Source organism: Mus musculus, chromosome 8, assembly GCF_000001635.26.
Source record: "Mus musculus strain C57BL/6J chromosome 8, GRCm38.p6 C57BL/6J".
NCBI lineage: Eukaryota > Metazoa > Chordata > Mammalia > Rodentia > Muridae > Mus > Mus musculus.
The window spans coordinates 87,526,834-87,997,747 of NC_000074.6; the positions used below are offsets into that span (position 1 = coordinate 87,526,834).

Sequence of the window (470,914 nt, forward strand, 5' to 3'; positions counted from 1 at the left end):
AAGCCACTTGTAACTGGCAATGTCCTGATTGGACCTGGACATACAAACTCTAGGCCAGGGAAACTTGAGGGCTTGGCCTGTGGTGGGGTTAGAAAGACCCCCACTCCTGTTGGCTAATTCCAGTGCCCTGAAAAATCCTAGCATTGGGGCAGAGTCTGGAATCTGTCTATACGGGGGAAGCCTACAGCATTGGCAGGTGAGAAGGAACCTTTCAAATTTGCAATTTTCAAGTGTCAGAATGATATCGTGCCTCTCCTCTGACGCCTGGCCTGAGAAACAGGTCCTCCTGGTTCCCATCAACACGTCTGCTGGGTGAGGGTGGCCTTTGCTCTCTCAACCATCCAGACCCTGACTGAGAATGCCAACTCCAACACCGGCTACCACAGTACCCCACCCCACGCTCCCGAGGACAAGACCTAAGGTCTGCACAGTACTTCTAGAAGATTCTAGTCTAGTCAGAGGCTCTCTCAGCACCTCTGTTCAAGGTATTAGAGAGACAGAAACACACAGGTTGTCCTCTGAAAGGTAAGCAATCCAGCAGACAGGCATCCCTTTAATTCAGCCTATACAGGATACACTTCATGATAAGGCAGGACACTAGGTGCAAGGCCCAGACTCCGGCCAGGAAAGATCAACATTCACCTGTGAGCACTTATGTGTGGCCCATGACATAAGACCTTTGTGCAACGGTTTCAAAGCAAAAACAGCCAAGGTGAGCAGAGAGAGAGATTGGTCCTGGCTTGAGCATCTGAGACCTGAAAGCCTATCCCCAGTGACACACTTCTTTCAACAAAACCACACCTAATAGTGTCACTCCCTATGGACCTATGGTGGGCACTTCCATTCAAACCACCATACCTCACTCAGCTCATAAATCAAGAAGCAAGAGTCCTCAAACCTCAAGATTAGGACAAGCCTCCACACCTGGCCTACAGACCTGGATAGAGCAGGGCACACACAGGACAAGGCCCGTCCAGCCAGCTGGGCTCTCCAGGAGTTGTATGTCTGGAGATGTAGTCAAGAGAATTGGTCCTAGACACTTGAAGACATCAGTTCAAATCCAGATCTCGTTGGCTGCGTGATCTTGGGCCACTCACACAACTTCTCAGAGCTGCATCTTCACCAGTGATGGGAGAGTTGGTGCCCACCTCACCCAGCATTAGGATCCCATATGTACTAGCTCCTGCTGGCTCATTTGTAGTATGCTTTCCCCTGAACAAGCTTCCATGGACCTCCTCCTCCTCACATGGAGTCGAATTCACTGAGTACTGGTGGTCAGGGGTGATTTCCAGAGCTTGGTCATAGAGACCCTGCAACTACTGTCTAGATAATTCACTGGGGGAAGCAGCTGGCACGGCATGAGGACATGGCAGCCACCGTGGGACAAAGTCACATGCCGACAGCCTCAGGCCGCCCACCTGTGGATAGCCAGCATTAAAGGGTCAGTTATGTGAGTGAACCATGATGAAGGGGAGCCTCCTGCCTCACTTGCCCTCCGAATGACAGCAGCCCAAGTACCATAGCATCTGAAGGCCCTCAAGGCAGAGCTACCCCTGCTGCCACCCTGAACTTACACCCAGCAAAAGACGGGATGTCCCTCATGCTGTATCTCCTGATAGTGCTGTCAGCGGACCTGTTGGCAGTAGATAATTATACCAGGCAGGTCTCATCTTGATGTGGCCACTCCTCAGATAGCACGTGAGATTCTTCCCCCCCCCCCCCCGCCCCCCTTGCATGGACTTTTCTGCAGAGCCCCACCGAAGCCACTTGTTCTGTGTGAAACCTTGACTTCAAATATGTGTGTGGCTCCCATGTGGAATTCCAGCTCCTCAGAAGCTCAGACAGGAGAATTGCTGTGAGTTCTAAGCCAGCCTAAGCTACATAGTGATCTTCACATCTGCCTGGGCTACAGAGTAGAACCCTGCCTCCAAAACCAAATGCTACCCTTCCCCTGGACCCTTTGGAGTGTTGCCCCCTCCAGGAAGCCCACCAGATCCAGTGGGGAATCTTTCCTTCACATGCCTACAAAAGTACTCTCTGCTGTCCCTTCTTGGAAGACTTGCCACATGGCCTCAGAGGGCCAGAGCCAAACTATTTTTTACCTATGCTTTGGCTACTATGAGGCTCAGTTCCACTACAGATGACCACCAGGGCTTTGCAGTGGGAAGACTTCAATGCTAACCTAATTCCTTACTCTCTATGGGATTAGTCAGTGATAGCCTGACCTCATTTTATCTTCCTGATCTTAAGGTATTTTTGCCCCGACTTCCTCATCTATCTTTTTTATTGATTTGTGTGTGTGTTCTTCTGTAAATTGCAACAAATCCTTGGTGAAATGAGGCAACATTAGCTCATGTCCTGGTCTGGGACGTGGGTAGAGACTCTGAGTGTAGGAAGCAGACGTCTTCTGCTGCCCATGGGTAGTGCAGCCTTGACATTCCTTTCACTTCTTGTCTCCTGCCTCACCTCCCCACAGTGGCCACATTCTGTCTGGCAGGTGGGATGTGTGGAGTGAATGCCCTCAGGAAGAGTCTGGGCCTTTACCGTACCTCACCAGCATAGTCATCTATGGCTGTTGAACTGTCACCTGTGGTCATCATCCAGAACCAAGGCTTTTCTATAAGGAGCCAAGAAACCTGTGGAAGGAGCTTGCCCACTCCTGGGGCAATGGTAGATGGCCATTCAAGGCTCAACCACACCAAGGGCACAGACTCAACTGCCACTAAACCCCAGAGCAGGAAAGAAGCACACTGGCTTAGGAACCCCAGGCAAGATAAACACCACCCAATAGCACTGATCTGGGGAAGAAAGGGGTCTTGATTTTTGTGGGCCTCAATGAAACCTCAGAGAGGTTACATTGTAATTCTTGGTAAGAAGTCAGTATCATTAAGACTAGCCCACTAACTGCCCACCTCTAGCTTTCTGCCGAGCAAACACTCTTGGATTTCAATTAGCTTATCACATCATGGGCAACAGGGGGTGAGCATATGAACAGAAAGGATGCTAATGGGCTCTTTTCTGTGGTACTGTTTTTCTTTTTCATTAAAAAGCCTACTTCCAGTCTCACATGCATGGGCATATACACATAAACACAGGCGCGCACACACTCTCAAGGACTCTTACTGCTTGCGGTCCCCATCCATGGTGAAGGGAATGCAGATTATGAGTTCTGTCTCGTAAATGTGGATTGAGCCAATCCCTGAGCAAAGTCTCCATAGTTTTGCTTCCACCCCTTTTGCACAATGAAGCCCTAGAGCTAGTTGGAGTGGGTAAGTTCCCAAGATCCATTCAAAGAAATGACTCCTGAGCTGGGTAGCAGGAGTCTTGGAAGGCTAAAGGAGCATTGTAAGCTTGCTGCCAGCCTAAGCAACACAGTAGCAAATCCCTCAACAGCAACACAAGGGCTGGAGAGATGGCTCAGTGGTTAAGAGCACTGACTGCTCTTCCAGAGGTCCTGAGTTCAATTCCCAGCAACCACATGGTGGCTCACAACCATCTGTAATGAGTTCTGACACCCTCTTCAGGCTTGTCTGAAGACAGCAACAATGTACTCGTAAATAAAATAAATCTTTAAAACAACAACAAAAAAACAAAACAACTCCTGTCCCAGGGTTTATAGGAATAACATCGGAGTATGTAAACATTTTTGGCAAAGATTTAAAAAAAAACACACACACACACAAAGGGAGCCCACATTAGTCAGCAACGGGGCCACACCGATTAACAAAAGCACCAACTTCCCTATTAATAGGCTTAATACTGTTTGTTTGGTTGGTTGGTTTGTTTTGTTTTCCAAGACAAGAGTTTCTATGTGTAGCTCTGGCTGTCCTAGAACTCACTCTGTAGACTAGGCTGGCCTCGAACTCAGAAATCCGCCTGCCTCTGACTCCCAAGTGCTGGGATTAAAGGAGTTTTCCACCACTGCCCGGCTTAATACTGTCTTAATTGCCCAATCACTTCTATTTTATTATTTAAACTGGAGGATCTGAATTTGTTACTCCTTAATAAATACAGTGTATTTACTTAACAAAATGTTTACAAAGATGAGGACCAGTGGATGGCAATAAGGCTAAACTTTATCCTACAGAGCTGAGAACCACCAAGCCACCACCCACTGGGCAGGAGAAAGAAAGGACAAAGTGATAGTTTCTCAAGCCTCAAGTTGGCTCTGAAACATTTAGAAGGTTCTGTAGCCCCTGGTTGCCTGATGTAGCTAGAATTATAAGGGGCAATATCTCTTAGAGTCTGCATTATTTTTCTTAATTCACTCAAACCACCATGAGTGAAGAGTCTGGCCCGTAAAGTCAGTATGATACCTGAGTGTGACATCAGTTTTACACTTGCTAAGTGGGAGATGAAGAGGAGAGAAGGAAGGCTTACAAAACTGCCCAGTCACATCAGCGCTGATCTCAAAAGTCTAACATGAAAGGCATTTTTCTCCTTTTATGACAAAATTATTGTTTGGAACGATTAAAAGATTCACCAAAAGAACCAAATAAAAGCAATACGACAGCTGGCTTAGCACCATGGACAGAGGCAGGTATCTGCTGTCTTCTGTGTGAGCCAGATAAGCAAAGAAAGTGGCAGTGGGTGCTGTGTCTCTGGGGAGGAAAGGGGGCTGGAAAGGGGTAGACACATTTCCATAACGTATTCTGCCTGTATCAGCCTGGGCTATTTAGAATATCTTCTGTCCTCCCATCCAGAGGACATGCAGTGTCATCCCCAAAATGGTGGTGACCCAGCATTTGTGTAAGATGTGCGTGAGTAGACAAAAGGAAAAGTTATATAAAGCCCATCAAAACCCACTCTGGGAAACACCAGTAGTAGGCAAAACCCCGGAGTTCCGTGCTTAGCAGATGGGTGGGTGCCTCTCATGTGTAGCCTCCAGCAGGACTCCTTGCTTCTAAAATGATGGTGCTGCCTTTCTCCTTGTGGCTGGCCACCTCCTGACTTAGCTTCTATAGTTGCTGTGCTTGTCATATCGAAATAGAGGAGGACACTCATGAACAAACACTCAAATATTTTCCCAAGCTAAGCTTGGAAAGGCACATGTCACCTTTGCTCAGTTGTCTCTGATCAGAACTCAGTCCTCAGCATATAGACATATAGAGAAGATACGTAGGTAGGTAGGTAGGTAGGTAGGTAGGTAGGTAGGTAGGTAGGTAGATAGATAGATAGATAGATAGATAGATAGATAGATAGATAGATAGATAGATAGGTAGATGGGTGGATAGGTGGGTACATAGATATTTAGATAGGTAGGTACATGATAGATGGATAGGAAGATAGGTAGGTAGGTAGGTAGGTAGGTAGGTAGATAGATAGATAGATAGATAGATAGATAGACAGACAGACAGACAGACAGAAAGGCCTGTCATTGCTGGGGTTTCTAGTTCAGCCATTGGGTCAAGGCCTGAGGATTTTTAAAAATTATTTTTATGTGCATGTCTGTGCACCCATGTGCATCTCTGGTGCTTCCAGAGGTCAGAAGAGGGTGTCTGGATCACCTGGAATTTCAGTTACAGATGATTGTGAGCTACCATGTGGATACTGGACATCGTACCCAGGTACTCTGGAAGAGAAGTGCTCTTGACCATTGAGATGTGTCTGTCCAGCGCCTCCTCGGGAATATTTTTGATGTGTAAATTAGATTTCCTTCTATTGCAAGGAATAAAAAGGGCTCACCAGTCTTAAATAAAATAAGTCACTGGCTCATGTGTGTAAGGCTGGATCACAGCATGACCCAGACTTCAACATCTTCACAGGAATACCTGGGCTGTCTGTCATTCATGTCCTCCATGAAGGTACTCAGGCAGGCTACAACTCAATATAGTTGACAACAGCTCCTAGCATGTGTTTTTATCAGTGATCCTAAGAGATTTTTTTTTCTCACCATAAGTCACATGGTATATCCTGTTGGTACTAAGTGTCCTAATTAGGGCCCATATTCCATGTAATCAAAAATTTGGTGCCCTTGGCCAGGCCTGGGCCATGGCAGCCTTAGAAAGGCCTGTCCTGTATAATGAAGACAAACTAAAACAGACACAGGCAACTCCCCCGAGAGCCACCATACTGCTGTTCTCTGATGGGAAAGACTGGTGCCAAGCAAGCCTCGACTGACACTATCACATCAGCATTCCTCATGATGACTTTGAGCAGGCTGCATTCCTGTGAGACTCAAAGTTCTCTGCAAAGCTGTGGAAGCAGAAGGGTGCCCCCCCCCCCCAGCCTCTCAGTGCTTCACCCATTCACTCGTCATGTGACAGCACAACTCTCCAGGTTCCTGTTAGAAGGCAAGGATTGTCTTTGGCCCCTTTGCATAGACTCCACCAGCAGTCTTTCTCTCAAAATCTTTACCCCATTCTGCAAGGTTAGAGCATACCTCCAAACTCCTCAGAGACCTTAGGGGAGAACTTCTCCTAAAGCCTACCAGACCTGAAGAACCAGGGACCAGGAAATCAGTTCAACATTCTGTAGGTATGACCATCATATATGTGAATGTGAAAGCCTTCATTAAATTACCCAAGGAGGCTCATCCTGAAGTGGGGCAGGCAGCACCAGGTATGGCTTCTCTAACATCCAGAGAGATGCTTCAAGTATTTCATGATAGGAGTCCATGCACCAGTTTGCATTCTGATGAAGCAGGAAGCTTTGGGTCAACCTGACATGATAGCTTTGTCAACATTTCTCCAAGTGGACTCCTTGTTACCCAGAGCATAGCAGTCAGTTTTTGTTCCTTTAAGGAAATAAATACCAAGGCAGGCTACAAAGAACAAGATTCAGTTCACAGTCCCAGAAGTGGAAAGGCCCACCAGTAAAGTGCCAGACCTGGCAAAGACCACTGGCTTCATCACATATCCAGATGGCATCACGGCAGAAGCACATTGTGGAGAGAGCATGCACACAGCAAGACCAAAGGTCACGGTTAAACTCAATCTTAAAACAACTTCCTTTAACAAGAACTCCGTCCTGCCAGGAGCACCTTAGTCCCTTCTGAGATCAGTGTCCCAGTGACCTCCTTTTAGGTCGCACCTCTTATAGGACACATCACCTCTTAAGGTCACCATACTTGGGACCAGTTCTCTAACACATGAATCCTTAGTGGGACATACCATATTAAACCACAATACAGACTGATGTGACATTATATCCTGAGAGAAACTAAAGCATTTGATGTCCATGTGAGTTGCAGAGAAGCTGGACTAGATAGGATTTTTTCTGCAGGACTTCAATCCTTTAATATTCTGATGTGTAAGTCTCAGCCTTCCTAATGCTGTGAGTCTTATTATTATTATTATTATTATTATTATTATTATTATTATTTCATACACTATATCCTGACCTCGGTTTCCCCTTCCTCTACTCCTTCCAGTCCGCCCCACAAATACCTTCCTCTGCCCAAGATCTACTCCTGCTCAGTTTCCTTTATGCTGCGATTCTTTAATATAGTTTCTCATGTGGTGACCCCTAACCATAATATTATTTTTGTTGCTATTTCATAACTGTAATTTTGCTGCTGTTAATATATGTGTTTTCCAATGGTCTTAGGTAACCTTGGTGAAAGGTCACACACACACACACACAAACACACACACCCCAAAGTTGCAGCTGACAGGTTGTGAACCACTTCTCTAGAAGAAGCAGGCTGAGGTTGGCAGTTTTATTTAACAAAGCCCTCTTTGGTTTGTAGCATCCTATGAAACTTTTCCCAAGATGTGGATTTATGAATTGTCCCATGGGGAACTGTGTCCTTGGGGAATATATGCAAATGACGGCGACTGGGTTTGTGCAGCTGTGAAGAGGTCAGGTAACGGCTTTTTAAGAGTTCCCAGAGGAGGTGAGGTTGCCGATTTTAGCAGAAAGCAGACTTTTTGCCTGAATTAGAACAAATGAGGTGTCAGTGTTTTTCACAAAGCTGGTGGCATCTCAGGTGTCTGGGAACTGAGAAGTGCTAGACACAAGGGCACTGGGGCTTGCATGCCTTGGGCTCAGTCTCTGCTCTGCCATTCAGGAGCTGTGCAGACTTGAGCAAGGTGCTTGCTCCTTCTAAGCATTCTCCTCCTCCCTGAGAGAGGATGGAGAGTAGGCAGTGTCTGGGAAGCAGAAGTGCCCGCCCAGTGGCTGAGACAAAGGTTGCTCTTGGCTTCTCCCTCACAGCCAACTACCTATCCCATAGGGCTTTGCTGGTGGTCAGGAAACCTCCAGGAGATGCTGGCCCTTCTTCCCAGCCCTCTTGTGGCAGCTGAGCTAAATGCCATGGAACCTTGATTCCTTCCCATCTACCCCAGCGTCTTCCCACATCCTCCTAAAGACATTGTTGGTCTCCCCTTGGGCCAACAAGCAACATGGAAACAGATGCAGAGGCCCCACTGTTTGCTAACACTCACAGACTGTCCTTCAGGTCACCCTCTGTGATATGCCACCGAGGGGGAGCCAATTCTCGAGTGCCTGTTCTATCAGAGTCGGCCTCTGTCTGCATCTGTCACTGCTGATTGCATTTGAATGACTTTGCCTCTTTTTTAAATAAAAGATTTATGCCTTAGCTGTTGGAGCCTGCCTTTATTTGAAAATTTAATCTTGTTTCTAGGAGTCTAGATTAACTTATTAGATTTAGGCATCCCTCTCGTGGTGCTGGGAGAGAGGTGGAGCCTGCTTTCTGCACAGGCCTCACTGCCAGCCAGCAAAGGGTAGAGGAAGCGGAATCTCAGCACACTTGGGACCCTGCTTCTGCGGCAGGGATTCCTGGGTCGCCTGGGTCAATGTCCAGGCCTCAGCTCCAGAGTCTGTGTTTCCTGCCAGGGCTATGCATCAAACCCACCCTCCTTCTAGCTTCATGAAGGACACCACCATTCTGGTAAGGGCTGTATCAAGTAGTCCTGTCCCCCACCCACCCATGTCTCCAGTCTTCTGTCTTGGGAGAGCTCTGCTCTACTGCTTGTGCCACAAGGTTGGGTCTTGCATTTGACTCCTGGTGTGTGGGCACTTAACTCCTCTGACCAGGCCTCAGATCTCCTTGCCTGGTGCTGCTAAATCCCACCTCATAGGCACTTAGCATGAACACTGTAGGGGAGTGTCGTCTGCTTACTGCTACTACATTGAACATCCTGGAGGATGGATGTAGAAGTTTCTTCTACTCGCATGCTGAAGACAGAAGTCCCAGAGCCTGACATGACATTTAGCAAGGATCTCCGAGCAGCTGCACCCAACACAGGAGGTGAGAGGGGCCCTGACACAATACACAATGGACCAAAATGCATCCCAGGAGTTAAGATCTTAAGTTAAGAACTTAAGATCTAATCACCTCTTATTGGTCTCATAGTCAACACTCACAAGGGAGTGAAATTTATGCGTGAGGCTCTGGAAAGGGAACAAATCTCACTCCCCTACAGTGTTCATACTAAGTGCCTATGAGGTGGGATTTAGCAGCACCAGGCAAGGAGATCTGAGGCCTGGTTGAGAGCCATGGTTGGGGGCCTTCGGGGACATAGCCTGAGCATTGCCCTGGATACTTTGGTGACTGGGTTCAGCCAAGTGGTGGAGCACAACTCCCTTTGGAGTGAGGAAATGGCAATAAGAGGAGCGGTGAGTCTCAAGGTCACAACAGTCCAGCACCAGGGCCGGCTGTCCCAATCCAGCTGCCCGCATCCTTGCATCTGGTCTATGGCTGAGCTGTCTACCTTTCTTAGATGCAAGCCCTAGCTCCTGAGAGAAGTGCACTTGAACAGAGGGTCTTTGGGAAGTCTGAAAAGTTAAGGGAGTTGTAGAAACCAGCCTTGACCGTCTCCCAGGAAAGTCAGCATGCCCGCAGCTCTGGCTCTGGACGTCCTCGGAGTTGCCTGCAATGTGGGTCACACTGCCCATGGGCCACTATAGCACAAAGTGCTCTCTGGTCCTGGATCTCCCCTGTCCTCCAGCCCAGAGCAAAGCGCCTGCAGCCTTGACTTTCCCGCTGCACTCTCGCCATCTGCTGGTCAGTGGCAGAATAGCAACAAATCTACACGGGACAGTCGCCAGTCCCAGGACTACACCTAGAGCGCACAGGCACACACACTCATGCACCAGTGTGCACCTATAGACCCACATGCACACGTGCACGCACACGCAGGTGCACACAGGTAAGGTGAACACACAGGCACATGTGTATACATTCCCACATAGACACAAACAAGCAAGCACGCGGCCAAGTTGAGTCTTACCTTGCTGCTTTTGCCTTTTCCCCCCAGCTACTCATTTCGAGGATCCTGAGTTTTTTACCTGAATACTCGCCTAGGATTTGAATGTCTTAAACTCTGGCCACAGCGGATGGACATCTGCTCTTGTGGCCCCTTGCTCAGAGTGAGAGCTAGACTGCATTTTGTTGCTTGGGTGGGAGGTCACGCTTCTCCTCTAGTCGGGTTCACCCAGTTGATGGGCCAGCAGGCGGCGATCAAGAGCAGCTTAAGAAAGAAAACCAACGCATTCCTCCTTAGAATAGCGAACAAAATACCCATGGAAGGAGTTCCAGAAACAAAGTTTGGAGCTGGGATGAAAGGATGGACCATCCAGAGACTGCCCCACCCAGGGATCCATCCCATAATCAGCCATCAAATGCAGACACTATTGCATATGCCAGAAAGATTTTGCTGAAAGGACCCTGACATAGCTGTTTTTTTGAGGCTATGCCAGTGCCTGGCAAACAAAGAAGTGGATGCTCACAGTTAGCTATTGGATGGATCACAGGGCCCACAATGAAGGAGCTAGAGAAAGTACCCAGGGAGCTGGGGGGATCTGCAACCCTATAGGTGGAACAACAATATGAACTAACCAGTACCCCGGAGCTCGTGTCTCTAGCTGCATATGTAGCAGAAGATGGGAAGAGAGGCCCCTTGGTCTTGCAAACTTTATATGCCTCAGTATGGGGGAACACCAGAGCCAAGAAGTGGAAGTGGGTGGGTAGGGGAGCAGGGCGTGGGGAGGGTTCAGGGGACTTTCAGGATAGCATTTGAAATGTAAATGAAGAGAATATCTAATAAAAATTGGGGGAAAAAAGGAGTAGCTTCTGGTTCCACTGACCGGCGTCATGGACTGTTGCACGCTGAATCGGAACTTGTGCCTCATGCTTTGTCACTTAGCAAACTAACTCCAAGGGAAGGAAGACGCCTAACTGCCCCCATAATTCATATGCCTGGGCCTTACGAGGTATTGAGAGGATCCCAGGCCAATAGCCAGGCTGTGGTTGGGATGACAGCATATGCAGGGACTCTAATGGAGCACACAGGCTCTTATAAAGCTTACAGTGTCCTTACTGATCCCAGCTTGTTTTGAAATGTGGATGTTTATTAATAGTAGGCTGCCTCAGTCGGCCCCCCTCAATCCACGGGAGAAATCAGGGTTCCAGTTACAGGTGGGCAGGGAGTTGGCGAGAAAAGGGTGACAAACAGACATGGACACAAGGGAGTGTGGTATCTGAATGCAATTTGTTAATGTGAGCATCAGTCTTATATATTACAGAAAACAGAGAAGTTAAGTGATGCATTAAGGCCATCCAAGGTACATTGAAGCTATCTGATGCAAAATTACTTTTACAACAAAACAGAAGAATGCATACTAAAAGCTAACAGGAACCAACTGGAACCAAAAGCAGCCCCACCTAAGGTCAGCTTAATCCTAGAAGCCAGGGTCAAGGGCTTCATGCCCTTGCCATAGTTCCAATTCTAGTCTACTGTATTGTCCACCTTCCCCCTGGGCCATTGTAAATTCCTGTGTATGGGAGTAACTCTGCTATCCAAGTCCAGGGTCGGCTCTAGGACTGCCTAGGACATCGGAACACTGGTGGAGGCTACTCTAACTTAGCTATATGTCAAAATCAATCCTTAGAGGCTCTTATAATAAAACAGTACTGAGGGAAAGCACACAGATCCTTTCACCAACTAAAGCAAGGACAGATTTGGAACATTCGTTTTACAGGATGCCACGGTTCCAGGAGACTAAGTTTCCGTGACCTTTTCGCCTCGGGACTGCGTCCAGGTTTCTAGGCCTGTCACACGAGTCACTACTGGAGTGGATGTAGCATTAGACTTAACTTTCACTATTTCTTATTTTGAAAACATTGAATTAATGAAAACGGGGCTAAACATCCATTTTAACACCCCAAGTCACCATAACAGAACTGCCCCCCAGAGGATGAATGGAGAAAGGAGGTGTGGTCTGGCCTGTGTTCAGGCCTGCAAAGGAAATTCTAACGCACTACAGCACAGATGAACCTTGAAGACACTACACTAAGTGAAACAAGCCAGCCACAAAAGACAAAAACCAGGGATGACCCCCACTGGCCTTAGTTTGGATCCCAAGTGTGTTCCATGAAGACCCATTTATTAAAGGTGCAGGGGGCAGCCTGTATTGCTGTTGTAAGGTGGTGGGCCCTTTAAGAGGTGAGCAGCATGGATGGAGGGCTTGCAGATAGAGTTTCACTTCAGAAAGATAACGTCTTGGCATTGGATGGCAATGCTGGCTGTACAGAAGTGTGGATATACTCACTGCCTTGAAATGTCCCCTTCCATGGTAAAATAGCATATGCTGTTATAGTTTGAATCCAAAACACCCTTTCCCAGAAGCTCACATTTCAAGCATGTGTATCTAGCTGGTGGTGTCATAGTGGAAGGCTATGGAGCCTTTAGGAGGTGGGCTCTGGCTGAAGGTAATTCCCACCCCAGGATCAGTCAGCTTTCCAAATTCAAGGGATACAGGGAGTGAGAGCCACAGCCATGGCTCACCTTCGTGGCCTCAAAGGAAGTAGTCACCAGCTTTGTCAGCTGCCCCTGACAGTTAATATTTTCTACAGGTGTCCCAAGCTTGTAGACACTATGTGGCTGTCTCCTTGCAATGACCAGGTGAAGCCTAAAATTTACAGGTCCAAGGACACAGGCAGAGAAGTTAAAAACCCTACCAACATAGACAACTTGAAGCAGACCCATGAGTCACCCACAGCCTGGGTCTCATGCTGCCAGAAAATGAAGAGAGCTGTGTCCTTTCTCCCACCTCCACATCCCAGGTTTCTGCCAGTCCCCAGGGGCAGCTCCTCCTCTGCCACATGTCAGTCCAAATGTGGGAGGACCGCCTCCTGCTCCTTAAGCCCCACCCACTGAGTGCTTTGCAGACCTGGACAAATCCTCTCCCACCTGGACCCTCACGTGTACATTTGGGGGAGAGACAGCTGGGATTCTGCTGGCAACTTGTTTGAGACGGTCACACTGGGGGTTCCCAGACCTCATGCTGCCTCCGGTGGCCTCAGGCAGACACGTGCAACATCTCCACCGACTCCAGCAGAGAAGTCGCCCATCCTCACACACTGCCATCATGCTGTGATTAGTTAATCACTAAATGCGTGGCGCTTTTAATTAACCGCCAGCCCTGCACGGGCAACTGTTCCACACACCACATCTGATCCCAGTCCCAGCTGACAGAGCGCTTCCATCACACAATGACGCTTTTGTATAGTGATGCTACAGAGATGGCTGCTACACAGCTACAGCCCTAACACGAGCCACCAGCCGCAGGAAGGAGAAAAGACAGCTATCCTGGAGTAGGGTCATCGGGTGTAGAAGGATGAGAGGCTGGTGAAGTCTACAGGATATGGGTGTGGTTCGTGACGTCATCCTGTGTATTCAAATTAGCTCAACTCAAATACAAGAGGAAAGGACCTAGTTCTAGCCAGACAGTAAAAGACTCCAGGCATTGCTGGATCCAGGAGGGAAAGCAAAATTAACAGACCAGCTTCTAAATTTTAAACTCTCAGAAGAGCTGCATCTATCTCCCTGGCATGAGTCAGCTGACCACAGGTGCAGGTAGACAGTAATATGGCCATTTTCTCTTTGCTTTCCTCTGATAACGCCTATGCCCACTCACCTCTTCGCTTTGGAATAGGTTTGGCCTTAATTCAACCATCACCTTGTCATATTTAGTCATTCAGGCAGATGTTTCTGTTATCCCATAGCACAGGATAGTCTAGTTCAGTACTACTGACATCTTAGGCTTGATTCTTTCTCCTGGGCTGTCCTATGCCTCCTTATCCCTGGATGCCCCTGGAGTTTCAGCTAGAAAAACTGTGACAACAACAAAATACCTCCAACTACAGCCAAAGGTCCCTTGGGTCTGCCTTCAGTGAGATGCAGTGGTATCCTGAAACAGAGACTAGAAGGCAGACAGGGGCAGGTGGAGTTTCCGGCTCATGGGCCACTCATGGCACAGGTTCAGCACCTTGAGGCACAGCATATGAGCACCAAAATGGAGGGCTGTACTGCACCTTCACCAAAACTTACCCAAAACAGCAACTTAGCAGGACAGATAGGCTATTCAGCTCAAGGTTTGGGAGGCTCAGAGTCTAAGATCAGGCAGCCTCATTTATTACCACTAGTAAGGCAGACACACGAGTGGCCATTTTCATGATAGAGGCAGTGTTCTGACACCTGGAACCAGGAGAAGGAAAGAGGCCAGCCTCAATCCCATCCCCAACCCCACGCCCAAGACACACTTAGTCACCTTAGGACCACTTCATGCTCCACAGTCCCTCCCAATGCTGTGTACTCTGAGGATTACTCAGCATCCAAGCCACACCCCATAAGACACTCCAGTAGCCCACCTACATTGTAGGCTTGGGGTCCAGGCTGTGTATGGTGAGCACAGAGATGCTTGGGGCACAGGGAAAGGTGATCTCCTGCCACCCACGTGGCTGCTTTCCACAGTTATGGACCTTAGCAGTATGAAGTGTCTGTCACTGTTGGACGCTTAGTCCCAGCATCAGTGCTAAGTATAGTCTCCTGGGTACCGCTTTACAGTTTGCTTGGTGCCATATGGTAGAATCAGGACCCAGTCCCTGTGTGCTGGTCCCTGAATCCACACACTTGTACCTTTCTAGCCCCTGCCAGAAGGGGTGTATAGGGTCCTTCTGGGAACCTGCACAGCTTCCTCCTTTTAAAAAATCAGTTTTGACTTTCAACCCAAAATTTATCCTGTCTACAAGTAATGCAGGCACAGAGGAGGGAACAGAGACTGAGGGACTGGCCAACCAGTAACGAGCCTAACTTGAGACCTAACCCATAGGCAAGCACCAATCCCTAACACTGTTAATGATACTCTGTTATGCTTGCAGACAGGAGCATGTTGTCCTCGGAGAGGCTCCACCCAGCAGCTGACTCAGACAGGTACAGACACTCACAGCCAAACAGTGGATAGAGTTTGGAGACTCTTATGGAATAATAGGGGGAAGGATTACAGGCCCCAAAGGGGATAGGAATTCTGCGTGAAGACCAACAGAGTCAACTAACTGGGAACCACCAACCAAAGAACATACACAGGCTGGAACTAGGCCTCCCTGCTCATATGTAGCAGATGTGCAGCTTGGTCTTCATGCAGGTCCTGAACAACTGGGACAGGGGCTATCCCAGAAGCTGTTGCCTGCGTGTGGGATATGTTCTACTGGCTGGGCTGCCTTGTCTGGCCTCAGTGGGAGAGGACTGCCTAGCCTCAGAGAGATGTGAAATGCCAGGGTGGGAGGGGATACCCAAGGGGCCCCCACTGGCTCAGAGAGGGGAGAGGGAATGGGGAAAGGATTGTGGGAGGGAGTGATCAGGAGGGTAGAGAGCAGGATGTAAAGTGAGTAAGTAAAAAGAAAAATAGATTTCAAAAAATCAGTTTTGATATCCTAACATTGCAGTGGTCACTAAAGTGTTTTCCCAGACCTCGTACCTGATGCTCCGGCACTCAGTGGCTGTTGTCGCCCTGCTTCACCAACCACACACAAAGAATCTGAGGGCTACTGCAAGTGAACTCGGGAGGAAGGCACTACCAGTTCTCTGTGAGGAGTTTGGCTAGCCAAACACTCAGGATGCTAAAGAAGCCGGTACAAAGGATCCATGCTGAGATATAGCTCTCCCATCCAGAGCCAGCACTCTATGTCACAGCACAATCCTGGAACCTGAACTTCTACAACTTTGTAAACCCTCCCAACACCACCACAATTGACATAAGACTAACACAAGTGTCATTTTCCAAATGAGAAAACAGATCTTTGAAACCTAGCCTTCCCGTGTTCGTGGAGCAGGAAGACAAGAGAGAGAGAGAGAGAGAGAGAGAGAGAGAGAGAGAGAGAGAGAGAGAGAGAGAATGGACAGCCATTATGAGCTTGCTAAGTCTCTCATTGGCCTCTCCAAAGAACCCCTCCATGCAAAGGACTCCCCACTCCTATTTATCAAGAAAATGCATGAAGAATTGTAAGACCTACATTCTACCTTTGGCACTTTTTCACTACTCCCAGTGGGAAAGCAGAGTGTGTCCAGGCTTTAGTAACATCAAGAAGGGAAGAAATCATCAATGCAGTGAATCCAGGGATGTTTTGGTTGTCAACCCATTCTTGATGCAAAAATGGAAGGAGAGTTGACTTAGAGGCAGATACTTCACCACACAGAATTCATTAAGGAGTTAGAAACATTGAAGAGGACTCAAGCTGGAAAGAAGATGGAATAGGAAAACCCAATAATTCAACTATAATTTTCAAAGTAAAGAGTTATAAGAAGAATGAGTTAAGCAAAAGATAAAATAAAATGTCAGGACTCAGGTATAAAGTAGAGCATATAGACCAAATAAACAAGAGATATGTAAAGTGTTTTGAAAACACAAGAAAAGGAACATACAGGAAATTCTGGGACTCCCTGAAATGATGAAATCTTTGAATTGTGGGCTCATGTGAGTGAGAAGAGTCCCAAGCCAAGGGCATAGACCAGATCTTTCACAAGAAAGAAAACTTCCAGAAACTAAGGGAAGACACAGTCATACATTTACAAGAAGCACATGGAGCAACAAATGGACAAGGACGGATAAGAAGAATCCCCATGTTCTATTTATCATCTTTCAAACACTAAGTATACATGAAAAAGAAAATGTGTTGGAAGCTGCAAGAGGAAAAGCACAAGTCACACACAAAGGAAAACCCATAAGAATAGCAGCTGGTTTCTCAATGGAAACTTTGAAAGCCTGAAACAATGCATTTCAAGTCTTAAAGGACTAATATACTAATATACCCAGCAAAACTATCCACTATAACTGAAGGGGAAAAAATCTCCATGATAAAACAGTCTACAAATGTTATAATCAATAAACCAAACCTAAAGAAAAATAACAAAATGCAATATATTGAGCTGGAGAAAGAAAATGAGCATAGCTGAGAGGCTGTGGAAAGAACATAAAAGCCATAGTTATTAAACACAAAGTATGACTAAGAACACAAATAATACCAAAAATCAACAAAACAGTGACCACAATAAACACAAACATTTCATTAATAACCTTAAATATCAATGATGTCAATTCTCCAATTAAAAGACACAGGCTGACTGAAGCAAAATCCATCTGTCTATTATCTACAAGAAAAACACCTTAGCTTTAAGATAGGCACCACTTAGAGTAAAAGGATAAACAAAAGTATTCCCATTAAATGGAACCAGAAAGCAAAAAAGCACTGCTCTTTTTTAAAAAATTTATTCATTTATTTATTTAATGTATATGAGTCCACTGTTGCTTTCTTCAGACATACCAGAAAAGGGCATTGGATCCCAAAATAGATGGTTGTGAGCAACCATTTGGTTGCTGGGAATTGAACTCAGGACCTCTGGAAGATCAGTCAGTGCTCTTAACTGCTGAGCCATCTCTCCAGCCTGGCACTGCTCTTAATATCTAATAAAATAGACTTCAGACTATATTGGGCTACTGAGCTACAGTTACACCACCTAATGAAAGTATTCTTAAGAAAAAAAAAACTTTACGTGCTAAAATTATCTTGTATAACTGGTCAATATAGGCCAAGCATAAATTTCTATCCAGTGTGTCCCTGACCTCAAGTTATGAGAACAGCCTGACAGCTTAACTGCTATATCTGTACTTCTATAGACAATGCTTACTTCTTTTCTACCTTTCCTCTGATAGTGAAAAAAAGGCTCCATATCATTTGAATTACTCAGGCCTCTCGGGTGGCCTTTCTTCAGGGGACCCATAATAAAACTAAAACTAGCCAGCAGAAATGAGGAAGGACATTTATCCAGCAGACATTACTATGCTCAGCATAAATGCACAAAACTCTGGGCACCCAAATTCAAGGAGGAAAGAGTACCACTAGATTTAAAGACACAGATTAACATCAAAGTAGATCAAAAGAGACAGATTATCTGAACAAATATATATATATATATATATATATATATATATATATATATAGAGAGAGAGAGAGAGAGAGAGAGAAACATCAGAATTAACTGACCTCCCACATCTTCACAGATAGCTACAGAATACTCCACAGAAAGAATACACATTGTTTGCAGCAGGACATGAATTCTTTTCTGAAATAGACCATATCCTGGGCTCCCAAATAAATCATTTCAAATTCAAAAAGATTGAAATAACCCCTTTGATGCTATCTAACCACAGTTCAATAGAATGCAAACAGACTCGTGGAGAATAAAGAACTCATTCCTGAATGATGATTTCTTCAAGGAAGAAATCAAGAAACAATAAAAAAAATATCTTAGAATTGAATGAAAAGGGAAAAAAACAAACAAACAAACCCTGGAACACATTGAAAACACCCCTGCAAGGGAAGCTCCTACATAGGTCTAAGAGCCTGTGTTTTTAAAAGAACCAGAAAGAGCACAAGTGAATGACTGTGTGGTGCAACTCAGAAACTTGGAAAAAACAAGAATAAACCAAATAAAACTCAATCAACAGCAATAAATGGTAAAAAATCAGAGCAGAAATCAATGAACTAGAAACAAAAAATATATACAAAGATTCAATGAATCTATAAGCTGGTTCTTAATAAGATAAACAAGAATGACGGACCCTTAATCCAACTAACCAAAAGAGAAAAATAGAGGACACAAGTAAATAGAATCAAAAGTGAACAAGAAAGTATTATGACAGACAGTGAAGAAATTCAGAATATTATCGGCGAGTATTTTGAAAACCTGTGCTCCATGAAGCTGGAAAAAAAAGGAATAATTTATAGATTCAACAAACCAGGAAAAAGTCAGAAATCAGACCCAAAACAGATAAAGAAATTAAAATGCTAATAAAAGGCCTTCCAGCTTAAAAAGAAAAAATCCAAAGCCAGATGGATTTATAGTAAAATTCTACCAGATGTCCAAAGATCTTCAGCCAGTCCTTAAACTATTCAGAAAACAAAAGAAATAGATACTGAAGGAGCACTCCAAATCCAGGAAATTAAGGACCTCTACAACGAAAACTTTAAACTCTGAAGAAAGAAAATGACACTAGACCAGCAGTTCTTAACCTTTAGGTCATGACCCTCTGGGGTTAACAGGGGTCATGATGTGTTTTATAAAAAGATAAAGGGAGGGAGATATGTTTTGGTGGATGTGTGGGTGAGGTGTGGGGAAGAGGATGCTGAGGCATCCCTTCCCCCTGAGGGACCAGCCAGGAGACAGTATGGTATAGAATAGAGTTTATTCAGGGCAGAGAGAAAGAAGGAGGAGGAGGAGGAGGAGGAGGAGGAGGAGGAAGAGGGGGGAGGAGGAGGAGGAGGAGGAGGAAGAGGGGGGAGGAGGAGGAGGAGGAAGAGGAGTGGAGAGAATGGGAACAGGAAGGCAAGAGCAAGAGAGCATGAGAGAGAGGAGGGGGCAAGCAGCCCCTTTTATAGTGAGTCAGGCATACCTGGCTGTTGCCAGGTAACCGTGGGGCAGGGCATACCTGACTCTTGCCAAGTAACTGTGGGGCAGAGCTTAGACAGATGCTAACAGGTTGCATATCAGAGGTTTACAATTCATAACAGTAGCAAAATTATAAAGTGGCAACAAAAATAATTTTATGGTTGGGGTCGGCACAACATGAGGAGCTGTATTGAATGGTCATAGCATTAGGAAGGTTGAGAACCACTACACTAGACTGTAGAAAGGCATCCCCTGCTCATGGGTTTGTAGGATTAATATTTTAGAAATGACCATATTACCAGAGGCTGTTTACAAATTCAGTGCAGCCCCAATCAAAACCTCCACCTCATCCTTCATAGGATAGGAAAACCTTGCTAAAATTCATTTGGAACCACAAAAGACCTCAGATGACCAAAAGAATCCTGATCAAAAACCAATTCTGGAGGGTTTGCAATTCCAGATTAGAGAGTCATAGCAATAAAAAACAATATGGTACTGGAACAAAACCAGACATGTTGTGAACATCAGTACGTGTAACTTCAGCTACTTGATATTTAACAAAGATGTCAAAAGCGCACACTGAGAAAAAAACCAGCATCTTCAACAAATAACTGGATGTCCTTATGCAGAAGAAGAAAATTAGACCTGTTTCCATAGCCTTGTATGAAAACTAACTCTAAGTGGATCAAAGACCTAAACTTGAAACACTGAAACTTCTAGGGAAGAAGAGAGGCAGTGCCCTGCATGATATAGACACAGGAAAGGACTTTCTGAATAGGACTCCATCTGCCCAGGAATTAAGTACACAAACGACAGGTGGGATTTCATAAAACTGAAAAGCTTCTGCACTGCTAAGGAAGCAGCCAGGAGAAGAGGAAGCCCACGGGATGGGAAATCCTTGCCACCTGTGCACCTGGCAGAGGATTAATAATACCCATACCATAGAAAGAACTCAAAAGACAATCAAAACAAAAAAACAAAAAATAAATAAATAAATGACTCATTCAAAAAATGGATCTGAAACCTGAACAAAGAGTCCTCAAAAGAAGAAAAAGAAATGTCTAAGAATTGTATTTTTAAAACGTTCATCGTCCCTAGCAATCAGGAAAATGCAAATCAAAACAACTTGAGATTTCATCTTATGCCAGTTAGAATGTCAAAGACCAACAAAACTACTTTACAGATGCTGGAGGGGTGTGGAGAAACCCCATTCACTGTTGGTGGGGTTGTCAACTGATGTAGCCCCTACAGAAATCAGTGTGGGCAACTCTCAAAAAGCTAAAAGTACATCTATCACAGGACCCAGTCCTTGGCAGATACCCAAAGGACTCAACATTCAACTTCACAGACACCTGCTCAGCCATGTCCATTGCTTCTCTAGCCACAGTAGCGAGGAAATTGGAACAATCTAAATGTCCTTCAACCAACAAATGGATAATAACAATGTAGTACATGTACCCCATGGAAAACCATTCAGCTGTAAAGAAAAAATAAATCATGAAATTTACAGGTCAAATGAAAACCCAGGCCCAGAAAGACAAATGTCTCATGTTCTTTCTCATCGGAGTCTCCTAGCTCCAAATCTTCAGATAAAGTGCAGTCCTCGCCCCTCATCAAGGAAACTTATCTTTGCAGCTGAAGGAGTCCGTTACAGAAAACTACTACCAATCAAAATGCAGAGTTGTAGGGCTCAGTTCCAATGGGTACATCTACAAAATAACTCCCATACCTAATGCTCAGGGAACATTGTAAAAGAGAGGGCAGAAAGAGCCAGGGAATCAAAGAACTGGCTGTGAGACTTTTTGTCTCCAAGTAAGTCAGAAACTGCACCCATAATGTCCCATGAACTTAACAGCCTAAACATGAGCTGAGCAAGGATGGTAGCAATAGGCATGTTCATGTGTGTAGGCGTGCCCATGTAGATGAAGGAAAGACCAGGAGAACTCAGGTCTGTACAAAGAGCTACAGGCAATCAAGGTTACTTTTTTTTTTTTTTTTTTTACTTTGTGTGAAGGTGTATATTCTGTACCAGAAGAGAGCTGGCAGGATCTTGGTATTGTCATTTCTATGGCCTTATATTTTGTAAATATTCATCCATCCTGCCAAAAGGCAATCTAGAATTGTATCAGAGGTTGTCTCGCTGCTGATTGGTTGTAATAAAGAGTTCACGGACAATAGCTGGGCAAGAAGTTGGGGGCAGAACTTCCAGTCAAAGAGAGTGATTTAGGGGAAGAAAGGAGAAGCAGGAGATTCAGAGAGCAGACTCAAAGGGGTACAGACACAGACCAGACCGCAGCTGCGGAGTAAGGAGGTATAGAGCTAGTCACGTGGCAGGTCGGGCAAAGTTTAAACGCTAGCTGGGAGACTGCCCAAGAGGAAGGCCTAAGCTTTAAACTATACAGAAGACACTGTCATTTATACCATTACAGGACAGAGAAAGTCCCGCTATAGTGCTCGGAGTGGGAGCAAGTCTCTGCTGAGCGAAGAGCACACCAATTGGTTATCTGATAGCAAATGGTCAGCCCTGAAATCATACATACAAGTAACATTATACAGACTGGGCAGGTTATATTTCGGAATATATATGTATATACATATACATAAATGTGTGCGTGTAACAATTAATGAAAAAATAGACCATACATTTGAAATAAAGCAAGGAAGGGTATGTGGGAAGGTTTGGAGGAAAGAAAGAAAGAGAGGAGGATATGATGTAATTGTATTTTAATCTTAAAAGTAAAAGAAATAATTTTTTAAAACTTTAAAGAATGACACTGTGCCACATCTGTCTTCTATCAGTAGTCGCCAAGATATTGGAGCTGAGGCAGTGATGGGTCAGTGGCAGGCTGACTGCTTAGCCACACATACCTCCTCTTCTCCTCTGTTTAGCCTAAACCTTATCTCAGTACTTCAGAGACTGGACTTGGGAGGACACAGGACGCCTTTATATAAACCTTGTTTCTCAGACTTACCTCTCCTGGGATCCACAGAGTAGGGGCAGGAGCCAAGACTCCAGGAGATTTATGCCTCACCCTGCCCCGCCCCACCCACCCCTCTCAGATTCTCCCCATTTGGCCTGGCATCCCTCCTAGCTGGCTGGGAGTATGGCTGAGGGGGTCTGAGCATAGCCACAGGAGATACCATCAGTGTTTCTTTTAAAATTTTTGCCTCAACCAGGTTTACATTAAAAAAATCATGATTTCTAATTTCATTTGAAAAACCAAAAGATTGAACCATACCCACTGTTCCACAAAGCCATGACCACCCCAAGCCAGGTGAGAGCTGTCCTTTGAGGAAATGTGAGTGCCTGCTCTCCTCATCCAAGAAGTTCCTCTCTATAGGTTACTTATCGTGTACTTAAATTTGAGACTCCAATCTACTGCACTAGCCCAGATAGGAAATGCCTTTGGGACACATGGACAGGGACAGGCCTTGTCATTTTTGATAGAGCTCCTGGTTTTCAACGTGTCTTCTGGACATGTCAGGAGGCTTTTGGGCCATCGGTCTCCTCCCATTTGTGGAATGAGAGCAGATTCTTGTGTCTTCCAAGGGCATCTGCAGCTCTGACTCTGTGAGCCTCAAGGCCTGTCCTGTGACCTTGGCTCTGCAGGAGTCGGGATGGCTCGACCTCTGTGAGAGTGTCTGCAGAGAAAAGGAAGCAAAGAGAAAAAGGGTGCAGGCTCAGGGGTTCCTTTATGCCTAAGGTCCCAAGGATGCTTCCTCTCCTCTGGGTAGAAATTATTTAATCTCAGGAGCTTCTACCCCACCTTTGATAATTCAGTTCCTGGAAAGAAGACACACAACATTTATTATTATAATAAGCCTTAATCAGCATTAGACTGGGGCAGATATCTACCCTCTAAGCTACTAGAATCTGTTTTCTCATTAATAATCCCAATTATTATTTGCCATGTTTCATCTGGACTGCTCTTAACGTCAATTAGCCAGCCCTCATGGCCATGTTTTCATGACTTACCTACCCCATGGTGTCTTCCTTCTCTCCTCATGGTTCTCCTCAGACCCCAAGCCCGAAAACCCCAAGCCCCACCTATCTCAATTTTGCCCAGCTATAGGCTATAGGCATCTTTACTCACCAATCAGGGATAACTTGGGGGGGGGGGGGGTCACATAGCATCACTTGGGTCTATGTGCAGTTGTCTTAGTCAGGGTTTCTATTCCTGCACAAACATCATGACCAAGAAGCAAGTTGGGGAGAAAGGAGTTTATTTGGCTTACACTTCCATACTGCTGTTCATCACCAAGGAAGTCAGGACTGGAACTCAAGCAGGTCAGGAAGCAGGAGCTGATGCAGAGGCCATGGAGGGATGTTCTTTACTGGCTTGCTTCCCCTGGCTTGCTCAACCTGCTCTCTTATAGAACCAAGACTACCAGCTCAGGGATGGTCCCACCCACAAGGGCCTTTCCCCCTTGATCACTAATTGAGAAAATGCCTTACAGATGGATCTTGTGGAGGCATTTCCCCAACTGAAGCTCCTTTTTCTGTGATAACTCCAGCCTGGGTCAAGTTGACACAAAACTAGCCAGTACATGCAGATTCTCTCATCCTTGGGGACAACCAGGCCTTGGAGGCCAATATTTAGCATTACATTATAATACATAGCAAAAAACCAAACCTAAACACTCCTCACACTGAAAAAGGAATGAGACTGGGAATAGGGCAGCCAGGAACAGGATCCCATGTTAGTCTGATGTTTAATCAAAGCTTTAACAAGCACCATATTGATGCACTGCCTTGCAAAGGCTGTTTCCTTGGGGAGCAGTCAGTGATGGGGGTGAGGACCTCATTGTTCCCATCCTTTCCTCACTCCCATTACTTCCATTTCAGCCCTCACTGCAGTCTCAGGTCCCAGTCTACATTTATGCTCCAGTTCTCCATGGCAACATTGCTGGATTTGGTGTATCCTATCTGTGTGGTTCTACCTCGGTCACCACTCTCCACTCCACCCACACTCCATTCTGTTCATATCATTAGTGGATCAGTGGGTCAGATGTCATGAGCAGGCCACCATTTGCCTCTCTTTATCATAGACTGCTTCCCTTATGCCAATGCCATAAAGTTCCGCAGCATGAGAGCCATACCTGTTGCTGGTCCTTCATCTTAGACTTCCCAGACTATAAATCTAAGTAAACTCCTGAGGCTCACAGCTTCCCTGGTTTGGGGTACTCCAGAGCAGCCAGGCATTCACCCACCTTCAGCCTCTAGATCCCACTCATGTCACTTTCTCTCCCAGGAGCTCCCCTCTTCAGTATGTTTGCTCCATAGTGCCCACCTTCAAGCACTGGCAGACCTCCTGGCCATGTTCTCAGCGTTCTTCAAAGTCTAGTTCATGGGGTCTTCTCTGATCCCTCCCAGATGACTTCCCATGACATGCCTTGCATTTTGTTACTCTCTGTAGCAACATTGAGTTCTACCATCCCACCTATGGTTTCTGTGACCATCTCTGTGTTTCTGATGACTGCTCCCCTCCCTCCCCTCGTGGTTACCATGACTACCTACCACCCCTCTGTTTTCCATGACCACCCCTTCTTCTGCGACTGCAATGACCGCCACACCTGTGGTTGTGATGATTACCCCACCTATTGTTGCCATGACTACCCTCCCTGTGGTTGCCATGACTACCCTACCCTTCCTGTGGTTGGAATGACCACCCTTCTGTGGTTGTTAAGATCCCTCCACCTGTGGTTATCTTGACCACAACCTTGTGGTTGCCATGAATACCCCACATGCAGTTGCAATCATCATCCTAAATGACCACTTACCCCGTAGCTTCAATGATGAACCCACCGTAGTCTGCATCACACAGAAGTCTTCAGCTGCAACTAGAACACCCAATTCCAGTTGTCACACAGCACTAGCTCTGCCACTGGCTTCTCTTTCAACAAGCCCTCGGCTCTCCCTCCTAACTGAATGGGGGTTCCTCTCTAGGGGAAACTTCACCCCCTCCTCAAGGCAGATGGCCACCAGCTTCACATTCACAAACCCACCTGATATAAAGGAGAGCCCTTTCCCACCATGCCAAGGGTAAGATCTCCATTTTTGCTGCTTGTTTTGTTGTTGTTGTTGTTTTGGGTTTTTTTTTTTGTTGTTGTTTTTTTCCATCCCAACCACTTGAGCCAGAGTTTATACACGCAGCTCTTGGTTGGCTTAAAGCAACCTGGCCTCAAGGAGAGGCCTCAAACAAGAACTGTTTCTGAACCTCCTCAAACGACAATCAAAGTGCCAAGGAGATCTTGGATAGAGACTGCAAGGTCCCTAGGCTTTCTGAGTGTTTCCCCCAAAGACACATAAAGCTCACTGAGAGTAGGGCTGGCTCCACTTCATCTCTGGTTTTCCTTTCTTGTGCCAGGCACACAGCTCACTCCAAGCAACGTTCCTTCACTTGATTTCCTTCCTTCTCTCCCATCCAGATGACAGAGCTGATAAAGGGCTTTATAAGAACAGTTCTGGTATTCCCCACTTCCCACCCATCCTCAGACAGCCTGTTCCCTGAGTGTGGGCAGACTTCTGGAAACAAGTCACTGCTTGCTTCTCCTGACATGAACTTGGTAAAGGGATGTCCTGGAACATTGACAATCACTTCTTGGCATTTGAGCCTCTTCATCATGGCCTCCCCCAGGAATTCTACAGGATGAGAATAGTCCAAGTGCCTGCTTACCCCTGCCCACTCCATCACAGTGACAGTGGAGTGCTAAGTGACCCAAGGAACACCAGACTTCACCCAGTGGGAGTGATAATAGGAGTCTGATTCTTGTTTGTTTTATTGGTTGGTTTGCTTGGGGTTTTGTTGGAAATTAGAATGGGAAAAATGCAAGTCTTAAGAATTTGAGCTGGACCATCCTGTGAAGAAAGTGCTGCAGGATGCAATACACTGAGAAGCAGGCAGCCAGAATCAAAGGAAAGAGGACAAGCAAGGGGCAGACTGGGAGGGTTGGCCCTATAGATTTCTGGCTCCAACCCCAGATCGTCTGTCCTGAGGTTTGGATCCTGGCATCCTCAGTACCTATCTAGTGCTGGTTCTTGGGCCACTTAGCACCTTAATTTACAGTTGAGGAACTTCCTCTTCCTAACCCCCCAGGAGCAACCTAGCCTCTCCTTACAGTCTCACTTAAACTAGTCAGAGTGAACCCCTGAGCTCTTCCATTCAAAAAGCTTTGACTGGCACATGTCTTGACACAGTGGCCCAGCCCATTCACAGACTCTCCTGTCTTCTTTTGCTTCATGTCTCATTTGGATAATTCAATCACTCATTTTGTTCCTAGATTTCTTACTAACTTTTTGTTATTTCAAATGATTGCTGCAAGATATTTGATCACACTGAGACCCTGAGATTGTGTTGATTACTGGGGGGGAAAAATCTGTTTTTTAGTTGGGGTGTGGGCTGAGCCTTAGCACATGCCATTAATCCAAGAGCTTTCTGCTTGAATATTGTACACAGGATTTAATTAGCCTGTTTACCATATGTAACCTTGGGTCAAGAGGTAGAGCAAACAACCAGTTGACAAGATGTGTACATAGGATTATTAGAAAGAAAAGAAAAAAAAGACATGGTGAGTAAGAGGGGGTCAGGAGGAGAGAGAAGGATGCACAGGAAGTAGAAGGGAGAGGCATTCAGTTTGAAGGAGTATTTTTGAGAGAAGGGCATTGCTGGAGGGATGTAGACTGAGGAGGAAGGTCAGCTGGGTGCTTTCTCTGCCTCTCTGACCTAGCAGGCTTTCATCCCAGCATCTGATTCCTGAGTCTTCATTGATAAAATCTAACAATTGAGTTTTTGTTTTTGTTTTTCGAGACCAGGTTTCTCTGGGTAGTCCTGGATGGCTTGGAACTCACTTTGGAGACCAGGCTGGCCTTGAGCTCAGACATCTGCCTATCTCAGCCTCTCAGTGCTTTTGTTAAAGGTGGGTTGTCAGGCATCAACTATGTTCCAGGCAGGCTCAATGCTTGATACGCTCAAGATACAATGAGGAACTAAGTGGAGTTGGGATTCTGGAAATGAGAAATCATTTAAAAATAAGCCAAGGCAGGGTAGCATTGCAATCTTGGGAAAGAGTTGGGGGGTGGGGGGAGAGAAGCGCCTAGCAGCTAAGGGGCTCCTCAGGGGACTGTCTCGGCCTCAGAAAGAGCAGCTGGCTGTGGATCAGCTTGAAGCCTGTGCAGCCTCAACATAAGAACCCTCCCCACCCCAGCCCTTCCCAGCCCTGACACGGGAAGTGGATGCTCACAGTCAGCTAGTGGATGGATCGCAGGGCCCCCAATGGAGGGGCTAGAGAAAGTATCCAAGGAGCTAAACGGGTCTGCAACCCTATAGGTGGAACAACAATATGAACTAACCAGTACCCCCCCCCAGAGCTCGTGCCTCTAGCTGCATATGTATCAGAAGATGGCCTAGTCGGCCATCATTGGAAAGAGAGGCCCCTTGGTCTTGCAAACTTTATATGCCCCAGTACAGGGGAACGCCAGGGCCAAGAAGTGGGAGGGGGTGGGTAGGCTGGGTAGGGGAGTGGGGGAGAGGGTATGGGGGTCTTTTGGGATAGCATTGGAAATATAAATGAAGAAAATACCTAATAAAAAAATTTAAAAAAAAAAAAGAGAGAGAGCAGGCTGAGCAAGCCAGGGGAAGCAAGCCAGTAAGGAACATCCCTCCATGGCCTCTGCATCAGCTCCTGCTTCCTGACCTGCTTGAGTTCCAGTCCTGACTTCCTTCAGTGATGAACAGCAATGTGGAAATGTAAGCTGAATAAACCCTTTCCTCCCCAACTTGCTTCTTGGTCATGATGTTTTGTCCAGGAATAGAAACCCTAAGACAAATTGGTACCAGCATAGTGGGGAATTCCTGTGACAACCTGACCATGTTTTGGGGAGGACGGTGGAAGGACTTTGGAACTTTGGGCTAGAAGATCATTGTTAAGAGCTCTGTGGGATGTTGTGTAGGAGCTTGGAAGATAATGTTGAGAACAGTGCAGAAGATGGAGGCCTGGCTTGTGAAATTTCAGAGGGAAAATTAAAGCCTCTTTTCAGGGCCATTGCTATTTTGGATTGTGAAGATTCGGCGGTTCTGGTTAGCTGGGGCTGAAGAATCAGCTGTGATTAACATGATACCAGAACTACTAAAGTGAAAACTTTTCCTTACTAGGACGATTGATGCTAGTTAGCTGGAGCTAAGAAATTAGCGGAGATTAAGAAGAGACCAGCAGCTGGGCGTGGTGGCGCAGGCCTTTAATCCCAGCACTCGGGAGGCAGAGGCAGGCAAATTTCTGAGTTCGAGGCCAGCCTGGTCTACAGAGTGAGTTTCAGGACAGCCAGGGCTACACAGAGAAACCCTGTCTCAAAAAAAAAAAAAAAAAAGAAGAGACCAGCATCAGAGGTGACATCTTCTGGGAAGTGTTTTCTGAGAGCACAGAGGCTGTGTTCCAGAGATAGCCAAGGTTGTACCTTGTGCTATGGCTGGACTTGGTAATGTGTAAGAGTCACCCAGGTGGTACTGGTTTTGAAGGCATGGAGGGGTCACGCAGAGCAGCTGAGGCTTGGCACTATGAGAGGCCATGGAAGGCCATTGGTGAAGGTACAGCCTCAGTTGTAATTGATGGCTCAGGACTGAAGGGATCATGCAAAGGAGTTGAGGTTTGGCATCATGAAGAGAGCCTATGAGAGGCTATTGTTGAAGCCAAGTTACAGTGGAAGACAGCAGCATTTTGGAGATGCCAGTACCATGAAATGACCTCCAAGAACAGCAGCAGCAGTGGAGTACAGGCAGCTGGAGCCTAGAAGACAAGCTGTGTGCTACAAAGGACAGGGCTGGAGAAGTGACCTAAGCCCTTGGAGGAGCCCAGAAGATTGTGAGTTGGATCCCAGACATTGGACAGTTGGAGTTTAATTTTTGCTTTTGATTGTGACTGTGCCCTGATATTTTTCCCTTTTGAAGGAAGTATTTTATTGGAGTCCACAGTTAAGAGACTTTTGAGTTTTTAAAAGACTTTGAATTTTAAAAGATATTGGATCTTTTAATGGGATTGAACTTTTAATCTGTAAAGACTGTGGGACTTTTAAAGTTATTTAGATCTTGGGAATAAATAAGAAACTAAGGGTTGAGGCTTATTAGTGATGTGTTTGTGTGTCAAGTTGACAAAGGGTCAATTGTACTGGTTAGTTTTGTGTCAACTTGACACAGGCTGGAGTTATCACAGAGAAAGGAGCTTCAGTTAAGGAAATGCCTCCATGAGATACAACTGTAAGACATTTTCTCAATTAGTGATCAAGGGGGAAAGGCCCCTTGTGGGTGGGACCATCTCTGGGCTGGTAATCCTGGGTTCTATAAGAGAGCAGGCTGAGCAAGCCAGGGGAAGCAAGCATCCCTCCATGGCCTCTGCATCAGCTCCTGCTTCCTGACCTGCTTGAGTTCCAGTCCTGACTTCCTTCAGTGATGAACAGCAATGTGGAAATGTAAGCTGAATAAACCCCTTCCTCCCCAACTTGCTTCTTGGTCATGATGTTTTGTCCAGGAATAGAAACCCTGACTAAGACAGGTCCCCTCTCTTTAGGAGAGAAATGATGGCTTTGGCCTGCAGTGTGTGGTCGGGTCCTGTCAGACGGTCATGCAGAGATAGCAAGGACAACTATGCCTACATGTGAAAAACGAGAATATAAAATGCTAAATCACAAACATTAGCAGGTTTGCTCTAAGACAGAGAATTCACAGCCTATCTCCAGGCAGGAGCTACATGATTTTTAGAGCCCAAGTGATTTCTTAAGCCAAAAAGCAAATGGGCAAACAGTTGACATAAGCAGGGATCAGAATCCATCAAGACTTGATCTGAGGGAGTCCCCTGAACTTCCGGTGGGTAGTAAAGTCTGTCTGTATGCATTGCAATATTGCCCAACCATAATAGTTAGCATATACAGTGAATAATTATTAATATATTATGACAATATTTTAATGTCCAACTTTCAACAGCAATAAAAGCTCTATAAACTATACCCTGGATGTTCTGAGGTACATCTGTATGTAGCCCCTGCACTTGGGAGGCTGAGACAGGAGGATCTTAAATATGAGCCCAACTTGAGCTACATAGTGAGACCCTCTCTATAAGTAAATAAATAAATATCTAAGTATGCAAGAAGAGGAGGAACATGGGACGTGTATTTAGGGAAATAACACACAGAGAAATTGTCCTTGAGTGTCTCTAAATGTGTGTAGCAAGGACACTCAAATAATTAGAGTAAGTCATGTTTTAAATTTTAAATAAAACCATATCAATAGTGAAGCAATGAGGACAAATAAGGAGTTAGAAGTGTATGAAAATAAATGGTAATTCTGGAATTGAAAGGTTCTATTGAGATTCAGCATTTACTAGAAATGATTACTAGAAAGATTATGAAGCAGATTCTTCGTGGTAGGGGGAAGGAGTGAGCCTGAAGACAGAGTGGTTAAAAACTATCTGGTTTAAAGGATGGAGAGTAAAAACAGGATTCAAGAAAAATTAGGAGCCTTCAGAAGCAGTGAGGTGGGGTCAAGCAACCCAAGACATGATGGGAGTCCCAGAAACAAGAAATGCAATGTTGGAGAATAACAAGGGTCCAAAACTCCCTAGATCTGACGAAGAAAACACTGTTGGAGATTAAATGAAAATGTCTCCCACAGCCTCATGAGACCCAATGCTCTGTCTCCAGCTGGCAGTGCTATCTGGAGAGATGGTAGAAAACATAAGAAGGCTCTGCCTGGCCCCAGTTCCTTCTCTAAGTGTCCCCCACTCCCACCAACTTAAGCACCCAGATCATGGAGCCAGGACTATGGAGTGGAAGCCTAAAGCCAGGAGCCAAAGTAAATCTTTCCTTTTAAAGCTGTTTGTCGTAGGCGATTGGCCACAATGTTGAAAAGGTGACTTTTCACACAAATCTAAGCAGCTCCAAAAAGCCCCAAAAGATAAATAAAATGTGGCATGCAGGATACACAAACATCCAAAACATGAGGGGGGAAAAAAAGGCAAAGAACAGCAAGACAGCAGGCAGTGGTGAGCACAGGCAGGAAATTGGCATCAGCAAAGGACTCCAAAAACCTGACCCAAGAATTCCACTGCCCAAGTGCTTTCTTTAAAACTGGGGAGAAGGGGCTGGTGAGATGGCTCAGTGGGTAAGAGCACCTGACTGCTCTTCCAAAGGTCCAGAGTTCAAATCCCAGCAACCACGTGGTGGCTCACAACCATCTGTAACGAGATCTGACGCCCTCTTCTGCTGTGTCTGAAGACAGCTACAGTGTACTTACATGTAATAAATAAATCTTTAAAAAAATAAAATAAAACTGGGGAGAATATAACGACATTGCCATGTATCAACAAAACTCATCATCAATGTTTGTAAAGTGAATAATTTCGGATGCACAAACAAAAACAAAAACAGCTCAGTTATACAATGTCCTAAACATGCTAACTTAAAGTTAGATGACCGTGAAGACAGCCAGCGAGTAACGTGCCAGGGGGAGGTGCCAAGGTGTGAATCCCATTAATGATTCTGGCAGAGTGACTACATTCATAGTGTACTCAAAAAGCTGATCTTATCCCCTCCTGGGATACCTTATCGTTTCCTGTGTTCCCCTGCATCTCCCGTCTGCACAGAACTTCCCCGACCTCCAAGGTTCTCTGTCAGCATCATTTCTTGCATAGCCATTATGGCCTTCGTGGTTCCTTAAGTATGACATGTCCCCTGTCGCCATCCCCTGGGGCACATGCTCATCCATCTGGATGTGTATTGTGTACTGGTGTAACCAGAACACCAAAGCTGACACAGCCTGTTACCACAAATGCCTATGAACAGAAACATTTTTAATTAATTCTTTGAGAATTTCACACAATGTCTTTCACCACCCAACCAACTTTGTGTCCTCTTTTTCTTTTTTAAAATCCTATCAAGTCCAAATCATACTATGCTTTTACTCTTAGGTGTGTGGCCACCCAACTGGAGTGTGGTTGACATATGAGAAGCCACACCCTTAAAAGAAAAATCCCAATTTTCCCTCTCCCAGAAGCTATCAAAAGCTCCTCTACTAGGAGTGGGGCTTCAATATCTTGTTGGCTTTTACCTTATGGGTGGGAGAAGCCTGCAAGGGAAAGGACTTGTTTGGTCAGTCCAGAAAACCCCTTCTTGGTATTCAAAAGCAAGGGGCCCCCAGGAAGGCTTATATAGTAAGAAAAGGAGGAAAGGGAGATTAACTGATGACTCAGGGCCTTCGAATAAGTAAGGCCGTTTTTGATGCCAGTTCATCAAGCCAAATAGAACTGTGCTTACACAAGAATTGAAAGAGAAGTTAGATCACTGGGAGTACCAGGACTGAGATAGAGCTGTAGGGGCTTTGAAGATCTTGTGGTGGGACATGATTTTTTGTCAAGGAAGAAAAGCACACCGGAATGATCCACTCTATAGTGCACAGGAGAGATGGAGAACTAAGAAACCAGCCAATGCGTCCTATCCTAGTGACTTGAAAACGAACATGCCAGGGTGCATGTTGAGCTGGAGTTCCTAGGAATAAGAATTACAGATTGCCAGATTCCAGCCTGGACAGTTTTTCAAAGGCTTTCAAGTCTGACCAGAAGTTCACCAAAGGGTTGAAAGGAGTGAGGGTACAAGTGGTGCTCACTGCACCCCCTGCTTTGGAGGAAAGAGATGCCCGAGGAACGGCACTGTTAGGAGGTGTGGCCTTGTTGGAGGAAGTGTGTCACTGTGGGGATAAGCAGTGAGACCCTCCTCCTAACCATAAGGAAGCCAGTCTTCTCCTAGCAGCCTTCAGATGAAGATGTAGAACTCTCAGCTCCTCCAGTGCCATACCTGCTAGATGCTGCCATGCTCTTGTCTTAAAAATGGACTGAACCTCTGAACCTATAAGCCAGCCCCAATTAAATGCTGTCCCTTATAAGAGTTGCCTGGGTCATGATGTCTCTTCATAGCAATGAAAGCCCAAGATAGAAGTTGATACCAGGGACTGGGGTATTGCTGTGATAAGCCTGACCATGCTTTTGTTTGGAAGAATGTGGATTTTGGATTTGGAAAGCAGTGGAATGCTTTAAGTGGTGCGTAATGGGCTATTCTAGTAAGAATATAGAAAACTTTGTTGCTGAAAGTGATTTGAACTGTGCAGACATGGCTCAACAGGTTTCAGTGGAGAAGAATTTCAGTATGTGGCCTAGAGACTGTTTTGTGGTGTTTTGGTGAAGAATAATTTCTCAAACATGCAAAATTCAATATGAATTGTATGAGGAGCTTCACAGATCTAAAGGAACAGAGGCAGCTGTGCTATGAGCCAGCTTGTCAGAAAGATACTAAAGAAGGAGATAAAGAGATTTAGAGATCCTTCATCACTGGGCAAGATCCCACCCAGCTAAGTTTTTGTTTGTGCTTATAAAGGCAGACAGATTCCTGAGTTCAGGGTCAGCGTGGGAGAGAGCTAATTTAGGTCTAGGTGTGGTCAGGATGGTAATCTTAGAAGGGGAAATGCTGATTCATGGGAGGGTCAAGTGGAAACCTGAAGAAAATGACTGAATTGATATGTAAATAAAAAAACTGGGCTTTTGGTCTGCATGAGATGAGCTCGTAGAAAGCCATAGCAATTCTTTCTTAGAATTTCCCTAGCCAGAGCTGAGTTGCCAGGAGATCTCTGGAAAGTGAACACAGATCTTTTAGCATGTTTTATAGCAGCTATCCAGAGAAAGATGTCTGAAGACCAAACACAGCTCTTTAAAAAAATATTTTTTTCTGGCTTTTGATTTTAACTGGAAAACCCAAAAATTATTTTTAGAATATTTCCAATGAGATTTCTGACTTGGTTGGAAAATCCAAGAATTTTTTTATAGCAGCTTTTCTGACTTTAATGGGAAAACCCACGAGCCATTCAGAAAGCATTTAGAATTTTTTCAATCCTGGGAAACCTGTGTCTAGCAGGGAACTGTCTCAAGCAGGGAGCTGTCTCAAGCAGAAAGCTATCTGGAGCAGACTACAGAACCAAGAGCTATCTACAGAGAGCTGTCTAGGAAGTCAACTTGGGCAGAACACAGTCTGTCATCTTGGACCCATGATTTGACATCAAGTTGTTTGTTTCGCTACTCCCAGACACCATTCTCCCAGGAACCCCAACCTAGCCAAGTCTGGACCTTGGCAGACTCTAATTATGAGGGTAGGGAGAAAAATACAGAAAAGGAAATGGGGAGGGTGAAATAATAGCAAGGTTTGTCTGGAAAAGAATCATAAAAAAAAATCATGCTTTAATTAACTACCAAAAAATAGCTGTGATACACATAAGATAGTGTACCACAGGGTACCAGAAAGCATCATGCAAGTTTGCAAAGAAGGGGGAAAAGACCAATAATCCTAGCCAGCTATGATGCTTATGAAGTGTAACAGTGACTAGCACTGCTCAGTAACCCCAAAGATACAGTAGTGGGATGCATACCTTGACAATAGCAAACATCTCCCTAATTGGGCTTACAACCTGTTCAACGAGAGAGAAATCATGCCTGCTACTGGAAACCTAGCCATGGCTAATAAAGTCATGGATCTTAGAAGAGAGCCTACAACTTCCATTTTACTAAACCAGCATAATTTCTAACTGTATTCTAAATATTCGTTCTTATACCAACAGATAAGTGTAGTCTTATCAAGAAAACTTCTCTTTGCAATAAATGGAAACCATTACTAAGACAACCAATAAGATTCAGAGTTGTGGATCCCAGTCCCAAATGATACATCTACAATACAACTCTTGAACCTAAGCCTCAGAGGTCATTGTGGAAGATGGGACAGAAAGAGTATAAGATGGGGGGTGGAGGGGGGCAGTTTGCCATGAAATTTTATGATAGGGCTAGACAGTGCAGAGGTTCCTCCATCTTGTGTTCTGATGGAGACCAGTTCAGGTTTAACTAGAATTTTATCTCCTTGATAAAGAATCCCATGGAAAAATTTTCCTAGGAACCCAAGGCCAGCATGTCCTAACTAAGTTATCTTGACTTCCTTTAAACAGCTTGTTTGTGCAGAACCCCTTCCAGCTAATTGCTTATCTTAGCTTCTGTTAAACTGCTTGCTTCTATGAAACTTCCCTGCAACTACAGAGCAAGATGTCAGAATCTAGTTTTTTGCCTTCCAAAACTCTGTGTTCTAGATAGTCAGGGCGAAACCAAGGTCCCAACTTATTTGAATGTAGCCCCAGATGAGTGAAATAAAGACTCTCAATTGGCTATAAGCTGTATCTGAAGGGTCACTTCTGGTAATATACTCAGAGCAGCTATATTTCCTGGAAATGTCAGAATCTACATCCATGAGGTCTCACCAATATTACTGCCCTAATTGAGCAAAACAAGGACAAGGATGACACCAATAGGCAGCTAACATGGTCAGAGAAATCCCATAGCATGTTAACCATATACAAAGAATTACAATTACAGAATTCCAAGAGCAGGAGAAATCATCTTCCCCAGGGAAGAGTACACCAATTGGTTATTCAATATCAAATGGTCAGCCTGAAAACATGCACACAAGTAACATTAAATACAGTGAACTGGCTGAATTTTTATATTTGTGTATACACACACACATATACATATATATATGTATATATATATGTATATGTGGGTGTGGGTGGGTATGGATATATATATGTATATATATTAGTATATATAATACATAAATATACATAATTTAGGAAAATGTTACATACATAATAATAGCTATTAAAAAGAGACTGTGAATTTGAAACAGAGCAATGGGGGAGTATGTGGGAGGGTCTGTGTGGGGGAAATGATTAACTATTTTATCTTTAAAATTTTTTAAAAATCTTAAAAATAGAGCAATTTGAGGGGAACAAAGAGGAGGCAGAGCTGCCTGGAAAAGGCCCGCTGGCCTGTCAACAACCTGCCAGGGGTTGAGCGGAAGCTCCCAGGTTGCTATGTTTATGAGCTGTCAATCACAACCGTGTGCAGAGGTGGGCTTGGCTTTTAGTGATTCAGATACCTGTGAGTCTTATCCACTCCTGTTAGGAAAGCCTCACCCATACACCTACATAAACTCATTGGCTAGCACATTTAAACTTTGGTACAATTGTTCTTTTGGTCTATCATTGGTTCCTTCTCTTGGGTGAATAGACATTTGTGTTACATAGCATCAGGAAAAAAAAAAATCTCACATAACTGAAACAGAGAGACCATAGAACGTAGGGGAAACATGAACCTAGAGATAGAATATGATCTCATGGAGGTAGCTTACATCCTACCTCTACTCTGACCTCTGACCTAGAGGCCAGTTGCTAAGTCAGCAGTGACCTCACAATCACTCTCTAGACTTTTCCATCTCTACGGTCAACATCCACTTGTTTCCTGCCTCTGTCCTTTGTCACTACATCCAGAGGCCACATCCTGCCTCTGACTCCCACACCAGCCAATCCAGGATCCAGAGAGAAGAGTGACAGACTCTGTTGTAGGGCACAGCTGAGATAGCAACATGACAGAAGTGGTAGAAGACACCGAGAATCTGATGCCCACTGAGAGGAAGTCCTTCTGGAGGTCAGCTGAGGAGAGGCGAATGTCTGACCTGACCCGGGTGCTGGAGTGGCTGGAGCGGAGGCAGGGCAAGAAGCGCGCCCTTCAGGTGTGTATGATGGGAGAATTTGCTGGAAGACTGTGCAAAATTACTAACAGGAAAGAGAGTTGGAATTCAACACTCCCAAACAAAGGGCAATCATGTTTTAAACACTGGAGTAAGCTAGTGGGCAAGCCCTAGGGAGAGATGGCTTACCATAGATAGGCTTGTCCTTGTTTCCTGATGGCAGTTATCATGATTGGGTTCCTCCTATCCTTCCAAAGACAGGATTACAATCTTTACTAGTGACCATATTTTAGAGGATGGCTCCTGGTCCTTGAGAAAGATGCTTCTCTACGGAAAATGTAGGATGAGGCGAACAGATTTATATTTCAGAGGGAAAGAGAAAGAGGTTGCTCAAATACAAGTGATCTGAAGTTGACACTCTAGAAAGCACTTGGGTCAGAGTTTTTAGTGAGGAGGAAGTCTCTAAAGTTAGGTCAAACTGTGGACATTGCTAATATCTCTCAGGTTTGGAAACAGTCATAGACATTGGCTTATCCTCCATGTGGGTAACACAGCCCTTCTACTGTCCCCAGACCCTCCCTTTCTCCAGGATAGATCATTCATTCCTACTCAGTTCCCACACTGAGATTCCTACTACAATATGCCTCCCTCTCCCCCTACCCCCACCTCAGGGCCTGCTCTCAACAGCCAGTCCTCTTTCTCTGAAAGTCTTAGATATCAAATTTGCCTTTGGTTTCCTGAGAAGCTTAGGTCCCCTGGGTCCATTGTCTATGAAAATCAAGTCAGGCCTGTGAAAGGTGGCACCCTCTTCAGAAAATACTCAGACCCAACATCTCCCAGCCAGGAAGGATGCTTGGATCCTAGAATCTACAGTCCCAGAGCTTATCGGTGACGATGGCAAGACTAAGAATGATGGTCATCCTTAGCTACTCTGTACTGTCATGCACTTCTAGCCAGGCTGTATGGCTGAGGGCCATGATTACCCTCAGCTGACAAACGAGAAAACTCTATCAACAAAGGTCTCAGTGTCTGAACAGTGCAGTAGCTCAAGTTCAGATTTAGTCAGTCTCCACGTCTGAGCTTTGTTACAGCTTGCTCCGATATCTCCGCAGTTCCATACTCTGCTTCCAACAGATGCTTGCCTGCTCATCTATTTACTCCTCTCGTGCAGCCAGAAGGACCTCTGATAGCCTGTCTGTCCCATCATCTGGGGTTGAGGGTGGTGGAGGGCTTGCTGTTGGATCTCTTAAAATTCAGTATCAGTCTCAGGAACTCTCTGTTTTTCAAGGTTAATAGGCCCCCATCTCCTTTCAGAGAGATGATGTCCTACTGTTTCAGCAGCTTTGCCTTGCAAGTAGGCTGCAGTATAAATAATTTGAAACCTAGAAAGGAAACAAATTTACATTTAAAGCACAAATCTCCATCCATCACCATGTGCCCCAGAAGCATCTAGATTTCTGAAGAAGGGTGGCAGGTCTTTCATGGGAGGAGACCCTTGGTTCTCCATTCCTCTTTCACTGGGTCAGGCCTGCAACCCTGATTTTGCCCCTAATTTGGTGGCTCCCTGTGCACTGGGGCAGCACCTATCAGAAACTGAAGGGAGGGAAGATTCCTTTGGGCCGTGTTTCCAGTGAGTTCAGGCCATTGTAGTGAGGAGTGTGCAGTGAAGAAGAGCCGTTCATATCATGACAGCAGGAAGAAGAGAAAACACCAGAAAGGGAGGGGTAAGCTATTGCCCTTACTACATACCCACAGGAACCTACTCCTCCCAATGGGCCCTACCCCCTACTCTTTCCACTATTCAATAATCCTGTTATGAATTCATCAAGAGATGAATCTGGACTGGGTCAGATCCCTTGGGATCTGATTGTTTCTGGAAACATCACACACACACACACACACACACACACACACACACACACACACACAGGCTCTGTTAACCTCCTAGGTGACTCTCAGTCCTATCAAATTGACAGTCCTGACTGAACAGCACAGCTCCCTTCCAGATTCCTGATGATGCTGTGGGCACAATGGTCACTTGTTCTGATGAGCCCTTAAGATCCAGAATTCTCTCCGTCCCAGAGGACTTTGAATTACTGTCTTCTGCACGTTGCTTGGGTCTAAGGCTCTACCACATCACATTCCCAGCAATCTCCCAAACCGACTGTAATAGAACTGTTCTGAGTAGCTCTCTGGGGACATGGGTTCTGGAGTGTCAGAGTGCATCCCGGAGGAGGAAATACCCTATCCCTTATTCCACCTGCAAACCCAGTCTTGACACAAACACTAAATAACTCTTTTCTCGCTAAGCTATACAACACCATGCTGACATGAACCAGCTGCCCTTCTTGGAAGGGAGCTTTATGAGTCCTGGCGTTGAGTACTGTGCCGGGTAGTTTTTCTGTCAATTTGAAACAAGCTAGGATTATCTGGGTAGAGGCAACTTCAACTGAGAAAATGCCTCTATCAGATTAGTCCATAAGCAAGTATGTGGGACATTTTATTGATTGATTGTGGTGGAAGGGTACAGCTCACCGTGGGCAGTTGCCAGGCCTAGGCATTAGGATTCTGGATGCTCTAAGAAAGCAGGCTGAGCAAGCCATGGAAATCAAGTTTCTGCTTGAGTTTCCACCCAATCTACCCTATCTACCCTGTGATCAGGGCAAATAAGACAGACAACCCCTGTCCTCCCAAGTTGCTTTCGGTCATGGTGTTTTATGAAAACCATAGAAACCAAACTAAAATAGATAAACCCTGGATTTTCTGTGTTGCCCATTGCCAGCTCAGCAACCAGCCCACATCCCTCTCAGGGTCCTCCTGTCACATCCAGAGAGCAGTTATTGTGTATGGACCCCAAACTGAACCAGAGAGAGAACAGGCATTTGCCCAGGGTAGTGCAGCCACTAAGCAAGTGACAGAGCAAGGTGACCTGGAAATGAAAGCCCAGGCCGTCCAACCCTGGGAACCACGAGTGGCATACTCTGAAGTTGGTTGCCTGATCTTTCCCACTATAGCTCTGCAACCTCTCCCCACCTTGATAAGGCTGAACAGGCTACTCCCCATGTGGTGTTATCCTAAATGTGCTCTGAGAAGCTCTTTATCCACAGGAACTTGGAGGTCCTTAGGACCTGTCCACTCTGCTTCCACTAGGGAATAGCAAAGCCATCACAGGCCACAGGCAACTTGCTTCACTCATTCAAGAGCAGATCTCAGAATCCATCCAAATAAAAAGCCAGACATGGTGACCCCCGGACATCTAGCACAGGGGACTGGAAACAAACAGACTCTGAGGAGTCGCTGGCCAGCCAACCTAGCCAAAATGTTGAGCTCCATGCTCAGTGAGAAACTCTGTCTCAAAAATAAGGTTGGAAGGAATTTGAGGATGGAGGTCAACCTCTGTGGCCTCCCACCCACCCTTGGTAACATTAGCAAGTATCTGCATACACACATATGCACGCACACACACACACACATACACACACGCACACCACAAACACACCAACACTGTCTACTAGTAGGAGCAGGGAAGCCAGCTCTTGGAGATCTGGGGTCCTTTGGGGATCTTGTCACAGATGCCAGGGATACATGCCAGGGTGGTCCAGAGGCCAAGGGACAGTGAAGGGACAAGAGGCTCTAGAGTATTGGTACTAAAACTTGGTTTCCCACTTGCCAGGAATGGCCTCCTATTTAGAGACAGTGGGTAGAACCCCCACAGGATGGCTGCAGAGCCCTTTATCCTGCCTTTACAGAAAAAGAAGGAAGAGACAAAGAGTACAGAAGAGAAGGCAGGAAAGAAAAACGTAGGCGCTAAGAAGAAGCTAGAAAAAGTCAGCCGCAAAGTGACCTTCCACAAGGTAACACCTCTCCCCCTCCCCCACAGCTGCTCCTCTACTATGGTGTCTGCCACCCCTCTCTGAACCATAATGACACCCTAAGAGATGAGTCTTCTCACGCGCGCGCACACACACACACACACACACACACACACACACACACTCCTTGCAGCTTCCCCAACAACCTCTGCTTTCCTGCAGTCCAGTTTAAGGGTGAGCGTCTCACATTCCTCCACCCACGTCCCTCCATACTCCATGTTACCAGGGCCCAGAGAACCATGGGAACACTCAGTCCTGTACCTACAGGGTATCCCAGACCTGCCTGCGAGCATAGACTGCATGTACCCTCATGAGACAAGGAGAAATAAAAGTGAAGTCTCAGGGAGCCAGCATGGAAGACACTTCTGCTCCCTGAAACTCTTCCTGGGCTCAGACCAGGTCCTCGAGCAAGCTGGAGAAATTTCTCAGTTTGGGTTTAGAGGATGCTGAGCAAGGTCCTCTAAGCAGAGCATAACTTCTCTCCTGCTTTCCAAGGGCTACGTACGTCCTGTCAAGAAGAAGGAACCCACCATTTACCACAAGAGAAATGAAATAGACCTAAAGAGCAAGCGTCTGAGCATGATCACTGCCAACTTCAGGGATAGCAATAAGAAGTCTGGTAAGGAAAATACACAGGCCCTGGGATACCAGAACTGACCTCCCTTGTCCAATTTCTAAGAGATAATGGAAGAGCTGCAGCATCCATGCTGATCCAACCTGTGTACATAGGAGCCAGGAGCCAGCATGCAGGGTTGTTAGGGAATCACCCAGGGTAGCATTTGACAATCTGGGTATGCTGTGGATAGGAGGGGAGTGGTTGTTGATCTCTACATTGTCAGGAATCCAGCACAGTGTGATACATGCTCCTGAACTATTCCAGTGATGTCCAAATTCTTTAACTCAAACACTATGACAATGTCTACTACAGAAGGTGCCATCCTGGTGACCTGACATCTGTCAAATGGTATGCATTCCTAGAGAGGGACAGGCCTGGGTTACAATTTACAGCCCTGCTCCACCACCACAACCAACTCAGCTGTATCATCCTGACCATGCTCTGGGTCTAGATTAGCCGCATATAGAATGATATAGTAACTACTTTCTCTGCAGTGTGGTTGTGAGGTTGCAACCATAGGGGGCCTATAAATCACCAGCCTGACACAAGGAAATGCCAGTGAGGTGGTGCCACAGGGTTGGAAAGCAGATACATTAAGCTTTTGTTGTGCTTGGGGGACAAGCTTGAGGTGCAAGTGGGATTTCTGCATGCCCATGTAGAAAGTTGGTGGGAGTTTGGAGCAGGGGTCACTAAGTTGTTCCCCCTTGTGTTCCAAAAGAAATTCCCTCCACAACTTTTCACTAAGTACGCCAAAGCCATGGCAAGCAAACCAAAGCCTCTGGTCTGACACCGTTTAGTTTGACAGAGCATCTCTCTAAGGGCCACGGGGCTAAAAGCACTGTGGGACACTGGGTTGAAGCCACAACAGCACATTAGCAGAACATGCATCCAGTCCAAAGAAGCTATGCAAATGATCAACCGTAGACACCTCCCTTTTGGTCAATGCACTGTGGTTATATGTAGCTGATCGGTGCTACTTTGTGGGTTCTTCTTCTTTCCCACGCTTTACCCCCCTGGTTTCTTCTCCTAACACTACATAGAAGAGAAGGGATAGTGGGGGGGGGGGGTGGATTGAGAGAGAGAGATCCCTGAATCTGATTTCTTTCTCTTTGTTTCTTCTTTGATTGACATGGCTACTAACAAACCACAACCAACCTCCCTAAATGACCAGCAATCACCACCTCCTCCACCGCTGGGGTCCAACCATTTATGTAAAAGTTCCCAGAATTCCAAGTGTCATACAGTTGCAGACATTACCTAAAGCTGGCAAAGTTCTGCTTCTGCTGGAGCGCCAGGCAAATCATAGACAGCTGCCCCGCACAATCCGAAGCAGCCCCACAGCCCTACATCTGGGGTTAAAATGAAAGCACGTGCTTACAATATTTCTGTGTCTTGGAAAGAAACCAGAATTCTAAAAACAAAAAAATAACTAGAGTTATGAGATATTATCTCTCAGGAAAAGTGAGTGAACGGGTAGTAGAAGCCCTGATTGTTTTCATTGGACCTATTCTAACTGTTCATATTATATAAAGCTATATACATTCTTAATTAGAAATCAAAATCAAGATGGGAAGCTCCGTACTCCAGCCAAGCTCTGCACTCCCCCGTCATCACTGTTACCCCACAGGTGGCCCCGTTGGGTTCGGGAGCTTCCTGAGATCTTGCTTCCAGCAGAGCCCCACCTCTTCCCCTGCCTCCTGAAGCCTTGCCATTGTGATTTCTGCCCAGACTCCTCCCGGGAAGTCTTTGTGTGTGAGCAGACTTTACTGAGACTTTCAGGGGCAGCAAGAGGGCAAGAATCCACATCACAGAGGTGCATCGCTAACAAATCAGAGGCTGCTCAGGAGACCCCACTTCCATTCTTCAGACTCCTTTGTCTCCGAGCCCCACAAAGATTTTCTTGGCTGCACTTGTAAGTAGGAAAGGCTTCCTGGGGTTTTCTGAAAGTTCCAGGCTGAGTTTAGAGTTAGACACCCGGAAGCCCTGGGATTCATCGTCGCCAGCTCTGCCTGTATGGGGCGGGGAGCAAAAGCCTGCTCAGGAATTCTTCCTCAGTCTGAGTCCTGGGGGCTCTCCGTCCTCCCTCTTTCCTCCATCCTTGCCTCTGACTCTGCACTCTCCACCCCACGCAGTGCCACTGCAGTCTCCACCCCACGCAGTGCCACTGCACTCTCCACCCCACGCAGTGCCACTGACTGACTTTTTACTTAATCTGATTTGTAATTCTTCTGTCTCATTCCTAAAGAGAGCTATGAAGAAATTTTCCTAAACAAAATTGGTCTCTTTCCTAACTGAACCTCCTGGCAGCGGAGTAATGGTTTTCACCTCACATGAAGGCTGACTTGCGGGCAGTTTTTCCCACTGTTGTCCTCTTACCCTCTTCCTCACCATCGAAGACAGATTTACCGTGTCTGAGAACTGGGAAGTCTTGCTTCTTTTGATGTGAAACAGCCCATAGCCACCGGAGGGCAGTAAAGGGGTCCACGCAAACACAGGAGCAGGTGTTCAGAGGCATCAAAGAAACACCTGCACCTGTCCATATTTGGCATCCAGGACTGAGTCAGGCCGAGCTTAGCCACAGTAAGGACATATTCCTCTGCAGTCTTGCAAGCTCCCTTAGACAAGCAGGGGGGATCTGAACTGGGAGACAGGATGGAGATCAGGCAGCCTCAGTGTAAGCATGAAGCCAGTTACCTGCCTAACTCCCAATGCTACCCTGAACTATACAGGCTCAACAAAGCTTTGCCCACCTCAGAGGAGGACAGTGAAATTGCCAAAGCAGAAAGCGAGCCATCCTTCTTGGTACCTTTCTCCTTCAACCTTCATGGCCTGGTCGGATGCTTCTCCAGTCTTTATGCCTTCATCTGTTTATCTTCCCTTTTCCTTCCCCACTGTTCTCTTAATTTGCACTTAATCCTCCACTGAACCAGCTTCTTGCAGCTTCCCCTTCTATGGCTGCCACATTCACCTTCCTAATTTGTGTGTTTATGTTTAATGTGGTTTTCTTCACAGTGTTGCCACTTTCTTTTATTATTTTCTATAATAAAACTCATATGGTGGGTAAATTACCACAAAGGAATTGAAGATCACTGAACTGACTAAAAATAATTCAAAACTATCTTAAAGCCTAATGAACTATAAGGCTACCATCATTGGAGAAGTATCCTCCAGTAGATACGAACTAGTTCTAAGACCCAGGACTGGACAATGTTTCAAAAGCGCCTTGGACCACCCAGTCCTAATCCCTCTCCTCAGGGCTCAGGCTGCTTATGGAAGAGGAGGGGAGCGAGCTAAAGAGCTAGAGGGGATCAGAGGACACCAAGAAAACAAGGCCTTCTAAACACAGAAGGTCCAGCACAGAGACTGTAGCAGCACACACAGGGCCTGTACAGGTCCAAGCGAGATGGGGTCCCGGTGCTGAGAGGGACATGACATGAGGTCCCATCCCTAACCAAGAAGCCATCTCCAACTGGCAACCACTTGCAAAAGAAAAAGAAGTTGTCTCCAGTGAAGTTTTACTGGGTACATAGACCACACCTAATGGAAAACTCCATGCCCAGCAGAGATCACCAACACAAAATGAACTCAGTGCTATTCTTAGAGGTGTGTTGTTGCTGTTGTTGTTACTGTTGGGTTGTGTTTGCTTGTTGTTTGTCATCTTATATTTGTGCTCTGTCTCAGAGTTTACCTCCTCACTGCCCTTTTGCTTTTGTATATTAATTATGGCTTCTGCTCCTGTGTTTTTATGGGTTCTATTTGAGTGATAGTAGTGGTGATAGTGTGTCTATGTATGTGTGCACTTGTGCACATGTGTGCATTTCTTGTGCTTTTTCTTTGTTTTTTGTTTTGTTTTGTTTTGTTTTGAGACAGGGTTTCTCTGTATAACCCTGGCTGTCCTGGAATTCACTCTGAGAAACCCTGTCTTGAAAAACCCAAAAAAAGAAAGGAAGGAGGGAAGGAGGGAAGGAGGGAAGGAAGGAAGGAAGGAAGGAAGGAAGGAAGGAAGGAAGGAAGGAAGGAAGGAAAGAAAGAAGAAAGAAAGAAAGGAAGAAAGAAAGAAAGAAAGAGAGAGAGAGAGAGAAAGAGAGAGAGAAAGAAAGAAAAGAAATGGAAGAGACAAGCAAACATGATGGCACATGCCTGTAGTACCAGCACTCAGGGGCTGAACATGCAGAGTCACAATTCAAGGCCAGCCTAGCCTACATGAGACCCTGATTCAGAGAAAAGGGGGTGGAGGCAGTCAGGATTTTTTTTCCGACCAGGCAAAATTGGAGGGAGTTCATCTGTACTACAACTAGAGAGTGTCTTTCAACAGAACTGAGAGAATATGTATTAGCAACATACAAACTAATGAATGTAACACTCTCCCTGGTAACAGTAACTATAGTCAAATTCAGAATTCTGTGGCATTGTAATGCTTGTAATGTAATATGATGGTTCTATATAAATCATATCCAAAAGTAAACACATCTTTTAGATTTAATTTTGCACACTTATGTGGTATGTAGTCCATATGTGGGTGTGTGCCCATGCATAAAGGTTCCTGAAGAGGCCAGTGTTCGATCCCCTGGAGCTGGCGTGACAGGTACTTGTGAGCCACCTGATTTGGGGTTCCAAGAACCAAACCCAGATCCTCTGCAAGAACAGCACGTGCTCTTACCTACTGGGCATGTCTGCATCCCCCAAATCAAACACCTTAAAAGCTATAACTATGAGACATATCTAGTAAGGGCGAAAGTGTTTAAATTTTTTGTCTTTCATAATTGACTGTATAGTATTGGTACATATTCACCCTAATCGTGGAACTTACCAAATTATTGTGAGCATGCATTGTGAGTCATGCATTTGTTATCTTGTGTGTCCACTAGCAAGTTTCATGAGCTATTTATAATTATGAACTGGGGTTGTTAGTTTCCCCCAAAGGTTAATAAAGTTCAATATATTTAGAAAAAAACTATAACCATACTGCTTTGCTAATGAATATGTAAGATTAAAATTTTAAATTGTGGGCTGGGGGTAGGGGGGGGCGGTAGTTCATGGGTAGAGACCTTGCCTAGAACAGGAGGCTGAAGTTCAATGCCCAGCACCACAAACGGAAGCCATTTCTATGCCATCAAGGCTAACTGCTCCAAGCTTAAAATACTCATGGTAGTCATGGAAGAAAAACCTGTAGTAGATATGCAAGCTATTAGGAGAAAGGGGGCAAAACACCACAGCAACACACCAGGGGGGAGGGGAGGACAAAGAGAAACAAAAGGCGTGCAAGACAAAGTAGCAGCTGTAAATCCTTGTCCTTAAATATAAAAGCTCCCCAGTCCATTTGTGTGGCTGTAGCAATACTGTGCACCAGCTAGGAGAAAGCCTTGTTTTCCTCACTTGGGAGAGCGCATGGCTCAGGGATATGCTGGCCACAGCACCTGCCAAGGACTCTTGTCCTCTCTCATAAACAGTTGAAGGGGAAGGGCAGCTGGTGTGCTCAGGAAAGGAAGTATGGAGAATGGACTCCATATGTGACAACATGCTCTCCGGGCTATAGTAACCAGGCAGCTCCCCGACAACCCACTTTGCCCACACCACTCAATCAAGGATTTCGGTTCCAACAAGTGAGTCTGAGGAGTACGTGCAATCTATAGCATTTGCTAATCCAAATAGAATAGTTGGAAAGCTAAAAAAAAAAAAAAAAAAACTAGCTATGCTGACCACAGAGACCTGTTTGAACTTTTAAAAGCACACACATGGGCTGAAAAGTAAAGGCCTGGAAGAAAGAGACCCTGTGTAAATGGAAAAGGCAGGAGGTGGCTGGACGGGTATCAGATGAAATAGACCATGAAGGTTATTATACGGCAGTGAAGAGGTCAATTCGTCAGAAGACCCAACAGTTGTAAATATCTATGCATCCAACCTTGGATCACCTGAATAGATAAAACAAATGTTAACAGCACTGAAAGCAGAAATAAATAGCAAGGCAATAATAGTAGCGGATTCAATAACCCAGAGAGGGGAAATGATACATCATCTGGACAGAAAATCAATTGAGGGGGAGGGGGAACACAGATTGGAAAAACACAAGACCAATGGACCTCACAGATGCACACAGAGTGTCCGTCTGTCTAAAGAGAGGCCTCTGTGCTTGCTTCTCAAGCAGGATGGGTGCCCTCCAGGATAGAGCACACACTAGGCCTTAGATCCATGAAGATGTCTTCTCTGGATTTAACCAGGCGCAAAGGAAAATGGTAAATAGTGCTCTGGAATATCCCAGAAGTCCAAAAGTACATAGTATGAACCTGGAGACCGGAGAAGGGAAGCCTTGCACACAATCACCGAAGGTGACCTGCCCCTGCATCCCAGGTGTCTATGAGTATAGGCGCTGCCCGACAGAAATAGAAAATTGCAACTAAATAAAAATAATAATAATAAACCCTAAGCTCATGTCAACAAAACAAAGTAAATAACAAAGATAGTTATTATTTAGACTCTCATACAATAAAATGGCCAATGAAACTAACAGTTGATGTTTTAAGGAGGTGGCCAATTGGTAAATCTCTAGCAAGACTAACTGGAAAATAAAAACGGTGATTTTGTACATTAAAAAGTCAACATTACAGATGCCACAGAAGAGCAAAGAATATGAGGAACTGTTATAACTGACTCAATAGCAATAAGTCACTGCCTGTAAGAAAGTCAACCCCTAGAAAAACGAAACCTGTCAAAAGGAATCAAACCAATAGAAAGGAGATTGAGTCAATAATCAAAGCCTGTCGATTAAAAGCCCAGGGCCTGATGGCTTCATGGGGATCCATATCAGATGTTCAGATGAGAATCAATGCCAATCCTTCTCAAATTTTTCTAAGCTACAGAAGAGCAGAGCATATTCCCAAGGGACCTCCGTGTCCTGATACCAAAGTCAGTTTTAAAAAGATGGCGAGAAAAAGAATGTCATAGGCCAGAACCCATTGTAACAGCTGAACGTAGCCAAATCTAGCACACACTAGAATGACTGCCACAATGACCCAGCACAAGCCACCCCCAACATGGAAGGATACTCAACACACAAAAATCCACACATTGTGCTGTAGTAGCAGAACAGGAATAGAAATCAGGTCAAAAGTTTCTGTCCAGATTCAACATCGTTTTATGAGATAGACTCAATAAATCACAGGAATTTCACCTTGCCAGAGCAGAGACCTCATGTGACTAGCCTACAGCTGATGTCACACTCACAGTGAAACCCTGGGATGAGGAACTAGGCGAGGGTACCCACTAGCCCTTTCCATTCACCATGACACTGGATGCCCTGGCCAGAGCACTTAGGTGAGAAAAAGAAATACAAGAGACCAAAACCAGAAAGGACGAAATAAAATCATCAGTTTTTAGATGTCATAGTCACAAAACTTTGAAGACTTCTAAGACACAACTGAATTAATGCGCAAATTAAAGTTAAACAGATTAGAATTGATTTTATTTCAGTTTTACTGGCATGCATTCATCACCCATAGCAATGGGTTTCATAATACATTGTCAGCTGTATCACGTATTCTGACCTCATTCACCCTTTCCTTGCTAGTCTGTCTTTTCCCAGAGAACTTCCATATCTACCTTCGTTCTTATTTAAACATAAATGAATTTATGTACACACACACACACACACACACACAATTAACATCCACATGAGAGAAAACACTGTTGTGTTTATCAGTCTGGCTTATTTCACTTAACAAAAGCTGACAAGAAAATTTTTTTATGATTTTATTCTCGTGTGTGTGTGTGTGTGTGTGTGTGTGACTATATGTCTGTGTTACTCAGGACAGAAGAGGGCATCAGATGCCCCTGGAGTTGATGTTACAGGCAGTTGTAAGCTGCCTGATGTAGGTGCTGAGAACCAAACTGTAAGAGCAGCAAGAATTACCCACCAAGCCATCTCCCCAGCCCTGAGAAGAAAGTTTCCAAGACTAACATTTATAGTGGCATCTAAACAATAAAATACTTAGAAGGTAAGATACAGATGCTTTGAAAACCATAGGACAGTGCTGAAGCCACAGATAAATGACAAGGGGCCTTGGTTCACAGATTGGAAAAATGCTCTCAGATTTTCAATATTACCCAACATAGTCTACAGAGTCAATATAAGATCTGTCAAAATTCCTATTGGATTTTCACAAAGAAATAGTAAGAAGAAAAAAGCCAGAGGCATCAGATTTCCTGATCTCAAACTAGTCTCTAAAGCTGTAGTAATCAAAGCAGTGTGGCATCGGGTTAAAAAACGACAGAGACGTCAGAACAATAGACCATCACCTAGGAGTAATCCCACTCATATGATCAGTGAGCGTTTGACAAGGGTGCCAAGAACATACAAAAGAGAGAATAGTCTATGCCGTGAGTGGTATTGGGAAAACGGATAAACACATACAAAGAAATATACCCTATGGCACCCAAAACAAAAGCAAAAAAAAAAAAAAAAATCTCAGTAGGTTGAAGATTGAACTGTGAGACCTGAAACTTATCAAACTTCTGTAATTAAACACAGGGAGAAACTCTTTAACGTTGGTCTTGGCAATGACTTTATAATATCATGCACACACACACAACCCACAGATGATAAATGCAAAATATAAACCAAAGGACCATGTCAAAATAAAAGACATCTGTGCAGCAAACTGAATCTTCAAAAGTAACTAACAACCTGCCTGCCAAAGAAGAGTGGATATCTGCTGTGGTTTGGGGATGAAGTGGCCCCTAAAGGCTCCTGTGCTGAAGGCGTAATCCCAGCTGTTGGAATCAGACATCAGAGGTGACTGGGCCCTGGGACCGCTGGCTCTGTCACTAGGTGGACTCACTGATGACTCCTCACACAAAGGCATTGTTGGAAAGTATTAGAAAACAGGAGGTGAAGCCTCAAAACTGTAGGTTGTTTGAGCAGGCACTGAGAAAGCCCCCTCTGCTCACCAGGGATGCCCAAACATTTACCCACTCTCGATTTACCACAGTTTTGAAAACAATGAAAGCAGCTGACCATAGACTGACTGAAGCCATTCACCAAAAATTAAATTCTTTATCCATTATTTTCTCATGTATTTACACAGTGATAGAAAGACTAAATAATATCCAAGCATACAGTGAACTCATAGACAACAGCAAAAGCCAAAATGTTTTTAAATATAGGTAAATAATCAGCAAACAATGTTCTCCCAAAGATGTTACGTAGAAATACGTCAAGTTCCTAAGAGCATGTTCAAAACATTATTCATCAGGCAAGGCAAGACAAATTCACCAAGAATATAGCCTCATCCCTATCAAGAGCTGTGATAGCTGATCTTGGTTGTCAATGTGGCTACATCTGGAATTAACTAAAATCGGAATGGCTGGGCATGCCTGTGCGGGTTGTTTTTTTCTTACTATTTAAAGTTAGCCTAGCAAACACAGAAGTGGATGCTCACAGTCAACTAATGGATGGATCACAGGGCTCCCAATGGAGGAGCTAGAGAAAGTACCCAAGGAGCTAAAGGGATCTGCAATCCTATAGGTGGAACAACATTATGAACTAACCAGTACCCCGGAGCTCTTGACTCTAGCTGCATATGTATCAAAAGATGGCCTAGTCGGCCATCACTGGAAAGAGAGGCCCATTGGACACGCAAACTTTATATGCCCCAGTACAGGGGAACGCCAGGGCCAAAAACGGGGAGTGGGTGGGTAGGGGAGTGGGGGTGGGTGGGTATGGGGGACTTTTGGTATAGCATTGGAAATGTAAATGAGCTAAATACCTAATAAAAAATGGGAAAAAAAATAAAATAAATTTAGAAGACCTACTTCTAATCTGGATCTTTGAGGTGAGAAGATATACTTTTAATTCAGATCTTTTGGAGTAAGAGTCACCTTTAATGTGGGTCACACCTTCTGCCTATATAAAGGACACAGAAAAGGGAAGCTTTTAGCCTTTCCCTGTTTGCTCTCAAGTTTTCTAGCAAGCCCATTCCTTCATTAGCAATAGAACCTACTTCTTCAGGATTTTGAAGTATATTGAAAACCAACTGAGACATCCAACCTCATTGAGTGAATTACTGGATTCTTGAACCTTCCCTTGGTAGACAACCATTGTTGGATTTACTAGACCCAGCCTTTAAGCTATTCTAATATATGTATATTATATATATATATATATATTACATATATGTGTGTATATGTGTATATATAAAGATTTATATGTATATGTTTATATATGTTTATATGCCTATATATGTGTCTGTTATATATTACATGTGTCTATAATATACATTTTAATATTATGTATTATATGCATAATATAATATATTTATATTTATATTATAATGTATCTATGTGTATTATATCTATATGTTACAATATATAAAGATTTATTAGAATAATAAACTCTATTTATAAAATACATTATAATATATAGATTAGAGAGAGAGACTCATTTAATCAGTTCTGTTCCTCTAGAGAACTCTAATATAGTAGCCAAAGCCACAGAGGGTCCCACCTCACACCTCTCAGGATGGCCAGAATCAAAAGATAAGCAAGAGCAAGTATCAGCAAGGGTGTGAAGAGAAGAGAGCTTCACACTGTTGGTGAGATTGTACTCTGGCAGAGTATATTGGAAAACATAAAATTTCTTTTTAAAATTAAAAGGAATTGCCATATGAGCCGACACTCCCACTCATGATACACAGCCAGGGGAAAAGAAACCAGAGTCCTTAGGACATCAATGGACTTGAGCAACACTAGAAATAGTAACAGCCTAAGTAACTGATGGATGGGTGTACACACTATGGAATGTTAGACAGGCATGAAAAAGAAGTAGTAACTTCTATATTAACGACATGGAAGGATTGAGAGAGCTTTGGACTAAGTGAAAGGTTGGAGGAAGACAATTGTTATGTGAGCCCATGTGTATGTGATCTAAACGTTTGAGCTTCTAGAAATAGGAGACTGGTGGTTTTTCTGAGGGCCTCAAGGGTCAAAATGGGGATACTCTCGGCAAAGGTGTAGCCATTCAGTTCAAGATAAAGTCCCGAGGCCTTCACAGACAGCAGAGTGACAGGCTGAGGAAGACAAGGGGCAAGTTTGCTTCAGTACAACTTAGTAGTGGGTACTTGTTCAAACTTCAGGAGGCTGACCCCGAAGGTTTATTTTAGGCATATTTAAGCACAGCACAATTTAATAAGAAACTATTCTGCACATGATTAACTAATCCCGAGTGCACAACAAAGCATACAGAAATCTCCTTGGGGAGTAAAATAAGCTAAATATACAACAGATATGATTACACAAAAACTCTCGGTAAAGTCCATGAAGATAGGTTCTATAGATTGACCGAAGAACAAAAATATATGATAAGGGTCGGGGGGGGGGCGGGGGGGAGGATCTAGTGCTGGAAAAGTCTCCAGACACACAGATAATGCAAAGGTCACCAGGCTGGAAAGCAGTCCACTCCTGCTTTCTGGGTGGATAACAAGCACTGCAGTCCTTCCCTTGAAGGAACAACTCTCCGTGCCTGGCATTCCAGGATCCCCTGATGCTTGTGTGAGCACAAAGACCTCCGTGCTCCCCTCCACTTGAGCTCTAAGACAATGGAGTCATAGTCAGTGTAGTTAGCAGCCCTGCGTGACACGCTCGAACTTGCTACACGACTGTGAGAAACACAGCGTTACAAGCTTCAGACTTGCTAACCGACTACACGGAGAGTGTAACCATGCTGTTGGATGCCTTAATGTGATGGCTTTAGTCACACCCCAATCCAGAAGTACATCAAATCTTCATCGTATGCATTTTAAACACAAGCAAGGTTATTTGTCAATTATACCTCAGCCAAGCTATACAAAGTATGCCACATTAGATGAACACATCAGTACAGCGGATGTGACTGGGTTTACAAACCGCTGTTTCCGATAAAATTGGTTTCTATTCGATTCTATCCCTGCCTGCTCCTTTTTCTTCTATCCCTGTGGGTGATTTTTGTTCCTGCCTCCTCTTTCTTAGTTTGTGATCTATAAACCTGTTGCACTGGCCTGAGCCTGCACCTCACTTCTCACAGTCTCCTCCTTCTTCCTGCCAGCATAAGGGACCTACAAGGAGACATTTCCATTTCTTGCCCCTTCATGTTATGCCGCCAGCCCCATAGCTCTCCACGTGTTACAAGTTCACAAGGCACCAGTGGAATTTCTCTCTCTCTCTCTCTCTCTCTCTCTCACACACACACACACACACACACACACACACACACACACACACATTTGCCTGCATTCCAAGTGTTCTTCATTCCTTTGTGTACATCCAGAATTCTGTCTGGAGTCACCTCCTTTCCCTTGAAGCTTTTTTTTTTTTTTTTAACATATCTGAAAAGAGAGTATAAGATTTTGCAGCTTTTGCACATCCGAAGAGGTCTTTATTTCACCTTTGACTGTCCTGACTGTGCATCGTTTTTGTCCCAGATCCAGGTCTCTACAGCCCCTCTCCCTGCTGGACTCGGGGGTTGCCAGTGGAAGTCTGGAAGCTGGCTGCCCTCTGGATCCTGATACACCTCATTCTTAGGTGTCCTTTCAAGGTCTTCCTCTAACGGGTTGCCCAGTGATGGGCCTCACTGTCATTTGCTTTGTACTTTATATACTTGTGTTGGAGTTTTGCAGGGCTTCTTAGTTTCTAGATTTTATCGATTTTGCACCATTTTAGCCATTATTATATTTTCTTAGTTCCTCACTCTCTTCTCTGTCTTCCGAACACCCTAACCACACGTTGAAATTCCTCAGGTCACTAGTTTCAGCCTTCTCCCTCTCCGTGAGTCATTTTGTGTCATCTCTGTGGCTATGCCTCCAAACCTCTTGTCTTTGTAATTCCCAGTCTCGTGTTATTCCCATATAGTTTCATTTAGAACATTGTCATTTTTATCTCTAGAAGTTCACTCTGAGTCACTTTGAATCTTCTGTGCCCCTAGCATGCTCATGTCTTGGTAAGCATAGTGGTACATTTAAATAGACATTTCTAGACTTTGGAGTGTGGCTCAACCAGTAGGGGACTACCTAACATGCATAGAGTCTTGTGTTCAATCCCCCAAACTATCACATAGTACCAAGCATGATGGGACACATGTGTAATTACAGGACTTGAGAGGTGAGAGCAGGACGATCCGAAAGCTAAGGTTTTCCTCTACATAGCATCAAGGCCATCCTAGGCTACATGAGACTCCCTCTCCCAAATGTAGGTACATTCTTTTTCTGATCTACCATTTCTACCACTGTGCCCCCATCCTTTCCTGCACTGCTGATCAGCACTGAGCTAAGAGGGGCTTTCCATCCATCTGCAACAGTCTATAGAGACATCTCCTGTTGCTGCCTCATTTTCCCTACATGGTCCACTCTTAATCAACTTGGAAGGAGCTCTCCCTGTGTTAACCTGAATAGCTGTGCCTGCTGCAAGCTGGGACAGTCATGCAGTTTACATCTCTTCTTTCTTCTCACCGTCTTGTGCTGCCTGTTGTCCAAAGTCTCAATGCTGTGGTCTTTCACAATGTCCAGGTTTCCTTTTAATTATGTTGGAGGGCAGACCCTCACTTTCTGTTATCCAGCCTTGACTGAAAACAATCTCCATTGACTTTTCCAGAAAATGATGGCCATACATCCTGCACCCTTTGTCAACATGAATAGTCATCTCAAGTCCCAAATGTGGCCCACTGAAAACCTAGCTCATCTGTTTAATGATATACCAGAAGTGGGGATCATTTTTTTCCCAAAAGGAAAGGCTTCAGGAAAAGGCATCTGGGTTCACCATGAATTAGAAATGTGGGTCTCCAGTGCATGACCAATAGCTTGCTCACTAGCTAAATGTATATGCTATGGTTGTAAAACTACACACACACACACACACACACACAGAGAGAGAGAGAGAGAGAGAGAGAGAGAGAGAGAGAGAGAGAGCCCTTGAATTGCCATAACCTCTAATAGTGTTGCTGTCCTTCCCACTGCAGGTCAGTCTGGATCCAGAAGAACATCGGAGAGCACAGGAAAGTATATGTTGTTGCTCTAAACTCCCTGATTTTCAGAGGACACTAAGACAGTGCCTCATCCCTGAAACATAGCACCAATCTCACCATGCACAAGCAGACGGGGCTGAGGTCATCCAACCTAGCCACCTTGTCAGGGACCAGCCACAGACCAGACACCAGATGGAGCATGAGGTATTCTAAGGCTACTTTGTATCCATCTAAGACCTTGGGCAAGTCGAGTCACTCTCTGCCCAATCTGCTGACCCTCACTGAGAGCCTGGTCCCATGGGATAGAGGACTATCCTGAGAAGATTCCTGAATGTTGTAGAACTCGAAAGCTTACAGGGAAGCTTGTGAGGAGAATCTTATGAGAAGAAAAGAATGAACCTGGCACGATGCTGAAAGCTGTTTTAGATTACAGAGGAAAGTCCACAATTCATACACACACACACACACACACACACACACACACACACACCAGCATCAGGGTAACTTGTATCTGCAAGCTTAGAAATGTTAAAGATGCACAATCATCTACATCTCTGTCTGTAGGAAATGCCACAAAAAAAAGCAATTCTATCAATTAGCAAATAGTGGGTTTCAAAGTCAGAATTCAGATGCATCCTTAAAACCAAATGATTAAAAAAATAAATAAAAAACAAAGACTAAGTTTGAGATAAAACAAGGAAATGCAAATGAGATGAGGCAGCACGGGGTAGGAAGAGATGTGGAAGAAGCAGAGATAGCTACTCTGAAATGTTAAAGAATTAGTAAGAACCTTATACAGCCACAACCAAAGACGCAACTGAATAAGGACCACAGAAGGAATCTAGAAGAGCCTTTTAAAATATATTCTGGAGCTGGAGGGATGGCTCAGTGACAAAAAGCATTGTCTGTTCTTGCAGAAGACTTAGATTTCGTTTCCAGAAGTCATGTGGTGGCTCAGAAATGTAAATTCAGTTCCAGGAGATCTGGCACCATCCTTTGGCATCCATGGGCACCAAGTGCACACACAGTGCGCATACATACATACATACATACATACATACATACATACAAGCAAAACACTCATACGCATAAAATAGAAATCAATCCTTTTTCTAAAATATGATACTTGGGAACTTTCAAATACTCCTCTTTCAAAAATCAAAAGCTATAATAGGAAATCAGTCAGAGGCTGCAGTCGTGCAGTTAGAGACACTACAGACTCACATCAAAGCAGAGGAAATCTTAAATTGCTTGTCAGCATCACCTATATATTTCCCCAGAACAACAACAACAACAACAAAAGCTTTCATTTTGAAGCATAACTATTTTGTTTATTTTTAAATGTTTATTTTTATTTTTCATATTATGTATATGCACACATATCTGAGTGTGGTTTTGTTACACGTGTACACATGCCTTCAGAGGCTAGAAGGTGTCAGATCCCTGGAGCTGGAGTGACAGGTGGTTGTGAGATGCCAGACATGGGTGCTGGGAACTGAACTTGGGTGCTGTACAAGAGTAATATGGAGTTTTAAACACTGAGACATCTCTTCAGCTTCCTAAAACATAAGGATTTTAGAGAGATCTACTTTGTCCTAAAATACTCATGAGAAATGAAGTTAAAAGATACTCTTCAACTAAAAAAAAAATGGAGATTAAGAAACACATAAAATTACCTACATATCAAATAACTAATGCATGCAAGCCTATTGCATTTTAAACCCTCTCGGCACAGAGAAACCGACACAAAGAACGAAAAATAGAAGTAATGGTTCTTGCCTACATAAAACAAACAATAAGAGCAATAACTTGGATTTTTTTACACTGTAATAAGGACAGACAGGAAAAGAGAGAGAGAGTAAATCATTGGTGAGATGAGGGAAAAAAAAAACAGGCCAAATACAATGCTTTCTGGGCAAGAAATCCTCGTACTCGGATACTAAGAATACTTGCACACTTTAAGACTTTTATCTCCGCTGTTATAGAGAGTGCAGCCTGCATGAGGGCGGTTGATACTGGCCTGTGAAGAACAAACCACCCACTGCCCCTCTAGCCTTACAGATCATGTAGACCCAGACACCTCAGCATTAACTTAATGAACCATTATAACTCTATAGTAACATTATACCAAAAAGTACTACAACAAACTCACAGTCATATAGATGCGATAAATACTAAAAAATACATTCAAAACATACCTAATCTGTGAAAATACATCAGATGCTCTGGTGTCTGAAGTAATCCCTAGCACTCCATGACTGAGCAGGCTGCGTCTCATGGATGAGGGACCCTGAGATGTACTCACAGCAGCCAACTAAGGGAGAAGCCACACAGTGGTATCAATAGACAAAAGTCATTCATAAAACGAAGCTACCTTATTAACAAAAGATAGAAAAATAAATGAAACTGGCCAATCTCATTGGAAAATTATGGGACACTAAAGTCATTTTAATTAAAACCTAAACCAAAATGGGTGTGGCTTCAGCCCGCCGCCGCCCTTACTGTTTTAGACGGTCAAATGCATTGTGCCAAGAAGAATATATAGTTTTTAATAAATACTGTGAGGAAGATACTTTCATTTCTCCAAAATATTTGCAAAACTCAAGGCATTCTAATTGACTATGTATTTTTGAAGCGGTAGACTTTGCTTTGTACCAATCACAGCAAGTAAATGTGGAATGAGTAGGCAGTGTGCCACTTGGTAGTTCTGTAAAACACGGAGAGCGGTGGTTCTCAGCCTTCTTGATACCGCACGACCCTTTAATACAGTTCCTCATGTTGAGGTGACCCTCTCCCCCCCAACCATAAAATGATTTCTGATGCTATTTCATAACTGTAATCATGCTGTGGTTATGAATCATAATGCAGGCTATCTGAGATGCAACCCCTGTGAAAGGGTGGTTCGACCCCTCAGAGGGGTTTAAATGTAGATCCACTGGTGTTAAAGAACCTAACAAAGAAAAGCAAAGGCGTTCCAGCTTTAGCTTCATGTTTGGCTCCTGTCAGACATTTCCCAGTTTCACTGCCTATGCAGCTGTGTGCCATCTGCAATGGGTCTCCACACCACAAACCATTGCCTTTTAATCCCAGTTCAACTCTTACCTCTTCTGATCTCTTCTTCTGGGCTAATTCCCTTTAGATGACCTTCCTCTGGGAAGGGAGGACAGGAAAGATTGAAAGAAAGGAGCGAGAAGGAAGCTGAAGCCGGAAGGCAGTTGGGAAGACTGGCAGGAGGGAAGCTGGGCTAAAGCTGAGGGCAGCCCTACAGGATATCTTGCCAAGACTCAGCTCTGCTGCGAGGAGTCTGTACATTCTTTTAGTTCCGTCTTGCTCACTACCACCACCCTTCCCTGCCCAACTCTCACCTCTGCCATGATCTAACTTCCTGGGGGCATCTTCTAATTTCAGACATAGACATCAAGGATGTTATAGCCCTAGAAACCAACAGTCGGGTAAGCGCTTTCCGAAGACAAAGCTCTGTAGATCCTGGAATTCAGGAAGGTATGTTTGGCAGCCGGAGGGCAGGCATCCTGAGAGAATGGGCAAACAAGGCTCCCGACAACAACTATGAACGCAAGCTGAAGAGCCTTATGGAGAAGGGCATGGATCCCAAGATGGAGATCAGCAAGATGCTGAAGCCAGAGGAGGTGCTGAGCTGCCGGTGAGCACCACTGGGGCCTCTGGGCAGGCCTAAGACAGCAGTGTGTAAACGTGTACCTAAACATGGAAAGGCAGGCCTAGGTCAGTAGGCTGTGAACACATGCCTGGACAGGGAGGAGGGCCAGCCCAGCCTTACCTGGCTCTAGCTGGCAAAGAAGTGCTACAAGGCCAAAGCCCTGGGTTTCCCAGTAGTCTTTACTATCAGAGGCTACAAGTAATATATTTAGTCCTATTAAAATTCCCAGGATGAACAGCCAGGTGGGGGCTTCCATTTTGAGCTCTGCCTCTGGAACATCACACTTTCCATTTGCTTCACAACAGAAGCCGTAGAGATTCATTAGAAGGAAAAGACAGGTTGTCTGTGGCCTCTTTCTCACAAAGAAAACTGCCCTGAGTTCCATCACTGGTGAGCTGGGGCAGCAGCGTCTATATTGGTTACTCTTCTGTTGCTATGCAAACACCACCACCAAGGCAACTTGGATGAGAAGGAGATTCTTTGGGTTTTTAGTTCCAGAGGGGTCCTTCCATAGTGGTAGGAAAGAACATTGGTGAGCTCAGAAGCTGTAGGCCCAGTGGCAGGAACAAGAAGCTCAGAGTTCATGTCTTCAAACACAAGCAAACTAGAAGTAGGGTGAGACTTTCTCAGTCCCTCCATCCCCCCCCCCAAATAATGCACTTCCTCCACTAAGATCACTCCCTCTTAGACATCCCCAAACCCCCAAACAGTGCCATCAACTGAAGGACCTAGTATTCAAATAGCAGATCCTACAGTGGCCATTTCTCACAGTGTCACTGTCCCCAGTGACCTTCTGCTGTGTTTGGGGTTTAGATTCCCAAGACAACTATGAGCCATCAACTTACCCTCTTCTTTTCTCACAGTTGGAATGGAACCCAGGGCCTTGCATGAGCCAGGCAATGTTACACCACTGAGCCACAGCCCCACTTACCTCTTGCTTCTTCTCCATCCATACCTCATAGCCAGGTCTCCACTCTGAAAACACCCAAGGCCAGTGCCATCCTTAACTTCCAGGCAAAGTTAACAACCTTCAGCTAAAGAATTAAGGCATCAGGATAGCGGGGTCACTCTCACCAAGCTGGCAGCAGTATAGCCATCTTAGGTGAAAGTTGGCCTCAGGGCCTAGAAACTAACCAGTGCTACCCATTGCTCCTGGAGACTAAGACGTGAAGCAGGGATAGAGCCAATGAGAAGCAGCATCCAACCAAATGCGCTTACAGGAATAAGCAATGGTGTGGCTCTAATGATGTTCAGCTCCACAATGGAGGCTTCTTTCCCACCCAGAGCAGGAGCACTGAGACAGATGACACCCATGATGTCACCGGGGAGGCATGCAAGACCAGGGTGAAGATGGTACAGTGGGGTCTTAAGGAAGCCACATGTGAAAGTGCTGGTCCACCACACCACCCTGGCAGACTCTCCTGGGAGGGGAGGGCTAGAGCCATAAACAAAGGCAGAGAGCCCACAGGCACAGGCACAGGCATGGCAGAAAGCTGGTGATGGCAACACAGCTCCTCCTTGTCAGCCATAACCAGCCAGAAGGTGACTCGTAGCATCTGTTCTCTACAAAAGCTGGAACCAAGAAGGCAATAGAATAACACACTCTGTTATCCCAGCACTCAGGAGCTGAGGCAGGAGGATTTTGTGTTTGAGGTTGTCTGAGCTACGTAATGAGATCCTGTCTCAATATAACTAGATAAATGAAGGCATTAAATGTAAAGTCGGTCCCAAGGTCAAGGTTGACGGTGGAATAAGGAAACTGTCTGGATCCCACAGCACAGATAGGATCAATTTCACTCTTCAGCAGAAGGCAGAATTGCAAGGCTTTAGAAAATACTTTAAATCAATGACCTTGTTGTTTAACTGTGTGTGTGTTAAGGAAGGGCACGTGGGCCTGCCCCTGAAGCTCTGTGTGTACACACTCGAAGGCCTCCAGCCTTGGCTTAGATTCACTGCCTGCAGCAGTGAGCAACATACCGAGTTCCACCCTCTTACACATAGCACACTCCACGTTAGCCATGTCCTCTTTCTTCCTGATGCTATTCTAACAGAGTCTTCCAAATAGGATGGCCCACTCTGTACCTGGCTGTCACTCTGTGGATGGATCACCCCATTTCCCAAATGCACACCTGTCTTTCCATAGCATAGCTTCTCTTAACTTCCGTGGACTTTGTGCAGAGTGTCACGACTGAATGTCATGACTGAATCATTGAAAATTAGCCTGTTTTCCTTGGTGATACCCAGGGTGATGCCTGGCAGGTTGATTTCCAAGAGTTATAGCACCATGAGTTCCTATCATCTCTGCCACCTGCAGGGTACCCCTCTTCAGGGACACCCAGAGGAGCCAAGCCAAGGTCTCTTGCCTGGCCTCCTGCTTAAAGTCAACCCCTTTGCCTCACCTACTTCTTTATTTTTGTTACTTTGTTTGCTTGTTTTGTTTTTCTGCTTGTTTCTTTGTTTCTGGTTTTGTTTTTGAGACAGGGTCTCCATATGTAGTTCTGGCTGTCCTAGAGTTTACTATGTAGACTAGGCTAGCCTCAAACTCACAGAGATCTGTCTCTGCTTTCCAGTTTGTTGGGATTAAAGGTGTGGGCTACTTCACCAAGCCCAAAACCAATGCCATTTTAGTGAAAGTCAGACCCCATGACTTCTTGTCACCTCTCCCTACCTTCTCTTTAAGATACCTGCGTTTGTCCAAGAACAACATCAAGACCTTGATCAAGCTGTGCAAGGATGCAGGGATGGATGTGGACATCCACCCCCACATGGTGGAGGCCGAGATAGACGCAAAGAAGATCTTCGGACAGCGATTAAGCGTAGCACTCTAGCCGCTCTGCCCACTGGAGACTCATCCCTTGGCGACTAAGCACCCTGTTAACTAGCTTCTGTAGACCGCACCAGGCGAATAAGTCAAATGCATCACACTAGCTGATGTCAGCCCTGTCCTCAGCTCGACTTTGCATCAACCCAGGAGTAACCGGGAAGAGAGCTTCCTTAGGGGAAGTTTGCAGACATTTGCCTGTATTCCAGTGCAGATAGAGACGGGGGGGGGGGGGGGGGGCTCAAGGGTTCAAGTTCAATGCCAGCTTGGGACTGTATGAGGCCCTGTCCAAAACATCAAAATGGGGAGAGGAGGAGTACAAGGTTTTTTTCAATTGCTTCTTAGTAAAGAATTTTTCTTGGGCAAGAAAATGGGGCTTCAAGTCCCCAGGGGGACTTCACAGAGGAGAAAAAGTTGAACAGCTGTCTGGATACACATAACACTGCCCTACGGAGCTCATCAGTTTATGGGGAACTGGCCCTCATGTGTAGGCCTGAGGCTGGTAGCTGGGGTCCTCTCTTGCAAGAACTGACTTCATGATAACTGCTCACTGTCCCAACCGGCCCCCGCCGTGCCCTAACTGTGCTTAGCCATAGCTCACTGTCACAACTCCTTAGTTAACCCCCAGATGTGCCCTTCCTTCTGTGAACATTTCTCCAAGGGGCCAGAGGGGTTGTCGCCTCTTCTTCCTCTCATGGGAACTCCAGACAGGGACTTGCAGGCCTGGTCTCTGTCCTGCCTCTCACTTCTCTCACCCCTTCAGGTATGAGAGGCTGGCCTTTGCCACTGCAGAGTCTGGGCTATGGTAACACAGATTTTATTGATTATCTTTTGCTTACCAGGTATATATTACATGGCTTTCTGGATTCTTCTTTGGGTCCACTAAGACCCCAGGTCCCAACCACAGATCTGGTTTACAGAAGCTCTGTCCCACAGGTTCTGGGACATGTGTGCAACACAGTTTCCAGGGGGAAATTGGTGTAGCCCACACTCTCAGGGAAGTATACAGGGTAGGTAATCACAAGATAGTGATTACTGCCACTAGTCCATTATCCCACCCACCTACCAAACCACAAGGCGTATAGTCCCTATGACAGAGGATTGAGCAGGTGGTGACATTGGGCATGAAATAAGGTCAAATCCCTGGAGAGGAAAGGCTTCCTGGAGGAGGAGGCTACTTTTCCTGAGACACAAAATGCCAGGATCTGTATGAGCTAGGGAAGAGTAGGCAGAGAGAACAGAGCATGCAAGGGCTCAGAGGCTAGAACAATGAAGTAGGTGGAAAGCTGTAGTTAAGTCTGGATGGAGGGGACCGGGACAGCAAGAGCAGTGCAGAGGAAATCGCAGGGCTGTGGGGGTCGGAAGCTTTGCAGCTCTCCCGTGTGTACCCACTGTGTGTTGCTGCTACAAGGCTGAGGGCACCGTGTGAATGGGGGCAGGCACGCCCCTGCTTCTGTGTAGCTTGAACTCTGGAGAGAGGAGGGACTGAAAATGCTCATCAGCAGAAATCCTGAGGGACCACGATCACAGGGGACTACAGAGACGGCCCAGCGTCTGCAGTGGCAAGGGCCAGCCTCTCTCTCATACCTGAAGAGATCAGGCCTGTGGTCTTCTCATGAGGGGAAGAAGAGGCGACAACCCCTCTGGCCCCTTGGAGAAAATGTTCACAGAAGAAAGGGATCATATGATGGTTAACTAAGGAGTCGCATCAGTGAGCTATGGCCATGTAACAACTTGTCCCTAAGCATAGTTTAGAGCATCCACTTCCTACAAGCCTACAGTCCACTGAGCCAAGGTGCCACAAGTGGCCTTGGCAGACCTAGGCTCTATGCCTGTGTCTGGGTGCAATTAGTGAATCAGCTGGGGCAGGATGGTTCTGGAAAGTCCTGTTCAGGATGGCTGTGCTCTGGCCTAACAGACAAGCCTGGGCTTGTGTTGATGGAATGTCTTTATTCTAAGAGGCAGCAAGGCCTAAGAGGCTCAGAACTAGGACGTAAATTACAGTGTGTTCTAGCTCATGCTGGAACAGTGGCCAAAGCAAGTACCAAGGTCAGCTCAGATTCAAAGGTTGAAACTAGCCTGTATCCACAGAAGGAAAGAATCATAGTAACATATTCCAAAGGGCCTGACTGGGTCAGCGGTGTAAGAGGCCAGTCATTGTTAGGATTAACAAGTGTAGTTGGAGACTTAAACCAGGGTAATCATGTTGAGAGCAAATGAGGTGAAGCTGGGACAATCCTGTCATTCAATGAGGCATGAGTATAAGGGATAGGTTTCTAGGAGACACTTGAGTCACCCTGAGCCTGAGAGTGGTTTATTGGGCCATAGACTAGCTGAGGGAGAGCAGAGAGAAGACAACTAAGTCTTTAGGGATCAGTTGGATGAGAGTCAGCCCCTATCATGTGTCCCCCATGGCCAGTAATGAACCAGACTGGGAAACTCTGGGGAGGGCAGGCAGAAGTACCGACCATTCCTGTTCACAGGGCCTCCTGTTGCAGAGTTCTGGGAGATGGGGGTCCAAAATCAAGGTACTGATGTGGGTTGTACTACTCCGAACTCTGAGGGAGCTCGCCCTGGTCTCATTGCCTAAGCCACAGGTGTCCCTGGCTGCCGACCACAAGTCCCACGTCCATTGTCACATGGATTATCTCTGTTTCTGTTTCATGGGTCATATCCAATAAGGGCTCACCTGAGTATTCCCATCTCAACCTTCCAATCTTACGAAGGACCTGTTTTCAAATAGGGCAGTGTTTCGGGATTTCAGCAGATCTATTGGTGAGACGTAATCCAATCCAGATAGAAAGATGAAGGGCAGAGTTCCCTTAAGGTCCCCCTGAGTTATGACAGAGCTCCCACTGGATCCTACAACCCACCACCCTCTCTGACTTGACCCTCTCAGGCACACTGTGTCCCCACCAGGCTGGTGGCTGCATGTGGCAGAACCACCCATTGTTTCTCACTAGACACCTTGAACCAGAGTCTCTCAGGGATTCTCCTTTAGAATCTGTGTGAACTGGCTTTCTCCAGTAACTTGCTGAGCTGAGTCACATCCCCAGGGCACTCAGGATGCCTCTGGACCCTATTGAGGGCAGTGGGAGCCATATTCCAGACACAGCTAAACCTGTCGTTACCTTGAGGCTTGGCTAAAGCTGGAAGGAGATGGGCTGTGCTCCATCTGCAACGGAGGAGGCTCTATGGATGCTCTGTGAAGACAGAGGTTTTCCAGGAAGGAGCCCACAGCACACATTCAGTTTCCCAATAACCTGACCTAACAGCTCACAGTGAGTCCAAGCCCACAGAACAGACAGCATAGGGAAAAAATGTGCCCTAGGAAGCCCCAAGCTGGGCTCAGACAGCATCACCCACAGTGTACCATGTCTTTGGAGGACCTCATAAACTTTGGAATTTCCTGCAAATGGTACAGCCACACCACTTGCCCCAGAAAAAGACACACATCAGAAACAGAGTGGCTCTATCATAGCACACCAGAAGCCAAGCATCTTCCCAGTGGACCAGACAGGCCACTTTAATATCCATATGGAAAATGCATATGGCCATATCATAAGCAAAATTCAATTCCACATGGAGGCAGGTGGCGGCAATGCTTTGAGAACAAACTTGACCTTGGAGAAGGAAAACACACACACACAGAGACACACGCGTGCATGCATGTGCACACACACACACACACACACACACACAGCACTGCCTGTATTAAAAAACCAACCCAACTTCCTCAAGGGGGATGCGTGTTTGAGGTGAGCACTGCAAACTCACCAAACTGAAAACAGTCAAAAGTCTAGCTACCATGCATGCATTTTACAAGATAGGATAGTTAAGTGGCTGATAACCCTAAAAAATTCTCAGTCCTTGGGATGTACAATCGGGCATGAACATACAATATATACAAAGGAAGTGCCACTGCATGTCAGACAGGACAACCATGCGTGACAGTGACAATTGCCAGTGGGCTTTATGGAGCAACCAGAATTCTCAGGAACAGCCCTGGATACCGTGTTAGCCAACTACCAGAAAATGTGGCGCATGCTAAGGCCAATTTCAACGACCCCAGGGTCCAGCATTTTCAATTGGTGCATGTCGGAATACATACTCACGTGGGCACTAGAGGCATGCTAGCTGTTCATAGCCACTCCTTTTGGTGCAGACAAAGGCTGGAATCAGGCCTGGGACCCATCAGCACAAGAAAAGACCTGAGGTCTGTTCACACAACAGACTGCCATAGAAAAACCAGAATCCATAGAGAAATTGACCACCTCAAAAAGTACAAAGAGCATAATGCAAAGGCAACAAAATTCAAGCAAAACCGCACCTTGATTCTCACTTAACACAGTCTCCTGCCCAGTAACTGAGTGTTAGAAGCCAGAGCAGGGTCACCCTGTGAAATGCAGGATGGGGGAAGACAAGAAGACTTCCCAAGGGAAGCTGTTCCCTTGGGAGTTTGGGCCTTTTGTGTAGGTGTGTCAAGCTCTAAAGAACACTTGGTCAGGAGAGATGGCTCAGTGGGTAAAGTGCTTGCCCGGCACACATGAGGAACTGAGTTCAAATCCCCAGTCCCTTTGTGAAAGCTGGACACAGTTGCACATTTGTAATCTCAGGACCACTCTTGACTGGTGACTGAGGAATTCCTGGAAACCCTTGGGCCAGTTAACAGCAAAAGAGACCCTGTCCAAGCAACATGGAAGATGAAAAGTCAGGGTTCTCCTCTGACCTCCACACTCATACTGTGGCAAGCCCACCATTGACAACAGCCCCCTCCCCACACACACACACCACAGTTAAACCGTGTGTGGAGGTGTACATCTGTCACCTCAGCATCAGGGTGACTAAGATGAGTTTAAGGCCAACCTGGGTTACACAGGTAGACCAGATCTCAAGTAGAAGCTAAGAAAAATACAAATAAAACAGTTATACTCAGACTTTTGGTAACAATGTTCTGGTTTTCTGTTTGAAAAACAAAAGCCTCAGCCGGGCGTGGTGGCGCACGCCTTTAATCCCAGCACTCGGGAGGCAGAGGCAGGCGGGTTTCTGAGTTCGAGGCCAGCCTGGTCTACAGAGTGAGTTCCAGGACAACCAGGGCTACACAGAGAAACCCTGTCTCAAAAAACCAAAAAAAAAAAAAAAGAAAGAAAGAAAGAAAGAAAGAAAGAAAGAAAGAAAGAAAGAAAGAAAGAAAGAAAGAAAGAAAGAAAGAAAGAAAGAAAGAAAGAAGGAAAGAAAGAGAAGAAAAACAAAAGCCTCAACCTTAAAGGTGGTCTTCCTTCCTACCTGTCTTCCCTCCTCTTCTTCCCTCCCAAGCATTTTCCCTCTAGAGGCCACCAGGTGGCGCTCGATCCCAGCAGAAGATGCTCTGCTCAAGGCACCCACAGATGTCCACTCAGCTGCTAACCTAGCTGTAGGCCCATCCAAAGGTGGCAGGACATTCCAGACTGAGCTCTGGGTGTCACATGCATGCAGCTGTTCACAACCCAGCTGAGGGCCTCTGGGCATGTCACTTCCTCAAGGCTGTGATTCCCCCCAACCCCCAAAATAGGATCAAAAAATGTATTTCAGACCAAGGTGGTATCCATGTATACCAACTAGACAGGACTTAAGGCAAATTGAAAAGGACATTAAAGCTGCTAACACCAAAGGAGGGGCCCTCAGTACCTTGTGACAGCAGGGCACACATTCCGAGGTAAACCCCACCCTCTGAGACATGCACATGACCCTGACCTGTGTCCAAATTCTGTGTGCAAGTCGGCAGTTTTTAAATGTCTGCCATGAACATGCCAGGCAATGTTCGTATACTGCAGCACACAGCAATGGACACAGCAGAGCAGAACCAAACTCCACCACCCTGCAGCTGATGTGTTAACCGCCTTGAGCACTCCTCCACTCGTGACAAGGAAAGGACACCTTCCCTGGGTTAATAATGCTTACACTGACTTTATGCCTAGTCTTCCTGGACAGCGGAAAACCCAGAATGTGACCCGGATGTATTCCTCACGACCCTGAGGCTAGAGCTTGACAGGGGCACCATCTGGCAGCAGTCTTAAGGGACTCCCAAATTCTGCCAGTCACCACCTAGAGCCGCCTCTAGGATTAGTCCAGGATTCACCATGGCTGTGACATTGCTCCTGAGGGCCACACAGCTCAACAAAGACAGCACCTCCCTGTCACCCTGCTGCCAGTGTGTCTCCATGGTTCTGCCTGTCTCTCAGTCAGGGTGTGCCTAAAGGAGCCTGGCTTCCAGAGTCTGGGCCTTTTGTGTGCATACGTCTTCTGCTCCCCGCCTGGGACAGCAGCATTCTGAAGCTGCAGTTGTGCCAGCATGAAGCTGCTGTCCTGGGGGAGGTGGGAGAGAGCTTCAGAGAACCTAGCACTGTGAATTCTCAGCTTTTTAAATTGTGAACAAAACATAAATTAAAATGGCAACAGAAATCCCTCCTATCAGTCTCACTTCTCGCCGGTTAATTCATCCAGCATACTGATGTTGCTGAATCGTGGGTGTTCCAGGCAACAGTGGCTTTGATGGGTGTTGTGACTGCAAATGATCTGAAGATGTTAGCGATGGCCATACCTGTCTTTGGCAAAAGTGGGAAGTCTGGGGCTTGTGAGATGGCTCAGTGGGTAAGAGTCCTTGCTGGGCAAGTATGAGAACGTGAATTTAAATCCCCAGCACCCACATTAAAAAGCCAGGCATGGCGTGCCTGTAGCCCCAGTGACCAGTGACAAGGGATGGAGACATGTGAATCCTGTGAGCTTGCTGTCTGCTAGGCCTACCTGGAGTGGGAAGCAAGAATCCTCATCTTCCTCTGGCTTCTGAATTTCTGAATGAGCATACACATGCATGTGTACACACACACACACACACACACACACATATGCTCAGGGTATCTATGTGTGCATGCATGTGTGTGTGTATGAATATATTGTGAATTTGTGTTTGTGTGTATGTGTGTGTATGTGTGTAAATGCATGTATATGTGAGTTTGTGTGTATATTTGAGTATGTGTACATTTGTGTGTATATGTGTTTGCATGTGTATATATCTATATATGTGTGTGAATGTATATGTGTGCATGCATATATATTATATGTGTGTTTGTGTATATATGTGTTTATGTGTGTATGTTCATGTATATGTATGTATTTGTATGTGTGTATCATGTATTTGTGTGTGTATGTGTATATAAGTATATGTGTGTATAAGTGTGTGTGTGTTTGTATATATCTGTGTGTATATTTTGTGTGATATTGAGTAGTTTCCAGAATTAGCATCTCTGCTCAAGGTACAAATCCCAGGAGAGTTCATGAGTGTCCTCTGCAGGGACAGCCTCTACCTATTGGCTCAAGAAAGGCCTATTGATTTGAGGGCCATTCCTAATCAAAGCCACATGCTGGGAGCCGGGAACCTCCCAAAGAGCACCAAGGAGCTCCTTAGTCATATCTAAGGCTATGTGTCACAGCCCTCAACAGTGAGGAACCCTCTGCCTCCACAGTGTGCCTGAGCATAGGAGCAGGACGCAGAAGCAACTAGAGAGGTACTCCAGCTCTGTCACTGTGTGTGTGTGTGTGTGTGTGTGTTCATCAACTATCGCAGACTGGTCACTGCCCTAAGGGATGTCTGTAGGGGAAGATCTTTGTCCAATATGTCCAGGTCTCAAGGCTGGCTAGATAACACTCAGACACACACACCAACACACACATATACACACAAACACATACATACATACATACATACATACATACATACATACAAAAAACACATACACATATACACATGTACATACACATAGACACTCCATAAGGTCCCCTTCACTGGGCTGCACAGACATTAAAATTAATGTCTTCTTCAGGCCAAGCAGTCCACAGGGAGCAGGTTAGGAAGTTGAGACACCGCCCCCAAAGCTTACTGATCACCACTGCTACATCTGTGGTGTCCTGTTTGTCACACAACTCAGGCCCAGTCAACAGGAAAGGAAATAACACAACAATAGCATGCAGACCCAAGTCTCAGTCACCTATCAGGAGCCACCAATGGGGACTGGCTGTTAGAGTTTGGCATTATGAGAGGAAGGGACAGGGACATGAGGAGATGGGCTACAGAAGTGGTGACCACACCCTTGAACTCCTGAGCTAGAGGAAGCTCAAGTCATGAATGCTATTAATTCACTAGTGAAGAAAACACAGAGGTTAGCAGCTTCCCTGAGGCACCCTGGGGCCCCTGACGGTGGTGGCATCTGATCTAGATTTAGGTAGAGAGATAGGTTGCACTGTAGAGGGATGTAACTGGTGCTGGCCTCTTCTGAAACATTTAATGAGGCTGGATAGTAGTGAGTGTTAACAGACTTTGAAAAGCCCCAGGCCCTTCTGAACCTGATCAGTGATGCTCTCTGAGCCCTCCTTAGCTTCCTGATGCTAGAACCCAAGGTCTCTGGGCTTTGAGCCCCCATCTCCCCAGCTCACAAACCCCCAAGAGGATGTCTTTACTGCTAAGGCAGTGAATCTGTTTCTCTGACATTAGGCCTTTTCTGGGACTAGTGACGGGTATCTGGCATCCATGCACAAAATTCCCAGGGCTTGGGCTGCTGGGCCCTCAGTTCTCAGAGCAGGCCAAACTGCCTTGCCTAAGGCATCTGTCTACCTCCACTCCCACCCCAGCCTACCCACCACCCCCACCCCACCCCCGGGATGCATTAGGTAGGCTTCATTGGTCAGAGCAGAGCAGGCCGTCTTGCAGAGAGACTCTGGGGGTTCCATCCCAGTGGGGAAGCCATGGGGAATGGTTGGAGAAACGACAAGGGGCCCACAGGGCCTCCCTCCTCTTTCCTCACAGTGAAAAGAAGAAAGGCCTGAGGAGGGAGACCTGGAGGAGAAATGATGGAGAAGGCAGAGAGATAAAACTAAGATGAAGCAGGATGCTCTTGGACCACAAACTCCCATGTGTCCCATGGGCATGGAGGGGGACTAGGGACCATTCTCTAAAGCAGTGGTCCTCAACCTTCCTAAAAAGGGTGACCTTTAAATACATTTCCTCATGTTATGGTGACCCCAACCAGAAAATTATTTTCAAACTGTAATTTTGCTCGCTATGAGACATCATGTAAATATATTTGTTTTTCAATGGTCTTTGACAATCCCTGTGAAGAGTCATTCAACAGCCCCCACAGAGGGATCGTGATCCACAGGCTGAGAACTGCTGGACCCTCAGAACTCAGGCTACTTCTCTGGACTCAAGTAAAAGAGGAGAGGCCACACTGGCCACCAACCTATAGGTTCACAATAAACCAACTCACATATCAGAAGTAGACTTCCCTAAAGCCATGGCACTTAGGAAAGACAGCTCTATCCCAGATCCTTAGAAACTTCTAGAACAGGAAACCTCTGCTCAGCCAGCTCACGGCCTTAACAGAGAGAAGGGATGTGACATAGCTCTGCTGGGACCCACCTCACAATGTGTCTTCATTCCCTTGACACTCTCTGCACCTATGGTGTCTCTGAGAAGGTAGTGATTTCAGCCTCATTTTGTCGATAGAGAAACTGAGGTACAGAGAAGGGGAAAGAGTCGCCCAAGTGTGCAGAATTAGGAAGGTGAAGAACCAGGGCGGTTTTCACAGGAGCCCTGGGTTCTCTCTTTAAACTGCCATTTTCTCCAGCTGCAGCCACCAACTGTGCCTTTCCTAGGTGACAGGTGCTCAGCCCCTAGAGACTCTGAGAGGCAACTTCATATATTAGTGTACCCCAGGGAGCTTTGGGGGAGGGGGCAGGGTTAGCTGGGAACAGGTCCTAAATAAGTCCTTTTAAATGTGTGATTGTTACGTGTGAAGGAGCCAATGAAAGGAAGAGGGGCGGGCTGTCTGGCAGGTGCCTTTCAACCCATGTCCAGGAATAGCAGCAATGCGCACTGAGATTGATTAATAATGTCTGCGGTGGTCACTGCGTTTGGAAGTGGATGGGGGCTCCAGATAATCCTTCACTCTCTTAGCTTTATGCCTTCTCTTTGGAAAGGCCCCTTGCTTTGGAAAGAACTAGGCATGGCTCTGCTTTTCGGTCTCTCAGGAGACAGAGAGGATGAACACTCCAGTAGAACTGTGAGCCAAGGCAGCTCACTAACCTCATCAGCGGAAAAATCAAGGAAGTGAAGTAAAACGATTGAGGGAGACGCTGCTCTGCACGGGGAGATGCTAGCCACGTCTTGAAGACTCGGTACATACTGAAAAGGTGACAATGCTTAGAATATGCTTATTGGGAAAGAATGACTGAGTTTGTCCACATTCACATGTCTGCTTAGACTTGCCTCTCTGCCTGCTTTCTGAGTGCCAGCCCTGCTTCAGGCTGCCAAGGAGAAATGACCTCCTCCCACCAGATCTACCCTGCTTCACCAAAATGGCCCCTGGCTTCCTCGGGTGTTGCTACATGCAGGTGGCCTGCTCAAAGTCCACTGGGTCTGAGCAGGCTGCCTGAAGGATCAAGGGTGATCAGCCTGCTCTCACCTCCCCTGCCCCTGTCACTGCTACTGTCTGCCCCTCCTGTGACTCTCAGCTGTCCTTAGACTAAGGGCTATGTCTTGCACATTCACCACCAAATACCCAGCACCCACAGGGAATGGGTTGATTTCCAGTTTCTTGTTGAATGATAGAAGACTGGAAGTTTTAAGATGGCATTGGTAGATCAGATGGACAGTCAAAGACAGTTAAACGCTCTCAGGTCAGCATCAAAACTCAGAGTCGGAGAAGCTCAGAGATTCAGGATGCGCTGACCAACCTCATGCAAGTGGAGAAGGGAGTCTCAGAGAATGGAGCCCGATGTGGAAGAGAAGAAATAAATTGGGATCAGCCTAACAACAGTAGAAGTCTTGGGGAGCAGGAGTCCCTTGGAGGTGACTGGAAAGAAAAGCTGAATGGAGCCTGCTCATGGTAGACTTTGGTTCTTTGCGTGGTTTCAAGTTGAGCATATGGGTGCCAGGAAGCTACCATGAACTTTCTAGAGACAGGGATTGGGGCGGGGAGGGGGGGGGATTGGCAGAAGACACACCCATGGTCCCAAGAAGCCAGATTTTGAAGAAAGGGAAAGACACCCCGAGGCACCAGTGATGGATGACTCTATAGACCTTGATTTTCAGAATGTGTCTCATCAAAGAAGCCAGCCACCTTGTTAGTTCTCACAACAGCACATCTTCCCCAGATCAAGACTCCTGTGCAAACACAATGGCCACAAAGTGGGTTTTGTGTCTTGGTTTTTCTGGGCCTCCCTCCCCTTCCCGCCCCCCCCCGCCCATATCTATTCTCCATTATTGGCCAGACAAAGCCCATCCCAAGATCCCACGTCTCCGTTTGTCACTACCATCTGTCCTTTCTCACCTGTGCGTTTACCCATGCACGTTGCTACTGAGTCTTTCATCCCATTCCACATTGTAAGGGTTCAAAGTAAGGAGGTTCACGTTGTCAAAGAAGCCTTGATCTGAGCGCCTTCCCCCACTTTTGCCTTAAATGAGTTGTTAACGGGAACCCAAGTGTCTGTTGAACCTAAAATACTTTTTTTTAAAAAAAAAATAACATTTCAAGGTAACTTGCGACGCACACTTTAAGAAGCGAGGACTCAGCGTGTCCCCGGCTGCTTGCTCCTTGAAGCTCTGGTCTTCGGGGCTGTGGGAGGCATCCAATCAGACGGCCGCCGCTGAGGGCCAGGGAGGAGGGCTGCTGGGGGTTTTATTTCAGATTGAGCTAAGACCATGAAATGGAAGGCAGGAGGAGAAGTGAGGCAAGGAGCGAGTGTGCATCTGTGTGAAGACGGCCAGGATAATGAGTCGCACTAATTCACAGGATTCCATTTGGCCATCACACACGGCCCCCTTCTCTCTTGAAGGCCACTTTGAAAAAATCCCATTTTTAAAAGTCATTTACTTCCCCTAGGAGGGCAGGCCTTCTAAAAATATTCCCCATTTCTTATACCTTGGAAGCAAATTATTTATGTTAAAGCGGCTTCGTTATCCTGGCCCCACTGGGCCAGCTAGGAAATGGAGGTGACTTCCAGAAGGCACCATTGTCAACGGCAAAGTCTAAGAGCAGCCTGTTTCCAACCAGACAAAGCAAGGCTTGCTGCTAGACCTAAGGGGCCCAAAGAGCATGTTCAGGTCCATTAGGGGACCCTTCTTCTAGTCTCCCACAGGGAATGTGATCCGGATACCGCATGAAGCCCCAAGGAGGCACAGGGACACTCCAGTCTGCATCTTGGGTTTCATTTCCACATGAGCTGACAGATGTTTAATACTATCACAAATAGAAAGAAAAGCACAAAGAGGTGCAGTCAAAACTAGACAGTGAATGATGGACAGTGTGACCTCTGAGTGACACACAGTCAGCCCTGTGTACCCGCTGGCCCCCTATCTACATATTCAACCAAATATGCATGGACAAAAGTTTTGCTTTGTTTATTTAAGAATGGGTCTACACTGGACATGTACGGACTTTTCCTCTGATCATGATCTCCTAAACAATGCAAAGAAACAATGACTTACTAGGGGTTTACCCAGCGTTAGGGATTACTAAACCATCTCATCTGGAGATGGTTTAGTCTGATGCACAGGTTGTATGCAAATGCAATGCCACATTACAAAAGGTGTCCAAGCATTGTGGTCCCAGAAGCCTTCCTCAGCAGACAGGTGGACTATGCTTTGACATCCCACAGGACTTGGGATAAGGATCACCCGAGGCAGTGTCCACGGAAGAAGAAGAGAAGGGTATGGGGAAATATAGTATGACTACTGGGCATGTGGAGGGAGTTCCCAGAACAAAGGTCTGAGAAAGGAAGAAGCCAGTCTGCCTGGAGCAGAGTCAGGAGATTCTTAGAGGGAGGGGAGGTCAGAGGAAGAATTCCCTCACTGACCTAGTCACAAGCTAACTGAGCATCGGAGCCCCACAGAAGCTTGCCCCAATAAGCGGGAGGATGCTGGGAGACATCCCTGACCCACCCCTCTCATCTCCACTTCCTCTCTCCACCTGGGAAAACGCAATTAAAAATCACCTCTGAAAAGTCGGTGGGAGGAGGAGGGAAGCCGGGAGGGGATAGACATTCAATGTAGGTGGAACTGTCACAGGCCCCCTAGAGGGGAGTTTGTCTTCCCCCCTTTAATCAGCCGCAAGTCTTGTCATTATCCGGTGGGGGAGAGAGGCAGAGTGAGGCGAGGACTGGCTCCCTGGAGAAGCCCCTCCATTCTTCCTATGTCCATAAGGCAATTAAGTCTTCACGTTCATGTACCTGAAGGTTTTCCAGGCTGCGCCAATTGGTGTGGCTGCATAAGGAGGAGCCCTGGTCAGAGATGCCCTGGAGGACTAGACTGGGCCTCAATGCAGATTGCCCCCACCAAGAGGCTGCCCTGGGTGGATGGGGGGGTGCAGAGAGGGGGAAGGTAAGGGACTGAGTTCCTGGGGGAAGCAGAGAGTAGGTTATACCAGGATGATAGGGAGCACTCTGAGACGTATGCTAGGAAGGTGAGGCACGTCTGTGAACAGCCTCGTTTCCACTGAGCCTTGACTGCAATCCTCTCACATTAGAGAGCTAAATAGTAAACTGTCATCTTGTGAATAGATGAGCCATGATGGTTCCTCCAGATTCCAGTCTGTCTGCAGAATTAGCTCGGTCCAGGCTCTCTTCTTATTTTCCGTTATCCTCTGCAAGCTTCTGTCTCAGACAGATATTTGAGGACAGTAAGAGATGAGTGAGCTTCCCAGTATTGCTCTCCAGTGGCTTCAGTCTGGCAGGAAGATCCTGGGACACTGTTTTCTGGTCACTCCAACAGCCTCTTGCTGCCTCTGATTGTCTGGGTCAGCTGTCTGATGTCTCATTCCAGACTTGCTCATACAAAGCCAGGCCACCGGGTCTCAGAAGAAACAGTTGAGCAGATTTTCAATGCTTTCCCTTCCAGCTTCATGACTCAATGTCTGTGCCTGGAGCTGGTGTCTTCCTTGGAGAACAGAGCTACCTCAGGCAAGTCTCTGTTGGGGCTCAAGCAGATAGGGAGTCAGTAGCTTAAGACAGATTACAGCAAGGCTGGTTTGAATTAGGGAAAGGTATTTAACCTCCAACCACTTCAGTCACCCTACTTCCAAAATGGAAGTATGCAAATCCTAGTTTATGAGATTGTCAGAATTAGTCATGTATTTAAAGTACTAGCCTGGGGTCAACATGGATCAAGCACTCAAACAGCTGTGCTATAGTAGAATACTTCGTCACCAGCAGGGCTTTAGCACTATTGGAGATCCCAATAGTGGAAATCACAAGAGCGATCTGGGCCAGGAGGTGTGTGGGTCTCCATCCCATACCCTGATCTGTCCTTTCCTTCTTGCTGGTGAACTCCATGTGGGCAGAGAAAGCCTGCTATGAAGAGACCCTGGATCTCTGGCAGTGCCCAGCAGTCCCTCTGTGGCCATCCATCACCTGCCACCCTGCTTGCAAGTTCCTCCATCCCACGGAGTCAGTACCCAGCACCCTGATCCCAGCCTACTTCCTGACACAATGTCACCTGTGAATCAGGATGATGAGGCTGCTGGACAGGCGAGGCTTTCTGTGTGGTCTGTTTCCAAGGCCTGCTTGCCCAGTCTTGAGCTCACCGAGCACCAGTGACAAGGCCAGCAAGAGCCTCTGTTTTCCCTGGCCTGGGGTGGCACTGGCCACCAGAACAGCTTCTCCAGAATGCCGAAGACCAGGACACCCTTCTCTGATCTCCCAGGAGAGGGGCTCCTGCTTACTTCCTTTTTGGTTTCTTGTCTCCATGTTCATCGAAGTATAAAGTTGTGCAGTCAGCAATGAGCCTGTGCCAGACCTAGTCCCTCATCAGTGACTCCTCACACACCTCTAAACATTTTTGTGGAAAGGCTGGAGGCCTCTAGAGAAGTAACAGCAGCCCCTGAGTGACCCAGTTGTTCTTATCTCTAGCTCAAAGGTGTCCAAGTTTTGGCCAGTTTTGTGTTGGTTTCTCCCACCCCAACCTGGGTTCCATTACATTTGATTATTTAAAGAAAATGCCCTGTCTGACCTCACACCCTATCCTTCTGCCCCTGCCCCCTGAGTACAGGGATTTAGGGTGCATGCCTCCACACTGGCACTAGGGATTTTTTAATAATACCTATCACCCTATTCTTGTCCAAGTTTTTTTCCAGTTCTTTTCTAAATGCACTTTTATCACAAATGCATATTTTCATCAAGCAAAGCTCACTGCTGTGTGTGTGTGTGTGTGTGCATATATTCGCGCATGGCAAGGGTAGTACAGAGAAGGACAGAGACCCTATCTTCATGGGATACTGTCTGGAAAATGGAGGTCACATTGTCAGTACAGCCACAAGGACCAGGGTACAATTCAAAGACAGATTTGGGGGAGAAACTAAGGGCTGTGACAAGTAGATCAGGCCCAGAAGTCTCTCTAAGGAAATGATGACATTGAGCACGGGCTGATCGGAAAGAAGAGGCAGGTGGGGGACACTGGCAGGGGGACAGCAGGTACAAGGACCCTGTAGGAAAGAGCTCAGGAACTCACCTCGGCGGCAGCAGTGAAACATTGAATCATATTGCATTGGACTCTCAAGAGTCTCAGAACTACAGGAAGCCCATGATGGACTGGACAGAATAGGGGGTGTGCCTGGTATGAACACGTGGGTGGTGTAGCAAACGTTCAAATGGGGGAGCTAGGTGTGGTGGTAACATTTTCCTACCACCTCTGTACTGAAGGACGCTGAGACAGGATGATTGAGAACTCCAGGCTAGCCTGGGCTCCATTGCAAGACCCTGTCTCAAAAACAAAACTAAGACAAGAATTACATGTTGGGTGGGTTTGGGTTTTGATGGCTTCGAGACACAGGGGGTGAAATAGTATTGCCTCTCCAGTTTATATGATAAATCTGAGTTCCCGCAGGTGAAGAGACATAAGCTCCGAGTGTCTAAGCAGGTATACAGTGGGGCTGGGCCTTCACTTGACTAGCAAGCCTCCTGATAGTCCAGTCCAGTAGGGGGATTAACAGGGTGCACAACCAGGGCTCATCTAAAAGGTGCAAAGAGAGGCACAGAAGCCATGGCACTCTGGAGCACACAGTGGACTAGACTCCCTCCTGGGGTCACTTGCCAGTGCCATGAGAAATGGCTAAATGGGGTCACCTGCTGATTCTGTCTATGCTACATGTCTGTGTTCTGTGTCTAAACTAATGTGTCTATACGGAGAGACTCCCACAAGTCAGAAACCACCTCCATTTTCTAGAAAGCCAAGCCTGTTCACAGAATGCAGCTGGGTTTTTGCCTGTCTGTCCTTTTACCTCCCCGAAGTTGTTCTACTCCTTCAGCGAGCTCCCCAAGGGCCCAAGGCATGTCACAGGGCTAGGAGTTTCTGCAGAAGCAGTGACTGCAGGTTGGAAGGATGCTGACAGCAGTGTCTGGGGACAAGCATGGGGGATGGCAAGGGATCAAATGGAGCCAGGGCCCCAGTAGACTGTCGCCAGGGAGAGGCAGCATGCGGAGAGCTGAGAGCTGAGCCAGGAGAGCCAAAGGACAGCAGAGTTCCAGCTTGGAGCCCACCTGTCTCCTGGGGTTGAGGAAGCTTGTGTCAGCCTCTGAGATGAGATGGTTTTTGGTCCCTACACTGCAAGCCAACAATGTGACACTCAGATCCAAATGAGGAAACTGAGGCCTGCTGCTACACACTCTATTAACATGAACAAGAAAAAGCCCCCTTCCTTTCCACTAACCTCTGAGGGAAAGCTGCCATTCCCTCAGATAAAAAGTGCAGGCAACAATGTCACAGAGCCCTCAAGACGGCACCACATATATCACAGCTTCCGAATGACAATAGTCACCAGACCCCTCTCAGGTGTTGTGCAATGTGCCCACAAGAAAGCTCATTACTAAATCAAAATAAAAAAGAAATACTTAGGCAACTATGCTTCTGATGCAATGCCCTTCCATTTATTCCCGAGTGTAAAGGCAGCTCTCTACAACTGCAAAGGGTCTGTGGCATGATAAAGGTTAAGCCCTCCTTCTCCAGTGGGTGAGATCAGTCAGGCAACCTGCTATCTTTCATCTGATAGCAGATGGCCAGAAGTAGGTAGCTGGTGTCAGGAGAAGCCTGACCTGTCTGACATAGCCCCTCCCCTTACTCCCACCCCCAGAGGACCCAACAGAAGTTCCTGCTGTGTTGCAGAGCAGTTGGGCCTCTGCTTCCTTATGTTCAGTGTGGTCCGTAAGTCCCTACCTCCCTTGCCAACCCAACAGCACAGCTATTTCCCTTTCCCTGGTTCCCTTAACTTCTTATTCCTGAACTGTCCCTTAGTGCTGACCCCTCCTGACCAGGGATCTGAAACACTTGTCCCTTTATATCCCTGTTGCTGTCACCATGCTGGCTCCCTCTGACACATGCTGCCAAGTGTCAAAGACCCGCCTTCCACAAATGTGCCACGGTTTTCATTCTAAGATATGCAATGACCATCAATCAGCACTTTGCTAAGCAGTGCTAAGATAACAAGCACTGCCCCGCCCGCCCGCCCCCCCCCCCCATCACGCTGACATAGAAACCCTGGTTTCTTTTCTGTTTTGCTATACAGTGTGCAGGCAGGATGCTAGAAGGAGTGAAGGGTACTGGTATTTGCTCAGTCCAGTCAGTCAGGGAAGGAACCATATAGAGGCTCTATAGACTAGTGGTTCCCGAAGAGTTAATGTATAAACATAAAAATGGGGCTCTGACAGGAATCAGAAGGCAGGAAAGACCCTGGAGTGGGGTGGGCCGAGATGTTGAACTCGCCCGCCCAGGAAGAGAAGCTACAGCTGTCATTATGGTGGTTCCTCCTACTCCTGTGCCCTTTCCATTGACGGTGCACGCTTTCTCCCCTCTGTGATAGGCTTTCCCTTCTATTTCTGGTCTGTTAAAATTACCCAAAACTTCCTGTGCAGTTCACTGACCCATATTCTTCCAGGAAACGGATGGAATCTTTTTGTGAGGCAAACTTACAGCAGAGAGCAAGACATTACTAACCTGATTTTACTCAGAAAGGACCTGGCAGCTTAGCAAGTGTCTGATAGGTGTGTCACATCTGTGGGGAAGGACCACAGGCTCAGCACTCCTGCTTTGGGGCAAGGGTCCTGGTCCCAGTTGCATCATGTATGTCTTACGTACACCAGGGATCAGGCATATGGCCCAAATGCTCACTGAGGTTAGGGGCCCTCCCAGGCATTTGGGGTTAGTAAAAAAAAATGACCACTGTCATCTCCATATTCACATAGCCTAGTCCCCGTTACCCCCGTCACCACTGATACTCTCTGCTGAACTGACAAGGTCTGTGGGTCCATATCTAAGTCATCTCACATGCTCAGTTTGAAAAGTTAGGGAGGAGAGCTGACCTAGAACCCTCTCCAGTTCTGTGAGCTGCCATACTATGGCCACATTTGACAGGGGCCATGAAGTGGACAGAGAGGGCAATTTAAAGATGACATCCTGGACTAGATGAGGCAGAATATGATGCCCCAAAATGCAGCCATTCGGGGCTGCCTGTGAACCTCCACTAGCAGGGCCTCCGAAGCATTGTCAATTCCATCTCTCTGAGCTCACATCGGGGGAATCTTCCATATTACCAAGATAATACTATATTAAGCGAGGTTTTGTATTTGGTGTATTTAATGAGCAAGCAACTCCCCAAAGGCCTTTCAATAAAGCCAGTAAATTTAACAGGAGAAACGCGTCAATTGGCTTTGCTGCTCCGGCTAAGAGGGCTGCCGCTTTCTGCTTTTACACATCCTGCCGTGTATTATGCTAAGGAAGCCGTGGAATCAATCTCCGAGAAGAGGTCTAAAAGGTGGGTGCAATTAAGCAGCCTGTGCTCGGCCCTCGGCTGCCCCAGCAGAAATGATTATTTTAATGTAAAAGCAATGAAGTTGACGAGAAGTCACCAAGCCACTCGCCATCAGAATGTCCCAGCCCTGAAGGGTCTCTGAGAGGCCGCTGTTCATAAGGCAGGGCCAGAGACCAAATCAAAGACTAAGTGCATAAAGTCATGCTGTAGCCCGAACAGCATGCTCAGGTGAAATTGATTTATGGAAAGCAATATTATAGGTTTTGACAAGAAGGGAGAGGAGATAAAATATTCATATCCTTCATCTCTCCGTGGCGACTCTGGACCACTCTGGTGCCCTTGCAGAGGGCTGGCAGAGAGAACTACTGTTTGAGATGCTGCAGTGAGCAGGGCTCCATCCTGGGACAGGAAAGGGGGTTTGACTGCTCTTACCTTTGACTCTAGCCATTCACCTCCTCACGCAGCTCACAAAACTCAGCTGTGCTCTCCCGGGAGCTACATCTGCTTTAGAACACTAAACATCTCGCAGCGGAACCAAGGTACGCACGGCTGCCCTGCCCTGCCCTGGGTGCAGAGGACAGAGAGGGGTCCCACACCACACATAAGCGCCTCCTGGCTCTGTGATGACAGGGCCTCTTCAAGCTCCACGGTGAGCATCTGCGGCCATCTGCCTGCTAGGATCTAAGTGTGACTGTCCCCAAACTCCCCCAGAAATTTGGTCTGCAGAGTCTAGTGTAAAGAAGTTAAGAAATTAGAACCGTAGTCCCACTGTGATGTTCAACAGTTGAGCTTTTGAAGAGTAGTTAGATTAATTAGGTCATTAGGGCAGAGCCTCCAGGAGAGGGAGACAAACCACAAAGACACGTGGGTCCTGCCATGTTGGGATGCAGCCAAAGGGCACCCTTGCAAGCCCCTGTGCTTGCTGTTGGGACTCTGAGCTTCTAGGACCATGCACCAAAATAAACTTCCTACTCTTTTTAATGAAGTAGTTTGCCTCAGGTATTTCATGATAGTCACAAAAAGTTGGCTGGTATACTGCCATACGTGCTTGTCTGGCAGGACCATTAGCAGCTTCCCTTGTCTTCAGCTTTTCTCCCAGGCGGCATTCCTCCTTGCCCCTCCTTCTTCCTGTGGAGACCACCTCAGCCGAGCAGTTGGCCCTTGTGATCTGTACCGTGTGCTTGCTGCAGAGACATTAGTCAGCTACATAATAAGACTCCCTCCTTGAATCTCTGCTCTCAGTGGCCAGTTGCATCATTGCTAAGAATACAGGATTGGACTGGGGTTCAAGTTCTCTATCATGCGGCCCACAGGCTGGAAGCCCTGCTGCCACACAGCGGCGAAGAGGCGCATGTCGTTTGGTGCATGCCTAAGCGGTGTGCGCTCAGGTGAGTCAGGTATTCTACACAACCTCAGGGTCCTGCTCAGTCAGTGAACCATGGGCCCCAGCTCTCAGCTTTCCTCCTTCTCTAATTCAGATCATTGTCCCAAGGTAAATATGTGGGCACCTAGCTTTATAGCCTGGGTTGTAAAGGAAGAAGCTGGCTCCCCATTCAGGAAGGGATCACACTCTCTGCTGTTTAACCTGACCCCAGACTTGTCGCCTGTGAGAGGTGCTAACATCACAGGCAAAACAGTGAGAATGGGAGATCATAGTACCCCACACTGAATGCCACCTAGCTAGGGTTCTCCCAGTAAACCCCCCCCCACTTTCCAATTCCAAAAGCATCCTCCTTGCTTGCGGTTAGGGGGTGCCTAGAGGACAGCAGATGTTCTCAGTTCAGTCTACCAGGCCCATGACTGGTCACTGTGGTCTCTTGACATCAGTCTGGACTGGACCCCAGAGTGTTTCATCAGTTTCATCAGAGCAGATGTGAGTCTGCCTGGCACTGTCACTCCTGTGCCTTTCTGCTCCAAACTAGACCAGGAATAGGCAGAGTGACTGATCTGAACAGGTGACCGGGTACAACCCAACTGCTCCAACTGGATCAGCAATTTCATAATGCGGGTCTTGCGTCCTCCATATACTCAGATTTCATCACCAGAGAAACCATATTCTTCCCCCCCCCCTCCCCCAGAAGCTCACCACTCAATGGAACACAGGCAAAGAGGAACTTGATGTGTGAGTGTCAGAAAGGTGAAGCCAGCCTCCACTTCTCACCCCTAGAATAGCACCCCCCCCACAGAACCCTCCCTGGTTCTGCCCCCCTCCCTGCTACCTCTTCCCCCTCCCTTTCTCCCCTTCCCTGTTCTCCTTTGGAAGCCTTCTCTGATCTCAGTCACTCCTGCGTCTGAACTCTTGGCCAATGGCACACATGATTTGAAATATTTCAGAAGAGTTTGTGATGTCCTGTGCACTACAGGGTATGCTGTGCTCAAACAAAGCCTTTCTCAGAAAGCTAGCAATGCATAGATACTTTATAAGATGCAGAGGAGCTAAACCAAACCCAGACCACCCACCTTAAGGACATCTTGATGTCCGTGCTCCAGGCCCTGGGCTCTGAGGCTCTTTGGTCTGTTGAGGTTTGTTTTGTTTTCTTTTAATCTCATCTTGTTTGCTTCCCTTTGATTTATGTTTCCATTTGTTTTGTCTTGTTTGTTTATTGACGTTAGAAATTGTTTTGTTTTGTTTTTAATTTGCTAGACGGCAAGAATCAAATTCTCTGTCTCTGTACCCCAGAGGAAATCTGCCTGAGATGTTTCCCACATCAGCCCACACTACATTTTCCTTCCAAAGGTAGGAATTGAGGAGAGTGAGGACTGCTCATGCCTAGCCCACTTCCTGTCAGGACTCAGGGACTTAGGAAGGAGCGTCTCGAGTCATGTGTCCCTGGTCACCGAAGTGAGAGACCTGCAGCTGGCTGCTGAGCAGCAGTGCCCTCAAAGAGAATCTCACTCACCCACCAGCCTATCAGCGGGATCCACAGCCCAAGTATCAGCTCTGTGCCTGACCCCAACTAGGGCTTAGAGTGTTAAGCTAAATGACCGATGTCCTCACTGCTTTCTACTAAGGAACTCACTCATCCCTGACGTCCATACAGACCAAAGGGGCCCAGTGGAACATTCTCTCGACTGTGCAGGGCTGAGCCCATTCCCACCTCCAGATCCGGCACACATTCATTGGAACCAGACCCAGTTTATCATCTGTAAATGTTCTAAGCGCAGCTATGAGGTACCTACCTCCTTTCCTTTCTGTTCCTTTCTTCTTTCTGTCTCTGGGGATACAGCAGCCACCAACATAGGGAAGAGCCTCGCCCTCGTGGTGAGGCCCAAACAAAAATCTAAGTGAGTCAAGCAGGTTAAGCAGTGTGGGCAAGTGGTTAGAGCCAGGGTGATGGGCTCTGGGGATAGTCCAGGACTGCAGAGGCAAAACATGCCCTAGAACAGGTATATGACTTCATTAGGTTTCTGTGGCTGTGACAAAACATCATGACCAAAACCAGTTTGGAAAGAAAAGGGTTTATTTAAACTTTTGTTTTCCCCTACTAGTCTCTTGCTGAGGTAAGTCAAGATGGAAACCTGGTTGATGCAGAGTCCATAAAGGAGTGCTGCCTACTGGCTCGCTCTCAGGGCCTGCTCAGCCCGTGTTCTTATACCATTCAGGACTGCTTGTCTAGGGGTGGTACTGCCCACAATGAGTTAGGCTCTTTCACACCAATCACCAGCCAAGAAAATGCTCTACAGACTTGCCTACAGACAGCTGTGTAAAGTTGACATAAAAACTAGCCAACACACCAAGTGATTCATCTTCTTCTCATGGTTATTAGTTCTTTGATAATCTCATACAAAGCGTTGCTATCATGTTTGCCCCTCCCTCCAATGCTCGCTCCTTTCAATGACATCATAGTTGGACATGGCAGAGCCTTAGCTCCACCTATAGCAGAGATCTTAGTGACGCATCCCCTCTCCCTCCATCATCCACATATTATTTTTAAAGATTTACTTACTTTAGGTGTATGAGTGTTTTGCCTGCGTGCGTGTGTATGCACCATATGAGTGCCTGATGCTCACAGGGATCAGGGAAGGAAGTTGGATACTCTGGAATTGGAGTTACAGACAGTAGTGAGCCACCATGTGGGCACTGGGAACCAAGGTCACAGCCTCTGCAAGACCAAGAGCCATCTTTCCAGTTTGGTTGACCTGATTGTTGGTTGATGTGGGAGGACCCAGCTCACTGTAGCAGGAACCACCCCTGAGCAGGTGGTCCTGCATTGTGTTACAAAACCAGCTGAGTAAGAGCCAGGAGAAGCAAGCCAGTCATCACTGTTCTGCTTCAGTTCCTGCTTCCAGGTTCCTACCTCTAGAGTTCATTGCTCTTGCCCTGGCTTCCCATGATGGTAGGCGGTAAAGTGCAAGCCAAAATAAGCCTTTTGCTCCTGGTGTTTATCCCAGCAGCAGAAAGGAAGCTAGGACAGCAGGATGAGGTCCAGATGCAGGGAAGAGCTGAGGGCTAGAGCTGCCACTGGGAGATGTCAGCAGCCACAGGGACCAGCCAGTGGAGGACTAGCAGGGGAGCTGGAGAGGGGGCCCCCCCACACAGTGGGCTGCAGATACAAAGCCCCCGGAAGACTTGTTAAACAACACAGATGCATCCCTTACCCTAGCAGAGCCTGCAGCCAATGAGAAGAGGCTGTGATCCAGCTTTTTGCCCCTATAATGACATGCATGAGACTTAGGAAGGTTGGAGGTTTGTTCAGCTGTTTTGAGGTTCAAGGATGAGGTTCCTCCATCTACCTAGCTCTAACAAAACCTTCACGTCTGGCCACACTGTGGTGGATCACAGTGGTAGGAGTGCATATAAGAGCCAGAGAGTCACATCTGGAAAGCTTCATCCCGAGGGCAGAATGCCCACCAGTCAGTGTTATACCACCTCCCATTGCTAACACTCTGGCCAAAGTGCCAATTACAATGGACTTGGGGCAGCCAATCCATAGTCCAACTCTAGCAAAAAGAAATAAGGTTAGATTCAGTCCTGACACAAAAGCCACCTCACCACCACCATGGAGGCTTCAGGTGGGTGCAAGCGTCAAGAGGTTTTTATTAGAAGCTTGTGGAGAGAAAAGAAAGACACATTTGGTGGCCAGACAGACAGGTATCTGCATCAAAGAGGGAATTGTCTCATAAGCCAAAGACCTACAAGAGGGTTAGATGCAAAAAATGTCTTTAGTACCAGGATTTACTTCCACGCCAAAGGTGGCCATACCTAGGTCTCAATCCCCTTATTCTTCATACAGAAAACAGCTTTTCCTATTCAGTTTGTGGGTCCAGATACAATACTGGTCATGAGTATATCTTGACAGTGTGTGTGTGTGTGTGTGTGTGTGTGTGTGTGTGTGTGTGTGTGTGTCAGTGCTAGGGATGGAACCCAGGGTCTGATACATGCCAGGCAAGCCTCTATCACTGAGCCTCTCCCAACCCCCAGGCCCTAGAATAGCACAGCAGCTGGAATGAAGAAAGTGAAAGGCCTTGTGGCTCTCCCACAGGTACTCTGAGGACAGAATCTTTCACAGACACAGTCACTGTGATGCATTTGTGAGGAACCCAGGTTTGGCACTCAGAACAAGGCTGCTTGGGCAATAGCTTTGTGAGCCTGCTTGGTGCATTGTAGAGTGGGCCCGCAGGGGCACCTGTGTCCTGGTGATGTCATAGCCAAGACTGAGGAATGCAATGCTTCTACAGAGCTGTGGGGATACTTGGGGAATAGAGGCATTGTTGCCCCGGGTTCCTTGAGCCAGTCCAGCACTGAACCTTACATCCAGGGTCACAGGCAGGATCAGAAGCCAGGCCACTGGGGGTCATGTCAGAGAGAGAGAGAGAGAGAGAGAGAGAGAGCAGGGCCCAGAACTTCAGCTTTCAGAGAGTGATATCTGGTCCTGCAGCCAAATCTCCGCAACCATTCCAGGAAAGAAATAGCCTCAGTGACAGCAGGAACATCCCAGGGACAGCCATCAAGAACATGGATGCACACTGGAGGGCAGGGGGCAGCAAAGGCCCACAGAAAACTCAGGCCCCAAAGGAAGAACAGAATTCTCCACACTCTCCAAACCTTCCAGATGCAAGGTTGGATGAAGCAAAGGAGATATGACACCAGGTTCTAGATCAGAGGTTTTCAACTGGTGGGTCATGACCCCTTTGAGGTCACATATGAGATACCCTGCATATCAGATATTTACATTACAATTCATAAAAATAGCAAGATTACAGCTATGAAGTAGCAATAAAATAATTTTATGGTTGGGGGGGGGGTCACCACAACATGAGGAACTGTATTAAAGGGTTGCAACATTAGGAAGGTTGAGAACCGTTTTTCTGGAGGAGAGAGGAGTAAATGTGGCTTCTTGGGATAGTGTGTGTGTGTGTGTGTGTGTGTGTGTGTGTGTGTGTGTGTGTGTGAATGAACATGTGTGAGAGCATGTATGTATGTGTGGATGGGAGTGAATGTATGTGAGAGTATATGAGTGTATTTATATATGTGTGTGAGGGTATATACATGAGTGTGAGAACATATATGAGTGTGAATGGATGTATGTGACATCATATATGTGTGTGCATTTGTGTGAATACATATGGCTGACTGTCTGGGTGAGTGTATGTATGTGCATTGAGTAAATGTCTGTGAGTCTGCATGAGCAGGTGAATATGAGTGCGTCTGTGTGCATGTGTCACAATTTGTGTGAGTGTGAATGGCTTGTGAATGAATGTGTGTGAGTGTGTGTATCAGTGTGAGAGTGAACTGGGTGTGAATCATAAATGCCTATATGTGTCAATGTGTGATTGTGAGTACATGTATGTGTATCTGAGTGTATGTGTACACAAGTGGATGTGCGTGTGAATGTGTGTGACTATGTGAGCACAAGCATGACTATGTGAGTTGAGTGAATGTTTGTATGTGTAATTGTGTGTGAGTGGGTGTGCATATGTGACTGAGTATATCTGAATGTGTGTATGTATCAGTACGAGTGTGAATCGGGCATGATTTGTGAATGGGAGAGCATGTGTCAGTGTATGAGTTATGAGCGCATGTTTGGATGTGTGAGAGCACACTCGCGTGTGCACACACACACAGACACACACACACATGACCATGCAAGTGCTGGTGTGTGTGCTAGATGTGACAATGAAAGGGGGAACTTTCTCCAAAAAACCATTTCGGGTACATGATGGTAGGCAAAGGGGGTCTTTTGGGGTGTCCCACCCTGGTCTTGGTTTCATTGTCTGTTCCTGTCTCAGTTTCCATCTCCCCCACTGTCTTTTTCTGTGTTGGGGAGAGGAGTCTTTTGTTCTCTGATTCCTTCTGTGTGTCTGTCCTGTTCAGGGCCTTATCCTGCTCTATCCTCTTGCTCGTTCCCTTCTGATCTCCCTCTCAGCTCCTTCCCTCTCTGTCCTTCCCCCTGCAGTCCCAGTGCCCTCCTTTGCCACAAGAAGTCTCTCCTTCAGCCTTGAGTCTGCCTGTTTTTCCTTTGTGCTAGGAGAGGTGCATCTTCCAAATGAGCTGAGCTGAGTCCTCCGGGACGTGGTTTCCAGGTCTGAATGCTTAATTCTGCATTCCCGGCTCAGCAAGGGCAAAGACTCCAGCCGCATTGTATCCTGGCTTATCTTGCACTCTGCCCGGCTGGCTAAAATGCTCTCTTCTCCTTTGAGGGCTGGTGTCCCTTGAGGAGGGGATGCATCTGGGCCTCCTGTCAATGGTTTTGTTCCCCTGGAATGGAAGATTGGGGAGCCCCAAACAGTTCACCTACTCGGCAGCCAGGGAGCCCCTGATGTGGCCACAGGCAGGCAGACAGCTCCGTCTCCCAAGCCTCATACAGAGAGAACTCTTTACTTTGTTCTGCTCTGTTCTGAGATTGAGTCCCTAGCATTTGCAGTTGTGTTTAGATCTGGTTACAATTTGGGAAAATAGAAGCAGTCATGGATTCAGTGCACGAATGATGACAAACTCTTCACCAGCATGAACAACTGGCTCCTCACACTCCCTCTTCTGTAGACAAGGAACCTGAGGTACAGGAAAGTCATACAACCTGCCAGGGTCACAAAGCCGTCTGAGGGGAACATGAACTGAGCTATCTGTGCTGGGTTCTGACCTCCAGAGTTAAACTTGGGCTTTCTCTGGCTGGCACTTCAGTTCCCTTTAGCCACAGGACACTGCACGGAGCCCGCTCCAGCTTGGTTCCTAGGAGGACATCCAAGACCTTTCCCCTCTGAGTTTAGGGGCTAAATGCCTTTCTACTAGCTCTGGTCTCAGGCATCCTCTTCAGGGTGTTTCCCTAAGCCACCCCACACTTCAATGCCCCTTGAGGCTTATACATAGAAGGTCCCTCGATACTCTGCGTGTGTACTCTGGATCATGCCCCTTCCCCTGCTATGGAAGCTCGCTCAGCCACCTCCTGCCTAGCTAAAAACTCAGCATCCAAAGTACCCTGAGCCACATGATGCATGTGGCAATAAGTGGACACAAGGGGAGTAATGTAGCCTCGAACAGAGAAGACACAAGAAGCAATTGGTTGGTTCTGAGAAGGACCATAAAATGAAGGTGTGGGGGTGAGAGTGTGTGGGCTGAAGAAAGCAGTCAGTCACACTGTGCACGCATGGCAGGGGTTATGAGGACAAGAAGGACCCAGGGTGTGAACAAGGGCCGGGACTTCAACAGGAATAAACCGTGAGTGTGAAGCTTTAAGGAAAGACTAGAGCAGACAAGGGCCAGGCAATGTGGATGCCGAGCATACATAGGCTGCGAAGCAGACAGGCGCAGAAACTAACGAGAGACAGGAAACCTCTTATGGTCTGCCACCACCACCCAGATGCATTTTCTAGAAATCAGAGCAGGTCAGAATCTTTGTTTTCTGTTTCCCCCTGCCCACTGAGGGCAATGAGGAGCCGATCATGTTTCCAAACACATCTTGAGAATCTGCCGTGGAAGCCGGGAGAAATAACCCCAGGCTTCTTGGTCTAATTCTCAAGGTCAACTGATATCATTAGAATAACATGAACTCAATTTGAGTTACAGCAGGGAAATCACGTTAGGAAATATGGGTCACTCTCCACCCGCAACGAAGCTGCTACTTTGTACCATCGGAAGCATTCGCTCCAAAGCCTGCCAACGGTTCTCTCTCCGCTCTCAGGCTGGCTCCCAGGAGCAAATCACCCACAAGCCCTACAACTACCCAGAGGAGCAAAAGTGTGACTGAGTGGGGACCTCAGAGTCAGCTAGAAGGGGAGGGAGCCCCAGAACAAAGGACAGATTGGTTTCCATTAGTTTTTATTGAGAAGTTGGCCCTGTGATTCTTGAAGTTTGCTTCAGAGTCCGCTGTGGGAAAGGAGGCAGAGGGAAATGCTGGGGTCAGAATGCAGAAAGCCCACGGCTGGTAGAGAAGACACTAGTGCTTGGGGATGGGGACATCAGGATCCGGGGGGGGGGGGGGGCTGCACTGAGAATAAAGATAAGAGTAAGTAGCCGAGGGTCATGGGGACATCCTGGATAAAAGAGGCCACCGCCCCTCCACAGCAAGACAAGCCCCACATGATAAGACTCCTTGGTGTTCAGTGAACAGAACTTTATGTGAGACCTTATTTTAGAGAGTTGCAGTGTGGTAAAATTGCATGTTTCCTGCTGTAGGAGACAAATCCTTCTGGGACTTAAGAGGTTAAAAATGCTAAGGAGGGAGGGGTGCGCTCTCTCACAAACTAAATGCTCCCTGTCAAGAGCTATGCTTTCTCATGAGTTAATGTCATGGCCTTGCCTCTGCCAAAACAGACTACGCACGCACCTGAGATAGCCCACAGCTAGTGGGTGATATCAGGGGACTGCTCGAAAGGCTTTGATTCCTGACCCAAGTGTGGACTGTCTCCATAGGACCATGAGCTCACCAAGGCTTCAGTGATCCTTTGAGGACTTAGCACCATGGAAAGCTCCACCTTGGCCTACCTCAGTTCCCCAGCTCCCTGGAGGCCTGACCCCGACCCAGAAGACTTTCCTGACCCCTAATACTCTTACCTGTTACAAATTACCCACGGACTCACATTCTTTACAAGTATAATGTGATCCCTTGGCTAGAGCTGCGACAAGTACTGGGTAACCATTTGCTGTGTGTCCTTGTCTGAGAACACAGAGAACAGTAGGAGAGAGTGGCTGGTGTGACCAGTCACGTGAAATTTAACCCGAATCAGAGCCTCAGAGTCTCATAACCTGGCACTGCTAACCCAACATGGGTATCTGTGAAGAACAGGAGTTCCCAAAGGTTGGAGAATATCTAACAAGTTATGCCTAATTGATGCTAAGATCCCATGCCCAGGGTTTCTAGACACCTCCTAATGTTCCCTGAGGACAAATCTGCTGGTCATTGAGAACCTGGCTCACTAACATTCCTTGGCACACAGAAGCCACAGATGGGAGGGGAGGCAAAAGCGGACCAGGACCCTTCCAGGCCTTCACAGGGAAATGCAATCTCAAGACTGGCCAAACTGGTGGTGTGAAGGATGGGAGGAGCCGTCGGGCACACTACTTCAAGCCGGAGACTCATCCTGCAGCCTGGACAGCTGGTTTTCTTTTCCCAGCTCCACAGCTTCAGGTGAGAAATGGAGACACCAGTTAGCATCCTACTGATACCTGCACCCTCCCAGAGGAGCTGCAGGGCAATGGGGTGATGCATAGGTGAGCACTGGGTGTGGTTACAGTACTGTGTACAGTGCACTAGGTATGGTTAGAGTGCTGTGTACAAGTGCACTGGGTTTGGTTACAGTACTGTGTACAAGTGCAGTGGGTATGGTTAGAGCACTGTGTACACTGTACTAGGCATGGTTAGAGTACTGTGTACAGTGTACTAGGCATGGTTAGAGCACTGTGTACAAGTGCACTGGGTATAAAGTACTGTGTACAAGTATAGTGGGTATGCTTAGAGTGCTGTGTACTTGTGCAATGAAGTGGCCATTCAACACACCAGGATAAGCTAAGTGAACACAGGATGGTGGAGGTGGGGAGTGGAATTTAAAATTGAGCAGACAGACAGCCTGGCTTTATTTACCACATTTGCCTTCCCCAGTCCCCAGTTGTCCAGAGAAAGGGAAGCCACAGATAAAACTGCGCAAAGGACAAAATATATTAAATTCTCAGAATCCACGGAATCCTAGAGAACCTAGGAATTTTATTTTCGATTCAGAAAAAAACCTCACCTTATATGGTGACACATCCCGACCTTGAATGGAGCAAGCGGTAGAACCTGCTAGTTGCTGTTTGCAATTCCGAGAAGACAGTGTGTTAAACGCCTACCAGAGATTGACACCTTGACAAACACATTCCACCAGCAGTGGGCAGCAGAAACAGGAGTTTGTCTTGGAAACACCTGGTAGAAGCTCAGACTTTGCCGCTGTCTTCCCTGCCTGTCTCCTTCCCACCCTCACCAACCCAGAGGGAAGCAGCGCAGGCCTGAAATAGCCTCACTCCCAACAGGGACAGGAAACTGCAGCCCCATGGCAGAGAGCCATCCTGTGACTAACACAGGGAGCCCTCACTGTCCTGTACCTCACCCTGGGGACTCTCAGCCGCCCACGTTGCCCATGGTGGGAAGATGCCAGCCAGCTTCTGGGGAGCCAGGATGACAGTGGGTGGTAAGGGGCTCCAAGAAGCTTGCTCTTCTGTGGCTCCTCCATCTTAAGCACCGGGAGTGAGCTTAGCCCCATAGGCTCCCCCTCCCCTGACCATTAAACAGCTTGAAATCCTTTTTTTTTTAGAGAGAGATGTGAGTTTAAAATATGGAAAGAAAACTGTAAAATCAAAACTATTAGTCATTTCAAGAGTACAAATCTATTTTTTCACATTTTTAAGCAAAATGACTTTATTGAACTATTGCACTCAGTGTGAGCTGAGTCAAGCTGAACACATGGTGTGGAAATGGAGCCCCCTGACTTCAGTCAGCCCAGAACATCAACTTCCTTCCACCTCCAAGTGTGTCAGTGAGTGGGACAGTAAGGCAGACACGCAGTGAGTCCAGAGGGTCCCCACTGGATCTACAGAATGAACCCAGAGACCCCAGGAAAGGCCTGAGCTGTGGGATTTGGCCACTAACGTGTGTCCCTTAGGTGCATTCAAAAGCTGATTCTAAATATGTCACATAAATATTTAATACTCCCTCTTCGTAGCCACCACCCTGAATCTCTGCAAATTTGAGAGAAGATGCTGGGTACCTGAGTCTGGGCCTAAACCTTGCGTTCTGATGTTTATTTAGTTATTTTGTATATTTATTTGTTTATGATGGGAATCCAGTACTTTCTATGCCCATGTCTTGGCCAAAACAAGAGCTAAACAAGATATGCCAAGAGGACCGTTTTCACGTGGAAAAAAAAAAATCCATTATTTTGTGGAAAAGAAAACCATTCTCAGGGCTTCAGAAACAAATAAAGTAGGACCTCTCTTCCTTGCCCTCCCTAAGCTAGGTCCTTCCAGCCCCACTCCCTGCTCCCTGGCTCCTATATGAAATCGCATGTGTTGGACAGAGGGCAAATGGCAGAAGGTATGACAGTCTGCCCAGTGCCAGCTGGTCCCCAGCTGGCAGACATCTCTTCCCACAGTCGGTGAGCGAGGTTGTGTTTATTTTGTAATTAACAAAAAACAAAGGAAGTGGCAGGGGGTTTGGGGGTGGTGCTTGTGGATTGTTTTGGGGGCCTGGAATTTCTGCCTTACCCCCTTGCTATCTTGGCTCTAGATATGCGGATGGGTAGGAAGGGGTGTCAGCCCTCTCAGGCATTTCATAGGGGCCGTGTGTTTTGTGCCCAGGTCTCCTGCTATGACAAATGGGCCCTCTATTTCAAAAGAGAGGTGAGGGCAGCATCTGCCCAGATGGGCCTTTGGGTTGGTCTAGTCTGATTGGTGACAAAAGGCAGCCATGGTTGCTGATGCAAGGGACCATGAAGGGGGTGATGAACCCGGGTACTCAGAGTCCACATCTCAGACCAGAGTCCTGGTAAGTCCTTTGTCACACTATCTTCAAAATGGGACCATGTTCCTGTACCTTATGCAGGGATGGAACAGACCCCTACCAACAAAAATGGGGAGGTTTTGGGGGGCCTGGTAGGAAACTGTTAAGCAGATAGGATTCCAAGCTACCCATGGTAAACAAAGCAAATTCTATTTACTTCCACAGGAGCCTGAGATTTTGACAGCAAAGAAAGACTTATGGTAGAGTTGTCGCTGCATTTATATTTAATAAATTTAAGAGAGAGATGAAATAGACTTTAGCAAGGCTAGTGAAATATTTATAAAAGCACACCGAAGCTGTGTAAGGGAGAGAGGGGAAATAAAACAGCTCGCATGTGGGATCAAGTCGAGCAAGCCAGCTTTTAACCTGACAGCTCCCTCACACTGCAGCCATGAGAGCTGCCAACGGGCCGCAGATGCACCACACCTGAGCTAGCCGGGAAGGTGGGGAGGTAGGGGTGGGAAGCGAGACAGGGGCTGGTGGGCACAGCCAGCTCCATGCAGTCTGGGCAGCTGTCACACCTGCCCAGCTGCTCAGGTGCGCCTGGCACCTTGCAATGCTCTCCTGTTCCTTCCCACCCCTGGCCGATGTCCAGTAAAGCCCACGGCCTGGTAGGAACACACACGGCTCCTGAGCGGCCTCCAACAGTTGCGGGTTGGACACCCTTTGGCTTACATCTCTTAAGAGATCCCATCTGTCTTCAAGCTACTGTCCAAGCAAAGGCTCATCTTTCCATTAGAAGGAAAAGTGGTTACATTTGCTTGCCATGTTTTCAAACCCACAGGCAATACATGTCTTTGATGGAAAGTTCCAAACAAACAAACAGAACGCCTACACCAGCAAGCATGTGAACACCATCAACCACCTTATACTTATCCTGTCCATGGTGACTTTAATGTCAGGAAGGTCATTTCAGAGCAAGTAACGCTTGCCGCTGAATGTCATCTGCTGGACCTTTCTTCTGCCATCTCAATCCAAATCTAAAGTCACCTTGCAAACCTATGTCATCATGTTTCCTCAAAATGCATTCACAAAGAACCACTTCCAGCCCAAACCCTCACGGACAGATCTGTGTGGTTCTTTTCCTTCTTTGCCTTCAAGGGCCTTTGGTAGGCTCCTGACCACGCCCTAAACCCGTCACTCCCTATGAAAGCATCTTCTGGCTTCAGCCTTGGGCTGTGAACAACATCTGCTCTCTCTGAGAAAACTGCACCAACAGTTGTCTGCTTTCCCAGGAGAAGCGGAAAACTGCTTTGCAGTTTGCAGACTGAACTGCAGAAATGGGTTCACCAAAAGCCAAATTGCAGGAGAATGGCATGCTCAGGGGATGACATGCTGACCAGCCTCTTGGGCTTGCTTTTGGAAGTCTACATTCTTTGGACCCTTCTAGCTAGTGTTATTCCAAATAAATGAACTGTCCACAAATTCTGCCTCCATCCCCAGCCTTTGGATTTGCTTTTGTGTGAGTGTGCATGTGTGCATATGTGTATGTGTGTGCATGCCTGTGTGCATTCATGCATGCCTGTGTGCATGTGTCTGACTGTCTGTGTCTGTCTGTCTTTCTCTGTCTCTCTGTCTCTCTCTGTCTCTGTCTCTGTGTGTGTGTGTGTGTGTGTGTGTGTGTGTAGGTGTATGTGCCCACACATGTGCAGTTACAGCTCAAATTTTGGTATCATGTGTCTTCCTCAGTCACTGTCCACCTTACATGTTAAGACAGGGTTTTGACTGAACCTGGAACTCATGAATGAATTCAGAAAACTTGACTAGCCCTGGAGCTCCTGGGATTCACTTGTCTTTGTCTCCCCAGCCTTGGGATTACAGCCAGGAGCCACCATGTCCAGCTGTCTGCATAGGTGCTAGAGGCCTAAACTCAGTCCTCCTTCCTACCTCCCCAGCCCCATGGCCATTGGACTTTGGATGGTTGCAGAAAGCCCTGCTGGACAATATATACAAATGTACATCTGATGGCTCATTCAAGAGAACCATGTCTTCAAACAACTCACCCACACACTGGTTTTTGTGAGTCAATATGTTTCTTCCTCTGGCTGCAAGGGGGTTTGAGGCCCGTTTCGCTGAAAGTCCCTTTTCTTTCCTTCAGGTCCTGCCTCGGTATCCAGAGCCTCCAACTCTTACCATGTGGCTCATTTGAACCTCTCTAGCGGGAGGCTGAGTGTTACAGGATCATAGAGACGGCCGTGCTAGGCACTTTCAGGAGTCTTGGAGACACTAAGCACAGAATGTATTGAAAGCAGGATAAAGGGACTCTAACATCTGGGTCTCCCTCCCCTCCACATGCTCAAGTTTTCCAGCCAGGATACTTGGTGGAACCCTGATGACTGGCCTCTGCCCAAGTTGGTCCCTCTATGGGGGCACTCTTCTTTACCCACTCTCCCTTCTTCCTTTTGCTTCAAACAAGTCTAGTAAGGTATGGTTTGTGCATAATGAATGGCACACACTTAACATGCACAACGAGCTAAGTTTTCACACACACACACACACACACACACACACACACACACACACACACCTCTCTATGAAACCACAGTCAAGTCGATGCACCTGGCCTTATGTCTCAGATGCCTCCTGATGCTTCATCATCCACTGTCCACTGACAGATGTCTGAGCCTATAGTTTATTCACAGTCTTTATAGCTGTGTATGCTTTGAATCATCTGGTATGATGCTTGTGTATCTGGCTTTTTGCATGAAGCATCCCACCTCTGAGATTCATCCAAGCTATTGAGCAGAACAGCTCATGCATTTGTTTTGCTAAGTGATATCCCATTTTATGGACATACCACTATTTATTCATTTACCCCCTTGGTGGATTGTCGACACATTAAAAACAAAGTTGCTGTGAACGCTCATGTACTAAGTTTTAGGTGGACACACGCTTTCACCACGCTTGATAAATGCTAGGTTTGGAATGGTTGGGTTGTGTAACAGGTGTGTGTTTAAACTTTTCAGAATGTAACAAGCCAGGGGTTTTGGCTCAGCACTGTAAGAGAATTCTTATTTGTCTCCGTCCTCAGCAATGCTTGGTGAGTGGTGTAGGCTTTATTTCAGGCACTAACTAGATGGTCTGGTCCCCAGTAGCTACTTTCAGTACAAATTTGCATCCCTGACAACCCTTGCTCTTCAGCCTTTCACCTCCACACTGAACATCTACTCGATGAAAGCATTTCCCATTTTCTTCTTTGCCTTCGTGCATGCATCCCTATGAGGGCATACACATGTGTGTGACGTGCATGCACATATGTACACCTGTGTGTAGGGGCCAGAGGTCGATATCAGGCGTCTTCCTCAATCCCTCTCAGCCTTATTTTTTGAGGCAGAATCTCTCACCGAACCTGGAGCTCACCAATTCAGTGATCCCAGGCAAGCCTCCTGTCTCCATCTCCACAGTGCTAAGATTCCAGATGTGCACACACACACAAACACACACACACAGTCCTCGTCCTGGTGTGGCAGGCACTTTCCCCAGTAGCCCACCTCCCCTTGTTTGTCATTTTCTCTTGGCTCACCTTTTTATTTTGTTACTGAACCTTGAAAGTGTTAGATACATCCAAAGGGGAAATTCCTCCACTGATATCCGGTTGCAAATGTCTCTCTGCCCTGTTTCTCCTCACTTTCATTTTATCTTTCGAAGAGGGTGCTTTTCATTTTCATAAGACCAAATTCATTGTTTGGCTTTTTTCCCCCTTTGAGGGACCATGGTTTTGGTGCTGCATATAAAAAAGTTTTGCTTTTTGGAGATTTGTGATGGTTTTTGCATTTCACATCTGGGCATGTGGCACCATGCTCAGTGCTGTATAAGATAATTAATGAATGGAGCTGGGTTTGTTTTGTGCCTAGCTCCCCAATGCCTCCAATCCAACTTCTAGAATCATTCTCCAGACTTCCCACACATGGGACGCTTACTTCCCGCCTCTGTTCCATTGTCCATCTCTACAGTGACAGCCGCACCTCCCTGCCCACTGCTTGGCTTCACTGTCAGTCTTGAAGCCAGATCATGTTAGTCCCCGGCTCGCAGGGGCTTGGGGCTTGTTTTAGGATTGTTTTTGAATTGGCATCTGTGGGCAGGGCAGATCTGTTTATTTGGATATTCCTTAATTTCTCAGCAAGATGCTAGCTTCTCAGGGGACAGCTCTTACACACCTTCTCTTGGATTGAGTTCCCCGGTATTCTCAATTATATGTTGTGATAAGTGATGATTTTAGTGTTAGTTCCTGACTCTTCCTCTCTAGTCTGTAAAACACAGTAGATTCTGTATATTACCATGTGTCCTGCAACCTGGCCCAACATTATTACTAGTTGTAGTGGTTGTTTTATAGATTTATCATATTCCTACATCAACAAGCATGTGTACTGCAAACGCAAGTATTCTGTTTTATTTCCTTTATACCCATGCACACTCAGGAGCTGGAACCTCCTGGATAATGCTGACTATAAGCAGAGAGGGAAGACTTCCATGCCTTACAACTTGACTTGGTAACTCCTCTAACTGTAGTCACTAAAATACTCTGTTATCAGTGGGTTTTTGTGGTCAAGGACATTCTGTATCTATTGAGAAAAATGGATGGTTTTCTTCTCTATTTTTTTTAAGGCTTACTTTATTTTTAAATTTTGTGCATGTCTGCTTTTCTGTTGGAGGGTATGTGCACATATGTGCAGAGACCAGCAGAGGCCAGAAGAGGGTGTCGGGTCCTAGGAACTGAAGATGTGGGTGGTTTGGTTGTGAGCTTCACAACATGAACCAGGGGGAACCTGCACTCAGGTGCAGTGTGTGAGCAGTTTATACCTTCACTGCTGAACCATCTCTCCAGCGCCTTTCCTGGATTTTAAATAGGATGAATTACCCAGCTTGATGCCATGTTAGTAACTTTCTCTAACTTTGTAAAGTTGCTGAGATAAAATGCCGTGACCCGAAGGCAATGCACTAAAGAAAGTTTATTTTGGCTTACAGTCCCAGAGAGGTCAGAGTCCATCACGGTGGGCGGGCGTGGCAACAGTGGTAAGACGGAGGAAGGAGCAGGAAGCTGAGATATTAGGGCTGTAAACCGGAAATGGGGCAAGGTTTTTAACTCTCAAAGTTCAGCCCCAGTGAAGTACTTCCTCCTCCATCCAGGCTGCACCTCCCCAGAACCTTCCCAAATGTAGCCACTAACAAGTAACTTGTAACCAAGTGCTCAAGTTCCGGAATCTCTGGGGACATTTCTCCCTCCAACCACCACAGATGCTAGTAATCCGCCCGCTCAAGAGTCACCCTTTGTATGTATTATTGGATTCAGCTCTAAATCATCTTTTGAAAAGAAATATCCGACCTACATTCATGAAGAATATAGGCCTAGCTTATTTGGCTCTCACTGCCTTTGTTTGGTTTTAATACCATCACATAAGCCACATTCTTTGTTCAAATTTCTGAGAGGGTGTGTATGGGACGCTCATTATTTCTTTGTGTAGATGTCATAACGGACTGTAACTCTCTAAAGCCATAAGCCTAATTAAACACTTCCTTTTATAAGTTGTTTGTGGTCATAGTGACTTATCCCGGCAACAGAAAAGTAACAAATGCACACTTTCAATAAATACACAAGTAAATAAACAAGCACGTGCTTTCCTTAATGTATTTATTCACTTCACATTTCAATCACAGCGCTCCTTCCTCTCCTCTCAGTCTCATCCTCGCATCCCCTCCCCCATTTCTCCCTTCCCTTCTCCTCTAAGAAGGAACACCCCCCCCCCATTGGTACCAACCCACCCTAGCATATGAAGTTGCACCAGATCTAGGTGCATCCTCTCCCACTGAGGCTAGACAAAACAGCCTAACTAGGGGGAAGGGATCTGAAGGGAGGCAACAGGTCAGAGTCAGCCCCCCCTCAACTGTTCTACTTGTTGGGGAACCCGCATGGACACTATGCTGCATATCTGCTACATATGTATGGGTCCAGCCCATGTATGCTCTTCGCTTGTTGGTTCAGTATCTGGGAGCCCCAATGAGCGCAGGTTAGTTGGCTCTGTAGGTCTTCTTGTGATGTCCTCAACCTCTCCAGCTCCCTCAACCCTTCCCCCTACTCTACCACAAGACTCCCCGAGTGAGTTCTGCCTGTTGTTTCGTTCTGGATCTCAGCGTCTGTTTTCATCTGCTGCTGGGTGGGTCCTCTCAGAAGAAAGACAGCTGTGCTAGGCTCCTGTCAGCAAGCACAGCAGAGTATCATTAGTAGTGTCAGGGGTTGGCTCTCTCCATGGGCTGGGTCTCGAGTTGGACCAGTCATTGGTTGGCCATCCCCTCAATCTCTGCTCCACCTTTATCCCTGCACATCTTGTAGGCAGGACACATTTTGGGCTGAAGGTTCTATAGATGTTCCATCATAAATATTATTATTATTATTATTATTTTAAACAATTTTCCTACTGGGCAGTGGTGGCACACATCTTTAATATCAGCACTCAGAAGGTAGAGGCAGGCAGATTTCTGTGAGTTCAAGGCCATCCTGGTCTATGGATCAAGTCCCAGGACACCCAGGCTACACAAAGAAACCCTATTTCCAAACAAACAAATTCCTACCTGTAAACTATGGGATGAAAATCCTTTGAGTATTTGAAAAACACCATCTACACTTCCTTGTACTTGAAGGTCATTAAGTTCTTGGGTGTGTGGGTTTATAGTTCTCATCATGTTAGGGAAATTTTTGGTCACTTTCTTCAAATATGCTTCCTGACCCTCCCTAGGGAAGCTGGGACTCCCTGCAGCTTGCCTGTGTGCTCTTACAACCCGGCTTTTCACTCCTTTGCCTGGGATTGGCTTCTAGCACTGTCTTCAAGTTCACTCTTCTCTCATTCTGCCTAACAGAATCACCATTAGCTCTAATCTAATGTGACTTTGCGACTTCACACTTGCAGTCTTCGCTTGAAATATCTTCCTCTGTGCCTTCGTGTGTCTTTCAGGCCTTGAGTTAACTTCTTAAACCTGGGATGCAGTCATTAGCACTATTTACGTAAGGTCCTTGTTTGCTAACTCAAACATCTGTATCCATTCTGTGTCAATTTTGATTGAATGATTTTCCTCTTTCTCACGGGCCACATTTTCCTGCCTCTTTGCATACCAGATAATTTGTAAATAGACACCAAACTGAATTTTAACCTTCTTCTGGGTGCTGGATATTTGTGTGTGTGTGTGTGTGTGTGTGTGTGTGTGTGTGTGCGCGTGTGCATGTGCATGTACATATTCTTAAGCTTTTCTGTGCTTGCAGCTTAGATCCAGTTTCATCCTTTGGGGTCTTGTTTTCAGGATTTGTTAGATGGAAGGAGAGAGGCTGTTTAGCCTAGGGCTCAGTCAGTTACCACCAACTTCTGAGAGAAGACCCCTGTGTCCATCAGCTTTCTGTTAACTGTAACAAATAAAAGATGATCAACTTAAAAGTGAAAAGGTTCATTTTGTCTCAGTTTGGGACACTGCAGTTCCTGGTTAGTTGCATCTACAGTGAACCATGTGGTGAGTAACACATAGTAAAACAGCTCATCAGGGACCAAGCCTTTACTACCTGGGCATCCAGGGGACCCTAAAAACCCAAACCAGAGCAGTCTTGCTAAGCCCTCTGCCCAGTGCCCTGTGACACTAGATCTTCCCATCCACCTGCTCAGAACAGGCAGCACCCCAGCCCTGAGCCTCCAGAGCATCTTCTCTCTGGGTGTTCGGTGTTCATTCCTTGGCCTCAGGTAGTCTCCTCCCATGCATAGGCTCATTAGTGTCATGGTGAAACACACACAGGACCACCTGTGTTCTCTCTGAGTACAGCAGCACTGTTTTCTTAACTCAAGTCTAACCTTCTGTTCACTCACTCTCCCCCTGTGCCCAGGGCTCCTCACTCCACCCCTGCACGGTGCTCTGACAGTCCAGCTCCTTGGCATCCTCAAGGCAGAAAACAGAGGCAGACAAGGACTTGCTTCGTTTGACTCTTGTCTCTTAAGGGACACAGCCCTTCATTTCTATATCAACATTTAAGAAACCATTGTTTTAATTATTTTATTATTTCATATGTATGAGTGTTTCTCGCCCACATGCATGTCTGTGCACCACACACATGCCTGGAGTCTCGGGAGGCGAGAAGAGAGCTAAGTATCCCCTGGAACTGGAGTTACAGATGGTCATGAGCCAGCATATGAGTACCAGGAATAAAACCCAGGGCCTCTAGAAAAGCAGCCAGTGTTCTTAACTGCTGAGCCATCGCTCCAGCCCCTACCCCACTGCCTTATACATCTCACCCACCTCTTTTGTTTCAACCTGGACCATGTAATTCCACCTTGGCTGGAAATCAAAGCTCCCGAATTCCTCCCAGAAGTTGTCTACAGACTCCTCAGTTCTTCCTCTGGCATGCCTCTCACCAGTCTGTATTACTGTTGCCTGATGATAGTCAAATGGACCATAACAAAGCAGAGGGGTGGGCCCAGGCCTTGCTAGGGACCGGGAACTTATTAATAATGTGCCTCCAGAATCAGGATGCTAACTCGCCGATGTGTGCCTTCAAGACCCAGGCCGTCAGAGATGGTAGTCAGTCAAGCAATGCTGACTAGAGGCGATCTGGACATAAAGATGCCATGCAGAACCAAGGAGGACAGGATGGCTGGGCTTCCCAGGCAAACAGGGAGACTAGTCTCAGAGCGAATACTCTGTGGGTGTTCAGCACATCTCCCTCCTGAATCCCAGGGTCCCCAGCCCCCAAAGTCATGGAAGAGGTCCCAGCCCAGGCAGTCTGAGGACCAAAGTCTACAAAATGACCTGATTCCAAATGATATTTTGGTCTGTATTTGATGGGGGGAGGGGGGTAGAGGGGGAGACAGCACCTTTTAGTCAAAGAACGCTCAGCCCCTCCTCCCTACCCTGCCCTTCAATGAGGCATTTCCATAAGAGAAACTGCTTGTTGAGCCTGCTCCCTTTAAATCATTTCCTAATGATTCAGGCCCGAGCCACTCCCTGGTTCACCTTTCCTTTCAATTACTTTCATTCTTCAGTGGAACAATGATGGCGAGAGGCCCCTCCTGCCTGGGACTCTGCAATGCTTGCCCCTCCAGCCAGGTGCCCGGGCTGGGCTCTGGCTTTGTTCCCCTGGCCGGCCAGCCAGTGTTTCATCTTCCCGTCTCCCCATTCTGCACCATTTAAACTTTAACCTGGTAGTAACTTTGCCCACCTTGGTTCCTGATTCAAAGGCTGGAAGATGAAAGCCCTCCCCTTGGATGTGGCTAGAAACTTCATCCTCGGTCTCTCTCTGTCTTTGAACTGCCTTGGAGTCTTTTTGCCTAGACCCTTTCATTCTCCCTGGGGCTCTAGCTTTCAGGCTTGGGGGCTTAGGAAATGCAGCAATGCTGGGGTGGGGGTGGGGGTTCCCTGCTGGGGCCCTACAAGTGTCCCTGGTGTGAAACTCACCTGTCCTCACACGTGTGCCATTCCACACCAGGGTTCAGGAACCTGTCTCTCGGGCCACCGTCCCTGGCCTTCAAGGCCAGCCCCTTACCTTCATCCAGCCCTCCCCCATCTCAGCTTCCCTTCACAAGCCCCAGACTCACAGCAACTTCAAGGCTGAGAGCCCCAGGTGGGTCTTGCAGAAACTTTTTCCTTTTCAATGCCAGGCAGGCCACTCGCTGCTCTTAGATGTCGGACAAGGCACAATGAGAGAATTCTGCAGTCAAACACACACACACACACACACACACACACACACACACACAATCCAGGTAGTCAAGACCAAATGCGGAGTGTAGGAAAATGAATACGAGAAGAGGAAACTCAAGAACAGACCCAACTTTTCTTGCTCCTCCATGCAGGTCCGACACTGCCAGGGTACACAGTACCACCTTTCAAAGCCACTGCGGCCCCCACCCCATAATTACACTCAAGGATTTTGTTGTTTGACAGAGGAGAATAGTCCTGCATCACCAATGTCTCTGATGCTGTCAGATTTAAGGAACATTGGCCTGGGTTGCATGGTGAACCTCAGACCGATATGTCCATTCTCTAACTCCTAGGATCTGTGAATTCTGTCTGGCTTGAAAAATTGGTCACTCATTGTAGATTAAATTAAGGATCTTGAGAAGTGGAAGTCCCTGTGGATTACTCAATGGGGGAAGGGGGAGCTTATTTCAGTGACAAGTGTCTTCTCAGATCACAGTGGTAGTAGCTCACCTTGTAACCCTGTCTTCCTCCTGTTTCAATACCCACATGTGCCTGCTTTATTCAGAAAACAAAGAAGATATCAGTGGGGCCCCAGAGGCTGAGAAGGGGGACTCCTCACCACAGGCTAGGGAACCATTCCAGTCATCAGAAGCTAGACTGTCCCCTAGAACCTTGAGGCCTAGGGGCAGCCCTAATGACACCTTTACTTTTAATGTATGCCCTGCAGAATGGTGACAAAATTAAGTTCTATTTTCTAAGTGACCAAGTGTATGGCAATTCAGCTTCAGGAAATGAAGCCTGAGAACAGAAAGACTCGCATGGCCCATCATAGTCCTTCCTCCCTGAGACTGGTTTGTCCCATGACATCACTAGTGATGGCTTAAAGAGGGGCTTTAGCCAATGAGATGGGAGGGGAAGGCACACTGGGGCAATGGCCCCTCTCCTTTCCCAGGACCGCTTGAGGATGACAGAAGATAAAGAGAGGGATGGGGCCTGAAGAAGCAGAAGAAGAATAAATGAAGATGCTGCTGCTTCCCCACCACCAGCTGCCCACCAGTGCTTCCCAGAGAAGAAGCATTCAGGAGTCTAGGACTGGAGAGACGGCCTGACATACTCCTGCCTCCTAAAGAAAACAAGGCACATGTTAGGACAGAAAGGGAGAACAAGACACACGTGGTCTGCTACCATGCTGGCCTGGGAAGGCCCTGGAAGAGAAAGCCTCGGGGAGATGGAACTTAGCTAATCACAAAGGCTGAGCATGGGGCGAGATAAGCAAGTATTCAAATGTCAGCCAGGCACATGGACTCTTCTCCCCGCCACCCCTCTCACTTCCTGCCTCACCTCACAGTGAGGGGAGAAAGCAGAGATGAGGGATGGAAGAGGAAGAAACTAAAGCTGAAAGCAACCCAAGTGTGTCAACCACCTGTGTTGGGGGCATGGTACTCAGGCGACAGAGGGCTAGCCGACTGCCACCCCTGTGTGTACAGCCAACAGGGTGGTGCCTGAGCAGCTGTGGGACCCAGGGGAAGTTCTGAGAGCCTACAACGGGCCACTAGAGATGGCGCCGGCCTCTGGGACTATTCAGAAGGTGGAGATATCTGAAGCACCAAGGTGAGTGGAAAGGCTTCTTCCATATGCTACTTGGTATCTGAGAGGTATGTTTATAAAGTTATGTGAGACAAAGCTTGGTCAGCCCCAAACAATTGTAAGGGGGATTCCAGGGGAACTGTAATATTCAGTGAAACCAAGATATATATATATATATATATATATATATATATATATATATATATATATATATACCCTTGGAGCTGTTGCCAGGCCCCAATTCCAGTGAAGCTAGGACTTTCTGGGGGGACCAATGCTGCCCTAAAGGTTCCAGTGCACAGACAGGCAGCATTCCATTCCATCTGTCTACTTGACAGGAGGCAGAAGTCCCCTCCTTCAGCCCCTGTCACCACCTTGGCCTGTGTCTTGCTCCAGGCCAAGACTGAGTCTTTTGAAGGGCTGGATCCTCAGGGAGTGTTGCCAGGAGATAAGAGTCCCTCATCACCCAGCATCTTGCCTATGTACAGCCCACAACCTGCTAATGGCCTCACTGTCATTAGGAAAGGATGTGCTTGCTTGCAGAGTCTTCTAAACCCCCATTGAACTGATCACATAAATTTTCTAATGGATATAAACCCTCTGGGATATAAACAGATATAAACCCTGCTGCTGACTGTGAGCAGCCTAGGCTTCCATGCTAAGGTAGATGATCATCCAGAGCGAACTGGGCATGGGACAGCCATCTATGGTGGATGGCAGAGGAAGCATGGAAGACAGGTAACCTGATGCTGTACCCTAGAGCCCACCTTACACCAAGGTCTGAATGTTCTTTATTATCCTGCCTCCCCACACTGCTCAGCAGTGGGGAAGGCTCCTGGTCCCCAGGTGATAGTAATGGTGACAACCAACTGACTAGAAAGAGAAGCCACCTCCTCATGCGTGAGACCCTCAGCGGTATACAGAATGTATTCCTCAGAGACTCTGCATGAGGCTAAAAAAAAAAGGAGCTCTTCTGTTGATGGTAGCCTTTCCATGTAGCAGTGGGTCAGCTGATCCAAGAAGAACCATTGCTTTGGTGGTCCAGTGTCAGATGCGTGCCCAGCCATGATTAACGAAGCCATATCTCTGGAAATCTAAGGCTACTTCAAACATCTCCCCACATTGCCCTATCCCCTAAGCTTAAACACATTTCCACGGAGCTAGAGATCCCCTAGGGAGGGCAACTGACATGTATCCCCTTCCTTCATACAAGGCAGAGCTTTGCATAGTGATTCCTGGCTGGACCTAACCACAGGAGGGCAAGCTATAAGCAATGAACTTGTTTGCCTTTTCTCTCTGTGGCTGGGAAGGAAGGAGAGTGACTGATGTACCCTGGCTTCCATTTCTTGAAGATCGTCTGCTAAAGCACAAAAGTATATGGGGGGAGCTTAAAAGCTGTCCCCACTCCACTCCTGTGCTGCCCTGATAGGGAAGCCAAACTCAGACAAAGGTACATGTCCTTGAAGAGCTAAATTTCTAGCTGCATCTAGATGCATTAGCTAGATTTCTGATTCTGTGTCAAGTATCTAAAATAAGTCATCCAGTAAAGGCTGGAAGGTTTATTCTGACTCACAGATTCAAAAACTTTAAAACACCGTCTTCACTTGGCCTTGTTGCTTTGAGCCCCTGGCAGACAAGACACAGAGCCTATTTACTTCATGATAGCCAAACAGGCAAAGAGAGACACAGGAAGGGCCCAGAGTCCTAGTGATGTCTTCAGGGGCATGCCTCTGATAACACAACTTCCTTTTCACTATGCTCCACTTCCTTGAGGCCCCACTACCTCCAATAGCATTATGAGCTGGACACCAAGCTTTCAACAAACAGGGCTTTGGGTAAAGTCAAGATGCAACTGTAGCAAGCCTCTTTCACCTGCCAGACTGGGAAAGAGGGCCTCGGCCTTCCCTGCACATGCCCCAAAGCCTGGGCACCCCAGTCCTATCAGATCCATGCAGACAAACGCTTCCTTTTCTTCTATATTTTGACACTGAGCACATGATTAATTTATTAATTTCCTCTGCTCAGTAATGAGCAAAACATGTGACACGAATAACTTTTTTTTTTCCGAGACAGGGTTTCTCTGTATAGCCCTGACTGTCCTGGAACTCATTCTGTAGACCAGGCTGGCCTCGAACTCAGAAATCTGCCCGCCTCTGCCTCCCAAGTGATGGGATTAAAGGCGTGTGCCACCACTGTGTGCCATAGAGAACTTTTAAAGGGATTTAGTTTTCTGGGTGATAAAGGCTCATGCCTTTAATCCCAGCACTCAGGGCACAGAGGCAGGAGGATCTCTGTGAGTTCAAGGCCAGGGTGGTCTACAGAGTGAGTTCCAGGACTGCCAGGGCTACACAGAGAAAGCCTATCTTCAAAAAACAAAACAAAACCAAAAATTGTGTGTGTGTGTGTGTGTGTGTGTGTGTGTGTGTGTGTGTGCGCGCGTGCCTGTGTGTGTGTGTGTGTGTGTGTGTTTGTGTGTGTGTCTATGTGTGTCTGTGTGTGTGCCTGTGTGTGTGTCTGTGTGTGTGTGTGTGCCTGTGTGTGTGTCTCTGTGTGTGTGTGTTTGTGTGTGTGTGTCTATGTGTATCTCTGTGTGTGTGTATGTGTGTCTGTGTGTGTGCCTGTGTGTGTGTGTGTGTGTAAATGTTTTTTGACGCAGAGTCTCAGAGGTGTCCCCAGGCTTGGGCAGAGCATCAGAATAAGGCTGAGATGCTTCACCCCACGGTGAAGGAAGGAGAGGGGTGGGGCAGGGATAAAATTCTGTCAAGGCTCCCCTGGTGATCCACTTCCTTTGGTTAGTTCCCAGCTCCTAAAGTTTCCAGTATTTCCAAAGATGGTACAGCCAGTGTGTTGAACAATACAGGAGCTTGGGGCAGACATTTCATAATTCAACCCATAACAATTAATAATTCGTAACTGTAGCTCAAACATGAACAGATGACGCATCTGAAACCCACTTAATGTACAGCCACGTCTCACCATCCTCTGTGCCCCTGCTTGGAGGTTTTTCTACAGTAAACACCTCCTCCTGAGTCCCAGCCTGCTTCTGGGCCATCCCACCCTCACTTTCAGTGAGCTCAAGGATTACACACTAATCCTAATATATTTGCCTGAGCAAAACCTAATTAGAAAGACAAATTTGAAAAAAAAAACTGAGAGAAAAACTGAGGAAACTGTAGAAGTTGTCACCAACACCTGGAGAAGAAGGGAAGGTCTGGGCTTCCTGACTCTGAGCTATCTCTATCTCAGCTCGAACACAGGAGATGGGTCCCCTCTCTGTAACAGGTAAAGCCAGGAGACAGGCAGCGATTCCAAGATGGCGGTCTGGAATTCCATTGTGGAAAGGGGTGTGGGCAGTCAGGACCTGCTGTCTTGCTTCCAGCGCCTTGAATTCTAAGTCCACCAGAGAGTCTGGCAAATGGTGACATGTTTCCATTGAAGCCAATAAAATCTCAGTTCCAAAAGGCTTTAAAAAAAAGGTGTGTGAGAGAGCAAGGTAGAGAGAGGAAAGGAGGGAGGGACACAGGAAGGGAGGGAGGGAGAACATGTATAAACTAATAATTGTGAATTGTGTAACTCAAATCTCAGTAATAAAGAGGGCTGGTACAGTATAGCAATTTGCACAGAGAACGCTCTCACCCTTTATCCCCTTAACATCATAGACAGTGTCTTCACCTGGATTCCTGCCGGCAACCTGCTTCTACCAGCCTTACTCTGTGGCTAATGGAGCAGAGGTCTGGGGCCAGCAGTTGTTAGGTCTGCTTGACCTCTCTTTAGCTACATGTGCATCCATGTGCTAACCAAATGGTCAGAGGGCCATGACCCTGACTAGTTAGCCCTGGGTCAGTTGTTCCACCTCTAGGTAGAGTTTATCTCACCTAAATATCAAGGTAGCTTTTAGAGAGAGATTGGCAAAGTTGATGGGCAGCCCAACATAGCACAGCTCTCATGGGGGAGGGCTACCATGCTTCTGGGGTATTTAATGGCTTCAAGCACGTGCAGCCTCATGCTGTATCCTACAGAATCAATGGGTAACAGAGACTCCATATAGCCTGGAAACCTCAGACCCAATTCTGCACCGTCTTGTGGCAAGATACCATCAGTCTGCCTACAGACCTACTTGTTGGCAAACTTCAGTCAGGAGAAATGGCCCTCAGTTTCCTTTGAGATCTCAGCCGGGTCCTGCCTGCAGCAGTCACTCAATGGTGGAACCTGTTGACAAGTAAGACAGTGAGCCTCTCAGTGGAGAACAGCACCCTGTAAATAGGGTGCCACTCATCGAGCAGTGTGTGTGCCGAGGAGTGAAGAATTCTATGCAGGCCATAGCAAATTATTTACTGAACACCCAAATATTCTCACGTCCCAAATGCAGCAAGCGTGAAAGGGCTGGGGGTGGGGTGAGCGCTGGTAAAGGAAAGTGTTACAGACAGCCATGAACTGAGCCTGGAAGGATGGAGGAGTCATTCCACAAGAGGGTGGGGGCATCGGGACATCAGCAAACACACAGAGATGAAAGCGTAGATGTCCAAGTGATCTGGCTGTGAAATCTGTCACAGCGCTGAGTGGCAGGGTTGGTTTGGCTGATCTCGTTCGGCTAGGTGGGTGTCCCCTTTCTCCCTCACTGCTCCATGCAGGCGCCTCCAGAAGCTGGGTGTGATGTTGAAGAAAGCAACCTTCCCTGAACAGAAGAACTCATCTTCCATCAAAGGTACATGGATAGCTGTGCTCTCTCCTGCTACAGCCTCCAAACAAGTTATCAAAAATGCAAAGGTATTGGGTGAGTTTTAACCCCCCCCCCTGGGTGGGGAGGGGGAGGAGGTAGGCTGTATGGTCAGCAGATGATAAAGCTGGCTGTGGAGATCAGAGCCAGCTCTAGGAGCTAGACCCAGGGATTATATATTAACTCTTTGCATGTTGCTGGGCACTTTCCTAAGTGGTTTCTGGTATTACTTGTAGTTTGCTGAATTAAGTACTCATTCAGTGATTGTAACTATTATAGAATTGTCACAGTGTCAGAACACAGTGACAAAGGCATGGCACTGTTTTCATACAGTGCTATTATCCTATGAATAAGTACCCACTAAGTTCTTGTTACTACTGTCTCATAGAATTAGCACCATCCCCGTTAAACAGATGGAACAACAGAGACTTACAGTCATGTGACTTGAGGCTGGAATGCAAGAGGCAGGCTTCCCACCCCAAGATAGCATCCTGTCCAGTGGAGAGTGGGGAATGCATCTTGCCTCCAACCTGAGGGGATTGAAGAGCAGGCCATGGTGCCGCTCTGCTCCCAAGCCCAACCCTTTCCCAGCAGCAAGGCAGGGTGGAGATGGAAGCTGCCCACCCAGGGACTAGCTCCAACCCTTCCAGACCCCGGCAAACATGAAACCATCACAGATGAGACAAGGCTTGAAAGCCATCGTGCTTAAAATAAAAGGACGTGGCATTGTAAAAGGCCTGGCAAAGATGACAAAAAGAAAGAAAAAAAGAAAAAGAAAAAGAAAAAAAACTTGTTAAAGATCAAAAAACACAGCAAACCCTCAAAAAAGAGGCTTGGGATAAAGGAAGTCGGGATTTACCTGGGGGCTTCCACAGGGGCTTCTAACATGGGTGAGGGTGGGGCCATCCCCAGCAGGCCCTGGGCACACGGCTCTTTTGTCCTTGGTGGGCATCTTTCATGTCCTCCCCTGCCAGGGCTGCAGGGCTGGAGAACGACGCGCAGACGTCGGACACCCATTAAGTTTTCCAACTTGAAACTCATTTCTTTCCTTTTAAACTCAAAAACTTGGAATCCTTTCAAGGCCTGAGGATGGCAGGCGTCCTCACAGTTCCTGTCTTCCTGCCTCTGCATGTGGAGACAGGGGCTTTCGGTCCCTGCCCCACAATTGACAAAGAGTCTGGTCTTGCATGTTCTGAGTTCCCTGAGGTACAGAAGACGCGACAGGCCCCCAGTGCGGTACTTTCTTGAATAAGTGTGCTGATGGGCTTTGCCTGATAACACTCCTTGAAACTGCCTCCTAACCAAGGGAGAGTGTTTGGGGCAGAGGTTAGCAGGGCAGCAGGCCCTGATGGCAGGCATCTAGTGCTTAAAGATGTCTCTCAGAACAGCCACAGTCCTTCTTCACAGAGGGCTGGAGGGATACACTGGTTCTGAGCACCACACCTTTGAGGCATTCCTTTACCGCAGTGTAGACTCCACATAGGGGCAGCACCTCTCTGGCCAGGCACCAGAAAGCAAGCCAGGGAGAACCCAGGAGCCCAGGCAGGATAGGGCTTGAGGGTGTTGTCTTAGGGATGTGGCAAGCTTCCTCAGTGCCAGGTAGACTGGGCTCAAAGCTCACTAACATAGAAGCCACCCTCATGTGGACTGGGCTCTCATTTAGATTTCACTTATAGTGTGCACAATACTGACACCTTCTAGGCAGCTGTCCCTATGATAAGGGATGGGCACTCTGGGTGCTGGTCACAACTGTTGGATGGGACCATGTGAGGGTCATAAAGGTTAGGTAGGTCTCTCATAGGATTCAGGCTTGCTGGCCCTAGGAGGACAATGAGAGTGATCGGGGGACTGAGAGCTGGAGGCCAGATGTCCATGGAGTAGAGAATGAGAAACAAGGTAATACAGAGAGATGGTGAAGAAGAAGGTGGGGAGCAAGAATCAACAAGACTTCTTTCACCAAACCTACAACACATTGTCTCTCAGGAGGGGCACACGTGCACCGTGACCACCCAGCCAACCCTTCCGATCCTTGTGATCCAGCAGAGCCCTGCCTTCAGGACTAGAATCCTACTCTGACAGACTCAGCCTGGTGGGTTTGTCAACACAGGCCCTGAAGTCCACCAGTTGGGTAGACCACAGGCTAAATGCCCTTCAGCAAGATCTATGGGTCAAGTTTTCTCTTGTGAAACAGGATTCTAAATTCATCCCAGGTCTCCAAGAACATTCCTGATCTCTGGAGAAAGTAGCCCAGCTCCGTGCAAGCCTCAGAAACCTGGTCTCTGTGTCAATGACCTTTGGCCTCTCTCCCCCTTTACATCCAAGCCCCTGCCAGCCCTGGCACTCTCCTTGTCCAGCAGAGGAGGCAGCTGTTCGGCTATGATTGATAATCACCTTCCAACTCTCAACAGTGGCCAGTGGCCTCTGCTGTCTGCCCCACCCAACCCCAAGCCTATGCTGCTTCCCATAGGAGAATTGGATCCCCAGAACAAACATCTACCAAGCTCACGACACAATCAGCAGTGTCAATCCCCGAAAGGTCTAGAACATCAATGTTCCTAGAGTACATTTCTTTATTAAATAAAGCACCTGGATGAAGGCGCATGTGAAAGGTGGGGGAGGTAGGAGAAAGGGAGGGGGAGGGGAAAGGAGGTGAGAGGAACCAGAAGTTAGAAGGTGGAGGTGGGAGGAGGGGAGGGGCAGTGGTGGAGGGGGAGAAGTAGACAAGGAGAAGGAAGGTATAGAGTGAAGGAATGTGTGAATGAGCCTTGGGAACGTGAATGGAAAGGGAGGCTTCATTGCCCAGGGACTTGGGTCTAAGCCAGAAGATATCTGTTCACTGTGACAGCTCCTCCTGGACTCTAGGGCTGAGCAAAAGACCAAGAGGTCAGCATGACTCAAAAGTACAAGACTTTAAAAAGTCAAATTAGGGCTGGGTTAGAACTGCAGGGACATGGTGGCTTAAATGTCACCATCACAGAGGCCTTCCTTGACCACTACCCTTGCAGGTATCATGGCTTGCAATAAGGGAACCCAAAGTCAGTTTACCAATCTATCCCACCAGTGAACACCCTGAAATTCTTTGTGATAAAAAGGTTGCTTATTTACATCTGACAGAGGGGCTGGGCTGTGCAAAACCAGTGTCTTTCAAAGGAGTAAAAAGGATTTTAAAGTCTGGGGTGTAGGCAAGAAGTATTGGTCCTGAGGCATGGGCATCAGGTTCTTGGCTCTCCGTCCCTGTCTGCTTAGCCTGCCCCTTGCCTCCATGAGCCTTTATTGAACCCCTCAGTAGAAGGTATCCATGAATATGCATATAGGTAAAAGCAACTAGAGACTAGACAGAATGCAACAGAGACTGCTTAGTTAGAAATCAGTCCTGTGAAATTGTCTTTCTTGTGGACCAGAAATAGCTGAACACTGGCTACTTCGCATAGCTCAGACTAAAAATGAGGTATCAGAATAGGCTTCTTGGAGATGTTTAATACCAGGTATGATGGTTTGTATATGCTCGGCCCAGGGAATGGCACTATTAGAAGGTGTGGCCCTGTTGGAGTAGGCATGTCACTGTGGGTGTGGGCTTTAAGACCCTCATCTTAGCTTTCTGGAAGCCAGTATTCTGCTAGCAGCCTTCAGATGAAGATGTAGAACTCTCAGCTCCGCCTACACCATGTTGCCTGGACGCTGTCATCCTCTCTCCTTGATGATAAAGGACTGAGCCTCTGAACCTGTAAGCCAGGCCTAATCATATGTTGTCCTTATAAGAGTTGCCTGGGTCACAGTGCCTGTTCACAGCAGTAAAACCCCAACTAAGACACCAGGTAATGCATAGGGCAGGTCCGTTGAGTGCAGGGAAATGAGGGCTTTAGTAAGGGACCCTCAAGTTCCAGTCAGCCCTATTCTAGGATGCTGTGACAGGACACATGTCACTGTCCTCTCTGATGTAGGTCTGTCTGGTCTATGGGGCAGGTTCGAGGAACCTGACCCAGATGTGCTTAGATGTCAGAACTAGGAGAGATGCCGTGCAGTGATGGACCAGACACTTGCCTCACAGACAAGCACAAGTCCTAAGGCAGAGCCAAGGCTGACAAAGGCCACTGGGCAGGCTTTGAGAAAAAACTGTGGGTCAAGAGCACAGAGCTCTACAGGGGACAGGGACACACATTTGAGGACAGGCAGACATATGACTTGTGGATTCACTCCAGGGTCCTCTTGTATTCTAAAGAGGAAAGTTGTAGAAAATGCCTCTGGAGACCCAGTAGGTGGCGCTACAGTAAAGATCAGATGGAGGCATCCAGTGAGGTTCCTGGTCATGAAGCCCTGTCTACAGAGTCTAGGAAAAGGTTGGACACACAGAGAGTGACAGGCTTTGTGGGATCGTGGTCTGGCTTTCCCATGCTGTCTTGGGTTTTCAGCAGACTCCAAAGACCCCCTAGGTGCTAGATAGCGGGAGCTGAATGGGAGCAGTGATTGGTCTCTTACTGATGATGGACATGGACTAAGCACAGCCACCCTGATCCTCATCAGAAGGATTCAGGATGAGAAAGTCCCTGTAGCCCTCAAGGAACTATGAAGAATGTGGTGTGAGATGGAGATGTATGGGACCACTGATGAAGACGAGAGACTCTAACCTAGGACAAGAGGCCCGCTGTGTGCTGCCTGACCATACAGGCTCTACTTAGAATCCTTTTTCCAGGAACCTACTCCATCCCTAGTTACAAGTAGTTGCTGTAAGAACCCTCACTGGTCACCTTCCCAGCCTCTGTGGATGTTAGATGGGCATCTATCTATCGCCCGTTCACAGAGGACAGCAAATCCCCAACAGGATCTGACCGAGGATGGAACAAAGCAGAGCTTGGGGGGGGGGGGTGTTGGCAGCCTGTGGCAGTGGGAAGCAGCAACAGGAGATGGAGCCCTGGGGGAGGGTAGGTTGGGGGGTCTGTTTAGTTACTTTCCACATCACTGACAAAACCAACTTATAGGAGGAAAGGTTGATTTCAGCTCTGGATCCTAGAGTGGTTGCCTGGCCCCTTGTGTGTGCACAGGAAGCAGCACAGATAGAACACGGGAAGAAAATGGGGGTGGGGGTGGGGTGGGGGAATAAAGACTCAAGTATGTGAACCCAGGGACCTTCTTCCTAACCTCCAATAATGTCATTGGGATGAGTCTCTGACCTTCCCACCTCCGATATCATCACTGGTATGAGTCTCTGACCATGTGTCTGAGTTCTTGCGTTGAAGTCAGGAGAAGAAAAGCCCCAGATGCAGTCAGTGAAGATGGATTGGCGGGATGTCAGGACGGCACATTTACCATCCATTCAATGTACATGTCTGGGTTCAGGCACCACTCAGGAGAGTCTGTTCATTCTGATCCTTCATGGTCACCGGGCGACCTTGTATGACACAGGAGATTCCCTGGAACTGATTATCAACAGAACCCCATGGCCTGCCAGTGCGGGCCAAGCCAAGGGGCTTGGTTCCTTCTCAGGACTCTTGGCAAAACAGAGACGTAATTCTAGCTGTGTTAGAGCCTTAGAGATGGTAAGCGTTGCTTAAGCCTCGGATGCCACAGAGGCCCAGAGGAAAGTGAAGTTCGTGTGCAGTCATATGAACAGCACACGGCAGGCAAGGTTTTAAGAATGCATGTGAGTTGCAATGGGAGAATGATTTAAAGTGAGTTAGAGGGCAGGCAGGGTTCGTCCAGAAAAATGGTTGGGCAGATGTGTCTCTGTGCCAAGATTATAGCCACCCGCTGTCAACTTGGAGCCCTGTGGTCAGAAGACCACAAGATCTGTCACATAGAGGGGACTCTAAAGGGCAGGTAGGGTCCCAGAAAGACAGTTGCCCTTTTGGGGAACTGTTGCATTCTCCACAATGAATGGATGTATTTGAAGAAGAAGCCAGGGAGCAATGCATGGGGCAAGACTGTGACCTCCTGGGTAGGCTGGCCCCTAGGACTTCTATTGAACCCTCTATCATAGGACATGTAGCCTCTTCTCTGGCATGGTCAGACACGCAGGCCTGATTGATTTTGAAATCTTGTCTCTTACACAGGAAAAGGTCAAGTTTGCAGGAGGGCAGCCTGAGGCCTCTTTCCAGCAGGGAGCCCTGTCTGTGCCACAGGACTTCCATTAGTACAAATGGGGGCTCTCAGCAGAGGGCTTGAGTCAAGGGGTGGGGGTAGGGGAGGCCTGAGTGTGTCAATGTGAAAATCATTCCTAACAAAGCTGCTAAGAGCCAGAGGGGAAGCAAATCCAGTCTGTCTTCTGGGGTCAGCCAGAGCACGTGGGACTTTCGTGGGAGGCAAGGGATCACTGAGGTCCCATTCGGCGTCAGTATCCCGAAGAACGCTGGAACACGAGGCGATCATTCTGTTCTCCACGCCACAGGCGGGATTGCAGCCTGCTTTCACTGGCCCGTGGTACAGTGGCAAGGCAGAGAGACCTGGGCTTGGAAGCAGGGGCTAGGTGGGACCACATGCTTAAGGCCTGAAAGTGTGGGACAGGTGCTGTTTCCACACCATCAGCCTCAGTTCTGACCAGGTAGGCTTGGGGCCCTCTTGGACACAGGTACCTGCACTACTCTGAGGACCCTATATCCAAGGACCCCAGATCCAAGGGCTTCTCAGCTCCCGCTAGGCTTCACCTTAGGGCTGCAAAGGGCCATCCTGGCTGTGGTTGGGAGTGGGACCCATCAGTCAAGATCTGGGCCATCAGAAACCTCACAGAAAACTGACTCCAAAGCTTCCCAACTTTGTTTGCAGCTCGGTTTGATCTGTAGTTGACTTTTGTGCGCCCAAAGCAGAATTGTTAAAAGAGCTTTAAAAATACCTTCCAATTTTGTTGAGAAACCATGCTACATTTTAAAACATAAAGCAGGAAGATCTCACACTTTAAAATAATAATAATAATAAAGATTTGAGTGTGTGCTCTAGGCCTGCTTTCTGAGCCCAGGGGTCAGCTTCCTGGGGAAGATCAGCTTAGTCTGTCGGTCACCTTCCCCACCAGGACTGGAAGGCTGGCATTGTCCTTAACACACTGTGCCTAGTTCTCTCTCATTACTGGAGCCATTAGAATTAGCAGCCTTGGTCTGTTGCCGCAGAAAGGCTAGCTACCCTTTCCAACTCTGGGCCCTCGCACCTGCTGTGGCATCCCCTTAGGATACTGTTCTGGATGGCCCACAGGCCATCCTTGTAGACATAATATCTTGTGTATTGTATGGTTACACCACCTGTCAATTAAAAAGCCTAAAGTCTATGGCTTAGGCAGGAAATAGGAGATGGAACATCCAGGAGGTGAAAGAACTCTAGGATAGAGTGAAATGGGAGACTCTCCAGGAAGATATGAGGAGACAGGAACGTGGTACCTGAGCACAGTTAACCAGCCATGTGGTAGTATATAGGTTAAAATAATTGAGTTGTTTTAGTTATGATCTAGTCAGCATACTACCTAGCTATATGATCAAGGTATCTGTAAATGCATTTTGAGTCTGAGTCTTATTTCCAAGAGCACTGGGCTGGGAGGAAGACCCGGATCCAACTTTTACATCTCCTGAATCTCATTCAAGTCTCTGTCCAGATGTTACCATCATCTCTCCCTTCACCTTGCCTCCCTTTGATAATCAAAGCCTTTAATTTCCCCTAATATAGAATATATTCATCTGGTCCCTTGCCCTTGGTCTCCAGCTCACTCCACCAACAGGCTACCCTCTCAAGTTAGCACCTGTGCATTTTTTAGCTATTGTCATACTGTTGGCCCATGGAATATAGTGAATGTTCATTAAATAAAAAGGGAAAGAGAAAAAAAAGAAGAATGCAAGCAGTGGACCATAAAGAGCGGCATATGCTGGTCTGAGGTGTAGGGATGACAGCCTCTAGGAGCTGCTCTAAGCATCAGAGGAATAGGTTAGGTTGTCAGGCTCAATCTTCTCTGTGGACTGTCTCTGGCATGTTTATGAGAACCTTGAGGGAGCTTCATTTCCACGTTGACTATGTGATGTATGTGACAAGCAGCCACAATGTGGCCAGCATCTTGGGAGAGAAAGGCCACCAGAGCCTTGCCTTCAGTGGTCTTCAGGATAACTGGAAAGATGATAAGGCATCAGAGGAGGGGGAGGGGGTCCCTTGAGCCTGCAGAGCCATAGATCATTTCATAGACTGGACAGAACACTTTCCATGTGCTCAGCCACCCTGAACATGAGCTGATGGGGGTTTTGACAAGAAGAAGCTTAGAGGGCTTAAATCTTATTCCTCCTCCTCCTCTTCTTCTTTTTAAATTATTTTATCAGTGTGAATAGAGTAGTTCGTGTGTTTATACTAAACCGAGTGTTCACATCTGTGCCCCCAAATGAAATGATGAAGAAATGCAGGGTTCTCTTGCAGACCAGCTCAGAGAGGTATAAAATCCTTGAGAGCCACGGGAACAGTGCTCAAAAGCAGAGGCGATGTTGGAGACACAGAAAGGGTAGCACCCTTAAATTGCTGGATTGCTTTCCCTGTACGTGATCTGGTGCCTGGTGTTGGATGTTGGGATCTGGACCTGAGCTGGGCTCTCCCCCAGAGCAGGCACTTCTCCTTTTTCAGGAATGTGCTCTGACTGGCCACCACTCAGCCTGCCATTTTGATGCTCTCGGCAGGCCCAGGACGCTGTAAACACCCATACACGACTCTCCTGCAGGGTCTCGGGTTGCCAGCAATCACAGCCATCTGGTCGGATGGCATGGAGCCCAAGCCCAGTGTCCAGGGAGCTGTGCCAGGCAGCGATTGGTTCTGAGACATGCCCCTCAAACAGGGCAGGGCCCCCCTCTTCTGAGGAGCCCCTGGGGTGCAGGGGAACAAAAGACAGATTTCTTTCTCCAAATTTTTTAAAGATCCATTTCACTTAAGACTCAGCACAAAATGAGGAGAGGGGAAAGATGCAGAAGAGTGCCTACAGGGTCCTGAATATTCACAAGCTGGCTTTGCATAGCTGTAGGTCCTGGGGGATCAAGAGGCAGAGAGGGCACGCTCCATGTTTAAAACATCCTTCAAAAGTCATAGTTTCTTCTTAGAAGTGCCTGTCCACAGCCATCCTTCCAGCCCAGCCTCTACATATGTCTCCCAAGAAACTGCAGGCAGCAGTGGCCTGGGAGTCTGCCAGATGTGGTGTGTGGGAACGGCATGGCCTCTGTGGCCCTTGTAAGATGGTGACAGAATATGATGGGAGGAGAGATGATGGAGTGTCTTTGGACAGTGCAGCACTTGGTGTGTCTCTTGCATATGCCACACATACAAATCACTCACTAGTCCAGGAAGCATGGCTTAATGTCATGAGGTCAGAGAACTCTGGTCTCCGTGGCACAAGTGTGCTTGACTTGAATTGGCAAGTGTGACTCCAGGATCTGACAGGACGTGTGTCAGCTACTGCTGACATCTGCACCCATGGAGCTCTGAGTGTGCCTTGTGGGCATCTATACAAAGCAAACAGGCCCCTGGCCTGGGCTCTCCCTTCTCCAGAGCCAGCCATCTGCTAAGTATTTGGAGAAAGGGTTCTGTCCCAACCACTCTCTCCTCCCTGGAGATTTCTCCTTGGGGAACTCCACCTCAAATTGATCTTTGCGGCCTGGTGCTCACTTCAATACCCACAGCAGAATAAAGCTGACCACTGGGAAGTGACCCTGGGCCTGTTCAGGGGACCTGCATACTCCTGCATGCCTTGACAGACAGCTGTAAGCTGTACTTGACGATCCCTAAAGCAGGCTGAGGGTAGGGGTGGCTGAGGGGAAGGGTGGCTGAGGGGAAGGGTGGCTGAGGGGAAGGGTGGCTGAAGCAAAGGCTAAGTGCCTGCTGCACACAGAACCTGAGCCCATCAGACCTTTGTGTCCTGTGGTAGCCCAGCTCAGCTGTGCCACCATAGCAAGGCAGAGCTACTTTCCATCCCACCCACAGATGAAGGAGTAGGAGGGACAGGGAACACAGTCTACACCCAGGTGGCCCTGGCTTCAAAACTCCCCTTGGGCAGCTGAGTCTACATTGCCCTAGGATACAGGGCCAGGGGAAGACTAGTGTCTGTAAACTAGGCACTGTTGGAAGGGCTCATTTCTTCTTTTCAGACCCTGAGGTTGGTCAGCACCAACCCTACCCTATCTTAACCCAGACCATACCTGGTTCACAGAGGCAGAAGCCTGCTCTTGTAGGTCTCCTGGATGCTGAGAGGCTACAGTCCCTTGGAAGAGCAGATATGTGGTGGGTCGCCCTGGTGTTGTTTGTATTTTGATGCTAATGCTGCTTTCTGAAGAGGGGTTGCCCTGATGGAGGAGTGGATCACATACTCAGGTGATTTCATGGGACCCTTCTCCCCATTTTAACTGGTCAAATGAAGGCTAGAGCCTGTGAATGGGCAGTGGAAGGGAAAGGTGGGGCTGGAAGTTTTAGAGAGGGAGAGAGAGGAAGAAAGAGAAAGAGGAGGTGGAAGGAAGGTGAAGCAAAACTACATGGCCTGGAGGAGCCACAAGTAGCAAGGAGTCTCATAGCTGGGGAAACAAAGTAGTGTAGTGGTATGCTCAATGCAGGCATAGAGCTTATAAATATTATAACTGAGTTGTGTGTTCTTTGTAAGGGCTTATTGGGGTTGGAGATTACAACAACACACATAAATGAGGAAGATGGAAAGATCTCTTGCCTTTTCACCTTGGCAGAAATGACGAGGGTGCACTTGGCAGTGCTCTAAATCTTTCTGGGTCCTGAGGTCCAGGCTGGGGACTTACGTTGGATGAGAGTGAGAGATGATCTAGTTGCTGATATCAAGGACATCCCGGTGTCTCCTGGACCACAGCACATCCTCTTATCCCCAGGCTCTACCTGGGGACCCTGCTCCTCACCTGGCTGATAGAAAGGGTGGCTCTGGGAATGTCTCTGTTCTTGGTGACCCCCGTGGTCAAGGATGTCGCCTCATCTACCCTGCCCCAAAGAGACTTCACAAAGGGAGTGGCTGGGGTCTGGAGCAGAAGACTATGGGATTGAATAGAAACCCACCAGCCCCTGCAGCTCCTCTGCCTCGCTGAGCCGTGCTGGGTTAGTCAATGTAACGTTTAATTACACCGAGCGTCTAACGACACAAGGCAAGTCAGATGTGCAGTTCGCCTCCTGCTGAGCCTCCTGGAAGCCTGGGCGAGGCAGGTTTCCTCCATATGTGGCTACGTGGGGGTGTGCTTGTGTGTCTGGAGGGAGGGCCTGTCTTCATGTGTGCTTCTGTGCCAACTGCTATATGTGTGTCACTCTATATTATCTATGTGGCTATAGAGTTGTCTGCAGCTCTGAGTGAGTGTATGTGTGTGTCTGGGTTGGGCTGTGTGTGACTGTTTAGGTCTTGGGTGTGCCTCTTTGCATGTGTTACTATGTCCCTAACTTTGTCATGCCTCTTAGAAGCAATCTTGCAATCAACAGCATTTTGAGCCCCACTGCCCCAGTACAGAGTATCTTGGTCACTCTTCTCTTCATGAGAAGGCCTTTAAGGGAAGCAGGTATAAGCAGCAGTGTCTGGGACCCCCTCGTGTTTTTTTCCAGGAGACTGACAAGAGCAGGCTTCTGCCTCTGTGAACCAGGCATGTTCTGGGTTAAGATAGGGTAGGGTTGGTGCTGACCAACCTCAGGGTCTGAAAAGAAGAAATGAGCCCTTCCAACAGTGCCTAGTTTACAGACACATGTTTGTTTCCTTCAAAGTGTCTCCATTGATTGGTCCTAGACCCTGGTGGCTCTCCTTCTGCTCACTTGTTTCAATTTGTGCCTTTTCTAGATTGTCACTTTGGACTCTGATCTCCTCTTTTAACCTCAGGCTCTAGAACAGCATCTCCATGGAGCATGCGCTGGGTCTGTGTCCCAGCCTCCCTTCCATACAGGGCATCCCAAAGGAGCAAAGGAGATGGTCCATTCACAGGGTGCCATGTAGCAGACAGTGCAGTCGAGACATGCCACTGTGACAAGCTTGAACCCCACCAGAATTCTCTCTTTAAAAAAGAAAGGCGGGGACCCATGGTGGTCACCTGAGCCTTACCAGGACAATAGGTGCAGGGAGCCAGTTACCTGTTAGAGAGACATACATGCTCTCCCTAGTAGGTCTTGAGAGCTGGTGGACCATGGAGAGCAGGACCAACTTGGTCAGGGCTAAGAATTTCCCAGACGACTGGGCCACACCTTCATGGGTAAACTGAGGCAGTCCACTTGCTGCTTGGCCCAGAATGTTCTGTTTTTAGTCCATGCAAGGCAAGTCCCCTATTTTTCTCCACAGCAAATGTGTTCCCTTCAAGAATCAACTGGAATTCAATCTTCTCGGCCAACCAAGTCCAGAATTGTTACCTACTCACACAGAGAACAAAGAAGTAGGTACAAAGATGCCCCTTCCTATCAATTATGGCTTGTTTATGCAGCGAGTGTGCTGTGGTCACTATAAAGAGCGGTCAGCAGGGAATCCAGCAAGTTGGGATAGGCATGCATTTCCCATTTCTCCTGCTAAGTACAGTGAACACCCAGAACATTATATATTGCAGAGAAAGAGGGAGGGTGAGGGGAAGAGGGGGAAGGGACTTGAAAGAGAGCAGATTGGCTCATAACCTTGAGAGCAGCATAATGATGTGTACTCTGGCTTTGGTCTTTGTACCATAGATTCCATACTCAGGGCTTAAAAGCCAGCAACCCCAAACTGCCCATGAGCACAGACCCGCCCCCCGCCCCCCAGTCTCAATAAAAGCCTACTCTCTACTTGAACAGCCAGTAAGCAAGAAAGAAGCTTTTGAGACTAAGATTTAAAGTTGGGCAAATATCACAAATAAAAACAGTAGCTCCATCCCTACTTGGAAACCTTGGACACACACCCTCAAACCCGTGCCTTCACTGAGTGGGTACCATCGGGGGCCAGATAGGACTACAGGGTGTTCACCTTTGCTCCACAGCAACAAGGCCCTTTCATGGAGACAGAGCCTCCTGAACTTCGACTCCCTTCCCCATCTGAGTGGTGTCAAGGGTACTTAGAGAAACCAGGCCCTTTGGGAGGCGGTATCTCAGCCTTCCTCCCTTCCCCAGCCTACCGGGATGTCATGAGAACTCCGAGTCAGTGGAGGCAGAGTAGAAGACACGGAATACTATCGGCCGCTGTCGTCAGAAAGGCAGAGATCCCTCCACCCAGTCTTTTCCTGGGCCTGTATCAAAGGATGTCATAAGAAAGGTTGAAATGAGATACAGAGTTTGACAACATAGAACATGTAAACGTTTCAATAAACCAGGAGGATGTCAGATAAAATGAAAAAGGACAAGGAAAGGCAGAACTGAGCCGACAGGCATGCTAGAACCACTTAGCAGCAATCGTAAGGATGATCAACTGCAAACCCGCCTGAAAGTCTCAGCAAAGAAACATGTCACCAAGACCTGCGTAGGAATTTCTGAATGGGGGGAAAATAACAGTAACGAGTAAGCATCTTCATTGCTGAACAGAGCAGACAGAAAGAAATCAGTGAGCTGGAAGGCAGAGCCATAGAAGCATCTAATAGGAGTGAAAAACAAACAAAATACTAAACAAGACAGAGCCTTGGGGAATCTGTGGGTTTATAATAAAAGATCAACACCAGTGTCCCAGGAATCCTGAAGCAAGTGAAGGCAAATCATCACCATCATCATCATCACCATCATCCCCCTCCTCATCATCACCATCACCATCATCATCACCATCGTTATCACCATTCTCCTCCTCATCATCATCATCATCACCATCACCATCCTCATCCTCCTCCTCATCATCACCATCACCATCCTCATCCTCATCATCATCACCACCATCCTCCTCCTCATCATCACCATCCTCCTCATCATCATCATTATCACCATCCTCCTCATCCTCAGCATTACCATCATCATCACCACCATCACCATCCTCATCATCATCACCATCACCATCCTCCTCATCATCACCATCATCATCACCATCCTCCTCATCATCATCATCACCATCCTCCTCCTCCTCCTCCTCATCATCACCATCCTCCTCCTCATCCTCATCACCATCACCATCCTCATCCTTATCACCACCATCATCATCACCATCCTCCTCCTCCTCATCATCATCACCATCATCATCACCATCCTCCTCCTCACCATCATCATCACCATCACCATCATCACCATCCTCATCATCCTCATCCTCACCATCATCATCACCATCACCACCATCATCATCATCGTCGTCCTTGAAGGGATATAGACCAAAGAAAAATATTGATTTATCATAAACTCACAGAACAGAGAAAATCTGAGGAAACTTCCAGCTACACACAAAGAAACCCACTTAGACAGACACAGACAAATTCCTAAAGTAAAGACAAGAAAAACATCTTCAAGCAGCAAGAGGGTAGGGTAGGGGAATAAGTCAAATGAAAGTGGGTGTCTTGTAAAAAAATCAGAGGCCGGAAGGAGCTGGCCCAAGGTCCACAGTTGGAAGAAAGGCACTGTCAAGCTAGAGCTGAACACAGCGATGACAGCGATGTCTTTCAGGAATGAGGGAAAGCTCCCTCCATAACTAGCTGGCTGTCCAAAAGAGAATACAGGACGTTCTCTGACCACGAAAGAATCAGTGTGTTTAAAATAAGGAGTCTGGGAACACGAAGGGAAATGACCATGGGAAGAGAAGCATGGGTGATTGGGCTTTTCTAAACTATGTTCAGTGGCTGAAGCAAAAAAAAAAAAATTTAACAATGTCTAATATAAACTTCTGTAGAATACTTAAGTAATAAAGAGTGTGGCTGGGCGTGGTGGCACATGCCTTTAATCCCAGCACTCGGGAGGCAGAGGCAGGTGGATTTCTGAGTTCGAGGCCAGCCTGGTCTACAAAGTGAGTTCCAGGACAGCCAGGGCTACACAGAGAAACCCTGTCTCGAAAAAAAAAAAAAAAAGTAATAAAGAGTGGAGTTTAAAGAATCATAAGACAAGACAATATTTCATACCGCCCCTGGGCTGATACAGTGATGACATCATATATTCATTACAGTTATTTATTTATATAAGGGGACATGGGCATATATGTGGAGATCAGAGACAAAACTCTGGGAGTCAGCTTTCTCCTTCTATATCTGGTCCAGAGGGTTAGACTCACTGGTCCACATTAGCAAAAAATAAGCTATGTACATGCAGCCTGACTCTGAGACCAGCCACTGAAAGACTGTACATTAGTAAATCCACTCAAAAACACCATTAGTGAGTCAGGCGAATCCTTTGCTGAAGATGTTTTAAAAATATGTATAGGTGTGCATATGTACGTGTGAGTATGTGCCAGAGGTGCTGGAGCCCCTGGAACTGGAATTACAACAGTTGAGAATTGCCCCATCTAGGTCCTGGAACCAAACTCAGGTCCTCTGCAAGAACAGCAAGTGCTCCTAACTGCTGAGTCATCTCTCCAGTCCCTACCCCAATAGAAATTCTTTAAAACTTTTAAGGTAATAAGACAGGAAAGAAAGCATAGGTTAAAAATACCAATTGGGGGCTGAAGCTGCAACACCGGCTGCTCTTTCAGAGGTCTCGAGTTCAACTCTCAGCAACCACATAATGGCTCACAACCATCTGTAATGGGATCCAATGCCCTTTGTTGGGTAGGCATATATGCAAATAGAGCATTCATATACATAAATAAATAAATCTTAAAAAAACTGGAGGGGCATGATACCTCTGTTAAGATATATACAAATTATACTATTTATATATAAGTACTTATATACCATAGATACAAACACACACACATAAGTATGTGTGTATATATATATATATATAATCAATCTATATCTATATCTATATCTATATCTATATCTATATCTATATCTATATCTATATATCAATTAAAAGAGCAATTGGACAAGTACACAACTATCAACACATACTCCTGGAGTCATTTCTCTCCTACCACCATAGAATCTAGTGGATGAATTTAGGTGATCAGTTTTCATGGCATGTGTCTTTGCATACTGAGCCACCTTGCCAGCCCTCCTTCTTGCATCTTTTTGGGGCTTTATCAATGACTGGCTGATAGACTAGTACCCTGGGTGTTCAGCATGTCATCAAGTGCAACACCTCCCACCTTCTCTATAGTCTGAGGTGCAGACATCTTTCTTCCATGTATAGATTCACAGGCCAGTCATAAGCCCTGTCCCAATCCCCAGGACTCCCAAAGAAGCCCCAGATATTTATCCAGAGCTGTATGGGTAAGAGATGGGCTTTGATTCAGCACTCTAACAGGTGAGAAAATTGAAGTGCGGAAGGAACCTATGATAGTTTGACCCTTACTTGATTGACCCCCAGACTATGTGTTAAAGACTTAGTCACCAGTTCCAGGCTCTAGGTTGAGGTGGGAGAATCTTGGAGGTGGTGAAGGGATGTAAGGTCACTGGGGGATGCCTGTAGAGGGGATGCTGGGATGCCAAGCCTTCCTGTTTCTGCTTCCTGCCTGTAGTGACGTGAGCAGCTTGGCTCCACCATCAGCTACACTGTCCATTTTCTGCATTACAGCAGGTCCCAAAGCTACAGAACCAAATGACCATGGGTTGAACACTCTGAGCCTGTGAGCCAAAGTAGATCTTTTCTCCTTGTAAGCTGATTCTCTCAGGTATTCTGTTATAGTTACAGAATGTTGATTAACAAAAAGGGACCCCAAATAGCGGATGGTAAGAGAAACAATCCCCACCCCAACACCTGTGCCTCTCTGTGAGAAGCAAAGGGAGACCTTGTTCGCTGTTACAGCACAGAGACCCATGGCTTAGAACATAAAATCTAGAAGTGTCTTCACTATCTCTTAAGTGTATCTAGCGCAGACCAGTCATGAGGCAATCCTTGGTGGCCAGGGACTGTTTTAGTCAGGGTTTTACTGTGGTGAACAGATACCTTGACCCAGACATCTCTCTTTTTTTTTTTTAAAGATTTTATTTATGTAATTATATATATATATATATGTATATATATGTATATATATATATATATATATATGATGAGTACACTGTAGCTGTCTTCAAATATACCAGAAGAGAGCATCAGATCATATTACAGATGGTTGTGAGCCACCATGTGGTTGCTGGGAATTGAACTCAGGACCTCTGGAAGAGCACTCAGTGCTCTTAACTGCTGAGCCATCTATCCAGCCCCCAAGGCAACTCTTAAAAGGACAACATTTTATTGAAGCTGGCTTACAAGCTCAAAGGTTCCATCCATTATCATCAAAAGTGGGAAATGACAGCTTCCAGGCAGGTATGGTGCAGGGGGAGCTGAGAGTTTCACATCTTGTTCCAAAGGCAAACAGCAGAAGACTTGTTCCAACATAGTTAGGAGGAGCGGCTCATTGCCCACCCCCACAGTGACATACTTCCTCCAACAAGGTTACACCTACTCCAACAAGGCCACACCTCCTAATAGTGCCACTCCCTGGGCCAAGCTTATTCAAACCACCACAGGGACATCATCTGCTTTCCAAAGAACTTGCTACAGGTGGCTTCTGGGTGCCTCTGGAGTCCTCGGCCAAATGCAGAAATGGGTGGCCACATCTGCACACACTAAATGCTTCTGACGTGATCATGTCAAATGCTCACAGCTATGGAGAGCTTGGCATTTATACTTGCTTTCTAGATGGGGAAACTAAGGCATAGAGACAGCCACGAATCTAGCTGTAACCACCTAGAGGGCTGAAAGACCAGAGAAGGGAATATTTACATCCTAGAGAAGAGGCGGCGATGTGCCTCCCACTTCCACCCCCAACCTGCAGACCCAGTTTCCCCGATGGCTGCTCAATCTGGCAAGTGTCACTTGCTCGCCTGCTTCTTGTCAGAAATCCAATGTTTGAGGCACTCTCTTACCATTCTCCAGAGGACTCAAATTGGTAGCCCTTGGAATATTTTTCTTAAGCACATCCGAGGTTTGCTTCTGGTTTTGAATGTGTGTGTGTGAGTGTGTGTTTACTTAGACTCTAGCAGAAGTAGTACTAAAATGCAGATGTTTCCCATGAAATTCTGCGTTTCTTCCTCTCTACTTGACTGTCTGAGACTTGGGTTTGTATTCCTATGGGGCAGAAGGGCACTGGGGCTGCCATGCAGGAGGCGCTGACTTCCCTCCCCTGAGCCTACTTGCCTCCTCAGTCTGCAGCCTGCTCCCGTCAGCCTCAGGATGGGGGCTCTGGCTGTAAATCAACACTTGTACAGTCATTCATCAGGCACGCACGGAGCACCATCTACTCGAGGATGGCTTCAGAGGGAGAACAACAGTCTGGACTCTCATTGGCTGATCTCAGCGAGGCGACAGGGTAGTGACAGAGTATGCGAGCTAGTTTTATGTCAACTTGACACAAGCTAGCTAGTCGAGCTTGTCATCAAAGAGGAGGGAGCCTCCCTTAAGAACATACCTCCATAAGACTGGGATGTAGGCAAGCTTATATGTACTTTCTTAATTAGTGACTGATGGGGGAGGGCCCAGACAACTGTGGGTGGGGCCATCCCTGGGCTGTTGGCCCTGGGTTCTATAAGAAAGCAGGCTGAGCAAGCCATGAAAAGCAAGCCAGTAATCAGCACCCCTCAATGGCATCTGCATCAGCTCCTACCTCCAGGATTCTGCCCTGTTTGAGTTCCTGTCCTGACTTCCTTCAATGGATTATGATGTGGAAGAGTAAGCCAAATAAACCCTTCCTTCCCAGCTTGCTTTGATCATGGCGTTGCATCACAACAATAGTAACCTTATCCAAGACACTGAACAAGTGCAATTCTTCTTTGGGGCTTCTTAATCCACTGCAGTAGCACTCACTAGCACTAAGAAAGGGTCAGCCGCTCCATTCTACATGTTTATCCTAGTCAGCAAGCATTTACTGAGCACTTACTCTGGCCTGGCACTGATCTAGGTACTAGGCATACAGCAGAGATAAAAGACCACACCCTCTTGGAACTACCTCGAAGGATCTCACAGATGTTGGGGTGGAGGGTGCTTGAAGGGTGGGGGTGGGGAGTGTTTTCTATCGGACCCGAGGCTGACAGTGTCACAGCTACTACAATACTACAAAGCGAAGTGGAAACAACACAGTTCCGATAGTATGGGCTCTTAGCCTCGCAGCCTCAGCCTTGAGGTGGGCCATGAGGCAGAGGTCACCTACCCAAGAAGCAGCCGGCAAGGCCTCCAGGGAAATGGTGTCCGGAATGGAGACGCAGGGGCTAGTATGTGCCTGGCACATCCTAATCTTCCCAGTGATCTTCACGCAGCTGGCGGGCCTCACAGGCAACTGTGTTCCTTTGCCTTGGCATCTTCTCTCAAGGGTCACCAAAGGTGATAGGCCTGGACCTGACAAGGCCTTCGCAAGGACTCTGTTATATGACTAGATGGGACCGGGCCTGGGCTTGGCGTTAAAACTAGGAGCGGCCATGGCAGGTGTAAATTATGCATAGCTATTTCTAGAATCTTCTCAGATTTCTCAAGAGAGAGAAATTAATTTGCCTGTTTGGGCAAATAACACCAATTTTTTCCCCCTGCTTAAGGTCATTTTGTTAAAATAAAATTGATTAACGTTCTCTTTAAAGTTTAAGTAGAAACTGCTCAAACATATTTTTATGCACAGAAGCACGGCTTGTGCCCTTCAGTAATTAATAACTCCACAAATAAGTTCACACAGCGTAGCCCACGCTCAGCCCCTAGCAGCGGCGGATGAAGGTGGGAGGGGCCATATGTGGGCGGGGCCGTTCAGGCCGGACAAATCAGGACCAGAGGGCAGGCCTTGGGGGCGGAGCTGGCTCAGCAGGGTGCTCAGGGTCCGGAGGTGCCTGGGTCTCCTGGCCCGTGTACTTGGTGATTAAAGGAGATCCTCGCAGTGCTTAACTCGGTGTCCCGGCCTGAGTGAGCCCGATGTCATCCGCCCTTATTCAGATCTACAACTTGGCGAGCTCAGCTCTGAGTTTGTTTGCCGCGGACCACACCGCCTGGCTTGAGGGTGCACAGCTAGTGACAGAATTGCTCGAACCCAGGTCGGTGGATTTCCGCAGCAGTTGGGGATCTGAGCAGTTTCTGAGCCCGCTTCTTTTGTCCTGTCCTTCACTCACCTTCACATTCTCTTTCTGGTTGAGGTAAATAAGACCTGCTGTGTAGTGTGTGCTTGCACTGGCGACACCCAGCTTTCAGCTTCTGCAGTCTTGTAGTTCCTCAACCTCTCTTCTAGGTGGCAGAGAGACACATGCGCGCGCGCGCGCGCGCGCGCACACACACACACACAGAGGATTCCTTGCAGGCCATTTGTGGTGGAGTAGGGTCACGTGTCAGAGTGGCTCTGTGTGTGATGAGGGCCCTCATGAAGGAGTACAGAGACTCCCCAATCAGAGTACTAAGTTGTCATTAGGATGCTCCTGTCCTCTGCCTGGGTTAGTGACTACATTTAAAGTGCTGGTTGCTCTTTGAGCCAGACTTCTAAACATCTCTGAAGAAAAGTCCATGTGGATTCGATTCAGGATTGCCATAGAACACGAGTGAGCAGTAAATATTTATTGTGTTAGCCACTGAAAATGTGGACTCTTTTTGTTCCATGCCATAATCTAGCCTGTCCTGACTGATACAGGTTCCAGTTGACAGACAGGCTCCAATTGACTGTGTGCACACCCAGTGATAGGCTGACCAGCAGGTCTTATCAGAACTCCAGTTTTCGGAGCCAACCTCAGGGGTCCAGTGTAGGGGATAGTCACGTGAATGAGTTCCTACTTTAGCTACAAAGTTCAGTGCGTTAAAAAAAAAATTCAGCAAGCAAGGAAGCAGACTATTTTCATACAATATTTTCGAAAATCAGAATTAACACAAAAAGAAAAATCCCCTGGACAAAAATAACCAATTGTGAAATACAGATTTGATGCTGTGACCTCCTCACCCTGATGACATCATCAGCTGTGCACAATCTATTTTTTTACAAAGGGCTACAACCTACCAATCTGGATTCTAACATATTGGGATGTTTGGGGTTTTTTTTTTTCCTCTTGAATTCTGCTCAAGTTAACATTTCAGTGACCCCCCACATCCAGGAATGAGGTGATGGGGGTCATTGTGGAAGCAAAAGCTCCCCTCTGAACCAGAAGGAATGCAATCCCACCAGAGTTCAGAAGGAGCTGGAGGGAACAGGGAGAGGACCCCAAGCCTGCCCAGCTCCCTGGAGAGAGACCCAGCCAGAGAGGTTTAGCATCTCTCCTGTTTCTAGCATCAAGCACCTGCAGGGGCTGTAACTCTTGATCCTTGTCTCCTGTGAAGCCTAAGAGGACCAAAATCTGGTGTAAATTGTAGAACAGTGGCCCTGTGCTTGTTGCTTAGGTAGGCAACAAGTTTTGGGGAGGCAAATTATTATTATTATTATTATTATTATTATTATTATTATTATTATTATTATTATGTGTTTTTTGAGACAGAGCTTCTCTGTATAGCCCTGGCTGGCTGTCCTGGAACTCACTTTGTAGACCAGGCTGGCCTTGAACTCAGAAATCCACCTGCCTCGGCCTCCCAAGTGCTGGGATTAAAGGCGTGTGCCACCACCGCCCGGCCAAGGCAAATTATAGTATCTCTTCTTCAACCCACATCAATAAGTACATAACACACAATAAGAAAGAACTAGAAATGGAGTGTTCAGTGCTATATTCAAGTTACACTTCAAGGTGTCACCCAGATCTCTAGCTACTGAATTCACAGCTATTGAAGCTCTTATACAGAAAAGCCTTTCACTGGGGCTGGCTTACACTTTCCCTGGTTTAGTCCATTATTGCCATCACCATGATGGGAAGGATGGCAGAGAGCAGGCAGACAAGGTGCTGGAGTCATCTTGATCAACGAGGACAGCAGGAGACTATCATACCTGGTGTAGCTGGAGCTTAGGAGATCTCAAAGCCCACCCTCCATAGTGACACACTTCCTCCAACAAGGCCACATCTCCTAATAGTGCCACTCCCTATGGGCCAAGCATTCAAACACATGAGTCTATGGGGGCCATGCCTATTCAAACCACCATAGTAATGAACTCAGTTTTTTCTCCTTCAAGACAATTTCTACAATTTTTATAGCCTTTGCTGATATCACATTGATAGACTATGGACACACCTAACTTCTGGGAGTAGGATATGTAATCTATACCTACCTATCTCCAAGGTGGAGAGCCCGGAACCAATTCCTTTATTAAGGGAAGGGGGAACCTTTGTATGTCACCTGATTGATTATCATCATCATTATTATGTTTGAATAAAAACATTGATAGGAATCAGACTTCTAAGGTACTGGGCAGAACACTAGTGGCATAGTTGCAATCCTATCCAGTGTGTGTGACCTTGCACACATTCGAAACTTCTCTGGGCTGCTCCTAGACCATCTAAAGCAGAAAGGAAGTGATGGAGGAGACCTCTAAGGCAGCCTCTAGCCTGCTTCTCCAGATCAGTGCTCTTCACGGACCAAGCCCTCTTATTCCTGTGTGACTTCCATGGTTCCTTCACGCTACAGGTCTCCATTCAGGCCACTTCCTTGGCAAGGCCTCCTTGACAGAGCCCAGCATCAAGCACAAGGGTCTCCACCTATCACTTACAGCTTCTGCCTTTCCCCCATCAATGTGATTGTGACCTGCTGGGTATCTAGTGGTTTGCTTCTTTAGAGGGTAGTTTCAGAGTGTAGCAAGAGAACAAGGAGAACAAGGGACATGTGTACCTCCTCATCTGTGGTTCCCCCTCTTGAGTAGTACTGGGGGAGGGGGGAGAGACAGGAACAGTCAGACAACATCAGGCAGATGGATGCATGAACGAGAAACTAGGTCGAAGTTTGAGTGTTCATCAACCCATCCCCAAAGAACTCACCCACAGACTAGGAGGAGGAAAATCAGATGGCAATCCATGTGATCGTACTGGGAGTCAGAAGGACCACTCTGGATGGAGGAGGGGACGCACTAGAGACTTCTAGAGTAGTTTCTTCAGTGACCAAAACTTGTACCCTCCTGCTTCCAGAAGCTCTGAGAGGATATTGAAAATAGGGACACGTGTCCCAGGATTCATGGGTCATTTCCAAGCCTGGGCAAAAATCCCTCTGCCTGGACTGAGCCTGTATGGTCTACACTTCTAGATGCACCTATCCTGAAACTAGGCCTCTGGACATTCATCCCTCAAATGCAAATGCAAAGGATGCGGCTATACCCTCCGGGCTAAGGTGGCCTGGGGAGAAGGCCTGGCCTCACTCTGCTCACAGCCGAGCCACAGGCACCAGCACACACGCATGCCAGAGCTGCTTGGGGAACCGGCTCACTCAGCTCTAAGTCGCTGATTTATAGCCGTGCCCCACTCCCCACCCCAACGTCGCTTGACAGCGATGAAGGCAAGTCCCAGCCCCCATCCCGCAGGAAGTAGAGAGGGGCGCTCAGCTGCCGCGATGGGGGCACAGCCAGCGGAGAACAATGGGGCTGGGCGAGGGGAGTCGGCGGGGTTCCCTGGCAGCCTTGTCACCGCCATAAACCTCATTACCTCGCCGTCCCCCAGGCCGCCTCTCTCCTTACCCAAGGCAGCAGCCGGCTTCGCCGCTGATTCCCACTTGGCGTGAAAAGCTCTTAAACCCCCCGCTGTATTTTTAATGGGGGCAGTGACTAATTTAGCCCTACGCCACCAACCGTCAAATCACATCTTCTGTTGGTACTTACTGAGGGCTCACCTGGGCTGCATGGGGCTCGGATAAATCCGGAGCTGGAGAGCGCCCGAGGGAGCGAGGTGCTAAGCCTGGGGACCTGACCGGACAGCCCCCGCACTGCCTGCGGACGGCCAGTACATCCTGGCCCGACCCAGCTACTTTAGGAAGCTTCGCGCCTACCCAACTTTGAGATCTCCTCTGGAACGGCCAACCACCCACCACAGGGACTAAATATTGCAGCTTCCCACCTTGAGCTCACCTGCCTTTTGGGGCGACATTCTCATTCTATGGACAGGGGCGGGTCCCTGAGTGAATTTGTAGACCAAAGTTTGCTTTGCAACCAAAGAAGCACTACCCCCTAATCCTTGCAGAAAGGAGGAAGGGCTTCCTACAGGTCACCGGAAACCCCTGACTAGGAACCCCCTAGAAGATGAGAAGCCTAATTGCTCCAAATTCCGCTGACTCGCTATCACGTTATAATTAGGTGCAATCTGTCTGCTTCATTTCCGCTGTCCTTGCCCCGGGTAAAACGCGAGCCAGGAAGAGTTCCCTGCGCTGGGTCCAGCCTCGAATAGGCAAGTCAGACCAGCTCGGAGGTCTGTGGTAATGAAGTGGTGTGAGAGAGCTGTGGGGAGGTGGCCCAAGAAGACTGCAGGAGTTCCGGGGTGAGCCCTGAGGCAGCGGCAGGGCCCGGGTCATTAGGTCAGAAGTTCGCACTACCTTCTCCAGGGTTTTGCAGGTGGCCTTTGAGCCCCGTCTTCTGGAATTTTGCAACGGGAGCACTTGTTTGTCCGGCTTTAGTCCTGACCCGGGCCATAGGTCTGGGCTGGAAACCTGCTATTTCCACTTAATTTCATTCCGGAGCCACCCGCCCGGGACCTCACAGTGCTGCCCACTCCCCTCACATTCTGTGCCTTGTCCCAAAGTAGAGCTCAGGTGCTTTCTGCTGCCCCGGCACGGGGAGGGGCCAGCCTGTCTGTCTCCATCCCAGTAGTGAGGCAGCAAGGGGGAAGGGCACGGATGAGAGGCAGTCACTGACGTGTGGCAGGGACGTGGAAATGTTCCCCAATGGGCCCTGAGCCTCAGTTTCCCGATCCAAAAAGGAAAGGAGCCGAGCACATGATCTTTGTGGATTCTTTCTTCTCTAATTTCAATGACCCCTGCAGCGCATCCGGCCTTCTATGCTACTTCTTTCTACGCATCTATTGTCTGGAGTCCCCAGGGGCCTGTGTGAGCCCATTGGAACTCCCCAAAGACACCCCTCCTGCCAGCACCTTTGGCCTGGGGTTGAGGAGGAGAGAACCAGGCAGTGTTGCTGATCGCATGGATTCCCTTTATTGAGCTGAACTAGTTACTGCAGTCAGATCAAGTCACATTTAAAAGCAGACCATCCAGTTGCACGGAAACCGATTATATTCATTACAGAGTTTTAATCACTGTCCGGTGAACTGGCAAATCCAATCAAAGCATTAGTCTTTAATTAAAAAATTAAAAGGAAATATTCAGACAATAGCCAAGCAATCACATCACGATGCACAATTACCTAGAATTGCAATTAAAAAGTAGTTAACTGAAGGGGGGGGGGGGGAGAAAGAAAAACAAGAAAGAAATAGAAAAGAAGCAAAAAAAAAATCACACTAATCCTTAAAAAAAAAACTATTAATATAATACATGAAGGAACAAAGGACAATAGCCTCAAAAAGCAGGTTTCTCTAACACTAGAAATGTAGTCTGCGGCGAAAACTCTAAAAGCACACTAGCTGGAGCAGGACAATAAAAACACTGAGCATGGAATACTTTTAATCTCTGCCATTAATATTCATTTCCAGCTGCTTATAATAGCAGCGCCTCATGGCCAAATCATTAGAGTTTTACATCTGGGTTGCAAATGACACTTTGATTGGATGTAATGTTCAAATGGCCCTCCCCACGGCGTCTCCGGCAAGCCTTCTGCGGAGAGGTGTCCTGTCGCGAGGTCCCTCACTGTGCGTGCTGGCTCATCGTGTGGTTCTGCAAAGGCGAAGAAAGGAGACACGCATGAGGGCGAAAGAATGGCGAGCATGCCTGTCCCCTCCCACCCAGGGCATGGACGCAGAGAGCTGCAGAAAGCGGCTCGATCATTACAAAACAAAATGCGAGGTGCTCGAGGGACGCAGCCGCCGAGGCGCCACGTCGATCCGAGCTTGGGGATCGGTTCCTGTTGGTGCCAACCTGGGTTCCCAATAAACTGTTTTTTATTTATTGTATTTTATTTTTTTTTTTTAGGCCACTCGGATCTTAGCAAGGGATGGGGCTACGTGGAGGGGGGACGGAACAGCCGGGGAGGTGACGATAATGAGCACCTCCTCTCTTTCCCTCCAATGGCGAGGAAGAAACTCTGATGGCCTGCAGGCTGCCTCTTTCCCCCATCCCCTCTCGGTCCCTTGCTCACTGCTCTGAGCCACGCAGGAGGAAACTGCAGATGTGCAGAGCGGCGCGGCCGCCCAGAGGCACCCGAGTGAGCGCAGACGCGCCAAGGCGGTGGGTGGCCGACGCCCTTGGCCTAAGCTGAGGACAAATCACCCAGCAGGGAGGGTCCTGGGAAGAGCCTGGAACTGAACTCCCCGGGACCTGCCAGTGTCCTCACGTGAGAGAGAGATGGTGCGCTTTGGCCTCTTGGACTGGGAAGCCAGGGCCCAGGTGGAACCTTGTGGCCAAACACTTCCCTCTCGCCACAGCCCACGCACATCTTTCTTCCTGCCAGCCCCGGCGGGGAGGGCCGGGCAGGCAGTATGGGTCTGTTTCTACCATAGCCAGCAGCCTGGGGATAGGGGTGGATTTTGGCTTCTGACGCCTGGTCCTTTTGCATCTTTACTGCCAGTGGTAGTGCAAATTCAGACCATCGTCCCAGCTTCAGGCGGCGGTTCGCCTCAAGACACGTTGGGGAGCAACATCCTCTAGGGACAGAGCCGCAGGACTGCGGTCGACCCCTGTAGCGGGCTTTTTAATATAGCCCTGCCTCCCAGCCTCGGAGGCTCAAAAGGAGACCAGTCACCGGTAGAGAGCAGCGGCCTGCATCTCTGACACTAACCACCAGGGGGCAGGAGAAGCGTCTCCACTTTCGCCACCTGGACTCCAGATCTCTTTCAGAAGGACCAGAGGACAGCTATAGCTGGCTTTTCCCCCTAGAGGTCAGGGAACCTAGGACGGATGGAGATGGGATCATGGATACTCTCCAGGAAAGGACTCTTTGCATGCCCACAGGCCACATATCTCCACAGACAGATCACTTTTGACAAACTACCAGTCCACTCTCAGCCTGCTAGGACTCAAGAAGGGCTGATCCAGGCCACTAGGATCTAGTGTCCTACACCCAGTGGGTACATCAGCCCACCAATATCCACAGCCTGCTCCAGCATCCTGCTGCAGGCTAAGGACCAGATTGCCAGCATGACCTCACACCTCAGATGGAGGATCCAAGGTCCAAGGCAGCTTGTTTGAGCCAAAGATGGACCGCAGGTGGTTTCCATGGGAACCCCATCCTCCAGTGCTGTGATAGCAACCAGCCACGTGGAACTGAAAGCATCCTATGCACAGATCTGCCCTCCTTATAACTCTGGACCTCAACTGCCTTAACCCTTCCTCCAGTTGCCCTCCTAAGCAGTCACTCCTCTGAGTTCTGGACATTCAGATTGCTTGCCCAGCCCACGTTTCCTGTGACACACCTCCTACCCAGCACCCACATGACTGCACACTTCTTGTACTCAGGTCTGGCTTCCTCTGCTGAGCTCTATATATATACATGCAGAGCAACAGCACCTGGCCCAGGGCTGGGCACATGCAGGGTTTCCCATGCCTGCTGGTCACGGTGTGGAAGGCCCAGCTGCCCTGGAACAAGAGAGCTATCACTGGCCTAGCATGCTAACCCACACCTGGGTGGAGAGAGGCTGCAGGCTGCGAATGTGGACTGGGTAGCACACAGTGAGTTCCCCTGGATACAAACCATTTCCAAGGAAAGCAGGAAGCCAGGCAAGACCGTTGAGGGTCGCTCGCCTCCATTTTGGAAGGAGTGTCGGGGAATCTGGTAGGGATATGAGGCAGCCTCTTGTAGGGATGCCAGGACAAGGACATGTGACACACTGGCGATCCCTGGAGGTGGAAAGCCATGCCTTGAACCACTGAGAATAAATGGCACTTTTTGAAGCCTTCTACCTTCAAGATCAATAGCACATACATGCTTTTTAGATTAGACTTAGAAAGGAACTTCCTCCAAGAGAGGTCTAAAGCAGACAGGTAAAATTTACCTTCCTAAAGTTTTACTGTTACCAAGGAAAAGCCCAGGATGCCACAGCAGAAGGAAATCAGACTCCAAATGCTCCAAAGGTGATCAGGACCAGAGTGCATTCAGCTTTGTGTCATTAAGTACTTACTGGATGATCTGCTCTGAGCTCGGCCCAGAGAGGTAGAGCAGACTCCACTACAGACTGCTACAGGGGTCTGATGCAGGAGTGAGAAACACAGAAGGATTCATGGTACTGACAGTAGCCCAGGAGGGAGTCAAGGTCACAGAGTGTTCATGCATGCATATATGTGTATGTGCCTGTGTGTGTGTGTGTGTGTGTGTGTGTGTGTGTGTACTCTAGGGAGGCTCTTCTCAGGGCGAGTGCTCATCCAAGGAGGGCTTCATCCTAGGTCAGTCTCTGAGAAGGCAGAGGAGTGTCAAAACCTAAGCTCCTCAGACACCTTACAAGGCACATCTATAGTAGCTCTTTTCCAAGGCCAAGCATTCCTCCAAGGCTTCTGATGGCTTCCTCCCACCCTCATGGCTCTTTCAGGGCCTTTCTAGTCCTTGTCTTTCTCTGTGCTTATGTTATATTTAGTCTATTCAGAGAAGGGGGCGAAAATATCAGTTTTTAAAGATGCTTTCGTTCTTACAGTTGAGCACTTCCCCAAACCATAAAGGTTGGCAAAGGCTGAGACTAGCCTGGCCAGGATGCCTGGCACCGGCAGGCCTCATTGCCTGCCAGGGAGGCACAGGTGTGGGGCTTCACGGAGAAGCAGGTGAGGGGAGTAAGGCAGAGACACAGCGAAGGCTCCCGGTTGCCCACCACACACTGGGCAGCGCTCCTGCACACTCACTGATGGGGTTTCTGTGATCTCCTGACTTGGGACTGCCTCCTGGTGCACACGGCTAGTATCTTGTTGGGCCTGGCCCAAAGGAATACCCTTAGTGGAAGTTCTTTTGTCCACAGAATCTTTACTGCCTTTCCATTGGGTGACAGTCACTACCTTCTTGCTGCACTTGCGTTGGGTATGTGCCGGGCACAGGAACAGTGGGTTGTGTGTGGAGTCTGGTGGAAGGACTGTTCTCACACCCCGCAAAGCACACGGAATGGACAGGCCAGCTAGAAGGTCATATTAAGTCCAACTCTGGGTACCTGCTCCACAGCCACAATTTGGTGATCTGGATCGGCTGGCCTGCAGGAACCTGCAAGACCAGGAATCAAGCCATAGGGTGCAGCCTAGTAAACATCTCTAGGTCTGGGTTTCGGGTTTCTGGATCTTGCTTGGCCTATGAGTCCTGCCCACCAGCATGCTTTAAGGAGACAGGTGTTTCAGTACATTGGTTGCTTGGTAGCATGAAGCAAAAAGACTCCTCCCATTCAGATATGAGCTGAAGAGACTTCTCAAGCCTGAAGCTCACTCTCTAACTCACACTCTCCCTGTGTGTCACCTACTCTGAAAACTGTCACCTAACCAACCAAGTCCTAGCACCTTGCCTGGCTCTTCCCAAGTATCCCACTGATACGAGCCACCCTCCTAGGTGACCACAAACAGGCGGACAACTTTAGTGACCTGTTAGGTACCTTAGTGGCCAACATGGGCTATACCCCGTGTTCAGTGTTAGCTGTCGCTTGCCAGCCATGGACCTTGTAGCAGGTCCTTTGACCTCAAGGTTTGTGAGTTGCCGCTCTCTGGGAAGCCAGGATAACTTGGGAAACGATGGTGCACATGGGATCTACCTACAGATAAGTGCCTGGGATAGAGGGACTGTTTGCTGCCTGCTGGGACCGCCAAACTGTTAACAACTGGAGCTACAAGAAGAGTCAGAGTCTTGTGTGCCGCCCCCCCCCATGCCCCTGCTCTCTGGATAGAAGGTATTACTGGTCCCTCTCATCAGACCTGGCTGGATACGTACTTTCCCATTTCTACAGTAGAGTGGGTGATCTGGTATTGAGGAGGACCCCAGGAGATGCTGTGGTAGAGGGAGAGGTATATACCAGCATCCATCTATTCATCCATCCATCTATCCATACATTCATTCAGAGGCATTCACTGAGTCTGTGAGGTCCCAGGCTGTGCACTGAGCATGTACAGATAAAGACACCCTGTCCCCTCCCTTGTGGGAACAATGCCATGGTAGGGGTAAGTCTCAGACATCGGAGACTCGAAGGAAGTAGGGAAAAGGACTCATTCTTGAAGACCCAGCCTGTCCTTATGCAAAGACACACTTACTCTCCACTCAGAACACCCTACCTCCGCAACTTCACTCTCCTTGTTCAACTTGCATAGCCCTCATCCACTATCATGGTCCCCATGCACACTCTCCCTGGCCTATGTGCAGGGTCTTCCTGAAGCCACTTCATCGTCCTCAGGCTCGCCATCCAGAAGAGGCTACTTTTCCTCATCCAACCCCTGTGCTACCCCATGGCTGGCTGCAGCTATGAGAAGCCCTTATAAGCCTGGTTTCACCATGGCTTCCCCCCCCCCCCCCAAGAACAGGGACTATGCCCTAAGGTGTGCCTTAGCTTGAAAGATTCTGTTTTTGGTTTTGTTTGTTTTTGTTTTTGTTTTCTCAGCGGCAGACAGCTGCTTTAGCCCAGCTTGGCTGAGCAAGGCTGATGCAGGGCTCCATTCATTATGTGCCCATTTCATAGTCACGGAGCTTAGCCTTGGGCAGTGGACAGGAGAGAAGGAGACAGGGTACAGGCCAGCCTCTGCCAAGTTTCCAGTTTCAGGGTTTCTTGGGAAGCAGCAGGGAGACGGCTTCTGATGGCGGTTCACTCAGGAGAAGCCTTCCAGCTTCCCTGCAAGAACAGCTTGAGCTAGGGTTTCTCCTAGGTGCGTACATGTGTGTGTGTGTGTGTGTGTGTGTGTGTGTGCGTGTGTGTGCATGAGAGAGAGAGAGAGAGAGAGAGAGAGAGAGGACAGACAGAGGGACAAAGAACCAAGGAGTACTTTGGCAAGCAGGATTAATCACTGAAGCATCCCGGAGGTGTGAGTAATGCCGATAAATGCTGTCGTTCACAATGACTGGGGCTGTTTGGCTCTCAGCAGGTTGGACACCGCACACCTCGGTAAAGGCCAGTCATCTGAACCCTCAAGAGCCCCATAAAGTTCTTGCTACCTCTACCCGTGCTGTACAGGTAAAGACTGAGGTGCAAGGTGCTTTGGGCCCCGTGGTTGAAAATGACCGCGCAGGACATTCACCCACGCACGCGGTGTCTATAAGCCCCCTCTGCCGTGGCACCACTCTGCCTGTGCGATGTGAAAAGTGCAGCATATGCTGGGGGAACAATGAATAATTCAGCCTGGCAGGAGCACAGGGTATGTGCTATGGAGACAAGCCTCCAAAGGAAGGCAGGGGCCTTATTGATGAGGCTCCGTGATGCCAGACGAGGCAGCTTGCCCTTAAATCTGGGCCACTGGGAGCTATCAAAGGTATTTGAGCTGTGGAGTTACATGACGCAAGACAGAGGGAAAGCTCATGCCTCCACCCAAAAGGTGTTTCAGCAGAGGCTCTTCATCTTCCTCCGCTCCCTCTTGTGGCCTCCCCGGCGGAGGCGGCAGCACAGACTGTCACTTGTCTCTCCCTTTGGGGAGGGTGCAGACACAGGCAGCTCGGCTCCTCTTTCTGCTGTGCATCACCTGGGCAGCCCCTCTCTGCTTGTGAGCACTTATTTTTAGCAGCGCTTGACAATCGTCCAAGGGTCTAAGACGAACAGATGGCCTGTCTTAAAGGCTCGTATGTTCGCTAGTTTGCACTTCTGACAAACGGTGCGCACACTCGAGAGCACCCCATAAACAGCGCCGAATGAATACTCACAACACAATTTAGCTAATGCATGTCATTAAAATTAGGAGTGAGTGATGGCTGGGGCTCCCTATAAATGCCTGCCAGTGATGTGCTGCTCCCTGGGGAGGGGGGCGGGCCTTAATATACTTACACCCTACTTCCTCCAGCAGCCCCCTTTGTCACCCACTTACCCCCAGACAAGAGAGAAGTTACCCACTGTGCAAGTGGCATCCACCTTTGGCATCAGAGTTGAGACCAGTGGCCCAATGGCCTGGGACAGAGCCCTAAGGTAGAGGGAAAGTGGAGACCCTCCCCCCCCCATAACACATGTGAGGTTTACTTGTCCCTTCTGCCCAGCCAGCAGCAAGGGGGAACCTGGCATCTGCCACTCCAGAGCAGCAGCAAGTGAGCTTCAAAATGGAGCTGAACCAAGAGAGCTGGGAAGCAGGCATGGGGAGCCCCTAGCCTAGACTTAAGAGGCAGTCTGCCTTGGGGGACACCCGAGAGCAAGAACAGATTCAGGGATCCAAGAAATACCTTGAGAACAAGAGGAAGACGTTCCACCAAGACTCCTAGCTAGTAGCTTCTCCCAGAGGCTGGCCAAGCTTTAGTTTCTGTGTCTACCCTCCTCTCTCCTCCAACTCCTTACCTGTCCCCAGGACACAAAGACTCAAAGCAGGTGGCCTGCTCCACAACCACTTCCAAAGGTGACAACTGTCTTCCCTGACATGAAAAGATTGATGAAGATGTGAAAATACAGAGTCCAACAGACTCTCCAGGAGCCGGCTCCATGTCCTGTGCTTGAGCAATGAGCCCACCTGAGACCAGTCTTAGGGAGAGGTGCCTCACATATGAACGGGCCCAGTTGGTCTGTATGCTCAACATGGAAGGCAAGACTCCAGCAGCCAAGCTAGGGAAACCAGTAGTTTTATGGCTGCTGTCACAAGCAGAGGGAGGTGCAATACTTTCAGAACTGCTTACAGATCTATCCCTGTGAGGCAACAGGATGCATGCTTCAAGCCCTGAGAAAAATTGGCAAGTGTTTCTCCACTTGTGTAGTGAATATCCACTTCTGTGGACATTGGTCCCTCTTGAGCAGGCTACTGTATAGGCTCACCCTGAACACACCAGCCTGCTTAGACTTTGGCTAACAGTTCTCCAATATGAATTGGGCCTTGGGTGCCTTCCCTCGAAGGGCTCAACTCAGATTCCCTTAAAAGCAGATTCCTCGGGGCAAACATGGAGCAAGCCTGTCTATTTCAAAGTCAAGGTAGGAACAGTACAAAGGCCATAGAGAAAATGTGGGGACCAAGAACAAACAGAAGCTTAGATCAGACCTGCCACTGACTGGAGTCCAAGTGTCCCCATGCCATGAGGCATACGCACACATGGAATACACAGGCACAATTGAAGCAGCCTGGAGGTAGTTGTGGGGAGTACACTCAGGAAATGCTTTTATCAATAAAGGGGCTAGATCCTAGAAGCTCCAGTCACCACGATGACTGAGCTTTCTCTGCAGAAGGCCTCCAACACAAGATGGGTGGGGTTGAGAATAAGTGGGGCTCTCACCAGGGCAGAGCGATGGGGCCAGTGGGCCCTCTGTCAGCCTCAAGAGCTCAAGCTTGGTAGGAAAGATGCATAGCTCAGCTCTAGGTGAGGCCACCATGCGGACATGTGGGCAGGTAAGGCCACATCTGTAGGCTTTGTCAGAAAATTGGAAACTTTTTTTTTTCCAACTCCAAACTTCCTCTGCATTAAAAGCAGCATGATGCAGGCCAACCACATGTCTCAGTTCAGTCTGGCCTGAGGCCTCTGGAGTCTTCCAGCATACTAACTGGGCCAGGGCTCCTAAGGCAGGGCTGTCTGGGGCAATGCTCTATCCACGGCAGATGGCCACAGTACTGTGTAGGGTCATGGGACTTGGCATGGCAAGGCTCTGAAGGTGAGGGTGGAGAATCCAGTTGTGAGGTCACCCTGCTGCTGTATGCTCTGAACTAGAGATGGTTTCAGCTCCTCGCTGCCCCTGCCTGGTGCAGCCCCGGGTGTTGCTGAGAGGTCAGCTTGCAAGCTGGGCAGCAGAGAGAAGTCAGCTAACATAAGGGGGAGGGAGCATGGGGGCTGGTGAGATGGCTCAGTGGGTAAGAGCACCCGACTGCTCTTCCGAAGGTCCAAAGTTCAAATCCCAGCAACCACATGGTGGCTCACAACCACCCGTAATGAGATCTGATGCCCTCTTCTGGAGTGTCTGAAGACAGCTACAGTGTACTTACATATAATAAATAAATAAATCTTTAAAAAAAAAAAAAAAAAAAAGGGGGAGGGAGCAGCATCCCCTGCCCACCCCCAATCCAGAATATGCTGGACAGTTGTCGCAAATGTAGTCAGGATACTTTGAGGACATAACATTAGGTGAAATAAGCTAGCCACAGAAAGATGCATACTGAAGGAGTCTTCTCGTTTGGGGTCCTGAGTTGGCCCAGTTCACAGAACAGTACTTGACTTCCAGGGGTTGGGAGAAGGGGGCAGAGTTTCAGGCTGGGGAGATGAAAGAGTTCTGGGATTGGAAGAGGTGATGTCTGCATGGTGCTGTATGCATCTCAGGGTCACCATGCTGGACAGCAGAATGTGGGAGACCCCATGTGACATGAATCTACCACTTCTGAAAACCAAGCAAGTAGGATAAACGAGAGATGGGTCTGTGCTCTGCACCAAGGGCGGAGACACAGGACCATCCCTGTGCGGTCATCTCATGCAGTTGGCTCAGAGGGATACGCAGACTGCAGTGGCCTGTGGTTACCCCCCAGCTGAGTGAACTGGAGCTGCAGCTCTGAGGACACCATGCCACCTGCCAGCAGTTGCTGGCATTGCCTGCAAGGACTCTCCATGTCCACACTGCAGAAAGCCTTCCTCCCACACCAGCAGGACTGACCTTAGCAGTGGTTCGGCCCTCTGACCCAGGCCATCACGGCCACAGAACCCAGGCAGAACCAAGGCTCACTGACAAAAAAAAACCTACTCTGGGGGGTGGGGGTGGGGTGTAGGCGGGAGAGTCTGCTGCTGAAGGAGGTGTCTGCATTGTCTCTGCACTGAAAACAAAACAAGGGACAAGCATGCCACCCGCCCACCTTAAGAAACATGGGACCAACCTAGAGAGGGAGAGCCATCTCCTCTTGGCTTACTTCCCACTCTTGGCAAGTTGTCACTACATCCACACAGAATCATCCTATCTCACCAACCAAAATCCAGGGCAACTAGCCAGCCCTGGGATGTGAGACCAGAAAATGAGGGCCATCCTGGAAAATCTAGGTCGCACGGTCACTAATTATACTGAACACGTATGTTCAGGTCCCTGAACCACTCGGGCGCTCTTACTTTCTGTAAATGATATATGAAAACTTTGATCCAGATCTCTGTCTACTTGCCTCCAAATTCCCGCTAAAAAGACTTTCCTGCATCTTCAGATTTCCTTGAAAATTATCCCTGCCAACAAAGAGCTGTTCCAGCAGATATTCTGAGGGTGGAACAGCTCAGAAATATGCCCAGAAATATCCCTCAGAAATATGCCCAGCACCCACACATGGCTTCCAGGGACCACATGGCTCTGCCCTTTGCCCACAGCCCCCCAGGCTGCAGGGGCAGGAGTCTTGAAGATGGTCCTAATTTACTGTGATGAATTGTGGCATGCACCACTGATCCACACTGCAGCTGAGACCCATTACAGCTAATGATAGCCACAGTCCTTGTGAAACATATAGGTGTGTACCCTTGCCAGTCCCAAAGGAGTCACATACCACAAATCGAAGGGCACAGGGTGATTCCTGCCCCCCTCACCCCCTTTCTGGGATGTTGCTTTTACAGACTAGACTACAGCTCAGCGGGAAACCAAGCCAAGGCCAGTGTTTCTGCCCACACACCTGTCTAAGCAACACCAAGTGGGTCTGTCCTAGGCTTCCCTTCCACTGTAACAGAGTTCACTGGTTCCACAAGGCAAACCTACAATCATCTGTATTCCTGGACTATTTCATTACACTCAGTGAACCAAAAGAGCATGGCTGAGAGTACGCAGACAGTTTTAAAGTGGAGTGTGAAATTAAGAGCATGGAGTGGGGCTGGAGAGATGGCTCAGTGGCCCAGAGTATTGCTGCTCTTGCAGAAGACTCAGGTTTAGTTCCCAGTACCGGCTCACAACCATCTATAAACAGTTCTGGGGGATCTAACACCCTCGTCTGGCTTCCTCTGGCACAGAATGCATAGCACATGGGGATAAAATATTCACACACATAAAATCAAAATAAATGAATCTTTTATTTTATTTTATTTTATTTTATTAAGGAGCACGAGAGGAAGATACTCTAAAAGCTATATACATGGGGGCTGGAGAGATGGTTCCATGGTAAAGAGTGCGTTTTGCTCTTGCAGAGGACCCAGGTTCAATTCCCAGCAGCTATGCTAGGCAGGTCATGACTACTTATAACTTTAGCTCCAGAGGAATCTGAGCCCTCGGGCCTTGGGCACTTGTGCAATGCCCACACTGAGACACAAACATAGCAGAACTAAACGTCAATCGTAAATTAAAGCTAATATACGCCCCAAGAAGGTATAGGTGGGTAGATGTGTGCGTAGCTGCTGGCTGGATGGATGTGGGGTAGGAGGGTGGATAGAGTGTGCCTCAATGGTAGGAGTAAGAGTGCCAGGGTGAATGGGTGGGTGACAGGTGGGTGGACTGGCCAAAACACCATGAATTCAAACCTGGTTTTGGTCACTTGCTGCCTCTACGAAATCTAGGCTTAGAAAGACTTCATTTCTTGCAAGCCTTGTTTACACATCTGAAAGGTGGGGCTAACTGTATCTACTTTATAGTCTTGTTATGAGGTTTAAAGTAGAAAATATACAAAAGCAGGTGAGATGGCACACAGAATGTCCTGTGTCAGGTGGGGCAGCAGACTGTTGTCATGGAGGACTATAACTTCCGTAAAACCAAATGTGAGTAAAAACAAACAAACAAGAAAACAAGAAACCCAGCCATGTGGTGTGGTTAAAACACACACACTACCACCACCACCACCACCACCACCACCACCACCACCACCACCAACAACAACAACAATAACATGGGGTGATGGGGGTAGGGGGTCTAGGTCTAGCACTGACCAGCTCTGTGGCCCCAGGAAGTGAAAGAACCTCTGTGTCTTGGTTTATCTTGATAGAGGCATTATGAGGACGAGGCACTTAATGTTTAAAAGTTCTGAGGACAGTGCCTGGCACTTGATAAAACACTAAATAGCATTGGGATGATAATATAGGGGAAACTTTCCTGTTCTAAGAGACAGAAACAATTATTTAGCTTCAACAATCTCCAAGGTTTACCTCCTGCTCTGTGAGATGTTTGATGTTATGGTGACAGTGACATTTCTGTGTGTCCCCTCACTCCCAAGTGCGTGGAGAGCAAAGGGGGCTTTACTGAGTAAGGCATGCTCCCTGGTCCCACTAAGAACCCCACAAACCCTGTCCCCTAAGTTTAGTCTTTTATTTCTTCCTCTTTTCCACCGCAGTCCTCACCAACGCCATGATTTATCTGTCTGAGAACAGACTGATCCAAGTCATTACAACAACCACATGCCCATGCACTGGCTGTCATATATGAGTCCCTACTATGTGCTGGAAACTGCTCTTCATACATCAGCACCACTTTTCCAACGTCTCCATTTCTCTGATGAAGAAACTGAGGCTTTCCCTCTGTCTTTCAGAGAAGCAGCTCCCTAGGTGGCCAGAGGCAAAGCTTGTTCCTTGCTGTACCTCCGTCCTGTGGTTCCCTGGTGCCACCTAAAGGCCACACCAAAGCCAAACTGTCACCCAGAATAGGCCTGGACCAACCCTGGCCAGTCAGCTTGATTCTGTGTAAACCGTCAGTGGTGGAGTGAGTGCAGCCCGCTCACTATTGACACAGCAAAATTAATTTCTGCCCCCCCAACCCCCCGCCCTCTGCTCCTCCGAGTGTTCACGGGGCTGCTCACTGCTGCTCCTGAAATGCCAACTTGCATTTCTCATCATTAATTTCTTTCTAAATGTCATTAGTAATTGTTCCTGCTGCACCGAAGAGTGCAATCCAAGCTTCCACCAAGAGCACCCTGGTCTCCTCTCTCTACTGGTGGGGGCTGGGGGGTGGGGAGGAACTGGGACCCTGCTACACCAGAGCCCAGCCTGCTAGCAGGAAGCAGCCAGCCATACTCCCAAGAAGAGGTGGTTTGAGTAAGAGTGGCCCAAGCACACAGAAGCCTATCCAGGGCACTAGAGCCATGATGACTGGCCCAGGAGCCAGGCTGCTGGGTCTCCAACCCTGCCCTGTGGTGCCACAGCATTCCACCTGTAAATGGTAGAGGTGACTGTGCAGGTAGCATTGGGAGACAACAATAGGCACAGGCTTCCCACTGAGCTTGGCTGGGGGGGTGGGGGTGGGGGAGCTTTCTGATATCCTCACGGCTTCTTGTCTCACACCATCAGGGCTGCAAGCAAGTTCAACTCTACCGCTTATAGGTTGTGTGACATGACATTGAATCACTGAATCTAACCCATCAAAACCTAAGCCCAGCACTCAGGAGTCTGAGGCAGGAGGCTGAGAGTTTGCAGTATACCTTGTCTACATAGCAACAGCCTATCTCAACAGAGTCAAAGTGAAATGGTAACATTAATTACCAACTCTGTCCCCCACATTGCCCCCTATCATGTCCTCCTGGGATCTGGATGTCAATAGCCTGTTGTGCAGAAGTAGTAGGAGAATCCTATACCCCAGATCCCGATGACCAGAATCCTAGAGCCTTACAATCATGCCCTGCCCATGTCCTTCCTGTGCATTAAAGACCCTGCTCTCTGTCCACGTGGGGTCCAGCTTTGTAGTATGCAACCCTCTGTGAGCACTGAAGCGACATGTCACCCACCGTCACTGGTTATTGTCACTGTTACTAAGAAACTGAAGGCATTTAGTCCTGCCTGAAATGGCGCCGACGAGGGGCTAGGCTCAGAGCACACACAATGGTCCCAGGCTCGAGGATCCTGGCAGCCCCCCATGCCCATCTGTCATGATGGCACGGTGCCCCAGAAAGTTGGTTGGCCCCAGCCCCGGGACATGAATGGTAGGCTCTAACAGGCAGCCTGAGATTCACTCTGAATGCCATCTTTGCTCAATGCTGGGACTCTGGGGAGGCCCCCAGTCCCCACATGGGCCTCACCAGGGTTCACTGCTCAGCTGGACCAAACCATGGGGCCCAGAGGACATCTAAGCTGGTCACAGGCTTCAGCCACTCTTCCACTGCCCCTCTGTAGTTTTCAGAAATCCTTACACACCTAGGCCTGCAGAAGCAGCCATAGTCTCATAGTCTCATGTCAGCTTGGTGCTGAGCCTACCCTTATAACTGATCTCTGTGGGAGATAAGGCTACCCTCTTACCCCAGCATCCCAAGGAATCTACCTCAGTTCTCACAGCCTTAGAGTGAAATCTTTGACAAGGAGAGCCAGAGAATAACCCTGGGAAAGGCTAGCAGGTGCTAGCCCTCATATCCCAGCCCGTATGTATTCCACTGGACTAGTTTATAGATACAGACCCACGTCTTGGGCTCCCTAAAGATGGGACTGGTGTTCACTCTGGGTTCCTGTACATACGGACCCCAACACTGTTACACATCGTCCCTCAGTACATGGAGCTGCCCAGGGATGACAATGATGATCAGTGATGAGGTCACACTCTCCTGTGGACAGAGACAGGGTCCAGATCTAAGGTGTCCTAGAGAGTCCTGTGGGGCCCAGCTGTGTAGCTGCCTCTATGGGCTCCAGTTGTCTGAATATTCATCGACTAATTGATTAATCTGTTTTGGCTTTTTGGAGATCTTTCAATCAAAATACTTGATATAAGAAGTGTTTAATATTTTAGAGTTTTAAAATTTGGAATATTTGCACATGTATAATGTTTACCTTGTAGGTGGGACTCAAGTCTATAACATAAGATTCATTTGTATTTTGGGTACACACTGAAGGAAAATTTATCTAATATTTAAAATAATTTCCTACCTAAAACATATCACTTTGAGTTTTACTCTTGTGACATCATGCTGGCTCGCAGAAAGACTGAAATTTTAGAGCTCTTCAGGTTTCATACTTTTAGATTAGAGCTGTGCAGTTTTGCCCGAGGGACTGAGGCAGTTGTGTGATCCTGTATGAAACTCCTGCACTCCACACTCTTGAAAGAAAGGCCTGGTCCTTCTAGTGCACTGTCTCTTCCATGCAGCAGGTACATAGCTCTAGGCCTTTGTGTGTCTCCATTGCCTGTACACATCTGGCACATAGTAGGTACTCAGCAAACACTGAGGTCACACTGAGCGCATACATGTATCACTAACTGACTGAATTAATTAGTCCCAGGGCACCCAGACTATGTTTGGGGTGTGGATAACAGTTAACACTGGACAGTGCTTAAGGGCTTGGTACGCAAGCCTTTAAGGGCAACACTACCTTCAGACCCTCCACATTCCACAAGGAAGAAACTGTAATCCCTGAGTTTCTGAGGCTCCAGGGTAGCAGGGCTGAGATTCAAAGGCAGGTTAGGCTACAAGGGTAGGCAGATATGGGCAATGCTAGGTTCTTCCTGCCCTAGTGAGAACACAATGGCCTCGCTGGGAAATTCACTAATACTTATCCCAAGAGTACTGGCTTTCAAAGGCCTCAATCCTTGAGAACAACAAGCCAAGGCAGCAGGACCAGTACTTGTCAGAAGTGGCGGCAGTGCCCAGCAGGGTGAAATGTCTTTGCTAACCTCAGAGAGGGGTGGTTCCAGGAGGCTAGAAGCCAGCTTGGCTCTCAGGCTCCAAGGCTCCTGGCCTCATGAGTGATCAATGCCTGTGCTAGCCATAGATTTAAACTCCCAGGAGCCACTGGGTTATCCTATATCCCAGACCCACCCAAGACCAAACTGTTCCTTCTCTGGTGGTAAGGTGCCAAGGGCTGGGCCATCTTTAAAGCAGAAAGGAGGAAGCCAAGCTATTCACAGAAAGCACAGCTAAAGAGTCAAATGCTAAGCATGTGCCTACAGCGCTTTTACTTTTTAATTATTATTAGTTATAATTGTCTGGCTGATCTGACAGCAGCTGCACAAAGAAGAAAGGAAACCAGTTCCCCGATTACCCATCTTATCAAGACCAGGGGTTCTGATAGTGGGCTGAGCACCTGCAGATTGTATTCCACCCCGCTTCCCTGCCATTTTTTGTTCTTTCCCTGCTTGCGTTCTCTTTCTACTTTCCAAGCGCTCAAACATACAGTAAAATATATGGGAGAAAGCAAGGGATGAATGAAAAGATGATGGGTGAGTGTGCAGATTGATGGTAGGTGTGTGAATTGATGGGTGAGTTGATGGATGGGTGGTACAGTGGGTGGATGCATGGGCAGAAGGAAGAATTGTGAATGGATGGGTAAGAAATAGGTGGATGTGGGGTGGATAGACAGGCTAATGGATGGATGGGGGTAGAAGGGTTGGTGGATAGACAATGGGTGAATAAATGAGTATGTGGTAGGTGCACAGGATGAGTTGATGGGTAGACCCGTGGGAGATGGGTAGGGGATGGATAGGTGGATGGGTAAGTGAGTGGATGGTAGGTGGATAGATGGATGGAAAGATGAATAAATGGGTGGGTGGATGGAATGTTGGATGGTAGGTGGATGGATGGGTGAGTGAATGGATGGATGGATATATGGATGAGTGAGTGAGTAGGTGGATATGTAATAGGTAGGTAGATGTAAAGAGAGAAGGAGGAAAGAAGAGAGGGACGGAGGGAAAGTGGATGAATGGATCCATGAATGAATTAATGGATAGGTGGGTATGTGGTAGGCAGATAAATGGATGGATAGGTAGATGATGGGTGAAGCAGATAGGAAGATGAATATGTGGTGAGGGAATAAGCAGGGTAGAGGAATGAATAGAGGGAGGGATGATAGGGAGATTAATATATGGATAGCCAGAGAGTAAATCTACTGGAGGATGGAAAGAGAGAGGAGATGGGTAGGAAGATGACTAGAAAGTGGGTTGATGGGTGGATGCATGGGTGGGTGAATGGCAGAAATCTTCATCCTCCAAAATCTCACATTTGCATGAGAAACCAGAAATATACAGGTTGTGTCTAACTCATATTGGTAAAGGGGTCTAAAGCTAAACCAACGACGGGGAAGGCCAGAGGAAGGATAAGGGAGAGCATCCCAGACATGGGGCCACTTGACCAGAGTTGGTTGAAGCAGAAGAAAGGCAGAGAGAGTGTTCCAGCAGAAAGATGAGCAGCTGCCTCATACAACAGTCTCCACTTCAGGTCTGGGGTGGTGTGGTGGTTTGAATACGCTTGACCCAGAGAGTAGGACTATTAGGAGGTGTGGCCTTGTTAGAGAAAGTGTGTCAATGTGGGGGTGGGCTTGGAGACTGTCCTCCTAGCTGCCTGGAAGCTAGTCTTCTCCTGTTTGCCTTCAGAACAAGATGTACAACCTCAGCTCATCCAGCACCATGCCCGCTTAGACGCTGCCATGCTCCCACCTTGATGACAATTGACTGAACCTCTGAACCTGCAAACCAGCTCCAATTAAATGTCCTTTATAAAAGTTGCCTTGTCCACAGTGTCTCTTCACAGCAATGACACCATAACTAAGACAGAAGTAATGCTTTCTTAACCACACCATCCAATTGTTCAGTCTGAACTTTTCCTGCACACATAGAGACACAGACACACAGACCTTCACCCTACCTCTGTCATAATACAATTCACGATTTTACTGACTTACTATATCTTCCCATAGAATGTTACCTGTGAGGATGAAGTCCTTGCCTGTGCCTTAGCTTCATCTGAGAGCCCTGAAATGTTACCAGGTTGTGAGTGTGTGATAAATGTATAATGAAAATGGGGGGAGGGACTGGGCAAGAGAGGTCCCAGAAAAACTCAGACCACACCCCTGGGTCACAGGCACCTCCCCCCTGGCTGGGCACCAGGATCCAGCCTGGCAGGGCCGGGCTCTCACCATCAGAGTACTCCGGGTTGCTTGTTAGAGCACCAGCTCTGCTTTTAATCAATTGTAATCATTTAGCTGGAAGCGGCATGATTAGGCACACACAAGCAAACAGCGTGAAATAATCCTTTAAACAGGCCTGCTCAGTGCTGTGCTGGCCGCTTGGCCGCCGTGGGCCAGCTCAGAATCGGAATCACTTCCTACAGTCCCCACCCCACCCCCGCTTTGTCACTGAGGGCCTGAGAGTCCAGGACACGGAACAGGTCCACAGTCCCCCCTGCCCAGCCCACCAAGGAGGAGTGTTTGTACCCTTGTGAACAGAACACCTGTGTGGATACCTGTGTGCTTATGTGCACAAGTGCGCATGTCAGGAACTTGCAAGTGCTCAGGCAGGCTCTCCCCATCAGCTCAGAGATGTCAGAGAGTCACTTAGGAAGAAAAGGACATATATAGCTCTAGGGATCCACCCCTACTGTGACATGACCACACAAGTCTTGGGCACCATAACAAGTTGGAAAAGCAGCAGCAGGAAGCAGGAGGTCACTGGATTCACCACGGCTGGAGCTCTCCCCTCTTCTCCACAGCCCAGCCTTAACAGCACCCACCCTGTGGTTCCTCTGCAGGCCTCCAGCCAGCGCCTGCTTGCCAGGACTGGCTCCCGGCAGGGCAGCAGCAGCTTTTCCACCTGGCTCACCTAGGAGCACTTCCTTTTCATCCCCTGTTACTGCCACTCCTGCTACCTGCTTGGCCCAACTACTAAAATAGTTTCTGGGTCCCCTGACAACAAGGCTTTTTATAGTTCAGCACTGCAGGCCTCATTTAAATCTATTAGCTCATATAAATGGCAATTTATTTAAACTTTGGAGGGTTTCTGTTTGCCTCATTGGCAAAGATGACTGGGTTTTGCATGGGGCCCTGGAACTCTGTCATTTACTTGTGACCTTAGACAACCCCCCCCCCAACCTCTCAGAGCCTCAGTTTCCATTTCTGTACATAGAGATGGAGCGACTGTCTCGAGGCTGTGCTGACATAAACTATACCAATCGCTAGAAACAGGGTGGGGCCGTGGCAGAAATGAAGCAAGAGGATGTCAGCCCTGTTGTTCACTTCACTTCAGGGATGTGTCCACCTTCAGAGCCCACCTCTGGAGGCCTAGGTAGCAGTGTTCTGGCCTTGGGCATCCCTGGGTGAAGAGCAGAGGCAGAGAAAGCCTGAAGAGGGAGAAGGACAGGCCATCCACGCTCTGTTAGTGGACAGAGAGGTACCCATGGGGATGTGGAGACAGCTGGGCTGGGCGAGCAGTGTCTGCCGCCCCTTCCTTTAGGTTGGCATACTCTGGCAAGGGGCAGACAGGGCCCCAGGCCTTCATCTGCTGAGGCCTGCGGCTGAAAAACACAAGGCCAACAGCCCTGGCATTTTCCAAGTGTCTTAGTCTCTAATCATATCTCCATCCTGCTCTCCTGAACCAGTGAAAAGGCCGGGGTCACAGGACACAGAGGCAGGGGTGCCTGGGGCCATGTCCCTCCCAACTCATCTCAACGTTTCCCTTCAGGTCCCAGCATGGCTGTCTGGTGTTGACAGCATCCAGGCCAGCATGGATGCCTCAGACGGAAGTTCTCTGGGTACTGCTTTGTTCCAGCTCAGAAAATAAAACTCCTAGAGGGAGGGAACTTTACAAACCCATAAGACACTCAAATTGCTTAAAAGGAAACTGTAGAAAACAATGGCTGTACTACTGACCACATGTTTCTTTCCTGCACCCACAACATGCTAAGGGCCTTTCTGGCATTTCTATGGAGAAGATACACAGATAAGGAAGCCAACAACCACTGGCTGTACAGTACGACCACAAAGAAAGGACAGGACAGTTGCAGAGAAGACGGAAGCCCACCACATTTAGTGGTACTTGACTTCTGGGGACAGGACCCCAGGAACCCAATGTCATCTCCTTATGGCTTCCAGAAGCTATGGACATCACTATACATTCAGTCCCCTGGACGAGTTAGCTCTTCACAGGGGAGGGAATCAGGAGTAGCCAATGATTAAACTCCATGCCTTCTCCCAAAGCCTGGAGCCCATGAAGCATGCTGGGAAGGCTTTTCACCCCAGACTTGCAAACACTTGGGGGCAATGGACTTTCTGGAAACTCCACGAGGTCAGCCTGGGTCTCCAAACCCAACACGAGGCCTGAGGACACAGGTGCTCGGTGTGTTACCTGGGGGAGGTTTCAAAAGTCCTGCTTGGTCCCTCCTGTTGTTGGGCCACCTGCAGGCAATGACACTGTGGTCTGCTTTCTGAACTGAGACATTTTTGATTTTCCTAAAACCTCATGTCAGAATGCACATGGCGAGTCCTTCTGAATCTAACCTTCCTGGTTGGCACGGGAAATCCTTCTGGGTCCTTTCAGCATCCGTAGACACTGTTCAGCAAGTGTCACCCTCTCACTGGGAGTGAATGGAACCTTCCGCTGAGGGGCCACTGCTGGCATAGGCATGCGGGTCTCAACTCCCCTCTCTCTGTACAAACGCCCTGGGTTGGATTATGAGTAATGGCTGCTGTGCACTTAACTTTCTTTTTGTCACAAGGCTCTGCCATGCTGACCTCCCTCAGCAGGATGCCAGAGCTCCAGGTTTTTGGTGCCCTGGCCCCAGACAGGCTCAGCTTTCTGCATTTGCCTGGCTTTAGCCACTCTGGTGCTGTGGGTGACATCGCTCTGTGGCTTTCTCTGTTCCTTCCTGTCACAACTGACATTCATCTTCTCTGGGAGGCATGCCTGTCAAAAGTTTTTGCTCATTTTGTTGAGTTTTAGAAGTCACTCCACATTTACACAAATCTTTATTGGGCATGTGATGGGAAGGAACCTCCTCCCTGCTGGCTCATTCAATAGCGTCTTCCCAAAGCGTAACTCCAGACTTTGAATTTAGGATATAAATCAACCTTCCTCCTGCTTGAGTTCCTACCACAATGGAAATCAGGCTGAATCTCCACAGCCCTACAGATGTTGCTGGGTTGCGTGTTCCATCTGCTTCTTCCCACCCACCAGTCCCTGCTCTTTGCCCCAGCTATATACCTACTCGTGCCGCTTTGCACGCACAGCTCTCTGCTACAGAATCCTGGCAGTTCACTATCTGAGCTTTAGCCCTAGACTGGGTACTGGGTGTATACTGGCCCTGTACATAAGCAGCAGATGAGCAGCAACTTTAGATCCTGCTCGTGATCTCAGTCACGCATAAACTCACATTGTTTTATCTCCAGAGTCCCTTGAATCAACCTCACAGATGAACTCAGGTTTAAATAAGACTTGCATCTCCCTCATTCTGGCAACGGTACTTTTACTGCCTCCGCTCTTTAGAGGCAGACATAGAAGAGGCCTGCAGGCTTCCCATCTAGTCATCCCTCTAGTCCACAGCAGAACTCTGCAGAGCCAGAATAAACTCAATCCTAGGCTGTACACCTCCCCAACCCCCCTTAGGTCACCGTGCATGTGCCCACCAACTCGAGCTTCATATAGCTTCCTGACTCAACACTGTATGACACATGGTAGGTAAGGTAGTTAAGGCCCGGCAAGGGCAGGCACCCTGGCTGACTTCACTGCTGCCCTGGCTGACCTCACTGCCCTTCCGTGGCACCCAGGAGAAACCCCAGCATTGTTTTCTTCATGCAAACAAGACAATCCAGACCAGCTTCAATTAATGGCAGTGAAATCATGGGGCCTGAAAACTCTCCTCAAACCCAGAAAATTGCTATTCAAGTTCCTTAACAAAAGCCATTATTTGCATAGATTTAGTGTTGTTACACTTTCCATTTAAATGGTCTGTAATTAAAATAATTAATCACAGAAAATAGTGGCTCATTAAGGCTATAATTTAGTGAGGTTCTTTTACTTGAGGATCCCATTCAAAGGTTATCAGGGTGACCAGGGAACTGGTGGCTTCTAGGGTTTTCCTTTTTGGTAGGGCTGGAGATGGGTCCCAGGGCCCGTGCATGCTAGGAAACACTGTACCACTGACGTACACCCTCAGCCTTTAAGTTCTCTTTATTTTAAGGCAAGGTCTAAGTTGCCTGGGCTGGGCTTGGACTTTTGATCTTCCTACCTCAGCCTCCTAAATAATAGGATTATAGGCTTGGTTACTCTGGGGTTGGTTCATAGCCCAAGGTTAGGCAGAGGCAAAGTGAGGCACAGTTGTCTTACCTTAGTTTCTCAATACTGGTACATTCAGGAAGCCAAGCCAGTCCCTATGCTGTCTCGCTCAGGTCAGAGAAACAGGATCAGAGAATCTCTTCTTTCAGAGAGAAACTTGTTTGTTTATTTGTTTATTATGTATCTCTCTCTCTCTCCACATTGTGGTGTGTGTGTGTGTGTGTGTGTGTGTGTGTGTGTGTGTGTGTGTGTGAGAGAGAGAGAGAGAGAGAGAGAAAGAGAGTGAGAGACAGAGAGAGAGAGAGAGAGAGAGAGAGAGAGAGAGAGAGAGAGAGAGAGAGAGAGAGATGGAGCATGCATGTCATGGCACATGTGCGTGTGTAAAGGTCAGAGGGCAAACCTGGGTGTCTGTCCTCCCCTTTCACATTGAGACAGGGTCTTTTCATTGAGTATTGTTGCAGATACCAGGCTAGCTCTCCCACTGCTGCGTACACCAGGCTGGCCCTCCCCAGAGCTTCCAGGGATTCTGCCATCCCACAGCAGAGGCAACAGGATTGCAGGTACTCGCTATAGCACTTGGCTTTACAAGAGTTTGGGGAATTGTAACTCAGAGCTTCACGCATATGCAGCAAGCACTTTACCCACTGACCCACATCTCCCAAGTTCTCCGGGAGACATCTTAAAGCCAACAAGAAGAGACCAGTTGTTCCCTGCCATGGTGTCTGGGACAATGGAAGAGGGCAAAGCCAGGAGCGAGAGAGGAGCCTGTTAGGAAACTGATTTAACACACTAACAGCGGTGTATACACTGCTGTTTTTAAGCAGCCTGTCCTGTTGCTTCATCTCTTGGGTGACCCTGGCCTACTCTGACTGATTGATGGGTCACACAAGTAAGGCAGGTGGGAGAAAGGGCACGTGCCACCAGGCAGGCAAGGCAGCTCCCACACAGCCCAATGGGAGCTGGTTAGTAGCTCTGGTCCTGGGTACTGGCTCTTCACTGTCCTCAGCACAGAAAGCAGAGACCCACTAGACTCCTGAGCCCCCCACTTATGATGCTATCCTGGAAGTGGAGCCCCTCTCTGGCCTGTTCTGTTTAACTCAATGCCTAACCCATCCACACTGGAGAGAGATTGAAGGCCATGAGCAATGTAAGGATATACGGGAGCTAGAGGGCTTGCCCCAAAGCAAAGAAACCTCCAAGGCTTGGTTTCTTTGAGCTGAGCTCAAGCAGGACCCAGGCAGCAGATGGTAGATCTCCTCTGTACCCTTCCTGGGCCCATTTTCAGCAACTATGGAGATAGGGTGAGGTAAAGCCTCCAGAAGACTCATCCTGCCTGCTCCAGGCACTGCTATGGCCAGGAAAGGGATGGGTGACTGTCAGCCTCATGCTGGGTGGCTGGAAGGCTACTGGGTGTAGGCACAGCACTGCCCAGGTGTGAGATGAGGGCTGCCCTGCAGGTTAATACACCCTGTGAAGATACATGATGTATCTGTGGGGATCTTGTTACATGCTGGCTCCCCCCTACCCCCCCATGCTTCCTGGCAGAGGGTGGGGATACAGTGAGCAGCCTCAACTTCCTAACCTGTGCATTCAGACACTGAGGCTCCTTCCCACCCCTAGGAAGCCAAGCATGGAGGGATGGCATGTGGCTTGCTCTAAGGATCCTGTGTGGGAGAAGCTGACTGCATCTCTTCCCAGTGGAAGCTGGAAGAGCTGATGCACTCATCTCTCCTCCCTCCCTCCTTCCCCTCCTTGCTTGGTGACCATGGAAACATAGATGGGCATGGACCCTCTGTGGGCACAGGTCACCGAATATCATGAACTCTGCCTGGATCTGCCACGGGAACGACAAATAAGCCTTTGTTCCTGGCTACGGTAATCTCAAGAATACCGCTACTGCAACCTCCCCTCCCCACTGTGACTGGGAGCAGTGTGGCTTCCCGGTGGGCAGCGCTTCTGAGCATCTGTGTGGCTTGGTTCCAGTTAAGGGGAGTGTGATCTCTGAGACTGCAGTGCTGAGCTGTGTGTGTGTCTGCCACCCCTCTGTGCGTGCACTGCCAGTGTCAGTGATGCTGCATGGGTGGGAGGAACTCTCCCTTATAGTGATGCTATTACAAGGTGTGACCTTTGTGCGAGAGCAAAGGGTGTGTCTAGTGGGCATGTGGACTTTTCATTGTTACTAAGAATTCCCTGGCAATGTCAGTGCAACAGAAAGCTCTGGATCCAGACCCAGATCTTCAGAAAGTCAGAAGTAAGAAGAGAAAGAGCCCTGTGGGACTGGAGGGCAGGGCTGCAGATGTCTATCCAGCGGTCCCCTGCATGAGGATCCCTTGGGAGGATCAAGAAAACTGGTGGAGAAAGACCTCTGTGGCAACCTGAGGCTCACACTGGCCTCAGTACCAATTGCCTTTCCTCTGAGCTGGAACCAAGAGACATCCGCTATGTCTTATATTCCAATTATCTGGGAAGAGCTGGATTCAGGCTGTGTGGGCCACATAGGCCAGCAGGCACAAAGCCAAACCCAGCCAAAAACTACCGGATGATCTGAGTGAGGAGCCTAGTGGGGAATCCACTAGGAAGCAGGGGGTGGGGTGGTATGAGCTAGAGTCTCCTGCTCAGAGGCTCAGCCCCCTCCTGTAGGCTTTCCCAGGAATGCACAGGCTAATATACACAATGCCTCTGGTGCATGGGGGCTGACACACTCACCTGCAACTCTGTCTGGAAGAAAAACTTCTGTGGGCACTGCGAGCAGTCGTAGATTTTGTCCTCCTGCCCGTGCACGGCAAAGATATGCTGTTGCAGCTTGTTGGCCTGGACGAAGACTGTATACACAGACACCACAGTTAGAGGCCAGCCTCACTCAGCCCCACCACTTTCCCCAAGTAGGGATCACCCAGGCATAGGTGTGGTTGGCCAAGGACTGCTGCTGGGAGCAGAGTCCCTATCAGAGATCTCTGAACTAGATAAACTAAACCCTGCCCCATAGCAGCTGTGCAACCTTGGGACAGACAGTTAAGCTCTCTGGGCTTTGTATCTTCCTTTAAACACTGTGGCTCATTATAGTAAACCTCGCTGGATGTCTAGGAGGATCATATGTGTAAATATAAGCAAGGTGCTTAAAAAATGAAGTAGCGCTTGGTTAGGCCAGGGAAAGTACCCTCCACCAGCCAAATGCCTTCACACTGCAATGCAGTCACTACCATTACCCCATCTGACAGAAGAAAATCAACATTAAATGACTTGCCCAAGATCCCACTGCAAGTGGGTTGCAGAGATAAGACTAGAATTAGGTCAGCACAGCATAGTGCCTGGTACCAAGAGGTTAGTCAATGACATGAATCAGTGCTCCTGTCGTCAGGGATACTGTCTGCATCCTTGCATGTGATGCTAACAGATGGGCAGGGGATCCTGAGTTGGGGGAGGGAGGGGAAGGACCAGGGTGGGTGTTTCAGGGAGGCTGGAACCCCAGAGACATGTGCATACACATGTGTGTCATGAGCAGGTCATAGCACTGGCTTCCTCTCTCCGTGACAGCAGTCCCCATGACAGCCCAGCCCTGGGCGCATCCAGGAGGTGACCCAAAGCAGCTGTGTGTCTGGGAGGCAAGCACTTCAGAGATAGTCTCCTGCCAGGCACCCTCCCTGGGGTGGGCTTCCCACAGAGGTAGACAGCAGATGTCGGGGAGGCCGGGAGAGCCCGGCTCCCTGTGCACACCGGCTGCCATCTGGGCAACAGGAGGGGGCCAGCAAAGCCCCCGAGATATGCCTCAGGCCGGGACAGCCACTCACTTGCTGGGGCTGGCAGCCAGCCTAGGGGCTGGAGACCTGGCCAACAAAGCTGCCCTCAAGCTGCTTGGCGGAAGCCTGGCTGGGACAGGGAGCTCAAAGGCTGGAAGTGGGTAGGGTGAGGGGAGTGTACAGAGCCATCCCACTGATGCTGGATGGAGCTCATGACTCTGTGGAGCTTGGAGGATCCCAGGAAGGGTAGACAGCAAGAGAGCAGCTGTGGCAGGAGTGAGCATTTGCTCAGCCACAATAGGAGGAGGGACAGGAAGAGTGTCACCCAAGGTGACCCAAAAGGAAGGGAAAGGCAGGCTATGGGACAGCTCTGCATGATGGGAGACAGGACTTCAAAGGGGATGAATGGGGGCTGAGAGGCAGGGTTCCAGCTGTGATACAGGGCAGGCTCCTCCCACCCCCATGCATTCTTGCCATGCCAGCACGGGTACCTTACCTGTGAAGCAGACGGGGCACTTGAAGGTACCGCCCATGCCCTCGAAGCTGTGCTCAATGAGGTGGCAGAGGAGCTTGGCTGGGGAGTCGAACATCTGGTTGCACAGTTTACACTCATGGTTAATGCCTTCCTCTGCAAAGGAAAGTGACAACTTCAGTGATGCTCACGCAGGAGCAACCAGAGCTAACACACCCTGTATTAGTCCCGGAACACCTCATACTATCCCTAGGATACCCCCACACCAGCTGTGGGTCACCCTGCACCAGGGCATCCCTGATCACTGGAACTGAAGTTGATACAGGGAACTACAGACGTGAGTCGCAGCTCTGCTCTGGACAGCCTAACCCTGACGCTTGCAGCAGCTGGTTTTGGGTTTCTCTTTCTGGTCACAAGCCATGTTCGACAGCTTGAGTTCTAAGAGCCCATGGAAAGGGGGCCATACTTCATACTAGATGGTTAAAGGGAGTAGCTTGGGTCTTTTTAAAATCCAATTGAATATTCATGGGGTGCATGATATGCCAGGGATTGACCGAAAGGAGCTTAGGCATTCTTTGGAGAACGAAATGGATAATGTCCTCGCTCCAGTGGGGGTGGGGATGGGGATGGCATGGAGCACCAATCAGCTAGTGAGCTGGGTGTGAGGGTTGCTCTAGAAGGGAGTGGCCAGAGAAGGGCTGGGTGGGAGAAGGTGGAGAAGTAGGACCCTAGAGGAAGTTGCAGGGAGCAAACTGTCTCTTGTGGGAACATTTGCCTAGGCTGTGAGTCACAGAGAAGGGCAGACTCCTTGATCAGCTTCCTACCGGAACAAATGTTCCCACCCCGGAACTGCTTCAACACCTGAGCCTTCGTTCAAAAATGCCCAGAGAGCAGAATGATCCAAGGACCATGTCTGCTCACTTGCTGGGTTTGAGGTTCAACAACCTTGCCCAGAATCAAGATCTGGGTTCAAATTCTGCCTCACTCCCCCTCCCCAGGTGCACACTGTAGAATGTAGACAGCCTGAGTTGGTGCTCCTCCTCTGTGACAGGGGGGAGTCTCTTGCTTTCAGCCCACAGTCAGAGAAGGTGTGGGCACCCCCTTTCTTGAGTACCCCATCAGCCAGAGTAGGTGTCCTCTCTCAGAAGCACTCAGTGTCATCCTTCCTCTTATGGTCAAGATGAGAATTAATGAGTTAATTCATATAAAGCAGGATACAGCACACAGCAAGTGCTCAATTAGTGTTTACTGCTGTGCATGACTGTTTTGGCAAAAAATGCAATCTGGGACAGCCAAGGACACAGCCCTCCCCTTGGCTCCCCGGGGAAGTGGGCTCACCAAAGGTGCCAGGTGCTTTGATTTGCCCTCAAAGGCAAGAATTAGGTAGCAGAGGGGCTCTGCTGGTGGCAAGCCACAGACACAGATGGGCTGAGCCTCCTGGCGAGTCCCTGGGTCCCCAGGCCCTGGCAGGAATGCTGGGACAGCAGGCTCTCATTCCCTGGCCCAGCTCATCCCCCACACTCCAGGCACCCCCACCGCTGAATTGCACACTCTATGTGCAGGTGGGCCTGCCCCACATAGCCCAGTGGCTGGAATCTGCCGGGTTTTTGTCATGTCCCTAGAGCCCCAGCAACTAGGCCACGTGCACCCGGCAGAAATGCGGGCAGATCTTTCCTTTACACTGGTGGAAAAGAGACTCATTGACAAGTTTGGGGACATGGGGCAGGCTCAGCACGCTCGCCACAAAGGCCCTGCACACCTCCTCCACTTCCCATGGGAGGCGCTCATTGTAATTAGAGATGACTTCCAGTGTGGGGGCTGCCTCTGAAGACCCCCCAACATGCCCTGCACTCCTCCCCACCACACCAACACTGCTTCTCAGAGGCTGGTGCATGGGATGAACTCATGCATGCAGGACAGGATGAGAACCACCCTTCTGTGTGGCTTTCCTGTGGCAATGTGGACTCTCCTGATGCTCCGTTCGCAACTGAGGCAGAGGTGAAAAACGAGAGGTTTCTATGGGGGTTTACTACAGCAGTCTTAGAAGCAGTACTGCTGACTAGGAAATGGGATTTCCAGGAAGAAGAAACGGGTTCAGAGAATGAGGTCACTTGCTAAGATTGGGGTGTTGCTCTGTGCAGGATACAAAGCCCAATCACACGTGTGCGGCTCACTCTCACCCCCACCTCATCCACAAGCAGCCTCTCAGGGTTCCAGTCCCAGCACCACTGTGGCTGCAGGCAGGCAAGGATGCTGCCTTGCTGTCTTGCAGCTCCCAAAGCACAGGCCACCTATAGCGGGGCTTCTCAGAAGCAGTCCTGAGAAGAGGTGTCCAGCTGGGGCTCTGCGGCTGTCTGGCTAGAGCTGGCTCTGCAGCAGGGATGAGGAAGGGCTGAGTGCTCTGACTCCAAACAGCCTTTCAGCACTTGGCCGTGAATGGGGCTGTGCTGTCTGATATACAAACACCGAGAAGACAAAGACGGGGCTCCTGCAACTTATAAATCAGAGAAATCATGTCTGACAGTCACTTTCCGATCCATGAGCGCCGAGCAATTCATCAGCTGCTCCCCTCTGATTCACGGAGGCAGCTCCGCCCAGCGCCCGCGTTCATAAATATGTGCACAGTCAGGCGGCCCTGAGCCACCAGCTACTTGCGGGGGCCTAAACGGCTGACAAATCACAGCCCAAACCTGTGTCAAAGTGAGGTTCTGGGCTAATTAGATCAAAAGCCCAGCAGACAGACAACTGCCTGTCTGGGACCCTTTCCTCTATCTCTCCCAAGTGCTTAAAAGAGTCAGACCTGGGGAAGGGAGTGGAGGGATAGAACACACACAGAAAGTCCAAGTCTGAAGGGACAACAAAGGGCCTAGGGGCTCCTGCAGACCTAGGAACGTCTTTCCCTCAGCTTGGCCTTTGATTTGCCAGTCTTCACAGATCGGGCTCCTCCTTATGGCAGGGTGGGCTGCACTCCCTGGGGTTCCCATCAAGTGCACCTCTGCCTAGAAAGGCAGCCCGGAAATGGGGGAGGGCCAGGAGGCAGTGAGGGACTGTCCTAGTTAGTGTGACAAACGTTGCTGGCTCGCGCGCGCGCGTGTGTGCGTGTGTGTGTGTGTGTGTGTGTGTGTGTGTGTGTCTGTGCATGTGTGGTGCATACGACCCACACTGTCAGTAAGCCCAGTACACCCAGCCACCATCGCTCTCACCCCGAGGTTCCAACAACCTCTCCTGTCCCAAGACAGCGGCATCCTCTGAGAATCACTTTTCTGAGTTATATAAGATTGTGCGGTGCTTGCCACACCTCAGAGCAGAATGACAAAGCTGTCTGGGAGCTCCCGGGGCCTCTCCGCCCCAGTGTGGGAGCTGGGGGACTTTGTGAGTTAAGACTCACGATCCTTTCTATTCTTTTTTTTTTTTTTTAGCACATGACAGGCATCCATGAGAGAGACCTGCACACCTCAAGTGAGTTACACAGCCCTGCTCGTTTGTAAAGTGAAATGCAGATCTCGCCCTGAAATTCAGATCTGCCTCCTGCTCCCGGTGAGTCATACTAGCACGGGGAATCTATTGATTTAGTGCGATATTTTAAAAAGTGAAAATAAGCCGGGGCATGGTGGTATACACCTGAATCCCAGCTCTCGGGAGGACTGCTTATGAGGTCAAGGCCACCTTGGGCTACATACTGAATTCAAGGCCAGCAAAGGCTACATATCAAAAGCCTGTCTCTAAGACATACATACATACAAACATACATACAAACGTATGTACGAACACACATACAGACAAATCAATAAAGACACAACATGCCAGCCAATCAAGGCATCAAGAAGGAAGCTTCTAGATCCCCTGTTTTCCTTTTCCCCTCCTCTGCTCCAGAATAATAAGTGTTAATTTTACACTCCATTTCTCAAAAAAATAATAGGATGTGCTTTTGCTTAAAACCAAGTCAGCTCACTGGAACCTTTCAGGCTGAAACTGTGTCACCCAAAAGAAGAGCTGAGGGCTTTGTGGAAGAGCATCGTGCAGAGATGATAGCTCCCTGTAATGTCCTCGGCAACGACTTTTGTCTCCAAAAGCATTTGATCCCTGGCAGACACGTACTTATTTCCATACAGGTCTTGGGGGAAGCTAGGAGGAGAGAGAGCCGATTCAGAACCCTGAAGGTGAGACTCCAGTGGGTCCCGCTGATGTCAAAGGCAGGCCAAGCACACACTCAGAGGCCATAATTTGCTGCCTGGGAGGGAGAAGCAGCAGGCTGTGGAGGGAGTGGACAGGGCATTGTTCTTGGAGTCTGCTGAGCTAAGCGGACTGCTCCAGACATATTGCCTGATCTGGATCTGATGGCAGAGACTTCATTGAGGAAGCTACTCTGTTATCATTAATGCATGTCCCTCTCTAGCAAGGGGATCGGTGACTGTTACCTTGCATCGACAGGAGGCACAACTAGTCACTTATATCAGGAAGTGATGATAAAGGACATGCAAGCCGGAACCAGAAACACTTGGTCTAAGGCGCCAGGGCCAGCGTCATTTGCTGTGCACATTTGTGTAACTCACTTAACCTCTTTATGCTTATGTCTCAGCTAGAAATTGGAAAGAATAATCATGGTTTTTGCAGGGCAGGCAAGCAGGACTGGTTTTGCCACAAGACTTCTGCCCTCATTGAAGCTCCTCCCAGATGTCCTTAACTTCTGTTTCTCATTGCCCTCAGGTAGACCTCTGTGAAGAGGTCTCAGGGGACACCTCTCACGAAACCAGGGCAGTCTGTATCCCTCTAATCCTTCCCTGCCTTGGGGGTGCTCACTGGATGCTGGGCCACAGGGAACATACAGGGCGGTGCCTGACAGCTTGCACTGACACAGGTCAGAACAATGCAGACAGTGCCTGGAATGTCAGGGACAGTGCTGGGAAATGCTGGTGACATTTCATCACATGTCTGTGGGCACTCACAACCACACTGATCTCATATTTAATTTTTGGATCCTCTCAGAACCACGGCTGTTTCTTGGCTCCCTCAACTGACCCAAGAGGAGAGGGGACTTGAGAGAGGTGACCCCCTCCAAGGACTACATAGAACATGCATCCCTCTTCCTCTTGAAGCCCACGAGCCTTAGAAAACATGAGACAACGATACAAGACATGAGGACCAGAGTTAGTAAGACACCCCATGTTCCTGAATCATTTTTTGTGGTAAGCTGACAGAAACACTCAGACCCCAGGCCAAGCAAAGGCCCAGGGCCCTCCAGTGCCTAGGACAAACCAGAGAGATGCCATGCCACCAAGGTAAGCACAAGCAGATCCAAGTATGACCATGGGCTACTGAAACAGGCCACATCCTCAGAACCCTCACTAGAGCAGGGTGCCAGGTCAAAGGGCCCATTTCAAGTGAGCTCTGCATAGCCTTGACCCTCATCCCAGATGCCAGGTCTTGGGGGGCACTTAAAAGGAGGGTTAAGGGGGCAAATAGAAGGGAGACTGCTGCCGCAACTTTCCACATTTGAGTTAGATGGGCCCCTTGCTAGCACTAACTCAGGCTTGGCAAGAGGGCTGGAGACTTCTCTGAGTGAGGGAAGGACAGTGACATGGAGAACAGTGCCAGGCTGTGGTATCATCCTTGGGACAGAGCTGCTACAAGTAGAAAAAATGCAAGGAAATGTGGTCCTTAAAGTCATCACTTATCCAAGAGCCCCAGGGCTTACTACATAGTGCAAGGCATGAGCCCACAGTCTGAGTCTACAGTCTGCCCCAAACAGCGGGTCAAGAGAAAGTCCTAGAATCCACAGCCCAGACACAGACACTTTCCAAACCTCCACTCACAGAGACAAGGCGGGAAAGGGTGCTTCCGTCTGACAAGCAAATTGGGAGGCAAGAGATATGTGTAGTGGGGAGACCCAGGAAAGGACACCCTCCCCCACACTTCCCAACAAACAGCAAGTAGACTCAGAACAGGAAACCAGAAGTGGCTAATGGAGTCAGTCCTTTGTTGCCAGCCAGGAACAAAGACTACTGGGTAGAAGACAAGAGGGCAGGTGGGTGTGGCTGCAAACATGGCCCTGGAAGTGGAGGTGGGGTGAGAGGTGATAACAGTGGGACCTCAGAGAGGACAAAGGTCAAAGGAAAACTTTAGCAAGGTCCATAGGAGGTCTTCATAGGAGGCAGAACGGCATGCAGGCACACACAGAGTGGTGAATTGGACCAGAGCACCGCCTAGTCCACCCCCCCATGTCATGTGCCGCTGACCAGCAGTCCCAGGGAGCAGAATCTCAAGCTCAGCTTCAGACCCAAGGCAAAGACGTTATTTTCAAAGTGTCCTGCTGTTTGGGGCTAGTACTAAGATTTGATAACTGCTGATACGGCCAAGAGCTTACTAGCCAGACCAGAGGACAAGACACAGCTCTGGGAAAGGGCAGGAAGTTATCTTTTGTGTGTTTTGCTCACACCAGCTAATGTGGGGAACCATTTTCTGCAGGAAGAGATACTGGAAACCCCACACACAGATGACCACGGCTCCCCCAAGCCTTTGTCATTGACAATGCCCTGCACTAGTCCTTGGTGGCATGTGCCCCTTGACACTCCATACCAGTCAGGAAGGCTCAGTGGCTACTTCAAGGCCCCACTGCCACCACCACCGCCACCCCACCCCCACCTTGGGTTCACAGTTCCCTAATTAATCCTGAAGGATGGGCTGTACCCCTCATCTGCCCCAGGGGCGTCCTCCCAGGCCTGTCTGGCCAGGAGGGACCCATCATCATACAGTCCCCCGATGTTTCGGGAGGCCCTATAAATGAGCTCTGGCAGCCTGAACCGGGGCCCCACAGGGACCCAGAGCCTCTTCAAAACAGAGCCCTGACAATTAGGCAGTCTGAGTTTTGAAAGGCCTGGGATTGATGGCGTGGACAGTAAAAATATCACCTGGGGAGCTGGGTGTAGTCCTTGGAGGGTTGCCTGAGGTCAGTTGCTATGGTAACGGAGAATGAGCTCAACCTTGTAACTGACCCTTATCTTTTTTTGATCTGTGGGCCACTTGGGGCCAAGGCTTGAAATCAACTGGAAAATAATCCAGTCACATATCAGAAGGAAAACTATTTATACTTATTTACCCAGGTACCCAGTCACACACACCCCATTCCCTTAGATAGGAAGGCTGAGTCTGTAATGAGCTGATGACGTGGCGGCACCAATACTCATGGAGGCTCTGTGATGCAGGAAGAAGGAAGCCTCACTCTCAGCAGCCATTGTTGTGAGAAGCTCATCCCGCCCCCACTCCCCCCTCCGACAGTCCCTAGCTTTCTCCTAGACCACCACAGACTCTCCAGCCTCCCGAGTCTAGCACAGACCAAGAAGCAGGTGAGCTTTGCAGGTCCCCCTACTGTCTACTGTGGGACAACACTGTATAAGCTTGGAAGGGTCCCCTCCCTACTCTCTCTGCACCAGAAGATTGCTCTAGGCTGTGAGGCTCAGAGGAGCCAGGCAGGTGTGCACGCTTCTTTGTAACTGAGGCCAATACTGGGGCTGGGTTGGTGGAGGACGGTCACACACTGACTAAACCGGACAGCTTGGCTACTGAGATCATCCAAACGGCCAGTCTCAACTCCAGGGTCTTACTCTTCTAAGTTACAAGCAACTTTGCTTTTACCTCCTCCAAAACTGAAGTCCAAAGACTCCAGATGGCTCCACTGACTGAGCATTCCAAAGAGCCACATCAGGGGTCATAGTCCAGCCAGAGGTCAGCAAAGTCAGAGTGATTTCAGCTAGGCATCCTTGTAGCCAAGGGAACCCTGATCACCTTCCAGAATCCATGGCCCTGTCGCTCAGGTGCTTTCCTGCCGCCGCCATCCATGATGTGCTTTCGTCGTTGCCCTCGTACTGCAGTAGGCAGATGGCAAGCATTGGACGCATTCCTTTAAAGAGTTCAGCTTTGCGGCCACCCTCCATCCACCTCCACACTGCTCCCATACACGTGCTGACCAGTACACCTGTGCAGATCCCAAAGCCCTTGCATTCAACCAGGAAAGTCATGGCTGGGGGCTCCCAGCAGCATCCTGCTGTGCTAGCAGGATGCATGCAGCCTTCTGTTCCTAGCAGGGTCCCCTTCCTATGCCTCTCCTGCTGGGGCTCCTGTGACCAGGTTGTCTCATTTCCTTGTGGTTTCCCTGTTGCTCTTCCTTTAAATACACGTTTATGTTGTGTGTGCATGTGCGTGGCCATGTGGGTGCACACATGTAGATCAGAGAACAACTTCTCAGGAGTTGGGCCTCTCCCACTACCTTGTTAAGACGGGATCGGTTTTGCTTCTCTTGTTGTGGTTGGTTCTCCAGGCTAGTGGGCTCCATGCGATTCTGCTGTCCCCACCTCCCTCTCTGCAGTAAGAGATGAACTCAATACCTCACTACATCTGACTTACAAAACCAAAAACCAAGTGTCCCAGAGATCAAACTCAAGTCACCAGGCTTGTGCAGCAAGCACACCCTCCTGCTGAGCCATCTCCCAAGTCCCTTGTTCTCTCCTGAACCCCAGGGAGACTCCCTTCCACTGAGGTCAAAGAAGTATGAAAAGGAGAGTCTGGCTCAGGTCCAAGGTCCCTCCTGTGTACATCTCTGCAGCTGGGCCAATGCAAGCAGCTTCCCCCACCTTGAAAGCCCCAAAACTTCAGTCAAAGGCTGCAGTGGCTTGGGTGGCACACAGCTGGGGAGGTCTTGCAGCATCCCAGCCAGGGACAATAAGAGAAGCTCTAACCTCCAAGGACATGGTGACAAGTTGTCTGGTAAAAGGAATGTCACCAAGGGACAGAAGGTGACTATTTCCTGTACCTTCTGGATGGAAAAAGGAAACATGGATGAGCCCCCTCCGTCACCCTCAGACAGGAGAGGAAGATGTCTCTAACAGCAACAACAAGACACAACCACTGGAGTTCTATGCAATTAAGACTTCTCGGAGGTTGGCACGCAGCTCAGTGGCAGAATCCTTGCCTAGAACATGTGAGATCTTAGGTACAATGCCCAGCACTATAAGAAAACTAAATTAAAAAGAAAATGTCTTTGTCTCCAAACTCCTAGAAGTTGAAACTGTAGAGGGCTTGAAATATATTGAAAAGGATTGACTGTCCCAGCCGTCCTCACACCACACCCTTCTGCCTGCCACACTGAGGACTGATGCTGCAGAGAGGGAAGATTTCACATCCCCTGCCTAGACTGCCTGGGCTTCCTGGGCTCAAGTAACTTAGCCTCCTTAGCACATAGCTGATCTTAGATTAGTTTTCCACAGCAAGGCAACTGCCTAAGACTCCATCTTGTTAATAATCCTCAGATTAATGGCCTCTAATAATATACAATTAACATGACAGGCAGGCTACAAAGCCCTCATTGTCACCGACCCTGCCGGGGACACACGAATTACCCCTGCTTCAAGGGTTTTCTCTACTGCCAGCGTCACTTTCTGTCCCTACCAAAAATCATTGCATGAAATGAGCGACAGCATAGCATCAGGAAAGCCGGGCTGTGGCTCACAGGCATACAGAGACACAGAACAGAGACACAACACTCGGTGGCATGGGAAGGAGCCACACTTTCACACGGTCTTCCCAAGGTCAGAGGTCGAGCAATCTTGACACCCATGGGAAATCCTGGTGCTCTGACAGCTTAGAACCTACAGTTCACTGCTTCCTTGAGGTTTCTTTGGCCCTTAACCGGACATTGGGCATCTCAACCCTCAGTAGGGGGGAAAAAAAAGACAGAAAGTAATGTTTAATTTCTCTTAAAAATTCATTTCCTTCCTTTTTTTCTTCCTTCCTTCCTTCCTTCCTTCTTATCTGTCCCTGTGTCTGTCTGTCTATCTGTCTGTTTGTCTGTCTGTCTGTCTGTCTCTTCTTTATAAAATAGACATCTTCTAAAGCTATACTGTCCAATATGGTAGTTCCTGGCCACCTTTGGCAATTCAAATTTGAATTAATTATAGTCAAAATTAAATCCCCAGTTCCACAGACTAGTGGCATCACATGAACTTTTTCAGTGGGCAGAGGACAGAGATAAGACAGAGCCACATTAGCTCAAGTTCACAGTAGCACTTGGTTTATTCGGTTCTGGAGCTGGGAGATCCCAGACCCTCGCTCAGGATGCCTTGCTGGCAGCACCCAGAGTCTAGACATGGGGTCTCGTATCTCCAGACAGCTCAGAGCCCCTGCAGCTCTGCTGCTGGTCCTGGCTGTGCTGAGTTGCTGCAGGCTAAGCTCTTTGATGATCCCATGGACCAGGATGAGGCAGTTCAGAGCAATAGTTCTGACAGCCACCACCCCAGAAGGGCAGGGGACAGGTAACAGACAGAGTATACCAGCAGGAGGGATGTAGGCTGCCTACTAAGCAGCTGGAGACCAGGGTGGAAAACACACAGGTAGCCTCATTTCCTCAAGCCAGCTTAACAGCTGGGATAAGATATGAACAAATTCAGGTCATGAGCTCAGGTAGGATGCATACTCCAGCCCCAACTCGCCTAGATCTCTGGCTTTCATGGTGTCTTTTCTTTTTCAGAAAGAGCAACTTTCTAGATTCCTTTAAAAAGAAAAAATAGCGCATCCAAATACTCCAGCCCCCATCCCCATCCTAAGATTATATCTTCTGCTAGAAGGCCCAGGCCCCATCTACCCAACACCCACCCACCTGGACCCGCCTTCCTCACTCCTGATACAGAGGGCCCTGTCAATCAGGCAGTACTCTCTTACACTCTGCCTCTGTCCTCCTTGCGGCAAGTGTCTAAGAGATGTCTACTGTACACAAAGCTAGCTGACCTGTTAAAACAAATGAAAGTGCTGTCTTTGCTAACGTTTAGTTAAATTTCTGTCTCTTCCAACCTAAACAACCCTAGCTAATAAATTCAAGTCTTTATAAGCCCCAGGTAGACACAGAGACGGTGTTCAATAAAGGCCAGGTTGAGCTGATGCTTGCCGGAGTTCAGGGTTCTGGGATGAGTCAGCCCTATGGCACACGGGCCACTGTGGTACCCCACACCATCCCACACACCACTTGACATGCCTAGGTAGCAGCCTTGCTGTAAGGTTTCCTAGACACTACACACAATGGCTGGCAAGGCTGGGTCTTTGCATAAGTCATGTCCAGCCAGAGAGCTGCTCTTAGCTACTCCAAGTTGCCTTCTGTGTACTTGCTACACTCAGTTGACACTTCCCAGGTAAGCTCAGCACTCAAATACCAACTGCACCCACAAGCTGAGGGCTCTATGCTGCTGGTAGCACCTAGACACTAGCACCCTCCCCGCCTCACAAGACTATGGTGTGCACCTGCAGCTGATAGCAAGTGCCATCATCATCGACATTATCACAGTAACTATGACTATGGCTGACATGTAGGTCATATAGGGTGACAGAAGTCAAAGGGATCCTACCTACCATATCAGGTTTGCTGAGAAAGAAAAGTCTGAGAGGCTAAGCCAAGGGACATATGCAAAAACCTTTGAGGAAAAAAAAACACCAAAAAAAAAAAAAAAAAACCCAAAACAGGGCTCTCAGAGATGCTGAGGTTGGCCCGCATCCCAGCTGGGCTGACACCAGTCCCTTAGTCCTTCCTACAATTTACATTCAGCCTTAAGACTCAGGTCTGGGACCCCAAAACTGTTCTGAGGGCAGGTGGAACAGTAGAGGCTTTTATCATGAAGAACAAAGGTCCTGCTTGGTGTTGCCAAAGGCTTGCACTGGAAGGATGATACTTCTTTTCCTACTAGACTTCACACATACATGCACTCACATGTGCACACACGCATGCACACACATGAACATAGACACATATACACAGAGAGAGAGAGAGACACACACACAGACACACACACACAAGTGCCTTGATGAGAAGGGCAGCTGACAACTCAACTTTGCAGAGCCATCTTGAAGTCTGGCAAAGTAAACTTTTTCACTATAGCAAATACTTACAGCTCCAATCCCATTATGGTGACCTCGGGATCCTGAGGGCACAGGAGTCACATCCCAAAACTGACTTCTCTGCCTCTGTTGCATGCTTTAACCAGGCTGATCATATAAGGGATGGGCCTCAGCAAAGCCTTAGCATTCCTCAAGCCAGACCTCAGCACAGCACGTTGAATACTGACTGTGCCCCCAATGTGAATTCCTTGAGTCCCTGTTATAATCCCCTGGGAGAAAGCTTCCTCTTCCTGCCCAGGGCTCAGAAAGCCAGAGATCCTGTAAGCTCTGTAGAGACAAGGCATATACCCATAAGACCAGGATCCAGGATGAAAATAGGGGACTAAGTGGCCTTTAGCCCACTGTATAACTCAGAGCCTCTTCCTAACTTTCCATGAGCCCTTGTAGCCATTTGAGAGATGTCTTAAGAGTGGGGTTCTGCACTTCCTCAAAGGAGCACTTCCTGTCCTCAGCCACAAGGGCCAGGGAACTATTTAAGACTCTTCTCCACACCAGGACACACTCATAGCAAAGACTAGACTACATTCTTACACTTGCAGTGCAAACTGGCACAAGTGGTACTCAATCACAGATCAGAGCTTTGCGTCTGTATACGGGCGCCTGCTTGTGTGGGCATTTGCGCAGGCGCACATTTGCTTCTCCGCAGATTAAACAGGGTTTAGTACCTGTCCATGGTCCTGCCCACGGAGACAAGCACCTTCTCTAAATAGCAGCGTCTCCAGCAGCGGACATAAACATGCACTCCATAGAGTACTACTTGGGTCGTGGAGTGGTAGGAGAAAACAGCTAGGGTTACAGGAAGAAACCAAGGGATCGCCTTCGAACAGCAGGATTCTTAGTGTTGCTTAGCTGCACTGTCTAGTTTTTCTGTAATGAGAACAAATAGCTTTTGCAATAAAATAGAATTAAAGCTTTTTAATTTAAGAAATTAAACTCAAGCCAGGCATAGCCACACATGCTTTTAATTTCAGTACTTGGAAGGCAGAGACAGGCAACCTCTGTTCAGGTCCATCTCATCTCATCTACAGAGTGAGTTCCAGGACAACCAGAGCTATGTAACAAGACCCTGTCTTGAATACATAAATAATTAAAATAAAATGACTGAAGCTAGCGGATAATGATCGAGGCAGTGGTGGTGTTGACAGTGTGTCTGCTCTGTAACTGGAGGTAACTGGAGCGTAGATCTCCTAACCCCACTCAACCCCAGCAGTGTAGGCCCCTGGATAAGACAGGCTGGTCAAAGCATGGAGAATGGGCATCTCTGGAATGTCCAGCCATAAAGGAGACACCCTCTTCTCTCCAAGACTTGGAGAACATCATGGAAGAGAAGAAGAGGGATTCAAAAGATTTCAAGAGCCAGGAAGGACCTTGGAGAAGGAATGTGACAGAACCACTATACTCATGTGCTGACAGCAGCTGGATCCTCACCCCTGGCCCTGCTCCTGCCCCTGCCCCTGTGCCCTGCCGCCACCACCCAGCTAAGGAGTTACTGACAGCTGATGATGGCTGCCACAGGAAGATGAGCCTATTTTCATGAAGGATATGGCATTAGGTAGGTCAAACAATGCTCCAGTGAATGGCCATACACCCATGAGTATATGGATACCATAAATTGGATTCAGTGCAACATTAAAAAAAAAAAAAAAGACATGGAACTGGGACATGGTCTTGTGTGTGCATCTGAGAGGAGGGAATAGATACAGAATACATTGTATGCAGGTACAAAATTCTCAATAAAGAAACAGTATATTAAAGAAGATACCCGTGGTAGCTTTCCTTGCTTGGACAGTCCTAGCTGTATGAGGCCCCACAAAGACCTGCCTCTGGCCTCCACCTACAGTGGGGTAGGCTGCTCCCAGTTCTCCTCAGCTGTGTGCCCTCACCTATCAGGAGGGTAAGCCACTCTCCAAATCCAGGCTCTGCCGTTGAGATAGGAAAGTCCCCTTTCCGTCTGGGGAAGCCCCTCCCCTCCCTGTGTAGAATGAGAAAACCTGTGACTGACATGCAGGCTGAGTGATGGTATGCCTTCCTATAGCTGGGCAAATACCTGCTGGGAACTTGGCTAGCCGTGGGTCCTCAGCATAGCAATGGTGGTGATTTAATAAGGTAAGGTGCCACGCACTCTCACGTTAGGGACCAACTGTATACTACACGGAAGCTTCCGGGGATGGTGCTGAAGGCTCATGTCCTGGACAGCCAAATGTAAGTAATATGACTCATGACCACAAAGCTGGAGGCCAGGAGGAAGGGGGAATGTAGGCCAGTTCTGATGGGTGAGCTCTCATGGGTGGGGAGCTGGCATGTGACAGACCCCACGACCTGCTCAGATGTTCTTAGCGCAGAGGCCTCTGGCTGGGTCCAGGCGGGACCCCTGGGGCCAGGCAGCCGCTCCAAGTGCCGGGGGCCAGATGCAGCCTGGCCAGATCTGCCTTCTCCATGAGATTGAAGATGACAGGTTTTGGGGCGGGGAGAAGCTCGGTCACAAGGAAACTTGGCAGTGAGACCTGGAAGAGGACCAGCTGGACTCAAAGGGCCCTGTGTCCCCACATTTGGAGGGCCCAGTGAGGGGTCATCTCTTCATCCCTGGAAGTCTTTAAGTAGTTGCTGAATATTCCAGTCTGGGGCCCATGCTCTCTTGCTGTCTACCCGTCCCTCTGGCGCCCAAAGACGGGGAAGAAAGTGGTAGAAAGATCCAATGTTTGTTCGTTGAATGCTAATTTGACAGAGGAGTGGGCATGGGGGAGTGTTTACAATCAGCACTCCAACAAGCCACAAACGACGCCAGTATTTTATAAGCTTGTTAGAAACAAATCACCCCCTCAGCTGATATTTACTTACTGATGAATCATAAAAGGGCTCAATACACAAAGAGTAAATCCGAAAAGAATGTCTTTCTTGGTTCCATCTTCAGCAACAGTGCTGGGAGCCTGCCTGGCCCAGCCTCAGCCCTCTTCCCCCATCCCCAGCAGCCTCCCCAGGGTGGCATGTTGCTGGCACCAGCCCTCTGTGTTCCCCCCTTCCACTGGCCTCCGTCCTTCTGCCGCCCCCGGAGTCCTCTGCAGGAGCGGATCCAATCCTGCTAATTTGCATGATGATGAAGCCTCCAGTGCGGGCTGGGTCTTAAGAGGGTTGGGAAGAAATATGCCCTGTCCTTTGGAGAGGAGCACAGAAGGCTCCCCTGCCCAGGAGGATTGGGGATCCTGGCAGGTGGGTGGGGGTGGCTAGGCAGGGGCAGTGTCCGCCAAGGACAGCTCAGATCTATTGCCCGCTGAGCTTATGTCCAGCTGGCCCAGCTGAAGAAAGACTGCCCAGGGCTTAGAGCAGCAGGAAGCAAGGTGCAGAGCGCCAGCTCCAGACTCAGGCTAGACATGCCAGGTCAGAGTGACCGACACTGGCTAGCTGACCTTGAGCTATCACGGGCCTCTCTACATCTCAGATCTGGAGCACAGTGAGCCGCAGGCTGCCTGGGAAGACCAGGAGAGGCAGCTCTAAGCCCTGATGAGAACAGCCTCTCAGCACAGCTGTGTGCGTATCTACTGATTAGAACTGCCATTAGTCTTACTCTTGAGTTACTAGGTCCATAAATCTGTCTGCCCTCATAGTCTTCCCTTCCTACCTCCAGCTAGCCAGCCCCTAGCCCCGTACCGTCCATCCACTGACTTAAGAAACGGCGAGTATACCATACTAGGCAGTCCAGGAGACAGGGACGGATCAGACACATATCCCAACTTTAAACTGCCTCGCGTAACAAAAGGTGTCACAAAGGTGATGGCAGTGCTACCTTGGAGCCAGTAGAAGGCAGGGTCAGGCAGTGTGGGGTGTGGCAAGGGTGTCATGTCTGCATGAACAGAAGCATGGCCAGCATCTGAAGCCTTCGAGTGCCATCCTCTTCAGATGTGAGCTTCTGATGGTGCCTGCACTCTTGTCTAAACAGGAGGGAGAGTGGCAGGCACGCTCATAAGCAGAAAGCAGGCAGGAAGGAGCCAGGCTCTTAAAGGAGTGGATGATGGGTGGGAGCAACTGCAAGAGAAGAAATACTCTCATCTCTGGGTTGCATGCTAGGTGGTCAGGAGGTCCTAGTCAGTGCGTGAATGAATGAATGAATGAATGAGTGAATGAATGAGTGAGAGACTTCCGGAGGAAGGGCCTAAGAACAGATCGAGGTGCAGAAGTGAGGAAGGGGTTCCCAAGGAGGGTACTCTCAGGGGAGGGTGGCAGATGCTGGTATGCCAGAGGGTCAGGGGTGGCCCCCATCTGGTCAGGCTCACAGCCTGAGGGATTCATTCATTCACTCTGCAGACACTGAGTGTAGAGGCAGCCCTGGCGATGGGAGCAAGCGGGGGGCGGGGCACAGTGCTCTGACCTCACAGCACCCCTGGTTGTCTAGTAAGCTAGAGGGAGCTGCGGATAGAGCTGCAGGGAAGCAGGGTGTGTGGCGAGTCAGCTGCTCAGCACAGCAACACGAAGCTGGGTTATGCTCAGAGTACAGTCAAAGAGACTGATACTGTTTATTAAGTTAAGTGGCAAGGTTTCTCTAAGGTCACAGAAACTCACTTCTGTGCTACTAGGGTGTAGGTCAAGGAGTTGGTTTCCCTGAAACATGTCACCCTCATGTCTCCTGCAGCCCTCTAAGTCCACTGGGAGGAGAATAATTTTTAGTCCTATTTAATAAAGTTTACTTTCATTTCATGTGCATGAATGTTTTTACTGCACATATATATGTGCACCATGTGTGCATCTGATGTCCAAGAAAACTAAAAGAGGGTATCAGATGCCCTCCCTGCAACTGGAGTTAGAGATAGTTGTGAGCTGCCACTCGGGTGCTGGGAACTAAACCTGGGTCCTTTGCAAGAACAGCAAGTGTTCTTCACCACTGGGCCAGCCCCAGTCCTATTATACATGTGACACCTAGCTTATAAGCACCAGCCACAAAAGGCACAAGTAACAGTGTAAGATGTAACCTAGGGATCAACTCTTGAGCAGGACTCTTTCTCTGTTCCAGGGTATAGGGCAAGATGGTGGAGGCCATAGAAAAGAATGGGCAGGCTTGAGGGCCCCCTAGCAATGCCAGTGATGAAACTTGGACCCTGGCCATCACACACCCTGGCCATCTTGTCCATCCAACTTAGTGCCTGTGAACTACGTAGCATCCTGCGGAGCCCTGGCATCCACATGCTGTTTGGGTGGCCACCTGCTCTACCCACCAATGCCTAAAGCTAAACAAGAAAAGCAGCCATAGGTGGAGCAATCGATAGTTCAGCTGTAATGATCCTCTGAAATTACTTTCCATGGTGATTTTGAAGTTTGGGTGAAAAATTACTTTGCACAGCTCATGGAAATGACTGGGTTTGCCTGTGCGGGACAGACTAGACCCCAACGATAGTGACCTCAGGCTCTACGGGACTCCTCAGTACCTACCAGGTACCAGTCAAGACTCCTTGATACTGGATGAGCTCGAGATACCTCTACCAGCCGCTCTGAGTGCAGTGCTCCTGCACAGAACACAAGGCAGCCTAAACCTTGAGCAGAAGTAGCCTAGCTCTGGATTCAAATTGCTATGACTAAGAATTTCTGTCAGTAGCCAGATGCAGTGGTACACACCTTTAATGCCAGCTCTTGGGTGACAGAGGCAGGTGCATCTTTGTGAGTTTGAGGTCAGCCTGGTCTACATAGCTATAATGAGTTCCAGGATACATAAAGACCCTATCTCAAAAATAATTTTTATTTCCATTAGTAGCTGAAGGATAAGAACAATTCAGTTCACACTGAAAAGAGGACTTGATGTTAGAAATAGCATTATTAAGAGCCAGAGTGTTGGTGGGAGGCTTCACCCGGTCCATTGACAAACAGGGTGTGCGACATGGGAAATGGACATGTTCTCCACCAAGCACAGCATACAGTAGCTCTAGCCCCACAATCTAATGCTTCTCGCTCAGTAAACCAGGGTGACACAGCTCAAGAACACACATTCTTTCCCTTCTGGATACTCTATTTTACCATTCGCTTAAATTGTTACTTTCTCTGTTTTCAAAACAAAACAAAACAGCTCTCCACCAAGAAGTGCTCTGTAATAAAAACAAAAACAAACAAACAAACAAACAAACAAACAGCATTCCTCGAGGGTGTCCTTGCTGCTCTGATCCCCTTTGTACCCAAAAGTCCTCGTTTGTGAAAGGTGGTGGTAGGTAGGCTCCTTCCCTCCTGGCCACTAGGGGACAAGGTCCCAGGACATCAAATGCTGGTCTCCATGTCCTACCCAGGAAGGTCTTTACCACATACTTGCAGACGATAAAGAAATAAACATGTGGAATTTCATCACAAGTTCAAGGTTTACACTCAAGGACAAGACATAAAATGAACCACTCACACAGAAAAATGCATCTCACGAAGCTTTACTGCCACGATCAGGTACAGAAGTAATTCTGGAGCTGATAGGCCCAGCGCAAAGCTCGGCTGCTTGGCTTTTAGTGTACTGTCTGCAAGCCCCTCTAGTTCCTACTGTTCTACACTTTCAGTGCCCATTTTGGTTGAGGGGAGTTCACTCTTTAAAGCGAAGCAAGAGGGAAGGCAGGGCTTGGAGGATGTGACTGGGAAGCACACATTCTGGTTTTCTGAATGCTGAGCAGCCTTAAGAGAGTTACCTAACTTTGTCACTGTCAATAACAAGTTTTTGTTGTTCTTTGTTTTTTGGGGGGTGGGGGGTGGGTGAAGATCAAACTGGTGTTCTCAGCGCACTGTGGAAAATCACTCCATTTGTGCTAATCACTAGAGACATATATTAGTCATCAGGATAGGCTCAGATGTGTTTGGGTAACAAATGGCCCCAGATTCCATGGGCCGTAGAAAAGGTTGACTTCTCATTGTCCTTCACACCCATTGCAGAAGCTCATTGATTGGACACCTCAGACACCAACAGTTCCTGTGTCCCAGTCAATGATAGCATTCCAGAGCACCCTACTCTGGAGGATAAATGCTCTCATCTGGAGAGGGCCTTAGGCTACTCCCCCTGCCCCTGCATAGAATTAGCTATAAGAAGCACCCAATCCAAAGGCAGCTAGATAAATAACACAGGCTCAGGCCAAAAGAGGACATTAAGGACTCCCAGCTACCAAGAAGAACATTGCCTGCCAGAGGACTCTACCACTCTTAAGCAAAAGTCGGGAAAATTCAGGGCAGAAATTGAAACCTGGTGACAAGCCTATCCAAGACCATTCCAGCAGGCTAAGGTCGAGGTTTTGAAGGGGCAGGGAGATGGAATTATACTCTCCATTTCTCAGGGCCAGCCCCAGGGTGGTAAGGGGGCCAAGCAGGGTCCCTATAGCTCCCATGCCTTCTCCTGAAGGCAGAAGGTGAGCTCTCTCTCCAATGCATTGCGGGCCACCAGCTCTCCAAAGAGTGTACCAGGTAAATGCCATACGCCGTCCTGGGGCTTCTCGCGAAAGCCGCTCTCTCGCCGATAATGGCTTTAGGAGACTATGCAGCCGCACGCCTGGCATCTGAAGCGTCGTCTGAGGCCAGGTGTTGCATCTCTAATTAGGATGGGGATTTTTTTCACCCCACACAGAATTTACATAATTGGGAAGGAGGTTACGAGGAGGACCATCCCCACCAATTGTGCGTCTTCCGTGCCCTACCTTCCACGTTCCCTTGCACACTTCAAATTTAAGGCAGAAATGAATCGATTTGAATTTTTTGAAATTAATTATCATCATTGCCACAGAAAATGTATCTGCTGCCATCTTTGGGGAATTTAGAGAGGAGGGGGGCGATCTTGACTGGATAGGCATGCTGGGAGGTGCCATAGACCACCCATTGCTCTCTCAAGCATGCCCCTCCACTGGCAACCCGGCCTCACCCAGCGGCCCTTACGGCACCAACCCGCTCATCCTGTGCATTCTTCAGAATTTTTTGAGCACCAAAATTAATGCTTTAAAATGTCACTTGCTGCAGTAAAATTTATCAACATTATTATATACCACGGAAACTGCCATCCCAGACAAATGCACGACATTAAACTTGGTCTAGAGCTCCCCAGAGAGAACGTTTGCTGCAATTTGTATAACAGTTTATATATTTATGCTATTTAATGGTACAAAGCAATAATTATGACTTCATTCACTGATAAGCAACGGCATTACATAAATCTGATGCGGATTTAGAACATGCCAGCTCTGACGCCGGTGGACCGGTTGTAAATTATGTTGCCGTTAAAAAAAAAAAAATCCAAGCAAATATGAAGGAGCAGCAGGAAAGTAATAATGCACCTCCAGCTGCTGCAGTTAACCTGCAAATGTGGCCATCTGCACCTCGGGAGGAGGGGAGGAGGAGGGGCAGGCGGGGCGGGGCAGCAGCAGAGCCCTCAGCCTCCCAAGCACAAAGCCTGCCCCCCACGTCCCACCAAGGACCTCGCCTTCCTGCCAGCCTGTAACTGCCCCAACTCAGGGCTTCCTGGCCACCCCTCTCTCCTCTGGGCCTCTTCTGTACGCCCTGGAAGGAAGGCAGGTGGCCTCTCTCCTCCCGACTCAGCAGGGCATGCCTGGCCAGGCAGCTTCCGTCACAGATCACGTCGTCTGTTCTTCTTTCTCTTTCATTGCTGGGGTTTCTTTTTTAACACTTCACAGATTTATTTTGCAAGGTTTGTGAGGTTTGTGGGTTTGGTGTTTTTTTTTTTTTTAATAGCAAGGAAGTGAAGGGAAGGAAGCAAAGTAGTGCTTATGAGAGGAGACCGGCTTCACCCAGGCCAGGGGCACAATGGCTTCCAGCTCAGCCCAGTGAGTGGCAAGCAGAAGAGTTATGGGCCCTACTCCCCAGAAGCTGGAGATCTCGGCTATGGCCCGGACTCCGTCCCAATCTGGCCCCAACCCTGAGGGCACAGAAATACATGGAAAGCCAAGCTCTGGAAACACAGGGAGAGCCAGGGTCCCTGGCTGATCTGCAGACTCAGAGCTGAGGTACCAGGGACCCTGCATCCTCGCCTTCCAACTGATGGCTGGTTAGAAGGCCCCTGTCCTCCTCCTCTGTGGAGAGGCACCAGTGATGCTTTGCCTACATCATGCCCCGCATCCATTGTGCCCCTGGCTTGGGTGAAGCCGATCTCCTCTCATAAGCACTTCTGTGTGGAGTGGAGATGTAAAGTCAGTTGCTCCGAAAAGAAAACTGAGCCCCAGAGAGATTATACAACCAGTGCATGTCAACTCAACTCTGGAACCACATTAGAGCCATGAAGTTCAGAAGAATGCTTATAGACCTTCTAACACGTGTGTCACAAATTGCAACACACAGCAAGAAATGGATGTCATGAGCCAGTCCCTCACTAAGACTCACAGGCATGGGGCCAAACACCTGCTCTACAAAAACACAGCCACACGTGTGAGTGTGGTGACTGCATCCTGCTCCTGATGTTCAGGATAGAACACAGGACCTGTCCTAGGAGTCCCCTGTAGATGTGCCGTGGCATTTCCTTTCCTTAGAGTTTGCCTTGGTTTTTTCCTGCCACACTATTCCATGGGATCCCTCATGTCCATTTGCTCTGTGCTCATTTTCCTACTGGGCTAGACTGTTGATTTCATGATTTGTTAATGGGTCTCCTTCTTCAATTTCCAGGAGGAAGCCAGGACTCAGAGGTCTCCCATTGGCCCGGAACCAAAGCCCATTCCCACCAAACTCTGGCTTGATGTCCACCCCAAGTCCTTCTTGGGCCTTCTCAGGGTCACTAACTGAGCACACTAGGTGCCTAGCCATTGTGTAATACAAAGGGGAGCGCCAAGCAAGGACGAAAAAGGAAAGGCAGGGACAGGGCTTTCAAAGTGGGTCCCACTGAAGACTCTGAGGTGGAGGTAACAGTCTGTCTGTGGGGTGCTCCTCAAGGCAGGGAATGGTACCTCGCCTTGCCCCAGGTTCCTCTAAGGATGAGCTAGATCCAACAGACGCCCATTGTGGCTGGTGTACAGGCAGGTGCCTATGTCACTGAGATCAGACCTAAGAGCTAGAGGAAGCATTATCACAAACCAGACCTCTCCCAGCCCAGGGCTCTTCCTGCCATCATATCCCCAGCTAAAGGTTTCTCATGCCACTTCTGGATCTCTGAAGGGAAGCTCTCAAACTGAGACATGTGGTAGGAGGTACAGTCCCACCAGCCACCTCCTGTCTACAGTCTCCTAGGGTTTTAACAAAAATGATTTTATAATTATGAAAAACTAGCCTTTCTAGAGCGGGCGTGGTGATCCATGACTATAGACACAGCACTTGGGAGGAGAGGCAGGAGGTCAAGGTTAGCCCCTGCTACAGAGTAAATTTGATGCAACTGGGGCTATGTGAGACCTGGTTCAAGAAAAGAAGGGAAGGGGAGGAGGAAGGGAGAGAGGAAGGAAGGAAGGAAAGAAGAAAATATCATTTTCTTAAGTCTTTCTAAACATTTAATGACAGGTTTTTCCAAGGCAAAATTTCAGAAGCTTCTCTCTCCACCTATGACTTTTCCAAGCTGACTATGGGCGGTTCACAACGCCACCCATACTCCTCTTGGCTTATATATGCTAACATTTATGAGGGCATGACGTTTTATTTTGATGAGCTAGAAAAAAAAATACCACCTCAGTGGGAACCTCTTCAGTGACCCACCCTGCAGAGTCAGGCACTCTCACCTTAGCAAAGCCTAAGGCACAAGGGTTGGTTCTGTACAAGCTACACCGCACGGAGTGCGCAAACTGCACGTCTGAGCAGGGCTGCCGAGAAAGAGCTGAGTTACTGGGAGGACTACTCAGGTAGAGCTGGAGGAGGGGGTTCAGGCCAAGATGGCAGGAAGGCAGGGGGTATGGCCCCTTGAGCAGGCTACTGAGGATAAGTAGGGATGTGAAGAGGAAGGTGCCTCAACTTAGCACAAACCTACACATATTTGGGGAGAGAATTTTAATTGAGAATGTGCCTCCGTAAGATAGGCCTGTAGGCAAATCTAGAGGGTATTTTCTTGGCCAATGTAGGAGGACCCAAGTCAATGTGGGTAATGTCACTCCTGGGTAGATGGTCATGGATGAAGTAAGAAAATGGGCTGAGGAAGCCATGAAGAAAAAGCCAATAAACAGCGTTCCCCTAAGGCCTCACTTTCTGAAAGGCTTGAGTTCCTGCCAGAACTTCCTTCCTTGATGGAGGAGATGTGAGAGCTCAGATAAACCCTTTACCACAGCAATAGAACTCTAAGCAAGAAGAAACCCCAATTGGATAGAAAAATGAAGACACTGAGACAGGTTGGGATGTGGTGTAGCTTCCAACTGGGACTGAGACAGGACAATGGCCTCCAAGCTACTGCTGGGAGCTACCCTCATGTGCTTCAGAGCTAGTTCTCAACATTTCCAAAAGACACGCGATCTAACATTAAATCTGAAGTTTTGTAAACTTGGGATGCTCCAAAATGCAGTCAGCCTCCAGAAGCAAGCCGACCGATGGTCACGAGTTCTTGCTGGTCAGCGGGACACAGCTGGCCTGCACCGGACTGTCTCACACACGTTTACCGCCCCATAGCTACAGACAAAAGAGCAGAGGTCGATGTGGCTCTAGTCCCCCAGACACAAACTGGTTGTATGACTTGGCCAGGCTCCTGCCTCTCTCTGAGTCACAGTAAGGCTAGAAGGCAGACTAGAAACCAACTCCTCTTATACTCGATGTCTCCTGCACACCACCTCTACCCTTTTGCACGGGGGTGCCCTCAGGGAGGGTTTCTCAATGAGAAGATATCACGGCAGCAACAGTGAAGGAAGGGGTGGCACAGCCGTGGCTGCCACCCCCAACGGCCCAGGCACCATCCCGAGGCAGCGCTGATGCCACTCCTCCAAAGCTTGATATGAATATTGTGTCAGAGACTGGATATATCAAGAATGACAGTGCGTTATTACTGCGGCAGGGAAATCTCAGGAGTCCAAGAGATAGGATTTCAAAATCCTCAGCCAAAAAATCAATAGTAATGCCCAAGCATTTATAAAAGAAACACGTCAGCCTGCATTGGAGGAGACTTGCTTTTGGTTTCCGCAAAGCCGAAGGGACAAATGTAAGCGTGTCATTCACATTGGCAGAGAAAGGGCAGCAGAGCAAGCCCGCAGGCCCTGACACCAGGCTAGGGCCTTACCGTGCAGGCAGCAAAGACGGGGATGCTCCCTGCCCTGATAAATTCAGGACAGCCCACTTCCCAAAGAGCTTCCGGAAGCTGCTCAGCCCTGAAACCAAGCTTAGCCAGGAAGTAAAAAAACAGGTGTGGATCCTGGGCCAGTATCGGGGATGCTCTTAGGTGCAGACTGGGCAAAGGGAAGCAGCCTGGCATAGCTCCCAGGACTGTTGTGAAGATCAAAACTCTGGTCCTTTTAGAAAAAAAAAATCAAACGTGCCCTAGGAGGCATGAAGGATGGGAAAAATCAGAGGCTCTAAAGGAAGGCAGAGCTGGCTCCAGACCCAGCGGTGCCACTGAGAGCAGCAACAGTAACCTCCTCTCACCTTCAAGGGTGTCACAGGAGTTAAGGGTGGCATCTGCCATGTTTGGCACAGTGTCATCTTGCAATAATCACAGAATTGTCAATACTATAACCATTATCAAGACCACAAAGTAACGTAAGCTCTCCCGCCACTCCTATGTTTTAGAGACAGAGTCTTACTATGGCAGCCCAAGCTAACCTTGAACCCTTGATCCTTTGAGCTCTGCGTCCAGAGGGCTGGGATTCCAACTGTGTAGCATGGCTGTCTCTATGCATTTCTTAATTAGATTAGCTGATGGCTGGAGTCTTTTTTTTTTTTTTAATGAAATATTGTCTTTCTCTGATGTAGGACTCCCACTTTACAAAATTCTTTTTTTCTAGAGTGAAGCTCATTGAGGACGTGAGAGAAAGTCTTTGCATTTGGTGGGAAAGGGAAACCGCCAGGCTGATGTGAAGGAGACAAAGACACACATCAAGCATCCACAGCAAGGGGCGGGGCCGGGGGCATCAGTGCCACGAACCTACGAACCTCCGCAGACTGCCCCTTCCTTTGCTGGGTACACGTCCTTCATCCCCAGAACAATGATCGCTTTTAACATGGACTCTTGAAGGGTTCAAGATAGGATGCCCATGCCAGGAGGGCTGCAAAGAGCTTATTCCTGTTGGGTCTTGACTTTCTAGACTTCAAGCCTGAAGCCACACCTTTGACTGAGCTTCCCAGAAAATGGAGAAGGAAATTGGAACTTCACATACCTCCTTCCCCACCCGGACCATCACGGGGTAGGCAGAGCAGGGCATAGCAGCAGGAGACACAGCACTGAGACTGAGTCTGTTACTGCTACATGTGTCACAGCTAAGGCAGCAGTGGGGTAGCACCACTACTGTGGCTCTAGATCTCCCAATGGGTGACAAGGACACAGCTACCGGAAAGACAGTTACCTTTCAACTGTCTGGCTGAAACCCCCCTCCTTGACTGTTTTGTTTGAACTGGAATGAGATGCTTCAAGTACTAAGATGCTGGTAGGCAGCAGGCAAAGGGCACCTGAAAGGTCTCCAGTTTCAGCCACTCACATGAATGAAGCTCGTTCAAGCCCAACCCCATTTTCAAAGCCATGCAAGGTCTCTTTAGGTTTTTTGTTGTTGTTTTGTCTTGTTTTGTCTTGTTTTGTTTTTTTTTTAAACCAATGTCTGAGGATACCGATGCATGCTCACGGGTATGCCAGCATAAGTGTGTAAGTGAGTCTTCTTCGATTGATTTCTACCTTATTTATTCAGACAGGGTCTCTGAACTGAACCAAGAATTTGCCAACACAACCAGTCAAGCTATCCAGCTTGCTCCAAGGACCCTGCATACTTACTTTCTAGAGCTTTGGAAATACAGGACGACCCAGCCCCCATACTCACTCACATTTACATGGCTGCTAGGGAAGTGCTTATGTGACACTAAGTGATCAGCATAGGAAACATGGAAGTTCACCTCAGCTCTACCCCTCTCAGCAACCCCTGTCAGGACTGAGTTCACTTCTCTGGAGAGAGATTTTTCCCCCTTATTTAAAATTATATATGCGTGCATGTATATATGTATATATGTAGTGTGTGTGTGTGTGTGTGTGTGTGTGTGTGTGTGTGTATACACAGTGTATGATGTGTGTTCGAATGCACAGGTCAGAGGATAACTTGTGGGAGTCAGTTATCTTCTCCTGTTCAGGTCATCAGTCTTGGTGCCAAGCGTCTTCCCCCCCCCCCCCCCCCCCGTGCCATCTTGCTGGCCCTTCCATGAGACAGATCTTAAGAACAAAAGTGCCTGGCCTGGTGCCTGGTGCACAGCTGGTGCTCAACACACAGAGGCTGAAGAAATATTTGAGAGAACAATTCAGAGTGAATAAATTTGAGTGTAAGAGGCCTTCTTAAGAGTCTGGTGAGTAAAAACAGCACTTTAAAACAAAGGACTTTCTCACTATGCAACCTTACCAAGAACTCTCCTTTTCTATGGTATTCCATTGGTTTATTTAATAATTAAATGTTTAAGGAACTAGCAGGACTTATAGCAAATATGCCACATTAAAAACAGTATAGACAAATATGTAAGATAGAACATATATCTCGAGGCAATATAAACAAAATACACAAGCTATTCCTTTGGAGTCCTTAAGGTCTTATCAATAAGGCCCTCCTGCTAGTTCCGGAGAACCAGTGTACCCAAGCTGGGAGCACTGGGCATTTCTGTTCAGGTTGTGTAGGAGGTACCTGGCAACAGCTCATCACATACACCAAAAGCAATACGATCTCACTGTGGACCTGACACAGCGCCAAGTGCTTTGCTGGTAGCATCTCATTTAATTAATTAATCTGAACTTGTTCCTTGTCCTTTGCTGGTTTCCCCATTTTATAAATGAAGAGGTTCACCCAAGGGTTAAGTAGCTTTCCCATGGATGTGAATATAAGACACCTGACTGCAGAGTCTCTGTATTAGTCCCCACACCATAATGACCTATGGAGTATATAAATTAGTGGGTGGACTACAGATGGGTAGAGGGATGAATAGATGGATATAGATGGATGGATAGGTGACTGGGTGGATGGACTATAGACGTATGAGTGGGTGGATGGGTAGCTAGATGGACAGATGGATGTGAATGGATAGATGGGTATGTGGATGGATGGATGGATGGACTATGGATTGATGGATGGATATGGACGGATGAATGGGTAAATGGGTGGATGGGTGAGGAGTGGTTGGGTGTCTAGTAGGTAAATGGATGATAGCTAGATAGTTATATGGGTTAACAGATGTGTTTATGGGTGAGAAGATGGGTATTAAATGGTTAATGGATGAATGGATGATGGAGGATTACAAAGATGCATAAGTGGATGTTAGATCATGGGTGGTGGGCAGATGGGAGGACGAGTGCTAAATGGATAGATGAATGATGGATGAGAGGGGAAGAGGACACAGAGAGATGAACAGAAGGACAGATACAGATAGGTAAGTGGCTCATGCAAGGCCAGCTCTGCCTCTTGCCGTAGCTGGCACCTCATACTGAAGCACACACAGGAGATGACCAAAGGCTGTTCCCATCAAAGGACCTGGCTGGGGATGCAGTTTGGAGATAGAACGTTTGCCTAGTGTGTGCCCGGCCCTGGGCCCAACTCCTAGTACTGCAAAAGCAAACAGCCAATACAAAACCAACCAACCAAAGCCCCAAGATAACCTGGGTCCCACAGAGGGGCTCATTCCACATAAGCCAGCAGAGGCTTCTTCCAAGGCCATGGGTCTCCTCCTGCTAGAGCCTAAGCATGGGCAAGAGGGTTTGAAGGACATAGAGAACACTATAAATAAACACGCCAGGCACATGCAGCCCTGGCCACTTGCTTCCAACTGTTGTTCTCACAGTGGAAATTAACTTGACTTTGGTTATAGTTTAGCAACTCTTGTTGAATTCTCCCATGAATGTGCGCATGGGCATCCAGAGGTGCTCAAAACTGCTCTGCAACAGAGGGTGCTCAACACGTGTGGAATAGATTCCAGATCCCAAACTGAGGCCAGCAAAGCCCCAATTGCCATCTTGGCCACAGGTGAACTAGAGCTGGGCCGACAGCTGCAGACGGTGCTGCCTGCAGTTTCTTCTTCTTCCACAAGAGGGCAGAGCGTCTTGAATATCTGCACAGATTCTTTTGTAAATGCCTGGTGTACTTACAGAACACTGTATAACTCAAAAATTATAATTAAAATGTCTTAGCGCCTGTATTTATAGTAACATTTAAACTACTGTGCTTTCTTGAAGTCAGTCATTTACTTGAGAACAGCACACTTTATGGTGAACAGATCTTTGAAACAGTTCCGCTGGGATCTAGCCCAGGCACATGTAACTCAATATATGTCAACAGCTGTAAAAATATTGGTGGGAGAAGGCAGGAAGAAAACCATGAGCCCTGATCAAGTGTGCTGTCTCTTGCATCTGACTGTTTTTCAGCTGCTCCCTCCTCTTCCAAATAATTGGGCCATTTTGGTGCCTGCTGTCACACAAGACAGGCCTTCTTTGAGGCTAGATGATCAAAAAGGTTATAAATGAAAATGATTTCGATGTTGGCGGCCTGGAGAGTGACCAGGGCATGCGCAGCGGCAGAAGGGGCGCGGCAGCAGAAGGGGCTGTTCTAATCTTGCCCACTGCACGCCGCCATCGGGAGAGCATTCCTAGGGCGCGAGCAGCTCCCTAGGGTGAGGCCGCGGTAAATTCCGCCTAATCCCTTCTGCATACAAATGAGCGCCTGGCAGGGGGACTGGGCCAGACTCTGCAGCCCCCGCCCCCATCTCCTGGGTTGGCTGTCTTGGCTGAACAAACAACCTGGCCGCAGTAGTGAGGGTGGCAGGCTGAAGAAGGGAGGAATTGCAAGAGGTCCTGGGGGAGGTGGGGCAAGCCTGATGAAGCAGGGGTCCCACCTTTTGTCCTCGTGGCCTGGAGGTGGCACACAGGTGCCTGAGTGACAAAAAAAGTAGTATGGTAGGAGAGAACAGAAGGCTAGCCAATCTGAGAGAACAGACCACTCTCCAACTCCAAGCAGCTAAGAAGCTAGAGGAGATGGTGGAGTGACTGGGACGTTTGGGTGGGACCCACTCTTGTATCGAATGGTTCCTTAAGATGCACACATCCAGGCCCATCCCACATCACAGCTGTGAGGCAGACCTCCCCTTGCCCCGAATGACAGGAAAAGAAGCTTAACCACCACAGGGAGAGGGTCTCCTGCGAGTGAGCAAGAGCAGTCAAGTGTGGCCACAGGAGTCCCAAGCACTGGGGAGACAGCCCAGGACGAGCCAAACACCAAATCAGGGAGCAGTGCCAGGAAAAGGGATGGGTGTCTAGCAAAGTCGGCGTGTGCACACACAGCAGGAACTGCAGGCACACTGTGTGCGGCTGGGTCTCTCCTCTGCCAACAGTAAGTTTGCCAAATCTTCAGGGCAGATATTTGTAACACGGCCACCAGTGTACTTCAAAAGGCATTGTGCCCATTGAGTAGTAGGCAAAACTTACAGTACTGTACTTAGGTGCAAATCCCCTTAAATTGTGTGTGTGTGTGTGTGTGTGTGTGTGTGTGTGTGTGTGTGTGTGTGCTAGTGATATAGGGAAGGATCCAAGGCACTAAAAGATTAATTGCTTTGTGGCTGGACTGACAAGGGTCCCTGCCCCAGCCCCAGGTCACTTACAAACTTGAAGTTGTTCCAAGACAAAAGAAGTGAATGTAGAAATGAGCTGGGACCCTGCTCCTTGAGAGGAGTCCCCGCCTAGCGGGCCTTGGGATAGGTTACAATGTGCGCATAGATACATATTTGGCACAGCTCCAGAGCCAGCATGTGATCACTTCTCTCAAAGATTCATGTGTACACATTCACATACATCTATGTGTGTGTATTTGTGTGTGTATACACACACATATACATACACACATGCATGAATGCACTCACACACATGCTTGCGCAACACACATGCTCACACATACACCTAACCCACACGTCTTCCAGTGGAAAGCAGCAGGAACTGCATATTCTAAGGACTCAATTAGGCTCAGTGTGTAGCTGACAACCTTTCAACTTCCAGAAGGCATTTTTACAACGCCTTCCAGCTAAGAAATTACTAGGTTCCTGTCCTTCCCCAAATAGTCTTGGCATCAAGAAGAACCAAGGTGCATCTGGCACTGAGGAAGGAGGCTCTACCTGAAGAGGCCCCACAACGACTCCATGGTAGGGACAAATTCCCTGAGACCAGAGGACTGAGGCTCGGGGTCCAACTCCTGGCACAAGGACTGACCCGCAGAAGGGCTGAGTCACTCCCTCTGGGTAGTTCTAGAGCTCCAACCACATCCTCTGCTGTCCCATCTCCTCCACAAAGCTGGCTCCTAAGCAACACTGTAAGGCAGGTTGTATGTAGCAGGGGCTACTTTCCATCTCATGGGTAGGGAAACTGAAGTCAGAGGTCTACTGACTATGGCTTTGTCACACAAAAGGACCAAAGCATAGGCTATTTCTGCTTTCTGCTCAGTTCAAATAGTCACACTATATAAAGTTACCTGGGAAAATAAATAGGTGGGACAGGAGAGAGCCCCAACTCCCAGACTTCCTTAGATGGCATAAGCTTCAGTCTGCAGACAGAGAGCCCCCTATTCCCTATAATCCTCCAGAAACCCCAGGGAGCCTTTTGTCTGCCCCATAGAAATTACTCCAGTCACTCATTGGCCCCCCCAGTGACCAGCTGGGCCCCATCCTGTCTTAATATCTGAGTGGTCCTGAGAGCATCAGAACATCAGAACTATGATGTTGTAGGGAGGTTCTCCACTTCCTGATTCTGCAATTTGTGCATCCAAGCCAAGGGCAACTCTGTCAGAGTCTATAGGACATTGCTGGACAATGACAACAAAATCCTTGCATTTCAGAGTCTCTCAGTTCACTAACACCTTCAAACAAAGAAGAGTAAAGTGAGTGTCGCTCCCTTGCTGACTTGCCTAGCATGCACAAAGTCCCCTAGCACCACCCCCAAAAGACAGATCCCGCCTACCATCGGCATGCTAGTATTTTTGATTTCCAGGGTGAAGGGTGTACCCGGAAAACTACCGTGTGGTCCCAACAGTCCTGGCTGGGGGTTGCCAAGCAGAACATATGTCCGTATGGCTTTGTCTGAACCTTTAACTCTGCTCTCTCACAAGCAGCAGGTTGGCGATTAGCAAAATAGCAATAGTGAAGACGCAGGTGACAATGGCCATAATTGTGGCAACGATGACAGCCATCACCAGGCCAGCCTTGCTGCTTGCTTCTTGCTCACTGCCCCCAGAATCCCCACATAAGCAGGAGCTTGAAACATTTTAGGAAAACTTGGCCAATCATTTCCGTGAATCTTTGCTGCCTGGACAGATTAAACCCAGGCCCCAAGTGGCTCTCCCAGTTGACAATTTTTCTTTCAAAAAGGCAGAAGTTGCTGTGAGCCAAGTTCTTGCAGCCGAATTCCTGGACACAGTTTCCAACTATTCCAATCAGCCGGCTCTGCGGTGGGGCTGGGATTTCAAGCTCGCCACAGTATGAAGTCCAGTTTGGGCTATATTCCCTTCCCTCTCGCAGCGTGATGAAGGTTTCCCCGCAAAATCAAAAGGCTTACTGTCAAGTTTTCGATTGGTCTGGGCTTCGTGCTACCGTGTGTGTGGTGATGGAAGGAATACGAATGGGTTGCCGGCTTCACCATGGGGCCTTGAGGCCTCGTCCGAGCCGTCCAGGGACCTTATGAAAGTGGAGCGGAACTCTTTTCATGTATATTCCAACTGCTGAAATTCCCCAGACGCGCCACAGTGTGCAAACGCCGTGGAGAAATGAACAATGGCTGGATAAAAACCGAGGCAGGTCCACAGAGCACGCTGAAGGCAGACCTGCGCGGCTACTCTGAGGGAAGCCAAGCCCGGATCTTGCTCCCCTCCTTCGCCTCTCCTGCCTCCTGGCTTCCTTCCTGCTTGGAACTTAATAAAAATAAAGTCACCGTGTTTCTAGGGGTACAGGCTGCTCGACACTTGAATAAAACAGATGAGCAAATTCACCAAAAAAAGCTGACACTTGGGGAAAATACACGGGTGACATTCAGGGCAAAGCGTTTGTTTTCTTATTTCTCTTTCGTAAACTATAGCTTAGGTATATGTTTAGGTGCAGATGTATGTACGCTTGTGTGTGCACATGAATGCAAAGGGCTTATGTGCAGCATGTGCCCGTGTGTGCATGCATGTGTGTGTATGCCTGAGTGTGTGTAGAAAACACTGATGTCCTTGAGCCAGCTCCTCCTTCCTCCTCACACCGAATTCAGTGTCCTGGCCCTAGTTTCAGACCGAGGATCTCCACTTTCAAAGACTAAAGGGAAGTGTTGGGAGGAAGTGGGAGCATGTGCATTACCAAAATTGACAAAAACTATACATCATAATTCATGTTTCTCAGACAAGTAGCCATTAAATATTTGCTGGCTTCATCACTGTGTATCACTGACACAATACCATACATATCATCGTGTGTATGTGTGTACAGACATGCAGAGAGATACACAGATGCGTGCACACACACCCTATTCATATATGTATATGTATATATACATACACACACACACTATTGTACCAAAGAGTACATGTCTGCATCACTCATGTATGCGTGTCGTCCCTAATTCATAGCTTCTCTTTACATAGAAGGCAGTGCTAGAACCAAGGATCTAAGTGAATTCTATGCTTCTACCCTGAACAGAAAGGTAAAGCTACTCATTCTTCCAACATACAAAAGCAATAGCTGAAATGATCCCTCCTTTCATTGCTGGGATATTAACTTTCTCCTATTTCTGCAAATTTGCTGCGCTCATATTTCCCTGCAGCCCCCAAATTAAACACACGTCTAATCTCTCACTTCAGGTGCACTAAGTGTGGTATAGGGCACAAATGAATAGTTTTATTGATAATAAATTTTATAATCCATGCAGCACTTTGCTGAAAATGGATGTGTTCTGGATGCATTCATTATTTCTCCTAATTCAAAGACCACAGGATTGCAGCCTCCCCGCTTGCAATGCCTCTGATAATTGCTGGCTATTTCCTACTGGCCTGAGGTTCCGCTGACAACACAGGCACACGCCCTGCATTAGGAAGAGAAATGACAAACAGTCCATCAGATTATTACTCCTTTCAATTTCAGAGATCATCTGGCATTGGTCAGTAGCTTCTGTCTCCTGCAGATAGAAACACCCAGCCAGCCAGCTTGGTGGGACTGTGACAAACGGGGGGTGGGGGGATATAACATATAACACCCGGCTAAGGTAATGTGCGCGTGCTCCCCAGCCTGCAGGAGAAACACCCAGAAAAAGCCATCTAGGAAGTGAGCTGTCTGCAGTTGTGAGGGGAGATACATGGGAAGCAATAAACAATGGTGGTGAACTTTGGACTTGTTTGAAAAGCAAGATGGTTCAGGACAGGGGTTCGTCATCAGCTAGGCCTGACCGCTGTCCCAGACTGACGTGACCCTTAGACAAGCTAACTTTCTGACTGCATGCTTCCTCACCTGAGAAACAGGTAAAATAACTTGTCCCCAAGGGGACAGGAGGATGGTAGATAGTATCTGTGCTGTGGCTGTTAGCACTCACGCTATAGCTACTGACTGTCTTGAGATTCTATAATGATGGGTTGGAGGAGGGAAGTGGTGGGGCGAGGAAGCCAGGAAAGAATTCCCGTTCAGTGAGAACCACTGAAAAAGCATAAAGTTTGAAACTGGGTTTGGTGATTGGTTGTCATGGCAGTCATGGCAGTGAGCTCACTGTCTTGGGAAACACTTAAGAAAAGCTAGAGACTATGGGAGGAACTCTTGAATAAGTTCCATCCTCAGACCAGATGACTGAAGCATCTGAGAGTCTTGTCAAACTGCTGTTAAAGAAGAATTGACGGAATAGCTGTGCTCATTATATATTTACGCAGGCTGACTCGGTCGTGAGCATCACGTGTTATCTTAGTTAATCTTCATAACAGCCCTCTGAGAGAGCTTTTATCATCACCCTTACTCCTTAATATTGCTGTTACTGGAGGTACCAGGGATGGGACCCGAGGACTCGTGCACGCTAGGTAAATGATCTACCACAGAACCCAGTATTACACTCATTTTATAGGCAAGAAAGTGGTCAGTGGTGGAGCCTAGACTTAAAGTAGTCTGTCTTTGGGAGACAGGTCCCAGCAACTTGGTGACACTGCCCCCAGCTACTCCTGACCACGGCTAACAATGCCTGCTTCTCTGCCTTGCCCCAGCCCCTTTGGGCTCCTGTCCTTATCTAGCATCCGCCTCACTCCTATCAGGATAAGTTAGGGACCCCCAGAAATGCCCGGAAGATGGTCACACATCAGGAAGAAAGCTCAGGATCTGCCAATCATACCACCAATGGGCCAAGGTCACCTCTACCATTAGATGGGCAGAGGCCATGCCCATCAGCCTTGGAATCCAGGATTCCTTTCACTGAGCTGCAGGGGAAGTGTGGCCCAGACATGTTCACTCGATTGCTGTCAGCTTGCCCACCAGTCTGCCCAAGTGAAGAACAGCGATGGGTTTGCAGTGACTGGACCACATACCCCACTGTGATGAGCTGCACTCATGGCTGTACTATTTATAATCATAATGGGAGTTTAGTGGGATTTCTCCCCTCCCAAGCTGGCCCTTCCACTGGGAAGCAGTTTGCTTTATGGAAAAACCAGGACATATCCAAAAAAAGGAATTTCTCCCTCCCTGTTCGGTTTTTCTAAGGAGGGGAGGGCTGCAGATGGACTCTCAGCGCCATCTCAGACAATGGGAAGTAGCCTTTCTCCAGCCTTGTGTCAGATGTGGTGAGAGTTAAGTCCTTACCACGAGAGGACATCTATCACCTTCACAAGTCCAATCCAAAGAACAAAGGCGCTACCTGTAGCCAGGAAGATCCTGGGTCAGGAGACCCAGAGAACGGTCCTAGCTAAGTCCAGAAGCTGCTGTGACTCCTCAAATCTGCACCTGTCACATTAGCCAGGGGCCCCTGGACACAGCGCAGTATATTGAGCTACTAGAGATCTTTAGAAATACCTGGTGACCAACTCCAATGACTCCCAGCTGAAGCTGTGGTGGGGGATCTGTGCTCAGCCAGACCCCATTGCATGAACCACCGTGCTTCCTGGACCGTAAAGTCCCAGGTAGGGCAAGCATTCCTGGTCTTGTTGCTGGCAACCCCACGAGTCTCCTCTCCCTCCTCTAATCCTCAGAAGTCCCCTGTATTTTTTTTTCTCCGTCACCAGACCAACTGTGAGCTAACTTTTCTCCGAGTTCCATCCAGTTCTTGAGTTTCTGTCGGAAACTTGGCCTAGATGACAGCTGTGTGGGCCTCTCCCCAGCTCAAGCCAGCAGGAGTTCTAATGCACTTCATTCTGGGGCTGGTTGCTGCTTTTAATCTATCAGCACGGCGCCGCAGCTGCTGTAAGCTAGCTGAAAATTGTCTGCATACGGGTGAACAATTGTAACCCTTTTCCATGCAAACATACACTTCAGCTGAACACTCTGGCCAGGTCTCAGTGCCTAGGTTGAGTAGGCACAGAATGGCCAAGGTTGTCCAAAGTACCAAGAGGCACTCACCTAAAAAATCAGTAAACTCAGAGCTACTATTGACACAGAAATGTCACCCTCCTTACAATGTCTTGTCCCAATGGGAGCTTTAAAAAGACTTCTTCCCAAGCTACAGTGGGGGCAGCCTGGGCCCTTCTAGCTCGAGCTTTCTCCCCTCCCCTTTGATTCTGCAGAAGAGGAGGTTTCCCCACGAGGAAGTAGGCTCTCCCTACTTGTGGATGCCCTCCCCAGTGCCACCACTGCCAACAAAGGAGGGCCTCGCCTGGGGAACTGGCACTAAGGACCATTCTCTTGCTCAGGTCTCTGCCCCATCCACTAAGAAGCAGCAGACTTAAATGAGCTCAGCAGGGCAGGTTTGGAGCTGAAATCTTTGCCAAATACTAATAGTTAGCATTCTGACAAAATAGCCTGCACCCTTCAGGCACTGAACACAAGTTTAGGTATCAATAGGGAACATGAAGGAATAGAAGCAGGAACATAAACAGAGAAGCACATGAATAGAAACCAGGGAGCAAGATATACTCCCATCAAGAAATACAATCCTTCCTCCACTACCACCCCGGCCTTCAGTCCATCCTTCTCCATCTTCCATCAACATTCTCTCTATTCCCCCAAACTTGCTTCTGTCTTCCCTGTCCTAGCACTAATTGTCAACTTGACACAGCCTAGAATCACTAGAAAATCAGATCAATTGAGAGGGCATGTCTTTGAAGGATTGTCTTGACAAATTCATGTAAGAGGGTCCAGCCCAGTGTAGGCAGCTCCATTCCCTAGGCAGGTAGTCCCAGGCTATATAAGGAAGCTAGATGATCATGAGCCAAAGCAAGCAAGAAAGTAAGCCAGCAAGCAGTGTTCCCCTGTGGTTTCTGTCTGCCTGCTTTGATTCCTTCCCTGAATTCCCTCAATGATTGATTATCACCTGGAAGTATAAGCCAAATTAACCCTGTTCTCCCCAAAGTTGATTTTGGTCAGAGTGCTTTAAGAAACAGAAACCCATTCAATCTTCCCTTCACTCTCTCAACCTTCCCCCCACCACCCTCCTGGGTCTCTGAGTAGGTAGTGATGGGAAAGCCAAGTTCCACTGCATAGGTCAGCTCCATAATATCTTTGTGTAGATACTCAGTGGACTGAACTACCCACCACCTATAGAACTCCATTATAAAGGGAACACACTTCTAGCTTCACTAACTACACAGTGAGGTCCTCACACAGCACCTCCTAGCTCCTCTGATGGATAGGGACACTTCTTCCCTGCAAGCAGGCCCATGAGCCTCCATGCCTGATCACTGCTCATTACATTTCTGTTTCTAGAATGGCAGTTATAAGACCTCAGTTGCCCAGCAGGACCAGTTCCTGGAGTGGAAGGGAACTGTCAGATCCCAGCCCTAGGAAGGGAAGACAGGGCTGTTCCAGTTTTACTTTGGAGTCCAGAGTTAAAAAAAAAAAAGTTGGAAGGGTATACGGGTCAGCACCTCCCCAAAACAGTTCACCTCAAAATCCAGCCATCCTTTGCTATGGCAGCAGCTGTATCTCTTTCATTTGAGTAATTATCATATAATTAAGTGCATGAATTACAAGAGAGCCAAGGCATTAAATTAAAATATTTAATGCTTGTAAATCTGAAAATGATCACTGTGCTAATGCACAGCCAGCAAGAAGGGAAGCTAACGGCTCAGCAGCCAGTGTTGGGAGGCGGGAGGAGTGGCAGCAGCTGAGTGACCCCTCGGAAGGAAGGGACTAAAGTGAGGGGCAGTGTTTAGGGGGAGTCAGAAGCTGAAGAGGCCCAGCCAGTAGTTCCCTAAGAAGATAGACACATTGGTCCTAAAATGAAAGCCAAGTATCCTGATGCCACCAGCTGCAACCACAAATGACAGAAACACTGATCTGGAAAACCTCACTGGGAAAGAAAGAAAGAAAGAAAAAAAAACCAGAGCCATGTAGTAGCACCTCCATATTTGCGGTTTGTCCATTTGAATCCTTGGAAGTTCGAAACAGAAAGGTTCCTCACCCAAAGTAAGCCTGACACCTGGGCAGTTTTGCTCTGTTCTGTGGGACTCAGATCAGAGCTGCCCCAGTGAACTCACAGGGAAAGGGGAGGCAGGAAAGGGGCCTGGAAGAGTCCAAGGAATGGTCATCCAGACCAGAGTCAAGGACATGAGCTGCATGAGACTTTAGAAAAGCCCCTTCCCGTCATATATTAACCCCAGGATTCATCACTGCTCGGTCCAGAAGAACCCTCTGCCCGCGGATCCAGACTCACAGAGTGGCTTAGCCACCGCCACATCCTCTGTCAGGAGATCCAGACGAGATGGGCAAGCCAGGGAAAGGCTGCCTTTGCACGGCTGGAAGACGACTTTGATTTAACTCGAGCCAAAGTTCACCCTTCCTTTCCAGGAGACAGCCTCATTCTTAAAGGCGTGGTCAATGGAAAAGTTCCATGTCTCCAGTAAAGGTGACTGGTCCAGGGACAATGACTGGATCGGGCCAAGTAGAACCAATCCCAGGAGATTCTGGTTTTACTGTAGTTTACAGGTTCTTCTGTCCCTCGGGTTGCCAAACCAGCAAGATGAGAACCTAGAGGATCGCTTTTCCCGGGACTAGAGACAAGAATGACAAAGCTAAAGGGAGAGGAAGGCCAGGGCTGCCTGCAGCCTTGACTGAGTCGTCCATTTGCGGAACCAGGGAGATGACTTGTTTCTGGGGGGCAGTTTACAGTTCTGTGGGCTCTTGCGATTCTGATAAGGCTTGGCACCGTCACTTCTTCTCAGGGAGAATTTGGCCCTTAATAGTCCATCTGTCCGACTGTATCATTCCTTTCAACTTCTCTTCTACCCAGTAGTGTGTAGTACAGTTCTGATCTGAACAAAGGTGCACATGGGTGCACACTCACACACACACACACACACACACACACACACACTCATTGCCTGGGCAGATATGAATCCACCCAGGGCTACAGCCCACCCTGTCCCCACTTCCCCATCCAGGTCCCTGGCAGCCTTTCCTAAGCTGGCACTTAATACCTATTGTACAAAACCACAAGGGAGATCCTTGGCAGCAGGAAACTTTCTCCTTCCCTCCTCTGTTTTAAGCAACTGGTCACTGGGCCTTCCCACCCTGGTACCACTACCAATCCCCATGGCCACTGTCCGGAACAAGCTGTCTGCCCTTTGGAGGTCAGGGGAGGGTCACCAGTTCCACAGCTTTCTCCCCTGCAACAGCCTCTGTCCCTCCAGGGAGCTCGTTCAGCTCCTGCTCTCTACTAGCAGTTACCTTATCATCTCCAGTGTCCGATGGTGTCCACGGTCACCTTTCCTCAGGTGGCCGTTATTCCTTGAGGGGTTACAACAGCTTTCAAACCACTCTCCTCTCTTCTATAGAGCACCAGCAGGGTGACCTGATCTTTCAGAGATCCCTTGGGGACATATGACCTCCACAGAAGATACACTATAGACCCTTTGAGTTTTGTGGATAGTCCCATTAGAGTGGTCCATAGAAGCCTCCAAGGGGCAAGAAAAAGGCACATTTCCCCGATGGAGATGTGGCCAAGTGAAGAGAATGGCTGTGAATACCACAGGCCTGGATACAAACTCTAGCCCTGTGACGTCTCACTGCCAATCTGGCCTCACCTGGGTCATTGTAAGAGCCTCATCTTCCTCGCCTATAAGACAGGTAACAACAGGACTCCTGCAGCTGCTGTGCCATGGAGGCTAAGTACTGCCTCTGACTTCTCCGTGGGGGACGGGGTGGGAGAAAGGCGGCAGACACATGAAACAACAGTAACCACAGTGGCTTAGAGGTGTGGTGGCTATCTCCAGCCCAGATAGCAGATTCCCAGGGAAATCTGACACCCAAGAGGGCCACTGCTTCAATGCATCTCCAAAGTTGACAGGCCTGGTAAGCATCAGGAGTCGGCCAGTGTAAGGGCTTTCCACTCCAGGCTCATCCCAATTCCCTCAACAATCCCAGGAGCAGCCCGGTGGCTTTGACAACTGTCCGAGGACTCCAGAGCACTGAGTGAACTTTAAGTCAGGCTACCAGCATAAGAACCAGTCAGGTGCCTGGCCCTCAACTGCTGCTCAGCCTGGGGACCCAAGCTCTGGATGTCTGTTCCCAGCATGTGACAGCTAGGTTAGATAAGAAGAAAGAAGCCTTGAGATGTACCCTGTGGTTGGCCTGGTAGAAGGACTTCTAATATGGGCCCTAAGGACAGAGCACAAGTTACCAGGCCTTATACCCTCTGATGTAGGCCTACTGTGTGCTTGGTATTTGCGCCAGTTCTTCAGTCCTCCAAGCAACTCCATGTGGTGGGTATTACTATCCCCATTTTACAAGTAGGAAGCTTGAGGCTCAGAAAGGCCAAGTGATGGCATCATGGTGACAGACCTCTGGATATCAGAGTCCACAGTGGTTTCAGCAAGTCAGACTGTCTTTATGTACAAATGTGGAGACCATTAAATGGTTAAGCACCCTCTTTCTCTCTCTCTCAATCTCTCTCTATAGGAAGTCAAAAGGTAGCTTTAGAGGTACCTTTTAATGATGCAGGAAATAGTTTGCCAGTGTTCTCTAAGACGTTTGTGAGTATACCTCACAAACTTTCCCCAACAATTCAATTGAATTTTCACACAGGTTTAATTTATCTAGTGTTTCACAAATTAGTGGACAGATATGTCAGATGTTCCCAGGGCGGAGCTGAACTGGACAGCTATGAAGTTGAAAGGACTCTTATAAGGACAGTTGTGACAGCAAGGTCTAGAGATTAGCAGGGTCCCCTCCCTTCCCTCACCTGAAAGATCTCCACCTCTCCTCAGCATGGTGAGGCCATCAGTAGCCTCCCACTCCCATACACACTCTACCCCATTCCCACAGCTAGAGAAAGGAAGTCAGGCCAGAGGGACAGAACCTGGCTTTGATGTCCTGAAGTTAGTGAACAAGAGCAGGAAGAAGTCTGAGATGGATGGACAGGCAGTTCAGTCTCCCTGGATACCCCAAGAGCTAAGGGCCAGAGCCTGTCTGCCTTTTAGCAAAGCAGGGCATGTGTGTGTCTCTCCTTCACTCACTCAGTACACATATGCTGGGCAGCCATATTAGTGTCAGGATGAGGTGGTGGCCATCCAGCATGAGCTGCCAATAGATCTGACAGGCCAGCAAGCAGTTACCATCTGAAAACTGTTTGCCCATTAGCTGCAGCCTGAGCTGTAGAGGCCCAAGAAGGAAAAGAATCTGCCTGGTAGGAATGCATCAGGCCCAAAGTCTGAGCCAATCGGATTGAGATAGGACATGTAGCTGGAGACCAAAGGGAAGGTGCTGGGCCAGGCAGACAGTGTGGGCAAAGACCTGCAGCTGCAAGTAGAAAGAGAGGCACGTGATGGAGGGTGGGGCTTTAGGTCTGATGACTGTGCAGGGCCTCGTGAGCTACACTGAGGGTCTCTATCTAGGTGAGATAAGAAGTCACTGAGGCCCCCAGTCTGGAGAGACACATTTAGAAGGCCACTCTGAATCCTCAACAGGATACAGATTTGCAATCAGGGAAGAGTGGGCTCTAATGAGAAGAGATGCCAGGTTCTGTGCCATGCTCAGGGTACTTAGACATAAGTACAGCATAGCTGCCGCCTACTGCAGCCCAACACTACAGAGTCACAGAGAGCAGACTTCTGCGCCCTTCTATGGCATCACCTCATGGAATACGTTGGCTTTGAATTTCTGATTCAATGACTTGGTCCATACTTACATTGTAGTTGCAACATCAAGGCAGAGGGTAAATGTTCTCAATGATGGAACATGATTTACAGAACACCTTCCATAGCCCTGTGCTCTATGCACTGACAGACACAATAGCTTAGGCTGTCCCAGAGTTTGCTATGGAGACAAGGCTGGCCTTGAACTCAGAGGTCCTCCCGTCTCTACTGAAGACGTGGTAGGACTAAAGGTGTTCACAACCTCTCCTGGCTAGTTTAAGCCTTTTAACCTCATCCAGTTCCAAGGAGGCATGTCTAGTTTGTCCCTAATGATACACATTGAAGATACAAACCTGTCCACTTCAGAAATCATGCCTACTGTGTGCTGCACATTGTGCAGTAGCTCATTTAAAGTCCTGCTTTTGGTTCACCATGAACATGAACCTTGAAAACCTGAGACAGACAGGTGATGAGATAAACCAGGAGACACAGTGTCCTTCAGAGGGCGGTCCTATGGCAAGAAGACAGTGGTTTCAAGAATGTTGCTCAGAGGCACTGGACCTGGGCCACGGAAGGTGAGCAGATCCCAACAGAGCAGGAGGAGAGCAGGTATTGGAGCTCTAGAGTGAGGCTGTATGTATGCAAAGCTGAAAGTGTGTAAGCAACAAAGAACCTACTCAGGCTAGAACCTCATGGGGGTCTCTTGACCAACAGGGAAACAGGAGCAACCACGGAGAAACCACACAGGGTGGCAAAGCTTTGGCCTTGCTTCCTCAGACAAAGGAGCCACCGGGGTCTTCAGAGAAGAGGCGTGACCCGCAACTACACTTGTGCTTGGATTGGGACAGTCTGTTGGAAGACCCACCAGGTCATCAGCCACTACCAGGGCTCAGAGGAAGCATGCGGAAGGTAGGGAAAGATGGAGTGGCAGTGCAAAGGAGAGAAGACAGAAATCTCCCATGATGCATGTTGAGGAGGGATGCCAACAGGAAAAGGAATAGAAGAAGGTGTTCCAAGCAGAGGCTCAACTGTCATGGCCCTAGCATAACAATACTTTAGAGAATCTGCAAGTGTATATATGGTCAGGCTTAGCACATGTGGGCTCTTCACAAGCAATACAGAGAGACATGAATTCCGTTGCCCAGTTGGTGGGTGGAGGAATTGATGTGAGAGATGGGGAATGACTGATGCCATTGATATGTGTGTGGATGGTCACTTGATATGTAGATGGCTAGAAGAATATGTTACCAGACCCTGAGTGATGGTTAGAATGCAGGGAAAGCCAGAAGGTGGAAGTGAGCCGTCGAGAGATGAAGACATTGGGCATGCTAGGTTGTATGGGAGGATGGGATGCATGAACATCTTCATGAGAAGATGGATGGGTAGGTGGTTTCCAGAGAATGTGACTAGGAGATGCTGGAAGGCTCCTTCTGAGTTGACGTGTCTTACTTTATCTCTTCCGGTTGAAACCTCTCTCCCAGCCCTACCCTCAGTGCCCAGAAAGAACCTGGTCTTGATTCTGATCATTTTATTCGACTGCTGATCCCAGTCCTGCTGTGACTTGCTATGGCGCTTAGACAAGCTCCTGTCACCAATGGGTTCCTCCTTGTCCTCTGGTACGGTGAAGAGCCAAGTCCTGCCTCGGAGCCTGCTGTAGCATTCGACAGCCATCCCTGCATCTTCCCGTCCCTCTCTTCTGCAGCCAGGCCCTAAGGAAACCTGACAAGCTGAGCCCCGTTTGCCAAGGAACACCAAGGAAGATTGCTACTGTCACTCCTGGCATCTGACTCGGGAGGCCTGGAGTGGAACCGAGGTTGGTCTTTCCAGCAAGATTCTGGGTAACTCTGACTCACTGGTCCTGGGCCCTCTACTTGGAGGGTCAGTGACTTCAGGGTCCCCACAGCTAATTCCCTGGAGTTTGTGTGAAAATCAGCAACCCATAGCAGACAGCTCCCCTATCCTTGACATTGTTCCTTGCAGTCACTCAAGGCAGTGGAGGACCTGATGAGAAGGCCTTTCAAGGTTCCTCATCCGCCCTCCCTCACCACACTCCCTACTCGCTTGCCTTCACGCCTGGAGCCTAGGAGAGCATCATGCCTTCTGCCGCTTGCACAACGCCTGCCCCTACCGCCCTCGGAACAGCTGTGGGCTTAATTATCAAAATAACATTTTAATAGTTTCCTAACTGAACTCCCTTCAATATATGCCAGTGGAAGAGGCGGGAAGGAGTCCTTTTAGCACCTCTTCCCACCCGATTTGCTAATCGGAGGCATTTAAGCTGCCATGAGGCCCAGATGCCTGGCTGGCCCACGGAACCTGCCGCACAGATGTGGCTCTCCCACTTGCAGTGAGGGCTTCAGACCATGCCAGCCAGACCCAGGAGCCATCATAGACTTCCTGCTCCAAAGCAGGCTCAAAGAACTGAGGTTCCTCACTGGGATCACCAAAATGGCTTGCTTGCCTTTATAACATTTTTCATATGGATTCTATGAAGTTGCTGTCACAAGCATTAACTTTGCTCCCCCAATCACGTTGCTACTTCATGTCATAATTCTACAGGGTTAGCTCCTGAGTTCACCCATTGAAGACCTTGCTTCTCAGATCAGTTCTTCATTCCTCTGGTGACTTCATAGATCAGTGGGTCCTTAAAGTGAAGCCCGTATTCACTCTACCCAGCCTGTGGCTACATCCATTCAGAGCTGGAGGACACAGGCCTAGCCCATCTGCTTGCATCTTAGCATCTTAGCCAGGAGGAAACTGCTGGGTTGGGCAGCATTCTTCTGCTTTCAGAGGCTGAAGAGAATGTCTCTGTGGGTCCCTCTCTAACTTCAGAGCACTCGGTCAGTGGCCTGAACCAATCAGAATCTGGCTTAGCAGGGCAGGGCACTACTGGGAGTCACTCTAGCTAGTACACTCTTTTGCCATAGAGCCACATCCTGGGAAGGGAGGGTTCAGGGGACAAAATTCAGAAAAAGCTTAAGCCAGTCCCTAGTGAAACTTCAGTGTGGGGACAATGTAACAGACAGTGTGGGGACTGGGAAGGGTGGCATGCAAGCTCAGCCTCCTCCAGCAGCCCCAGCTGTGTCCCAATGCAGAGTGCCCAGACCATCAGAAAGGAGAAGAGGCATTTCGGTGGTCAGCGTTCTCTCCTGCCCTGATCCTGTGTGATTGCCATCTCAGCCACAGGAAAGACACCACGCCTGCCCTCTGTAGGGACCTGATCACATCTTGTTCCCCGCCCTCGCCATAGGGCACCTACTAGGCATGGAGGCAGGAGCTACGGGAACAAAGGATGGCTAGCAAGTCATGCTTATCCACAAGACAGGGACTCGTACTGCTGTCTGAGGTGGTTCACGGTCCAGAGGGGAGGGGTGCACAATGAGACGGGAGCACCAGCAATAGCAGAGGCTACACTAGCTGGATGCTGTTGGCTAGCCTGAGCCCAGGGCAGCTGAACTTTAGCACAGGACAGCTGCCTTTTAGACCTACAGACTCACAGCCACCCAATCCCCAATCAATGCTCCATGAACTGGCTACCTGCCCTTCCAAAAATTAGGCTTGGAGAACCTCAAATACCATATGCTTTGCTGTCCACAGCCCTATTCACAAGTCAAGAGTGATTTTCAAGTCTTGATTCTGTCCTTCCAAGTGGTGTGATTCTCATCCAGGTAGGGAAAACTGTGACTTGGCCAGTCAGCACCCTGTGCTGAGCCCAATAATTTTCATTAGCAACTTGAGCAGACTAGCTCTTGACAGATTCACAGGCCTGCCCATAGCAGACCTCTTCTGTGCCTGTGTCCAGTCAGATATGTATGTGGCACATCTGGTATTGTTTCTTGTTTGTTTTTTCACGGTCATCTCTTGCCCTATGTAGGAAACTGGTTTTGGAAATCCCAAAGACACTAAAGTGCCTTATATAAGGCGGTGCAGTTTTGTACAGAACTCTGCTCCCATGTCTTCCTATGTACTTGAATCATTACTAGATTATTACAGAAGCATTCTTTCTAAATATTTTAAAGCACGCATGAACTTACAGATGTGGATACACACACCCACACACACACCCCACACACATATATATTCAGCCTTAAGTAGAGAGTTTAGAGTCAGTATCTGTCTGCCTCAGTATGTCTCCCCCATTTCCCTCCCTCAACAGGGTCTCACAATGTCTGCCTGGATGTCATGGAACTCAGTAAACTCAGAGATCCACCTGCCTTTTTGTGTGGGCCCTACCCCCACCCCCATGCTGGGATTAAGAGCATGGAGCCCCACACTCTACCTTGAGGGTCCTTTAAATGTACTCTAATATTCAGTTAGGTGAGCACTTACTAAGCATCTGTCAAGTCCAGAACGTGAACAGGAGCAGAGCACAGGTTATAAGAATCATTACTGCTCTCAGGAACTCAGAATTCAGCTGAGAGAGAAGCCAAATGCAAGAAAGACAGAGGAGTAGCCAGGGCAGCCCAGGCCTGGCCAACCCCAAAAGGCCCCTCAGAAGGCACAAAAGCAGGGCCTGGGGAATGGGCCAGTCGTAGCAACAGGACCAGACTTTCCCACACACTTCAAAGCATACTAACCTACTGGCCTATTGAATACTCACTGGCTACTCAAGGCCACCAGTTCACTAAGGAGGACATAGACTCAAAAGTTACATGACATCCCATAGCCACTGGCCAACAGGGAGAATGCTAAGAGTACACACCAGGCTGAGAAGATAGGGTCTGAAGTCTGCCTGCAGTCAGCATCCCTGAACATGACTCAGCAGTGGTCTGGCTGGAGGGAGTACATGGGACAAGTGGAGAGTTGGGACAGCCCTTGGCAAGTCTCCTTCACATGCAAAAGGATCTCTCCCATTCTCAAGCCCTCACAGACCTCGCTGAAGCATGCCATCTCAAGACCCCATCTGCCCATACAGGCTGCCCAGCACCCGTCCACGATGCTTGGGGGGAGGAAGTTCATTGGACTCAAATTCTGGAGCTTTTACATAAAGAGAGAAGTCAGGAGTGGGACTCCAGGCTAAGCAGGGCATCCCCTTCATACATTCTTTACCCGGACTGCAGAGCAGCTCAGACAGGATCTCTAGCACACCTGCTCTCTGACTGTTACACATCTCAATGGGTTAGGTGGGGACATGCCACTTGTAGAATCATGCCATTGCTCAAAAGCTTTTGGATATAGGAGTGGTTTGAATTTGGGGTCTGGAGGATTTGGAATGTTCATCCTGCCCTAGAGACTGGACTTCCAGACACCCCGGATCAGTGCTAGTTGGGATCTGCATGACTCGGGCACATAACAGATACATGTACCATGGGTTCTTGGAAGAAGGCTGGCGGGGGGGGGGGGGGGGGGGGCAAAGTGTCTGGTGCCTACCCTTGAAGGAAGAACAGGAAGTAGAGTTACAGAAGAACAACAACCTGTGGTCTTTCTGGGCAGGTCGTGGGAATGCTATCACCATGGCCTTTGAAGCCACATGATAGCAACAGTGCCAGCAAACAATCTGAGCCTTTGTCTGCAGCCGGCCACCTTCCCAGGAACCCGTTGACAACAAGCTCCCTGTCCCTATCCAGAGGCAGCCCTGTACCTTGACCAGGCCACTGGAGCACAGTGTTCCTGTCCACCCCCCTCCGGGGTGGGGGGTGAGGGGGTGGCAAGCAGGATAGGGCTTCTTCCATTAGCCACGAACCTTCATTTCCTCTGCCTTCTTACACTATACTTTCCCAAACAGGATATTAAGGGAAGAGAAAGCGAGGGCTTTCGGGGCTTTGCAGCCTCCGCTCCAGGGAAAATCAGACACTCATCCCTGTCTGAAATTGCTTCACTCGGTGAGCCTGTGGGCCACGGGAGCCCTCCCTCCACAGCCAAGCAGAAAATAGAGTTTGTTTCTCCATTTCCCAGACCCCCCTCCCTGCCTCTTGCCCTCTCCGCACCCCCCTCTAAGGGCTCCCCTGCCTGATCCACAGCTGGGGGCTGGGGCCTGGAGGCTTGCATGCTGCCTTGTACCAAGGCCCAGGGCAAGGCTGCCTCAGCCTGCAGCCAAGGGAGGGAGGAGAGAAGTTTGAAACTCTTTTATTATGTCTCCTCTCATTCACCAGTCCCACTCCATGAAGCCTTCACATAACCTTTCGTCTCCCTCAATAGTCAGGTTTCCAGGTCAACCCCTGGCCTTGCCAGGAGTGCAGTGTGTGTTCCTGGCTTGAGCAAAATGTGCTGGTGTTAAAATATTCATCCAGTCTGGGTTGAGATGTGACTCAGAGAAACACATGCCTAGCTTGCCCCCTCTGCCTCTGCTCCATGCAGGCCTAAGAGGGCTGCACTCTACCTTGATAACGGCAACCTGTTTTTAGACTCTAGAGTCCTGGTTGGTTGACTACAACACTGGGAGTGGACTCAACTAGTTGTCGCCTCTCCAAGGGAAAGGAGAGGGACATTGGATATTTTCTTAGAAGTTAATTCACTCAAAACTGGGCCCTGGGAATATTCTGTCAAAGCAATTAGTCCCTCCCCAACCCTCTGCTGCCCACCCAGCATTGGCTGGAAGCCTACCACTCTCTGGAGAAGGAGGTCCACACAGACCCCTGTGCCAGGGACAGGACCCCTCTTGGGCCAAGTGGGTCAGGCTGGCCCCAGGGATGCTTTGATTACCAGTCACCTAGCTTGATTTCCCTGTTTCCCATCCCCAGCACCAAACCTGCAGAGCCCACCCCGAGGAAAGGAAATCAGCTACCTCCTAGCCCTGGTCTGTAACTAAAGGCTTGAGCTAAATTATACTGCTGGCCTCGGGGAGCTGGGGAGTAATGGCTGGCAGTGGGTGTGTGGGGAAGGGGTAGGTCCAGGCATGTCGAGTCTGCTTTTTCTCCTGTGCCAAGAGTAAGGGGAGCTAGAGAAAAAGTACGATAATGCATAGAGTCCTTCCTGGAGGACCACCAGAAAAGTGTCATACAGTCTGCAAAGAATGAAGACAGACACGCCAGCTGTCCTAGTGAGAGAAGACCTCTGGTCACGAGCAGGAGAAGAAGTAAGACAAAGAAGGGCATGTGGGGGCAGCTAGTGGCAAGGAACTGTTTAAGCTGACATTCTGTCTGGCACACCACTTCCTAAGAATTTGCCTGTCCACTTTGGAGGTGACCTTGGACGGCCTCTGCACCCACTCCTCAGACCCATTTCCACCAAGACAACACTGCTATATGACCCTATTGTCCATTATTGTGACCTCTCACCCTTGCTCAATTCTACCCAGGGCCATGGCAGTCTGTAGGACCCTAAATAGGAGTGGACCCTGGTGGCTTAGAGAGAGTGAAACCTCACAAGATCTTAACTACTGAAGGACAATGTCGCTTGGTTTCTGCCAACCTCTCTCACCACTTGAGCCCTGTGGTCACCCCCACTCCCCAGGCCAGCATCCCAGACCAACATTCCAGCCCTCCTAATGCTTTGCCCTAGGGATATACAACATCCCCCTCCTTGCTGCATCTCTGTATGAATCGCCCATTTCCCTATTTTCAATTATATATTTGACTGACTGCCATTCAGTCTCAGTGTTCACGCCTACAGGGCAAGCTAGACCAAGGTGGAGGAACCAAACCTGTTCATTCTCTAGGGTCCAGCAAAGTGCCTAAGAACTGAGCAGTCACAATAAGTGTTTGTTGAAGGAATTAAAGAGCCACTGGCTGCTGGTTAGCTCAAAGCAGAACCTTACCATGGCCTAGTGGTGGAGCAAGCAGGGCTCCAGGCACTCAAGGCCCGACAGAGGCTTCGCTTCTCTAACCTGTAATGAAGCTCAACCTTTCCACCTCTTTCTTAGTTTCTAATCATGACTTGAGTTGGATAGTTAAGAAGCAAGAGAAGCAGTTATTCAATGCTCCAGAAAGCCTCAGAGATCAGTATCCAAAGGTAGAAAAGCTTGACCTTCATCAGGCCTAATAAAATCTTGCTTCCTTGAGCAGGCTGCAGAGGACCCAACAAGACATTCTATGGAACGCAAGCCTACGGTTGTAGGCTGTGACCAGAATACGGAGCTCCCAAAACCCATCAGAGAAACGGACAAGGCCCGGCCAGGCCCAGCAAAGGCCTGGGGAAGGCTCCCAGGGTTCACAAGCCAAGCATATCTTCATTCAAGTGCGACATTTATAACAATACATGTCCCAAGAGATGGTCACCCTCCTTAGGAGCTACAGACAAAAAAGTCACCTAATAAAGCAATAGGGAAAGGTGGGTGGCTCCCGCCCATACTGTGGGTTCCCCCATTTCTCCACTGTGATCGAAGGCACATTCAGCATGACTTCAGTCTCCCTGTCTTCCATGGCTGATTAAGCAGTTGGGAGCATAGTTTACTGGGAAGAAAGCAAACAATTATCCGCTATCTGAGGTAAACATTACCTTGGTGCTGGAAGCTGAGATGAGGCTCGTTGTCAGGGGGGATTATCATTATAATACTTAAAATAACATTTATAACACTTACTGAAATTACGCCAATGAAGTCTGCAGAGACTCCGGAATGAAATCAGCTCGGTGTGTTTTTATAAGAATACCAAAATCTCTGTCCCTGGGAGGAAAGTTAGAGGCATTAGCGCTTTTTGCCGGGGCCTCCATTAGCTGGTAAAATTTGAATACTGTTTCTGAGGTGAGCGCTAATCTTCTTTGAATCCTCCCAACACATTTTATCTGTAAAAAATTGTAGTTAAAAATTTAGTTTGATGGAGTGATATTTAAGTGCTTTCTTCATCTTACTCTCTGAAAGCGCCCCAGAGAGTCTCCCTGTAATTTGTTCAAACGAAATAATATTTTCGTTTCCCCGTTTCTCTTTGTTGTCTTGGGTGATGAAAAGTAACATTTCTTTTCTTTCAATCCTATTAAGCGAGGCTCTCGGAGTGCCAGCCACTCAATCCAAATGCGATCTGGCAGACAGGCCCTCGGCTTAGAAAACGGGGCCTGCCAACCCCGCTTTCTGTCAGGAGCTGACATGTCACCAGGCAGCGGTTCCAGGCAGTGTTTCCTAAGCAATAACTGTGGTAGCCAGCCAGCTGCGTGGGCCTGCCCTTTGCTCTGGCACTTGCCCTCGTCTCTCCTGCAGCTGACATGCTGGGAACCAGGGCCACAGTGTTCCCATCCTGTGTCCTCCCAGCCTCCCTGCCCATGATTCCCAGAGCACCCTGAGCTGCAGCCACACACCAGCTGCAGTGTTGTTCTCCCGGGCAGGAAGAGCGTGGAACTCCTTCCCTCGTCCCTTCCTTTGTGGGCACAAACTCATCCATACCCCAGTCATCACCAAAACAGCTTGAACTTCCAAACTCCTACTCACTCTTCAAAACCTCTGATCAAATGCTACTTTTTCTCTGAGGCTCTCCCCGGAAGCTTACCACAGCCAGAGGGTGTTATTGAACCAATCATAGTGTAGCCATTAAATACAACTCTACAGATGCTCTGTTACTTTTAAATGAAGCGAAATCAAGCGAGCCGCTGGAAAAGGCCATGCAGTGTAGAAGTGGAGTGAGCAAGATACAGAAGATCATGTGTACCCCAGGCCCTCTGCTCCCACACATGCGCGTACACACACACACACACACACACACACACACACGTGCATACAAACATCAGTAGGAGTGGAAGGGAAATTTAGCAAGGCTTGTAGAGGAGGTACACAGCAGAACATGTATGTTCCTGGGTGTTTCTGACTCTTTCCCCCAACACATGCACATTACATTTTTCAGGAAAAAAAAATCCACACCAGTGAGAAACTTCTGGGGACCATTTAAAATCTCTTCTCTATCTCAGTCCCTTACGGCCCCATCACTCAGTGGCCTCAGGGACCATGCTCCCCATCCATATGTGACAGTTTCTATATCTGTCACACATACTGACATAAAACGGAGATCCTCTCTATGCTCTGTTCAACATGTGGCTCTGGCATCCTCTTTTTCTCCCTGTCCGTGGCAAACAGAGAAGAACCAAGAATGAGGAGACCACAGGGGCTAGCTCTGGACAATGGCCCTGGGGACAGTGGGACAAGCAGACTCTCAGGGCCTTTCTGATGTGATGGCCACAAGTGGCCACGTTGACATGGTGGGTTTCTGATTTGTACCATGAATGCAAGAGCAGGACCCCATCTGACCAGGGAAACCTAAGGACAGTGGCTTTTGGAGTCCTGAGATAAAGCTGCCATGGGACAAGACAACAGCGTTTGTACCTGTGTTCACTGAACTGAACGGTATGTGGGACCCAGACTGTAATGCAGATTCACTTCTTTTCGATATAAAATATCAGTGACATGAAAGTGATTTGAAAGCAAACACATCATGTGGCCACAGAAACAGTAGCCCTGCCAATTTACAAATCCATGAATCACCTACAAAATTATTTGCATACCACATACACACTTTATGCTGCACCAGCATGCACGTGCACGGACACACACAAACACACACAGCGTCTAGCTCAACTGACCAGCACCAAGACAGCACACCTTGTACTGAATGCCCAAGGATAGATAGCAGGACCTAGCATAGTGTGATTCCACCAATAAACACACAGTGACAAGTTGATCACTTGAATAATGCAAAGATCCCAGAACCAAGCACGGCTATCCCAGAAATGCCAACAGTGTGTCGGGAAGCTGAGGATCTGAATGCTATCTGCTGCGTTGCTTTAGGAGTTCAAATGACTTCTTCCCACTGCAAACCGACAGGGACTGGTAAAGCCCGAAGCTGAGGGACAGGCTGGTCACACACCCAGCAGACATAAGCACAGAATGGTGCCCGGATGACCTCAGGTAACCACAGGAGTTGTCCCTGAGGCTTAAAGTGCCCTACCTTAAAATGACATTCATTCATAGCCACCAGCTGAAGACTGTGAAGCCTCAGGAGCCCATCCAGGTCTCAGACCACCAGTTGGAAACAGGAGCTGAGATGGTCACTGCATCAGGGCTGCTGGGTGGTGGGTACTAGTTGGGGCTTCTGCGAGGAATTTGAGGGAAACACAATTCCGCCCCAGTAACAGCTTACTCTGTGAATCTCACAGGGCTTCTATGAAGATCACTTCAGTGGAAGGCAGAACCTCCCTCAGCAGCCTTGTAAGTGAGTGTGGGTACACAGGACAGGGTCTGTGCAGCTCTCATAGGATAACATCCCTGGGGACTCTCTGCCATCCAAGCCCGCCTTAACGCCATCTCTGTCAAGTTTTAAGGACATTACTGAACACAGACTTTCAGAGACTTACTTTCTCAGCAGCTCCACTATGTCCTCCCTAGCCACTAAGATGGAGTGGCAGGAATGTCTGTGTACATCTATTAGCATGTCTCTAACGCAGCAGCACAGGCAAATGGCCACAGTCCACGTATCACCAAGGTTAAGTTTCTTCCGAATCTTGGCTTGTACATGGCATTGTGTCATGCCCCCCCACCCAAGGTCTGTCTTCTGTTATAATTAACCCCGTGATCTCTGTGTATGCAAGGCTCTGAGACCAGATTAGGGCGCCATCTATGTCGTTGCCTCAGTAGAGATCCTTTTCCAGTACTCACTCCCTTTGGTACTAGGGCTCGGGACTTCCACTAAGAATTTGAGGGAGACACAATTCAGCCCTGGCTAATAGCCCACTCTATGGATCTCCACCAGTCTAAAAGGGCACTTCCATTATCTGCCTAGCTCCTAGGCCGCAACCTCCTAGTTCCTCTCGTTCCTGAGTTACTCTTCAGGCTTCTCTGATCATCACCCAGGCCTTCCCAAGGCAAAGGACTAAGAAATAGGTGCAGAACTCCAGAATCAATGACAGTGCCAACCCCTCCATTATTCCAGTGACCTTTGACAAAAAGGACTTGGTGAGTCCCTAGAGGAAACTAAGACTCACACATAGAAGGGCACCCAAAACATGACCCAAGCAAGGTAAGAGAGTAGGGATGTACAGAAACCCTGCCTCTTTAGCACACCATCACCCCGATGGCCACATAGTCTCCCATAGCCTCCCCATGACTCCTACGCAGCAGTCACCATGGCAAGGTCTTGGTGGGCGTGGGAACAGGGTTTTCAGTCACAGCCATTTCGAAGTCTGTCCATGTGTGGGATGCAGCTTGCCTCTGCCAGAGAGGGCATGCTCTGCAATCTGAACAGGCAGACTTGTTAACTGACTGTTGAGTCTAATGTTATACCACTATTCTGCCTCTCGTTAGCAACACAAATTACCAGCAATTAGCTGGCTGACTGTTCAAAGGCAGTTCAATTTCATGTATAAAGAGAACTATATAACGCTTAATGTATCTATCAAATGTAATAGCCCAAACAAAATTAATGATATGAACACAATGAGTGCTTATACGGGGTAATTACAAGGTGTCGGTCATGAGAAGCGTGCCACGGCGTGAGAGGCACAATGCAGGCAAACAGTCACCAAAGTTGTCAAGGCTGGCCCAGCTCTTAGAAGAGCGGGAAGTCACTGTGAGGCACAGTGGAGCTCAGCCTCATCCAGTGACAGGGTAGGAAAGGCTGGCCACTGTGGTATCCCAAAAAACGCAAGGTGAGCTAATTGGGAGACCCAAGGATCGCTTTTTCTCATCTGCAAAATGGGAGAATTCTCAACTGCCTATCAGAAGTCGAATGCACGCCCATATTCGCGTGACAAAGAAAGGGCTTTGCAAGCTGTCCAGGCCTCGCCTGGAGGAAGGCAGCAATGCTGTTGATGTTATTATTATTACCTAGAAACTTCCAAGGTGAGGCCCAGCAGACCTCTTCCCTCCCTCGTCACTAACAGTATGGTGGCACAATACAAATGATGCTTCGATTTAATTACCATCCTTTCTCCCCCTCCGGTAACTAAACATTTTCCTCTGCTCAGTATCCCTGGAATGACAGGGCCATTCCCAGTGTATTACTTGCATATCTATAATTAAATAATTAAGAATTGTTCAAGCCCTTCCAAACACAACAAAAGGCGATGATTATTTCAAACCCACTTTAGGAGAAGTCAAGCCCCGATCAGTTCCATCTTTTGCTAATAGTTATGCAAGGCTGCGCCGGCAGCATTCCCTCTTGCATGCCAGCACACCAATAAATTAAGATATTCCTGGCCGCATCTGCACGAGGGAAATTAGAGCATTACCTGGTCCCCGCCAGTGTGCCAGCTCCGAGCGGCAGGCGCAGCCCACGCTGGGCGACCAGCTGTCTGCGAATGTGGCGTGTGGATCACAGCTCGGAGCCAGGGGATCTCTTAGGAGGTCTGCTCTAATATCAAAACTGCCGCACCGCAGGACTGTTCCCTTCACGGCACAATATTCAAACACTTCTCCCGCCTCTCTTTCCAGATCTGAAACCACAGTGAACCTGGGCCTGGGACCATCCGACATCACAGTCCCGGCCCCAAGAGCCCCAAGGACTTGGATTTTTCATGCTGCCTGGAGCCCTGGGTCCTGAGGTCAGCACCAAGGTACTTTGTTTTCCGAATCCCCAGCTCTGGTTTTCGAAAAGGGGGTGACCTCATTCCAGGTGGGCGTAATGTCATCAGGAACAGAGTCTCAGGTTTCAGGGGGGCACAATGGCACTTGCAAAGGCTCCACGACCAAACAGAATCCAAAAATGGTTCACATACACCTGAGCTCACACATTGAGAGAGGAGAGAGAGAGCTGTTTCCCCAGAAACAAATGGGCATCCCACCCAAATCCCAATGTGCACACTGCGAGGATCAATATTCCACATCACACAAGTTCTTCAGGGCCCAGCCTGCTGCTCTCCTTGGGTTGGAGACCCTGCTCTGGAACCAGCCCCTGTCCTCTAGACGAAGGAAAGCAGACACAAGAGCTGACTAGCCTGGCACATGGCAAGCACGCTGGGCATCGTGGATGCAGCAGAACTGGAGCAGAGTGGGGCTGGGCAACCACTGGGGATGGAGCCACAGAGCTGAGGCCAGGTGCTCGGTACTGGAGTGTGGAAGGAGGCAGAGACAGTCTCAAGCCCATTCAGTAGGACGCATCAGTAGACATCAGGCAGTGCAGAGGATAGAAAGGCAGTCCGGATGGCAGGTCAGCTGGCCTCAATGTTTAGTGGCCTGGAAGACCCCCACCCCCACCCCCAATCCATAAGGTTCCATCAGGAAGAACTTGAAAGAACATTGTGCTGACTCTGACACTTTTAATGTGTACCCACCAACCAAGTTATCTTTCTCAAACCCTTCCGGTGAACTCCTAGCAGTCATTCAGCTTGAACACCAATCCGCTGCCAAACCTCCACTTCCAAATCTCCGCTGGCTGCCTACTGTCTAACTTTGCTCATATCTTCCTTTGCTCCTAGGAGATCAGGACAGCTATCCCTTCCTAACCTTAATCTGGATGCTCTGTGCCTTCCCTGCCCTGCCCCAACCCTATCACCTGATTGAGTCCTTTAGGGTAGAGGCTGTGCTTGTAATTTTTTTTGTTCTTTATTTTTTAATTAATTATTTAATTTATTTATATTCCAAAGGTTGCCCTCAGTACCCTCTCCTCCCAGAGTTCTTCACCCCATTCCCCTCCCCTTGGCCTCTGAGAGGGTGCTCCCCCACCCCCATCCGCTTTCCCTAGGGCATCAAGTCTAGCAGCTGACTGAGAGGCTGTGATTGTCTTGTCCGAGGCTCCAAGGCTCCTTGCTCAACATAGCACAGGGGCAAAGGGTGGCAGGACAAACCAGAAGGCATGAGAGGAAATAAATTCCAAGCTCACAGGAGAGGTCCTTAGACCCTGCACTTGTTCCATCCAGTAGAGGGCTGACTGGCTGCCGTGAGATGCGCAAGCCTAAGGGCCAATTATCAGAGGCTTTCCTACCCGGTGTCCACTGGGGTGTTTCCAGTGCAGCGGGCTAAACACCGCTCTCTCTCTCCACACATCTGAGGCTGAGCATGGAGATCCCATTGGGACCCGTGACGTGCAAACTAGGTCTTCATCCCCCCTGTGTGTGTGCAGGGGTGTGCTACATCAAATTGTGCTGTGTCTTCCTTGGCCTCACGACTAGCTTACATGCCATCTGTGGTGGTCTTAGGGGTGCGTTACAGCCTTCTGAGGCCTTGCCTCGCTTTCCACCCGCTCTACACATCCTCTTCCGTTCAACCACAAACTGCTTATGATCCAGGATGTTTGCTCTCTGGCCTCTCTCATAGGTTGGAAGGTTCTAGAGGCAGAAACAAATCCTACATGTTGTCAATATCTTTCTTGATCTAGAACCAAGAAGGCCTGTGTGGCAGACAAGTCTGCAGAAAGTGCCACCAAACTGCCACCATGCCCCAAGTGGCAGAGGCCGCCAAACAGGCACTCCCCAACTTTCTTGGGGCGAATGACCTGCTCACAGAACTCGACTGTTTCTACACATCTTCTCTGATGGCTGCTCTCCCCTGGACACAGAGCTCTATGAAACAGAGCTTGTAGGAAGCCCCAGAGGGTTCTGCTGCCAGGGCCAATAAGCTTAGACAGGTCCTCTTTCTGAGGTTCCCCAGCCCTTCTCTGGTGAAAGCTAAGGGTCTGAGAGCATCGAGAGAAAAAAAACCAAGGCACACGGAACTACTTCTTCCCACCTCCTACAGCTCAAGGGCCACAGCCAAGGGGAATCCTGACTCTTGGCAACTCTGCCCATGCCCTTCCAACCAAACACTCAACAAAGACTCGAGACAAAAGGTGACTCATTCTCCGGCCATCCATTTTCTGTTCTTCAAATTAGTGTATACACGTTATTTCTCCCATCTCTGCTGCTCACTCAACTCGGGGCTAAGAAACCCAGCTCAAGACCTGATGTGGGTATCACTCTTCAAATGCCCAAATCCCTGTAAAGGTTTAGTGTCTGGCTGTGTGCATTTTGCTCAGTATTAACATGTTCAATGGAGTACTTTGATTTTTTTTTATCTAGACGCCAGAAGCTGGTGAATATATGCTTCATAGCTTCAGATAAACCTTTTGTTCTTCTGGGGCTGATCAGCTGGTGGAGCAGAGAGAGGGAGAAGGGGAGGGGAATTCACAGGGGCTCAGCGGTTTCAAAAAGTCAAATTACCTCTGAGCCATAGCAAGGCTGATAATTTAAATGAAAAAATATATATACAGGCCGCAGCACACAACACCGTCTCTGTTAGGACTTTTAATGAAGCCCCAGTTGTGATGACACTGAAGCCGGGAACGCTACGGTGGGATAATTACTTGGCTCCCACACAGCTGAGTTCCATAGATGCATTATTAACGGCACATTCCTCGCCATAACGAGAGCTGAACAGAGGTAGGCTCACAGACCTTGGCGTCCGCCATTAGCGGCCTGGCACAAACACAAATGAGTGTTTTCACAAAAGCATGCAAAGGTTGTGAAATTCCAATGAATCTGTGCTAGGAGGCGGAGTCATGGGGGAAGGGGAGAATGCCTGTGGGTGTGCGCATACACATATATGCGTGTGCATGCACGCACGCTCATGCACACACACACATACACACACACCTGTGTGGGCAGATGTGACCGGAGACGTCACCTTTGCTTCACAAAGTACTTGGAGTAAGGCAACCTGGGAAATTATGGACTCAGAACACATTGATTTTTCTGCAGCAGATCCAAGCAGCAGCTCCGGTGAAGAATTACTGAGGAAACGAAATCATCCAATTCTCCTAGAACCTGGCTCTGTCGTGCCAGCAACCCCAAGCTCACCTGGCTGGGGCACTGTGCTGCTGCCCAGCTGGACCCACGTGGCACCATCAGGCAGTTCCGTCTACGCCTGGGTTCTTGCCCTGAACTGGCACTCACACGGGCCACATTTTCAAGACATTAAGGTACTGCACTCTTCAGACTCCCAAGTGTTCAAGCAGGCTCTCTCCGTGGACGCCGAGAACTTCTGGAAAGGGTGTAAATGTTGTTTGGATATTCTTGCACTGAGCTAACCCCAATTGCAACCAAGAAAGCAGGCACACGTGCATCCTCACAAGGGCCCTGCCTGATCCTATGGACGTCCCAAACATAGGCTTTACAGCCCTAGTGGCTTAAAGAAGGCTGGTGGGCCACCGTGCCCCAGACCTGTGTTTCTCCTTAGTCTCCTCCAACTTGCTTCCCCCCGAAAGCGTCTGTTTCAAGGTGACCCTGATTCACGAGTTAGCCCCAGCGTCCCCCGCCTGCTCACAGAACCAGGGGCCTCCCAGTAATTAACACCCGCACTTGATGAGGTCCAGCTGGCAGACTGAAGCCGTGCCAGCATCCTCCACTCCAGCCCAGGCGTCTCCAGCCAGCCCCGTGAGGCCTCCTCCCTCCCGCACCGTTCTGGCTACTCTGTCCCCAGAGAAAAAGGCAGAAAGTCGCCCATCACACCTCTCACAGAGCCCTTTGTCAGAGTAAATCGCTGACTGCTCTAGTCTGAAGAAGTCAAGGTGGCACCTCCCATGATGGAGTACCAAGCAGCCAAAGACAGGAGGGGGCTTGTGCCAACCCAGAAATCCGCATTGTCCACACTTTGAGGATACAGTGGGAAACAGCATTGGCTTTGCTTAAGCCATACTCCGTGTGCACAGAGATAGAGCACAGGGGGAGCGAACCAAGCATGGCTGCCTCTGCTACAAAAATAGGATGGGCAGGGAGGCTTTCGAGTTACTGCATCATGGTGGCTGGCACTTCCTGGTTTCACCTGGGAGTCCAACGAGCCACATGCTTACAGCAACAGAGCTTTTCTGAATATAGTGGCGCATCAATAGTTATTGTTTACGTATTCATGTGTACTTCTCTGTATACAAAGCAAGTATCAGTAATAAATGATTTTAAAGTATGTTTACACATGTACAGAGATATCGAGTCTAGAAAGACAAACACTAAGTTGTTAACAACAGCTTCCTAGGAGGTGAGATTAAGATGATTTCTGTTCCTTCTTTCTGTGTGATACACATCTTGTCCCCAGTGAGGAAAATATATCATTTGAGTTTAAACAAACAAACAAAAAGCTTTCTTTAAAGAGTGATGGGTAATTTGCCTTTAGTTATAAAGAACATAGCAATTAGCAAAGTTAATAATGATCACGCTGTCATCAGCCACTCAGCAAATACAGCACTAAAATGCAGTTTGGATCTGTTCCCGCCCCCTAGAAAATCGGCAGACAGAATCGTCCAGACATCACTTGTGGGAGTGAATTGTGTGAGCTGCTTCTCCCAGCATGACCTGTGAGCGTTGTGAATACAAAGGATAACCCTGCGTGCCCTGGTGGCTGTCACTAATGCAGGCCCAGGCAGGAGCGACCAGAGAGCCCAGAAGGACAAAGGCCGAGAGCGATAGGAAGCAGGGTGTGTAGTCAGCAAGGTTGCATGCAGCTGCCTTCCTTCCAGAGCTCAGCCTCCTGGGGAAATCCTAGCCCCAACCTAACTCACTTTAGCTGGCTTTCTAAGAGGGCCCTCTCACCCTTCAGTGTCTCACTTCCTGGCTCCATGTTCTACCAATGTGCAGAGAAGGGGGAAAGCAAGAGGTAGTGTGCAAAGGACCAGAGGGACCAAAATGTGGCTGGGGGTCACACAGGCAGAGTAGCCACCTGCTTCCCCCAAACCCAGATTCTTTCAGTACCTGCACAGCATGGATTGAGAGAAGGTTGCGTAGGAAGGAGAGACCCCTGGTGGTGAATGCCGCCCCCAGCGATTTGGCTGTGACACTCCCACCCCCCAGCTCATTCTGGCCCTCAGAACAAGAGCTCTTGTTCCCAGAGGGCTGAGCAGGCAGCTTTCCTCTGAGGGCCACACCCCTGCCTCCTGGGACCCTTCCAGAAGTCTAGAGAATGTCTGCATCTGCGGAGATTTCTGGTAGGGCTGTAGCGCCTCCCTCAGGCTGCTCCAATCTTAACCAAGGAGCTGAGACGCGGCTGATTCTGGGCTTTTCCAGATGCTGAATGGGAAGAATACGAACCCTGGCAGGAGAATGGGAGGGAGGACTGACCCTCGAGGTCCCAGAAACCAGCATTATACCTGGGTGCTGAAGGAGGAGAATTACTTCCTTCAGAACTGGGTGGACATTACTTGGGCAAATGCTCAGGGACCAGAGAGGAAACTGAAGACTTGGCTAAAGGCTCTGAGAACAGTGCTCCATACCTGTGAGATGCTCTTTCAGGTCCCTCAGGGGTCCCTAGAGGCAACCTGTTCCCTAAAAAGAAGTAAGAATGCTGTCCTCAACTGCTAATGTGGGAGCGCGGCAAAACGTGAGTTCTCAGGACCCCCTTTTCTGTATGGACGAGAATCAAGAGTAGCAAGTTTACTCCTATATGTTGTGCTTGGTAGTTCTTAGACCCAAGGCTAGTGCAGCCTTTCTTTATTAAACAATCCTGCATGGCCGGGCTTGGTGGCACACGCCTTTAATCCCACACGCCTTTAATCCCAGGAGGCAGAGGCAGGTGGATTTCTGAGTTCGAGGCCAGCCTGGTCTACAGAGTGAGTTCCAAGACAGCCAGGGCTACACAGAGAAACCCTGTCTCAAAAAAAACCAAACAAAACAAAAACAAAAACAAACAAAAAACCAATCCTGCATGATCCTTTGTTGCCTCCCACCCCTGATCCCCTCCTGCCTCTTCTTCTCTTTCCATTAGAAAGTTTGTTGAAAAACCCTTACCCAGCAGCCTGGGAATTCCCACTCAGCCCTGCACCAGTAAGGAGTTAGCTCATCATCTTCTCTCACCAACATACAGGGACACACATAGACACAGACACACACATTACACCACACCACGGGGCAGAGAGCAGGGGATTCATCAACATACAGTCACAGACATACACAAAACGTGCAGAGACACCAACAGACAGATGCAAATACACAGCACTAAAGAAACACCCAAAGACAAACACAAAATGAAGAACTAAAACCAAATGTGTTGATCCCATAATCAGGTAGCCAAAGAACCCCCCGCCCCCAGGGCTCAAAGACCCTTTGGGACCCTTAGAAGCAGATGCAGAGGGGGACCAGTGCAGAGGCCTGGAAGGGTGAGGAGGTAGAAATGGGCAGATCACTACAAATCAGGCCCCAGGCCAGCAGCTCACTGAAGGCAGCTGGGACCTTTTAGGACATTTAGCCTCTTTCTCATTTTCATCCATAAACTCTCCCCCAAAACACCAATGTTCTTCAACCCTCTCCAGGTAACCCTAGCCAATAGCTGGAGGGCAGAAGTCATGGATGAGGGATAGGAAAGAGGTGTCACCTGTGTCCACCAGGGCTATTTTTCCCTCTGAATGATGACTGTACAAAAGACAGAATCAAGAAATTACTTGGCAGTTCCCTGCCAAATAAGAGATCCACACGTGACAAACCCTCATGGGGACAATGTCCATCACATACTTCATTGGCAGTAGACAGGCTGAGCATTGAAGTCAACTCTTTTTACAGATTTGCCCCAGGACTCAAGTGGCCTGGAGCAGCCCCGGATGCAGCCTGAGCCTAATTCTCAATCCTTCTATGCAGGCTGGCTCTCCCAGCCTCAATGGCCAGGTCTCTCTCAGGTGAATGAAACTCTGAAATGCAAGCTCCCACAGAAGGGTGCCAAGTAAGAATAAAAAGATAAAGGAGCCAACTATAGACGTGCCACCTCCGTCAGTGTCTACCAAAGTCCCATGTCCTCACTCTTCAGCCTGTAGCCTAGGGAACAAACTCAAAACAAAACCTGAACAAAGTTTCTCAAACCTTGAGCAATTTCTGTGAAACAGTACCAAGCTCTTAGACCATATTCACTTCCCGGAAGAAGAAAAGAGAGAGAAGAAAGAAACATCAATTGTCTTTTTAAACCTCTATAATATTTTGTCAATATTTTTTTATTACAGCGGAGAATGTATAAATATTTTATTATAAACCAAGGGCCTAAAATAAACAGTTTAGTAAATAGTTATTACATTACAAGGAAAAACATCTGTGGAAACGGCTTTCCATGTAATTATTCTTGCTATTTTACATTAGCGCTCAACGTGAATTTCTTTGGCACTAACGTTTCGCTTGTTCTAAATCTTCCTCCTTGTTGCTATTATTAAAATCTTAAAAAGGTGCCAGATCTTAAATGAAGAAAAAAAATGATTCGCTAGAAATTATTCATACCACAGTGAGCCGCTACTAAACCTGGCAGGGGTGCAGTATTTTCGGTGAAATTAACATAAAATATACAACTGCAAATTATCCAGGAAATAGCTATGTTCTTTACGGCATGCTTTTACATTCAGGAAAAAAAAATTTTAAAAAAGGCATGTTCTCCTTCTCCATCTCCCACAAAGCCACAAACACATCCACTCTGGCAAGTTTTAAAGGGAAAGTGATAGATCTGTTAGCAGAGCTCTGGCTCTGGGAAGAGGCTAACACTCACAGTGGGGCAGCCATAGGTGAGCACCGGACAGTATCAACCACGGATGGCCGGGGGGGGGGGGGGGGGGAAGAAAAGAAAAAAAGAAAGAAAAAAAAACCCTAACAAACCCAGGCAGAACTACAGCCTCCTCTCTCCATTCCACAGAATGGATTTCCTATCCAAGGCCTCAGCCCTTCCTCCTAAACACAAGAAAAACTGTAACACCATGTAAAATGCAAATGTCCCTGTAAATATTTTATAAAATTGTTGCATACATCCCAAAAGCTATAGGTCTTAATTGAGAGCAGGCGATTTTTCTAGTCAATATATGGAAATGGAAAATGCTAATTTGTGTTTTTCTACTTATGAAAGACCCTGGAGAACAGCAAGCCACAAATGCACTCACTTTAATATTATAAATATAATTTGGCTCCCTCTTTACCATCCCCACAGCCGTGGCTTTTATCTCTCGGTGGCTGCGGGGGGAGAGGGAGAATCGCTTTCACAGCAATCGCCAGGGAAGGCAGCCCCAGATGACAGCAGTGGGGGGGGGGGGGCGGGCATCAGTACTGCTTCCCCCCACTCCTCTTTGGGGACTGAGAAGCAGGGGTATAGCATGACTGGGCCACAAGCCAGAAAGCTCTGTCCCACATAATGTGTAGCGTACCCAAGAGATAGAAGCCTGAGCAGTGGCCAATGTGGGCCCTGTGGATCCTTTGGCCTGTGGGTCCTGTTGGGCTTTGAGATTCACTGTCTACCTAAGAGCTGTCTCTGAGATGAGGGCCACCTCTTGAGCAGCCCATGGTGGCCAGGGGATGTGAAGAAGGGAGTGTCCAAACTCTAAAGAGGACAAGGCCAGTATCACCTCCATCCTTCTATCAGCACGGTCTTCTAGATACACCCTTACCCTGTGACTTCTGTACACTTGAGGCCACTTGAAACTGGGTTGGTTTGCACTGAGGAATGCAGACACACCAAACATATCTCCACTTGAAAGTTTAATAGGAAAACAAAACAAAACAAAACTCTTGTTAGGTTGATGTGTTGGGGCAGTTATATTAGATTTTAGATATGTTCATTTAAATTAGAATATTAATTTTAGATGTACGAAATCAAATATAATATGTTCTTTTATATTATTTTATGTTTCCTCTTGCTTTGCTCTTAATATAGTTGACAGAGGGTTCCATGTGAAACATGTGGTTCTCATCCTACATCTCTTTGGAAAGCCTGCTGGGTAGGGCACACAGATGTGCTCTGAGAACACGTGCAAGCTGTGTGCTTGGCCACACAGGGCCCAACTCTGAGACTCTGTGTGGTCTTGGTGTCTAGGGTTCTGGGGATTCCCAAATCCTTGAGTCTACAGTTCTAAGAAAGCTCTACAAGGAAAAGGGGTTCCCTCACTGGCCTCTAACCCAAGTGTTAGTTCTTGCCCAATCCAAAAAGGCCACAAAGGCTTGGTGATCAGAGCTACTGTCTCCCCTCCCCTCCCCTCCCTTCACACAATTCAGTTCGCCTTCCTTACTCCATCCCCACAGAAGCTCTGGATGCTACACAAGTCTGTGCTCAGGGAAGTCCAGAGAGCCCTAGACTGCTAAGCATTCATACTTGCATGCACATTTTCAGTTGTATAAACAGAGGCTGCGATAGTCTCAGACAGACCTGTGTAAGGCCGCTTCGCTCAGCCATGGGTGGCAGAATCCAGGGCAAAGGTTCTTCCCAGTACTGGGCTTCATTAGCTCAGCAACACGGAACCCAGGCGGCCTCTATACCATGATTCATAACAGACCCAAAACAGGGATCCCCCAAACCAAAATCAGTGAAACAGCACTTTGATCACACTCAAACAGAACAACAAAATACACAACAGCAAAAAGGAATACAACACCGACCTCACTCCAGCTACCTGCATGGCTGTCATGAATGAATACTGACCCAAGAAGGTCAGACCCAGAGACCATATAGTGTGAGGTCCCACAGAGGTCCTGAAACAGGCAAACTCAGCCACAGTAAAGGACCCAGAATGGTAGCTGGCAGGAAGCTTGAGGGAGAGACTAGCCTAGCAGGAATGGTCTGTTATGAGGTGTGGGAGCTGGCGACGTGGCATCCCTGTGGACCCTCCGTGCATGTAGCATAGGCCTCTGCTCAGAGGAAGACCTTTCCTACTATGGGAACAACAATGACCCCAACGTGGCATCTCACTAGAAATAATGAGCACACATAGCCCTGCAAAGACACCCCAAAAGCTAAGCCAGCAAAATCAAGAGTCTAGAAACCTCTCTAAAACATAAAGACAAAATTCCGAGCAATTTTTCGGTCTCTATGTTCCAATAAGTGCCAACAGAGGCCCCCTAACTGTGGAGACCAGGCCCAGTGGGGTGCCATGAGCTGCCCCCCCTCTTGTAGGGAGCAAGGAGGTAGCTGGTGACGTTTATTACCCGCCTGCAGCGAGACTGACCGCAGGCCTCCTCTGCCTACACTGTGCCATTAGCTGGTAATGGCCCCAGAGGCTCCCGGCCAGACCCGGGCTGTGCGCACTTGCAACACCAGTGACACTAATGACCGCCACATTGTGCAGATAAATCATCATTGCTCAGAAGGGGCCCCGGCTGGCTGGCGGCCTCTGAGCTTCATTTCAGGAATTTTCCTAATACTCAGCTGCCTCGTGCGGGGTGTTCTTGGGCAGACACATCATCTGCAAGTTTCTCTAACGCAGCTCTGCTAAGAAGGGGCAAGAGAAGGAAAGGGGGGACATTAGCCTGCGCTGTGCCACAGAGGTCCCAGGTGGGGGCGGGGAACCTGTGGCCTGGAGCAGAATCCTTGTCTGGGATTCCTCGGGCATCCATGTACCACACACACACACAAAAATGGCGATCTAGGGACCACTAGCAGTCCAAATCAGAATTCCACATGCCAGGACGTTCCATGCTTTACAGAGCAGCGGGGCATGGCAGTCAAGGCCATAGATGACCACAATACCCGAGTTCCAACCCAGCACTGACACCTGCTGGCTGTGTGTCCTCCAGCAGGTCCCTTTACCTCTGTATGAACAAAATGAGGAGACTGGGGTGAGACTCCAGAGTTCAGCACCCAGGACATCGGTACTATTTGTGGCTAACATTACTATGGCCCTTGTCCTACTAACATGGAAAGCACAGACCACAACGGTCACTGTAAGATACTAGTAGCTTTCTGCAGATTAGGACTTGCACTGTGGGTCCCAGGAGGGAAATGCTCATAGCTGCACTGTTCATGGGAATGAGTGGCAGCCCACTATGGCCACAGAGGCAGCACTCTGGAAAACAGTGTACACTGACGCCTCAAGTTAGTGCAGGGTGGGTAGAGGAGGTTGGGAAAGCTCCAGGCTTACCCCTGAGACCTGCTGACAGGAAAAGTCACCCTCAGCCTTAGGATCAGGAAGTGATGCTAGCTCCCATCCCAAGGGCATCTGGAGAGCAGCCACAGCCCCGCCCTCTTGGAGGAGGGAACAGAAAGTAGGTAGCCTTGGGCATAAACACTGATTCCTCAGGGCCCATAGCTCCCACTCTCCTCTCCATTCCTGCCTGACACTTGGCCCAACTCTATGGATGATGGTCCATACTCTGCCTCTCAGCCTTGCTGTGAGTCCTTCCCCAAGTTCAAATCAACTCAGATCTTACACATGGTGCTACTCAATTATTGTTTGAACAGAATCAATCTATCTTTCTTTCTTTCTTTCTTTCTTTCTTTCTTTCTTTCTTTCTTTCTTTCTTTCTTTCCTTCTTTCTCCTCCCTTCCTTCTCCCTCCCTCCCTCCCTCCCTTTCCTTCCTTCTTCCTTTCCTTTCCTTTCATTTTTTTTGTTTTTTTTGAGACAGCATTTCTATGATCCTGACTGGCTGTCTTAAAATTCACTTTGTAAACCAGGCTGGCCTCTAACTCAGAGATCCAACTATCTCTGCTTCCCAAGTGCTGGGATTAAAGATGTGCACCACCACCATCTGGTTTAAAGTTATCTATCTATCTATCTATCTATCTATCTATCTATTATATATGAGTGTCTAGATTTCAGTAGTATTTGTTTATTTATCTATTTAATATGCCTAGATGTATATCTGTGTACCATGTATGTGCCTAGTGCAGAAGGCCAGAAAAAGCATGGGTCCCCTGGGACTGGAGTTGTGAGCCACCCTGATGGTTTTCCAGTCCTCTGAAAGAACAGTCAGTGCTCTTAACTGCTGAGCCATCTCTCCAACCCTGAGCAGAACTTAACTTCTAACCCATCATGTTATTCCATGCTCAACAGTGTCCTCAGCTTTCTGGATTGGGACAGAGATAGTCTATTCTCAGCCTCACTCTGTTTAGGCCCCAAAATGACCAAAAGAGAGACCAGGGCCCAGTTCACTGATTCCTCTGCCAGGAAGTTCTCCCTGATCTCTCTAGTACCCCTCCCTCTGTCCTGCCAGTCTCTCCGACAGCACATCTCTCCCAGCCTCAGAAGCTCAGCAAGCAGTCCCACCACAGTCCATACTGTAGGACACAAGGCCTCTCACATGCTCTCCAACCCCAGGATCCAGGCTGGTATGGGGTAGAGGTCGCAAGTGCTGCCCACGGTCAGTGCTGCTGTCAATCAAGAGGCAGGCCTGTATACCATGGCCTGCATAGGGAGGTTCGGGTGGAGTCAGTGTTCCCATGGGGACAGGTACACGCAGCCCCTCCCATGTGGGAATGTGCTTGATAAGAGGTTGGCCTGGTCAGGAGACTGGAGCCTCAGGAGTTCCGCCCACAAGCCAGGTGTGGACCAATTTCCTTCTCCTGGGCTGTGCATCTTCAGCATCCGGGAATCACTCCTTGCTTGATTCAAAACCAGGTCAGAGAAAAGTGGCTCTCGTTTCCGGAAGGGGTGAGCGGGCCTCCCGGGGAAGAGTTCTGCAAAAGTCTCTAAACTGAACATGAGAGACGTGTGGGAACCATGTCTCATTCCCTTGGCAGCCCCACAGCTGCCAAAATTACTGACAAACTGACCTACAAAGAGTTTCTATTTTGTGAGAAAACCCCAAAGGTTAGCAGCGGAGCCGCGGGCAGGCGAGATGCGCCACGGAGCGGAAGCCTCTCCAGCAGCACCAACACCGTGCCCAGGCAATTCAGCTTCCTAAAGTGCCAAAGAGGGGAGGAGATGCTACAGCCGTGAAGACGGGGTCCCAGGCCGTGGCCAAGGGGCAATTCTATCCCTAAGATCCTAGACCACTGCTGTTATCAGGGACTGCCTAAAAGAACTGAGCCTACACACCCGTACGGTGAAGGCCTATCACTCAAACAATTGTGTGTCAATTAAACATTACCTTTGTAGACATGCCATACAGGTAACACATTTCTCCAGGAAGTTAGATACGAAGTTCATGGTTTAAAAGACCACCTATTTCAGGACCCCAAGTTTCCCACTTCATGTTTGAGGATGCTTGGGCCATACCTGTATGTCACGCTAGGAGAAGGGATTCATTCATCCGTGACCTGTTTATTATGAGAATGTCACAAAGTACTCATCCCTGCCTCCATCCTCGCCCTGAAATTGTCCCTTCGTAGCTGGCAGGAACAGAGGCAGGGCAAGAAATAGACAAATGCAGAGTTACCCAATCCCCTCCAGCAAGGTCCATAATGTCAGAGAAAGCTTTAGACAGCAGCAAGGCCAGCAGATATGGATGAAGGACCAAGTGGATGACCTGCACCCAGATTTTGATGATGGGGAAGCAATAAAAAGTAGGTCAGAGGTCAGAGACTACCCACAAACACTCGAGCAGGACCAGGCAGCCTGAACTCCTCTGCACTCTCCTCCGCATCAACCTTCCTCCCACTTTGATCTTGAAGAGCACGGAAACCCACTGGCTACCCACCAGTCTGCTCCGCTAACTAGGACAGTGTCCACCTCCGGCACTGGAGCCTGGGGTCCCAAAGGCTGCAGGCCTCTGCAGACCACCCACCAGGACAGGCTGACATAAAAGTGTTCAAGACCTCTAAATGATGGGAGGAACAAGGGGTTCCCAGGTAGAGCTTCCCCACCTCAACCGTAAAATCTACAAAACCCTCCTTGCAGAGCAGAGCGCCCTTGCCACATATCTCCACTCTCCCGGGATACCTCTCATCCGGCGGCCCAAGGGCACCCTCAAGAAGTACACCTGTGAGATTATGATTTGAGACAGATCTGTTGGCCTCGTTTCTGGAGTCTCCTAACAGCTCCAAGGTTCTCACTGAGCTTCTCAGCTAGCAACAGCAGGTGTGGTGTGGCCCAGAATCCTCCCCACCTCCCCACGATACAAATCCTAGAGGCGGGGCAGGAATTCGTGTTCAAGCGTACAGCATCCCAAGCTCCTCCTCTGGAAGCAGTCACTCAAAGAGGACAGTTTCGAACGTTTGCCGAGTGAATAAGGGAGATCCTAAATGTGAAGTGTGCACTGGAGAAATTTTTCATGAAGGAGAGAGGAAACAGAATTCAGGGATGTCAGGGGTGCTCTGTATTCAGCCATCTCTGTTCAGCTGTGTGACCTCGGGCAAGTGTTTTTCCTTATCTGGTCCTGACTTTCTTAGCTTTGGCAGAATCTACAGACCATTCAAACACAGTTCCTGACACACAGTTCCTGACACAGAGAAGCCCTCCTGGAGTCGGAACCAAGCCTACCCTGCCTGTGGCCGCTCTAACACAGGAAAATGAAACTGAATTTCTCACTAAATGAGAGCTACCAACCTGCCCTTAGTCCTGGAAAACTGTGAGCTGGGCAAAGAACATCTCTGCATACCCCTCACCTGCCAGTTAATTTCCATTTTAAATAAACACAATTTGAAGGCCATGGTGAGAGCTGACAGGTGGTGGATACTCGGCTCAGGGTTGACTGACAAGGGTCAGTCAGATTTCAGACACTGCCTAATAGTGGCCAGCAGACTGTGAAAGAACAAAACCAACCAAACCGCCTGATGGAGAAAGCAGAAGACTCTTCCAAGAGGGGTTTCAGCCTCTATGAGATCAGCACACCTAGGACAGGGTGCTCAAGACAACGGAGGGCAGTGATTGGAGCAGAATGGGCTGTACCATAGCCGTAGGTGTGGCTCCCACTGCAGTTGTAATGGCTCTGAGCAAGTCAGCAAGAGCAGCCATGCTACAGAAAAGCCCCGTTCTCTAGGGTCAGGAGAAGAGCAAGATCCAACCCATTTCCATATGGGTTAACTCTGAGGGCTCAGGTATCAAGGGAAGGTCTGCAGGCTGGGGCTCACAGGGGAACCCCAAGACAGTGGGGGAGTATAGCAGTGCTTTTTACAACCATAAGGGAAGTCCTAGATCAAATACTGACCCTGCAACATTGTCTGCCACATGTGACCACATGGCCTTGGAACATAAGAAAACCAAGAGGACATCCTTGTTACCCATTTTCTTTCACTGAGCAATGTCCTGCTGTCCCAGAAACAGGGTTCCCAAATCTCCAGGCAGAGATGACACAAGCCACGTAAAGGCCATCTGACCCTGAACAGCAATCATTCAGTGGTATCCTGTCGGGACACCTTCTCTGCTGACAGCCAGAAAGGGAGAGGGACATCTGGAAGAAGAGGCAAAGGCAGGCATCTGAACCCCAAATGGCCTGCAGGGACACACTCACCCTCTCTTTTTTGGTAAAATAGGTATCAAAGGCACACACTACAATAGACAAAGCCGTCACACGGGCAGCAGCTAAGGATGGTCATCCTTCAAAGACGTCTCCTTATTAGAAAGCCCTTGTGCAAAGCTCACTTGAAGGGGTTTTATGGTTGCTGTACTGTAAAGGGGGCCTCTCTGCTCACTACAGCCTGTGCAAGGTGGTGCAGGGTGATCCAGTCATAAAATTCAGACATGAAAGATGGTACATTGGGCTGAGTGAACAGAGAACCTGTATCCTTTAAGGCTTCGCTAAAGCTACAGAGTTTTGTTGTTTTGTTTTGTTTTTTAAAACTACGCTTGCTAACTGACATATAGGAATCCAGCCCTGAACGAGATGCTGAGGCTAGATTAGCCAACGGAAATGTCTTCTGGAAGCCAGTTTGTGCCAGTCTCTTGCATTCCTATTCGCACCACCACCCTAACTTTAAAAGAGCAGCGGGCAGAATCCTTTTCCTGAAGAAGATGGGCTGAGCACCAGGGTTGTTTCAGTCCAGTGACAGAACAAGCAAGGCTGCTACAGCACAGGTCTGTAATTAATTCACACATTCAACTGTTAAGTCCAGAAATATGTTCATGTTGACAATTTGCATTCGATGCTTCAAAAACAATCTGTCGTGCTTTCGTTCGCAGAGCCATCTCGGAAGTGTCCTGACTCTAGTACCTACCCAAGTAGTGCCTGGAGCTGCAGGTTCCTGAGACGATACCCTGGGGATGGGAGAGGAGGCTGAGAATGCTCAGCTGAGTAAATACTGTTTGCGCAAGAGTTGTCCCTCTGTGAAGGGACAAGACAACCAAGTAGCCCATGAAATTCCAAGTCCCATAACAGCTTGCAGCCCTCAGCGACAGGGCCTAGAGAGCTCTCTCTCTCTCTCTCTCTCTCTCTCTCCCTCTAGCTCCTACTTCAGTGATTGCCGGATGCCCAGCCCCCAAAACAGCCTGAATTGGCCTAGCATCTGGTTCAGCCTAGCATCTGTCCACATGATGAGCCAAGGAGGCTCCCACCCCAGCCTGTCCACCCCATCGGCTCCCAGGATAACATCAGCGTGTGAAGGATGGTTGCCGGGGAGGAAGAGAAAGACCACACAGGAGCGTGGACAAGGTCTCGTTACCATCCACTTCATGCTGGGCGCTGCTGGGCCTGATTTACAGCACTGAGGACCAGAAAGCAGGGGCCTGCACAGCAGACCTTCCTCCTGAGAGAGGGAGGAACTGGAAGCGATGCTGCCCAGGTCTCAATGCCACTACTCTCTATGAGACCCCCATGTTTCTGAGACACTGCTGATTCTCCCAGTAGCCTGCTTAGCTTCTAGATGGGTGGACCATCTTCTGCTTAAGTATTGGGAACTGGACAGAAAAGCAATAAGACCATTCTGACAGGAAACAAGAGGGGAGCCCACTAGAGACGTCAGGACCCAAGTAAGGATTCACACAAGGATCCCGAGCTTCCTTTTTGCCTTCTGTACCTCAGGCTTAGAGCAACTCAGAAGCATCCACTAATGTTTTAAAACAATATTTTTGCAAAAAAAAAAAAAAAAGATCCTGGGATTCCTGCTAGCAATGTTTAACGAGTCATCAATATGGCCTATGTCCTTATGTTACAGTGAGGTCAGGGAGGTCCAAGGAGAAAGTCAAGATGTTCCTCCTCCTAGATGTGACCAACCATTGCAAGGGACTGCCATGCACTCTCCTAATGACAGTGGAAACCAGGGAGCAGGGGTGAGGCAGCTTGCCACCCCTACCATGACAGACACTGAGGTTTAGCTGAGAGGCTAACTCTACCGTGGCTGGCTATAAAGATGGTGCCTGAGCCTCCTCTCTTTCCCTAAGGTAGAACAGAAAGAACTCAGGTGTGACAGAAGGTCTAAATAAGAGCCAGTGTTTCACCACCTAATCTAAAACATGAAGGTTTCAATCAAAACCATGCACCCTCAGTGCTCAGAGCAACACATGCTCAGCACACATGTATACATGATTTCCATCTTCTTCCAGAGTTTCTCAAATTAGCCTTGACACAAAACAAAAAGTTATATTAACACTGATAGTAATTCTATAAATGCAAAAATAAATAATTAAGATAACTACAATAACACAAAGAAAGGTAGTGTTTTCTACATTACAGTTGAACTGGTAAAATGATACAAACCATATCTATAAATGCTATGTATATAATTTAATATCAGCAGAAACCATTCTTAAAACCATGCAGGAACTGAGAAGATGGTTCAGCTGATAAAGTGCCTGCCACCCAAGCACAAGGACCTGGCTTCAGATTTCTGGGGACTGATGGCCATCTGGTCTGGCTGAATCTATAAGCTCAGTGAAAGATACTGACTCAAAATAAGATAAAACAGATAAAACATAACAAAATGGAAAACAATAGAAGAAGACACCTAACATTGACCTCTGAAGGATTTCAAGGTCACTGGAGAAAGAAAGAAAGAAAGAAAGAAAGAAAGAAAGAAAGAAAGAAAGAAAAGAAAAGAAGGGAAGGAAGGAAGGAAGGAAGAAAGGAAGGAAAGAAGGAAGGAAAGAAGGAAGGAAGGAAGGAAGGAAGGAAGGAAGGAAGGAAGGAAGGAAGGAAGGAAGGAAGGAAGGGAAAGACAAGAAGGGAAGGAGGGATAGAAGAAGGAAGGAAGGATAGAAAGAGAGAAAGAGAGAAAGAAAGGAGGGAGAGGAAGAAGGGAGGGAAGGAGGAGAGAAGTCGTGCATAGTGCTTTTTCCAAACATGATGGACTATAACTAGAGATTCACAATGCAAAGGACACAGGAAAAACTCCAAACCCTTGCAAACTGAATAATGTACTTCCAAATAAACATAGACTAAAGAGGAACTTCAAGGGAAATTTTTAACTATACCTAATTAGATCTCAAGAGATGGTTCAGTGGTTATAAGAGTACTTACCATGCAAGCATGAGAACCTGAGTTCAAATCCCTGGTGCTCACATTTAAAAGGCCAGGTCTGGCCATAAGTACCTGTAACTCCATGCTATGGATCTAGTTCCAATTTCATTGAGGGACTGTGTTTCAAGAATAAGGCATGAGTGACAGCATAAGATGATACCTGCCACCCACCTCAGACCCCTGCATGCATACATACATGAGTGTATATAACCACAAACACATACACATATGCACATATATGCACACATATAATAAATGGATAAACAAACTATATTGAATTGAATGAAAATTAAACTATAATATGTTAAGAATCTGAGAAGCGGGGCTGGTGAGATGGCTCAGTGGGTAAGAGCACCCGACTGCTCTTCCGAAGGTCCAGAGTTCAAATCCCAGCAACCACATGGTGGCTCACAACCATCCGTAACAAGATCTGACTCCCTCTTCTGGTGTGTCTGAAGACAGCTACAGTGTATTTACATATAATAAATAAATAAATCTTTAAAAAAAAAAAAGAATCTGAGAAGCTCAGCTAAATCAACGCCAAGAGGGAAATTCATGATAGGAAGTGCACAGAAAAGATAAAAAGTCTCAAAAAACTTTCAATTCTAAACCTAGAAAATAATACTCTTTAAGCAAGCAATAGAGAGGAGACAACACAGATGAAATCAGAAATCAAGCAATAGAAAATGCACAATTGAAAATTAATTAACAAACAGTTGGCTCCTGGAAAAGATCAATAAAATTGACAGATCTCTAACAAGACTGAAAAATAAAGGGAGGTGGGTTTACAGAATACCAGGATCAGGCACGAAGGCAAGGCTATTCTTATGGATGCGGGACAGAGAAGGGGAAAAAAGCCACATACAGAAGTTTTAAAAAGTGGAGGACACAAACTAACTTTTGAATAACTTATTTTAATTTTATGTGCATGGGTATTTTGCCTGGAACTGGAGTTACACACAACGGTCAGCTGCCATGTGGGTGCTGGGAGTTGAATCCCCATCCTCTGGGAAAACAGTCATTGCTCTTAACCACTGAGCCATCTCTCCAGCCGTGCACTCTTACCCCTCTTATTCAACATCATCTTCAAGCCAAGTGTAAGCCAGAGAAACAATATAAGAAAAGGAAATAAAAAGCACATAGACAGGACTCTATAAAACCTTCCTATGGGTGACATGATGAGCTAGGTAGAAAAATCCCACAAATACAAATTTTATTCTAAAATTAAAAAAAAATCAGACAGCTATGTGAATTGAACTTTTTTAAGGATACAAGACTGGGCACTCAAAGATCAACTGTTGCCATATACTGTGCCACATGTCTGTAATGTTAGTACTCAGGCAGTACGTAGAAAGATCAAGAGTTCAAAATCATCCTTAACTGTACATCAAGACGTACAATTCAATGAAATGATAAGCCCATTACACTTCTAAATCTTTATAAGTAACAAACATTTACACATAGAGATTAAAAATATAATATAATTTATAATTACTAAAAACAAAAAATAAACATTTAAATCCATAGACACATAATACACTAAGAGCCTTTAAAAATGTGGTTTAAAAAAAATCAGAGAATATCTAAATGCATGAAAGGAGATACCGTGTTAATGGGCTGGAAAATAGAACACAGTACAGATGCTCCCCATGTGAGCATACACTTGTAACACAATTCTTGTCAAAACTACAGCAAGAGAGTGGATACCTCAGTTACACAGGTAAGACGCTTGTGACTTACAGAGACTTGAATTTGGTTCCCAGGACCCACATCAGGCTGCTCATGCCTGTAACTCCAGCTCCAGGGGTCCAATAGCCTCCTCTAACTCCATGGGCACCCTTACACACATGACTTTCATAAAGACATAAATAAATAATAAATGACTATATATTAAATGACAGTAAGAATTTCTTTGAGTTCAGACAAGATTATTCTAGGATTCATCTGAAAAGCAAAGGAACTGGAGCATGTAGGACAATACTGAAAATACAATTTCAAAGAGAGGATTGGTCTACTGTGTTTTAAGATTCACTTTAAGCTGGGCCTGGTGGCACACACCTTTAATCCTAGCACTCAGGAGGCAGAGACAACTCAAAACCAGCCTGGTCTACAGAGTGAATTCCAGGACAGACACAGGGAAATCCTGTTTGGGGGTTGGGATCAGGTTTACTGTCTAGTAGCAGCATTCAGGCATGTATCACTGACAAAGGAACAGACACATTCGTCAATAAAACCCAGAAATAGACCCACAAATTATGCCAAACTGGTGTTTGACCAAGGTTCAAAAACAACTCAGTGCAAGAATGATAGCCTTGTCAACAAATGATACAGGGGCATTTCATTAAAGTGAACTCAAACAGACGGGATCTACCCAAGAGGTAGAATGTTAAGTTAGCAAAACTCAGAGTGAACCACGATAAAAACGTGACATACAAAACCTTTAAAAATGACAAAGAGAAAACCCTTAGAGATCCAAGGGGAAGGAAAATGATCTTAGATTTAGCTCCAAGGGTACAATCCTTAAAAGAAAAGCTGATAAGCTAGGCCCCTAAAAGTTAAAGGTTTTACTCAATGAAAGATTCTGTTGAGATGAAATGATAAGGTACAGACTAGGAGAAACATTAGCAGAAGCACATATTGACAAAGGACTAGTATCTATAATATATAAAGAACTCTTAAAATTCAACAATAAAAAAAATCCAAAAACCTAATAATCCAATTAGAAGAAGAAGAAGAAGAAGAAGAAGAAGAAGAAGAAGAAGAAGAAGAAGAAGAAGAAGAAGAAGAAGAAGAAGAAGAAGAAGAAGATAGTCAGGTGGGAGTAGCGTACACCTTGAATTCCAGCACTCCAGAAGCAGAGGCAGGTGGAGCTAAAGCAGCCTGGTCTGGAGAGTGAGTTCCAGCCCAGCCTGGACTACACAAAGAGACCCTTAAAAAAACAAAAGAAAAAAAAATATGAAGACATATTCTAACAAAGAGTAAGCCAGTGGCAAATAAGCCCACAAGAAAGATGTTCTAAACCATTAATCATTAAGGAAATGCAAATTCAAACTGCCTTAGCTATCATTGTATATTCTAATAGACTAGCCAGAGCAAACAACAAAAGTAGCAAACACAGCAAATAACAGCAGAGTCATGGAAAAAAATCTTTCCTGCCTTGCTGGTCAAAAACAGGATTCTGGAAAGCAGGGAAACCGGCTCCCTGCTTTCCTAAAGTCAGATATACAAGTACTACAGATACAACAGACACACTCCTGAGCTTTAATCCCAAAGATAACTAAGACTCACAGGTAATACCACTCACTACATTCTGGAAGTGACACATGACAGTGATGGAGAACACATTGCCAGTTTCTAAGGAGTGCCATAGCTTCAAGCGACTCCTGTGGCCATAGAAATCCAGCATCCACACACACACTATAACACACAGAAGCTCCAGGCTAATCGAACCGTGCATATTTGCATAACCCCTACACACATTAAAGCACCTCTGAATTCCTTATGATACCCAGAGCAATGAGACAGTTGTTACTGCCTCCTCTCCAAGGGGTGACAAGGAGATGTACATGTTCTTTACAGATGCATCTTTCCCTTTTCAATACTTTTTAAAGTTTTGTATATATGGGTGTTTCTGCTTGCCTGTATGTCTCTGCAGCATGTGTGTTGCCTAGGGCTAGAAGAGGGCATCAGATCCCCAGGAACTGGAGTTGTGAGCTACCAAGTGGGTGGCGGGGAACTGTGGAAGAACAAGTGTGCATGACCATTGAGCCATCTTTCTACTCGCTCTCTTTTACTTTTTTTTTTTTTAATTCCATTTTTGATCCATGGTTGGTTATATCCGAGGATCTTGAAGCTGTGCATAGAAAAGGACTTGTTTTGTACTTATTCTGAGCAAATGGTGGTTTGTTTCAAATTCAAATTTAACCAACCATCTTGTAGTTTCAGTTTCTAACTCTAGAAGCCTAAGAGAGATGGGTAGAACAGGAGGAGTCTAGAACCACCAAGGCCATGCTCAGAAAAAGGCAGGTGGGGAGAAGAGAAGACTTGGGAGACATCCAGGAACAGGCAAAGACGTACCCAGTTCTACAGAGCTGCAGGCAGGCCTAGAAACTGTACACTTTTTGGTTTGTGGATAGTGATCAGGCAGACCCCATATGGAAAAATCTGAGCAGGAAGACAGGAAGGCTCAGAAAGAAGATGTCTGAGCTTGTGGAAGGCCTGAGACTGCAGTGTGAATCAGAGGTTATTGGGTGCAGGGGCATGCCCCACTTGACCCCCAACCAACCCTGGGCTTTCACCAGGAACTGCTCCTACCCAGAGTGCAGCTGTTCAAGTGCCCAGGTCATGAAAGGCCAGGCTAAAAACCCTTCTGTGCTCACAGGTGTCATGCCCAGCCTGGGACCCCTCCTGAAAGGCTGCCATCAGCACCGGTCCTCCAGGGCCTCCCTTATCTTCTGTGCTCTCTATGTTGTCATGAGCTCCCATGCTTCCTTCTTTAACATGTTTGCTCCTCATTCTGCTGTCACCTCCAGGTGGCAGGGACAGTTTTGTTGGCTGTGACACTCAGTGCTTGGCACACAGGAATAGAGGAGCAAATGCAATGGAAACCCCTGTGGTTGTCGCCATGCCTGCACATGTCCCACAGCCCTCGGGAGTAAGACATTCCTGAGCAGAGGTCTGGGATGCAGGCTTCCCAAGGCCACAGAGAGCTCAGCTTGTTTGCATGCACCAGGGGCTCCATTACTGCCGTTGTGTATGCAGATATCTTTAATCAGATGGTAGTCTTTCTGTGCTCCCAGTGTCTTCTATGTGCCAGGCAGTGTGCCCTGTCTTTTATCTCCTTTAACCAGCCTAACCTGCCAAAGAGACTCCAACAGATGGGTGTGAGATCCACTGTACACTGTATCTACTGTATGGTCTCACAGAAATGGACGCCTATCCTCCTCTCTAGAATGCCTGCCCTACCTTTGGGGGTCATGACTCCATTTTACACAGCCACAACAATCTAGCAGGAGCAGCTTTGGGAGCTTCGGAGGTCAGAGGTTCTCCTTTGCTTCCACACTGACTAGGTGGGAAGAAAGGCAGCAAAGGAGAACAGAGCTGAGAGCAGTGAGGCAGGGTTGCAGGCTTGTGTTGAGTTCATGGAGCCCCTGGATTCAGCCACGGCTGAAGTCTGTTTCCTACATATGCTCAGAGTTTGCTGTGACATAAACCAAGGGTCAACTCTCTTGTCATACTGCCTAGAGTTTTACCCGAAGGATTCCACATTAAAACTGGGATGCGCTGCAGAGGAAGAGCTCTAGAAGAACACCAAGTGTCTGCCTGCACGGGACTTGCTCTAACCACCATGGCCTTTAGGGGCTCCACATCCAGCAAGGCTCCATTTATTTGATTTATTCACACCTTAGTGCACTGAGTAAAATTTTGATAGTGAAATGTTGATTTAGTAAAAATCAAAACAAACAAACAGACACACACACAAAACAAACAAACACACACACACACACACACACACACACACACACACACACAAACTAAAAGCACTAACTTCCTAAAGGAAGTTTAGGGTTTTCAACTGTACCCCAGGCTCACAAGGTCATGCTGTTCATCTTTAGGAATCTGTTTCCCTTCTCCCCAGTTCTATGTCCCAAGGTAGGTGAGCTGGGGACCCCCCCCCCCTCCCACAATACAGTCACAAAACTACAAAGCCAATCAGCCAGGGCAGCTCCAACTGCTGCAGGGATTTACCGAGTGCTCCCCACTAGGCCTTGGAGGCCCACGAGGAAGGGAGACACAGCTGGTGTCCAGAACTAATATGAAGCTCTGATAGTTACTGGAAGCTCAGGACACAGGAGGCCATGCTCTGGGGCTCCCACTGGCCACAGGACCCTTGATGTCTCTCTCTTATCACCCTGGGTAAGTATCAGCAGGAAGCAGATTCAAGGGGATCTGAGTCAAGCCTTTGGATGACCACAAAGGGCATCCAATCAGTTAGCACTGTAGGCCACCAGGTCCGTGGGGATGTGAGGGAAAGAAAGGATGGACATATTTAATGAGCTGGTCCATGCAAGGTGGTACTGGGCCTGTCCTTCACCCTCCAACACCAGCTTTGTGACTACTGCCTCCTGGCATCTAACTTGCCACTTCCCATGCCTACTGGTACTCTCTCCTTGGGCAGGTAACACCCTTGAGTTTCTCTTTCTGAAAATGGTTAACACTTCCTGAGACATTCACACCCCTCAGCATCTGGTGCTCATCCTCTTGTCCTAGCTGGGGACCTGGAGAGTGCAGGGGACACTTCTCACGCCCCTCAACTTCTTTCCTCTGCCTCTCCCAACCCCATTCACACCTACAACACAATGACACCTCTTGCCAAAGACAGGAGATCTCTCTGATTTTCCACACCGAACCAACACCCTTCCCAGGGATGCCATCCTGTCTGTCTGAATGGCATGCTCCTCACACACTTCTTAAAAATGCCTCTGCTGTCTCAACTGGTCCTCAGCTCCACCTCTTGTGAACAGAGGTCTAGTAAGCAGGTTCTTAGTCCTGTGGCCTGAGTTCAGATCTCCACCCTGTCATTTCTCAGTCCTCACTTTCCGAGTAGCTTTGTGGGTATGGGTGGGAGTGGAGGGGACAGAACAGTGTGTCATAGGCCTTAGTGTGCATCACAGAAAGTGACAACAAATAAGCCTGCCACTTGATAAGCTTCACCAGACATAACCAGTCGTTACCAACTGCCTTGCCAGCCCTAAAGCTCCTGTTCAAGAACAATAGCCTCTTCTACCTGACATTCAGGAGCAGGTCACCCAAGACCTGTAAGTCACTCCTAACTTCTCTGCTCTGCCTAAACTCAGCACTCCCACCTTTTCCCACCTACCTCACTGTGCTGAGTGTCTGCCAATACCTCACCCAACAGCAGCCTCTCTCCCCCATGGTCTTCACTGTTTCCCCATCTGACACCCCTCCACACGTTACTTACTGTTATCTTTGGAGACTCTGGTTAAATGCTGCCAACTCCTGGGAGACTTCCTACCACACGCGAATTGACCCACACACCTGAACAATGTTTCTATAGCTGAGACTGGTGACATATGGGTGAACCTGAAGTTATCACGTGCCCAGCTCGACTAGCACACAAAGGATTTTAGCGAGGTTCGTTGAACATTACAGGGTTAGTCATAGGGAAAACCCCTACTGTAGACTTCTTTCATCCTCTTGAAAACACACAAACATCAGACAAGCAAGAGTTGCACAAATTAAGAGTCGGAGTGCCTGGCCAACAGCTTTCTGGAACATACCAACAGGGTTCGGTTAAGGAAACTGAGTCCTGCCTGCTCTCTCCTTTGTCCAGGCTGTGGCTGTCTGTTCAGTCCTATTACTCTGACAGAACAATTCCAAAACCCAAACTACAGTCTCCGGGGAAGGAGACTTTTCATCACATACTGAGGTGAACAGAGGCTCAGGTCTGGCATTACCAGAATCAAAGGCGCCATTACGGAGCCTGGCAGGGGGCCCCTTTCCCTTTCCTTTCCATAGTAACCTCTTTGGTTTGATTTGAGAGTTTTGTATCTCCCTGGTGTGAGGGAAATCTCACTGATTTCCACTCTAAACTATCCCCCTTGGACCAGTCAGAACTTTACTCTAAAATGTGGTGAGTTGGACCCACAGGGAGTCCCAGACCTCCCGGGGGCACCAAGAAGGGTGGGCTGGACTCTCTCACTTAGATACATCACCAGGGAAGCGCTCTCTCTCTTTCTCTCTCTCTCTTTCTCTCTCTCTCTCTCTCTCTCTCTCTCTCTCGGGCATGCACGTGTATACACACACACACACAGCCCAATATTGGGGTGTGCTTACATCCTAAGTAGGAGGTTCTTTTTTGTCCAGCCCCTGACAGGCACCCAGGAGCAGAGGCCAGCAGGACATGACTAATGGTCCATGGGAAAAGCCTGGCCCTGCCTAGCTGCCCTCCGGAGAGCCCATAACCACTGCTCAAGGACACTGAGGGCAAGCAGTCCTGAGCAAACTCCTCAAGGACTGCCCTTCTCCAACCTGATCTCCTCCCCCCAGAGGTCCACGAGGCCCTGAGTAAGATTGTCTAGAAGTCTAAGGGCAGAGTAACCCCCGTAGGTCACGGCAAGTTCTCGGAGCCTTCATCCACCTTTTATCAAGTATCTCCATCCCAAAGAATCAAAAAATAGATGCTTACTAGCAATCAAGAAGAAGTCAGGCTGCCAGGGCAATGGGTTTCTGAAAGGTTTTTATTATGTCCATTGAAGGGGCTCAGCCCTGTGGGGACATGAGATTTCAAAGGTGACCATGTATTAAAAAGCTTCCAAAAATCCTTGACTCCAGCAGATCCAAAGTCCCTTTACCCCAGCATCACTGGGGGTGGGGGTGGGGTATTAGAACAATTCTGGAGCTGGGGAAATGGCTCAGCGGTTAAGATCACCCGCTGCTCTTGTAGAGGATCCAGCACCCACACAGTAGCTCATAGCTTCCTGTAACTCCTGTCCCAAGGGATCAAGATGCCATCTTCTGACCCCTACAGGAAGCAGGCGCATGCGCAAACTGACATACATACAGGCAAAACATTCATACAATAAAAATAAATAGAGATATAAATTTAAAAAGGAAAGAAAATACCTCTGAGGAGACATGTCCTAAGACATCCCAAGTCCCAGCATCTCTAGGCAGTAAAGCCACTCAGAACTCCCACCCCTCCCCTACCAAAAAGCTAGTTTAGCAGCCTCTGGGGAGGTCGCCAGCAGCCTGGGCCCCTGAGGAGACCTGCCTCAGGCCCCCAAGTGCCCCGACTTTATGAGAAGGCTGCCAAGCTGAACAAGTACCACTTCCACTTCCAAGACCCCTTGGTGCCGCTGAGGGCAACTGTTACTCGGGCCAGCTCCAGGGCAGCCACTCTGGACTCAGGCCATTTAGCAAGCGTCTCTAAGGACTCCGGGCCCAGCAGATTTCCTAGGACTGCAGAACCAAGTCAACCCGGGTCTCCTGTGCGCTGGTCTTCTACGCCACGCACTCTGCAGAAGCCGACTGTCATTCTATCCACTCGTACTTGCCTCCACGCCCCTGGACGGCAGCAGGCAGGACTTTGTGCTCTTCCCATCTCATTCTCCACCTCTAAACACTGTGCTCTGATTAATGCTCCTAAAATTCTCAGGTCAGCCCAAACCACACCCTGCTCCAAAAATCTTCATTGGTTCCCTTGTGTTTCAGATCAATCCTATATACACAGACATTATGGGGACTAGGCTGGGCACACAAATGAGCCATGCAGCCCTAGGCGGCATCCAGCTGACCCTAGTGAGGCTGCAGATCCTGGGGACACTTGTCCATGTGGCTTTCCCACAGGAAACAGTCACTGTTTGCTCCCATGAAAATCCAAACAAAACATCAGTTAAGAGGACCCCAGCGATGGATTCCAGTCTAGAGGGCAAGTCAAATCTAATCCCCGTCACTTGATATTTGAAGCCCTTGGTGACCCGTGCCCACAGACTGTCTCCCCATCACCCTCACCACCATGATGCTATGGCATGTGCCGCCCATCAGGTTGAGCCTCTTCCCCTTTGTTCTTGTTGCTGCTGGCCCCCTAGTCCTTCTTTGAAGGGCAGATCCTTCATGGCCAAACAACAGCATGAAAGACTCCTTTTTGCTTTGCTGAGTTTACCTCTGTAGAGACAGCCCTACCATAGAGAAAACTTCTCATCATCCTTCAATACCCAGGCCCTTGTGATCTACAAGTCCCTGAACTGGGGCATCAACATCACTCCAGTGCTAATATGGATACTTGTCTGCCTACTCTAAAGATGGGGACCCATGGTCTCTCCCACCATAGTCCAAGCAGGGGCTATAAGCCCAATGGAGAGTGCCTGACCATTATCTGACCTGACTCTATTGTGTATCAACTGTGAGATCTCAAGTAAGTCATATAGCCTCTGCAAGACCAGACCCTTCTACTTATAATATAGGGACAAGCACTGCCCCAAAGGACCTAGCATGTTACAGGACCAAGTGAGCAGTAGTGGCCAGCATCCTTCTGAGAGTCCCTTTCTATACACCAGTGCCTTGTAGCATCTTGTCTATGATGTTGTAAGGCTTGAGAGCAAGGCTGTGGCCATTTTAGCCTCAACGGCCCCTGGAGGGCACAAAACCTCATCATCCTGCCCCACTGATGTTCTCTGATGGGTCAGGGTGACGATGGAAGAGAAGAGTGGCCACTGCAAGGACAGGTGAGGGTAAGAGGCACCACCTGGACCACTTGGCTCACAGGCATCAGTGTCACATCCCCTGCATAGGGAACTAAAGTCTCTGGTCCCAAGACCTACCACTCTGAGCTGCTAGAGACCAATAGCTTCCACGTGTCCTGGCAGCAGGCCAGGTCACAGTGATGCAAACAGGTGTAGATAAGGGGCCCTGTCCAACCACTAGACAGACATTACTCTCAGAAGCTCTCAGCTCACACACAAAGCCATCACTCTCTCCTTTTGAGGTCCTGTTCTTGATACTGAGTGGCCCTCTTGCCTTGCACCCAAAGACATATGTTTTCTGGGATACACAGGAAGGAGAGGTGGAAGAGAAGGGCGGGGGGAGAACCTTTGTAATCACCACGGTCCAATTAGCCCACTGTCACCCTCCAAGCTTACAAACAGGAGCCATGTCGCCACCTGCTACAGAAGTAAACATTTTCAGACATCTTCATCTGCACCTCTCTACATCTCTTGAGGAAGGGTCTCACAGCCAGCGACTGACAGGACAGCTTCCCTTCCTGTATTCTGTGGGGCCTTTCAGGTGGTAGGAGACATTAAAAAGCCACCAATCTCCCTGTCAGGCTGAGTCCCCGGGGCCTGCCTGCCCTTCCTATCCCTTCATTGCCAGTGAGCCCGCCAAACACATGGTTAGGCTCTCCACATTCAGAAGGCAAACTCCAAACCACTGTAGACAGAGGGTGATCAGATTAGGGGTGACCAAGGACACACAGCACCTGAACCCACTAAGCAGAGTACACTACAGCTGGGTTCGGACCAGGGAACCTGTGCTCACTGTGTACCATTGTCACTAAAGGGGGCCTTTGCAGTGGCTCCTTCATGTAGCATGTGGATGATGTGACAGATGTACAGTAGCAGAGGGCCTCACACTACTGCCTGGAGCGACACACATCCGTCCATTCAGAATTGATATGTCACTGTCTCCTGAAGGTGACTATCATATAGCCTGTGACCTAATAAGTCCATGTCTGTTCTTGTATTCCCCCATATGTATGTATGTATGTATGTATGTATGTATGACACGTTATATTATCTACAGTATATAGTATACATATATCCCCACATCCCCATGAAGGTCGCACGTATACATCCACCAATAGAGATGTACACCAATAGAGATGTCACAGCAGTACACTCTGTGACACAAACCCAGAATGAGCCACAACACAAAGGCATGTGCCCATGATGGAATAGTCCATCCCGAAGAGAAAGGATAGGAAGAATGAGCCTCAGGCAGAGGCAAGCATTGGGAAAAGAGGAAGATTCCAGACATCATGAGTAGAAATGGGGGAGGGGGTCCATTCATATAAGAAACAAACTAGATACACCCAATCTTGCTTTGGGACAGCTGGATGGGGCAAGTCTTTTACTGGTAGCAGGGGACTGAAGGAGTCAAGAATTAGTTGATTTGGGGTGCTGGAGGCATATGGAAAGCATATGGCTTTCTTGATCCAGGCACTAGCTATAGAGGTGTGCTCAGATTCAAAGACACTCATGTGAGATTTCTGAACGTGTGTAATGAAGGATTTTGTTAAGATTCAAATGAAAAGACACCGAAAGAAGAAAAATGGAGATAGGGCAGGGTCAGGCTACTCCGATTGACAAGAATCTCTCTGCTCCGACCACAGGATTTGGGCAGAGATCAAAAGTCTAAGAGGAACTTGGGGTACCTATATTCCAGGATCATTTGGAGGCTGGGGCTGTTAAACACAGCCATTCCATCACACCACAAACTGGTCCCTAGCACTCAAACCCCGCTGTCTGCTTGCACAGCAGCACCTCCACTTCTGAGCCAGCCAGCCCCCGATGCTCAAGGTCAGGAGGAAGTCACAGAATGCCAGGAAATACTGGGCTGTGTGTGAGCTCTGTGGACTTTTGAAAACTCGCCTTTTAAAGAGAGAATTTCCCAGTGTTCAACCCCACTTGAAGAGGGACAGGAAGAGAGCAGGCCCAACTTTGTGAGCATTCTCTTTTGATGGCGTGCCTGAAGAGCTCATCTCGTAGAGTGGGGGAACGCGAGCAGTTAAATCTATTCAATGTCATGACACACGAGATTGAAGCCTAATTGCCCCTGAGTGCTCAGTAACTGGAAAGCACTCCTCACAAACACGGAGCGAAATTTATGCTAGGGAATGGAAGCAGCTGTCACAAGTTTGATAGCAGTGTGAGTGGCGCCTTGACAGAAAGGCTTGGGCAGGGCTGGCACTCCCACCCTGCCATCTTGACTCCCACTGAAATGTCACAGACCACCATCCTAAAAGGGAGGCACGGCGAGGAACCGGCAGTGTCCAGCCCTGGGGAGCATCCTGGTGTGGGAGGAGCATCCTGGTGTGGGAGGGCACACTCTTACCGATCATGTGGTTGGCGACGTGGATCTGAATCTCTCTCTCGTTCTCGAACGTCATCTGGCACTTGATACACTGGTACGTCTTCTTCTGTTTGGGAAGGATAGAAGGAATCAGGCAAGCAAAGACAGAAAGCCAGGTTCCCAAAAAGCCTGACTCAAGATGGCCCAGAATGTCTGGGTCTCTCCCAGGCATCCTAATCCACTCTCTTCGCACCTCCTTCTGACTCTACCTCACCAGGGCATAGGCCACTTCCCAAGGGGCTGCTCCCCTGCTAGAATTGGAATAACTTTGCTGTGTGCCAAGGTCAGTTTTCTCAGGAGCCAAGGGGGTTTGCCCCACTTATAAAGGCAAATCCATGAATCCACCTGTCCATCTGTAAGAACCCTGCCATTCCAGTTTTGGTTAGGTGGACCCCATACCATCTCTTGTATGAGACGTGTGTTCTGCCAACTGATGAGATTTGGGAAAGTGCTTGGGTCCTGAGGGTGCTGGCCTGGCTGATGGAGTGATTCCTTGATGCAGCCGTATTCGATGGCATTATATAGTAAAAAAAATGGGGTCTAATGTGAGGGGGTAGGGGGTAAGCCCTGTAATAAAGTATCCTGTCCCCTGCCCCTCCTTCCTGCTTCTTGTCCCATACACCATAAGGTGTACAGCCTCTGGCATGTGTTCCTGCTGTCACCATGTTCTGTCAGAGTTCTACAGGACCCAAAAATATAGAGCCAGGAAACCTGGGGTGAAAGTTCTGAGACTGGGAACCAAAATATGGTTTTTCTTAATTATCTATCACACACACACACAGAGAGAGAGCAGTGCATACTCCCATTTATCCACTACTCTTCACCTGCCCATTTAGACATCTACTCAAATCTCAAATGTGTCCACACATTCACTTTTACCACCTACTTTCATTTGTCAAACTTCACACACACACACACACACACACACACACACACACCCCCATCCACCTGTCCAACCAGCATCCATCCATTCATCCTGGAAGCTCTTCATCCGCTGACCCATCCCAAGAAAATGGCGATTGAGCAGGGAATGCTGTTCCCAACAATTTTAGTGCTCAAGGACAGCTCAGGGATTTTTTTTATCTGTCCTGGGTACACATGGCCCCAAGTGCCTGCAGCTGCTTTGCAATACACAATGGTTCCTACCAGCTGCTTGTGGAGGCAAGTGAAGGCAGAAAAATGGAAACCAGAAGTTTCCATGCTTATAGCTTAGCACAAGTAGCTATGAAATCTGCCCCATATGGACAGATGTGATGTAGTTGTCATGCACAGCTCTGGGGCATTTCAAAAGGATATGCACAGTAGCAACAGGACTCTGTATAGCCAAGATTTGCAATAGACCACCATGGTTTCTGGGGTCCCCCTTACCTTTAGAAAAGGTAGGACTTCTAATCTCCTGGCTTAGGACCCAGGCACCTCTCTGAGCTACAAAGCCAGGATGAGTCACCAGAGAGCTGAGTGCTCAGCTCCACCCAAGTTCCATCTGCAGGCTCCCCTCTTGGGGCACCCCCTCCATCTTAGGGAACTCAGCTCACTGTCAGAGCTTTCGAGAAGCCTTCTGTTCTCATCCCAGGAGGAATCCAGGGCCAGTCAGGTACTCCAGCTGATGCCAAAAACATACTGTTGGGCCCTGGCTGAGTGACTCATCTGCTCCCAGCACTCCCTAAGCACCCAGAGGGCAGGAATATGTGCTGTTCACTCCATGGGTCAGCACAGACTCAACGAGATGGACCTGGTGAACACATGAGCAAAATTGAGGAGTAATATACAAAGTGCTGTATTAGGTCAGAAGCAACGAAAAGAGCTAGAAATGACTCCTGGGTTCCTACCACCTCAAGAGCCTGGCCAGAGGAATGCCTGATAATTAACTTTCCTGTTGTTTTGCTTAACTGCCCCTTCCATTTTGAAGCCCCATAGAGAGTCTCTCTACATAGTCCAGGCTGCCCTCAGACTCACGATTCTTCCACCTCGGCTCTGGGAACACAAACATAAACCATCACACACAGTCTGTTAAACTTTTATTGTAATTATTATTGAAGAAAGAAAAACCTGCATGGGTGGATGGATGGATAGATAGGTGGAACTGGCTCCAGTATGAGTGGCCCTGCTTAGACTCCAGCATCCCTCTGACAGCCCCCCCAGTGTTTCAGAACTACGTGGAGTTCAGTGTGCTCCTAGGACAAGCCATGACACTGGTCTTAGAAGCATGTACTCAGCTTAGAAAGATCCCAGGAAGTGCAGGATAGGTCTCAGAGGGCAGACTAAGACAGGGTTAGAGAACCCAACTCCACAGGCCCTGTCTTAGCTCAACTCCATGTTCATCAAAAAGAGGCACCTTGGCCTCTCTGCTATGATAATCATTCATTTCCCCTCATGCATTAAATGACCTGCTCAATTCTGGCAAAGCTAGGAACCATGGGAGCCTGAAAGAACGCATAAGCCAGTGAATACATAGATGAAGCTCTGGCTGAAAGATGTCAGGAGAGCTGTGCTAGACAGGCACCACCTGGTCCTGCAGGGCTTGAAGGCAGGAGGCTGAAGGAAGCCAAAGCCATGGCTATGGGAGGAGACCCCCACTTCTGCCTGGGTAGATGCTTCTGGAGGTCACAGCCATGGCTAATCTAGACCATTGTGAGAATAGTCTATAATCAAAGCAACCGGATCCTCCTCGTAGGGCCAGGTGAGGGAAATGCACTTGCTGGGCTCCAATCATCAGAGGCTTGTTCAGGAAGACAGGCTCCCCATAAACACCCTAAACATATGGCCACACTGGAAGATAACTGGTAGATAAGGGTCCTTCCTGGTAGACAAATGGGCCCCAGAAGATTCTCAAAGGAGGGCCTGGGAGGAACTTCTGTCTACACATATAAGGAGTCATATACATATATGCATAGTCTCATGATCTCTCTCACTCAAACTCATACCCATGACCCCTGTGTAGTGCTCTCTGCAACACATGACCCATGTGTATCATGTGCCCAGTGTTACAGGTTTACTTAAAGTAGGGATCTTTCTGGATCCACAAGGTTGCATAGATCAATATGATGAGTATTGATATGAATTAATCTGCAGAGACATGTATGCCTTTGACTCTCACCTGATGCTACATCTACATGCACTGAATGTCCAATGTACCTAGATTCATATGGGTACATGCATGACTAGCATGCAAGCAAATGTATGTGCATATGTGTGGGCGCGCGCGCACACACACACACACACACACACACACACACACACACACACACTCACCAGCACCAACATTTCCAAGCTTGGCTCCAACATCTATTGGGTCTGCCTGTCTTCACTAACATCCCAGAGGAACCACCATCTCCACCTCCTCTGGAGCCCAGACCACACTAGGAGATAGAGCACATAGGTAGAACTTGACATTCAAAGCACTTCCTCTGTCACGAGGCCCTTCTCTGGGGTCAGTGCAGAAACACCAGAGCTGAGGCCCAGGGCCTACCTTCCCAGCACAGCCCTGAGCAGCCTTAGAACAGAAAGAAATCTCCCTCGAATGAAAAAGAAAAGAAAAGGAGGCAGGGAGGAGCTGGCTGGGCCACTTAAGAGTGTCCATCACTGCGCTGGCCCTCAACATGCACTGAGCATGCAGTGCTAGGAGGCAGCTTATACTGAATCTTTACTACCCTTACAGATTCCACACTGGGGAGACACTGCAGTTCCACAAGGCCATATCACATGGCCTGAGCCCCAGAGCCCCACGCTGTAAGCAAAGGGCCTGGGACTCCCTGCCAGGCAGGCTCCCTCTGGAGTTACCTGTTGAGCTTGTCTTCTGGGCTCCAGGACCCAGATGTCCCTAAACAATCCTGGTCTAAGTAAGAGGACGCTGATGTGCCCTGGGCACATGCTTAAATCTCCCACGTGGAAATCCACTACTCTTCTGTAGAACAGGCAAAGGAGTACCCAGGCTGCTCCACCTAGAATGGAGGTTGCCCCGGGACCTGCTGAGGCAGTGAGGCCTCGGGCCTGCCCATGTTCGCTAGAGATGAATTGATGTTGTTATTACTTATGAACGGGGGTGGGGGGAGCTTGAAACCTCAATGCTTCACGCTCCAGCCGACAGCATCCTCGGCCCCACAGGAACCCAGTCCTCTGAGAGCTGGTTGCTATGGATACACTCCCAAGGGTCCCAGCCTTCCAGCCCCCAAGCCCCTGCCACAGCCCCCAGAGTCTGCTCTAACATGAGTGAGTCCTGAGGGAAGCAAGGGGTGGGTGAACAGACAGCTGGGGCCCTGGCCCCAGGCGTGCCCAGACAGGGGGCAAAGTCCCAGGAGTAATGGCTAGAACGAGGTGGTACCTAGGCTTTGTCTAGCTCCTTTCTGCAAAATGTCCATCCGTGTGGGCCTCTGGGCTGGCAGGAGTGGGATTTCTAGCTTGGCGCCTCTCACATGGACCCAAGGACAGGGAAGGAAGGGCCTGGGAAGGGCTAGAACAGGGCTTCAATCCACCTCATGTGTGTGTGTGTGTGTGTGTGAGTGTGTGTGTGTGTGTGTGTGTGTGTGTGTGTGTGTGTGGCTGTATATTCTTGGCTACTTTCACCTTTCTGAGTCTGGAGGCCCTCTACTAAAACAGGGGTCTCACAGTCAGACTCTTGCTTGTCGTGGAGACCAACCCTGTTGCTGGGGACCAAGAGAGATCCCTTCATGTAATAGGGGTTTTCCAAGAGAGGTGCTCAATGCAGGGCAGACTGGGGAGGAGGAATCCAGGAGCTCAGGATTTGGAATTGCCAAGAGCAGCTCCTGGCATCTGGACAATGGTGGGAGGGGCTGAAACAGATGGATAATCCAGGTAGGGATGCACCCAGGAAGGGCAAAAGGAGCCCAGCCACACTGCCCTGTAGATGAAGAGCAGGACTGCCCTAAATTCCATTCCTGCTAGCTGCATCCCCACGCAGGCTGGAGGGACTGTAGAGGGGCTGGGGAGATTGTCAGCAAGAGTATGCGAGCAGTAGGAGTTCAAATCCTGCCTCTGCCTCTTGGCAGCTAAGGCCTGGGTAGCCAACCTCACCAACCTGTGCTCATATCCTTTGTGAAGAGGACTAATGGAGGGGGTGCTCAGATGACAAGTGACTAGCACACACCCACCTCACAGTCAGAGTGGACCATAAGAGGACGTGATGGCATAAGAGCCCCCCTCTATGCTCTACGCAGCCCCCCCCAACTCTAGAGCCCCACATTCTCCAGAACTAACTGCAGTGTCCTGGCTATCCAAGGCTCAGGGGGGCAGAGCTGAACAGTAAGACCGTATCCATGCTCTGGATCTCTGAGAGGTGCCCAGCTGTGCCTGTTCAAAAGATAAAGGGGTGCCCAAGCTTCCAGAGAGAGGCCTCTGGTTCACCAGTTTCCAACACTTTTCACACTTCTCTCTCCTTGGGTATGCTTCCCTTAGCCAGGTGTCTATAGGCAGGTCCCATGGGCTCACTGGCCTTCATTAGGCCCACCCACAACACTCATGGGCAAGAGGACATCCCTCCTTCATTCTCTCCAGCCCTCTCCCTCTCCTCTCAAGCCAGACTCTGGGTTCCTATCCTGAGAGAAAACACCTTCAGCAAACACTCCCATGCTTCCGCAAGTGCCTGTGGCAGGTGCTTTCCACATCCTACTTCCCTATCAATGGCTCCCGCAGCAACCCTCCAGGGAGAGGTACCCTTGAGACCTACGTGATATGTCCTCCATCTGGAAATACAACATAGATGTGGTGGGAATTTCTGGCCCCGGCTGTCTGACACCCAAGGCCACGCAGGCTGAAACCACCTCAGGTGCTCACCAACTTAAAACCAAGGCCTTGGTGGGTTCATCTGTAGCCCACACTTCCTCTGCCTCAATCGCAGCAGTATATTATGAGCCTGTGGTCCTCCAGGGTGTATAAGTCTCAAAAGGTGGGATCCACTCCTGGTGCTCAGGCACCTCCAAATTTAAGGGGTGTTCCAGACGAATTAGACGACTGCATCAAATGATTGGTAATGATCAAATCAAACTACCACACCATACCAAGGGTCTTCCCCATACCATAAGCTATCTTGATGCTACCCGTGATGCAGAGGTTGTGGCAAGCATATACAAACCCCAACCAATGCCTGGTTCTAAGTCTCAGGCGTATCTGACATCACTAGCGTCTGTGTTGAGAATCCAGAGCTGTGAAGTGAATCACTCAAGGAGATACAATAAGCCAGGTAGTCAGCTCACTCCAGATAAGTAGCAAAGATGCCAGTTCTCGCACAAGCAATGTTGATTGGTTATTAGCCACTATGCTGGGCACTTTCCCTGCATGTCACTGGCCCCTCACAAAAACTTAAGGAAGTCAGGATGGTCATTATTCCCATAACACAGGTGAGCTCTTAACAAACCAGACCCAGAGAGACAAAACATGTGTCCATGTCGCACAGCTGGGAGGAAGCAGTGATATAGAGACTCAAACCGAGGATGGGCAGGGGGACAGAGCAGATGCACCTAACTCACACGGGCAGTGCTGCCTCTCTGGGTTGCGATAAGACCTACCCCTAGGAAGCACACATGCAAGAGTTTTATCTATATGATACCCACTGGTCCCCAAGAAGGACAGGTCGGGAATGATTGTCAGGCTGCACTTACCCTGGGCACTGGTGACGTCTGGGCACCTTTCCGGGGCCCACTGGTCTCTGGTGTAAGATCACGGTGGTCCACCTGCATGTGGCTCTCCAGGTCCTCAGCACTCTCGAACTTCACGTTACATTCAGGGCAGCGGAGGCCGGCACAGGGCCGGTCAGCAGGTTCGGGTGGGGCCAGGCCACCCACCTGTCCATTGGCACTCCGGGCCATGCAGCCGGCACACAGGCCATAGGGCAGCCCATTGACATCAAGCCTGACCAGGTCCTGCTTGCTACGGAACTCTTTGAGGCACAGGGCGCATTTGTAGAGCTTCTGCAGTCCCTGGCCATTGGGGGAGGAGGCAGCTGAGCTGCCAGCCAGCTTCTGCATGTGAAAGGTGCCATGGATCTTGAGTTCCAGCGTCGAGGTGACAGTCTGCATACAGACCACACAGCGGAAGCCGGTGAGGGAGTTCCGTAAGTCGGGGTGCATCTGGCAGTGCTCAATGAACTCCTCCTCACTCTGCAGTGGCATTTTGCAGATGCGACAGGTGCCCGTGTCCAGACTCTTGCTGTGGGTCACCTTGTGCTCGGTGAGTGTCAGCAGCGAGGGGAAGCGCTCGCCACAGATGGGACACATGTAGTGCTTGGCAGGGCCCCGGTGCGTCTGCAGGTGTTCCCGGAGCCCGTTCTCCGAGAAGAAAGTCCGAGAGCACACGTTACACTTATGGCTGCCCTTTATGAATTCTGCCTTCTTGCGTGAGCCGTCGTCCTCGCCGGGCCGGATGTTGTGATCCCGGAGGCGGTGGTTCTGCAGCAACACCTCCATGGTGTAGGCTGCACCGCAGATGTCACAGCCATACATGGGCTCTGATGCGTCCACGTCATCCTCACTGGCCTCGTGGCTGTTCGGCGCCTCAGGATTCTTGAGCAGCATGCCCTGCAGGTCGGCGGGCTCTGCCTTCTTGGTGGAGGTGGGGGGCACCCCGTTGGCCGTGCCATTCTCCGCGGCAGCGTCAAACACGCAGTGCTTCTCCCGCAGGTGCTTCTCCAGCAGGATGACGGCATGGAAGGCCTTGCTGCAGAACCTGCAGTTGTACTTCTTGCTGTGTGTGGTGATGTGGCACTGCAGCTCCACCTCGGTGCTGAAGGTCTCGCCGCAGAAGATGCACTTGTGGGCCTTGGCCGGGTTGCCGAGGTGGCTGTGTTTGACGTGCACCTGCAGGTCAGCCTCCTTGCGGAAGTCCCAGTTGCAGGCTGTGCAGCGGTACATCTTCTTCTCGTTGCTGTGCTTCACGGCCAGGTGCACCTGGATGGACACCTTGGAGTCGAAGACCTCCTGACACAGCGTGCAGTGGTATAGCACAAAGGTGTGCATGTCCAGCAGGTGCTTCTGTAGGTCATCCACCGAGGAGAACTGCTTGTCACAGCTCTCGCACACGTAGTGGGTGGATGTAGTCATGTAATGCACCGTCAGATGCTGCAGGAGGGACTCCTGAGAGTCGAAGTCCTCTTTGCACTGGGGGCAGGCCTGTTTCCGAAGCAGCAGCTCCAGGTGCAGCTTCAGGTGGGTCTGGAAGCTCTCGAAGTTGGAGAACTTGAGGTCGCACTGATTGCAGGGGTACTCGCCATTAGAGATGGAGTTGGCGCTCCCCGAGAGGCGCTGTCGTTTCGGGGAAGACACCTCGACGTCGGAGGAGACTGGGCTCTGCTCAGCCTTGGACTTCTTGCTGTGTGCCAGCGGGATGTTCTTGTGGTTCTCTTTAATGTGTTTAGTGAGCTTCAGGATGGAGCCAAAGATAGGGGAGTTGGTACAGTAAGGGCAGGAGTAGACCTCCATGAAGGACTGTGTGGGCTGAACAACAGGAGACTCCAGCTTGGTGCTCCCCACACTGCAATGCGCCTGTTGGATGTGCTCTGTGAGCGAGGACTCGGTGAGGAAGCCCATGGAGCACTGGTTGCAGAAGAAAGCATTATTCCCATCAGGGGGGTTGGCATTGGGGCCACAGTGCGAGACTCGAATGTGCTCCTGCAGGCTGTTGATGTCAGCAAACATCTCGGGGCAGTAGTTGCAGTGGAAGGCAGAGATGTTGCCAAACTGCATGACGGGGTAGGCGTGGCTCTTGTGCAGCTTGCGCACATGCTCATTGAGGTTGTAGAGCGTGGGCATGGAGTCAAGGCAGATCTGACACGTGTGACTCTGCTGAGGTTTATCCGCGTGAATGGTCTTCAGATGAATCTCTAGCACAGCCAGGCTGGTAAAGTCCCGCTTAGAACAATAGGGGCAGCTGTAGACGACCTTGGGCCAGCTCTGCCCATCATCCCGCATCTTCTTCTGCCCCCTCAGTGGCTTCAAGGTGGAGTCTGGCGTGGACCCGCGCTCCACAGAGGCGCTGGAGTCAGGTGTAGCACTGCTCATGGAAGCCACACTGCCCAGCACAGGGTCAGGGCTGACGCTGTGGTTACTGGAGTCGGGCTGCCGGTGGCTGTCCAGGTGGCAGTACACACCCTCCACAGAGGAGAACTGCTCAGGGCACATGGGGCACTTGTGTTTCTGGTTGGCGTGGGCTTGGTGGATGTGGGCAAGCAGCGTGCTCTCATCAACAAAGACCTCTGGGCAGTGGATGCACTGTAGATCCGCCTTCTCTGAGAGCTGCGGGTGGAGGGTGAGCACGTGCTTCTCCAGCTCCTCTGTCTGGCTAAAGGTATCCTCGCAGTAGTCGCACATGAAGTCGTCCTTCTTGGCTTCCTTCTCCGACTTGGCCAGGTGTTCCTTGTTCTTCTTGTGGGCCTGCATGTGGCTCTGCAGGGAGCTGGTGGAGGAGAAGCCGCGCTTGCACACGCTGCACTTGAACGGCTTGCTGGAGCTGTGGGTCTTCAGGTGGATCTTGAGGTGGTCGCTGCGGGAGAAAGCTGCCTCGCACTCGTGACAGTGGTACTTCTTGTCGCCCGTGTGCAGCTTGATGTGCCGGTCTCGGCTCCTCTTGTGTTTGAAGAGGCGGCTGCAGAAGGTGCACTTGAACGGCAGCTTGTCGCTGTGGATCTGTTCATGCCTCTTCAAGTAGCTCAGGCGGATGAAGGACTTGTCGCAGAACTGGCAAGGGTAGGGCAGGCCGGTGCCGCCTTCCTCCTCGCCGAGGCCGAGGTCACAACCATCTCCTATCATCTGCGTAGGTGACGCAACATCCTTGCTGGAGGGAGATGAAGCCACCCAGGAGAGCTGTGGGTCGTCATCACCATCTGCAGGGGAAGGCAGAGGAGAGATTAGAGGCAATTCCCAGGGCCGCTGAGAAGCAAGGACAGAGCCAGCTTCTCCACAGCTCTCGGCTGAGGCTGTGCAGCTGGCCAACTGCTGCAGGGGAGGAGTGACGAGGGGGCCGGAAGTAAGTGGACACACAGACCTTCCCATCCACAGAGGACACACAGCAGAGGGGTGGCAGAGCACCCAAGGGAAGTGTCCTTTTTCGCAGTGACACCTGCCTCAACCTGACTGGATGTAGTGCACCTTCGTCAGAGGCGCAGCTCTCAGCCACTTCCCTTGGGGGTGGGGGTGGGGGACAGCCTGTACAAAGTCACCGGAAATGACCACAGTCCCACAGGCCAAAAGGAATCCAAGTCCCCTAATTCCAACCACATCTGGGAGTCAACTTCCATCAACCCTCAGCCCCTAGCCCCCCATTCCCTGGCCCCCAACCTTAAAGGAAATCCTATTGGTCCTTTGGGTACAGGCAAAATTTAGAAAGAACAGAAAATACCCTTTATTGTAACAGCCCCACCATATTCATGGATGGGGTACTGATGAAGTTGAAAACTGCTATTTCTGGTAATAGACAATACACAAGGGGTGTAAAATTGCAGGGCTCTAAACATCAGACTCCAGTATGCAAATGAAGCAAGCCGAGGGCGGAAAGAAAGACCTGAGGTACCCAGCCAGCGTCCCCAAGGACTTTCCCTCTTTGTTTCCAACCCTGGCTTCACCCTACTAACCCAGGAGGCCAGGTGGTAGCCATAAGGATGGACTGGGCCGCCAGGGCCACCAGGGCCACCAAAAGCCAGAGCCCACGACTACCAGTCGCTCTCTCCATGTAAGGGACTCTATGCTCTCCAGAGACTAGCGGGATTTCTCTGGCCCTTCTAACCTCTGAGGGAAGCTAAACAAACCTCAGGGCTGGCCATTTCTGGGAAAACAAAAGTACACAGGACGCAGCAAGTAAAGCCAGGGAAGTCCGAAAAACACAGCAGGGGCTGGACAGAGGCGGCGAGAGCGGGAAGGCATTCGGAGGCTCAAGTTTCTCATCGAGTGGATTTAAAACTTAATAATGAATGAAACAGACCGCAGGCTGCTGCGGGCAGGGGAGAGACAAACAAAAGCCCAGATTCGGCTGTGCTGACCTTGTCTTGTGACCCTAAGGAAAGAGACTAGGGCCCCTGGTCACACTGCCAGACTCTAGCCAGCCAGCTGAGTCCTCAGGGAAAAAAAAAAAAAAAAAACTCACACAAGTTATTCCCGACCCACAGGAAGAGAAAAGGACAGAGAGCTGTACACCTAGTATATGTTCACACAATCACACACACACACACACACACACACACACTCTAGTTCACAGGCAGACTTACCTTTGCTGTGTTACATGTGTGTATGCCATATCAGAGCTACACAACAATCACATTATAAATACTGTACACTTATGTCTAAACACATACCTTAGACACACACACACACACACTACACCGTCACAGACCCAGGGTTCCCCTGCAAGGCTCTCTGTAGTTTCACTGTGGTTCCTGTTCACCACAAGATAAAGGATAAGAAGAGCTGGCTAGAGAGTCCCTCATAACTATCACTGGGCAGGCCCCAGTGCCCACCCCGCACGCAACCCCTGCGCCTCCAAAGCATAAAGTGTTACCCCAGCTGGCACAATGGGTCCAGCTCTGCCTGATGGAGAGTGCTCTCCAAAGCTCCTGCTCTGGTTCTTCCGGCAGCCTCCTCAGCTCTAAAGCCCAGCACCCCTAGGAACGCCCTCCTGGAGTGAGGGCACCTTCTCTCCTGGGGGCCTCACATTACAGGCCCTTTGGCCGGGAAGGACGCAGCCGCTACCAGCTTCCTAGATTAGGCGCAGCGGGAGGTGCCTTATCCCTTGCCTATTAATTCCCAGCCTTTGCCAGCTGGGCTCTGAGGGGCACAGACAAAGGGACCCAGGGGAAGAGGTGGATGGAGCTAGGACTTGCTTGGCCTCTGTCCACCGGCCAGGCTCAACTTGCTTTAGATTATTTTGATTTTATAGTTCAGAAACACTCAAGCTACCACAAATATTCAGAAATGCTCAAACACCTGTGTGTTGGGCTTCCTCATCATCTCAGGGGAGGTGAGAGCCAGGGTAATTCCACTTTACAGAAGGAGAAACTGAGGTGGATCCCAGAAATGGAATCCTGACAAAATATGAACCGCCAGTGCCCAGGCTGAGAGCAGGACCCTTCACTTTCCCAGGCTGGCTTCCTTGAATGGCAGGCAACTGAGCGGACATTGCCGCAGGTAAGGAGGAGAGGCCACATGTGCAAAGCTGACAAAACACGTTCTCCTTCTAGTCCTCCCTCAAGAGCTAGGCAGGAATCACTCAGAGTATAGATTTCAGGGAGAGGCCAACGCCGAGAAAAGCCCCCTAAATGGCCGATGGGTGGAGAAAATGAATAACCAGGAAGGTAAAACCAGGAAGGCACTATTCCCCTGGGACAAGCCTGAACCACTGTGTTTACTGAAGTCCTTGGTTCCTAAAGCCTTCATGCCAACTGATGGCCCCACCCTTCCAAGCTCCTCCAACTCAACCAATCCATGGGTGATCTTCCCAGTCTTTGAGACTCACTCAGTATACCTAGAAAAGAAGATCCACTGTGAGAGGCACATGAGGAAATTAATACGAAACCCACTAGAGCTCTGCTGGCATGGATCCACAGATAGGATCCGCTCAGGACTGCCTGGGGTGGAACGTGGACACAGTGGGCAAGCAAAGTCTGCTGAGAAAATGAGCATGGACTTAGCCCTACCTACAAAGAACCACATGGCTACCTACAGAGGTGCTGAACTGTCTACTGAAGTAAGTGAGTGTTGCAGAGTGCAAATTATACTTCTATAGAGATGCTAAACAAAAGCAGTATTTTGCCAATAATAATAATTAATTCTAATTAGTAGCACTAGCACTAATTTTAGCAGCTGCATTTATCATTCATGTCCCACATGCCAGCACTCTACATGTCTGTTATCTCAGTGAATCTTCTAGTCATTACAACGTCCATATCTGGCAGTCTCCAGGAGCACCCCATGTTTGGTATGGAGATGCGGGGACTCAGAGACCTGAACAACCTGTTTACCACACAAAGCTGGATGTTCCACATGGTTGGTCCCTGCATCTCCTAATCTTTCAGTATCCCATCCTAGGCTAACACAAGCCTAGGCTAACACAAGCTCCACAAAGGGAATCAAGATCTGCCCAGTTGTGCCAAGGTACTGAAAGTTCAATGCAGGGCTGGCTGCTTGGCTTTATTTTCGGCAAACAAGTTTCAAGACTAAAGGGAGGTGTATTATTCTCCACCAACAAACCAAGCAACTGCTGAGACTGTAATCATCTGAATTTAAATGAAAATAAGGCTCCTTAAAGTGAAAAGGCTCAATCAAGGAAAAGGGGCATGTTGACATACAAAGTCCCAAACTGGCCACCCTGCTTACAGCCTGTTATTCGAAAATCACTTGGCCCCAGAGCCTCCCCTCCTACCTGCTCCAAGTACATTTTGCACTGGGGGCATCTAGCCAAGGGTACCAGAAGAAAACCAGAGAGATGAGCAGGGGCCAAGGCCCCATTGGATCCACAGGGGCATCGGCAGTGGAAGGGGAGACTCCAGCTCCTCACAGTAAGAAACATCCCTCAAACGTTGCTAGCACTTTCCATGCACAAGTGTGACCACCCATGAGCAAGCATAACTACCCATAGGCAGCAGGAGCACACATCCTCTGGCAGGAGTGCAGAAAGGGAAGAGGGACAAGTAGGAACAGCCTAAGGGTATCTCAAGGTCCCTTTCCATGTGAACATTCCAGGGTTCAGCAACAAACAGGTTCAAGGAAAGGCACAATTGCCCAGCTATCTGAACATCTACAAGTGAGGGTTTTCTAGGTACCAAGCAAGCATCCTTCTAGGATTTTCTGTGCATTAAAGTAGTCCCCAACAGTCCACTGAGCTATGTGTATTAGTACTTCACTTCCATTTACAGAAGATGAAAACGATGCACAGAAAGACTGCCTTGCCCAATGCAACCCAGCTGCCAGGCAGGAAAGCCAGAAAACAAACCCACTTAATCCTATTCAATTGGTGGCTTCAGCCACAATGCTGAGATGGGAGATAGAGTGACAAATGCCAGCCCTTCAGCTGTTCCCTCCTTTCGAATAAGCACGGTCAAAGAACTATGACAAAATGAGGAGAAAATTTACTTTTTAAATGGAGATTAAATTCATTTTAAAATGACTAAGCCAGCAAAGGCCAGGAAGGGAATGGTTTCTAGGAGACTTCTGCTGTCTGCTGGAAGAAACAAACACACACACACTCACACACACCATAAAAAAGGAGGAGGGAATTTTGATGAAAATTCAATCAAGTACAAAAAATTAACTGGACTTCTGAATATATCTGCAATGTAAGCAAGTGGATCCCAAGCAGGATGTGACCAAAGCAGATGCAAATGGCCAAGGCTGCAACAAATGTACCTGACCGTGGCAGGTAGCATGGACCAGCCACCCAGGAAGGCAGGGGGCAAGGTTCATAGCTCCTCCCATCAGAGACCATCAGGGAGCTACTATAGATGTGCTAGGACCTAAAAGATAGGGTAGCCCAGGCCTAGGACCCACAAGAGCAAGCCAAAAGTAAAGATTCTGCCAGAAAAGGAGAACGTGACTCTCCATCCCTGAGATAAAGAGATAGCCCTGAATGGAACTTTAAGGGGGGATCCATGCTTCAGAAACAAGAGGAGTATAGCTGAATCCCAGGAAGCTCTGGGTCTCCAGGACATTGCTAGGCTGAGAAGTTCCATCCATGAGATTAAAACATGAAGTCAACTGGAGATGGACAAAGGAATGTGAGTATGGAGTGGTCTCAGGACACTGCACAACTGGACAAAAAGGTCTTCTTCCCATGTTCCTCCTCTAAGAAAGGTACTATCCATCCTCATGGAGCTACAAGGCAGGGTCCCCCAAATCCTGCAGTCAGTGCAAAGACCAAAGGACATGAAAAATCTTGCGCAGTTGCACTGAGGTCAGCTCAGCTCCAACCTCAGCTGATGGGAGGGAGGGCCCGCCCCCGCCCTCAGCACACACAAAGCTACCTGGGTGCTCAGGAGAGCACAGCTGTCGGCACTCCTCAAAGCAAGCAAGACCTACAGCATGAGCTGGAAGGCACACATAAACTGCTTCCCTCGGAGGCGAATCCCTCAGGACTGAAATAAGTGGCTTTCTAGACATAAAAGGAAGTACCACCGTGTGGGGCATCTGGGCATGTTCCTGCCTTCCTTCCAGGCCATGAGAGCACATGAACCTGGGAGTCACTGGCCCTGATCCTCAGAGGTTGGAGTAGCTGGTGCCTGAACCGACAACACTCTTGTACCGTGGGTGGACTGAGCCAGCTGAGGCCCTTTCCTGGAATTGCTTCCAGCAAACAGCAATGCAAGTTCCCCAAAAGCCCAAAGCTCCCAACACACAACCTTAGGTGTTTCGTGACTTTCCTGGGTATCTTAGTCAGGGTTTCTACTCCTGCACAAACATCATGGGGAGGAAAGGGTTTATTCAGCTTACACTTCCACCTTGTTGTTCATCACCAAAGGAAATCATGACTGGAACTCAAGCAGTCAGGAAGCAGAAGCTGATGCAGAGGCCATGGAGGGAATGTTCCTTACTGGCTTGCTTCCCCTGGCTTGTTCAGCTTGCTTTCTTATAGAATCCAAGACTACCAGCCCAGGGATGGTACTACCCACAATGGGTCCTCCCATCCTTGATCACTAATTGAGAAAATACCTTATGGTTGGATCTCATAGAGGCATTTCCTCACCTAAAGCTCCTATCTCTATGATAACTCCAGCTTGTGTCAAGTTGACACACAAAACCAGCCAATACACCAGGTAAACTCAAAAAAAAAAATTGTCAAGACCAAAGAAAAATGTCATTGAGTCCAAGTTGGCTTATAAATGACTGCATTGGGCTGTTTTCTGGAGCACACATGACAATGACATCTGTTGACTGTCTCTAAGATTATGTATAGTTATCACAGGAAGGAGCAGAGATCAAAGTCTCCAGGAAGGGTCTTGTGATATCCCACTCCAAGAAGAAATGTTAACAGCTCCTTTTCCATGGACCTAATATCATCTATCTTGCTCTATTTCTACACCAGGACTCAAGTCAAGGTCTCCGGTGCGTGTCATTACAGTCATTTTTGCTCCACTTGATGGTGGGCATGGTTATGTTAAATCTGAAGGAGACAGCTATGACATCTCAGGCAGATGGAACCATCCAACTCAGAGCCGATCCTGGGCAATGTTGGTGGTGGGTGAAGAACACTAGACTAGGGGCTGCTGTCAAACACCCATGAAGGCAGCAAAGTCGGCTGCCTACAGAAACCAAATGGAACCAAACTGGGACATGGTGTTAGGCAAAAGCAAATGCCCAAAAAATATTGATATCTGAACCCCTAGAACGTACGGCTGTGAGACTTCCACAGCACATGTAACCTGGGGTGCTGACTAGCTGACCTTAACATACAGAGATGATTCAGGACTATCTGGGCGAGGCCTCTGGAGTCACTGGGTCTTTGATTGTGGAAAGGGGATGCAAAAGTATAGCCAGAAGCTGTATGAGCCGACCCATTATTGCTGGGGTTGAAGACACAGGAGTGATGAATGTGGTGGTGACTCTATGAATGGCAACAGTTTTCTGCCATCACCTTGACCTTTGTCCTTCCTGTCTGTCAGACCACCAGAACCATGGGTGACTTTGTATTGTTTTAACTTACAGTGTACATGAGGATTTGTTACAGTGGCAATACAGTACAGAAACAGTACAGCCCTGGGGGGGGGGGGAAGGGGGCAGCCGTGGTGTGCCCCCAGAACAAACACATGTCGGTAGGAAAGTCACTCAGGAGCTGGACAATGGTCATGAAAGTGAAAAAAAAGAAGTCTTTATAAAGGGGCAGATAGCTGCATGCAGGTTAACTGAAATACCGATATTGATGACCCCTGGTGCAGACTTGGGAAGAAGAAAGTAGTATTTTCCTGAAAACTAAAATCACCTTTGACCAAAAGCCTAACACAGTATGAGTCAGGGGCTGGGATACTAGAGGTTCTCATAGATAAGGCTCGGTGCTCTCAGAAACTGAAGGAGAAGGATGTTGGCTACACATAGACAGGAGAGTGTCCCACCTCTTTCTGGGAGGAAGAGCCTCCAATGGGAAAACATGGGGTTTATCTAGATTTCCGAGCAGAATGTGGGAGGTGTTTCCTGGTTTCTTCTCGCATCTTACAGTAAGAAAGGAAAGAGAGAGACCAAAGGCAAAACTGTTCAAAAGGAACCAGGAAGCATCCTTGGGAAATTCTCTTGTTGTAAAAGGACCATATGACCTTTGTTTTAGGAAAGCAATACTTCAGCAGAATGGCCAAGGGTGTGGCTGTGCATTCTGCTAGCATCCCAAGACAATCAAGAGGTCAGGGTTGACTCACAGGGGACACTTTTAAGAGATGACGAGTGTGATTCTCAGAGCTCTGCCGTACAAAACAGTGTCTGGGAGATCTAGGAGCACTGTCCTCGAGCCATCACAACAGAACCCGAAGGCAGAGACAGAATTCTCTAGAAATTGCTTCGGAAGGAGCCTCTTGTCTAAAAGAGCAATTCCCCATGAAGTACACAGGAGAGCCACAATAGACTTGAATTTTTTATACCAGCAGAAACACCGCCAGGTTAGCCCAACAGGGAAGGAGAATACAGGATGAAAGGCGTCCACCACACACCCAGGGTCCTACAAGCAGGAACCAAGAGAGCAGAACTGCTCAGCTGAAAACATGTGCTACCTTTCGTAGATGGAAAGAATGACTCAGAGGGTGGAAGCTCAAGTCCGGAGGGCAGAGCCATGAGCCATCAAGTATGAGGTCACTACTGGACCAGGCTCAGACCTGGCACCTTAGACTCATACGCAAGGATTCCCTCTCTTGCTGTTTTCTTAGCTCTTTTAAAAGACAGACCCAGATAAACATGTCTCTAAAAGCCTCGGCAGCTCTTACTGTACCATCAGTTGTTAAAAGTCTGCTCTGATTACAGGACAGTCCAACAGTAGGTACCTCCGCTCTGTGCTCCCTCCCAGTCAGGGTGTATTTTCCATTCAGGACATTTTGTTGAGCCTGCTCTATATTCCAGGTTTCTTGGGTGCAGAAGGTACCTAGCACCCTTGGGTTTCTATAGTGATATCTACCCAATCTCTATCTGCTATTATCTGTTGACATTCTAAAACAACTTTTGGCTTATTTTTAAAAAAAAATCCAAAAGGAAGAGAAAGAAGAGAAAAAGAAAAGAAAAGATGCCTTCCATATCAGGGGCTATGATTTCATTTCCCTAAACTTATAGATTGGGGTATCTTGAAAGTACAGAAGCCCTGCTCCCAGAATGCCCACACCAGAAAAGAGATGCGCACAGCTAAGAGGTCATCTGAGCAACCTACAAGGCTACCGTGGCCAACTTGGTCCCCTTGACATTGTGAGTTAGAATTATGTTTTCAGCAAAGAAAACTGCAACTACAACTTGCCCATCCCTTCCCTGGGGAGTTCAGAGTCTTTCTGGATATGGTGTCATCATTGTCCCCAATGAGGCTGCTGCAAGGAAAGACAGGGGCCATCCTGGAGCCTCAGGGTGAGAGTCTCTTGGGGTGGAGATGGGCACACAGAGGTCAGCAGCCTTTGAAAGCTGGGAAAAGCACTCTCATCATCAGAGGATGGGAGTCTCACCTCTGCCTCACCACACAGGTACCCCTGAGCACACAGCCCTGAGACCCTTCAGTCCCTCAACAGAATGATGGCCACTGCCAGGCACTCCCTTTTCCTGCCATCTCTGGGGTTGCCAGAGCATCAGAAAACACCAAATAGCTGCCATCAAGGGCAGTTTAAAAGAAACAGAACTTGAATAAGGTTCATTCCAAAGAGCCAGGCTTAAAGAAACAAAACACATTTAATCCTAGCACTTGGGAGGCAGAGGCAGATAGATCTCCGTGAGCTCAAGGTCACTCTGGTCTATATTGGAAATTTGGGATAGCCAAGACTACACCTTGAGACCTGTCTCAAAAGAATAAAGAGGGCTGGTGAGATGGCTCAGTGGGTAAGAGCACCCGACTGCTCTTCCGAAGGTCTGAAGTTCAAATCCCAGCAACCACATGGTGGCTCACAACCACCTGTAATGAGATCTGATGCCCTCTTCTGGTGTATCTGAAGACAGCTACAGTGTACTTACATATAATAAATAAATAAATCTTTAAAAAAAAAAAAAAGAATAAAGAAACAAAGACAACTGTAGGGAGAGAGCAGAGCTCTGGACTAACACAGGCTTGCCCTGGACTGAGAAGTGCCATGGCTCATGATCTCTGTGACCCCGGGCAAGCTATTGCACCTCTCTGATGCTCTATAGGATGGAATAATAAAACCACTGCCTTACAGAGTGGCTCACATATTTGTGTTTCAAAGATTGGCAAATGCTCAGTGGTTAGAGCATTTGCTGCTCTTGCAAAGGACCTGGGCTTGTTTTCTAGTACCCACATGTTGGTGGCTCATAACCATCTGTAACTCCAGTTCTGGGGGGGGGGGGTTCCTATACCCTCTTCTGGCCTCCTTGGATACCTTACAAACATGTAGTGTTCATGCAGACATATAGGCAAGACAATCATGGAAAATAAAAGAAAAGGAGGCCGGGGTAGCTTAGGCAGCCACTGCCAATCTGAAACCCGCCATGGAGTGACGGCAATACCATCTATTGGTGGCGTATTTGCTTCTATAGGCATTCTGAAATGAGTTCAATGGCTTCCAAGCTTCTCGCCATCCCAGGAGAAAACCCATTTCCCATCTAGCAACTGTCCCTCTTCATATTCATAGGTGGTCGTGGATGACGGGCTCAAGAGAGGTACCCTAAAGCCAATGTGGCTTTTGGCCAGCTGAGGCAGTAGAAATGCCATTCTGAGCAGGAAGGCCACAGGTCACCATAGTCCCTCCCACCAGGCGTTCTGTGGGTCAAGAAGTTATTGGACATTTTGGGAGGATCAATGCATTTACAAATCATCACTTCTGAATGATTTTCAAAAGTCCACCTTCACTCCTGGCCATCCCTGGAGGGGGTTGGGAAACCCTAGAGGCACAGCCATGGTCCCCTTCTGAGCAAGGACACGTGCTTCCTGGCATGCCTATACCCAGGAAGTTCCCCACTTTGGTTCCTGTGGCCAAGACCCAGAAAGCATTTGCATTTCCAACAGATGACCAGCAACTAGACTGACCCCACGCTGGATCCACCACATCCCATTCATGCCACCTTATTCAAGTTCATGACCCCGACATAATTCTACAGATAAAACTCAGTTTTCTCCTCCGTACAATGGGGCATTAACGCCTTAATTACAATTATTCTATAGATGAATTGAGTGTTTGTGAAATGTTTCCCATATTCAGTGCTCTGTAAGGGGTGCAAGAACCATTGCTGATGGCTCCCGGTTCACCATAAGATTCACCATAAGATTCACCATAAGATTCACCGTAAGATGACCATGTAGCAGAGCGGAGGCTTTGGCAGTTTCAGTGGCCGAGAGACAATGAGGGAGATTATTTCCCTGAGTCATGATGGCTAGCTAGCCAAGAGGAACTGATTTAAGGACCACAAGGACCTGCAGGTGCTGGTTTTCAAGGCAAAAGAAATGACGTCTGTGGAGGTGAGAGAGAGCCCTGGTGTTGCAATCCCAGGATATCATCTGAAAGGGACTTTTGAGTCCACCCAGCCCAACACACTCATGACTGATGGCAAAGTCAAGGCCCCAGCAGTCCTGCAATTGCTTGTCCACCGTCCACCCTGTATGGCAAACCAGGAGCTACCATTCCCAAGACGCCCAGATTCATAGAGCAAGACAGAAGGCTGTCCCTTGAAACGTCCGACCTGGCAGAACACACTGTCTGCTCCAGTCCTTAGACAACTTTACTTAGCACTGATATTGTAAGCACAATCTCATTTTCATTGTATTGCAGAAATTAAATAGACAAGGAAAAAACAACAATACTTGTCACCTCACTTCAGAGGTGGCCTTGGTCAAACTTGTTAAAGAGGAGACTCTCAATCCATCCTGCCAGCAAGGGCGGTGGCTCCCCCAGAGACTGTGCACTCAGAGTCCAAGGCTCCTTGCAAACCCTCAGTGCTCTGCTTGCTTGCACAAGGAGCCAGCACCCTGTTAAGTCATCTCCATGAGCTTCAAGAAGCCGTGCACAGGGCGCCCTGCTGACTAGAGAAAAAACAGCGTGCTTTCAGCTTGAATCACTGTTTTTCTTCGCTCCCTTCGGAGATTGGCAGAGCCCACATTCGGCCACGTTCATGGACCTGGGACTGTAGACAGCTGCGCTCTAATTACATGTAAAGTGTACCAAAACATCCCTTTTATCACAGACTGGAAATCTGTTAGCATCTGTCTCTCCTTTGTTTCTTCCACAAGATACAAGCTTGTTTCTACATTTTTCTCACCTGTAGCGGTGATTAAAATTCATTATAAATGAAAGGAGTGAACAGAGAAACAAGTTCCTCTGTGTACCGTTCTAAACTCAAATTAGAAACAGCTGTTTGCTAATTCATGCAGCGATGTTTTGTCGTGCTCTGTGAATCAATAATAACTCACCCTATTGCTGCAGAAAAATTTTGGATAATCCATATATTTAACGCGGCATTGGGTTCTCCAGACACAGAAGCTCTCAGCAAAGCAGGCAGGCAGGAGGGGACTTAAACTGACACTCTGGAGACAGCTCCCATACCCCCATCCCAAATAATCTCAAATGCAGAGCCACCTGGCGTCTCTCCCCAGAAGGAACCTCCAAAATGGTCTCACTCCCTCATGTCTCTGGAGTCACAGAAAGAAAGAAAGAAAGAAAGAAAGAAAGAAAGAAAGAAAGAAAGAAAGAGAGAGAGAGAGAGAGAGAGAGAGAGAGAGAGAGAAAGAGAGAAAGAGAGAGAAAGGAAGGAAGGAAGGAAAGGAGGAAGGAAGGAAGGAAGGAAGGAAGAAAGAAAGAAAGAAAGAAAGAAAGAAAGAAAGAAAGAAAGAAAGAAAGAAAGAAAGAAAGAAAGGAAGGAAGGAAGGAAGGAAGGAAGGAAGGAAGGAAGGAGAGAGGGAGGGAGGGAGAGAAAGAGAGGGGAGAGGGAAGAAAGAAGACAAAGAGGAAGGAAGGAAGGAAAGAAAGAAGGAAAGAAAATCAACTCTGATTAAACATCAACCACAAACTTTCTCCAGTCACTGGAGGAAAGAGTAAAAATAAAAGTCTAATTGGTACCCAGAACAATTTAAAGCAGTTAAGTATAGGTGAAGCTTTCCATGAGAAAACAATCCTCCAGTTGAGATTAGACATGTTTGCATAACATTCTACCCGTGCTAAGTCCGAGCAACCGAAGTCAGAATCACCGCCCAGAAGCCCCCAGAAGCTGTGGGAGGCACGTGGGTATGCCCTGCACCAGCTCCTGGGACAAGTATACAGCAGGCAGAGCTGTGCCCCCTGAGGTGATGGAGGGAGCAGATGTTCTTTCTCCTCTTTAGAGAAGGGGGTGGCTATGTCTCTGGAGGCCTCTGCTGCTCTGTCTTGGCTAACACAAGCTGTCCTTCGAGACACTGCCTCCAGGAAGCCCTCTCCAATGGCATCCCCCATCTATTGGTGTCTCCCCTTAGCCTCAATAAACTGCTTGTCTGTATAAGGATGCTGTGTCCCTTGCACACTTTTGAGTTTGGAGCATGGTTACACTGACCCCTTTCTGACCAGCATAGTGCTATGCTCTTCACAGATACGCTTTTACAGATGTGAATCTTCACGTTCCCTAGGGACCCAGTTTACAGCTTAGAAATGTGGGACTCAGAAAGGGCCACGACCTGAGTTCCCTGGCACTTGACAGAAATGACCTCCACGTAGAAAACCTTAGCTGAGACTGCTTCAGTTGTACAGCTTCTGTGTCTGGGTGATGCTGCCCACTAAGGATGCCCTCTACTGGCCATGCAACCCAACCTGCTGCTCAGGGCCCAGCTCTGCCACCACCCCAGCATCCCAAAGATTCCCTGTGTAAATCTATCAGGCTGCAGTTCCTCGCTTCCCAATCACTCGGATCTTCAGAGGATAGAGCAGTCCAGTGTCCCTGGGCTCTGCAGAGCCCAGATCGTGCTGAGTTTCAACTGAAAAGCTGGGCAGAGCTTTCCCTAGGGAAGTCCACGTTACCAGACAGTGCCAGCCACAGACAGGATCACGCAAGCACAGAAAGGCATTTTGAGAGGCAGGATGTTCTTAGATTGGAATAGGAAGACCTGGTAGATTTGTCATAGACTTTCTCTAAAACATGGAGATGATGTGATGGCTTGTGATGACAGGAGAGGGTGTCAAGATGCTCTTCGTGACACTGATACAGACTTAGCGATGGCTCTTCAGCCCCCTTTGCAATCTTGGGGAAAGGCCAAAATCAAAATTACTCCATCTGACTTCCCCTCGTGGAAGAGGACTGGACCCAGACTGAGCATTCTAGAAGACTCCAGGCTGCTATGATAGGATCACGAGAGCTCTTTGATTTTGCTTTTATTTACTTTGTTTCGAGGCGAGGTCTCACTGTGTAGCTCTGGCTGTCTTGGAACTCACTATGTTGACCAGGCTAGCCTCAAATTCATAAATTCACCCGCCTCTTCCTCCTGAGACCTAAAGGCAGGTGGGCACCACTATGCCCGAATATTTTTCATTTACTTTCAAGTTTCCCCATCGGTTTAGAGCCAACGGTGCTGGGTCCCACTTGCAGAATGAAGTCAGCGAATTTTGTCAAAGTGTGAAAAGTGGGTATCCCTGAAGGGAAGTACCACTTGAGTCACAGCACTGATACCAGGGTAACAAAGGCTGCCAATCTCCCAGAAGAGGTGAGAATATGCCCAGAGAGAATGAGGAAGATGGACGGCCTCAGGAGAAAATGAGAGTAAAGCTGGTGAACATACATTGCTCCAAAGTAGCAAGCTGTCCGTCATCTGCCACAGGAGGAGGCTCGGAGGATGCAGAAGGCTTGACACCTTGAACATTAAGCGTTGATGCCCCAAAGTACAGCTCACAGTGCTGGGGAGGTATCACGACATCAGAACCAACTGGCCACGAGTGGGCTCCAAATGCCTCCAGTTCTGACCAACACATGCTGAGAAGGAATCACCAGGCGGGGGGCAGACCCCACTTCCAGGAGCTCTAACTACAGGGGTCTGGCGTCAGGTAGTACGAGGATCTTGTTGGCCAAGGGGCCGTGTGCAAATCTGTGCACAGCAGAAGCACGCACAGTGAGGATCTCTAATACACCCAGGAAGGGGACACACAATCCCTCAGTGAGCTCCCTCCTGGAGCCAGCATTTCCTCCAGTCTTAGACTGAACCACCGTGACCCCAGCCTGTAGACAGAATGACCCAACAGACACGTCTTAGACTGCAGAAAGATGTGCTCTCTCAGAACGCGGCAGCTGCGCAGTTCCAGACCAGCACGTTCACCCTAAGTCCGCCTGGCCTTTCCAGCAGAACTTATAAACTGAAGCCACAAATATCACATTGGGGTGCAAGGTGACCCTAGGTCTCTCCATTATCACCCAAGGCAAGCCTCCAACTCTCAGAAACACAACCTCTGTCCACCTGCCTAACTGCAGACTAGAAGCAACGGCATTCTGTGTACTCGGATTGGTTTGGGGTTTTGTTTTCTCTCTACTCAGAATCTCACAATATAACCATGACTGACCTGGAACCCTATATGTAGACAAAGCTGCCCTTGAAATCAAAGAGAGCCACCTGCCTCAGACTCCTGAGCGCTAGGATTAAAGATGTGCCACGATGCTCAGCTAGGCCTTGAATGACTGATCCCCCTGCCTCTACCTCTCAATTGCTAAGACTACAGACTCCTCCTCCAGCCTGCACCTATATAGAATGAAACGCCTTCTCTGGGAGCGGCTCCTACTCACGAGAGCAGTCATGTCCCTTACCCTATAATGTCATTATAGGTATATAGTCATTACCCTATAATGCCTGCCGCAGGGGGTTTCTAGACTCTGGGCTCCACAACTGTTCATACCACAACTGTTCCTCAGCCCAGGTGAACCCCAGCCCTACCCTGCCCCTCAGCCAATGACATACATTGAGGAAGCCTGGGTCCTGGGCCCTAAAAGAGAACAGAAGTGATACCAGAGTGTGTGGCCAGCACAGGTCAGCTCCTTCAGGGAGCCCACACATCAAGGGCCTGGGTCCTCTGAAGGGAGGGAAAACTATGCTACCAGCCTGCTACCCCCACAGGACTCCATCCTAGCAGACCTCCACTATAGACCACTAAAGGGCTCTCTGAGCTTACAGGAGGTGCCAGAGGGAGGTCATAGGCATAGTGAGGGGACTACACAGGCTCAGGTCCCTGCAGCGCTACACTCCTAGAGGAAGCCAGGCAGTGGCCATTGTCAACACTACACTGTCCTCCTCAGGTCAGGCCATCCTCTGAACGCAGCATATTGCACTCCTGCCTGTGCCTCTCCCAGAGCTAGTCCAGCATTCTCAGAGCACCACAGGTATGGGGAAACAATGATCACAGGCTCCTTAGCGCTCCTACAAAACATAGCCGACTTATGTCACTTTCTCACCAGAGATGTAGACAGATGTGATTGGCAGAGAGCAGCTCTCAGAAGCTCTCTATGAACAGTGTGGACCCACTTCCCAGGAGCACATTGAAGACAAAGTCCAGTGGATCACCATCATAGGCAGTGACCGCTTCAACCGGAGCTGCTGCGACACTGGACCGTCTGAGAGTCAGGGTATGATGTCCCAACCCCAAACCCTGTGCAGTTCTATCCTGTCTCAAAAGTCAGGGGAGTTAATACCTCCAACGAGATCTTTAACTGGAAGGCCCCAAGGAGCCAGAACTCGCCCAGAGGGATATTCATAGGCATGCTACCTAGAATGGAGGTTCAGCAAAATGGAACCTGGTGATTTCCAACTGCCCCCCCCCAAAAAAAAACAGGCTTACTCTTCCCCTTGCCTCCAGGTCACACAATCTGCAGAGCATCCTTGCCTCAGGCTCCAGGTTCAAAAGTATTGCCTGAGGTGTCATGGTGTGTGTTGGGGGCCAGGCCATTACTTCTTGTGGTGTCTGCTCCCATCGAAGTTTGGATGTCGAAGTCACGCTAGGGGGGCATCTACGGGATTTGTGTCCTAGTACTATAGATCAGCTTAGTCCTTTAAATTGCTGCAGTAGTGACAGTATTACCTACCTAAGGCCAGTCCTAAATCATGACATGGATAAAACTGATGTGTTGTTCTCATAATGCCAATTAAAATAAATGCATTGTGGCAAGAAAAAGAAAGAAAGAAAGAAAGAAAGAAAGAAAGAAAGAAAGAAAGAAAGAAAGAAAGAAAGAAAGAAAGAAAGAAGAAAAAAGAAAAAGAAAAGAAAAAAGAAAAAAAGAAAGCAAAAGAAAAGAAAGAAAAAGAAAAAAACAAAACAAAATTGTGTTGCCCAAAATTGGGGCATACATTATTACTAAATGGCTTGGGGCAAACCCTGGAAGGACTTCTGACCCAGCCCTGGGACTGTTCCCTTCCCCTCTCCAAGCCACAAGTGTCACACAGCCAGTGGCATGCCTGGATTGTCACCAGAATCTCAGCAAATCACTCCTCTCAGAAGCAGGAAAGAGAGAGGAGGTGGGCTAGGCTCTGCATGGAAGGGGCAGGGAAGAAGAGAGACGGGGAGCCTGGGGTTCTGGGATGTGCTGGTGCCAGCCCACGGCTGCTCTGCAGGCTCCGTTCAGCTTTTGTGCTCAGCAGAGAAACGTTCCATTTCCTCTACATTTTCATGTTGCAGCCTCCAGAAAATCTGCCACCATGTGCTTCACTGCTGAGCTGTAGAGCTTCCGAGACGGAGGGATTGAAGGCTGCCCCGCCCTGCCCATCTTGGCACCACCGCTGAGCGTGCCCCGTGCGTCAAACATTTGAATGTTTAGCCTTATGTGTTCTGCTAGCTCAAAAGCACTGAGACTGTATCCCTCCTTTCACTAGACACACTTTACAGATGAGAAAACTGAGGCTGAAAGGAGGCTGCACGTACTGGAAAAATGAGGCTCCTGAGGTTGGGGCAGGACAACCTGCCTCAGTCCAGAGGCCAGTAAGGTGTGGAGGATCCAGCTGCCTGCCCACATGAAATTGTGATGTCACTGGATCTGCAAGGCTGTCACTCACTACCCAGACACTATCGGTAGCCACAGTGCCTGCTGCCGAGCAGCCCCTAGGCACCGCTGAGTGCAGCACTACCACACCTTTGCATGGAGCCTCCTGCCAGCAACAGGGCAGGCTAGAGCTGTATGAACCTCAGCAACACTGCAACTACAGTGCTTTTCCTAGACTGGATCTCCCAATGGGCTATGAGGAGTCTCACAGGTACTCTGCATTTAGAGCTACCTTCAGACAGCCTTGATAAGCCAGGGTTTCCTGACTCTTGGGGCCTCACAGGCAAAACACTCTGGTGGTTTTATGGATGGATAGATGGATGGATGGATGGATGGATGGATGGATGGATGGATGGATGGATAAGGCATTATAGTCTGTGGCTTGATCCAAAAAAGGCATTTCATATTAGTGGTATGAACGAATACCTGCATTCAAGAATGAGAAAATGAACAAATGATGGATAAATCATATTTACCACAGAGAAGAAGCTAGGAGTGAGTAGCCAAGACGGACCCCGAAAGGTAGAGGCTGAGGGGTTTTAACCTTGACTACTCAAGCTGCCTGGGCCCAAGGGGTCTGCGAAGTGTGGAGCTCCCACATTTACAGCAGAATGCAATTAGAACTGTCTTCTGTGTGACCTGCAATTCCTTCTTTTATTTAAAAAGGGCAGGGGTGAGGGGGGTAATAAGGGAGTGGTGATGGAGGGGCGAGGGACCATGGAGAAGGAACAAGTCCACTGCTGGCCAAAGCCTCAACCCCTAGAGAGATATCATTAAAACAAAGGAGACACCAGGCAGGGAGGGGGCCCCTGTTTGCTCAGACCAGAGCACAGCACAACAGCCTTAATAAGATAATAAGCTGAGATTCCCTCCTCTTAAAGAGACAGACATGGTAGTGAGATTCAGGGGGGGGGGGGGAGAGGCGGGGACGATGACACATTTTTCTGGTAAAGCCACTGAAATGGTTGTCTCTATGTAGCTCACACACTGGAGGTTCATGGTATGTGAGGGTGAATGTGTACACGCCACAGACATGTTTCATGTGGCCCCCCAGAAAAATCTTGACTTACTAACGTGTATCTCCAAACAAGTGAGCCCTCTACAGGAGCATGGTAAAGCAAACTCTGGCACACGTGTCTTCCTGGGAAAGAGCTGGTCCGGTGCGAGTGTTTACCTGTAGCCAGCTAGGACTTCCATCTCGGTACGGACAGCCACTAGATTGAGGACTTCCTGTTCATCTTGGAGGCTCTCTGTTCATCCACCCCTTCACATTGCCAGTCACTCTCCAAATATCTACAGAGTGCCAACCTTGTGCCACACTCTGTCCCCGGGTAGAAGGCTCCTATGGGGACTGTACCTGGGCATCAAGGCAGAGCCAGAAAGCCTAGATTCAAATCTCAGCTCCACTACTGGCCAGCCATGTGGACTAGGAGAGATACATTGCAGAACCACTCCGCAACTCACCAAGATGAAGATGGGTGGAGAAAAAGCCTCCTGTCCCTCTGGCTGCAAGAAACAAGTTAAACAGCCTGGCCAGCACCTGGCACTGGGAAACACTTGACACACCTATGATAAGCTGATGCTTCCATATCAGGGGGTAGTCTGAGTGGAGACTGCCTGGAAGACCCTGAGTGCACAGCAAGAAAGTACAGCAAACCATGCCCCCGCTCCCAGTTCAGTCTCCCCATGAGCATCCTCGGTTATCACCTCTTAACTCTCACCCCGCCCCAGTAACATCAAGGGAAAGAGAAAGCCAAGCCCACTATCTGGTCACTGAGCCCCAACACAAAGCCTGAGCATAGGGCATGTAGCCCTCTGTCCAAGGTTTGGTCTCTTTCAGTGACAGAGAATCCATCCCACTTTGAACCCTCTTAACATTCAAGAAGAAAATATCATGAGCCCTAAAAGAAAAATTGTGATACCATTTAGAGACAGGAATAATAGATACCCTGATGCCAATTATCCTTTAAGAAGGGGAAAAAAAAAATCCACACACACAATGAGTCACCTGTTGCCTGGAAGCCATCTTTAAAGTGACACTGCAATTTACATTAGTCTATTCCTTCAACAACTATCAATCAGTGTCCTCTCCCACCAGCCTCTTCAAGGCTCTGGGGACAGGGTGTGATCACAACCAAGTCCTGGCCCTCAGCATACTTTCAGCATAACAAGAGAGGATGTGGATTTCCAGCTGAATAGAGCCAGGCATCATCAGGTGGTGCCATGAACTCGGGAGAAGCAGGACACGGTGGAGGAGGTCCCACGCCACACAAGTGACAAGGTGACATGACAGCTGAGCAGACAGAGACAACAATCAGGGCAGGATCTGAGGAGGAGCATTCCAGACAGGGGACCATACGTATCCTCTTGCCAAAACACAAGCATGCCAATGTGGAGACATTTTCTGAGACAGCAGTGTGGCGCTTCCTCTACCCAGGTGCTCCAGGAAAGGAAGTAGCACTGACAGAAAAGCTGCAGGGGGCTCACAAGCCAGGGGACTCCAGGGCCAGCAAGCCTTTAGTGGTGCCCCAGCTAAAAATGCAGAGAGGCATCAGGGATGCAAGCCAGAGAGGATAGGGTGAAGGCTATTACTGTCCTGCCTTCAGACAGCACAAGCCAAGCTGTGCCCAGATCCCTACGGAAACCAACTCACTGTTCGACCAGCTGCTGCTCTCTCGCCCTCTCTGGTCTTAGTTTTGGCAACAGCTCATCAGGGCTGAGTATCCTCCAAGCAGACGCTAGCAGGACCCTGGAGTCCTCGGAGTCTGCTGTTCCGTGCAAGATGCACCCACCATTCCTCTATCCCACTGCGCCATCCTTACACCCATGCCAGCAACACCACGCAGGATTGGTACTCCTGCCAAAATAGCTATTAACCCAGTAGCCAATAATAACACGTTATCCTATCAATTTGCTGCTGAAACGCTGTGTAATTGCCGAACCGAAGTTTGCCATCTCGGTAGCCTGGTTACGACATAAACAGAAAGGACCTCACCAGTCCCCTCTTGAGGAGAACAAATGGCTGGCCAGGAGCAACCGTCACTTCCCACCCCCCACTCACCTCCAGCCAAGCCCCAGGAACCTGTCCAGAGACCTGGCTTCTTATCCTGTAAGCATGTCACCCCTCTGAGTAGAGGGGGCAGCAAGGAATGGGACATGATGCTTGTGAGCAGCGTGGTTGAGCCCAGAAGCCAGCACTCCCTCGGCTTCCTGACTGGCAGTAGGGCTGAAGGGCCAAGAGGCCAGGGGCCAAGAGACACGTGGCAGCACCCAAGTTTAAAGCACACAGACGAAAGAGATGCAAGCCGGGGATCACCAAGGGAAGCTAATGGCATAGGTCACGAAGGGAAAGGCAAAGGACGGACTGATGGACAAGAGAGCAGTGTTAGACCCAGAAAGCAGCATGCACCCTGAGGGCAGTCCTGTTCCCAAAGCAGGTCGGACACTGGCCATCCGCCTCTCCTCCAGCTAGTCGGCTCATTTTACCCCCTCATTCCAAAAACCCAATTCTCATCCTTCTGGATTTGATACACAGCACAGACATTCCACTCTCAACAAGCTGCGAGCCTCCAATGGGACTTGGCATCCTGTGCAGGCTAGTGTGTGATGGATCCGTCCTTCCCTCTTCCCAGGGTCAGTCTGTGACTCCCCTCCCGTTCCACCCCACCCTTACCTCTCCCCACGCTCACTCACCAGGGTGCCCAAAAGGCAAGTGGCTGGTGCCAAGAGAACCAGAACTGAGCCCGTGTTCCCAACACCAGAGGCAGGGCAGGCAAGGGGGAGACAGGCACTTCCCACTGGCCCACGGGTGACCTCAGCCACGGGATGCATCTCCACCCGCCCTGCCTGGCCAGCCCAGGAAGGCTGGGTTGAGGGTGTGCAGCTCCTGCTGTGGGCTTGGCGGGGAATCCAGCTAGTGGGGGAGAGGAAGAGGCTTGGGAAAGGAGGGGCAGCAGATGGAGAGGAAGAAAGCGGAGCAGGCCAAGCTTGGGCCACATGGCCAGATGTTGGCTCAACCGAGGCCCAGGTCCCAGGGGTACCAGGGGAGCTCTGTATTCCTTAGGAATCCACAGAGGAGGAAGGGCCGAGCCTGGATCTGAGGTAAGGACCAAGGAGAGGCAGTAAAGGGTCTCTCAGTCACACCCAGTTGGCCAGCCCAGGATCAGGGACAGCCTTTCGGAGGCCCCTGGGTGGAGTGGGTGGGGTACTGTCTGCGGGAAGCAGCACTCAGCAAATGAAAGCCAGGCCTGGAAACTGGCTGGTTGCTGTTCAGCTCCAGGGAGACCTGCTGCTGGCTAAGGTGCCCAGCTAGAACAGAAGGGGGTGTTCAAAATGCTAGGGCAGGGCAGGGACCTTACTGCCAGCACAGGGCTGGACAGCTACGGCTAAACTATAGGGTCACTCCTTTCTGTGCTCTGAGTGCGTTTTGTGGTTGTGTGGTTGGCACATTACGGCTTGGCGTAAAGCACTGTTTAGAAACTAAATAAATAAAAAATAAAAAAGTGGAAATACTAAAGGTGTAGTTTTCTTCCCTCTGCAAGGCTGTCAGGCAGGTTTCCAGCAGAGCTGGGCCAAAGGACCAGAATCAGGAACGCTGTCTGGGAGCTACCCACCATCACGGTATGGTATCTAGGCACATCCTCATCACACATCAGAGGGAAAGAGTGCTTCCCCTGCCACTAGAGGAATGAGACTGTGTGCTGCGTGCGTGCGACTGTGGCCATCAGTTCGTACTCAGTGGGACCCCAGGTCCTGACAAATTGAGCTGGGCACGTGGCAGGGTTCTATAAACATGGATGCCAGTCACCTGGTTCATCCATTCACCCACACATCCAGTCTCTGAAAGGAGGTTCATGGCCTGAAGCTGATAACTGCCAAGTACCTTGGTGTTGGAGACAGGAGGGTGAACCCCAAAGGTTGTGGGGTCCCCACATAGTGTAGAGTACTTGGGACCATAACATAACAAGGGTCTTACGGGGCTTCTGGCAAAGGTAACCTGTACTCTGAGCCCACCAAGTAAGACTTAAGCAGGGTGAAGAAGCAGGAAAGGGGGAGCCTTCACATAAGTACCAGGAGGAGACTGAAGCCCTTGAAGGCCTAGGGGGACCTCCTCCAGCTCCTCCTCCTTTTCAAGCATAGTGGGTGGCCCACGCCTGGCCCCCAGCTCAACACAGGGGCACCCCTAGAGGCCATCCCCACTGAGGCACGGTCAAGCCCTCATTCCTAGCATTAGTTCTTGGTAAAAACGGTTTTTTTTGTTATGTTTGTTTTTAGAGGAGGAGAGGGAGAGAAAAGGAAAACCTGAGGTCTTTCTCTTTGGTAGTGGGGAGGAGGTAAATAAACAGAGCTGGAAGAAGAGGGCACGGAATGGGCTCAGCATCTGTAGCCACTGAACAAATTAAAATTAGCTCATTTAATCAGTGCCTAATGGCCTGCTGTCCCGAGTGGGTCTCAAACACAGCAAACTTCACAGCCACAAGGAGTGCGGACCGATGTCAGTTTATTGGGCAACAAAGGGATTTTTTTTTTTAAATATGTGACCAGAATGCAGACCAGGCTGCAGTGAACTGGGGAGACAGAATGGCGCTCCCTTCGCCACCCCCAGATTCTGGGAGATACTTGCCTCCCTGCTGCGTCTCTTTGAATTGAATTGTTCTTTGGGTTTTGTTCTAATTATCTAAACATGTGTAACTATGTTCCACCAGGCATTTCGACCAGCAGAGAAGATAACCTAGCCTCAACGTACGTTACAGGGCCCTGAGTTCAAGTCAGCCTTGACACCAGCCTGAAACATTCGTGCAGACATACAGCCACCTACGCAGTGCATTTACAGATAACACAGTTCTACACATGAGGATACATGCACACAGTTGCATATGCGCAGTCGAGCACATACACAGCTACATAACAAAGAGTAACACACCGCATGCAGGTACACACACACACAATTCTCTCAGCTATTCCACTCCTGCCTAACAGCTGGAGGCAGGGGAGGCCCAGCTCACCAGAACCCTAGGGAAGGCCACGGTGTGCACACCTGAGGCCCAGGCTGGTAGCAAGGACTCTTATTTCCCTGGGGCCATCTCTCCACTCAACTTGACACCTGGGCTAAATCATTAGGGCAACTGGGGGGATGGGGGGTGGGGAGTGGGGGGAGTGTCCAGGGGAGGGGATGGAAGCCACCAGAAAGAAGGCACAGGGTGAAGAAGTTGCGGGGCAAGGACAAGCTAGCAGCCTAGCCACAAAGAAAAGCCAACTCTTTTACCAATGCCCAAACTCTACAACCTTCCCATAGCCTCTAGGCCAGCCATTGTTCAACCCTGTGCTCAGAAATGCCTAGAGCCTCTGAAGCGCCCCAAGACACAGTAGAAGATTCTACTGGGCCACTCGACATGGTGTGCAATTTAAAACTTAAATACACCTCATTTCCAAAATGTTCCATTTTAACTCTACAAAACACGGTTGACCTCAGTTAGCTGAAACACTGTAAAACAAACTGAATACATGGAGAGTTGCTATAAATACATTAAAGAAAGAGTAAAGAGGAACCAACCAACATAATGAACGCTTCCAGCTTCCAGGATTTTGACACAGAGACAGACAACAATTTGTGAACACCTACCCTTTCCAATTTCTACAGTAACACTCTGGGATCAGCTCAGTTGTTGTCACCACACCCCCAAAAAGGGAAACTGAAGCTTAGAGAGGTGAAAAGCCCAAGCTTCTCAGATTTGGGGACAGCTCAGAGTGGAAGCAGAAGAAAACTCAAGCCCCCAGGTCTTAAGGACAGTCTACTAGAGGGAGCCAAGTCCTCCTGAGAGACTCTTACCAGATTACCAAGCCATCATCCCCCACCACCGCCACCACTGCGGCCCCTCCTGGAGCCTGTTGTATGGGTGACAATGTGTTCATCTTGACAGCAGCAAGTCAGAGTATAGGTTCCACCCCATAGGTCCATTTGGGTTGACAACAGTCCTATTTAGAGTTCTCCTCCACTTAGCTAGCATGTCCGATAGTAGACTGGGACATGCATGCATGCATACACACACACACACACACACACACCCCTCCCCAAGGTGCAGATCAAGGCTCAAGCAGTGGACAGGGGTGAAAACAGTGAGAGGCGACTGGGGCATGGGAAGTAGACCAAGGGGACAGTCCTTCCTTAAGCACGGCTCACAGCCTCTGCAGATAGCACACTCTGCAGGCCACCCAGCACAACCAGATGAACAGGTGAATAAACTAGTCTTCTTCTCTCAGAGCTTCCAACCACAGCCATACGATAAAGGCGGTGACAATGGACGTCTCTCCTCTAACTTGAAGGTGGGGGGAAATGCTATTCAATGTCTGCCTTCCCTGTCCCACAGGACCTTTAGCAATTGAATGGAGTGAGCGGGTGCAGCAATGGTCTTGCCTCTGCCTCATCTCCTGTGTGGGGCTCCCAAGAGGCCAGCCAGAGCACTCAGGAAGCAGGATGTGATCACCCTTCTCCTTAGACCCAGTGTTGGATTTGGATTCCCTGTAGCCATCTTTGCCCCAATACTGATGGGGTCTAGGCCTAACATGCAGGAGTTACACCCGAACTGGCAGTGCCCGCTTGAAGCAAGATGTTTCAAGTCTCCTTTCGGAATGTGAAGTTGGGAAGTGTGTGTGGAGGGTAAAGCTATCATGTGGACAAGATTATACCCACAGCACCAAAGCAGGGTGCTCAATGACCAGATAGAAGTGCACACTCAGCTGAAGGACTTGGGCATGAAACACAGGGGCAATGTCTTTCTGGAGAGTCAACATCAATATATAAGGGGCAGTTTGCCTCCAGTTTTCCTAATTGCCTTCCTTTACAGACACATGAGGCTTCATACCTCACAGCCTTCACAAGATGGTTCAGAGCCTGCAGGATCTCACGCCTAGAAAGGCCCAGCATCCCTCATTAGCTAAGCTTGGTGACCCAGGGGACACAGGAAAAAATGGTGTCAGCATGGACCTGGTATGTCCTATAACACAAGGGTGACTGCTCTAAAGAAGAATCTATGAAAAGGGTCCTTCTGGTACTGTTTTATAAAGAGACCACAGGCAGACTGCACCCACCACAAGGCTGACCCCCAGGGCATACCCTTGGCTCTTCCTTGAGTTTCCTAACACAGGTCAGTCCACTACGGAGTGCCACCATTCCTACCAGAAAGGAATGATGCTCACACTTGCAGGGCAAGACAAGTGACAAGCAGATGACAAAGACATTCTGCTGTGGAGCCGCCCAACAGGTCCAAGTAACATCCACTGAACGGAGATTATGTGGGTCTCCTGTACACATCCTCCACATGCAACAGGCGAAGCTCCTGAGGCCAGGCACAGTCTGCATTCAGACTTTTTGGGTAAGAAGCTGTGTTTCTTGAGTATCTAGGGGTTCCTGGGGCAACCAAGTATCTTGATGTTTCTATAGCGAAGAAAAGCACAGCACCACCCCTAAAACATTACAGTCTTTACCAGCTGAGGTCAAATTATACCACTAAACCACACACGGGAACACAGTTGCAAGCTTCCTAGAAATCAGGATCGTGAATAAGGCATTATAGAGCTGTACTGTGTCTTTGTTCTGCTGTGTGTAGATACTGTTTGCTCTCCCTGCTTCCCAGAAGATGAAAGTGAGACACAGACATGAGGACCCAATGTCCTCCGAGTCACTGATAAAGTCAAGAGGAAAGTATAACCAAAGAAGTGGACTAAGGAATGGGCCACAGGTTGATAGCTTCCTAGGAGAAACAACACCAGCTGGTATCAGTGGAAGCAGGGGCCCAGGGGCAGGTGGGACCCACCATCCCATCCTGCTGCCCCCACCTGAAAGAGTCTATGCAGATCATCTTACCTACAACAAATACGTGAACCATATCCCTGGCTCTGGAGAAACAGGGAAATGTCACTTTCTGGAGAATGAGGATTCTGACAGGACTTTCATATGGGAGGACAGTGACCTCATGGCTTCCGAGGGGTGCTGGTACCCTGTGAGTGACCCCTCAGGTATATCCCCACCAGCTTCTCTGCATCAGGACTTTTTCAACTACTGGAAAAAATTCCAGAACAGGCAAAATTCTAACCCTACATTATCAAATAATTACATGGCAGTGTTATGACACTAAAAGACCCCTCCCTCCCACACATACACTCAAACACACACTGAAGGCCTCTGGTGTCTACTTTAATGGGGTGGCCCTGGACTTAGAGCTTCTTAAGAGAAACTCCAGTTGTGATTGGCTGGTTCTCACTGCTCTGATGATGAAAAACATAAAGCAAGCATCTCTCTTCAGATAAACAGGAGCTTTGGGCTGAGAAAGGCAGATATGAATGAGTGTGCACACACAAACACGTGCTTATTATTACTAGTGCACAGCTATATGAGTGTGTGTATTTTCCTCCTACTTAACCACAAACTCATTTCCCTAGTGCCTAGTCAGCCCCATCTGAACATCACTGCACTGAGGGCTCTCAAAGTGTCAAGCTTAGGGCTAGTGAGATGGCTCAGTGGTTAAGAGCACTGGTGGTTCTTCCAGAGGACCCTGGTTCAATTCCCAGTACCCACATGGCAGCTCACACCTGCCTGTAACTCCAGGTCCAAAAATAAAGATGGAAAAAAAGCCAGGCATGGTGGAGCACATGTTTAATCTCAGCACTCAGGAGGCAGAGGCAGGCAGACCTCTGTGAGTTTGAGATCAGTCTGGTCTACAAAGTGAATTCCAGGACAGCCAAGGGCTACACGGAGAAACCCTGTTTCAAACCTCCAGTTCCAAGATTTCTGACACCCTCATACAGACATACACACAGGCAAACACCAAAGAATGTAATATACATACATATACATATACACATACACATACACATACACATACACATACACATACACATACACATACACATATACATATACATATACGTAACTTAGATGTGCCCACAAGGAAGAAATGTTAAGTTGTGGGCTGGAAACAGCACAAAGGTAAAGTCAGCACATAAAGCAAGGATCACCTCCATGGCAGGATGCTCAGGCCTGGCCAGGAGATCAGGCACCCAGAGCAGGCAGGCCTCATGCTAGGTCTTAATTTAGGGCAAAAATATAAAAGAAAAAATAATGAGGATCAACATACGAAAGCACAGCTAGCATCCAAGAGACAGACACTGTCCAGATAGTAGGAGACACGGATACAATGGGTCTTCAACCAGGGCCTGCCTCCCCCAGTGCATGAGGACATCGAGTGGCAGCTAATGTGTCCCTGACACATCACCCACCTTACCAGGGAGGGCAGCAGGGTTCTGAGACATGACGTCACTCTGCTAGAGCCTCAAATGCAGTCAGAGGTGGAGTCTGCTCTGACCACAAGGCAGGAGGGAGGCGTGCATAAGACAAGACTTCCAAACTCACTGGGCAGTGGACCTGGTGAGACGTTGGGTGAACAAAGCTAAGGCCACAGCCCAGAGGGAAGCATCTGGGGTGCTCAGGAGTGCACAGTGGCCCCTGGAACAGAGCACAGTAGAGGAGGCAAGGCCTTCAATGGGATGCCTTCAGTATCTCCCAGTGAGGGACTCGGCCCTACCTCTCCCATTCCCATCTTGACCTCTTATGGGGAGAAAGCCCCCCTCAGGAGACAGCAAGACAGCCTTCCCACCACGCAAACAGACAGACAAACAGACAGAGATTAGACAAGTGAAGAGTAGCTTGTGGCAGAGGGTAAGGAGCAGACTACTGTCTTATATACATTCTTTGCACCAGAATTACATACAGTGAAAACGAAGTTGACATTTATAACTGTGTGACCCTGAAGATAATACTTAACTTCTCCGAACCTCCATTTTCTCTCTTTATTGTCTCATTCATGCCATAAAGCAATACAGAATAGTACCTATGCTAGATACTGAGCAGGGATAAAGAGGGCGGTCCTACACAACCCGTGGTTCGAAGCATGCCCTTGATCATGTTGAGAGCCACAACCCCCACTCAGGGTAGCAGGAGCTCCGAGTACTCCAAGAAGCCCATCCACACCTAGAAGCCTTTCTGCTGGTGTGACACCCAGCACCAGTGGCTGCTTGCCACTCCACACTCCTGTGGCACCATCAGCTGGGACTGGCACATTGGAAACACAGGCTGTACGGGCTCTTCTACACTGCCGCTGCCCCGCCCCCTCCAGCTGCCTTTGCGCCTGCTGCCGGCGCTGCTCATTTCCAGGCAAATGTTCTAGTTAATTAAAACACACCCAAGTGCTCACACGCACATGAAGCCAAGCTACAAAATCTGCTCTAGCAAACAGCGGCTCCAGCATGGGATGGATGCAGGCCAGGGAGGTTTCCAAAGCTGATGTCATTTCCATCCAAACTGCTCTTACCGTTCCTACCGTTCTGCCTGCATACACTCACGAGTGGCACACACACACACACACCTATACACATGTGCACTTCTGCATGTGTGCCTGCAAGCCATGTGTATTTCACGTGTGTTCTGAACACGCTCACAATCACATTATCTACATTGCCCAAATTCAGACACAAACAGACACACACACACACACACACACACACACATGCTCTCCAACTACTGTGTCCTCTAGCCTAGAGCACTGGCTGTGATTAGCAAGCTAACTATGCCACTGACTGCATAAGGGAATGAATAAACAAATATGTGAATCAAAGCAGGAGCAGGCCAGCTCTGGCCCACAAGCCCAATCTTGTATCATCACAGACTGAGTTCCCCTAAGGTTAGAAGGTACAAGGGATGGGGACACCCTCCCTCCAGACATGAGTGTCTAAACAGTCCCGAGATGACCAGAGAATGATGTGATTTCCAGTTAGGAAATAGAGTGGACCCTGCTCCATGAGGGGCCCCCACGGGACTCTGCTCCAAGGGGAAGAGGAGAGGTGTCTGGTGACACAGCTGACTTCTTCACTGTCTAAGATAGGTAGATCCTCACTGGGGTGGGAAACTCCAGGCAAAGTGCAGCTTGTCACAGGCAAGCCTGCCGAGGAAAGCATGGAGACGACTCAGGGTGAGATCCAAACAGTCCTTTTCTTCCAGAGATAAGATCGATGCTCACACAAAACCACGGGTCATTTGGAGCCCCAGATGGGACATGGAGAAATCCCTGTTTAAAAACGCGGGGCAGCTGTGCTGGTGCCTCAAACTCATCACATGGACAACTGACCTTCTCGTTCATGCCTGGGGCTGCCAAACCTCGGATGTGAGCAGAAGGCGTGGGAAGGGTGGGCAGGAAAGGGCAGCTTGGAACTCGGGAGCAGCCTCTCCCAAGGGGTGAGGGCCAGCATCTCAGGCCCTGCCTGGGAGCCAGGTAGAGATGGGGGTTTGTCTCCCCGTCCCATCTGCTCGCTGAGAGTTACACTGAACATTTCACTAACAACGGTAGGAATAAAGGCAAAATATCATTTTACTCTCCATGTATGATTTTTAATTTTTCAAACAGCTGTGGGTATTAATAGGAACATAAAAAGCTGCTTGGGCCAGGTCACCTTAACTGCTCAGAGCACTCCCAGATCCTCTGTGATCTGAGGCTGTGAGGATAAGATGAAGCCCCTAGATTCAAAGAGCTGCTGTCCTGGTGGAAATGACAGTAAGAAAATAGTGGTCAGGTGAAATGCTAGGTAACTGGGAAAAATAAGTAGGGCAAGATATTCCCTAGCTCTATCTCTGGCCCACGTTACTCTCTGTGGTCACCCTGCGCACCCCTACACCAATTCCCATCAAACCTGCACACCCTGACGTCTCAATTTCCCTGGTTTACCATGACCTAGGATATCATGGGTGGGTGGGTGGGTTGGTGGGTAGACAGGTGGGTGAGTGGGTGGATGAGTGAATAGGTGGGTGTGTGGGTGGGTGGGTAAGTGGATAGGTGGGTAAGTAGATAGGTGGGTGGGTAAGTGAGTGGGTGGATGGATGGATGGATGGATGGATGGATGGATGGATGGATGGGTGGATGGATGGATGGATGGATGGATGGATGGATGGATGGATGGGTGGGTGGGTGGATGGATGGATGGATGGATGGATGGATGGATGGATGGGTGGGTGGGTGGGTGGATGGATGGATGGATGGATGGGTGGGTGGGTGGATGGATGGATGGGTGGGTGGGTGGGTGGATGGGTGGATAGGTGGGTGGATTGGCAAGTGGGGAATCACATGGACATTGGGTAACAATTTTAATGTAAGGTTGGAAGAAATCACTGAGCATCAAATGCATCCTGTGTCCTGAGTCATGATGGTGGTGGCTCTAGCTTGGAGAAATCAGAATCTCCAGCATCCAGACCCAGCCTGGCCTAAGTGGAAAACAGAACATGGGCTCCCACTTGGCAGGTGGTTTCCAGTACCTGGACACTGTCGCTTTAGTCAGGCTGCTTGGTCAGGTGGTTTAGACCAGCACAGCCAGCTACTAACGCAGCCTTCCAGGACCACTCCGACTCGACACAGCAGCCAAGCACAGGCCATCACAGACAGTAGCCAAGTTCCGGCCATCACAAGTCACCACTGTTTTAAAGTGCCCAAGGCTTTCCTACCTCTTCAAAGGTAAAAATCCCCAACTTTCAAAATGCCCATCACCTCTCTTCCGTTCGACGTGTGACTTCAGTCTTGGAAGCAGAGTGGATGTATTATCCTTATTTCTCATTCCAAATAGATTTTTCTGAGTCGGTTGCTTTTCACCCAGGGAAACCACCAAGAGCTCAGCTTTGCAAAGATATGATTCTACCCAAAGGAAGACAGCACAGTCTGAAATGGTGAGCAACCTGAAGCTCCCAATGCATCCCATACACAGTGGGCATTGCTAGGTTTCTCTTGACAATTTAATCACCCTGCAAAGCTTTTGAGAGCTGGATGTAGTGCCATGGAGTACCCTAGCACACAGGTTGCTGCAACAAATCTCAACTATGTATGTACATGCATCTGTGTGAATGAATGAATGAATGAATGAATGAATGAGAAACATTTAAAATGATCTGACACCAGACACAACCACCAGTACAAATGATGTAAATGTCAGAAATGCTAAGGACTGGCTCAAGAATGCCAGCCAGCCCAAAAGCCAGAGCCCACTCAACCTCAAGTCTGCTCCCAGACGCAAACAGGTGAGGAGCTGTCACCCACGTGTAAGAGCTCATTCCTTAGGAGCTGGAGACATAGCTACTTCTCCAGAGGACCTGGGTCTGATTCCTAGCATCCACATAGTGGTTCACAGCTGTCTGTAACTCCAGTTCCAGAGAATCTGACACCCTCTTCTGGTCTCCGTGGGCAGCAGGCATACATGTGATACACAGAAGTGTGCACAGATATTCACACAGAAGCCATTCGTGCACAAGCTGGGTAGGTTACAGACCTTGGAACTGGAAGACAACCTGAGATGATACAGTAGGATGGGTGAGTGCTGGGAAGTGGAGGCTCGTGAGGCTAACTCAGCATCATCTCACCACAATGTATGGGTGGCTCACATGGATGCACATGCACATACATGTATGTAAGGATGCATGCACACACACATGTGCACACATGCATACACACATGCACACACATTCTCACACACACATATACACACATGCACACATGATGCACACACACGCACACACATGAATGCACATGCACAAACACATATAAGCACACACAGATGCATGCACATGCACTCACACATAAACCCACACACATGTGCACACATGCATGCACACTTGCATGCACACACATACACACATACACACACTCACACACATCTACATATATACACTCTCACACATGCACATATACACACATGCATACATCCTTGCACCCGCACACATACACATACTCACACACATACACACATACACACACCCACACATATAGACACACGCATACACGATGCACACACACATACACACACCCACACATATAGTCACACGAATACACGATGCATACACACACATATACACACATGCACACACGATGCACACACACATACACATCCACACATAGATGCACATGCATACACACACACACTCACGCACACACACATATGCACGCACGCGCATTCACACTGGCAGTCACATGCATACAGACACTATGAGCTTACTCTATCATGACAACAACCTGCAGAGCTGCTCAGCCCACAGCCTCAGCCTCACTCCATGGGCTGCCACCTCACTCCTGGAGGTTGGTGAGACTGTCATTTTCAAGATTCTCATTTAGGATTTTCAAATGTACTTCACCCAGCCCTCCTAGCACCTCCCTCCCTCTCTCTCTCCCCTCAGGCCCCCTCCACTCCTTCTTATCTCCCTCTCCATGCCTCCTGGCCACTCTGACCCCCCATCAAGACCAGCCATGACCATCCCAGGTCTGCTGGCTCTAGCTCCCGTTTCCTTTCCCTTGCCCTCGCCTTCTGGGGTTCTACCACCCCCTCCTCTCCTTGTCTCTTAACTTCCCTCACTTCATTTCCACAGCCTCCCCCCACCACAGGCAGAATGAGTTCTCTGGTGAGTTCTCCCCCACCCCCCACCTGCTTAGGAAAGTAGCTGAGCACAGAAGGCTGGCCAGGCGCAAGCCCTGGGGCTCCTAGGCCCTCCTGGCTACACTGGCAGACCAGGGTCTGGATGGAGGCCGAGGCCTGTGAATTCGTTTCACCTCCCTCAGCAGCAGCTATCCTGCTCAGGATCCCAGGAGGCACATCGCATCTGGCCAGAACAGAACCTCTGACAGATGGGACTGAGCCCAGAGCACAGCAGGAGGGTCTGGGAGATGGAAGTGGGAGGCTGGAAGCTCTGAGTGGTGAGATCATGCAGGGGGAAGGAAGGGGTCACAGGCGTGAACACAGTCCCTGCCATTTCAGGAACTGTATTCCAAATCACCAAGGCCCAGCAAGGCCTGGTTTCCTCATCTGTAAAATGGGAATGACAATCCAGGGCTGTTTTGATGAAGAAAGGGGAAGCTATCAGACATACTCTACAAATGCAGCTCTTTTGCTGCAGCAATGATTATTATACCTGTGCCTTATGGTGGCAGCTGGAAATATATCTCAGAAGACCCCTCCACCAGCAGCAGCCTAGGACCCCACCAGGCATGTGTGGAAAAGAAGGAGGTCTCAGGGGCCAGGGAACCCTTGATGGCATCTCATCCCAGCCTGGGAGTGGAACTGACTCTGTCACCCACTGATGTTCTGACTGACAGTTACCCTGTGGGCAGGTGGCAGAAGATGCCAAATATCTGCCACCAACATTGTTCTCTGACATTGCACCCAACAAAAGTCTGCTTAGCTATCTCTTCCATGTGCTACAGAAGGGAGCATTCGGTGGTGACCAAGACCAAGGGAACTCTTCAAAAAAGCTCAACACCTCATTCAAAGACAGCCACTGACTAAGAAACTACAGGCAGTGTAAGAGTGGCCAAGAATGTTGTTACACTGAACAATGAATGTCTGGCATTCTCACTCGGGTTAGATCATGTGCTGGTATCTACTGTAAGTATATTTGCAAATTTAATGGAGAATATATCCTTCTATTTAACAATAAAAGGCTCTCGCTTGCGCTTTCTCTCTCTCCTTCTCCCTCTCTACCTTTTCTTACAGAGACTTATCATGCAGCCTAGCACTCAAACTTATGATATCCTGCCTCTATCTCGGAAGTGCTGTGATTATAGGTATGACCAAACATGGGCTTCAAAAATTATATTCTTTTGGAGCCTGGAGAGGTGGAATCTGACTGGTCTTCCAGAAGTCCTGAGTTCAATTCCCAGCAACCACATGGTGGCTCACAAACATCTGTAATGGGATCTGATGCCCTCTTCTAGTGTGTCCAAAGACAGCTACAGTGTACATATCAATTCTTCTGTTTAATACTGAGCGTGACTCCTTATGCATAATAAATGTTCCTATATACCTACTATGAGTATATGCCTTATTTGGTGTTCCAGTTTTTGGAATGTTGAAAGTGAATAAGATCAATCATTTTTTAGATGATAAACTGATTCCCAGAAGGCAATGTGCCAAATGTACACGTAGCTCCTTAGCGGTGGCCCATGTAAACCCAAAGTCAGAACACAGTGAAAGTGCTCACCTATGTATGTAAATGATTAACCGTGGAGGAAAAGAAGCCTCCTGGGTAGTCAAATGGGTGGGGCGTGAAGCTGAGTATCTTGCTGTTGTCTCACGTTGAGTCACCACACGCTCAGGAAAAACAACTGACAACTACAGACCACAGGGTCATGGCCGTATACATTAAAGGCTCCTTGTTATAATCCTAGGAATACATACATGTGTGTGGACAAAGGCCAAGTAAAAACAAATACCAAGAATACTGAGTACTAAGATAATAAGGAATGCTATTCTTAAAATTCAACTAAGTGTGCTATCGTTGACTCCCCCTACTGAATTCTTAAGTTGTTATATCAGGAGTTTAAATCTTCTCATTGTCCTGGGGGAGAATTAAAGGGACATTTACAAACTGCTCTGAGGGTACCAATGCTCTGTGCTCAGCACGATGAGGAGAGAAACAATACGTCAGAGGGTAAAAAGACCACAGGCTACATACAGGCAGGAGTTCACTGAGGAGAGGGGTCCATCTGCTTCCCTCATCCCCTACCTATCCAAACCTGACCATGTCTCCCTTGCAACACTGGCTTTAGAATGAAAATGAGCACAAGGTTGCTGAGCCCCAGAGAAGGAGAAGAGTATTGGGCTCCTATCCCTAGGGAGGAGGCCCCTGGCCTGGCAGCAGTGGCAGGTTCACGAGGAGGAGACGCCCATCTGGGAGACCCCAACCTCCCAGAGCCTCCACCTTCTGAAGTTCTCCCCCAACAAGAGCCACTTCAAGGCCCTTTGCCAGGCTAAGCAGCACCCAATTTCCAGTTCATCCCAGCTGCACGAGACCACTGCCAAAAGTGGTGGACCATAAATGAAGGGGTCCTGACAGGCCACGGGGTGAGGAGTGCACAGGGCTAGGTGCCAGACTCTATAGGCACCAGGTGCTGCACACGCCTGGCTCTGCGTGGTGCGTGCACCAGGCAAAGCAATTTGTGTGCAGTCAGGTAGGGGGGTAGAAATATACCTCCCTGCCAGCCAGAAGGCAAGGCTCGGGAACCATCAGTGTGGCCCAGCTTGACCAGCCAGGAGGATTGGCAGAGGAGCAAGCGAGCTGGACACTACCTTCCATCCAAGGGCATAATTAACTGGCATAGGCTGCCAGGCCAGGTACAAAAGTTCAAGGTTTGCCTCTCACCACAAGGTTCTGGATGCCTGGCATGGCAGAGAACAGTCCAGGGCAAATCTCCTTGAGTCAGGCTGCCTGCCACCCCCCACATCCCCACCTCCAATCCTAACATGTTTTATCTACCCTGTGGCCTCAGGGACAGCTTCTTTCAGGTGATATCACTGTGGACTGGGCTAAGGTAGGTGCAATCCACTAGACTTGGGACAGAGTGTAGAATGTAGACAGTGAGGAATCTTCTGAGAGTTGAGAGGCAGCTAGTCTCGGGCTCTTGAGCATACTGCCTTCACCCCTGTTCCCAGGATCCTTCCTGAGCCTAGCATTGTCAGGAAAAGAAGAGTTCCAACCTCACACCTTCCCTCCTGCAAACCTCCCTGACTCCATCAACAACGTCTCTGTCCTTGGATGTCTAAGGAAAAACAAAAACAAAAACAAAAACAAAAACAAAAACAAAAACAAAAAAACCCACAAGGCTTGACTCAACAGCCATCCTTACTTCCAACGTTAGGATAAGATACATCTCTGGAATAAGCTTTGTCTCCCACCTCCAGCATCTACGCTGACCAATGCCAAGGCTGCCCATGTGGACTGCCATCCACTCAATAGCTGCTGCCAACACTCCAGCTTTCGATTTCTTCAGTCTGTTCTCCTCCAAGCATACTCCTTGTGTATCAGGCACCCAATGTCACCAGCAACAGCTCCCCTCCCCAACTATCTTCTGCTGGGGGTCTCTGAGCCTCCATCTACTCTACTATCCTATGATTCCCCTTCAGTCTCCTTCTGCTGCTTCCCTCATGCCTCACACACTTCCTCAGTACCCTTATACACCTGTAACAAGGGGCGGAGGACAGTACAAGAGAGTGGGTGGAAAGATGCTAAGAGCCTGAATACCAGATCATCTGCTGTGCACACATGACAGGGAAGTTTCACCCATGATCTCTCATCAACATGGCTTCCTAAACAAAACCAGCATAATGACAACAGCAGCTGACATGCTAAAAAGGACAGGGGAAATCCCACAGAGTCCTGCCCTTAGATGAAGAACTACGGGTGACCAATGACTGCTGAAAGAGAAAGTCAGTATTCAGGACAGGCTCCCATGTAGGTTTTCTAATGCCAAGGGGACAGCCCTGGACACGAGTGTACATGAACTTAATGGGTTCAGTGGTTTTTACATGTGTACATACATGTAACGATATTAATTTTAAAAGATGTCATGAATTTAAGAAGGGGCACAGAAAGAAAGGGGAGAGAAAGGGGTAGGAGTGATGTAGATATAGTATCCACATATGAAGTCCTCAAAAGAAATTATTAAATTAAAACACACACACATATGAATATGAACTGGGAACTTTCTAATGTCAAAGCAGTAGACCCCAGCTCATCAAAGCTGTTGTATGGTAGTTTCCTCAGATATGACAACTTCTTGTTGACAACCTTGAAGGGAAGCTCACTAAGATATGGAGGTTTAGAAAGGAGGTGAGACAACAAGATGAGGTGAAACATTCCATCCTGAAGGGAAGCTTTTTAAGCACAGGAAGTAGACAACTCAAAGGCTTCAGGAAGTCCCTGAAACTGACAGGACTCAATGGACCCCTCCCTCCCCAAGCTTGTATAAGCAGTAAGTATTGTTGAGAGACACCCTCAGACAAGCTGAGCTACCTGGAAGAAGCAGAGACCAGCTGAGTGCTTGGGAAGTACACTCCAACTCATCAAGCTGCTTGCCAGTTGTGAACTCTACTCTTGGTAGCCAGCTTTTACCCAGAGTTGTAACCTATGATGGAATGACACAACTGGATGGTTTCTCATCCTGTGAGTAAGCCCACACTCATATTCTTGTAAGTAGCCCTAATAAAACTTATTGGTTCACCCAAGTGGCCTTTGCCAGTACCCATACTTTGGACTGTCCATGATTCCCTATCTGGGAAGAGTAGACATTTGTTCAAGTTTTCCCAGGAATAGTATCATACACCAAAGGCCACACTGCTCTATGTCATAGCACTCAACAGTCCTAATAAACAGCTATGCTGCTTACTGGCTTATACACTTACTAGCATATACTGTTGCTGTGTGTGTGTGTGTGTGTGTGTGTGTGTGTGTGTGTGTGTGTCCAACTTTGTGTGGCTGGTTTTCTTCTCTCATCATTGTGTGGGTTTGAGGTTGGAACCTGCTAGATTTGGGTAACAGGCAAGCACTGGAGCTATCACATCAGTCCACTAACCTATATATTTTACTGCTATTATCGGTGTCCTCACACTGCTAAATGTGTTGACAGTAAAAAACATGGTTGTGACACCAGTCTTGTATATCTCATGTCCACCTCCTGATTGCCTCAAGGGACCCCTGGGATCTTGGCCTGGACCATGAAGGATCACAATGTTCACAAGACAGTAAACTCACTTAGCATTGCAGTTCTGAGAATGTGACTGCATTATTTATGTCATGAGTTGCTTATTGTCCATCACCTGCATGCAATGGTGAGGGGTGGGGGGGGAGGTGTCTACAGAGACCAGTCCAGATTAGTCTTGGTTCCCATTAAATATCTAGCACTCAGCACAAAGTGGGCACACAGCAAGTGCTCAGCAATGCCAACCGACAAGGTCAGTGTTTGAAAATTCTGCTGCTTGCAGCCTGGGATTGGGAGTTTGGGGGCATTGGTCATGAAGGTCCCTAAACTTGTTACCACATACATTCCGTGTATCTAACAAGAAACCCTCACCACCAATTGCAAAACCATTTAGCCCATGGAATCCACTGTCTGGAAATGTTCCACATCTGTTCAGAGGCAGCCATACTGAGCCTTGGACTTCAGAGTATGCCGCACATGCAATGAATGCAGGGCACAGGACAAGTCCCCTCCAAGCCTTCCTGCTGGCCCCTCATGTTGAAGCAGCCTGCAAGACACCACCACCATACCCAAGTCTTACACCACTGTCTGCTAACAGAAAGACACCTTTGTTCTCATTTCTCCAAGGAACTCCTAATGAAGGCTCAAATGTCCAGTTCCCCATGGCAACCTGGGACTCTGGGCACTGGGCCCAGCCTCCTTCCAAGCAGCCTTCAGGAGCAATAAGGAGCCTAGGTTCCTAAACTCCCAGAAGCCCCCACTTCCTTACATCACCTATAGGATCTCTGGCACCACGTGAGCTTGTGGTCCAGGTACTACACAAATAGCCCTGACCTGGGGCTGGAGTGCAGGCTTCCTACTATGGCCCAAGCTTCACTTTCTCATTCTTGTCTACCCCTGGAGGGAGATGAAGAGCCAGAAAGTATGGGAATGTACCCTCCAGACAACACACCCGCCTCTGCCTCACACCTCCTGATGCCGCCCAGCACGTCACATGGCTGAGCTATCGGTTCATGTATGACTTCTGCGGCTCATCCTGCAGAGTTTATTAACATCCACTAATAACGAGTGTACAGGCCTCCCACAAGCGCCAAGAGAAGCCCGGCTGAGTGGGCGTGTCCCCTGGTCCTGCTCTCTCTCTCTTTCTCTCAGCACATTTCTCCATCGGGGAACAATTAGGAAAAACTCTCCCCAGGTTATATTTAGAAAGGGGTGGAGGGAGACGCTTCCTCTAGTAATTTTCATTCAGTTGCACAGGACTGCCTGGCCCCACCACCCCCCAGGCCATCACCACAGGGCAGGCAACCTCCTCTCCCCCCACACGCATTGGTGGAAATGCAGCCAGCCTTTGCCTGGCCCTGATTATGCCTGCGTTTAAAAATAAGATGTGAAAGATGCATTATGTAAGACCTATACCACTCTCCTGGCCACCTCCGACTCGAGAATCAAAGATCATCATTTCTACCATCAAAAAAGAATGAAAGAAAGACAGGAACAATGAAATGGCTGCCCGACATGAGCCAGATCAAAGGCGTGGACACAGAAAACGGAGAGCCGGGGGGCCTTTAATTACTGCCTGCATCCTCCGAGTCGTGTGGCGAGAGGGGAGAAGAAAAGTTTTGAAGGCCACCAGGCCCTGCCCTGCTGCGGCTCCTGTTTCCACCGCCAGCACCAGTTCCCGACAAACTCTCGTCTTTCATTTCCCTCCCTTTTTTCCCTCCTTTCTCTCTGCCCCCCACATGTCAGACAGCACTCCCAGACTCCCTAGTGCTAGTGGTCCACCAGCAGAGAGCGCTCAGAGGGGCTCCTCAGAGACCTCAAGCAAGGGACTGTCCCCCAGAAGGTCTGCAGCCTGGGTGGGTTCCTGTCAGCCTTCCCCAAAATAGGGGGTGCTGGGAGGGACCCAGGGACCCACCAAGAGTGCCATGCTGCTCTACCAAAGTGGTCACCCCCTGCCTTTTTTTTTTTGCAAGTCTCTCTGGTGCATGGGGAGGGGGGTACTCTTCAAATTCACATTGGGCAGGGCTCCGTGGGGCAGCAGATCAAACCTGAGAACTGGCTGTTTGAGCTCAGCGGCAGAAAAAAGGATTGCCCAGGGACTGAGCTTAAGTAGAAGCTGGATTAAACTTCAAACACAAACTCCTCCTTTTTCTACACAGCAGACAGTCATGGCTAATATCGCAATGTGGACTTTAAAAACGAATTACAAATAACTTACTCTGGGACTTGGGTCTTTTGTATTAAGGGGAGGAGCCAAAGAGATCATTGCAACGGAAAGACAAAACGAAAGACAAACGCAGAGGCTGCCCTCTTGCTCTGCACAGGGAAGACCATGGAAGCTGGAGCAGAGAGGCCCCAAGTGAGTGCTCATAGAGGAGGAGGCTTGCTGGCTACCAGGGCCTTCCTCAGAGGCTCCTGTGGCGCTCAATAGTAAGACTCCAGGTACAGAAAGAAATGCCAGGCTAAGGGGACCACAGAAGTAGCACATTTTAAATGCCTGGAGATTTAAATATTAAAGTACTCTGTCAAGACATACATACAAATAATGTAGTGTAAGTATACTGTACACATGATCAATGAGTGACTAGGCTAGTTCAAAACAAAAGAAAACAAAACAAAAAAAACTTGGTCAGGGGAAGTGGCTCAGCATGGAAAGGCTTTCGCTGCCAAACCTGATGCCCCGAGTTCGATTCCCAGAACCCATGTGCTAAATGGAAGGAACAACTCTAGCAGATTGTCCTCTGACATCCACAGGGGTGTACTCACACACAGAAACACATGCAAACACACATCCTACTAGCTACCTCACTGTGACACTGGCTACCAGCATAAGGCCAGGTTAAGCTGGGGCTAGCCTATCCTTCTGGGTCTCCTATGCTGGATACCAGGCACTTCGAGATCTTTGAAAACAGGCACAAAAGTGAGGGAGGATTCAGGGGGCTGAAGAGAAGAGATGGCTGATGGGTAAGGGCAAGTAGTGTTCATGCACAGGACTCGGTTTGGGTTCCCAGCATCCACATCGGATGGTTCACATCCTGAAACTCCAGGTCCAGAGGATCCCATTACTCTGGTCTCTATGGGTGCCCGCAGTGTCTGTCTGCCTGTTGACAGACAGACAGACAGACAGACAGACAGACAGACAGACAGACAGAGACACAAACATATAATAAAAATAATAAAAGGCTAGGTGTGGTGGCACATTCCAGAGGTAGGGAGATCCCTGGAAGTTCAAGGCCAGCCAGTTCAAGGCAGGTTCTACACTGTGGGTTCCAGGACAACCGGAGCATCAAAATAAACGAATGAATGAAAGGCAGGCAGAAAGGCAAGGAGGGAGGCAGGCATGGAGAGAGGGAGGGAATAAAAATAAACCAACCCTAAACCACAGGTTTGAATTTAGGGGTGAGGTTTCAGCATGATCTGTGTGACACCTTGGGTGCATGTGTTAGACCGTTTATCCCCAGCACAGCAGTGTTGAGGGTAGGAACTTGGACAGTAATGGACTGGGTCTCGTGGCTGTCACAGGACTAGGCTCCTTTGGGGGTACAGCTAATCTCCTTCCCTTCGCCTCTCACTATCCACACTCTGGCCCCCGTGATGCCTTCCCACGTGTTATAACACAGCAGAGGGGCTCTGTCTGCAGGCGTGAGCCCTCCATCTTGGTCTTCCCAACCACCATCCTGTGAGCCAAGTAAACATGCAGTGTTCACAGAGTACCCAGCCTGAGGTCTCTGTCACAGGAGCAGAAGACAGGCTAGGACGGGGAGACCTGATCCTGTGTCTGTGTCACTGTGATTGTCACTTAGGGTGTGGCCTGAGACTCCATAGAGTAATCAAGACCTGGATAAATACACAGCATTCTTGGGGCAGTTTTAGAAAGGCCAGAAGCCCACTCCTCCCTCCATGTCAGTGAGAAGGAAGTGCACACAGACCTCCCTCCACTCCAGGGGTTCCCAGGACAGGCAAAGTCCCCCTGCATGGCTGTGAGCTGCCTCCATAAGGCACATAGCATTAACCACTGCTAACTCCACAAAGTCACCCTGTCACTGTCACCTGAACCACCAAGGATCGTATCTGTCCTGAGACCCACCATGCAGACCCAACATGTAGCACCATGGCCCAGCACCCTGTCCTACCTGCCAGAAAAGCTCCATTTGGTCACTCTGGGTATCTATTTCAGGATAACTGGGAAGCACCACAAGTTTACTGACTGCAGCCTCTTCAGAGTTAGAGAGAGTTAGAGAGTTAGAGTTAGAGAGAGAGAGAGAGGGGGGTGAGGGAGGGAGAGAGAGAGAGAGAGAGAGAGAGAGAGAGAGAGAGAGATTGGGAGAAGAATGCAAGAAAGCAAGGGAAGTGGTTCCAGCTCTATTTCACAGAAAGGTAAACTGAGGCTCAGAAATAGGTAAATTATTGACCATAGACTTTGAGCAGAGAAAGCATTTGAGCCTAGACTGTCAGGATACAATCACTTGCTTTTCTTTCATTGGTTTGATGTCATCTCCCCAAGATTTTCCAAATTAACCATGCTGCTGCTGCTGGTGATGATGATGGTGATTCTTTACATCATCCATGCTTTCAAGGGTGATGGTGGTAGAGGAGGAGGATAAAGAGGAGGACGAGTTGTTGTTGTTGTTGTTGTTGTTGTTGGTGGTGGTGGTGGTGGTGGTGGTGGTGGTGGTGGTGGTGGTGGTGGAGGTGGAGGTGGAGGTGGAGGTGGAGGTGGAGGTGGAGGTGGTGGTGGTGGTGGTGGAGGTGGAGGTGGAGGTGGAGGTGGAGGTGGAGGTGGAGGTGGTGGTGGTGGTGGTGGTGGTGGTGGAGGTGGAGGTGGAGGTGGAGGTGGAGGTGATAATGATAGTAATAATACCAGCTTTGGGTAAGGTGAGACCAGAGAGCTTCTGGAACACTCCACAATAAGATGACTTATCCACACACAGCAGACAGTGTGTGCTGAAAGCCAAACAACCTGACAGAACCCAACAAGACAGTCACAGCTGGCACGGGGCCAGAGGGGAACAGAACGAAGACGGAAACCTCAAAACAAGGAGGCATGGGCCCCTGTGGAGCACAGTAGGCAGAGGATGGGGTAGCAAGCCAGACTAGGGCCTGGGGAAGGCCAAGAGCAGGAGGGACGCCCTCCTTAGCAATGAGCTCTAGCCCAAGCATAGGCTGAGATAAGAGTCATTGATCATTTTCTTCCCAGAGGCAGGATCGTGGCCGGTTCCTCCAGGTTTCTGGTCACCAGATGGGAGCTGTTCTCTAGCTGGGAAGAACTTGGCTAGACCTACGGCAGAGGGTCCAACAGAATGGAGTCAGCACAGCCCACAAAGCCAGACGGAGAATGGAAAGAAAGACACAGCGCCAGTGTGCACAGATGATTCTCTTCAGTCTATTGGGCCCCAGTCCTCCTGATAATCTATCTGTGGCACTTCTAGCTGCCTTTGGAAAAGCAGTCACCTGTGGGACTTGAATGGCTGTGTTGACACTCAGAACAAGTTATGACCAAGAACTTGGGCTGTGGTCAAACATATATAAGTTTGCCTCTGGGCCCTATTATATTCCCAAGTTACCTTGAGCTTGCTGAACCTCGGATTCTCTGTAGGGTTAAAACAAAGAATTCTCCAGCCTGTATTATTACAAAATTATTATAAATGCTTGGATCTCTACAAAGCCCCTGTTTCCAAAATCACTGGAAGATGTGGGCTGGGATGGGGTCAACCTGCCGCTAGGTTCACAAACCAGGACTATGGCTGTGGAGATGGCTCAGTGGGTAAAAGCTTGCCACACAAGTCTGAAGATCTGAACTCCATCTCCGGAACACACTTAAAAAGCCTGAAATGGTGGTAGACATCTCTAGTCCCAGTGATGAGAGGCAGAGATGGGGAAAAGGGCCCAGAGCTCACGTGCCAACTAGCCTGTAGTACACAGCAAAGCAACGGAAACCAGAGAGCTCCTGTCTAATAAGAAATCAACTGAAGAGCTGTCATCTCTGCACTTCGTCCTGGCGCACACTGGCCCTTCCTCACACATATACAAAAATAAACAAACCAGGAAAAAAAAACCAACTTTGAATTAATTTTTAAAATCGAGGATGCTAGAGGCTGGGCGTGGTGGTGCGTGCCTGTAAGGCTAGCACTTGGGAGGCACAGGCCGGCAACTCTCTGAGTTGAAGGCCACCCCTGGCTCCAAAGCAAGTTTCAGAGTAGCCAGGGCTTCACAGAGAAACCGTGTCTTAAAAGAAAACAAATAAATAAAATCAGGAATGCTGAGAAATGAAAGCTTTGGAAGGTCCGCCGGCTTTGGCTCCTCAGCAAGCAGCTCTACTTGAACTGCATGGGCTGAAGACTCCATGACGACCCCATGTCGTACATTCAGGCAAGCTCTTCTGGATGGGAACAGGGAGTATCAGTGAAGACCTCCCTAAGTACCACTTACCAGGCAGCATAAATAAATGCATGCAAGACTGAAAGAAGGATGATTCAGCAGGTAAAGCTCTATGCTGTTCTACTCTGCCAGCCTGGTTTAGATCTCAGGAACTCACACGATGGAAGGAGAGCCCTCCGACCTCCACCTGGGTGCCATGGGACGGATGCATGCATGCAAACGGGCACATCATACACACACATACGAATCCATTGTTTTTCAAGAAAGACCAAAGCTGAGGAGTATGAAGAGCCACAGTGGAGGCCAGCATGCTAGTGACCAGTGGCTCAGCCAGCCAGAGAGCAATGTGACCATGTCACTGGTGCTGAGGCTAAGAAGGCTAAGCCGATTCCACAACAGGCTTCAGATTGGCAGTTAAGGAGACTAGGCCTAAATCTCTGTCTCCAAGAACCGGGCAATTCCAGGCAAGTCCAGGCCTCAGAAGCTGCCCTGCCACCTGGCCTGGACAATGGGTCAGCAGCAGTTTGCAGACTTCCTCAGCTACTTCCTCAGCAACAGTTTCCAGACCTCCCCAGCAAGTTTCCACCCCTCACGCCCTGGTAACGGAGTGTCCATAGAGATGGACCCAACAGATTAACATAGCTGTCACCTACCCCAAAATTCCCTAATGTGCTTTAAATCAGGCCTGCAAGCTCATTTGGTTGTCTCTCTGTTCTCATAATGGGAGACCCCAGCCCGCTGGACTTTTGCAGAATAAAACACTCTTTGCATTTACATACTATTATTCTTCAGTGAATCATGGGTCCTTTCAAGGCCATTTCCTATAAGGGACATCACAGGTGTGCTCTCTGTCCTCTGGGCTAGAGAGAGGAGGTCAAGGCTATCTCCTTTCATCTCTCTCTGGCAGGACCCAGCATGCATTCTGGTACATAGGGCCAAGGGACCGCATAGAGAAACAACCTAGAGATAACACAGCAGACCAGAGACTCTCAAGGGTCCATAGACGCTTGTCCTCACGTTGCTCTGGAGTGGAATGAGACCCCAATCACCAGATGCCCTGCCTCCCGTGGAAGACCAACACCTGCATCCAAGCATGACCCTCCCTCTCCCCTCCCCTTCCTGCCACCTCAACCATCCAGCAGGTAGGTAGTACAAAAGTCAAGGGGGTAAGCCACCCCGAAAAGGGACGCAGCTGGGAAGAGACAGATCCTGAGTCCAGCGGCTGTAAGGTTTGTGACACACCTTCACCCTCTTCTCTCTAGTCAGTATTTTTGCAAAAGAAGAATGTCCCTATAGCTCAAACGAGAAACTAGGAGTCAGAGAGATGCCTATCTGTCTCCATGGAAGACAAGATGCTTCCTCCCCTGTGTCCCAAGCTCACCCCTCTCCCTTCCCGCCCTGGACAGACAGACACTCCATGTGTGTGCCCCGCAAAGGCAGGGACTAACTCAGTATGTGCTTGCTTCACTGAGTGCTTCAGAGGCCATGAATAAATAATGAAAGAAAACTAAACAGTTACTATTTATTTAGGTGTTTATCTCGTGCCAAGCATCGCCCTCAGTCGTTCACAGGGATTGGTGTGTTTAATTTCCATAACAAACCTGATGAGGTAGTCACAACAGTTAGTTCTGGATAACAGAATTTTGTTTTACCAATGAGGAAACTGAGGCACAGGAAGTAAGGTAACTTCCCCAGCATCACGCAGTAAGAGGAGGTGCAACTGGGACTAATACCCAGATGGTCCAACCTGTCTCATGAATGAACAAGGACTGGGGAGAGTTGGGGTAGGAGGGTCCGTGCTTCTTAGATGATTCAAACATCTAACCCCGCCTACTTAGGAGAGACATCCCTCCTCTCCGAGTCCAGAGATCTCAGGCCTAAACAGATAGTAGGCATCATGCAGCCTTAGTAATGTATGAGTAGATACAGGACCAACTGGAGCCGGTCAGAGAGACCCTGAGACTTCATTCCACTGCAGGGAAGATGCTCTGGAAAGGTGGTAAGCTTGGACGCTCTGTGGGCAGGGGGACTAATCTGCCTCTTCAGAAAAACCTGGCCGAGAATGAAGCCAACAAAGGAGAAAGGTAAGCAAAGACAGTGAGCGAAGATGCAGAGCGAAGACCATGAGAGCAAAGCCCTAAGGAGCCTCCCGGGTCTGTCTGAGCTTACTCTTGGTCCTCACAGTAAAAGATGCCACACTGTCCCTGTTCAACATCCTCACTTTGCGAAGACTCCATGATCAAGTCAAATGCAAACAGTAGTTTATTGCCAGGGCCAAAGCAGTCTGCAACATTCCGCCCTGGTCCAGAAGGCTGATCCCAAGCTCTTCTTACTAGCACAGGAACTAAGAATACTTCATAGATTGCCAAAGACAAGGAAAGAGGGGAGGGGAGGGGAGGGGAGGGGAGGGGAGGGAAGGGAAGGGAAGGGAAGGGAAGGGAAGGGAAGGGAAGGGAAGGGAAGGGAAGGGAAGGGAAGGGAAGGGAAGGGAAGGGAAGGGAAGGGAAGGGAAGGGAAGGGAAGGGGACTCTACTTCTGTGCATCAAAGTCTATGCTTGTGGTAACCCCAAGCTCAGCACGCAGTTCCCCCACCCATATGCACAAAACAGTGAATGAGCTGAAGTTAATTCTGAAGTGAATGCGTGAAGGGAGCTGGAGTTAATTCTGCCATAGACTATGTTGGTCCCACTACATCCCTGAGCAGTTGGCAGCAAATCGGGGATTCAGAAAGTCTCTAACTCCAACATGGGGAAGGGGGGCGGGGGAGTCACACAGTCACACAGTGAAAGCATCAGATAACATCTCTCTGCAAGCAGGGGCCAGAACCCGTACCGCCCAGCGCCACCCTGTGGGACTTGCCCTCCACTGCACTCCTCTGATGTCTAAGGGACCATAGCTCCCTGCACCCTGCTGCCCAGTCTCACCTGTTCACATTTTTACAGTAGCCACTGGGTGCAGGGGAGACCTGCCTTCCTCCACCCAGGAAAGAGTGGGTGCTTTCTGTTCACACTTGGCACCTCATGGCTACAGTGAGAACATAGAGGACGCAGTAGTCAAACTTTTGTGACTCCGATTTGGGAGCAGGATTGGGAGGACTTTGGGAAATAGTAGTAAACCATTCCAAGATATTGAAAATAGGATCTGACTACGGAGAAGTATATCTTGGCAGCTAAGTAAAAGGAGCAAGGTATCTACCCAGTGAAGAAAGGAGATGGTGGCTCCGGAGGCTTCACCCTCAGCCTATGTCTGGGTCTCTGTCACACCCCTAGCAAACCAGATCAGAGGAGGGATCCCATGGCGGCGAGCTAGAGATTATTTGTTCACAAAGCTGGGGACGGGATGGAAGGGGGGGCTGGGGAGGTGGCGCATCCAGGCAGGACAACCTGAGCATGATATGGTGTCTACTGATTTTTGAGTGCTTCTTACACATGCAGAATGGAAGCACAGACTCCCCTCCCCCACCCCACATCCCAATTAATAAGGGTCAGCATTTTACATGTGATGGAGCCAGTGTGTGGTGTCAAGTGGCTTATTTATCGTCTTTGAGCCCTGATAGCCCCATGTGTAAAAGCAGGAACCAAAGGCCCAACTCTGCTGCAGGGAGAACCCTAGGAAGAGAAGGGAAGGAAAGAACAGAGCACATGACCGGAAATAGCTCTTTCCCACCTTCCAGTCCCAGGAGAGACACACATCTTCCCAGCTGCTCCTTAGCCTCGGCAAGCAGGCAGATGCCATTAAGATTCCTGTGGAACACACTCTGAATTCAGTAGCACGCCTCCTTATACACGGGGTATTGTCGCTACTAATTTGAAAGGCCGAAGGCTCCTGGTTTAATGCTTAGCTCAAGCTGTAAACTAAGAACCTCAAGACTAAGACTACCCGAGAAAGACCCCAGACCACGACTCCCTGTGGAGCCAAATTCCACAATCCAGGCTCCCTGATCACTCTCAAGGGTGTTTGTCCACCTTAGAGGCCTGGGGGAGTGGAGGAGTGGGGGCTGGGGGAGGGGGGGGGTGACGAAGACACATGGACTCTGGAGAAGGAGGCCCAGCCACCAGGCCTGGCTGGCCTCTCCCCTTGCCCCTTTGAAGTTCCCAGCATGGGGTGGGCTGGAAGGAAACCCTGGGCCACAGAGGCTGACTCGGGCCTCACCTACCCCCCTACCCTGCCGCCTCCCCCCTCATTGTGCAGTCTGGCTGGGCTTTTGTTGCCAGAGCCCTGGCAGGGGACAACCAGGGACCTGGCCTCATTATGTGCCTGACCTCAGGCACACCTCCCCCACCCAGGGCCTGGGCCTCCTGGAGGCCTCCTCCATGGGACAAAGGACCAGCCCCCAAAGCAGCTGGCGGCCTGCACGGCTCTTTCAGGGGGGAGCAGAGGGGCCTAGAGGCGGCTGGTCTGGCTTTGATGGTTCAGAAGGTGGAGGAGGTGCTCCTTTGGAACCTTCCTGTGGAGCAGACAAAGCTCAGGGGAAGCCACCGAGGGCTGGCGCAGAGATGTAGTCTCCGGGCAGGAGGTTGACCTCACTTGTCTCTGACCTTCCAGAATTCTCCACAAACAGGTCACCAAGGGTATATGAAATAGACTGTGTTGTCTCAGACTGTGTCCCAGGTTCCTCTGTCACCTAGCTTTTGGAGAAAGAACCGATGTCACCCACCCAAGAGATGACCAGGAGCAAGTGAGATAACTCCAAGAAAGAGGGAAAGCCAGAGGAATGGTAAGATCGCCCTCAGCTAAGAAGCCTCCTTCCTTGTATCTAATTACCAGGCAAGCAGATCCTGAGCACCAGGTAGAACCATCTAGAAGGTTGTACCCAGTCGCTTCCTTCCAGTTATTCGAGGGTCTGTGCTTTGCACGCCTGACTGGCACACAGGTTTATTGTGCACCAATTTTAATATCAAAAGACTCTAGGGAAATTTTTTTGGAGTGTTTTATTTGCTTAAGATCCTGGAGCTGACACAGGGACTCCCCTGAGCACAATGGGATGCAACAACTCAGGGAGCAGCAAGGCAGGACCAAGCGTGGAGCGAGTGCGTGGGCCGGCGTGGCACGGTCACGCGTGTTTGGAAGCAGGTGTGTCCCAGAATGCGCACGTTGTCGGTGACAAAAGGCTGGCTGAAAGCTTCACCTAGGGAGCACACAGCCGGCCTGAGCCCGCGGAGAGGGAAGCAGCCTGGTTAGTCCATTGTGGGAAAGGGATGCCTTTTAAGGGACAAAAGGTGGAGAGGAAAGAAGCACACAGCAGAGAGGCAGGCACATCTGTATCTGCTATTAACTGTCACACCGTCCCATTATGTGGTCTCTCCTGCCGCACCATTTGGAAGGAACACATGCATATGTGTGCAGACACAGGAGTGGTTCCGGGCTTGGCCTGACTCTACATTGTCCTGACCAGCCAGGAGGTTCAGAACTGAGCTCTTACAAAGACATCGATTTTCCTCCTTCTCTTCCAGAGCGAGATCAGATGAGCTCCCGGAGTGACACATCCTCAACTTTTCTTGTTTGTTTGTTTGTATCATGATTTTTTTTTTAATTTTTTTAAAAGACTAGGTCTCTAATTGCATCTTTTTTTTTTGGCCACATGCATCTCCCTGGCTTCTGGCCCCCCAAAACAAGGAGGGCATACACTGATTATCTGTACTTGCAGACTGCTCACAGGGCATCCTGGGCTCAAAGGATGCCAGGGGGTTAGAAATCAGGGAGGGGGGCTGGAATTAATTGCCAAGAAAACACAGGGCTGTGCTGTGACTCTGATTTCATCAATTACCATTATCTCTCTGTGCAGGTCTGCCAACCATCCCCCAGATTCGGCCCTGCTTAACTTTCTTTGCCAGTTGCGATACCCCGTCAGATGCCTGGCGCTGCCAGGCTACCCGCCTGGGCTCCTTCTGGGCTCTTATCAGCCTCCCCCAGTCGGCCTGGTCGGCACAGCTGTTCCAGGCCCCCAGCCCCTCACTTTATCTGCTTGCACAGACCTCGGCCTGGCAAGCGGTGGGCCCAGTGCCTGCTCTGCATTCCCCAGGAAGCCCTCTGGGAACACAGCCTCCCTGCTCCCAAGCCCTGGGAGAGTTCATTACCAGCCAGGGTCCCCCAGCTCAACAGTCTAGGTGCGGACCATATCGCCCAGCCTGGCCGCCAGAGCCGCCTGAATCATTAAAACTCCAACCTTCTGAAGGGAAGAAAGAACAAAACCACAAATTTAGATTAATAAAGCATTTGTTGATTCTACAGCAATTTAGCAGGCCCCTAAGAAACCCACCAGAGACCCACGGAGCTCCAGTAATTTTCTGTTATATTATCTTTCTTGTAAAATACTTCCCCAGACAGAGTCCCCAAAGGGGCTCAAATATCACTGTGACTAACCAAAATCAATGCGCACTCACCTATTGACATTTTTACATAGTTTTTGGATTTAGTATCCAGCCGAAAACACAATCAACTCCTCTGCCAAGGAGCAGACAGGCACTTAGCTAGCCAGCTATTAGTGTTACAAAGGAAAAAATGCTGGCACCCAGGGGAGCCGGGCAAGGCGCACTGACGTCAGGGGGTAATTGGGTGTCTGAGAGAAATTGCCAGCGGCTGGCCGGCTCCCCCGGGGCTGCACAAGGCTGGGCTGTAACTCTAATAAAGGAAAGGAAATTCTAGAAAAGGGGGCCTTGCTACAAAGGAGCCCGGGCAGATGCCAAAAATAGCCTTTTGGAAATAAATAAATAAATGTGGCCAAAATCATATAGATCTAAAACATAAAATAAATCACCCCTCTGTGGATGAGTTCTGGCCATCCCCTCTCTGGACATCTGGAGTGTTCCGCTCTGGGGCCGCTTCTCTGAAGCCCAGGGAGCCACTCAGGAGGAGGTTTGCCATCTACTTTGGCACACAGGGTGGCCTTTTGGAAGAATATAACTTTGTAACCCCCTCTTTCCCAAAGGTAATCCCTTAGTTGCTTTTGTTTTTGTTAAGGCTGAAGAAAGAAATAATTTCTATTGTTTGGGGGTTCCCCCCTTATTTTTATGTTAGAATGGGGAGGGGCTCAAAAATGTCACCAATTTAATAAAAATATCAGTTTCCAGCCGCATGACCTCCTTTGGAAGAAGTCAACTTGAATGGACAATGGGTCGAATTTTCTTGCCTGACAGCTTAACCAACCACTGACTCGAGGTCAGAGGCTGTGGCACAAACCTGAAAAGTGCCAGCATTTCCCTTAAAGACAGCCAGCATCTGCCGCTGAGGAAGGGGAGCAGGAAACGGCATCTGGAAAGGCCCAGGTTGGGGTTCTGACCTCTGTGTGCCAGCACTGGACCAGAGAGGGTCTGTGGCCCACAGGCTTCTAGGAAATTCATGCCTTCTTGGCTTGAAGGGAGGTGGGGTGGAGAATGAGAGTTCCAGGGTCAATTTCAATTTTGCTGTTATGCAAGAAAAAGGAAAACTAGGACCAGGATGCTTGGTTTTTTTTTAAGGGCACAAACACCACCACCCCCAAAATGAAAAGACGGGGGGGGGGGGGGGGGAAGGGGAGCCAAATACACTCAAAGCATCTTGGAAATTGGCCTGAATGAATGTCTTTAGCTAAAAAACGCCGGATCAGCATCTCAGGATGCTTTTGGTGTCCAGGGCTCCATTGAGGCTCCTGGGGCTTGCTGGAGGCAAAAAGCCCTCCTGGGGTCAGCTTGGAGCCCAAGCCTCACTCCTACGATCAGATCAGCTAGGAGCCCCAAAAGCCTTCTGGCTGGACATGTGGGGCAAACCCTTTCAGGGAAGAGCCTCCAGTATTGGCATGAAGGAAGAAAATCCAGCTGGGAAAAAAAGATAGAGAGCCTGCAGTGGCGACCCAGGGGAGGAAGGCAGAGCTTCGGAACGCAGCAGCCAGCGCCCTGGCGCCAAATCACAGACCTTGAATCAATGATGCAATTGCTTAATTAATCAGCCTGCTCGGGTGGGTGCAGAGGGTCTCTGTGAGTGTCTGACCCGACTAGCTCCTGATGGGCAAGCCCCCCCTCCTCGGGGCCCTTCTGCAGGGCCCTCGGGACCACAGATGGTTGAACACCGTCTGGGAGTCTCACTGAGGGGAGAAAATGTTGAGTTCCCGAGTCCCCTGTGTGATCCAGTCACTCTGGCAGAAAGGAGGAAAAGGGAGGGGGGAAGAGGGAGGAGGGTCTTATCAGCAACTTAGGATTTCTTGGCCTTGGCAGCTGCAAGTCAGTTCTCACAATGCTATTTCCTTGTCCCAGTCAATGAGACTGTAAAAGAAATACAGAGCACAAGACCTCTTTTCAGCAATCCAGCAAGTGCCAGACTTAGACAGGCAGGGGCCATTTAAATTAACCTTGAGCCTGAACATGTTTAAAGGCTTGGGACTTTTAAACACAGCACTGAAGGTGAATGTGCAGCTGGTTGAGGCTGGGACAGAGCAGGCCACATGCATGTGTCTAGGTGAGCATGCAAGTCGGACAGGAGGCATCCCTTCTGTCTCCTCCAGACGTCAATAGCAAACATAACGTAGCTGGCAACCTTGCTATTTCCCATTCTGATGGCCCCAACAGGCAGAGAGGGTTTGAAACCAGCCCTCACATGTGATTGGACCATCTCCAAGGTTGATTTTCTCATCTTTAATGCGCAGAGGGGAAGAGAAGGGAGGGGAGAAGAGGGGAGCAGCATCTCAGAGCGACCCCAAACGGTTAATGATAATGAGCAGGAGCCCAACAGGAGTTTAACAGCACCGAAGAAGAGGGGAGACCCAGAGAGGAGCCTGGCCAGAGGTGTTTCAATTACCAAAAAGAAAAATCATTTATTTTTAAACAATATCCCTCAACACTGGGTGTTTAAAGAGAATATACTCTGGCCCCTAAAATATCAAAGTGAGATTTAAAAATAGAAAAGTCATTTCCCCCCTTCCCCGTTGCAGATTTTACTGTAGCGTTCTAGAAGGCAGATTAAATGAAGGAAGCTCAAACACACTCAATTTTGTCCTTTAGCAAATTCTTCTCTTTCACTCTTGCATGAAGAAAAAAAATCTCCCCACAGAGTTTTTCTCTTCTTCCTGGTGTGGATCTGGGCCCCTGCAGTGCCCTGTGTAATTTCTAGTTCCTCAGAATTCAGGTATTAATAAAGACCCCATGGGGACTTCCAACAATATAACCCTACATTTTGAGGCATTATGAAAGGAAACCCCCAGGGGTCTGTGGCTCAAATTTCTGAAATGTAGGCATTGTAAAAGGCACCCCAGGGGATGCCCGCAATAGAAATCTGCTGAATTCAAAGCATTTTGGAAGTCCTGGTGGGAGTCATTACTCCCACTGGAAGCTTTTTACAAAACATGTGTTGCTGACATGTTGACAGATTGCTCAGTGAAGTGTTTAGGTGCATGCACAAGGCGGGCCTTTGGAGACGCTCCGCGCTGCCAGCGAGTCTCCCAACGCTGGAACCGGTACCATCCATATTTCATAATGGGGGAGGCCGCTGCAGCTAGGGACTGGAGACGTGTTCTCCACACCCGCAGCCAGTCTCGCACCCCTCCGCCGAGGAGCACTTTGAGTGGGCTGGCCCAGTCCTCGCCTTTGGAAGCTGGTCTGTGCTGCACAGCTGTGACGGCCCTTGTATCCCTGCCAAGGGCTCTACTGAAGGAATCTTGAAGCGACCTCACTGATCACTGCAAGGCAGCATACAGATCAAACCAAGGAGGGGGCGGCAGGGAACCCCCCCCCCCCACCTCCACCCCTGCCCTTGAGGAGGGGCAGCATGGCAGGGAGGGGTTTGAACTCAGGCTTGCTGGTCTTGACAGCATGAAGCTCAGGAAAGTGATCTGTGACTTTAATAAGGCAGAGGGGCTCAGAGGAATTAGCTGCCTAGGTGACGGGGTGGGGGTGGGGGGCGGGAGATGGATGGAAATGCATCTGTGGCCTGGTGGGCTATGGGCCAGGCTGGGGCCCTGGGGAGGTCGCCTCACCTACAGCCCCACGCACTCCCAGACACACATCTCCAAAGAGTTTTTCCGCCACAACAGCCTCCCCCACCCTCCACCCCTCTGTGTGTGTGTGTGTGTGTGTGTGTGTGTGTGTGTGTGTGTGTGTGTGTTGGAATATGTGCCAAGCCGACCTGCTTGTGTGTGTGTGTGTACACACACATACTTTCTCCCACACTATAGCAGGATAATGTGCCATATGCTCATGTTCATAAAATTTTAAAGGTAAAAGCAGATGTAATTTGACAAATGTGTGCATGTGTTGATAGGAACCCACGCACCAACATGCACATGCACAAAGCTCACATTCCGACACTGAGCCCTGTCCCTCTACCTGGCTTTGCTTTTACCTCAGGACCTCTCCACATGCACCCAGATGAGAGCAGAAAGCTGCTGGAACACACAAAGACATCTCCTGAAATGTCTTTCTTCTTTTTTTGTAGCGTGCTCTCTTGGAACTGTACCGTCTACCGAGTGGCTGGTGTGAGGTTTTCCTTTGCTGAGGTTTTGGGAGTGTGGAACGGAGAGAGATCACCCTGATTTCCATACCAACATTGTTAGGCATAGCCACACTGAGAATTGGTCAGAGGTCAGAGGCAAGACCTACAGCAAGCCCCTCCCTCCAGAACCTCACCTCCTCTACTGCTGGGTACCCGGCACCCTCCCTCTCCCGGTGGCCTTTCTGTTCCTTTCAGAAGTACATTGCATCTCAGTGGGCAAATGGCTTTTCCAAAAGAAAGGCACAAGATTCCATTCTCACAAGGCCCTGACAGGCCCGAGAAGACAAGCCTGCTAAAGTACCTAGAGGATGGGTTTCCTGGGGTATCTATCTATCCTAGAGGAGGAGGCCCAGCTGACTTAATGACTTCCTTTCCACCAAGGGTGAGAAGCCTTCACAGCCTGCATGGCCAGCAGGCTCCAAGGCTGCCCCAACTCACTGGGAGGGTCCTATCAACCAGCACTGTGTGCTTGGTACATTTCAAGGCCACCAGTGACCGACACTGAGGGACCACATAAAGAATATATCACAGGGACTGCTAAAGTTTCCCAGGTTGACCCTCCATATGAACTCCCTTCAGTCCCCAAATAGGAAAGACAAGACCCTCCAGAGTGGACTTGGGGGAACCTGTTCTGTAAACAGGAGCAGCTGAACCCAAGCCCCAGAGACCCACATTCCATGGAAGGATCCTTGCACCAGCTACCTGACTACGCCGGGATCAGGGGACCATGGCACAGTGAAGAACTAAAAGGGTCTCACCCCTTCTGGAACATCACAGCTCTGAGATGTCCCCATTAGACATGCCACATCATTTTGAAAAACAAAATAAATAAAAATACTACATCTTAAGAAGCTCTTCAGTCAATCACAGGTAAACAGGGATGGTCGGTTCCTCTCTGTCCTCCCGCATCCCTACGAGACCAGGGGCTAGTACAGAGTCTTGTACTTAATAAGTATTCAATAAACGGGTGTTTAGCCTATGCGCGTACTTAGCTACATGGAGCCCTTTATCCTTTAGGTCTAGAGGAAGAACAACCATTTGTGTTTCACCTCACAGAACAAATTGTGGTCAGCAACAGAGGCAACACAGCTCCACACGGAAGGCATGTTCCAGATCCTCAAAGAACATGTCTCGGCCTCTGTTGAACTGGAAGGTTTGAAATATATATGGCAGCCAGAGTATGAACAGGAATGAAATGTTATAGCGCCCAGGGACTTTGACACCCCATAGAGTCCTTTCTGCGCCTGCCTACAGCTGCCTCACGCCCCCAGTCTAGAAGCATCTTTATGAGCAGGTTCCAAGGATACCATTTCTAAGTGGCCTTCCCGTGGCCCTTCCTTCTCTCTCACCTCACCCTTCTCTTCCAGGCTCTTCCTGCCTGAGCCTCTAAGGTCAAATGAAATTGAAGTGGCCAGTGGGGTCTCTTTTATGGAAAAAGGTGTACGAATACTTGCAATGGGGCTGGAAAGATGGCTCAGCCGTTAAGAACACTGATTGCTCTTCCAGAGGTTCTGAGTTCAATTCCCAGCAGCCACATACTAGTTCACAACCATCTGTAATGGGATCCGATGCCCTCTTCTGGTGTGTCTGAAGACAGCTACGTATATTCACATAAATAAAATACATCTCTAAAAAAATATATTTGCAATGAGTAAAGAAAAAGGCCTCCTCTGTAAGCTCACCTCCTTACATGCAAGATGAGGGTGCAAGCAGCCTCCTCCGTCCCACACCATATCCCATGAGCCCTCCAGGCAGATGCAAGGCCCTGGGCCAACAAAGTGAAGAATCAGAGTCCCAAGGTTCACACACAGTCACAGCATGGAACTGGAGTGGTGTCGGGAGGAAACTACACGGGACTCTGATGCACACCTGTACACACCATAAAAGACGGGGTACTGAGATGTTATCCAAAGTCGTGTAAGGTCACAATCTACAGGAAGCACAGCATGTTACCCAACAAGAGCCAGGAGAACACGACATGCACATGAGCATGACCATCAGAGCTCTGCATCACAGCTGCTTTTACTTTTGCCTGTCTTTATTTGGTAGATCTTCCACTGTACATTTCTACAGCATACATAAAAAGGGGAATGTCTGAGAATTCTGGGGAACCCTGGAAAAGAAGAGCTGAGAGAAAGCTACCAGAATAACCAAAGCAGGAGTCTGGCTTTGCTGGAAAAACAGACTAGTGTGGTGCTCCAGGCAGGGGAGCCATGCCAAGGAAACACAGAAGACAGAGGCAAAGTGGAGAGAGCATGGGCTGGAACTAGAAGCAATACAACCACAAATGGCCATTAGGGGTGAACTATGGTGTCATAGGCACTGGCCCATCACCGCTGCCAACAAGGTGAGATCACTGCCTCCATCTAACAACGAGATGCCGTTCCAGATGGACAGGGCCTCCAAGTTCTCAGCACTGAGCCAGTGCTGCTACGGCTGTCTGGCCAGGCCATCTCAACGCTCAGGTGGGATCTGGTCGCATATTCTAAGGGATGCGTTTCTTTATAGGGGCCAGGGCACCACTGCCTCTGTCCATGCAGAGTCAGGTGCAGATTGGGCCCAGGGCCACCCACCACCTGGAAAAGGACTTCTAGCTTCTAGACACTGACAGGACAGCTGCCACCAAACATAAGAGTCCAGGTGTCAAGAGAAAATTAAAATAAATGACCCTGTTGTCACAAGTTTTATCATCCATTCATAAAATATGCAGAAGCAGGTAGAAGAAAAATAGGTCAATTCAGTGAGATTTACGATGATAAGGAAATCCAACCACCACATGAAGTACTTCCCCCTAGCTTAGGGAGGCTAGGTCTGCCTAGCCCAGAAATATGAGGAGACCAGAGACTGACCTAGAGTGTAGTGTTGGCCAAGGACACCAACAACACAATAGCATCTTCAGCTTCATGTCTCAAGTGATGACCAAGATCTCTGAAAGAAGTCGTCATCAACAAATACCCAGGAGGGTACCCATAAATTCTCCACAGCAGCTAGAGACCTTTCAAAGACATACCCCCATGTCACCTCTCACCTGACCCTTCCAGTGGCATCCCACTAGTCTTAAGATAAAATCTCAGCTTTGTCCCATGTCATTAAAGGTCTCCTACTACCAGGGTTCTAAATGACCCTCAGTCTGACCCCACCCTCTGCCCTCAGGGCTCCCAGGTGCAGGTATCCAGGAGTCTCTGCAGCTACCCTGTCCCCAGCCTCTTCATGCCCCACCCCCACCTTGCCAGCCTAGTCCTCAGCAATCCATTCCACAGCTCTCTCTCATTGCTACTCACTTCTGACCCAGGAAGAAAGCCCTCAGAGGCCCAAAACATATATGTGGGGAAAAACATATAGTTTATATATGTTATATATAAAATATAACATATTTGTATATAATACTTAATATGTTTTGTTTATTTATTTTATGTAAAATATAATATACAAAATAAATTTATATGTAATATAAAGAAATCTGATTTGTTTTTATTTGTTCATTTATTTAACTATCTATCCAATTTTTTAAAAATAACATTAAGTTGGGGCTTGAGTTATAGCTCAGAGATAAGAACCCTTGCCTGAGAACTTAAGTTCAGTCCCTGGTCTTGCCAAATAATAATAATAACAGCAACCTTAAATTAACCTCTCAAAAAAGAAACTCTCATGTGGAGGTACCTAGCTGCTACCTTGGGCACTCCCTGTTTCTGAGGGGTGGGCGGGCATGCTCACTGCCTTCTTCCGCTGCCTGCACACCACCCAGACCCAACACTGAGAGCTTGCTGGGAGCTTCCCCACACCCGTGGCTGTACCTTTCCCAGAAGCACTTAGGGCAGCTGTGATTTCCCCACTGTGTGTAAGCTGTTTAGATTAATATCTACTCCTGCATACACCACCAGCTCCACAATGAGGACAATGCCTGACTCATTAAGGACCCTGCACATTGCAGGTGCTCAGTAAACATTTGTTGAGGGAATGAATAGACTAACTACTGCATGAACGAACAGGCCAATGGTCACGGTGGTACAAGCATGCTCTTCAAAAACAACAGCAGCCCGAGCTGCAATCCTGGACTTCTGATTCTCCTGGTAAAGTAGCTTTTTGAGCAAACATTTGCAAGACACCTACTGTATGCTGCCTCTTGGGGATCAAGCATGAACATAACATGCTTGATCTTACTTTCTAGCTGATCAGCTTAGAAGCAGCAGACACAAATGCTGATACTGAGGAAAAAGGATCGTCATGAGTTCAAGGTCAGATCAGTCTCGGCTCCGTAATAAGTTTCCAGAACAGCCTGAGTCATAGAATGAAGTCGTGCGTGCGTGCGTGCGTGCGTGTGTGTGCGTGCGTGTGTGTGTGTGTGTGTGTGTGTGTGTGAGAGAGAGAGAGAGAGAGAGAGACAGACAGAGACAGAGACAGACAGAGAGAGAGAGACAGAGAAAACAAGAACAGGGATAGGTGTGGATCAGTTGATAATGTTGCTCTAACATACACAAATTCCCAGCATCAACAAACTGCACAAAATTGGGCCTTTCCAGTAAACCGAGAACTTGGGAGGTGAAGGCAGGAAGATCAGCAGTTCAAGGTCTTTCTTGGATACATACAGAGTTCAAAGTCAGGTTGTGCCACATGAGGCCACCTTAAAGTCAAAAACAAAATAAAATAAATCAGATTCCAAAAGCTCAGACCTATTTTTTGAGGAGTAGACCCTGTGAGTCTGGGGAAACTCAGGAGACAGAAATGGACTGGACACATTACTATTTCCTATGATGCATCTCCACAGAGGTCCTGAAGTCAAGACAGCCCCAGTGTCAGGCAGGTCCAAGATACAGGGGAGACACAAACTACAACCTCTGAGAAGCCAGGATGTAAGATGCCACTGCATACATCCCAGAAGCTCTAACCCCCACACTGAGTGTGCTATCCACCACCGGCCCCTCCCAAGGCTTGCAATCAAGTGCACCAATGCCCTCCATGGACATTTTTTCAAGTGCCACTACCATGGCTTGTATGTTTACATTTCCTAAAAATTCATACTGTGAAAGCGAACCTTGCACTGAGGGTCACTGTAATGGTATGAAGAGCAGGTAATTCTGCCAGGCGATTAGGTTATCACTGCCCCATCCCCGTGACAGGAATGGTACCCATCTAAGAAAAGCCCAAGCAAGCTTGATAGCTCTTATTTGCCCTTCCACCATGTGAGAACCCACAGATGATGACATCTACAAGGAACAGGTCCACATCAGATATGGAATCTGCTAGCACCCTGAACTTGGACTAGCCACCCCAAGAGCAATATATTCATTTATTTCCAGTGCTATATTACCCAGTCCCAGGCACTTTGTCCTAACAGCCATAATGGATGGAGATTTTGCTGGCATCTAGTGGGCAAGGCCAGAGGTGCTGCATGTCCTGCCAAGGAAAGAACAGTGTCTCTTTCCTCTGATATACACCTCTCTAACTGCTACCCTGTAGCAGGAAGCTCTAGCATGCACCTGGTAGCTGAAAACAACCAGCAAATGCTCTCTCCCCAGACCTGACTGTTGCACAAAGCACCAAGGACAGCTACACAGATCTGAAGAAATGAAGGGCCAGGTGTGTCCAGAAGACCCAACCCCAACCCAAGCTCCCTCAGCCTCCAGGTTGCTCATCACGCTCAGAGTCTTTATCTCTGAAAGTGTGGTCAATGGGCCCACAACACCTGTACCAACCAGAGAGAGCTCATGTGAAATGCAGACTCGTGCACAACCCAGAACTGCCAACTTTCATGTTCACCAGAATCCAGGTCAGATGCAAGTGCTTAAAAGTCTGAGGGTTGGGCTGGAGAGATGGCTCAGTGGTTAAGAGCACTGACTGCTCTTCCAGAGGTCCTGAGTTCAATTCCCAGCAACCACATGGTGGCTCAAAACCATCTGTAATGAGATCTGATGCCCTCTTCTGGTGTGTCTGAAGACAGTGACAGTGTACTCACATACATAAAATAAATAACCCTTTTTAAAAAAAAAGTCTGAGGGGCATTTCTGGAAGTCACTGCAGGACGGGCTCCAGGCACTGCTGTCCAAAGATCATTCCCAACAGGTCCTGGCTGAGAAGGGTCCTCCTTCCCCACCTCCTCCAGTCTCACATTCCCTGTCTCTGGTGAGAGATGGCACAGCATCTCCATGTAGAGCAGTCAGCTACTCAGCTGCCATAGGGATTTACAGGTGGGTCTCTTTCCACTGGTGGGCAAGGCCAAGGAGCCATGACAGCAAACCCAGCAGGTATTCAGAATAAGGGACCCAGCTGGGGAAGGTTCTTGTCCCACACCCCACACTCCACCTATAGGTGTTACACAGCTTAGATTGAGTTCATTTCAGCTTCTCTCCTAGCTAAATGAGAAGTCACTGGGAGGGCAAGAAAGGCTGACTACCCTGTATAGCCTCTAACTATGAAACTGCATTAGGCCCAAGATCTGATAGCAGGTGAACACCAGGGTTACAATTGTGGGAAGAGATGGACTGAGGTAAAATGGATGGGACAGGGCAGGAAGGGTGGGGGAAGGGATGGAATGGGATGGAAAGAATAGGATGGACTTGAACAGAGCTGGTGGATAGAAGGGAACAGATGAAGGCTAACCCAACAATGGCCGCTCTCTATCAACCATGGAACAGTGCTCCTGAAGAGGCGTACAAACAGTCTACACACTCAGCACCAGGGGACCTGCACAGGCCATGGTGCACCGCACCAGGCAGTGCCATGCTGTAATAATCAAGGCCGGGGAACTCTCTTCAGCAGCTTGGGAAACTCTCTGAGGCATAGCGCTGAGTGAAAGAAGCAGGCTGCAGAACCCTAGATCCATTATGGCACTGTTTACTTTTTAATCAAGAATCAATAGGACACTACTTCTATGGATGCAAGTACACTATCCTTTTTTGTGGGATGTGAGACACTGAGGATGGTTAAAACACTGTAGGGTTGTATGGGCTGCTGAGAAAGAAGAAGGAAACCTCCGTAAATTAAGCCTCTACTTGGAAGATGTACTTTGACTTGGGAGATGTTCAAGTATATTCATGAATATGTTTGGTTAGTGTGTGAGTCTTGGGCACCTGGGTCACTTAGCACCGGCCCCCGCCGAGGGTCTCCAGAGGAAGAGTGAACAAGTGGATGCATGCTGCAAAGCCCCATGAGGAGGGAAGTTCTAGGAGAGGCCAGTGGGGAACAGGTCACTGGAAAAAGAGAAACAAAAGGGAATTTGATTTGGAGAAGCAAGCAGTCGCAATGGGCTCACAGTCACCACCAGGGTTCTTGGGGGCCACAGGTTGTCTCCTAAATGTTACTTCTCCTCCCGTGGTGCGCTCTCCAAGAAGGAGAATGGAGAGTCTCAATGCCTGCTTGAATGCACAGCTCGCACGGGACCTCCTCAGACTCTTGCTTCTAGCTCTACCTCATATCCAGCTATGTGTCAGGGCCAGCTGAACCTTGGCCTACAGCAGCCATGTCACCTTGCCCTGTGCCCAGTGAGTAAGGGGGGCTCTACTGAAGCATCTTCCCCCTTCCAGCTTCTCCTTGATTTTTCTGCTGCCATCGTCTCCAAGAAGCCACAACTGGAATCACACTGGTCCAGGCTGGTTGAGGCCAGCGTGCGAGTTCCTGCTGTAGCTAAGCAAGCAAAGGACTTCGTAGGAATGAGATCCTATTCACAACTTCATTTATGCAGTGGAAAAAAAAAGTGTTGGCAGCTCCAACTTTAATGTGAACAACTGCACCTGCCAGGACCCACACCTTCCATCTGAACAGCGTGCAACGCTAGCCCAGGGAATCTCTGGCCAGATAAGTGCAGAATCAAATCACAGACACTCAACCTGTCCCAAGAAAAGTACCAGAGAAAGCCAAAGCTCACAATAGCCAGGCATGCTCCAAGAGACAACACAGCTCCTGCTGCCGACACACATCAGCACAAGAAACTTCTAGAACCGGGGGTTGGTAACCAACATGTGGTTTCTATCCACATGCCTCCTGAGAGTCACACTTTACCTTCATCCGTCCCCTCTGTAAGTGGCAGGTGGGAGGGAGGGCAGGGGAGGCAGATAGAGCCGGTTCTCCATGGTGCTCCCTGCTGCATAGCTCTCCCGACAGCATCACTCCTTGCCTCCTTGCTCTTCTAGCAGTCAACACTGGCTCATTGGCTTCTGAAGATGTGAGACCCCCTTCCTCGGCTCTGTGAACCGTCTCCTTACTAAGCATTTGAATGTAGCATCTGCTTTCCATGGGGACCCGGCCAAGGGTGTCCTTCGAACCTTTCTTATGTCAGTATGTCCACAGTTGTTTATTTACCTGTGATGATGAGCTCATGCAAACAGGAGTACCATGGTCTAGATCCCTAGCGCACATGGAAAAAGCTGGGCCTGGCGCACATCTGTAACTCCAGCGCTTGGGTGCACACAAATAGACAAGCCCTGGATGCTTGCGGGCTGGCCAACCAGCCTAATAAAAATGGTGGGCTCCAGGTTCAGTGACCCTCCACAGTTTTTTCAACAACTCATTCCACCCACACCGCAAGGTTCTGCAGCCAGAACTATATGGGCTGGTGACTCTTGTCTTCACCTTCTGCTCTGCAGTGTCCTCATGGCCAACAACACTAGCCCTGTAGTTTGATAAGGGCAGGGGGGAGGGGGAGAGCAACCCCACAGGATGCAATCAGCGTGGGTTCTGCTTGTGGCCTACGTCCAAGCTAGCACACCATGTCCTGCATCTAAGAGCTTTCCAGCTTCTGGAAAGTAGTCTCACTCTCGAGCAGAGGCCATTAGGCATTTGCCCTAGCCACAAGCACCCTGAGCTATCATTCAGCTTCTATATGTTTATTTCCATCATCTGTCTCCTTACCAGGGCTACCAATGCATTTTCTTGGTCACTACTGTGTCCCTGATCCCTAACTAAGGCCTGGCACATTGTGTAGAATATAGTGAAAACTGGCCTTAGCACGTACAATGCACCTGTACCCTGGAGGAGTGGCACTTGCTCTATGCCATCGCGTTGCCCTTGTTCCCCTGGTAAGGCTGTATATAGGGAGAGTATCTGGGAAAGTGCTATGGGTGGTAGAGCCTGAGGATCAAAAAGTCTCTGCAGGCCAGAGGAGACCTCTAACCACAAGCCCTCCAGGTACCCAATGATGAAGGAACCAACTTAATATCATGCAAGCAAAATCTAAAATGTCGCCCAGGAAATGTTTCCCAAGTACCTACTATGTGTCAGGTTCTTCTGTGAGGTCAGAGAGAGACACAGATGAGGACAGAGACAAAGGCAGAGGCAAGAATCCAAAGAAAACATTTTTTAATTGATAATTTGTAACAACAACAACCACAGAAAGGAAGTTAAATAAGATGTTTCGGCAGAGGATGAAGAGAAACGGAGAAAAGGCAACTTCAAAGAAATGCAATACTTAAAAGGAAGTGAAGGAGCTATCACATGGAGCCCTGTAAGAGCCTCCAGGTAGCACAGAGAGATGCTGCAAGGTCCCTAACAGTGCAAGGCATACTGACTCTTACATAGTTGGAAGGAGAGGTAGGCCGGGTCATCAGGATAGATGCAGTGCAAGGGAGAAAGGTGAGGTCTGAGCAGCTCTGAGAACCACTGGGAACCATGCCTAGGCTGAGGTTAGGTGACCATGGCAACATCTCACCTGATCCAGCTTCCCTTCTCCCACCCACCACCACCCAGGCCCTGGGTGGGCTTCAGTAGGTCCTAGCAGGTCTGTTTTTGTTACCTAACACTTTCTAGTGCCAAAAGATTCAGGAAATCACTTGGAGAGACCTAAACTTTCCACGCACACAGGATCAGTGGGGTGAAGGGACAGGCTGCTATGTGCATTCCTCAAGGCGGCTAGTCCTTTGCCTTCCCCTGGCCTAGACACTCCACCCTCTCTTTCCCCCAGTGCCCCAGAGCCATGATGTCATTTCCAAAGGCAGAAGATTCCAGCCAGTCAGCTCCACACTGAGACTGTTTAACACAAAGGGACACATTTTATAATCTCCGTATGTTCCCCTGAGCTGGAAGCCTGGAGCATGGACCCACTGCCAAACGCTTCAACCAAGAATCCTGTTTTATTTAGGCCAGCGCCGGGGCTAGGCTTCAAATGGCCTTGTTCTTTTCTATCTGGAGCCCTGCCTCCTCTGCCTGTCCCTTCTCAATAGGAGCTACAAGGAGACTTGTCTATGTTCAGAGGCCGCAGAGCCCAGGAAAGGTGGAATCACACTGTGCATGAACCCCTGCTGGCTACTCGCCTTGAACTGCAGGCCCCAGCAGGAGGGAAATAAATTTGGTTGGTTTCTCATTTTGTTTGGGATGTTCTTTATTTTGTTGTGTTAGGGTGTCATTTCAAGGATGCCAATCAAAGTTTGGAACAATCTGGAGAGGGGGAAAAAATCAAATAAACAAGGACCCACTTCCCACTCTCTACCTCTGCAACTTCTGATGCCTAGTTGCGAGGCTTGCAAAGACTACCACCAACCAGGAGGTAGTTTCTCCTTCAGAGACATGGTCCACGTGGCTTTGAGAATTGGCCCTAATTCTGTGCCTTGGTCAGTGGTTCTATCCCTGCTTCTACTTGTCGCTGGTCCATGGCTTTGACACAGATTCCACCTTACCCAGAAGCAACAGTAAAGCAATGAGCCAACTTCAGCCTTTCCTCACATCACAGCAGCAGGCTACAGCGTAGCTATGGTGCTGATAACCAAACCTAGAGCTTGCTAGGGAAGAAACACCCACCCCTGAGCTACACCCCCCACCCCCCCACTCCACTCCACCCCACCCCCCGCTGCAGCCATACCCTAACTCCTCCCTGAGCTCACACACCCAGGCTGCAGTCTTCACTGATGCTCTAGGTCAAAGAGAAGTTCTTTCTGACTCTGAGCTGTTGCCAGCTACCGACCTCTGTCCTGGTTTCCTGCACCAGCAGCACCTTACTTTCGCTGGGACGACTTGACGTGGCCTGAGTCAACGGTCCTGGCACTCAGCACAAGCAGAAGATGCAGGGAGACTGAGTCCAGCAGCCTTCACCACAGTCCCTTGATTTTGGCAGATTGCCCTACTTGACAGAAGCAAGACTATACTTGGCTTGCTGACCCTGACTGACCACCAAGTAATCTCCACCTCTTAATTTGCAGCTGTGACTCAGGCCTCCCTTCTTGGTCTTCCAGCATCATGGGAGCAAAGGAGACACTGTTGTATATCCTTTGATGTGGCCTGGGCCTGCTAACCTTCTTGCTCTGTTCTTTGCTCCAGGCTGTTCATGCTGGCCTTGAACACTTCACCTATACCACAGGGGCTAAGGGCTAACCAGCTTCAAGTTCCATCTTAGAAACCCCCTTGGTGGTAAGAGGCTAGGTGGTATGAAAGGAATCCTCTACTAGGGTGAGAACCCCACAGGCTCTGAATGGTTAAAGGTCTGAAGACCTCAGATGCCGTGAGCCTGATGTCAGGCATGTGCAAGCATCATTAGAATCAGGCAAAGGCTCATGGTCACCTGGCCACAGGGAAGCTGCTATGGGGATTATCAGATGTCCCAAGCTATGGTCAAGTGATCACCTCCCTTGGACCATCACCCTGAGCCAGTCTTGCCTTATGACCAGTTCTTCCCAACTTAGACTTCAGGTTGTTTTTGAGTAAATAGTTCTACAGGCCCAAATGGGCTGATGTTAAGGTTAAAAAGGATTCTGCCATCCAAAATGTCCACATAGGCTCTAGGAATGACGCACAGAGCAAAGTAAGTCACCTTGACAGGTATCCCACAACCTGGCACAGGGCTAGGCTTTCAGTCTTTTACACTTGGTTACACTAGAATTCTCACCTGTGGAAAAGGATGCTCTTGTTGCCTGGTCTCCACCTCCTCAACTCCTATCCCACAATACGGAGCTGCTGACTTCCTACACTAAGCCAAGTTAACGCCTGAGACTGTTCCCCATGGCACAGCAGTATGTGTCCATCTGTCCTGCAACAGTGAAGATCGGGGATGAGTAGTTCCTGGTCTTGGCTTTATCAACCTTAGGAGGTGTAGCCTGGCCATTGAAAAGAAACCACATACTATACTGAGACTGATGAGTTGGAAGGGTAGTCACCTGTGGGTACTGAGGACACCTTTACTGACGCTTATGTGGAGAAAGGCTTGGGGTGGTCTCCTCAGAGGCCCTAGAGAACAACGTGTGAAGCCAACCTTACTTCTTAGTTCCACTGACTAGTGAGTGTGTGATTTGCTTGTCATTTGGATTGAGTCTCCAAAGTACTTTAACTGGAGACCTACTATGTGCCGGGCAACAGAACAGGTTATTGAAATAACTCCACCTTCCAGCTAGGAGCAGATAAATACACATAAAGACACTCGGGTGTGTGCACAATATGTACGGCATCTTTACTTGCCTTCTGAAAATTTCCAAACTGCAACAGATAAGAGATGGACAGACTCAGACATCACTGGGTCACATGTGCAACTAGCCTGGGGCCAGGTTAAGTCTGGACCTTGGGGTCTAGCTGAGACCAAGCAAAGGAAGCCAACAGAAGCTTGGAGGCTTCGGGAGAGAAGGCAAGACTCTCCCATTAAGGAGGGAGCTGGCCCACTCAAGAACCATCTCAGCTTCTGCTCATCTAGGCCAGGCCTGGATGATGTTTTCAGTAGGCTCACCTCGTGCCATTGCAACCTGGGCCACCAAAGCCCAGTGATGCTAAAGCTCAATAAAGTAGACAGGATGGCCAGCGGGGAAGGATTAAAAACCTCTCGTGGGAAAGTCTCAAACCCACTAGACCAGCACATGTATACAGATCTCCCCATGGCCCAATGGAGCCCTGCCTTCTATAGTGCTGGACTTGTTAGGCAGCTGTAAAGAGACATACGATGAACAACCAGACAGTTGCGCTCGCTCTGTGTAGTTGGGTCAAGGGGAGGATACATGGTACATCTTTTTTATTACAATCTGTATCCCAGGTACTCCAGAGGACCCGGCAGTCACGGTGCATGCTAAGTAACACTTGTGAGATGAAGACGGACACTTTCTTCATTTCAAACCTTCCCGTCCAGGACACTATAATTGAAAACCTACCTTACCCAGGCACAGGGCAGACAGCATCTGTGGTGGTTACCCAGAATGCAAAGCACCTTAATCTCCATGTTCATCTTGCCCTACACACCCTTTACCATTTAGAAGCTACATAGCCCCCCTGTGGCAAGATCAGCAAGCACTTATGGAGTACCTACTGTGTGCTCTGGCCACAGGCAAAGGCGACCTAAGAACAGAAAAGAGAACAAGATCCAAGCCTGGGCACCAAAGAGCATCAGGAGCAAGATGGGTTGGCAAGCTTTCTGCTCTTTGCCAGTCTGGTGGGTTAAAAACGGCATTTCCCTGTGGCTTAAATATATAGTTTTCTTATTATAAACGGAGCTCTGAATCTTTTTAAATGTTTAAGATCCCACTAGTATTTCTTTTTCTGGTTCCATTTCTATCCTTTGCACATGGGAGATATTCAAAATATCTAACCACCAGTGTGATACCAGCCAATCAGAGCAGGCACTGGCCTTCGGCAGCTCTGTCATCTCCAGTGGCTTGGCTGTGGCTCAGCCCAGGCCCTGCCTGGTTTTCTGCTGATTTATTGACTCTTTGCTTGTAGAGGCTCCTTACACATTGAGGAAGGCATCCTTTGCCTGTGATACGGGTCTCGTTTGATTTACTAGAGCAGGTGTGAAGCAGTATTCAAGTTTTGTTTTTATGCAGTTTAATGTTTCTATCTCCTGTTTTATGGCTTCTAGGTCTGGGGTTATGGTTAGAGAGGCCCCACTCACCCTGGCCCTATTAAATTGATTTCCTAATTCTCCCTATGTTTTCTTTTAATATTTTTAAGTTTTCCTTTTCTGTTTAGAACTCTGACCCCACGTGATTTACTTTGGCCTGAGGAGTAAGAGAGGTCCAGTTTCCTTTTACTTCAGGATAGCCACCCTGCTAATCCTAGTCCCAATTCTTGGGCAATCCATGGATCCACGTGCCTTGGGTTTCCAGCCATGTTTGGACATACTCTGGGCTTGTCTCCAACCTCCTGCTCTATCCCTGGACACTAAGAACCCACGGGCTCCAGCCCAAGCTGGCCTGGGTACTACCCCTGCCACACTCTTGTCTCTGAGCACTTCTTCTTGCCTGTGCTTTACCCCTGGACCTTAGGAACTACAATTTGTCATGGCTGAACAAAGCCACTGCAGTCCAACTGGCTAACATTAGGTTAATATAGGAGAAACTGAACCTTTCCAACCAAAGGCCTGCCACTTTCCTTCCTTCCTTCCTTCCTTCCTTCCTTCCTTCCTTCCTTCCTTCCCTCCTTTCTCTCTCTCTCTCTCTCTCTCTCTCTCTCTCTCTCTCTCTTTCTTTCTCTCTTTCGATGTTCAGTAGTCAGACTTTTCTGTTTGCCCCACCCCCACACATATGTATGCCATTTCACTGGGTTTGTGTCTCTGGCTTCTATACTAATAGAAGTAGCTAATATCACTCCCTGCTCTGTTCTTTAACCAGATCGTGTCTGTACACAGGGAAGCTCCCAATGGGAGAGGCTGTGCTCAAGCCCCCAAGGCCTTCTGCACCGGCAGTGTCAGTTCCTCACAGTTGGAAGAAAGTAACACACGACACCTGTGTGTTTGGCAGCACACTGCCCACTGACTGGCTCCAACTCTTCTCTGTATTACCCAACGGAGCCAGTATGTGGGATGCCCCAAGCCGTTAGTGCAGGGAGGGACCCCAATGCTGTTAGAGTAAGAAAGAGGCCTAAGCTGGCACACAAAGCTGAGCCCTGGCCAGCGGCAGAAGGAATAAGGCCAACAGAGGTGCCAGTTTTTGTGCAGCCCCAGACCTGTAATTGGGACCCACAGGTCACTCTGGCTACAACTGAACAAACCAGGGCCTAATTAACTTTCCCCTTGGCTTCTGCTGCGGCCATATCTCACCTTCATCAGAAAAGAATGGCTGGCCTTTCAGAGGGGCTGGGCACAGCCTTGGGTCCCCAGAAAGACACAATAATAATAACCCAAGAACATAGCTTTTTAAACAGTGTCTCCACTTGTGTTTTTGTGGTTGGGCCTTTAGGAAAGCTGTGTCTACAGTTGGATTCGGAACTCTACAGCCTGTGTTCTTGCAACAAACAAGGCAGACCTCATTGGTCTCCTGTTCTTTCAATATTTATTATTCTGGGTAAGCTCCTTCAACTCTGAGCCTCAGTTTACCCGGTGTATAAATTGGGAGTGAGTGGGAAAACTCCTGCCTCTTGCTAGGATTGTTGTGGAGACTACATGGAGAGCATTCATTCATTCATTCATTCAGCAATCATATATTAAATACCTCTGTCTGCCAGGTGCTGGATTAAAATATAATGGAGCACAACCAATGCATCTCTTGTCCTCCTGAAGCTTAATGAGGGACATGGACAGTAAATGGTGAACACCATTACAGGCTCCCTACAGAAACTGACAGGGGTGGACCACAGGTATGTAGTTACAGAGAGCAATCAGGGAAGGTGGAAGGGGCTATGTTTCAGGCAGTCTCACGGGGCCCTGCATGCAGTAAGAGCTAAATACGTGCAGAGTGGTAGGAGACAAATAGTCCATACTATATGGGAAAGAAGTATTTGCTTATTTTTCACTCTGGGCACCAGGGGCATGATGGGCCCAGTCCTGCCTCTCTTCAGCTGTCATGTAGCCTGAACAAAGTCAGAGATGAGAGGCCGGCAGCACAAGGGAAGAAATCAGACTCAGGTTGGCACCCATCCTGTGGGCTTTGTCTATTGCATGGAGCATGTCCCTACAGCCTCATATTAGACCCCATGGTCTTTCTACAGAGATTGCACCTGCCTGCCCTTCCCTGTAATGAAAAGCCAGATATACCAGCTGTCCCTTTAGCAAAGAGACCACTACCTCTAAAAAGCCATCAGGAGCTCAGCTTGGGAACCGAGATTGTTGCAGGGCGGGATTGACAGCCAGCTTCGGGCACTATCAGAAGAATCACTGGGAAAGTCAGTTTTAAAACGTTACAATGGCATAGATAGAGCACCCAGCATCCTCGGGAGGGCAGCCTCATTCAATTAGGCCAAAGCAACGGTCAGCTGAAATCACAAGGTAGCACTGGTGCCAGAAAATGATAAAAGATTCCATCTGAATCTAGACGAAAGGTCCACAGTGATCAGTTTCAATGGCACATAAACATTGGAAGCTGCCCCTGGCCAAATGGAATCTGCTCCTGCAGGGCCCCAGGCAGTGCCCAGAGACACTTTCTGAAGTCACTGGAGTCCCCCAGCTCCTGCTACAACCATTCCTAGCACTTTCATGGCCAGAGAACATCACATCACAAATAGTGTTGGGGTAAATCTCAGCCCTCTTCCTGTTCCAGTGTTCCAAGACAACAGAGCCTGAATTAGTGGAGATTTTCCAGAAGCCGCAACTCAAAGGGCCATCAAATGCATGACCTCTCCTAACAGGGTGCCTGTACATCACATCTCTACTAGGCACAGAAGGCCAGCACACTGCCAAATCAACACTGTAGAGACTCATCCTGTTCACAGGATGTAGACCCTGTCCCAGCCATCTGAGCTTCCTCCCCTTGAACACTACTATGTGGAAGCAAGAACCCCACTCTCTCACCTACCCCCAAATAGACACTGCACAGTGACATGAGACTCTACCCAGAAAAAAAGTTAAAGGCTACCCAGGCAATACTGTTGATTCTTGGTGTACACTTATAACCCCGAGCATGGAGCTAGACCTCTGCTACCCCTCGAGCAGGGGCTGGCGAGAAGCAAAGACAGGGGGTGTTAGAGCAGACAGAGGACATTAGAGTTTTCTTTGTCTTCTCACAGCCTAGAAATGCACACGCCCTCTGTGTATTAGGGCAGGGGGACAGAACTTTCTCTTAAGTTCATGCTTCAACAAACAGATGGGCCAAACATGGCCACTCCTGCCAAGGAACAAAGACATCTTCTGAGTCACTGACCAGAAATGAGGATTCCCCAGGAGAGGACTCGTTGCCGGGTGGGGTCATCCTTAACACAGAGAGCTCCCCTTCCCAGAATGCAACCCACCCTGTCACCTGGAATGGTCCCCAACCCCCACAACTCTTCCCTCCCATGCTGAAGAAGCCAAGCACTGCCCCCTCCACCTTTACTCCCAGATGCTTCAGATAGAAGAGTCCAGAGGTCCTGTTATGGATCATAGGTGTCCCCTGAAAGCTCTTGTGCTGGGGTCTGGGTTGCCAGATAATGGGGTTTGGAGAAGTGATTATGAGGACTCTGACCTAACAGATGAGTTGATCATATAATAGAATTATTGAGCCGGGCGTGGTGGCGCACGCCTTTAATCCCAGCTCTCAGGAGGCAGAGGCAGGTGGATTTCTGAGTTCGAGGCCAGCCTGGTCTACAGAGTGAGTTCCAGGACAGCCAGGGCTACACAGAGAAACCCTGTCTCAAAAAAAAAAAAAAAAAAAAAAAGAATTATTGAGGGATGGGGCTAATTCTGGAACATGAATCACTGGGGGGGAGGGGGGGCTGAAAGGATATACCACGCCCAGTATATACATTTTCTCTCCTTCCTCCCTTCTTCGCCCCCTGTCTCATGATGGTCCAGAAACAACAGAGCCAGATGAGCAAGGACTGAAATCTTTGAAACTGGGATCCAAAATAAGTCCTTCCTCATTCAACCTGTGTTCCTCTGGTGTTTGGTCATAGCAAAGAAAATCTGAGTAACACAGGTCCCATTGCCCAGAAAGTTTTAAATAAACTACACTCACGACTACCCAGTCCTCACCCTGGGGCAGTAGCTCAGTAGTTAAAAATTCTTGCCATGAAAACTCAAGGAACTCAGTTTAATCCCTAGCACTCCATCAAAAGGCTGGGTGTGGCGGCACACGCTTGTGATCCCAGGGCTCAGATGTCAGAGGCAGGTGGATCTGTGGCACTCACTGGCCATCAAGTTACCATAGCCTAAACAGCAAAAATCAGGTGCCAGTGAAAGACCCTGTCATAAAAAAAAAAAAAAAAAAAAAAGGAGGCAGATGAGAAATGACAACCCAGGTTGAGCACTGGCCTTCACACACACACACACACATACACACACACACACACACACACACACACACACACACACACACACAGACACACTCTCCCCCCACCCCCCAAGATGGGGTATAATAGAGTCCTGGCTGTCCTAGACTTGCTTTGTAGACCAGGCTGGTCTTGAATCACAGAGATCCATCTGCCTCTGCCTTTCGAGTGCTAAGATTAAAGGCATGTGCCACCATGCCCTGCCACAGAAATGTGATTTTTAAAAACCACTCCCACGAAGGTACCCATCAGAACCTCTACTCCTGCCATGCCATGCCAGCTTCATAGATGGGCTCCCCTTTCTCCACATCCCAGCAGCACTGGCTTCTACATTCGGGGGTTGGGGAAGACAGTGGACATCAGGAAAGACAGGTGGTATTGCCCTTGGCCCCCAAATTCTCAACATCGGGAAGAGCTTTGCATCCAACAGCCTCTTAATGTACTGTGTTCCTTCTCTCCCTCCCTCTAGGAAGGAAGGGGCTAGAGAGAACACCAATCAATGGCCAATGGCCAATAACCTAAGCAGGTTGATGAGACAATGAGCCACCATGAAACCCCAGGAAGCCGGGGCTCAAGAGTTTGGTAAAGATGAGCACAGGTATTTAGGAGGGTGGTGGGCAAAGGGCAGGAAGCTCCGGGCTCCTTCCCGACACCCCACTCCACAGCTCTGTTTACATTCTCTAGAACAGCTTTTAGAGCAAGCTGGTATTTACAGGAAGTGTTTCCTTGAGTTCTCTGAGCCACTTTGGCAAACTGTTCAAATCCAGTGTAAGGGAGTACAGGACCCCAGTTTAGCTTCTTGGTTAGAAACACAGGGCACAGCCAAAGCTTGTGATTCCCTATTGAAAGTGGAAGACCCGTGCCAAACCTGAGCCCTCGATCCAGATCATCCATGGCTGTCTCTAAACAGGCAGTGTCACGGCTGGATTAGATCAGAGTCCACTGCTCAGCAGGCTGGCTGCTGGTGGGGAGAAATCCCTACACTTGACATGTGTGTGCTCAGTGCTAAGTGCCAAGTGGGAGAATCAACTAGACACTGAGGGTTGTTGTTGTTGCTGTTGTTGTTGTTATTGTTTCAGATAAGACTGAGCATAAGACTATCTTTTTGACAGGATCGTCACTCAGCAGAGCCCTGTAGCTGCCAGACTCACTAGCATGGGCCACCTCTCTGGGATATCTTTCCCCAGAATAGACTAGCATCACCTTCTGCACAGAATCCAGTAGGGAGGAGGGCTGGTGAGGCCTATCAGCTGATCAATGGTGAGCCCAGCCAGGGAAACTGAGCTACTACTGCGTCTTGTTTGTTTATTGGTCATTGGTTTTGTGTTTTTGAGACAGGGTTTCTCTGTGTAAGCCTGGCTGTCCTGGAACTCGCTCTGTGGACCAGGCTGGCCTCAAACTCAGAGTTCTGCCTGCCTCTGCCTCCCAAGTGCTGGGATCAAAGGTGTATGCTACTACTACCTGGCTACTGCAATTGCATTTTTAATCGCATTTTTAACACAAAAGTAGAACCAAGTTCCCCATGACATCTTTATGCCAAAGCTCAATTAGTGCACGGAACCAAGTTGGTAAAGTGAATAGCCAGTGAACTGGCCTGGACACCAGCGTATCTCAGAATGAAAGGCTACGTGGGCCACATAATGACAGTCTGCAATGCAGGAAGCAACTGGAGTGTGTTGTGTGGCAAACCTCAGGTAGGGAAGGGTTTGGGGTTAAGGCCCAAACAATTTCCAGTGGTTCATTTCAGAGATCCTACTAGTCCTAGGGAAAGTCCTGCACACGTCTCAGCCCCGTTAGGGAAGCTCAGCCAGGGTGATAATGAATTTCTCCAGGATGCTATTAAGCAAGGTCACTACTCACACTCTAACTCCCTTCCAATGCTCCAGGTTTTGGGGGTGTTCCTAGATATCACATATCACATCCCAATGGAGGTCGTTAGTGGGGTCCTGTTAGGAAGCAGGCAGGGCTATGGTAGGCACCACAAACATCAATACCAATGCTGGGCACCCCGCAAACAGACGGCTGCAGAGTTCAGCCTGCTGGAGGCCGCCAGCTGAAGCAGTTAGCTGCTGACTCTTATTTGTATATAGACCTCAGCTCCGGTGCCTGCCTCTCCCAGCCTCTGCTCCAGAGTCTTGTGATTTCTTCTCCACACAGAAACACTAGCATTGTTAAGAGTGTGATAGCCGGGCCTGAGATTCAAATTGATGCTGAGAGCTAAAGGGAAGAGATGTACGTGATGGATAGGGTCCCTTCCCGGGGATCTGCTGAGATGGGAAATGCTTCTCAGCAGAGGCCCAACCGTACATAAGGGCCTTTCAGGACAGGGTGAGCAAGAGGCTTGAGTTTCAAGCTGCTTCCTGTCAGTAAATGTGACACCAAGTGGGTGACAGTCTCCAGGGCGTCAGAAAACGGACCTGAGATCTAGAGGCCATTTTCCCAAAACTAGCATCCAAAGGATTTGACAGATGACCATGATGAAATGCAGGGTTGTGAAAAGAACCCAGAAATGCATGTGCCCCTGTGGTGTGGCTGGCACACCCCAGTATGTGTTCCCAGCCACACCCACCCACGAGGGGGAAGGGGGGGAAGAGCACGTACTGAGCCATAAGTGACTCCTCATGACATCATGCCCTAGCACACCCTTCAAAGGGTTGGATGCCTTCAGAATAGAGCTGCCATTACCTCTAGCACTTCCCTTACTCAAGCCCAGAGGCAGACCTGGGTCTCCATTGCACAGGTTAGCCTTGATCTCTGAAATGTCCCCATCCCTCCACAAGCCCTTCCTCGAAGCTCACTGCTTAGCATGGCTTTCCACACTTAAGCTGCTTAACTTTGCACTAACAACCTCTTAATTGCTAGGTTTCCAAAAGGCTTCCTATAAATCTGGGGACGGGGCTCACCCTCTTAAATCCCATACACTGTGGAGTAGGGTAAGGCAGGGACAGGGTACCTCTACCTAATTTCTGCCTGCCAGGAAGCTGTGGCTTTTATTTTTAATTTTATTTAAAAGAGGATACAGGGTACCCAAGACACCACAATAAAATGACATTAACTGTAAAATTACATTATTAATTCTTTAATCTCACTTGAGGCTTCAAGCTGTTGCTATGTCCAATTATCCGTGTAACCACCTGTCAGAATCCCGGCGCTATTTAGCATTACCTCCAGGACAGCGGTGGGCCCGGTGGTCCGTCAGGTCTGCCAGAGACTCGAAGTCCTGCTGACAGTGATCGCAGGTGTAAATTGACTCATCTTCCACGTCTTCATCGTCCTCATTTCTCTCCTCTTGACTTGTCACGCTGTTCCTGTCTTCCAGCGCACGGCTGGTTTTCCGATCACACTCTGGCTCTCCTTCCAGGCCTCCTGCCAACAGGAAGAATACAGTCCACATCAGCCGACGGGGTCTCAGGAAAGGGGTTTTAAAAGAATCACCCAGTATTTATTACGATACATTTAATTACTCTACCTCCTGGGGTCCATTATTCTTGACACCTCTCAGCATATTAATATATTGGGGGGAAGGGGGCTGTAGCATGTGGCGCAGTAATTCTCAACTAGATTCTTTAATTCGTGGCGCAAATCTTCTAGGAGGACTTCCTGTCATCTTCCCACTATGCATGGCTGCTGGGGGTTGTGACCCATCACGGAAGTGAGAAGGCTTTAGCATTTGTTTCTGAAAAATCCAGTTCTACTGCATACCCCTTTGTAGCCCCCACAGCTGCACCAAACCCACCCAGTTTCCCCCTGAAGTCCTCATGCAGTTTAGAACAGGAACCTCTCAGCCACACAACACATCTCCCAGGTCCCTGCAAATGCCCTGTCTCTGGGGAATAAAAGGAAAGGGAATGAAGCTGACAAACCCACGATGGTTAAATCCAAAACTTGAATGGAGATAGCCATGGTGGCACATGCCAGCAATCTCAGCATTAGAAAATTCCCAGGTCAAGGCCAAACGGAGCTACCTAATGAATACAAGATCTGGGCAGAAGCCCTGACTCAACAAAAGAAAGCAAAGACAACAGAAAGCCTGGCCAGATCCAGCCATTCCTGGTGACCAGGGAGCCACACAGACAGTAAACACCAGGCTTGGACGATGGTAGCGGTTTCTGTAAGATTAACAACTACTCTGGACTTAAACCTAGGCAGTGAGCCTGTGGAGGAGAAACCCTGCATGCATGTGCTGAGCAAACCCACAACTCTGAGTGCATAGCCCCATTTCACAGCCTCACACCCCAGAGCATGATAAAGGAGCTCAGGTCATGTGCAGCAGCATCTTGCAGAGAGGGACAGCTCTGTGAGTCCCATTTCAAAGTAGGGCCTTCCCATATCCAGAAGGGGGTGGGGGGGGGTAACATGGCAGCACCCTCCATTTCCTGACATCCCCACACATCTGTGGGGACAGAGAATAGTCTCAATCTTAGCAATTAACAGAACTTGTAAATCAACACATAGAAAGACAAAATAGCACGATAAACATACTACACATTAGTAACCCTCATCAAGCTCAGTGGTTTGATTGATCATGCCTGCTTAATACAGAGAACCTTGGGTTGGAAAACCAAAGTGTATGCTGTCCCTTTCTATACACAATTGTCCTAAAACACGGGCCAGAAACTGGCAGCGCTGACCTAAGTCACCAAAACAGTCCACTGCCATGTATAAGTGTATTTATGCAAATATATATGCACACAACTGCATGCATGTGTATGTGTGTGTATGCCTGCACACACATAACTGTAACAAAAAAGAAGGCTTAGCCGGCAACCTTTACATTCCCCTGGGTCAGTCACCAAAGCATCAGAGAGACCCGAAGCTAAGAACCCATTCAATTTGAGGTGCAAAAGCACAGACCCATAAATATTTCAATTTAGAAACAGATGATGTTAGAAGGGCTCTATTTCTCCTGTCTGCAAAGAACACACATTTCCAAACCCCCAGCATCAAGAACCTGGGAACACAAATCAGCTCATTGGAGAGCCAGCTGCCGCCTTCCAAGGCAGGAGAGAGCGTAGGACGCACGGCAGAGGCAGTAAAAATCAATGCTTCCATTTGTGGCCCATCAAAACATCTCTCTTCTTACCAATTAAGGGATGTACAATTTTTAGGTTCTTTTATTACCAGAACAAGCCAACTCCCGGCAATACAGAAATCCCATTAAAAGCATATTTATCTCAGGGAATCTGACCCACAGCAGCAACGGCGATGTGAGAAACAGAAAGTGAAGAAATAAAACATAGCATTCAGAGCCTCTGAAATCATCATCATCACACAGCGTCCGTACACAGGCAAGCACAGCTCTCTGAAACTCCGGTTCACTCTCCCTTTCCTTAATTTAAAAACAAAAACAAAGAAAACCTTCTGTAGAGGATTTAAAAGAGCCATAATTCCAGCATTATCTGCTCTACCAACTCTCTAGATAGTAAGTTACACTCCGCACCAAGCCTTTGCTGCTTTACTTAACACACAGTTTAATAGACATATTTAAATTACCCCTTGTTATTTTTTTTTTTGCCATATTTACTTGGCAATTTTAGCTGTAATAGCCCAGCAAATCCACAATTGGAACCACAAACACTACACTGCATTTGATCTCTTTAAATCTGGTACATCCTGTTGACTCGGGAGTACATAAATCAGAATGTCAACCCTCAGTTTTTATAAGGCAAAAACCCATAAAGGCGTCCAAGAGTATAAAGCTGTCTTAAGAAACTGTCACCTCCTCTATGTCTGGCTGCTAATGGGACGACAGGGTTGCTGTGCAAAAGGGGGCAAAAGAAAGAAAGAGGCAAAGGGGCAGATGCAGAAGCCAGCTCAGGGTAAATGCAGGCCCGCCCAGACCTCACAGATCCAGCCTCCCAGAGTGAAAAGCTCTCCCAGCCTGACCTCCAAGGAAAACTGAAGGAAGACTGCCAGACAGTCCAAGCTCTGAGAAAGAGACTTTCCTTAAGACCCAGCACCCGAGGACTCTGCAACAACAACAGCCCCTCTGACCCTGGGCAGGACACACTCTGTAGAGGCTCCTTCCAAGAAAGGAGGTGGTGGTGCACTCAGGAGGCAGAGACAGGCAGATTTCTGAGTTTGAGGCCAGCCTAGCCTGGTCTACAAAGTAAGTTCCAGGATATCCAGGGCTACACAGACTCTGTCTCAAAAACCAACAGCAGCAACAAAAGAAGGGAAGGAGGGAGGGAGGGGGGAGAAGGAGAAGAAGAGGAGGAGGATGAGAAGAAGAGGAGGAAGAGTAGGAGGAGGAAGAGGAGGAGGAAGAGTAGGAGGAGAAAACCCTACTTTCCTATTCAGCAACACTAGAATCTTAGGAGAAGGGGGAAAAGAATGAAAAGTCTCTTTTCTTTTTGTTATTTTAAAGATTTATTTATTAGTTTTATGTATTTGAGTGCTCCATCTGCATGCACACCTGCATACCAGAAGAGGGCATCAGATCCCATTACAGACGATTGTGAACTACCGTTTGACTGCTGGGAATTGAACTCAGGACCTCTGGAACAGCAGCCAGTGCTCTTTACTACTGAGCCACCTCTCCAGCCCATCTTTTCTTTTTTTTTTTAATGAAAAGAAAACAGAGACTCCTCAGAGTCACCTCAAGCAATGCAAGAAATGGAGCCTACACTGTCCATCTGTTGAGACATCAGTTCTCAGAGGTCCAAGGCTCTGGAGCAGTCTCTGGCTTCTCCTTTATCCTTGGGTCCACCAAGATCAGCTGCATAACAAGCCCCTAGGGTCAGATGACTGGCTTTCCCTATTCCTCTGACCCAGTTCATCTAGTCAGGGATTGTCCTGCCTGTCCCAAACAGCCTACTGGTCTCTACTCTGAAACTGTGCATGGCTGGAACAAGCACAAGAGGTAGATATCCAGGCATATCCAAGTCCCTATCAAATGCCACCCCTGTTTCTGGCACGGGGGCCTCCTGGCTTCAACCACAGCCGACCTACAGGGCCCTCCAGCTACCCAGAGATCAGACACAGCACTCAGCAAGCTGGGAAAAGGCAGCCTGCTGGTTTCTCCCCTGTCAAGGCCTCTGGGCTTGTGAGCAAAGCTATTAGCCAGTTCCTTTCTCTCCCAGCCACTCCACTTCTCCCAGATGCCATCAACAGCAGCTGAAGCCAACAAGGGGAAACCCAAGCTACAAGGACTTGACGTGACGTTACTCCCTCGTGGCCACATGTGTGGGACAGGAAACCAAGTGAGCCAGAAAACACCGCCTTCTCAATCCAAATTGACACCTGCCTCTGCTTCCCAGGCCTCACGTTCCAGCACAGACAGGTTGATGCTTTCTCGGGTTTTGCCCAGGAAGCCATCAAGACAGAAGCTGGCATTAGCTGAAGCTTTGTGGGATGCCCGGCACTTTCCATGCAGAGCCAACTGGGGAGTGCTAGGAGCAGTCGCCACCATGCCCCCATCCTAAGTAATGGAAACAGGGTTAGTCAAGGCCAGAAGGGGAGGGGTGGGGCCACCACACTGTCCACCCACAGCAGAGACAAGAAACCACCAGTCAAGTGTGGGGGACTGTGTACAGCCATCAAAGCCATCTGGAGGGCCTGAATGGCCACATAGGCCTTGAAAGTTCCGTGACCTAATACTTCCTGCTCCTTAGCAGCCAAGATGCCCTTTCCTCTCACGCACCTAACATAAACTCCCTGCACAGACCCAGGCCCCCTGCCCACCCTGTCCCTTGCTGAGAGCACTTGGTACAAAAGCTGCTCGTGTGGACCAGTTTGCTCTTTCTCTCTCAATTCACTGTGGCAGTCTGCATTTTCTAAAGACACCAAAATAGTTCTCATTCTACCTGTCCCTCTGCAGTAAGTCCTTGACCCTGCACCCATCAAGAAGGGCCTACTCCCCCTCCACAGCCATCCTAGGCTGGCAGCCTTGGCAAGCCCCTAACCAAGAGAACGCAACAGAATTGATGCGCAGAGACTCTGAGGCTAGGAGGAAGAGCTTGGAGCTTCCCAGTAGGTCTCCTGGGATACTCCCACTGGGAACGAAGCTGCCAGACTGTGAGAAGCCCAAGGTTAGCACAGCTTATGCTTAACTCCCAGCCTCTAGTACCAACCACCAGCCATGGGAATATACCAGTTCAGACTTCCAACCCTGATAAGACTTCGGACAGCTGTAGCTCTGGCCACCACACAGCTGTCACTCAAAAAAACACCAAGAAAACCTGCCACCAAAGCCCAATAAGTGCAGAGAATAGGGAGAAATGACAATTGTCAGTCACTCTAAAGTGCTGAGCACTAGTGCCTTGACAAGCTGTAGTAACTGGGCGGAGCTTGCCCATCAGCCACTAGGGGGTGGGTGTGGGCGTGGCTTGGCATGGCTGTGGGCGTGGCTGCGGCTATCTCTGCTTGGTACCATCCCTCAGCCTTTAATGCAAACAGCACATGATGGGCACTCAGTAAGCGCTGAGCATGAGGGAAAACGAATTGATTTCAAAGAAGCAAGTCTTTATCTACAAGAGTTGGGATGTAAAGAAAACAGACAATATAACACCGTTTAGCAAATGGTATTAAGTGGGACCACACAAAGATATCATCTTTTTTTGTTTTTGTTTTGTTTTGTTTTTTGAGACAGGGTTTCTCTGTGTAGCCCTGGCTGTCCTGGAACTCACTCTGTAGACCAGGCTGGCCTTAAACTCAGAAATCTGCCTGCCTCTGCCTCTGCCTCCCAAGTGCTGGGATTAAAGGCATGCACCACCACTGCCCGGCAAGATGTCATCTTTTAAGTTGAAGAACTCAAATATTGCTGATCTCAAAGCATCCAGCCTGTCTGTACAGAGAGCCTTCCCTGTCACACTGGACACTGGCTTCTTGCACACACCCCACCAAGCCACTCCACCCTAAGAAACACAACACATGAACCCAAAGATGTGGACTGGAGGTCTCTGGTAACAGAGGCCATGACACACCCTGATTCTCAGAAGGAAGGTAGTTCCTTTAACTCACCAAGCCACAGTCCTCCTCGGGGTTACAGTGTGAGGGAGGACTCCAGTCTGAAGGAAGCACCACACCGCCCAAGAAGTGGCAGGGAGGACGCAACAGTTTGTCAAAGGTAGAAGAAGGTGGCCCAGCCTCCCCAGCAGGGGCAATCTTGAGATCCTCTGCCCAAGGTTTCCTTGACATGGTAACTTGATGCCCAGATACCATGGCAACCCCAAGTTTCAGACAGAGAAGCAAACTACATTAGGAACACCCAGAAAAGACAGCTCTGGATTCCAGATCCCCACCTAACCACTGCACAGGACATTAAAGGAGTGTGTGTGGAGGGAGGGGGTGATACCTGAGGAAGGGCCGAGCGGAAAACAGCTGTGCTTGCCCAGTGCTGAGAAGCTGTGCTTGCCCAGTGCTGAGAGACAGCAGGGGAAAGTCTGGTACTGTGAGTCTGGGAGACCTCCTGGGCTCCTGACCTGGGGCTGCTGGGCTCCTCAGCAAGGAGGGCAGTTGAGACAGACTCAGCAGGAATCCCCAGTGACTGAAAACCCTCTGTTCCAGGTCCTGACCAATGCACTGCACCCGGATGCGGGCCTCCACTCTCCCCAGGAGAAACTGCAGAATCAGCTTGCAGGTACAGAGTACTCTGAGAACCTTCAAGAACCATGGAAAAGGGGCTGGCGAGATGGCTCAGGGAGTAAGAGCAACGACTGCTCTTCCAAAGGTCCTGAGTTCAAATCCCAGCAACCACCCATAACGATATCTGATGCCCTCTTCTGGTGCATCTGAAGACAGCTACAGTGTACTTATTTATAATAATAAATAAACCTCTGGACCAGAGCAATCAGGGACCAAGCAAGCAGGGCTGGTTGGCCCTAGCAGGGTCAGGGCTGAGCACCATGTAATGAAGGCAGGAGACTGTAATATCCCAGTGGCAGAGCTAGAGAGAATGTATCAGTGCCAGCAATCACACAACTTCGTTCACTCATCCTTCGCCCACAAATGCCTCCTGAGTGCTCGGTTTATGCCAGGCATAATATATACATGTTTGCTACAAATTAAGTGTACTTCCTAGCCCTGTTTATCTTGGTGGTCTCAAAGCCCACAGTTAGCCTGGCTGGCACACACACACTCACACACACACACACACACACACACACACACACGACACTTATTAAACATGTGGGCAAAGGAGTGAGCGGGTGAATAGTAGAAGGGAAAGTGGAGTGGAAATATGGGTTACACAGTCAGCTTTAGACGACCCCTGCTACATATGACTTCAGAAGTGTCCTCTATCTGAACCTCTAGTTCTTGCTGCACCCACGAGGCCCTGAGTGGGACCTACAGCATCTGTTCCTGCCACAGCAAGCAGAGAACAACAGTCGCTAAATGGACAGCCACAGAAGGATGTAAGAGCAGCTTAGCTCCACCCACTAATAAGTACATGAGCCTGGTGGAGTCCTAAGGGGAGTGGGGGGGGGGGGGGGACCAAGAATTAGGAGAGGGCTCAAGTCAGCAGTCAGCCAGGCAGTCAACTAGGTCTCCCTTCTTATCTCTTCTCACAACCAGACCTGGTTGTGAACCGGCGCTCTCCACCTCTGAGGACAGCAGAACCACTCAGTGCTGAGTTCCAGGGACATCTAAGGGCTGAGAGCCCACTGACTGGGAAACATCAAGACACCAGGCACATCCTGATGGCTGATGTCACTGGACATTGGCAGTCATTTAAATAACAATGCACGAATCAGTTCAGGAGTCTTGACAAGGGAAGGGAGGACAAGAGCCATCTTGCCTCCGCTCAAATCCACATCCCTGCTGGGCAATGGTGGCACACACCTTTAATGCAGGTGGATTTCTGGTCTACAAAGTGAGTTCCAGGACGGCCAGGGCTAAACTGAGAAACCCTGTCTCGAAAAACCAAAACAAAAAAACAAAACAAATCCACACCCACCATTTAGGCAGTGGGAACTTTGGACAGGCCATTCTCCTGCCCTTGAAGCTCGTTTAAATCTTTAATTGTTGTAACGAGGTGATAGATACGAAGCCCGGTACCTCGTCTGTGTGTTGTGAGAAAATGGTTCGTGGCTCCCGGCTTATTGCTGATGTGAGTCAAACCCAACACACACAACATGACAACCCAGGCAAGGGTTAAAGACCTCATACAGCAAGGGAGGCTTTGTGTGTCCCTAAGGATGAAGAATTATGCGAAGATCAAGGCACAAAAATATCCATGTAGAGCAAACACTGCCCTCAGTAAACCTCACTTAGCCCAGAAAGGAGATGTGAGTGACTGAGCCAGTTACAAATGCCCTCCTCCCTAAACAAGCTCGCCATGTGATTTGAGTCTGCCAGGGGCCAGCATCTACCTCACACACTTCACCTTTCTTCTCCTTGTCCCGACTGTGGCTGAGGGGGAAACATGCCATTTCCTTGTTTATTGGAGGCAACATTCTCCTAAGTAACAAATCTATTCTCCATTCTAACAGCCTGTGTGCTTCTTCAAGAAGCACTTTCGGAACTTTGGTGCTGAGGCTTAGTTCCATCCATATCTGCCTGGGCCGTGCCTGCAATGAGGACATTTTTGATTCAGCCTGTGCTGGTGGACCTGCAAGTCCCTGAGACACAGGTACAGGCCAAAAAGGGCCAAGAGCCTCCATCCCAATTAGCACAATTGTTTGCGCACCCATTGTGGACCCCCAGTTCTGAGGTAGCCATTATTTATCTGTATATTTACAACATTTCCAGTACAAACTAGGACTTAATAGTCAGTCGAAGGCACTCTTGACAGCAGGGCTTTTGGAAAATATTTTGGCACACAACTCACTGCCCATGTTCTGCCTCTTAAGGAAGGAACTGTGGCCCCCAGTTAGTGGGTTCATGGATGGAAGTCAAATCAGTCAGGGTTAGGTTGCACTACATGAACCTTGCTAGATGCACTGTCTCAGCTGTCCATGAGAAACTGGCTCAACCCAGCACTCCAGCTGACCCTGGAGATGACCAGAACTTTCCAGAGAACATATCTTCATCCATGAGATATTCTGGAACTTGCAACCCAAAATGGCTAACCCTGTGGTAGCCAAGGTTTCCTCCTCCCTCCACGCCTTCCATCTTGTGCCCCGGCTCGATGTCTGTGGCAGCAATTAGGCACCACAACCAAAGGCCACTTGGGGAACAAAGGCTTACAGTGTCACAGTCCATCACTGAGGAGAGTCAGGGGAGGAACTCAAGGCAGGAGCTGATGCAGAAGCCATGCAGGAGTGCTACTTACTGTCTGGCTTAGCTTGCTTTCTTATATAGCCCAGAGCCATCTGCCCAGGGATGGCACCACCCACAGTATGCTGGGCCCTTCCACATCAAATCATTAATGAAGAAAATGGCCCACAGGCCTGTGTCTACAGGCCAGTCTAATGAAGGCACCTTATCAACTCGTTTCTCTTCCCAGATAACCCCAATTTTGTCAAGTTGACAAGAAGAAAACAAAACAAACCTGAACATCTTTATCCTGTAATCTATAGCCCATTAAAAGAGACGTCACCATTGGACTGATTATACAGAAAGCCATGTAGCTCAGACCGGGGTAAATACTAAGCCACTCAGATACCAAGTGAAGCATATATCTACTATCACACAAACTGTACACACAGGGTACTCCTGAGATAGTTATCACCCTGTGGAAAGTGATGCCCAGCACAACCTTCCTCGATAGCTTTTTTTTTTTTTTTTTTTTTCCTTTTTGGTCCTTAAAGGATGAAGTCTTTATTTTTATGTAAAAATCTCTGGAAATTTAAAAATTAAACTAATTAATTTTAAATTTTGTGTGTGTCCATGTACTACTTCCTATGCATGCCACAGCACACATGTGGAGGTCATATGACAGCTTAGAGGAGTCTTCTCTCCTCCTTTCTGCCACCTGGGCTCCAGAGATCAAACCCAGGTTGTCAGGCCTGGTTGTACATGCTCTTACCCACTAAACCATCTTGCTGGCCCCAAACCTCTGGATTTTTATGTGTTAACATTAAATTTAAAGAAACAATATGAGCTGGGCTTGGTGGTGCATGCCTTTAATTCCATTATGTGGGAGGCAGGCAGATCTCTGAGTTCAAGGCCAGCCTGGTCTACAGGACTGTGAGGACTACACAGAGAGATTCTGTGGGTTGGGAGGAGAAAAGACTTTGGAAGACTGAATTAGGCCTGGAGCTCAGCAGGGATTCTCTGCCATGGTATGGTCCTCAGGACCAGCCAGGGGCTCTCACATCCAGGCCCATCTGCTCAGTGAGGCCCAGCTTAGATGAAGAAGACAGCTGAGAAGTATGACAATGTCCTTTCTTTGGACACTGTAATCAGGATTACTCCCACTGCTGAGCCTGTATCCTAATTCTGAACACAGGGATGATATCCTGGCCTGGTCAGGCCATGAGCTCTTGCTGGCATGACTCCAGTTTATACCAACCAGGCCCTGGACAGCAGCAAGCTTCCTCCCAGGAACAACCCTATCAGGCCCAAAACTTCATATCCGCACCCCACCAACATTTACTGAATGCCTACTAGATCCTAGCCACTGTTTGAGGCACTGCAAGCGCCCACAGAACCAAGCTGCAGCTCTGTACTATGAAAAAGCCGACATTCAATCACAAGCACTTTGCTCTTGCTGATTGTCTATAAATAAGGGGAAAGCACCCTCCCTCAACCCAGCTGTTTAAGCAAGGAGTCCATCCCACAAAGACACAGGGACATGACAGCTTCCTCTGCCCCCAGCACACCTGCACAAGGGCACTTGAGATAGGTGTGGTAGGAGTGGAAAGCCACAGGGCAGGTGGGGTGGAGGAAAGGAGGGGAGGGGACATAAAGGAGAACAGCCATCCAAATGTTCTTGCTGAAAAGGAAAAAAAAAAATAAAATAAATGGCTTCCATTAAGTAGTTAACAGTGACAGTCCTCCGAGCCACACAACCTTAATAGAACCAATCTCACCACTTGCGGTGGTGAAGAACCGAAGGACAAAAGCCACCCTGGAACTATGAAAATTGCACACTGTGACTTGCTAGCGACCTCCTGAAATGGTAACCGTTCTGCCCTCCCAGAGCTGCCAGGTGACATCTCCAGGCAGGCCGGCCAGAGGTGGACAGGGGAAGAGGGCGTTCGTTCAGGACCCCATGGGAGCTAGATCAATCCAGCTGATTTGTGGCTAGGGCCAGGCCTGGCTCTCCTAATTGCTCCAGATCCTGGTATAGAACTCAAGGCCACGAGGCTGAGGCAAAAATCACCCCTTTGTGGTGGGTGCAGTAGAGCCCCGAGCCCCATGAGCGAACAGGGGGAGTAAAGGAGTCTGCCTTTCTCTAACCAGAACTCACGCCAGACTACAGAAGCTTGGCTGAGAATGAGAGTTCACACAAGCAAGCAAAAAAAAAAAAAAAAAAAACAAGCTATGGTAGCTTCTGGTACCGTGCACTGCGCTAGCACTGCGCTAGTCCTAAGCTAAGGCATGGACTGTGGGGAACAGCTTCCCACCCAGGAGGGAATTCCTGCTTCTGCCATCCTCTCCGAGGGCTCCGAAGAGCACTTTCCAAAAGCTCAGGGGCCCACCAGGCCAACTCTGCCTCGCCAGCCAGGACCACCCTAAATAAGTCCTACACCTTGCTTCCTGCCTGCCCCCATGTTCCCATGTACCAAGTATAGTGGGCACTTGTTAAATACACCTCCTGCTATTGATCACCGCAGTTTGTTGGACCAGCCTCGCTTGCCCTTTAGCATCCAGCATAAGATCTGGTACACAGTAGGTGCTCCAAAAAAAAAGACTTGTGAGCCAAGTATGGTGGCACAGCACTCAGGAGGCAGGAAGGTAGGAGGATCTCTGTGAGTTCAAAGTCACCCTGGTCTACATAGACATTCAAGACCAGCCAAAGGTACATAATGAGGCCCTGTCTCAAGAAAGAGAAGGAAGGAAGGAAGGAAGGAAGGAAGGAAGGAAGGAAGGAGGGAGGGAGGGAGGGAGGGAGGGAGGGAGGGAGGGAGGGAGGGAGGGAGGGAGGGAGGGAGGAGGGAGGAGGGAAAGTAGACTGAAATGAACAAGTGAACTACTCCAGAAGAGACCCATTCCACTGTGAAGGCAATGACTCTGTTGGGGTATAGCTCAGTGGTAGTGTACTTGCCTTGTCCTTGAGTTTCATCCATAGTACAGCTTAAAAAAAAACAAAAAAAAAACAAACAAACAAACAAACAAACAAAAAAAAAAACCCAAACAAATAGATCCAGTCATGGGTCTGTATAAAAACAGAGCCTTGGGGAGGATAAGACAGTGGGAACAGGGCTGGTGTGATGGCTCAGTGGGTAAGAGTACCCGACTGCTCTTCCAAAGGTCCAGTGTTCAAGTCCCAGCAACCACATGGTGGCTCACAACCATCCGTAACGAGATCTGACGCCCTCTTCTGCTGTGTCTGAAGACAGCTACAGTGTACTTACATATAAGAAAGAAAGAAAGAAAGAAAGAAAGAAAGAAAGAAAGAAAGAAAGAAAGAAAGAAAGACAGACAGACAGTGGGAACAGAGCCATGAAGAGACCCCTTATTCTGCCTCTGCCCAGATGCAAGTGATCTCTGATACTAGAGACCCATAACCCAGGCTCCGAGGAACCCAAATATCAGAAACATTCCCTACCAATGACCCTCCAGCTCGGAGCCTTCAGCCTAGCTTTTGTGCTGCTCTGGGAGACCAGGAGTGTCCTCTCCTCCAGCCACAAAGCAAAGATCGTGTAAGAACTTTAAAGATTAACTAGTGACTGACCACAGGGTCTGGTGGATGCCACATCCCAGGAACCACAGGTCTCCTGGAGAAAAGCAGGTCTGCTGGGTGCTTTTCCCCATATGAGGAAACCCAGTGGCTGCGTACTTCTGAATGCCAGGTCCCATCCAGTCCAGACCAGTTACCCCTGAGTTGGGCAACTCCAGTCTACCTCCAGGGACCCTGACCAGCAGCAGGTTTCTTCCAGGAAAAAAAAACCCATAGGTTCTTGGCACAGCTTAACCCATCTGCTTGCTAAGGTCTGTTGTATTTCCGCCTGTTTTATTCCAGCCCCCAAGAGAGTGCTTGGGGTCTCACAAGTGGGCTATAAGACGTTCAGAGTCTGAGACCTGGATTCCTACAGCAACCCTCGGAGCAAAACCAGCAGCCTGCTCCCAGCACCTTCACCAGCAAGAGCACTTAGAGGTCTCCAATTCACACAATTTTCCTGGCGGGATGGACAGATGGAGGGGTTCTGCATGTTGGCCTCAACTCCACGGATCTACATAACCACACAAGGAGAGCAGAGACTTCAGATTAGCCATAGGTCAGAGGTCAAGTGGGCAGCACAGAGGAAGCTTCTAGATTCACCCTGGAGTTTGGCTGTCTCCACCCAAGGGTCAGTGTGAAAATGACCTTTATGAACACACACACATACACAAACACACACGGCACCCTGATCACCCTCCAGGCTCATCCTCAAACCGTCACTTAACTCATATTTCAAACTGCTCCTGATGCTCTTTAGTCAACATGAGGCAGAACCCTTTTATTAAATGCTGCTAATTTTTTATTGAACACACTGTGAATCATTTCATTTTCCATTACCACAAACGTCTCCTATCAGGGCTCCGTAATGACGCTCCTTTATGCAGTCTTGAGCAACTTGTCACTTTTAATCAGTTTTCAGCTTCAGTGTGGCTCAAAAATTAGAAAGGAGGCTCTTTGTGTCATTATTGCTTTTGTTTAAAGGAAAGAAAAAGTTTCCATACAGGAAAGATTATTATACTTGGAATAAACACACACGAATCAAATTCAAACTAAATTCCTCCCTGACTCTAACCAATTTTAGCATTAGCTCTTATAATTTTTTTTAGGTTTATTTTCATGGAAAGACTGTGCATAATTATTGTTCGTACCCTCCCCAAACACTTATGTTACTAAAGTGCGAAATGTCTTCTAACACAAAGACAGATCTCTGGGAAGTAATTACAGAAATGCATTCAGGGGCAATAATTCTATATTAGCTGTCAGCAGCAGACATCCTCAGAAAGGCACTTGTTACCAAGGAATTATTTTTGTTGCTGCTGAAGGCATGGCAGGCAAGCCCAAACCAAAGACTACATCTGACCGGAAACACTGGCTCCCTCATCAAGGGTCAAATTAAGTTTAAATCATTACCTTGAAGCCCAGCAAACTCGTACCTGACTGTCTATTGTGGAGACGTTTTTGAGACGCACTCGAGCGCAACACGGTCTTCCCTTTTCGCAGCGTGGTGCAATTACCTTGAGTCTCAAAAGGATTCTGCCAGGAGCTTGTCACAATAGGGAAAGAGGAGGTGGCAGGGTGTCTATTAAATGCTAACTCATGTCACCAAACAGAATTTTCAAGAATTATAAATTGCCGAGCTACGGCTCGGCTGACCCCCCTCGTGTTAAGAAGAGCCCAGAATATTATCTGGAAAGTGCAGGAATTTGCATCAAAGGCAGGAGAGGTCACTCTGCAGGGAGCCTATGGGGGTGCAGCTGAGGAGACAGACCATAGCCCAGTATCAGTTCACAGAAAGTGCGAGCAGCCATGGAGCTCCAGTAGGGGTAAGGAAACTTCTCGTCCCTAAAAAGAAGAGAAGTTAGCACAGGAGAGGCCCCGGCTGCTGGGTGAGCACTGTGCCGAACTCTCGGCGTGTCTGTCCGTGAGCCATAAACGTTTCCCCGGCTAAGCTTCCATTTCCCCAACTTTATTCCCCCACTTCAAGGCTCTTTTATAAATATTAAGTGAGTGAATTTCCATCATACCTGTTTCTGTCCCAGGCTTGTTCTCAGGACCTATTCTAGATGCCGAAAGAAGCCACTGGGGCCTCCATGCTGGGAAGAAGCGATTAAAGAACAGGGGGTTGAGGGTCCCCGTGTATCTCAGGGAATCTGCTTAGAGTTGCCAAGCCTCAGTTTCCACATGTCTAAAAAGGACCCTGCTGAAGGTTATTGCCTTTGAAAATCAGAATAAAATACAAGTGTGGGCTTCTCAATGTTCCCAGCCACCATTGCTTCCAAGGCGACAGGTACTTGCTGAGGCCGCTCAGCAGAGGCTCACCCACCCTGAAGTTGCCCCTCCCTGGTATATTTACAAGTAGAAGCCACATAGCAATTAATATTAATGAAACAGGGCTATAAGGATCACCACAGATCTTGCAAACGTAAGCTGAGAGAAAAAAAAAATGGGTGGCAAAAGATAAGGCTCCCTTACATACAATGCACCAACACAGACTTGCAAACTCTGCGTGCCTAGACTGATATCGCAAATTTACGATGTTTCACATTCAAGATGGAAGACAGGCACACAAGTGATGGATGTCAACCCTTCCACAGGATTGAAGAGCCCTTCAGAGCTCTGCGGGTGTGTGAGCGAGGTGTATGAAGGTCTTCCTGGATGGCCCTTATTCCCTTTCTTACATGTGAAATAGTTCACTTAAATAAACAGTACTGCTGAGCTACTGAAGTTTTAAATGCTAATTTAAAAAAGAAAAAAAAAAAGAATGGATGGGAGGGGGTGTCAATTTGAGAATCACAATGGAAGCTTAGGGTTTCAGGTGGAAAAGACTCTGGGGGGGAAAAAACACAGCCAACTCAGTGTACAGCTATGGCCCAAGATCATACATGCGCAGTTCACACAGCATGCTCACAATGCAGCCAGCGGTGGTGTCCACACCTACAGAAGGATCTGCGAGTGTTCTACTTCCTCCCTCTGTCCAGGGTAGTGCAAGTGGGCAAGGAAGGAGCAGAAAAATGAGAGGGCTTTCAACGCAAAAAATGAAACGGTACCAAAATCTCTGGTTCTGCCAGAACAGGACCCTGCCCCTGTCACTTTAGTGCCCAGCGCCTCAAACAGCACGCACGCAGTCAGCAGGCACAAATGCCAGCTCTGAGTAACCGAGTGAACATGGAATGGGAGGAATTGCAGCCATTGGCACCATGATAATTTAGAGCAGGTGGAGAGTATCAAGTTAGTCATTTTTACTTGATTTTTAAAATTGTGTGTGTGAGAGAGAGACAGAGAGAGACAGAGAGAGTGTGTGTGTGTGGCGTGTGTGTGTGCATGCACGTGCACGCTTGCTCGCACGCTGGCCACATTAATACATGCGGAGGTCAGAGAACAACCTGCAGGAGTCCGCTCTCTTCTCCCACCATGCAGATTCTGGGAATTGAACTCAGGTCATCAAGCTTTGGCAAGTGCCTTTACCTCCTGAGCCATTTTGCTGGCCCAAGAGAGTCATTTCTAAATAAATGTAGATTTTTGTACTTCTGTACCGGGGAAAGAATGCTCCAGCCCTGACTTCTCACCAATTTTCTGCCCCTCCTGTGGGCAGGCTGTGCTTGTGAGTCCTGACTGTGCACGGGAAGCACCTTTGGGGAGATGAGAATGGAAACAGTCTAATTCAAGACGGAGCCAGGCACTGCCTAAAATGCATCCTGGCCTCCTTCCACGATCACACATCGAATGGAGAAAATTACTCCAACCCACTCCACAGGAGCACAGCCATGCCTGGCCAGCCAAAAGCAGCCGTTGCTAAGAAATCACACCGGGTGACGTCACATGATCGCTTGCTACAGGCAAGATGTAGCCAGGGTCAGAGTTCAGAGCAGTTGCTGCAAATCTTTCCAACAAAGCAGGGAGAGGAAGGGAAGGGGAGGAGGCTTCCTGACGGGTGTCCGCTGCAGCTGCACACCCTACCAAGTATGTACTACATACAGCATTGTGGAAACTGAGACCAGCACTAGAGAACGATAATGTTCAACCCCCACAAGAAACAGGTGCTTCTTATGTGCTGAAGTCTTTCCCAGGATACAAGGGTCTGAGCACCTTCAGGGTCGCCATCCTAGGATAAAAGAGCGAACATAGAAGTATAGGCTAGAACAAAACCGTATGTCCTGCAACTTCCCATATCGAGAGCTCAGTTACCACAGAGTCCAGGTACCACCAGCTGTTCTTATGGCGTGAAAGAAAGGAGGCAGCAGTGAGTCGCTCCAGCCAAGCCCCTGGGAGCACCCAGTAGCACCAAGACCCATAAAAAGAAGGTTCCAGAAAGGAGGTCCCACAAGACCTCTCAGCTGCAATGGACACAGGGACTCCTACCTGGGAGGACATGGACCTGCACTAAAGAGCTTACACATACTTCCAACAAGTGTGCACACACCCACTGTGGCTTGTTACAGGCAGTCCCATCAGGCCAGCCTCTGGTCATATCTAGCTTTCTTCCCCAAACTGTTTCTATATTTCTTTTCCCCCACCAAGAAGAGGAGGAGGATGGGGGAGGGGCGGGGAAGGGGGAAGAAGGAAACGGATTCCCTCTTGTTCTGATTACAAAGATAACTGTGATGGATATCAAACATACGACTAATACAGAAAATACCACACGAATCACGAAAATCTCAACACCCAAAGGTTGTGGTCTGGGACCATGCTGTGGCACAAGACCTCATCCGCCCTGTTCCAAGGTTGAAGACAGGAGCTGAAATCACTGTTCCAAATGAGATGGTGCACTTCACAGTGATCTGTAACTCTCTATGCTTTGATCCACTCGGCCCTGTGCTGTGCTCACCTCTTCACCGTGAAAGCTTCGTCCAGAACAAGATGGCAAGGGTCTGCGATTCATAGCTAAGCATGAGCAAGTGTAGTGATGTGCTGGCAAGGACTGAGATTTGCCCTCCAGAGGCGCTTTCCTAGTTTTGCAAATGGGTCCAACCAGGAGGCTCTAAGCTAAGGAAACTCTCTGGTGTACCCATGGTTCAGAGGCCCACTCCATCAGCATCACCTGGAGGAAAAGCTGCCAAGGTTCCCAGCAGAGGCTCTGCTCATCTTTCAGGACATGTCTCTGCTCCATGCACACAAAAAACCAAAAGCCCATGTGATAGAAAGTAGGTGACATAGAAAAGACTGATTCCTTCAGCCTAAAACTGTGTCCGGTGGCCCCAAAGTCTGTTACTCATATGTGATCCTGCACACACCATACTGTGCTTCTGTCCCAGCAAGTCACTGTGGGCCTCATCTTCACACTTGGAAAGTTCCAGTAAAAAAAAAAAATGAACAATTTCCACTCCAGGAATTCTGGCTCTATCATCAAGAGGTACAAAACAGGTACAAAAGATATGAGACATCTTTGGTTTCATAACTACCACCTAACCATGAAACCCCAAGTCATCCCTGCACTCCAGGGCTCAAGCTAAGAGGGTCTTGAGAGCCCCAACATCCCTCTGTCCCAGAAACTCAGATGGGAGAAGAGGTGGGACTTGGTCTTCCGGTATAGGGACCTCCCTTCCCCACTGCTAACTGCTGACCAATGCTGAATCACAGAGAAACTGGTGGTCAGGAGCAGAAGGAATCCTGGCCCAGAATCATGATTTCATCCAGGAGGGGAATGGAGAAATATGAGGACTCAGCATCTTATATCCTACAACTCCATAATCCTCAGAGCTCCAGGAAGAAGGATGGATCGTCTTCCAGGTTCACCCTCTAGTGGGGAAGAACAGGGACAGACATGTTAACAGAGAAACACAGCCATTTTGAAGGAGATCAGAGACATAAGGCATGCCGAGTACAAAGAAGCAGAGGAGATGGCGGTGAGATCAAGTTTAGGAGCAGAGAGGGGACCTGCATGCCCAAGCAGCGTAGGGAGAGCTATGTCTGCAACATGGGAATGCTGGCAGATCCTGAGTCAGAAAGCTGGGAAGCCCCTTGAGACTGAGCTGGGAATGGCTGCGTCTGCACCTGAACCAGAGAATGTCTACTCTGGACTCCAGGTGGGTCAGTGGTGACCTCACACAATCAGGTTGTTTAGGAATCTCCATACCTTTGAAATTATTGAACATGGTTGAATCTTACGGGCAAGCATTTCGATACCACAGAGCCACAGGTTTGAAGACAGATGAAGTTCTTCACAAAACTGGGTCCCAGGTCCACCAGGACCACAGCAGAAAAGTGTTCTTGTTTCTCAAAGATTAAATTCTACTCAACACCCTCTGGGTTAGTCAGGTGTCAGGATAAATGCACCACCACCTGTGTGTTGACTGCCTCTGATTCTCAAAGGAACAGTACCATCCAGCCTGGATAAGTCCTCCTGTGCAGGGCAGTGGAGGAGGGGCCATCTCTCCCAGGGCAACATGGGACCATCATCTTTAAACTCAGAAATACCTAAATCATAGTCCTAGAAGAAAGACCAGCTAAGAGATCCCTGTGGCCAGAAAGGATAAGCATCAGGGCAAGGACAGAGTCTCAGAGCAAGGAGACAGCAACTGCAGAGAGCAGCTCACCTCGGAACCTCAGCCCCACCTCCCAAGCTCTCTCCCAAAGCAAACCCCAAAAGAAAGCTGGACTGTAGGGCAGCATCTCTCCCCAGTCTGTGGCTCCTAAACCCAGGCAGCCACATCACTTAGAAGGTGGCACTGAGTCAGGTAACCTGGTATGGCCAGCTTCCACAGACGGTAGCTCACAAAGGAACCCTTGGGAGCTGCATCACTGCATCTCCACGCGCTTTGGCCCAGTGGGCCTCAGCAGCCCTCAGGTGGTCATGAAGTCAGAACTGGTCCCCCTGTGGCCATCTGAGCACCGTCAGAGGTGGCCAGGGAGCCTGTGCTTTGGACAAGGAAAAGCAGAAGAGTGCACAGTCAGAAGGAAGCACATGGAGAGGCAGGTTGCTCTCAGAGGTCCTGGGGCACATCGTCAGGTGTCATGGTGCCATAAAGGAAAGAATTCATCTGGGCGCGGTGGTGCACACCTTTAATCCCAGCACTCAGGAGGCTGGAGCAGGTTATGAGTCCGAGGCCAGGCTGGTCTACAGAGCTAGTTCTAGGACAGCCAGGGCTGTATGGAGGGATCTTGTCTTGAAAAACCAAAAGGAAAAAAAAAGGAAAGAAGAAAGGAGGAAGGGAGGGAGGGAGGGAGGGAGGGAGGGAGGGAGGGAGGGGGGGGGAGGGAGGGAGGGAGGGAGGGAGGAAGGAAGGAAGGAAGGAAGGAAGGAAGGAAGGAAGGAAGGAAGGAAGGAAGGAAGGGACTTGATGGGTTCATCATCCTAAAGACTGGGGATACGGACTCACCTCAGACAACTGGACAAGGTCTGCTTTGTGGCACAGCTTCTCTCTTAACCACACCTTCTTCCCTGACATAGGAAGTGGAGGAGGGGTCCCATAGGTTGTAACAGAGAGCCTGCATGTGCCTTGTGGACCCATAGAGTATCAGGCATTGTTTCAGCCAGAGGACACTGACATCAACAGCATCAAGGAGCACAGAAGTCAGGAAGCCCTAGATGGTGATGGGCATAAGTACCAAGCAAGAGGCAAGACAGTGATGGGAGGTGAGGAAGCAACTGGCATTCTAGTGGCCAACAAAGAGCCTTTCTAGGAAGGGGACATTTGAGGCAGCACTAAAATAGCACAAAGAGCCAGGCATGAAAAGGTGGGAGTAAGGTGTTGCAGGTAGAAAGCTCATGCAGAGGCCCTAAAGCAAGCTCAGACACTGCAAGAGCCAAGCCAGCTCTACGGGGTTTACAGAGACCACAGCTCTCAAGAGCTGTCCATTCTTATTTCCGACAGCACTGCCCACTTGGCTGCGCCTCCGTTTCACTACAAAACGCACAAAGCTCAGCCTCTTATGTGGCTTAATGAGAAAGTATAACCTAAGGGGGAGCAGGATTAGAAGTTAAGAAAAACAGTTTCAAGACATTGTGCGTGGAATTCCAAGCAAAATGGCTTTGCACCCTACTTGGGGGTGGGAGGGATGAGGGTTGGGGCCTGGGTACTTCCTGCAAACACTGGGAAGCCTGCAGGAGTCCAGTTTCTTTTTGTTAACTAATTTCTATCTGGGCCTTCAGCTACTAGTTCCTAAAACAGTCTGCACTGCAGCCCTCCAGTGTTTCTTCCGTGGAGACAACTTGTTACCCTCCCCTCTCCCGGTAGAAGAAGGGAGGTGTGAAATACCATCTAAAAGAGGTGGCTGGAAGTGGTCAAGCCCTATCCCCACATGTAAGCTTTATTTTTTACTCTACGGAGTCAAACTTCAAGAGGCAACAACAGGAGGGGTCTTGTCCCCAAGATGACAGGCAGATGATATCAGGAAAAGCCAATCCAGTCCTTAGAAGACCCTCCCTCACAGGAGTTCAGCACTCCTGCGGACCACCCGTCCTCCAGCCCTGTCCCTCTCTAATCTTTCTCTAATTTGCCTGACTGTTTCCAGCTTCCTCCAAGCCACCTTAATTGGAAAATCTTCAGTTGACACACAAAGTCACGAAGTCACTCCCCGCTCTGGGAGGACACCTTTGGAGGGTGGAGACACATTCTCTGTCATCATTCTTGCCAGACATGGCTAATGATGACCCTCTTTTGCTAATGAAGAAAACACACATGTAGGCATCATGTAATTAAGCTTGTGATGAGTTGAGTTGGAGAGAAATTAGATTTATTTACATGCCGTTCTGCAGCTGATGAAGCGCTCGCTATTAGGGAGACTCCTCATTAACCCTCATTTTGAGGGCACATTCTTGTGCTCCCCTCTCTCCACGCACCCTTCATAAATAGTAGTTGGTTAAAAATAATAATAATTAGCCATTCTCAGAGCTGAGCTTGCCTCTGCAACTCTTAATTCTCAAGCCGCATCGCCCAGATGCTGACGGTAAGAAAAACGTCAGAGTGATTACAGTTCTTGATGCCTTGGCACTGATGCGTTACCCGGGTACTTGGGGGACGAGGTGGATGGGGGGAGGGCTGCTGTTCTAGGCACTTGATCAGTCATAGTCGTGTGGGGACCATCCCTGTCTCCAGGGCCAACCAAGAGGTAGGAAAAGAAGTAAGTGAACGGGTTGTTAGCTGAGGCAGGGATAATGAGAGGGAGCCAAACTGGAGATGAAGAGGCAGGCTGGGTAGGCACAAACCCACAACTGCAGCAAGAGAAGTTGGAGCCCACAGGGACAACAGGAGTAGCAGTGACCAGAGTGGCTATTTCCCAGATACATAGAGTCAGGAGGCTAAACCACTCTTGCTCAAATCCTAGAGGTGAGCTCTGTTCAAATCTTGGAGGTGGACTGTATCAAGAGATACCATATTCCCACAGATCTTAGCCTCTCTAAAGGCACCAGACAAACTCAAGGACCCAGGTTTGTGAAGGAGAGTGTCCTTTCATTAAATTTACAAATGAATATCAAGATGCTTTGTGGTTTCCGGAAGTGCTTGACTGAGAAAAAACACCCATATTAGAGGCATTAGAGGCAAGGCAGCAAGATAATAGAGGGCTTACACCTTGCAGGACACTTCCTGACAAAGAATAAACCCCTTCCCCTGCAAGCGGCTCAGGCAGGGAGCAACCAGACTCAGGCATCTTCTGGCTCAAAAAGCCTCTCTCCATCCCAGTGAAACACTCTCTCTCTCTCTCTCTTTCTCTCCCTCTCTCTCTCTCTCTCTCTCTCTCTCTCTCTCTCTCTCTCTCTCCCCCCCCTCTTTGTTTGGTTTTTTGGTTTTTTGGAGACAGGGTTTCTCTGTGTAGTCCTGGCTGTCCTGGAACTCACTCTGTAGACCAGGTTGGCCTTGAACTCAGAAATTCGCCTGCCTTTGCCTCCCAAATGCTGGGATTAAAGGTGTGCCCTACCACACCCAGCTGTGAAACTTCAAGCCAAAGGGGCCAGAGACCACATGACCAAGTCTATTGCTACCATGGACAGGAAAGCTTTACAAAGCTGGCAGAGGAGGTTATGAGTGGCACAGCCACCACCTCTCAGGGCACGCTAGGCAAGGGGGCTGGGGTACAAGGATGTACCCATATAAACTGCTACCAAGTTCATAAGAAGGGATGTAAGACAGTAAGAAGCATCTAGGGAGATGGGCTTGCATAATTGCCTAAGTGCTGTCCTTAAAGCAAGAGAGCTTTTAAAAACCTAAGTTAGAGACAGAGGTCCTTCTAACCACAGCTTGCCTATGGGCTCCAGGGCCGGCACATGAGGATTATAACGCAGGTGACTCAACAACTAAGACAAGTGTGTATATATAGGTGTTTGGCCTTGCTTATAAATTGCTTGATTTGATGCATGATGGCCGGGTTTTCCCCCACTAGATTGTAACTAACACTAGGACTGAATCCAACACCTCTATCTGCTCCAATGCAAAGACAAAAGTCAGGCTTTCAACAGGTGCTCATTAATAAACACAGCCAAGGGCTTCCACTTACATTCCTGTTGCATTTCAGTGTTAGGCTAGGCTCAACTTCATTATTTGGTTTATTCGACCTCCTGTTGTCCAAATTTCCCACATAAAAGCATGAGTTCATTGGATGGCTATCACCTTCCTCCAAGGGCAAGTGAATGAGAAAACCAGGCAGGCCCTTGCTGCCGCCAACGTGATGGCTTTGTCGAGCACCCACGGAAAGGATGTGAAGGACACGGAAGGGAAACCATCACCTCAAGCCAGAGTTCAGCACTGTGGCATTCATGACCCAACAGTTCAAGGTTAACTTTAGCCCCCTCCTGTGCAACCCACCTGTCCATAACTACCTAACATCAACACATCTCTTGAAGCCTTTAGGGCTCTTGGGAAATCAAACCCAGCCAGACATATGACCAGCTGCTTGCAAGTGCCCACCTTAGGTAGAGCATCATCAACTCTGCAAGGAAAAGAGCTGCCCCTACTCCTGGCCCCCTGCCGTCTGGTTCCACCAAGGAAGCTGGAAGATGATGTTTGTGCCCAATGTGAGCAGCCCAACAGCCAACCCTGGTCCATTTACCATAGAGGTGCCTTATCAAAGACCATAGCAGGTGTGGAGGTAAGCATAAAGAGACGGACTTCCTCTACCACACAAAGGAAGGCAGCTAGTCAAAGACAGAACAAAAAAAAAAGGCTCTCCTCCCCACAGATGCTCTTCTCCCTCAGAGCTCCTTCCTTCTACACAGTTGATCCACTGGGGCTGTGATCACCTGTTCAGCACTGTGGTCGCTCTTCCCTGGGCATCTATAGGTTTCTTCGGCTACTTGCCAAATGAGTGAGCTACGTATGTGGTGGTCCTGCGCTGATCTGTCGTCCCCTACCAGTGGCAGGAAATGACCTGTGCAGGGGCCTTGCCACCAGGAGTATCTGGAGCCTCAGAGTGTCCTAACAGTGTCTGTAAGAACCATCTATACAGTTTATCTTCACTGTCAATTGGACTAAATTTGGATCCCCAGGAGAGCCAGCTTTGAGAGTGTCTGTAGGGCACTACCAAAGAGATCTAACTGAAGTGGAGAGAGCCATGCTGCATGTGAGTAGCATGTTCCATGGGTAGGGTCCCAGCCTGAATGAAAACAGAAGCCATCACTCTCATCTCTCTGCTTTCTGACTATGCTATGCACACAGTGGGATCAGCTTCCTCACATGCCCTGCCAACATGGCTTCACTGCCATAATGGACTGTCTCCTCAAACAGGCGACAAAGTAAAACCTTCCTTAAATGTTCTTTGTAAGGCATAGGGTCACAAGGTGAAAAAAGAAATTAATACATCACCCTTTGTCAAAATGTCCTTCCCTCATACTGCTTAAAGAAGAGATTCCATGAACCACACCCACGGACGGCGGGGTGGGACATAGGGATATCACCAAAGGAGTCACACCAGTGGCTACCTCTGGGAGAGGAGGGGCTACAGCTGCACTAGGATTTTGGGGGCAGCTGACAAAGTTTGATTTCTAGATCTGAGAGGTGGTTTCAGGGGCATCTGTCTTCTAAACTAGTACTAAACTATTCTGTGGAATGTCTTTGTCTGCTTCACTTTGCAATAGAAGTTTGTTAGTCTTAAAAGGCAAGCTTTCACTTGAAGGTAATGCAAGACAAGGTAGGTATAGTAACTGGTTGGAAAGTGATAGCAAGAAAAGCCCAGGGTCAGCTCACCAGCCAGATGCTGTGACCAAACGGAAGGTTCACCGACAGCTGTGGCCCATGAAGTGCTAGGTCAGGGGTGTCCCTTCTATGGCAATGGCTGGTCTGTCCTGCTGAGGACAGGATCTAGATAGATATTTAACTCGGTCTGGCCTTGAACCGGCAATCTTGCGTCTCCCTCCCAGATACTGGGATTATAAGCAAAGGCTATTTTAAGGGGTTACCCTTGGGCACATGTCCCAGACTGAGCCTCCCCGCTTCTACCACTGAGCTCATTTGGAGTTCAGATGCTCAAAGTCCAGAAACGCTCACTGTATTTTGAGCAGCCTGAAAGTGTTTCCAAAGACAGAAAGTGGGAGCAATGAGAGCCACTTTCAACAGCATGCAAGACACGGGCACCCAACATCCCACCTCCCTGTCTCTTCCTGGCTAACTGGCTAACTCCAAAGAATATTCATCTTCACATGGGTACACACACATACATGCACATGCACATGTATGAACACCCTTCAGGTAAGGCTTAATAAGGGAATGAATGATCCAGTCTGTATTCAAATCCACTCAGCCAGGGCAGGAGGCAGGCTAAAGTCTCAATTCAAAGAGTCCTGCAAACAAAGATCCACCCAGGTCAAAACAGACATGTCAGGTCCTATGAAGCTGCAAGACACTGTGACCTTTGAGAGGAGCCTGTGACTGCTTGAACAGCTGTCTCTAAATCAAGGTGAGAGAGCTGAGGCTCGTGGAACTCAGGCCGTGTAGAGGAGGAGGAGTCAGGAGACAGAAGGCCACTGGTCAGAAGCAACTTACCAGGCCTCAGAAGCACCTGCTTTGCTTTCCAAATGTAACTAGAGGTGATCGAGGACCCAAGGACATTGCCTCGCCCCCTTGAGAACAACCTGTGTGCAACCTTCTGTTTCCTAACTTCAACCCCAGCCTAAGAACCAACTGAGCCTCCAGCACCAGACTTGGTCTAACAATAGATCATTTTACCAAATCAGGGTGAATGGATGGAAGCAGGCATTCCCGCCCACCACACCCCTGCAGCAGCAACGCTTGCTTCCTGAGGATCGTCCTGCTCCCTGTTCACCGAGTTTAACTCATAGACCCTAAGCCGGTGACAGATTTTCACCTAGGTGTACACAGGAATCAGCTCTAGGACACTCCATTCCTGGCACAGTGCCATGTATCCTCCAAGACACTCTTGCTCACACATGGCGACTGAAAAGCTCCCACCCGTGGCTTCTCTCACTCAACTACAGTAGCGCTTGACTTAGATACTTTGTAACAATGTTTACAATGTTAACAACTCCCTGGTTCCTGGCCTGAGGTCATGGCACTCCCTGAACCCCATGGAACTTCCAGAACACCCTAGGCTCTATCTCTTATCATGGGTTCATGGCAAGGCGACCTGACAGCCTGAGGAGACAGGGCTGACTGAGCTATCAGTATCAGCACCACCGAGACCATGGTGTGCAAGGATACATGCAGCGCCTGCCTCTGCTTTCCTCTCCAGGCCATGGGCTATAGGTGCACTGTGATCGTGTGCACAGACTGGCTGGAGCATGATGCTCCTGGAAGATGAGGTGATAGAGGAGCACCACCCAGACAGATGGAGGGACGCAGCCCACGACACAGGACCAATCAGCACTGAAAGGGAAAGAAACCCTAGCACAGCCTGCAAGGTGGAAGAGCCTTGAGGACAGGTAAGAAGGGAAACAGTCGGGTACCCAGACCCAGAACACCTATTGGTACCTTGGAAGGACAGGGGCAGCTTCCATGCTGGAAGCAGAGAGGGAGACTGGTGTCAGGGGAATGGATTTCAGAAATTCTGGGGATGGAAGGGGCAAAATGACCAGCAATACACTTTAATGCCTCCAAAAGCAGTGTTACAATTTCTCTTAAAAAAACAAAACAAAAAACTATAAATGGGGAGAGGGTGGAGATGCTGAGAAGCCTAGCCAGAGTATGCAAGAAAATGAAAGCAGAAATTACATTATTCCAAACAAAATGCAATTTGAAGCAGACATCTTTTAAAAGGGTAAGAGTTGCTCTATATTATAAATGATGAAGAAATGGGGTCTCAGAGTCTCAGTATGTCCAGAGTCAAGCAAGTAAGGAAGACACCACACCTCCAACCAAAAAGAAAGGGCAAGTCAGAGCCTGCTGTTTTCTTTTTTACTTCTAGTTTTTGGAGGACAGGTACATGTGTGTATTAGTGTACACAAATATGCACGTGTACGTAGAGGCTAGGACGACAACTATCCCTCTCCACCTTGGTTTATTTAACCAGTGTCTCACTAGCACCTAGGACTCACAGAATAGACCAGCCGGCAGCGAGCCCCAGGGATGCAGGCAGAAAGCCCCAAGGATGCAGGCAGCAAGCCCCAGGGATGCAGTCGTCTCTGGCTCCCCAGCACTGGGGTTGCAAGCACGTAGCAGCACACCCATTCTTTTATGTGGGTGCTGGGGGGGTCATGGGTGCTTGGAGGGCAAATTGGGTCCTGCAGCTCACACAGCAAGCACTTCACAGCTGAGCTGTCATCCCAGTCCAAAGAGCCTTCTTCCTTTCTATAGTTTGTTTTTGTTTTGTTTCTGTTTTATTTGTTTGTTTTTGACTTTTTGAGACACAGTTTCTCTGTGTACCCCTGGTTATCCAAGATCTAGCTCTGTCGATCAGGCTGGCCTTGAACTCACAGAGATCCACCTGCCTCCCAAGTGCTGGGATTAAATGTGTATGCCACCACTGCCTGGCAACTCTTTGCTCTTGCCTGGCCAGTATGGCTCCAGAGAAAGCAGGCTCTGCAATGGTGAAAAAACACACATGCCCCAGATCAGCCTGGTGCCCACAGCACAGGCCATGACAGGCTCTTCCTTTGGACATCTTCTGTGGCATATTTGGTTTTGTCTGTGTTTTTGGTTTGGATGTTGTTTGGTTTGGGTTTGGTGTTTTGGAAGGATGTTGCTGGGTGGCCCGGTTGGTTGAATTCTGTCTGTAGCCCGAGTGGCCTCAAACGTTCGACCCTCTTACATCAGCCTCCTCTGCGCTGCAATGCCAGGCCTGTACTGCCAAGGCCAGAGCACTGATATCATACACTTTCTTCTGGTAAAAACAAGGGTTTGCATCCTGGGAGGTCTAAGAAATCCAAGTTGCTCTAAGCCCCAGGCTAAGCTGTGGGGGAAACAACAGACCTCAGCCTCCATCCAGCCCCACCTGCTGCCAGCATGCATTTAGAGACTGGCTCTTTATAATCTGTGTCCTTTAGCCTTCAGGGCAGATCTACAGCCTGAGGACCTCAAACTACAGGTAAAGAAACTGAGGCTTAGAGAAGCCAAGTAATCGGACTAAGACCCTTAGAAGAAGGCAAGACCCAGGTTCAACCAGGGTTCAAGTGTGATGCCCTCCAGAGACACTGAAGCAACCTGGGAGCCATAGCTGAGACCTCAGACAGTAAAATGTAATATGGGCCAAGGTCCTAGCATCCTTACCCCTAAGCCAAAATCCAACTTACTCAACTGGGATGGGTGAAATCTTCAGGAACTTGGCTCTAAAAATTCATGTGATCTAACCAGCCCAGAAGAGGTTTCTCTCTGATTTACAAATGATGAGAGACAAAACAAAACAAAACAAAACAAAACAACCTTGGGAATCAGAGATGAAAAGGGATAGCCAAAAATCACATAGCAAATCCCCAATCTTTGGTCCTAGAGTCAGAACTCACCGGCCCCACTCCCAGCCCCCAGCCCCAGTCATGAAGCACAAGCACACCTCTAGGATGACTGAGACATTGGCACATTCTCTAAAGTCTTCATGCCAGGCCACCACCTACTGCCCACCTGACAACCAGCCCCTCATTCCCTCCTGCTAATTAACTTGGATGGCAATGTCTTTAAAGCGAAGCTCAGGGCCCCCCACCCCTTCTGTGAACCAATTTCATCACAACGGAAACCATGTTGCCAAAATGAGAAAAATGAGAACCCCCTTCTCTTAGGGCCTGTGCCCTTGAAGGCATCTTATTAGAGAAGGCCAGTTCTTAATTAACATTTTGATCTTTAATCCGTTACCCATCCCTCTAATCCTGTTCAGAGGTGTGGCTGGCCCACTTCCGCAGGCAGTGAGTCCAGCACCCGGGCTCGCCACAGCTGGACGCCACCGGCAGAACTCCGTTCCCAGACACCTGCTCTGCTCCAGGCGGGAGCCACATCCAGGACCGGTGAAAGCCAGCTCTCTAGCCGGCTCAATGCAAACCCGGATGGCTACTGCAGGCAGGAGTTCACTTCATTAACCCGGAGCCCCAGCTGTCCCCATTGGCCCTAGTTCTCTTGGCTCTGAGAGGCTTTGCTTTAAAGAAATGATGTCCTTCCTAGCCCAGCTCTGCCCACTCCAGCACACTTTAGACTATGGTGAATTCTGTAACTGCACCTAATAGATCAAGATAGAGCTGGCACAGCAGCCTCAGACAGCAGAAAGCCCAGAGCCTGCCCTATGACTTATAAGCCATTTTGGGTACATGGCTACCTCTACCCACCTCCAGAAGCCACATCCAGTATCACACTCAATTCTCACTGCCTGTCCAGGTGGTATGGCCCACCCAATGCCAGGTGCCCACTGCATGCATGTAACCTGATCCCCACAGATGCAACAGCTCATATTCTCTCATCCCCAAAGTCCCTCAGTATCTACTGGGAACCGAGAGCCTCGTAGTAGTGGCACTTCAACCTAAGTCTTGATCAGTGGCCTCGAAGTGCTCCACAGCTCAATAAATAAGCCTCCTCCAGAATCAGCTATGCAGCTTACCAGGCCTTGGAGGGCCTACACTCTAGCCTTGGCTCGTAGTCTTCATTCTGGCATCCTGTGAGATCACTCTCCAGAGAACCTGACCACTTCTGTCCGGGCTTGACTGCAACTCCCTGAGCCTCACCCAGAAGGGAGTGAGTGGCATCCCCCTGCCTCCTGCTCATGCACAGCCTGAGGGGTGTTCCGACACAGCCACAGTTCTAGGGTCTGCTCACTGCCCTCCAAACACCTAACCACGCCCAGAAGAGCCCTGTCTCTCTTCTACAGCCTGGCACCTCGGACTCTGCCCCAGTGTCAGTGAAGACCCTTAGGTTCACCTGCCTTCTACCTGGCCCTATTACCCCCTTTTCATGGGCAGAAGCCTCTGACTATCCCATCTATCTACCATGTGTGACCGTTACTGGGCACTTCAGTGACACATGCCATATGTCCTTTCGCACAGTCATATTCCCAGCACAATCTCCACTCTCCATAGAAGAGCTGTGTCTGTCCTGGTCACCACTGGAACAGGGACAACATGCAGTGGGTGTTCAATAACACCGGTGCCTGCCAGAGTAAATAACCATGTGAGGGCTGTGCCAGTGGTGGTGCGGGCCTACAGCCCAACGGGAGATGAGCTGTATCAGTAATGTGAGGCTCATACAACATCAGCTGAAGAAAGAGGTAGACATTAAGCAGAACTTCCTGCTGATACATATCCTGAGAAATTGTCCATGCATGAACAAAGGCAAAACTCCTGCTGGGGAGGAGGAAGAAGAAACTGGCCTCCGAGGGAGAGGATATGAAGCCTACAGACCAGGGAGAAAGGGCAGCTAGCGTGTGGCCATCCACAGACTCCTAAGGACAGGATGAGGGAAGGCTCATGTACAACTTAAAACCTGGGTGCCACCCAGACCCTAGCCTGAAGGGTGACAGAGCCCCAGCATTTACAGGTGCATCCATAGTTGTTCTGAAGTTGCTTGCACCGCCCACATTAACTGTGATAACGACCTGAGCATACACCCATGCTGCCCTCAGCAAAATAAAGAGCTATTGCTTGTGCAGTAATGCAGTTGTCTGCAACTCGCTATGCAGCAGCTACCCAGACCCCTGGTGTCTCTGAGCCTCACACTTCTGCAGAAAGCAATCCAACCTTCCTATGGCCAGAGTGCTTCTGTGGGGGTTCTATGGCTCTGCTGCAGGAGGAAAGGTAGCAAGCACACGGACCTTGGCGGTGCACAGCTGAATTCCATTTTCTCCTAGGCTAGCCCTGGCCTCTGTAGCTTATTCTGGAAATACCCATAGGATACATGCAAGCTGGGAGGTAAGGGCAGAGCCACAGGGCACGGCTATCAAAGCGTCTGCTGGGGTCACCATGGCCATCCCTGAAGGGTAGAGCCCCTCTAAAGAAGGCAGTCTGATGACAAGTGCCCTAGGTTGGCCACACCTCTTTCCTTTCCTCTACACTTGGGAGTTTTCTTCCTCTTAAATGGATAGGAGATGCTCCACAATTCCCCCAGGAAGGCTCACAATGAAAAATCTACAGGGCACCAGCTAGCCAGAAGAAGTGGTCAGCATGGCCTGGAGGGCCCAGGCCCAGATCCCTCTATCAGTAGACAGTTGAGCAGGCATCAGAGATAGGTGTAGGGGGACATGGGTTCTCTTTTACACCTCCATTGCCCAGATATGTCCCTCCTGGAAGCTGCAGTCTAGCCACACACAGTAGTAAATACAACAACCTGGTAGGAGGTAGCAGGACAGGCAGGTGTGGCAAGAGGCAAGTCCTCAGCCTGTCTGCAGCAAGCATGGCCAACAAGGCTTTGGGTGGGCAGGTGAGTGAGGTGCCTCCCAAAGGGTGGGGTGGGCGAGGCTTTCCAATGTCAATAGCTCCACCCACTGTCCCAAAACTTCAGATACAAACGGAGGCTAGGGCTGTAGTTATCACGGGTCAAAAGAGCGAGGAGCCCTCCTCAAGGCTTACAGAGCCTCAGCCAGGGATGGCTTCACAGGGCCAGCTCTGAAGAAGTTCCTGAAGTGCATTATGACCCACTATGGGCAGCTATCCAGGCATCTGCCTAACCTCCAAAGCAGGGTGTCTGCCAGCTCCCCACATGGGTTGCATGGAACTTTGGGTTACAGGATGCACTGGTCCATGAGTGCCTTCCCAGAGTGGCCATTTAAAAAAATAAAATAAAATAAAATAAAATAAGGAAAAATAATGCTCGTGTAGCTCATGCCGAATTGTGACTGTGCTGATAGCCACTGAGGTAGCTGGTGGCTATAGTGAAGTGGGCAGCCACCCTTCCTTCGCTCTATTTCCCCTTTGGCCTAGGCTGCCAGGAAGCTCATCACTGTACACTGACCTAACCCTTATTGTAAGTTGCCAACAAAATTAGTTTTTTCCTCAATGACTTGGGCTGTCCAGTAAGGCATAGGGCATTCCTGTCACAAATCACCACAGAGCACCAGGCCCTGAGCTGAATACATACCATCTCCTGTCACCGGCTTCTTTCCTCATAGTAAAGTCGCAGGTCTTGGCTCTGTGATCCCAATTAAAGGTCAGGAACTGTCTCTCGGAAGAGCCCAGAGAGCCCATGACTGAGTGAGGCCCATTCTCTTAGAGCAGCTCCCAGGTGGTACCGTGCCCACACCAGTTCCCTCCCTATTGGTCTCTGGGAACAAAATCCTGAGGGCAGGGACTCCACTGAACTCAGACCCCTCATGCAGCCCAGACATGTCCTCAGCACGCTAGTGCAAAGTTGGTGATGGAAACAAAGGCCCGTGGACTTGGAATCCTGTGCCTTTGCATCTCCATGACTCAAGAGCCCTCACCCTTGCATTAACCATAACCACAGCCTAGACCCTTGATGTCAAATCTAAACTCCTTCACCTGACGTAAACTAACAATATGGAAATTCTCCTGGCCTGGCCTGATCTGGCCTCCCCAGTGCACAGCCAGCATTCTGCCCACAGATAAAGCTAGGCCAGGTGGAGAGACGATGCAGGCTCTCACTGACAGCATGTGCTCACACAGCGGACAGAAGCATGTGGGGGTCTATTGCAGGGAATCAGCAGCAAGACAGGAGCTCATTACACACACACATACACACACACACACACACACACACACACACCATCACTACCACCACAACAACTAAAAAAAAAAAAAAAACAAAAACCAACAACAACCTTGAAAAGAATAGGCTGGGGCCATAAAAGCCCAGAGAATTGAACAAGAAGCTGGTGTTGACCTCCCACTCACTGTGGGGATGGCTCTGACCTACAAGAGCCAGCCTAGGGGGTGGGGAAGATGCCCAGCCCCTGCTTCCTGCCTATTTCATGCTGGCCAGGAGCCCTGCAGCCAGCACAGGAAATAACAGGGGCCCCCAGAGGCTGCCCAGGGCCAGCCAGCCTAGGCTGCCCAGGGAGGGAAGGAGGCCATTGTCAGCCTTTGTTTCAGTTTCCCCAGCACTACCCAGAGTCCAAGAAGCCAGGGAGCTGACAAAACCTCCCTTCTGCAGCTGCCCAGCCCCAGCCCCAGCCCCAGCCCCAGCCCCAGCCCCAGCCCCAGCCCCAGCCCCAGCCCCAGCCCCAGCCCCAGCCCCTGCCTTAACCCTTTAGACAAGACTTCCAGGTCCCCGGGCTCTTAAAGTGGCAGGTGTAGGTTGAAAACTCAGCCATGTCAAAGTTGAAGGTGTGTGTGCACGAGCCAAGATGGGCCAAGATCAGACAGCCGGATGGGTACGGGAGTCTGGATTTTGCCTTGGCCAGGCTAGCGCTGGCTCCAGCAGCACGGGTGAGTGTCTGGAAGGAAACGTCTAGGCCCTGGAGGCAACAATGAAGAAACTGAAGAAAGAAAATGGAGAGCCAAGAAAGGAGACACTGTACACCCCAAACGCACTGATACTGACCTGACCCTGCAAAGGTGGCTATGGGACCACCTAAAAAGCAGGCAGCAGTTGCCACATGTACATACAGTACTTTGACCCAGTTGTCATGTACATTTATAGGTATCCTTGTGGGTGTGCAAAGACAGTTGAGCATGTGTGTGTGTGTGTGTGTGTGTGTGTGTGTGTGTAACCTCGGGAAGGCCTATGAATGTGAATGTGCACACTGAGGAGTGTGTACATGTGAAAATATGTATGCCTATGCATCATAGATGTATGCAGAACAGTGTGTGTTGTGTGTGCATGCCAGGCTTACGCCCAACGGCAGTCTCTGATTCACACACAGTCCCTGGCAGCTTCTCACCTGCAAACTGCATGACAGTGACTTCATCAAGACTGTCAGCCCATCCGTGTGCACCTAAAACCAAAGGAAGAACACTGAGCCCCTGGACTGTGAGCCAGCAGCTCCAGAAGGTGGGCCCTGGATTTAGTTCAGGCAGAAGCCCACCAGCTGTGAGGCAGCACACGGCTCTCTACCACTCTGGGCCACAGCGGCCATCTGTAGGGTCAGAGACCATGCTGTAGGTACCCAGCCCCTGCCTGGCGCTGAGTGCTTGCTCCCTGGATGGCAGTTACTAATGAGTCTGCAATGGGCATAACATTCATTGTTCCAGCCTCTGTGAGCCTGGGAGTATGCAAGGCACTGGGCCCTGAAAACAGCAACTATAAAATGTATCAGGTTTACCAGATATAGTATCCGTTTGCTGTGCTAACCACTGCCAGGTAAAGCCAGTAGTTAAAGCCAACAAAAAGCAGGGGCGTGGGGGGCGGATAAGTTATGTAGATGCAGTGATAATATATGTTGTCAAAAAATTGCTTTCTAAAAAGCAATCAAAAAGAGAATATGCAGTTTGGATAGAATGACCTCTCTCTGAGCAAGACAGAACCGGATAGCCAGCTTCAGGGCGTGCAGGCATACCATGTACACGCCCATGCAGTGAGGGGCAGCAGCCAGAGCCCAGCAAGCTGCCTGCAGCCTAGATCGGATGCATCTCTGACCATGGCCACAAAGACCCAAAGGCTGGCCCACAGAATGTGGCCTTGGAAGCCAGGACCGGCCAGACTGGTTGACCTTGGCCATTTCCTGCCAAGCACTGGCTGTGCCTCCACAGTCAGTGCGTGTATCCAGTCCCACCCACTCAAACAGTCTAACTACACCATTGGCTCAGGGTTCTGCCTTTGAGAACACTCTGGTCTCATCCCAAGGCACCCCATGTTCCTCCTAAGAAAAAGCCATAATCCCAAGCAGGCTGAGCAACGGTGGCTCTGAGGCTTGCCTGGGAACAAGGGTGAGACGTGGGGGTGGGGTTTACTGCTGTAATGGGGGGAACCCTGGTGATCTGAGCCTCTCTGCTACCCCAGCCCCAAGCTCAGAGCTAAGGTTCAACAATTGCTTCTTGTATGGTCCACAGCAAGAGAAAAGTACAGAGGACAGCAGCCCCCGGGGGCCTGCACATGGAGTCCCTCCTGAGACCTTGCTGCCATTCCCACGTTAGATGGGAAAATGAAAGGGCCTCAGAGAGACAGAGTAACTAACTTAAAAGTCACACATCCAATAAGTAGCTAGATTCCAAACCTAGACACTGTTCTTCTCAAAGAGGAAAAAAAAAAAAAAAAATGGGGGCACAAAGTACCCAGGGCAAATACTGAACAGGGAAGGTGCCGTTCTGGACCTCAGCAAACCCTTGTTAGATTCCTGCCAGTTGCTGTGCCTAGGCTGAGGGCTGAGGACAGAGAATGGGAGCAGTAACCTGGGAGTGACCAGAGTACAGTGGAGAGCTCTTACCAGCAGAGCCCGTAAGGGCCGGAAGCAGGAGGCTGGCTCCAAGGGCACTGAGAAAGGCCAAGAAACCATAGCAGGGTCATCCCGAGAAGCTTACTGGAGAAGGTGTGGCTTAGGCTGCTTCAAAGATAAACAAGAGCGGAGCGGCACAATGGAGGTCGTCCCAGTAGGAGAAGAAGCTGGAGAATAAGAGCCAGGGTGGGCTCGTGGCATCTCCATGCCCATGTCACAGCTACAGCATCTCATGCATGTCTGGACCTGACAAGCTGCAGACAGCATTTTGACAAGGACACCATGTTTCTCACATGTTCAGGTTCAGACATTGATGGCATAAACCGATCCAGGATGCACAGGCTAGGAAACAACCCATAAGTGCATCAACGCTACCCATCCCCCACTCAACCCTGGAGGGCTGGTCCTATTTAATGACCAGGCTGAAAGTCACTGAAGAACCACAGACTTCTGTCCCCCTGCAGGGTGCGCAGGCCTATAGGAAGGGGTAAAGGCATAAGGTGATGCCTTTCTGTTAGTGAGAGTCACCTGAGCTTAAGGAAAGCAGAATCATAACCCCACCCCCCAACACACATCCTCCGATGTCCCCTGACATCACCAAGTGGGGAAGTACTGCATGCTGGCCTTGCCAAGACAGACAGACCCGAGTCCAAGGAGCAGCAGCAGAACACTGGCTGAACACTACTAGCCTGGGACCATGTACCAAACAGCCGGAGAATGGCTACATCTAACTGGAGAGAGTGGAACCAAGCCAAGCAAGCCCATGTCATGGAGGTGAAACACCAGAGAGGAGGCAGTGCATTAGAGAAACACAGCTCTCAGGTGCTCTCCCAGTGCCCAAACTCCAGTCTGCCTGGCTACCAGCACATGCACGCACAGAGATGCCTAGGCTCCGCTAATGTGCACACAGACGCATCGAAGAGGAAGCACTGACACGTATAGGCCAACAGGAGCCAAGACTGATGGGAGCCCGAGGAAAAGGGAGCCAAGAAGCTGAGAAGGACCACATCCTCTGATGGAGGAGAGCTGCCCCATGTCTGCCCAGGCTTAGAATGGGGCACAAAGGCACCAGGATCTATCAGGGCTCTGAGCCAGGGCAGCAGGAAACTGGATACACACACACACACACACACACACACACACACTTGAGGCAGGCAAACACACACGTGTCTGTGCCTGTGTGCACACATGGCAGATGCCCTACCTAGTGGACTGCTCACCATGGTAACAGAGTGGCCCCCTCTCAGCTCCAGTCATCACCTGAAGGCTTCTGAGGTCCCCCGTGCTGTTGAGAAGCAGGTCTAACAAAGGCCCAGCTCAGGCCAGCTCAGCCAGGGGGCCTTCCAGCCAACCAGCTGACGCATGCCCGCCATGCTCCCCTGGTGAGCTCTGGGCCACCATGTCTTCCTACCCAGCCTGCCTGGCTCCACTTAGCACAACTCCCCACAGACTCCCCAGCCGAGCTAATGAGAAACTCCCCAGCTGGCCCTGTATAAAAACGCATTTCATAAGTCTTTAAAATGCTAGGAAATTCTACGTCTCTTTACTGAGACTTTCCTGTTCCTTAAAAATATCCCCTGGTCCTCATCAAGAAGACAAGGGGGGAGGGGCGGGGAATAGAGCACAAAAGGTGGACAACACCCTCGAGTGCAGCCTGGGGTCACAGGGCCCTGGTGCAGCTTCCACCATGGGACATAGCAAGGAGACTCTCAGCTAGTGCCAGAGGGACAGGGAAGAACTCAAGAGTTAAGACACTCAAGGGGAGGGACCATATTGGAAAGCAGGGAGCAAGGGGGGAGTCAGCCTTGACTGCCTTGCTTTGAGAACTGAAAGGAAAAATAGAGCAGAGTCTGAGACTTCGGCCATCTCAGCCCTTGAGAAGTTGAGATGGGGGGGTGGGGGTGGGGGGCACATCAGCTACAAGGGCACACCTGAAAGCGCTGGGAACCACCCAACGCCCAGCACCTATGCCCTGCCTCAAACCACAGAGCCAAGGTTCTGGGAGGCTTTGAGGTTCTGTTTACTGGGGCCGGCAATGGAGTCAGTCACTATCACATGCACCCTGCCTGCATCTAGGTCAAAAGTCCAGGATATAAAGGAACTTGCAAAAGTCTGACATGTTGGCAGCAAGAGTGGAAATGCTAGGGGGGGGGGCACAGCACCGTCTCTGGGAAGCCCCTGGAATAACAACTAGTCCGTATACATGACCAAACAGGACCAGGGTGGTGGCTTCCACTTCCCACACCAGGAGGTCCACTCTTCTGGATACTTCCCTGGACTAGCCCAAGTTACAGGAAGTGGGGGCTGACCACAATCTACCCCTAACCAGAACCAATAAAGGGAAGCGAGTTTTACGTGTCTTCCCCAAAAGCCCAGAATTGATACCCAGCTGGCTCCCTGTGCTAACCTGGCAGCCAAGCAGGTCCCTGCCACCACATTCCCTGCCACCTAGCACCGCCACCGCCACCACCACCACCATCACTACCACCGATGCCGCCAACACCACCACACCCCACACTTAGTGGTGATAAAAAAGCCTGGTCACAGTGTCTCAACTTTTGCAGGAATAAAAGGTCTTCAGGCAGGCATTTTCCAGGCAGCTGCAATGGCTAGAGAGCTCCAACAGGACTCTTCCGTGGACCTCGGTGCCCTGCAACAGTGCCAACCTATCACTGGCCTTTCTGCAAGGAAAGAGCAGTCCCACAGGCAGGCCTGCCATCTATGGGCGGGTGAGCTGTGAAGTTCATGCTTGAGCTGCCTGGATTCAAATCCCTGCTCTGCTGGTTTTGGCTGTGTGACCTGGAAGCAATCAGAAGTGTCTCTGTGCCTCTTTCTCTTCTTAAAAGAAGTCCATATACACAAAGCTGATGAGAGAGATCTGACTCCAAGATCTACCATAACAGTAATGGATTCTAGTAGCAAGGACAGAGACCAATTGCATGGCAAGAAGGTCTCTAACTGATCACAGAGCAGCATCTATGCCTGGGCCCATACAATGACTTTTTATGGTGACTGTTACAAACCACAATGTGTGTCACTAAGCCAGAAATAAATCTACTAGTCTACCCTGGCAGATAAGCAATATTAATCAACAGGTCCACCATGTCGTACCCAACTCCAACCCAGTCAGCCCTCCAGTCTCCCTTCCCTCTACATCCCCATGCCTCGGCCCATAGTAGCCACATTGGAAGAAAGTCTCATGGTCCCTGTACCAAGCTAGGAGAGGGCACCTTCTGTGACACCAAGGCTAGACAAGTGACAGGAAAGTGGGCACCGATCTCTAGCGATGAAGAGGCACAGGCTTGACTGTCTTCTCAGTCTCACACAGAACCACATACATCCTTACCAGAACTTTCCAAAGTATCAGAAGAAAGAGAGACCCTGGAGGGGGAAATGGGATTGTACCCATACTGAGACAGGAGAAGGGAAGGAAGACACAACAGAAAGACAGGCTCAAGGCTGGAGCCCTGAATGCAAGCCAGTGAAATGCCCCCTTGGTAAAGGCATTGTCAGCACACAGAGATACACAGAGACACACTCAGACACAGAGACACACACACACACACAGAGACACACACATACAGACACACACAAATACACACACAGAGACACACACAAATATACACACAGAGACACACAAAGACACACAGACACACACACAAACATAGACACACACAGACACACAGAGACACATCAGACACACACACACAGAAACACACAGACACACACACAAAGACACACACACACAAACACACAGACATACACAGACACACACATCCTTCTTACCTGTGACCAGGCCCCAGAGCGGCTGATACGAGGATCAACTAGAACAACAATTTTCACAATACAAGTTGTTCAAAATAAAATGCGTTCCTTCTCCCCTATTAGGAGAGCTGTAAAGACCATGGAGAGGGGGGAGCCCTCTCACTCTGCTGCCAGGAATGTAAAAGGGGCACAGCTGCTTTGCAGAACAGTCCAGGCACTTCACAAAGTTCAATTCCACACTACTGTAGGACCTGACCACTCCACCCCTGGGGCTAAACCCAGGTGTTCAAAGAGGAACGTGCACAAGATCATTCACAGCAGCACTGGGCACAGCAGCCAGTTAGGTGAGCACCCGAAAGAGTGGATCTGCAGAGGGACAATAAATAAAAGGATCTCTATCTAGACTGGGGATTCAATGCTGTCCTAAGGAATGAGGGCAAAACAATCTGCACCGTGGATCCACTCAGCAAACACTCTCCGGGAACCAGCAGCTATGGGCAATGCCCAGAGCAGGCAAATCTAGAGGAACGGAAGGCAGCGGAGCCACTGCCCAGAACATGGCGGGTGGAAGAGAAGGAAAACTAGCTATAGAGGTACAAGGCTTCTTTAGGGGGTGTATCTTACCCAACATGACAACAGTCCCATACATCTCTGAATGTGACAGAGCCACAAAAGGCCTCTTGAAGTGACTGAATTGATCTCAAAGCTGCTTTTAAAACTGACTTGCTATTTTTCAACATCTACCAGTTTTATCTGAAACTGAACTCTCTCGTGTTCGCTCTGTAGATCTCGGATGACTGGATAATTCCAGGCCCGGTACTCCCCAGCAGTCAGCAGCTGGGTGACAGCTGCCTTCAGCGGGGCCTATATCATGTCATCCATGAGTTCAATTGTTGAGCTACCAGGAGTCTGGGAAGAGGAGGAGATCTGGGTGTGTCACCTAGGAGTCTGGAGGAGTAGAGGGTCTCTGGGGAAGTCATCTAGAAGTCTAGGGAGAAGTGGGGCCACAACCAGAAGCCTTCTTTTTTCCTTCCAGAATCTTCGGAGACACACCTCAAGGACTTGGGGTGGGTGGGAGGGGGCACTCTGGCTGTGGCTCCCAGAAGCCTCACCTATTAACAAAGATCATCTGCCTTCCTAAGAAGTCCATACCTCAAGCTGAGGCCATAGTGTCCCCCCAACCCCCACAATCACATTCAGAATGCCTTGGGTTAGGGAAAAGAATCCATAGCATCGTAGGTGCTCAGAGGCAACGGAGGTTTAAAACAGGCTCAGAACTTCTCCAGATTAAAACGTCTCTTAAAATACACCACACACAAACACACAGTCCATACACAAGACACACATAGTCTCTACACATCACTCACACAGTACACACTTAGCCCATACATACCACACACATACACAGTCCATACACAAGACACACATAGTCTCTACACATCACTCACACAGTACACACTTAGCCCATACATACCACACACATACACAGTCCATACACAAGACACACATAGTCTCTACACATCACTCACACAGTACACACTTAGCCCATACATACCACACACATACACAGTCCATACACAAGACACACATAGTCTCTACACATCACTCACACAGTACACACTTAGCCCATACATACCACACACACACACACACACACACACACACACTACACATATAGCTCACACACACCATATATACATAGCCCCACACAAGACACAACCTAAACACATCATGTGTGTGTGTAATACATAATCCAAGCCAAGCGGTAGTGGCACACACCTTTAATCCCAGCCCTTGGGAGGCAGAGGCAGGCAGATTTCTGAGTTCAAGGCCAGCCTGGTCTACAGAGTGAGTTCTAGGACAGCCAGGGTTATGCAAAGAAACCCTGTCTTGAAAAACCAAAAACCAAAACCAAAACCAAACAAACAAAAAAAAAACCAAAAAAACATAATCCATACACACCAGATACACACAGCCCATACACACAATATACACATAGCTCACAAAATCCATATCCACACACAATATACACATAGCTCACACAGACATTAGAGCCCCCACATCATAAACAGCTACAACCACAGACACACACACACAAAACATATACATATAGCTCCTCCACACAGCCTCTACATAACAAAGTCTCTCTCACACACACTACAAACAGTTCAGACACAGTTTATATACACACACACCACAAGCACAGGCCCACACCCTCATGAAGAAACTATGTACAGATCTCACACTAAGCCCCCACATACACTATATGTCACACTCAGTACATACACATTACATAAACAAAGCCCAAGTACATACATATTCTACATATATCACATACACATATCCCCACACACATGCCCATACCCTACACACTTACACTTGCCACATACACATATCATACACACACCACACAAGCATACATCACATACATATACAACAACAACAACAACACACACACACACACACACACACACACACACACCCCACCTCTACTACCACCTCAGTTTTGTGGGTATGAAAAAAATCAGTCTCAGCCTGGAGAGATACCTCATCCAATAAAGAGCCCCCACAAGCTTTAGGACCCAAATTTGGATCCCCACAACCCAGGTAAAGCCAGATGGGCCTGGCAAGAGTCCTGCAATCCCAGCACTCACAAGGGGGAGACAAAATCTTCAGAGCAAGCTGTATACTCAGACTAATCAAAGCTGAGCTCCAGGGAAAGGCTCTGCTTCAATATATAAGGTGGAGAGCAGTTGATAAAAACACCAGATATCAACCACCACATGCACAAGTGTGTGCACACACATATATTCTCTCTCTCTCTCTCTCTCTCTCTCTCTCTCTCTCTCTCTCCCCCCCCCCCGCCCCTTCCAGGACCACAGGATCATAATCACATAAGAAACTATTCATTTAAAACCCTACATTGCTGAGCTGCCACCTCACCTCTGAACAGAGGACTCTGCCAGGGTTCTACCTAGTACCAGCCCTGTGCTTGCCAGTCCGAAGGCAGAAAAAAAGGTAACCCCTCATCAGGTTGGAGAACACCCTATCTCTTTCCATTCCAAGACCAAGGACATAGAGGGAACAGGCCAGATGTCCCTGGGATAGCTACAGGGCCCATTTAGTGGGAGGCAGGAGAGGCCAGGGTGCCACTTTCAAGTGCCTTTGGTTCTCAGCCTTCCTGCTAGATAGGCAAAAGGTAGGTTGCCTGCTCTGGCTATAGAAATGCCAGTCAGTGGTCAAGTCTCTGCTCCACAGCACTCTGGCCACCACACTATTTAGCAGCTTTAAGGGTATCGCCAGAACCCAACCCCACTCCATCTGGCAAACAAGAGTAGCAAGTCTCAATAGCTTGTTAAGGGTAGCTGGGAGATCTGTTCCCCATACTCCTCAATGATAGCCGTCTCCATTTGCTGTTATGTGCAAGTGGCATCTTCTCAGTTTAATGAAAATGACTAGACAACGTGGCATCACCTGAGCCCAGCCTTGTCCTCAGACACCCCATAACCATCTGACAGAAAAATGACAGTACTGCCACTGGACAGAGTGTCACTTTACCAAAGGGTAAAGTGTCCCCTGTAACTGACTGACACACTAAGTTACATGACTAATAAATATGCTCTATTCAAAATCATCCCAGCGCACGAGAAGTTAGCAAAGTCGTCCATACCAGCTCTTGCTTGTCCACTCCCTGTCCACATCGACAAGCAGGTGGCCTAAAGTTCTCTGGAACCACAGAGCATGGCTGTCATGGGCCCCGTGGGGTCAGAAGTGAATCACAAGTGTGCAAGGTGTATGCTCAGCTCTCCAGTGGAAGCTGGAAAATCTACACTCCCACCACTCCTGGGAGCACAGGGAGGACGGAGAGTGGCCAGCACACTGTGGAATCGCAGAAATGTAGGTGGCCGCCCAGAGCACAGTGAATATCAGGCCTGCCTCCTGCATACCAGGGGTTGCCTCACTGCCCTTAGTCTGGGGACCTGAGAACTTCTCTACATCACAACCAACATCTTACCACTTCCCTCATATCCTACCACTGTTTCCATCATGGAAGTGAAGACAGCCTTCCTCCATCAGAGGCTTGGCAGGTCTCTCTTAGAAACTGGCACAACCCCTGAGTTCACCACCCACACATGGGAACTGAACATCATACATATACATATACATATACATATACATATACATATACATATACATATACATATACATATACATATACGGGGAGGGGTCTCTCTACATAGCCCTGGCTGTCCTGGAACTCACCATGTAGCCAATGTTGACCTTGAACATGGAGATCCGCTTGCTTCTGCTTACCAAGTGCTAGGATTATAAGCATGCTCAAACATGTCCGGACCAGTCTTACTGTACTTGAGCGGCCATAGTGGACACATCTCTCCAGCACAAAGGCAGACAGGACAGCCCATCCCACCTGCCCAGCACTGACCCATGGCCTTGCCTCCACTTTCCTAGGACTGCAGCATCTCCATTGCTCAGGCTTCCAACAAGTCTCCCCCATGGAGGGAGCCTCTGTCCCCAAGCACCAGGGTAACAGACCATTCACAAGTCTGTAAACAGATCCCACACCCAGGTCATCCATGACACTGTGGGCTCCAAACAACACTCAGAGCTTCTGGGAAGACACCAGGCCAGAAGCAGGGGACTGGGGACCAAGAGCCAATCCCCAATTCTCCTATTCAGTCTGTTACATCCTTCACAGTTCCATTATTTAAAAACCATCTTTGAGATTTTTTTGCTGGGGCACCAATGAGATGGCTCAGTGGGAAAACGTGCTTGCCGCACAAGCCTCAGATCTGCTTTCGACCTCCAGAACCTACACAAAGGCATAAAGCAGCAGTTCTCACTCTGTGGGTCGCAACGCTCTGGGGGATGAGCACCCTTTCCCAGGGGTTGCCAGAGACCGTCGGAAAACACGGATATTTACATTACGATTCATAACGCTAGCAAAATTACAGTTATAAAGTAGCAACAAAAATAATTGTATGGTCAGGGATCACCCCAGCATGAGAAACTGCATTAAAGGGTCGTAGCATTAGGAAGGTTGAGAACTACTCTCTAAAGAGAAGAACCAATTCCACAATGCTGCCCTCTGACCACCACACATACAATATAGCCCCTGCACTACATACACACTCACACCATGCACACACACACACTAATAACTATGAATTTAAAGGCTTTCGCAGAGTCTAAGTATTACATGCTATCACTGAAAACTTTTTTGTTAACTCGCTTTCTTCAGTTAAGTGAGCTGTGTCCTAAGCCATGTATGGCTACAAAGTCACCAATTAGATGTTCAATCATAGATGTCAAATGTGTACAGAACTGACACGTGTGCCCAATGTCACACCCTCTTGCCTCAGTTTCCACAACAAAAAGAGAGGACTGGGTGTAACAACTATCTGATAGGACTCATCTGGCAAGACTGAGCAGGCCTTGGGCTCCCCATGAATCTGAAGGCGACTGTAGAATTCAGGGACACATACACCTGGCACAAGTTGGCTGAGAGGGACAAGGAAAAGAAACCTGTCACCTGCCAGACAAAGAACAAAGACCCAACTTAGGGAGGCTCTGGCTGAAAGCAAGAGCTACTCCAGAGCTCCAGGCTACCAAAGCCAGGTTCAGTCTCCAGACCTGAGGGCCATAGAGAGGGTTACCAGTTCAAAATAGCTCACCCATCAGCCACTTTGCTCAGGTAGCTGAGAGGACAAAGTGCTGAGGTAGAAAACCCAAGTGCCCCCGATGGCCATGTCACCGATGGCCATGTCACCCAGCACCCTACAGTGCTTCACACACCTCACACATCGGACCTTGCTCCCCCATTACCTCTCTCCAAAGGCAGAGCCAGGTCTGACCGTCCACCCCAGGGGCAAGACAGGAATGCTGGGTTCTGTTGGAGCTCCACTCTATTAAAGTAGCTTCTAGTCAATGTGTTTGGCAAGGCTGTTAGTGGCAGTCAGAGTTGACGACGCCAAGCCTGGCATTGGGGGAAGACTCACCATCCATCTAACTTACTCAGAGGATGGAACCTTGGCCCCTGGGAGGAGCAGGGTATGCTTGTCTCCATATGGAATGAGTTTTACTGGCCATATGGAATAGATATATAATCGTGTTGTATGGGGAAGTCTGGACTAGACACAGGAATGCAACATGAAGAAAGAATAGCGTTTTCATAACCAGTCGAGTGGCTTTCTGACTCCCTGGGCTGCTCCCTCAAAACCCCCAGCAATGTTCCACCAGCCCCTTGGCACTTACCTGCTGCTGCCACAGAGGAATCCCAGGCCAGCGAGAAGTCCGAGGCCTCCCCCTCTTCAACTGGAAGAGAAGAAAGAAGGGCTGTGAGTTTGGAAGCTGCATACACGGGTCATGGGGTAAGACACAGGTCAGAGAAGATGGGAGCCCTGTGGGAGTATTTATATGCTATCCACGGGGGCAAGGGGGGGGCACAAAACCTACAAATTTGTTGGTCTCACAGAGATGCAATGGTGATCAGAATAAGGCACAGGACCAGGATCAGTGGATAAAGTACTGTCATGCAAGCATGAGGACCTGAGTTCGAGTCCCCAGAACCCACACAAAGCTGGACACCATAGCGTGTATCTCTAATCCAAGTGCTTTTATGAGAGTGGAGGCGAAGACGGGAAATTTCCAGCAGCTCATAGGTCTGGTAGCCTGATGGACACAATGGCAAACAAGAGATTCTGTCTCAAACAAGATAAATAGCAAGGACCAACTCCCAATGTCACTCTTTGTCCTACACATACACATGTACACACACACAGAGATTATAAATAATAAAACGAATCAAACATGAACGGCGGGTAAGTACTGTCTCCACTATGTTTCCACAGCCCTGCAACCTGGCAGACATCACTAATCAATCCCAGCACTGCCTCCATACAGACATCAGAAGCTTTTTCTATTCAGTGCTACAACCATTAGTACATAGTTTCCACTCACGAGCAAAATAACTGCCACCCACAGAAATGAGGCAGAACTCAGAACAGTCCCTAATCTTGCAGGCATTTTCTCCTATCAAAGCCCACATTGCCTACCACTGAGATGCAAGGCTACCTTGGTAATGGTAAAGAGCAGATATAGTGGTCCTGAGAGGTTGGGAAAGCTCTGCACTTGGAGTTATGCCCTACAGACAGACCTCTGGACACACAAAGGCCCACTCTCCCCAGCCTCGCAGATAGAATCATTGCAGTTCATTGGCTGGCAACATGGCAAGGGAATTCGCCTTCCCCCACTTGAACCTGGACCCCACAGAATGAGGCTTGATGGGGATGGAGTCTCCCCTACCCCAGACCCCAGCACTTGAGACCAGGCTGGTGGGGAACAGGGGAGAAACACTATACAGCGTAATAGCACTCTCGCCCTGGAACCAGTCCCAGTCTGGAACACATAATAATATTAAAGCTGGGTTATGGACTTTGTAAATGGAACTTTGTTTAAGTCAAAAATGTGCACACATGTTTTTCAGATTTAACAGGCTCTGCAGCTCTGCACACATGCACGCTGAAGGGACCTGAGCCACCCACCTCTCTTTCCTTGATAACTGGAAAAGCTGGGTGTTCACTGTTCTCAGTGCTCCTCGGCTGGGGAGCACCTAAAGTCTCACAGTTAACGAGAGCCTGTGCCAATGTTAGGCCCCAACTCAAGGTAGTCCACGACAAAAGAGGTCCTCTATAAACCACGGCACCAAGAGCACGTCTAGAATCCTAGCCAGCTCAAATGCAAGGGAGACAGTATGCTGAGAAGTCACCCAGTGAGAAGAGGGAGCAGGCTGGCTGTGGTCCTCACTAGTCCTGTCCTCAAGTCTACTCAAGGCTGTTGAGTTCCCAAGCCCCTGACCTGGAGGATGGTCACACAAGAAAAGCCAGCATCAGCTATAAAAGAAAGCAAACATGAGCACATCTCCCAAATCCTACCTCGTGGGGGCAAGGGACCTAGAACTACTCTGTCCTGGAGACCCGGGACTACAGGGGTAGGAGGAAGAGAATTCTTAATGAGAAGGAGATAGGCTCCACCTGTCCCATCCTACTTAAGGCTCAGTACTGTCCAAAGCTGTGAGAACATGGCTTCCAACCTGGCCAGTCTCTGCACTCCAGTTTGCTTTTCCAACATGACCAACAAGGACAGCAGGAACAGAAAAGAAAATATACCAGGTGCTGACTGGGGAACTGGGGGGACTGTTCTGGGGGGGGCAAGGACCCCAGGATATGAGCCCCCATATCCTTAAACTAGAATTCTATTGCAAAGGCACAAAGAACCCATGTGAGCTAAGCATGTCAGGGATGGCCAATCAATGAAATGTCAGAGCTTAGCAGCATACCATGGGGACTACCCATCATCCGGAAGTGACGCTTTCTAGAGACCTCCCCAGTAACACGTTTATGAGATCTAACATCACTACAACCAAGACCTCTGGCCATGCCCAGCATCCAGTATGGGGTCTACAGGAACAGAGAGGCCTAGGAGGAGCTGAATTCACAGACAGGGCACATGATGTAGCCTCAAGCAGTCGCCTGTAGGAAGAAGCCCCTGTAGGAGGAGCTCCAGAGATTCTACAGTCCCGTTTGCATAAGTAAGAGCTGCTGTTACCTTTTAAAAGATCTCAATCTCTCCTCCTCCCTATCCCATCAGTCATCTCTGGTGGCAACGGGCACTAGGGTAGTTTTGTCTCACAGGTTTCTCTTTTTTTTTTTTTTTTTTTTTTTTTAAAGATTTATTTATTATATGTAAGTACACTGAAGCTGTCTTCAGACACTCCAGAAGAGGGCGCCAGATCTCGTTACGGATGGTTGTGAGCCACCATGTGGTTGCTGGGATTTGAACTCCTGACCTTCGGAAGAGCAGTCGGGTGCTCTTACCCACTGAGCCATCTCACCAGCCCCACAGGTTTCTCTTTTGATCCCACAAACTAGCTCCATTTCAGATTCAGGCAGGGGATGCCCAGGGTCCTGTGTCCAAGAGGATGAATACAACAACCACTCACGGGGGGCTATGGGATACAGGAAGACTGGACTTGCCCAAGGTGACGTGACAGACAGCTGGGCCAGCCTCTCCCCACCCAAGGGTATCAACTCCATAAGAGCTCATCTCTTAGTTCCCCCACTGCTCAGCTCCCCAGAGTCTTGGCTCTACTCAGTAGTCCACCTCCCATCTCCTGAGCTTCAGTCTACCTCATTACAGGGCATACGCCTGCCATCTCTTTGCTGCTAATACCAATGCCTAACTCAATGCAGACAGCAGACAGAACAAACATCTGAATCAATAGGTAAACAAGGCACTGCCCCCACAGAATTAGCACCCGCCCCCCATGCCAGTCTGCTGGAACAGAGCTCTGTTCTGAACCCAGCTTTGGGAAGGCAGCCCCAGGCACACAGTTGTCCCTGCAAGGCAGGGCCCATGAGGCATTCAGCCTGCATGGCTTAGCCTCAGCAGATGTGGGGAATGTTGGACTTTCAGCTGCACTGGAACAAAATGCTGGGGAGCCTGTAAGCACTGGCCCCACTCAGGCCCTCAAGTATGGCTTCAAGGAATGGTGCTCTGAGAGATAACCCAATAGCAGCTACTCTGACACAGTGGAGTAGTCATTTCTGACATTCCAGGAGGTTCCAGCACGGTGTGTGAACCAGAATTCTTAATAATGGAAGAGAAGGGACTAGGAAAGGACTGGGAAGCCTCTTAGGGGCACCGGTCTGGTGGCAGCAATTCAAGGGTAGCTCTGATCAATGCCTCGGGGTGGGAGGTGCTAAGAAGAATCCTAAAGCTCTGTAAGAGCTTAAAACAGCAGAAGCCCGAGTTCTTTCTCGGCTGTGGGGTCAACGGCTAACTTAACCATGGGAATGGGTGGGTCCCACCAAATGCTGTCTCTATAATTCCTCCTCTGGGATATGTAGAGTCTGGGCCATGTATACTTGCAGCTCCAGATATACCAGGCAGACACAGGACCTTGTGTGCTGGCCTCTGAACCACAAACCTCAGTAAAATATCGGTGTGTTAAAGCAGGTGGGCACCAGTGTAAGATGCTTGCTCCCGGCTGGAGAGCAGTGTCCTCCTCCGGAGGGCAAGGCCGTCCCAACACCTCAGGGAACAAGAAGAGAAGACACTAGATGCAGAAGAAGATGCAGAAAGTGGGGCAGAGGTGAGGAGAATGAACAATCACCCTCTAGCCCAGCAGCATGCTAACTCAACGGGGCTTTCCCTCCCTCCGAGCTGTGGCAAAGTCAGAAAGGACCTGTGTTGTCACAGGCTAAGGCAATGGCCTCAAGAAGAGAAGGAGGAAAGGGAAAGCTGGCTGAGCCCAGAGCCCACTTAGCACCAGAACCCATTCATCCCAGGCCAGTGCTTACAGAGACGAGAGAGGACAGGACAGACACATTTAGCTCCTAAGAGCCTGCATGTTGGGCATTTTTCGTAGGAAAAGATCATTTTCACCAAACATTATCTAGGAAAATGTTCTCTCCACAAATGTCTGCCAACAAGGTCAAGAACTCCTGTACTCTTTGGAGAGTTTTTGTTTGTTTGTTTGTTTGTTTTGTTTTCACTCTGGGTCAGTCATGCTTCCAGGGTCTTAGTAAACATCCTTCAGTTTCCTCTGAACCCAGAGACCACTCTACCCTAGCAAGGGAGCTGGACTCACCTTGGCTACAAAGAGGCTCCTGAGAGTCCCCCATTCCCACAGGAAGTGGTAAGCCAGACAAGCTCATCTTGAGAGAAGCCATGTCACCCACACCAGGTCAGGCTCCGAGAAGTTACTTTAGTGCCCAGAGTCTCACTGACAAGCATAAGGAGAGCTGGGCAGCTCAGGGGAAAGCACCCAGGGCTGAGAATGGGGCTCAGAGACAGGACACACGCCAAGTGTGTGGGAGCCCAGAGGCTGCTTGCCAGCACCACATAAACCAACTGAGATCCTGGCCTACTGTGTGTGTAGGTGTGCAGGCTGTGCCTTGTACAAAAGTCCAAGCAAAAGTCATAAAATGAAGCTGAAATATAAACTATCATGTTCACCAAGCAGTGAACCATGGTGCCAGACTGAGGATGCTCAGGGAAAAAGATTATGCATTCCTCTACACAAAAGCATGATAGATTCCTTGTCCAGATTGTACGAAAGTACCCAGCCCGTGATCACCTCTAAAATTGAGCTTCCAGAAAAGAAGACCATGTTCAAGAACAAACCAAGCACCCAGCCGAGCAGAGGCTCCCTCCAGACCCCTCTCCAAGTCCCCCTGCACCAGCTAGACCCTCAGGGGAGCCTAGAAACAGCACAAGTGTTGGTATCAGGACCTCCAGAAACCCGTGACATCACATAGGCGACCCCCCCAACACCTGTTGCCAAGGCAACAGCCACCATATTCCCAGAATCCACTTGGCTCACTTCCCCCCTTTACCTGTGATTACATCATCACTCATATATAAAGAAAGGTCCCTCTGATCTCTCCCCCCATTCTCTTTCTGCTGCCACCTTGCCCTTCTCTCTCCCAATAAACCTCATGGAACTGTTTGGCCTAGTGTGGTCCTTCTGAAACTGTGTGATGTTCAAGTTCGTAACAAGTGTCACTCCCAACCTGTTACCCTATGCTCTGTATCATCTCTGCTCATTTTCTAAGATGAAGACAACTAGCCAGGCACAGAAGTACACACCTGTCATCCCAGGCTTCAGGAGACTGAGACAGGAGAACCGCAGGCTAGCCTATGGTGATGGGGGTGAAAGGGGAGAATGGGGAAGAAAACACACACACATACACACACACACACACACACACGACCACAGTAGCAGGGAAAGCCAGCCTGTGCAGGACCACAGTATCTGGCACCACGGTAGTCATCCAACACCTGATCCCCTTCATCCTCCAGCCTGCCACACGGAAGTTCCTTACTCGCCCCATTTCTGGCAAGGAAGGGAGCCCCAGGAAGCCACGGTAATATTGCATGCAGCAAGAGCAGTCACGCCACGTCTGCAACATCACAAGCACAGAGCCTCATCCTGGCAACCTTGAGATAGCCTCAGGAATCTGTACTTCTCTAGGCTAGTCTGACAGGTGCAGGAGGTATCAAACCACTGGCTCAACAGCCCAATAATATAGGGCATCTTCAGATCCAGAATATCCTATGGAAAGGCTTCAACTCTTGGGTGTCTCGTAGTAGTGCACCAGCCCCTTAAGGCAATATGAGAAGCCATGTGCAAGTGAGACTGTGGCTTGCTGGGAAGTGTTCAGTGGGTGGCTCTCAAGGAAGCAAAGGTTCGCATTTGCAGTGGCCGTCACTGCCTGTGACATATAGATTCTCCAGGCACGGAACTTCCCCACCCTTACTCCCCACCACACACACACACACACACACACACACACACACACACACACACACGCTGAGCGGCAGGCTGGGGAAGAAGAGGGAAAGGCTCACTGCATCAGCAGGCACCTCCGGGAGCAGAAAAGCAGAGCAGCAAGGTGCTGAGGGGACACAGAATCGCTCCCTGTCCACTCCCTCAGCTCATGATACCTACCCTGCCCCCCACTTGCTTGTGAGCAACTGTCAGATGCTTAAGCAGAGAATTCAAGAGCCCCTAGCTTTTTGTAACTGTTCCCAAGAATTAGCACCTCTTCTTTTTATAAACATTTCCTGGATACGTTTATAAAACTGAATACATACGTATACAATGTGTAAATCAGGTATATTGAACAGTTAAACATCAAGGAACTCAAAGAAGAGCAACTTCTCAGGCTTAGACACTTTGTTACAACTTTGCAGAAGGCTGGAGCAGGATTCGGACCTCAGCATGAGTGAACACAGCCAACATCTTTTCCCACCAAATCGTGAGTAGACGGAGACAACTGCTACGATGGGTCCTACCACGGGGACTAATCTAACAAGTCCGGTGTTGCTAGATGTCTGGGTGGCTTCACCTGTTCCCCACTGCCAGTGACTATCTAGGCTGCATCAAACATTCACAAGCATCAGGCCTGGCCATGAGACTGTACTATGACTCTTAAGATTAGTTCTCAGAAGCAGGATTTCTAGAACAAAGACTCGGCCCTATTGGGGCCATGTGCTTGCTTGTTGTCAGTGTGCTTGCTTTTCTCTCTTGGAATGAAGTACTGAGTATAACCAGGAAAAAAAAAAGGACTAGACATTGACCTTTGACCCTTCGCTATGATTTTGGCCTCAGGCTTTAAGTCTTCCCAACAGCCCTAATATTTGGGTCCCCAATTTCCCAATGAGAAAACAGAACCTGGATGCATTTGGTTAGCCACATCATACAAGCAATGGAGTCTATATTTGAGTCGGGGCCTGTCTTCACAACTTAAAGCTTGCCTCTCGGCCCCGTCCTAGCTGCCTCTCTCGGCAAGTGTGGGGGCAGTTACTATCCAAGCTTCCCAGAATGTCTGCACCTTCCCAGAAAGACAGGGGCTGATTGAGAAGGTGGAGCTGAGACTCCTCTGTCCCAAGACTTGCAGAGAAGATGCTGCCAGAAAGTCAATCATAAGCTCTCTCTGGCTTACAGTGTGACCCCAAGCAATAACTTTACCTCTTTCAGGCTTAATTTCCACATCGTAAAGTGAGGGCAATAAAACTCTCATTCATTTGGAAAAACAAAGAGAAATAGCCCAGGCAAGGAGTTTGGCTTAGTGTCTCCAGAGAGTGGGTGACACTAAGCAGAATTCCTCTTTGTTCCCCCTCCCTGGGGAGCTGACTGCACAGGCCCTGGTGGTTGCCCTCCTATCTGATCCAGTCCCTGCAGTGGTTGGTTGGCCATCTTCTAAATGTATTTCCTCTCGTGGGGTCATCTCTGTGTGTTCTCACTGGCTCGCAACATGCATACACAAACATGCATTCGTGACGTAACATGACTGCATTGTTTTGACGGTTACCCAGGGGTCTCCCCTGCTAGCTGCCTACCTCTGAAGGATGACAGGCAGCATGGAAGACATCAGAGCATTATTTAGATGGGCACGGGTCATTCACATACAGGGCTGTAAGGAGGTACCAGTTGTGTACCGCAAAAGGCAAGAACCAAGACTATACAGATCCACGCGCATTCCAGGATCCCAGCCCCATGTGCGGGGTGGAAGCGACCTACACTCACTCAGAACTGTAGCAATTCAGGATAGAAAGGAAGAAGGGGAGAGTTCTTTTTTTCTACCTCTGTTTGAAGAAAGGCATCATAAAGTAGAGACTAGTACATTTTTATGAGCTCTTAACAACTTGGCCTCTGTGCTAACACACCATGAATGAATGTCGAAGCCTTGCGATACATGTGATCTATTTTAAACACCCACAAAGAGGAAACTGAGGCTCTGATTGGAAACTGATATGTGTGTGCGCACACAGGATGGAGCATGCTCACATGGGCACATGGGGTGGGGCGGGGTATGTTTTCACCAGCTGGGGCATACAACCCTGCCTTCATCTCTTTTCTCTTATTGCCCCTTTCTCCAATTGTGTGGTATAAAGTACATAATTTGACCTCTCTGAAAAGGGTGGGGTGCTAGTGTTGACCACATGGGAACTGGTCTTCCATCCTTTCACATTTCCCACAAAAGTCTGTCTACCTATGCTTGGTAGAAGGGTGGGAGACGCCCACCACCTAGGGGTTCCCTCCTGTAAGGCTGTTACAGCTAGCGTCCACCATAGCTCCCATTTCTACATTCCAAAATTCTGGACATGGGTCCAGGGTAGGGGTAATTAGAAGTTAGTATTTTTTATTAAGTCTGATTTGGGAGGGGGAGATTTCATGGACACAAGTGTGTTACTCCCCCTTCCCCACTCCGCCCCTTTCCCATCCCCCAGTGATAGCCACGCCCATGGAACGCCCTTCAGGGACCCAAGCTTCCACATGCCCGCTGCTTGCACCCTGACAAGGCTTTCTTCACCCAAACCTGCACAAAATCTACAAGATCTCTGAAAAGCTTCACTACATTCGGCACCCATGCCAAGGGCGAGGAGCACACACTGGCTAGCAGCGACAGCCTTGCAGCAGGGAACTCCTAGGTGATGGGCATTTCCCACACTGCCACCAAGCCTAGGTCTACACGTGCACACCCGTGCTCACACGAGCTCAAGCGCACACACACTGCTGTTATGCTATAGTACCGTTCTGTCTCCAAGCTCCCACTTCCAAACATCCCTTAGCTTCCCTTCACACACTGTTCACGTTAGGTCTTAATCCTTGGTGCTGCTGCTGCTGCTGCTGCTGCTGCTTATTTTAGTTTTTTTGACACAGGGTTTCTCTGTGTGGCCTTGGCTGTCCTAGAACTCACTTTGTAGACCAGGCTGGCCTCGAACTCAGAAATCAGCCTGCCTCTGCCTCCCAAGTGCTGGGATTAAAGGCGTGCGCCACCACGCCCGGCTAAGTCTTAATACTTCTTAGAACAGACATCAAAAGCAATGTTTTTCCTGAGCCAGAGTGGAAGCTTATGAGCCAAGGACTCTGTAGACTGAAGCAGGATTGCCAAGAATTTAAGGGCTAGCCTTGGCTACATATCAAGTTCCAGGTCAGACTAGACTATGTGATACCTTAAACTAAGAATCAGAGAAACCGTTCCCATTCCAATAGTTGAATGAGTGTGAATCAAACTGATAGACACGAGTGTGACTATGAATACAAACCCAGAAGAGCTGGGCATGTCACAGATGTGGAGAGGAGTGTGACGTCACTGGTGCTGTATGGAGTGCAGGAACCCACCATCCAATCTAAACAAAGTGACAGCCCGGTTGCAAACCAACGGCAGTGCTGGGCAGGGAGGCAGGCGAGTGGTTCACCACCTACTTACCTCAGCCCTTGGGAAAAAGGAAAGAAGACAGACACATATGGTCCTCTCCCTGCACCAGGGCTCAGTATTCGGCTGGGAAGCATAGGCCATTTCACAAACTGTGTATTCATCTAGGCTGGACCAAACAGCCTGGGCCTCAGGAAAGCTCATGGGAAATCTAGTCAAGTAAGACCTCAGGAGTGTGTGGGTGGGGAAGACTGAGGCTGAAGGGAAAATGTCTGCTGCAGCCCTCAGAAAGTCCTGAGAGAGCCAGACACAGGGTGAGGGCCACACAGTATCCCTACACCCATGTCTGTCTCATCCCACAGCACTGAAAGACCCAAACTGTGCCAGATGTGAGCAGCCTAGAGAGACCAAGTTCATTTTTCTTGTGTCCTATGATAATACTTGGCTGTGTTTATTTAACTTTCAGCTTTGGACAGCAGTAAGATGGAACAGGAAAAATCAGCTTGGCTCCCTTCAAAACACAGCAGCCCACACATCACGAGAAGACACCCACACAGACGCTCTCGTCCACCCTCCAAGAAGACATCTGGCCCACTGCTGGCAGGGATGGCCCTTGGGGCTGGGGGAAGGCTTACAGCTCATACAGGAGTACTGTGTGCCCCCACACAGTGCCTTGCTCCCCCTGGCCAGCGTCTCAGGCATTCCTCTCTATGAGCCCAGCATCAGAGAGCTTTAGGTGACCAGCCATAGGGGAATCAAGACATGCCCAGGCCCCCTTGATGACAGAGCCCAAAGGAGAGGAGAGTCACGTGACACAGCCACCTTCCCCCACCCTCAGCAGCATGCCAGGCTTCCTGTAAGCAGAGGGGATTCCCTGGGTAGATTCTCTAATCTGAAAAGGCCCTATTCCTGTTCTTCTGAACTAAGTTTGGTGTTCTATCCCCGTGGCATCTGAAGCATGCTACCCAGGATCAGGACAAAGACATTAGTGATGCAGTGTCCACCCAAGACCACCCAGGGGGCAATGAATGTTTCCGCACACCCTTGGCCATGTAAGTTCTCCCAAAATGGCAGAGCACAGCCCTTCATCTAAAGCTGACAGTCACAGAGCCAGAGCCCTACTCTTCCCACCTTCCCTCATGACAGGGACATCCCCATGCCAAAACTCCACTTGGGAGCCACTCCCTGCAGGTGGCAATGCCCCCCTGCACTGGCCCCCACCCCATTCCTAGCTCTTCAACACTCAGGGGCTCAGACACCTTGGTAAGTAAATGCAGAAGGAGGCTCAGTATCCACAGGCAGAGAAAGGAGACAGTATAGAAAGAAGCCATAATGGCTTCGAGCTCCTCATCCCAAGGAGTACAAAAGAAGGGTCTTTACAGTAGAATCTAAGACCTGGTGACCCTGACCCTGTCCCCAACACAGCCTGTTCCCTGCATCTGCAGTGTCCGATCCTTGTTCATACTTTGGCAGGGAAGCACACTGGGTATGTCTGGCCGGTTCAGGACTTGTGGGCAGGACTTGAACACCACTGAGCACAAGGTTGGTAGTTAGGCTTTAGCCTCTGGTACTAACAACTGTGGGTACCTGGCTTGCAGGACACCTCTCTATGTCTCCATTTTCTAGACAAGGTCAAACAAGGGCCACACTAGTATTGACCCTAAGAGATCTTGTGAGGAGATACCAGGGTTGTGAGGTGGGAGTCAGGGTTTGGCACCTGGGGTACAGTGGAAAGACCTAATGAGGGATGACAGGATGGGTGGAGCAGCTGATCTCAGCAAAGGACACCAAGCGAGCAAACATGGCTACCACATTACTCCCATCCAAGAACATTTGATTCCTCAGAACGCTGAGTCAGGATGGGCAGTATCATGGGTCATGTCACAGGTCACGTGTCCCACGTCACACCATTGTGTCACACACTGAGGCGCACAGATGCGCAACCCAGCCTTGGCTCCAGGTCAAGACCAGGCTCTGCCACAGTCCCTCACATTCTTCTTGACACGCACCAGCTGTGGTAGTCATTTCTGATCATAGACTCTGGTTTGGCGATTAGGGGACCCAGGCACGATGCCAAGAGTCTAATACAGTCACTTCCTCCCTTCCTCTGAGGATGGAAAGGCCATCATCAACCATCCCCTTAAGGTCCCGAGACCCCTGGGACAGAGAAGCTGTCCTGATCCCATCTCTGCCCTGCCAAGAGCATGCCACAGGCACAAGGCAAGAAGAGCACTAACAAGACCTTGGATCCCTTTCCCAGCTGTTGCAGCCCTGGGACCAACGCAATGTGCCTGAGGACAAACTCCAACTGACCTGCTGAGACAGGTGCTCTATCTAGCTCCTGCCAGGGGGCCAGAAGCCACCAGGCCTGACACTGACTCCCCTGCCTGGAAGAAAGCCCTGACAACTCCCCTACCACCCAGAAGATACCTGGGCAGATGCAGTCCCCCAGCCAGATTTCTCTCCCCAGACCTGAAAGGCAGGACCAGTTAGTCTGATGGAAACCCAGCAGGCTGGGATCCGACTCCTGAGCCATAGACTCAACACAGATACGTTAAATGGAGAAAGAAGACCATCTTGTCATCTAGTAGCTATGTAGGTCAGACCAGCCTGGCTCAAGGAAACACTCAAGATGAGGCACAGAACATCCTTGGGTGATGCTGCTACTACCAAGCACCAGGCTGGGATCATTTTGGATGCTAGTTCACTTCACGCTCACCCTCAGCAGTCCAACCAGGGAGCCAGCCACCAAAGGCCATGTCAGAAGACATCAAAGGGCAGGTCAGAGGTTGCTCAGCCAGACTGGGAGTACAGAACAGACCAGTCCTGGCTGCAGAGACCAGACTCTCCTACAGTTGCAATCATGCTTGCTGTAATGTTTTCCTGCACCTTCTGAAACCTCTCTCCATCCAAGATCAATGCCCACTAAGCCTTGTTCCCCTGCCTCCAGCGCCTTCCCCTACAGACGATGCTTCTCTTACCATCTCAGCTGACCCCCTCAGTGATGGAGGCCCCCCCTGATCACATTACCCAAGACACTTCCCCAGACCCCAGCACAGATAGAGCCTCACTCCCCTCTGGTTCGCCTAAGCCTTTCTCAGCAATCCCTGTAGCCAAGACACCTTGAAGGCCAGATCCGAAGCATCAGACTCATGTGCGGTAAGCCCCAGCTTCTCTCTGCTAGCCCACTTCCAGCCCAGACCTACCTCTCAGTACAGCACCCACCATTTAGTGGGTGTTCCGACATCACCCGAGGCATTTTGTCTCTTCACCTTTTTAAATCCCCAAGGTTGAAGGAAAACATTTAAATACAGGTGCACACATGGAGAAGAAAGACAGCTGACACATGTAATACCCTGCCAGGATCACTGTGGGTCGGTGAATCAGAACACTCCCCTTTTTAAAAAGTGGGTCTGAGTGGTCTTTGGTCCTTTATTTGCATGGCAGGGCTGTAAAGAGCAGCTGTAGGAAGTCCACAGGCCCACAGGGATGTACCCATGGAGGGGTGCCTGCGTAGATGGGACCCTAGAACCATGTCTCAGAAACGGTTCTGAGGAAGAGACAGTGTCACCCGGTGGGACAAGCTCGGGAAGGCCCAGAGCTGTCTTTGGGCATCTGAAGGGCTGTCACTGGGAAGACGGAATGAACTTACTGTGGGGCCCCAAGGGGTCAATTGCCAGGACCAAGCAGTGAAATTCTGGACAGGAGAGATTCAAAAGGATACAGAGTATTCAGTCAGCAATAGCTACTTGAAGAGAGAGATACAAGTGGGAGGCGTCAAGGCTCCTGGCATGGGAGGGGGCCTAGCAAATCCCCTGGAACTTCCAGTGATTACAGAAGGCAGCTTGAGCTGAGAGGGGCAAGTGGACCTTGAAAGGCTCACCACAGCCTGCTCAAGCACCCTTCCCCCTTGAGCCTGTGCAGCCTGGGCTGGATAGGGTCTCACAGAGATCCAAAATCCAAATGCTTCTATGCACTATATGAATGCATGCCCCTCCAGTGCATACCTGGGCCACTGTGGACTTAGGAAACAAACTCACAGAGCAAATGGGGCTCCCACCTCAAACAAAGAGGGAGAAGTGCAGGACCAAGAGGAGCCACCACATACATGGGAACAGAGTGGGTTAAAGCCGACTTGGAGCTCTGCCCCAATCTGGGGCCGCAGCTGGCTTCCCAGCCCTCGGGGAGACTTTGTCAGCTACCCAGGGCCCCACCTGACTGGCCTGCCTCAGCCACCCAGCCTGAAGCCCCAGCTCAAAGGAACTGGGAGGCTAGCCAGAGGCTGGGGGAAGGTCACAGGCTGTGGAGGAGATTCTGTTCCACAGTCACACAAAGAGCTACTTGCTCATATGGGGTGCATGCCCTAGGGGGCAAAGCAGAACTCTGGCTCTGCGCCCCCCTCTCTGTCACTTCCCTCTTGCACCTACAGGCCTGTGGCTCGAGCAGACCTTCAGTGACACAATCAAGTGGGTTTCACAGTATGACTTCGCAGACCTTGGTCACCAGCTATCTATAGCAGAGCAAAAAGGGGCAGATCCAGTATCACAGAGGTGGGCTGGGGTAAGCCAAACCGACACACTCAAAATGATTGTCTTCCCAGTTCTCCCTGTTCTATGGAGGCATGTTGCACAAACATGGTGTATTGATGTGCTGCAGTAAGCCAGGTCTGGGGATTGGAAAGGGAATCAGGAGAAACTTAGACCTCCAAGGCCCCAGGGGTAACCCCGGACTTGCCCCACCATCATTCCTGGCCTGTCACAAGGGCAACAACCCTGGGAATGGTCTCCAGGGAATGTGCTGTTTGGGCTTCTTCCAGAAGACATCATTCAAGCAAACACCCAGGGCTGGGGATACGACTCAGAGGGAAAAGGTACTCACTGTGCAAGTCTGAAGACCCTAGTTCAATTCCCCAGAACCCACATGAAAGTGAAGGAGACAAACAGACCCACAAAGTTGTTCTTAGACCTCCATGTGTATCCAGAGGTATGTCTATACACACATATAATAACTAAATTCTTTTTACCAAAAAAAAAAAAAAAGACACGATAATTCAAACCCAAGGGGCCAATGGCACTACGACTACCATCCTTGAGCACACACAGAATCATCACTGGTAGCAAGCTGGCTCAGAACGTGTTGGACAGGCTATGAGAAAGGCAGAGGACTGCGTGGTGTGAGGGAGAAAGGGATGCATCTTTCCTTCCATAAGATGCTCTAAAAGCAGACAGTAGAAACGGTAACTACCAGTGACCACACACTCCCCCGAGGGCGAGCAAGAGGGCAGCTGGGGATGTGGTCAACTCTGTGCCTTATACACTCGTTAGCAAATATTTTTGAACCCATCCCTCACCATCAATGTACTCATGATGAGTTTAGGGCACAAAGTTGTACCACTCCTTCAAAGCTGGCCTTCTTGAGCTGGGTTGCAGGGGAGATGGCCTCTCTATGTCCCTTTACTTGTGCACACTAGACATTGGTGGGGCTCCATCTAGGACCCTCTCATCCTAACAGTCCACACACATCTTGGGGAATTCAATCCTACAGCCAAAAGCTGACCAAATGGACCACAGCCCACTCACCCCCTGTCACCCTGAACTCCAGGATTCTCCACAATGTCACAACCTAAAGGCTGGCTGGCAGCAACAGTGAGGCTACACATCAGCCTCCAGATGCCCACAGACCCCTGCTAACAGCACCCCAGCTCTTAACCATGCAGAGCTCAAGGGATTCAGCCTTCCCAGCCCAGCTGAAAGCATCTCTCTTCCCAGATACCACCCTCTCTGGTGGAGCCTCCGGTGAGCATAAGTGAGCACCCACTCCCAGTCTAAACTCCAATCCTTACCCACAAGTTTCCCTCAGTTTCTTCTCTTGTTCATTCTCTTATCCTTCCATGAAATTCCCCTTCAGCTTACAATGTCCAGTGTTTATTATGTCAAGACAGCCACTACCTCTTTTTTTTTTTTAATTTATTTTTATTATATGTAAGTACACTGTAGCTGTCTTCAGACACTCCAGAAGAGGGAGTCAGATTTCATTCCGGATGGTTGTGAGCCACCATGTGGTTGCTGGGATTTGAACTTCAGACCTTCGGAAGAGCAGTCGGGTGCTCTTACCCACTGAGCCATCTCACCAGCCCCAGCCACTACCTCTTGTGTGACAGAAAATCTATGCAGAAGCCCATGTGCCCAGCAGATAGTCCCACCCTCATACCCTACCCAGAAAAGACACAGTGCTCCCTAAGTAAGGTAGGACACACACATATGCACACAAACACACACACACACACACACACACACATACATCAGGAGGCACCGATTTGGGCTACCCAGAGGGAGCTGGGAGAAGCAGAAAGCAGCTCCCTCCTTAAGAACACAATTAGGGCCTGTGAGGACCACACTTCCTTGTAGACAGCCCAGAGGGTCAGGAAGTATCATTACAGCTGATTCTGGCTAAAGGCTGTCAGGAGTCAAGAGCAGGATCAAAAATTCCAGAGCACTGAAGCTGAGCACCTCAGACAGGTCTGTGATCTATGACTTAGCTTCTCTAGGCTCTGTGTGTGTGTGTGTGTGTGTGTGTGTGTGTGTGTGTGTGTGTGTAGGATTAACCATCCATCTGCCTTCTGTGAAATGGGGGTACGAGGAGCACCTGAGGAACCCAAGATGGTTGGTTGGTTGTTGGGCAGCTTTCCAGCTAAGAATGCATCCCTTCTCATAGGGGCACCCGAGACTCAAACAAGGCACATGCTGGGTTTTCAGAGAGCAAGATCACCCAGCTCCAACTGAACAACCAAGTTAACTTACGAGGCTATACAATTTGACCCAGAGATTTTATCTAGCCAATACTGTGCCCTCAAACAAAAAGATTAAACCCTGACAGATTTTCTCACCCATTTCTCTAACTTGTGGGACCAGGAGCAAGGCCTCCAACCGTCCTGGTGGGGGCTTCTGGGAGTGAGAGGGAGATGCTGGGGGCAGATGGGAGCAAGAGGCCCACATGTCTTAGGAAACAGCTGCAGTGCACTGGCTTTGCCTCTCAGGGAGTCCTGCCTGAGCCTCTCTCCTACACCCACTCATAACAGCTCAGAGCCTTGACAGGGCGAAACTAATTCATGTCCTTGCCACTTCTCGGCTGTGTGACCTCTGGAAAGGTACTTAACCTCTCAGAACTTCGGTTTCAAGAGGCTGAGTCGGTAAGATCTTGATTTTAAGATCTGTCTGGGCACAAAGTGAGACCCTGTCCTGAAAGATAGAAAGAAAGAAAGAAAGAAAGAAAGAGAGAGAGAGAGAGAGAGAGAGAGAGAGAGAGGAGGGAGGGAGGGAGGGAGGGAGGGAGGGAGGGAGGGAGGGAGGGAGGGAGGGAGGGAGGGAGGGAGGGAATTTTTCTTCATTGGCAAAACAAGAAAGAGCCCTGCTTTAGTGGCAGAGTACAGCCACCTGACAAATGCAGTATCTAATCATTACACGTTCTACTGTCCATCCCTGTGGCAACAACTCTATCACCAGAAAGAAGGAAGCCCCACCCACCCCTGCCATTCTTGACAAGGAGTCAACATGGATCCATTGTCCGGGAGATTCCTGAACCCTGCCAACCAGGGGCCCTAACGTTTCCTTAAGAATAAATCTAAGGAACATGCCTACTTGATGAAGGGAGAGGGCCAGCTCGCACCCCACCTTCCCCACCAGGCTCATTCACACCCAGTGGGGAAGCACTGATCTAGCCTGGCGCTCCACCAGCCACAGGGAAAGTTGAAGCCTAGAGAGGTAGTACCTGTGTAGAACCGTGCAGTATCACACAGCAAGCATTAGGCAGTTTGGGGATGGGGACCATACCGGGAGCTTCAGGTAGGTCCTGCAGCGACAGCACTGACCCCAACCAAAACACACACACTCACAAATGCCTCTCAGCACCAGCAAGCTCACGACCTCCAGGGAAGATGGCTAAGGAATGGGGAGAGGGGAGCTGGTGGAATAGGAGTGGACGGTCAATACACTACAGCTGACCCTCAACAAGCAAGAGATGGGGGAGGGGAACGGGAGTGTGGGCATGTGCACAAGTCACGGCATGCGTGTGGCAATGTGGCGGTCAGGAGACACCTTTTGGGAGTCAGCTCTCACTTTCTAGCTCGTTTTAAGGCAGGGTCTCTCTTGTTTCTGCCATTTCTCCTCATACTCCAAGTTAGCTGGCCCTTGAGCTCTGATGCGTACACTTCTGTCTCGGTGTCCCAGCTCATGCTACTGCGCATGAGCTCCAGGGACAGACCGTCAGGCCCGTGCACAGCAAGTGCTTCCACCCACTGGACCGTTTTTTTTTTGTTTGTTTGTTTGTTTTTGTTTTTGTTTTTTTGTTTTTTCCAGCCAGAAACCTGGGTTTCTGTACAAACTTTACTGGATTTGTAAGTGTTCTACTTCAATTCCAAACAAATTTTAATCCTGAGCAGTCACCAAAAAGGAGAAAGAAAGAGAGAGAGAGAGAGAGAGAGAGAGAGAGAGAGAGAGAGTCCTGAGCAGTTACCAAAAAGGAGAAAGAACGAAAGAAAGAAAGAGGGAGAGAGAGAGAGAGAGAGAGAGAGAGAGAGAGAGAGAGAGAGAGAGAGAAAGACAGACAAGTCTAGCGCTGTGCATGCTTCTCGGGTTTCCAGTGTGCAACCTCCATCCAGGATTCCTTGCCTGAGGACAAACTCCTGGCTGTGAGTCAAAACGGCATGAGAGGTGCTTGGGAAGTATCTTTCCCCATAAATCAGTGTCTTGGCCCGATGTCTCAGTCTCTACCATTAGCAATTCACTCCGTTGCAACAAATCAGGCTCTCTTTGGGCATCCTTTTAAAAAGAGGATTTCAAGAGTTTGTTATGAATGTCTTTGTCTGGAGGAGAGACAAAATAATAATAGTAGTAGTAATAATAATAATAATAATAATACCAGCAATAACAACTGAACAATTCTTGTGCTCTAGTCCCCAATACACAGCAGCCTGGCAAAGGCTCTGCAAGAGCATAGGAAAGAATGCGACTTGGGTAGGAGGCTGCTGACATCCTCTAGAACATGTACCGGACTGGGTCAGACTCTTGGTGTCTGTCCAATGAGATGTGTCCACCACATCTGCCACCTCAGACTAAGTCTGGCATCTTCCAAAGACAAACGGGCTCTCTACTGCCAAACGGGCTTGGCCACTGCTCTGGGCACCTGACATGGGAGTTGAGAGAGTCCCAGAATTGGGGAGGGCCGGGGAGGGAGGCAGGGGAAAGTTTGCCTGGACACTTTTCCCTAAAATGCTGATCTTAGGTCTAGACAAAAGAAAAGATGCTGCTAAAATTACGGTGAGCCTTACCCAAAAGGCATCTGATTACATCTGACTCTAGACCAGTGCTCATAGAAGTCTGCCCTCTTACTGGCCCCTGGCTGCCAGAGTAGGGCTCCAAAAGGAGCCTGCAACACATGGGCACAGTAAGACAGAAGCTCAGGCCCAAGCAGGGTTTTCTAGGAAGCAAATGAAAGACCGGGTTGAGTACCACAAGGGTCTCCCAATCCAGAGTTCAAAAAGTCACAGGGAGCAACATACACATTAGCCCAAATAAGAGGAGGTGGGTAAAGCTACTCTGAACAGTCCTCAGCAGAGCTGAGACCCTGGGGGAGAGGAGAGGAAGAGAGGATTAAAGAAAAAGGAAAAATCAGTAAGAAACAAAATGGTCAGATCACTTACACAGTCCAACATGTGGGCTGTGCATCAGCGACTTTGCGAAGCCTACCCACCTGTTATCTGACTCCATCAGGTAAGGATTAACCAGGTGTAGTTATCTACTGCTCATCAGTGATGAGCATGAGGCCCAGAGAGGTTAAAATACCAGTCCAGAAGTACTCAGGCAGAAATACCAGATCTTCTACCCGCCTGCCTCAGTCAATTCCCAAGCCTCTCTCTCCATTCTCTCTCTCTCTCTCCATTCTCTCTCTCTCAAGATTTATTTTATTTATATGGATACACTGTAGCTGTCTTCAGACACACCAGAAGAGGGCATCAGATCCCATTACAGATGGTTATGAGCCACCATGTGGTTGCTGGGAATTGAACTCAGGACCTTTGGAAGAGCAGTCAGTGCTCTTAACTGCTGAGCCATCTCTCCAGCCCCTCCTCCATTCTCTTAACTCCAACATGGTGAGCTCATTGAATGTGCCACTGAGCATGGTAAACTATACCACCACCACCACAACCCCACCCCATGTCAGGCCACTATCACCTCCCTACCCCTATCCCAGCCACAACTCTACCACACCTTCTCTAAGACGCTTCGGTTCATCTGAAATCCAATCTGCTTTTCCAGTGTGCTCCGCTCTAACTGAACTGGACCACAGCATCGCACCCAAGGCCTACTTCTCAGAAGCAAAGCCACACAAGCCACCTGAAAACTTAGACTCCATTAACATAGTGGCTAAGAACAGCAACAGCTCCAGCTCTGAGGGATCTGGCCCCTCCTCTGGCCTCCTTGGGCACCTACACAAGCACAGACACATATAACATTCACATAAACAAAAATTGAAATAAACTAGTAGTTTTTAGTTACTAAACACAACAGCAATATGTGGGCAGTGTCTGCTATGCTGAACGGCACATATGTAAACATTTCCATACTGTAGAAGTTCCGCTGGACAGCACCAGTCTGTACCTAGAGCAAGCAGACATTGTTAGTAGCCACAGACTCACCTACATCAGTTTCTGTTCTTTCAATACTGCTCGAAGCTTACTGAGGTCCTCAGAAAGTGTTGAATAAAAGTGAGGAAGGAATGGAGAGGAGAAGAGAAGGAAGGAGGGAAGGACAGATAGATCGAGATTGAGTAGGTTGATAAATGGACAGACAGACTAATAGACAAATCATGATGGGTAGATGGACCGATGGATGGACAGATGGATGGTGGATGGATGGGTGGGTGGATGGACGGATGGATGAATGGGTGGATGGATGATGGATGGATGTGTGGGGGATGGATGGATGCGTGGATGGATGGATGGATGGATGGGAGGGTGGGTAGGGGGATGGATGGAAGGAAGGATGGGGGATGGATGGATGGGTAAATGGGTGGATGGATGGATGGATGGATGGAGGATAGATGGATGGGTGGATGGATGGGTAGGTGGATGGATGGGGGATGAGGGGATGGGTGGAGAATGGATGGATGGATGGATGGGTGGATAAACAGAAGTCTAGATGGGTCAGGATCAGAATCTCCAGCACCTTAAGTCTCAGAGATCAAACTCCCCAACACAAAACCTTACCTAACTGCCCTGTCATAACCCTCTGCTCAATCCAACTGTCCTTGTCCCAGACAGGAGCAGCTGAGGACTACCCCCTCCCTCCAAGGCCCTATAACCATGCCCTGCTGGACTAAGAGGGATCCGTGTTGGAAAAATCAATTTGAAAATGCCTTTACTATTTTTGAGTTCTTAGATACCTAGCAAACCAGATCTGACACTCTGCCTTTAATAGCTTCAGTTCTGAGAGTCTCGAAGACATTTCTTTCCAACTAAGTAACCCAGATAAATGTAGCGGCTTTTTTATAAAGAGAAATAATTAAAGAACAGATGGTGTTGCTTACTTTGAAATGTTTGCTCTAAAATAGATTTGTGTGCACCTTGGTTGGAGTTCATCCCCCTCTGCATCCATGTGTCAGGAAAGAAGATCAGCTCGCTAATTACCTGGCTGTCTTTTCCCTACAAGATCCCAATTTAAGAATCTCGTTTCATTCTAAGAAAATTAATTCAAAATGCCAAATAATTTAAAAATGTATTAAGATTCCCCTTAGACCAGAATGCAGAAAGGAGTTTTCATCTGTCTGCTAAAAATCACCTTGGGTAGTAAGATTGAAGTTTAGCTCTTAAGACTTGATCCCCAAAATTGAGCTTCTGCCACAGCTATTGGTTCCATATGTCCACAGAATGTTTCATTTAAAGTATATGTGCTTTTAAATTGGTCTCTGACCATTTTTCTGCTATGTGTCTCTAAGCACGCCACACATTTTCCCACCCCTTGGAGTCTTGTTCTCCTCGGAAGCTAGCCTCTTTTATTTGCATTGGAGGTAACCTATTTCCAACATGCCAAGATCTGTTCGTTTTTCAAGGCCACTTTTGGAGATTTTATAGCCTAAAATGGAATAAAATTTAAATTTAATAAAATTTGAGCCCTGAACAGAGAGAGAGAGAGAGAGAGAGAGAGAGAGAGAGAGAGAACTAGTTTAGAAGCCAGCTACTCAGACATTGAGGAAAATACCCTGAGAAACCCCACAGGGCGGAGACCGTGGTCAGCCTGCCAAATGTCATTTGGGGCTGGCTTCAGAAGAGAACCAGAGCTGAGGATGCAATGCAATTATTTAAATCCAGAAAGAAAAATGTTTGCTCCCAAATTTGGCAGCAGATGACAGCCTCTGATTCCAACTGCCTCTCTGTCTGGGTGGGGACGCTTCCTGCCTGGGAGGCATTGGGACTGCAGTCACACCTGGGCCAGAGGTGAGTCCTGCACTGTTCCTGGGTTTTGCTTTTGTTTTAATCACATGAACTCTGGGTTGCACTTAAACCCTTTCTAGGGTAGCAAGTCACTTTTTCTTCGAATCACAGGTTAGCACACGAGATGTCTCTCTTCCTTTGTTTCTCTGTAGCTGCCTTTGTCACTGGCTGACAGGCCCCTCCCCTGGCCTTACTCTCTTCCTCCCCCTGGCCTGGTTCCAGGTGTGAGGGCCCAACCTGGCTGTCACTTGGGCCTTTTATAGGTCCAGAGAAGGAAGCCACAATGACACCACAAGGCTCGGGGTAGTTGCTGCAAACCCCCACAACTCCATCCCTCTGCAGCACTGGAGGACGCACTCAGAGGCCAAGAGTATTTCAATGCACACCCACTAAGGGCTTTGAGAGGATGCAGTCCAGGTCTCATTGGGTTTGTCTGTACCATCATCATTACCACCACCACCACCACCCCAATGGCTTGGTCATTTCCACAACTCTTGTTCTATTGAGGGGTAGAGTGACAGAAACCAGGAAGTGGCAAGAGGGACACTCCAGCAATTGGTTGGCTCCCCATAGGAACATGGGCAGAAACTCCAGAGTATAGGGACCAGGGGGCTGAGGACAACTGCCAACTCCTAAGACTGCTGTGAGATTACAGGCATGTTAGACCTGAAAGGTCAACTCATTTGCCTCCACTCCTCCTGCTGATTGTAACTCTGTTTTCAATGCTAGGCAAGTGCTCTACCCCTGCGCTGCATCCCTGCCAGTTGCAGGAAATGTTGACAATCAACCCTGGCCAGAAAGGATGCAGCTCCTTTACCCTTCTTCCTGAGAATGCACATCCTATTGTAAGACCTGAGGGGGTGGGGGGCAGTCATCCCCAGGTGCCCTTGGCGAAAACCCACTCTATCTCAAGAGAGACACTAAAATATCCATTGAACAGATCAAAACACCAAGGCTCACCCTGGTTAAATGACCTGGCTAGGGGTCATCTGAAGCCCGGGCTGAAATGCTTTTGTACACTCTTGAATGGCTGATCCTGTAGGCCCTCCATCAGCAAGGCCTGGCTCTGGGTGTGACCCGAGGTCCTGACTCATCTCTACTCTCATCCTGGTGACTAATGACTCTGGGCAAGGCAGAAGACTGTGTGGGGGACAAGAATCCTGGGTTCGACCTTGAACTTAAGAGGCTGCAAGCCCTGAGCAAAGTTACCGACAAGCCAGGGGTAACCCGAGCCAGCCCTTAGATGGAAACACTGGCCTGGTGGCTGGCCGGACTGCCAGCACTGGCATCCCCAGTGGATCCGAGCCTCCCGGCTCCATTTCACCAGCCTCTGTTCTGCACAGCCCTTTCTCTGGAGCAACAAAGCCTCTCCTGCTCATCAGGCCCTGAGAAAGGGCCAGACACTGGGCTAACTACTTTACACACGGTATCTTGTTTAATCTCCAACAAAGAGCAAGCCATGGGGGTTCATGCTGCATTCCAGGCAAGGAAACTGAGGTGGCTGTGGCACTCTTGACAAGCCTCTGATCCAGATTCTGGAACAAGGCCAGTATCTCACTGTTGTGCTGTTTAGCCACTGCAGTAGGGAGCACCTTAACATGCTCTGTGACATGTGAGGGGAGGCCGTGGCTTGTTATGATAGAAAGGAAAAGAGGGGATGAGGAGGACGGGGAGGATGGAGAGAATGGGGAGGACGGGGAGGATGGAGAGAATGGGGAGGACGGGGAGGATGAGGAGGACGAGGAGGATGGAGAGAATGGGGAGGACGGGGAGGATGGGGAGGACGGGGAGGACAGGGAGGATGGGGAGGACGGGGAGGAGGATCATCTGCAATCTGCTCATGTTTGAAGAAAAGTTTCACATATATTCAAATGCATGAAATGCAAGCAGTTAATTCACATACAGTGATTTTCATCTGTAACTTGAGACTTCATGAATGCAAAAATATTAAAAATCCAGAAGGCTCACTAAGCCTGGAAGCTGAGGCAAGAAGAGCCTAAGTTCAAGGCCAGCCCCACAAATTAGTAAGATTCTGTCTAAAAAGTTTAAAAATCTGAGGAGCAGGGCATGGTCCACCCCGATAGAACCTTTGTCTGGCAAGTAAGAGGTTCAATGCTCAGTACCAAAAACAAAGTAAAATTAAAAAGGCAAATTGTGTTCATCCGGGCCTGAGATTCATCAGTTTCAAACTTGGGCAGAAAAAAATCTCAATTTCCAATTCCTCTCTATCGCCCTCAGAAACGTTTGCACCACAAAAGACTGAAACCTTGAGTCAGTCAGTCTCCACTGAGCCACAAGCTTCCTGGAAGCCCCTTCAAGAGACGAGGATGACATCCCAGAGTGAGGCTCACAAAGGTGGGGGACACATCTCACCGCTACACAGCTAGTGGCAGGGCCAGGGTTGGAACCCAAAGGTCCATAGTTCTTCCAACCTGCTCCTACCTCCCTGGCACACCATCCAGGGTGAGGACTTGTAGCTAGCTAGATGCTCAGGGGCCAAGAGGATGACAAAGGCTCTATACAGCACTCCAGGGATGTAGAGGGTCAGGAAAACAGGGGCAATGACCTGAATGCCGGCGGCCTGGGCTCCACCCAGGCCAGGGATAAACCAGGGCAAGGCACTTACTTCCTTTCTGGAGTCTTTCCAGGACTCCCATCCAAGATCCCTGTGGAGCTAGGTCTCCCCCAGAGAGGAAACCTAACCCTTTTGCTTTCTCTTTCAGGGACCCCATCTCCCCACCAGATGTCAAGCTACCTGATCAAAGGCTTGGTTCAGGGTGCCCCATGACAGAAGCCCTGGGATGAGTTGGTGGGCCCCCAGCCCAAATCCAGCTGCCCTCCTCGACGACAGGAAAGAAACTCTTGGACGGTTCTTAAGGCTTGAAATAAAGTTTAAATATTACTTGGAAATTACTAAACAAATCAAATCACTGTTAAGTGGATGTCGTGGGCTTCCTCTAGACAATACGTTTAATGAAGATTATTGTCCTCCTGGTTATAGTTTGAGATTTGCATTTTATTATCAGAGAACCACTTATGCATTACTCCAGGATTTTCATTAGGTAAATAAATTTTTATGTGGATTTCATTATACTCCCTTGGCTGAAATTCTGATCACTTAACAGCAAGAATGCTGTTCCAACATCCTGTGTGTCAATCAGGATGTAACTGTTTCCTCGGGTTGTTGAAAAGTACTTTTTTAAAAAACCTGGTGTTAATGGGGAAAGGAAAAGGAACAGGGTGAGAACTCAGGGTGGATTTTGTGTCCAGTTCCTTTGCTGAAACACACCCTAGAAAGGAATTCTCTCTTTCAAAACACGTGTGTCCTTTTACACATACACTGTGTAGATTTATATAAGTCAGACACCATTTCCCTTTTTTGGTCACTTGGGGGTTACATGGATTTCACGGCACCAGAACCAGGGAGACTGAGGCACAGACCTGAAGAAGCAAGAGTTGAAAGAGACACGAATGGGAAGATTCAGGAAGGAAGGCAGTGGAGAGAAGCCTTCCTGGAACCTCAGCCATCAGCAGGAAAAAAAAAATCATTTCTAAGAAGTCTAATATGAAGCAATTAAGCTAATTGGAATCTAGACTGTACAGGGCGCCTCCGGAAACTGGAGACCAAGGGACTCTCCTTGCTGGAAACTCACACCTCGGTATGAATGAGTGAGGGAAGGAATGAATGAAGCAGCCTCACACAGACCCTCACCTCCAGCCCCAATCTCTCCAGCCCTGTGAGAAGACACAGGTGGTTCTGGGTAGCCCTTTCCTATTGGCTCTCAGAGTTTCACAGGAAATTGCCAAAAGAAGAAGGGAGGAAAAAAACCCTTCTGCTCATTATAAAGGGTTGTCCCATGCCAAAGTTGAGATGGGCCCCTGTTTATTATCACATCCCTCTCCAGTCCAGCCCAGAGAACCCAGTTGGACCTTCTGGATGGCTTCGGTGAATGAACACCACAGGGCAAACTCCCGAAATGGCCCAGGGAAAAATACAGCAGCAGAGCCCACACAAGAATTGCTCAGAAGAAAGAAACTGGGCCAGGCTCCATCCTGACAGAATCCTAACGTCCTGCCCAGCACTGGGGTTGAAATGTTGAGGTCCTAATGCCAGTGGAGCCCCTAAAAACCTGTTCGATTTGGAAGACACTGTTCTTCCATTGCTCAGTTTCTTGTCAATAACGCAAATGACAGCAACCACATGGCCTTGCTGGGTTGTGACTGCTAAAACAAATGAACCAACGAACCAAGAGTGTCTGGGTATGGGGCCAGCCAGGTGTGTAGAGGATCTCCATGGATCACCACTGAATGCTGTCTGTATAAGACCATGAGCCCACAAGCACTTGCCTTTTCACACAGCTACTTTAGCTGTAAACACCTACCAAAGGGGAACCTGGACTCCAATCTCAGTATCTTCAGGGCACAACGAAGTCTCCTTGATTCCCACCCAAGAGTAGACACCTGGGACTTTCCAGTAGGAAGCTAGCTGTACTTCTCTAGGATCTGTGGCCTTTTTAACAGTTGATTGATTGATTGATTGTGTGTGTGTGTGTGTGTGTGTGTGTGTGTGTGTGTGTGTGTGTGTTGAGACTAAGTTTCACTATATGGCCCAGGCTGGCCTTAAACTTTGAATCCTCCTGCCTTGGTCCCTCCAAGGCTGGGATCTGTGCCACCGGGCTCTGCTCTGCTGAGATCTTTGATAAGACAGTAGTGAAGAAAATAGGGATATGATAAATGAAGATGTCCAAAAGAAGGGGATAACAGTGTTCTTCCCAAAGAACAGAGGTGTCTTATTTTTGTTTATATTTGTGTGTGTTCCCATCGGCAAGTGAGTGAACACAGCAACTTTTGTTTTCCTTTGGAGATAAGGTTTGCCCAGGCTGGTCTTGTACTCTGAAACTCAAACTATCCTCCTGCCTCAGCTCTCCAAGAAGCTAGAACCATAAGTGCAAACCACTGTGCCCAGTTCCACACCAACATTTTAAAGTTTTTTCATTAAGGGGGAAGAGGACAAGCAGCTCTGTTTGCTTCCCAGCAGTCTGTGCGACCTGACCCACCCCTCCTCTTATCACTCCTTGTAGTGTGGCCACCTCGTCACCCAGCCTCAAACACTTGCTCGACAGCTCAACACTCTCCAGTTCACCCGATTTTTATCATAGCACCCCTTATCTTGTGCATTGTGTCCCCACCCCTAACAACCAGAGCTCCTGTGGTCCCAGGACCACCCTGTGTCATCTTTCACCATGGCACCAAGAACCTGATTCACCTGGTACTGGATAGACAAATGGAAGTCAATCCATCCTCCCTTTTACCAGATCAACCCCAAGAATCCCTTTTCCACACTCCTCTAGAAGGTCTTAGTCCATGGACAGAGGCGTGACAGACGTGTGAGCTCCGTGGACAACTCTCCCCGAAGGTGACTCAGGGACCCTCTCAAGTGAGGCTCAGCCGTTGCTGCTCAGAGTCTCACTTGTCCTCAAATACCTACTGTTGATCTTGGTAACCACCTACATGAATAGACCATTTGTTGCTAGAACATAATATTTTCCTTGGCTTTTTAGGCACCAGTCTGGCAAATGAGCATTTCCCCTGCCTAACCTTCTGAGGGCTTTATGTGAGTAGTTAATTAGAATTACACACACATGTTTATAAAAGTTTAAATAAGGCATAGTTCGAGTTTGTGAAAATATATGTAATTACTCACACCGACACTTCCCGCTGAAAAGAAAGGCAACATAGGCAAGACACTGGAAGGGCCAGCGGGTGGAGGAAGCCTCTGCCAGCTCCAACAATTCCACCTTGGGGGACAGCGCTGGAAGCCCCACCATCCAGCCTCTTGCTCATTATGCTAACGCTGCAGCCAACACATTGCAAAAAGGCCCTGGGTAGACACTGGGCTGCGGCAGTGACCCAATGCATATTTTTAAAAGGGCCCAACCTAGGGGCTGAGAAGAGAGCTCAGTGGCTAAGACCACTGGCTGCTCTTGCAGCAGACCCAGATTTAACTCTAAGCACCCATATGGCAGTTCCCAACTGTCCGTAACTCAAGTTCCACGGGATCCAACACCCTCATGCAGACATGCAGACAAAACACCAATGCGCGTGATATAAAAATAAAATCACAAAAATGTGCTTAAAACAAAAGGCCCACCCTAGCCCCAGGGGAGCCCTTTTCCTACACACAGGGAGACCCACTACTTGCTAAGTTGAGCAGAGATTTGAGCAGCCTGAGGACCCAAATGACCAGGGCTTTGTGGCAGGAGTTCTGCCTTTCAAGGCCCTTCCCCCCTCTGGGCTTCCTCTGATGACCCTGCCATCTACCTATGGTCCACACTCCTCTCTTCCTCTCCTAAGTTCCTAAAGAGTGGTTGCATCCCCTACATCCTGTGGGTGTGCCTGAATCCTCTTCAACTTCCAATGGTGAGCAGCCTGACCCTTCCCACCAGGAATTCCTAACAGCTACCAGATGACCTGCGTTAGACAGAGGTCTTAGCTGTTCCCATCACCTTTGTGCTGTCTCCAAAACCCTGCTGGCTCCCAGGGCCAGGCTGCTTACTCAGCAGCAGCAGGGAACCACATTGCTCTCCTGGGACAGGGACTGAGTCCTCCTCAACAATGGAAATTGCTGTCCTGGGGCACAGTGACCCAGCCAATATGGGCAAGGGTGAGATCCTGAAAGGCTAATCCATCAGTGCTGCCTGCAGGGTGCAGGCATAGATTGGCCAACCAAACATTCTCAGAGCTCCCCTCTGAGCACCACTGCATGCCCTGAGACAGGGGAGCCGCCCCCCCCCCCACTGGCCCTGCCACAATTCGGCCACTGTAAAGAGTCAATGGGTCCAGCAGCTCCGCGAGATTCCTCTTCCTCACAGAACAAAGAACAAAAGACTGGGGCCCTAGGGATCAGAACCCAGCAGATGATGCAGGGCATGGAGAAGGGTCTAGTACACTCAGGGTTTTTCACTCGGGGAAAATTTGAAAATGCCATGATATGCCAGGCACTTCAGAGTTCTTCCTCCTCCTCTGAGCATTCTCTTGAAGCTCAGGGACTTGGTCCAGGTGGTGCGAAGAGTCCAACAAGAGAGGAACCACGGCAAGTAAGACAAATCAATTCTGCTGAGAATAGCTCCTCTGCCATTAAGGAGAGAGAGGGAGGGAGAAGGGAGGGGGAGGAGGGGGAGGGGGGGGTGAGAGTCATGGCCCTTTCCTGCCCTGGCAAGCAAGGTGATCTGAAAAGCCTTACTGAGTGACCTGTGCGGAAAGGCTGTGACTCCAAAAGCTGGGAAGGGGGTCCTCCAGTCTAGGAAGAAAGCGCCACTGTTCATGTTAAGAAAGATGCACAGAGAAAGGATTGGGGCGGGGGTAGGGCAGAGCCCGAGACACTGAGATGGTATTCTCGAATTTTACATGCAAAAGTGCGTAGGCATTTGAGGTCCTTCCAGAACCTCCTCACTCACAGCCTTCCTACCTCCTTTATTCTTGCTGATCTAGCAGATTTTTGTTTGGATGTCCTCAGAGGCCACTAACTCCCAAATTGGCCTGTGGCTGGACTGGATTTTCACGGGATGCCATTCTCAGCGATAAGACACAAAGGAGGGGCTCTGGGGTCATTAGAAGAACCCCCCCACCTCCAAAGACACACCTTTGTCTGGGAATCCCTCTTCCCTGCACGTGGGATGTGTACTCTGGTACAACAGTAGACATTACCACAAAGAGACAAACCTGAGAACAAGGGCCCATGTATGTTGAGCAGAACGAAGCATTACCGTGAAAACCACCAGGGTCTAGGCCAGCAGAACTCAGTAGTGCGCCATAGGGACACTCCTCCAGGTCTCCTCCCGTTATAGCCAACAGCCTCTTAGTGCTTGGGCTGCTCGGAATTTGACTTACTGGTCTTGCTGCCTAAAGTACTCTGCCAGAATGGTACCACCCCTGTCAGCCAGCCAGTTCCTCCGGCAGCTTGTTCCAGCCCCTCTCCAGAGGATCTTTTCAGGATCTCTGTACTTTGGAGACCTTAGATCGTGGGCGAAATCTTACCCACAGCAAAGTACAGGTCATCAAGGCAGGGCGGAGAGGAGACTCCAGCTTAACACCTTAAAAAGCGCTCGACTCCAGGCTCCCGCCCGACAGAAGAGCTAAGAAAAGGTTCATAATGGAAGCTTCCTCTGCTTTCTATTTAACCTCCCTGGCAGTTGGAGAAACTGAAAACATGGCATAAGTGTTGAGAGGGTGGGCTCCAGAGGCGGGAAACCCAGGTTCAAATCCTAATATGTCCATCCATTTACCTGTTACAGGACCTCAAGTGCCAGAGCTTCAGTGTAGACATTCATAAAAGCAGGAGAATACCATGGAGAGAGAGCTATTGGGAAGATACCAGGAGACCACAGGATAAAAGAGCACAGGACCCGGACTAAGCAGATTTCCAACCAGTCATTCCACAGCAAGTACAGGGGTACCCATAAGGGGACATCAGAGCCCTCCAGCTATCCTGAGGTGCCTGGCTTCGCTGCTTCAGTTAAAGTGCAGGCTCCCTTAAATCAGCCAAGATCCAAGGACCTGGATGCTGAAGCATCCACGTGGATGTGCCAGGCCCGGTTCCTCCACCTCCGTCCTTGTCAAGCCATTTCTTAATGGTTGGGACTATTCTGGTCCAGCCAGATTTTCACTCAAGCAATTTCCAGTTGCTTTAGAATCACCTAACAAATATCACCCCAGTTGGGTCAACTGACCCATCCAGATTATGGTGCCCAAGTCTAGAGCACAGACTGAGACTATGACATGTTCTAAAATGAGCCAGTAAGTAATGTTCGAGAAAACGGAAGTGAGAATGAAGATGCGACCACTCAAAGTGACATCTTCCCCACATCGCCTCTCTTCCTCATACTAATTCATTATCAGGAGGTCCCTGAACCCACAGCCACTGGGGCAGAGACAAGGAGACATGAACCTGAAGGGACACAAAGAATTCAGCCACCAAAGGCAGGAGCAGATGTTCTGAGCCAGAGAGATGACTCAGTGGGTAAGAGTGATCACTCACTCGCTTGCCACCACACCTGGTGACAGAAGCCTATGTCATGGAAGGAAAGAACTGATTCCTACAGAGGTTTCCACAGGCTCACCATGGAATACACACGGGTGTGCAACACACACCACACTAAATAAAAGATAGATAGATAGATAGATAGATAGACAGACAGACAGATAGATAGACAAACAGATAGGTAGATAGATGTGGGTTTTTTCTTTCCTTTTCTTTTCTTTTTTTTTTTTTTCCTTCAAACAAAAAAACCCCAAGTTTCACAGGAAATTTCTACAGAGAGATAATCTGTTGCTCAGGCAAGAGGCTACAGTCAGCAGACAGCTATGCCCTCCCCACAAGCCTGGTCCCCTCCCTCCCCACAAGCCTCAGGACCCTTGCCAAGCAGGAAAGTGGGTCTCATGGTCCGGGGACCAGGTCCATCCACTAGGTCCTAGAAAAAGAAGCCACGGACTGGAGAGATAATTCAGCGGTTAAGAGCACTGACTGCTCTTCTGAAGGTCCTAAGTTCAAATCCCAGCAACCACATGATGGCTCACAACCATCTGTAACAAGATCTGACCCCTTCTTCTGTAAAGACAACTACATTGTAGATATAATAATAATAATAAGTAAGTCTTTAAAAAAGAAAAAGAAAAAGAAGCTACAATTATCATCAGCTTTTCCCATGCTGGTTTCTTTCTTCCAGAGACAGTGCAGGAGCTAGAAAGATGTCTGAGCGATTTAGAGTACTTGCTCTCTTGTACAGGGTAGGGCTCAATTCTGTATGATGGTTCACAGCCATCCACAACTTTAGTTCCAGAGGATCCAAGGCCCTTTCTGTATTCTGGGGGCACCAGGCACACACATGGTACACATACATACATATAGGCAAAATACTCATACACATAAAATAGATTTTAAAATTTTTTAAAAGAGAAAAGATAGTGCAAGCCAATCAGGATAGCTATGAGCAGGTGGTTGGCGTGCACCTGTAACCTCTGCCCCTGCATGTCTCAAAAAAAAATTAAAATTAAAAATTAGAAAATCCGTGGGCGACCCTCATGCTCAGGCCTCCAGTCTGCATCCTGCATCTAAGAGATGGGAGGGCAGGGTTCAATCATAGCCCAAGTCCATAAACAACTCAGGAGGCAGAGGATAAAGGATTACAAATTCAAGTATAACCTGGCTACAGAGCAAGGTCATTTCAAAAACTCTAAACCTGGGCAGTGGTGGTGCACACCTTTAATCCCAGCATTCAGGAGGCAGTGGCAGGTGGATCTCTGTGAGTTCAAGGCCAGCCTGAACTACAGAGCAAGTTCCAGGACAGCCGAGGTTACACAGAGAAACCCTGACTCGGAAAGAAAAAAAACAAAAACAAAGAACTGTACATACACACACAGACACATACCATACATATACCCACATTCACATATATCACATACACATATACACATACCACATATACACACACCACACATATACACATACTATATACAGATAGACACACATACCACACACAAACAGTTTCTTCTTCAACCTCTAATCGAAAGTCAGGGAGGACTGGAAGAAGGAGGGGACCTCCAATGTGCACCTACCCCCTGGTTTAGCTGCACGGGGGGGCGGGGGGGGGGCACCCAGTCACTAGACCAGTTCAGCATCACAAGCTCCATCCATCAGCAACACCCACAACCCAGGACTCCAGCCAGGGTCAGCCCTGGGCTCCTCAGAGAAACCCTGAAACACTATGGTTTTCTCCAGGAGTCTGAACTTCATCCCCAAACAGGATACATTTACATATGGGAAGAAAGGCCTGTGCATGCAGCCAGGACGCAGACCCAGGTATTTATACAGTTTCATAAACTGCGGGTGATTATTCTGTTTCATAAGAACAATCGCTATGCAAATGAAACCTCCAGCTAATACAAACAGGGCTGTTAAACTCACTTGCCAATGTTTATGAAAAGAACCCCAGCCTGGCCCTGACCAAGCATGCTAAGAAAATGTTTAATCACAAGACACATTTGAGTGAGGAAATTAGGCAAATAAGAAAAGATGGCCTGAGTTCATTCCCAGAGCCCCTTCCCACCTCCCAGTCCTGCTTTATTCAGCAAGACAATGATGGCCAAATGAAAAGGTTCCCAGAGGAAGGACGGTGTCAAGGCTCCAGGAAGGAAAAAAAAAAAGACAGGGCAGACTGGGGGGAAGAGGTACCTCACAAATTTTAACAGCCCCTCGAGACCTCCCATCTATTCACACTTGCATTTGAGTAGGGTGGCAGGAAGGGTGGAGGGGACAATGTGCAAGAGGCTCATGAGCATAGTGCAGGAAATTCCTGGCTGCTCCTACCCATGCCCAGCACTGAAAGCAGATCCCAATACCTCCTGCATGCCCAGGCTGTGTCCACCAAGGGAGCCACCAGGCTGGGGTCAGACATCAAACCTCAAGAAAAGGCCTCAATATAAGCAGTCCCAGCCTTGTCTGGCTAGTACTTGGCCTTCCTACGACCCATCATAGAGCAAAATGGCACCCAGTCAATGAACTAGGAAGAGTCCCAAAGGTGTCAGAAGCCACATCCTCAGAGTCATGCCACTGCAGCTGAGGAGTCCATGTAGATCAGGTGTTGGAGAGACCACAGAATGTGAGAGAATTAGTCCAGGTGTCAGGGCATAAATCCCTGTAGGATGGCCTCCCCTTTAAAACAGATATTAGAAATCATGCCCCCTATGCAGCAAGACCTAAGCGTGTGGTGGTGTGCAGTCCTTGGGACTTGAATCTGCTTAGTCAAGGTTAGCTATGAGCTCTGACTCCCTCACTATACTGAAGAGGCCCTGAGGGGGCTAACGGAGTTCCCTAGGTCTCACGGGTTAATAGCACACATAAGACAATCCCAGGTCAAGCTTCTCCAATAGAGATAAAGGGGAAGGATAGGTAGAAACTGCCCTTGCCCTGTAGCTCCTCCCGGAAGTGCTCCTCAAGGAGGCAGTGGTGGGAGGGACCTCTACAGCCATTGCTCCCTGGGGCTGGGGGAAACCAGAGCTGTGTCCTGGCAGGGCCTCCCAGGGGCCCGGGCAGGGGCAGCTGTCCAGAACTGTCTGTCCAAGGAGGGGGCAGGGAGGCTGCCACACGGAGCTCGCCGTGTGCCAGTCCCTGGGGCCAGGCCGGCTCAGCCTGCTGGCTCCATCCAGAGCCCGCCCCAAGGGATGCTGGGGGAGGCAGCCAGGATCAGAGCCGCCGGCTGCGCATTCCCCTCCCCCAGCAACAGGGGACTAAAGTGGGTCAAGGAGGAAGGAGGGGGCCCAGGAGGGCTGGGGGAGGGGGCCGAAGAGCTCGTGAAGGCACCCAGGGGGAGGGAACCAGGGGAGGATGCTTGGAAAAGCAAAACCATGTGTGCAGTAGGCCTTGGGGGGCCAGGCAGAGTGGCTGAACGGCTGCAGAAGACATGAGGGTTGTCAAAATCGCTTCAGAATTAACTGCAGGGGTGGGGGAGGCCTTCATTTGGACCCTCCCCCAGGTTGGTCCTTCCCTTTACCCCACCCATTGGCCTTGGAGGCTCCTTTCCCATCTCTTAGAGCCCACCCTCCAGTCCACACGGAGCAGCCGGTTGGCTCAGAGCAGGAGGTGTGCCCAGCTGGGGCCCAGCTGTCCCGCCAGGAGGCTGGGCTCCTGGGGTAGGGAGCAAAAATGTCGCGCAGCCCATGCTGGGCCCTAGTTCAGCAGAACTGTGGCTGTGTCAGGCCAAGTCAGCCACAGCTCACCAGCGAGAAGATTGGAGTGGGCCCCTGTCCCCAAGAGGCATCCTTAGGGAGCCCGGTGAAAAAGGAAAGGGAGGGAGGCAGGAAACGCCGCCCAAGCTGCTCCCCACCCAGGAGGGGCAACCAGATTCCAGGGTCCTCAGGGGGACACAGTTTGATCCAGGGAGACACCAGCGAGTGGTAGGTCTCCACCCATGACTGGTCCAGCTCTGTCACCAGTTTCTTTAGAAGCTCCCCAACTCATGGCCACAAAAAAAAAAAAAAAGGAAGCATCTACCCACCCAGGCAACTCGATACGGTCCAGAAACCTCCAGGGTGCCTGAGTTCCAGGAAGCTAAGCAAGGAGGGGGTGGGTGTGGGGCAGAGAATATAGAAGGGGTTCAGTGTCCTGTTGTGGGAGTGTATCCAGGGCTCCAGGCTTTTGTAGGGGATGGGGTAAGAAAGTCAAGGGGACAAAGACTTAGAGCAACCTGACACAGCAGGCACCATGGAGAGGCATGCACCCATGGGGTAGTGGGGGTTGGAGGGGGGGTGGCAGGAAACATGAAGCAGGCTTACAGACCAACCCCTGGGGCTTAGGAGGCAGTTCAAGCAAACACCTTACTTTGTATCCCCAGCAAGCCACCCGCCCCCCCCCACACACACACCCCAACAATCACTTCCGGGATTCCCGATAATCCAGAAAGACTTCCCAAAGCCTGGAGGAGTGGGGTGGGAGAAGTCACAGGAGAAAGGAAGACTCCTACCCTGAGTACACTAACCCTGATCTCACAGAACAGAAGAGCTGGCCTCGGGTATCACCAGGTTCTCAAAACACTAGGAAGCAAGCACAGCCTGCTTCACCAACCTCTCAGCGGTCAGTGGGACACCCTGGCAGTCTTCCCTTCTCTAACCTGTCCAAATTGCGCATGCTCCCAACTAGAGCCTCAGGTGTGGACCCAGCCCAGAAGCAGGGAAGGGATAAAGACGACCACCATCCTCAGGGAGACGGTGTCTGTCACCAGCTCAGCTCGGAGTCGAACTTTTTCTTTTCTCCTCACTGGCCCACTCGGACCTCCTGGGGAAAAGCTAGGTTGACGCTGACTCACCAGGTATGCAGAAAGCAGCCCACAATCGCTTCTCGGCCTTTTGGCTAAGATCAAGTGTAGAAAGCAGCCCACGAGTGTCTCTAGCCGACCCCATTGCATCTAGCCACTATGTCCTTGAACACTAGGCATTTCCTCAACTCCTGAAGCCAGGGAAACAGATTGGTACCAACCTGACAGAACTACTGAATCATGAAAGGCATATATAGCAGTCATTTTGAAAATGGTACACAGTAAGCCTCAAAAAAAAAAAAAGGAAAAGAAAAATTGATAAACACCTGTCCCTTCTGCTACCTCTTACTCATTGGCCAAACCTCCCAGGTGGACTCTCTGAAAAAAATAAAGCAGGACCAGATACACAGGGAGATGGGGACAAGCTCAGCCTCACCCAGCACACCCGAGTGAAAAATGAGTTCAGGAAACCCAGGCCAGGGCAGGCCTCCACATTTTCCCCTGGAGAACGTGGAGAGCCAGCCAGTGAAGAGGACAGGACATTCGGAATAAAACCCCGGGAGACACCCAAACAGATTGAACTGTGGACACAAGTGGGCAGCTGGCTTCTCACGGATCCAGGATGGGGGATGGGAGCAGCTTGGCCTGGCTAGGCAGACTCAGGGACCAGCAGCAATGCTGGAGTGTCAGAATGTTCCCTCCGTCCTCAGCCCTAACAGTGTGCACAGGGTCATAGACCCCAGAAAGTTTCTTGCACATTGGAAATAAACAGCCCAACTCACTGTAGCAAATGGCCCTGATACTCCTGAGCTTAGAACAAGGCCTATAGCTTCTGTGAACCCCTTTCTCATTTGGCACAGCAGAAGGGACCTCCCTGGGTGTGTGGAGGTGCCATGTGAACTTCAAGAATGACACAAGTCGCAGAGGTCGTATAAACCTATGTGTCTTTCAGAGCTGGGCATGGTGGTACAGAGCTATTCTACCTAATCTGGGTCTGCTCAAGGCTGGGCAGGGTGACTTAGATTAATTTAAAAATAGAGATAAGAGGGATTAGAGAAATGACTTGATGGTCAAGAACACTGGCTGCTCTTCCAGGGGACCTGAGTTCAATTCCTAGCACCCACGTGGCATCTCACAACCATCTGTAACTCCAGTTTCAGAGGATCTGAGGCTATCCTCTGGCCTCTATGAGGACCAAACACATATGTGGTATTCTGACATATATGCAGACAAGACACCCATATACATAAAATAAATAAATGAAGAAATAAATAAAGAACTAAAGAGATGGCTCAGTGGTTAATAGCACTGGCTGCTTTTCCAGAAGGCCTGGATTCAATTCCCAGCACCTACATGGCAACTCACAATTGTCTGTAACTCCAGTTCCAGGGGATCTGGCATCCTCACACAAACATACACACAGGGGAAACACCAATACACATAAAATAAAAATAAATCTATCACTTAAAAAATAAAGATAATCAAGTAAAGAGTAGGGAACAGAACTTGGTATTGGAATACTTGCCTAACATGTGTGAATCACTGGGTTCAATATTCAGTACCCCCAGAATTAAAAAAAAAAAAAAATTAAGAAGAGGGCTTTTAAAAATCAAGGCCTGGGGCTGGAGAGATGGCTCAGTGGTTAAGAGGTCCTGAGTTCAATTCCCAGCAACCACATGGTGGCTCACAGCTATCTGTAATGGGATCTGATGCCCTCTTCTGGTGTGTCTGAAGACAGCAACAATGTACTCACAAACATAAAATAAATCTTTAAAAAATAAATAGATATCTAGATAGATGTATGTGTATATGTATTTGTATCAAGGCCCAAGGAATAGCTAAATGGCTTGCCAGGTAAGAAGACTTGCCACCAAACTGGTGATCAGAGCTCAATCCCTGGAACCGTCATGGTGGAAGGAGAAAATAGTCCCCTGCAAATTGTCCTCTGGTCTATATACATATACGCTAAGACATTTGCACAGCCACACATAGACATCACACAAAATAAATAAATGCAAAGACCAAAGCTCAGACAGCCATCCTGGGGACTTTCCAGAAGGGACCATGCTCTGTACTGTGTGCACACACCAGCAGACTACCCAACGGTGCCACCCCATACCCAGAGGACTTTTCTACTATTCTACATTCCTCTACTATCCACTATGCTCTGATCTCAAAGAAAGCCATCCAGACTCTTCCCGGTCCCCCCAGACATACACACCCCACATTCCCACAGATGTTGTTCTATCGGATTCTCAAGGGTGAAGAGGACGACTTTTGCTTCTCCTTCTATCATAGCAGGGCTGGACCCAGGCAAAGGAAGGCAGCCCTGGGGTCAAAGACAAAGAAGGCTGTCTACTTTCCTCTGTGCTTCTCTCCCATCTTCCCATGTCAGCTACATCCCCTCACCTCTTCTGGAATGTCCTCCCAGAGGTGCGGAAGTCAGATAAGCAGAGCAGGTTCCCGGTGAGAATCAGCCATTGGCAATATGTACTCTGTCTATCTTACTCTGAAGTCCACTGTTAGCTCCCTGACGGCAGGTACCCAGAATGCCTCGAAACGGCCATCCAGCTCAGGCAGTACCAGCCATCTACTGAATGAGTGGGGAGAGAGTTTTAAGAGGCAAACCAAACTAGGTGACTTGGATCTGTCTGTAGGTCTTCTGCCTGTAATTTCTTAGACAAATGCATTCAAGGGCTGGGGATGGAGTTCATCAGGTAGCGCTTGCTTAGCATGCGCAAATACAGAGCTTGGATCTCTGACATCCCATAAACGAGGTGTGTTGGTATCTGTTGGTAATCACGGCATTCAGAGGGTAGAGGGCAGGAGGACCAGAAAATCAAGATTATCCTCAGCTATAATACAGGTTCTAGGCCAATCTAAAATACAGGAGACCCTATCTTGAATGAATGAATGAATGAATGAATGAATGAATGAATAAATAAGAGAAACCAACCCAGGAGACCCTATCTTGAATGAATAGATAGATAGATAGATAGATAGATAGATAGATAGATAGATAGATAGATAGATAAAGAGAAACCAACCCATGCCCATAGGCCAAGCCTATCTAAGTATTCCTGGCATACCGCAGAGACACCGTGTAGTTCTGAGGTCTCCAAGCTTGTGTTCAAATAGTAACTAGTTCTACCTGTCCAGCGTTGGGTCATTGACTTTACATCCCTGTGCTTCAGCTCCCCCACCCCCGTAACCCACGAGTGATCACAGTACCTGCCCATAGGTGTCTGTAAAGCTTGAATTGGTGTGACGTGCTCAGAACAGCCCTGGCCCCTAGGAAGCAAGCAATGGAGGGCACTGGTTGTGTTACAGTGCATAGACCAAGCTGCAGCCTCTGACCTCCTTAAGCCCCGCCCCAAAGCTGGGGGCCAATCCGAGCTCCGGGACCCCAAGGCTCCCTAAGGTGCACATCTGGCCAGCGGGCTGCAGCCCACCACCTACCACCGCCCGGCACCCTGCAGGAGTCGCGACGCCGCCCCCGCCGGGCCTGGGTCTCTGAGGCCTGAGGGCGCCGGGATCGACTGAGTGGCGGGGGCCACCCGGCGACGCGCGAGCGGCGCAACCCGTGCCTTCCCAGCCAGTCCCCCGCCGCGGCCGCTTTGTGCCAAGTCCAGGCCCTGAGTTACTGCGTCGCAGCCATGGAGCCCTCAGCACGGGTGGGGGGCAGCCGGCGCGTTCCCAGGACGGCGCCTCAAAGGAGTCCCAGGACCGCCTCCATGGGCAGGAGGGTGGGGACCCCGAAAGGGCCACGTTCCCAAGGCCACCAGGCTCTCGCAGGTCACGAAGCAGAAAGGGCCCCGGAGCCGCGGCCTGGCTTCACCTACCCTTTTCCCATCCCCCACCTCACCGTCTCCACCCCTCCTTTCCCCCAACTGCGTTCCTACTCTCATTTCTTGCCCTATCCATCTATGACCTCTTCCTTTTTAAGTATTGCCTCACTGTCTTCCTGTCCCTGCTCTGGTGACCCTGCATCCAGATCTCTGAGACAAGTCCATAGACAGGCTGCAGTAGGCCCAACTCTCCATCTCTTGTCCTGTAAATCTCTGGTGTCCCCAACCCAAGGTGCCTCCCTCATCAACACCACACCTCAGGTCACACAGCATGGCCTGGGAAGGGCCAGGTTCTGGGCCGGGCCTCTGAGGAGACAGAGGAGCCTCCTGGCCTCATTTCCCCATCTGTCAAATAAGTCTGGAATGTGAGTGCACCGCCAGGTGCTGGGGACAATGCAGAGACCAGACAGAGGAGGCACCCTGCGGGAGGGTTCTCACAGAGACAGGTCATGGCCTGAGGCCTCCCATCAGGCTGATATACTGAGAGAGCTGTGAGTCTGTGGTGGGGGTGGAAGGATGTGGCATTTTGGTTCCTGGGGCAAGAATGAGGCTCAAGAATTCTAAGCCTTTGCTGGTAGACAGCCCTAGTTGAGCTGACCCATCACCCAGGGAGTCTCTCTGGGGCCTGGATTGCACCAGAAAAGCCAAAAGGAACTGAGCCAGTGGGGGTGGGGGTGCATGTAGTAAGAGGGGAGGAAACTCAGGGATACCCTGCCACCTCCCACAAACTCCCCAGCCCCGTGGAAGCAAAACCCTTCGGGCCCCCTCCCATCAGAAACTTCTGTTAATTGGATACACATGCCCTCCAGAATGGTCCTATCCAGATAGCTTCTCCTCACCATTCCCTTCTGAACAGGAATTGTGTTATTAACTGGTATATTTACAGAAGCCTCTCTCTCCAACTACGGTGAACTTACAGGTGCACCTGTCGCTAGAGCCTTGGCATAGAGTACTTGCTCAGTAAACACATGGGATGCATGAATGAGAAAGTGAACAACCAACCAACAGCTGTGGACCTTGAAAGCCTTGAAACTCAAGCTGAGGTGAGAGGATCCAGCCACAAGGGATGTAGGGCTCATCACAAACCATGAGGCTCTCTGAGAGACTCTCACATGAGCATTTTAAAGGATCAGAGAAACCCTAAAGGTTTAAGAAAGTTGGAACTCTGCTTAATCCAGTGTTGTCAAGTGCATCTGGTCACAGGAGACATCATACCACTCTCAAACCACGATTTTATAAACAGTCAACGGACTTTAAGAGAGACAGACTTGTCTGTTTGTGTTTACCATAGGACGGAGCTGGGCACACAGGAAGTACTCCTGAATACCTAAATGATGGAAACAGAGAAGCCACACACAAAGCCCACCACTGCTGTGATCAGCCTTTTCCCCGGGAGGCTAGCATCCAAGGCCAACTCACACATGTGCATGCCTTGACTCCAACACACAGGTACAAAGATAGAGACACACTTGAGGAGACATTCACACACAGGCACACAGACCCACAAGAGTGCACAGATCTGTGTGCACAGGCACATGAAGCCCATGTGGCAATGCCCTGCTCTCCCAACAGTCGTTTCCTATGGCTGGCCAGTGACCAAAAAGAAATAATCTACAGGGGGGATGGAGAAGACAAGCCGTGAGCAGCGCAGCAAGTTCCCAGGATGCCCTTGCTCTTCCCTCGGACACAACCCTGTCACAAGGTCACTGCATAACCTTGAACACCTGACCTGCAGCTCTCTGAGCACTTCAGACCACCCTCAGGAGAAGGGTGCTCAGCCTAGGAGTCCTGATTAAGAATCACTATTGCCAGGCAGTGGTGGCACACACCTTCAATCCAGCGGCACTCGGGAGGCAGAGTCAGGTAGTCAGGGTTTAAGGCCAGCCTGGTCTACAAGGCAAGATCCAAGACAGAGAAAAAACTCTTGTCCTTAAAAACAAAAACAAAACAAGGAATCGTTATTGTTCAGAAAAAAAAACTAGGCCAAGATCATCTAGACAGTGAAAGTGAGCACTAGGTTCAAGGACATCCACTGCCTGTAACATCACAGACTGTGCCTACATGTAAGCACTCATTAGATGTTAACTACTCCTGCTGATCCCATCCTCCAAATGAGATGGACTCTGCCCATTCCCTTAGCAAAGGAATTCCATCCATCTACCCCACCACAGCCCAAGGCCTGTGCCTCTCTCTCCCTTGGCTGTCCCGTGTCTCATCCGGCACTCAGAGATTCAGATTTTACCAGCATGGATTCCTCTTGGTTCCCTCTGAATCTTCCTTTGAACCAGGCTGGGTCTCACCTAGGTCGGATGCTCAGGATGTACGAGGATGAATGGATGTATGAGAAAGAGGGGGAAAGGGTACCCCAGCAGTGCCCATCAGCACGAGAAACTTCCCTAATGAAATGTGGATAAAAACAATGTGTGATTTCTTGGCAAAAGAAAAACAAAACAAAGAGAGAAGAAAAAAAAAAAAAAAAAAAAAAGCACTGCTCGAGTTAAGGATGAGGTGAAATCCGCCTTCACACACTAGATAATGGTGGGTGAGCTGGTGTGAGGTCTACAAGTCAGTTTGGAAATAGCTACACAACTGTTCAAGGAAATACTCCTCGACCGACAATCCCACCTCTAGAGATCAACACTAAGAAACGCTCAAACAAGAACACAAAACTCCGCAAGTGAGGATGCTCCGCATCAGTGTAACAACAAAACACAGGAGCTGATTGCATATCCACCAACAGAGGACTGTACAGAAATTCCAGTGCCTTCTGGCTGTGAATGTGGAGATCTACAACACCCTCATGGTAGTAACTTCCATGCTAACGGGCTTTAGCCCTGGTGCTACATTCCATTTACAGAAAGCTTCAAAAGGAAAACTAACCTGAAACCTAATCTTCAAAAATTCTGCACTACGGTCCAGGTCATGTTACTACTTCAGGTGTCTAAGAGAAAACTGTACAACCAAGACTGGAACCACTGCTATGTGAGAATACTAAATGAGAGGCAATACAGTCAGGGGGCATATGATACTCTCTGTGTTCATGTGTAGCTGTTACATACACATGCACTCTTGAAAAAATCTAGGTATAAAGATGACAACCACTGTCACTAGGAAGAAATAGAATTAAGTTATTTTAAGATTCAGAAATATTGGGCTAGAGAGATGACTCCGTGGTTAAGAGCACTGGCTGCTCTTCCCGAGGTTCAATTCCCAGTACCACATGGCAGCTCGCAACTGTCTATAACTCCTGTTCAGGGGGGATCCAAACACCCTTACACAGGCATGTATGCAGTTAAAACACCAACGTATATAAACTATCTCATTTGTTTGTTTGTTTCTTTGTTTGAGACAGGGTCTCTGTATAACCAACCCAGGCTTTCCTGGAACTCACTCTGTAGACCAGGCTGGCCTCGAAATCACAATCTCCACCCCTGCCTCCAGAATGCCAGAATTAAAGGCATGTGCTGCCGCCCAGCTCAGAAATCATTTACTTTCTCTTAAGATGTGAGCACACCCAGTCCAAAGGCAGCATTCTACAAAGGTGTGAAAGCAGGGCTGAGCTCTGCTCCTACAGAGCCAGGGGCTTCCGCAGCCCTTGAGAAAGCAGATTGTCTGTTACTTTCAGGGCTGCCAGTGTAATTATAAAGCTAATGACCACTGGCTCGGGCTCTGGAGCTGGCTAAGACTTATGCACAAATCCTAGCTGTTCTGAATGACCTTGGCCAGGGCATTTCAGTGCCACAGTTTACAGGTCTCCAGAACACAAAGTCAATCAAGAATCGTGTGGAGGTACAAGAGGGATGAGATTGTACAGCGTTGACCCCACACATGCCCTCCCCGTGGCTCTGGATGGACACATGTATGACCTGGTCATTCTCCACCTTCATCAGCCCTGGATGAAAAAAGTACCCAGAGAACCAGCTTCCGGGATGCTTAGCCAAGCCTTAGGGCCAAATGCGTCTATACAGCTGGCACATCGACCCCACAAGCTCTAAGATTCTTGGGCATCTCAAGATGTTCACACAGCTGTCAAGTCCTATTCCAGCCTCTCTTGTCTCCCACATTCCTCAGCCTCCAAGAGGGCAAGAGAGCAGGCAGGACAGGACCAGCTGCGCACTGCAGAATTCCCTAGAACAACTCCTTTGGATTCATCACTACCAACCCACTCATTCTCCCTTGTTTTACTTTTATGAATCAAAAACTCTACCTAGGCTGCATGCAATGGCACAGACCTGTCACCCCAGCACTCTGGAGGCTGAAGCACAAAGATCTCAAGTTCCAGATCAGCCTGGCTGGCTACAGAGCAAAACTGTCACCAAAACAAGCAAAGTCAACCAATCAAATGAACAGAAAACTATAGAGCTGAGGATGTAGCTCAGTTTACAGCATCCATCTAACACACACAAGGCCCTGGGTCCAAGGTTCTGGTTTCAATTCTACTTCATAGCATACAGTAACAACCCAACCAATCCTATCCCCTTCTACAGACAGGAAACAGGCACAAACAAGAACCTGTCTTGCCTGAGGCCTCAGAGTATACTCTCTCTAACCTTCCTCATCCCCATGATGGATGCCAGGTTTACCTTCAGGAAAGGAGGATCTTTCTTTTCTGTTCTAGATAACTAATAGGCCACCAGGCTATTACTGTTCATAGTCTCCTTCCCACCTCTGTTTCAGCCCCGCCCCTCACTCCTACCACTGCTCCAGAGGCAAACCCTAAAGACAAGGAACGTCTGTAGGCCCCCAGTGGTACTGCACTATAGAGAGCCCCGGCTAGCCCCAAACCACCCAGGCATCTCCAGTGTGACCCCTGGAGTTTTGTGGCACTTCACTGGAGGCAGCATGAGATGTATGTTCAGTCAGGGGCTCTGCTTTACCACTTAAAATTATTTTATTTTTTCTCATGCTAAGCTATCGTTTCTAAGGCGTGCAGATCAAGAGACAGTGGCGACAGTGGAGCAAGAATGGAGGGGAGACGGCACCAGCCACCCCCAGCTTCAACAGGCAGAAGCCTCACAGCCCTCACTGAAACAGAGGCTGGGAAGGTAGGGAGGAAGCAGGACCTGCCTCAGATATGGGTACTGCCATGAAGTCCCACTCAGGCCTCAAGACGGTATTTACGCCTGCAGCCTACCCTCATTTGCTCCCTCAGCCCCTGGTTAATGCATTTGCACATCTCCCACACACTTATCCAACGCACACCCATTGTTCACCCACTCATATGCACTCCACCAACCACCACCATATTTGCTCAGTCAGAGGTTTTTAGACCCACAACCCAGGCAAGGAGATGAAGATCATGCAAGAGTATGGAGTCCCAGATACCCAACAGTGTGTCCACACTTCAGTGAATTCTCTCACTTGAAGAACACAGATGCTACCATCTCTCAAAAGAACTGGCTTCTAAGGACTGTAGACTATAGCCCTAGGAAGCAGAACCAAGACTACCACAAGTAAGTCAGAGAGACAGCTCTACAGTTGTAATCCAACACACAGATGTACAGAGATGTACACAGATGTCCAGAGGTTTCCCTGAGAGCGTAAGTGCATCGGCCCAGGCTGGATGAGACAAAGGATGCCAGAAACATGGAAGATGAGCTTGAATCCAAGGTTGCTCGTCATCCACTGACTTTCAGGATGGAGGGACCCAATGGTAAAACGGGAAAGGCCTAGCTGGCTGACTCCTCCAGGAGGGCTAACAGAGCATCTGTAGAGGCTAACCTGGGGCACTGCTGACAGTATCTCAGAGGCACAGCACTCTGCAGCCTCCAGAGCCCCCTCTTTCCGTCTGTCTCTACTGGGACTCTGCGCTCCTCCTGTACCCTCTCTCTCTGGAGAACCCCTAAAGCTGATGATTGCCTCTCCTCTCCCTAAGTGCCAACCTGTTGTCCTTGGGGGTTAGGGACAGAGTTCTATCTCCTGCTCAGAAACCAGAAACATCTTGGTAGCTGCAAGGTCCCATAGCACCTTCGCCAAGGGTCTAACCTGGATGTGGCGAGCACCCTGCCCAGCTGTCTTACCTAACCATTCCCCATCCCTTCACCAAACCCAGATGGTAATCACTCTGCCTTCATGCAGGTAAAAGTGGATACAGCAGGAGGCAGAGAAGCAGTATGTCTTCTCTAACTAGGAGCAACAGAAGTAAAATAAACCTCAGAAAGGGACAGGAATGTCAGGGTTACACAAAATAATGCCATCCAGGTAACTGACAGGCAAATCTCAATTACAGGAAAGGCAGGGGTAGAAAATGTCCTCCACTCCCACCAGGAGACTAACAAATGGCTCTGCACCAACACCCACACCTATGTGCCCACATTGGGACTTTTAAGGAGTAAGTCAAAGCAGCCATTCCATAGAGCTGTTTCTTCTTTCTCAGGGGAGCCAACCCGGAGAGATCAGGTTGAAAAGACAAGTGTCTTAGTCAGGGTTTCTATTTCTGCACAAACATCTTGACCAAGAAGCAAGTTAGGGAGGAAAGGGTTTATTCAGTTTACACTTCCACATTGCTGTTCACCACCAAAGGAAGTCAGGACTGGAACTCAAGCAGGTCAGGAAACAAGAAGTGATGCAGACGCCATGGAGGGATGTTACTTACTGGCTCACTTCCCCTGGCTTGTTCAGCCTGCTTTCTTATAGAACCCAAGGCTACCAGCCCAGGGATGGCACTACCCACAAAGGACCCTCCCACCCTTGATCACTAATTGAGAAAATGTCTTACAACTGGATCTCTTGGAGGAATTTCCTCAACTGAAGCTCCTTTCTCTGTGATAACTCCAGCCCATGTCAAGTTGACACACAAAACCAGCCAGTACAACACGGAAGGGCTGGCTGGGTCCTAGCAGGCTCTGGGATCTGGCTACCTAGGCTCCTGGTCTAGGCAGACTCAGCCAGGATCCACCTCCAGAAGTGTGGTATCCCTGAGGACAGGGCAAGTGCTCCAATGGTGGCCTGACAATGGCCACCAGATCACTCAGACACTCCCGAGCCAGCACTATGGTGCCTTCTAGACTACAGACCCCCAAGCCACACCACTAGAGCTGTATACAGGAGGATGACAGAGATGGCCAAAAACACCTGTACTGCATGCTTTCCAGCCACTTACCATGTATTTTTCATGGTAAACTTTACTGATTTTACAGTTTTATAACCTCTCCCAAATCACGTCTGTTTGTTTGGGGTTGGGGCACCAAGGCGCACGTAGGTGCAAATCAGAAGACAACTTGCCAAAGCTGGTTCTTGCTGTCCACTGTGTGAGTCCCAGGGGTTGAGCTCAGGTGGTCAGGTTTGGTAGAAAGTTCCTTTACCCACTGAGCCGTCTCACCAGCCCTAGTTTACAATCCTTTAAACCCTTCTCAGAGCAGTCAGGTGAACCTTCCCAGCCTGGCCCACTATCTGCAATCTTTCTTGCTTTCTTTTGTAAACAGGGTCTTACTGTGTTTTCCCAGGTGCCTCAAACTTGCTCTGTGAGCCAGGCTCACCTAGAATTCAAAGAAATCCTCCTGCCCCCGCCTCCAGGCATGGAAGGTGTGGGACACTAACTTGTAATTTTTTTTAAGGCTTATTTATTTATTTTATGTATATGAGTACACTATTGCTCTCTTCAGTCACACCAGAAGAGGGCATCAGATTCCATTACAGATGGTTGTGAGCCACCATGTGGTTGCTGGGAATTGAACTCAGGACCTCGACCTCGGGAAGAGCAGTCAGTGCTCTTAACCACTGAGCCATCTCTCCAGCCAGTTTTACTCACACAATAGTAGAGAAGTTAGGCTCAGCCCCAGGCCACTGTTTCTCTTACTGTCCCCACACAATACCTCAGTCTAGCAGGAGGAACTTCCAAAACAATAAACTCTTAGAAGTTCCACAGTCCAGGGAAAGCCTTTCACTTAGTGCTCTCTCAGAATGAACCCTCAAGGGACACAGGAGCATTTCATACATTCCTCTTCTCTCTCTCTCTCTCTCTCTCTCTCTCTCTCTCTCTCTTTCTCTCTCTCCTCTCTCTGTCTCTTTTAGTCCCTGGCCCTTAAGTGATATCAGCCCCAGTACCCCCATTATCTAGAGAGAGAAGCGGCTGTTAAGACAGTGAGCGCATCCACAGAGCCCCATTTCATATCCCAATTCAGAAGATGACACGAACATCTGCTTTCACTTCAAGACATTAATTTTCAATTATTGGAGAAAAACAAAATTAGTCCTGACAAATTGCTGTTGAATACTGGCTCTTGTCTGGTGGCTCATAACAACTTCGGGGGCCCACAATTAGAATCCTAGGACAGACTATCCTGATGGATCTCTCCCTGTCATCTGGAGTCCAGGATGATGACGGCTCCTCACAAAGGGCCCTCTGCCAGGCAACGGTGAGGTGACACTCCTACAAGCCTCCGCAGGCAGGTGTCTGCCTCTCTCTTGACCAGATTAGGGAACTGAAGGGGAAGAGCACTGCAAAAAGCCATGCCAAGGCCTCCCTCCTTCTCTGAAAGATTTTGGCACTACAATAGAGATGCCAAGTCTTCCTGTGTCCAGAAAAGACTGGGGCCACCTCATGAGACTCTAAATGCAATGCGCCCTCTATGGTGGGGGCCGGGGAGGAGGGGAGTGCATGATTGTCCTCCTGAGACCCCTCTCCTCTGACACTATGTGGCCCAAACTCAAGAGCCCCAGCCTCCAACAGCCAAAGCTTATAGAGCCTGAGTAACAGAAAAAGTGTTTCTCAGCCAGGAGTGGTAGCAGAAACCTACAATCTCAGTATTGAGAAGGCTAAATAAATCAAAAGGCTAGGCTAGGCTATGCAGCAAGATCCAATCTTAAAAAAAAACAAAACAAACAAACAAAAAAAAACATTCTATTAGTTTTAGATGTGGAGGCATACACCTTTAATCCCAGCACTCAAGAGGCAAAGGCAGGCTGATATCTGTGAGTTTGAGGCTAGCCTGGACTACATAGTGAGTTCCAGGACATCCAGGGCTATGTAGAGAGACCCCGTCTCAAAAGAAAAGTAATTAAATAAAACTTTTTTGCCAGAGTCCCATGGACCCAAGAATCAAGCTTTAGCTACAGCCTCAGAACAAAAAGAAAAAGGAAGAAAACTGAATTTGCCAAGTTCAATGACCCCCCCCATCTAGAAAACAACCCACTTGATAAGTGATTATCAGCACTTTAATCTCATTTGTTAGGGGCTCTTATAAGAAGCCAGGGAAATATGAGTGAGCAGAACTCCAAAAGAATCATGTAGCAGTCTTCAACTATTACTTGCCACAAATGAAACCAGAGTGTATGTCCTGCTAAAGGGAGGCTCTTCTGGGATTGGGGGGGGGGGGGGGGCAGAGGCACAAATGAGGGGAGGTAACCATGGAGGAAGGCATGTTTTAAATAAATAAATAAACAAACAAACAAATAAATAAAACAAAGGAAAATTATATCTTTAAGATGAGAATGAAAACCATTGCTACTTCCAAAGTCAACTCGGTAACTGAGCTGACATTGTGTAATTGACTTTGCAGGAAGAACAACAGCAGTGTAACAAAGAAAATGTCAGTGTTTTCACAGTGCTAATCTATAACGCTGGGAGGCCCTCCCGCTGTCAGCCAGGGCTGACAATACAATAGCTTTCAGAGGGATATTACCATCATGCTTTTATTCCTGACATCAATCAAGACAAAGAGAATCCTTTTCACAAGACATTAAAAAAATCAAACCTTTGTACGAGAAGATAGGTAAAGGACCGCTCTCCTTAAAGACAGCCATGAGGAGCAATCAGCTAATTGGCATCCTTGAAAGAGAGAAAGTATTTTTATTTACTGAGTGTACAACCCCAATCGTTGGCTGTCCCAGACCCTGCCAGGTAAGCTAGGAATCAGAAGTTTCCATTCCCATCTCTCCCACTCATTTCTCCCTTCCTGGAACCCACAGCAGGCTTAGAAAGCTAATAGCCAATGCCAAAAACTTCAAGCAAGATAAAACCAACCCTGGCTTTGTCAGGCCCTTTTGGGTACAAAGCTAGTTAAGCACTCTATGCATATAATGACCTTGCCATCATCAGATAGCTATTTGAAGAAATTGTCAAATTTGCCAGCAAACAATGTATTAGAATTTTCCCAACTACCCCATAGTAATAAGGCACCCAAGTTAGTCCCCACAGTCCACTAGACCCACACATCTGAAGGACTCCTAACGGCAAACGTTTTCCAGACATAAGAGTAAGAATAGTCCTGGGCCAGGTGCCAGGGTGGTTTTGTGCAGGGTGTATATAAGGTGAGTTTGTGAACATACTCGCTCACCCTGGCAAAAGGATCAAGCCATAAAGAAACCTAACCACCTTCAGTTCCATTTCTGTGATGGCAAGACAGTTTGGATGCCTGTGCGTCTGCAGCTGATGACAACAAAGTTGCAGATCCAAAAGCAGCAAGTGAGCTGGGCTAATGTTCCTGAGACCCTTCCTAAACTAACCCACAGAGCCACAAGCCCACCAGAGAGCCCATGAGGGTGCTCTGGACCCTTAAAGGGTGCACACCTACCCAGGACTTAGACAATTGTGATAGAGGGAGGGGAGGGAAATGGGTCCTCTAGACCAGAAGGGCTCAGGGTGGTGTGACTGGCCCCTCTGATGCCTAATAGACAATGCAGCAAAAGTATGCACTTGAGCCTGATAACTCAGAGGCAGATGCCAGAAGCATCTCTGGCAGACAAGAGTGCTTTCACTTCTCATTAAAAAAAAAAAAAAAAAAAAGTGGACACCTTTGGTCTATCTATTGAGTATTGAAACAACAGGTGCTCTTCATTTTGCTGCAAGATGACCAAAATTTTAAAAAGAGAAGCCATCCTATTGCTGCCGTGAGAACTCATTCCCCCCCCAGCCCCCCCACCACCACCTAAAGCAATGGTTCCTCAGAGCCAGGCGGCAAGCCTGCACCGCAGCCTCAGTGGTGGGCTCCTTTCGTTTACACATCCAAATGAACAGTTAAGAGAAATCAATGCATCTAATTGCCAGACTATTAAATCCAACATCAGGGGAAGAATTCCACAGCCACCAGCTTAAGAGCTGGCTACCGATATAGCAATTGTTGCAACTTTCTATTCGACTGAACCAGATCTCCAGCCTTTCTGTCTCCAGCTAGGAAGGTTGCACTCTAAAGATGATGTGCTCCAGTTTCCTCCTCCTCCTCCCGTGGTCCCCCTCCTCCTCTGTTAACATGCCACAGCACTGCCAGGGCTGGCTGGTTCTACTGAATCGCTTTATGACTGGGAAGTCACCGGCATTTTGAACCTTTCCTAGCGAATGCACACTAGACACCTCACAGTTAAACATTTAGCAAGATTCTCCTGCCAGAGGCACATAGTTATCTTATTTTATTGCTTATTAAGTTTTTGCAAGGAAACAGGTGTAAGAACCTAAACAGCAATTACTAAACATAAAGGATATTTTCTAGACTAAAACAGGTATTTCTAAAGCTGGGGATCGGTAATTTAATTGGTGTGGAAGGAATTAAATATTAGGATTTGAACGTCATCTACCTGAACCTAGAGAAGCCTAAGGAATCTACAAAGGATTTGTCTTGCCCTTCCTGCAAGACCATGTTCATTTAGCCAAACAAATCTCAACCATTTACACTTGCGTGTGGTCTCTGCTGAATCAAGAAACCTGTAACCTCAGAATGCCTCTACTTATTACACCTCAATTATTTCCATGGAAACAGGCACAATGGTGAACCACACTGCTCCCAAGTCCCTAGACCACCAAATTTATAAGACAGACTTTTGAGGTGCTCAAGCTGTCAAGGGAAGACAAAGAAAGGAATGACAGTACAGAAGTCACAAGTGGTCATTTTGGATGGTGGGGGTAGGGGTAGGGTGCATGGACCCAACCTAAGTGCTAATTAATATTAAGAACTGTACTAAAATAGAGAAAATCAACCATGGTACAAATTATTGAAAAGTTTTTAGCTGAGGCTGGGGAGGGGGTGTTCATTTCCTGCAGAAGTGAAGAGTCTTCTCATGCAGCCTGAGGACAGAGCTCCTCAATGTCGAAAGACAGAGAGACCTGCTGGTAATCGTTACCAAACTACCTGGTATCCTCAGCCAAAATAGCATCAGTGAGGGAGATGACAACAGCCTAGGGAATGAGGCCAAAATCATCAAAGGAAACAAATTGTTGCAACTGCCACGCCACCAGGACAGGCATACAAAGAGAAAAAGGGAAATCGGTCAGAAAGCGTGACTTCTGTAACAGTTATGAATTTGGGTGGTTTGGAGGGTTGATTTTTCTTTTTCTTTTTCTTTTTCTTTTTTTTTTTTTTAACAAAATCACAGGGCTTTTGAAAAACAGGCCACTCACTCCCTGCCCTCCTGCCTCAGAACCCCCACCCCATTGCCTATTTGCTGGGCGTCCTCCCTATAGAGTGGAGCTTTCCAAAGGAGGACCAACATCCTGAGGGGACAAGTGACCCCACTCCAGAGGGAGGTTGTGTCCAGAGTGGGAAGTGCCCCCTGGGGCCTGTTTGATTTTCAAAGCTGCTGTACCCTAGCTTTCAAATCACACTTTCTGAGCATTCATTCAAAATTGTTACATTTCTGTCTTTCCTTCCTGCTATGGGCTTTCATATTTTGGAGATCAATTACAAATTACGGCCAAGCGACTTTCACAGCAGAATACTCCAGGCTGGGGGAAGTCCACCATGCCTCCCATCAGCTCTGCCACACAGCAGGAGAGTTAAAGTGGGATAAACAGTGTTAAAGGAACAGCTGGTCCTTAAGAAGTACCTTCAAGCATCTTTAAAGGTGAAGACCTTGTCCTTTCAAACCCTTGGTGTGGATGGTACAGTCCACACTTCAGCTCTGGCTTTGGAACAGGGCTGGGGAGAAAGGGGGCAGTTCTTGAGAAGGAATAAATCTTTCACCTATTGTAATTCTTGTCTATTCAAATTATCTCTTCTCTTAATTCTGCTCTTGATACCTGGTCATTCACTTCTCCACCTTATTCACCTCAGTAAAGGCAAAGCACTGAGAGAAAGGGCTTCTGGGAAAGAGCTCTGGGAAGGGTCAGGCAGGAGGCAAGGGTCCTTGAAGACCCCAAGGATGGAAAAGTAATGTGTGACTCATGTTCCAGAACTTCTCAAAACGCCTCTGCTGGTCTGCCTGCCACTGGGCTCTCAGTGCTTGAGTTGCCTGCTACATACAAATACATATATTTAGGGACGGACACTCGTTAAAAATCATTTCAAGGCTCATTTCATGAAAGGCTGAAACTCAATTCTAGTCTTTTTCTGTGATCCATGGAGTGTTTTTAGAATTTGGTCCAGGCAGTTTTGAAACACCCACCCATCTGTTTGCTGTGATCTGCCCTACCTTTGCTTTCTGTGGCTTGCCTTCTAAAATAAGAGGTTTGGAGACACAGACGGGGTTAAAGGTGAACAAGCAGCATCACACAACACACACACACACACACACACACCTGCTTTTATACACAGTCTTAACTCAAAATCAGCTGCCTCAAAACTGTTTTCCCTACCAATAATTCCAATTCCACTTTTCTTCTGGGTCACTCTCCAAGAACTGGGTAGTTAGCCAAGGAAAGAAATCAAATATTATTTCAATCTGCAAAGCTCTTCTTTCTGTTCTCCTCTTCCCTGTCGTCTTCTGGGAATCTTCTCTTCTGGCCTCTTTGTCCCACAATCAGAACCCTCTGGAACCTCCAGTTCTGTAGAGCAAGTCTGCCTGCTCCAGATTGAGAAACTGGATGAGGCGCTCAGCTGCCGCAACTTCTCTCAATGAAAGAAAGGAGCCGGCGCTTGAGACTTAAGACCACAGGGAGGGTCTCGGTGGGGCCAGGTGCCCCTGACTCTCCTGGGGCTTTAGAAGGAAGGAGAAGCCAAGTGTCTGGCAACCCACGTGGTGCAGATTCAGCACCAGCTATTCTGTCCAGGAGCAAGACTGGCAGGAAGGGAGCCGGCCCCAACGCCTTCCCGCGCAGGCCTCCAGGAAATGAACTTTTCAGAGCAGGGCTGGGCTGTGGCCAGAGGTTATCAAGAGAGTCGAGCAGGACAAGGGCCTAAAGACTTCACGCTCCACAGCTACTCTCGTCCTGCTCCTGTATCATCTAATCTATCTCTCAACGCGACCAGGCAGGGGCTGCACTGGGTACAAAGCAGCAGGCCATGCCTGCAGAAGCGAGCTGGGGAGGGAAAAGGGGACAGGGAGGAGCTGCAGGCCCTCGCGCAGCTTCTCCCTGAGGCATCTGCTCTCCAGGGGTCCCTTCAAACCCGGGGTTCTCCGAGGAATTAGAAAGCAAGGGGGATGTGTGTACTTGGCTATCTATAGCTCCTCACAAACGTGCGCACCCTGGGGAGTCAGTACGGAAGACAGCCTGGGTGCCCGCGGCGCGGCTGCCCAGGGTGGTATCGGACGCCCCGCTCCAAGGGGCGCTCACAGCAGCCGCTGTGCTCCCCTGGGGACCAGCATCCCGCCGGCGCGGCACAGACAATGAACTCCTGGCGAGGCTCCCTGCCCAGCTGGCCTCGGTGGAGCCGGCAGGAAGTGCGGGGGCCCGGGCCGGGAGCTCGGCCTGGGCCCGGGGCGGGGAGGGGGCGCCCGGCTTGCTCTCTCTTCGCGTCCCCGAGTGACCAGGAGGGCACCGGTGAACGCAAGCGAGGCCCGGGGCCAACCAAGGCGCCTCGGGGCTGCCAGCCTCTGGGGCATCCGTCCTCGCCGCCTCTTCCTCATGCTGCCGCCGAGATTCGCAATCCCCGCCAAGTCGGCCCGCACCCCTTGATTGGCCACGCGGGCCGGGGGCCGGCGCGTTAGAAGCTGCGAGGGCCCCTCTACTGAGCCCCCCAACCCGGGTCCGGGCGAGCGCCGGCGCCGGTCCGGGAGCGGATCGGCCGGCAGGGTGTGCGTCCTGCCCCCGCCGCCGGCGCCTCCTGTTCGCGGCCTCCGCCTCCGCCTCTGCCTCCGCCTCCCTCCGCCTCCTCCTCTCGGCGCTCGCTCGCTCGCGCGGTCCCCGGCCGCCCGCCCGCCCGCCCGCCGGTCCCTCCTCCCTCGCTCGCTCGCTCCCTCCCTCCTCGCTTGCTCGCGCCTCCGCCGGGCCTCGCTCGCTCACCTTTCACCGATCGCGGCTTCGCCTGCTTCCGCCTGGACATGTCCGGGGCTCCGGGCGCTCCGTCGCCGTCCGCGGTCGGCTCCCCGCACCGCCCCCCGCCGCTCCGGGCAGCCCTTCTCCCCCTTCTCCTCCTGCCTCTCGGAAACTTTGTTTTTTGCAGCCGGGTCGGCGGCCGTAAGGAACGGACCGCAGGTCCCGGGCAGCCTCCCTGTAGGGGACAGCCCTGGACGGCCCAGGCCGCTGGGGGACCGGGGGAGGCCCGGGGGGCGCGCCGGGGCCCTGCCTGTTGCAATGCGGCAGCCGGGGGCTCCGGGTCCCAGCGGCGGTCCCAGCGGCGCGGGGAGTCCGGAGGCCACTCGGCCGAGCCGAGTTATGCAAAAAAAAAAAAAAAAAAAAAAAAGCCGCCCCCCTCCTCTTCCCCACCCCCCGCCGGCCCCCGGCCCCTGCGGCCCCCTCCCTCTCTCCCCCACACCACCGCCACCCTCACCCTCCTCCTCCTTCTCCTCCGCCCCTTGCCGGATTTTTGTGCAAAGTTTGCAGGCGTCCGGCCACACAGCCCGGTGCGGAGCTCACAATGAACCCATCTGAGGAGGGGGAACGGGCTGGAGCCCGTAGGGTCTCAGGGGGCGAGGAGACCGGAGGCGGTCCGGAGCGCAGGAGCTTAGTACCCCCCGGAAAAAAAAAAAAAAGCCTTCAAATTATCCCCTGCCGCACATACACACAAAAAATAATAATAATAAATATTAATGGCTCAAAAATGCCCAAATGCCTGGTTTGGAAATTATGATGGATGGGGGGGGGGGGTGTCCCTCAACTCAGCCTACTTAGAGGGGGGCTCGAAACGGCCGCAGTGGCTTGTAAGCCGCGGCTGGGGGTCCCCGGCTCACGCCCCCTTCTCTGGCTCTCGGCTCGATCTGATGCGGGCTCCCTGGAGGAGTAAGGGGAGCGCGGGGGCGCTCAGGCGGAGGCGGGCAGGGGCGCCCGTGGCACGGGCATTGCTCAGCCGATGTGCCGGGCCGCCGCTGCCTGCCCTCGGGCTGCGGTGCTCAGCGCGCGACGCGCAGTCGATCCCCAGGCCGGTGCCAAGTCGCCGGCCCCGCTAGCTGCCTCCATGGACCAAGGGCTGGGAGAGGGGGGAGGTGGCGGCCGCGGTGGCGGAGGAGGGGGAAGAGCAGGCGGCGGCGGCCGGGCTCCCGTCCTCCCGGGCAGCGGCGGCGGCGGCTGCGCCCCGGCTCCTCCGCGCTCCAGCCGGCGCCGGCCCGCCCGCCAGCCTCCCTCGCGCTCCTGTCTTCTTTGTGGTCGCTGGCTCTCCTCCTCCCGATCCGGCTGCTGGGGCTGCACTGCAGAGACACATAATAAAGCCAGGCTTGGCTGGAAATGTAGCCGGGTCCCAGCAGGAGGATGTGAGGAGCGGAGTCCCGGCGGGGGAGCGCTCTGATCCCGTGGGGCGCCCCGCACTGCTCCGGCTCGGATCAGACGGAGAGAGGGCCAACAGCACCGAGCGATGGACAGCGCTGGAAATACAGCTCCGGCCGCCCGCAAAACCCGGACCACGGCGGTGGCGGCAGGCACGGCACGGGCACCGCACCGGCACGCGGGGCCCGGGCTTGGGCTCTGACAGCACTGGGCAGGAGGAGAGAACAGATAACAGGCCCGTGCGGGATGACAGGCTTGCCCGGATGCCTTTAGTATCACAAACTAAAAACGTGAGAAAATGGGGGAGCAAACCAAGATGGAATGCCTCAGCATTGCGGCCCCCGAGATTTATCCACGCACAAGAATTACCCCAGGACCTGGCTTTTCTTGCTGGTTCGGTATTCCAAAACTATCTCTGTCCCACACCAAAGAGAATCTTCCACTACTGAGCTAACTCATGCCTCCATCTGTATAACTCTCGCGCCTAGTTCGAACTAACCAAACACCATATACGCGGCACATCTTGTATATTTATTTCACCCCTTCCCTCCTACTAGGGAAAGAAAACAGCTCCTACTTTCCACAAAGTTTTGCCCCAGCCACCAGGGGGCGCCTTGCGTCGCAGCAGCTCTTACAGTTGTGGCTATGACCCTCGCATCGGGCCCTGGGATCAGTCATCCCTAGGCGGTTCCCCTAAACTGCCCTTTGAGGCCTCTCCCACCAGCCGCAAAGGCCAGGTCGCAGCTGGGGAGGGGTCCCGACACTGCCCCCTCCCAGCAAGTGGCGCCACCTTAGGTCGGCTCGCCCGGCAGCAGGGAGAGCAAAGCGGGTGAGCGGCACGGCGCTGGGGGTTATCAATCTCATAGATCGATAAGTTGCCACTGGAGAGAGGGGAGGACTGTGTCCCCTCGGAGACGAGTTACCCAGGGCAACCTTTCACGGGGGGGGGGGGGGGACCGCTGCCCGCGGAGAGCAGAGCCCGGCCCAGCCCAGCGTGGCGCCCGCCCCAAGCAGGGTGCCCGCGCCCCGCGGTTCCTAGGCCTGAGCGCCCGCCGGGTCCGCGCCCCCCTTGGCTAGCTTCTCGGTCCTGCGGGGCCTTTTTCGCCAAGCTCTTGCTGGGCTGATTGCTGAGGTAGATGCCACCCCCGCAACCCTGCGGCTTGGGAGCACAGGCCGGCGGCTGCAGAGAAAGACCTGAGGCAAAGGGGCCCGTGTGCGCGCACCTAGGGCCATCTCCAAGGCTGAGTCGGGTGACCGCGCTATGCGTCGCCAAGGCAAACGCTCCGGCTGCGGGAGACAGAGAGCGAGGGGATGTCCCAGAGGGAATAGAGTCTGACCAGAGACATCCTCCTGTCTGGGTCCTGGGCCCTGGGGGCCACTGCTACTTCGGGGTTAGAGCTGCCATCCCTGACCATTTCCCTCCCTTCCTCCGCAGCTCCTGCCTCTGAGTGCACACCATCCCAGGCTTCCCGCAGGGACTGAAAGCCGCCGCCCACGGCCTAGAGATGTCCAGCGTTAGACAGAGAAGGGGTGCCAAGGGCCAGGGCAGAGGCCGAGAGACGCCTGGGAAGGAGCCAAGAAGGAGGGGCCGAACCCGTCGCTCCCCAACCCCCGCCGGCGCCTGGGATCGAGGCCCATGGAGAGAGGCTGACAGGCGGCAGATGGCACACGCTGGGGGAGGGGGCGATTGGCCTCGGCTCGGGGTGCCCCCGCCGCGGGCTGCCTCTCCTAGGTGGAGGGGGAAGGGACCAGCCCCCAACTTGTGCGCTCTGGCTCTCTAGGGCACTGAGACTGCGGACTGCGCCTAGCCTAAAGCCTTGAGGGAGAGGGCCAGACAAAAGAGCGTGGTAGGGAAAGGGGGCGTGTAGAATTGAAGGAGGGATTCCTCACTGGCGTGGACCGGTGATTAGGAGACCCTTGTCGCTGCCCTCTTTCCACCCTCAGGGAACTGCGGGAAGCTCCGAGGTCGGAGGTGGCAGAAACAGGATGGAGGAGGGGGCGGCGTTGGACCGTTTGGAACTAATCTTCAAGGAGAAGGGTCGTGGAGCAGATCACAAAGTTCTCTGGACCCTTCCCGCGCTCCCCAGCCACACACGTTTTCCTCTCGACGCTCATCCCTGCCCCCCACTGGCGCGCGGCTGCGGTCTCCCAGCTTAGCCGCAGTCAGGGTACGGAGGGAACTCGACCTGGCCCCACAGCTGCGGCTGAAGTCCTCTGAAGCTTGTTTCATTTTAAACTCCTACTAGGGGAGGAAAAAAAAGGTTGTTTTAAGGAAAATTGCAAAGCTACAAAAAAGCCACTCATGTCCCCTTTAACTGTCTTCACCCCTGCTGAGCTCCCATTCCTGGGGTCCAAAGGAATACCTAGTAACTGGGGCCTTGCTTCTCTGCAGCCTGATGACTTTGGACCAATGCTGATGGTGTTTGACCTCCTGTCGGCGTCCTTAGGAAACGCAAAGGTCTGGGCCCCTCCGAAGACAGCAGGGCTCTTCAGGAGGAATGGCTGGCGAAACCCCTGCAAAGGACACAGCAGGGGTAGGAATGGGCTCTTCCTTCCAAGCCCATTCTTGCTTGAAGGCAGGAAAGGCTTCTGCCCTAGGCACTGCCATTAGGCTCAGTGCTCCTTAGGGATATAACTGTGGGCACCGCAGAAGAAGCTGCCCCTTACTTCCAAAAATAGGCAGGTATCTTGTAGAGCCATCTGGGGAGCGTCTGGGGGACAACAGACACCACGAAGGACCAGAGAACAGAACAGTATATGATGGGATTGGAGGTTTGTGACTTCTAAACTCATCAAGAGTCCCTAATGTGTTTCAAGAGATGTGTCTGTGCAGGCAAAGTGACCCACGCCTGTCATCCTAGCACTAGGATGACACAGGCAAGAGAATCAGGTGTTGGAGGCTAGCCTAAGCTACACAGTGAGACTGTCTCGGAAGACAGAGGATGGTTTGGTGTAAATGACCGGGGTGACCACCTTCTCCTCATTCACATCCAAATAAAAACAGACCACAAACACAGTCAATTCAAATAGCAAGTCATGTGAATAGACGCAGTCTGAAATTAGTGATTTCTCTCTCTCTGGCTTACTAGGAAAATCGCCATTTGGAGGAGAGATGATTACAAGTTCATTTCGTTGCAGACTTGTTCACTCTAAATGAACTTGATCGTGTGCCTACTGTGTGCTGGAACATTATGTGCCTACTGTGTGCTGGAACAATGAACAGAAAGTACAGCATTGGGATTTATTTGTTGGGCCTGGCTCCCTAGGGGAATAAAAAGGGAGGCTAATTTTTTAATAAGTCACCAACAATGATTTAATTCTATTTTTGAACAATCATGAGAAAAATATACAGTGTAAGCAATGCCAAAAAGCAAGGGTCCCAGTGATGGTCTGGCCAAGAATCTGAAGGAAGGGAGCAAGGGAGAACTGCATATACAATTCTAGGCAGGCTAGAATTCAATTGCAATTCAATCAATGCTCCAATCCAGTGTCTCTCATTGTCTTACTGGAGAGCCTCAAGCAACAAGAAACTTTCTTATCTCCATTTTCCCATCCACAAAATGGCAATATAGTGTGCAATCCCACTGAGTGCTGTGTATCTAACGCATAGTGAGGCCATGAAGCTGTCGTCGTCCCCCCCACCCCCCGCCTTTGCTGCCTCCCTCTTTCCCGTCTTTTACTTTCACCATAGAGAAAAATGCCAGTCATAGAAACACAAATTCCTTCCTTGTCCTGGTAGGCTCTTCCCTGATACCACACACACACACACACACACACACACACACACACACACACACACGCATACCTCTGAGATAGTCTTGTACCTGCCTTCTAGAAGTTTCCCAGCTGCTCCAGATATATCAGGAGGATTTGGGGGGGGAGGGTATGTGTGTGTGTGCGAGCTCGGGCTCATACACACATACACGCAGGCACATTAAGTGGTAAAGATGGGACTAAGGACCTTAAGCACATGAAGCAGTGCTCTACCACAAGGCTATACACATCTATCTCAGCTTCAGCTCCATGTACTTCTGTTATACTTTAATGGTCAGTCATCCTCTATGGAAGACACTTCCCCTGGATCCTTTGGCTCTAGACATACATAGGGAACTGCAAGCAGACTGCCTGCCCAGATCTCTTAGCTTGGCAACCCATTGTTAACTAGCAGCTCCCCTTTCCTGGTTCCCTGTCTCTTCTCCAGTGCACAGCACTGGAGTCTGTACACTGTCCCTTCCAGGGACTTGGTGCAGAGGCTTTGGAGGACTCAGAAGAGTGAAGCACAAGATGGAAGAATGTTCCCTTCTCTGCTTCTAGTTCTCAGCCTGACATCTGGGGGTGGGGGGGAGGAAAACCCCTGCAGATGCTTCTGAAGTTCCCCAGAGATCTCCATTGTCCCCCTGACCACAACTCAAAGAGGCCAGCAGCAGGCCCAGACATCTGCCTCCCCGGGGCTGGAGGAGCCTGGTGCCAAAAACAATAAGTCGGGTGTGAGAACCTCCTCGTCTTCTCCAGTTTCTGCTCAGCTGGGAAAGCCATTTCTATTTTATCATCATGATTATAATTATTTAGTTCTTCAAGCATCAGCAGTCTTTGCAGCGAACACCCACACAGCAGCGCGGAGGATACCAACTTGGCAGAAGGGTCCCAATGGACTCACGCCCTCGGAAAGCTTGCAACTGCTGGCCCAGCCTGGAACCTCTACAAGACCCCCACCAGCCAGCCAGTGCACAGCACTCAAGCCTTTGAGCTAAGCTCACTTCTGGCTTTATTCTCTCAAAATATCTCTGTACAGCGTCTGTGGCTGGCTTTATAGGTTTTGATATTTCTCATTTAAATATATATATTAAATCCAGTATAAAGAATGGAGAATGGTGGCACATACCCTTAACCCCAGCATTTGGGAGGCAGAGGCCAACAGCCTGGTCTACATAACAAATTCCAGGCTAGCCAGTCTAAGTAAGACCCTGTCTTAAAAAGAAAAAAAGATTCAGTATAATAAATATGGTGTCCAGTTTAAAAAGCTTTAGGTAGGAACAGTTGGATAAAATACCCCCAGTGTGCAACCTCCAAGTCTTGTGTCACGATGTTCTAGGACTGATCACAAGTCCATTAGCCTTAATCTACCATCAAACAAGCTATTAGAAATTCTGATAACAAAAGACGTGGTAGATTTAGAATTAGGCTCTTACTGAAGTAGAGTCTCATAGATGTAAACTCATAGTTAAAGGCATTCAAGGCACTGTTGACAAACAAAGCCTTCCTACACATAATCAGGTGAGGCTGGGACAACTCGTACAAGTCCGGCCTGCAAACACACAGACACACACCTTCAGAGCAGCCCCTTAGGTGTCCTGGGTGCAATCATGAGCTGTCTGATGCCTGTGGTAGGACTGCCGTGAGAAGAGAAAGCCTCCGCTCCACTGGGCTGGCAAACCTGTTTGAAGACTGGCTTTGTCCTTGGAGTTGTCCTGTTCGTTCACTGACATGTCACACGGTAATGATCTGTGTGTATGCTAGGTCTGGTCTGACCCTTCCTTCATTGTCACCTGCTACAGAGATGACAGAGCAATAGCAAACCCTCCCCTATCTCCAGTAACCACCACTGTCTGAAGCTAAGAATGACCATGCTGGCTTACATCACTTAGGGGAAGATGGTTGGTGGGTGGGTTGGTTGGTTGGAGGGTGGGTGGGTTGGTTTGTTGGTTGGTTGGTGGATGGGTGGGTTGGTTGGTTGGTTGGTTGGTGGGTGGGTGGGTTGGTTGGTTTTCCCAGTGTGCAGGCATGTCCCTTCCCTTGTCCATCCATATTGTAATAAAAGGAAGCTTTTTCTCTAGTTTACAAGGTATAGAGAGATACCATGGAACTTTCAGATCATCAACATGTGTGATTGATCCACTCATCAGCTGCACACACAAGATGCCCCAAACATGAAGAAGAGGAATGGGCTTATTGGCGTTCCCCATTATATCCCAGTGCCTTGCAGGTGCTCAGAATATAGTGATGTCGTTAAAATAAGAACCAATAATCCCAGGGACAGACAGAGAAGTTGAGTAAATATGTCACTTTTTTGTTCCATTCTTGTCGTGACTTTCTGGTGGTTTTCTGGTGGGATCAGAAACTGAGAGCAAGAAAACTTTTCCTGCCCAGCTAGACCAAAAGCTCTTTGAGACAGACCCCTAGATTTTGGAACATACTCCCATCTGATCACATTGCCCTAGTCTATCCAGTGAGTGCTAGTAACTGAAGAAGCTGGGGAAGCAGAGGTCAGAGATGAGCTCTGTGTTTCTGTGCCATGAAACACAGTGGCCCATACTGCAGAAAGATCCAGGAAGGTATGACTTAGAAGTCGGGTGTATCATGTACCAGCCATATCCCTCAGGGCTGAGCGCTGGAGAATCACATCAACGGCACGGAGTGGCTGTGGGGAGTAGATGGGGGAGCACCTCAGGATGATACATCCTGTGGGGCTGGGGTGTGTCTGGTGTGTACCCCTCTGTACAATGGAAGACCTGTGTTCCTGTTACTGCATCTGTTTGGTCCTCAACTTGAGTAATGGGTGTAGCTAAGACAGTACTGCAGATAGACTCACACAGAAGCAAGCTCACTTGCAAGGACTGGGCTAGAGGGAAGAGGAGGGCAGAAGAACTCCCTGGGAGGAGCCTTGGGAGGAGTCACCTGGTTTTATCCACCAGTTCCCTGGATTCACAGGGGAGAGGTCCTTCTGATTGTAAGTGTTCAGCAAATGCTGCCTGTTCCAACACAACCTGGTTAGTTTAGATTCCACAGGGTGGCCTTTATCTGCCTCAGTCTCCCCATTTGCAAAATCCTTCCTGCTTTCTGAATGAAGAAACCATTACAGAACCACCTTCTGGCCCAAAAGGCACTAGGCCAGAGTTCAGAGCCTGAGGGAGGAGAGGGAATTCAGGCCAAAGGCCACTAAAGAGAGGTTATGGGGCTTGGGCCCCACAGGGATGGGAGCAGAGGGGGCGGGGCACAGGCCCCAGTGGACAGGCCTGGTGCACATTTCCCAGGGCCTGCTGCTGCCTCCTGAGTGGCCTGGCCCCATCCTGGTCATGCACATTGGGACATGCCAGGGCCTGGCTTCCCAGGGGCTGGAGGGAGCTCCCGCAGGGGACTTCAAAAGCCCAAATGCCTTTCAGAAAGAAGCTAAAACTTTCTGCTTAACCAAAGCCTCCACAGGAGAAGAACAGGCCTGGCCCTTTTCTTTTTAAGTCTCTTTATTTTCCAGCCGGCTGGCCTGGTCATTCTCTCTCTCTCTCTTTCTCTCTCTCTCTCTTTTTTTCCTATTATAAACGGTCCCAGCTGCAACACACAGGAAAAAAAAAAAAAAAAAAAAAACATCTCCCAGGCCTGGGTAGGGGCTGTTTGCAGCCTCAGTGCCTGGCCAGCCTCCTGGGGCCCACAAAAGCAGCTCTGGCCTCTGGCACCCACTGGGAGAGGCCCTGGAGCCCCGCCCAGAGCTCAAGCCACCCCAGGAGGAGGAGAGGATTCTGGAAGTTTTTGCCTGCACTCCAAATCTTCCTGCCTCTGGGAGCCAAGATGTCAGGGACAGAAAATGAAGGATCAGGGATCAGGTACCCCTTACCAGGCCCATAGTTATTCTGGACTTTAGACCAAGAAGGGTCCGACCAGATGATCCAGAATGGACTGAAAAAATGGGGAAACCAGCCTGGAGAGAAGTTAGAAAAGGATAAAACTGTTTTTCAGGCCCAGCACCAGGTAACAAAAGAAAGCCTGGGGGAGGGCCAGAGGCACCCTGGGGCTGCTGGAATGTCTCTCCTTTGAGCTGTCAGCCCTGTCTCCCAGCAAGTCACTTCATCTCTGTGTGCCTCAATTTCCTTATCTGAAGGAAGACTCCATCCATGCACTCCTTGTAGGACTGCTGAGGTTAAGTGAGCCGGCGGGTAAGTTCTTAGTACCGTGCTCCAAAAAGTCACCTCGTGTTGTCTGTAAATGCAAGGGCTTGTTTCATCCGCTCAGTCAGTGTCTATTTGTTAACTTCTTGGGGTCTGGGCTCTGATGGGCACTGGGACAGATACTAGTGACAGAGCTGGGCCAGATGGGGAAGTCCCCAGTTGGTCAGGTGGCTCTTGAGTAGGGGTGAGCTAACAGATACACTAAGCCTGACACCTGACTCACCCCAACCTTCCCTTATGATACTAGAAGTACAGCAGGATCTCCGAGCCCAGGAGCCAGGAAGATGGAATACAGAGACTGAGACGATCCAGGAGCTCACAGAGTGGATGGGCTCATTTGCCTTTCTTTCAAAAAATATTGAAGACCGCCCACAGTGTACTCATATACATAAAATAAATAAATCTCTTAAAAATATATTGGCAATGAGTTTAAGCATTCCTGGGGTGTCTTTAAATGAGATCGGACCCCAGGCCTACAGTTTGTACAGCCCCAGCTGGGTTGTTCTAGTTCAGCTTCTGAGATATCCAAGTTGCCACAGTAATGCCAGGGAGGCAAGAGTGTTCTCTAAGGAAGGACACCCCTTGCCCTGATTCCTCTTGAGGTATGTATGCTTCCCCACCTCCAACAACCTCCTGAATATGACCTGCCAGCAGGGGGTTTATTGGGGCTCTCATAGCTAACCCAAGCTCCCCACAGCTGCCCATAGACATTTGGTCTCCTATTGGATGCCAGTCCACCATCACAAAGCCCATACAATGCATAACAACCTCTCTCCTCACCCTTTGGCCACAGGAGCCCAGAACTGGGCAGAAGCAAGGCAGGACTGAGTGAGGCCGGCGGACAGACAGTTCTTCATCCACCTTCAGATTAGTTCAGCCTAGCTGCTTGGGAGAAGGAGCTCCCTTTATCCTGGTCCTTTCTCCAAGTGCCCTACTGGACAGCCCACCTAATGCCTAGCAGGGAACTCTCCCAGCGGGTCCAAGTTGCTACCCACAATGAGGGAGGTTCTCCTTCCCCATCAGGGAAGCAGGCTCAGAGAGGATGTAGGGTCCCTGGCTGCACAACACTTAAGGGAAAGAGTTAGACTTTTTTGTTTTATTTGGGATATGGTCTCTAACATTCCCAGGCTGGCTTTAGACTCACTATGCAACCAAGGATAATTTTGAATTAATGATACTCCGGCCTTCATTTGCCAAGTGCTGAGATGAAAGCCATGTGCCACCATGTCCAGTTTTACACACTCTGCTAACATAAGCTTCACCCCAGCCCTTGGTTTTTTGTTTGTTTGTTTGTTTGTTTGTTTTTTGGTTTTGTTTTTTGTTTTTTGAGAGAGCATTTCTGAATAGCTCAGGCTGGCCCCAAGTCTCTTAGTGATCCTCCTGCCTCAGCCTCCCATAACCTGGAATTATAAGTGTTAGGGACAGAAATCAGGCTGGATCCTCCTCTGGAGCAGGAAAGGCCTCCTATCCAGTTAATTTCAGCTTCTATAGTTTGCCTGAAGCACAGCATGGACTTATTGATTATAGATAACTGGATGCTGAGATAGACATTTAAACTAGGTAGACAGAGAGAGAAAGAGATGATATCTGGGAATCACAGACAGTAATACCAGGTGCCAACAGAGATGATAATCATCCACCAAATCTCCATCAATCCCAAATTATTTTGTTGTTGTTGTTACTTTTTAGTTGTTAAATATATTTTGGTTTGGTTTGGTTTGGTTTGGTTTGGTTTGGTTTGGTTTGGTTTGGCTTGGTGGTTTTTTGTTTGTTTGTTTGTTTGTTTGTTTTGACAAGTTCTTATGTAGCACAGGTTGGCCTGGAACTTACTAGATAGCTGAGGCTGGCTTGAACTCTGGATTCCCCCTGCATCTACTCTCAAGTTCTGGTATTACAAGTATGTGCCATAATCCTTGGCTTAAGATGTTTTGGGCCAGGCATGGTGGCACACGCCTTTAATCCCAGCACTCGGGAAGCAGAGGCAGGCGGATTTCTGAGTTCGAGGCCAGCCTGGTCTATCTACAAAGTGAGTTCCTGGACAGCCAGAGCTATACAGAGAAACCCTGTCTCGAAAACCCAAAAAAAAAAAAAAAAAAAAAAAAAAGATGTTTTGGAAAGATTTGTTTCTAAAGGCTGGAGAGCCCTTGCTGCTCTTCCAGAGGACCTGACTTCAGTTCTCAGCCCTCACATGGTGACTCAAAAGTCATCTGTAACGGGATCCAATGTCCTCTTCTGGTGTGTCTGAAACTACAGTGTACTCATATGCAAAAAAGTAAACAAATAAATCTTTAAAAAAAAAGAAATAAAGAAAAAATTGAAGACTAAATTTATTATTTTAACTATGTATATATGGTGAAGACCAGGCATGCATCTAAGTGCGGGTGCCCAAGAGGGCTCAGATCCCCCTGGACTCGGAATTATAGGTGGCTCTGACCTTCCTGACATGGGTGCTGGGAACTGAACTTGGGTACTCTGGAAGTGCAGAAAGTGCTCTTAAATTTTTTTATTGCTATTTTAGGTGTATGGGTGTATTACCTGCATGTGTGGCTATGTACTGTATGCATGCCTGGTGCCCACAGAGGCCAGAAGAGGGCATTGGGTCCCCTGAAATTAGAGTTACAGATGGTTATGAGCCACTGTGTGGGTGCTAGGAATAAGACCCAGATCCTCTAAAATAGTAGTCAGTGCTTTAAGTACTAAGCCTCTCTCCAGGCCTCTGGCCTCTAATTTCTAATATGCAGAAAATAATGCATTGTAAATTCATGTTCCTTCATGGATCTCTTGCTGGAGAGGGCTTTCTTTGATATGAGCAATCTATGTTTCCTTCATCTTACTCAACTACAGCTATGAGTTCCTTATCTCCTCCAGCTTGGGTCAAGCATTTCTACTTATGATTGTAAAGGGGAAAGCCCCCAATATTTAGATATTTCCACTCAGGAGGAGAGCTCCAGAGACCACAGTGGAAATGCCAGGCTCTTGGGCACCTGCAGAGCATTTGGAAGTTGAAGGGGGCATAATCACAAACACTATCAGGAACACCAGACAGGCAACACATCAAGTAGGTTTGCTCTGCAGACATGCTAGAGCCGTCCACACCAAGGAACAGCCCCCCGCACACACACACACAATTATAGGTTGTAATTAATTCTGGATTCTCCATCTCTATTTAAGCAAACTAACCCCTAACCCCTGCCACCACAGATAAATATGTTCCGCATCATCCGTATACAAGCACATCTGTATAATTCTAACTTTGGGAGTCTACAGTCAGATAGTCTGAAATCTTCTCTTGGGTAGGTGCATGGTCTTACTGAGGCTTTGGGCAAAGCCCTGCAGAAACATTGGGAGAGTTACAGTAGGAACAAGTCATTGTTCTATTCCCAGTGATTTATCAAAACACAACTGGAAGTGCTATGTAAGGCTCAGGTGTTCCAATAGCAGTAGGGTGCTGAAATTCCTTGGGCAGGGGTATAAACAATGTCTACCTCTGCCCCTAGGGTCCTAGGGCAGACCAAAGTAGATCCCATCACAGTATACCTGGGGGAACCAATGGATTTACTGGACTTCCTTATGTATGTATGTATGTATGTATGTATGTATGTATGTATGTATGTATTTATTTTAAACAGAGTCTCACTATACAGGTCTGGCTGTCCTGAAAATCACCATATAGATTAGGGTGGCCTTGAACTCCCAGAGGCCTGCCCCTGCCCCCCAAGTGCTGGCATTAAAGGCATGTGATGCCATGGCCCAGATAGGAGGCTCTGACTTGGCAAATAGGTACAGATGATGGCAGTATTGTACAGACAGTGCCTTGTATACTACCAGGGCACAAGCTGTCCAACACTCTGACAACCCCCATGGTGACTTCAACCTGTGTCCACATAGTAACTCCCATGTCTCTCCCGCACCACCACATCCAGTTTCTGAAATGCTGGGGACCGAAGCCAGGGCCTCACATATGCTTGCATCCACTCTACCAAGAAGTTACAAGGGGCCTCCAGTTCCTTTTTCTTGAACGCATAGTAGCACACCTGTAAAAGTGTTACAGTGTCAACCTTTGGTCTTCTGTGTAAATGTTCCCCTGTCTTTGTTACTTTGACAGGCATGTGTGTTTGTCTAGTTTTGAGTCAGGGTCTTTTTACTATGTAGCCTCAGGCTTCCTGAACTCACTTTGTAGACCATGTTCACACAGATCTGCCTGCCTCTACCTTCTCAGTGCTGGCATTAAAGGTATACACCACCACCACCCAACTTTGAAAGGCATTTTTAAGTCTCTGCCTATCTTTTGTCCCAGGATGGAATCTCAGGGGTACGGCTAAGGCACAAAAGCCAGCCAGGAGGGATGTTTGTTGGACATGGTTTTGTCTGTAGCAGTGGCTACTCAATCTTCTTAATGCTCTGACTCTTTAATACACTTCCTCATCTTGTGGGGAGCCCCAACCACAATAGTTTTTTCAGCATCTTTTCTTTCTTTTTTCTTTTCTTTTCTTTTCTTTTCTTTCCTTTTCTTTTCTTTTCTTTTCTTTTCTCTTCTCTTCTCTTCTCTTTCTCTTCTCTTATCTTCTTTCTTTCTTTCTTTCTTCTTTTTTTTTTTGGTTTTTCGAGACAGGGTTTCTCTGTGTAGCTCTGGCTGTCCTGGAACTCACTCTGTAGACCAGGCTGGCCTTGAACTCAGAAATCTGCCTGCCTCTGTCTCCCAAGTGCTGGGATTAAAGGGTGCACCACCACACCCAGCAACAAATTACTTTCGTTCTCCAAAATAATTAATATCTGTGCAATTAATCTTATAGTCTGTCATGAAGCGAATCAAGGTCAGAACTGGAGCAGGGACTGTGGGAAACCCTGTTTACTGGCTCGCTCCCCTTGTCTTGTTCAGTCTGCTTTCTTATAGCGAAGGGACCACCTGCCCAGGAACAGCACCACGGCGGGGGGGGGGGGGGGCAACATCTATCATTGATTAAGAAAATGCCCTGAGGGCTGGAGAGATGGCTCAGTGGTTAAGAACACTAACTGCTCTTCCAGAGGTCCTGAGTTCAATTCCCAGCAACCACATGGCAGCTCACAACCATCTGTAATGGGATCTGATGCCCTCCTCTGGTGTGTCTGAAGACAGCTACAGGGTACTCATATACCTAAAATAAATCTTTAAAAGAAAAGAAAATGCCCTACAGTCACAGGCCAACCTTCCTAATGCTACCATCCTTTAATACAGTTCCTGATGTTGTAGTGAAACCCACCCCCATAAAATTGTTTCATTGCTACTTCATAGCTGTAAATTTGTTACTGTTATGAACTGTAAAGTAAACATGCAGCATATCTGATATGGGGCCTCCAATTGCATCACGACCCAGAAGTTGAGAACCACTGCATTAGAGCATATCTCTCTCTCTCTCTCTCTCTCTCTCTCTCTCTCTCTCTCTCTCTCTCTCTCTCTCTTGTTTTTCAAAAACAGTTTCTCTGCATAGCCTTGGCTGCCCTGGAACTCTCTCTCTGTAGACCAGACTGGCCTCTAACTCACATAGATCCATCTGCCTGTGCCTAAGTAATGGGATTAAAGGCATATGTTACTGTGACCCGTACTCTCTTTAAAGTGGTCAAGTCCGAGAGAGGGTCTGCCCTCCATGGTCACCTTGCCTTGCCCACAACACCCTCCCCTTCAGCTTCCTCCAGCCCTCTGTTCCTCAGCCTTCCACGTTTTTGGCCACATTTCAACTTGAATTCCACAGCCACAATGCTGTTGGCATCGGTTTAACACTCCCAGATATTTGCAGAGGAAAGATCCAAAGTTAAACAGCCCCAGGAGAGAGGCAGGACTGGCGAGGTTTAGGGGCTTCCATAGCCTTGAACGACAGAGATGGAGAAGGCTGTGGCATGGACTTGGAAGATAACCTTGTGCTTGGATCCAGGGGTCTCCTCCCTAACTCTTCACCCCTAAAACAAGTCTGGCCTCCCGAGTCTTTAAAGGAGTGAGGAAGCAGGTGAATGCTTCGCGACTCCCAGAACAGGGGGAAAACGTTCTGGCATTAAACAAAGCCTTTTTATATTTAAACTGCCAGCCCAGGATTTTCAGGAAAGTTCCCCAAGCGTCGCTGCGTGTGTGCACAAAAAATTATGCCCCGGTGTATAAACACGGTTGGATGCAGAAACACCAGCGTGCAGGGCCCAAGCCCCACTCGACCCGCGATCTCCGTGCTCCATGTCCCGCACACCCAGCCGCACCCAGCGCACGGGAGGGGGTTCGCTCCACAGGGCCGGAGGAGTGGGCTCCACCAAGAATTCCAGAGCCACAGGGAGGGGGAAGGAAGCCGCCGCAGGGGTTCAGAAGGGAGGGAGCCCTTCCCCCATTACTAAGCTGCCCAGCTGGCAAGGTGGGGGAGAACCGGGAAGAACACGGGGCGCACAGCCAGGAATCTGGGGGCAAGCACGGGATCTTTGTTGAATGACCTGCAAGTGAAGTTCACAGGCGAGGAGCCCGGAGTCCTGTCCCCAGGGGCTCCTCTGAAAGCACAGGACGTGGTCAGTGCACAAGGCTCGATCGACATCCCCTGCCGCCAAGTCTGGACAGTGACTCCTCAGGGTCCTGGAATTCTTTCTTGCTGGGGTCAGAGAACACTCTGGACAGATTCAGAGGCGTTCCGAGGGGAAACTAGGGCCCTAGACCCTCCACTGGCCAATATCCTTGTGAATAACTTTTTTGTTTTGTTTTTAATGGAGTCCCGCTGGTCACAGCTTGACTGAACTCTGCAGCTTCTCCAGCACACCTTGCCCAGCCCAGGAAGACATCCTACTCTAGGTCAAGGGGTCAAATATGCCTGAGTCCCGCGTTTCAAGACCGGATTTCCTCTTTAAAGCCAGCCTAGCTCCCAGAGGGAGTCAAGCTACCTCGTTACTATCAGTGCAAAAAGCCAAACAAAGCTGTCTGGAGACCCCTAGGGCAGACAGCTTTAGTCTTTGCCTGCCCCTTCTCTGTCTAAGGCATTTCTGACACTCACTAGTGAAAAGCGAGCCCTGCCAGAACAGGGTTACACTGGCCAAGCTGAGCCCTTGGTTTCCTCAAACTGTTGAACTCCACAGCTGGCCAGAGGCAGAAATGTGACCCAAATGGATGTCCTCAGAGCCCCCCAAGCTGTGGGGAACTTTATTATGTCTCAGTCTTGAAGCAAATGGACTTGTTTTCCAAGTACAGCTCAAGCCACTTAGTCAAAAACAGCTACCAGTTGCTTCCAGTCATTGTTCACAGAGCACACTTTCTGAGCCAGACTCACTGCCCGAAAGAAAGAATCCTTCCCGTATGGTATTGCCCCACAGCCTGCGGTTCTCAGCAAGGGGATGGCACTAACTCTAGTCACCGGGCAAGTCCCTGCACAGCCAGGGTTTACATGCAGCTACTGTCTGTGTACAACGAGATGTCCCCACCCCCACCCCAAACTCAGGTACATCCTCAGGACTTGAAGGTGACAGAGACTTTTCTAGTGCAAATCTGGCAAGCAGAACCCAGTCTGCTTCTCTGGCTTCTTTCCTTTATGTTCCCATGTGGATTTTGAGCACAAAATATAAGCAAGTTAAAAAAAAAAAAAAAAAATCAGTCAATTTCCCACCAAAATCTTAATTTCTAAATGTTTTCCCTAACTGTTGGAGGATCAGACAACAGTGAGTCTTGATTTATGTGTCCTGTCATTCAGTGGATGGGACACTGAGGTCAGAGAGAGACAAAGGCCCCATGCAAGGACCTATAGGTCAAGTTAAGGAGAGAGCTGGTCTTGGCCTATAATCTCTGGAGGCAGAAGTTCAAAGCCAACCTAAGTAACAAAAGAAGTCTGGATGTGTAACTTAGTGATTGAGAGCTTGCCTGACACATACGGTTCCTAGCATCACATAAGAGGGGAAGGGAGAGGAGGCGAGGGAGGGAAGGGGGAGAAGAGAGAGGAGGGGAAGAGAGAGGAGGAGAGGAGGGGAGGGGAGGGGAGGGGAGGGGAGGGGAGGGGCTGAAGCTAGGGTCCTGGCTCTCATATCTACTCATTTTTTAGCCTTCCCAACTGCTACTGATGAGCCCAGTTCCAGATGATGCTGCCTAGTGGGGCGAGGGAGGCCTCTGTTGTGAGGAGGGGCCACCCAGGCACCTTTTGGCTTCTGCAGCCCCTGCCCAGTTTCCTGCCCCCATACTGCCACAGGAGGCCAGTGTGATAACCAGGAGGCCCTTGCTAGTGAACCAGCATCCACAGGGGTACTTACCCACAACACACACAAGTGGGAGCCTCATGAAAGCTACTGAGAACAGTGTGGCATGGGGACAGGGTGGACTGCAGGGGGTCAGGACGCGGGCAGGGACATGGGACAGCCATGGGACCATTGGAACTTTGCTTCCTCTCAAGAATGATGGGAAACAATTGAAAGGGATTTAGGACTAAGGACCAACCAAGGAGCTGGCGCTAAAGACAATGGCTAGGCAAAGACAGTCCCAGCTGCCCGTCCACCCAGGGTGGCTAGGTAGGTGTGGAAACCCTAGAGCAGGGCAGGTTCCAGGAAAGGGAGCATGGGTGGTAAGCTGGGGTGCTGACTTCTATCATGGGAGTTCAGTTCTGGGGATCAGCAGGGGGACCCTGAACCGCCACTGAGCCACATCCCCTGCCCATCACTGTCTTCTAGTTTCACAAGTCTGCCTGGGAGCTGCTAACTAACCCTTTCTTGTTCTGCAGCTCTCTTGAGAAAAACAAGTGCTGGCTGCGGGGTATAACTAAGAGGGTCTGAGAACTTGCTGTGCACGCATGGAGCTCTCTGAGTTCACATGTGCTCAGAACTCCAGCATCACAGGGGATAACAAATGGAGGTATCACAGGGGCTTGCTGGTCAGCCAGCCTCCAAAAGACAGGTTCAGTCACACACACACACACACACACACACACACACACACACACACACACACGGTCCATGCCAGGCACAGTGGCACATGACAGATGCCAGTACTCAGCAGAAGGCTGAGACAAGAGAATTGAAAGTTCAAGGCCAGCCTGGGCCATCAGATGGCCCAACTCAGATGGCCAAAGTGGGAGATGTGTGAGTCTGCTGAAAGGGTCCAGGTGCTGTCTCTCAGCTTAGCAAGGGTTCCAGAGAAAGCAGGCATACTGGGCTTTTCTGGTCTCCACCACGAACCACATTGCTGTATGTTGGGGTCTACAGAAGACTCAGGAAGCATGGCTGGATTGCCCTTCCTGGAGAAAAGGTCGTGTTGTGTGAAGGTCGTGAAACTCAACCCACAAGGTCTTCCAAGTCAGCCTCTGTGACCCTCCTTGCGCTATGGACTCGGTGCTGTGGACTCTTTAAACATGAGCCTCACTATCATCACAAGAAAGGTAATGCTGTGCCAGCATCCTAGGGTGCTGGGGCAGGTCTCCTCCTCCCGATGTCTACTCAGGGCCAAGGGTATTGCTGACCAGGGTGCCAGGCACGGTCCGCTTTCTTTTCTGGGGCTGCCTGCCACGGAGAGCTAAAGGGTAGGGCCCAGGCCATGCGAAAGACAGGTTTTCCGGCTACTTTGCCTCCCTAGCTTTAGAACAGAGCCAGGCTTCATGTGACCCAGGAGGAAGACCCAGAGAGGTGACTATGATGAATTAACTGAGTAGAAAGAATATCAAGGAAGTCGGACTAGGAAGAGGGCAGCATGGCAGAATCCATTTGGAAGCAGCCTGGTCTGGGTTCAAATTCTGCCCTTGCTGGAATTGTATGACCTTGACAGCGTTACTTAACCTCCTCCCTGCAGAGTGGGAATAATAATGATAACAATAGGGCTGGTGATGTGGCTCAGTGGTTAAGAGCGCCGACTGCTCTTCCAAAGGTCCCGAGTTCAAATCCCAGCAACCACATGGTGGCTCACAACCATCTGTAATGAAATCTGATGCCCTCTTCTGGAGTATCTGAGGACAGCTACAGTGTACTTACATATAATAAATAAATAAATCTTTAAAAAAAATAATGATAACAATAATAGCCCATATTTAAGCAAGGCATAATGGCACTACCAGAGAAGACTGAGGCAGGAGAATTATGATGATGATGGTGATGGTGGTGATGATGATGATGGTGGTGATGGTGATGATGGTGATGATGATGATGGTGGTGATGGTGATGATGATGATGATGATGGTGATGATGATGATGATGGTGATGATGATGATGATGATGATGATGATGATGATAAAAAACAACATAGCCTGAGTTTTCTCACAGTGGTAGCAGCTGGAAGTCTAAGATGGCGGCTGGGCAAAGTTGGTTTCCTTGGAGGCCTCCCTAGCCTGGAGAAGGCCAGTTTCTTCCTGTGTCTTCCTAGTCTTCTTTTTGCTCCTGCCCTTGCCTAGGAATTGAACCCAGGGCCTTGTCACTCCAGGTAAGTATCGTACCACAGAGATGCACTCCTAGTGCACGCTATTTTGAGGCAGAATCTTACTGTGTATCCCAAACTGGTCTTGAGGTCATAAGCCTCCTGTCTCAGTCTCTCAAATAGCATATGTGACAGGTGCCCACCAGCACGCCTGGTGTAATTTCCTCTATGACAGCAACCATACAGGGTAGCCTTGGCCTTTGGTCTGGGTGCTGTTGGTCAGCCCTAGAGCCCCAGCAATCACAATGCTATCCCTAAAACATTCCAGGAGGCAAATCCCAAGGGCATCATAGCAAGTCTAGGTCCATGATGTGACAAGCTGGCCCTTTTCTCTCAAAGATGTCCCCATACTCTTTTTGTTTGTTTGTTTGTTTTATTGTTTTTTGTTTTTTTCGAGACAGGGTTTCTCTGTATAGCCCTGGCTGTCCTGGAGCTCACTTTGTAGACCAGGCTGGCCTCGAACTCAGAAATCCGCCTGTCTCTGCCTCCCAAGTGCTGGGATTAAAGGCGTGCGCCACCACGCCCGGCTTGTCCCCATACTCTTAACTTTCTTTGTTTGGTTGGTTTCATTTTGGTTTTTCGAGACAGGGTTTCTCTGTGTAGCCCTGGCTGTCCTGGAACTCACTCTGTAGACCAGGCTAGCCTTGAACTCACAGAGATCTGCCTGCCTCTGCTTTCCAGGTGCTGGGATTAAAGGTGCGCGCTACTGTAGCCTGGCTACTCTTAACTTTTGACAATTGCAGCTTGCCTGTCCTGACCCATTCCTCTCCAGGGACCTTGTCAGTCATAAATATGACCACATCACCTTTATTTTTCCAGTGCTGAAGATGGAACCCAGACACTTCCACAGCATGCCAAGCAGGTGCTGTACCCACAGGCAACATGCCCAGCCCTTGTTATTTTGAGACAGTATCTCATGGTATAGCCCAGGCATGGCACTCAAGCCTTCTTTTTTCCCTGTATCACCTTGACTTTTTTGATTTTTTTCACCTTAGCTGGTACAGTGGTCATGGGCTGTTCCTCAGTGAGACTCCATAACTGGCTCTGAGCTTCAGGTCAGAATTTCAAAGGGCCTCGTTGGGCAGGCTGGCCCTGTGCCAACTAGCAAGTCAGGTGGATGCTGAATGCAGCTGTGCCGCCTGTGGCACATAGAGCCAGCTAACTCTGATCCTACCCGAGCAGGAGCCGTAGGGACAACAGCCTCCTAAGGTGGTATCACTGCCTACAGCCGGGTCTAGAAGGGGGCCGAGCTTCGTGTCCCTTCCTAAGGAAGAAACATTTGGGCATAGATGAGAAGGAGGAACAGTTATCAGGGGTACACAGATGCATAACACAAGGGCCGTGCAATAAGGAAAGCTGTATACCTGAAGACCCAGAGAGATACACAGTGTGAAAAATGACATTCCCTTGGGTCAGTCACCTTAGATACCAGAGTGGCCTCCTCCTGGGGCAATTTCAAATGAGGTGATGAGCAACTAGAGTAGCTCCCAATGACTGATGAGTTACTAGTAATGCCAGGGTCTTCTGAGTTGTGTGTTTCTTAGCTGTAAGGAATCTGCCTAAAGACGAAGACATGGACTGTGATGTGAGTTATAGCAAGAAGCACTGAGCTGCCTGGCAGTGGTGGCGCACGCCTTTAATCCCAGCACTTGGGAGGCAGAGGCAGGCAGATTTCTGAGTTCAAGGCCAGCCTGATCTACGGAGTGAGTTCCAGGACAAGCCAGGGCTATACAGACAAACCCTGTCTCGAAAAACCAAAAAGGAAGCACTGAGCCAGGCAGGGCAGCATGCACCTGTAGTCCTAATACCCTGGAGGCTGAAGCAGGAGGATCGTGAATTGAAGGCAGCTATATGAAATGTTTAAGGCCAGCCAGGTAGTAGTGGAGTGTTTGTTTAATCCCAGTATTTGAGAGGCACACACAGGTGAATCTCTGAGTTCAAAACCAGCCTGGTCTCCAGGAGGGGTTCCAGGATAGCCAGGACTATTCAGAGAAACTGTGTCTCAAAATAAACAAAAAGAAAAAAGAAAGTTTAAGGCCAGTCTGTCTTATTCAAGATCTTTGAAAACAATAAATAAGGGTTGGAGAGATGGCTCAATGGTTAAGAGCACTGACCGTTCTTCCAGAGGTCCTGAGTTCAATTCCCAGCAACCACATGTTGGCTCATGGCCATCTGTAATGGGATCCAATGTCCTCTTCTGGTGTGTCTGAAGACAGTGACAGTGAACTCCTATACGTAAAATAAGTAATTCTTTAAAACAAATAAATGCGTTTATTGTACATATATATAATTTGTAGATATAAAATTTCTAGAAATATTATTTCCAAATAAAATTTCTAGACAGATGAAATCTTGTCTTCCCCTCTTCTTGGCACAGTGCTCACAATCTCTCAGAATTTCCTGACTAGTGGTATCTTTTATTCTAATGGACTCTTGAGTGGAAACTAGTCACCTGAAATCTTCTGCCCCTAGCCCCACCCTACTCCAACCTTTGGATAAGGACAGAGGGTCTGGATCGTAGATCAAGCTATCTGAGATCCAGCCAGGTTAGCTACCCATCTGAGGGGGGACTTCTGTCCCAGGAGCACTTGCTGTTCAAAGACAAGGAAGATGAGGGTGGGGAGAAATTCAACTGAGTTATCCAAACATACCAGGTAGCTCTCCCCCAGGAAGGTTGGAAAGTGTGGGAGCAGAGAGGGAGGAAGGGGAAGAGGGGCGGTTTAGACAGGAGAAAAGAACACAGGGAACACAAGAATCTTTACTGAAAGGTGCCAGGAAAATCAGGTATCTACGTGTAGAGGAATAGAGACTGTGTCTTGAGTAACGACTTTGTGGACAGGACCTGGTCACACAGGAAGCAGGACCAATAATCAATAAATGGGACTTTATAAAATTAAAAAACAAAACAAAAAAAAACCCCTCAAGACTACAAAGAAAATGATTTATCAACTGAAGAGGTACCTACAGAGGAGAAAGAGACCTTTGCCAGCCAGCCAGCTGATAAAGAATTAGTCAGTGTGGGGGTGGGGGGGGTGGGGGTGGGGCGGAGAGCTAGAGAGACGATTCAGAGGTTAAGCCATCTTTCCAAAGGTCCTGAGTTCAATTCCCAGCAACCACATAGTGGCTTACAAGCATCCATAATGAGATCTGATGCCCTCTTCTGGTCTGCAGGCATACACGCAGGGAGAACACTGTATACTAACTAAATAAATAAATCCTTTTAAAAAATGAGAGAGAGAATTAGTGAGTGGAATATAGAAAGAACTCAGAAAAGTAAACAAGAAAATAACCGACCCAGTTAAAAATAGAGCATGGAGCTGAACAAAGCCCTCAGAAGAAAAGCAAACGGCTAAGAAAAATTTTATAGTGTTAGCCATCCTTAGCCACCAGGGAATTGTAAGTTAAAATGACTCTGAGATTTCATCTCACTCCAGTCAGAATGGCTAAGATTTGGAAAGGAAAAGACATCAAACGCAGGCAAGGCTGTGGGAAACGGGACCTTCACGCACCCTTGGTGGGAATGCAGACTGGTGTAGCCATAGGTGACGCTTCCAAGAAGTAGATCTACCATGTGACCTAGCGATGCCCCTCCAGAACACATATTCAAAGGACTGTAATTCCTGCTACAGAACACAGGCTCATCCGTCCATGTGTCTTTCCACTCTGCTCATGGTAGCTAGGGCGTGGGAGCAGCCTAGTTGTCCATCAACTGGGGAATGTGCCATGAAAATGTGGGACCCAATCACAATGGAATTTTGTTCAGCCGTAAGGAAAAATAAAGTGTGCACATAAATGGACTGGACTGGAAAACATTATAATGAGCGAGGTAGCTCAGGCCCAGAACGAGAGATGACGTGCGTTCTCACTCTAACGTGAACCCTACCATTGGATCTTTAGAGTTACTAGTACAGCTTCCAGACCTCAGCAGGGTTCATTTGTACAAAGGACAGCTGTTCATGAAGAAACTTACAACTGCCAAAGTGCAGAGAAGAGGGCTCCGCTGAGAATTTAGCCATAAAACGGTTCAACGCTCTTCTCCTAAGGCCCAGGGAACCATCCTTGGAGGGGAGACAGAAAGATTTAAAAAGCCAGAGCTTAGGCAGGGCCAGGGTGAGATACTGTATCTTCTGGACATGCGAGACCACAGGATTCACCACAGCTGTGGTTGCCTGCACAAGACCTGAGCGGGATTGAGCCAGTCAACATTCCAGCCTGGAGGTAGGATGGGCTTGTGAGCCCCACCCCTAACTGAGGGGCTACTGACAGCTGATGGCAGCCAGGGGACAGAGAGCTTTTCTTTAAGGCCCCTGAGAAGTCAACCACAATCCCATGAATGGCTCCACAGACATCAGTTATATACATGGTCAGCACAAGTTGGAATTAGTGGGCTAGAGAAGAAAGAGGAGGAGGAGGGAGGGGAGGAGAAAGAAGAGGAGGTGGAGAAGGGGAGGGGGAGGGGAGGGGGAGGGGAGAAGGGAGAAGAGAAAGAGAAGGAGGGGAAGGGGGGAAAGGGATATATATATATATTCCAAGGCTAAATCTGGGCCGCAGTGCAAGTTCTAGACCAGATTGAACTACTAAGAGAGATGGCTCAGAGGTTAAGAGCACTGGCTGCTCTTCCAGAGGACCCAGGTTCAGTTCCCAGCACCCACATGGTGGCGCAGAAGCATCTGTATTCCCTCTTCTGGTGTGCATAAAAATAGAGCAGACATATACATAAAAATAAATGAACTAATCTTTTGTCTTTTAAATCACACCTACATGAATCACACCAAGGTGTGATCTATCTGCAAAGATCTTCCAGGAAGCTGACCACATGTGGTGTGATGGTGGGCGACCGCAGGGTGATAATCCCAAGGACTTGAGGACAGAAACTCCTATATTTAAGCGACTGTTCAGTTACATCTTTTTCTTTCTTCCTTCCTTCCTTTTTTTCTTTCTTTCTTTCCTTCCTTCCTTCCTTCCTTCCTTCCTTCCTTCCTTCCTTCCTTCTTTCTTTCTTTCTTTCTTTCTTTCTTTCTACCTTTTAATTTCTTTTTTGTCTTGTGACACAGGGTCTCACCATGTTGCCTTGTCTGGCCTGGAGCTTGCTATGTAAACCAGGCTGGCCTCAAATACACAGAGATCCACCTGGCTGTGCCTCCTAAGTGCTGATATTAGAGGCCTGTCTTACCCCACCCAGCTCTTTCTCAAAAAAAAAAAAAAAAAAAAAAAAAAAAAAAAAAACCTGAGCCTTAACCTCTTTAAATAGAAAGAAAAAAAAAAAAAAAAAAAAAGGAAATTGAGTAGCGAGCCAACACCGTGGGTCCCTAGGGTTGCAGGCTTTCTTCTCAGAAAGCTGCTCCAGCCTGCAGGCTCAAAGTGGTGTGCCGTGTAAGCTTTGCACGAGGTGAGGTTCATCCCAGGGAACGGTGGGGCTCAGCAGCTCACCATTGCCATCGCGGCTGCTGATACATAGCTGGGGTATGCCTGACATGGCCACTCCCCTTCCCCCGTTACTATAGAGCCCCCAGGCAGAAGTGTTGATTGCATCTTCTCTGAAAGGTCCCAGGCAGTGAGCCCTCATAGTCAGGCTGAATTGTTGATGCTCCTGGTGATATCTCCAGAAGCCGTCTCGCCAATTCTTTCCTTTGTTCCTTTAGAGGTGGACCATTCTCCAAGAAAGAGTTGCCGTTCGTTTCCTGGAGATGCTCAGGCATCTCGGTGTAAGCATCTTCTAGCTGTTTTTGATGGACTCTGCAAACCCAAACACAGTACTTTGGCCTCGCCATGGCTTGGTGGTCCTCTTCACGTGACTGGAGCCAGCCTCCCTGCCTTTAGGCGCTCCAGCCTTCCCCCTGAGGAGGAGGAGCTTCACAGGCCCCTTCTTGGGGCTCGGGTTGGGGTTCTTCTTCTCCAGTGCTCTCTGCTGCCTGAGCCACCTCCTTCTCCATGTGGCTCTCACCATTGATGCTGCCCATTGTACCTGTCACCTCTCTCCGAAGTGCCTTGAGCAGCCACTCCCTCCCTCCTTCCATCTGCCCCACCCTCTTTGCTCTTACTCTCCTTTTCCCACCCATAGGCTGGGCCCATTCTTGCTCTTTCTCTGCCCTGGCAACTGTTCACTTTCCTTATCATCGTCCCTGCGGTTTGCTGCCTCTGTCTCAGTCACCCAAGCCCTTCTGTTAGCTTCCCACCTCCACATTCCTGCTTCCAGCTCCTCCCCTCTCAAGTAAACTCTGCCCTCCATAGCTCCTGGCTCCGGGGTCTTGCTCACCCGCTCACCGCTTCCTTCTTGTCTAGGATATTCTCCTCTCTGCTCTCCTCACTTTTCTGTCTCCCCTTCCTGCCCTGATCCACCGTCACTACCTTCACTGCTGTCCTCTGGTCAGGTTCCTCCTTGGGTTTTCCTCTTCTTCCCTAGTGGTAGCATCTTACTGTTGAGGCCTTCCCAGGGGCTTGCTGGTTGTCATCTGTCCTCCCACCCCACCCCCACTGTCTACCCCCACTGTCTTCCTAGTCCTTCCTTTTTCTTTCCTCCTTCTTACTCCTCACTTGTTCTGACAGAAACTCCCCTTTCTCCTCACTGGCCCCCTCTAAACCCATCTTTGCCCCAGGTCTCTTTGCTATTCTTTGCTGATGCTTTTGATTGTTTCATTCGTTTATTCTTTCTTTCTTTCTTTCTTTCTTTCTTTCCTTATTCCTTTGGGTTTTTAAGACAGGGTTTCTCTATGTAGCTCTGGCTGCCCTAGGACTCCCTTTATATATCAGAATGGCCCCAAACCCAGAAATTCACCTGCCTCTGTCAACCAAGAGCTGAGATTAAAAGCATGATCAACAACAGCAAGCTGTTTTTATTTTTTATTTATTTTTGGTTTTTCGAGACAGGGTTTCTCTGTATAGCCTCGGCTGTCCTGGGACTCACTCTGTAGACCAGGCTGGCCTCGAACTCAGAAATCTGCCTGCCTCTGCCTCCCGAGTGCTGGGATTAAAGGCGTGCACCACCACGCCAGGCTCGTTTTTATTTTTATTTATTTTATTTGATGAGAGTTTTGCTTCTATGTTTGCCTGTTCATCACATGTGTGCCTGGTACCCAAATGAAGCCAGATGAGAGCATCAGCTCCCCCTTGGGTAGAAATTACAGATGGTTGTAAGTGTCGATGGATGTCGTGTAGGTGCTCAGAACTGAACCTGGCTCTTTTGGAAGAGCAGCAAGTATTCTTAACTGCTGAGCCATCTCTCCAGCCCCTCAACTATGGGTCAGGAAATTACGCACATCTGGACCACAGTGGAGGAAGCTGATTCCCTGTCCTGCGAGCACTGATGAGCTCCACGGAACCTCATCCCAGCCATGTTTTGTCCTCAGCTTTCTCAGCCCCCACTGCCTGGCTGACCCTGGGCCACCATGCCCAAGTTCCCAGCAGCCTGTGCAGCCAGGCCTGGCTCTGTCAGTTCCTCTGGTGGAGAGCCTCTTGGTTTTCACCCACTGCTGCCTGCTCGTTTGCTCAGCTCCATCTGACTTCAAGCTTCCCTCTCCTGGCTCAAGGAATATCACAGAGCCTAAGCCCACTGCAGTGCAGGAGGGTAGGATGTGAGCCACTTCCTCTGACAGGCTGTGTGCCGGATGCTCCTTGGAGACCCTCTGCCCTGAGCTGTCCTCCTGGGTGCAGATGCATGTTCTAGGACAGCTTGGCCAGCGACACTGTATTTATTTTCTCTAGTTGTAGAGATAAGCTTCCAAAAACAGCACAAATGTATGCTCCAACGTGGAGGTCAGATGTATGAAGCAGGCCTTTGCTAAGCTTCGCTAAGTCTCCATTCATGGGAAATCCATTCCTCTGCCTTCTCCAAATTCAAAAGACCACTTCCATCTTTTGCTTTGTGGCCCCTTCGTCCTTCTTCAAAGCCAAAATCTTCAAATCTCTCACTCCAACCCCTGCTTCTGCTTCAAAGGACCCTGGTGACTACACTGAGCCCACCCAGTGTAAGACACCAAGGGTGCCTTTTTATCTTAAGGCTGTCTCATAGCAACCTTGATTTTAGCTGCAATCTCTGTCCCCTGCCACCTTTCATAGGATACTCACGGACTTCAGGAATTAGGACATAGACACCTGCAGGGCTGTTATTCTGCTTTAGACAGTGAAGGGTAGCATACCCTAGCACTGTGGAAAGAAGGGAAGAAGGAAGGAAGAAAGGAAGAGAGGAAGGGAGGGAGGGAGGGAGGGAGGAAGGAAGGAAGGAAGGAAGGAAGGAAGGAAGGAAGGAAGGAAGGAAGGAGAAAGGAAAAAAGAAGGAAGATAGGGAGGGAGGGAGGAAAGAAGGAAGGGAAAGAAAGGAGAGAATACATGAAGAAAAGAAGAAAGGGAGGAAGAGAGAAAAGAAGGAAGGAAGAGAGGAAAGAAGGAAGGGAGGAAAGAAGGAAGGAAAGAAGAAGGAAGGAAGGAAGAATATCCTGGGGAAAGGTAAGGTTCAAGGCTGCAGTGGAGGGAGTTGGTGCAATCTCCTGGGTTCCAGTGCATTAGCCAAAACTAGCATAGAATAGCTTTCTCTTCTCTAAACTTCAATATCATTTTATTTGGTTTGGTTTGGTTTGGTTTGGTTTGGTTTGGTTTGGTTTGGTTTGGTTTGGTTTGGTTGGTTTGGAAGGTAGCTCAGGCTGGTCTTGAACTTACAACCGTTTTCTCGCTTCAGCCTCTACACCATGGGACTTGATGGATATTGGTACAATGAAGACATGTCATAAAATCCCTCAAGGAGCTTAAATTTTTTTCAGCTACAACCCCTACCTCAACTCAGCTGCATCAAACTCTGTCCAAGGAAGAGCCAGGCACTGATACTTTGAAGACACTGGCAGGGATTATAGGCATAAGACACTGTGTTTAGCTCAATCTCTTCATTTGAAAAATAGAAGATAGTGTAATATGTCTATACACTGGAATACTATTCAGCTACAAAAAAATAGTGGACTGGGAAATATCACATCAGTGTGGGCAAACTCAAAGTTATTATATTGAGTGAAACCAGACCAGGAAAATGCACTTGCTGCAGGATTCTGTTTCTATATACTTCTAGAAGTGCAAACCTGTGTATAGTCATAGACAGTAAGTCAGGGGTTCCACGTGGCCAGAGGGAGGGCTTCCAAAGGGCACAGAGAAGCTTCGGAGGGTGATGGAGATGCTGTGCTATGATTTTGAGCTTGTGGATATATAAATTCATCTGTGCCAGGGTGCGGTCCCTTTTATGTGAGTATTTGTGGCATGCTTATCCACAAGTGGACATCTATACACATTCCGTTTCTCTAAGGTTCAGGGCACATCATGGTAGACGAGGGCAGAAAGACTGTAAGAACCAGAGACTGGCTGGGCAGAAGTGAAACATGCCTTTAAACCCAGCACTTGGGAGGCAAAGGTAGGTAGGTGGGTCTCTGAGTTCAAGGCCAGCCTGGTCTGCAGAAAGTGTTTCAGGACAGCCAGAGCTACACAGAGAAACTCTGTCTCGAAAAACAAAACAAAAAGGTAAACAACCAAATAATTAAATGCAAACACACTTACAAACATAAGAGGACTGGGAACCAACGTGTTCTAGACAGGTTAGGATCATGTTCATGAACTTACAGTGGCTGTACCGCCTGCATAGGATCAAGTCAGTCAATAGCTCCGTATAGAAGAGGAATGTTCACCCTAAGAAGCTATTGACAGCTGGCAGCTGCTGGGAAGGGACAATCAGTTTTCTTTAAGGGTGTGGTCCTTGGTATGTTGACCTCACTCCAGTGTAGCATGACCCCCATACCCATGACTATACGGGCAGCATAAATTGGACTTAGGCTGCAAATAGATAGATAGATAGATAGATAGATAGATAGATAGATAGATAGATAGATGATAGATAGATAGATAGATAGATAGATAGATAGATAGATAGATAGATAGATAAGAAGTTGTGAGGGGGCTGGGGGTGAATCTGAGGCATTAAAGGAGGAGCCAGGGTTAATATGATCAAAATATATTAAATACATGCATGAAATTCTCAATTAATAAAACCATTATATTAAAATAATCTACATCCTTGACATAGCACAGCTCATTGTGTGTCCTGGAAGTGTGTGCTGATCCCAATAAACTGAACAGTGTCTTAATAAAACTGTTACAATCTGAGCTGATTACAGTTTCTTCCTCATTGGGTGAGGGCATAACTGGAAAACTTCACAACAATGTCTGGCACATAGTCACTGAAGAGGCATCAGACAGAGCCAGGTGCGATGTCACAGGCCTATAATCCCAGCACTCAGGGGACTGAGACAGGAGGATTGTGAGGAGTTCAAAGGCTGCCAAGGTTACAGGGCGAGCCCTTCTCTCAAAAAAAAAAAAAAAAAAAAAAAAAGAAAGAAAGAAAAGAAAAGAAAAGAAAAAAAGAAAAAGAAAAGGAAAAGAGGGAGCAGAAAAGCTGGAGGAGGAAATTGCGGGGGAGGAAATCTGGGACAGTGTTCTTAGTGATGCTGTCCCTGGATTGGAGAACCCTGGTCCCTCCCTGGCTTATACTGCAGTCCTTAAGCAAAGGTCTTCAAAGCATAGGACACATACACACACACACACACACACACACACACACACACACACACACACACACACGGTCTGAGGTAGTTGTTCTAGAGTAGGGGTGTAGCTGGCAGATTTTAAAGCTCTTGAGTGATTGAATGGATTTGACTAAGCCAGGACTCTTCCTCACCATGTCAATGGCTGTCAAGTCCCTAATGTGGAAACTATGCTAGTGTATTACAAAGAGCTCTGTCACCCAGGCCAGAGCTCATCTGTTCATTCTCATGTATAATCCACTTCATCATGCATGCAGACCTGACCAGATGCTGGGACCCAGGACAGATCTAGGTTTCTGCCTTCTAGAAGCTAATCTGTGAGGGAAGAGATGGGTGAACAACCAGACCTACTGTAAGGCAAGTCCAGGAGAGGCCCACACCCAAGAAGCTCCCAGCTCAGGAGGAATCAGGAGACATGTCACAGGAGGTGGAAACATTGTTCCAGGTTCTTAATGAGGAACGTATAGGTGTTTGCCGTGTAAGGAAAGGCAAAGCTATATAACAAATCATTCCAAACTTGCATCTTAGGGGAATATTTCACTGTGCTCATAGAGTCTGCAGGTCAGGAATATGATGGGCAGGATGGAAGCAGCCGGTCTCTCTCCTGGTGTTTGTGTTTCTGCTGGAGTCTCATTTCATGGACCAGTGTAATTGGGAGACTCACCTACCAGTGAGAGTGGATTGTCTGATGGAGTGGTGGGCTTCCTCGCATCATGGTAGCTTTGGTAAAGTAGGAGTGAATGAGACCATGCAATTTCCCATAGCATCACGTTGAATGAGGTGGTCTGAAGCCTGCCCTTCTATAATGCCTGCAATGGATAATTGAAATATGCATATTGTCAACCGGACGAGACCTAGAAGTCACCTATGAAACAGAACTCTGGTCATGTCTGTAAGGGAGTTTCTAGATTTGGTTAACTGAAGTGGAAAATGTACCTTAAATGGTGGTGGGACCATCCTATGGACCAAAGTCCTGGATTGAATAAAAAAGGTATACTGAACACCAGCATTCGTCAATCTGCTACCTGACCTGAAATGTGAGTGGCCACCTCACACTCCTGCTACCTCCCCTTTACTACCACGGTGGACTGTACCCTCAAACGGTGGGCCAAAACAAGTCCCTCCTTCCTAAAGTTGCTTTAGTCAGGTATATTGCCATAGCAACAAGGCAAGTTGTAGAGCATCCTCTTGGCTGAAGAGGCCAGAAGCAGGCCCACTGAGTTGGATGCACCAGGGATCTTGGTGGGAGTGCTGGTGTATTCAGGGATCAATAGTAATTGTGATGATATCAGATATGTACTGGGCACTCCTATGTGCCAGATGCCATGCTAAGCTCTCCTGTGTATTAACCGATTCACTGAGTCTCTTAGTGCAATCAGGGTCTGGACTGGCTGTTTCCAGATTCTCAACATCTTGTTCAAGAAAGAAATAAAAGTGCACACGGGTTGCAAAGCACCTCCAAGACTTTATTCAAACTAAAGCAATTAGAACAGATCAGATCGTCAGGGATGACACAGGGTACTCAGCAGCCCTGATGATTGTTTGGGGCTTCCTCTTATGGGGCTCAATGGAAGGAGAAGTTTGGTTGCTAGGGGGCATAGTTTGGGTAGTATTTTTCTTTGATTGACAGATCTGTAACCATTTACCTACTGTAGTGTCACTTCCCATAATGCATCTGGTTTTAGTCATATGCATGCTTATTTGCATATAGGCATAAAATGGTAAATAGAAAGCTCTCCTGACAAGTTCACTTAGGAACATAGTTTACACCTTGAAACAGTCTAGCCAGATTGGCCCTCCTTTCTTCATAGTAAAGACATCAAGAATATTTGAATAAAATGTGTCCACCTTGGATGTTTGCTGGGGAAAGGCAACATTTATTCCATTGTTCCAAGTAGAGTGTACAGATTGATGCAGGTAGGGGGCCACAGGTCACTAACCATTGCTAGGTACAGTTTAGAGAGGGGTGTATGTGCAGATAAGGTATGTGTCAAGTGTCAAGTGCACCATTAAAAGAGGGGTCTGTAATGGCCCAAGCTAAGTCAAGTTAGGCTGCTAAGCTATTGCCTCTGCTATCCACTTCAAATCCTAATCATCGCAAGGAATGGAGGGGACTTGTAAAAAGCTGGGGAGCTGGCAAATAGGAGAAATGAGGTCTGAATCCACCTAGCCTGGCTTCCCAACCCTGGCACCCACAGCTGCTCCTCAAGAGCCTTTTCAGGGGAGGCAAGTGTAGCTAGCCATGTGGAGAGGGCAGAGGCAAGAACCTGGAGGCCTTGAGCACAAAGGGAAGAGTCCGGAGCTCCTGCCAAGTATGGTAGGGATTTGTGGAGAGGTCTCTAGCTAGAAAGTAGCATAGTCAAACTGCCTCAGAGGATCCTGCCAAAGACAGAACAGAATTTACTGAAGGAGATAACACTTCCTTCAAGCTAGGCAAGGGCTGGGGAGCCCTGCTGCTCAGAGGAAAGGCAGGGAGTAATATCTGTCATTACAAAGCTCTTCACCCATGAAATATTTTGATTTTGAAGAAAGTTTCTGCAATATATATAAAATTTAAAAGCTTTAGGTAGTATGTCATAGTAACAAGTCAAATTTAAATATAAAGTACAATATGTAAACATGTATAGATTATGCATCTTACAATGGGATAATAGAATTATAGCATAAATATATGAATGATGTATAGTACTTAATACTATAAACATATAATATAAATATAAGTTGTATATTGCTGGCGCTCTGCCACTGGACTGATAGCCTAGTCCCATGGGTAGAGACAATGTTAGGGATGAGGCCCTGGATTCCAAGCTTGATGTTAGATTAGATGAGATTGAAGACCTGAACCTGCCACTGGGGAAGAGGATGGTACCCACATGGGGGCTGTGGACAAGGGAGTCACACTGCAGGAGGCCCAGGTGCACTGAGGCTAAAGCTTTGCGAGTAGGAAAATAAAGACTGGCTCTTGTGGTGGTTTGAAAGGAATGACCCCCATAAACACATCTTTGAATGTTGATCCATAGAAAATGTTTGGCACACTATTAGGAGGTGTGGCTTTGTTGGAGTAGGTGTGGCCTTGTTGGAGGAAGCGTGTCACTGTGGGGGTGGGCTTTGAAGTCTCCATATGCTCAAGCTACACCAAGTGTGACACACAGTCCCCTTTTGCACATCAAGATGTAGAACTTTCAGCTCCTTCTCCAGCACCATGTCTGTCTGGGTACAGCCATGCTTCCCACCATGATGTTAATAAACTGAACCTCTGAAACTGTAAGCCAGCCCCAATTAAGTGTTTTCTTTTTTTGTTTGTTTGTTTGTTTGTTTGTTTTTTGGGGTTTTGTTTGTTTGTTTGTTTTTGTTTTTCAAGACAGGGTTTCTCTGTAAAGCTCTGGCTGTCCTGGAACTCACTTTGTAGACCAGGCTGGCCTCGAACTCAGAAATCCGCCTGCCTCTGCCTCCCAAGTGCTGGGATTAAAGGCATACGCCACCACGCCTAGCAAGTGTTTTCTTTTTAAAAGTTGCCTTGGTCATGGTGTCATTACAACTCTCTAAGACAACTCTCCAGGAGGAATGAAGGTGGTTCCCTCATGCAGTCCTTCCTCAGTATCCAAGAGGATCAGGCCCCATCTGCCCACAGATACCAGATCCCCAGACACTCAAGCCCCTTCACCAAATTGTGTGTGTACCTATAAGATAAGTAAGTCCCCACTTAGTATAACATGTCTAGAAATGTCTTATACACACCTAGAATATTCACAATATCCAATGTAATATAAATGCTGCAAACTACACATTGTACTATACATTATCATGATACTTTAATATCACTGTGGTAAGAATACCAGGAAGAAAATGACTAAGGAAGGTAAGGGTTATCTTGGCTGCCAGTTTCAACCCATCATGGGGGACAGAGGGGTTGGCTAAGTGGCTCAGTCCAGAGCAGCAGGAGCATAGTGGTAGACCAGGCTATAGGACCTGTGACCCAAATTAGGAACTGGGCTATAACTTCAAAGACCCTTCCTTACTGACCCACTTCTACCTACTAGAGCGAAACCCCTAAAGGGTCCACAACTTCCCAAAACAGCACCAACATCCAGAGAACAAGCATTCAAAATACAAGCCTATGGAGAATTGATGTTGTAAATTCATACCATAAAGTTATCTGCATCATACATTATTGTTGTATTATTTTTTTCATTAGTAATATTTTATTTATTTATTTATTTATTTATTTATTTATTTATTTATTTATTTACTTATAGATAAGTACTCACTATATAGCCCTTGGTTGGCCTGGAAATCACTATGTAGACTAAGCTGGCCTCAAACACCTGCCTCTGCCTCCAGAGTGCTGGGATTAAAGGTGTGCACTACCACACCCAGCCTTATGCTTAATGTTTGTTTGTTTGTTTGTTTGTTGAGAAAGGGGTTCTCTGTGTAGCCTTAGCTGTCCTGAAACTCACTCTTTAGACCAGGCTGGCCTCAAACTCTTCCCAAGTACTGGGATTATTTTTATATTTTTAAAATATTTTCGATTATGGTGCTTAAATCTGTGGGTGGAAACTACAACTACAGAGGGCTGACTGTCTGTCCTTCTGTGGACCAGGAAGAGTACCATCTCTCTCTAGATCAAGATTGTTAATGGCCTTTCTCCAGACTTGGGACACCATGGCCCAGTGCTGGTGGGAGGGGCTCCTTGACCTTATTCTGCCTGGAGAAGGTTCCTTTCAAGAGCTCTCTTGATTTCTTCTTCTCTTTCCATGCTACCTTGGAAAATGGAATACACAGAAGCCCACCTCTACACACACACTCAACAGAAACACTCACCAAACCCACACTTGCAGGCTGGGGCCTCCTCTTAGGACAAACTCTCTTCCTGAGTGGTTTCAACAATGGTGACTTCAAGAGGAGGCAAGACTCCTTAAAACCCCCACATAGCATCCATGTGGGACCAAGTCTGCTTCCCTGGGTTCTCAAAGCCCAATTTAATCCAAGCTTATTAACACATAACATTTTAATTTGCCTTTCAATATGTTCCACACTGTATAAGCGTAACAAATTTAATAATATCAGAAGTAAGGATTTCATATGTTAATTACAATGTTCTATTTCTTTGAGAAGCTCAAGCCAGTTGAAGTAACCCCTGTGGGAAAGAGACTGGTGGAAAGAGAATTTCTGGTGTCCCCACACACCCCGACACCTCCAAAATGCTGTTTTGAAAGCAATTGAGAGGGGGGAAAATAGGTTTCTCAGGTGTAGAAAATGAACTGAAGTCTAATGCTCTCTGGTATCTTCCTTTGGGGTACTTGATCAGAGGCTAAGACCCAGGTCCCATGCTAAGTTATCTACTTGATTCCAGCATAAACCTGGAAGAAAAGGGAGGAAGATGCCAGAAGACAGGCAGGGAAGGCAGCCTGTTAAAGCTGTGCCATGGAGGTTGTCACTAAGGGTTGCTGGGGCGCTTGGGAGCCAAGGAAGAGCATGCCCACTTCCTAGGTGCCACCCCAGAAAGGAGGAATTTGGATGTTTACCTCCATCCTTTACAATCACCCACCTCAAGCTGTTTCAAGAGCATGCCCAATGTGCCATGTGGGTGGCAATATGGACCCAATGCCCTCAGGAAGCCCATACTTAGGCCAAGGAAGAGAAGCTGCCAGCTAGAAGTCAAATAGTGTGTCATGCTAAGTTCAGCTGAGGAATAGGAAAACACAGGGCGGTGCAGTGGCCCAGATTTAAGTAAAGACCCAAAGCACAGGCAGTTCCCTAGCATAAGGCTGGATGAACCGCTGCTCCATTGACCCGGCTTTTCCTGATGGAGACCCTGAGCCTTTGCCAAAGCCGTCCAGCAATGATCCAAGTCCTTATAGTGTAGCAGCCCTGGTTAGGTCTGGACACTCGGCTATAGACAAGGCTCAGGTTTGGTTTTATTTTGTTTTGTTTTGTTTTGTTTTTCCTCCAGACAGGGTTTCTCTGTGTAGCCCTGGCTGTCCTGGAACTCACTCTGTTCACCAGGCTGGCCTCAAATTCAGAGATCTGCCTGCCTCTGCCTCCCAAATACTGGGGTTAAAGGCCTGTGCCACCATCAGCTGGCTCAAGGCTCAGTTTATCTGTACTTGTGTATAGCATGCTGGCTCAGTGTCCCCAAAGATGGCACAGGAACCAGTATTGGTCATCTCCATGGTCCCAGACACACTTTTATTTTTCCTGTTTTATTTTGTTATTTATATGGTTTCTTTTTTAAATGAGTTGTTTTTTAAGATTTGGGGGTTTTTTTGTTTTGTTTTATTTTTAATTTTCAAGACAAGGTTTTCCTGCATAGCTCTGGCTGTCATGAAACTATGTCTAGACCAGGTTGGCCTTGAACTTGGAAATCTACCTGCTGCTGCCTCTCAAGTGCTGGGATTAAAGGTGTGTGCCATGTCTACCTTGTACTTATATGATATAGTTATCTCAAATTTTCATTTATTTCTGTGTGAGTGTGTGTATGTGTGGTTGTGTGTGTGTATGTGTGTGTATTTCTGTGTGTGAGTATATGTGTGTATGTGAGTATGTGTATGTGAGTGTGTGTGTGTGTGTGTGTGTGTGTGTGTGTGTGTGTGTGTGTGTGTGTGTGTAAAATATATATACATCTGTGGGTGGGGCTGGAGAGATAGCCCATCAGTTAAAAGCCCTTGCTGTTCTTGCAGAGGACCCGAGTTTGGTTGTGAGTGCCAATGCTGAGTGGTTCATAAGCATCTGTAACCCCAGCTTCAGGGTGATTCAAGGCCTCTGACCTCTGAAGGCACCTGCACTCTTGTGTGCATACTTATACACAGGCACAGATAGGCCGCATAACTAAAAATAACAAGAAGGCACATTTTTTTACATGGATGAGGATATATCCTGGGCCTGGTGTGCATTCCTGTAATGCCAACATTTGGAAAGTGAGGGAGGACAAGAAGATCTAATCCTCAGCTATGTAGTGAGTTTAAGGCTAGCCTGGGCTACATAAGACAAAAGGTTTATTTTTAAATGTTAGGACTGGAGGAGTAGCTCAGTGGCCTTGGCTTGCACAGCATAAGGCCCTGGTATCTACCCTAGCACCCAAAGATCAATACACAGTAATATGTTTAATGTCATGTTCAGTTTAGCACAATGAAAGCATAAGCAAATGAAAATATTGATTTACATAAAAAATGCCAAACGAGTAATTATACACCTGTGTGTGACACATGCCTATGACAAAGGGTGTCGGAGAAACTGTCAGACAAGGGTAGTGAAAAGTGACAGGTGGTTGGCAAGCTGTTAGGGAGGCTTGGAAGCAGGTTCAGGCGACTGCCTAGAGGAGGAGGTAGAAGGCCCCCACACTCAGGCAGCGAAAGGCATGGATGGCCTGGGAGCACTAACACAGACTGGGGTGCCAGCTTGTAGCAGAGGAACAACTTTGGGGAGCACAAAGGCCTCACCACGTCCCAGATGACTCATACAGACCAAGTAGAATTCAGGGGCCAGAGAAAGTCCATGGAAAATCAAGTCCTGGGAGCCGGAAGCCATTAGATGGGGCACACTTTGGTAGTGTGGGCCAAGGGGCCAAAGGCAGGCGGTGTCGGTGACAGCAGCAGAAGTTCAACTCCGTGGATATCCTAGGCCATCTCTTCCTCATGTGGAGGGCAGAAAAAGAAGGGGGCAACACACCTCCGCCTGTCCCTCCACCCCTCACTGGCTTCAGTCCGCAACATGGCCACCTTTCTGCATGGGGACATTCTAGTCTCTAGGGTGTGCAGTGTTCCTCCATGAGACCCCTCCCTCCACACAAACCCAACCCATGCCTGGTCCCTCCTCACAGCAATATGCTGCATGCATAGGTTCCATGGGAGACACTGTGGCTGCAGGAGACATCCCCGACATGATATAATGGCTGCCTCACCCTGCCCTGCCTTCTTATGGCTGTCACAGGACTCCTTACCTGCCTGCTGGTTCCTCATGACATACAGCGCACAAGGTAAGACTCCAACCATTCCTGCTCATCACTGAACACCGCTGTCTCAGAAAGCTCGTGGGAGACACCCTCAGAGGCACGGATGGTGCCTGCTCTGAAACACACACACTTTAAGGCCTGTCACTATCTATGAGGTGGGATGTCTTTCTCCCTCCTTCCTCCTTTCTTTTGCCCCTCCCCCATTTTTCTGTTGCCTTTGGGCTCCTGGACTTAAAGATCCTCTTTCCTTCCCTTCCTGAGCAGCTGGGGTTTCAGCTGAGGGCTGCTCCTTAACTTTC

The 470,914-nt window shown here is 48.9% G+C and overlaps 2 protein-coding genes and 3 long non-coding RNA genes across 15 annotated transcripts, besides 1 other annotated feature; 3 read left to right on the forward strand and 2 right to left on the reverse strand.

The window, feature by feature from the left end:
• The first annotated feature begins 37,073 nt into the window (after nt 1-37,073).
• Nucleotides 37,074-62,364, forward strand: 4933402J07Rik (RIKEN cDNA 4933402J07 gene). Its single transcript, NM_177901.3, has 6 exons — nt 37,074-37,329; nt 41,037-41,141; nt 41,655-41,778; nt 55,754-55,789; nt 59,168-59,420; nt 62,116-62,364. Exons 1-6 carry the CDS (start codon nt 37,183-37,185, stop codon nt 62,261-62,263), a joined length of 813 nt encoding a protein of 270 aa, NP_808569.1. The 5' UTR covers nt 37,074-37,182; the 3' UTR covers nt 62,264-62,364.
• Nucleotides 62,365-109,264: 46,900 nt separating this feature from the next.
• On the reverse strand, nt 109,265-115,377 carry 1700096P03Rik (RIKEN cDNA 1700096P03 gene). The gene is made up of 2 exons (NR_131165.1): nt 115,193-115,377; nt 109,265-109,516 (listed from the first exon to the last, which is right to left on the reverse strand). It is a non-coding gene; the product is annotated as an RIKEN cDNA 1700096P03 gene (long non-coding RNA).
• Nucleotides 132,283-134,701: an enhancer, noted in NCBI's record as "VISTA enhancer mm1567". NCBI's record gives its function as "enhancer in: limb[4/5] | tail[4/5]" and the evidence as "EXISTENCE:transgenic organism evidence [ECO:0001131][PMID:17130149]".
• Nucleotides 134,977-435,220, reverse strand: Zfp423 (zinc finger protein 423). Of its 10 annotated transcripts, none has more exons than XM_011248560.3 (9): nt 432,363-432,762; nt 416,655-416,714; nt 377,656-377,715; nt 332,451-332,651; nt 253,366-256,580; nt 246,734-246,818; nt 161,123-161,254; nt 159,596-159,711; nt 134,977-135,674 (listed from the first exon to the last, which is right to left on the reverse strand). In XM_011248560.3, the coding sequence occupies exons 1-9, from the start codon at nt 432,400-432,402 to the stop codon at nt 135,645-135,647; spliced, it is 3,939 nt and encodes a 1,312-aa protein (XP_011246862.1). In that variant the 5' UTR covers nt 432,403-432,762; the 3' UTR covers nt 134,977-135,644. The 10 variants fall into 10 exon arrangements, with proteins under 10 accessions (XP_011246862.1, XP_017168522.1, XP_030099736.1 ...); XM_017313033.2 differs by lacking the exon at nt 416,655-416,714 and adding an exon at nt 426,967-427,040; XM_030243876.1 differs by lacking the exons at nt 416,655-416,714; nt 432,363-432,762 and adding an exon at nt 435,002-435,220.
• Gm34412 lies at nt 400,650-402,703 on the forward strand. 2 transcript variants are annotated; one of them, XR_003947429.1, is made up of 3 exons: nt 400,650-401,041; nt 401,854-401,970; nt 402,339-402,703. It is a non-coding gene; the product is annotated as a predicted gene, 34412 (long non-coding RNA). The 2 variants fall into 2 exon arrangements; XR_003947430.1 differs by lacking the exon at nt 401,854-401,970.
• A 5,969-nt stretch (nt 435,221-441,189) lies between the features above and the next one.
• On the forward strand, nt 441,190-442,080 carry Gm42032. The gene is made up of 3 exons (XR_879048.1): nt 441,190-441,518; nt 441,606-441,703; nt 441,963-442,080. It is a non-coding gene; the product is annotated as a predicted gene, 42032 (long non-coding RNA).
• The last annotated feature ends 28,834 nt before the right edge of the window (nt 442,081-470,914 follow it).

Bases quoted from the DNA above. Each gene is read 5' to 3' on its own strand.
- 4933402J07Rik (NM_177901.3), top strand. From the start codon at position 37,183: ATGACAGAAGTGGTAGAAGACACCGAGAATCTGATGCCCACTGAGAGG. The intron at 37,330-41,036 runs GTGTGTATGATG...CTGCCTTTACAG, and splicing joins GCAAGAAGCGCGCCCTTCAG to AAAAAGAAGGAAGAGACAAA. The intron at 41,779-55,753 runs GTAAGGAAAATA...TTCCCACTGCAG, and splicing joins GGATAGCAATAAGAAGTCTG to GTCAGTCTGGATCCAGAAGA.
- Zfp423 (XM_011248560.3), bottom strand. From the start codon at position 432,402: ATGTCCAGGCGGAAGCAGGCGAAGCCGCGATCGGTGAAAG. The intron at 416,715-432,362 runs GTGAGCGAGCGA...CTTGCTTCCTAG, and splicing joins GAAGCCGCGATCGGTGAAAG to GGGCCAGGGCTGTTCTGAGC. The intron at 377,716-416,654 runs GTACTGTGATCA...CTTCTCTTCCAG, and splicing joins TTACAGACACCTATGGGCAG to TTGAAGAGGGGGAGGCCTCG.